At 48.6% G+C, this 565,265-nt stretch overlaps 15 protein-coding genes, 1 long non-coding RNA gene and 1 pseudogene across 49 annotated transcripts; 11 read left to right on the top strand and 6 right to left on the bottom strand.

Moving 5' to 3' along the window:
• The first annotated feature begins 3,327 nt into the window (after positions 1–3,327).
• SLIT1 (slit guidance ligand 1) lies at positions 3,328–34,479 on the top strand. 2 transcript variants are annotated; one of them, XR_011904198.1, is made up of 38 exons: positions 3,328–3,675; positions 9,251–9,322; positions 9,580–9,651; positions 10,204–10,275; positions 22,349–22,420; positions 22,544–22,615; positions 22,788–22,859; positions 22,975–23,138; positions 23,235–23,382; positions 23,848–23,919; positions 24,045–24,116; positions 24,210–24,281; positions 24,385–24,528; positions 24,630–24,793; positions 24,878–24,901; positions 25,116–25,260; positions 25,378–25,452; positions 25,595–25,738; positions 25,971–26,114; positions 26,196–26,362; positions 26,938–27,070; positions 27,754–27,822; positions 28,026–28,097; positions 28,287–28,358; positions 28,503–28,574; positions 28,957–29,120; positions 29,269–29,393; positions 29,539–29,636; positions 30,078–30,217; positions 30,301–30,394; positions 30,495–30,632; positions 30,852–31,089; positions 31,167–31,297; positions 31,398–31,552; positions 31,623–31,911; positions 32,389–32,600; positions 32,677–34,161; positions 34,291–34,479. XR_011904198.1 is itself a non-coding variant. In XM_072340892.1 (37 exons), exons 1-37 carry the CDS (start codon positions 3,458–3,460, stop codon positions 32,922–32,924), a joined length of 4,635 nt encoding a protein of 1,544 aa, XP_072196993.1. In that variant the 5' UTR covers positions 3,328–3,457; the 3' UTR covers positions 32,925–34,479. The 2 variants fall into 2 exon arrangements, 1 of the variants encoding a protein (XP_072196993.1); XM_072340892.1 differs by having other exon boundaries at positions 32,677–34,479.
• Positions 34,480–34,622: 143 nt separating this feature from the next.
• On the bottom strand, positions 34,623–107,691 carry LCOR (ligand dependent nuclear receptor corepressor). 7 transcript variants are annotated; one of them, XM_072340884.1, is made up of 7 exons: positions 107,503–107,691; positions 80,046–80,111; positions 79,535–79,614; positions 71,959–72,091; positions 67,304–67,591; positions 64,538–64,631; positions 34,623–42,912 (listed from the first exon to the last, which is right to left on the bottom strand). In XM_072340884.1, exons 1-7 carry the CDS (start codon positions 107,597–107,599, stop codon positions 38,478–38,480), a joined length of 5,193 nt encoding a protein of 1,730 aa, XP_072196985.1. In that variant the 5' UTR covers positions 107,600–107,691; the 3' UTR covers positions 34,623–38,477. The 7 variants fall into 7 exon arrangements, with proteins under 7 accessions (XP_072196985.1, XP_072196989.1, XP_072196986.1 ...); XM_072340888.1 differs by having other exon boundaries at positions 107,507–107,639; XM_072340890.1 differs by lacking the exon at positions 34,623–42,912 and adding an exon at positions 59,778–61,807.
• A 10,046-nt stretch (positions 107,692–117,737) lies between these two features.
• On the bottom strand, positions 117,738–127,705 carry PPRC1 (PPARG related coactivator 1). 2 transcript variants are annotated; one of them, XM_072340835.1, is made up of 14 exons: positions 127,639–127,705; positions 125,331–125,471; positions 125,070–125,222; positions 124,760–124,876; positions 122,077–124,645; positions 121,734–121,787; positions 121,379–121,439; positions 121,104–121,171; positions 120,118–120,898; positions 118,984–119,163; positions 118,790–118,853; positions 118,480–118,601; positions 118,250–118,401; positions 117,738–118,066 (listed from the first exon to the last, which is right to left on the bottom strand). In XM_072340835.1, exons 2-14 carry the CDS (start codon positions 125,388–125,390, stop codon positions 117,963–117,965), a joined length of 4,485 nt encoding a protein of 1,494 aa, XP_072196936.1. In that variant the 5' UTR covers positions 125,391–125,471; positions 127,639–127,705; the 3' UTR covers positions 117,738–117,962. The 2 variants fall into 2 exon arrangements, with proteins under 2 accessions (XP_072196936.1, XP_072196935.1); XM_072340834.1 differs by lacking the exon at positions 127,639–127,705 and adding an exon at positions 127,374–127,621.
• A 1,641-nt stretch (positions 127,706–129,346) lies between these two features.
• On the top strand, positions 129,347–147,925 carry LDB1 (LIM domain binding 1). 4 transcript variants are annotated; one of them, XM_072340674.1, is made up of 11 exons: positions 129,347–129,579; positions 142,415–142,517; positions 143,024–143,068; positions 143,266–143,341; positions 143,539–143,641; positions 143,864–144,036; positions 144,377–144,499; positions 144,640–144,723; positions 144,909–145,032; positions 145,147–145,295; positions 145,628–147,925. In XM_072340674.1, exons 1-11 carry the CDS (start codon positions 129,555–129,557, stop codon positions 145,856–145,858), a joined length of 1,236 nt encoding a protein of 411 aa, XP_072196775.1. In that variant the 5' UTR covers positions 129,347–129,554; the 3' UTR covers positions 145,859–147,925. The 4 variants fall into 4 exon arrangements, with proteins under 4 accessions (XP_072196775.1, XP_072196776.1, XP_072196774.1 ...); XM_072340675.1 differs by lacking the exon at positions 129,347–129,579 and adding an exon at positions 135,683–136,043 and having other exon boundaries at positions 145,147–145,289; XM_072340673.1 differs by lacking the exon at positions 129,347–129,579 and adding an exon at positions 135,858–136,043.
• Positions 147,926–148,559: 634 nt separating this feature from the next.
• On the top strand, positions 148,560–155,698 carry LOC140254045 (prominin-1-A-like). Of its 2 annotated transcripts, XM_072340235.1 has the most exons (25): positions 148,560–148,769; positions 148,963–149,100; positions 149,586–149,647; positions 149,745–149,950; positions 150,282–150,402; positions 150,515–150,578; positions 150,805–150,894; positions 151,085–151,275; positions 151,353–151,424; positions 151,568–151,631; positions 151,768–151,927; positions 152,018–152,170; positions 152,253–152,376; positions 152,489–152,580; positions 152,738–152,822; positions 152,912–153,055; positions 153,190–153,261; positions 153,404–153,493; positions 153,586–153,639; positions 153,856–153,936; positions 154,209–154,277; positions 154,364–154,453; positions 154,528–154,640; positions 154,959–154,976; positions 155,251–155,421. In XM_072340235.1, exons 1-25 carry the CDS (start codon positions 148,667–148,669, stop codon positions 155,300–155,302), a joined length of 2,508 nt encoding a protein of 835 aa, XP_072196336.1. In that variant the 5' UTR covers positions 148,560–148,666; the 3' UTR covers positions 155,303–155,421. The 2 variants fall into 2 exon arrangements, with proteins under 2 accessions (XP_072196336.1, XP_072196337.1); XM_072340236.1 differs by lacking the exon at positions 154,959–154,976 and having other exon boundaries at positions 154,528–154,650; positions 155,251–155,698.
• A 1,552-nt stretch (positions 155,699–157,250) lies between these two features.
• Positions 157,251–161,040, bottom strand: HPS6 (HPS6 biogenesis of lysosomal organelles complex 2 subunit 3). Its single transcript, XM_072339865.1, has 2 exons — positions 160,901–161,040; positions 157,251–160,774 (listed from the first exon to the last, which is right to left on the bottom strand). Exon 2 carries the CDS (start codon positions 160,757–160,759, stop codon positions 158,303–158,305), a length of 2,457 nt encoding a protein of 818 aa, XP_072195966.1. The 5' UTR covers positions 160,760–160,774; positions 160,901–161,040; the 3' UTR covers positions 157,251–158,302.
• On the top strand, positions 160,906–272,137 carry ARMH3 (armadillo like helical domain containing 3). 2 transcript variants are annotated; one of them, XM_072339868.1, is made up of 26 exons: positions 160,906–161,297; positions 166,484–166,595; positions 167,040–167,096; positions 167,232–167,378; positions 168,200–168,307; positions 168,684–168,776; positions 169,118–169,192; positions 169,895–169,981; positions 174,685–174,741; positions 175,687–175,730; positions 177,394–177,454; positions 178,051–178,097; positions 178,527–178,602; positions 181,415–181,508; positions 183,930–184,031; positions 187,046–187,104; positions 188,396–188,461; positions 189,521–189,590; positions 191,017–191,077; positions 193,888–193,976; positions 207,458–207,540; positions 208,069–208,195; positions 210,866–210,941; positions 244,495–244,573; positions 265,343–265,459; positions 270,183–272,137. In XM_072339868.1, exons 2-26 carry the CDS (start codon positions 166,494–166,496, stop codon positions 270,273–270,275), a joined length of 2,070 nt encoding a protein of 689 aa, XP_072195969.1. In that variant the 5' UTR covers positions 160,906–161,297; positions 166,484–166,493; the 3' UTR covers positions 270,276–272,137. The 2 variants fall into 2 exon arrangements, with proteins under 2 accessions (XP_072195969.1, XP_072195968.1); XM_072339867.1 differs by lacking the exon at positions 160,906–161,297 and adding an exon at positions 161,551–161,663.
• A 3,028-nt stretch (positions 272,138–275,165) lies between these two features.
• On the top strand, positions 275,166–296,406 carry KCNIP2 (potassium voltage-gated channel interacting protein 2). Of its 6 annotated transcripts, none has more exons than XM_072339871.1 (9): positions 275,166–275,371; positions 292,534–292,629; positions 293,506–293,630; positions 293,846–293,915; positions 293,986–294,056; positions 294,268–294,375; positions 294,547–294,651; positions 294,893–294,955; positions 295,184–296,406. In XM_072339871.1, the coding sequence occupies exons 1-9, from the start codon at positions 275,299–275,301 to the stop codon at positions 295,229–295,231; spliced, it is 759 nt and encodes a 252-aa protein (XP_072195972.1). In that variant the 5' UTR covers positions 275,166–275,298; the 3' UTR covers positions 295,232–296,406. The 6 variants fall into 6 exon arrangements, with proteins under 6 accessions (XP_072195972.1, XP_072195975.1, XP_072195971.1 ...); XM_072339870.1 differs by having other exon boundaries at positions 275,168–275,371; positions 292,534–292,633; positions 293,510–293,630; positions 295,184–296,403; XM_072339874.1 differs by lacking the exon at positions 292,534–292,629 and having other exon boundaries at positions 275,167–275,371; positions 295,184–296,403.
• Positions 296,407–296,930: 524 nt separating this feature from the next.
• Positions 296,931–318,356, top strand: OGA (O-GlcNAcase). The gene is made up of 16 exons (XM_072339864.1): positions 296,931–297,475; positions 300,872–300,923; positions 301,239–301,336; positions 302,607–302,737; positions 303,457–303,628; positions 304,576–304,674; positions 304,847–305,131; positions 305,676–305,834; positions 307,074–307,684; positions 308,068–308,242; positions 311,635–311,720; positions 312,598–312,702; positions 313,919–314,004; positions 314,447–314,639; positions 315,178–315,337; positions 316,044–318,356. The coding sequence occupies exons 1-16, from the start codon at positions 297,289–297,291 to the stop codon at positions 316,178–316,180; spliced, it is 2,736 nt and encodes a 911-aa protein (XP_072195965.1). The 5' UTR covers positions 296,931–297,288; the 3' UTR covers positions 316,181–318,356.
• Positions 318,357–319,771: 1,415 nt separating this feature from the next.
• Positions 319,772–322,974, top strand: NPM3 (nucleophosmin/nucleoplasmin 3). Its single transcript, XM_072340577.1, has 6 exons — positions 319,772–319,917; positions 321,009–321,094; positions 321,629–321,748; positions 322,008–322,101; positions 322,273–322,392; positions 322,509–322,974. The coding sequence occupies exons 1-5, from the start codon at positions 319,884–319,886 to the stop codon at positions 322,374–322,376; spliced, it is 438 nt and encodes a 145-aa protein (XP_072196678.1). The 5' UTR covers positions 319,772–319,883; the 3' UTR covers positions 322,377–322,392; positions 322,509–322,974.
• A 4,620-nt stretch (positions 322,975–327,594) lies between these two features.
• FGF8 (fibroblast growth factor 8) lies at positions 327,595–334,818 on the top strand. Of its 2 annotated transcripts, none has more exons than XM_072340489.1 (6): positions 327,595–327,842; positions 328,334–328,457; positions 328,568–328,604; positions 330,244–330,424; positions 333,538–333,644; positions 334,481–334,818. In XM_072340489.1, the coding sequence occupies exons 2-6, from the start codon at positions 328,426–328,428 to the stop codon at positions 334,766–334,768; spliced, it is 645 nt and encodes a 214-aa protein (XP_072196590.1). In that variant the 5' UTR covers positions 327,595–327,842; positions 328,334–328,425; the 3' UTR covers positions 334,769–334,818. The 2 variants fall into 2 exon arrangements, with proteins under 2 accessions (XP_072196590.1, XP_072196591.1); XM_072340490.1 differs by having other exon boundaries at positions 330,277–330,424.
• Positions 334,819–338,518: 3,700 nt separating this feature from the next.
• On the top strand, positions 338,519–339,263 carry LOC140254279 (uncharacterized). The gene is made up of 3 exons (XR_011904128.1): positions 338,519–338,655; positions 338,807–338,930; positions 339,154–339,263. It is a non-coding gene; the product is annotated as an uncharacterized lncRNA (long non-coding RNA).
• A 15,269-nt stretch (positions 339,264–354,532) lies between these two features.
• On the top strand, positions 354,533–413,587 carry FBXW4 (F-box and WD repeat domain containing 4). 2 transcript variants are annotated; one of them, XR_011904127.1, is made up of 10 exons: positions 354,533–354,908; positions 365,307–365,402; positions 368,173–368,358; positions 369,454–369,586; positions 372,046–372,140; positions 398,940–399,005; positions 412,104–412,244; positions 412,423–412,564; positions 412,810–413,003; positions 413,270–413,587. XR_011904127.1 is itself a non-coding variant. In XM_072340659.1 (9 exons), the coding sequence occupies exons 1-9, from the start codon at positions 354,640–354,642 to the stop codon at positions 412,924–412,926; spliced, it is 1,245 nt and encodes a 414-aa protein (XP_072196760.1). In that variant the 5' UTR covers positions 354,533–354,639; the 3' UTR covers positions 412,927–413,587. The 2 variants fall into 2 exon arrangements, 1 of the variants encoding a protein (XP_072196760.1); XM_072340659.1 differs by having other exon boundaries at positions 412,810–413,587.
• Positions 413,588–416,195: 2,608 nt separating this feature from the next.
• DPCD (deleted in primary ciliary dyskinesia homolog (mouse)) lies at positions 416,196–423,559 on the bottom strand. Its single transcript, XM_072340061.1, has 6 exons — positions 423,455–423,559; positions 423,131–423,211; positions 422,413–422,537; positions 421,533–421,666; positions 417,556–417,658; positions 416,196–416,398 (listed from the first exon to the last, which is right to left on the bottom strand). Exons 1-6 carry the CDS (start codon positions 423,516–423,518, stop codon positions 416,294–416,296), a joined length of 612 nt encoding a protein of 203 aa, XP_072196162.1. The 5' UTR covers positions 423,519–423,559; the 3' UTR covers positions 416,196–416,293.
• On the top strand, positions 423,517–433,672 carry POLL (DNA polymerase lambda). Of its 7 annotated transcripts, none has more exons than XM_072340054.1 (10): positions 423,517–423,785; positions 423,884–423,951; positions 424,253–424,550; positions 425,203–425,359; positions 428,215–428,538; positions 429,083–429,256; positions 429,815–429,943; positions 431,424–431,592; positions 431,854–431,979; positions 432,517–433,672. In XM_072340054.1, the coding sequence occupies exons 1-10, from the start codon at positions 423,517–423,519 to the stop codon at positions 432,783–432,785; spliced, it is 1,983 nt and encodes a 660-aa protein (XP_072196155.1). In that variant the 3' UTR covers positions 432,786–433,672. The 7 variants fall into 7 exon arrangements, 6 of the variants coding, with proteins under 6 accessions (XP_072196155.1, XP_072196157.1, XP_072196161.1 ...); XM_072340057.1 differs by having other exon boundaries at positions 423,579–423,603; positions 423,862–424,018; positions 432,517–433,670; XM_072340059.1 differs by having other exon boundaries at positions 423,651–423,785; positions 423,884–424,018; positions 432,517–433,670.
• A 7,071-nt stretch (positions 433,673–440,743) lies between these two features.
• On the bottom strand, positions 440,744–446,173 carry LOC140254194 (solute carrier family 2, facilitated glucose transporter member 5-like; annotated as a pseudogene).
• Positions 446,174–447,517: 1,344 nt separating this feature from the next.
• BTRC (beta-transducin repeat containing E3 ubiquitin protein ligase) lies at positions 447,518–556,949 on the bottom strand. Of its 8 annotated transcripts, XM_072339774.1 has the most exons (16): positions 556,802–556,947; positions 541,640–541,708; positions 530,910–531,017; positions 513,408–513,485; positions 503,144–503,233; positions 474,765–474,996; positions 470,446–470,632; positions 466,623–466,719; positions 465,640–465,777; positions 465,066–465,184; positions 462,464–462,713; positions 461,670–461,788; positions 457,500–457,610; positions 456,803–456,881; positions 453,619–453,812; positions 447,518–452,634 (listed from the first exon to the last, which is right to left on the bottom strand). In XM_072339774.1, exons 1-15 carry the CDS (start codon positions 556,847–556,849, stop codon positions 453,651–453,653), a joined length of 1,887 nt encoding a protein of 628 aa, XP_072195875.1. In that variant the 5' UTR covers positions 556,850–556,947; the 3' UTR covers positions 447,518–452,634; positions 453,619–453,650. The 8 variants fall into 8 exon arrangements, with proteins under 8 accessions (XP_072195875.1, XP_072195876.1, XP_072195878.1 ...); XM_072339775.1 differs by lacking the exon at positions 541,640–541,708 and having other exon boundaries at positions 556,802–556,949; XM_072339777.1 differs by lacking the exon at positions 530,910–531,017.
• Positions 556,950–565,265: the final 8,316 nt, after the last annotated feature.

The following is a 565,265-nucleotide window of genomic DNA, read 5'->3' on the forward strand; positions in this document are numbered from 1 at the left end:
CATTTCATTAAACAGTTTTTATCTTAAAGTGCACTGCCCAGACTTGCAAATAAGTTCTGCAGTGTCACTGCAGTCTAAATCAATGTTTGCAAGTTGTCTTGATTTCTTTACCCCCCCCTAAACGGTTCTGCCCTGGTTCAGAGATGAAATAGGATATTTTTTCCCTTAAATTACTGTGTATGCCTAGGAGCTGTCATGCTGCCACTGTATCTCACTGCCTAGGGCAATGCTGTAGACAAAAACACACACACTGCTAGCGATAGATGTTGGCACCAGCCAGACCAGTTATTGGGCTTCACATTCTCACTAGCTTAGATGAGCTAATATTTTTTCGTGGTGAAAATAACTTACCGTGTTTAGTTCTGTTTGCCCATCTCTCCTGTGAGGGCTTCACGCTGGAGCTCATAAATTGTGCGAGTGTGTGGACACTGGGATCTGGATGCTGGGCCCCACGCTGACCCCGTGCTCACGTTGGGAGCTGCTGGTGGGATCTCTGCTGGACCAGCTTCTGGGCGCAGTCCTGCACAGCTCAGGATCACTTGGTCTATTAAACAGTAAATTGTGCCTCCAATGCATCTTCCTTGAGGAGGTAATGAATAGCTCCAGGCAGAGAGACTGGGGAAGGTCCTCTGTGTGCAGATGTGGAACAATGGCTGCATTTGGGACTCACAGTCCCTGGTCCCACACTGCACTACCAACGGTGCTTCAATGTGTGAGGTGCCTGTTAAGCACCTCAGCACATGTGGTTCGTTCAAACCAGCCTGTGCTGTACTGCAGCACTCCCAGGCAGCCAGCAAGTCCAGCCCTGCTGGGAACAGCAGTTCTCATGTGTGCTGGGCTGCTTGATGTGAATGCTATCCACGCAAAGCAGAGCTCCAGCATCTCTCACATCACCTCAAGGGATCCAAGGGCAAGGTGTGAGTGCTGGTCCTTTTGCTCTGTTACAGTGGCAAAGTCCCCAGGCAGTCAATGGGGACATGCTTGCAGAATGCTGCTGGCGCAGCATGTGGGGTGATGCTGGCTGTGTTCACAGAGCTCAGCTGGCAGTGTCTCAAGGGCTGTGCTGGCAGTGCTTGTAGGGTGATGCTGGCCACGCACACAGGGCAATGCTGGCAGTGTTCACAGACTAATGCTGCCGGTGTTTGCCAATAAGGTCAGGCTTGTCCCCGGAGAGTCACCAGCAAGAGCAACCCCAGCCCTGCCTGACACTGCTTTACTGACTTACGGTGATCCCAGCAGCCCATGCCACTCCATAACAGACCCATCAAGGGCACTGCCACTCTATGTGAGCCCAACAGGTACCACAGCAGGGAGGACACACCAGCCCCCTCTCAGCAGTGCTTTCTACTCCAAGGCCAAGCTTGGCCTCTCCACATGAGCTGAGCCCCTACAGGTGTCCCTGGGAGGTCTTAGCACATCTTCAGCCCCCAGCCCTGCTGCTTTCTAGAAGTACTGCCAAGGGAAGGGTGGGATCCTGCTATCCTGCAGTCCTTGCCTGGGAAGCGAAGGGACTGGGCAGCTCAGTAGCACGCTGCAACCTGTCCTGCAGAGATGGAAATGATGCCCAGATGCTGCCCTGGGGGAATTTGGCTTAAAGCTGGCAGCAAACTTCACTTGAAGCTTTGTAGCTGCTTCGCATCTCTTTGCACGACAGGTCTGGCGCGTCCCCTGGAATCCTTCCCCAGATCTTCCCATGGAAGCTCCTTTCCTGCAAAAAAAAAAGGCTTCTGCTTCACTTTAACCAAACCCAGAGCCCATCAGACGATCCAGATGGTCTCTCTCTCTACCAAGCAGTTTGGCCCAGATCCCAGCGGCAGACGGCAGGACCAGGCCTCCCCTGATAAAGGAAAGTTAGAGGTTTCTTTTCCTCCCAGCTCCTCATCCATATTCAGTGGCACACTGGGCCTCACCCATGCAGATGTTGCTCTCCAAAGCAAACACCACCCCGTGTGGCACTTTTGGAGGATCTCATCCCATATCCTCAGCCATCCCATTTCGGTTGTGGCTTTGGGGAACACATTGCTGCTGGGAAACAACCTTCACCCCAGAAATTCAGCTGAACTCTTCAGCACTGTGACTTGGTTCCCTCTGGGTGCTCTGTGGTGTCATTGCCACCAGAGTCCCCAAAGGAGCCCTGCTGATGCCGTGCCAACACAGGGTCAGCTCCCAGCCCCTGGGAAGCTGCTCATCTTCTTCGCTGTCAGGACTGCTGTGTAGCAACAGGGAACAAACCCCTTTCATGCATCTCAGCCACAGCTTCCTCCTGGGACTGGGGCCAGAGGAAGGAGATGTCACAAAAATGCAGACAGATGATGGGAGCCAGCATTTTGGATGGGAAAGGGTTGCCAGTCCACGCCAACCCGGTGCAGTTCCGTGTATGCAAGGTAGCTCTTGCTCAGAGAGAGACCCTGAGCGTACCCTTCACTCTTTCTGCTTAAGGATCATTGGTTTGTTCTGCACTGTATGGGGTGGCACTGATTTAAGAGGCATTCCTGGCCTCAGGACCTGCTGCCATCCCTGCATTCCTCCTCCAAGGAAAGCTGCAGCAGTTGCTCCAGCAGCCAGGGCTCTCCCTGCTGTTACAAAATGCCTGCAAGTTTCTTTACAGCTGGGAGGTTCTGCAGGTGTCATTGTTAACATTAGCCCTCCCAGTTACACCCTCCTGCTTCTCACCTGTGGACCCTGGGGAGGGTGATGCTGAATGCAACATTCATAGTTCTAAAACATCAACAGCTTGGGACCGAGCTCAGAAGATTTCTTGGCTTCGTGGTTTCTTTTTGTTTTGTGTTTCTTGGCATTGAAACAGGTATGTTTTGCTTTTTAGGTAGATTGGTCACAAAGGCTTTTTTGTTGCTTTACTTATCGAGATTTTCCCTTGGAATGGAAAAGGATGCAGACAGCACCTCAGCCGGGACTGTAAGATTTGCTGCTTTGTGCGTGGGGCAAAGAACAGAGCTGAGTTGCACTCGAGCACGGCTGCAGGTTCCCTGCGAGAGGGACTCGGCACCTCTCCCGTCTCACCAGGCCGATGGAGACAGAGCTCATGGGGGGAGGGATTGGGAAATGGTCCAACTGTGCCTGGAGCACGCGGGGATGCAGGAGCTTTTCGTACCCTCCAAAGAGAGGATGCGGATGCCCTGTCCTATCTCTCGTTCCCCGTCCTCTGCCCACCCCAAGCCTTCCGAGCGGAGCCGAGTGGTTAGCGCGGCACAGAGCCCCGACGGTTCCCACTACCGTGCCGGGGGCGCGGGGAGGGGCGGCGGCACAGGGTGGAGGGGGGGGCTCGGTGGGGCGGGTAGGGCGGAGGGAGGGAGGAGCCAACGCGGAGGTTGTGCCTGGGCTGCGGGATGGGGCGGCAGTGAGGAGTGCGGGCGCTCTTCGACGGGGCTGCGCCGTGCCAAACCGAGCCGCGCGCCCGGTGATGCGCAGCGCTCTCTCCGTTTAGCTGCCCGCTGCCATGGCGGTGCCGCCCGGCGCGGCCCCGACCTCCGGAGGGGCAGCGGGGGTCCCGGTGGGGTTGCGGGCCGCCGCCTGGCTCCTGGCGTTCGCCGCGCTGTGCCGGGGCCGCGCCGCAGCCTGCCCGCCGCTCTGCGCCTGCAGCGGCACCACGGTGGATTGCCACGGTACGGCCCTTCGAGCCGTGCCCAAGAGCATCCCCCGCGGCACCGAGCGCCTGTGAGTACCGCGGGGCTCCTTTGTGCGGGGAGCGGCGGGGGGAACCCGTCGGGGGGCTGCGAGCGGGAGTCCGAGGGGACGTGCGCGGAGCGGTTGCGCCCGCAGCGTCCCAACCGTGGCGGCGAGAAGGGATCTGTGCGTGCGCTAGAGCCCAGCGGGGCAGGGTGAGTGTATAGCTGGCTGCGGGAGGGATGTGCGAGGGGTCCCGCGTGTGACTGCGTGTGTTATGTGTGGAGCTGCCGGGGGTCAGATCAGTGCCCAGGGGCTTGCTTGCTCCAGGGCATGTTTACAACGGTGCCCGTAAGTAAGTATGCAGCTGTCCCCACTGTGACCTGTCCTTGGGCACCCGTGCATCTGGAGGGGGCTGCCTGTGGGTCCTCACCATCCTGGATTCCTTTGCACCCCTTTGTCCCTGGTAATCCCTCCTGGAAATGATGTGTGGTGCCAGGGATTGGGTCCTATTCCCGTGCTTTCTGTGCTCTGCAGTGTGAGCAGCCTTCAGCCCCATGAGTCCCCTGCACCAGCATCCCCCTGCTGAGCCCCCCTCATAAATGTTGGGAGGGTCCCCAGATGTCTGTAGTGGACCCCCATAGGGAGAACTTTTATCCTATGGAGTGCAGTCATAGTGCAGACATACAGGTTCCTGGTGTATGGGTGCACCTACTCCCAGTGGGGCTGCTCCCAGCCTCTCTCCTCTGCTTGGGGACAGCGGGTGCCCCCTGTCAGTACGCACCCTGAGCAGTGGCCCTGTGACAGCCACACACTGCTCCTCCTACCCCAGTGCTGTGCTCTGTTGCTCGCTGGTCTGTGAACATGCCCTGTGCTTGCAGCTGGGGCTGGCAGGCAGGGACTGCATACAAGCAGCCTGGCAGCTGCCCTGACTGCACCCAGCGCCAGCTCTGCAGGGCACTGCTTTCATGGGGTTTTCTCTTCTGCCATAATTATCCTCCTCCAAGTGATTATTACCCCATGACTACGAGCTGCTGTCCTATAGAGCTGTTTTGCAAGCTCTGGGGTGCCCATGTCTGGAGCATGGCTTGGGCAGAGCCACTCCTGCACCAGCCCTATTCACTCCCTGGGGAGCACAGTGGGCTTTGCAGCAGCTGCTCCACACTGGGCTGTGCTCAGCATCACCCTAATGAAGGGGATGGGTGGGCTGTGACCCTGAAGTATCTCACTGCTGCCCCACGGGCACATCTTCCCTTGGTCCCGCCTGTATCTGATGACCTGCTGGGCACCCTGCCCATCTCTATGAGGTGGTGTGGGGTTTCTGTATTGTCGTGCAGCTTCTGCTATCAGACCTGGCGGCTGGGCTGAGGTAGATGTGTTGCTCTCTCGTGCGTGTTGTTTGCCAGGAAACTACTCACAGCATTATTGCACACCCTCGCAGGTGCTCAAGGTGTCTGTGCAGAACAGGTCCCACCTCTGAGCAATGCGTTTGTGGTGGAGCAGCTCAGCAGCCAGTTCAGATTCCTCAGAAAGAAGCTGCAACCTCGCGCCCCCGGGCTATGCAGCAGGAGCAGGCTGTCCCCGCTGCCAGGCTGGCCGCCTGTTGCACCATGCATCTGGCACGGCGTCTGCAGGCAGCAGGCTTTCTCCCAGGCGTCCTGCAGTGCCCCCTGGGCGGTGTTGGGTGCTGCTGTATGGGGTCGGGGCAGCAGCACCCGGGATGAGGTCTGAGCTCACATCGTTTCTGGATCACACCCTTTGGTGGCTTTCTCTGGCAGCGACTCCGAAGAGCAGATAGCTCTTGTTGGGTAATTCTCCGTGTGGCAGCAGGATCGGTGCAAATTCACTGCCATCAAATGGCTGCTTCCAGCACGGCTATTTGCTAATGAGGGCTCAATTGAGTCTGATTGCCTTGCACTTGCTTCTGCTTTGGAAGTTTTCAGCTGATGGCAGAGCACTGCCCTCTCACCCCTTTTCCCCCCTCTCCAATGGGCTGAGCCTCACTGTGCACCCCACAGCACCCCATCATTGCCAGCCCAGCGTTGTGCTTCCTTAGGAGCCTTCCTGGACAGAGGAAATTTGCAATTCTATTCCAATTTCTCCCTTCAGCTACGTCCAAGGCAGATGCTGTCTATATATTGCCATGGTAACGCTGTGTTCTCGCTCTCCGTGGAATTGCATGCTGGAAAAATATTAGTTTAAAAAACTATGTGGTGTTTGTATTGATGGAGCTGAGGCTGATAGTGGAGGATCTATTGTCCCCTGGTTGGGAGAAGTCACGGGTAACAGGCAATAAAGCCTGGCGGATTGGCCTCTGGTGACCACTTCTCACCCTGCACAGCAATTGCTTCCCTATAAACCCTTCCCCGCTTCTGTTTTATAGCATCCTTTAAAATAGATATTTTTGCCTTAAACGTGCTGCCACTTCGCTCCTCTGGGGTGATGCATTGTGCTGAGGAAGGGAAGCTGCTCCCGGCTTAATTGCTGGCCCCTTGTGTGCTCTTGCAAATGCCACTGCTGCAGCCCTGAAACATTGGTAGCAGCGGTGCAGGAAGCACCCTATGCTCACAGCTGTACACACTGCACAGCCGGGCTCATTACGCTGCATACATTTGCCTTGAGTTTCATGCTCCCCTGTTTCATTGTTTCCTCTGTCAGTGTTTTCTAATGAATTTTCCTCTGGTAGAACCACGGGGTGGTTTGTGTGAGCTATAAAATGAGGAAGCTCGGGGGGAGTGCAGCCTGCGGAGGGGAGCTGGGGCATCCAGGCTCCAAGGCTCTGCTGAGCGCCTGCCTTCCTGGCGTGCGTGTCGGATGCACTCACCTCTCAAAATAGCAGAGGAGAGCATCCTATGGGGGAGAGAGGCTGCTAGGAGGAGGAAGATCAGAAAAAAGGGAAGATGAATTTTTCAAGCGATGCAGCCAAGGAGCAACCCTTGGCTCAGCGAGTGGGAGAGAAGTGAGCTCCCAGCACACGGAGCTGGGGAGGCAGGGGCACAATGCATTCCCCCACACGGCTTGCAGTGGGGGGGAAGCTCCAGTCCCAGTGCAGGATACCATGGGAGACCTGGAGCTGGGGGCCGGGCATCAGCATCCCCATCCCACATCCCAGCTTGTGGGATGCTTGTGTCCTGCTGTCCCCATGCTGGGAGGGCTGAGCAAAGCGAGGTGTGGGCAGGGTTGCACCTTGTAGAACAGAGAGTGGTTAGAGAAGATGCACCACGATGCTGTGCATCCAACTGCCGGCAGCTAATGGCTCTGGTGTGTAAACCCCAGAGAGAGCTTAGGGAGAGCAGAAAGCCTTTCCGTTCCTCGGCACTGGTGGCACAATCAATGCTGTTTGTAGCGCTTAAAAATTTATCGCAATGCTAACCTGGGTTAGTACCTCATAAAAGCTTACGCAGTACCTCGTGCTCTGGGGGCCGGTGCTGCAGGCTTGGTTTCTTCTTCACTAAAAAGCAATTGTTCTGAAATGAGCCCAGATAGTGCAGAACCCTGCTCTGTGGGGCATCTGTGCAGTGAGGATCCCTCTGTGTTGGCAGTGGGGGGGATTTGTTTCACCAGGGCTGTGGAGGGCTCTGCAGCTCACAGCCTGCGCTGTGGCCCTGTGGCATTCAAGCAGCCAGCTCAAATCTCAGAAAGTCTTGAAAAATGCAATAAAAGTGTAGGATGAAAGGTTGCAGCTGTTCTGTCCCCCAGTGCTGAGCACAGAGGGTCAGTCTGGGGTCTCGCTCTCCTTGGCGTCCCCATTAGAGGGAAGAGAGCTGCTTATGGCGTTTGCAGATGACGCCAGGCTGGGAGAGATGTGAGTGTGCTGGAGCATGGACTCTGTGTGCCAAAAGGGGATGCTTTGCAGTGAGGCACAAATAGGCTGTGCTGCCTCCAGCACTGTGCCTCCCCAGTAAATCAGCGCCGGGGGAAATATTGCTCGCGTTGGCTGTGTTTAAAGAATTACTGCTCAGCATTTGCACTCTCTGAGTTTGTAGCAGAGTTGGTGTAGCTCAGGCGCTGCAAGGAGAAAAGATGCAGCAGAACCCCCGGGAGTGGAAAAAGCCATCCAAAGATAGAAACCAAATATAAACCCAGACTATGCAAATCCAGCAAATGAGCCCTGCGCAGCGCCGACATCCCATCTGGGAGCGGGATGATCCGCCAGCGCCGTCGCGAGGGGATCGCTTGCTGTAATGACTTTCCTCTTCCTGGGGAGAAATGGAAGGGGGTTCTGAAACTTCAAGGTTGCAATGAAAATGACTTGCCCAGAAGCGCTGCCAGGCGATCCCCAAGCACCGTGTGGAGGGAAGCACGGGGGCACAGCATGCAGCCGGACCACGGGAAGCCGGTGCGCTGGGCAGGGCAGGCTGTGATTTATCTACAAGGGGAATGGAGGAGGGAAAATTGGCATGAAGTTAAATAGCAGGGTTGCCTCGGCATCCTTACGAGTAAGCTTTACCTGCTGTTCGTTCCCACTTTGCTGTGAGGGTCATCATTTGCCGCAGCCTGATGCCATGCAGAGCGAGCCGGGGGGCTGCAGAGCCCAAGCATGGGTTTCGGTTTAATCGCCGGGGCTGGGGAGCCTCTATTCATTCCCTGCTTGCATTCATCTGTGTCCTAGTAACGTGCCCCCCCCGCCTCCTTCCCAACACAGGCACACACGGCTGGATAATGGCAGGAGCCTGGCAATCTCAGCCGCTGAATAGCTGTGTAATTATGAGGCTATAACGCCGAGCTGGAACTCATTAGCCATTATCAGCCGTTTCAGCAGGACAATGGTAGCACCCCGGGGTGCGCGGCTGCGCAGGCTGTACCGGGCGGCCCTACATGCTGCTCGCTGCCTCTGGGGCCATCCCAGCAATGACCCCAGCTCGTCGCATGGCCGTGGAACTGGTGGAGGCAGGTGTCAGGTTGGAATGGAGAGAGAGGTTGAAATGGAATGGGTTGGGATGGGATGAGTTGGAATGGATTGGGCTGAGATGGGTTGGGGACCATTCTTCCAAAAGCTTTTCTTCCTTATTTCCACCAAGAGAAGAGGTGGGACACAGGAGCTGACTGGGCTGGCAGAAGTCCTTGGAGTGTGACTTATTCTCCAGGCGGTTGTTTCAGTGGTGTGAGATGGCCGAGCACTGAACCCATCCTAATGCCTGTGGGTGACTTGCAGCTGTGTGCCTGGAGCCATCCTACTTTTCTGGGGGGCAGCTGTTGGTTTTCTCATTGCTCCTGCCCTCTCTGAGTGGCTCCATGAATTCAGGATGAGCCTGCCAGACGTTTGCTGCATTGCCCCATGGGGCAATTTACATCCAAGCAGGAGCTTCTGTCCTCACTGGGCTGCACTCTGCATTTATGATGGCTGCAGAACTCCTGTCCTGGGGGGGCATTAGCATGGGGGCAGGCATGCTGGGAGGGCAGGGCACCTCTTACTGCTCTGTGGTCCCTGAGCAATGCAAGTTTGTGCACTGTTGGCTGCAGTCTGTGGTCTCTGTCCTCTCCAGGGCCAGCAGCCATTCCCAATGAAGGATGCAATGGTCACAGCTGTACTTTGGCCCTTGCCTGTTCTTTTTGTGGGAAGTTTCCAGGTAGCTGCATGGCTCCTGAGTGCTTCCACACTGACCTCTACCTCTTCTCTTCCCAGGGAGCTCAATGGCAACAACATCACGCGTATCCACAAGAATGACTTCTCTGGTCTGAAGCAGCTCCGTGTCCTGTGAGTTCCCAGCAGGAAGCATGATCAGCCTGCGGCACCCAGGGGAGATAGGGATGGGGCTGAGTCCTCTGGGGGTACCTGCTGGTTGGCATCAGCCTTGGGATGGAGCACGGTGGGCTTCCAGCAGGGAGAAAGAGGTTGGATTGAGATAGGGTGATCTGGAATGGGTTGGGTTGAGTTAGGTTGGGAGTGGTTGGGTTTGGTTGGGGACCATACTTTCAAAAGCCAACCCCTTCTTTCCATGTACCTCTCTGCAGGCAGCTGATGGAAAACCAGATCAGTGTGGTGGAGCGTGGTGCCTTTGATGACATGAAGGAGCTGGAGCGGCTGTGAGTGGTGGTGTGCGGGCGGGTGGCACCAAGCAGCCAGTTCTGCTCATTGCAAGCATCCTTTACTTTCTGCATTAACCCGTAGCACATCTGTGCTGCTTGACTTCAAACAGCATCACTGATGCACAGCAGTGTGGGTAGCAAACCTATTGCTGTTTCTACAGATCTTAAAGCCCTTTCTGATGCCTTTGAGGTGAGGGGCAGGTTAAACACAAATCACTACCATTGTTATCAGCTGCGTCCTGCATGTGAACCAGGGAGCTCTAAGGTACAGTTCAGCATTCAATAAAATAGCTCAGCAGCTTAAACCACATCAAGGCTGCTCAAGCAAATATTAGGAGCTGAGTGAGCAGCAGGTTAACAGTGCAGTTAAACAGCAATCAGCATTTAACAGCTTGGAGTCCTGTCTGCATATAATTGCAATATTGTGAGTAAATCTATTAATGCCCAGTTGGCTCCCATTCACCTGGGAGCAGGAGCAACCCAAAGCTGCATCCTGGGTGAGACTGGCTGCTTTCCCCCCTTATCATGACCCTTTCTTCCTTCCTACAGACGGCTGAACCGCAACCAGCTGCATACCCTGCCTGAGCTCCTCTTCCAGCACAACCAGGCCCTGTCCAGGCTGTGAGTACCTCCCTTGCCAAGGATGTGTGGGGCAGGAGGGGCAGCCCCTGGGGGAATTTGTTGTTGATTATTTTTGCCCTGTCCTAAACTTGTGGTGGCTTGGGCTGGGTGCTGAGCGTGGATGGATGCTCCACATCTCTGGTCCCCATGCTGCCAGGATGTGGCTGTGCCCGGGGAGCAATGCTGGCTGTGGCTGGTGCCAGGAGTTGGTTGCCGGTGTTTAATGAAGGGTTAAACTGCCGTGTGGGTTTGCCAGCGTGGGATGTGTGAAATGGTGGCCGAGAGCCAGCGATGGGCCTAGGTAATGGCAGCTGATAGCACAGGCGTTCAATTAATTATCAAATGGCATTTGTTGAGCTCAGCTGTGCAGTAGCACGGCACCAGCAACGGCCCATCCTCCAGCCGCCCGTTGTGCAACAAAAACACTGCAAAACATTAATGTTTCCATTGAGTTCTGCAGCCTCCTGCACTAGGCATTACCGGGTCCCTGGAGCATCCCTTGGGGAGCAGGGGACCTGCTGCTGGCTCTTCTGGCGGCTTTGTTAATCAGGACTGTGCTGGGGACGGCAGGGAAGGGGTGCCCAGTGCAGAGTTCGTCTAGACGCCCAGTCACGCTGCCTTAGCGGGAGGTGAGATCTGAAACCGTGCTGCTGTGGTGATGCCGGAGGTCATAAGGACACTCTGAAACTGCAGCAAGCACGGCTTGGGCTGTGGGGGTATGAGTCAGTGGGGAATGGGTTCAAGGTAAATTGAAATTGGCTCTGCTTGAGCTGAAATCGGAGCCTCTCCGCCAGGCTCTGTGCTTATTGACCTTATGAAATGGATCTGGGGTGGCCCCACCACCCCCTCCCTGCCCCTGGCCATGGGGATCTCTTGCAGGCACGGAGAGAACCTTGCTCAGGTCGGGATGGAGGAAGACTTCTTCCACCTCCTGAATCACAGCATCAAAACTGAACCCAGTTTGGCGGTGCTTTGTGGACTCCCAGCTCTGTGTAAGCTGCAATGAGTTGCTCAGATCTGGGCTGTAGAGATCATTTGTTCTTCAAGATAATGGATGGGTTGGGGGTTTGGATGCAGAGGGCTGTGTGTGAGGCTGGATCCTACCCAGGTGCCCCCAGGGTGGTTCCAGGGGAAGTGGCAGCAAAAGGGCCGTGCAGGACCCATGGTGGCAAGGGACACTGCGTGGCCTCCCTTATCCCTACCCGCCCTAATGAGCGGACAGCTCATTAAGCAGCGCCTCTGGCTGGAAATGGCGCTGATCTGAGGTTTTGCTGGAGTGCGCCTGACCCAGGTGACCCCATCTCAAACCGGGTTTAATTAAACTGTCAGCGCCGGACGGAAGAACAAAGCGTGGCGGGCTGGGGGTGCGTCTCCTGCAAAGTGGCGAGCTGATAAAACATGCATCTTTGCTCCCAATGGGGAAAATCACCCAGGCAAGAAGGTGACCTCTGCAGCTGGGTGCTCTGATAGAGGAAGGGGCACTGCAGTGAGCTATGGGGCAGTTCCTCACTGCCATCCCTGCGTCTGGCCCCAAAACAGCCCTACTTGCCCCTCTGAAGGCAGGCAGAGAAAAAATCGGGCGATGATAAATAACTTGAGAAAATGCAAATTGCCTCCTTCAGAAGGAGACCGCGACTGTGCAGGAGGAAGCTGTGAGCTGCATAGTAGCAAAACAGGGTGACAAGTGAAAAAGGAGCTGTCGGAGGAAGGGATAACAAAGCGGGCCCCGCTCGGATGGGGCTGGCTGTGCGTGGGAGGCGTTGCTTGCGAGACTGCACCAGTGACCGCTCCTCAGAAACCCTGGGTGGGAGAGATGGAGAAACATTGGGGTGAGGTGGTGTGCCCCGATGTTGTTGTCCGGGTGCAGGGGATGCTGTACAGTATGGCCGTTCCGGGTGCTGGATCCCCCTGTGCTCTCCGACAAAGACCCTTCTGTTGGGGACAGAGCAGGGCTGGGGGGGGGGTTGGGCTGGGACACGTCCCCCCGAATACCAATCAGGAGGGGAATGGCTGAGGGGGCTGTGGGGTCTATGTGAGGCAGGACTCCCCCCCCCTGCCAGCTGGGGAGGGGAAAAGAGGCCCCCTCGCAGCCCCCAGGAACAAAGAGTCAGTGTGGCTCGTGACAGCTCTAAGGAAACGCGGGGAAACAAATGTGCCACTAATAGGTGGGGAGGTGACCTCGCAGGGATGCTGCCAGGCAGGCGGCGAGGGGCTGCCGTGGTGCCCCGGCGCTTCCCACCCTCATGCCGGCACCGTGCTCACCCCTCAGATCTACCACACTGCCTCTCAGCACTGGTACACAGCTCAGATTTAACTTTCCCAATGCAATTAAGGCAAAGGAGCTGAAGCGAGAGGGCCCCTCTGTCCCATGCAGGGCAGCCCTGCTCACCTCCCTGCCCCAGTAAATGGGAATCTACCTCCAAGGAAAATGAGCGAACAGCAAAGACCCGTCTTCCCAGTGCTGGGTGCATGGGAGCACTGCACGTTGCAGCCCGCGCTGCCTGCACTGTGCCCCGTGTCACCTTTGTTCCTCTGAAAGAGTTACAAAGTGCTCTCAGGAGCGGATCCCTTTGTCTGTGAGTTTTGGTGGCAGAAGAAAGGCATTTCCTCCCTCCTGCTTTAACGGCTCTGTTCATAGGAAGGCTCAAAGCAATTTTAAAGCATTGTGAGCAGAATTTTCCTTCGGTAGTTTGATTTCCAGGACGTAGGAGAAAGGAGCATTGTGTGGTGCTTTTAAAGGAGATGGTAACTCAGTGCCCCGGCACGCATATCCCGCAGATGTGGTTGGTGATGTGTCGTGCATGGGGGTGGGTTTGGGGAGGTGTGGGCTGGTTCTTTGGCTGTGCTAAATGAATGATCATCCCAGGCTTATCCTCACTTAACCAGCCAGATATTGACGGCCGTAGTCCCCCATAAGAGCTGTGGATTACAGGGTCATACCCACCCCCTCCCCCAGGTTTTTGCACCTCCCCGAGGCACCGGTCCCCGTTTGTGTGTGTATTTTGCTTCAGGACAGGAAAAGCTGGATAAATTTTTACTGCTCCCGTGGGAGCCGTTTGTAACCAAAGATGTCTTGCTCTCATCTTGTCCATAAACCAGGAAATGGCAGTAGGGGCATACAATGTGTTCCTCACCTCCCCCCACCCTCCCTCCAGTGGGAGAAGGAGTTTGGGGCAGATTTGCTCAGAGAGTCGTTCAGATCCCAGGGCTGGAGGCAAGAGGTTTTCTTCAGGTGAGAGGAGCTCGGCCATCCTTTAAGTGTTTGGGTAGTGATGGTCCCAATAGCCCCAAAAAAAACCACTCTCACCCCCCAGACCCATCCAGTGCCAATTTGGAACCTGCATCTCATCCCTGTGCACAGCAATGGGGGCTGTGGCACTCAAAGGAGCTTTTGTCCAGCCCTCATCCCCACAGGTGGGTGGGCATCTCTCCCCCAACCCCCCAATCCAAGTTCTGGGCTTGGGATGCTTGTTCCCAGGGGCCGGCGCTATTGTGGGTCGCCTGGGCAACGGGGTCCTGGGGATGCGGGTTGGGGCCTGATCCCATTGTGGCACCCACTTGGGGTGTTTTTTGGGGGGCTTAAGGTCCAGATTTGCCACAAGCTGCCATGTACATCCATGTGTTTTGCTGGGTACGTGCTGGTCTGTGGCAGTGGCTTTTGCATACAGGATGAAAAGGGAAAAGCCAATATTCCCAATGCTCGGTGGCATTTCCATCACTTGCTCTCAGACCGGAGGCATTTCCTCATCCTGCTCCGCCTCACTTGCTCTCTTCCCCATGGGCACAGCAGCGTGTTGCTCATTCCTGCATCCCGCAATTTCACAGCATCCCCGCAGCCGGGTGTTAATGAGATTAGACCCGAGCTTTAAGATGTCTCTCTCTATCCTTTGCCATCCAATTACACAGCCTGCATGCTATCTGATTGCCTGCAAGAGGGGAGGACTGGCTGGGATGGGAGGATGCAGCTGGTCTTTCTGGGTATCCGAGTGGGTTTCTTTCTCTCTCTTTTTTTTCCTTTCATTATATTTTTTTTTCCTCATTCTCCCCCCTTGGCTTTGAGCTGCTCCGTTCAGCTTTTTCATCACCGCTCGAGGTGGCGGCTGGGCAGAATTTGTTTAAATTAACTGCTTCAATGGTAGCATTTGTGTGTGTTGGGTTGGGGGGAGCTCAGACAGCACCAGAATGGATGAGGGGGATTAAAGGTGCCTAATGGCTTCCAGATGGGCATCCCGGACTGGGAAACAGCCTCACAATCCAACCCCAGTCGGGGGGTTAACCAGAGAGAAAGCAAAGCTTGGCTTCTCCAGGAGGCTCCCAGTCCAGGGGAGAATAGGTCTGGCAGGGCAGGCAATTCCCTATCCCAACAGGACCCCATAGGGATGCACAGAGCCCACTCCTTGCCTGGAGAGCAGCAGGTCCTCCATTGGGGTGAGTGCAGCACTGCCAGTCCCAGCGGCGGCAGCGACATGGACGGCAATCAGGGAGGAATTAAAGGATAATTAATGCCAATCCACATGGAAAATTGCTCTCGTCAAACAAACCAGATCTCTCTTCTTTTTTTTTTTTTTTGACGAGCTGACAAATTGGGTTGATAAGTAGCACCGGCGCTGACATGATATACCGAGACTTCTGCAAGTCATTTTCCTCTTGCCTGAAGGATATGGCAGTGAAAACATTAATATTCTGCAAAATCAGCATAGCAGCTCTGACAGAGTGATTCACTGGTGGCCTCTCAGGGAAATCACGGCTGGGCTCTGCTCCTGCCCCATTGGGTTCCCCATCCCTTGGTGACAACATTGAGTTTGGCCAACCCTCTGGCTGCTTCCAGTGTATGGTGAGTGCTGTGCGAGCAGTGTGGCTGGGGAAGAAACCACGGGTTTGGACGTATAGGGGAAAGGACTGGGGCTGGTGGTGCAGCACAGCGCCCATCCTACAGCATGAACGGGAGTGCGCAGCTCCTCTGTAACACCCACACTGGCATCAGCCGCACGCGAGGTCCTTCAGCTGGGAAAAATGTAGGTCAGGGCTCCAAGGCGGGGAGCAGCATCTGGGGATGCTGAAAATGACTTAGCAGCGACACAGCCTGCTGTGGGATGTGGGGTTAGAGGAGAGGGGTGGGCAGAGCGGGATGGGGGTCACTGCGTGGGATGTGAGCGTTGCTTCTGCTTTGGGGCCCAGGCTTCAGAGATGCTGGGAAATGAGACAGCGATTACTGGGGGGATCTGGAAAAGCTGCCTCCAAGTGAGGGGAATTGCAGCGTTTGGCCTATTTAGTGCTTGTGGGAGTAGGCTAGGAGGGGTTTCATCGCTGCCCATGCATACCTGTGATGGGAGAAGCCAGAATGTAAACGTGTCACTAATTCTCTTAAAAGTAAATAAAGGGAAAATAAAGACAAAAAGCATAAAATTGCTTGGTAGCCGGAGGCTGAAAGCAGACAAATTTGGAGTAGGCATAAATCTGGCTTTTGAACCAAAGAGAGCTTCTCAATACTGAGCACTCAGGGGAGGAGGTGGACGCAGTGTCCTTTGCAGCCCGCTGCTCCCCAGTCCTCTGCCTGCAGGAATTCCTCCGCACGCTCCGGGGATCTTTGTGTTCCTGTCCATGTGGCCGGGCTTGGGTTTTGTTCTTGTTTTGTTGTGGGTTTTTTTTGTGGGTGGTTTTTTCTTTTTTCCCCCTCCAGCCTCTTCAACAAAGGCACCTATTCTCCCCTCCCGCCCTGGGGAATTACACACCAAGCTGCCCCTCGACATGGCAAAAAGAAAGGCCGGGAGAGGAAGCGGTGTGTGGCTCTTTGTGTCCCTTTTGTGATGCTGCCGCACAGCGTGGCCACCCAGCAGCACCAAGGTAGGGCCTGAGGTACAGCCCCTGCGGGGAGCTGGGGGTGCTCCTGCCCAAGGTAACAATCTCTGTGGTCTGCACAGGGGAATGGGCAGGAAAGGACTGTATTCCAGCCGCCCTCTCAAGGCTGAGCACTGAAGTGGGGGTGGTCCTCCTGCTCTGATAGCTTTAAGCATGCTAATGGGGAACAGCTCTGCGTACAGCCCGTGTTCAGCCCTCATGGATGTTTGCTCAGAGATGCAGTGTTAAATATTTATCCTCCCCTCCTCCTCCCTCTCCCCCACAGCACGCATTAACAATAGCAATCGCCCCGGCCTCATCCCCCTTGCCAGGAGCATGTGGCTCCCAGACCAGGGCAGTGAGCATTATCGTTTGTACCTGTGAATTATTGATAAGGGATAGGATAGTTCTTGCAGTGAAAAAATAATGAGGGGCACAGGCTGTTGTCAGTGCTGCTGCACATCCCTTTCCTACTGCAAAGCAGGCGGTGGGACCACTTCCCCAGCTGTGCACAGCATCTTCATGCCCCAGTCTGTCCCTGGATTGCAGATATGAGGCTGGGATGAGGGGGTTCTGCACCAGCTCAGGGCTGAGCAGAAGGCTCGGTGCCCAACTGCAGAGGGAGGTTTCTCTCCAGTTGCTGCCTTATGCAAGGCTCTGGGATGCTGCACAGAGGCTGCAGATGGCTGGGGGGGATCTTGTCACGGCAGATTTTCTATCAGGGTGTCTTTTTAAGCCAGCCCAAAGCCCATCTTTGATGCACTTAGATGCTGAATCCCAGGGGTTTAGCAAGAGGGCATTATCACGCTGAGCCTGGCCTGGTTTGGGATTGCATCCCCCATCCCAGCCTGGCTCTGAGCTATGCTTCTGTGGGGAAAACTCAGCTTTTGCAGTAGGAGCTGCTCTGCTCCCTGCCTCCACATGCAGAAAAGGCAGCCCAGGCTGCTGGATATTAACTTTGAAGTGTGAATTTCAAACACCCTGTGAGTTTGCAGACCTGGTGCTGTTCCCCTCCTTCGCTCCCAGCTGTTTCTGTTACAAATCTCCTGATCTCTGTATTGCTTTCAGGGGAAGAGCCCTGCACTGGCACAGCTATGAGCTGGGCTGGGCTACATTGCCCAGCAGCATTCCATGGCCCTTGGCTCCATCCCAACAGTCCCACCTGCATGGGCTGCATGTGAGGATGAGCCCAAAGCCATCTGCTTTTTAGCCAGAGGGTGTGCAGGGGGATGGCTCACCCTATGCTGAACCTGCAGGTTGCCACTGGGATGTTCACGCTGCACACCACCGAAAGGGCTGCAGCCTTTGTGCTTCACCAATCCCAAACCCCACTGAGAAGCAGTGCCAGAAGAATGGGCCCTTCTCCCAATTTACATGAAGCGATGTCCCAGATTTCTTCCCAGCCGCGAAGACGCATTGTTCCCTGGCAGCGTTTCAGTGGCGGAGCCAGCTAATTTGCAGCATTTTACATATCTAATATGTTGTCAAAAATGCTTTTAAATCCCTATAATATTTAATTAGGAGGCAGCTTTTGGCGTATTAAGTGGGAATGGGGCTGTCTAATTACTTACTGGTGATTTCATACCCATGAATGTAATTAAGTTGGGTAGAATCATCCAAGAGACACAGGAGCAGGCAGAGCCCCTGGCAGACCGGGGTGTATTTTTAGCCCATGTGTTGGAATTTGAGTGTTTTTTGGAGAAGAGAAAAAGGGGTGCAGAGCAGCACCGTGCCACCACGGTGGGGGGAGTTTGCCTCACCCCTTCCCAGAGGTGGGAGCAGGGCTGGGAGCCGCCACCACAGGAGTGCCACTTCGGCCGGGTGGCTCAGCCTGGCTGGTTCGGGCTGCTTGGTTCAGCTTCATTCACACCTCGGAGGAATCCAGGAGGGCTGGCAGGGCTGCCTTCACACTTATTAGCAATTAAAAGCCTCAGAGGCTGGGAGTCAATTAGCTCTGAGCTCAGCAAACCCCGGGACAAGGCTGCTAACGAGAGGCCCAGCCAGCTCCCCACAGGGCTCGGCAGAAGAGCTGTTTGCTTTTTCATTTACGCCTTGGAGGAGCGTTGCAAGGCTGCATGCTGCAGGGTGCAATGCTCCCCTGTGCCCAGCATGGCTCCCGGCATGGCACACTGCCTGCACCCAGCAAAGCCCAGCCCAGCACGGTGTATGGGGCTGCGATGGGCACCCTGGAGCCACATTGGCTGCGCGTCGGGCCGCATGCCCACTCCCCTTCCACGGGTAAGGAACTGCTGGAACAAAGGGACGGCATGGGGAGGGGGCGGTGACAGCCAAACAGGGCGTGCAGCTTGTTATTTTGCTTGTGTTGCTATTAGAGCTGCTGCTTTTAACTTGTTTCCCCCTCTGAAGAGGCTCCAGGGTGGGTGGCAGATGTTTTGTTCCCCCTCCGTCTCCCGCCCACCCTCTCCTCTATTCGTCAGCCAGCTCCTCTGTTAGCACAACACCCTCCCTCCTGCGGAGCTGAGGCCCTGTGCTTCTGCATGTGCAGCTCAGCCCACGCAGGAGCCACTCAGCAAAACCTAGACTGCACAGTGTGGTCATCGCACATCCCCGTGTCCTCCTGTGCCCACATTGAGTCCTGGTGCCCCTGATGCACCACCACTTGCCACAGTTGCTGTTGGCACTGAGAGGCTATGTGTTGGTGGTGGCCATCCACCTGTCTCCCTGGCAGGACAATTGCACAGCTTGGAGCTGCCCAGGTTGCATGTTGGGGTGCAGCGATGGGCACATAGTTCTGTGCATCCCACCCCCACTGCGTAGACAGGCTCATGGGGCAGCACACAGCCTCATTGGCTGCATGCAGGTCACGGTCTCCCCAGTACGCTGTGGGCTGCGGCACCAGGAGCCAGGAGGATAATGAGATCTTAATAGTCCAATTATAGCCCATCGATTTACTCAGCACATAATTGTCAGTGGCTGGGGCCACCTGACGAAGCTCCCGCTCCGGCTGCCAATGGGAGGATGGATGGATGCTCCCTGTACCAGCCAGCTGCTCGCCCTTCAACCTCCATAGGAGCAGCCCCAGGAGGGGCAGAAAGAGGTTAGAGTTGCAGCTGGGCAAGGGGTGCCAGCATCAGGGTCACCCTGGGTTCACATCCCCCATGAGTATCTGGTGGGGATGGGGTGTGCTGCAGGTCCTTCTGCAGCAGGATGACGGGAGGAGGGATTCTGGTTGGTGACAGTCCCTTCCAGCTGATTGGTGGCCGTGCCCAGGTGATGCTTCCAGAGGCCATATAATCTCTTTCCTCTGTTATTAGCACCAATGCTTTGAGCTCCACTGTCCCACACACAGCGGGTGGTAGATGGCAGCTGGCAGTGCACAGACCCCTGCTGACCTCAGGGGTGGCACTTTGAGGCAGAGATGGTGTTGCCCCATCCCCTTGGTCCTGCTGGCAGCTGGACTGGCGGGGCCCATTAAAAATCCAGCAGCCTGACATCATGCTGGCACTGCGGGGTGCTGGCGCAGGGTGCAGCCACTTCTCACCTGCGCCTGCAGGGCTGTGGCAGGGAACCCCGGGGGGACGTGTCTGTCAGCAGCTGATGCGAGTGCTGATGGGTCTATTGATCTCCTGTGTTGCAGCAGGCTTGTTCTGTCCCTTCGCACTTGCTCCTGTCATCTGTCAGGCGGTGGAGGTGATGTGAGCTGTGCTAGTGGGGCAGTCCCTGATGTCTGACCCTGTGCTCTGGGACAAATGGCACACGTGGGAGCAGCAGGCTGCATCACAGCACCATGGTCAGGTGGCTGATGGTCCGTCCCAGGTGTCTTGGAGAGCTCACAGACTTCTCTGACAGGACCTCATCCAGTGCAGCACCCATAGTCTGGGGTGTGGGAGCATCTCTCCCAGTCTAGAAAGCCTGTGTAGGGTATGGGGACCCCTCCAGTACTCACCTCACTCACCTCAGCTAAGTTGAGGAGCCATGGCCCCAAGGATCTATGGCATGGAGATCTAAGGTACAGGCATCTATGGCATGAGAATCTATGGCACGGGGAGCCCCGAACTGGAGGCTGCCAAGCCCCACAGCACTCTTGGCAGGCAGTGGGGGGCTCAGGGGCCACGGGGCCGACACCACTAGGAAGCGATTTACCTCCCCGCTGCGTCCGGCCCTAATCCCCTGGCGGCGCGCAGGGAGCCAGCTCTCCAAACAAGGCTCAATCAGGTTAAAGTGTGAAGTCAGGATTAGGAGGGAGAATGGGAGCGTGGTAATAGCCTCGGCCTCCCCGCCACCGGCCCGCTGGGCTCTGGCGGTGGAGATTAATGCAGCCAGGGTTTGTTTGCCTGAGTGGGCTCCCCACTGGGAAGTGATGTCGAACAGTTTTGCTCGGGTGCCCCGCTAAGCGTCGGGCAGGGCGGCGTGCCGGGGGGTTGGCTCCTGCTGCCGAGCCCCTGCCAGCTCCGTGGGGGCTGTGCACCGTGCCTGGCACCGCATCTGGCACTGCGCCGCAGCACTGCAGGGAGCCATGTGGTGCCCGTGGCCAAGGGCTGGAGGGGCTGCGGGTGAGCCAGCTGCTTGGGGTCAGGAGCTCCTGAACTCAAGGCTTTTGGAGCGCTGGGCAGGAGTATTGCGTGGTGGCATTGGCACAGCTGAGGGTGCTGCAAGCCGTGTGACAGAGAGAGGCGAAGCCGTGCCATCTGCTGTTTCCTCAGTGCCAAAGTGTAAAGCAAACATAGCTGGGAGCGATGCAACACCAGGAGGGAAGGGGCTGTGCCTTATTCTAGTGCTGGGCACCGAGGATCCTGCAGGCAAAGCATGTGTTTGTCATGTTGTCAGCTGTGTGACTGTATGGGCAGTGAGACCCGGCACTGGGCACTGCTGAAAGCCTCGCATCCAGCATCTGTCCCACTTGGCTTTGGCACCCGAGCGGCAGCATTTCGTTAGTATCTGTCACAAAAAGCTGCAAAGGGGGGAGGCCTCACAAAGTGCTCTGCAACCCCCACGCTGCATTGGGCTCCCGAGCCATAAGTGAACAGCTTGCAGGTTGTGGGCATGCTGGAACCGCTGTGCAAAGTGAGTGTGCAACCATGAGCCAGATTTGTCTGGGGGAGCTGGATGCATTGCTGGGAGCAGAGTGTGCTGGGAGCTTCCCCTGCTTGGCAGCACTGTGACTGAATAAATGGTGAGGGACAGGAGGCTGCACCCATGGAAGTACAGTGCAGTGACTGCATGGTGAGGGGCAGAGGTGAGTGTATGCTGGGGGTACCTGTGGCTTTCTTTCTGGGTGAGCTTCCTCAAGCAGCCACAAGCAGCCACAGTGAAACATGAGTCCTTATATGAAGGGAGAAAGGGCTTAGGGCAATGCTGCCTTCCTGTTGCCCAGCTGTGTGGTGTGCTTTGGCCCCATGCAGCTCAGAGTGGGAATAAGGCTGGGGCAATAGCTGGGTGGTACCACCACACCAGTATCAGTACCTGTACTGATACCAGTACCACATGCACTCACTGGAGCCTGCATCCCACAGAGTTACTCTCCTAGCAGTTGGCTTCCAATGATGCAGTGCAGTAGGAAGGAAGCTGTGCATCTGGTCCCAGATCACAGCCATGAGGTGGCTGGACATCCCACTAGTGCACTGAATTAGCTTGTTTTCTTTGGATTCTCCTTTCCTTTTTGCATTGGTGCAAGCAAGGCTGATGGTTCCTTCTGGAAAGGTTCCCTTCCTATAGTAAAGGTGCTTTTGGCTGGAAAACCCCAGCTTGGTTTTACTTCCAGGTGTTTTGCACACACTGGGAAATGCTTGGTGTGTTATCTCAAGGAATTGGGGATGTGGATAACAGCATGGATGCTGTCCCACTGTCCTGACCCAGTCCCACTGCAGTGAGATGTCAGGAATGAGCAGAGCAGGCAATTACATGGACAGCGATAAATTAATGACCCCATTATTTGTGCCCTCTACAGCACGGGGCAGGCTCCATGGGAATGCCTGCTGGAGCCACTGAGTGTAATTACCAGTTAATCAGCGGGGACCTGTAATTATAGAAGACACAGGGTATTTAAGCACTGTGAGTTTTCCCAGAGCTGTGCCCTGCTATTCCATGTGTTGGAGCTGGAGATCCCAGTGCTGGACAGCCCCAGGCATGTGCAGCCACCCCAGATGAAGCCATGTCACCCCAGCATGGCTGTGGGGCTGCAGATCCCCGGGATCTGTTGTGGTCACAGCAGTCCCACGGAGTGCTCTGCCTTGCAGGCAATGCTCATTTTCTTTCCTGCCTCTTTCTCCCACAGGGACCTGAGCGAGAACTTCATCCAGGCCATCCCCAGGAAAGCATTTCGCGGGGCCACAGACCTCAAGAATTTGTGAGTGACGGCAGGGATGGGCACGGGCTGACATGGAGAGTTTGGGTTGGCTCAGTGGCAGGTAATGTGGGAAACTCTGCCCCTGTGCCATCCCAGCCATGCTCCTGCTGCTTTCTCCTGCAGGCAACTGGACAAGAACCAGATCAGCTGCATCGAGGATGGGGCTTTTCGGGCTCTGCGGGGCCTGGAAGTTCTGTAAGTGGCCAGGGGTGGCTGGAGTCCCCAGTCCACACCTCTCCATCCAGCCACCTTACACCGGGTGGTGGGTGGGTGCCGCTGCTTCTGGGGGTTTTGTGCCCCCTGAACCACCTCCAGCTCCCATTTCCAACCTTCCCACCCTGACCTCCCTCCCTCCGCCTTCCTGCAGGACCCTGAACAACAACAACATCACATCCATCCCCGTCTCCAGCTTCAACCACATGCCCAAGCTGCGAACGTTGTGAGTGTGGGGTCTGTCAGGGCAGGAGGGGCCGGAGGGGATTGGGGAAATGGGGGCAGCTGGGAGCAGTGGGTAGGAGCCATCCCACAGCACTGACTGCCCTGGCCACCCGCAGCCGCCTGCACTCCAACCACCTGTTCTGTGACTGCCACCTGGCCTGGCTGGCACAGTGGCTCCGCCAGCGGCCCACCATCGGGCTCTTCACACAGTGTGCGGCCCCAGCACAGCTCCGCGGCCTCAATGTGGCTGAGATCCAGAAGAACGAGTTCAGCTGCTCTGGTGAGGGGTCCCCGGTGCTGGAAACCAAGTGTCCCATTGATTCTGCCCACCCCTGACCATGGGCTGGGACTCATCCCATGGGATCTGTCCCTACAGGACAAGCAGATGGAGCGCATGCACAGCTCTGCAGCTTGTCCTCTGGCTCCTGCCCGGCCATGTGCACCTGCAGCAATGGCATTGTGGACTGTCGGGGCAAGGGGCTGACAGCTATCCCCGCCAACCTGCCTGAGACCATGACGGAGATGTGAGTACGGGACCCCACAGTCCTCATCTGAAGCTGGGGGACATAGGGACACGTCTCAGGGCTCAGCCACCCGGCTCTCACACTGCCCAGCTTTAGCCCTGGATTTAGCTGTATTAAAAATGTAAATAGAGAAATAATCTCCTTACGGGAATCCAATTACAACGCAAAGCCCCCATCGGGATGCGAGGCAGGTGGAGCACCCCCAGACTCATGCTGCTGGGTCAGTAGATGCTGCCCCAGCCCCCAGCGCTGCCCCTGTGCCCCCTGTCACCATGGTCCCCCCCACATCACCCTCCCTAATAGAAAAAGCCCCAGTTACAAGATGCAAGTTGTCCCTGGGCTAAAAGATCCTGTTTTTTGGGGTGATTTAATGCAAGTTTGGGGTCTTGCAGCCCCCCAAGCTTGTCATTGGGGTGCTGGGGCTCAGCCAGCCCCCAGCCTCACTTCTCCCCTGTCTCTTTGCAGACGCCTGGAGCTCAACGGCATCAAGTCCATCCCCCCGGGAGCCTTCTCCCCCTACAAGAAGCTTCGTCGGATGTAAGCTTGCAGCACTTCTGACCCCAGAACCCCAAATCCTGCTTCCACGAGCACCTCAGCAGGAGGATAAGGCTGTGGGGTGTGGGGACAAGAGGCTCAGCCTACTTTCTCCCCTTGGGTTTCAGAGACCTGAGCAACAACCAGATCTCGGAGATCGCCCCTGATGCCTTCCAGGGTCTGCGCTCGCTCAACTCGCTGTGAGTGCTCACACCGGGGGCACAGAGGGCACCCACTGGGTGCTGCCTCACACCACTGCCACCTGTCCTCCTGTTGCCATCCCTCCTCTCTAGGGTGCTGTATGGCAACAAGATCACTGACCTCCCTAAGGGCGTCTTCGGGGGACTTTTTGCCCTGCAGCTGCTGTAAGGCTCTGGTGGGACACTCTGCGAGGATACCTTTAGTGCTGTGGGTCATGGCATAGTAAAAGGACACAGGGTTGGCATCACTTCCCTCCCTCTCTGCCAGGCTCCTCAATGCCAACAAGATCAACTGCGTGCGCGCAGATGCCTTCCAGGACCTGCAGAACCTCTCACTGCTCTCGCTCTATGACAACAAGATCCAGAGCCTGGCTAAGGGCACCTTCACCTCACTGCGTGCCATCCAGACCCTGTGAGTGCCTGTGTGGCTGCAGGAGGGCATCCCAGAGGGTCCCAGCACGGTGGTTGTGGGTCTTGGTGCTGGCCACCAGTGACCTGCTGTCCTTGATGCAGGCACCTGGCCCAGAACCCCTTTGTCTGTGACTGCAATCTGAAGTGGCTGGCGGATTTCCTCCGTGCCAACCCCATTGAGACCAGCGGTGCCCGCTGTGCCAGCCCCCGGCGCCTGGCCAACAAGCGCATCGGGCAGATCAAGAGCAAGAAGTTCCGCTGCTCAGGTGAGCACCACCCTTGTCACCTCTGGGGGCTGCAGCCAAATCTCTGCTGTGCACACAGTGCTGATGTGCTTTTTCTTTCCACAGCCAAAGAGCAGTATTTCATCCCAGGTAAGGGGGGAACCATGTGTGTGTGTGTGTGTGTGTGTGTGTGTGTGTATAATGCCGGCTGCTGTACCCAGGACAGATGTCCAAGTGGATAATGTCCCCTTGTGGCCCTTCCTTTACTCACACTGCGGGCTATGGGTGCACACTTGGGACCAGCTGAGGTGTGGGAGAACTCAGCCAGTTGCAGCCCCAAGACTCTGCCCTCTCTGGCACACAGGGACAGAGGATTACCAGCTGAACAGTGAGTGCAACAGCGATGTGGTGTGCCCCCCGAAGTGCCGCTGTGAGGCTGGCGTGGTGGAGTGCTCCAACCTGAAGCTCACTAAGATCCCAGAGCGTATCCCACAGTCCACGGCTGAGCTGTAAGCACCGTGCCCTCCCCTCCTGCAGTCACTGTGTCACCGGCGCTGGGTTTTGCTGAGGGTTTGGTTTGTGCCAGGCCCTTCGCAGCCATCTCTTTTCCCTGCTGCCCACCCCAGGCGCCTGAACAACAATGAAATCTCCATCCTGGAGGCCACAGGGATCTTCAAGAAGCTGCCTCACCTGAAGAAAATGTGAGTATCCGGAGGCACAGGGGGCTGGGAGGCTATACGGAGACATGGAACGGGGCATGAAAGGGGGGCACCACCCAAGCTGCAGGACCCAGGGAGAGGGAGGGATCAGGATGCAGCCTGATGGTCCCTCCCCTCCCCACAGCAACCTCAGCAACAACAAGGTGTCGGAAATCGAGGATGGGGCATTCGAGGGGGCTGCATCGGTCAGTGAGCTGCACCTCACCGTCAACCAGCTGGAGTCAGTGCGGAGCGGCATGTTCCGGGGGCTGGACGGGCTGAGGACATTGTGAGTGTCCCTGAGCTGTGGGGGTGAGGCTCTCCCTTGCTCCCACTGCCCCTAGCCTTGCCCATGCCACCAGGCTGTTGGCACCAACATGGGTCCGCTTTGGGGCCATCCCCTGCTTGCATCCAGAGCTGGAGCTGTTGTCTGCTGGGTGCAGCTGCAGCCTTTGGGTGTGGGCTCCTGCCCCCCAGGATCTGCTGGGTCCCACGGTTATGAGGTGTCCTCTCCTCTGCAGGATGCTGAGGAACAACCGCATCAGCTGTATCCACAACGACAGCTTCACAGGGCTGCGCAACGTGCGCCTGCTCTCACTGTATGACAACCAGATCAGCACCATCGCACCGGGTGCCTTCGACACGCTGCAGTCCCTCTCCACACTGTACGTCTACTCCAGGGATGCTCACAGCCCCTTGCTGGGGGTTTCAGGCCCAGCTCTCAGGTGATGCCCTCCCATTTGCAGGAACCTGCTGGCCAACCCCTTCAACTGCAACTGCCAGCTGGCCTGGCTGGGGGACTGGCTGCGTAAGAGGAAGATCGTGACGGGGAACCCACGGTGCCAACATCCTGACTTCCTCCGGCAGATCCCGCTGCAGGACGTGGCCTTCCCTGACTTCAGGTGTGAGGAAGGTAACTCGCATCCTCCCATCCCAGCACCGTCCCTGTTCCCATCCTGTCCATCTCTCCCCGTGGTGAGCTGGGGTCACCCAGCCCATGGTGCCCACCTGTAAGGATGCCCCAGGTCCCTCTGTGGTACCCTAACCCTACCCCTAAATCTAATGCAATGCAATGTGATACAATGCAATGAAATTATATCAAATGCAATGCAATACAAAGCCATGCAATGGAATGCAATGCACCCCTAACTCTAACCCTAACCCTACCTGCAACCCTAATGCAATGCAAAACAATGCAAAGCAATGCAATGCAATAGACTACAATGCAAACCTAACCCTAACCTTGATCATAACCCCTAAAGCAATAGAATGGAATGCAATGCACCCACACTTCAGCAAGCTGCAAGACTGCATGCACGGCCAGGTGTCAGCTGAGACAGTGCTGCACCCCTGCTTTGGTGCCAAGGGGAGATATGAGTGTGGGTGATGCCCTATCACAGGTGCAAGGCACTGAACCCAGCATCAAGTAGTGCCTGCGGGACAATGAGCTGCAACCCAATGACATTGTGTCTCCTGTGCCCTGTGCAGGTCAGGAAGAAACGAGTTGCATTCCACGGCCCCAGTGCCCTCAGGAGTGCACCTGCCTTGACACTGTGGTGCGCTGCAGCAACAAGCACCTCAAGGCCCTGCCCAGGGGTATCCCCAAGAACGTCACCGAGCTGTGAGTATTTTGCCAAGGGTCTGCTCTCCTCCCCCTGTTGCTGCTTTGTGGGCAGGGGTCTGTGCCACAGGGTGCTTGGAGATGGGGTGCACCCCTGTCCTGGCTGGAGACATAGGGACCATCCCTGGGGGCAGCACCCCACCCCTGGGGTGCCCAAGGCAGGGTAGGATGGGGCCCTGATCTGGTAGGGGGGCAGAAAGGGCTTTAGGGTCCCTTCCAATACAACCATTCTGTGATTCCATGACTGTTCCCAAGGGGTGATATGCAGGGGCTGTTGTCACACCGCAGGGCTCCACAGTCCCCAGCAGTCTTCCACCAGTGCTGGCCCACGCTGTATACATCCATGCAAATGTATGCCACCCCATCACACCCCAGCGCCGTCTCACACACCCTCCTCTCACCACATCCTCAGCTCCATCTCACACACGCCTTGCAAATACTCACGGCCACCCACGCTCACAGCACGGCGCGTCTGGCTGTGCACACACGCAGGCGACTGGGGAGCGGTTCTGTGTGTGGGCCAATGTGTAGCTCCCTGTCAGCCAGGGGGTCCCTGAGAGCCCAGTGGGTGCAGGGAGGTGATGCTGGAAGTGCTCTTACAGCACAAAGTCTATTGGGCCTCGGTGTACAAAGGGGATATCCTGCTGCTCGGTAACCCTGAGGTGCTTTCCTTCTCCTTCCAGGTACCTGGATGGAAACCAGTTCACCCAGGTGCCAGGACAGCTCTCCACCTTTAAGTACCTGCAGCTGGTGTAAGTGGCTGAGAGCGGAGCTCACCACTGGGACCCGGGGGTGGCAGTGTGGGCTGTCCCCATGGTGTGCCCTCCCCAGGAGGGACCCCTGCAGACCCCTTTGTGTGGGATCATGGCTGTCTGGCAGTGTGTTCCTGTGCCCCACTGGGTGTGCAGTGAGAAGGGACAGGAGTGGCTGCAGCACCTTGGTCTTTGTTTTGCAGTGATCTGAGCAACAACAAGATCAGCTCACTGAGCAACTCCTCCTTCACCAACATGAGCCAGCTTACCACCCTGTAAGTGTGGGCACCAGGCTGCAGGTTGCTCTGTCTGAGGGAGGGTGTTCCTAGGGCTCCCCAAAGACCAGGGAACCTTCCACCTCAGTGAAGCTGTACCCTGAGCTGATGTGGGGGGTAGGACCTGGGGGGAGGGGGCAGTGTGCAGCTTGTGGTGGCCTCTCTGTGTTGCCTCCTTCCCTTGCACAGGATCCTCAGCTACAACTCCCTGCAGTGCATCCCTCCACTGGCCTTCGAGGGCCTCCGCTCCTTGCGGCTGCTGTGAGTATTGCTGTGTCCCCTGTACACTATGGGCAGCAGTGACACTCTGGTGGGCTCCAGCCCCACTGGCTGGCTGGGCACAGCCCAGGGCTGTCCTTGTTGTCCTGGAGCCACTGGGATCATGGGGCTGTCTATCCTCTACAGGTCTCTCCATGGCAATGACATCTCCACCCTCCCCGAGGGCATCTTTGCGGATGTCACCTCACTATCCCACCTGTGAGTCCGGGGCTGGGGACCTCAAGACCCCATGGGTTTCTTTAGGCTGCCTCCCCTGCTCCTGGCACCTGCTTCCCACATCCCCACCACCCCTGCCTTTTGCTGTGAGCTGTAGGATTAGCACTCCTCCATCTGTCAGCAGTGAGAGCCCTGCAGAGCCCAGCGCTGCCAGCTGGTGCCTCTGCTGCCTCCTCAAGCTTCTCCTAAAGGAGATGGAGTGTGGTGTGCACCCATCCTGACCTCAGTGCCCACCCACAGCCCTGCACTCCCTGCTCCCCTCTGCCACCATCGCAGTGGGATGGGGCTTGGGATGCTTTAGGATCAGGACAAAGGCAGAAAGGAGGGTACCACAGTGCTCAGTGCCCCTACTTTTGCTCTGCAGAGCCATCGGGGCCAACCCACTGTACTGCAGCTGCAACCTGCGCTGGCTGTCCAGCTGGGTGAAGACAGGCTACAAGGAGCCGGGCATTGCCCGCTGTGCCGGGCCCCCTGACATGGAGGGCAAGCTGCTGCTCACCACCCCCGCCAAGAAGTTTGAGTGCCAAGGTGAGTGCTGTGCATCTGTCCATCTGTCCGTCTGTGCCTCCTGCTCCACGCACAGCAGAGTGATGCTCCACACAGACCCGTTGCTCCCTGCTGCCCCCCATTGCTTATGGCCACACCCCCCCTTCCTTCCTTCTACCCTTCCCCACAGGACCCCCAGCCCTGAGTGTCCAGGCCAAGTGCAACCCCTGCCTCTCCAGCCCCTGCCGCAACCAGGGCACCTGCCACAATGACCCGCTCAGCTCCTACCGCTGCACCTGCCCCATCGGCTACAAGGTAGTGGCACTGGGTCTCCCAGCACAGAGTGCACAGTGCAGAGGCATGGTGCAGGGCTCTGCCTGCCCACAGCACCTGCGGGGGGGATGGAGAATAGGGCATGGTACCCCTTGCTGCCATGTCTCCTGTCTCCTTCTGTCCCCAGGGCAGGGACTGCGAGGTGGCGTTGGATGGCTGCTCCCCGAATCCCTGTGCCAATGGGGGCACCTGCCAGCCCCAGGATGGGGACAGGGATGGTTTCAGGTCAGCAGTTTGTGGGGGCCCATGGAATTTGGGCATTGGGATGGCAGCATCCTATGGGGATTTGGGGTCTTCTTTCCCTGGGACATCCTCCCATGCCCTCACTGGTGGCACTGGGAGACAGTACAGGATGCAGCCTTGCCCCCATGCAACCCCAGCTACCCTGAATGCTTCAGGCATTTCTGAGAAGCGGGGTGCAATTAGTAGCTGGAAATAACAGTGGGGCTGTGGGTGGAGGAGGGCTGTGCATCCTTCTGCACTAAATGGCCTCTCTCAGCCCGTTGTCTTGGCAACTCAGCGTCCTCAGCATCCTCCACTAGTGCTGGGCTCTCGGGTTGGGGCACACAGGGCCATGATCCTTCTGTTGGGAACAGGCTCTACCATGGCCCTCTGCCTGTGTTTTGGGAAGATCACTCCAATATGGTGTTTCCTACCCTGGAGCAGGTGCCTGTGCGCAGCAGGCTTTGAGGGCCCGAGCTGTCGCACCGCCGGTGACCCCTGCAAGGAGCACAGCTGTGAGAATGGGGGCTCCTGTGTGCCTGGTGCCACCAACTACACCTGCCTGTGCCCTGCTCACTACACAGGTACATGGAGTAAGGGTGCTGCCATCCCGTTGCAGGATGTGCCCTTATAGGTACCACCTGGCACCCCCTCTTCTGCCCCACAGGGGATTTCTGTGAGCAGCCACCAGATTTCTGCTCAGCTGAACTCAGCCCGTGCCAGCACGGATCCACATGTGTCCCCACCAGCCAGGGGCCCAGGTGAGACCCGGGACCTGGGATTTACTTTCAGGGGTCTGCAGGCACTGGGAGACACTGGGGGAGGCACAGTGGGGTCTGTAACCCCTCCATGCTGCTCCAGGTGTGAGTGCGCACCGGGCTACGTGGGGACCAACTGCAGCAAGGACTTTGACGACTGCCAGGACCACCGATGCCAGAACAACGCTCGCTGCGTGGATGAGGTGAATGGCTACTCCTGCCTCTGCGCCGAGGGCTACAGGTACTGCTGGGGGGGCTAACGGGTCGGTCAGGTGTCATCCTGCACTACATCCTGGCCACCACATCCCACAGTGTGTACCCCAGGAGGGTCCCACCGGGTTCAGCATCCATGCTTCCCTCTGGTCCTGCTGCTGGTGGGGACCCCAAAGTGGGTGGGTGCTGTGGGCGGTGGGGAGGGGGCTGCCCCAGCCCCATGCCCAGCACGCCCTCGGCCCCGCAGTGGACAGCTGTGCGAGATGCCGCCCCGTGCCGCCGGGCAGCCCGGGCTCTGCGAGCGCGCCGAGTGCCAGAATGGGGCGGCTTGTGTGGAGCGGGGCTCCCGTGCCCTCTGCCAGTGCCTGCCTGGCTTTGGTGGCCCCAAGTGTGAGAAGCTGCTGAGCGTCAACTTCGTGGACCGCGACACGTACCTGCAGTTCACTGACCTACAGGACTGGCCCCGGGCCAACATCACCCTGCAGGTGAGGGCGCAGGGCAACGTGGGGTGACGGGGGGTGGGTGGCCACCAGGTGTGGAGTCCTACCTCTCCCACCCCCAGGTCTCCACGGCTGAGGACAACGGCATCCTGCTGTACAACGGTGACAGCGATCACATGGCTGTGGAGCTGTACCAGGGCCACGTCAGGGTCAGTTATGACCCTGGCACTCACCCCAGCTCAGCCATATACAGGTACCATGAGCCCCCACGCCCTGTGCCCTGACCCCATTGCATTGGCATCGTGATGCAATGGGGAGTGGAGCTCACCTGGTGACACAGCCCTCCCCACTAGTGCTGAGACCATCAATGATGGGCAGTTCCACACCGTGGAGCTGGTGACTTTTGACCAGATGGTGAACCTCTCCATCGATGGCGGCAGCCCTATGACCATGGACAACTCGGGCAAGCACTACACGCTGAACAGCGAGGCCCCGCTCTATGTCGGGGGTATGGGGCAGGTGGGCCACTGGGGCCAAGTGGTTGGCTGGGCATGTACTGACAGCCCTGCTCTCCCCAGGGATGCCCGTGGACGTCAACTCAGCTGCCTTCCGCCTCTGGCAGCTTCTCAATGGCACCAGCTTCCACGGGTGCATCCGCAACCTCTACATCAACAACGAGCTGCAAGACTTCACCAAGACACGGATGACGCCCGGCGTGGTGCCAGGCTGCGAGCCCTGCCGCAAGCTGTACTGCCTGCATGGCATCTGCCAGCCCACCGGTGCCCAGGGACCCGTCTGCCATTGCGAGCCTGGCTGGGACGGGCCCCACTGTGACCAACCCCGTGGCGGCCCCTGTCAGGGGCACAAGTGAGTGCCCCTTTCCTGCCTGCTGCCCCACTGCAAGGGCTGAGCCCTGTTGCAGTGGCTCTGTCCTGTCTGGTGCCCCATAGCAGCTCACCTGCCCCATTCACAGCTGTCCACGACTTTGTGGCACAGAGGGTTGTGATTATTGGATATGCTAATGGTTGGACTTTGAGTTCTTTTGCAGCCTTAATGGTTCAATGAATCTGTGGCTCATTTCTATGCTGTGCCGTACTGCTGCCACACTGTGCCAGAGCCACAACACTGCTGTGGCTGCAGTGACTGTGCCTGACCCATGCTGTGCTTTGCCTACCCATGTCGTGGTGTGCTGTGCCATACCTGTGTCATGCCCTACCTATGACACGTCTTAGCCACGCTGTGCCTGATCCACACTGCATCATGCTATACCGCCTAGTGCTGGTACACCACGATGCAGGCACTGCTGCATCATGTCAGACACCTGATGGCTGTGTCTGCCCACAGGTGCGTGCACGGGCTCTGCCTGCCCCTCGACGCCCTCTCCTACAGCTGCCAGTGCCACCAGGGCTACCAGGGTGCCCTTTGCAACCAGCCCAGCGCACCGCCCGACCCCTGCCGCCTCCTGCCCTGCCACCACGGCCGCTGCCGCCTCACCCCTAGTGGCCAGCCCGTATGTGAGTGCCACAGCGGCTACAGCGGGACCCTCTGCGACCAAGGTAGGCGGCAGGGCGGTGGGTTCAGGGCAGCAGCGTCGGAAGGACCGCACTGTAATCCTAGCTCCTATCCCCACAGAGCCCGAGTGCCACGGGGAGCCGGTGCGGGAATACCACCAGGTGCAGCGGGGCTACGCCATCTGCCAGACCACGCGGCCGGTGCCCTACGTGCAGTGCCGGGGCACGTGCGGCGGTGACACCGACACCGGCTGCTGCATCGGGCTGCGGCCACGGCGCAGGAAATACGCCTTCGAGTGCAGCAACGGCGCGACCTTCGTGGAGGAGGTGGAGAAGCCCAGCAAGTGCGGCTGCAGCCCGTGCCTCTGAGCGCCGGGGTGCGGGGGCTGCTGCGGACAGCGGGGGGGAGGGGAGGGGACAGTGAGGAGCCCCCGGCACCAGGAGCTCGCTCTGCCCTGCAGCAGGGGACGAGATGTTGCCAAAGCCCGGCGCAGTTCCCACCACTCGGAGGAGCCCACCGGGGCTGGAGGAGGATGGATGTGTTGCATCTAAAGGGTTGGAAAACAAAAAGGAAAAAACAAAAACAAACAAAAAAAAAAAAAAGGAAAAACAAAAACAAACAAAACAAGTGTGTAGATAGAGGATTTTTTAAAGAACTTGCAGCTACACAAGTGTGTCTTGTGTGGGAGCTGCTCTGCCCCTCCGCCGGCTCTCCCTTTCTGTCTCTGCCTTCTTCACCGCCAAGGGGAACATGTGTGCCCTCTCTGTGTGTCCCCTTGGTAACCCTGCATCCAGCTGGGACCTTCCTAACACCCTGTGCTGGACCTGGTACTGCAGTGCCTCGTGTGCCACAGCTGCCAGGAGGGCTGAGCTCCGTGCCAGCACCCCTGGTTCCCAGCACCCCTAAGCCCCCCATCCCAAATGTCCCTGGCCCTGCTGCAGCAGCCCTGCAGCCAGCGTACGGTGCCAGTTCATCAGCACTGGGGGACATGCTGGGTCAAACAGGATGGAACCAGGAGTGGCCTCACCATGCAGTGCCAGCTCTGCCCTGTGCGCAGGGACAGGGCCCCTCTCCCTGCTGGGCTGTGTGCATGGGGTGGCTGTGCTGGAGCCCCCCAGAGGATGTCCCTTAGATGCCTGCTGGAGCACAGGTTTGTGATGCTGTCAGCCCTGTGGATGCTGGAGCAGCTGAAGATGGAGATCCCGGAGGCGACACAATGTCCAGCAAGGTCCCAGCAGGTCCGAGCTGTCAGGTTGCAGCCCCACCACACAGCAGTGCCAATGGACATGCTGGCATGGCAGCGGGGGCTCCACGCCATGTGCCGACCATTGATGCCCCAGGACCGAGGGTGACGGGCTGACCTGGGGCAAATCACCCTGTCACCTGCAGGGCTGTGGCCACAGCTCTCCCCATCACATCACACCAGCGCTTCACCGTGTCCCGCTGGGTGCAGACGGCTGATGGGTCCCATCGCTGTCCCCACACGCCCAGGACATGCCACCACCGTGGGGACATCTCTGCCACCAGGACCCTGTGCTGCACGGCACGACAGCTCTCATTCAGCCCCCAGCCGGGGCTCGGTTGTGTTGTGTTTCTGTTCTTGCTGTAAGCTAACCGCTAAAGTATCTCTTTATACAGAATACTTACAGATTCTAATATATATTTGTATTTCATTTTGTTATAGTATTTTTCTATGTTCGGGGTCAACAAACGCTGTTTTCTTTTTGTTTACAGATGCTACTGGGCAGGAACGTGACGGTGGCTTTGTCTGGCCCGCACGGTGTGTGTGTGTGTCACTGTTGCAGCTGCCGGTTTGCGCTGGGCTGGGGAGGGCACCCTCCGCCGGCAGAGGCTGTGTTGTTTTAGGAGATGTTCGGTATTGTCTGTGTTGTCCTCCACGTGAACATGACATTGATTCATTCAGAGGCCCGGCGTCGTCTTTATGGGGACACGCAGAGGGGCACAGGGTGGGGACGGCGTGGGCAATGGGAGGACCCGATGCTGCCAGGGGGTGACATGGGCAGGTTGTGCCCTATGGCCACGGCCCACGTGTGCCATCCACGCCCCCGCCTTCCCCTCATTTATCACAGCAAAGCGGCTCTGATATCAAAGAAACATTTTAATAAGCTGCAATAAAATACGGACCTTTAGAAAGCTCATCATCGGGTGAATATCAACAACAGAGGGAGAAAAGAAAACAAGGCGGTGGGAGTCTATGAAGAGCTCAGATCTGAGTCAGGGAGCTTTACCTGGAACAAGGACACAGCTTCCTCGAGAGTCTAAACGACAGGAGCACAGAGTTCACAAAATGTCAACATTGAGAGAGTCGATACACAGCCAAAGTTCAAATGACCCAGCTCTTATAGCTATACATATCGATTTAAAGCAACTTAATATAACTTTATTTCATTTTTTTTCTTTTTTTTTTATATATACACGTTCAAAGGTTCGTCAGGTGAGGTATGTAAACATCATCTAATGGAAACCCCTCTCCACCTTTCTGACTGAGGATTCACAGCAGACGTTTCGCTTTCCCCCAGCACGGCGCCAGGTGAGCGGCCGTGCTCCCCGCACCCCATTCCGACAGTTCACATTGGTCAGGCTCCAACATACAGTACCGGACAGGAGGGCTGTTCGGATCAGTGTCTAAAGCTCATCCTAGAGAAAGGAACAGAGCAACAAAACTCCTTCCAGGGAAGCGGACACAAAGGAAGGGAAAACATTTGTTATCGGGGCGGAACTAAGATTCAAATGTTGAGCATCTTGGGAAGAGCAAAAAGAAACATATTGAGTTGGTTGGGTTGGTGTTTTTCTTTATTTTTTATTTATTTATTTTTTTCCTTTCTTTTTCCACACTACAGTTCCAAAGGTGAAGGTCTCTCATGAGCCCCTCTGTCTCACTGCCATCCCATGCTCTGAAATGAGGGACCCGTCACTGAGCAGCAGGGCTGATCCCGTTATGGGATGGGTGTGGCAAAACGGGGTTAAAAACAGCCAGAAAAAAGCCACACACACGTAGGAAAAAACACACACAAACAGGCAACCGACCTCAAACCCTCCAATAAACATGGCAAAAGGGCAAGCAAAGAGGCAATGACCTTACAGGGCCAACTTGGCTGCGGGCAGCTGCCCCTCTGCCCTGCTCTGCGGGCGCCTTGGGGTCAGAGCAGCCGCTTGGAACAGCCCTGGGGCGGCTCCTCCAGACCTGCACCCCACACCAGGCTGAGCCTCCATCACCCAAGCAGACATTATTACTAAAATCTTATTGCTGGCAGTGCCCCCACCCCGGAGACCCCCACCCCACCCTCCCAGCTCACCGCCTCTGACCGGGTCCAACATCATCAGAAATGAGATGAAGACTTAATGCTTGGACACCGATGGGACGGGACCCCGCAGCTGCCCCATCCCCCTGCGCCATAGGCAGCCACAGTGACCACCAGTCGGAGCAAGAACCTACAGAAAGCCCACGAAATAAATATAAAAAACCCGACTATTTACAATATTAAATCTGTGAGAATTGAGAAAGAGGAAAAAAAAAGTCTTTTCCTGCCCCAAAAGCTTAAAAAGTAGGTTAGCATCCTGCCTCCTAGCACAACACTATCTTACATGGCACCTACACATAATATATATTCACATTTCATTTTAAAATTAGGTACTCTTACAAACAGACTTAGAAAACATTGGCTAGCAAGGCGGCCTGGTGGGCCAGGTGACACTGCAATGGCCACCATGGTGCCCTCTGCAGCCGCCCCACAGCTGCCAATGTGCCCTGAATCAAACGCCAGCTGCCCGCGGCCCGGTGGAAGTGCTCTCAAACCAAGGGGGGTCTGGGAAGGAAGGGGGGTGGGGGGGAGAGGAACACACCGTGATTCCGCTAAGCCTAGGGGTGATCTTAATACAAACTCCTGAGAACATCTTAGAACAGATGGATTCATTTCACAACCACCAAGCAAAGGGATGGGCGGAACAGACGCTATGATACGTGGAGCAGGGAGCGGGGATGGAGGCAGACTCTGAGAGTGGGATGAGAAGCCAGCCATCAAGGAAAGCTGAAGGGGCAGCGGTGGCAGCAGCAGCTGGGAGACTGGGGGGCACTGGGGGCACAGCGCTGGGTCTGGAGAGAGGACAGTGGGGAGTAAGTGGGGAATGGAGAAACGCAACGCTGCCTGGGAGAGAGGGAGAAGAAAATAAAATGTGGGCTCTGATGAAGAAATGGTGGCGATGCCACCCTGCCATGTGGCCACCTCACATGCAGACCCCTTCATCTGTTAGGAAACTGAAACATCCCACTGTCCTGTCCCAAAACACAGCACTTGCAAGCACAAAGCTCATGGTAAAAGCACGTCTCATCGGCTGCAAGACCCAAGAGCTACAACTGGTGTCAGCGTGAGAACACGCACAGGAGATGAGGAGGGGATGGCACCTCCTGAGTGGCAGCACAGAGCTGGAGATGCCTTCCAGCAGGAAGCTGCCCTGTTTTTCAGGAGATGAGAGCACCCCCAGCCGACCTGCAATGCAGAGAACTCACATAGAGCACCACTGTGCCCACCCTGACCCGGGCAGGACCATGCCCAAGTGCTGGCTGCAGTCACTTGGCCACAGGTGGCAGCCGCACGCTACTCATCAAAGACAAAGCCCCTCCCAAAGACCAAAGCTGTCACTGTTAAATAAAACAGAAGAGCACTCTGCTGCCTTGCCAGGCATCCCATCACCTGGTCTGCTCTCAGCCTTCAGCCTAACTGACAACTCACATTCCTCCCGTGCCAAGGGATGCCCAGCATCCCATCCAACATGTGCTGAGGCTGCAGCACAGCTCTGAGGAGCAACATCTGGAGCTGCCATCCCAACACAGGGGAGCAAGGGACAGCCCCAAGAAGACAAAGAGAAATACAGAATACAGGGAGAAGGTCCTGCATTTCTACCCCAAACCAGGGGAAAGGGAAAGGCAGGTGCTGACAGAGAAACAAGGGAGAGAGGACCCGTGGAGAAGGTACAGAGCAGTGCTATGGCTGCCACCGGTGCCTTTCCTGAAATGCTTTTAAATCTTTCCTGATGGAATGTTTGACATCTTTAATACATGCAGTAAAAATTAAAGTCATAGATAACTCCATATTAATCTATACAAGGACTGACAGGCTAGATTTAATCACTTTGTCACTGCTCATAAGAGCTCACTTTTGCATTCAAAGGGGAGGGAAAGTTTTCAAACCAAAGCCTTGCTGCTTCCTGCACGGGACACTCACACTGGGATTCCTGCAAGCAGCAAGGTGCGTGTTTGTACAGAAGTGAATGCAAACTATAGGGAAAATCAGCTGCAGCTGTGCAAAGGGACAGGGGCAGAGCCGCATGTGTGGGTACCTGGAGAGCCACCGGCAGCTGCAGGAGAACCGACACGTGTCCCATCCACCTTCCTCTCCCTCACTGATGGCAAAGGGGTTTGGGTTTGCTTGAAATGCCACTCACAGACAGACAGAAGGACGCTGAAGGGAAGGGAAATGTTGGCGTGCACCGAAAGGCTGCCGAAAGCTACTTCATGTGCACGAAGGTGGTTTTCTTTCTGCTACAGTACAAGTGCTTGTGCCTCAAGTATAAAACGCAAGCCTCCAAATCACACAGACGAGCTTCTTAATTTTATTTTTAAAGTGATAAATAAGGCACTGTACTTTTAACTAAAACTGCCTGGTTCCGAGTTCAAAAGCCCCAGGACCATCCGAACTGCAGACACCTCCTTCGGAACAGCAGAGCCAGACAGGCTGACCTCTTCTCCGCCCCAGACACAGCTTCCGATGCCTAACATCACGGGCGTGATCCTGTAACTGCGGATTTTAAAGGCTTGCTACAGCTTATAAAAGCAGCTTTAGTTAATGCATGGTAAGGGTTACTACTATACAAGAGTTCTGTACATGGCTACCGCTGCGTTGCTACTTGGCATCCAGCCGCGAGCGCTTGCTGTGCGAGCAGTCACCCTTCGCCCGCAGCTTCCTCTTGCCCTGTGAACTGCTGCCTTCCTGCCCCTTCCTCATGGCCCTGGGGAGGGCCTTTCCCCCGCCCGCCTTCTTGTTGGCCATCTTTTGTGCCCGTGTCGAGGACTCACCCAGCGGTCTGTGCCGCGGGGATGGGCCCAGCTCCTCGTGTCCAGGCGGCGGTGCAGCACGGCGGCTGGTGTTTTCTTTGCCCTTCCGTATTGGCAGCCGCACCTTCTCCAGTTGCCTTTTTGGGGCTCTCTTTTCTTTCGAAGACATCTTCTTGGCCAGCTTGCTGCTTCTCTCCACCTGCTTGCGGGTGGCAGGAGCCTTGGTGACTGCCTCTGAATGCTTTATTTTTCCAGCCTTCTTGGCCAGCACTTTGTCCTTCCCCGAGGAGCCAGCCCGCTCCTGCGTGGCCTCACTCTCCTTCAGAGTCCTCTTCTTCCTGCTGAGCTGCTCAGCCCTGGGCGAGGGCTCCTCCTGGACTTTACTCTTCCCTTTCCGCCCTTTCCCCGCTCCGTCCGCTGCAGGTGATTTAGCAGGGAAGGCATCTGCCTTAATCTGCAGGGCCAGCTTGGGGGACATGAGGGGGTTGATGCACAGGCTCTTGCGGCTCGGTTTGCCCTCAGGGCCCGGCTGCTCGCCAGGCACGTCGCCGCGCCGGTCGGTGCGGGTGGCACGGTGCTGGGCCCTCAGCTTGCCCCTCAGCTGGGAGTACTTACGCAGGATGCGGGTGCTGGCCTGGGTGGGCAGGCTGGGGGTGGGCTGTGCACCCCGGTCCTGGCTCAGTTCCTCGGGGCCGACTTCAGGTGGAGGAGGCTGGCCGGCTGCATTGCCCTCTTCGGCCTCAGCTTTGTCGGCGTTCTCGCGGATCTTGGCCCACAGCTTTTGGTTCTTCAAGTTGTTGCGGGCTGGTGTGGTGGCGGCGAATTTCTTCAGGTGTTTTTTCAAGCGCTCGGCCTGCAGCGAGCTGGGGTAGAGGCCAGAGGAGGAGTACTTCTGCATGGGGACCTTGATAGGGGGGATCTCCCCCGGGAGACGTGTGTTGAGTTTCTTCACGATCACCAGCGAGCGGGTCTCGGTGGTCTCCAAGAACCACTGGCAAATGTCGGACAGCTTGTAGGCCTTCATGAACAGCATCTGGACAGGAGACAGCTTCTGAACCTCCAGCACCCCTCTGCTTTTCCGCGTCCTTTTCTTGCTTTTCCAGATCTCCTTCAGCTTGTCAGCTTTGTTCTTCACCTTGGGGGCTGGCTGCACCTCCTTCTCCAGCTGGATCCAGCCCTTCTGCACCTTCATGTACTGGGCGTTGAACTCGGCAATCAGCTCCTGGTTCTCCTCCTCAGAGCACCACTCCATGAACCTCGGCTTGCTGTCTTCTACATCCATATCCTCCAACGCCAGGGTGTCATCATTCCCTGAACTGCACTCATCCTTGGCTTTAGGGACAGCCTGCATAGACTCCTTCCCTGGCAAGCTCTTCTTTGCAGTGTCGGCAGGTGCGGGTGCATGTCTTAAGTTATAAAACTGCGGGGTGCCCTTCTTGTGCTTGGCAGCCTTCGCTGGGTGATGCTTGCTTCCTCCACCTCTGCTGGTAGGACACGGAGATTGGCTTCCCACTGGCTCATAGTGCTCCAGCTTCCCCATGTCTATGGCACTGTCAGAGCTCTCCTCTTTTGCACGAGCATCGCCCATCTTCACCTCTGCTTGCACACTGCCTGCAGGCACGCTGCTTTCTGCTGGGAGGAGGATGATCTTCTCAGCATCAGCCTGCACATAGATGTTCAGCATTTCACCTGGTTGACTTTGGCCACCTGTAGCAGTGGGGTCGTCTTTATGGGAATTTTCTCCCTCGGATGCAGTTTCTTTTGCTAAAATGCTTTTATAGGTCTGCCTGGTGGTGACACCACTCTCTGCAGCAGTGCTTTCTGGAGGCTGCCCGGTGCTCAGCCCCTCGTTGTGCTGGAGCAGCTCACTATGGAAGCAGTCATTTGGGAAGTGTGCAGGTGTTGTCCCATCCAGGTTCCCTTCTCTCTTGAACCGTTTAGCACCAGGACTCTTGGAGGCTTTGATCTGAAGGCCAGGAAGGTGCACGGGGCTGGAAGAACCAGCGTCCTCAGTGCTGCCCTCAGCGGGCGGTTGAGAATGCTGGCTTCGGAGACGCCGGTCAGATGCCACGAGTGTTCTCCTTCCTTTCTTTCGCTTCTTGTCTAGGCTGTCTTTGGAAGAGATGGAGTCTTTCTCTGCTGTTTCTAAGCCATCAGGTTCAGGCAGTGTTTCCTCTTCAGCAGGCTCCTTTTCACCTGCCAGGCTGTTGTTCTTCTCTGCCTCCCTTTCCAAGTCCACAGGGAGAGCTACGCTGACTGGTGCAGCCTCCTCTTGCTCAAGGGAGGTGTCACCTGGCACAACTGACAGTTCAGCATCTGGTATAGTATCAGTGCTTTTGTTCACCTCCACACTCTGCAACGTGGCAGGGGGCTGTGGTGGACAATCGCTGCCCTCATTGGCAGGAAGCTGCTCAGGAGCCTGCAATTCTGGAGAGTGTGGAGAGGGCTCTGCAGGATGCACACCACATGGCTCTGTGCTGCTGACACCTGGGAGCTCTGCACAGTCCCTGGTGTCAGCCTCAGGTGCCGAATCCAAAGCAGGGCAGAGCTGCATGGGGGACTCCAGCTCTGGGCTGGCGGGGAGGGCTGGAGCAGTTTGCACACCCACATCTAGGGAACCTTCCTCCCCGATGGCTGCTTCGGTGGCAGGAAGGGCAGCACAGCCAGCAGCTGGTGCAGCATCAGTGTCCTTGGAGCTGCCGTCCCCAGAGGGAGCTGCACCAAGCTCCGGGGAAGCTGAGCCCCCAGCCCCTTGGCTACAGGGGGAGCCTGGGGGGGGTGGCGAGCCAGCCACGCTGTCCTCCATCTGAGGGCTGGGCGGTGCTGAGAGTGAGAACAGGGGCACAGCCACAGAGGCCTCCCGTGACCGCAGCACCCGCATGTCCCGCAGCTCCCGCTGCACGGAGCCCAGCTCACCCCTGCCCCTCATCTCTCTGCCGGCTGGCATGCCTTTGGCCAGCAGCCGGAGCGAAACCCTTTTCTCCCCATCCCGCCCTGCCCCTGTGGAGCTGCCCCCTGAGAGCACCAGAGTTGGCTTCGTGCTTACAAGTGCCTGCATCCGCTGTGCCACACCGCTGCCCCGCTCCTCTGCCCGCGAGCTTTTCACCAGCGTGCGGACGGTGGGCAGCTCACAGCACTCCCCATTGAAGAAATACCCCCGTGTACTCTTCCGTGCCGTCCTGCGGGATGACACAGCACGCTGGCTCTCAAAGTGGCACTCGGTGATGGGCTGGCTGATGTAGACCACGTCGCACTGGTTGTCGTAGTCATTAATCCGCAGCCCTGAGGCCTTTTTGCTCTTGCGGGAGGACCGAAGGGAGGCTGCCTTGGCACGAGGGTGCCCAGCGGGGGCACGGTGGGAGGTTGGTGCGGTGCCAGTAGGCAGCCAGACCTCTTTGGATTTGTCAAGCGGGACCTTGTCAGATGGGTGCAGATGGCAGCCCACCTTGCCCTTGGCTGCGGCGTGCAGGTGGTTGTCTGGCTTTGGTCTCGTGTCTTGTTCTTTCACATCGAGGTCCTGGTGCAAAGAGCCACACTGTAACGCGTTCTCTTTGTCTGCGCGGTGAGGAGAGCTGACAGCAAAGCCAGGGTCCCAGGGCTCCTCTGGCAGAGCCCTGAAAGAGCTCTTCTGGGAGCCCAAACAGCTGTCCAGGCTGTCCTCACTGCCATTCACATTGGCTACTTTGACAGAGATGTAGCCTTCCACTAGCGCCTTACCTGCTCCCTGCTCTTTGCTGTCCTCACACTTTCTGACGCCAGCATCTTGCTCGTGGCCAGCAGCTTGCCCCTCCAGGCTTTTTGTGGCATGGTGGAAATTCAACGAGGAAGAGTTCAACGTGCTGAGGTATCCTTGGGTGGGGCTGTCCTTTGGGCTGGCAGAGCGCAGCCATGTGCTGGGGGGGTCGGGGAAGTCTCTCCTCAAAGCAGGGCTGGAGCTCTCTGCCCTGTCCATGGGCTTCAGCTCTGCAGGCTGCTCCGTGCTGTCGCTGCCCGGCTGTCCTGGCTCCAAGGAAGAAAGGGGCGTTGGGTCAGTACATGCAGCACCCTTATCCTGGTTTCCAGTGCTTTGCTGGCTACAACCAGAGCCACAAGTGGAGGCCTCCATGCTTTCGGATTCAGACGACTGCTGGCCTTCACAGTCCGGTTGTACTTCAGTGTATATGTCGTTTAGCACACGGATGAACTGCTTCTGGTGGTGCGTACACAGTCTGACCATAAACTTTTCCAGTGGAGACTTGGGCTGATTGTTAGAGTCTATTGCTACTGCCTCTGCTGCATCCTCACTAGAGAGACAAAGAGAGAAACAGTCACTAACACGTCTCGGGAACAGAAGTTTATGCTGCAAAACTTGAACAACCCTTTTTCTCCCACTCAGACCCATCATTTACTGGATGCCCAGGTGAGATTGAGCACCCTGGTGCCATGAGGCCGGCAGCCCCCAGCACAGGATATGAACTGCATTTTGTCTTGTCACACACTGCTGGAGCACCATAACTGCACTTTTCCCCTAGGCAGCACTGCTGTGTAAGCAGCACGTTCACAGCACACCCAAACTTACTGCTGAGAACCAGGTATGTGATACATACAGGCTCAACACTTCTGGGACACACCAGCACGAGTGCACGCATCTACACGCACACATTTTGGAGGGCTCCCAGCACACAGGACCTGCCTGTGGCCACGCACCCTTCCGTGCTGCTCTGCCCTGCTGTTTGTTCTGTGCTTTGGTTTACTGCCATTTGGTAAATTTGCTCTGCCCACCTGCAGTGCTCACCCAGGAAGTTGGGCACCATTGTCTGCAGGATCACTGCCATGAGCCACCTCTTCAACTAGGCGATTATCATTTCTCTGCTCAGCAGAAGCAATTAATTAGAATGAATCGATGGGGAGGCTAAGGGATAATTACGCAGTGTTTGCATGAACTTGTCAGGAGCACGGTGCCAAAACCATGCCTGCTCCCAGCAGCAACACACACAGATCCCACCCCGTCCCCATCACTCCCACAGTGGGGGCTCAGCTCTGGCCCCATATGAGACCACACCAGCACAGCTGCAGGGCTGCAGAACAACTACTGTGCCTGGCACCTTGCAGTCCCCCAGGAGGGTAGGCTGCTCCCTGCTCCCCTCCTGGCATGACTCACTGCTCCTGCACAGAGAAGTGCCACAAGTCACTGCTGCCAGCTGCCGGGTGGCACTTAGAGGAAGCTTTTGGGAAGGTGCTGGCTCTTAGACTCTGCTCCCAAACTCAGCGTGTAGAATCATCCCATGGTCTCTGAGTTCAGCCACGTGGCCTCCTCTTTGCCCAGAAATGCTGCTCCAAGCATCCGCTCACCAGCTCAGCGCATCCCAGTGTGCCTGAATTCCAAGCTGGGTTTCTTAGGCAATGTTTTTCCAACACCTCCCAGGATGGCAGAGCAGGTAACACTTGGCAGATTTGCCCCAGTACTCCAGAACACGCTGTGTGGCCACCACCAAGCCCGCTGCCTTCAGCCGAATGCCCTCCAGCAGCCCCAGCCGGTTCCACCCAGGGTGAACAGAAATGAAAGCGCTCAGGTACAGCCTGGCCCTCCTCCAGAGCCCTGCATGGAAGGGTTGTCCCAGAGAGGATTCCTGCACCACTCAGCTCCTCCCCTTGCCCTGCGGGTAACAACGGGGTGACATCTTTCATCTACCACCAGGAAGAAGAGGAGGGCCCCACACAGCCCCCTTCCATTGGGGTCGAGTTCTCCCCTTACCTGCCCGGAAGCCCAGCTCAGTGCAGTGGCAGCCATCTTCCTGCACTTATCACCGCAGCCTGTCCGCTCCCCTCCCCACCCCCACCCCCCCGCCACCTCACTGGGATGCCACGGGACAGGGAAGTGAAGGCCAAGCAGCACGCTTTGTCCTTAACCTCGTGGTGCCAAGGGAGAGCCTGCAGCAGTGGGTGGTGAGAGGGGAAGGCAGGCAGAGGGGCCAAAATCCTTCCCTAGGGAGGGAGCTACGGGTTGTCAGCAACGTCCTTGCTCTGGGAGCACCCTCACTGGCCCTGCAGCAAGCTGGGGCATGGCTCATGGCTTTGCCCAGGCACAGGGGCCCCAAGGAGCTGGGAATGTGCCACGTCCTGCCCAGCACCGTTGGCACCCAGGGTCTCAGGTGCATCTCCCTGTGCTCTCACCTCTTTTCCTCTGACATCTGGCTGACACCACGGCTCTCACTGCTGCTCTACGCCCTACTGTGCTCCAAAGAGTTCATCCTAGATATACACAGCTTGCTAAGCTGTAAATCTAACAAACAGATATAGATAATTTTCCTGGTTGATAAAGGAGGTAACTTTACTGAGACTCAATGTCCTTTGTCCTCAGAAGACCCGTCTTGCCCTCTATGCCACTATTCACCTGTGTCTACAGTCACATAACTGCAGGGTTCTCTGCTTCCACATCACCAAGACCCAAAGCTGGATCGCAATTCCTCATCCTGAACCCACCCGCCCCCTCCTCAGCCTACCGCAAGGAGGACACCTCCTCATTCTGAGAATCAGAGGGCTGAGCACAGCCCTGCAGTGCCTGCCAGGGGGACACATCGAACACCAAAGGTCCCCTCTGTCCGAGTGACGGAGGTGCAGCAGGATGGAAGAACCGCAGAGGATGAGAACTGGGGATGTGTCTTTGGGAAGCAGCACAGGTAGGACTCGGGAGACACACAAGGAGCCCTCTGCAGCCTTCCCCCAGCACAGCTCTCCCTGAGCTGGGCTGCCTATAAGGAACATGCCATCCTGCCCAACACCTGCAGAAGCCTCCAGCCCAGCCACACAACCAGCTTGCTGGCAGCTCCTGCGGCAGCCACCCTTTGTGCCTCCAGCCCAGTCATTCACCCACGCAGAGACCCCAGCCTGGCTGCCACCTCCCCCAGCCAGCAGAAGGCACCCCGCTGTCCCACCAGCACCCTGCCTCCCGAGCCCCCGCTGCCCTCCCAGCTCTCCTCTCTCTCTCCTCCTCTCTGCCTGTCACAGAAGGTGTCAGAGGAATCAAGGGGCAGTAGCTGTCAGCGAGGCACACAGAGCTGTTGCCACGCAACCGCCGCGGTGTAGCAATTAACGCTGGGGAAAACGTGCTGTGCTCTGAAGCTATTTGCATAGCTGCGTGCTGCAATACATTTGTTTGCTTTGTGGCACCGGCGGTTCGCGGGGCTGGGAGCCAGCCCTCCCCGACTGCTGCTGGGGGGGACCCAGGGCTGCCAGCAAAAAGCATATGGCCATCGTGGTGGGGCTGGAGGCTTGCGTGCTGGGGACACCCCCAGCACCGGTATGGGATTTACATGGCAGAAATGCCACGTGCTCTCTGGATTTCATCCTGCACTGCCTATGGTGAGCTGCCCACCCTTTGGAGTCAGCTCGTGGTGTGCTCTCTGTCCCCTTTAAAGCTCTGCGGGCACCCTGCCTGTGCCTCAGGAGCGTGTTTTTGAGGGTAGAAGTGGAAGAAGGAGAGGGAGAAAGGAACGAGCTGTTTCACACCAACCTACCTGCAACGCCGGTCCCCAAAAACCTGCCCACTGCCAAGAGCAACCTGCTGGTTTGCCCACCCCAAGTGCCTCACTACTGAACACGAACCCTTTTGGGCTTTCTATTTTTAGTGAACAGCAGCTGGATGGATTATAAGTTTACAGGTATGTTTTGTACCTCAGAGGCACAAGAAGCAGCGGCAGAACAAAAGTTCAAGGCTAAGTGCTTCTGTTCCTTTCAGACCACTCTAAGCACCAGGATTATAGTTCTGTAAAAGAAACAAAACACAGCTATAAACTTATAAAATCCAGATCTGTGTTTTTACGGGGACGAACTCTCCCCTCCCTCTTCTGCAGCGCCAGCCTCGCACCACCCCAAACCAGCAGGGACTGGAAACGTGGGACCTGATAATGACCGACGAGAAGCCGAAACCTCAGCAGCACTCCATGCCAGCACACTGAGCCACCGCTCTGCCCCACATCCGTCCCCTGCAGAGCCCCACAGGCAGGGATGCAGCCGTGGGGAGGGACGCAGCCATGGGCAGGGATGCTGCAGGCATTCTTCAGCTCGTCTCCCCAAGCCCCAATTAAAGGCTGACACCGGGTGTACTGGTTTACATGACGCTATTTCAATCCTCAGAAATCTGCCTGGCACCTCACACTCCCCACACAGATGAATGAGTCCCTTCACACCTCCGTGGGTGCTACAGGCATTCTCTCTCTTGCTGCACTGACAAAACGGGAAAGCAGCAAGGGAAAGGCTGAGGCTCCACGCAACAGCCAAGAGAAAAGCAGTTTTCTTCTCCAGACTAAAAGCTTGAGTTGCACAAAGCGCAGCCAAGGCCCCTGAATTTATGCCATCCTTGGTGATGCAGTGATGCACTGGGGGGTTTTACAGCTCGTACCCAGCTGAAAAGCAGGAAGCAGAAGTTATGGATGGGGCTGGCCTGGTTGGGCTTTGTCAGCTGCACACAGGTCCTACCGAACACCAACTGGTGGATAAACAACATCCATCCATGACAGCCTCAGCCATTTAACCCTTCAGAGTAGTGCCTCCATATTTTAAGGCATTTACACACAACAGCCTTCTCCCCACCTGTTGCCAAATAAAAACCAAACACGCCAAAACTGGTCTTACATTAAACAAAACACACAGCCTTGCACAGGTAGGTTGATCACGGTGCACTCCTGCCATTGCTTCCTCTCCCCATGTAACTGATCTGACTGTATAACAGCAGCTCAGCATCTCTGGTGGTACTCCCAATGCAATATTTAATGACTAATTAAAAACCTTGCCATTGAGCTATTGCTTTAAAACCAAGGGAAATTCATCACGTTGGAAACCCTATTCTACACACCGGGTTTCAAAGACTTCCCAGAATTGTCCTTGTTAATTTTTCTAATTATCGGGGACATCTGGGGGAGAAAAAAATGACAGTGAGTGTTTCTCCCTATGGTGGTACTTGCAGAATATACGTGTGTGTGTATATATATATATATATATATATATATATATATATATATATATGTATAATGTTCTTTGCCCCAGTGTGGCAAAAAAAAAGGATACAGCAGCTGGCTAGAGCCACCACCGTAGCTCAAAGCACTCAGCACAGCCAGAGCTTGAGATGAATCCATAGAGCAGAGGGTATCCTGGGTGCAATTAACAGATGTTGGGGGATATGGCCCCGTTTCAGGTAGCTTGGAGATTCAGGTAATTGGGCCTGGGATAATCAAGGCCGTGCTGTTAATAAAAACAGTGCTGCAGCTCCTAAGAGTGGGTCTCCCCATGGTGATAGTACACCGCATCATGCAAAAATGCCTGGTGACTCAGGAACCAGCGCTTTGCTACAGGTCTGTATGATCTGCAAAGTGTGCCCTGAGTAGCCAGCCCCACACCTGGCACACCGCTGAGGCTCCCTGCTTGGGAAATGGGTTAAGGCAGAAAACACAGATCTCAGCCCCAGGAACCCGGGGGATGGGCTGGTGCAAAGCTGATGGGCTTGGCATGTTCTCTTTGGAAAGTGGGTTAATTCAGCTGCCGCTCAGCTACCATTAAACGATGGAGGTTAATTTCATAGTCAGATAACAATTAAGAAACCAAAACACCTGGCAGGGAATGTCTCCATGCGTTCCAGCATGGAGAGGTTTCCTCCGTGCTGATGTGCCATCCCGGCTCCATCCTTCCCTTCTTCCCTTAAGCTCTGTGCATCCCTTACCTTATTCTCTTTTATTTTACTCCTTGCCATTACACAGTACTGTGCTTCCTTCCCCTATCCGCCATTCAAAAAGTCACCTTGGTACCCCATCCCACAGTCATTTTTTGCCATTATTTATGCCTCTGTGCACACCCTGATGGTAGAGGAAGATCAAACAAATGCAAACCTGGTCCAGCCACGGCCAGCATCCACCATAACAGGTCCCAGCTCCCTCCTGTATCCCATATTGTCCAGCTAGGTGGCAAACAGAGACATGGCAGTGCACCTTGCTAAGCACAGAACACTGTCACTGTTACAGATGTAACTGGCTGTCTTTAGGGTTATTTATCATACTTAGAACATCCTTGATTTTGGCAGCTTACCCTTTGTAATTGGATGCTGCAGTTAAAACATACTTTATCTCCGCAATTTTCCTCCCTGCAGCATAATGGCAGGTATTGTTTGTTTCTCTGTGCCCGGGATGAAAACCATCAAATGCTTGTTTGCCAGAAAGAGAAAAAATAAAAGGAAAAATCTACCTATCAACAATGGATCCTTACAAAGGAGCAGATATCTTGGAGAAACCCAAAGTGGTGCATCAACTCCACACACTGCAAGAGGCAGGGGAAGGCAGAACCCCACAGTGCCCTCACTGCTTGCCCCTCCATGACTTCTGCACCTAGCAATAAGCTCGTTAAAGGCACTGCAAGGCATGTTTCCTTTACATCTAGGGAGACGTCATTGTTGCTGTTCTTTGCCATGCATAGCAATCCAGTCTATGCTCAACCAGAAGTAAAGGCACTGGCAGAGGATGTCAATGGGTACAGGCTAAAATGAATGAGTGGCCAACAGGTATGGCTGCCTCACACGACTGTTAGTATGGGCCTAGCAGGGAAAGGCCAGCACAGATCCCAAAACAGGAGCAACAATCTACTGAGTTTGATGCACCAGCACAAGGTCACAGCTCCGTAAAGCCAACAGGGAGGTCACAGGGCTCTCAATGTGTCCAACAAGAGCAAACACCCAGATACAGAGCAAGCTGGCATAGCCTTCAGCACTCAAGCTCATGCCTGATGCTGAGAAATCAGACACAAGCTTGTATTTACATACAGAGTACACTTACTATGGAGGATTCTTACACAAAACCAGAGTCCTAAGGCATCTCTTTTTTAGAGCTACAGTTGAACAACTTGTTTTAAGCCAGTACTAACAACTCAGACACGGCCAGCTGCTTCTATGGGAATCTCTCAGAAACACCACCTTGAGCACAGCACAACATCAGAAAACCCAGAAAAGACTGCACCACCTTCACACAAAGGGAAAGGAAACACCAAACTGTGCCTGACTTGCCATGTGCTCTTAGCTATGAGACGTCTACATATATAGAAAGACTGAACGTTACACTAAGCAAGTCAGAAACCAGACTGAACTCCATGAGAGCCACAGCTGTCCCAGCCCTGCAGGGGCACAGCACAGAGCAGTGCTGCCCGTGGGAGCTCCTCCTTTGGTTTTTCCCCCCACACACTCTGAGCAACTTCTAACAATCAGCGTCAAAGCCTTCAGCTAAAGCTCATGGAGGAGAAAAGTGCAGCCAAAGGTTTGGCGTTAAGAAAAGGAATGACAAAAGACCCCTTTGAAAGTCAAGAACGTCATTCCAAAGCGAGCTCAGTGAGCCCGTGCACCATGAGCTGGGCAGGAGGGATCTGGGACAAGTGATGTTGGGACCTTGGTGCACCTCAGAGCAGCAGATCTAACAGGACAGCGTGCAGAACACCTGCAGATGTTACCTGTGGATTCTGATACTTCAAAGGCAACCTATGAAAGCAAGATGTGATGGCTGCGTGCTCCTCCTGGTACCAGCAGCGAGCTCTCAGACGTGGCTCTTGGGGAGGTGGGTGAGAAGGAATACAGGAACTAACCTGGTTGTCAAGTCAGTCCTATTTCTACTGAGTTCCCCATCGGACAAGTGAGGACATGATGGATTATGAAGCACAGAGGCTACATCGAGGGAACCAGAGCAGAGGAAAAATCAGCACTCCCACATGCAGCGTTATTTGGGATCCTTCCAGCACCGTAACATCTATTTCAGTCTCTGGAGAATAACTACATTAGGAAGATGATCTTCTATTTTAATCTCTTTGTTATCTTCATTGTCTCAACTTCATTCCCAGATTTGCTTCCACCACCACAAGCTCTGCCTTTGACATCACTTCTGGGTTACCACTGCACCTTCAGTTCGCACTTATCCCAGCACTGAGAGCACCAGGAGGATTCATCGTGCTGCCCCATCCCTAAGCAGGCCCAAGAAGCTCACGTCTAGCTACAAGGGAACTTGGCAGACTCTTTAAGCCGCCTCACAGTTCTAATTGTAGTTCTTCTTCCACTTTTGCACCACAGTGTGAATGCTTCTTTCTGGCTCGGAGCACAGCAGCCTTGGTTACGTGGAGCTGTATTACAGAATGCTTCAAGAGAAGAATTTGAGACTTTGTTCCTTTCAGCTGAAGAACTTCAACTTCAAAGTGCCAGACCGTCAGCAAGTCTTCCAGGAAAACACAAATAACAAAGCTTTGGTTTTTCCAGCCATCGCAGGATAAAAAGCATCGATGAAAAATGCTGTAGGAAAAGCTTGCAAGATGCAATGGATCCGGAGGAATGGCAGATGGGAACACGGTTTGTCACTTTCGGAGGCTATTTTCATAGATTTGACAGATGCATTCAGACATACAGAAAAAGATATGATAAACGCTAGTTTACGGCACGGGGCTTGCTAGCTATCTACACAAGGACTTACTATTCCTGAAGCAGCGTAAGGCTCTGAGCAAACCAAGTGTTCATTTAGGTGTTATTTGCCAAGCAAAGCTAAGCCATGGACGGTACAAAGCTACCTTAGCATTTTGCTTTCATTTACTTTTTTTTTTTTTAATAGCAGGGTTAGCATACAAGAAATACAGTTGTTTGCAATGTACCAGCTCTGTATGTTAAAATACAAAAACAAGGCACAGGAAACCGTGTTAGTAAATGCAAACCCTCTGCTGAAACCTACTTTCCAACAGCACAAGATGAGGCAGCAAGCTCTCAGGAGAAGCCTGGGCTGCACAGGCTGCAGCACTACACAGGCTCTCCTGAAGCCAGGAGGCTCCTGCATGTTACCCTGCAGACCACCGTCGGACCGAACACGAAGGTTAGCAGCAGAGCCTGAACCCATGTGGCTTCCATTACACAACACTTACTGTAACCTACTTTCTGGCATTCAGCATTGAAGTATCAATAATGCATGGCGTTAGAAGTAGTTCAACCCGATGCAAAGCGTGGCTGAGGTAAGGAAGCCGTGACTGCAGGCAGCAGTGCGGAGCGGCATCACTGCTCCACAGCCCTGCAACCCAGGCAGCACCGAGCTGTCCCTTTAGGAAGGCAATGCTCCAAGGGCATGCTGTGCTGCCATCCCTGCAGAACACCCTGTGCCTGGGAGAGCATGAGTGAGCCCAACGGAGCCACAGCACACAAGGATTCCCAGGCAGGCTCTGACTGCTGTGGTTTCCACCTTGACTCATCGCTAAGTGCTCAACGAACAAGGCTACTTCCTTTTTTTCCTCTCTCTCGTGAGAGACCGTTCATTCTTCACCAAATAAATTATTTACCCTGAAAGAAATTAAGGTGACCAGTCGGGAAAAGCAGATTAGAGTACAGGAGCTGCACATCAGCCTATATCAGCGCTCCCTGCCTGGCTGCCGGAGCAGGGCAACCACCAGCCCTAACTGGGAACACAAAACAATAGGAGCGTGGACTCCCAGCCTGGGCTTTACCTGCCATTTTCCCTTCCTCCCCCAGCTCTCTTTAGGCACATCACTTGCATTCCAACGCTCGGGTTGGTGGTGTGGGCGCTCAGAAAGCACGCTAGGAACAACAGAATTGGAACCCCTGCAAGTTTTTCACAACAAAATTTATTAGAAGAATAGTGGTTTTGAAAAGTCTAGCATCCAGTGAAAACTACCATACACAACGTTACAGCTGGGAATGTGTTTCCAAAATGACATGGTCAAATAATACAATGGAGCCATTAAATCTTACACATGCACAACAAGAGGATTAGCGCTTTGACATACAATGCAAAAAAAAAACAAAACAAAAAAAAAAGAAAAAAAAAAGAAAACAATAAATGGACCACGTGAAATAAAAATTTAAAGTACTCATCACATACATTAAGACACAGCTTATTTAGTCCAGTCAAAAAATCAGAACTGCATTAAAAAAATTAACGTAGTGCAATCAAACCAAAAAACCTTAATTTGTGATCATAAGTGCTCTACTACATAAAACATTGATCATAGCAAGGAACAAAAAAAATTCAAATCACACGGTACAAAAAAAATCTGTAAATAAATATAAACTACAGTACAAGAGAAATATTAAATTATACAATTCCGTCAAACTGTAAACAGTATATTGAAATGAGGTCCATAAGAGTAAAGGGGGGGGTTCCTGTTTCATTTTTTTTTTTCTTCCCATGACACTTGAACTTCTAGAGGTCAGAGAGAAATGCCATTTTCCATACTCTTCAAAGACTATGGGTTACATAAATAGAAAGAAGAAGACTTTGTGGGTGTAAAGCGTCAAATAATAAAGCAGAGGTGCCGCCGACTCGCGACCGCCAACAGATGACAGCGAGAGCGGAGCAGCACTTTGCTGCTGAGGTCACAGCCGCACAGCGCGGCCCTCTGCTCATCGTCCGACGGGTTTACACGCTCGTCATACGAACACCAAACTTTGGCAGAACAATTACTCATAAACTCAAAGCACTCCCGGCCCATTGGTTTCCATCACAGTGGCCAGTGCACAGAATTCTCTAAGGACATTGCATAACTAGAGTGTAGAGGTCAGACAGCCAAGGACCCGTGCTTGAGGTTAGAAGTAGTTATGGTGAGAGAGAAGCAAGAGCCACGTTAAGGAGCCGCCCCCGCAGGGCACGGAGGCAGCCGGGAATGTATTTCTTTTCTTTATTTATTCTTTTTTTTTTAGCTGCGCTGGCTAGTAGTGGCATTTTAAAATATATAAGTTTAAGATAACATATATACTATATATGTATATAATATAATACATATTATATAATATACATAGGAATTTCTTACAATACATACCAGGAACCCCCACGCGATCTGCTCAGTAGTAATAACTGAATATACAGAATGCCACTATAAGTGTCTGAGGCACTGTGTGCTGGAGAGTAAATATGCAGCTTTAAAATCCGTTTGGCTGAGTTATACCTGGATACCTGAACTGAGTTTTAAGTTGACATTCATCAAGGATGTGCTATCAGCACGTCAAAAGAAAAGCAAAACAAAATACAAGTCACTGCTAGGTTTAAGAAGAGAGTACAAGTACCTGAATTGAGTGAGGATAGTGTGTAAACTGTCCCTGAGGGTTTTTAAACAGTGTGTGTACAAGTTGGATTCCTAAGAACATTAGTTTCACTTACATTGCGGACTGATAAAATACCAATGTCTGACAATTTAACAAGTGGAGGTTAGAAAGAGTTATGAGCAAACACTCAAAACATATTTTATACATTTTAAAGCAGCAGTAAGCTGCTGTAAGCATAGATCCCATCAGTACAAGCAACACGTGGGACTCAGATAAAGGTTTCTATTTGCAAAAAGCCCATCATATATCGATAAGTAAAGAATATTCACCTGCTAAATTAGAATGCACCTAGTTACAGACTAGCAATTCAAGATTATTTTTTTTAATCAAATACTTTGCTCTACTTTGCTATTACATACTAAAATTCCTTAAGCTCACTAATGCTGGTATTCTAATCTATTTTTTTTTTCTTTAATGTTCCCCCTTCATTTAAGAAATATACCATTCCACAACTTAAACATTAAGATTCATTTTCAGTCCTCAGATGTAAAAAGCGTGTCAATGAGTTTATATTAAAAATTTACATGGTAAAAAGGCTTGAATTTCAGCCAGAGATTCTAAACACTACTCATTCCCTGAAGGCAGAAGGGAGAAAGAATCCCTACCCATTTTTCTTGTGATACATTTTTCAAACTGAACGTTAAACAACGGTCCAAAATGATTTCTTGGTTTGGGAAACTCCCCTTTCCCTACCCATCATCCCAGATTCCAAATGTCAAGCCCTGAAACGGCCTATTGAAATGATCGGTTACAAACATCAGGCATGCGTGCATCCCCTGCCTGAACTTTTAAACATCTCCTTCCGTTCCTTAAAAGACAGATTAGTATCCCAAGAGAACTTGTGATCTGACCTGAAAAGCTGTTCGCGATCCTAGATTGTACGCCTAAGATTCCTCATAACCTGAAGACCAGATTTAATTAAGACTCTGGCATTGTAACAGAAAAAGTGCTGCAGTTACTTATCCCTTTTCTGGTACTTTAGAATAGGTCAGACAAGCGCTTTTTTACAGTGACAGTAAAGTTTACATGCTTTCACGCAGGAGTAAAAAATATCTGCAAAAGTCTTTGAGAAATGTAGCACCAAGTAGTTGATAACCTGTATTGGTCACTGTAGTAGCATCTTCATTATTTCTGGGAAGGAACATACATTGAGACCATATTAGGTAACGACTACAGAGATTACTTTGACATTAACTTTTCCTGCTCCAGTCAGAATGAAGCCTGTCCCCTAATCCCTGATCCATCAGGTAGAATTAGTTTTTCGAGCACTTCTAGGTTATACTTACCAGTGAAGTAGAGACCAACATGGGGGTGAAGGGGGGAGAGGAAATGCTTGTTTTTGAAGAAGGTGAATGAAATACCCTGGGACGGGCTGAAGTAAACCCAGCCTTCCAGCACCTAGCCCAGGAAAACTTCGCAGCTGGGTCAGAGACCCATATGAGGATTAGGTACAGCTCCCTAATACTAAAAGTTTCCGTGACAATACCTGAATGTAGGGCAAAATTTGACAGGATGTGAAACTGCTGCTGTAATATCGCTATAGAGACTTGGCCCGGCCAAACCAAGACCAGGAGAGAGATGGATGTTGGAACACTGTAGCTACTTGCAGTTTTTATCTTGCATATGTGGAATGCATCTATGTCTCAGATCGTTCTGAGTCTACAGTCTCTCTCTGCTTAGTGATCATCCCGGCACATCGCATTTATATACTGGATAGTTAGAAATGAGCAACTGCAGTGATTATTATATTTGCTACATCTAACACAACTAGCAGTGCAGATTTTCAAGTTTCTGAAGGTTCTAATCTCCGCGTTTTCCACATTACTCAAGATTGGTACTATCAATGTTTCTGCTCAAAGTTACTCTCCAAACATATTCTTTTGGGTATAGCTTTTAAAAGCAGTATTAGCCAACTTTACCTACTGGTGCCGAGCAATACTGGCATAGACTGAAGCTACGTTTTGTTTCTGAACCATTTGTGGGGAAAACCTAGAAGTTTACGATCCTCCTGAGAATGAGAGAAACAGCCTTTCCATCCTACCTCCAACATTTGGCAGAGAATTGAAGAGATCTAAAATATTGCGATGGAGTTTCCAGTACAGATCAATAAATTTGCCTTCATAAGAGCTTGGACTGCAATAGGTGTATGCATTCTTACACTGAAGAGTTACGATTTTGTCTTTGCTGAAGAAAAGCTCTTTACATTACAAGATGTTGCCGTGCTGTTTTTGAGAAACAAGGGAACAGCGCAGTGTTCCCTTCACTCCTTGGACACCGTGTTCTGCTAAGACTCAAGGACATCTTAAGAGCATTAATCCAAAGTAAACTGAAAAGAAACATGATAATTCCAGTTTTGCCTGTATAACACTCATTGCAGATGATATAAAAAGCAATTCAATCGGAACAAAAAAGCTGTTCCAACCTATACAAAGCTTACTCAGCCCTAAAGCCTCTGAATCACGTTGCTGGTTCCTGCAAATTTCTGGGGGAAGGCAGCGTACCCTTGGGTCCTCAGAAAGAAATATTCAGACTCCAATGCCGGCCTGCCACAAGACAAAGCACAGAGTGTTTCTTGACTGTTCCCAACTGGTCTAAATACAGCTGCAGTTGCCCCTCGTGTTCAGGAATATCCTTGAACACCAGAAAGCTCCACAAAAAAAAGGATGGTACTAGAATTGCTTGAATGTGTTGTGTTAACTAGGGGCACCACCTCGTCTGTACACCTGCATTTGTTAACAGCATTCGTTTTCTGATGTCAGTGGGAATTCAGAGCTCAATCTCAGGTCTAGCAATGGGGTTGGTCATACAAGCATCAAATCAGGAGATCTGCTAAGAGGAGAAAGCAAAGGCATATGTGTGCTGCTCGTGTAGCTACTTCTCCATATTTATCCCCACTTAGCAGGAAGAAATGAGAAATTCTCAAGGAAACCATCTTGAGCCTTTAAAAAAAAAACAACATTAGGAAATGACGGGAAAAAAAAAAACAAAAAGCCTTCCGATGGAAATGAAAAAGCAAGTCCAGATACGTGTCCCTACAATACCCAACTGGAAACGTTCAACTCTATAGCTGTACTCAAGCATTACAGCCACAATAATGCCTACAACACTGTGGAATGAGGATCCAGCTGGCTGAAAGTGAGGTAATAGTTTGTAATAGGTCAGAGTTCTAAAAAAGCACTTTTACATCTTACAAGTCCAAATAAAATTAAAAAAAAAGAAAAAAAAAAAGAAAAGAAAAAAAAGACACATTTCATACATGTTGGGCTTTCTCACCAGAACTGTACGATAATTAACTCCACACCAGGACCCCTACCACACTAAGCCTTACTCATCGTCAATTATATGCTGCAGCAAAGATTTACCAAGCGACACCTAAACTTCAGTACAATATGAAACTTGAGTCTTAAAACTTTATACACACAAAATATAAAATTACTTTTCTAGGATGGGGGCGGGGGAGAGGGATTCTCCTTCATGATACTTGGACTGAAAAACTAGTTTTCAGAGACTGCCACAAATATTATTCACAGTTTCTCGCTGTCAGGCTTCTTCAGCTACATCAACGTAGTACACAACAATACTGTTAAGTCCAATCACTACACCGGCTGGACGATCTCAGGAGTAAGAGAAAACCAGTGACAAAAAGCACCCGAAAGGCCTCCTCCTAACGACGCCTCCACTCCTACAGGGCTGCGGTTTGTCTCCATTACACGCCAATGCGACCTCAAAGAGCAGCAGGAGGAAGATTCTAAACCTTAGCTCCTGTCCAAGTGATCCAAGTAACATAAGCATCCACTTAGCAGAAATAACATGAGAAACAAGGCTTTTGCTACAAAGACAGCAGTGAACCACACCTTCCCACACCAAAATATGGTCAACCGGGGATTTTGGCCATGCAAACTGCTGGGCAGCAGAAAATCAAGCATGCTAATGGACAAACATTAATCCCAATCCTATATTTAAAATGATCCCATTTACTACTAGTCAGCTACACTGAAAGCGCCTGTAAAAAATCCGGAGTGAAAAAGGAAAGGAAATATTCGTGATCACTGCAGCACTCGGAGTGATCCCAGTCTCACGTGATGAATCACCTCAGAGAAAATACACCGGGTGGGACTTCAAAACAGAATGTTAACATTAAAAGGTGCACCTGAATCTTACAGACTAAATTTACAAAACCTACAATAAGGTAAAATATATATCTTTTGAATATTCAGCAGCTTTTTTTTTTTTTAATTTTGTTTTTCTTTTTTTTTTTTTTTGAGAGGCTCATGAAAGTTTAAAAAGGGACCACTAACTAATCTCAACCATGCTTCACAAAACAATAATGGCTATTTTATATTGCAGTTACCGACGTAATGCAATTAGTGCTTAAAAAATAATCTACACTTCTTTCTTTTTTTTTTTCCTTGTTTTTTTGTTTTTGTTTTTTTTTTTTCCTTTTTCAACAGAGACCTTTGGAGGAAATACGGTTGTTCAAAAGCTTCTCGAAAAAGAAAGGTTACCTGAATATCAAGTTATCACAGATCAAGTGTTATGTTTAAAAGCTTTGCAGACGTGAGTACTACAATCTTCAGGTCTCAGGACGTTTCAACTGAGAAAGTTACGCGTTTGGTTTGTTTTTCTGTGTTTTAATATCCACTTTCTAACCAAAGCAAATAAAGAGTACTCGACTTCTCACTATCTATTTACAACTCTTAGCCTACAGTCTGAAATGACGAGACAAATTCTCTTTTAAAACTGCAGCATTAAAGGGTAGGCACACCATTCTTCTGCTGCACGATTGTCACCCACTTCAACATACACATACAAAATATTTAGGTCGGTAAAATGAGCACTCCACATACACTACAGTGACAAGGTTTTATAAAACTCAACTCATGTTGCTTAAATAAAGACAACGGCAAAAGGTTAAACCTCTCCCAACAGTAAAACTGCGTTACTTCTTTTTTTCTTCTAAGCTTGCAGCAAACTTCCTACAGCAGATGAAACCACTCGTGTAACCGCACCTTATTGCGATCCTCAGCTAAACTGGAGCGCATTGCAGAGTTCACATACTGCTAACGGAGCTCAAACTGCCTGAAATGCCGCACTACAACTAGAGAGCTACAGGGAACCAAGGTTTCCAGTCCTAAAACGTAGTAAGTAAACAAAAACAAAGGGTAGCTGGGGCCAAACGCCCAGCCCGCTTCGAGAACGAGCAGTGCATATTCAGAATGACAGCAATGGTGTGCCTAACCTTTGAAAATCCGAAGTTGCTGGGGAGGGGGAGAGGCTAACAGGACCAACCGTTCCCGAGGTCATTCAGCATCCCTAGCACCACCTAAGGCTGTCCTCCCATGAACTCTTAGAAACCATTTCCAATCACTGACGCTGCTTAATGCTCTCACACAAAAACTCCGATGCTTCTTTTGGTTGTGCAAGTGGGGAAAACAAGCGGTAATTCTATCTACCTTTTGCACAGATTAAGACCAAATTGTTTCTACCTGAAGAACCAGCAATTCTGATTTGGTCACGTTGTGGAAATACCAGTAAGCTCCACCTCGTTACTGACCACTCCCGCAGAAAGTATCAAAGAGAAAAGTTCCCTACAAAACTTATCCTGGATCTCCACGTAACGGATAAAGATACCGTTAATATCCGAAAACAAAGAAACAAACAAAAAGGATCTGCCGTTTACGGAGTGCTTTGATGGTGTTTAAATGCTTATTCCAGCATGTGCTAAACCACTATCAAAATAGGTTAAATAAAAACAACGCAAAAAAAAAAAAAAAAAAAGCAGGACTTAAGATTATCTCCTGCTACTGGCAACTGTAATATTTAAAAAGGAAACACCCGTTCACTGAGTGTTCGACCCTGACAGTATTACAGCTAGATATGATACAGAGCCTGAGCCAGGTCAGGCTACCAGTGTTTTACTTCTTCCCTGAACATTAACAAGCTCCTTCACTAATGTGGATATTTGGGCAGACTACTGAGGTTGTAACGTTTGAGATCACTGTTTAGTGGGCTTTTTTTTTTTTTGCTTTTTTTTTTTTTTTCTTTTTCTTTCTTTTTGCACAAGATCACAGTAGTTTGTTACACATATACCCTCCCTCCCCCCCCCCATCCCCAGATTAGAGTCATTTAAACTAGTTGCTGGAACCACTTAGTTTAGTAAACTCAGAATCAAGTCTGTAAAAAGCATGAAGGTCACAAAGAACCTTAATTCTGTTATAATGAGGCATACCCTAATACATCATTTAGTGTACCCTGACTGCTCCTGACCATGAGAAGCTTGTCTTCCGTGAGATAAGGCTACATCCTCAAGCAGGTGAGTCAAATATCACCCTTCAAAAATATCTAACAAAATTACAGCGAAGGTAGTGTTACAAATAATTCACTGACATATTCTGAAGGTAGTGTTTGTAAGTTTTCCCTCCCCTCCCCTCCGGGTGAGCACTAAGCAGACAGCGAATGGTAAGCATGTCGAATTTAGAAAGAAAATAGCAGAGAGCCTAATTAGACCCAACTGATTAGCCACCAAAAAAGCAAATCTCCGAGTCCAAGAGAGGCACCTTCCTACGTAACTTGATTCAGCTTAAATTCTTTCAATCAACTGGATCAAAGAAAAGGAAGGGGAAAAAGATTTCTGAAACGTTTTGAAGAATGACAGTCTGATTCTCATTCAAAAAGCCTGGTTTTAGGAGACTACCAGTTTAACAAAGTGGACTTATTTCTCTTAAGACCAACATGAAAAACATCCAACAGCGGGAGTTGAGATGGGCTGTACAGGCAAGGTGTCCACTTCCACAGATCTGCATTCTTTATGAGGTAACTCAACTCTCTATTACAGAGAAACATGCAAAAGGCAAAAGGAAAAAAACAGAAGAAAAGAAAGGGGGAAAAAAGGGATATTGGGCAGGTGAAGGAGGGAATCTGCACCATATCGGGCTGGAAAAAAATTTACAAATGTGACATTCAGAGCACGCCTTTCACTTGTGTCCACACAAGTCTATGCTGAACTGCAAAGAAAAGAGCATTGCAGTGAATGGGAGAATGAGGTGTGCTCAATGGTGGTTGAACTATGCAGTAGTGCTCACCCAGTTTGCAAAGTAATTGGCACTCTACAACATCCCTACTCATCTTTCAATTCATTTGCACTTTGTGCTGCTTCTCCCTGGGGATCTAATTCAATCTTTACTGAAACATCCTGCCCCTCCGACCTCATTAATTTCATTTTTTTCTTTGGAGGGTTTTTCAAAGTGCCCAGCCTCTCTTTAACTTTGTACTCCAGTGTACTGTGGGGGATCCCATAAATACTCTGAGCTTTGGAAACACTCATTTTCCCGCTCATCACCACGGAGATTGCTTCCTCCAGTATCTCGCTGTTGTACTGTCTGTATCTCCCTCTTTTCTTCCTAGGTTGCTTGGAGCCAGGATCTCCCTCTTGATCTGAGGTGGGATATGGCTGTCCAGAGGTAGACTGCTCAGCATCTGAGCCCCAGGAATCTGGTCCAGCATCCAGCAAACTTCTCCTGTTTTGTTTTGGAAGGATAGCCCTTAACTTTTTGCTAAGCGCGCTCTCCGTTTGTGAACCCATTACCAAAGAGCTATAGCTGAACTGGTCACCAGAGCGGGACTCCCAAGAAAGGTCCATGCCTCGAACTTGTGGTATCTTTAAATCCACAGGAGACGAATGGCTCACGTCCTTTTTCCCATCCTGCTTAGTTTGAAGTGCCATTTTTTGAAAGGCAGAGTTTTCTGTAAGAAAAGGAAGGTCACTGATGTTGCTGAGTGCACCATTTCCCCTGAATTTCATGCGGCTGAAATTGAATTCGTAGTGTGGTTTTGCCCAAGAAGCCTCCCTGGATAATATTAAGTGCTGTCCATGATTCTGTAGTCCAGATGGCCCATGGCTGGCAGCTGTAGAGAACTGGTTTCTGCTCAGCAGTTCTTCACTAATCTGGAGTGATCGAGCCAGCGGTACTTTAAGAGATGTAGAGTGGCCATAACCTTCCCTGGTTCCATCCTGCAAGCTTCTTGGAGGTACCCCATCACCACTCTGTAGTCCCTCTGGATGGTGCTGGCTGGGTCTCCCAGGTCGCCTAATTGGATGGAAGGAAACTGATGTGAGCAGGACTTGCACAGGTAGGGAGGGATGGGTGAGGGGGCCACTCCTTTATTAGAAGGCCTTGCTTGGGTAACATCACTTTTTGCGTTATTTATTTTTCTCTAAATTTTGTTTTTTATTTTAATTTGTTAATTTATTTTTTATTTTTTATTTTTTATTAAGTCTCAGCATCAGTCAGTTTTAAAACTTGTTGACAAAAAAAGAGAAGCTTTTTGGGCAAAGAAAAATGAAACCTGTTGGCTGGTCTCTGGTTGGGTTCACAAATTCTCGGAGTAGAAAAGACTTCGCGCAAGCGTCTGAAAATAGCACCTTAATTACAAAGTAGGAGTCAATCGCCATGGATCTATACAGAACTGTGTTACTGGTGTGACGTTACCACTAAACAAGTACAGTAATAAAAGAGTAAGCCAGAAATGCAACATATTCAACATGCAAATATGTCTGCCACCCGCAGCATCTACGAGTAGGAGGAAACCTTGGATGACGTTTGCTTACATCGCATTGAAGTAATGCTGCACAGGATATAAAAAAAAAATGCTCAGCACCAAATATGAAAGCCGGGACACTGCAGATCACAAAGAAGAACACTAGACTTACCAAGTTGCCCTTTTAGCAACTAATTGCACGTATACACAGGCCTGAATCTCATTTGACACAGAGCTTAACGTGGCTAAGAAAAAAAATCCCAAATTCAAACTCTACGCTTTAATCCAGACCAAAGGTTAATAAGCAGGAAAAATAAAGCAAGTAATTTACCATTTTCCTTTTGTCGTAAGTGCTTTCTATGACACAAAGTACTGCTACTGATTGCTCAACCTCTTCGTAGTAACTAAGTCCCACCAACCAGAAATCAATTTCACAATCCACCTCCAAACCTTCCCAAGCTTGATATACCCATTAAGAAAGACTACAAGTGTTATAACGCTCAGGGAGACTTTGCGGGCGCAAAGCCCTCTAGATAAATCAGTTTTATTTAGCTATAGGATAAATGCTATTGAAAAGTTACACCATTGTTTTTAACATCACATTAAGATCAGAAAAAGTAAGTAAGTCTTCAGAGCAGAAGCATCCACTGAAAGGACCTGGCAGGTAACGCACACAGTGCTTATCATATATGCTGCTAGTTTTTCTCCAGGATGAGAGAGGTCACAGCCGAAGAGAGTAAAAGGAGTCAGCATGAATTCAGAACAAAATCCAGACAAATAAGTTCGCTATTCCAGAGAGCTCAGTGCATACCCTCCATCCCTTCGACATCACGTATTAAGCATCAGAATGCGCACTTGTATTTTTTACTCCTAAAGAGAGGTCACACTGACAGCTAACTATAACAGAAGGTCAGCATCTGATTTCCTTGGTTCTAAACAGACTAAGTCATCATCCACCACACACCTGTACAAGTGACTACAAGTGCCAGTACAGAGCACTCTCTCTCGACCCACAGAACCAACCAGGACAGCCAGATGCTGTCCCTGCCACCCCTTCCCGTGTTGGACTTCAGCTCTCACTTCAGGCACACACACAGGGGAAAAAAAGAAACTTGCTGTTCTTACAGATTCCAGACAGTGTCTTTGTAAGGAAACAAAGCTGGAGATGATTCAATTCTGAGAAGGTTTTATTACTAGAAATATTAAATGGGAAATGTAATCTTGAAGGGAGAAACTCTCAGACAGCAGTATTTTCCCCCAAAGAATGCAACAGTCAGACCAGCTGTTAGCAGTACATGAGGTTGGTACTGGCAGTGGGATGTTAGTTTAAAAACTCAAGTTTTCTAAATGCTGTTGTAAGCCTAAATCCAGCAATTAAATAGTAGTTTGAATCACGTTCTGTTCCTGCACTTCGTTAATGAAACTAGTAGTTCACAGCAGCTTCCAAACAAAATTTTCCTACCAACACCCAAAACCCCTTACTCCCAAACCGCCTCTCCAGTACAATTAACTCAAACCTAACTACAGTAAAGGATTTCGAAACGTATGCAGAAATGACCATTAGAAACACAGCATCTAGAAGTAACTACTGACAGCATTCTTTTACACCTTGAACTAAGGCAGGAGTACTACATCATGCGTGTTGTGTTTCCTTAGAAAAAAATAATTCAGTGCAATTACAAATCCAAAAAACCCATACTTGGAGTGAGTTTTCTGAACAACGAGACTTCCCTGCTACCCAGCTTCTCTATTTATTATTATATACATATTATATATATATTTCTTTTTTTTTTTTAAGGTTGCGGTTTGTGCAAGCAAATAGAAACACAGAACATGCAGTGATTTGAATCAAATCACTCCAGTTCATCACCCAAATTATTGCTACTGGTAAAATAAGCTTCTTTGTCAGTTAACTTCCATATAAATGAAATGAAAACTAAGTCACACTGCAAAGCATTAAAAAAAAAAAGTCTTCAGACATCTAACTGATCTTACCTCTCCACTGAACCCAAGAAGCAGGCAGTAAAGACTTTTGGCTAAGTACTAAGTACTGGCCTAAAGAACAGGTAGCAGAGCTCTTCACCGCAGGTAAAACTGTCTCAGTTTGCAACAGCTCTTATTTGGCAGGTGGGATGAAGGTATTTACCAAAAGGCATGTTGAAAAAGACATTACTCCAGAGGGTTAACACCAAAAATAAGTTAGTTTTGACAAGTGGTAAACATACATTTTTAGTTAAAAACACAGTCATAAAACGTCATTGTAAGTTGCTCTCTCTTACCCATTTCCTGGAGTACTGGAGCATCCTGGAGAATGACTCAGAGAGGTGCTGCCGGCACAAGGACTCTTCTTAGTGGACAAATCAAGCACACCGTCTGTAAAGATGACAGAATCACTTCAGTGTTTGAAGAAACTGAATCAGCCATGCTGACCCTTGACAAAGCCACTTCTTCGGGCTAACGTCACGTTCAGCACATAACATCTTTTATTTTCTCAGTGACTCAAGGCTTAGATTTGGTCACAATTTGGCTTGCAAGTGACCAGCATAGTCCTCAGAAGTCACAACAAATTTAGGCATGTGTTACAGGAGCCACAAAACAAGCGACTGCCTACAAATGGTGTTTCAGGACACAAGGTCTAAGGCATGAGACATTAACAAACTACTTATGTGCTGGTGGCTTTAAATCAGTGTTGTGTATATATAGAGATATACTATACACATAACTTTTAATTTTCCTACATAGATTTGGATTAATGTAAGAATTTAATATGGGAAGCTCGCTTTCAAAGGAGCACAAACACAGCACCAGACTCCCCCCAACAACTACTTTAATCCTCTTTTCCATGTCCCTGGTGGGTCCCTGATAGCACACGGTTGCTTCTCCCCTTTACTGTGTCACTTTACTCCCTCTCCAATCCTATGTAGCTGTTTTTCCTGCTAGGCTGCTTCTCCCATTCTCCTTTGAACACACACTAATGGCACTTCCTTGTGCTCACCTGCACTCCTCTGTGAGCCCTTACATAAACTCTTCATTTCTAGGCAACAGCAAAGGGACTGCTTCATGCTAGAAAAGCCTTGTTCCCATTGCACTGAAATAACTTGAAATTCTGGTCATTTTAAAAAGGGCAACATTGCCTTAGAAGCGGTACAGCCATCTGAAATTCCTGGAAACTCTGAAACATGGAATTTACGAGGCAAAGAGAAATGAAAGCTGCTGGTAAAGCAGACAAGAGATGTTTCAGAGCTCCTTGCTCACTAACTCAAGTACCTTCAAACACAAGAACAATTTAAGATGGCTTTCTGATTACTTCGAGTTCTCATTTGACATATGGAGGAAAAAAACCCACAAGAAAAGCAGTGAAACAGAACTAACGTACAGAAAGCTGTTCCACCCACTGCATTTGGGAACACCTCGCTACCCAAACCTAAGCAAGCAGAGAGCTCAGCCTTCCCTCTGAGCGCTGCGACACCCAGCCACAGGACACAGGGAAGGATGGAGCAGCACCTTCTCTTCAAGGGGACACACCAACAGCAGAGCGCAGGAGCAGCCCCATGCCCTGAGCTCATAAACTGGCTTCCTCCCCTCGGCCCTCTAGGATGGAAGTACACCCAAAATGCTCCTCCAGCAGTCTCTGTGACAGCCTCTTAAATCTCTCCTTAGAAAGTCTGGCAACACCCCTTCCCAATTACGTAAATTGGGAAAAACAGCTACGTCAGCAAACGGATCACTTCAGAAGCTATTAAATTAGAGCATGTGTATATCAACAGGTAACAAAACATAAATCATCCCCAAGCTTTTTCACCACTAAGGAGCAGTTCACGCAGATACTTTCTTCTTAACCTCTGATTAAAAACAAACAAACAAACAGAAGCAGAACCAATTCTCTCTTCCCTTTCAGGGGAAAGCTTTAAGATCAGAACAGTTTAACAATTACAAACATACATGCAAAACAGACATGAGTGAATTACATTTGCTTTGCAATAACATGAGCTAGAAATAAATGCTCACCAGCTAATGGCACAGGTCCTCACTTAGAAACAATACTATATAACCTTATGTTGCAGTTTTGTAACTGAAACCCAGGGACAAGTGTAAGAAGTGTCCAGATGTCCAATCTGAACAATGCTGAACATGGAAACTAACTTGCTTACAGATACAAGATATCTGCACATATACAGACAAGATGAAGGAATGTTTACAATTAGGTAACAGCGAGCTAAGGGGTTTTGTTGGCTTATTTTGTTGTGGGCATTCATTTGTCTTAAAGGCATTGGGCAGCTTGAGGATGGACAGTCTACTCTGCATTTAGTAGAATGATTTTAGACACTTTTAAGCATTTCTAAGGAAGGGAGAAGAAGGTAATTCTAATCCTCTCAGTAAAATACAGTTATGATAACCTCTGATCCAGGTTTTCAGGAAAAAAAAGTATCTTTCACTTAACTAAAATCACTTGCAGAATTTGCTTGTTAAAAACCTTTTTTTTGATGCAAAGCAAGGTTTTCACCTTAAAACAAGCTCTGCAACACTGTTACAAGTCACTCAATCTGTGCTTTGCTGAACAAGTCTATTTTTAAGGTGGAAAAAAAACCCCACGACTTTTTCCAAATGTATGAGCCAGCCGTCACAAAGCAATTTCTCACCCAATTTGACTACTTTCACATTGTGATCATAAAGAAAGTAAATCCAAGCATTCCTCCAGTTGGATTCTGCACTGATCTTCAGGAAGGTTTTCAGGACCGCAGTACATTATCAGCAAGCGTTCTGCCCACTGAGCAGGCTACTTCTTGCAGCTCCCAGCAGCACAGTTGTCCCCAGAGGTCAGAGCACCTCCATCCCCTTTGCCCTTTTTCACACCTGTGAGCCTACCCTCCTTCAAGAATTACCTTCTCTCCCAGCCATATCTAACCAGTCTTTTACCATGACAACGCCTACCGCTTTTCCACTTCACATTTTATATTAAAAGTGCAAACTTATAATGGTTTCATCGTAACAAGAATGCCAGGAGTGGATTGTCACAGGACAAAAGACACTGGTAAGAGTCCTACCTTGTTCACTAGGTTCTGACTGAGACTTTCTGACAGTAAGGTCCAGAGGTGAGTCTTGGTCAGCCATGAGAAGTTTGCTGAGCACAGGGTTCTGAGCAGTTGCAGCCGTGGGAGAGGAGGCGACCAGAGATGCTTTCAGCAGGCTTTGGTTCTTTGTGCTATTGGGCTGGCTGGAGTCCTGAGTAGAGCTATTTTTTGAGGTATATTCAGCAGCAAACTGTCGGATCATTCGCTGCATGATCTCACGGGCCACTAGGGGAATATTGGGGTCAGAGACCCTAGGACTGTCTGGAAACATTAGAGATTTTTTTTTAAGGAAGCACTTTAAGTAAAACAACTTTTATATCAAGTCACTGTTTATTTTAAAAGGAAAACAAAAAGCAAGCCAAAGATAAAAGCATTTCTATAGAGTAAGTACTTTACTCTTTGAATATCTGAACAAGAATCACAGCTAATTCTGGTACAAACTTCCCAAAGTAACAGTTTCCCAAGGAAAAATATGCAGTCTCATCTTTTGCTTTCAAATATACCCAACCAGATCTTTAAATGGTGTGGAAGTGGAAAGGAGAGCTGGAACCACAAAGAAAAGCATCAAGTAATGAAGTTCATTATGAAAAACTGAACAGATTATTCAGTGGAATAATTAACTTACCTGCAGCTACAGAAAGGGCCAGGGGGAGAGCAGAGTTGCATCAGTCCCCTTTAAAACTACTGGGAAATAAAGCCCTATACTTCCAATTCTTTAGAATAATCTGAATGAAGATCAAGTGTGTCTTCCCTCTCATTTTATCTACTACTGTGTTACAGTGCAGCACAAGGTGCTACCCAAAGAACTATCCCAAAAACCAAGAGGTATCAAATGAAAAGTAATTCTATTTCTAAATCTATTGGTAAGAACATGAAAAGGAACAGTTAGAAATTCCTTATTTTCTTTCTCTCCCTCATAAAACAGCATAGAAATACAGAAGGTATTTAGGTATGTGGGCAACACAAAGATAATAATGCAAATCACTGTTTAGACCAGTAGCAATTCATTATGTCAAAGCAAAACCGCAGCTCCTGCGTCACAGGTGCCAAGTCCTGCCACTTCCTCTTAAGCACTACTTGTTTTCTTTGGACAAACCAGGGTGTCAGTTCTTTTGCTGCTGTCATTGTTTGTTTGTTAAAATACAGTTCCTGAAATGGCTCAAAAGTGCTGGAAGACCAAATAAACCTAAAACTTGCACTCCAAATGGAACAATAGAAGAGTGCTCACTTTTATTTTCTAATTGCCTACGTTGAAATGCAGTCTATCAAGATGGGGCTATTAGAAACATTTAAAAAATAATCTGTGGGACATTTCAGTGTTAATTGGCTTTTTACCACCATTTTTTTTGACAAACATACATCAGTCCAACAACCAGCTGTAGAGTATCTGTTAAGGATGAGTGACATGAAGGACTGAGGGTGGAGCTCTCCATAAACCTAAGAGCTGTGGTAAGCAGCTACCATGTTTCTTGATAGAAAACCACACTGAGATTCAAGTGCTTATTGAGCCAAAATTCCTTCCTGTTAAGTACAGGTTTTCAAATTTAAGATCTTACATAGTCATTGTGTTAATCCTAAGGTGGTACAGTAGTGCTACACTTCTGGGATGTCTATGTAAGTAGTTAACCATTTTATCGTGAGGCCTATGAGATATTTTATTGTTGCTAAGCACACGACACACCAAAGTTTTACAAAGACATCAAGAGATGAACCAAACTTATTTATGTATATTTACTTATATTTACTTTCTCCTTTTCCTTCTAAAGGATCCACAAGGACATGAGCTGTAACAGGGAAGAAGTGTGGAAACTTTTTCCAGCAAGTATGACATGTCTCCCATTTTCTGGGCTCTCTATTGCGACCTGCTGAAGGACATGTGAGAATCTCTAAGGAAGCCCAGAAGAGCACAACTTAACAGTCTGATCACACTGATGCCAGCTATTTGATGTGTGCTTGCAGTGTACACGTGTCGGGCTGAAACGAATGCTGAGATCTATACAGATTACATTTACTGAAGAATTATTCCTTTCCTGTGCACATACATTCATATATGTACAAGCCAATAAGGCCTGCAGCTAAACGTGCTTCCAAGTTCATGGAGAAAATACTGTACATGCTCATAGGTATGCATCTTTCTAACCTGCAAGTTCAGAGAAGCATAAAGCAACTACTGAGAGCTGCTCAAGATAAACTTCCTAATTCAAGACTCTAACCTCCAAGCAGAAGGGTAGTTACCTAGCACATTAAAGGCTTTTTGCTTAATACAAAAGCCTGATTTTTAAATGCCAAGGATAAAAACTGTTCAAAAGTGAGCACAAAGTATTTGTAGCATCACTGGAAATCAACCTCATGTTCATGTTGATTTCAAGTGCCTCATTTGTTTGAAAGAAACTTTAACTTAAGCCATAGAGATTCTCAGAGATGATAAACACAGACAACATTTATCTACTGTAAGTTACCTAAATTAGCACAACCCAGTTTTAAATCCTCAATAGCCTTTGTGTATTCTACCTACACAGAGATTCCCTAAAGGGAAACACCAACCAAAAAAAAAAAAAAAGATATAATTTCATTAAAGCATCAAAAGAAAGTCCTACCACGTCACAACATAAAGGTACAACATAAAGGTAATGGAGAACTAAATACTGCCACTCTGCTCTCACTGGAATGATGAACATTTGGTAGAAGCATTACTGGGTCAGAGTGCCATGGGCATGAAGCAGAGAGGAAGTAGCTAACATTAATGGGCAGCCTGTTCTGAAAGTTTGCTGACACTGCTCGTTATCTTTGTATGTTAAGCACACGAATTCATGTCCTTGACATGCAACAGGCATCTGTTCACGGAACACCTGCATTTTCCCTGATCCACGCTGACTACAAAACAGCAGTCTGAAATGTTACTAGCAGTCAGGATGGAAATAAAAACAGAACTAATTACCGGCATGAAGCCAGGAGAGCAAAGTACCTCTGAGCAGCAAGGAGCATCAGAATTCTACCATTACTTGTGTCCTCTGTGCTAAGAGGGTGCTTGGGGATCTCATGTCAATGGCATGAGTTAGAATAACCTTTTAAGCAATCTAAATACAGCCAAGCTTGACAACAATGCATTAAGGACTCAGAACTGAGCTCCTGCCAGGCTCCTTCCCCTCCCTTATTACTCTTGCACCAAGCTCAGTTCTGCTGGAGAAGGGAAACCAAGAAGACATTAACTAAGAATCTTTGAGATTATTTACTTTTTTAATCTGAAATGATTTAGTTGTTCTCATTCTGCCTGACCACAGAAAGCATTAAACAGATTTCCTACAATTAGGGAAGTATGCGCTTCTCATGAAGTACGTGCACAGGTCACACAGAAAGTTCAGCTTTTTGTCAAGGTAAAGGGATGAGATGTCTAACAAAACATTTGGGAGAGCTGTAATGGCACTTCTTCACAGCCTCCATCTCCACCAGAAAACTGGAATGGAAAAAAAACATACATTCTCTATACTTCTTTATTTTCTTAAATCAGGTCTGGATTTAAAGAGAGATGGGATAAATTTGAAATAATCTTTAAAAGAAAAAAAGCCACTAGAAAGGCAGACTTGGAATAAAAGCATTACCTGAACTATTGGTCGTGACATACAAGTAACTATCCATCCTACCATCCTACACACTCTACTTTATGCAATTCATCGTACTATACAGTTTGTATTTATTCATCTGAGTCAAAAAAGGCTAAAATACTGTTAAAACACCTGTAAATATTTTGGTGACTGTGAGGATGGGCTGAAGACTGGCTACAGCAATTTCTATTTTGTTACACTGTTGCATTGTCCCCCAGCAGACAGGTTGGAATGACTGATTTGGCAGATTTTCTCACACATGGGTTAGACTGATAAGTACGATGTACTTCTACCCAGGATGCACTCGGAAGCAACCTCTGGATTCCCATTTCTCAGGTTGACAGAAAACGGCAAAGTGAGTTCTGAGCCTTCTCAACAGTGCACTTTAATTGATGTAACTCTCCAGAACAGACATACAGGACTTTCTAACACTGAGCTACACTTACTGCTCTCAGCGTATTATACAGTACTGATTTTCCAGTTCTTTTCTGCTCACTTTTTGAATTTTCCATATAAACCCCTTCACACTATTTCAACTGTATTTTGGATTGTGGATTGCTGGGGCAGGTGGGGATGGAAATTAGCACAGACCATAGTGAGAAGACTGCTGACTTCTTAAAAAATTAACTTGGATCCCACCAATAAGTTAATTTTAGAAAGAAAAATATATACATATCCCACCTACCATCACCACCGTCCCTCTTTATAGCTCACCCACTTAAACACTGGCTTCAGAGCAGCAGTTCTGCTGGTTAAGAGCTCAATAATAACTGTAAGGACACCTGTGCATGCAGAGTTTTACTCTGGGGTTAAAGCTCTTACGTTCTCTTCCTCTCTTCTCAAGACCATGCTGTTGTACTGCTACACTGCTGGAGAATTAATTTTCCCTCTTGAGAAATACACATAAAAACTGCAACTGGAAAACACTGACCATACAATGACAACACGAACACCCAATCTTTGACACCTGCATCACATGCAAAAAATGACCAGCAAGATTCATTTCCCCCCCGCATTAAAACCAACCTTTTCTGTAAAAGACTGCATTGAGGAACTCTTCCGCTTGCCTTTCAAAACGAATGATTTTTGCTTGCTCTTGTCTAAGCAGAGCTTCTTGTCCAGCTTCCGAGGCTGGCTCATCCAGACTGACTAAGTGCTCCTGCAAAGATATTTAATAGTTATAAGATCTTCCTGACTCCAAAACAAATAAAGTTCCTAAGGCATTACATATTTGACTCAATTCAAAGCTTTGTTAGATACTCAGCGCAGAGTTGAATCTACTGAAATCAAAACTTGAATTTCTGACTGCTCCAGAACGTTGTACTTTGTCCTGTTTTCTTGCAGTAAAAGCAGCAGAAGACTGGAAGATTTGATAACGTTATGGCAAATAACAGCCCACCTGAAGGAAGATTTCTGTATTTTACTACATTTGGCTGCAAATTGCATATCTAGCACTTGTTCTTTGGCCTTTAAGTTTGGTTCTATAAGAAAAAGAAACACCGAGGGCAAAACACAGAGAAAATTCACCTTCGTTAACACAGCGTTCATGTGAACTGAGCAATAAACGGCCAAGCACCAGCAACAAACAAGGCCCTCTGTCAAGAGGCTCAGCAGCTGCGACTTTGCAGTGAAATAAATGCAAGTTCACTGTTTACAACGCTCACAATGAATTAAAGTTCATTTTCTCGTACAACTGGAAGTTACCTCCAGAATATTTCAGAACCAGTCTTTTAACTAGGATAATTAAAGAGAAACTGGAAGGCAATGGTTACAGACATACCAAATACAACTGCCTGGATTTCCCCACCCACCCTTCTCTCTCCTCTTTCACTTTAATGCCTTGCTTTCGCACAGGAGAATAATCCGTTTCGGGGCCCTTTCCTCCCACTTTCATTTTAAGCAATATTGAAGTTACCTGTATTTACCTACTGCAGGAATGCACACACAACCTCTCTTTGGGTTGAGGGAGTGTTTTATTTTGTTAACCTTTACATGGTATCAGTTACCATAATACCTTGGCTATAGCCAGCTTCTGGCCTCTAACGTACAAATTGATTTCAGGTTCATGTTCTCATGGGACTAAAAGGGAAGGAGGAGAGAGCTGGCAATTCACTTATAATTCACAATAAATGAAAACAAGAAGTCATCTTTAATTCTGTAAGTCTCTGCTCCAAGAAGCTTATTGAAAGGAGGTTACATAACCAGCCTATAGTAAATTAACGAACGCAGCAGTCACATGAACTACGTGCAAAGGGTAATCATATGAACACTGTGGACTCTGGCCTGTACAGCACGGGCTTTTCACCATAAGATTCGTCATTTACCAGCTTCCAAAAGTTCATTGCCAAAAGAGAAAGGGGGATACCCACCTCAGGCTGCAAAGAAAGCAGAAGTTTGTGCCACACTAAGAGATGAGTACACAATGACTGAGGTGAGAGATGAGCTTGACAGCATGCATAGTTGTGCAGAGTTAAAGCTCTCACAAAGAGACTGAGCCTTCCCCCCACCACCGTACCAGGGAGAACCCAGGTTTGCTCCCATAGGAAAGGCCGGCACTTCTGGGCTAGTCCTTAGAAGGCTGGGAACTCAAAGTGGAGCACAAGCGTTCACTTCTGTGCCAGGAATGCCCGAAGCAGCAGTGCTGTGGCTCCAGGCTTTGTATAAACAGGCTGAGCACACACACGAGGTGTCAAGACAGGATCTCGCAGTGAAAACATATGTGGAAAGGAAACCCAATATTTTTGTTAGAGTTATCTTCCAGGTGAGACTCAAAACATACTTCTATTCTCTTCTTCAAAATGGCATTTCCATGTCTGATGAAGTTTCAGGCAGGATCTGTCCCCATTACTGACTGCCACCCTCAACCAAGTTCTGCTACCCTTCCGGGTTATGAGGATAGGTACAAACCCATCAACCCTTTGGTTTGTGTCAAAGGAGACATTAAAGGAGAAATTAACTCACAACAGAGCTAACCCAGGAAATAGGCAAGTGTTAGCACTTTTAAAGACAGACTTTTAAGCTTTACTTGAAAGGAATCTCTGCAATCTGATGCACAGAGATCTGGCTAGATGAGATCAACCTCCATTGAATAGCATCCTCCAGCTGAAGTCCCACAAGCCATTGCAAAAAACTTTCTTCCAATGCAAAGGACAGAATTCAGAATTAAAGGAAACATCAGCTCCTCAGCCTGATCCAATGAACTGTAACTCCAGAGGAAGCTTAAAATCAACACCATCTTCATCCAGCATAAGGCATAGCTCATGTTCCCATTATCTTTCACAGCTGAGACATCACAAGGCAAGTACCACACTGGCCAAGCACTCCCTGTACTGACCATATGAGACAGTCTACCAGAAAGATCTCTGCTTACTGCATTCTTTTTGTTTCCTTATCACTTCCTGTCAAAATGATTCCAACAATCTTTGCAGCCGGTTGATTCCTCAGGGGAAACTTCAAGTTTTCAAAGTAAATATTTGATTGTGATTATCATTCAGTGTCAACTTCCAGAAGCTTTTCTTCACTGCGTGCCCTTGTTTGGGAATTTATCTTTTTTAAGAACGATGAATGCTAATTAACCTATCAGCCTTTGTTAGAAACATCCTAGGGGTTACAATGTTATTTATCCACATTTATAACCCCCATTGTGTTCTCTTTGTGCTTTTCTCCACATGGGAATCATGGCCCAGAGCATCATCAGCGTCCCCTCCCTGGACCTGCAGCATCACTCTATCTGGCAAGAGAAGAATTCCCTGTCCCAGCATCAAGACATGCCTTTCTTCATATATCCCCCCCAAAAGTTTATAGTTTTTACACTGCTATCACCTTTCTGTAACCTCTCATTGATAAAAACAAGCTTCGGTCTGTCCCATTTCTGCTGTTTCAATTCCAAACATGCCATCTGAAGCACATGTAACTGCTTCCAGTTTGGCATCAGCTGCAAATTCAGATGGTTGAATTACTTTTAAGACATCCTTCACTTATTGGGAGTGTGAGATTTTGCAGAGAGAAACAGCACCGTTTCCTCACTCAGTGAGATAACTGATTGGACAGCTCTATTAAATTCAAAACACGTTCCTCTGCTTTGAATGGACACCCCACTTCAGAAGCTGTTGTTCTGACTAATCATAATCAAGTACCGCCATAACATTCCCCTTAGGTGTTTGTTTCAAGCAATGCCCAAGTTGTTTGAAAATTGGAAGTCACTCTGGCGTGGATCTCACATGCTGCTCCCCATCACACTTCTCAGAGCTGCCTGAGGTCCTTATAGTGAAGCCGGGCTATTTTGTGGCACTCCGAGCAGCAGGTCAGCCCTCTGCCACAAGCAGCATCAGACTCCAGAATACGCTCCCCGTTGTTTTCTCGCTTGCTATTTTTATAGCTTAAATATATCAATGAAATAGTAAATGTGCTTAGGAGTATTATCCTCCTTGTTTCCTCTCACCATCAAATGAGATTAGTGTCATTCCTCCCCCCCCCCCCCCCCACCTCTCCCCAAAGCTTTTTATTTCTTTGTTTTACAAACTAAAACCAAAACCCATGTGTATGAATTCCTTTAGGTAGCTTTAGACAATCCATTTTACTTTTTCCAAAGGAATATACACAACTGAATTCTTCTTAAAGGATTCTTACCCCAATTTCCCTCTTCTGGTGCTTTTTGACGTTATCTATCTGCAGATTTCCACCAAAAAAGAAACATAATAAAAATCTCAAATTAGGCTTGAGCTCTGCATACTAGCAAATAACAGCCAAGACCAGCAAACCACTTCACTGGATAAAAACATTCCAGATAGAGCCACAGACTTCTTCTGTAGCAATAGCCCTGTTGGTTTTCTTATGAGACACAATAAAAAACAAACTGCAATTAAGAAGAACACCGCTTCAGCTTCAATTCATCTGAATGGACAGGTCTTATCTGTACTACAACCTTTTAGAAGGAAGACATCCCCAAAGAAATAAAAGCTTGGAAATCACACATTGTAAGTCTTCTCCGTGAAGGATAAAGCCCACAGGGAACTGGGAATTACCACGTTTGCAGATCAGCCAAATGGAGCTCACTGAGTTGGGCCCCACAGAACATGATCTGTTTCCTTTTGCTGCGAGTATGCTGCTGGAGCTGCTAACTCTGTCTTTCATGCTGTCAATGTACATGTGTTAATGATCTGGAAGCAGTTCCTTCCTTAACTAATTATTCTCTCTGATCATACAAGTGAAACAATTGTGATATTGTTATTTTGCTTTCTTTGATGGAAGAAAAAAAAATAAATCTAATTTCTAAAAGCTTTATGTTATTGCATACAACCCTTTGGATACAGGAAAAATAGGACCAGGAGATTTTAGCTCCTAACTTTGCATGTATTTTACTGACGTTCTCATGTGAACACACTCAAGTCTACTCCTCTATCAAATACCATCTTGTATTTTGGCTGGCAAAAAAAATCCATGCATTTGCAAGTAGAACTACTGCTACAAATAAATTAATCTCTTCAGAATACTTCAGCAGATGGTTTCCCCTCCTTTGAAGAATGCATGTAATTGAATCTGATTGCTTGTAAAAGCAAGAATTAGCATCACTGAAAGGGGTGGGAGAATAAGGGCAGTTTTCTTCCCCAAACGACTCAGCCAATAAACTAATCAGGGCCTCCAGCTCTCATCCTCCAGTCCAACACAGAGGTCTCCTTAAACACAGTCACCTGCCTCCTGAGTTACAGAGCTTTCTTACAAACAAATCCAGAAAAAAACCCACAAGATTTGTATTATTTTTCAACTTGTTAGAACACGTACCTACACATCGCCCAAAAGTGAGAGCTGGTTACACTGACTGATGATTTCACCAATAAAGGTGTCAGCCAGAGCCCCAAAGCACAGAATACTGTGTGGCTGTGGCTGTCTTGCTCCCAGCTGCACCATCAGTGACAGAGCTTTTAAGTCCATCCCCATTCTTATGCAGGCACAAACCCAGATGATCCCATCCCACTCAGTTCTTTTGATAAAAAAGTGAAAAGAAGAACATAGACAACAAAAAAGCAGGTAAGAAGTTGAAAACACAACTGCAACCATATTACATATGGGAACAAACAGGTCTTAGTTTTACAAGCTTAAGCCTTTAACCCCTTCAAAAGGATGAGTTAAAGTTATCATTGCAAATGACAAATGCTGGACAGAAGTGATTTCAAATAAGACTGGTACCATTCCCAATTTAATTCAGGCCACCAGTCCATCATCTGGCTGAATACCAACTGGAGCTACAAACTTTTGAGTGACAATGAGATATCAGGCTTTACTTCAAATGATGACTACATCAAACTCACACTACCTGAAGACCACCCTAAGAGAGCTACATTTAACTGCATATCGCAAGCTATCGACATAAGCTATGGCCAGCAGGGCAGCAATTCAGTATGCCCACAAAGGAAAGGAGACACCCCCACCCTGCCACAGCCCACAGCTAACACATGAAGCACTCACAAGGTCTCAGAGGAGCCATATTCTTCACTCTCTCTTTCCCACAAAAACAAAACAAAACACTACCACAACAGCAATGTTAATGCTGGGGGAGGGCGGGAAGGGAGGAAAAAACTTCCATGTACTGCAAAACAGACTCAGGTATCTCTAGGCCCAGTGCAAGAGGAATCACCAGGATTAAGAGGTCACAAGTCTGGGTTGAATAGATTGCTTTGCCTCGGTTCTCCACTCCGCCATCCCCCGAACAGACAGTGATATCTGGACACACAGCAAACAAACGTGTACAAAGCACTCTTTGCTGTCTCTATTTACCAATCAGCTGTTAGAAAAGGGGTTTAAAGAAGCATTTTTGGCTACTGAAATGTAAAGTGACAGATATGGGTTTTATTTATAAAACTTGTTCTACCCAGGCCCATTGTGACTGACACTAATGCAGCCTTTGTTAACTCACATTTGTCTCTGGGCAGATCAAAACGTATCATCTCCTTCTCCTCACCTCACGCTTTTGGCAAATGATGCTGCATGCCCCTGCTGCATTCTGTGCCATTCTATGTGCACAGTCCTAAAACCTCCTTAGACCCAGATTCCAAAACTGCCCCAATAGAGCAATACCAGATCGAACCAAACCTGTGTCCTTTGTCCATTTAAAATTCATCACACAGTATAATGGGGAACCAGAGGAGCAAAATAAAAACCAGAGCAGCATAAAAACACGTCACCGGCTCTCAATGACAGAATGCCTAGGACAGTGCACTGGAAATATAAATAGTGACATCTCAGCTTTTGACCAAAAGGCTATGTAGAATTTGGAGGAGAATAAGACAAGCATGTCTAATCTACACTCTATACAGTGCTTCCAGTCTTCACCTAAATAATGGGTTTTCAGGAGCTTTATCTTAGTCGTTGTGGGCCTATGAGGATGACTGAGATGTAGGCAGTCTTTCTGAAGATCTACCCACACATCAACAGATTCTCCCAGCCTACAAGCAGACTGACCGCACCACAGAGTTCATTCCTGAGCTTACCTACAACTATGTTCAATGCTGAATTTTGTCTTTATATAGGTGACGTAAGTCAAATAAGTCAAATAAGACAGAATTCCTAGCAGCGTAAGTACACATAGAGCTTACCTGTCAGCCTCAACAAAGTATTACGCGCTACGCCTATTCTAAATGCAAGCATTTCTAATCCTCCTCCCAATGCTTCAACAAACCGTGTAATATAAAAATAAGCATTAACTGGCAACATGGCAAGTCCCCCTGTTAATAGGAAGGTACTTCCTTTATGAACAAACCATGAGGTCATACGTTAGCTGCTGCAGAGGGAAGGGCGATTGTGTTTCATTCACAAGTCTACAAAGAACCTCTCTGCACTTACAGTTACATTGTGCAGGAAGAAGTAGCAGTTAAGAGATCCAGGAAATGATGTTTTCCCAAGACAGATGAGCCTTCCCTTCTTACACTACAGAGCAATCAGTATTTCAACACACGGGCTGAGCAGCAATCACGTACAGCGTAGTAACCTTTGTTTCATACACAGCTATAATCTGGTTAAGAAAACAAACTACAGGTGTAAAATGTTGGCAAAGCTGACCTGCCCACATTTAGGCTGTGACATGGTTATAAACAAGCACAATAGCAAACCTGCCATACACACAAGCCCTTTAATAAAAGGATATGGCCCACAGGGAAAGAGATTCCGAGATAGGGAATGAGCCTCTAGGTGGTTAAAATGGACCACATTTCCATACTGAAGATAAGACCAGTGTCTTACTGTGGTAAGCACACACAAGCCACAGTTTGGCTCCCTCGGGAAGAGTTACATGATCCCAACAAGATTGTTTACAAAGAACTCAAAAAAACAACAAGAAAAACACAAAACAACCCATAAATCAAATTAAAAGAAAAAAAAAAAGTCACTACACACACACTGAAAAAAAAAAAGTCTTCATCACGTACCACAAAGAAAAAGTTGCAGAGAAAAAAGGCTCTTCGTTAACGTGTATTATTTTAATTAAGAAAATTCCAAAGGAGGGGAGTAGGTGGCTGCAGGTTTTCTGTGCTCAGTTAAGTAGGAGCAGCAAACTCCCTCCCTTTGTCCCTCCCCTACAACTATGAGCTTCACACATCTGCATTGTTACCTTCACTTTTTCTCTTCTCAGGCAGCAGAAAAGACAATTTTCATCAAAAGACCAATCAGAAACACCTTCAGGCTCACAGTCTGTAAATCAGAGGAATAGCAGATTACTTCATATTCATAAACCGCGACATAACTGGAGCCAAAAGAGAAATGCCAAATTAAATACCTGTTTCACAACATTCCTGCCTGCATTCTGAGGATGCAAGCTTCATTTCAGCCATATTTCTAAATCCCCAGATTACCAAACCGTATACATTTTATCTATGCACAGCAAATGTTTTTTGTTTTGGTTTGGTTTTTTTCCTGAGCACTGCCAAATACACTCCCAGCTACATAAAGATGAACGCACACTCATTAGTAATTTTAGCCAATATGAAACTAACTGTGAGCACTGCCTGGGGGAGGGGGAAAAGCACAAATCACCACGGTAACACACATTTTCTAGAGGCAGAGCTGGGGCTGCTTCTGTCATTAGAAATGCAGAACAAGATACAAACATAGAGATTGAATACCTTTAAACAAACTGAGATCTTTTAATAATCCAGGTCCAAACAGGCCTTCTAGAATACTTTCAAACCCTAAAAGCAAATAAAAGAATTGTTAGCTTTCTAGATTAAGTACGTCACTACAAGAATATTCACAATAGCAGTTCTATATTTATCTGTTCCAAGAACAGAGCTCAACGTGTTTTCTCTTAGCATTACAAGACACATGGGTCAATTGCGATGACTGAACTACTGACAAAGCACAGCGGAATCTAGAGCCCACTGACTCCTGCACTTAGCTGGGTTAAAAACAAAAAGCAGCACGACACTGAAATAAGCCATTTTGAAAAGAAAATGGGAAGTTGTAGGTTCTACAGCGTGCTTCACGACACCCAGGTAATTGCTATTGGGAAAAATTATCTTGCTTAAGCCTCAAAGCAGAAAAAAGGTACGCTTTTGCAATTAGGAATAACTCATTATAATTCATCCTTCCATCTCAGAGTGGCATTCAGCTACTTTCCTGCATTTCAACAAATACTGTAAGCAATGTTTTCTGCAGTTACAGGTTTGAAGAGAGAAAATTAAAAGGAAAGGGATTCAGCAATGCCGTGCCCCTAAGGAACCGAATTCTAATCACTATACCACTTGTGTCAAAGATCTGCATCTAAAATACAGCCCGATTTACTTCAGTGCCATGATTGATGCCACACTTAAAATAAATCTAACCAATTTTAGTTTATTCTAAAAGAGGGAAAGCCTTTACTGAAATTACCGCCATTATTTGGAAACGTTAAATCAATATTGCACTAAACTCCTGCTGGCAGTAAAACCTACAGAGCTATCAACTACCCAATGCTGCAGAGAAGTCAAGTTAACAAGAGCGAAATGAAAAGTACAGAGATTATTTGGAGTGGTACAGACAAAGTCCACCTGCTTATAAAAACGTGTTTCCACCATGGCCACAAAACCCGGGATTAGCACTCACTGTGGTTCTTTCCCTACTCCTGCAATGCATTTGCACTGTGGGTTTAACAACAGTTTGTACAGAACTGGGTAACCTCTCCTACCTGCCTCAATATGAGAGAGGCAGAAGAAATAGAAGAATTTTCTTAAGAGATGAAAACACAGCTTTAAATTTAGGGAAACTTGCATGGGTGAATCGGGAACAGACAAACCACCTGAGAACACCCTTCTGACAAACCGCTTTGAATGACTGCGTGCTATGAAGGAAATCAGTTATTACATTGCAAAAATAAAAACAAAGCAATAATAAAGTAACTCAGACTATATGTAGATCTAATGGTTGTTTTACAGACAACGGTCTTGTCTTCAAAAGAAAGAGATAAGCAGCATTATACTCCTCTGGGTGTCAGCAAGAGTTTCCGTGCGCTTACATCACTACACACAAGATGCAAGACCCTGTAGATTTTGTAGCTTGCAATGTGACTTCAAGAGCCAAAGCACTGCCAGAGCATAACATCCTTGATCTAACACCTCTAAGAGGCTGACACTGAAAAACTCATCTCAGAAAGCACCGAGCAGAGAACAAACAAAGCAAAAAAAGTGAAAGAGCAATTGTGAAATTACAGTCAGGAGTAAGCAGAAACAGGGGAGATACCACTAAACAAGGGGGAAAAGGAGAAGCCAAGAAACTATCCATCCCATTGAACAGCACCTTGTCAGGCAGAGAAGAAGCACTGCCTCCAAAAAAAGCCAACTCAGGCTTCGGGAAGTGGCAGCAACAGTGGGAAAGGGCGACCAACCTGACCTAGAAGAAAAACAGGAGAATCAGGGAATTGACCCGGAGGTTTATAACGCTGACCCTTCCATGCGCAGCAACCCCTCCGATCTGGTACCTGAAATGCAACAACTAACCAACCTCATTCCTTATCTTTCTGTTCAAAATATAATGCATTTATAAATAAATAAAAATCAAGGGAGCTCAGGATTTTACTCAAACTCACCACTCTTAAAATAGTAACCGCCAGTGACTCATGCCCCACAGTTTGCCATGCACGCAATCGCACACTGAAGTCCCTGCCAAGTTTTACAGCTTGGATATTGTACAATCATAGTTTGCTAGCCCACTGTTCTCAGCGATGCTAATGCCACTCGGTTTTTATTAATATTAAATATTGGATTTAGCAGTTGCATAGCAACAGCAGAACATCTTATGTGCAATGCTTGACATTAAAAAAGGCAAATAAGGGAAGCATGAATGTATTCAAAAATTATACTAAAGACTGGTAAAATTGCCACGAAGCCAAGCCCTATTCCCCCCAAATGCAAGGTGCAACGCAGTAAAGACAATCTAAGCCCTGCCTTGTAATACTCAGACATTTAGGGCTCCAAAAGAACGACTGTGTACCCTGCACAGTTCATCATACATAATACAATGGAAACCAAATCTCGAAAAGGAGCTGCCTACTTTTTATAGTATTTTCCTCTCCGTTGTCACTACTCTTAGAAGCTTGAAAAGAACATTTCTTTTCCCACCGATGGTCCGTTTGGCAGACAATATTTTCCTGCACTTCAATTGGAAGAGAAATGAACATGGCTGCCTCTGCTAAATTCTTGTTTTGATGTTTCCATCATCAGTACTTCGGTGCCTGAACGTTCACAGCAGCTGAAGAGCGGGGCCAATGGGACAGCTGCAGGACAACAGAATGACACCAGAGCAAAAGGGGTGAAGACACCAATATTTTAGGGGCTTCTGCTTCCCACATCCATCATAATAAAAGCAGCCACGCTTTTAAGCTTTAAATCACTGGTGACCCATTAAAAATAAATAAATAAATAAATAAAAATCTTTTGGGTGTTTCTGTAAAAAATTATTTTTAAAATATCTTTTTTTTTTTTTTTAATAAAAATGAAACATCTACGAAGCTTTAAGAAAAAAAATATTAATAATAAAAAAAAAAAAACAACAAAAAAACACAAGCTCTCCATGTCAGTAGGCTCTGCAATAAACAGCTTTGGTAAAATAAAAAAAGATTTAAAAAAAACACCAGAAAGATCAAAGGAAAGCTTTTGTATTGAAGCGAAGGTTGAACACGCTGTCAAATCCACAGATAGCTACACACCTTATTTACAATCCGGCAATTATTGGCTCTAAAAGTAAAGCAGTATTTGACTCTCCAAAATAGCTTCTGATGAGCCATTTTCCAGCTGAGAGCAACACGGGCAGAAAATTAAAGTTGAGCATTCCTGTGTGATCAAATTTCACTGCTTTCTTGTTTTCACCCTCCCTCCTGTAACCAAATACTTTAAGGCACAAAGGTAAACTTCAAATGAAGTTTGCTGGCTAACAGTTTAAGACCACACCAGCTTCGAAGAGTTCCAGTTGGAGCCTCACAGCTGAGAGCTCTTCCATTGACTGAGAAGCTACCAGGCTCCAGGAAAAGCTATCAGAGAAGCTGATGGTCAAGAAGAGGACTTCACTGGCTGCGTGCATTAACCAAAGACACGTTCTCTCTCTCTCTCTTAAAAGCCAGAGAGAGCCAGGAGGTGTGGGTGCATTTCTGGATTGCCACTGACACGTCCGCCATGAGCTTTGCTCTTCAAACAGTGCTTTTCTTTTTCCCTTGAAACAGCACAGCTTAAACATGTTATTTAATACTCTCTACATAATATGCACGTATCTCGTCAAAGCAGTAAGGCATGAACCACTTAACAGGAGCCAGATCTGAGAGCAGAAAAGAAAATAAAGGGCTACAGTTTGTCTTTACTGTTTGCTACTACATGCATTGTTAAAGACATCCAAGAAAAAAAATAATATATTACTTAAAGAAATTATAGCAAAATGACTGTGACTACAAGCACAAAGAGGAGACAACAGGCTGGAGGAACAGCAGAGGGACTTAAAGAATACAGCAAATCCAAGAAGTGATACAAAGGTCTGAGCAAAGAGTTATACACGGATTGAAGGTGAGCAAATACCAAACCAGAAAGAAGGCATTTATGCATATTAACTTTAGGAAGTCCATAAGAAGATGGAAGTACATTAAACTTCCAATAGAACAGCATAGTACACTATTTAGCAACAAAACCTATCAGGGTTATTTCACATTCCTTAGCTAACCATCTTCAAAATGCTACTGAAGTGGGTGGTTTATTTGGTTTGTTTGCTTGGTTGTTGTTTTTTTAAATGGAAAAATGCTTATCCCTCTGAAATGTCAAAACACTGAGCAGACAGGCATGGAGGTTTCGACTTGATAAAGGTTTTCAAGATCCACAGAACAGCTCATTCAGGAGTTAACGGTAGAAACTCTGTCAGTCAACGTGGGCTTATGAAAAATATTTAATTTTAATGTTATGAAACTGAAAACATGATTAGCAGGAACAGGTTTGATATAATACTATCGAATACGTGAAACATTTTTGGCATGCTACCAAATATTTTGACTGTAGCCAACCAAAAAATAAAAATCAGCCCAATACTCGTAGATAAAAATTGATTAAGTGACAGCTCCTGAAATGTTTATGTCAATGGGAAATTACTGCAGCGAGGTCTGTCAGGTATCGGTTCTTGGTCCTGTGCCATTCAATATTTCCATCACTGGCTTGGACGAAAGCAGCCACAAAATCTGCAGGAGATACAGAGATGGGAAGAGCAGTGAACAGCAGAGGGGCCAGGTCACTTGGGCTTCTCACCAAAGCAAATGCAATCAAACACTGCTTTGGAAGGGGAAAACTAGAGGAAGCCAGAAAACACATCAAGGGACAAGAACAAATAGCTTCTCAAAGACACCACGAGATCCAGTGGGTAAAACTGGAAGCTGGCCAAGCTCGTCCAGATGTAAGGCACCCTCAGTTTTACAGGGGCACATCAAAACAGAATAACACAGCACACGACCAGTGCAATGCTTGCCCTGGGCAAGGGCTCCGGAGGTGGCACTTGGGAAGCACAGGCTGACCACCAACATCCACTTTCTTTGTACTCTGCCCTTACTTACATTCATAACACCTGGAATCTCATCAATGAGTAGGAAGCAGCCACTACCAGAACACATCAGGCTTTTATTGGATTTCTTGTACCAAGATTTTCTGGTCAAGACTGGATATATATTTATCCACAGCTATGGGATTTGGAGCAGAAATTAATTCAAAAAAAACCCTACAATTTATGTGTAACATGGGAATTCTGTCCGTTTTAGGACTAAAATCTATTAAACCTGAACGTTTCACTCACAGGCATCTTAATAGAAAGGCAAGACCAAGCAACAGGGGAGGGGGAAAAAAGTCACAGGATAGTTATTAATATACACCAAGTCTCAGGACATACGTACAATTATACAAGTTGCTTTACTGCAGGAATAAAGGAACATTCACTTTTCTCACCTATGATGAGAAATCTTTTTATTTGAGTGCAGTCAAATTAAACTATGAGTGAGAACACCTTTATATCTGCTTCCTGGGGAGCAAATGTTGAAAGGTTTCAGTTTTTCTAAGTCAACATTTCTACATTTTCCTTAATGAAATTCCAGCACTCAGGAACTTACTGTAGACATCCCTGCTCCAAACAGATGCTTTTGTAAACAGAATGGCTTTCCAGGGACCTTAAACAACAGTAACCTGGTTCTGTATGAACACAGACACATGCACACAAAAGAGAAGAACAACCTGCTGAAGGATGTTTAGGTAGGAACTGTTCAGAAGAAGGAGTGCAACCAAGCCCTATATGACAAGACTTAGCTCTCCTATTCCACAAGAAGCCCTGGGGAACACAAAACACAGTATGCGGTATCAGCTGCTGAGGCCCTTGAAGCTCAACAGGAAAAGAATCCTCCAGCCCTAAACTAACGTATTTTCCACTGAAAAACAGCTGCTCCAGGAGGTAAGCTTCATGAAGAAGCCAACAAGGTCCGTGTTCTGCCCAAGAGCCGTTCACTGTTACTGTACTTTACCATAGGAGGAACCCGAAGAAAAAAGAAGGGACAAAAAACTACTCTGGCAGTAGAGAAGTACTGCTGATAGCAAGTGCTTCTGACCAGACTTCTTTCATGTTCCGCCTCTGGACCAAAGGCTTATTGAAGAAGCTGTAGCAGACCAGCCGTGTTCTGCTCTTCAAGTACCCCTTTCAAGCAATTCCTTTTCCTCCGAGAATCAAGTCGAAGTGCATTTCTTCTGATGGAATATCAAACTTGCAGTAAGGCATTTAAAAGTTAATGAGCTAAACATGGCAGAAAGACAGCTACATATCCAACAACAGTGCCACAAAGCTTGTGTCTTCACAACAGGAAAAAGCCATATGACAGATCTCCTAAAAGATGCACCTGAAAGAAGGTGACTCCCTCTTGCTATACAGAGGAACTGAGAGGCAGAGTAAGCAAATTATTGGGCAGTTTTGCAGTGAAAGAAACTGAAAAAAGTCTTCTAGAATGCTACGTCAGCACTCCTACTGGTAGAGAGCTCACCATTCCCAGCAAGAAAAAGATCGTTCACAAAAGAAAAAACAGAAAAGGAAAAACCCAACAAAATAAACAGAAGGGATAAGTTATAAAGCTTGTTCAAAAGCACAAATGGTAGAACATGGGTCATCTTCCAACCCCTGCCCAAGGGTTTTTTTGGGAGTTGGTATCAAGCCAAGAATCACGTTAAGGTATGCAGAATTCAAGACAAGATGAGGATTCCTCACCATGGCTGTCTCAACACCACCCTCAAGCTACAAGTTGCCCTGAGCTTGAATCGCCACATGGATTTGCAGGGGTGGAAAGACCCTCCAATGTGTACATACTGCATCATTAATCTGGCTGGTTGATCAGGTCAGGGTGTTGGGCTCTTGGTTTCCAAGTCAGCTGCAGACCACGAGGTTTACTGTCTGGTTTCCCCCACAGCTACAAAGCACCAAGGCAGGGCATAACTCTGAAGTGTTTTCATGTACATACTCGCATTTTATTACTCTAGGAAATAAAGCAGAGCACACAGACATCACAGAAAGATAACTACCCAGTTACCATTTCCCCGTGAAGTAAAGGCAGCTTTCTTAATGGCAACACACAACTTAGTAAGAAAATACATACACCGTTCACTTTTTATTTTCTTACATCTATCTCAATTCAAAGATTGTGCTCTTATTTCCTTAACTTCTAAGTGTGAAGTTTCAGTGGGCAACCAGACACAATATCCACTGGGGAGAAACTCTACCAACAAGGCAGAAAGTTTGACAGATCCAAAGAGCCAAACAGCCTAAGAAAGCACTCAGTAGCACAAAACATCAGAGAACAGAATTTTTTTAGAATCCCAAACATTTCTCAAACTTAAAGGGATTTTTTCATATCCAGCACAAACAAGTTGTTATTGTTTCACTGTCAGGCAAAATTAGGACATCGTTACCTACCAGCATTTACCTCCATACACCATGCTACCCCAGCACAGGGTAATAACAGCCTGGCAGTCAATGCAATTGCTCTGACTAGAAAGAACCTCCCACAGAAGAGACAGTGTCCAGCAGCAGGGTCAATTCACTGCTCTGCTTCATTTCATGGCCATAGTAATGTCCCTGCCACAAAGTCAGGTGCGCAGGCAAGAAACAGACTGCCACAAGCAGAGTATGGGTATGGTACAAAAGTGTGCCAGAGGTGCAAGTCAGACTGACTGTGGCAATAGCTCTCTTTCTTATTCCCCAGCATTCCTATTTAAACAGGTTTCCTTCTCCTAGCAATTCAGTGCTGACCCACATCATTCTGTCTGCAAGGCAGCCACTCAGTGAAACCAGAGCAGCTGAAACAATTCAGCTAGAAAACAGCTCAGGAAGGGTAGGCACAAGCTGCTGAACCCACCTAAACACAGGCCACCAGCACCAAAGCATCTACTAAGCCATCATTCTGCTCCAGAAAACACTTGGAGTGTGCCTTAGTTTCACCTATTTATTTATTTATTTTTTAAACAGGAGATCAGTTACACCAACATTTATTACTAGCTTGGCACAGTGCATTATATCTTCTCCTACATCCTGATCTCAGGTTATATGCAGTCCTTCACCATCTCTACCTCTATGACAAAGGCAGAGAGTTTCAAATACAATCAAAGTCTGAAAAATGGACTGAAAGTGTGATTCTACTTAGAAAACTAGATATAGTTGCATCACCCATCATTTAAAATTTGATGATGATCAGGAAATGGCAAGGACCTGTGAAAGTTTACTGAATGCTTCTGAGCTGAGAGGCAGCTTTTATCTTACAGGTAAGCCAGGAGCCATTTGAGTCTGTTATCTGTGACTGTAAGAGTCTATCTTATGCTAAAGAAACCTCTGGCGTAAGCCATTACATAATTGCCCCAATGAAGAATAGGCCTTCTGACTCCAGCTAACTGACAGCTTCCTGACAATTCTTAAGACATGCAAGGATACACCACTTTATCAAGTCGAGTGATTGTTTTACTGCAGCGGTAGTGAGAAGAAGGATCTTGATCACAGAAACAAAGCCGAATCTTGACTGCAGTGAAGTGCACCTGACATCTTAAGAAGGCTTCCAGAAACTCTGGAAAGCACCCATAGCTTTTTCAGACCGATGGTTCAGCCTCAACTCAGGTAGAAATGATGATTTAGGTGAAATCACGGGGTATGCCAGGCAGCTAACAGAAAGAAGGCAGGATCATTAGAAGTGGGGACAGAAGGGAAGCTATTCACCTTAAATTAAATAATTAAAAATAAATCCATACAGAGGAAAGGTTCGTAACACCAAAAGACATAAGCTACAGAACACAATATAACAACTAGCTGTCAGAGCTCAAGTTGTATTTCAAAACGAACCTTAAGTGATGCATCTGTGCACCCACAATGCAAGGAGCAAACAAACACAAAGGGAGCACCGCTGAGCTTAAGAACCCAGCCAGCTTCGTTGCCCTTAGCATAACAGTAGCAAAGGCACAATGGTACAAAGTAAGCACACTGTAACTCTCACACAGATCACTGAGGATACAGTTGTATTACTATTGTTACTCTTGTGCCAGGAAAAAATAAACAGCGGCAAAAATATCCCTACTTGTCCTTCATTGAACACTTGAGAATGCACCACTAACAAAGAAGCCAGAGCCCTGACCCTCCTTTAGATGCCGAGAAGTAAGTAGGGCTGCTGACAGCTTCATAACAAAAAGTTACAGCAGCCAAACTTTTGGTGCTGAGATGAGTTGTGGGAACTGAAATTGCCAGATGTGAGGGAGCATTGCTGGGAGCAAGGGAGCTTTCTTCTAAAAAGGAAAAAGTAGACACAGATGCAAGAAACGTGCAGTTAGGAGTGATGAAATAGTCTGACCTCTGGTGCTCAGTGGAAACTTTCCTCAAAGACAAAGTCACCAAGAAGTCTCTCACTGTTACTGAGATGCAGCGTTCGCCATCACATCAGGTAGCAATTTGTACTAGTCTTTCAGCTACAGGCACACATCCTCAGTTCCATCAGCTATTCCTGCAGATGTGCTTCATGGGAGAGGCACCCTGCTTCTGTAGGTACTTTGCATGTTGCTACAAGTGGGATTACAGTGAGTTTTCCTTTCTCCTTGACAGCAACAATGAATAGAAGAAAAGCTGCTTAATGTTGTTGTTTCTATCCACACTTTTCCCTTTTCACTGGCAATATAAACAACTGAGTAAGCACATACAGAAGAAAAAAAAAGAAGAAGAAAAAAAGCATCTTCCCCCCCTCCACATTTGTAGACAATTTCCTGCCGTAGTCCAGCTATGCCAGCAGGAACAAGTGGCAGGACCAAGGACAGCTGAGATAATAACACTGCCGAAATCAAGACCTCCACTTCACTTTCTTGTTCTGGGACTGTCTTCTTCAGGTGGGAGACAGATGCATGAAGCAGGTACTGGATCAGAACTGAAGATCACATTCAGAACAAAAATCTCAGTATTTGGGTTGATGCAAAAATAATGATAAACATCCCTTATGATGGCCATGCAAGATATCAAAGTTATATTCAAGTATATTTTCTGGATAACCGCAGTAAATTTGGTGCCTACAAGCATATATGACAGTTTCAATTGCACTTAGATGAGTCATATATGCATCACTTTTAGCTCCTACTATCATCTTTAAGTCTTCCCCAATCCAAGTAGTTCTATGCAAGTTGACAAAGCTCAGTCCCCACCACGTCATTTATTCTAACACATTATCAGATTGCCATAATTCAGAAAGTCATGTTACCCACACTACTTGGTTTGAGGCAACCCCATCCCCCTCACAGCTCTTGTTTTCCTTTTAGTTGAAGTTTGATACCTGAAAGCAACGTGTGCAACCTGAACCTGAACCTGAGAGAAGACAGCAGTCCCACTAAGCTTCCGTACACTAAGTTTCTCAAACTCAAACTACAGCAGAATCTCCAGTATACTCACAGTTAACCAAATTAGGGGGTTTCTATGCAGGAACATCAAACTGCCACAGAGGCATCTGCAGGTCAGCCTTCCCAAACAGCAAGCCTTGTTTGGATTTTGCAGCTGGAATCCCAATAAAAAGAAGCCCTAGTAGACCAGTTACTGCCTCAGGTCTGTTCAAAGAATGAAGGCCCTGTTCAGGATGCTCTGCAGATCTTCAACTGATTTGTTGGTGGCAGCCTCCTAATAAGCTGCCAACCACAAACTGCCTGTTTGAAATCTGAATTCAGTTCTCCAGGTAATATACAAACAAAGCTTCTCAAGCTTGGTATTCCACACCATGCTGTGCTTCTGAATTCAACTGAGACCAAAATATCTGTAACAACCTCTGTATGAAGAAACAACGGAGCACTTTGCTGTTTCTGCTTCACTAGAAAAGCTTCCAAGCTCTGCAGATCAGGGTCACCATCCACTGCTATTGTATCCAAAGCAGCTTTTTTTTTTTGTAACTTCTAGACAATCCTTTCAGAAAAGAATCCCATAAATGGATTTCCTAATCCCTGGCTAGGAGCTGCCAGCAGGACAACTGTATAAACAGTGAAGGAATTTGATACAAACTGCTTCTGCAGCTTACACGCAAATCATCTGCTTCTAAATGATTTCAAGGCCAGGGTGGCACTCAGATATTCAAAGCTACAAAACAACCTCACATCTGTGACACTTTGCTACCATCTTCCCTGAAGTACATTCTTTCCTACAGAATTATTGACATATGATTTTATTACATATTATTAAACTAGGGTATCACACATATTTAATGAACAAACACAACATGAAGAAAGAACACGGAACTGCCAGAGATAGCATGTGCAAGAAGCAAAGATAACTGTTTCATGCATGCAGCCTACTTGCCACCACCATCAGTTTCATACCTTCCACCCTCTGCAGATTATTTCTCTACAGCCAGTGTTTTATTAGTGCTCTTCAGTACCAGAAACATTCCCATGATCAAGGAATATCAGACATCTAGCACACACTGAGCTTCAGATTTTATGAAATTAAATTAATTAACGGCACTTAACGAATCCTGAGTTCCCCTGAAAACTTGAAAGTGATCACAACATACTTGCTTTCTTATAAAACCACTGGAGTAGCACCAGAGGGGCAAGCGAAGGAACTAAGCATGGAAACTGAATGCAGCAAGATACCAAAGTGTTGCAAAACACTGCACTTTTCAAGCACGTGGTCTTCAGAAAACATCTGCCAGAAGTAGCTAAGCCAAGGAAGAACTGCAGTCTTACCCAAATTTATTATCCACACACAGAGCTGGACAGTAGGCGTGAAAACACAGAAACTGTAACCAATTAATTCAAAGTGTTAGCCAAAAATACTGGTAAGAGCTTTAACAAAAGAAATTCAAACCGCGTGCAGAGAGAGGTCCCTTCTGTTAAAAGGGGACGAGAACAGAAGAAACTCATTGGAAAACAAGGTCTGCAGAGGAACCTGCAGAGTCCACAGCTACATAATGAACACCGCCATCAGCATCCCATTCACTTCAGTCATTGAAATAGTTGCTTACAGTAGTGCTTCAATCAATAATTCCATTAAATGGTCATACTTGAACAGGAGACATTCCAAGAAGTGATCAACTCAAAAATACATATTTTAAAAATAGCACACCAGTTTAATGCTGACTTCTTAATCATTGAGCTGATAATTACCACCAGATAATTGCTTACATAACAGAAAACATGCAACCTCTCATTTTACAATAACTACACAACCACAAAATACATTTTAAAGGAAGCTGTACTATCATTGCTGCAACAAACAGCATAGGGCTTTGCTCTTCCAGATAACTGATTCCTTACAAGTTCCAGAGTAACAGAACCTGCAACATGAGGATTAAATCTATACAGATAGACAGGTACAGATATTCAGCGTGCAAAGTCTTACAGTTACTCGATGCAAGTATTCCTACCGATATTTGACTATTTCAAGTATTTCAAAATCCCTCCTAGGCTCGTATTCATTCATTCAGAAGTCTGAAGCGGTCTTTCATAAATATCTCGAGCACAGTCTGAAGATTGTATATGTTCCTGGATTAACCTACAGTTAATCTTATTAGACAAAGAGCCAAGATTTTCAAGAATGAACACTAGAGCTGTAACACTAAATAAAGCTGGCTCATTTAGAAAGCAACCAGGAAATTCTTCCTTCTCCTGCACCCATTTTGAAGTCATCAATAAGCAGCAGTCAGACTGCAGGAAAACTGTTTCTACCAGCATGCTTCTGAATATGCATAACGCCAATAAAGCTAATTACATTTCAAAAAATAATCTATGTGCAATTAAGATACTGGCAACATTTTAATGCAAAAAATGGTTTAAGTATACTAACATCCTAGTCTTGGGATATCCAGTCAAGCTACGCAAAGAGATGTGTTTGTCCCTTGCATACTCCCAAATGTGGAAGTAGGATCAGAAACTGGATCTGGAAGAAAGGGTAAACAGCATGTTAGTTCATTCACAGAGGACACTACGTTTGGAGATGTTGCAAACATTAGCAAATACATCAATGCCCTGAAGAGAAAATCATGTCAGTTTTGAAACAAAAATCTCACAAAAAATAACTTCAAACACTCAATGGAGAGGAAACATGGGGGATAGAGGAAGAAAGAGAGAGTAAAATGAAAGAAACCTAGAAGCAGCAACAGCGGACAGTCAGCTGAACATTTGCAATGAAAAACAGTTTGGAGTTGCAGAAGCATCAAACAGAGCAGGGAAATTAAAGTTCTTTCTACAGTCTTTTGAGTCGGTAACAATAGCCATTTCCTAACACAATTGCCAGGGACTGAAAAATTCCCCTTCACTCGCAGCAAGTGGAAAGCTCTTCTCAATGGCAAATCAAGTTCTGCAGGAGGTAGGGTTTAATTTTTTTAAAGCAAAGTTAACATACGGTTAGCATAAGCCTACGCAGCAGGTTTTTCCAGTACTTCTGCTGCGTGAGGCTTTGTGCAGGAACAGGAGGAAGCTAACAAAATGAATCCATTTTTACAGGTGCAACTCAACCTTGTATTGTTCAGATTTATTCATGTGGTCCCCGAGCAAAGAAACCTAAACAGCTCGTTCAACCGTTTGCAAGAAGAGAATTAAAACCTTTCACCCTCCACTTTAGCCCTTGAGTTACTTCTCTGAGAACAAGGATTTCCACTCGTCTGTGGCAGCGGATGCCCGCTCCACCCAGCTGGAGGGTCAAGCTAAAGGCAGTCGGCTCTTTTCACCTCTGCTGATGGCCTTCGAGCACCTTCCTTCTCCCCTGCTCCTCCTAAGCTCAAATGCAGCAGGTTAAGTAACCAGTGTGTATCTCTGAGGACTGTCGAGCCTTTGCTCTTCAGGAAGGCTTCCAGGCATGAACTGTGAAACATTTATTCTACTTCATTCCCAAATAAACAGAACAGAGTAATTCTGCAGGACTTGTTACCCTCAGTAACAAGGTTTCAGTGAAGAACCAAGCACTTTATACCCAGGGCAATCCACAGATCGAAACCAGAAAGGAAGGAAAAAATAAAGGGAAAAAAAAACCAAACAAACATACCAGCACAAAAGAACAAAAAGAAAACCCCTTTCAATAGAAGCCATATTTCTGCCTATCATGTTGCTGCCTCTTAGAACAAGCTCCAGCACAGTGACTTATGCTTCAGTTTGCACACCATCATCACGTCCAAACAGGAGACTGAAGGCTTTCCCTCCTGCCTCCTCCTGACAACTGCTAAGCTAAGTGATTTCTGAGGTAAGTCATCCTATGGCATCCTACAGCTTCTGCTTGCGGTGTGATGGTAAGAACAAAGAAACACAAGCCCATCTTTCCAACTTGCATCATAAGGAAAAAGGTGTACGATTGCTCTTATTTCTGTAAAGACTAAAAGTGCAGGTCACCCAAACAGGTAAACAAACCCCTTAGCTTAAGGGATTAAGCCAACATGAACATTCAGAAGTATGTTAATTATTCTACTTTGGGGTTAGAGTGAAGATTACCATTATTCTGCAAGAATCAGGATCAAGAAATCCTTATGAGATCCCTACAGGAGGGCATAAAGACAGTGAGACTCAGCTGGTTCGATCTCTGGAAGCTACTTTTTGTTGACAACGGGTAATGATGATCCCAATGTCTTCATTATGGTATCAGTTTCTCTATAATTTTCTATCAACATTATTAAAATCAACACACTGGATTAAAGATTTATCTACTTGCTGGAGATACACTGCAATTGGAGGCATATGAACTAGGCAAGACAGCACTGGGTGCAAAATGAGGCTTGTCCAACTCAAGAGCTTTAAAGGAAGGGAAAAAAAGCCACAAGAGCAGCAAAACACGTGTGTACAAAATACACTGTGTAAGTGAACTATGAAAAGCACAGTAAGACCACTCAAAATTCCACAGCTCACTAAACTAAAGTTCCCAGAAGACGGATCACTGCTAACTGAAGGCTACCGCTACAAGGAACTCTGAAACGTCTTCAATGTCACAAAGCTACTATTACTGATTACCTGGCACTTTAATCCACAATAAATCCACCTCTCCGCTGACAGGGCTGATCCCACTCATCCTCTCCACCCCCTAGATGCTCACTCATCTTGCATTTGCAAGGCAACTCGACAAGGTGGCTCAGGGATCAGTACCACAAATTGTTGTCACGTGAAAATCTGCTTCTGTCACACATTGCCTGGACGCTTTCTATCTGCCTGTCACAGGACAAAGGCTTCTCCTGAAGGATTTTCTATACTGATCATCATTAAACACCTGTAACCTCTCGCATTGCTCATGAAGGTTAAGTAACATAAACATTGTTCTTTATCAGAAATGAGTGTCCAAGTTACTGCCCAAAACTGCACCTAATATGAACGCAACACAAATTCACACTCCAGCAAGGGCTGCAGTTGGACTCGCGGTCTCCTCAAAGTCATGCTGTTACATGCACTGTTACAGTTGCTCTGGTGTAAGGTGACTCAGACATGTCCCAGTCCCTCTCTTAAAAATGTACACTGAATTCTTGTAGCATCTTCTACAGATACTGATTCAAGTTGATGCATCCTAACCTCGATGTCCAATAAATGTTGATATTTTCCACTAAAACAGCCATTTCTCAGAGAACGATTTCATTCCTTTTCAGAAATGTAACTTTCTCCAGAGCTGTTTTTATTACTGTAACATAGTCCAGTTTATATATAAAAAAAAAGATAGCCCTCTGTTTGGTTTGGAAAAAGAACAGCTTCTGGCTCAACAGCCAACAGCGCGTTCTATCAAGTATTCTCAAGGACCCTTTTCTGATGTAGTTTTTCCAAAAATAAAGGCTTTCTGATGCAGCTCTGTGCTGTCCTAAACCGTAACTCACCAACCAAGGACAACCACATTTTACAATGGCTTTTTCTGAATAATCTCTATTAGGCTTTCTAAGCTAAAACCAGAGAACAACAACGTAGCACAAACCACAGCACCTGCTTACCCTCCCTCAGCAGCCTCTCCTCTCAGCTTTATGCTACAGCTCCAATAAGCACAGGCTTCAGAAGAATATGCTTCCAGGAGGACAGCAGGTACTCACCTAAAAGCACTACCACCAAAACACGAGCTATTCTGTCCACCTCTCAAAGATGCTTCATTTGAAGGGCTGTCAGCATTTAGTCAGTGGTTCTGCTACCTCCAAATGAAACAGCGCTGATTTTCCCTCAGGCAGGCCTCCGCATTTGTTTATGCTCAGCCCCATCCCACCCCATCTCCTGCCCCCCCCAAAAACAAACAAATAAACCACTGCTGGAAACACCTATTTTAAGCTCGATTTTGCTGAAAAAGATGTTTTGCTGCTCTGGCAGACCTCTCTTTTTTTTTTACTGGGTTTCACAGACAAACCTCCCAGCTACACTAACCATACCATTTCACATGGTACTCACAGCCCACTTATTCCCAAAGCAGAACAACAACAATTTCTGATTTTTGTCCCAGATGCGCTTTTGTCCTTCTTCAGTGGATGCAACCAAACCAAGTCATTATACAGCTAGTAACATTTATCATCTCCTGTTCTAACAGCATTCTTTGTGAAGCCTGACCCTCACTTATGCTAGACCCAGATTTCCAAAGGAGACCTAGTTTTAGAGAACGATTCACTTTCCTTCACTGGTTCCTAGAGGAAGGACTCCTGGGATACCCCAAAGCTCTGACGCTTGTGACCTCAGAGCTCTCATCCTCCTCTCCTCACACCAAGCTCAAGGGGAGGAGCCACCTGAGTAAAAGAATGCATCACCAAGGAGATCCAAAGGCTGCAGACAAGCATTCTGCATGGTATTTCCAAAAATTAGAGCAAGCTTATGACTTCAGCGAGGCCACTCCGAGTGAAAGATCACGTGCCCAAGATCAACCAAATCTGCTTTTGCTCCTAACACCACGCTGAGCATGGACTGCCAACGGCGAGATTGTTCCTGCCTCGAGGAAGGGATCCCTGCCCATGACAGCTCACCCGCCAGCCAAGCTCCAGCAGCTACCTGTGCCCTCCCACAGCCCCTGCAAAGGAAGGGCTGGCAGTTCAGTGGCACTTCAGACCTGGTTTACAAACAGAGCCAGGTACAACCACATGGGCAAAAGTAAGGGGCAGCAAATCACAGCGTTCAGAGCAAGAATCATTTTTAAAAGAAAGCTCTGCCTCAACAAACAGAATCTCACAACTACGCTATAAATTCAACACTCTTAACCCTGTAAGCCTGCCAGTAGAAACCAGCTCTGCAATTAGCTCTGTGTGCTGCGTAGATGGAACCATAAAAACCCTCCTAAGCAGCACCACGACATGCTGAGAGCTAAGACCTGTCTGCTCTAAAGAGGAGATCAGGAAAATCACTCACCTCTTCCCTGAGTCTGAGTATGAAAGAACTATTTCTCCTCTTCCCTTACAACAAAGCAAAGCCCTCTGAGTTTCAGTACCGGATGAAAGAGAGAAAGGAGAGAACCTCAAGCAGGTTGTAGGGTTAGGATGCTGAAATACCCACAAGCATGAAAGAAGGACAGGCTGGTTTCTCGGGAGCTAACATTTTCACAAAGACTTTTCTTTTTTTAAGTAGGTTTACTAGTCTCAGTGCCGAAAAACCCAAATGAAAAGTTTCCAAATATAACTGCTTACTTTCTGAAGTTTGTGAGGTGTCATCACAAGTGCACTTAGCTGCTAAAGTTCATCAACATGTCAGTAAGTATAGACCAACAAAGCTGTGACTGACTTCTCCGTGCATGCCTTCCCCTCCATCACCCACTACATACAAGCTGCATAAGGCATTCCCTAACACAGCAGTCCCTGGGCTACCTGGCATAGAGAAAATTTCAAGTCCTATGTGCTCTTCTCATTTGGAAGCACAGAATTCAGTTCAAAGTACAAGCAGCAGGAAGACATATATTCAAGATTAGTCACAGGCAAACAGATGATTTAGGAACAAGAACCGATCTGTTTGCTACAGGCAAGGAGCCTCCATGGCAGGACGGACTACCATTCTGCAACATCTTTAACTTACAAAGTCAATTTTTAATCTAATTTGAAACTGAGTAACTTGTTGAAGGGAGTAACCTCTGAACTCTATATTCCATTTTGTCCTGTTATTGCACTCGGTCTGCGAGCTCAGCCATGGTTCCAGTAAAATAAAGTGAGCTGCAGGAGGACAGGATGGGCTACTTGGGCTTTGGTGCTCAGAAGAGCAACGCAAGTGGGGATTACCAAACAGCTTACTGCCCTCACCGTGCTTCTGGCACCCTGTACTCATTAAAATAAATAAATCGCCCTTCTTGAGACCAGAAAGGCAGTTTATCTTTTGCTTCTGACTATCTGCCAACACACGGCACTGACATCAGCATACACTGGAGCCCATGTACTCTACATTTCATTCACAGCCTTGCCAGGGAGGAGTACTAATGAACTCTTCCGATTCTGTAGCAGGAGTTTGGCCTTCACAGCACAGCTCTTGGAAGGGGAAAAATACACAAGCCTTGATTCTAGGCAGTGTTGCACTTAGATAGACCTACATAATCCCATTCTACCCTTTCTCCAGAAGCTAGCTTTCGATCTGAGCTTTTCCAGGATAAGCCAGTTTAGCGATATCCACTTTTGGTTAAAACTGGCTTCAAAATAGTAAGGTACGAGAAGAGAAAGGAAAGAAAGCTCAACCCTAATCTAACAGATGACTAACTATCATCTCATACTCCAACACCTACAGCCACTTCGGAAAAGAAAGCAGCCCTTATTTACAAATCATTTAGAAGTAATTTTCTAACCGTGGGCTCCTGAAAAACACGAAGACCCCACACAACTTACACTACAGGCAATAGGATTGTTTTTCCACACTTGCTTCTTGCCAGCTCCAGGTTTCAAATCACCGACTCCAGAGAGCTCTGGCAAAACAAAGTTCTCTCGACAGTTTAGGCTTGTTCAAGAGATAAACAAAGCATTCCTGCTGAATCCAAGCGTGCATACCCAAAAGACCTCAGCAAGGCCTGTCTCAACACAGCACTGAAGCTGCCTGCTCCCAGATCACCATGCATCACTCCAGGAAAACTGCAGAGGGCACAGATTTTGTGAAGGGTGTACAAAAATACTCCTGTAAGATACCAGAACTGGGTCCTCTTAACATCTTAGCATACAGTGCCAGAAGACGCATTTTAGCACTGTATGAATGCACAGGATGACAATGAGGGCAGGGAAGTATAAGACAAAAAGACTGTAGGCAGTATGTAAGCATTTAGTGAGCAATACCAATGCCTGTACTCTAGTTGTTATAATTTTATCTAAGCTACAGATGAATGATAACCACGGAGGTAAGTGAAACATTCTGCCTCATGCTGAAGATGAGAATAACTTTTCCAATGGACATTTACAGCCAGCCAAGGGCACTTCCCTTCCTTAGCAGCAAGATCGATTAGACTGAGAAACTACAAGCAAAAAAAAAACCACTGTAGATGCTTCTTTTAAAGGAAGTTTCTGTCGCCGTCTGTTTTGGAAGCCAATTCTAGCAGAGGGCCCCTTTTTTATTCAAAAAGACAAACAAAAGACCAAGAAATCCCAAGAGATATTACAGTATCATGTACACACACATTTAAATTCCACTAATCACCTTAAAATATTCAGTGGAAAGGGATGAGGCAGATACGCTCCTCCTTTTCTAAAGGAAGTAAATGGAAGCACTGCTTTAAGAAGACTGAATTTAGGTTTCCTTAAGGTCAAAAAGTAAAATCATTTCCATGCACTTCTGTTCTCTTGGTTTTGCAGAGTAAAATGGAAGTTATTACGTACTGACCTCTGCAAAAATCGTTCTTCACTCAAATGATCCAACAGCACATTTTCAGAGATGCTTCAAGAGGCCACAATAAAGGCCCACCAAAAAAGCAGCTTCCATCACTTCTGCCACTATTCTAAAACTTAACCTAGAAGGCAACCAAACCTGAAACAAAGTCTGCAATAATCCTTGCCTACCTGCCACTTGTTTGTGAATAGGACAAAACAGCAAACAAATAAATGGTTGTACCCAGAAGGCCAAAGCCAAGCAAGCCCACTTGCTGGCAGCAAAGCTAATAAGACCCAATCACAATCCATTTTGCACATTGCAACACATACTTCTCAAGTGCAAGCCTGAAAAACGCAAACCCAAAAGGGGCTTCTTCTGGCCACAAGACTCCCTGGCTGAAGCGCACAAGCAGCTTGCTCTCACTCATCTGAGGCTACCCCAAGACAAAACTGACCCAAACAGTTTCTGGTTCATTAAGCACAGGCAGAGTACACAGGAGGGCTTTTGCACATGAATTGCTATGGAAAGTTGAACAGCTGCAGGACTAGCCTGTCCTTGCAAGGCAGGAGGCTGATCTCGGGTTGTGTTACACAGGTAATGCAGTTAGGTGCTGTCTGTCTTCCAGTGGGAGCCAAACAGCAAGCTGCTGGGCACAACCCACTCCGACACCACGACATGAAAAGCATCAGCACTGTGGAAGGAGCAGTGTGGGGAACTGCAGGCTGCGGGGTGAAACTTTCACATCCTTTTGTTAACGTAACCAAAGAAAAGAAGAAATCAAGAAGCGAGCAACTCTGTAGCTCCATTACCTGTTCCTCTTCTTACTCTGCCAGTTACTCCACTTCCGAAACACGACCACTACCACTCAACTCCAACAGCAGCTGAGGTGGGAGGAAGGTCACTGTGCACAGACTGACCTATGCAGTTCTCTAGTCAGATATTGAAATGCACACGTTATGTATTAATTAAAATAATAATAATAATAAAGTTCAAAGAGAAGCAGGAAATTTTTCATTAGTAAACTCAACTCAAGAGTTAAGAGATCGCCTGGTAGCCTCTGCTATCTTTCCACACTGCTGGATTCAGCTTCTGAAAGCTTCCTTTGTTAATGAATACTAGGCTCTTGTCCAGTCCTCTTTTCTCCCCCTTCTCCCTTCCATAAAATATCATGGTCCTCAGGGCATAAGGAGCATCCTTTGTCTCCCTGCAAGTCTTCCCAATGCAGCCACTTTGCAGCCGCTTCTAGAAAATGCAACAGGATTACCAGCTTCTCTCCTTAAAGGAAGTGGAAAAATTAAATGGACGCATCTAACAGCAGTTTTACAACACAGGAAGTGACGTCCTGCAGAAATGCTGAAACACCATAACCTCCACTTCTTCTCAATGGGCAGGCGGCGTTGAAGAGTAACTTAAATCTCCTACTCAGCTTTGAGAGCTGAGTTTCTGTCAACTCACCCTAAAAGAGCACGTGCTACTGCTGCACAGCATGGAAAACAAAGTAAATCTGAGGTGAGAGATAAAATGCTCTGAGGACAAGTGAAATCACAAATCATACAACAACAACACAAAACTATTACAACTTTCTTCAAGAGAAAAAGAAAAGCTGAAGCTCTCACATTTCCAAGAAGATGCTGAGGCCAAATGGGTTTTACAGGAGGAGCTCTAAGGAACCCCAAAGGCCTGCAGAGACCCTGGGGAGAGATGGTGGAAAGCTGTAACTCATTAATGGACATACTGGACAAGAACAGCCAGCATGGTTGGAAAAGCTAAGTCCACATGATTAGTGAGCGAGCATGGTATGAGACACAGAGCTTTGAAGAAAGATAGAACCAGGGAAACCGCTTCACACAAGTGAACATAATGCACGTATAAATTAGCACCTACTCAATGAAAGACAACTTGTACATGGGGTAGGGCTGTTGAACTGGTGTCACACATCACCCTCTGTTTCTCCATCCCTTGCAATGTTGTGGCACAGAATTAAATATATATATATATATCAATTGCTTCCCAGCCAGGTGCAGTCAGGGCACTGATTCACTAGGGGCCACACAGAGATGTGCATTACAAGGGTACTATTTGAGCCAGCTCAGACAGTTCTGCCAGTAAATACAACCACAGTCTGTAGTGTCATTAAAAGACAGAAGAACACAACTCAAGAATTCACTGTCATTGGAAGAGGCTGTCCTGTGTCCTGCTCTCTCCCCTTCACCCTGTGGCTGTGACTCCATGCAGTGCTTCAGATGAGCTCGGTGCTCACCTCACACCTAAGCAAGATGATTCAGGTCACCCCGTAGCACCAGAAGATGGCTGGTTCTGCAGAGCCTTCTGTTCAGTGACAACGAGCACTGCCATGGCAAGAGGTAGAGCCTGGATTAGTCCAGACAAACTCCTCTGACCTGTCCTCAGACAACCCTGGAAGCCTTGAATTTCTCGGAGAACTAAAGCATCCATCCACAAACCTCCTAGAACTACAGCTTCGTTCTCTTAACGGTGAGAATATGCACGCACAGGAGGGCAAGGTAGAAGACTGGAAAGTCCCCCATGAAATACTGTAGCCGTGTCGTTTCGACCCCCATCAGCATGAGACGGCTACCTCTCTCTAACCCTACGACAAGCCTGTCTTCCTAAAAGTTTGCCTAAACAGACTTTAAGGGAGTATTCTCTTTGCTATGTTTCACTAGCAACAAAAGAGCACAGGTTCTCAGACAAAAACCGCACACAAGACTTGTCTGGATGTAAGACAGCCTAAGATGGCAGAGCATTAAGACATTTAAGAGCTACGTGATAAGGATTTAGACACGTCAGCAAACGAGCGTGGATTTCATATCACCCATCCTTAATGAAAGTGCAGTTGTAAACTCAAATACTGCTGCGTAAGGAAGTATAACCTCGGTATATGTCAGAAGGGGCATAAAGAATTTGAACAGTCCTATGGCTGCTCTTCTTAAACGGTGCTACTAACCCCAAACCATTCATCTGTAGGATGTATTGGGGGGGGTTCAAATACAAATCCTACAAAGGTGTCATCGAGATGGATTTGGACTGTTTTGTGCTGTTAAGTACCGTAATTCATTTTGAGGAGATCTATTCAGCGTGGATGGACTCTGAGCGTCGTAAGTTCTTAGTTAAAAATTAAGCAGAAGAACCCATACTTCCTGCAGGATGTCCGTGTCTAAAGAAGGAAACCTCCCACCTTGCAGCAATGATTATTACTTTGCACAAATTTAAACAGACGTCCATTAAAAGCCCAAACAAAGGCAGTCATTTGGCCTCGTCCAGAATTTCATCTGACAGCGAGCAGAAGAACGCGAGATGGCACCACACAAGGGGACCATCAAGATCTCTTGAGTATGCTTTAGTTTGGTCAGTCCTGTCCCTACCAGAGCAGAAGCTCTTCTGCATTCACAAACAGAAAAATGAGGGTAAACGTGATTTGTGGAGAAGCAGAAGCGATATCTGAAACAGATCTACATTCATCCCCCGCAGTTCACCTTCTCAGACGCACACCATCCTTCCCTGAACATTTAAAGTAAAGCTAAATATCAAGCTGTAAGTTTCATTCCTTAGAACTAAAGATTCTTATTTTTAAGTGACAGCTGCCTCAATATTTTTTTTTCCTGGCGTAACTGCCATAAAAGTAATTCTCCATCCCTGCATTCCTACTGCAAACGGGCAAAAACGTGCACAGAGCAGATCTTCTTACACAAGCCTTTAGCTACTACACTGCAAACTTTCTGTACAACAGATTGATATTGATACAAATTGCCACAAGCTGCAGCGACGCTCCATGCAGGTTGAGATGAGGCAAACAGCACCACTTGCACATTTGCTGTGGGCATGGAGACAGATAACAGTGTAGATCAGCTCTACATTTAAACTTTCACTTCAGCCCAATTTCTGCTAACTTGTTTTTATTGCTATTTTCCATCACCATCAGGGTTATAATAACCTTTCTTATTTTGGATCAAAGAAATACAGCCTGCCCTTTGAACTAGAACTTTGCTAAAGACCTGGAGCTCCAAGCCTGCTCCTAAACCAGTGAGATAATGGGGCTAACTGCTCCGTAATTTGGAAGCTGCAGCCAGTTTCTATCAGCTATAATACTGGCTGGAAGTAACCCAACTGGTCATCAAGATAAGGAAATGCAATAAAGATTTCTGAATTATTCCCTGTTATACACCTTCACTTGATTAATATTAACTTCTAATACTTCCTGATACATCATATTTCCTCCACAGAGTCCACGCTTTCGCCCTTAGCCCTGGAAGGCTACAAACGGGTGTTGAGGAGCAGGCAGCGTTCAGGTACTTGGGTTGCAGGATGTCACCGGCAGTGACTGTTTGAAATAACTAAATGGAAATCGTTCAGCTGATTTTACTCATAAGCTGTCAAAATAAGATGAAGTAATCTCTCAATGAAGCACTGACAGAGTTCAAGATGGTTGGAAAACGAATACGGATGTTGCAGGTTTTCCTTTTGGATCATTTTGTTACACAAACTAGCATCACAGCTAAGGAGAATTAGCACATTCCCTTTCTCCCTCCCCCCAGCACAAGCTGTAATTCAGTCAGGGCGTCTCTAGGAGTACAGCTAATATTTAACAAAGGGCCAAGCATCACCGGCTAGTAGAAATGCATGTGAATACCTGAAACTATCACTCTAGTAACCACACAGCACTGCAGTGCCATTACTGCCTGCCTGAAAGCTGTCAGGAGGGTTTCAGGAATCTGTGGGTTCTCTCTGCCATCAAACTCTCTGCTGCTTAGCGATGTGACCTCACTAACCATTTCCAATTCAGCAAGTGCCTGAACAGCGAGTGACTGGAGGCTGGGAGAGAAACAGACACACAAACACAAAAAAGAAGAAAAAGCACAACGTACATTCACATCCAGGCATCTGCTTTTGGGCACTGAGAGAGACACCAGCACTCGGGGTTGGACCAGAGAGCAGGTACGCCAGCATCAAGCACTTAACACCTGGTATATCGTGTCTCTAGAATCAAAATACTAAGAGGGCATCAAGATGCTGCTCACCACCCTACGGTGCACTTCAACAGCCCAGCACACTGCACAACCAGCTGAGAAACCCCTTCTCCATTGCCATGTAACCCAGCAGCCACCTTTTCCCCTGCCACAAAGAAAGGAAAATGGGGGCTGAAAGTGCACGTTGAGGAATGGAGACTGAAGCCAGAGCAGCTTCCTGAGCTGCCTCCCACCAAAACTGTGCTGGCACAACCACGTGACAGTTCTAGATGATCTGCATCTCTCCCTGTGTGCTCTCACTCTTCTCCCTTCCATCAGCTAGACATTCTCATCCTCGTCCTTGCACTAGCACAGGTACGTGCTTGGCCCCACAGCAAGCCAGGTCAGAGCACTATGCTGGCAGATTATTTTGCCAAGAAGATGGTGAGCACTGCTAGCACACACCCCCTGAAATGGCTCACTGTGGGCAAAGCTGTTCTTCAGTCCTCCTGTGCTTCTGCTCCTGTTGGGAGCACAACTTTAGCCTGACAAACTGTCACGAAGCCCCAGAACAGCAGGGGCAGCCTATTGCAGAAACCAGAGGGAAAAGTGAATTACTTCAGCCATGTTTTATAGCCAAACGCACCAGTTCAAACCACGGGCTTCATGATTTCTGATCACCCTGCTGTGTGCCAAAAAAATCACTTCTCAGGGAATGGTGCTAACTCAAAGAACCCTATGTAGTGTCAGAACTAGACAGCAGCTGGTATATGGGAAGGAACAAGAGCTCTACCATTCTTTACCTCCCCACATTTACCTTCCTCGCTTGTCCCCCGCAGGGAGAAATTCTTAAGACTTCTAAAAACAATCAAGGTAGAAAAACAAAACACTTCACACATTTAACAGGCCAGTTCACAGGCCTCAAGGAACATCATCCAAACCCACTTAAAACGACAGAGATGTATTTGGAGCAAGCAGTTAAGATAACAGTGTAATTCCATCCGGGTATCCTGGATCCGTGCAATAAACGTCCAGTAACCCCAGGAGGAAAAAGAAAAACCAAAAACAAAAATAGGTAACAATTAACACACTTATACGGCCACACCATTTATGCAAGATCCATACTAGGAATAGGGCAGGTCCCAAGACCTCATAAAGCTGATCAATTTGAAGCCGAAACTATTTACGACACGGGGCCATCAAGATAAAAAGCCCCACAGCGCTGTTAAACTTTGGACTTGATTTTATTAAAAATGTTTTTTCTACTTTATCTCCAAAAAAAAAAAGAAAGAAATAAAACAAAATATCCCAAAAGCAAGTGCGTGCTGAGCAGTGCCTGCGGCACCTTTTGTTGCAGCGCACTGAGGGACTCGCAGAGTGAAATCTTGCAGGGAGACAAACGTATATCAAATTTAAGTGCAGGGAAGGGATAAAGGAGAAGGCAGCTCCCCTGGGAGGCGGCGATTTAAATGGCTTCAGGGAAGTGGGACAGGGTGTGTTTGAATGATGGGGGGTGCACTGATGTTAAGTTTTAACACTTAGGGCTGCTAAGAACTTTAATAACGTGCTTTCTCGGCTCTGCAGATGACCAACTCCTTCAGCTCCCCACAATTTTCCCAAACAGCACCATAACGAACAGACAATTCCTGTGCTTCAGAGCTGCCGTTGCGGATCTTGCATTGGGGTGGAAGTGTTCTGCGCCCCCTTTCCTTCTCACTGCTCTCTGATTAGGTTCCAACCCGCAGGACAGCGGCACTGGAGGCTCCCAACCCCAAGCACAAAGCAGCAGGACAGAGGGGAAGATGAGACGACATGCTGCGAGCAGGGAGCTGAGAAAGGATGAGAACAGGTGATCCCAGCAGCAAGGTAAGAGGAGATGAGAAAGGAGACACAAATAAAACCAATCCAGCTTGAGCAGAGAGGGAAGCCAACAAAATACACCTAACAGGACAAAGTTACCAGCTCGAATCAAAACGAACCCCTGCAAACTGGATCTAGAAACATCAATAACCGGTTGGAAGGAGAACCCAACACCTTCAGGCAAAGAAGCTGTTTCTTAGCGATGGATTGCCCTTGGATTGCTTTATGCTCCAAGCAAGCTAATTGCTTCTATTCATCTGGAGTTAACGAGCACCTAACTCACAGGTCCATACGCACAAACTAAGGCACATACGGAGCCCGGCGCCTGCACGGCAGCACTCACAGCTCCGGGTGGAACCAAAAATGGTGTTTTAAATCCCCGATAATGAAGCAGGATGCGGGGCTGACCCACAATAAGAGGTTTAACTGCGCACAAGGAACCAAAGTGAATCTGCAAATGTTGTTACAGATTACCTACGTCGAGCGGCCACCGCCAGCTTAGGGCCGTGTTCGCATATCTAAAAATGAGACGAGGGTTTGTGCCTGGTGAGAAGGAAAAACAATATAAGGGAGAAGGGGGGGGGGGTAAATACTACTAATAAAGGCAGAAAACAAAAAGCAGGAGGGCAGCAATCACACAGCCCCGAGCCGCGGCTCCCCGCGCCCACCCGCAACTTTCCGCCCCCCGCCTCGCCCCACGCCCGGGCACTGACAGCGGCCGCTCCCCGGCGGCGGGCGCGGCCCGGCCCGCCCGTAAACAAGTTTGAAGGGGCCGCGGCCGGGCCGGGCGGGGAGGAGCGGGCGCGGCGCTGACAGGGGCCGCACAAAAGGGCAGGACCCCCGGGCGGCGCCCTCCCGCCGAAGGGCGGGGCCCGGCCCGGCGCCGCTCGCCTTCACGGCGGCCCGCCGAGCGGGGGAGGGCCCGCAGGCCGCGGCCCCGCCGCTCCCTCCTCTTCTTCCCTCGCCGACTCCGCCGCCGCAGCCGCCGCCGCCGCCGCGGGGCCCGGCCCGGCCTCCCCGCCGCGCCGCCCGTCCCTCACCTACACAGTGAATGAGCTTGTGTCGCCACGAATCGAGCTGGTGGCGGACGCCGCGCCTCTCGATGGAGCACTGCTGCCGCCCGCACGGGCTCGCCATCTTCTGGGCGGCGGGCGGGGGTGGTGGGGGTGGGGGCGGCGGCGGGCACGGCCAGGGGGGCAGGGACGGGAAGGAAGGGCCGCGCGCCGCGCCGCGACACGCCCACCCGCCCTCGGCGCCCGCCCCGCCGCCCCGCGCCGCGCAGGCGCCGCCCCGCCCCGCCACGCCCCGCCGCCGGCCCCTTCCCGCCGCGCGCCTGCGCGCTCGGCCGCGCGGCCTCCTACGCCCGCCGCCCGCACGCACGTGAGCGGCGCCGCCGGCCGCCGCGGGGGGGCGCCGTTCTGAGCGGCGTGTCGGGACGGGGCGGCTTCCGACGGAGCGCGGCGAGCGGCAGGAGGCGCCGGGGAAGGGACGGTGCCGCGGGCGCCCTGCAGTGCCGGTGGATGGGCTCCACAGCCCGGCAGCCCCACGCTGACAGGAGGAACGCGGCAGCACCGGCTGTCCGAGAGATCGGAGCGTGAGCTTGGGAAGGCGAAATGGTGCTGCCCGAGCCTGCTGCGGGACCGGCTGCTGCCGTCCGCCCTTCTTGCATGCGGGAGGAAACAGCTCGCCTTGTGTTACATCACTCAAGCGGGCAGGAGGGATCTGTAGCCACAGCTTTTCAGCAGACGTTCTTCCTCTGCTGTCAAGTAGAAATACAGCTGGGTAAGCAGCAAGGCCAGAGATGAAACCCAGGAGTCACGACCTCCTTTCCCCCAGCCCAGCCACCGGCATCATTACCTTCCCTCCCGTGACCTTGTCAAGCTGCATCCAATTAGGGAGCCGGGAAGGCCGGGGGGTCGGTGCTGGCGGCATGCAAATTTGGCAGTAGGATGTCCCGGAGGTGATGCTTCCTGTGCAGACAGAGAAGTGCTCGTGCCCCATTCAGGAGCGCTCACGTCTGGGATGTGCTGTCCGTCCTACTTCAGAGCTCTGGGCTCATGGTGCGTGTAGGTAGGAGCCTGTCTTACAGAAGACCAGGACAGCTCAGCTTGGCTTGTCCAGCAGAGAGAAAGCAATTACAGAACGTCATTGCTCCACCAGATCGAGTGGGGAAGGGAGATAAATTTCAAGGAAGGGATGGAGCTGTTTGGAGCTAAATGATAGCAAGAGAACAGGTTACTAACTGGCCTTTAATACACAGAACTAGGGGATGGTTTCTAATTCACTGCAGGAAAAACTTTCAGCTTGTGTCCTCGCTGTAGAACAAAGAGAGTTTGGCCGGGCCTGCCCTGGTAGGGTGCAGGGCCATTTGGAGCCCCTCATCCTCGCAGCATACATTTGGTGTAGTCTGAGATTCAGTGGCCAAGGCTCATGGTAGTGGCAGCATGGCAATAGCCATTGAGCTGTCATTATCTCCTTGTTTCTTCTGCCCTGAGATCACATCCCTGCTGTGACAGAGATGACCCAGGTGTGGACCATACGATGCTGGTCTTAAATTGACGAATCTCCAGTTCAAGGCAATTTTGTCATCTTGCTCCTGCCTGGTCCTTCCTGCAGGCTGCCCCGTGTTTCCCTGTCCCAATTGGCCACTCACGCTGGAGCAATACTGGAGTTGTCATCTCAGCAGCTTTTCACCCTTACCCTACCCTGACACCATTCTGTGCACAGCCTCCACAAGCCTTTCTTTTCCTAGGACGGACAAGAGGAATTTCCATAGCTCTGTAATGGTCTGGCTCTTGCCTAGATGATATTAGCAATCTGCCAGTGCATCTGTTGACAGAATCTCATGAGCTTTCCACAGAGCGTGCCTGCCTTCTGGAGAAAATACCTTGCCCGAGAGCGCCTGAAAGTCACCTGCTCTAACTTTGACTCATGAACCTTTGACTGTGTCGGTTGTGCCCTGCAGCACCCTGCCCTGCCTGTGGCTGGCACTGAGCACTCCCACGGCAGAGCTGGCAGGCAGGAAGCACGTGCTGGCTGATCACACCTCGCTGTAGCTGCATCATCTGTAATCTTGACCCCGGCTTTTATTTTAAGATGAGGAAGGCATGAACTAGAGAGCTAGAGAAAGGGAACGGTCTGGCAACCAAAAAGTGGATTAAATCCACAGGCTTCCTGTGGGGAAAGGTAAACAGAGGGTCAAAGTCAGCTTTAGAAAGAGGCAGCAGCATTGGGATCACTAGCCAAGAGCTCAGAAGACTAGAGAAAGGCATGAAGAACAGTGGGACTGTCCTCAGGAAAGCCTGCACAAGTGATGGCAATGTGGTGAAACAGCCTTGAGTATGCTGAGGTGACAGCAGATCCAACTTGATCCTGAAATTAGGCTGGCTGGGGTCTGATACACCAGATCCTGTATCATGCTGCTCCAACCAAACTGGATGCACCACATTTGTGGGCAGTACCGCCAGCAGCTTCTCCTCTGCTTGCTCCTGCAGACACCTCAGCACAAAGCCGTAAGCTGGGGCTCTGGCCTCCCCCTGCTCCCCACTGGACATGAGGCTCGCTGCAGTGGAAGCGTTGTTTTCCCCCTGTTTCACGGTGGCTCCCCTTTGATGTTAATTGTTTGCAGGCAAAGTTTAGCAGAGAGCATAGCTGTTCTCTGGTTCATCTGCTGGTTACTACTGAGCTGCCCAGACCAGTGGAGAAAATGCTTTGATGTTAATGAGCTGCAGACAATTTCACTTAGCACGGAGCAGGGCCTGGCATCTCAGAGGTAAGGCTTTCAAGGCAGATGCTACGGCAAGTCTCTCCAACATCCGTTCTGCCATAGGAACAGAAAATACACAAAAAGACATTAGAACAGAAACTTGTCTTCTCACCAAGCTGTGCACCACACCTGGTATTGTTACGGTCCCACAGGTACTAGTGGCCAGGAAGCAGGAAAAAAAAATGGCCCCATGAAACAGCATTGTGATTATGGGATTCAGTGGAAAAAGGATTTAATCCCCCCTATAAAAAGCCTGCCTCTCTGGTCTGAGTATGCAGAAATGTGAGAAGGGGATGGACTACAAATTGCTGGTTTGCAAGAGTCTGCCTCCTGTGCGGCTTGCAGCAATCCTACACTGAGAGCAGCACCTTCTCCATCAGCACATCTGAGTGAAACAGGCCAGCTGCAGTGAAACAGGGCTAGTACCTTAATGGACACCCCAGTGGGTACCACAGTCTCAGGAGGAGTCTCTCAGGAGACAGTGAATCCTAAGCTGGAACAAAAGCAAGTGAGGGAAAAAAACCACAATCCTCAAATTCAAGTTTGTAACCCACTGCAAGTCATCAGCAAAGTGCATCTGACACATCAGGAGAGCTCTGCTTCCAACCACACACTATGAGGCTTCGACTGAAAGAGCGAGCATCCTAGTCCTCTGGGGAACCCCCGGCCAAGCAGAGCCAAATGCAGGCTATGCCTTGTCAAGTAGAGCAACAAATGAGACCTTGCTGAAGGTTAAGCAGAAACATGCCTTATTCTGAGGAACTTGGCTTAGCTCCAATATATTGCCTTTGTTAAATGATTTATAGGAACAAGAGAGAGATACTGACTTCTCAGTTTTCTCTCCAGGACACGACAGTTCCCTGCAGCAAACTTGAGATTACAGAGGTAAAATAATGCAAGCCAGGGCTGAGTGCTTCTTCTCATACTATTCCAGGGAGGATCTCATGCAAATATGTGTATCTTATCCTGCCATTAAATAAAGGGTATTTTTTTTTTCTTTCCCCCAGAACAAATAAATGAAGAAGTGAAAAGGAAGGTGGGATCATACAGCAGGCTGTGATTGAACATGGGCCAAAGGGAGAGCACCGCAACTTGGAAAGACTTTGGGAAGATAAACTAACCTTTGGCAAGGCATTCATCCCAGCAGAGCTGTGGGCCATGCTTTGCACTGCGCATACAACCTAACATCCAGCATGGCAAACAAGAGGAAACTGGCAGATGAGAGGAAAGCATGGTGCTGCAATGCACAGACAGGGAGAAGGGAAGTGCTGCGATATGCACTGTTGTGAGCCACCGTGGAGTGCACACATCCATGGGGTGGGTAAAGTGGGCAGCAACGAGATCCCTGTTTCAGAGTTTTGCTGTCCCACGTTGCAGCAGCTTCAAGGAGAAGGACAGACTGCTATCTGGAAAGCAAAGGGGATCTCTGTTGAGTTCAGGGTGGATTTCAGTGCACAAGACAGTGTGCCACCAGCAAATGTAATGCTTGTGTCAATAAACAAGAATAGATTTGGAACGTGGGCTGGGGTTTCAGAGGGGCGTTTATCCCCATTAAAGAAACAGGCAATCTGGCGGGCTGAACAGTCAGGCTAGAAAAGGTCACCTTTGTACCAAAAGGAGGGGCACATGTAGCAAGGTGCACTTCTAACTGGTTCCTTCTGAACTTGTAAGGTGTAGCAAAGTCAGCTTGTCACTGTTTCTAGGAGATATGGAAACATTCACCTGAAACCAGAACAGAGCTGGAAGTGCCCAGCTGTCTGCAGCAAATACTGCCCCAGGTGGTTCCTTCGTAAGCAGAAGCCCAATGCTTTACCACCAAAAGTCTCAGAATGGGCTCAAAAGCAAGCAAAACAAACCAAACCAACCCAAAAAACAACAAAGGAGAATAGCATATAAAGCCCTTGAGTTACACACTGATGCTCTCAAAATGCAAACATGACATATTTTTCCGTGCTGTGTGCACCTGAAGGATTTTGCAAGTACTGTTAGCAAAGCAAAGCATGTGGTCAGAAGGCCCCTTCTCCTTAGGCTGTTGCTGGGGCTGTGTCCAGTACCCAAGAACTGCAAAGCAATCCAGATATGAAATCACTGCATTATTCAGTGCTGTGTGCAATCTGCTACTTAAGCCAGCCTTGGTCATCAGGAAGTGAAAACCAGCAAATTAAGTGCCAGCTTCTGAATAGGGATGGAGGAAAATAGAGAATGATTACCATACCCTTCAACCCATCAAGGATTCCAGAATGCATATAGAAAGCTGTATGTTTTTGTACACGGGGAGCTGATCTGAACCAGTAGCGGTCATAAAATGCTTGTTTCCATTGCCAGAGATGAGGGAGGTCTCTCAGCTGGAAGTCTCTTTGCTTTGTTTAAACTACCAGAGGAGTCTGAGCACTGAAATGCATCAAATATACTGAGCACATGCTGCTGACCGGACCACCTGATTAGGACAGAGGGGTGAAAAACAGCTTAGAGCAGCTGTCAGTGGAGAAAACATGATCATAATAGGAGATATTAATTACCCCCAGATAGACTGGGTGGGTGCCTCGTCGAAGAATGATGCAAAGACTGTATTTTTAACCTTGAATGGTTCTTAGAATGACCTCTCAGAGGAACTGAGTGCAGAATGAACTCTCACAAGTAGCGCATGGGAGGCAGATAGAAATGTAAGAGTGAACAGTAACTCTGTCATAGCAAACACAATGTGCTCAAATTCATTACTGCCGAGAGGAAGAAGCGGGGACAGAAGTACCACGCAGTGCAATGCGACTGACATAAAGGAGATGGGTACGTTCTCCCTCAGAAGGCAGCAAGTATAAAATTTGGGCAATAATTAGAAAGGATTTTAAAGTGGCTGATGAAAGGACAAAATGTTTTGTGAGTGACACCGAGACCCCGTGTTTAAAGCTTCAAATATGCCGTCAGTCAAAATATGCTAACGAAGAACTGTATCCAAACGTGGCACAGTTGCACAGCTGAGTGAAGAAGGCACTGCGAAGTAAAAAAGACACCCTTCAACAAGTGTAAGTTGTGGCCAAAGATTAAGCAGGGAAAATCCCCAATTCTGGCAAGTTAAATAAAAAAATCCTCCACACATTCGGGCCAGCCAAAATCATTTTTGAACAGCAGCTTGCTAGAAACAAGATGATTGCTAATAGAAACATGTTTTATGCAGTGGGAGGAAGGCTACAGGGAACAGAGGGCCCAACAGCAAACTTTGAGGGAAGGACAGCCAAAAGAGGCAACTGCACCAGAGCCTACAATTAGGAATTAGCCGCTAGCCAAAGCAGTGCGAGGGAGAGTGAGCAAAGACAAAACTGAGCCCCCTGCTTCGGTGACCTTGCTCCTGCATGGAGATGTTTAGAGATGTTGATAGAGATGGGGATTAAGGGAGCAGCTGTCCATAGTAGCAAGTGATGCTGGCTGCTGCCACCCCTTCCCCCGGTTGCTACTGGCACTCCGGAGATCCTGTCCCGCTCTGACCTACTCCTTTGATCCAGGCCATTAATAGCACTGCCTTCTTTGGAGTCTGACTCCAGCAGCATCTGAAGGACACTGACTTATTCATTGTTCCCTGGTGGCAGCTATGGTTCACTGCCAGACGCATCCTGCAGGTCCCTTTAGTCACATGAGACACTTGGCAGCACCGTGGTCCTGTCCACAGATGAAAATGGACCACAGTGATCTGGCTGTCCCATAGGCAGGCTTCAAAGCCCATGGAAGCTCAAGCACAGTCTGAACTAGTTCCTCGTGCATTCACTGTGCATTTCCCCAGAGATTATGATCTTCTGTCATACACTCAACTTGTATTTTTAACCAACCAAGTGCTTTGAACCTACACCAAAATCAACCAGAGGCAACAGAAGTGCACACTCCATGTCCCACTGCTGGGCTGTGTCCTGAGATGCCACAGGCAGACCTCACCTGATCCATACATCTTCAATGCACAGCACTGTGTGTGCACTGTGTGCACCTCAGGAGACCCGAGATGGGCTGTAGGCGTCCTGCTTGTCAGTGTATCTGACTCACACTGCCAAGCACACCCTCTCAACCTGCATGGCTTGAGCTGCTAACTTTGCTTTTTCAAGCCTGTGCAACCTTGTTGTGGCAAACGAGTGTCATGCGGGAATCCCTTTGCCCCCAGGTGCTTGGCAGGGAGCCCCTTTCTTCAGGACAAGTCCCAGCTGTCTCTAGGTAACAGAGCAAATGCATTTTCTGCTGCTTCTCCACACGCTTCCTGTCTCTAAAAATAAGCTGTTTAAAGATGCAGTTCCCAGAGCTCACCTGGGTGTGCAGCCTGAACACAGTGCCCGTAAGATTGTGATTTCACAACCTTGCAGCTCACCTCCAGCCACGCTCAGGTCACCCCACGTGGCATTTTCCCATGGGCTCGTGGGCCTCCCCAGCGTTATGCTGGGGGATGCTAAGCCCATCTGTGCCAGCAGCCTGTGGTTCAGTTGTCACCTAAGCAGCATCTTCTCAGGTTAAACCAGAGACACCATGGCGTGGTTGTGTCCTCAGAAAGGGCAGCAGAAGGGTCCTGGCTGGTCGTTCTGGGGCTGGCTGCACACCAGCCACGGCCATGAGCATACACTGTGCTGTCTCTAAGGCTACAAGAAGAATACAGAGCAGAAATTGTGCAATTACGGGAGCCTTTAATTTCCCAGTGAATGCCAGGCAATAAACAGCAGCAGAATGGCAGGGCTCAGGTATCCAACAAAAGAGAAGGCAAATTTCCTTATCGATTTATCACGAAGCAAAACACAACGTTATTTCAGCTGTGGTTTTAGTGAGCAGCGAGGTTGCCCTGGGAGCACTGCAGGGAGGATTGGGCACCCACCACTGCACACAGAGCACTGGGGAGGGGGACCAGCCACAGGATGGGCTCAGCAATAGGGTTTTACCATCACTCAGTAGAGACACAAGGAGCAAAACTCAGGGAAACAGCAACGAGGAAGGACATTTGCTAGAAAGCGAGGAAATGGAAGCACTGAAAGAATAAAAAGACCCGGCTGCGCTGAAGGATGAATGTGAAACAGCAGCGTGGATCTTTTGTGAAAAAGGAATGGTGTGATGCTCGGATGCATCAGACAAGTTATTTTTAGCAGAGACAGAAACATTATCAGCATTGCGTGAGGCACTGGGAGACTTCTTCCAGAATATCCTTGCAGCTCTGCATCCGGGAAGGATGAGCTCCACTGTGCACAAAGACTGTGTGGATACTGAGACAGACCAGCAGCAGCTGACAGGCACACAGCCCGTGCTGCGGCTCCTGGCTGGCCAGGTGCCCTGAAGGAGGTGCTGCTTCAGCCCCAGGCCTCCAGGTTTCTGTTGGTCGATGTGAAGCTAAAGAAATAATCATTCCCTTCTTAACTAGCTTCTAAGAGTGCTGAGGTACTCCTTCTTCTGAAGCACCAGAGACCAGTGCTGGACCCCATGCCCCAGTGCCCCCAGCATTACCCTCTCAGAAGTCTGCTCACACGAGGCTTAGCACTACTGCCAGATTAGGGTCAGGAGGGAATTTTCCTGGACTGATGCAGCAGTGACATTTTTTGTCTGTTTTCCTTTCTTTTTCTTTTTAAATACCTCTCCAATTTCAGGACTATTTCCTACATCCTACACCATTTCTCTCACAAATTCCTTGCTACCACCAGACTGCAGACCTGATGGCTGCTTGCTCCTTGCTTCCTGGGACATCACAGCTGCAGACTTTTCTGTAGGAGGACTCAAAAAGCATCAGCAATACCTGGGGAGTGGCTGGAGCAGGCAGTCAGTTTAGAAGCACCTACAACACATCCATTGCATCCTTACACACAATTGCTTACGGGATGGCCCTGGAGGACTATCCCAATGTGAGCAAAAGGACACAGAGTGTCTACAAAGCAGCTGTAGGACTGAGCATGGAAATGAACCTTTCAGCTGCCCAGATTTAAAGCACACACACAACTCCTGGCTGCCCCCCCAGGGCCAAGTGGGGACCTGGGGTGAGTGGTGTAGAAGAGCAGAGATGCTGGAGCCTCAGAATAGGAAGAACATCCCTCATAGTTCTTTGGGGACCTCTGAGCTTGGTGGGGGGCAGCCTGAACCCCAATGACAGAGATTCCAGAGGAGGGAACCAGAGCAGACCATGAGGGGTTCTGCACAGTGTGGTTGGCATCTGTATGTTTTCAGGCTGAGCATCACAAGTTGGGTCCTATCAAGCTTGCCCACCCCCCTATGGTGATGTGGGTACTTGGTCCTGGGCAACACACACCACCAAAGGCCCCGAATAACCTTGTCTGAGGAGCCTTTGTCACCAGCTGGGCAGCAGGAAAGCACCTTTCTGCAGCTCTCACAACCTCCACAACAGACTTTAAATCAATAACCCCAGAACACAGGGCCAGGTTATTGCGAACGGAAGCCATTAAACTGCAACACAGGAGGATAAAGCCAGCCTCCAGCACTTGAAAGATTTATAGGGCACAACAGCAGGGTGTTAATTCTTTTGGCAACACAAATGCTTTCACACCCACTGCTTTCCCTCAGCCACAGGAGCAGGAATGGGGGACCATGTGCAGCAAAGGGACGTGCATGCAAGGTGATGCTGTGCTCATGGGGCTGCCTGAATGCCCAGCAACCATAGGGGCCAATTCTCTCTCAGCCACTAGCACATAAGGCTCTGCTACACACATCTGGTTGTGCCTGAAGAGCCCCTCACTCAGCAGGGTGCACAGGCCCAGCCAAGGGCTCTGTAGAGCTGCATTCCTCATTGACACTCCTATGCATGCAGCCACCTCCTCAATTTCCTCCCTGGGCAAAGTCCAGGGCCAGGCAGGGTGGGAGACTACCCCAGAGCCTCACACCCCACATACCTGGGATACTAGGAGGACCCCCGCCCAGAGCTGAGCCATGCCTCATGCCACCCAGAATGCAGACAAGTTCAAGGCTTTGCCTCCCCAAAATCCACGTGCTTCCCAGAGGCCCAAGCACACAGTGGTGAATCTTGTGCTCTCTGCTCATCCTGTGGGGTGCAGGTGGCTGCAGCCTTTCTGCAGTCACAGCCTCTACTTCGAGGGACAAGGTGTCAAACCCCTCTCCCAGTGAGCAGGAGCACAACCAAGCAGCAGGCTGGAAGGGGTCACAGTACCATCCCTGCACACGTGCTCCCCAGTGCTGCTGCCATAGTGGAGGGCTGCAGTGCTCATATCCCATTGGAGCAGCTGTGCATGGGGATCTTGTACTGCCCCTGCGTGGCCACCACGGGAGGTGCACGTGGCCCCAGAACCTACAGATAGCCAGAGATGGAGAGGCAGAACCCATTCACCCCAAGTTAGGCCATTTAGGGGCTAACATGAGAACCTGAGTACCTTGGTGACCCCCCTCCTGCCCCAATGTCCAGACATCTCAAACCCAAGGAGCGCACCGCGTTAAAAGGTATCTCCTATACCCTCCCCTATCCAAGGGCCAGACCCAAGGAACCTCCTGCCCACCTTGAGCACTCGCAGGGTCATACCAAGGAGACAAGGCAGAGCTGGGTTTGGGCATCCACATTTATTACATGGCTCGGCAAGCCCGAGGCTGCCACTCACCTAGGCCCTTCCAATTAACGGGAAACCGCCCGTCCTCCTTAAATATTGGTTATAAAACAAATTTTTTTCCTTTTTCTTTTTCTTAAAAACCTCATCTTTCTCTCCATTCTTTTTTTGTCTTTTGTTTTTGAGTATAAAAGCAGGGGCGGGTGCTCCGCCGTGCTTGCTGCTACCTCCGCAGGCTGCGCTGTGCCTGCCGCAGCAGCGTGTCGAAATCCAGCGAGTCGAACTTGCTCTTCACAGGGGCTGGATCAAAATCTTCTCGGTTGGAGTCTGGAAGACACGGGGAGAGCCTGCCCTGAGCCATAGGGGTGCTGGCACAGGTAGAGCCAGACAAAACCAGCGCTGGTCTGGGAGGGGATTCAGGGAGGGGTGCAGGGAAGGATGGGGCTGGGGGGGATCCAATCACCCACCCAACACACACATGGGTAGGAAGGGATCCAGGGTGCAACTCACCCAGGTCAGCATAGTTCCTTCTGCAGAACTGCCGGCGGCCACCAAAGCACAGGTCAAAGGGCTGCTCATCTGGACGCCGCAGCTTGTGCCCGCTCTCAATGGCGGCGAAGGCCTCCTCAGCATAGCGATAGGTGACAAAGCCATAGTTGTCCCTGCAAGCAAGGAGATAAGCATGAGCACAGTCACGCCATCCTCTTGTGGAGCTGGGAAAGACCAAGGAGAGCTCTTACCCCTCGGAGCGGAAGTGCAGGGTGCACTCCTCAATGTCCCCAAACACTGAGAAGCGGTGCCGCAGCTCTGACCGTGTCATCCTGCTGGGGATCTTGCCAATGAACACAACTCGCCGCTCCTCCTGCGGGCAGGGGCACCATCCTGTGAGCTGATGACCTAGGGAGCCCCAAATCCAGCTTCCCAGCCCCACAACACATCCAGCATTCATAGAACCATCAATGATGGAAAAGACCTCTAAGACCATCCAGGACAATCACTGACCCACCACCAACGTACCACCCACTAAAACACATCCCTAAATCCACTCACTATTGCACGTTCCTTCTGGAGGATCCTCTGCCTTTGGTAGTGGTCCTGTGCATCATAACTGTATCTGTAGAGCAGAAAACAGACTTGCTAGCTATAGGGTCAGGGAAGGTGTTGAAAGAGAGTGATCTCAGGAGCAGGTCACAAGGAAGATGCCTGAGGAGTAGGATCACCTCTGTGTGAATGGCCACACTCACCTTCTCCGCCTGTTACTCCTCCTGCAGGGAGAGGGCGAACGGGAGCGGGACTGCCTGCGGGAAGGGGACTGGGAGGAATAGGAGGATGAGGAAGAGGAAGAAGAGGACCTGTCCCGGGACCTGCCACACGACCCGCAGCTGGAACGGGAAGATGAGCTGTGGGAACATCTCGAGCGGTACCTGGAGGGGAAAAAGAGAGCAAGCTCAGCACCTCTGTCCAGCACCATGAGGCTCCATTCTGCCAAAGCACCCAACATGGCACATAGAATCCAGCAGTATCCTCAGGGTGAGCCTGGCTATGGAAACATCTGCCCATGTTTGCCAGAGGGTACCAAAGGCACTGCGAAGGTGCTGCTCCAAATCCCACAGCCAAAAAAGAGTAGGATCTCATCACAGAGCCTCTGAAGAGCAACATATGGGTATGGGGGAACCATTCAGCATGGCTGCAGCCAGGCAAGGATTCAGAGAATGTGGGGCTGCTGCACTGAACTCTACATGGCACGCAGTGCTAACACCGCATGGCACCCAGCAGCCGCCCTGATCAAGAGCCTGAGTGCCTCCAAACTTGCATTGACAAACCCAGGGCAAGCCCAGGGACTGCCACGTAACTCTTGGGGGACAGCAGGTCAGGTAGTATCACCCATGGGAATACTGACCAGTACAACGTCCAGGAAATGGGGCAGGGGGAGTCCCAGCCCAGCTGGGCTGAGTGGCAGGGACACATCCTTGCAACACACAGACGCACAAAGGCGCCAAAGAAAGTTACCCTGCAGTTGCCTCGATAAAGAGTGCAGAGAAGCAGCACAACAACAGAGCCAGATGGGCTGCTCCCCTGCTCACCCCCAACAGCTCTGCTGTGCCTGCAGCTTATCTCATTCCTACATTCAGGGCTGCACCACTATAAACACCTGCATTAATCCCAGAGAAAACACCCAGAAGCCAAGGCATAACCAAGGGCTCACACGCGTGCTAGTACATGGTGGGGCTCCGGGAGGGGCAAGGAGGCCTCGTCCACAGGTGGGACTCAGCCAGACCTCTAACTATTCAGCTGCTCACCCCTTCAGCGGGACCACAGGGAAACACCTTTGCAAAAGATCAGCCAATAGAGCAAGCTGACACCACTCTGCCACTTACCCTCGCCACCGCTTGGGCGGTGGGGACACTGACCGCGACCGGGATCGGGAGGATGAGGATGATGACGAAGACTCGCTAGCTCCATCCGAGCTGGAGCTGAAGGAGCGGCTGGCCCGGCTGCGGCCGGCCCTCCAGCTGCCTGCAGAGGGGCTGGGCGAGTCCTGTGGTCTCCGGTAGCAGCGCAGGGACTTCTTGGCAGTGACACGGCCAGGCTGGGTGCTAGGGGTCCACACCTCCTGGTCCCGGCAGGGAGATGCAGCCGGGGACAGGAGCACTGAGGTGGCGGGGCTGTCACACCCGGTGACGGCCTTGCTGGGGACATTAGTCCGATAATCCAGGGGGGTCGGGCAGGCAGCCCCCGGGGACTCCTGGCTGGGCCCCGCTGCAGCAGCAGGGGTCGGTTTGGGCTGGTCCAGCGTCCGTTTGGTTAAGGAGGAGATGGGCTTGATAGTGATGTCCCGGTGGTGTTTGACGTTCCAGCGGGAGCCGCTCTCGGTGGCGGGGGGCTGCGTGCCAGCGATGCTGCTGTTGTCCAGGCGTGTCACGCGTGGGATGCAGTAGTCATGGTCACCTGAGCAGACGTGGCTGGGGGCTGCACTGCCAGGCACTGGGGTCCTCCCCTGCAGCTTGCTCTGGGGCAGGGGCTTAGCTTTTGTGAGCTTGGCGGTTCTCTGACTCCCTTCCAGAGGTGCCGAGACAGGTGACTTGGTCTTGGCCAGCAGCGAGACAGTGGGCAGCGGCTTCCAGAGCTGGTGGGGAGGGGTTGCCGGGGGAGTGAGCCCTGCAAGAGTGGCACAAAGCTGTTAGGAAGGGGATCCCGATGAAGAAAAGAGGAAAGCATCCCTTCATTGCAGTCCACATGACTGGAGACCTCACCCAAGCTCCCAGCCCCCCTCAAGCCTTGGTTTCCCCTCCAGGCAGCTCCCAGCCCCACAAAAGCTCTTGCCAGGGCTCCAGGGGTTCCCCTCCCCGCTCCCAGGCATCACCTGCCACATTGGCCAGCTCGGAGGCCTGTAGGCTGTCTGGGGGCTTCCTCTCTGGCTGGGGCTCCGACCTGAGAAGGAGAAAAGAGTTCTGTCAGAAGCAGCTGCCTCCAGATTCAGAGACACTCGTACCCACCCAAGATGCCTGAACAGGCGATATCCGAGAGCTGCAAGGATGGACCTTGCACATCCCAGTCCCGCATCCCTCTGCCAGGACTGAACAGCCCAAGGCTGCCTCAGGGCTCCGTGTCGGGGCACACGGAGATCCCTGTACTCACCCAGCACTCCTCACTGGCTGCCTTTCCTCAGGGGGCTGCACAGGAGTCTCCTCCTTTTTAGCTGAAAAGAGAGTGGGTGGGTGAGAGCAGAGCTGGAGGGCAGCAGACAGACTGTGAATGTGGGAGAGAGGTTTCAAGGCATCCCGGCTCTCTGTAGAGCTTTTGCCTTTTTTTCCTGTCATCATCTCTTCAGCTGCCCCAGAGACCTCTGGCCAACTGACTCAAAACAGAAAGGAAACAAAGGCAGAGAAGCCTCTGGACAAGGCATCCATACAAGGTTATTACCACCTTAGGAATACACACAGCACAGGGACACAGAAGAGACCCTACAGGGGACAACATGGTGCATCCTCACCTTCAGACTTCTCGAACTGCTCCAGCAGGCTGGACAAGTCAGCAGCTTCAATTCCTGGACCAGGAGAGAGCACAGGTCAGTTTTGCCCGCCTTCACCACTTTCCCCTGGGCACACTTTGAGCTCCAGCAGCTCCAGAGCCTCCCACAGCAGGGATGGGAGCACCCAGTTCTGCAGTCCCAAAAGGAGCAGTTTAGGCACTGTAAGCCCAGCCTGTAGGCAATGAGGATATACAAGACAGCCAAACACACCGTCCAAGCCCACAGACCGCCACCCTTTTGCCACCCTCACCCAGCTACAGAGCAGTAGCTGGAAACAGTCCCAGCAGCCCTGCACCCCACCCACCGATCTCGCTGATGAAGGCCTGCACGATGTCCTGGCTGCTGTTGCTGTGCTGCACGGGGCTGATGAGAGGTTGGTGCCTCCATGGCCGCGCAGCAGGAGGCTTGCTGCTCTCCTGGCATGGTTTTGGTGGTGGTGCTGGAGCCTGGGTGATGGGCTTGTGGCTGGGTGGCTCCACTGGGGTCTTGTCCACTGGGGTCTTGGCTGGTCCCTCAGGCTCCTCTGTGGGGTAGGTGCCAGGGGACTCCCCGGCAGGGACAGCAGCAGATGATACTTCTGCAGGAACGACAGCCTGGGGGGCCTTTGAGTGCTGGATGGGGGCTGGAGGTGGGGGCTCCTCCAAGGGTTGAGTGGGAGCAGCCACATTTGGAGCTGGTGCTGCAGGAGGGACCTTGCTGGGCTGGGCAGCAGCACCCGACGGAGTTACTGGTGGCTGGGTGGGAGCCGGAGCCGAGGGTCCCTTGGGGAAGGAGCTCTCCCCTACCAAACGTGCCTGTCTCCTAGGATTTGATACCCTGCTGACCCCTGGTCTGGTCTGGCTGCCTGCAGTCCCTGTCTCAGTGCCTGGGGGTGGCTGCACAGGGATGGCTGGCAGCTCCGGGGCTGGGGGAGCCTGCCCATGCAGGAGGGCTGTGCTGGGGTGGCCACCAGCTGGGATGGAAGAGGCCGCTGCACCCTGCAGTGCAGGATCACCGTATGCCATAGGAGGCACGGGAGGTGGTGGAATGGGGATGCCTGGCCAGTAGGATGGGGGGGCCCAGCCCACAGGGCCATAGGGGCCACTGGGGACGAAAGGTGGTGGGGGTGGCAGGGCCGGTGGGGGCCAGGCCATGGGTGGGGGCGGGAGGCCAGGCATCATGTGGAAAGTGCCAGGGGGCCCAGCGCCAGGCGGTGGGGGCAGAGCATGACAGCCCAGGGGCTGCGGACCAAAACAGGGCCACGAAGGCACAGATGGATACATGGCATAACCACCGGTAGTGGCCAGTGGTGGCATCCCAGGGGGAGCTGCCCCAGCAGCTGGAGGCACTGCAGGTGCAACAAAAGGTGTCACTGGAGGTGGTGGGGCTGAGGCAGGTGCCAGAGCTGGGGCTGGAGCCGGAGCTGCAGCCGGAGCTGCAGGTGCTTTGCTGGCAGGAGGTGGCCCAGCAGGGGAACTGGCTGATTTCTCCAGGCTCTTCTGAGCACTGGGTGTCTCGGTGGGTGGGCGCGTAGGTGCCACCAGGCAGGGGATGTCTGCCAGCTCGGTGGGAGGCTCAGGGACACTGGGCCACTTGCTGGCTGCCTGCTTCTTGCTCTCCTTCCTGCTGCCCATGCTGGACTGGCGGTGCTGCATGCGCATGCGATACTCCCGTAGGCTCAAGGCCTTGGGCTTGGCCTCCTTGGGCAGGGTCTCACTTGGCTCTACTGCGGGCACACTCTGGGGAGGCTCCATGCCTACATCCTGCTTTGGCATCTCCACATCTGGCTGTGCAGCCCCTTTGTCATCTTGCTCCACTGCGCTGGGTGGCTTTGCTGCTAGCGACTCCTCCGTGGTTTTCTCCACAGGCGCAGCAGTCTCACCCTTCTCCAGCACCGTGTCTGTCATTTCTGGCTCCAACTCTTTTGGAAGCTCCAGGGGCTCCTTCGTGGGCAGGGAGGCCCCTGCCGTGCCCCGGGGTCGGCCACGTGGCCGTGGCACCCGCTCAGCATGCAGCTCCATCTGCCCCTCCTTCCGTGCTTGCTCCAGTTGCCGTGCCAGGAAGTCAGAGACCTGCAGCGAGGGCCGTGCTGCCCGCCGTGACCTGCCTGAGCGCAGCTGGTGTGCCATGCCGTCTCTGCCCGGCCGGCTATCTTCACTCACACCTTCCCCCACTTTCTTTTTCCGACTCTTCCTTGCCCTCTCACGGCCACGTCCCTTCTCACAAATCTCACGCTTGCTGCTCACTGCAGTCTCCATAGGGGTTTTGCTGTCCAGGGCTGCACATGAGGGGTCCTTCCCAGCTGGTTTCTCCTCCTCCCCCATCCCAGTTTCAGGTGCTGGATCTCCGGGCAGCTCCTCTCCATGCACTGGGATTGACTCTGTGTTGCTCTCTGTGCCCAGGAGTTGGGGTTCCAGGTCAGGGAAGCTGGGGGCCAAGGGCTGCAGCACCACAGGGATCTCCATGTTCTCACCCTCCCTGGGCACGATCTCCAGCACAACGGGACCATTCAGCAGCTCCTTGGCCACAGGCTCACTCTCGGGGTCCAGGCACACAGTGAAGGTGGGCAGGCAGTAGGGGTGCATGGATTTCACCAGCTCACTCAGAGACACATCACCTGTGTTGATGACACAGGGATCTTCATGCTCCTCCATCACCACTTCGGGTGCATTCACGCAGAACTCTGCAGCCTCCAAGCTGCTGTCCAGCTCTGGACTGGAGGCAGCCTCTTCATCCTCCTCCTCCCCGTCACTACGCTGCAGGGGGAGCTGCTCATGGGCACGGGGCCGCCCCTGCTTCCTCTCTATCCGTGGGGTGCTGCAGGTTTGCTTCTTTGGTGGTGATGGGTCCTCCAGGCTGTGAGCAATGCAGTCCCAAGCCAGGTCCACATCGGTCTGGAAAGGGGAAACCAGAACTCATGTCAGCTCCCAACACTTAGTGACACCCTCTCCCAGTTACAATGGGGGCATCACAACCCCAGCACCGCTCCTCCGGCTTTTCCTGCTCACCTTCCCAGCTTCAGGCATGCTGCCACTACTGCTGAGGGACCAAAGACCCTTGGGCTGCTCCAAGGCAGGGCTCTTGCACTCAAGAACTGGCCGGGATAAGCTGAGAAACTTCTGGAACTGGTGGAGACATGAATGGAGGATGAGGCACGGAAGGTACAGAGGTCCCAGTAACACTGTCATCTCACCACAGGTCGGCTGTGCAGCTGGGCATGGAGTTCCTGAACATCCTATGAACCCCCCACCCTACCAAACCCCACACCTGAAGGCCCAGAAGGACATTCTGGGTAGAAGAAGAGGTCCCACCACTCACCGAGGAGTTCTCCCGCTCCCGCAGTGAGGTCAGCAGTTCCGCATCCATGATGGTGTCGAAGGGGGACAGGGTCTCATCATCTGTGCTGTCCAGGATCTCCGTGATGGCAGTGAGCAGGGACAGCTCATTCTGTGCATCCAGGCAGGCCTTGCCCTGCAGGAAGAGCAGGAAGAGCTAGCTCAGAGGGCACCAGGGCACAGCTGTGGGGTAGCAGGGCCCCAGAGCGACCCAAGCCACCAATTGCCATGCACAGGGACCCACCTCGCTTATGGAGAGGTCCTCGATGATGGAGATGACGGATGAGTCAAGGTAGTTCTGCATTGTCCCCAGGATCTCCTCAGCCTCTGGGATGGTTTCTGCATCCAGCGACAAGTTCAGGTCATCCTCCTCAAAGGAGAAACACTGCGGGAAGTGGAGTAAAATGGGTCAGCGCTCCACAAACCATCACCACACATCTCCAAATGAACAAGAAGGTCAGAGGGCTCCACAGAAACCTTAATCCCTTTTAGGATTAAGCTTTGTGGGGAGGTTCACACCCCACTGCACAAAGCCCCACAACGCACTGTGCCACCAATCCTGGACCGCTCTCCACCATCACTGGCACCGCACTGCAAGCTCTCACCCAGCAGTTTTGGGACTGGTGAAGAACACTGAACGAAGCCCAACAGATCCCATGTGTGTCTGATAGCACGCTGCTCACGCTCAGTGGGCTGGGGAGATGCATGCTTCCCTCCTGCGCCCACAGACCGTCACATGCTCCTTTGGCTTCGGCTGTCAGCACTTCAGATAAGCCCAAAACATTATGAAATGTGCAGGGCTCAGCAATGGGAAGCATCCAGCTGTCACTACCAGGGCTGGAACCATCACTGCTCTGAGCAGTCTGTGCTCATGACCCAGCACCAAAAAATGCTCCTCACTACTCATCCCCAGCACCCTGGGTCCTCCGTCCTTCCCAGACCCCTGGCACATTGGGGTAAGGCTGCACCACAGCCCCGGCCAGCAGCAAAGGTACAACGTGGGCGTGCTGCCGGCACGAGACAGTGTTTGGGTTCCTGCTTGCAGATGGGCATTGACAGAGATAACACAGACAGGGACAATAAGCGCCCCAAGGACAGAGCCCTGGGAGAGCTGGCCAGGAGCTGCCGTGCAGCCTTCCTCCCCCAAAACACAGCTGAAACCTGGATGGGGAAGCCCAGCCCCACACTCAGGGATCAGCCCTATGCAGCCCACTGGTGACACTTCCAGGGTGTGTGGAGGGAAATCAAACGCTCTCACTCCCAAGTCCCTTTCCAGCCAGCAGGAAGGCCATCTCCCAGTGCTCCCCAACTCCTTTGACTCAGCGCCTCGCCAGGAGTCCCACAGCCCTGAGTCACCCGCGTTCCCCGGGGACTCCCTTTGATCCACCTGGTGCCGGGCACCTCCTCCTGCCCTCGCGTCGGGGCGGGGGCACAAACCCGCCCGGCCTGCTCCCTGCAGAGCCCCGCTGCGTCCCATGGCTGCCTTTAAAGTCATGGGGATGCTGAAGAATGAGTACGGGTCCTCAGCACGCCGCACCAGGCATCACCAGTGGGAAAGCATAGGATGCCCGCAGCCCCAAAGCGAGAGCCAGAGTACACTATGTACAACGTGGGGTTCTCGCAGGTACCAAAAATCACGGGCACCGCGGGAACGTGCCCACGAGCCGCTCACCCCGCAGAGACACGCGTGTCCCGGCTGCGCCCAGGGCAGGGCGCGGAGCTCCGGCGGAGGGCTGAATAGTCAGGGCACGGCCACGTCCAGCGACTGTCGGGGAGCGTCGCCCGCCGATACGGCGCAGTCTCCGATGGGCGTTGCGGTACGAAGGACGGGGGGCTCCCCACGGCCGCGCCCAAGCAGCGGGGAGGGGGCACGGCGAGGGGTCTCGGCGGGAGCCTGAGGACCGCATCGCGGACTCGGCGGCGAGCGGCGGGCTGCGGCACCGAGCCGGGCAGGGCAGGGACACGCAGCCCCCCCGACGCCCGACCCCGCCGAGCGATCCCCAGGAGCACGCCGGCCCCGTCCGCCCGTCCCCCCGGTACCGCTGACACCGCGCGGAGCCCGCGCCGACGGCAATGCCCGCACGCCGCCCCGCCGCGGCCACGGCAGGAGTCGTGGGGTCCCTCCGGAGACCCATCCCTACGGCCCCGGCCCGGCCCGGCCGATGCGGGCCGGCACTGACCCCGAGCCGCGGGGCCGCAACCGGCACACGTGGTGCCGCAGCCGCGGGAGCCGCCCCGGCCTCCACGTGTCACGGCGCGGCCGCCGCCGCCGCCGCCCGCAGCCTACCTGCAGGGGGCTGCCGGCGCGCAGGGGTGGCTGCCGAGAGGCGCCGCCGCCCGCCGGTCCCCGCGAGGCGGCTCCGGTCGAGGCGCCGCAGATCCCGGCCGCGGGGAGCACCGCTCCGCCCCGCAGCGCCGCCATCTTGGCGCCTCCACTCCCAACGCGGCCACTGCCGGGCGCGACACGTGACCGCCGGCGGCCCCACACTACACCTCCCGGCAGACACCGCGCCGCCCCGCCCCGCCCCGCGCGAGGCACGCCGGGAGCGCACCCCTTCGCCGCCGGCGCCGCGCCGCAACCAGCCGAGCGCCTGCAGGGTGGGGGCGGCGGCGGCGCGAGGCGGCCATCTCGAGAACTGGCGAGCGCCGCGGCTTCACCGCCATCTTTGTACGGGGCGAAGACCGAGGGAGCGGCCACACCCCGCGCGGCGCGGGCGTCACTGGCGGGAAGCGCCCGATAGGGGCGGGGCGCGCGCGCGTTTTCCCGCGGTGCCGGCAGCGCCGTCCACGTGGGCGCGGAGAAACGGGCCGGGGCTGGGCGGGGGTCGCTCCTTCACGGCGAGGGACTCGACCTCGCCGCGTCCCGGCGTTCCCCATTGCGTCCCTGCGAGCGCCAGGTGCTGCTGCGGAACGTGCCTTCGGTGGCCCCGTTCGTTCCCTGGGCCCTCAATCCGAGCGGTGTTGGGCCGCGCGTGTCCTGCGCCCAGCTGTAAGCCTGCCTGCTGCAGAACAATGCACGATGCTATCCGGCTACAGACAGCGTGCAGCTGGTACAGGGGATGCACACGAGTGTCACCGTGGGCTGTCTGGCTGTTTGTCCCTGTGCCCCGAGTTAAATAAAGCTCAACTCCTTTTGGGTGCTGTCAGCTCCCAGGGGTGTATAATTATACAGCTCCTCGGGCTGTATAATGGGAACCGACACGCAGTATGGATGTTTTCTGGGGAGCTGTGCTGCAGGACCCCCAGCGGCTGTCGTTGGGAGGTAACATCCTGGGCTCTCCATTTCTCCTGTAGGGTGAGACCAGTCTGGGCTGCGTTTCACTGTGGGATCACAGGCAGAAATGCTTTATTCATCCCCGTGCACAGGTCCCTTTGTGAGGCCTGGTCTGACACAGAGCCTCCTTCCTTCCCCCTGCCGCACGGGCCTTTGTCTGTGCCCACTCACCCTGTTTCACCCTTGCCTGCTGCTGGCAGCTTCCCCAGCAACGAGCAGGCTGGCGGTGAGGAGCTGCTCCCCTCCTCCCGCAGCACCTCCATCCAGCCAGGTCGCTCAGCTCTGCTGTGAGCTTGTGGCCCCGCGTGGCAGTAACTTGCCCTCCTCTCCCGGTGCCCTCAGCACCCCATCCCCGCACACGTCAGGGGCCGCTCAGGGCCGATCCCCGCATCACACGTGCCAGACGGTAACTCTGCACACGCGCTCCCCCCGCACCACAGCCTCCCCGCCCCGCCACGGCCCGCAGCGTGGGTGCTTTCCCGGGGCTCAACGGGAGCGGCCCGCAGAGGGGAGCTCGGAGCCACGTGACGCCGAAACTGGGCGAAGAAGGAGCGTGGATCGCACCCGGTGCAGGTGTGCGGGCACCGGCTCTTCCGGCGGTGACAGGGGCTGAGATCCCGCGGGCAGCGCGGTGCGGGGCGGCAGGGCGGGGAGCGGCCTTCCCCCTCGGCCGCGCCCTCCGGACGGCGCTGCGGCCCGGCACGGGGCCGGTCTCGTTGCCGCGGGCGGGAGCAGCCCCTGCGCTTACGCACGCCGCCGCGGCCCGACATGGCGGCACCCGCCCCGCGCCCGACGTCGGGGTGGACGGAGGCGCGCGCGCCCGTGCGTGCCGCGAGCGCGGCGGCGGGAGGGGGCGCGCACGCACGCACGCGCGCCTCCGCGGGGGAGGAGGAGGAGGAGGAGGTGGCGGCGGTGGGGGAGATCCCCGCGCATGCGCCGCCGCGCTCCCTCCCGCCCGCTCGCCGCCGCCGGCGCAGCCGCCCCCGCTCCCGCTCCGCCGCCGCGGCCCCCGCCCCGTCCGCACCCCCCACCCCCCCCGATCCCTGCCGTGCGCGCCCCTGACCGTGGCCCTGCGTGGGGCCGCGCGGGGCTGCACACCTCCCGCCGCGCCGGAGCCCGCGGCGCGCCGTCCATGAGAGACCCCCGCGGCCCGGGCAGCGCGCAGCGACCCCCGGCCGGGCCAGGCATGTGAAGATGTCAGTGGGCTGTGCATGCCCTGGTGAGTGCGGGCGGGGCGGGGCGGGGGGCTGCGAGGGGCTCGGGGTGCGCGGCGGGTTCGGCCGTGGGGGGCTGCGATGTGTGGGGCCTGGGGTCGCCTCTCCGCGGAACGGTGCTGGGTGCGGAGTCTGTGCGCTACGGGGTCTGCGTGGAACGGCGTCGGGTGCGGGGTCTCCGTGGTGCGGGGCCGGGTGTGGGGCTGAGATCTGCTTTGCGGTGAGACCCCGCGGCACACGGACCGACCGTGGGGCCGGGTCCCTTGGCACGGATGCTGCGGTCTGTTTATGGGGTCGGGATCCCGCGGCGGCGGTGCCGGGACCCCCCGGTTAGGGACCGGCCGTGGGGCTGGAGGCCCTATGTTGTGGATGCTGAGGGCTGCTGGAAGGTTTGGGACCCTGCCTCTGGCCTCGAGGCTGAGACCCCTACGGCACGGATGCTGAGCTCTGTGTACGGGGCTGGGACCGCAGCGTGGGGGGCTGGCCGTGGGGCCGGGACCCCCGAGGCGCGGTGCTGGCGCCCCGCGGGCTGGGTGCTGCGGAGCGCGGGTTGGGCGCGCGGGTGGCACGGTGCGGGCTGACCCGGCGGTGGGGCAGCTCCGTGGGGTGTCCTCCGTGGGTGAGGGGAATTCCCGCTCCTCGCGCCCTGGCCGTGCCCTGAATGAGGGGTGGGCCCTGGGGGGCTGAGTAAGGGGGTGTGCCGAGGTGGCGAGGTCTGAGCGCGCTGCGGGGATGCTCGGCAGGCAGCGGGCCGGGGGAGGGGGGGGCGTTGCGGGCTGGTGGACGCTGTGTGCGGGAACCGAGCGTGGCGATGGCACCGGAGCGGCCCCGGAGGCTGGCGCTGGAACCCCGGGAGGATGTTTGACGGGGAATGGAACGCGTGGGGGGCAACACACGCAGCGGGGACGCTCGTTCTATGGCTGACGGCCCCGCTGTGAGGACGGTGCCACCTGGGCTGGCTGGGCCCCCCGTCCCCTCGGCCAGGCCCCTCGTCCCGCGGAGCGCCCCTCGGCACGGGGGGCTGCCGGGCGGGAGGTGTGAGCTCGGCCCCGGGGGCGCGGCCCTCGCGCGTCCCCGCATCCCCCCCGGGCCGGGCGAGGACGGCGGGGGCGCCCCGCGCCCTCTCCCCGGCGCTGCCCTCCCTCCCCGCCGTGCTTCCATGCAGGCAGGCGGCCCCTTCCCCCACCGCCTCCTCCATCTCCCACTGGAAGCTGCCAGAGCGCTGCTTCCTCAAGCAGAAAGTCACGTGAACCTCCTCCCAGCCAGGCCAAACAGTTAAAGCACCAACCGGCCCCGCGGGCGCCGCGCACCCGGGGGGCTCTGCCCGCCTCCCCCGGGCCCCCTCGCTCCCACCGGGGCCGCGCCGCGGGGGCCGGGCCGCGGGGTAAATGCCGGGCCCCTCGTGCTGGCGCGTCCCCTGGGAGCTGGCCCCGTGCCACCGGGAATGTCACCGCCATGTTGGTGGGCGACGGGGGGGGGCCCGGAGCATCCTCGGGGGTGGCCCGGTCGTCACCGCGCCCCCCACCCCTGCGTGCGTGAGAGCCGTGCGTGCGTGCACACGGGTGTTCGCCCTGTCCCCTCGCTGCCCGCCCCGGGGCTGGTGGCACATCCAGAGAGCTCCCTGCCGCCCCCTCCCCCATCCCCTCCCTGGACTGTTTATCGGAATATAGAAAAAAAACAAGCTCTGCCTCTGGCCTGCTGCCAGCCAGAAACATTTAATGAGCCGCTCTGCCCAGGCTGCTCTTTGGGGCTGCGTTAACTTGGAGGAGTTTCCTGCCTGGGAGATGCTGGCTGCGGGGGTTTCGCTCCCAAAGCATCCCTCGGTTGTGCCCCTTTCAACTGCAGGGCTGGGGGCTGACCGTGTTTGGGGGGTGGCGGCGTGTCCCCGTGCTTCGACCCAGGCCTGAGGATGGAGGCTGGGGGCTCTGAGGGTGCCCCGAAGATGGTGCCTGGCCGAGGTGTGCCCCAGGGGCCGGCAGCCTCACAGGCAGTGCCAGGAAGTAAACAGGCTGCGTTTGGGGCTGGCGGAGGAGCTCAGCGCCTGTACCCAGCACCGTGCTGCCGCCCTGGACCCACGCTCAGCCCTCCGTGCCCTCTGGGCACCTGGAGCTCGGTGTGCTGGGCCTTTGAAAAACAAACAACAAAAAAAAACAACGAAGGAGAAATGATGGTGATGTTTTCTGCCATAGTAACGGTGCTGGTGCCGTGGGGCCCCTGGGGAGGGGAGCGAGGAGTGAGGCCTGCTCCCTCCTCCCACGCGGCCCTGCTGTGTGCCCTGCTCGGGGCTCCCAGCTCCCCCCCCAGCAGGTCTGCCTGTGGCCTCTCGCAGTGGGGGAGCGGCTTGCCCAAGGTCAGCGGGCAGCACGTCTGCAGAGCTGGGAATGGAGCCCCGGGCTGGCAGCAGAGCCCTGAGCCGCACTGCCTGTGCTGTGCTGGCTTGCACGGAGACCTGTGGGGGTTTCCCTCCCAGCCCGCGTTGCTTTCAGCCCTGGGGTGTGAGGTTTGGCAGCCCTGGAGGGATGTGTCTGGTGCAGGCAGCATGCCCTGGGGTGGGTTGTGGGGACAGGGGGAGGACAGCGCTGTCCCTGTCTGGGGTTCCTTCTCTCCTACCAAGCTGAGCCGTGAGCCTCCTGTGACAGATGCTTGGGGAAGGGATGGTGGAGTGCAGGCTGAGCACTGGCGACTGGAGTGCATATGCTACAACTCCAGCATGGGGACCACAGCAGCCCCAGGTGTGCCCAGGTGGTGGGAGTCCTGCTACCCTCAGCCCCTCGCCGTAATTCTTGCATAATTCCTGAGGTCTCATCCTGCACGAGGCTGAGCCCTCCTGCCCTACAGCAAAGGCTCCAGATGCTTTGAAATCTGGACTGCAAATGTGGCCTGTCCCTCCTGCTGCCCTTTGAAAGCCCCCGGGGCTCTGCTCTCAGCCCCACAAAGCCATGTCACTGCCTGTAAGCACTGCTGAGCAAGGGGAGAAACTACCCTTGTTGGGACCCCATAACTAAGGCCATCAGTGCAGCCCCTGTGTTCTGGCCCCATGTGCCAAGTGGTAGTAACTGCAAGGGAGAGCCCTGCCATCCCTGCGCTCCCCACCCTGCTGCAAGCTGATAGAGCTGCAGGGCAGAGTCTGTGCATGTTTTGTTTTCACCTTGCTCTGGTGGTACTGGGATGGGAGATGCCATCTGTCCCATCCACCTGATGGGTGCCGTGTGTGCAGTGCCACCCCCTCGGGGCTGGAGAGAGCAGGGGGAGGTAGCAGCTACACCACGCTCACCTCGGGATCTGCTTGTTAGGATGGTAAATTGGGGCCTATGGCTTGCTGCAGACACGTGGTGCGGCTCCTCTGCAACCGTGTGAGCTGCTGCCAGCTCGGGTTTGTTGGGGGAAGCTGTGATGGGTTAACCAGCCGGCCCGGTGCTGGGTGCCTGTCGGCTGCGCTCCGAGTTTATTCCAGAAATGGTATTGTCTGCTCCTCCCGTGCCAGCACGGAGCTGCTCTGAAAACCGATACCTTGGGGGCAGCCTCAGGGGGGCGAGTGGGTGCTGGCAGCAGGACGGCCCCCGGGGCAGTGCTTGGCTCCCAAGCACGTGTGGTGCTGGGCCTGAATGCCCCAGGCAGGGCAGGAGCATTGAGCTGCGGCAGAGTGGTGGTAGCACAAACATCCCCTGCCTGTCCCCTGCACCTCCAGCTCGCTTTCCTGTCTCAACTTCATGCCACCTTCTTGCCTTTGCTGTGGGATTCCCTTGGCCACATCCGTGTTGCTTGCACACGAGGATGCGCACGTGTGCACGGTGCTGGGGGCCTCCTTTGCACGTGATTTGGGCACATCCCTTTGCTCTCTCCCTCTGGAACTGCAACATCTTGATGCCGGAGCGAGGAGCAGGGAGTGGCAGTGGGTGCTGGGAGCAGGACTGGGTGCCCCCTGGCCGGCCCCTGGGGAGGCAGGCTGGGGCCAGGCGGCCGTTATCAGGCAGCCTGCAGGCTGAGCTGTGGTTTCCTGCTGTTGCTGGAGGGGGAGGGCTCTGGGGAGACTGTGGGGTGGTGAGTCTGCTGCTGACCCCACCTGGAGCTGGGACGGGGTTCTGGAATGGACAAGGGTACTGCTGATGGGTTTTGTTTGAGGGGACCAGCACACTTAACTCTGGTGTGGGAATATGGATGTGCATATGGGCTATGCACACCTGCCCACGGAAGCATGGACACTGTGTGCCAGGACACCTCCTGTAGGCACAGGTACCTGCAGGAGCACTTGTGCCCCATCCCACCGTGCACCAGGAGGGACAGCATCCCACTGGAGCCTTCACACCTGGCTTCCTGCTGCCATTTGTCCCCATCCCTCCTAGACAGGTTGCTTCCAGGACAAACACAAACGTTAGACCAGGGCATAATCTCCCGTGCCACAGATGCCAACCCCTGCTCTGCTCTAACCCCACCCTTCTTGTGGTGTGCAGATAACACCCTGTCCCCGTGCAGGTCTTGGGGGTCTCTGGTGCGGGAGCCCCGTGTGCAGTGGGTGAGCAGGGCCCCCTGCTTTCTGCAGCAGCCACCGGCCCTGGGCCCCTCCTCGGCGCCGCGGGGCTTGCACTGGGAGCAGAGCCAGGTTTCTGCAGTGAAGCCCAGGTGGAGCCGTGCCGGGATGCCGGCTGCTTGGGGGATAGTGGGGTGTGAGCCCCATTCCTGGAGCCCTGTGCACAGTCGCCCAGTTCAGGACCTCTTGGCACATGTCCTTCTCTGGGGAGATGCCCGCCAGCATTGCGCACAGCCCAGGGTGTCCTGCGAGAGCTGCCGGTGCCTGCCCCAGCTCCTGCCTCCCTGCCAGCGGGAGCAGCTCGCAGCATGCCACTCCGCCAGGCATGGGGCAAGCCTGGGCGCACGGGCTGGCATGCACTGACTGGTCCATGGCTCAGCCCTGGGGCAGCTGTGTGCAGGAGCATGGCAGTGGGAGCACTCTGGGAACGGCAGTGTGGACACCGTGGGGCTGAGCCACTGCTGGAGCCCTCTGTTGGGTATTTGGGGTGAAACGATGCCAAGGAGAGCCGTGCCTGCACAAAGGCAGGGCAGGAGGAGGGGGATGTGTCCTCCCACTTCTGTGCCAAGTGCCATGGAGAGCACAGCGTGCAGCAGCAGCGTGTGTGCAGCAGTGCTGTGCATGCTGTCGGTTTGCACACTGCAGGAGGCTTGGAGTGGCAGCAAGCTGCCCTCTGCCGTGCCTGGAGTGGGGCTGGCTGGTGCCCGACCCAGAGCTGTAGGGAGTGGGAGCTGCCATCCCCATCCAGCGGTGGCTGTGTCCCTGTTTGGCCTAGCTGGCAGAGCGGAGGCAGCTGTTAACAGGAAGGACACACATGTTAGCAACAAAAACACAGCAGCGAGAGGAAGCAGAAGCGATGCATTATTGATAGAGCTATTTGATGCTGCTATATTCGGAGAGCTGCTTCGGAGAGCTCGGCAGCGCTGCACGGGGGGTGAGGGGAAGGGGTGGGCTCTGCTGGTTGAGTTACCTGCTGGTAACGCACCACGTGCAGCCATGGTGCTGCAAGATATCCCACATGTACATCCTGGGGGGTTTCAAGCATCCTCCACACTGGTGACCCGCATGGGTTGGTATGGGGGGTCCAGCCCCCTTGCTTATCTTTGAAGAATGTGGGTTTAGAGGGTGGCTGATTCCACCCTTTCAGCAGTGCGTATGGATGGGGAGCAGCTCCTTGGGCAAGGATTTCCATTGCCCCTTGGCACTGTCGTGTGCCCCCTTCTTAGCCTATCCACCCCATCACCATTCTGTGCAGGATCCAACCCAGCCAGGCTGTGGGGACCAGCCCCAGGCCAGGAAACTGCCTGTAAAACGAACCATTCTTGTAACATGAGAGAATCCACCTGGAGCATCTGGAGTCATAAACCCCGTGGAGCTGGCAGGCTCTCCCCGGGCTGCTGCCAGAGGGGCCAGGGCTGGCTGCTGTGGGTGGCCACAAAGCCCATGAGGGTGCGAGCCCTGCACTGGGTCAAGGCTGAGCTCCTGGCTGTGTCCTTCAGTGTGGGCAAGGTGTGCTGCAGGGATGGAGATGGCTTTCCATCACCTGGGTTGTTTGGCAGGATGTGATCATGTATCCAGGTCTTTCCCTCTGCTCCCTACAGGACACTCAGGGTCTGAGTCTGTAGCTCTCTGCCTTGCCCTACTCACCAGATCCTCCCATGCATCTCGCTATCTGGGCTTTCCTCGTGCATCTTGGTGTCTGGAAATGGTTTTGTTTTGGAAGGGTTAATCCTGGGAGCCCCGAGGATCTGCCGCCTGCCCAGCATGACTCATTGCTGAGCTCCCAACCTCCCCCAGGCTCTCCGGGGGAGCGATGATGGAGCCGAGGCTGCTCCAGAGAAAAAAAGGGGCCCACCTGCCCCAGGAACCCCCCGTGATCCAGCCGAGAGAATTCCCCCCTGGAGAGGCCGGGGATGAAGAGCAGATTTCCACATGAAGGGGGTAAGATTTATGGTGGGGAGCATCCCTGCCTGTCCCCACCGTGCTCTTCCCATCAGCCGCTCACTCCGCGGGTGGGAGCACATTGCAGGGAAGGGGCTCCCCCGCCATCACCGCCACACGCGCTGTGCTCCCCAGCTGCATCCCAGCCCTTCTGCTCTCCATCCAGCATCTCTTTAATTATTAACTCGGCTATAACCATAAACAGCTGGGGCTGCTGCAGCCACGTGGACCAGGCCAGCGCTGTCGTCAGAGCCAAGCAGGGACACGTGAGCGGTCCCGGTGGGCTGCTCGGTCCCAGTACTGCTCGGGGGCTGTTGGCTGTGGGGCCGTGCACCCATGGGTGCTGCTCTCTGCTCCTTATGGACAGAGCTGCTGTGGGGGCGGAGAGCCCTTCTTGTAGGGTTTTGCTCTGGTGGCTGTGTGTGCATCGCGCATCCCTGAGGCCTGGGCCTGCATCACCCTGCAGCTTCAGGGCTGGGAAGGGCTGTAGGAGGGTGTGTGCCCGGGGTGTGTGTGCAGACGTGTCCGAGCTGTGCCAGCAGGCGTGCATGTGCGTGCTGGCCCGTGAGCACGCCTGCAAGTGTGCACGGGGTGAGCTGCATGGATGTGTGTATGTGTGTGTGCCTGCTGTGGGCCCGGTGCTGAGCTCCCCCCAGAGCTGTGTGAGGGTCGAAAACCAAGGGAAAAGGGAAAGTAGTTCAAGAAAGAGAAATGCTGGAAAACTTCAAAGAAAAAGAAAAATCAAAGCAAACGAGAGAAAAGTATACTTTTATTGCAGCTTTCCCAGGGAAAGAAATACTTTCCAGCTGGTGCCAAGCTCAGCTCCAGGCTGCACTCAGAGCCCCAGGAGCTGTGCTGGGAGTGGGACCTGCAGCTCCTTGTGCTGTGGGGTGCCTGCCCTGCTCTGCTCTGCTTTGCTGGGGGGAACTGGAGCAGCAAACAGCATGGGGGGGAGGCTCGGAGATGCCCTTGTTCTGGTGATGCTCTTGGTGCTGAGGAGGTGTTGGGGTGTGAGACGGCGTGCCTGCAGGCAGACACAATGCTAGCTAGTGCCTGTTTGATGCTGGCAATTGCTCCTCCTGGTGTGGAGGTGGTTGGGATGGCAGTTGGAGGCGTTGTTGCATGATGGCCTTCGAGCAAAAAGTGAGCCCACACATCGCTCTGAGTGCAGTGCTCCCAGATGTAGGGTTTGGGCATTGGGCGGTGCTGTGCAAAGCCAGGGGTTGGACTGGGAGGTCCTGGTGTGCCTTCCAACATGGGATTCTGTGCTATGTGGGTTATAAGGCATTTTGGCTTGTGTTGAATGGATGCTCCTCCTGGTGTGGGAGTACATGGAAGTATATAGATGTAGAGGTATAGGGATGTAAGGTGTGTGTAGGTGTGTATGTACATAGATATGGGCGTGCAGATGGTTGTATTGATAAGCATTTGTACGCAGGTGTATATTGGTGTGTACAGCTGTGTGTTTATAGCTATAGGTGTATGCAGCGTTGTGTGGAAGTGTAGGTGTATGTTTAGGTGTTCAGGTGGGGTACAGGTGTGGGTGTGCAGAGAGGTGTATGCAGGTGTATATATACACGTATAGGTGTGGGTGTACAGAAAGAGAGGGAGGTGTAGCTACACAGAGCAGTGTAGAGAGCTGTATATGTAGGTACGGCTGTAGGTGCCCAGAGGGCTGCGTGGAGGTGAGTATGGGTAGGTGCGGATGCACAAAGATGTCCGTGTGCTCCGTACACAGGTGTAGCTGTATGGAGAGGTGTGTGTGCCGCTCCGCAGATAGGTGCAGCTGCACCGAGGGCCGTCCGGAGGCACTCGGGAGGTGCCGGCATCCCGGCGCGGGGCTGCGCAGCACCGAACTTTTCCCCTCGGTGCCGGTGGGTTCGTCCCGTCCCGCCCCGCGGCCCTTTTGTGCGTGCGGCGCGGTGCCCCGTGAGGGCTGACGGACGGCCGGACGGACAGACGGCCGGCAGCGGGCGCGCCGCCGCCGCAGCCATTGTGGGTCGGCGCGGCGCAGACAAAGGAAGCGCCCCGCGCCCCGCCCCGCCCCGCCCCGCCGCCGCCCCCATGGCGGCCCGCCGCCCCGCCGCCCGCCCCAGCGCCGCCGCCAACGCCGCGCTCCGACCCCCGCCCCAGCGCCGCCGCCGCCCGCCGTGAGTCGCTCGGTTCGGCCCGGCTCGGTTCGGCCCGGCCTGCCGCCCCCGGGAAGTTTCCCGTCCCCCTCTCCCCCCCCCCCCCCTTCCCTTCTCCCCTCCGCTCCCTCCCCCTCCTCTCTCTCTCGGTTCGGCCCCGGCGGCGGAAGGGAGGGCCGGGTCCCGCCCGTAAAGTTGTGAGCGGAGGCGCCGGCCCCGCTCGGCCCGGCTCGGCCCGGCTCGGCCCGGCCCCCCGCCCGCCGGCCCACCCGGTGCCGCCTTTCCCCTCCAGCTCCCTTTCCTATCGCCCCTATCTCTTTCTCTTTGCTCCCCTCTCAGCTCCAGCCCCCCCGCCGTGCCCTGCAGCTCCCTTTGTTCTCACCCCCCGGCTCCAACCCTCGGCCGAGCCCCCCGACAGCTGCCCCGCGCCCTCCCGGTGCCCCCGTGCCCGCTGTCACCGCCCGCTGCAACTTCGTCCCCTCCTGCAGCTCCGGGGGTCTGATAGAAGGGAGCGAATCACGGAGGGGTGCAAAGCATTGGGGCCGTGCGTCTCCTGCTCGGGGCTGTGGGGAGTACAGGCGTGTGAGTGGCTGGTAGACAAAGCCCTTGGGGCTGGGGGATGCTTTTGGGAAGTGGGCGGCAGCGCTCCCCGCCTGGTTGCTCAACGTGGGGCTGTGTTTGGGGGCTCCTCTGCGGCCTCCCTGACCATCCCGTGGCAGGCTGCCCTGACCTCAGCCACGCTCTGACCTCCAGCGGTCCCGGGGATGATGAGATAAGCACTCCCAGTACAGCACTGGGCTGCACACCCTGAGCTCCCAGCCCCACGTTGACTTATCAGAGCCTGGGTACAAGCTGCCGGGCGGTGTGTCCGGCAGAGAAGAGCCCCAGGGCTGGGCTGCACAGCCAGGATACGGCACTGACGGTTGTTCCTGATCCTGGGGTTTCAGAACGGGCTCCTGACAGTTCCAGCAGGGCACCTGCTGGCCTCCTGCTGCTGCAGGTGCAGAATCGTCCGGCCCTGATTGCTGGGGTGACTTGCTGTGTTCCCCAGCGCTTTGTCCCAGTGGTTTTGCAGCAGCTCCTCCGGAGCTTGTTATCAGCTCCCACGGTTTGCTGTGAGTTGTGGTGAATTCGGGGAGGTCTTCGTTCCTTAAAGGCTTGGGTTTTGGAGTGTTCTCCTTGTGGTGGTTGCTAATGGAGGAAGGAGTTTGGTCTTTGCCCTCATGATGCTGTAGAAATCCCCAAGTCCAAGCACCATCGGCTGCAGCTCTCTGCTCGTGTTCTGTCCCACCTTCTCCTCCGGACCCTTCTGCCCAGCACCGTCTGCTCCGTGCCATGCACACACCCTGGCAGGGCTCTGAGCACCCAGTCACGAGCCCAGGGGCTGCACAGGGCTCTGGAGCAGCAGATGCACTCCTTGGCAAAACTGCTGTCCTCCAGTGACCCAGAGCGCAGGGGCTGCGGGTGCTGATAGCATTGCAAGCGCACACACGTGGGTTGTGACATCGGTGGCAGTGAGGTGTGCTGTTGTTTGAGGCAGACCAGTATTTCAGCTGGGGATGTCAGGGTGAGAGGGCTTGCCTTGGGCTGTGCAGCACAGGTAGAGGTGGTCCTACAGTGCTTCGTTTCTGATGCGGGAGCTCTGCAGTGCTGGGCAGGTGTGTGTGGCCAAACCCACTGCTCTTTGGCTTTGGCCCTTCGTGCTGGAGTCTGTGCTGGTCAGGATATGTTGTCTCTTTAGGTGACTTGGGCTCCTCTGTTCTCATTCTGCTGTTGGCAGATCCAAGAGCAGGCAGCAGCCCCGGGAAGCATCACTTGGCCCTGGGTGCTGGGCACACCTGGGGGCTGCTCCCCGTAACAAACTGCTCCACGCTGCCTCTGGCCTCAAGGCTGTGTGCTGAGGATGGTGAGCAGCCCAGCATCAGGCCAGAGAGATCCTGAGTGCAGCGGTTATCCCAAGCCCTGACCCTGGTGACAACACATGTGGAGCTGTGCAAGTGCAGCAACCAAAAGCGTTTGCTCTGAGGTCACGGCGTGGGCCGTTTCTGTTTGCTTTAACCTGGGAGCTGGGCTGGTGGCACTGTGCAAACTGCTGTGATGTGGGCAAGCCCCCACAGGCTGGGGGGGGGTTGAGGGCACATGGTCCAGCCCCACTTTGCAGCCCATTCCCTGGAGACTGCACGTCCCAGCGTGCAGCGCTCCTTGCTCCTCACTGTGGCCAGCAGTGAGCAGAGCGGTGCATCCCGGGATGCTGGATCTCCATGCGCCACGTGGGGCTGACAGCCATCCTCAGCTGCTGGGCTGTACCAGCTTTTTCCCTGCCCTCCCTTCCCGGGGCTGGCAGGCAGTGGGGATGCTGGTGGGCCGTCACCTCTGCTCCCTTCCCTACCCATCTCCTGCAGAGCCGTTCTGTCAGGCTGCAGCTCACATGGCTTCTGTGACCAGGTGCCATCCTCCTGAGTGGCGGCCCTGCAGATGCGAAGCGGTGCTGTGTGTGACAGCGGGCACCGGGCTGGTGCGGGGTGTGTGTCCCTCTGCTGGGGCCGGGGGATGTGGTGACACCCGTGGGGGGCTGCTGTCACTGCGCATCACTTGGGGAGGCTGCCCAAGGTGTTGTACCCAGTTCCAACATGGCTGCCTGCAGCTGGCTGTGCTCCATCCCCTCTGAATAAGAGAGAGGAGGATGAAGGCAGCCTGACTGGGGCACATTGATGCCTGGCTCCCAGGGTGCGTCGATATAACATCTGACTGGGGAACCCCAGGTGGGAACCGCAGCTGTCCTTGTGTCCTACCTCAAGCAGAGGGTGGGGAAGGGAGGGTCCCACCGCCCCGTGAGACCATCCTGTGCGCACAGAGGGTATTCATTGTCAGCCCAGATCCATGCAGGGCTGAGGGACTCGGAGTCCTCGGGGGTGTCAAACAAAGCACTGGAGGATGGGAGCTGCTGGTTCAGGTTTGGTTTTCCTTTCTCCTGAGGATGCGGTGAGCAGTGCACTCTCTGTGGGATGAATTGATGCATCAGACACCTTTGGAAAGTTTCTTGTGCGTTGAACATGTTTTGACTCCGTGTTACTTAACAGCAGCAGGGAGAGGAAAGTGGCTGTATTTCCAGCTCAGCTTCAGCTGAATTCTGATTTCCATAGAGCAGAACTTGACTGGTATGAAAGCAGGAATTCCCCGGCACTGGTGCTGACCTTGGTGGCAAAACTTGTATCTCACCGTGACAGTGCCATAGAGGTGGGCAGCCCTGCCCTGCTCCCCTTTGCTGCAGTGGGACGGGGTGGGGAGCTGTGGGTTCCTACGTGATGAGGTTGCATTGACTGCTCCAGACGTGCCGTGTGTGTGGGGTGATGGGTGACCTGCTCGGGGGGCCTTCAGTGCTTCCAGTGCTGGGAGCCGTGCTTTCTTTAGTCCTTCAGCGCTTCTCCTTTCTTGTGCCCATCCCACGGTGGTGGATCTCTCCCCGCACACCCACAGGCGGCAGCGCACCCTGCGCCCACTTTGCCGCAGCACCACCGGGGATCCCCCTTAGTGGTGGGGCCGGCCGAGCCGGTGGAGCCAGTGCTGCCTGGCAGCCCGCCCGGCTGCGGGGAGCGGCTGCTCCCACCGCGTGTCTCAGCATCACCCGGCCCAGCGTGCCGCATCCTGCCGGCTGTGGGTGTGCCGGGGAGCCCGGGGGGGTGGCAGCGTGGGATCCCCCTGCTGCCCCTGGGTTACATTAAGGGGTAAGGGGGGGGTAGCGGGGTGTGAGGGGACCGGTTTGTGGCATCGCCTTCCATCTCGAGCCCGGTGACCGCTGGCCTGCCTGAGTGGCAGATGGTGGCTGCCTGGGGACCCGCGGGCCGGGCGATTATTCACCCGTCTCCATGGTGATAGAAAGGTCAGTGAAAAGATCCCGTGTGATTCCCGGGTCAGGTCGGTGGGATTAGGAGCTGCACGGAAGGGCTGGGGGGTGGGGGGATAGGGCACAGCCGCTCCCTAGCACGCCAGCTGCACCGCCCCTGGGGCACCGAGCTCTGGCTGAGAACTGACAAACTCTGTGCACCAATGGGTCTGACTGGCATCGGGGATGGGACTGTGCTGCTGGGGGCTCGGCTGCTCCAGTACAGGTCTGGGCACCCCAGCAGTGCTGGTCCCTCATCCCTCCATCTCCTCTTCTTCTTCCTGGTAGCAGGGATGAGGTGCCTCTGTGCTGCTGCTGTTGGTGCCTCTGACTGACCTGTGTCCTCCCCCTCTCTGCAGGCTGTTCCTCTAAGTCATTCAAGCTGTACTCGCCAAAGGAGCCCCCGAACGGCAACGCCTTCCCCCCATTCCACCCGGGCACCATGCTGGATCGAGATGTGGGGTGAGCTGGGGGCTGGGGAGGGATCGGTGAGGCTTGGGGTTCTCTGGTCCCTTGGATCCCCAGAGCTGTTGTGAGACTGCAGCACGTGGAGTTCAGTTAGCACAAGGCAAGAGGTGGGATCGGAGCTGGTATTGATGGGTGGAGAGACAGTTACTTCTGGGATCAAAGGAGCCTCAGTTCTCCAGCACTGTGGGACCAAGCCCATTGGCAGGCCAATCTCTTGGGATGATCCAAGACAGCGGACAGTCCCAGCCTGTGCCACATTCTCTCTTCCTGGCACCAGCCCTGTTGGGAACAGGACGTGGCTCCTGGGAGCTGCAGAATGGGCCCCTGGGGCTGGGAAACAGAGCCCAGTTCTGGGATGCGTGTCACCCTGTGCAGCTGCCAGACACTGGCATCCTGACCACTTGCTGCTGGCAGCAGGAAGGGTTGGGGTGGGTCCTGTGGAGCCCAGGGGTGAAGATCTTGCCCGTTGCTGACCCAGCTGTGTTGCTTCTCCCCCACAGACCTACTCCCATGTACCCACCTACGTACCTGGAGCCTGGCATTGGGTAAGTGGGAGGGGCTGGCAGGGAAGGAGCAGGGAGCCTGCCCCAGGCTGGTTTGGGATCAGTGCCTGGGGAGGGTGAGGATGGCACTTTGCTGGCCTACGGGGATTGTATGTTCTCATACCTGCATCCCCATCCCTGTGCCCCACACTGTGGCACACACTGCCTGCTCTGACCATGCGTTCTCTGCTCCCTGGCAGGAGGCACACGCCGTATGGCAATCAGACTGACTACAGGATATTTGAGCTCAACAAGCGGCTGCAGAACTGGACAGAGGTGGGGAGCCGGGGGCCAGGCTGGGAAGCGTGGCTGGGTGATGGGGTGGCTGGTGATAGGGTGGCTGGTGATGGGGTGGCTGGTGATGGGGGAGCAACCTCTTCTCTGGGTGCTTAGCTGCATGCAGTCCTCCAAGGGCTGAACATAGGGCTTCCTGTCTCCTGTCCCCTAACCCAGCATCTCTTTGCTGTCCCCAGGAATGTGACAATCTGTGGTGGGACGCCTTCACCACGGAGTTCTTCGAGGATGATGCCATGCTAACAATCACTTTCTGCTTGGAGGATGGACCAAAGAGATACAGTAAGTGGCAGCAGAGTGGTGGAGCTAGGGCTAGCCCTTGGGGTACCTGGGGCTTGAGCTCGAGTACCCGTTCCCAGAGGCACTGCTTTGCGATGGGGCTGTGTGGGTAGGCGTGGGCAGGGGGTTGGAGCCCGGTTGCCTGCAGCTATGGGGACCCTATTCACGTGCTCACCTGGACGAGCCAGTTTTACTGATGTTATTTTCCTCCTTTTCCCACTCCAGCAATTGGCCGGACTCTGATACCCCGTTACTTCCGCAGCATCTTTGAAGGAGGGGCCACAGAGCTCTACTATGTGCTCAAGCACCCCAAGGAATCCTTCCACAACAACTTTGTCTCTCTGGACTGCGACCAGTGCACCATGGTCACCCAGCATGGCAAGCCCATGTTCACCCAGGTACCCCCCAGCGCCCATGTGTCTCAGTCTGACACTTGCGATGGCAGCAGTGACATGAAGTGAGGGATGGGCACTGATTTCCATGGCTTTGTGCTAAGCTGATGGAGCTGTGCCTACAAGTACCACACTTGTAGATAGCCTGCCTTGCAGCATCCCTTGGGCACGGGTCCCCTGTCTGTGCAGGCTCCTGGGTTTGCTTTGTGCTGAGACCCCTGCCAGGCAGTCCCAGGCTGAGGGCAGAGTGTCCTGGTGTGCAGGAGCAGTGGGTTCTCTGGGCTCTCAGGGTTCTGGGCTGGGGGAGCGGAGTGGCAGTGTGTGCCTGACACTGTGCCCTGCCCAGGTGTGCGTGGAGGGGCGGCTCTACCTGGAGTTCATGTTTGATGACATGATGAGGATAAAGACGTGGCATTTCAGCATCCGCCAGCATCGAGAGCTTATTCCCCGCAGCATCCTTGCCATGCATGTGAGTACCGCTCCTTCCAGTGCAAGGGAGGGTTGCTGGGCTCCTTTCCTGGCTGCGCAAGTGAGCCCCCCCCCATCACCCATGGCAGGATGGGGCACAGGGGACAATCCCCAGCTGAGCGCTGTCTCTCTCGCCCCTAGGCACAGGACCCCCAGATGCTGGACCAGCTATCCAAGAACATCACCCGCTGTGGGCTCTCAAACTCCACACTCAACTACCTCCGAGTACGTGTGCCGGGAGCAGAGTGGGCTCTGCATGGGGGTTCTGGAAGAGGGGCAGATGATGCACCACAGTGGGGCAGCAAGTGTGCCAGAGCCTGAGCTCTGCATGAGGCTTGGGTCATTGCAACACGGCAGAGGGGCTCTTTGCTTTGGTAGTGTCTAACCTCGTGTCTGTCTGCACCCCTCAGCTCTGTGTAATCCTAGAACCAATGCAGGAGCTCATGTCACGGCACAAGACCTACAGCCTCAGTCCCCGGGACTGCCTCAAGACCTGCCTGTTCCAGAAGTGGCAGCGGATGGTTGCGCCGCCTGGTGAGTGTGGCTGCCTGCTGGGCTGCGTGGTGCAGGTGGGAGGAGGTGGTGCTGGCGGAGGGGTTGAGGGGCACTCAGCTGGGGTTGACCGACTGCCTCTCCCTCCCGGCCCAGCGGAGCCGGCGCGGCAGCAGCCCAGCAAGCGCCGGAAAAGGAAGATGTCGGGGGGCAGCACTATGAGCTCCGGCGGTGGGAACACCAACAACAGCAACAGCAAGAAGAAGAGCCCCGCCAGCACCTTCGCCCTGTCCAGTCAGGTACCTGTAAGCATCCCGTTTCCATTCTCTCTTCCTTCCCCGGGATGGAGGGGTGGGCTCCCAGCCCCAGGAAGTAGCTGAGGGACATCCCCAGGGCTGCCTGTCTGAGCCTTCCTGGCCCTCTCCTGGTGATGGGGAAAAGCAGGGAGCAGCCCCAGGGCTCCACTCCATCTCCCACCTCTGCCTCGGCCCCTGCAGAGTGTGAGTCGCAGCCCAGGGACAGAGGTGAGGGGGGGCGGCCCTGAAGCTGAGGAAGGGGCCGTGTTGCTGGGAGGGGGTGTCTGGGGGCCGGGGTTCCCCCCACCTCGATTATGTTTCGGGACCGTCTCCCCTTTCAGGATGTGATGGTGGTAGGCGAGCCCACGCTGATGGGGGGGGAGTTCGGGGACGAGGACGAGCGGCTCATCACCCGGCTGGAGAACACGCAGTTCGACGCCGCCAACGGCATCGACGACGAGGACAGCTTCAACAACTCGCCCGCGCTGGGGGCCAACAGCCCCTGGAACAGCAAACCGCCCTCCAGCCAGGAGAGCAAGTCAGAGAACCCCACGTCGCAGGCGTCGCAGTAACGGCCCCGCGCCCCCCCCGCGGACTCAGTCCCAACCGATCTACCTGTACATTTGCAACGGAGAGTGACTGGGAAGCGGCGAGGTACTGGGGCGGATCGGCGCCGCGCCACGGCGGGACCCACGGCCGGGGGCTCACGCCTGCCGCCGCCTCCCCGCTGCCCCCACGCCTGCTGCCCCCAGACCCAGGGCAGGGGCGGGTATCGGGGCCGTAGCTTCGTTATTCCCCCTTCTTCCTCTTCCTCCTCCCTGCTTCTTCATCCCTGGAGAGCCTCTCATGTCCCCTCCCGCTGTGCCCAGCCCCTGCCTGCTGAATGGGGCACGGCGGGGCTGCAGACCCCCATGCGGTGGGGTCCGGCCTTCCTCCTCCTCTCCCCTCCTGGGTCTGACAGCGGTGTTTGCTGTGTGCGCATCTCCACGTGTGCACACACCTCCTGCCCAGCCTGGGGCTGAAGGGGCTGCCCGAGGACGAGGCCCCAAGTGCTGTGGTGTCGGGGGTCGCTCACCGGGCATTCCCTACTCTCCTGCCCCCCCACTCGGTCCCCATCCCGTCGCTTCCCCTGGCAGGGCCCTGCTGGGGACTGTGTACATAGGAAGCACCCAGCAGGGAGGGAGCTGAGGGGTGTGGGGGGTCCATGGCCAGCAGCCCCCACGTCTCCACTTGGAGTCCCTTGGTGACCTCCAGCTCCCACAACCTCCTACTTCTGTCTGTTTCGTTTTTGTTGGTTTTTTTTTAATAATATTATTAAAATTGTAACTTTAAAAAAAGAAAACAAACAAAAAAAAATGGGACAAGCCCTCCCCTTGCCCCCCCCCTCCCTGGCCAGTGCCCCCCAGATCCCTGCCCTCAGCGCTCTCACCCTGTCCTGACTTTTGTACAGGCTTCTTCTCTTGGGAGTCTCGTTTTATATCCAGTTCGGAGAGCTTCAAACCAAGGAGAGACTTTGCAGACTTCCTTTCTAATCCCTCCAGGGGGTGTTGGGGGGCAGCCCCCCGCCTCCCTCCTCCATGTAAATCTTGTGTGCTGTTGTCCCCGCTCCTCCCCCCCCCCATCCCCCGGTTCGTGTACCTCGTGCTTGTACATTTCCGCGCTGTAGACAGTGTGTACGATACCGTTCTTTCAATGTGTTCTCACTAGAGCAGGTGCCTCCATTGATGTTAGGGGAAACAAGGAGAAGAAGAAGAATTTTTTTTTTTTTCAGATTTTTTTTTGGTTTAAAAAAAAAAGGAAAAAAAGGAAAAAAAAAATTTCCTTCCAAGGCTTCTTCCAAGGTGAAGAGTGAAGGCGATGGGGAGGGTGGGGAGGGGTGTTTACCAGTCCCCCCTGCATCCTCAGTAGGGCACTGTGGGGCGAGCTGGGGGTCTGGCTGCATGTGCGCCCCCCTGGCACGTCCCCAGGTTGGGAGTGCGGCGGGTGCTGCCCTGGGGGGTGGATGGGGATGTGCTGGGTGCACGTGTGCAAGAGTGTGTGCGTGTGGGAGCGCTGAGAGTGAGTGTGAAAGGGAATGGCTTGGGGGGGGGGGGTCTGCACTCTCTTCTCTCTGTCATCCCCCTCCCAGTGCCATGCTGGGGGGCATCAGCCTGTGAGCCCCACGGATCTGGGTGGGAGCCATCAAGGGATGCCCTGTGAGCACAGGGGCTCTGGGTGCAACCTGCGCCTCACCCAGATTGGGGGTGGCTGTGCTGGGGGGACCCTGTGTTCCCTCCCCCCCCTCCCCCTCCTGTGAGGCTGGAAGATGGTGCCTGAGCCCCTCGGCTCAGCCCTGGCCTGATCCCAAGTCTCTCTTGGGGGCTGAGGTCTCAGCCCTGCGGACCCCCAGCCCTAAGCACAGGGACCCCAGGGGAGGCTCCAATGGCACCGGGGGGGGGGGGGGTTCTGCTTTGCAGTTAGGTACGATGGGTGCTGGGGTTCCCACAGAGTGGTGACATGCCCCCTTGCTGCCCACCCCCTCCCCAGGCACACTGTAATGCCTTTTTCTTTCTTTTTTTTTTTCTTCCTCCCCCCTCCCTCCATAGTTTGTGCCATTTATGAGTCATGTATGGTACCAATAAAACAACTTTTCGGTTTGAGGCTGTCCCGAGCACTTATTTCTGAGCCCAGGGCCTTGGGGTGCCACATGCCAGTGCAGGTGCCAAGGTGGGACCCCAAACCTTTGAGGTTTCAGCTCCTGGGTGGCTGCACTGGGGGGCGCTTCAGCCTTCACCATCCCTCCCTTCCCCCCCTAAGCCAGGAGCACCAGGTAACAGCTTAGGGATGGTCCTGCACAGGGTGTCAGCACCAGGAAGAGGCTGAGCTCCGTGTGCCTCCACACCCTGGGGTAAAGCATCCGGAAAAAAATCCACCTCAAAACCTCTGGGCAGTCCCAGGTCAGCCCCTATGCTGTGTGAGCCAAGCTTATGCAGTTTTCCCTGTTTATTTTTTCCTTAGGGCACTGCATCCTGTCCCAGGGCCCACGCTGAGCTAGAGGGAACTGCAGGCACCCAGCGCTGGGTGGGGAGCAGGAGGGGAGCTCCTAAGCTGCCTCCCACCCAAGGCAGTGAGAGCTGCAGTGGGGTGATGGCTCAGGTATGGCTCCCCAGCACCTGTCCCAGAGCGAGGCACCTACAGCAGCAGCTCATGCAGGATGTGGGGACGGGAAGGTGATGGGGGCTCCGGGAGGGGTAGATGCGGGGCTTTGGGATGGGTGGCAGCGGGTGAGCTCTGGGGGTCCCATGGGATTACGCTTAGGACGTGCTGCTGCTGCTGCTGATGGCCCTGACCCGGACACGGGATGGCCAGGAGCCAGGCGGTAGCTGGGACAGGGTGGGGCGATGCATTCGCCGGTGCAGGGCTTTTCAGTCACTGGGCTGAAACTGAAACGAGCTGCAGGGCCGGGCCAGGCGTTAGCTGTGCGGCGGAGCGCTGCAGGACGCAGTAAGTGCTTTGTCCCCACCTGTTCCCCCCCGAGCCCCTCCGCTTCCCCCTGGGCACACCCCTCTGCCCCCACCCCTCCCGTATCCCAACCCCAGGCTGTGGGATGTGGGATATTTCCCCCACGTTTCCTGCTCGGGGATGGGTGGCAGGGTGTGAAGCGGCTGTGCCACCTCCTCGTCCCCTCTCTGCTCAGGTGCCACCATGGAGCTGGGGAACATCTCGCAGCCCGTGTACGGCCCCAGCCTCGAGGAGCCGAGCAGCAACACTCCGGGGCTGGTCCGCATGGTGCACGGCTTCCTGCGCCTGGTGCAGCCTCACGGCCTCCCCTTGGGTGCGTGCAGGGGGTCCCAGGGCCACCCGAATTGTCTGTGGTGGGGTCAGGAGGGTTTCACGGTGTGTCACGTGGCACAGGAGCAACCCATAATGGGTCCATAGGAGAAGGTAGGGCAGGACCTGGAAGTGGAGCAAACAGCGCAGGGGGGGACTTTGCCCCCGTCCATACAGAATACTTTATCCCCATCCCAGGTGCCACGTGCACACTGCCAGCGTGATGTCAGGGCATCCCCCCGGAGCCCCTAAAACAGACACTTTGGGACTGGTGATGCTGTCCCTGGGTGCCAAAGGGCTGTGTGGTGCCACAGCTGGGGACGGACAGTCGGAAGGGGAAAGATGCCAGCATGTGCTGCCCAGAGCCGCCGTGCTGGGTGGTGCTGAGTCCCAAAGCTGTGTTAGGGTTGGAGTTAGGGCTGGGGTTGGAGTTAGGGCTGGGGTTAGGAGGGTGCCCTCTCACGACCCTTTTTGCTCCCTGTCCCCCAGAGCTGATAGCAGATCTGGCACAGACGCAGGGCGAGGTGGTGACCGATGAGCGTATGAAGGAGGTGAGCGTGCAGCCAGGGTGCCGAGTCCCATCCCGCCCCACGGGGTCCTCGAAGGTCCGGGGGTGCCAGCCTCGCGCTGCCTTTCTCCCTCTCACAGCTGCTGAGTTACGAGCTGGGCTTCGTGGTGTGCGTTGCCATCGGGCTGTTCTTCGTCGTCGTGGTGCCCGTGGTGGGATGCTGCTTCTGCTGCTGCCGATGCTGCGGGCGCTGCGGGGGTCGCATGTCCCAGAAGCAGGACCGGTGGACGCGCAGCCGACGCCGGGTGCTGTACAGCGCCGTGCTGCTGGTGTCGGCGCTCGTGCTGTGAGTGCAGGGACGACCGGGAAGGCCTCGCCAGGAAGCTGCCGTTCTTTGCAGGAGCGGCTCCAGCGCGGAGGGACAAAGGAGAGGAAGCGGTGGCGGTGGGGAGCGGGCCCGAGGGGCAGAGCCCTTCCCGGCAGCTTCGCGGCGGGATTCCACGCGTCACCCCGTAGCGGGAGGGGCAGGGTCGGGCGCGGAGCGCGTCCCCGTGCACGTCCCGCCGGGTCCCTCGTTGGGGTGCTCAGCTGCGCGTTCGGCACCTGCGTTTGGAGGGTCCGGGCGAGGACGTCGGTTCGGTGCTCCTCCCGCTGAGCCCACCGCCTGTTTCCTACAGGGCCGGAGATGTGTGCGCCTCCATCAGCAGCATCCGCTTCTCGCAGTCCGTGAGGAGCACCTTCCTCAACATCGACAGCACCGTGCACGACCTCCGCTCCTACCTGCTTTCCATCCCCCAGGCACGCTGCATCCCAAGCGGGGCGCGAGGAGGGGCAGCGCCGGGTCTGAGGGTGGAGGGGGGTCCCCGAGGAGTCCCCACCCCACACTGATGCCCCATCTCTTCCCCTGCAGCAAGTCAGCTTCGTCATCGACAGCAGCAACGTCCCGTTGGGCAACACCAGTAACAGCCTGCAGAGTGAGTGTGCGCGGTGATGGGGGCAGCCTCCTGCTGTGGGGGGGGGATTTGGGGATGGCTGGTGATGCTGGGCTGGCATGGCCCTGTTTCCTGGACTCCAGCACATTGCTGTTGGATGAGGTTTGGGGTGAGCACAATGCTTCCAGCAGCTCCCCTGCAAGGCACGGGCTGCTCAGTGCAGTCCAAGGGGGGTCCTGCACTGACAGTCTCCCCCCAATCTCCACAGACATTGGGCCCCTCCTGGGCGGCAGCATCACCTCCAGGATCAGGAGCAGCACAGATGAGGCGCTGGGATCCCTGCACAGCCTTTTGGGAGGTGATGTCCCACTGCCTCTGAGGGAGCATTGGGGAACACCGGGGGGATATGGGGGCTAACGGCTGGGCTGGGGGCACGCATGGAGCTTTGGAAAAGGCCCCTGGGGAGGAGTATGCCTGCCCATCCCCAGTCTGGGTGGAACAGTGGCACTTTGGGGTGTGTTTCTGGATGTCCCTTGCTGCCTCCTCAGCAATGGAGATGCTGGCGTCCACCTTTGGCACCATCAACAACACCCGCCAACACCTGGAGGAGCTGCAGGGCACCTATGATGGGCAGCTGGGCATGCTGCGGGAACGCATCAATAGCACCCTGCAGCGCTGCGGGCAGCCCTGCAGCACCACCTCACCCAACAGTGTGGCCTTCAGTGCCAACTACAGCACAGTGAGTTCTGGGGGCCACGGGTGTCCCCCACCTCCCTGCCCAGCCTGCGGCCCCCTCACTCTGAGCTGTGCCTGCAGGTGCCCGGTGTGGAGCAGCAGCTGGAGGCGCTGCGGGATGTGCTGGACAGTGGCATAGAGGGGGACTTGGAGGTGAGGGGGTGCACTGGGGGAGTATGAAGAGCTGCGTGGAGGGAAGGGCAGGTTGGGTGCCTGAGGCTGGGGGACTGCACGAGTCCTGTGCTGTGCATGGATGGCTGGGAGGGGGTCAGGAGCTGAATGCCGTCCCTGTGCAGGTGATCAGCGTGCTGGAACAGACCCCTAAAAAGGTGCAAGAGCAGTCCCAGGACATGGTGACACGTAAGCAGGGCCACCGTGCTGATGCTTGGCCATGGGCACCATGGAGCATCCTCTCCTTGGGTTCCTGCTGACCCTGAAGAGCAGGGTGTAGGTGGCCACTCCATCAGTGACCCATCCCTGCCCCCATGCCCTGCAGGGATCCAGGAGCAGCTGGGCCACATCAGGCAGAAGATTCGTAACGTGCAGGACCAGCTGCCTCTGCAAAACGTGGAGGAGAGTGTTGGGAACCTGGTGAACCAAACCAGTGCCTTGCTGGAGGACAACCAGAAGACCATCACCGACCTGGATGGTATCAGGTAGGGGGGTTGCTCCATCCACCCCCGATCCCTGGGCATTCCTCTCTTCTTGGGCTCTGAGCCCAAACCGTCCCCATCCTCCTGCTCCAGGTGGGCCGTGTGTATGCTGCTGTGCTGCATGGTGCTGCTGGTGGTCCTGTGCAACACCTGCGGGCTGCTGCTGGGACCGCTGGGGCACAAGGAGAGCACGCCGCCCACCCAGCGCAGCTGCCTCTCCAACACTGGAGGGAACTTCTTCATGGCGTGAGTGAGGCTCCCAGGTTGGGATGTGCATGGGGGTGTGCAGGCTGCGCGCTCCCCGTGCTGATGAAGCTCTGTCCCGCAGAGGGGTGGGCTTCAGCTTCATCTTCTCCTGGCTGCTGATGCTGCTGGTGCTGCTCACCTTCTTCCTGGGGGGGAACATCTATATGTTGGTCTGTGAGTCCTGGCGCAGCCAGCAGCTCTTCCAGGTGGGCTCCCCTCTCCTCTGCCTTCACCCAGGGCTGGGCCAGCTTTGAGGGCTCTCCCTGGTCTCTCACTCTGCACCATGACTGGTTGCTCCATTCTTTCCCTGGAACCCAGCTTGTGGATACCCCCGGCCTCATCCCCGGCTTCAACCTTTCGGAGGTGCTGGGTGACGAGGGTGGCACCGTCAACTTCTCTCAGATCTACAGGTGGGCACAGCTATGGGCAGCTCCCCCAGTGTGGGTCCCCCTGAGCCTGGAGCTTGTCCTGGAAGTGTGTGCAGGGAAGGAGTGAGGTGTGCCCTGGGTGAGGACATGCCCTGAGGGGGCACCTGGCTCAATCCCAGCCCTGTGCTCAATCCCCCAGGCAGTGCCAGCAAGATGCTGCCCTATGGCAGGCGCTGCACCTGGACCAGAGGGTGTCCTTGGATGAGCTCCTGAACATCAGCCAGGTGAGTGCCAAGGGGTGACACAACACAGGCAGGGGCACGGGGCTGGCACTGTGTCAAGCCACTCCTCATGGCTCCCCTTACCCCCGCAGTACACGGAGAAGATCTCAGTGGATTTCCAGAAGCTGAACATCACCCTGACCCCCTTCTCTGTGCTGAACGAGAGCCAGAGGGAGCTGCTGCTGAATGCCTGCCGCGATGCACAGCCCCCCAACTTCACCCACACCCTGCAGCAGGTGTGGGGCTGCGTCGGGATTGGGGGTCTGAGTGCTCTCCCCTATGCTATGGGGTCCTGGCTCCATCCTGCCCCACGGGGACGGGGTGCAGCCCTGCTCATCCCCACCCTGCCTCAGCACTGTGCCTTTCCCAGCTGGATCAGGGCATCATGGTGGGGAGCCTGCAGGAGCTGGCCATGGAGCTGGAGCAGCTGGTGCACAGCGCGGTGAGACCCTGTCCTCAGGGCTGAGGGGTGTCCCCTGGCTGGGGGCCGTGGGGAGAGGAGCCCCCTATGCTCCAGAGCAGCTGAGGGCTGGCTGTGGGATTTCTGCTATCTGGTGGGCACGGCTGAGAGCCTCTGCCTGCAGGGCACAAATGTGCAGGAGGACCTGAAGGCACGTGCTGCTGAGCTGCGGGAGATGGACAGGAAGCTGGACAACAGCTTCTCAGGGCTGCTTGTGAGTGATAGCAGGAAGGGGAAGGGGCCCTGCTGGGTTGTTGGAGTGAGCCATGGGGAACACATCTCTGTTTCTCTCTCCATCACCCCCAGAAAACCCTGAAGGAGAACATCCAGCTGGCACAGAGCCAGGCTGCCCAGCTTGAGGTAAAGCCACACACGGGGTGACCCCGCTCCTACACTCCCAATTATGGGGCTAACCCACAGCTTGGGGCACATCGGGGCTGTTTATGGGACATGGGGTGGCCCTGCTGGTATGGCAGCTCAGAGATGCCGCATCTCAGGGATCACTGCTGCATGGGGTTGGGAAGATGCAGAAACCCTGCTCCCCCATCGTGCTGCTGACAGCTCCTTTTGTCTCAGGTACAGACAAACTCCACGTTGGACAAAGCCAGCGCCACAGAGGAGTTCCTGGGGAGGGAGATGGGGAACATCATCAAGAATGTGAGCTCACTTTGCCCCGCTGCAGGGCACCTGGGGGGATGTGACTGGATTGGCCCCACTGACACCCCACCTTGCAGGGATGCCATGCAGTGCCCAGGGGTCCCCTGTGCCCACATGTGCCCCTGCTTCTGGCAAGGGTCTGGCAGTGTCTTGCAGCCCCATTGCTGCCGGATTGAGGTGGCATGCTGGTTCTGATCCTGGCACAGAGGGGATGTGGGGCACAGCATGGGCTGGAGGTACAGCATCCCCACTCTCTGCCTGCCTTCCCACAGGAGACCTGGGCCTTTCTGGAACAGTTGCTGGGCTTCTTTGAGACCTACATTGCCTGGGCCAAGATCAGTGTGAGTGAGCCTGACCTGGCCGGGCACAGGGATGGGTGGTGGGGTTTGGAGGACCACAGTGTGACCTGTCCCAGTTGTATCCCCAGCTGAGGACGGACATGGCGCGCTGCAAGCCCATAGCACAGAGCCTGGATAACGTGGAGGCCATCGCCTGTGACCACATCCTGGACTCTATGGTGAGAGGGGTGACACAAATGTGGGGAGGAAGATGGTGCTGATGGGGTGGCTGATGGCTGTTCCTTGCTCCTAGAATGCCTTCTGGTTCAGCCTGGGCTGGTGCACTGTGTTCCTGCTGCCCAGCATCATCCTGGCCGTGCGACTTGCCAAGTTCTACCGCCGCATGGACATCGATGACAGTTACAGGTGAGGATCTGCCCCACCACGGTGCTGGTCTGAGGGCCTGCTCTGCAAACCACCCCTCAGCAGAGGTGCAGTGGGGCTAAGGGAGCTGTGTGCTGCTAGAACAGTGATGCTCGGGGACAGCAAAACTCTGTGGGCTGCAGGAGCCCTGTGCTGTTCCCAGATGAGGTGGCTGGAATAGAGGGACTGTCACACCCTACAGCCCCCATACCTTCCTTGTGTTCTCTGGGAGAGCACCATCCAGCAGCATGATGCTGGGCTGGGCTCTCAAGAGGCACTTCTGTCCCATTGACACTGTCCCCTCTTTTTCCTTCTCCCTAGGAATGAAGCAGTGGAGATGTAAGTAGTAGTGCTGGGTCCCTACTTGGGGTAAATCCTGGGGCATGGGGGACAAGGAGAGGAACCTGGAAAGCACAAGCTGAGGGGGGTGCAGGCAGCAGGGTGGGACCCATGCAGTACTGCTGTTTTGGGGGTCCCTTGCTGTCTTCCCCCCTCCTCCTTTTGGGGTGTTGAGCTACCAAGAGAAATGGCATTCTGCCTTCCCAGCGCATTCTCAGCTGCTCCCTTCTGCCCTCTGTGGCTGCGGGTGACACAGGTGCCCTTGTTTTTGCAGAGGACCTGCATTCAACCTGTACAAAATCCCCCGGCCAGCTACAAGGCATTAGCCTCCATCACCACGGCACAGGCACTGAGGATACTGAACACGACAGCTCTGTCTGCTGCACCTTCTCCCTTAGTGCTGGGAGCCCCCTCCCCACTTCCCAATAAGTGATAACGTGCTGCAGCTGGGAGGCAGCCTGCAGGAGAAGGGAGGTGTGCCCTTTGCACTGGAGTAGCAAAGCACTTCCTCCATGGCTCATTGCAGCTATGCTGTAGTGTGGGGTTGGGCTAGGGTTGTCTCCCCCCCCCCATGTGCACAAAGGCAGATGCTGCTGGCTGAGGGGAACCTGCTTACCCAAGCCTTTCACTCCATAATAAATGTGAGTATTTATCTGTGCAGGGATCCTGACTCTCCAATGCTGTGATTTTGTGTGTAAAGCAATAAATGAGGTGACTGCATGTTACAGGTGTGAGGTAGCTCTGTGCACTTTTCTCCCTGACATCATGGTCAGGTGTGCAAAGAGAGACTCTGGGGCACTTGGTTCCTTGTTGCTGGCACAAGCTGGGGCTGTGCTTAGAGGGCTCTTGAATTGCAACTGAGCCCCTACTCTGACAACTGCAGGAGCTCAGCCTGGAGCCTGAGCCAGCCCATGGGACCAAACAGGGGCTGCTTCCTGAGGACGGCTGTCAGCCGGGCCAGGTGTTGTCCCAGCACGGTGCAGGGCCTCCCCTGAGTGCTGCAGATCAGGAGCTGCTCAGTGCAAGAGGCTGCAGGTCAGTGCCCTGTTCCTTGGTGATTCTGGTGCACCCCAGGGTGAAGGTTTCCTCCTGGATGGGACTCGGTGAAGGTCCCCATATGCTGGTGCCCACCCCTGCCCGTCCCCTGGGGCTGCATGTTGTTATGGCTGAGCGTGTGCTGGCTGCTGTGCTGCTCCTTGCCTGGAGCTCTGAGACCATTCCAGAGGCTGGGCTGGGAGGCATGCGTGCGCAGCCTGACTCATTTCCTTCAATGCAAAGTACAGCCCTTATCACTGGGAGTGATGAGCTGGAGCTGGCCAGCTCGGCCTCCACTAAGTACACCTGCTTTACCCTTTTGCTTCTGACCTTCCAGAAGCTCCTTTTTCCTTCAGGAGCTACTAAGCCTGTGCCGGCCTTACCTCCTGCTGTCTGCCTTGGCACAGCTCCTGACCATAAGTGGAGCCCCATGCCTACCTGTTGCCCTGCACAACCTTTGCCAACACACGGCAGCATCCCATTCCCTGGGGCTGCAGCTCCATGAGCAGCCTCGGCCCTTTCCCTCCCTCCTCCTCCCTTCTGCCCAGCCCAGGAGCCCACGGCAGCGTCAGATGGTGCAGCAGCTGCTTGGGGAAGAGGCAGGGCTGCTCACAGCGGTGCCACCAGGGCCTCGCATGCTCTGCTTTCACTGGGCTCACGTGAACGGCAGCTGGGAGAAGGCAGCACCCCATGGCTGCAGCACAAGGTCCAGCCTGAGGCAGGGCTGCCCAGTAACCAGCCCGCCTCCAGGGAACCGTTGCAGCAGTTCCTCTTCCCCATTGCCAGGGTTGTGTTCTTTCTTTATTTCCACCACAGGGACTTTCCACGGCTCAGCCTCCATCTGGGGGAGGAACTGGCACATCGCTGCGTTTGGACACAGCAGGGTCCCTCCAAGGCGGCTCTGCCACTGCAGGAGCAAGCTACCCTGCTGCTGATTTTCCGGCTGGGAACAAAGGGACAAGCCACAGCTTTAGAGCAAATCCCTCCCTTTCCTAGCCCCAGTGTAGGGGCCAGCCACAGCTCCCCTGACACCCACCCAGGGGCCTTTGGGGGTGCTCACGGCACCAAAAGCCACAGGCTGTGCAGCACAGATGGCCTTCCAAGCTCCCAGCAACGTGTGGCCTTCAGGCTGCGGTCCCAGTGGGAGCCAAGCTTGGCTCCCACTCAGCAGGAGCGAACGCAAACCACCCTCCTCCCCTGCTTGCACCCTCACAGCATTCACCACTGCCCAGCACTGCTTTAGGAACCTTTATTTTTAAAATGAGTCTGCCTTCTCCACTTGACCCCACTCTGAGGAGGAATAATGCGGGCAAACGTTCCCCATCCGCTCCCAGCCTGGCACAGCACCAGATGGTTCCATGGCTGGGGGGTCCCTTTGCACCACGGCCGGGGGCTATTTGAGCACCAAGGACAGGCTGGAACCTGCATCTTCCTGCACGGCTGCTCTCACGTTACGCTGACTTTGCAAACAGAGGCACGATGTGAGCCAGACAACCCTGACAAAGCCCCTTTGTGTGCAAAGGGCAAAGGTAGGAGAGATGGGGACGGAGGCCCTGGCATCCTGCGGCACAATCTAAGCTTCCACAAAGGAAAGGGTGAGGCAGCGCCAGCCTCAAGCTTGCCCGGGCTGCTGCCAGCTTCTCAGCTCGGAAGAGAATTCGGGTACCGGCTGGGATGGAGAGATAAGGGAATTAGGCTGCTCTCCTCAGCTAAGTAGCTGCAATTGGTCACAGCTGCAGGGCTGCTCCCAGAGGAATTGCACAGAGATGTAGCGCTGCAGCTGCCACTGCAGGCTGGGACTCCCAGTGTCACCGAGCTGTGCTGCTCTGGCATCTTGCCGAGCCCAGGGCAGTGACTCAATGACCCCACTGCAAGGAACAGGCAGAGCCTGAAGACATCACCCCACTTGTTATGCACAGAATGGGGGAAAGGCTGTGTTTGCCCCAGACCACCACTCCCAGAGGACTGGAAGACTATAGAAGTGAAGTTATAAAGAGTCAAGCAAACCAAAACCAAAGTGTTTTGGGCAGGGAGCAGCTCTGCAGTCCTGTAACGCAGCCAGTGCTTTCATCTACAAATGCACCTGGCATTTGCTCCTCCACACGGGCACAAACAATTGCACTTGCAAGAAACAACCAGAAAGCCTGTCCTGGCATCAGGTGAGACACCCAACTCCAGCCCCCACAGACTCAAGGCTTCAAAACGGAGCAGGCAGGGCATGGCTTCCTGGAGTGGATGTGGCTTTCCCCCTCCCTCACACCCAAGGACTGGATCCCATTGTGCTTTCCCCCTCACACAGTGTCACCCGGCACCAGTGTTGAGGCAGAAGTCCTTGCTCTGGCTGGCTGAGGAGCATCGCTGCCCGCTGCTTTTGAAGGGTTCTTGTGTTCTCGGGGTGGGGTGGGAGGGGGGAAGGTGGGGCTCTGCAAGGCATCCGAGTACATCTCATCCTGGACACAGGGACGCTGCATGACCCGCTGCAGCAGTGGCTTGAGCAGGCCCACAGTCAGCTGGTTACCCTCGCTTGAGAAGGGCACCAGGTCCTGCTGGGAGCAAGGAAGGTGCTGCAGAACCACATTGAGGATATCTGAGGTGCTGAGCTCAGCAGGGCACAGCGGCCACAGCTTGTCCAGGTAAGGGTCCAGCTCCCGGTGCTGGGCAAACTCTGCTAGCAGCGTGGTGAATATCTCCTTATTAAGCAAAGGGCTGAGCTTGGAGAACTTCTCTGCCACCTCCACCACCCGTTGCCACTGCTTCAGGTGGATGAGAAGGTGCAGAGCTTGCAGCACAGCTTTAGGCCTCTTGCTGCACAGCAGCAGTTCAAGCTCCAACTCATCATCCACCTCACTGTGCTTGCTCTTCCTGGCCAGCACTCCCAGGGCTCTCTTGTACAATGGCACGCGGCCTTCTGGGCCCTCCTTGCTGCTGTACGGCCAAGAGATGCTCACGTACTGCTGAGTCAGCTCCACAAAGCTGGGCAGCCACTTGGGTTTGAACCTCAGGAAGGAGGCACAGATGAGCTCGAAGAGAGGGACCACCCCGTTCTGCCCCACCTCCTCCTGCTGTGGCCCTCCCAGGACCTTCTTCCAAACCTCTGGGGTGGCCCGGGCCACCAAGAGGCCATCCCCATTCTGCTGTAGCTGTAGGCAGCTCCTGGTGGCCTTCCAAGCAGCCCTGGGGAAGGAGGTAAAGACTGAGTTCAGGTAGGCCAAGTTGTCCTTGTCCATGTCAGAGTGCAGAACACGGCTGACCTCCTGCTCCACCAGTTCCTCACAGTAGCTTTCTACCTCGCTCTCCGAGGCGCTCACCATGCAGGTTTTGAGGAGCTCCAGGCTGAGGTAGCTCTGCAGCTCCAGGCTGATGGTGCTCAGCAGCATGGTGTAAGTGTCTTGGAGGCCTCGGGCTGGCTTCTGCTTTTGGTGGAGGCTGTGCTGCAGGATGGCAGTGAGGGCCACAGGTGCCTGGAAGACTCCATCTTTCTTCAACTTCTCCACTGTCAGCTTGGAGCTGCTGAGACTCCTCCTCTGGTAGTACCTGCAGGCCTCCTCGAACACCATCTCCACCAGGCACGGCTCAGTCCTGCCACTGTCCTCGGGATTGGAGAAGCCAAAACTGTAGATACCAGTCGGGCTGAGGAACTGAATGCTATTCTCCTCTCCCGGGGACTCCAAGAAATGTACCTCTTTCATGCTCAAGGTTTTCTTTTCTATGACCCTCCCATTGTTCTGGTTGACAAGGTACAGAACCCCAGCCACCACGCAGGCCAAGGTGCTACCATAGGTCTTCAGCTCAACAGCATCACCCTGGGCCAGAGGCCCCGCTTCCAGGTCAAAGACGTGTCTCTGCGTCCCATCCGTCTCCAGCACGTTCACAGCACCCCTCCTGCTCACCAGCAGCAAAGCTCCACAGCTGGACACGGCACAGGTGTGAATGTCCAGAGGTGCCAAAGCCGAGAGGAGACCCACGGAGCCAAGCAGGAGCTTCCTGAAGTCCGACTCGCTGCTGGAGTGCAGCACCTTGCTGTGGACAAAGCCCGCGGAGGGGGCTGTGATGGTGAGCTTTGTCTGCTGGGGGTGCCAGATGAGGAGGAGCTTGGAGGTGGTGGCAAAGCTGCCAGAAGCGGGCACCAGGAAGACGTGCTGAGGAGATGCCAGGACCCGGTACTCGGGGCAGTTATGCAGGACTATCCTCACGGGGCCCAGCCGCACGCCTTGCTCCCCCAGCTCCAGGGTGCGGGCGCAGACGCAGAACCTAAAGGCACATTTGCTCACGTCCAAATGGGCATCCAGGGGCGGCCTCTCCTCGCACCACACCAGACTGGCCGCCTGGCTGCACACCGACACGACACGCGCCCGGGCACCCTGGCACAGCTCCAGCGTCTGCAGCAGCTGCCAGCCCGCGGCCGGGACGAAGCGCCAGAGCTCGGTATGGCCGTGCTCCCACACGATGCCCAGCGCCCAGCGGCCCGGCGCCGCGGGGCTCTGCGGGAACACCAGTCCGGCCAGGGCGGGCTGCGGGGGCTGCCAGCTCCTCTCCAGCTCGGCCCCGCCGCCGCCCTGCCGCTGGAAGGTCACCACGCGGGGCAGGGGGGGCGGCCGGTTCTTCTGCAGCACCACCAGGTGCCTCCCGTCGGGGCTGCTCCGGACGCGCCGGGGCTCCTCGCCGTGGCACAGCAACTCCTGAAGCCGCCGGCCTCGGCTCAGGTCGCTGAAGTCGGAGAGCCGCCGCAGCGTCCCGGCCGGCTTCATCTTCGGGGGCGCGCCCTGCGCGGCGACAGCAGGCTGAGGTTGCGCTGACACCGACCCCGTCCCTCCCGGCCCCGCCGTCCCTCGCTCCCCCACCCCCGGGCCTTCGCCTCCCCGCCTCAGGGCCCCGTACCCGGGCTCTACCTGCCGGGCCGGCCGCTCGGCTGGGCGCTGCGCAATCACGAGGCGGCGGCTTCCGGGCGGAGCCGCTCCCCGTCGGGGCTCCGGGCCGTGCCGGGCCGCCCCTCTCCGACTTCCGTCGCCGCTTCAGCGGAGGCTGCGCGACCGCGACCTCCAGGCCCCGCGGGAGGAGCGCAGCGGGACTGCCGAGCCCCCGGCCCGCCGACAGCCCCGCACGGCCGCCCCCATCGCCGCCGCCGCCGCGGAAAGCGGAGCCGGGCCCGGCGGGAGCGCGGCGGAACGGCGCTGTCAGCGGCCGTGCGGGCGGCACTAGGACCGCGCGGCGCCGAGCCCCTCGGGGCGCATGCGCGGCGTCGCGATCGGCGCACGCGTGGTGCGGAGCGGAGCGGCGGGACCGCAGGTAAGCGGCGGGGCGGGGGGGTCGCGCCGCCCGCAGCCCCGTGGGGCGGGACGCGTCCCACCGTCACGGCCGTACCAACGGCTGCGCCGTGCGACCGGGGCGCCTCGGGCCGCCGGGACTGAGGGCGAAGGGGCACGGCCTGCTCGGGCCTCTCCGGGGCAGCCCCGGGTGCAGCCCGGCGAGAGGCGGGCAGGCAGGCAGGCAGCCCCGAGGGCTCGGCCTCGCGGCTCCGGCACTGCGCCAACCGGGGCTGCTTCCCGTCCGCCTCCGAGCAGCGCTTGTGCGGGCACGGCGGGCAGCGTGCTGGGTACGGCTGTAACTGCTCCTGGAGGGAGAGGGCGGCGCTACCGAGGGGAGTGTCAGGAGGTGAGGGAGAAGGAGTTCGGTTGTCCTCCGGTTATAACAGCGCTCCCCGTCACCTAAGGGTTTTTTTTCTCTGTGCTGTATGCAAAGAGTCTCTGTAGGCAGGATGTGTGTAAGTTAAAAGGCATTTAATGGCTTGAGACCGCTCTTTAGATGGTCAGGAATGGGGAAGGATCAGGCTCAGCGCTCGGAATGGCTGTGTTGCTATGTTCTGTCTTTCCGTTTGATTTCTCGCTTTAAGATTTGCTACGTTTACACGCCATTCTTGAGTGCTGGTGCCGCTAATGGTCTGCGCCTCAAAGTCTTACCTGTTTGCTGCAGCTGTATGGGTTGTGCTGTGTAGGAGCACAGACTGCTGCTGCTCTGAGCAGGGTGGGAGGGCTGGCTAGTAAGAAACACGTGCACTGGGGCTGTGCTAGGGGAGACGTTGCTTGGTACTGCCAAATAAAGGAGCAGAAAACGTGTGGGTTTTAGTTGTCGTAACCTCAGAATGTATTTCTTGTTCTGTATTACACGAAGGCACTTGGGAATCGTGCCAGATTGATCCAAGGCTTCTGTGCTGTGAGTGATAGCAGTTCCCTGACGGCTGTGCTGGGCGCTGCGCTGTTGTAACTGGAGATATGGCCTGAGCTGTTTTCATTCCAGTGGATGATAGGCAGATAAAGCTGTAAGGAATGGGTGAAGCACCAAAGTAGCACGGACCTGTCAGCATGGGCTGTAGTGGTCGACGTAAGAGTTGGCAGAGAGTAAGCTGCTAAAGGGCTTATAACAGAAATTTGATTGTGATGGTTGCTTAAGCCTTGATAAAATGCAGCCCACCTCATCCCTCCCCTCTCTGTTTTCATTGGTGTACTGCCCAGACTGCTGCTCTGTGCTTCCTGGTGGGGGGTTAATGCTGGGGCTTGAACTGGGTCAGGGCGCTGTCTTGCATTTGGATTTGTAAGCTGACGTGCACAGTGCAGCCTGCTGCTTCCTCTGATGGCTGAGTGCCGGACCCTGTCATTTGAACCACCCTGTTGTCTGGGCCCAGCACTGGCTCTGCAGATTCATCACGTGCGTTCAGTGCAAGTTTCTGCTGGAATTTCACCAAACAGTACAACAACTGGACTGCAGTCTGGCGCTCTACCTGCCATGGGTCAGCTTTAGGCAGAGGTTTATCCCTTGCCCACGGTCTATACTGATGTTGAAAAAGTCTCCTATAGATTTAAGCAGCGTGCCTGCCAAGTGCCTCGGAAGGCCAAGCACGATCCTGCTGGTCCCAGGTGCGTGCGGTTGGGGTCGGGCTGATTACCCAGCTGGATCTTCTAAATGAGGGAGTCTAATCTTAGTAGCAGCAGCAGCAATGAGCCAAGGGATTGGATTCAGAAAGGGACAACATCTCAGGTCTTACTCAGAGCTTTCATTAGTATTGATTAACATCGATTCGAGATTAGCAAACTAATATATGATCACATCATTTTGTACAACCTTTTCCAGGTACACAATAAATAGGTTGACAATTAAATGCCTACATGAAAATTCCACCTGGTGTTACCCGCTTGTTTTCTATTAGCCAGATAGTTCAGTGGTGTATTTTTGGTGGTCCTAGACTGAAGAAAGCATTCGTATTTAGTTGTGTGTTATTATGTAACCTTGAAAACAGTCAAGTGTGAGTAAACCTCAGGTTCAGAATGTCAGGTTTCTCTTCTTTTTTTTCCTTTTTAAATCGTTCCTGTGGATGATCTAACTGAATGCTAACAAGGAGGCGTTCATCTGAATGCCACGTGTTTGATGTGGAGCTCTGGTATGAGTTGTGGAATGGGGTGGATGGGAGGCAGAGGGCTGGATGTGCTCATTCCTTTGTTCCTGGCTGGATCAGCTGATCCTGGGGCTGATGAGAGATAAGGCAGAGTCTGCCTCAACTTCTGCCTGCTTGCCTTTCATCTTTGAGCTGCCGGGACTCCTGCTCTGCTGAGGTTTCTGTTAGCTCCTGCTGAACACCTTGGATGCTCTGCAGCACAGCAACATAGCATGGCTCTGGGAGTCTGCGTGCGGGTGCTTCTCTCTGCCCTGGGGATGGCTCAGTGCCGTCAGCAACACAGCGGGATTCACTTAGCAGTGCACGTTAATGGCACTGACCTATTGACAGAGTAAATGAGCCACGTGAACCTGAAACGGGGAAATGGCACCCATGCTTTGGAAATGTCATGTGTTTTAAAGGATAATTGTTAACTAGATTCAGTGCTTTCCAAAAGCTATCGCCATGTCCTGTTTATTTGGCACCTCTGCAACTCAGGAGTGTTTTGTGCCTTTGACTGTTGTTTTCTGCGGCTGCCTAGAAGGTCCCCATTAGCAAAACGCAGTTTCCCATTTCTGTCTTTATGACATCTAGAGAACGTAATTGCATAAAGCAAAAAGAAAAAGCCATTTGTACATCCTGATCATCATAGGTCGTGAAACAAGCAAGACCTAATAGAGCACTGGCATGAAAGGCCACTTTTACTTTTCCCCCTTTGCTCTTCCATATGCTCATTTGTAGAGCAGCGAATCATAAACAAGAGCATTATTTAATCCCTGCCTCTAGCAGTCGTCTTTGTCCATGCTGTGTGCAGCCCTGCTTGAGAGAATACGAATCCTGAGTCTCATTTTGACACAGATGAGAACGTTCACTGGATCACGCGGTCCCTCTGGTGCTGGCTGAGCATCGAGCGTTTGTGCCTTGTGGGATTTGGGCTTCTCCATCTTTCTGGGGAATGCAGGAAACGTGCTAAAATGTCACGCTGGACGTTCAGGGGCCAGGCAGTGTATCGATCCCCTCCGAGCACAGATGTGTTAGATGTGTTTGGTGTGAGAACGCTGACCTAGAAGCACCGTGAGTTAGTTTATTAGCTTTGACGTTGGGATTCGTTAGCTGCGATTCAATTAGAAGCACGCTGATGGATGTGTTGCTGTGCTGGGCATGGCAGCTGCTTGACATTCAGAAACTTAGAATTCCAGTCGGGAAACTGTTTTGTGCAATCTCGGGTAGGATTTATATTGCTAGGCTAAAAGTGACTTTGCTCTTGATTTGGTTTTTAATAGGTTTCTCTCTGTTTCCAGTTATGTTTCTAATTAGGGTAATGTCTCATTTCCCATGGCGGTTCAAAAATAATGCAATCTGTAAAAGAGAAGCTATCGAGATGATTGAGTAATGTTTTCTTTTCCGTTTGCTAGTTTGCAACCTTTTCTCCACCTTAATTGGCTGTGTGGACCTGGTGGGCGGCAGGACTGATGTCTGTGTCTGCATAGGTTACAGAGCAGCAGGTCCTATGTGTTCTTCTATCAGTGTTTCCCAGGGCTGTTTCTGTTCTCACCTGCCATGTATAAACTGGCTCTCAACCACCCAGCTGTTCCTATTCCCATCCTAGCTGGAAGAGACAGCACCTCAACCCACCTCTATGTAAATCTCACCGTTTCAGATGTGAGATCTACCCCTCTTGTGCTGTCCCGCTGCTTTCCCGTTGTGACAGGCTTCCTGCCCTCACAGCTGGGGTAAAGCAGCAGTGGGTTTTTTCCAGCCCTCAAGATTTCCTGCCATTCGGAACTGAGGTTTATGGCACAAGGGATGAATATCTGAGCAACCTGTAGCAGACCCTGGGAGTCTGGGAGTCCTAGTTGGAAATGTGGTTGTAGTCTTAAGATGGCCCAAAGCTGTCTGCATTGGCAAGTATGCAGAATAGGTCTGGAACAGGTAGTTGCTAGAAGTTGCTCTTTGAGAGAAGGATGGATCTGAGTGTGCCATGGTTGTAGAAGGTGTTCGGGCAGTCTTGGGGGGGAGACTGAATGCAAACCTGTCTCCATGGCTGCCGACTCAGAAAGCTGTGGGGTCCCAGAGGCAGGCTGCAGTGTGCTGACCTCACTGTGTGTGATTCAGTGTGGCTGAGTGCAGCTGCCACCATGGCCTGCCTGTGGGCTTTTTTGGAGCGTGACTTCAGTTGTGCTTTTACCTGAGGTGTGCTGCTTCCATCTGTGTAGTTACCTCTGGAGGCGTTGGTTAGGAGGGTTTGGAGCTTGGAGATATGACAGGGCACAGCGTTCCCTTTCTGCTGAGTATCTCTGATGTGCTGCAGTGATAGAGAAGGTTAGGACGCTGCTTGATCTGCAGTGCTTGCCAGAAAATTCTGAGCTTGCGGAGAAATACGTGTTTGTGAGGCCAGGGTGGTGAAGTGCTTTGGTTGCATCAGATGTGGGGCTGAGGGGATGTGGCAAGCCATGCATTCTGCCTGTCAGCCCCTGAAATAGTCTGTCAGTTGCAAACAACTCAGGGCTACAGCTGTGGCTATTGCTTTATTGAACAGCTTGTTTTATAGGAATGATACTTTTCTTTTTTTTCTTTTTTTCCCCTGGTGTAACCAGGAAGCATTAGACACTGATTACTTAACCGTAGGAAAACTTTTTTGCATTTCTAGAAAGCCTCCTGCTGTGAAAGGGCCCAAGGAGTGTTTTCTGGATGTGAATCTGGGCAGTGTGCTTTAGGTGACCCTGCTTGAAGCAGAATGGTTGGACTTGGTGATCCCAAGTGGTCCTTCCAGAATCAGCCATTCTAATAAGTATAAACAGTGGTGAGCTACTTATTCCTTATCTGCCTGTGGATGAACTTCAGCACCTTTCTTTGAAATAGATAATAGGACTTAATGGGACTTTTGGTCTGATTTCTTATCAGGAATATTTATTAAAGCTTCTGCTTCCAGCTTTGTTTACTGGTGTAATGAGGACATCTCCGATGGCTGAAGCGGGCTGGATACCCCTTGAAGAAAGTTCAAGTTTCCTTAGCCTTTTTTTATTCAATCTCTTGATCTCTTCAGGGTGTCCAGCATGGCCCAAACAGAGAAGAAAGGTGGGCTGCTCCGGAAATCTTCAGCCTCCAAGAAGCCACTGAAGGAGAAGGTTGTGCTGATGTATGATGAGATTTTCACGGTAAGGACCTGGGCACGTCTGGTCAATTTAATGTAGGTTTGTGCTGAGGGCTCTGCCTGCTGGATTCTTTTCCTGTGGTAAGTATTGCACAGCATAGGCACGCACTTCAAGTTCTCCTGCTGTCATACAGAACTCTGTGATCTGCTCTCTTCCTTAATGTCAATTTATCCTGATGTCTGCCAGGAACGTTTGTTATCTGTGTGACATCCTGGCTTTTCAAGTGTTTCTCAAAAAATAATCCAGAAAATATACAGGAACATCTCAAATGGGAGCTGCTTCTGTTTGCTGTTCTATTTCTGAGAAATCTCTGTAGACAGGATGCTGTACTGTTAGACTGTCTGGTCATCCGATGGCTCTGATCTACTTGTGGTAGTGATTTTGTTCAGATTCTGCCTGAATAATTTGTTATTTTTTGCCCTCATTGACTGTCCCTTTCTCTTTCAGACAGAGGACCCCAGTAAAAGCAACCCTAGGTTTTGGGAGGAGCTGTTTCTCATGAAGGTAACAGGAACTGAACATCCTCTAATTTGCTGCTGCTGTTCTGCCTATGAGATAGCAGACTGTCAGTGCAAAGACTTGCTTTCCTAAGGTGTCAGCAGTTATGTAACATGCATGATCTGCTCCTTAACCTGACAGGTCAACCTGGAATATCTAGAAGGCAAGCTGGAGGCTCTGGATGGGGAAGAGTTGATGAAGATAAAAGATAACATCAACTGTTTGTTTCAGCACTGCATCCAGGCGCTGGGTGAGGAGCACCCAATCAGGGTGGTCAATGCACTACAGGTACCATAGCTGAGAGATGGGAAATGGGCTCTTTTGCTTCTGATGAGGCAATATGTTTGCCTCTGGTATCAAGAATCGTGTTCATACTACTTTAGTTATGACGAGAAATGATGTCTACAGAGCAGTTACTACTTCTGGTTGATGGAGGTTACACGTGCTTGTAGTCTCTCAAGTGTTTGAGGAACAATAGCTTGTTTCAAAATTCAAGAGGATCTGGTGTTGCAGAATGAAATAGGTGGCAATGAAGGGGGCAGGAGGGGCTTGCTCACTCTACAGGCTGTCATTTGGGGGCTCAAAAATACTTTGTGTAGCTTTGTCTGTCTTCTCCTTTTTCCTTTTTAATTTCCTTGTGGGTCAAAATTAAGACAATGGAGAATTTGATATCAAATTTATACAGGAAACAGCCCCTGCTGGATATTTCCCTGTTGGAAGCTGTGAAGAATCATCACCTGGAACAAGAAGCTGCTGTTCCTTACCAGCACTTGCCCTGCATGGGACACTGTCCTCCTCAGTCTTGACATTTACTGTTATTAGTTCCCAAGCTGATTCTTGACTATTTGGTCAACGCATTCATCCCAGCTGCTGAATTAATATATTTTTTTCTCTACTTGTTTTCTTTCCTGAGTTCTCAGAATCCAGTGTATATTCCATAGAAAACAGCAGAGGTGGAGGATATATAGCAAGTACAGCCCCTTCTTGGCTGATGCTGTTTGTATAAGTATCAATGTTTTGCTTGTGCCCTGAGAGGGCTCAAGGGCAAGTTATGTTGTGGAGTTGTAGGTGTTGCCTTACACCTTATCCTTGGAATATTTTGTTTGCAGACTTTGTGTGCATTGATTCGGGGTGTCCATCAGAAGAACAAATCTACTTCTGGGTTTGACATCATCAACATGCTTGTGGGCTTTGACAAGGCGGAGCTTTGTATGAAGGTGAGGCCTTGCTTATGTAGAGACATGGTTTACACAGCAGCTGTGTTGCAGGGGCAGTGTTTTGTACACAGGTGTGTATATAAAAACTTCTCTTGCATCCAGGCAGGAATTGGAAAATTATCATGATGTTATGCTTACAATCATAAAAATGCATTTAACATAAAGCAGAAATGAGAAGCAGTGGTGTTACTGTGGTCTGTGGTGTATAGCTATGTATATACAGTAGCTACATCCCAGCTTAAACCAGGACATGGTTCAGTTGCTGCTTTTGGAATAACAGCTTTGTGTTGCTATCCTTGAATCTCAAATGTATAAGAAATATTTTAAATAGTTTTAATTTGAAATTGCATGACTTTTTTTTTTTTTCATTTTTTAGAATCTGATGGAGAGCTTGGACTCACTGCTCTGTGCAGAAGGTTCTGAAAGCCTGAAAAGCTTGTGTCTGAAGCTACTCCTCTGCTTGGTGACGGTAAATGAAGGCTCTGCTTTTTCACCCTCTGCCTCCAGCGCAGCAGACTTTTTTTCGGTTGCTGATAGTACTGTCATGCAGCTGTTTTGTGTCAGTCTGCAGAGGAAATGGGGTGCTCAGTCCATGGGTTGTGCTTTTTGCCAGAGATAGCAGTGATAGAAGACCAGGCAGATTTTCCCTTGTGTCTGGCTGTAGTGCTCGACACACCCTTGACTTGCTGACTAAGTGAAAGATTCTGAATGAACGTGTCAGTTTGGCAGTATAATGCTGCTGTCCCTGCTGTCTGTTAGAGGCAGAGCATCATGGGAGGCTTTGAGATTTTGACTCGTGTTTGTACTTAGGTGACAGATAACATAAGCCAGAACACCATCCTGGAGTATGTGATGATTAACAGCATATTTGAAGCTATATTACAGGTAAGTTGTTTCTGTTTTTACTTTTTTTTCCCATCTACTGCAGGAGTTCTTCTTCCATGTATTTCCTTTTGGTCTTATGTTTGCTTTACAGCGCAACATAAGTAACTGGTAGTGTGTGCTGCTTCTATTTGTAGTGCAATGAATAGGTAAAAAGTAAATAATTATTTAGAGTGAATGAAATAATTAATTAAATAGAGTCAATGGCTGCTTACTTCAGTCTACTGTTCTTAGTCGCTGCTGAGTATTTAAGGCATTTTCACTTGAGTCATTTGTCCTTGGAAGCTGAATGGATTTATGGGCTAATTTCACAGAAGCTTCTTTTACTAGGTGGACTTGATTCAAAGGGCAGTCTGGACGTATGGAGTTTTTTTCTGCTCTTTGATAAATTGTGCTTTTTATAAGTGAAGCTGGATTTGGGAAAACACGATGTGTCATAGTTGCACTGAGATGTCCAGTGGTGTTGAGACATACGCTTGCTTTTTACCCAGAAAGCCTGTATACATTCTGCCTGTGATGAGAAAATTTCTCTCTGTGCAGTGTTTCTTGGAAGCATTGACATTCCCTAAGTCATAAATATCCCCTTTCATTTAGGTTATAATTTGCTCTTGTACATACATTTTACTTCCATGTGTGTTCTCAGAGTCGCTGCAAGCTTCCTGGAGCAGGCTGGAGAAGAATAATGCAAGTCTTCCTTTATTTCAGATTCTCTCCAGCCCACTTAGTCGCAGGGAACATGGCTATGATGCTGTTGTCTTACTTGCCTTGCTGGTCAACTACAGAAAGTATGAGGTAAGAGTTCTACTGGGTAGCAGAAATCTCTCTTCTCTCAGTTATTTTGTACTGTCCTCTGGGATATTGAGGAGGCCTGGAGTACAGTTTTTAGCAGTACAGGTAGTAGCTTTTATCGAAGAAACTTTGCAAAGCGGTCCCATTATGCTAATTGTGTCTGTCTCTGATGTGTGTGTATGATCAAGTGTATTTAGCTTGTTCTGTGCATGCATGAGAAACTACGTAGGAGATGCTTATTTCCTTTTTGAAAGCATTCTAGGGAAGGTTCCCTTGTAAGAGTTTGTGTTGTGAAGAACTTGCGTGCTTCCCTTTTGATGTGTGACACTGCTTGTATATAACCTCCAAAGTAAAATTAGTTGTCAGTCATCTTGGGCTTCGGACTGAATTTGTGATTCAGAACCTAACTAGCGGACTGAGGGAATGTGGATCCCCAGAAGCCATGCTGAAGATGTGACCAAAGAACGAACTGAAACGTCAGAGCAGTAGCATTTCCAGGAGAAATCTGACTCTCTGAGTACTCTCAGTGACAAGGCAATTCCGATTAATTTCCCATGCCTGTGGGTGTTGTCTGAATCCAGAACTACAGACAATCTGTGCCATGGTAACGTGGAGCAGGAGCACGCAGTTTGGTTTCAGTACAGGGCCATGAAAACAGTCTGATGGGTATTTTTACTGATGAGGACAGAGTGGGGAGACCAGGGCTCTCACTGCAGTTATTGCACCTGCAGCTGGAAAACTGAATTGAAGTTGGCATTGTTACATCTGTCTGAGATCTTGCCTAGTTAACTCATGTCCTCTGAACAAAGTATAGAATTACAGAATTGCTCAGGTTGGAAAAGACCTTCAAGATCATCAAGTCCAGCTGCAACCTAACCATAATAAGTAACTTCTTTCCTCCTTAATGTTAGTGTGTTCATTTAAACATTCAGATCAGAAGAGATTGACCTGTCTAGTCCCATCCCTGAGAAGTTCCCTGTGTGCTGTAGTTTATCTCCTGAGTAAGGCAGAGTTCTGTGAGTACGTAAGAGCCATTCTCTGCTCTTTGCAGTAGTTTTTTGAGGCACATAGTGTTGGGGTCCATTGCTGCTAAAATGTTGTTCTAGATGACTTCAAACTGGACAACGAAAGCAACTGATGGTTTGTGCTGATGTTTACAAATGAAACTAAAAAGACAACAAACCAATCCAACCTAAGGCAGATGAGGGGTGAGAGAAAAATCAGCTTCAGTGTTTTATCTGGTAAGGTTGAAACCAACTCAGCTAAGGGTTTTATATGACAGTTGCCTGACACTGCCTATTATAAGTGTCACACGCTACAGGCAATGCCTGTAGTAATACAGTCATAATTTTCTAGTTTCCCTTCCAATTACCTGGGGAATATCTGTCCACGCCTTCATTACCAGTGTAGCTGTGATCTTGGTTTGCTCAGTAACTTCTGTTCTAGAAGTAAAAATTGTATGTCTTTACACAGGACTTTTAGAGAGATGTCACTGATCTGAAACCTAATCCCTCTCAAAACTTGTGACAACTCTGCACTTCTCAGCTGTATTTTTTGATTGATAATCCTATTACTGATTGTATAGAATTTAATTTTTTTTTTTTTACCTTGATGCTATGTGAGAGAAACATAAAGGGAGCATTAAATAGTTGACTGCATTGGGAAATAGTGAAACTAACTGCTCAAAAGGATGCCAAGCAGAGGAAAAACTGCAACAAAGAGTAATCACTATGTCTTTTTCTCAACGTTGCAAGGGGTGGCTGCTAGAATAGCAACTTAAAACATGGATCAAGCAGTGACTTTTAAATAGATTGATTCCTGGCTAATGTCTAGCTGCTGATTTCTTCCATTAGAGTTGTGTATTGTGTCCCTCAGTAGACAGGACTGAAAAGAAGGGAGTGAAAACATTTTTTTTTCTTTCTGTACTTGTCTGCATGTGGTGTATCAGACAGGCCTTCATCTTTGGTTGCCTTGTTATAGTTGAGGGAGACTGCTTTGCTGGACTCAATAATCTGTAGAGGTCCCTTCCAGCCCCCACAATTGTGTGAGTCTGTGATTCCAGCAGTTACTGAAGAGACTTAAAAATACTGGAGTCACGAAATTCTTAAAATAAAACAAGTCCTTTCAGAACTTGTAAGATTTTGAACGTATCTCTTTAACAAAAAGAGTCGTTTTTCAAGCTCCAATTCCCTGCAAGATGCCTTGCCTGCAGAGGAGATGGCCTCATCAGCACTGACGGCAAAGCTGCTGAATCATCCCTAATGAATGTTCAGGGGGAATATCCTGTGGGGGATAATCAAGTGGACTCTGGCCTTCATTTGTGTTACAGACATGCGTAACAGTGAAGCATCTAACTAGAGATTGTATATGGGTAGCTTGATTTTATTTTATTATTATTATTATTATTTTCCTGCTGTATTTTCTTACCAAAGATTTGCTCGCTGTAGGTTTGTGCCAGAGCTTGAGATGCATCAGAGTTACAGGGAAGATCTGGTTCCCTCTGCCACATCTGTGTGCTTCTTCACGTAGCTCTCACTTTGTCTGACATTCCTTGCTTGGGGGATTATGTTTCTGATCTGGTTTTAACTGTCTTATCTTTTAGAAATTACTTGGTAATCGTCTCTTCCAGCTTCCACATCCATTTCTTTGAGCTTATTGGTGTCTGGTGGTGGTTAGCTCATAGAGGACATCTTGACTATTCCTGTGTTCTAGGAGTTTGTGTCTGTACCTTATCACTGAAGAGAAGACTCTAATACTGTAATATTTCCCCTCTGGTGGCAGTGTGTTCTCTGAAGAGATGAGGATCTTATTTTCCTTTTCTTTCTGGAGGCACTTGGAGGTGGAAGCTTTTTTTTAAGTTTGTGTCACCACTTCATTGACACACTCTTTAGTTTTCAAGGTGCTTATCAGCCCCTCTTCAAGGCTGTTGTGTGTTTGCATGCATTGGTGAGTGGCAGGTATAATTTAGACTTCCAGACATTTTGCAGTGATTCCCAGTGAGAAAAAAGCTAAGAGATGAGATAGCAGGATTGGAAGAGATAGCAGGATTGGAAGCAGGTGAGGAATATGGGGAGGACTTTGAGGCGCTTGTACGACTTGCAGGTTGTTGAAGTTCATCACAGATGAGCAGGAAGAAGTTTGGAATTGCTGGCTCTGAGTCAGATGACATATAGCACACACCTTGAGGAGCTGAGGGCAGTGGGAGTGTGAGGAGCTGCTACTGTGAGGAACCCACTCATCATCCATTCTGTGATGGTGTAGAATGCATGTTGAGGTCTCAGGGCAGCCTGTTTGCGTTGGTCAGTGCAGTATCTCCCAGTTTGCTTATCTGGGAATTTGGAAAGCCCCGTTGCCCCTAATCCACCATAGCCCTGCTGTCTGTTGTCTGGAAAAACTTTGTTGCTTTTATTGGTCATGACTCAGAAGTTGACCAGTCTTCTGTGTGAGCTGTGGGATAAGGAGGCTTGGCCTGAGTTTCTCTTCATGGTATAACGAGAACAACATAATGACCAAAATTAGCAGAACTAAAACACATTTGAAGGAATGAATTTGAAGCTATATTTTAACTACAAATTTTGAACTTTGCTTCTGCTTTATTGTCATAGATTAAATGACAGGAGAGCGTGGTTGCACAGAAAGAAGCATATACTGTTACTTGATAGGAGCCTCTCCTCCAGCCTCTAGGAAATCTCTCTGTGTGCTTCATGCACAGATGGGTTCTGTGTGAGTTTTGTGGTCCTTTCTGAGGCAGCAGGTAGCGCATGCTGTGACAGACTGAGCTTTCAGTTGTTCTGAGCAGTTCTTTTTCCCCTGGACCAAAGAGAAAATCTGGTTCTCCCAAAGCACAGAATAATTGTGAGTGTGTGGTTTTCTGATCAGCCTGATTTTTAACCTGCTGTTAAGCCTTGAGCTTAAGAGTCGGATAACTGCTTAACTTGTAAGGCTCTATCTGGTGCGTGCTTTGTGCTTTGCTCATCCCATCCACTTTGTACTTGCTGCACAGGCAGTCTTTTCTTTGTCCTAGTTCCAAGTCAACCTTGTTAACTTTGCACTGACACAAAGACAAACAGATGTGCGTTGCTAATCTAAAATGCTCCCTAAGTTATTAAGCCTTATCTTTATAGATGGAGCCTGTGTGCTTTGTTCAGCTTAGTTCAAGGAATTTATATTCTCCAGAGACTTCTGGCTCTCAGTGGCTTAAGCTGTTAAGTGTTGCGCTCTAACCCTGCAGCAGATGAGTCTGAAATGTTGTCATGCCTTCCTGAATCCTCCTTCCTTGAAGCGATCTTTGTGAGGTGTTGTAGAAGAGAGATATCAGAACAGTGATGTTGAGTCCCAGCTTCACTGCTTGTGCCTGCTGCGTGTGTGTCACTGATAACAGGCTGTCAGGACAGCTGTTCCACTTTCAGGGATGACAGTCCAGCTAGCAAAGGAGCAGAGACTGCATCTCTTCTCAATGAAATCAGCAGCCTGTCTGGCTGAGCAGGTAAAGAGAAGGTGTCCTGAGCATAGCAGCCATACCGTGCAATGTGGCTTCTGGTGCTTTGTGTGCATTCTGCTTTGTGAGATGGGAGGGAAGTTCTTCCCGGGTGGGTGGGTAACCTTTGGAAGATAGTAGCAGTGGTTTCTTTATCTGTGAAAGCTGGACTTTTGTGAAATGTTTTTGAAGCATTTTGCTTTCTTTCTTCTCTCCTGCTGCTGAGTAGTCAGTGAATCCTTACATTGTGAAGCTCTCTATCGTGGATGATGAGGCCACGCTCAACGTGAGTATTTGACTTAATTATTTGGTGCTGCTGGGTTTGCTCTTCCATGTTAGACATTGACAAGTGCAGTCTTGGTGCCTGGGAGCAGTGCTGCTGTAAAGAGCACCAGCATGATGGGTTTCTGCCCTCAGTTTGTTCATCAGTTAAGTGATGGGGGTGGTTAAAAGACCAGGTAGCAAAGAATGTGCTAAGGTTGGTCTGTGAGACGTTTGTCAAATGCCTGCATGTTCCTTGCTGTCGCTTACCAAAGATGGCTTTTGCCAAAGGACATCTGCTCTGGAGTGCTCTGGTACTCCATTTTTTACAAGTCCTCAACTCATTCACTGTAGTTCCCAAATCAAGAGTCCCCAGTCATACTTTACATTGTAGATGCTGCCTAAGTTTTGTATTTTAAAGCCTTGATACAAAGTGTCAGTGTGTTACCAGCTAGGAGAGATGCGGACTTGAAAATTCCTGTAGGCATGAAGTGAGCTCTGTGCTAACTAAAGGATGAGAGCATCTCTTCTGAGTTAATTTAATTAGCTTGTCGGAGAAGGAGGACCAGTAATGGTGGAGTGGTGGAGGCTGCTTAGAGGAAATGACAAGGTCATTAGTGTTTATGGCCTTTGTTCTGAACCTTTGGATAGCTTTCCTCTAACACACACTGGACTTGTCGCTTTATTGAGCTTTCTTGAGTGGCCCAAGGAGAACCAAGGAGAATAAACTTTCTCCTCTGAACTTAAGTAAATAGATCTTCAACTTGAAATTTTGGTGCTTTTATGTATTTATTTATTTATTTTTAGATTGTGTTTTTGTTGTATAAGTGTATCTTATTATTTCAAACAGCTGCAGGGGAAATTCTTCGCATCGTTTTATGGTATCTTTGGGAGCGGGGGGTGCTAATGTGTGTTCAGTGTTTGTTTTCCTGCCTTACAATTTGTAAACGTTTTGAAACTCTTCTTGCAGGGAATGGGACTTGTAATTGCCCAGGCTTTATCAGAGTACAACAGGTAAAACATAAATGTCTCTCGTTTTCAAATGCATGCTAATTGCATTCCATTTCAACATGCTTTTTTGAGTTAACTTTTTAGTCCCTTACCAATCCTCACGGAGCTGGGGAGGCAGGGAATAGTTTATACTGTGTGGTACTTCTGCTCAGTTGTTGTCATTGTAAGTATGAATACATCTGTACCAGCTGTGCTGATGTGCTTCAGGACAGATCTTGCTGTAGGGGAAGATTTCTATTGTATGTTTTTACTGTCGTGGATTTTACCTCTATGAACTTTGTGTAAAATCTTATGGTCCGGGAGAAAAGTTAAATCATTCGCTGGGTAATTCTCTTAGTTAGCTGAAACCTGATCTACAAACAGATCTATCCAGGGCTGTCAGATCAGACGTAATCAGGAGATAATACGCTCTTGCAGTAAGTCCTCCTGAGAAAAGAGCCAGAAAGCCAGCAGGAGGGATGGCACGTTCCCAATGTTGGTTTCATAAGTAACAATACAAAGTATCTAAGTTTTCTTAAGGAAAAAGCTGTATCAAAAAATTTGGCAACAATAGCAGTTTTACTTGAGTAACCCCCAGGTTTTTGAGGGCAGGAGAATTCTAAAAGTATCCAGGAAGTTGTTCTCATTCCATTTGAATTACACTGTTACAGGCAAACCTGCAAGATGATGCAAGTCAACAAATAGTGTAGATACATTTAACACGGAGGTTTTCTGTTTTACCCTTACTCACCTTCCATTATTCTGACAGAAGTTGTCTTGGGCCGTGGTTTGTTTGCTTCTCTTTTTCTCCCCTTCCTGGAATTTTACAGTTGTTTTCTTTGTGTGATGCAAAATGTGTAATTGGATTCCTTCATGAAAGACAGAATAAATGGCCATGTGAGCTCTGCTAGCCCATTTCCATGTCAGATGAAGCTATGAGCTTAAATTTGAGGTGCCCAACCTATTTGTTGACTTCTTGTTCCAAATCCAGTCTTAGTTAAGGGCCTCCATAACTAAGAAGGCAGTTGGTGACTGCTGTCATGTTTCTGGGCCATGTCTATGTGCATGGTAGGTCTGATGCTTGCCTATGTTGTCATGTTTACTAGACTGTTCAGGAACATCCTTGTGCCCTGGAAGTAAGGCAGGTAGGAACAGATGGCTGTCAGCACAGCAGTTCACTGAGCCACCTTCCAACCCCACATCTTCTGGGGAGAGAAATATGGGATCTGGTAAGATCGGGCCATGAACCGTTCTGATGGTCCTCGTGGATTCTCCTGGCCATGGTGATTAAGTATGATTTGCTCTGTAGCTGATGATGTTTGAAATGAAAGGACCCTGTAGTTACAGGCTGTGTTCATGTGGTTTGTCGTATACTGTGTAGTTCAAGACAAAATTTCTGGAGTCACTTGATACACCCCTAGTGTTAGTCCAGGCTGGGTATATCCTGTGTAACAGCACAGACGTTGCTCAGAGTCGCATCTTTCAGCACCCTCACTTTATCTTTAAACAGTTTACAGATATTTTTTTTAATATCCTTTTCTTTTTCTGGGTTCTTAAAGAGGAATTTTGAATGTCAGAACTTTCCCACCTGCATCCTAATCAGATAAAGCTGTAATATGGGGATTTAGAGAAGAAAACTGTAGTTACCTTTCTAAGCTTGAAGCTTCATCCTGATTTCTTTGTTCAGGCAATACAAGGATAAAGAAGAAGAGCATCAGAGTGGTTTCTTCTCAGCCCTAACTAATATGGTAAGCAAGGATATGGTGTTGTTTTGTTCTTAAAACAGGGATTTCCTGGAAGTTCAGCAGGTGGGTGAGAGTTTCCAAAAACTCAGCTTAGGATGTATTTGTGTAGGAAGGATGCACTGATATGATCTAAACCAAATACAGCTAAAGTAACGGTGTTCTGAGGAGCATATTGCTGTCTCAATGAGAAAGTGCTTTCAAAAATAAGGGTAGTTCAGTGTTGACAGCTATCTGTCAGGAGTGATGTGGGTAAAACCGCTGTGCTTTGGAGCACACCAATAGGAAGCAATCCCTGTTGTCCTCTCACAGAACCACAGACTAATCAAGGTTGGGATTTAAAATACACATTTTTTTTCTGTGACTTGACAGATTAAGCATTGGGCAGTTACAGAAGAACAAACTGTGCTTGTATGTGATCATCCTGTTCTGTCCTCCGTGGAACTTTCCCACTTGTATTTCACAGCTTTTGGAAAGTCGGGTGCATTTGTGCTGTGGCTGAGAATGCATCTTGCAGGGCACCTCTTACTTAAATCCATGTCTTCCCTCTTGTTTGAAAGCTCTGAAAAATTCCTCCTCTGCAGTACTTTTTCTCTCCATAGGTGGGCAGCATGTTCATAGCGGATGCAGATGAGAAGATCTCAGTCCAGTAAGTGTACAGATGTTATTTGCACAATGAGTGACAATTCACTGCTCTGATCAACACGGTCTTCCCCATCATGGAACTGTTTTAATGTAACAAAACAAATAGAAGGGGCAAGTGGTAAATACAGGGGTGTGTTGTGTCTGTGAAGGCCTCTACCCTGAAAAGAGAGCTTTAAACAAGAAAATGTTGCTTGAGGGTGGGTAACAAGGAAGACATTCTGCAGGAGGAGAGCAGCAACTGTAGTTGAAATCTAAAAATAGATGTTTTTGTGCACTGCTCGGTACTACTAATAATGGGGAAAAGAAAGTGGATTGCAGGGGCAGAGTTTAAATTGGTTGGGGAAAAAATATTCTTTCAGAAGCTTTGCTCTCAGGATTCTCATCTGGAATTAGCCTTTAATTAACTGTGCTCTTGTCTGTGTCCTTTCCACAGAACTAATGAAGCAATCCTTCTGGCCCTCTATGAAGCTGTCCACTTAAACCGGAACTTCATTACAGTTCTGGCACAAGTGAGTTTCAGTGCTATGTTCAGTACCACGTTTGCCTTTTTCTTTATATTAGATGTCTTTTGAAGTTAAAAAGTCGCTAAATGAATTGGTGACAAGGTAAGTTTGGGGTTTGGTTTTTTTCTTCTTTCCCCCTCCCGAGTGCTTTTCACAGACATAGATGGGCACAAAAAAAGCAAATCAGGGACTGGATTTACTCTGCTTCTAGGAAATGCTTTCTGCCTTGCCAGAAAACACTTAAAGTTCTGAGGGCACAGCTATGCTAGGAGCCATTTTTCACACTGAATAGAAGGGCTGCATAGAGTTCTTTCTGTGTGTTTGTGATACTGCCATCAGGAGGATGTAGTCAGTTTGCTATAGCAGTAAGAGTGCTGCAGCTATCGGATCATACCCATGATAAATTAGCGATGAGGGAAAGAAGCTGATCCAGCTCCAGGCTGGATGAATTGTTCTGTCTGGATGTGCACATCTCACATGTTGTTGTTTGTGTAGGTATCCCTCACTTAGGAACTAATCAATGACTGCTGTCAGAACAGAGCACTTCTCCTTGTGCTTTTCATGGTGAAGAAGTAGAGCTATAGCAGTGTTCTGAGAAGCAATGGGCTGCCCTGTACCTCTGAATGCAGACCTCTGGGTGCTTTTTTTAATCAGCATATGAGTTTACAAAGACAGTCACCACGAGGGAGAGGTACTGAGTCCGTCTGATCTATTGATGGTGTTGTGGCTGGCTGGAGGAATGTCTTGATGAGTTTGAGAAGGCATTACAGTTCAGTGTGGTAATTTTGGTTTTTGCAAGTACTGCTAGTAATCTGTGGGGAAAAAATGACATTAAAACAGCTAAGGCCTTTCCCCAGCTATTTCAGCTCATCAGAGTGTAACAGTACATGCGGAAGACCTTTAAGGTGAGGCTGATGGAGCACTGGGACAGACTGCCCAGAGAGGCTGTGGAGTCTCCTTCTGTGGAGATATTCAAGACCCATCTGGGTGCCTACCTGTGTGGCCTATTGTAGGGAACCTGCTTTAGCAGGGGGGTTGGACTCAATCTCTTGAAGTCTCTTCCACCCCCTGCAATTCAATGACTCTGTGTAATCTACCACTAGCTAGACACATGGCACAAAGGAGTGGGTCTCTGGGGTGCTCCTGGCAGTGGTGATGATGGCAGAAGACTGATAGGCAGATCTACAACCTCTGAAGAAAGCTTCTGTTCTGGGGCTGGTTAATTTGCTCAAGTTCTCTGCTTTTTGTATGTTGTTCATTCCAGCTGCCTCTGGGAGGCTACTGCTTCTAGTTGTGTAATACCAATTTGGGCCTTTGTGTGGCCAAGGTATCCCTGAGGGAGAAGGGGGATGAGAGGAGAATGGGAAAAGAGCAGCTGGCATAAAAGCTCTTGCATTAATAATGAAAAAATAAACTAGCTAGTTGTGAAAGTGGTAGCTGAAGCAGCCTCTGTTTAGTGGACCTGATTGAAGTTTGGTTCTTATGTTGTTCTTGGGTGAATGGCCTGTAATCTCTCTTTTAAGAGAGGTCACGGTAGGGCATGCTGTCTTTTGAGAAACTTCATGAAAGCTGATGAAAGCTCTTGTTTGTGTCCATTACTGAAACAGGGGCTGTGTGAATGACTACCTGCTCCTAGGAGAGCTCAGAGGAAGAGCTGAGATACAGCTCTGATGGTGCCTGAGGTGTTAATTGTTTTTGTGTTTACCAGCTTCTTGGTCCTCAGTTTTTGCTGCTAGGTGGCACTATTATCTCTTAACTGACAGTTAATGTTTGGGAAAGGGAAGATAAACACCGTAGCAGAATATGTGAAAGCAAACCTGTTTTATGTAAGATTTTAAATGAAAAATTGCATTTTAAATTTTCAATTGGTATAAGTGATAGTTTAAAACTGTCTTTAACTCGTGTAGTAGATTTCTGTGCTTCCTATAAAATACATGTATAGTTGCTCATAAAATGAGATACTCGAGGGCAGTGTGGAGTGGAGGCTGTCCACTTGTGAAGAAAGAGCTAACATCAAACCGGTAGTTCTTCATCCCTTTCCTTTTTGAAATTGTGATGATGTATTAAGGCAGATGATACATTTATGTAAGACTTGCCCTATGAAATGGACGCTCTGCTTGGCAGGCAGACTTTAAATAGCATGGCAGATTGCCTACCATGGATGGATCTGGGAGCTTACAAAGAGTAAAGTTAAAGCAGTAATTAGGCAACTATTAGCAAAGATGAAACAGGCTGAGTAACTGACTGATGGAAGCAGAGAGGACCAATAGTGGTAGAGATTTTTACGCTATGCACTCTTTTCCTCCAGTATCTGAGCTTTACAGGGAGAGACGAAGAAATAAATTGTCATCATCTTTGAATATGGGCAGGTGGAGAGCAAGGGGGTAGAAGAATTTGCCTTTAGGAAGAGAAATGATTGTAGAGGAAGACTTCACATGCACACCCTTGGGTTGGCTTTGAGGTGATGAGAAGCTGTGAACAGTGTAGGCTTCCGCATGCCTTTTCCCCTTCTGTGCTGGAGAAGGGCACATTGTCTGTCTGTTGGGGACAGTCACTACTTTTTTATATATTTGTATGTTTTGCTGAGTAAATTAATTGATTTACAGTTTAATTGTGAATGTCCAAGGTTGTAAAGTTTAGCTTTCCTCTTCTGAGGAGAGATTGAAGTTTCCTGAGGTTTCACTGAAGATGTATCTGGTGTGTGTGTGTGTGTGTGTGTGTGTGTGTGTGTGTGGAACAGTACAAGCAGTGATCTATGTGACTTATCCACAGGGAAGCTACTAACTGGTGTGTGTTTGGGATTTCTGTTCTCTGTCAGAGCCATCCTGAAATGGGGCTGATGACAACACCAGCAAGTCCAATTCCAACAACGCCCGTCACTCCGCTTGGAACTACCCCACCTTCTTCGGATGGTAAGAAATGTAATGATCTCCTGGGGATGAACAATTAACAAATAGCTGGCAAAGCACTTCCTTGAGATAGCAACTAATGAGGTCTGTCTGGTGCAGATGTAACCTGGCGTTCTTTTCCTGGGGAGATCTTCCTACTGAATGCAAACAAGGAATATTATTGGCATGATTTTGATTGTTTGAAAGATGTTCATTGTAGTTTCTCTGTTGCCCTGTGTATTTCTTAATGAGGTTGTGCTGATGTTCCTTCTGAAAACAGTGTTGTCCCTGTATCTGCATGAAGGTGAACCCAACCTGGTAGTTAGTTATTCTTCATAAGCTTTTGCTTTTGAGTATTTCTAGTGTCAGGTTCTCTGCCTGGGATTATTTGTCACTGGAGAAGATTTACAGGGAGTTGCAGTGGATTCCTGTTTGCCATTAATGTGCTTGTCCCCAGCTTTGAATTAACTGGGATTTGAATTCGACTTGGGAGTTGAGATCTTCTTCCCTCTCGTTGTCTTTTGTCTCTTAGGGTTTGTAAATGACTGCTTGTGCTGAGATCTCTCTTCTAAATGAGATGTTATGTGCCCAAATAAATGGATTTTTAAATAATGGAAAATAAAACCCTTCTTGTTTGTCATGGATAGTTGCAGTCCAGTTTAAGAGAAGAAATCAAATGGCCACCTACTTTAATGGCATAGATTTGAAGAAAGAATTCAGTGAAAGAATCGAGTCACTTTGAATAGAGCACAATTTGGAGATGTTTCAGGGACCAAGCAGCCGTGGTTACTTAGTTATATCAGCTATTCAGGTCATCTGATATCCTAGTTAAGGATGATCCTCCTTGTGGATGAGTTCTGTCTGGTTACCATGGATATCAAAAGCTTCAGTTAACAAGCTCCCTATGTCTCAAGTCTCCCCGTGCTTGTGTGCTACGCGTTTTGTGTAACATAAAATGTAGAGGGACGGGTATTTTATGGGCTTGTGTTCAGCATGTTTGTTGCAAGTGTATCCATGCCCACGTTATATTATACAAGTGAAAGAAGTGATGCTTAACCACATCTACAGCTTGTTGTATTCTCTCTCCGTTTTGTTTTGTTCTTTATTTACAAAAATCAAAAGCAAAGCAAAAACTCCATCCTACTTTCAGCAGAGACAGTGATGTTAAGGAGCTCAAGGCTTCCTTCTGCGTGCAAGGTTACTCACTTTAAGGACTGGAGTTGATCTTAGTGTGCAGGCATTACAACGGGAAGCATTCTTTATTTATATTAGCTGTCACCTCAGTGATCCCTGCGCTGTGATTATTACTATTTTTGCTTTTGGTTGACCTCGGCTTAGTTGTATTTGAGCGGTACTTCTTTAGTACTGCTGTTATTTTAAAGGTATGTCAGAATTTTCCTCATTTTCTCATGTCTTGTAACTCAGCTTTAAAACTTGCCTGTGGCTGAGAGTTAGTAAGAGCCATTTTGACTTTGGAATGAAAAGATTGCTTTCTTCTTGTTCATGCATTTGAAAAAATAAAAGCTTGGTTGAATTATTTCCAAGTCTCTGCAATGTGTAGAAATTCGTCTGTGATTTTCAGGCGCTTTTAATGCTGACTGGAATGAAAAATGGGTTCGTATTCTGGTTTGCAATTTCTATGGTTGTTAGCCTTTAATCTGAATTAAAGCTTTTTAAAGTTTCAGAGTATTTGGGTAAAAAATGCAGTGTCTGTGCCGTGAACCAGAGCAGGCAGTGATGTATCTTCAGAGTGATTTCCTCTTTTCTTTAAATGGGACTTCTTCTTGAAAGTGTTAATCCATAATATGTAAATCAAGCATGCCCGTCACCATAGTTATCTAAATGTCACTTTGCTTACTGTTGTTAAATATTCATTCATTGTGTTCATTGTAACAGCTCCGGAAGGACATGATAGAGATATAAATACATTTTTTTCCTGATCTTTTAGTTAATTCCTTGAGCTATTCATAACTTTGGGAGTCGAAGAGTTTCCAGTGTCATTGCTTGGACTTTGCCAACAAACTGGCCACGCTGGCGACATGTTAGCTGTGCTGCAGTTTCAGGACTGAGTGGACTAAAACAGCTCCTGCTTGGGGATGTGCAGCCCTCAGAAGCTAAAAACCCCATTATCATTTCTTTGATGTGATTTGAACATCAAAGTTACATTGATCTATTTGGCCTGTTGTTTCCAAGGGCTACAATTATGTATTCAAGGGGCTTGTGTAATACTGAGCTCCATGAGAACCTTTATTTACTGTACAGTGGATCTCTCAGTGCTGAGTTCTAAGAATCCTGTGTTTTACTGTTGGTTCATCACCTGCATATCCTTCGGTTCCTATAGATAAGTTGATTCTGTCCCAGACTTATGAGTTTGTGACTTTGTTCTCTGCATACTTCTGTTTTGTTTTTGTGGAGATTAAGTGTGGCTTATCTGTTTTGTTCCAGTTATAAGCTCTGCAGAGCTACCTTTGGATGCTGATGTACAAACTAGCAACTTGCTGATAACCTTCTTGAAGTACAGTTCCATTGTGATGCAGGACACAAAAGGTAAATAAATTCTGTTGATGTAGCAAGCAGTGTTTCTTGGAATGGGGAGGGCATAGGAACACATCTCCAGAAATAGAAGCCAACTGCAGTCCTTTTGGATGACTGAAGGTTCCACCTCCTGAGAAAACAAAATGATTTCTTCTTGCGAGATAACAGTTATGTAAGACTAGGAGAGACTGTATACAAGCAGAAGAGAAGTCAACTATGGGAAGAATGTAGTAATAATAATAACAGTAGTTAACAGCCAAGCCTCTCCCTGTGCAGGAGTTGTCAGCATATCTGATTTCAAACCCTCCTTCGGAGAGAGGAAATCATGCACTGGATAACCGTATTTTAAAGAATGTTTAGTCTGACACACGAGGTAAAGCTCAGCATTGGAAGGGAACATTGCCTTTGTCCTTTGGTACTTGCTGGTCAAACAGACAGCTCTTTAATGATAAATGTGGCTGCAGTGATCTTCACTGTACTGACAGTCATTTGCTTGATTAGATGCATTCACATACTGTGCCTCTTGTTTCTTCTAATCACCTTGGAGTGGGGCTCATTTCATGTTGCTGGAGCTGAAGCTTGGTGATATTCAGGTACCCGAGGGTCCTCTTGTGCTCTGTGATTGTAGGTCAGGATCACAGCATGAACATAACAAGTGATCTTTATGCTGTATTTCAGCCTGTTGCCAACTTTCATTGCTTTAAGGTAGATGTAATAGCTGAACAAAAGCAGGGAGTCTTCTGTAGAACTATGATACATCGATTATTGAATGTGATAAACATTTGTGAAAGAAGAACACGCTGTGTAGGAGAGTTTTCTTGTGCACAAACTTGCGGGAAAGTTGTTTCTGGCAGTCTTGTTTGATATGCAGGTTACCTGAGGAAAAGGTGAATAATTGAAGTTAGGACTAGAAAGTACTTCATGGCAGTATCTGGCATGTCCTTCAAAACCAAGACTGAATCAGCTCTACCTGCATTTTTTCTGAGAGCTCTTGCCAGCAGGTTGAATAAGATACTGAAAGAAGAGCATCATTTTTAGACTATCTATTCAAGTGTTTAACTACCCTTATTGTGAAAAAGCTTCATGTGCATCCTAAGTTCTTTAGCATGATTTAAATTAATTACTGCTTATCTTCCCCAAGACGGATGTTGAGAACAGATATATTCTTTCTTCTTTGTGACAACAATTATGTATTTGAAGTCTGCTTTCATGTTTCCTCTCGCTTTTGTCTTTAAACTAAACAACCTCAATCCTTGTTCAGTCATTTTTTAAGGGTTGTATACACAAGGAGGGTGCACCAGCTCTCTAATTCTCATTTCCTTATTTCAGGGCTTCCCCTGCTGACCCAAGTCTATGGAACAATTTTATGTTTTTAAGTTTAACTGCTGCACTTATTAGTCAGTGGGAAATATGCGTTGCTCCTCAGGAATTGCCAGACTAGATTCATTTCAGATGGAAAGAAATCTGATAGAAGTTCAGTGCTAAACAAGCCAACTAAAGATGAGTTTGTTCTGGTATGAGACAGGACATGATGCTTCTTTCTTTACCCTGGTGCTAATATGTAGAACATCTGAAGGTTGTGTGGTTGATAGACAGTTTCCTTGCCTCTGTGACAGGTGGCAGCTTGGATCAGTAGTTCTAATGATCAGTCATTCAAAGTGTGCCTCCCGAACCACCGCCTATTAATTCTAGTTAGGATATATTGGGTTCTGCCTAACTTTTTTTTCTTGTGTAGAAGAAAGCATTTGACAACACTATGGTAGTAAGGGGGGAAAAAGGAGAACTTTATTTTCTCTCTGTCTTGAGACAGGTGGGAATAGAGAGGAGACTGGTTTGTTCCACTTCCAGGACTAGGCAGTTGTTCCAGTCCTGTCCCAGAGAGCATAATTTAATAGACAGCATTTTGCTAGATCCTCTTCTCTATTTCTCTCTTGTGCCAATCAGAGGCAGCTGCCTTGGGAGAAACAAAAGCTCTGTGCTGTTGTTTTTTTTTCCCCATCTGTAAAATGGGGTTCATACTGATACATCTCCCAGTGGGAAGTAGTCTGCTTTGTTCCTTTAATGAAGAGAGCTGTGAAGGTACAGAGCGTCTGTGTGAGTAACTGCCTGCATGGCTGCCCCATAACTGCTGAAAATGGCATGATCTTCACAACATGCTGGCTGAAGGTGGAGTACTTAGTGTGGAACAGGAGCCTTTACAGCACGATCCCCAGAGAGAAGTGTTAGCAGCACCTACATAAATATACAGTGAGGTCTTACAAAGGAAAATAAGGCTCCAGTGTATCACAGTTCTTTGAAGCCCTTTTTTCTGCTTTGCTAGGGTAGAATACTTTTCACTTATGCATTTCAGCTAAGGTAAAGGGACCTAGGAGAGATTTTTAGCTCTCCCATTCCAAAATTCCTCTCTTCTTATTCAGTGTAGGAAGATGAAATCAGTGTAGTTCAGTTGCTGGTTGCAGGACATGACCATGGTGGGACTCCTTTGGCTTAAAATGCTTGGTCTTTGCAGACATCATTCACTCATGGCTTTACATAGGGCAAACCAGGTCATGTCTCTCAACAGTGGGGTTAAAGCTCAGGGCATGAACTCTCGACATGCTTGTTCTGCTGTGCTATACCTCTGCCAAAACTTGGCTTGTTTCATAACCTACAGCTAAATTGATGTCTTTCCATCTTATCTCAGAGAAGGAAAAAGTACATCTCCACTGTGGCAGGTACGCAGTGATTAACACCACTATATAGAATATCTTTGGAAGTAAAACTGAATTAGAAAGAAGCCTCATTGATATTTACAGTGGTGATGGAGATTCAAATCAGAAACATGGCTGTTGGCAGACACTTTGTGGGGGAAACTTCATGGGGTTTAGCATCCAGAATGGAGAGTGAGTGCCCAGTGGGGAGTAGCTACACTATTAGCTGTCATGGAGGAAGTAGTATTAAAACTCTTCTATTGCAAAATCTTTCTCACTCTTCAGCATTGCCAGGCTTGTGTGGCTCATGCAGGAATTGTTTTTGCTTCTTTGCAGATGAGCACCGGCTTCACAGTGGCAAGCTGTGTCTGATTATCCTGACATGCATAGCAGAGGTAGGTTTCTTGTGAGACACTTCAGCAGATGGTGTGTTTCAGGGCCCTGTGTGCATGCACATCCCCTGCCTCCTGTTCACCGGGAGCTGAAGATCTACAGTGGCTGTTAGTAATGAGACCCTCAGGTACACGATGTTTTGCTGATAAGCCTGATGCATTACTGTTAAAATATGCTTAAAAATTGGATCATCTTATTTAGTTTAGCCAACTCACAGGGACAAAGAGAGAAAATAGTGAAACTAAGCCTGTCTCACTTAAGCTATTGAGCACTTTTAGATGAGTCATGTGTGAGTGCCTTTCATCTATGTGTTGCTTGTGGTGAGCATGGGCAGTGCTGTATCCTATTTGCCTGAGAAGGGTTTTATGAATCTGAGAGTGTTGCAGTTATAGAATGGTAGAAAAGCTGGCAGTAGGACAGGAGGACCAGCAGTCTGCGTCAGCAGTCCTGGTGAAGGTTCTCCAGTCTCATGGGAAACAGACAGTAATGGCCTGGCTAATGGCTTGTCCTGAATGGTGATTGAGTTTGTGGGGTATTTGCATTTTGCTTGCTTGCAAGTAAAGACCTTTCGTTCTTAGCAAAGAATAGAAAGCAGCAGTGTTGATAGGCAGCATGAGAATTCTGAAGTAGTGTTTCTTCAGGGTGCAGTCATATGCATTTCTGATATTTATAAGCGATGTTGGCACTCAAGTGCCTTCTTCAGGTGGGTGCGTAGATAATAAGAAATGCTGTTTCTACATGTCAGGGGCATGCTTTGGCTTTGATATTAGAGAGTGTACTTAATACCTAACCTTGCTGTGCATTGCCTGGAGTAATAATTTGATTTGTAGCTGAGCTTGAAACAAGTTTTGCCTGAGGGGTGGGACAGCTGATCAACCTATTTGCTAGTACATGCATGCAGGGACTTCTGGCATGATGGCTCCATCAAAAAACCAATAGAAACCTTTATCCACAAAGTTACAGGGGCTTGTGTGTGTTATACAGCACTTGTTAAAATCTTGATGCTGTTGCATGTACGGTCTACAGCTTTGATGAGCAAAGAAATAGAATAGAAAATAGATCTTGAACAAAACAGTAAATAGTGCAGAGTGCGGCATGGAATTGAGATTGGGAAGGTTTTACCTTTGTAGGACTGGCTGGGAATAAGAGGAGGTTTCACAGGTGTTTTCAGTATTATAGCTACTTATTGGGAGCTCTGTGCTGGAACACGTGTGGTTTGAGAGGAAAGCAGAAGTTAGTGGACAGGTAGTTTTTTATTCATCACTCTTTCCTTTTTTTCCTTCTTTCCCATAGGATCAATATGCTAATGCTTTTCTCCATGATGACAACATGAATTTTCGAGTAAACCTGCACAGGATGGTGAGTTTTCTTTGCGGATGCTTTGCTTTTTCTCTTTGGGATGAGAACGTGGGATTCAAGTCCCTGTATGCTGAAAACTATGTCACATATATCTAACCTAGATTGCTAAGGAAGTGCTGTCAGAAATGCAGCAGTTGGAGGATGTCTTTAAAATCTCTCCCAGAATGTCTCACTCCTTCAAAGGATAAAGAGCTGGTTGTGCTGTTGTGAATTCAGAGACCGATGTAGCTGGAGAAGAGCTGAGTACTGTGAGATCTCTGAGGAAACCAGTGACAGAGAGGATGTTCTGCCTTAACCTTCAGCAAGCATTAGTCCTCATGTGATATATAGATATGATATATACAGTCAGAGTTGCACTGGGTTCTCTGATTTGGCTTATGCTTTCTCCTGAGGGTGGAGGATTCACTTTCAAAGAGGAAAATATATTTTCCATATGTTTTTCCTGTAGGTATCTGTGGCGGAAGTGTCCTTATCTGGCTTATAAAGCTTTGTAGTTGGGGTAGCTGAGTGCTTCTCCTGACTTAATGCATTCTGTTTTTGTGGTGCAGGTGATTGGCACCTCATCTGACACTGGAACAGTGTTTGAAAGTGCTACTAATCCAAGGCAGAAATAAGCACAGTGTGAGGGTGCTAGTCTTTCCCACTTAAAAGCAAATTTGCTGCCCAGTTAGCTTTTCTGGTTTACTACAATCAAAGCCAAAGCCATTTGATAACTGCGTGTGCTATTAAGAATGCAGATCAGGCTTCTGAGTCAGGAGCAAATCGATAGGTTTCCAAGGGAAAGCAATTGCTATGTGATGTTTTTTGTTCTGTGATATAACAGTGACCTGTAGTTACACACCTAGAGTAACAAAAACCTTGTGGTCAGCGTGATGAAAAGCAAGCAAAATTATTTTGGTTTCAGCTCTGGCCTTCAGAACTAATATATGCGAGATAGCAGTTGGAGAAAAAGACAAAGGGAATCTGTGCTGATAGTGGTATTTGCATGAAAAATACAACGATACACAGAATGTCACTTCAGGCTTATTTTGACTTCTTTTCATCTTTGTGTGTTTGAAGCCGATGAGGCATAGGAAGAAAGCAGCAGACAAGAACTTGCCCTGTCGCCCGCTGGTGTGTGCAGTGCTTGGTGAGTACTGTTAGAGTGCCCACATGCTTCCTGAAGGATCTTTTTGTTCTGCTGCAGAAATACATGTGCAGATTAAGAGAAGGGGTGGATGGACTTAAAAATAAGGCAGTTAAGTGAGGAGATTTCTGGCAGTGGATGGTCCATCTCTCTACCTGGCTGCATCACAGAGAAATTAAATCCAAGATTGTTGCTCTGTAGCAAGAAATCCTGTAAACATTTGCAGTAAATTCTGCAGAAGCCCATTGGCCCCTTTTACCTGGATATGTGACAGCAGGGAGGGCAGACAATTAATAAATTCAGTGTTTTAAGTGATTGTAGTGACAGCTGGTCACAAGTACCATCTAGATGATGAAATGAGAACAAACCTATGGAGAAGACAAATGCTTGTTGAGGAAGGCTTGCTTGCTGGGCATTCAGCCTTTTCTGACAGGGGGAAAAAATGCAATAGGGTTGTCAGTATCAAGGTTTGGTTTTACTCATGGACAACAGCTGAAAGCTTTTCACACAGTGCATGATTAAATTGTGAGACTCATTGCCACAGAGGCCAAAAGTATAAATGGACACAGAGATGGATGAAGACTGGCTTTTAAGCCTGATGAAATGGAAGCAGTCTTGGAGTCCAGCATTTTCGAAAGCATTTTCATGTTTGTTGAAGGCACAGTGGAACAAATAGGGAATTAATCTTTCTAGACTTCCCAGATATCATGTAGTTTTGCCCTGGGCTTATTTTTTGTCACTATTCAGTCATATTTCTGGGCTATTAGGACCCTTTGAGGTTACATCTCTCAGTTGTTACCAGTGGCACAGCTTAAGCATTTTATGCTGAACTGAAAACACACACATCTTTGATAAGCATTTATTGGCTGAACTGTAGTAACTTCTCTCTTTCAATTGTATCTTTGAGTTCTTTACTCACAGTGGGATAAACTAAAGAGGCATTTTTGTTTATTTCCTGAATGAGTCTTAAGCAGGACCGTAGTCTGTGTTGAGACCAAGCTAGATGTACTCGCTTCAGAATTCGTTTTGATGATAAATAGGTATTCCCTGTAACATCTTTCCTGAACGTAAACCTCTTTGTTGTGTGTTCTTTCTGATGAGAATAATTTTCTAAAACGTGCTTCTCAAAGGACTTTTCCACTGGTGACAGGCCTTGAAATATGAGAGCAATTCCAAGCATCAGGATTCATGCTGTGTTCTTCATTTGACTCATACTGGTGGAAAACACACCCAAAGTTTTCAGTATACTTTTTAATTCCGGAGGATGTCTAGTTCTCCTTAATCAAAAGAAAAATTAAACTGTGTTTCCCCTAAGCAGGACCGTTGGCTGGTAGGAAGGTTGGTAGGGATTAGTTTGGTGTCCTCACTGTCTACTAGAATTTAACCGTGGCTGGCTCACTACTTACTTTATCATTTTCTTTTCCATCAGATTTGATGGTGGAGTTCATTGTGACACACATGATGAAAGAATTTCCTATGGATCTCTACATGTAAGTGTCTGTAGGATGTCTCCTGGTTTCATCTGAAGTTTGAATTTGGGTGGAATTCTAGTCATGTAACAGTCTTCTGGCTGAAATAACATTTTGTGGGTGGTGGGGAGCAAGGTGGCTTTTCATGAACTCTTCCAGCAACTTTTTCTACTTCTAAAGTGCTCCGTGCGCCAGGAAAATTGAAAGCAAAATGAATTTCCACCTTTCAGGCTGATTTCCTAATCTACTTGATCAAATACAAAGAGCTTTTCAGTCTGAAAGAAGCTTCATAATGCTCACTCATTGCAAGAATCCCCGCTTCCCAGAAGCTGAGTTTTGGTCTAGAAACTGAAAAGACAGGTTTTTTTTGGGGGGGAAAAAAAAGGATGATTGATGTGAAGCCTGGCAGGCAGCGTGGAGAGTGGAAAAGAGGTTTAAGCATGAAATAGTTTGCTAGACTGTCAGGGTAAAACATAACAGTGGGGGAAAAGGAGAAGGCAGGGTATTTGCTGTGTCCCACTTGGCTCTTGGAATGCTTTGTTCTGCTTTGGCCTGAAGGGCAGAAATGGGGTTTAGGCGGATCATTGGCTTTGTTCTGACTGTTCATACAGTACTGAGTTTCCCTCAGACTCGAACAGCTCTGTATGCTATGGAAGAGATACAGATAGTTGGGCTGTTCTCCATGAAGGTGACCTCTCAGCATGTTCCAATTTTGTTCAGATAACCCCAGATCTACAGAGCCTTTGCAACGGTTATACAGTTCAGTTACGCATTTGTGAGGAATGTATTTGTGATGACAATAACAGAATTGATTGTAGATAGGTACTGCATTGAGATTTCACAGAGATGTGAAATGTTTGGGCTGAAAGTTAAGGTCACATCTAGAAACCCTTTGAGAGTGAATATAATGAGCTGTAGCAACCATCAGTAGACAGCTGTGCCCATTCCTTTTGGCATGTTTGTGCAGTCCTTACACTACGTTTCTGTCTGAAACCATCCCATACCAGACACTGTTACTGCAGAGAAAGTGGGTGTTCTGAATGCACAAATAGTGTCATACTTGTCTGCATTGCACTTTAAAGGTGAATATGAAGCTGCTCAATGGGGAACATCTATTAATATTTAAAAGATAAATCTAGGTTCCTTTGACTAGAGGTGTTATTTTATCTGTCACATATGTTATCAATTCTTAGTGTAAAGCTGAATAAACAAGGACACCCTACCAGAATGGATGCAACTTCCACACTAAAGTAGTGTGGTTTGTGAGTCTGTAGAGCTTTAGCTGGTGCTCTGACCCCTTAGACAGGGGTAATAGATCTCTTCATCCCTTTTTTTCCATGCCTTGTTTTCACCCAGGAATCTATAAGCCACTGTGTACAGCCAGTAGGTATCAGTGCTGAAATATGTCTACAGAGTATTTTGCAGTAACACTGTTGTAATTGCAGGTAAATGTTTCAGCGTTTGCCCAGTTCCTGCTGGTCGTTGCCTTAAGTAGTTCTTCTGAAGAGGCCAGTCCTGGTCTTAAAGCCAGGCAGATGCATAAGTGGAAAGACAGTAATGTTACAAGTAGCTGTCTCTGTAGAGCTGTTTCTGTTCGATATAATTGTGCTATCATAGTGTTCTTGCTTTCTTTTCTTGGTTGAATTTGTGGGAATCCAATTTCTAATACAGCATTTAATGTGATGCTCAGCTATCGTGAATGATTTTACCTTTATTCCTCTGAAGTTAGGAGTTTCAGTCCTCATCATCATGTTTTTGGAATCATCTAAGAGTCTGAGAATGTGAACATACACCATTTGTATATTATGAAGGCTTTTTAAAGCTTTGTTTTGAACTCTTCACCCCCATCTTGAACAACTACCATGCAAAAACTTCTAATTTGATTTCTCTGTTTGTCTGACGTTTAGTGTTTCTGCAGTGTCTTTTCAGAGAGACGTTCATATTAATGAGATGTTTCTAGAGAGATAAGAATTGAAGGGAAAAAAGAGGAAATTTTCTCATTTGATCTCCTCCTTCTCTTTTTCTAAATGTCAGTAGCTAAAGTAGGTTGGTCTGACAAACTCAAATTTGAATGCAGTTTATATCTTGTCCTTAATGGTGGCAAATGCTAGCGATTTTACTCACTGTATTGTGTATTTCATTCTCATTTGGTCTTTGAGTATGACTGTGTACCTAAGAGCTTATGTAAACACTCTATTCTATAGAGGCCTGTAGGATTTGGGGACTTCACGAGTATTTAGCTCTATGGTGAGAGATTTTAGACCTTGTAAGTGTGTTGCTTGCTCATTCCTATGTTCATACTTAAGCTTGAAGTAATTTTTTTTAAATGCAATTGAACCACATGCATCATTCAGTCAAACTGAGAGACCTGCAGTTTTAGATTCACTGTGTAAGTTCCATTAGCCTTGTCAGCTGGGCCAAAGAAACCAAAAAGCTCCGTCATGACTGGATTTTCCAAAATCTGGTAGCAGTACCTCATACATAGGAAGCCTTGGAAGTTAGGTGACTCCTTTTGCAGAGCTTATGAGGTAATCAGGTAAGATCAACAAGGAGTGGAAAGTATTATTTAAATACAAAAAGCAATCTTGCATCTTTAGTTGGCCTAATAACGCTGAGCTTGAACTGGTGTACGGGCTTCTTTCTCTGGTCTAATCTGCTTCATTCTTATGTTGCTTTCCTTCTGGAGCCCAAAACCATGAGCCCATCCTCCTTTGTTGGGGGTTTTGTTTGTCTACTTTCCTGCTGTTGCTGATTTCTGCATTGTTTCCAGGTTTGATGTAAAATTGCTGGGAAATACAATGCAGTTAATCCTTTGCCCTCTTTTTTTGCAGACGGTGTATTCAGATTGTGCACAAACTGCTGTGTTACCAGAAGAAATGCAGAGTGAGGCTTCATTACACCTGGAGGGAGCTCTGGTCAGGTACTTTGCACCTACATCTGCAGAGACAGTCAAATATAAAAAGCCTGTCTTTTTGGTGGCCATGGCTGCTTATTCTGTGACTGTAAGGTTAGGCAGCAAGCATCAATTCTGTTAAATCATCTTTATTTTACTGCTTAGTTGCTACATGCAAATTACCTCTTCTAGAAAGCCAGGTCATTATCATAATGGTAGCTAATTTACTTTCTTGTCTGGCCATGATCACCATGGTATCAGAATGTCTTTATTCTTCATTACTTGAGTCCCTCTTCACCTGATTGGAGAAATGAAGTAATGTTTTATGCAGTAGAGTGTTTCCATCGGTTCTTTGAGAGTAGAAAGGAGGCAGGTTCTTAGCTAAAATGGTGGTGGACACTACTTTTCTTTTCCTCTGTAGAAAGTGGGTGTACATAGAATTGTGTGTATGACTCCTGCTCATGAGAGCAACCTAGAAATATCAGTAGGAAGGAAGATAGGTGTTCAACTCTAACCTTTGCATCGATGACAGTGTGGTTTGTGCCACTGGTGTCCCTTAATAGAGTCCTAAGAGATTTGTCTTTTTTCTTATAATTTGGTGAATGTTGTGTTGTAAGACTGTTTTATGATGCAGCCGTTGTGTGGGAGGTCTGTGGAAGACAGCAGCAGAATGGATCATTAGATGTAACAAACTCTTTAGAGATTATGCTGCGTGTTCCTCTTCTAACTGTGTGAGCGCTGAAGTAGCTCAGCTAGGAAAGTACAGTTAATCCCCAAGCTGTTGTGGCTTAAACAAGAGGTTTGTGAAAATAGAAGGGAACGTGGTTCTAACTGTGTTTTCCTGGAGCTGTGCTTGAGATTTAGGATTAGCGACTTGCTGGTGTAATGCAGCTCCTATCAGAAATGTGAGAGGGGATGACTTGTGAAAGGGTGGTGATGAGTGGCTTCTGAAGCTGTTCTTAATTAACACTAAGTACTTCCTTTTGGTAGCTTTGCACAGCTGAGTGTAGGTACAGAGAAATAAACCAACAATCTGAGTCGCGTTCAGTTATTAATTTTTTGCCTTACGTGACATGTGGCCCATTCAGGCTTCCTGAATTATTCGTGTAGAGTGTGAAATGGGTGCCCGTAGTTGAGGGATTAGTGATGTCTTTTCTGTAGCTTTCTTCAGAACAGAGCCCCTGGAGGCATGGCTGAAGCATAGTACTAGTTTAGGGGAAGAGCATGTGCAATGCAGATGTATGCTGTGAATAGAAATTACATCTAACAGCGTGTGCAGCATCTTCTGAGCGGTTACCAGCAAACTGGATCCATTCCTATTTGGCTGGGGTGAGCTAGCTCTGTCATACTCACTAGCATTGTAGGTCCCTCAAAATAAGGTTTTCTCCTTGAAGGTACAGTTCCAGAGTTCAGAGAGTACACCCTTTGGTGTCTTTCAATCCTTGAATTTCCCTATTCTAGGGAAAAAAAGAAATCCTTGCAAAACACTAAAATTCGGTATACAGGGATGTTCTTGTTAACAGTCTCTAATTAGCGGTTGGTGTTTGCATAGTGCTTGGGAAATGTGAAGTGCCTCGGAAATGTTTGGCACTGCACATGCTTAGAAAGCAAAGTAGTCATATAAAAAGCTCTGTTTGATCAGGTTCTGTGAAAGACCGAGAATATCTGCACAGCTGATGTAGCTGAAGAGCTCCACACTTAGTATAGATTTCTGTGTATGTATGGGAAATTGGTAATCACAGCCTGAACCTCTGATTAATCAGCTGAGGCAAGTGTTGGGTCAGCTGTGGGAGCACAGGTGAGAGTAATTTAGCTGTGCTCCTGGAAGGGGTGAAGCTCAACTCCACCTCCTCTAGACCTCATTTAAGGGCTGACCACCACCAAGGCAGCATCTCTTGGAGGTTGCTCCTTGGTGGAGGTTGTCTCAGTGCTTCCCAGCAGACTGAAGGCATCCATATTGCTGAGTTTTTCCCTATAAATAACCTTATGAATATCTATTACCATCTTTGTATTATTCCACCTTACATGTGTGTTTTGGGAGATCCTCTCATGCAGAAGTAAGTCACAGTAAGTGTTTCAGATTCTTTTCCTATAAGATTTTGAAGCGAACTGAGATTCTTCAGCTGCTTCTGGGTGGTTTATACAGGTTCAAAAGGTCTTGTGTTGACTGGTGTGTGCCCCTGTAAAAGTGCACATCCTGGCTGCTCCAGGTGTGTGTTTCTGGAGTGCTGTATGAGGCTGACTAGATGCTAATGGCCTGCTCTGTCTTGAGATATATTTCATTATTAACTCTTATCCCTACTGAGATCCGTCAAGGCTGCTCATTGATTCCCTGGGATGTTGCTGCCTTTGATGTGGAAGAATGGATATTTTTCTAGTCTTGATCAATATGTCAGACAATGCCAAAACAGAGTAGGGAAACTTATGCATTCATTTCTATGCTGTATGTAAGAATATTCACCTTGAGGCTTTTGCTTTGGACTGATGGATTCGTTGTCACTGCTGGATGAACAGCTGAAAGGGAACATCTATGCACTCCCTGTTAGGTCTGAGATCTTAGGTGCTTTATCAGGCATGTTTTACAGGCCTTCAAGCCCACGCTTGTCTTCTTGAATGGCAAGTTACGTGACAGGTGGAGCATAGCCCTTGTGTGAGTGATTGCAATGGAAGTCCCCTGCATAGCTGAGTGGAACAGAGGAGGAGAAGGGAATGGGTGTAAGAAAGCCTTGAAAAGAAGGCAAAGAATTGTACCTGGCATGTGAGGAGAGTTGTTTCACGCAGAAAACTGAGTGGGAGAAAAAGACAAAGGGAATAATGTGGGATGAGGTGGTAGTCTGGAGTGTGGAGGAAGTGAGAGTTTGTAGGTGGAAGCAGTAGCAACGTATAGAGCCTTCTGCTCAACTGGTTCTAATGTTTGCTATTCTTTGATTAAGGAAAGCCACTCATGTGTCATGTGCTAGATAGGTGCTCTGCCTTTGTAGATGCTCTGTCTTCAGCATGGAAGGCCAGCAGAACTTTGGGAAAGTTTCTGCCTTTCCTTTATTGATTTAAGTTGCAAAGATTGCAGAGAAAAGCAGTGCAGCCACATGCTTGGTGTCACTTGAGGCGCATACCCAACTGCTTGTGCAGTCTGCAGTGCTCCTGATCTTAGCTTCTACTTAATGCTTCAGCAGTTGATGATTTTCAGTTCAGTTATCTGTGGTTGGTACATGGCTCTTCCTTCTGAGCTTCTTCAGATTTTCCTTCTGTGACTGTATGCTCTTTCTGGTGACTATCATGACTTTTTGGCTAAGGTCAAAAACTATACGTGGATACGATTGTGTTTCCCTATTCCCGTGTGGATATGAGGCAATTTGTAGGCCTGTTATGCCAAGTAGCTGATACTTAAAGAACAACTAATTTATTGTATGTCAAGTGTAAGGTATTTAATAGTGCTTACAAGGAAACTTTGCTTGGTACCAACCACTTCCCTGTTTCAGAAATACCACACTATGTCCGGTGTTTCTCTTGAGCTCTGTTTAAGTTATGTGAGAAAGAGTTTGATTTTGCTGGTTATAGAGTTGAAGTTGAGTTTTAGTTGTTGAACTCTTTTCTAGCCAGCATGTAGAGCACTTGGGTGATGGAAGGTGCTATATATGTTTTTGTTGTCAAGCATGTATAAGCTATGCCAAAAGAATTTTCGTGAGTCATTTAAGCTTTTTATATAAAAATACCTCATTTCTTCAATTTCTCCCACCTCAAAATTAGTAATGCTTGAGCAATTTGCTCTGAGCTTAGAGGGTACAGGTAACTTCTTTGCAGTTGCTATGGTTTGCTTTAAGTAAAAATCATGTTTAAAGAAACTGAAAACCAGTTCTAATATAGGCTTAAAATGGCAAGAGTATATCATGTGAAAATGTATATGATAGTGAATAATGCTGAAATAGCTAGTTATTAGGGCAATTGAATATGAAGTTGGATTAAAAATGAGCTTTGACATAATAGAAAGCACTGAAATTCAGTTCCCAAATTACTGCAATGTACAGGCTATAGTTTCTCATCTTATAGATTGGTTATTTTTGGCAGATGCTGTTAAAATGAAGATGCTTCAAATGCCATCATCAAGAAGTTGGTATTTATCTACTTTTGCCTTGGCATTATCAAAGTAAACCTTTGCAATGCTACTGAACAAGATACACTTTAATTCTTTGTGTGGACTGCTTGGAACTTTTTGTCTGTTTTTCTATTTAAAAGGTAAAGGTGATATTTTCAAATTTCTAGGAGGTGAATACTAAACAAGTGAAATGTTCCTCTGTGGAATGGATTTCAGTAACAGAAATACCAAATACTTACTACTAACAGTGTTTGTTAACTATGGTATTTCTGGTTCTCCAGCTATTGATAAAGTCTGCTTCAGCACTCTGATATATATTGCTGAGCAGACTGGAAATCAGATGATGTTGCACCTCCCCTTCATCTCTAGTCCTGCTGTCATTGTGCAGCAGCTGCCTAGCAAGGAAAGCTTGTCTTCTTGTGACTTTCGTGGAGATGGGATTCATCTCCTGGTGTGCCAGACAGTTTAGTTCACTGGCGAAATGTCTGATCGCTAACTGCTGTGAGAGAATGAGCTGTTCGGACAGTTAGAAAATGACTTGGAGACTTTGGAAAACATAAAGAAATAATTAAAGCACCTTCAGAGGTAACTGATAAAGATCATGTGTAGGGATAGGGCAGAAGGAACAGGAGTTTGTGTTGAGTGTAAAATGCATTCATAACAGGGAATTACAGTGAGTGCAAAGAAGGCCTATTTGTTAAATGGTTCTATGCGAACTGTACTGTTTTGGAAAGAAAAATCATGATGTGAGACTTGACCTTTCAAATACCTTCCAGCAAAAACGCTTTCTGACTTAACTCCACTGCTTGTAAACTCTGAAGGGAACTATAGAACAAATGTTAGAGTTTTATCATCCTTAGTGTGTTAACATATGCTGCCTGGTGCATGCTGTACCAAGTCATTTCTCCATGCATTTTGGCTGTGGAAAGGCAGTGCAACCTTTTGAAGCTGCATCTCCTCCATGTGATGGAGCTCCAGGCACATAGGCTCTGCTGGAGATTTGGGATCCCTCAACTCATTCAGGAGGATAAAATGATTCTGAGTTTTTAAGGAGATTACCACCCCATGGAGTGAGGCTCAAAGTGGGAAGAATGGGCTCCTTCCCCTGTAGTTCCCAGAGATGGAGCTGCTGAAAATAGCAGTAGTTAACTGGGAGCACCAGGAATGAAGAGGATCCAGGTGGGTTAAAGGAGAACTGCTGAGCAGCTGCAACAGGAATGAGTGTTCTGAGTTGATCGGGTGGATGAGAGGAGCAGTAGGTCGGGGAGACAGGTGAATTTGAGGTGATTGCTTGTGAGGAGGACTGGGAGGCCCTGAGCATGGGAAGCTAGAGAGAGTGGGTAGAACTGGGTCAGAGTGGGAAGCCGATGTAGTAGGAGGAATGAAAGGCCTCTATTGTTTCTTCAGGAGGACTGGGGAGGCTAGGAGGTGTTACTGGATAGAAACTTCGGATGAAAAATCACCTAATCTGATGATCTAAAGAGAGAACTATTCATCATTTTTAACTTTAAATTTTCCTATTCTCTTATTTGGATGTCTTCCTGGGACCTTGCTTTGATGTGGGAAACTTGAGGAATGAAAGCTACTGTCTAGAGAAGGTGTGTATCCTGGGCAGCTTTTTTTCCTGTGCTTCTTAACTTGCATGCTTATTGCATGCTTAAAAGAAGAAGAAAGGATATTTTCTTACCAACGTGGGTGAAACAGGCAAAATATCATTTTGTGTCTTCTGTCTTTGCCAAGCAGGACGTGGACAGGATTTTTAGCTCTTATGGTAACATCCCAAGGGCTGAGATTCTTTGCTATAGGACTGCAAAACCAGCATCTGCTGGGTGCTGCTGCGTGGTGCATATGGCAGCAGCTTTATGCACCTGTGCTGATTAATGTGTGGTTTGTACAAATGAGCTTGTGCAGTTACAGAAGTTGAATTATATTTCCCTCTCTGCTATTAATTGATCTTATTAGTATTTATGTGACTGGGAGTGTTACTGAGTGATGTTCTTTAGTATTCTGATGGAGTGATTAAGTGGAGGCTTTTGGGTTTAGCATGTGTTTCTAAACGACTTGGTATATCAGTAATAGAACTGTGACTAACAAACATAATTGCTTGTATACAATGCCCTTTTCTTGCCTGTGGCAGCTCACTTCACTCTTACCTTAGAAAGGTAACTGGCACGATTCTTTTTACTTTCTTATCTCTGGAATTCAAAGAACATACCTACTACCAACGATGCAGTATGACAAGTTCACAAGCACTTGTGCTTGTTGATTCTAGGAAGGTTTCTGAAGAGATGGCACAGTAACACAGGAGCAATGGAAGAATGGAGTTGCTCAGACAAACTAAGGGCAGTAAATGTTATGTGCTGTGCATTAGGTAGCAGAGTTACCCTTTCTCACACTTGGTTGGACATGTTTTACTGTGTTGGCTCCAGCCTGGTACACGGGTGCAACTGTTAGTCCTGTTTGCTGTTTCAGTGGAATTAGGAAGGGATGGAAATTGAAAGGCCATTTTATAAAAGAAATCTTGTTTTTGGCTGCAGTGAATATTATGGATTGGTATTAATTGATTTTTAAAACATTGCTATTTTAATTTTTACTTCTGATAGCTCTCCACGTTGCCCCCAAAGGAAACCCAGTCACACCTTATGAAGCTTACAAATTATGCATGAAGTTCATAAGAAAGACTACAAGTGCTGGCATTCATTGCTGGTTGGCCACTTTCTTATTAACCTTTCCACATGACCTTTTTCATCCCAACCTAAAACACTATGTTAAGAGCATGGGTGTGTTTGATGAAACACAATAGTATACGTCTCCTAAGGCAGATACTGTGAGAAATGCAAAAATCTTTCATGTGAAAGTGAGTATTCAAAACTCCATGGGTTGGGTATTTTAAGGAAACATCTCCTTTTGCTTGCATGTTTCTTAGTGTGCTATTACTTAACTGTAATGGCCGCTGCTTTGTTTTAGTACATTTAAACTCATCCCTGGGTTATGTTTTGGTTCCAGCAGCTGATGGCCACAGATCCACAGATACATGGCTGTTATTGCTTGCCTAGGGTGCTCAGGATGGGAATTCTTCACCAAGCACCTTTTAGTCATACCTGGCAGATCTCATCAGGATGTGTTGTCCTGTGTTGTAAAATACTTTTTAATCATTTTTTATTCTTTACGCATTGCTAACACTGAGGAATTTGTTTGTGAATCCCTGAGAGCTTGCAGATCACGGTGACCTAGTGAGAGAGAGGACAGTTTCCCATGGGATTTTCATGCTATTGATGATAGAACAGCCAGAACTGTTTGCAGCCGTTTTTTGTTCTGCACTGATGGGTTGCAGTGCCCAGAACGTGCTATTCTGAGCCTATTCACCCTTCTAACTTTTGCTTTTCAAGAAGCAGTACTCCTGGGCCCCTTGTTTTTCCATGCCCTTACCTGTGCTCTTTTTCCTCACGCTTCTCCTTTTGAAACTGGCTCTGGTTTTAGGTCCTGAGGGAATGTGTACAATCTTAACTCTCAAGATGACTTTTAATTAAGGGTGAACCTACACTGTTGGACAGGATAGAGTTAAGCTCAGGATGTCCCTTTCCTCTAAAGATGAATAAGAGTTGTGAGTGTATGCTTGCTTTTTGATTATTTCTTATTTAAACAAACAGAGAAAGTCTACCTTTTTAAGAAGAAGGCATATTGCTCACCTGAGTAACACTAGGTGAATGTGAAGCTAGAAAACTCATTTTCACTGCTACTGCTTTACTGGGATGCTATCAAGCAGCATTTCTCTGGCATCAGCAATCAGCATTTCCATTAAGCTTGTAATTTTTACACCATTGGCTGCAGTTAGGTGGGAATGGTGAGTACCGGGGATAAGAACTGTATAAAGAAAGCAAAGGATTGGAAATGAATTGGCCTGTTCACCTGATTCCGGGAGCCGTGGGTTATGCCAGCATGTGCCCAGCCCTCTGGCATGCTGCTGTTACTCATCAAGGCTGCTTTCTTGCTATACCTGGACAGTTAGAGGAAGAAGAGGTACAGGTGATACGGGGATGGGGACGTGCCAGTAGCACACTGCTGGCTGCCATAGAGCTTTGCTGGTTGGGTGCATGAATTTGGCAGCACCTGTAGTGGCTGCAGGGAGAGGAGCCATCCAGCCAGGCAAATTGTTTCCACCCAGAAATGAGGTTGCTTCCTCATTATCAGAGCAAAGGAGAGGAGCTGAAGCACGTTAAGTAGCAGTGCTGACAGAGCTCTTATCTCTTCCCATGCTCTCCTGGGAGGGGACTGCAGCATCAGGGCAACGATCTTGTTCCCAATGCTTCGCCTGATTGACAAGGAGCTGCAAGTGCTGTCCCTGAGTAATTGGCTAACTTGTCCAGGGATGCTGGGGTAGTTTGTGCCTGGGGGGAATTCTGCTGCATTAGTTTGTAATAACGATGTAGCTATTTCTTGGACACATTTCTTCTTCCTACTGCTCTATTTGGAAACTACCTCTAGTTCTTTTCTGTCAAACCCTATCTGTAGATATTCATCTCCTGCTGAGTTTGTTTTGATCACCGTTCGCTGAGTGTTTGCTCATGCTGAACGTGGCCAGATCTGCTCCCTCTTAGTGCTCAGGTCATCTCTGCATTTCAAATGTGAGCCTTTTGCTTCTGAATTTCTCATCAGATATAGCATTTATTACAGGTGATTGCTCTGTTCCAGGGTCTCTTTTGTTCCTTGTAACAACACAGTGGAAAAAATCAGAACATGTGATTATCCAGGCTTAGCTCTTAATGATTTCTACTCTAGAATAGGAGACTGGACCCATCCATGGTTATGGTACTGGCATGTTGTGTGAGTCTGTTTCCACACTGTGTGCTGTAGTTTCCCTTAGATGTGAAAGGAGTCATGCTGACTTTTGGAATCTGGAAGAATATTGAGGAAGTGTGGATGTGGATCACCCTAAGGGGAATGTGAGTGGAAATGCTAAAAGCAGGACGTGAGGTATACTGATAGTATGATGGTAAGTTCCGGAGGGAATGGGAAAATCACTGCTCTTCCTACTGTGCACTAAGATTTTGAAGGTGGGAAATCAGAGGATATTAGTGGAGTTACAGGATACCTATTAATTGATGTTACACTGCAGCTTCTGGGGAGCTCTCACATCCTCTTTTTCTTCCTTTGTTCCTTTGTTGAGGGCCATTATATGCACCATTAGAAGATTTCTGACCTGGGAGCACAGCAGATGCAGCGACAGAGGCTTCCATACTGTGCTCAACCCATCTAAGATCTCATTGATGTGTTTCTCAGGGCTATTCTCTTCTGCTCTGTTGTGCAATAGCACATCAGAGCCTTTTGCTGCTTGTGGCAGAATCTGTGCTACATAGTGACTTTCTCGGGGGATGGTGCTACTTCTTCCCCTTTTCTGTGCTTATCCTGTCCCTGTGCTCCTGTTGCATTACACATGATCCAAATGCTGAACACTGAGACACTGAAGAGAACAAAAAGTTTGTGTGAATCCCAGTTATGCCAAAGCTGAATTTGCTTCTGTTTGAAACTAGGCTTACAGGGGAAAAAGGTAAGTCAGCTGTGGGAGGAGGAATAGGGGAAGAAGAGAGTGAAGTGCATCTGTCCAGAACTAGAATTGCCCTCTTCCTAGGAGGGAGGAAGAGAAGCCATTTGCATGCAGCCTCCTTACAGAGGGTTGTCTTGCAGAAGGGCAGCAAATGTCTGAGCAGGAGCACTCACTCCCCAGCAGTCAGACTGGCCACAAGAGCTGATAAGGAAAAATGTCAGTATTCAAACACAGCTGCATGATGGAGAAGCTGAGAACCTTTTGCACTGCAGTCATTTCAGTTTAAAAAGCTTGGAGGGTATCTGTAAAAGCTGGTGATCTCATTTTTCATCCTTTGACTATAATAATCCTTGGGAGGAAAAGTTGCTTAAAACATGATGTGGATGAGTTACACCACTATGATGTTCAGCCAATCATATGGCTTCATGCCCAATTTAAGTGTCCACTCTGTGTGCTTAGCTACTTCCTTTTGAGGCTGTGTATGTAGGCGTTGAAGGTTCTGTTCTGGGCTTGCTGGTCTGGGAAGCATAGCCAGTGTCCTCAGGAAAGGTCACAAGCCTGCATGCAAATACTGGCTGCTGCTAAGTTAGTTCAGTTACTGCCTGCTGCAGCTTTTGTTGCTGTAGAAGATCTGGTGACGCTGTTACAATGTTAAGTTGTGGATTTTGAGAATTAGTGTATTGTATTCTGGTATGGAATGCCAAAGGCAGGTTTGTTTAGATAAACCTACTTGAGAGCGTTGCCAAAAAAATAAATATAAAGGAAGTCTGTTTTCCAGTTCATTTTGAAATAGATCTCTTGCTCAAATCCATCACTGCTAAATCCTAGAACACAAATATGGGTAATGTGGCTGAGCTGAAGCAAGGGCTGCAGTTCTGTCTGTCTACACGGCTGAGAAACTGAACTGCTGCTCCACTGGGAACAAGCATGGATAATTTCCAGGCTAGCGTGAGAGGGCAGCCTGCAGATTGGACACACAGCTTATTGTGGTGGGGGAGAAGTGACACATCTGGTTTGGCTTCAGCTCGCTCAGGAGTGGCAGTGCCAGTGCCCTGCTGGAGCTGAGGGATGGAGGGACGTTTGGCCAGTTGGACCTTTGCTCTAGGGGTTTGTTTGGTGTGTTTAATTGTCTCTAAAGGGCACTGGGCATCTGAAGCAGGAGCTGAGGGTTGTTAATCCTGAAAACTCCAGGGTGCAGCTGTCCTCATTTTTCAGTGCAGGGTCTGCCTTAACAAGCACATTACAGAGACTACAGAGGTAGCTGTGGATTTAAGGACTCCTGTTCACAGCGTTCTTGTTCCTTTCTTTGAGCAGCTTGAACAGAGAGAGACTGGTGCAGAATGTGCAGACACAGAAGACTGGTTGTTCTTTGAGCACTGGTGTTGTTAAGAGCTCTACAACTTTTCTAGGTATGTAAGGGTCCCAAACTGTCGGGCATTTACCTGTGCAGTGCCCACAGTGACTGTGGACCTAGAGGATCTGACCAATGCTCAGCCAAGCATTGATTCTTCTCCACATGCAGTGTCCCTCTCCTTAGGGAAGGAACAGTGTGGTTGAGCTGTGAGTGTGCTACGATGCAGTGCAGTTTGGGTGCAAGGATTGATTTCAAGCAGCAGCGATGTCTTGTCATCTTTTAAACTGGAACAGGAAAAGTAAACATGAAGTAAGTTATTACAGCAGATGCTTGCGCTGCCACTCAGTGCATAGTGCTCCAGACGATGATGGTTATGCTTTCTTTTAGAGGTAGTGTCTCCGTACCACGGGCAGCTTTCATGTTCACTGCATTCAATGTTCAGTGGTTTCCCTTCCTGCTGTGTGGCCACCTGCTGCCAGAGGCCATTCAGCACTGTTCTGGAGAAAGCATATGAGGCACAGCTCAAAAATCTGAGGCTTTTTGCTGCTTGTTGTGGAAAATCCAGGGCTGGGCTGCTCTGCTTCCAGGCACCCCAGCTGCAAGTAGTTGAATAGCCACACAGGGCCAGGAGAGGTGGTTGCATAGAGTTGTGTGTCTGGGAAAGCGGTAAAATTGTGCCTGTAGGTACTAAAGAGAGAAATGGCCTGTAAGGTACTGTGCTGGAGAGGCAGGGCAGCTGTCTGCAGCCCAAAGCACCAACTGCAGGAGGCCGCACTTTTTGCTATGGAGGCTTTGGTTACCTTGGAAACCTGTTTTTAGCTGGATCTCCGCTCCAGTGGTGAGCCTGTCTGTACCTGCTTCGTCTTTGTTTTCAAATGGTTGCTTTGCAGCACAGTACCTGACAGGAGCAGCTCTGGGTTGCTGCGAGGTCCAGGCTCTGCCTTTGGTTTCAGGCGTTTGAGCCCAATGATGGGGTGATGATTGCATTGCGTGGTCTGTGCTGGGGCTCAGAAGTTAGCAGCGTTCTTGTTCCCTGGGCTTCACCTATTCCTGTTCCATAGCCTTTACCTTTGGGCCGAGTTGAGGTCACCACACTCTTATCTGCAGCAAGATTCTCTCAAACTGTGGTTGATTTTCTTGCAGGCTAGTCAGTAGTTTGTAGTAGTTGGGTAAACAATGATAGTATAATCACTACCACCTTCAAATATATATTGCCTAGAAATTTGATGTCACGTTTAAACTTTCTAAATCTGTGGTCAGTTTCTTTTGCTGGCTCAAATGGTGTGTCTCAAACCTGCTCCTTGTTGCATCTCACTGACACAGGTCAGTTTTCTCTTTCAGCATCCTAGATTTGCAGAATGTGCTTTCTATCACTCATATCTTTCTTGAGTCTCACAAACCGTAATGAATTTTGTGAGTCCAAGCTCCTCCTGGGGCTGCTGAACTTTTTTTGTCTCCTGTTTGGTTGTTCTTTCCTGGCTGTGAGCAGCAGAATGTTTTGTAAAAGTGCTGCCACAAACCGGAAAAGGTAAAGGTTAACAAAATGATCTTTTAACTGTAAGGAATCAGTGGATGCTGCCCCAGTTAGTAGGTAATCAAGAACATTTGGAGAACTCTTTGTAGCATTCCAGCTTGACTTTGCAGGTCATCTAATTCAGGTGCTTTAGATCTTGAAACCTGTTGACTGCAGTGAGTACATTACGAGTCATCTTTCAGTCCTGAGCAGGTATGATACAGAAGAGAGTAGCTTTCCTCTTTAAAATTGTAAGGAGCAGGAAGCAGCAGGATGAAGGAATTTCCATTTCACTCCAGTGTACAGAAAGCAGTTGCTTATTGTAAAGTCTGCATGATTAAAGCTCTTTTAGCCAACCTTTTTGTTAATCCCCGCTATCGCTAACTGATACTGGGTGGTTACAGCAGGAGCCTTTGTTTTCCTTCTCAAGACAAGTGTGAACCAGATCTGTAGCCTTCACGGCACAGCCCTAGATAGCTGACACAATAAAGTACTGTATCCATCCTTGTACTGCTGCGGCAGCTACAGAAAAGCGATGCTGTGGGCTCTTTTTGTTATTTCTTTGTCGTTTTAAAATCACGTGTATCAACGGGAGTGACAGTTTGGGGCTGACTGCGAACATCACGTTGGTGATGTGTGAAGCAGAAGGGAGACAGTTGGATTCTCCAGCTCTAAGGCTCACTTGAAGTTCTGGCGGGTAGGAAAAAAAAGTGGACTGAGCAAACAAGTGACTTACCTTGAGCCTGAGCAAATGTGCTTAGGAAGTCAGTGAAGGAAAATAAATGTGGGACACTGAAATAGCTGTCACTTACCTGCCCAGCCCAGAATTTTAGCAAGAAAATACCTAACCAACTCCATGTGTAGAGTGATACATTTATGAAAAGTGAGCAGCTTGCTTTTAGGTGAGTTGGTACTGGATAAAGAAAATGCATCTGTATTTAAGTGACTCGCTGAGAATGAATTTGCTTTTAATTTGATTCAAAAAATACATATTTCCTCCTAGCCTTGATCAACTTGCTGAAGTTCCTCATGTCTAATGAGACTGTGTTGCTGGCCAAACACAACATCTTCACCCTTGCTCTTATGGTGAGTACAGACAAAACAAATCCCCTTCTTTTAAACAACTTAATTTTAATGAATGTTATTCATTCAGTGAATGAATTTGAATTAGAAATTTCTGTCCTGGTAAAGAGATATCAGAACAAAGCAATCAAGCTTAGGGGTATCACTGTTTGTTTTTGCCAGATGTTTAGAAAGGGGTCTTAAGAAAGGCACATAAGAAAGTGGAGTCTCATCATTGGAACAAACTCGTGTGAGGAAAGAGTCTAATTTCCCAGATTTGCTAATGTTTTTTTCTTACTGCATGTCCCTTTGTATGCAAGATACTAGAGACCCGTTTTCCTGGCCCCAGATCTGATAGTGTTAAGGCTCCTTCCCTGTTTCTTCTGTACTGTAAGGAAGATAGTAGAGCAGTGAACTGATGTAATGCTGGCTAATGAAAGCAACAGCTGTTTCTTTAAAAGTTTTGAAGATAGTCTCTATTGTATATTCCTGCAGCAGTGTAGCTTTTGTGGAAGCACTCCTGTTGTAACCTCTTTTCACTTCTTTGTGTAGGTTGTGAACCTGTTCAATATGTTCATCACCTACGGAGACACCTTCCTCCCCACTCCCAGCAGCTATGATGAGCTGTATTATGAAATCATTCGGATGCATCAGAATTTTGACAACCTTTATTCTATGGGTGAGCACCTCCTGGATGGTCAGGAATATTACTGAGTCAGAATGAGTGTGATTGAGGGAGTTGTTTGTCTGCTGTTTTCTGTCCACCTGCTGCTGATGCCTCTCTCCTTGAATGGATATAATTTATGTATTGGTGTGTTGGGTAAAATAAGAATTAAGAGGATAAACTTGTGTTGTTTTTTTTGTGACTAAGAATATTTATCCCTCTAATAATAGAAGTAGCCCTATTACCTTTCTAGCATCTACTTGCTGTGACTCAAAAGAACCAATTGAACCAACAAAATTATAATGGTATTAGGTGTTTCGTGCATTTTTGTGTAGTTTGGTCAACTTATAAGTATGCATCTGTCACATCTGGCAGCTTCAAGTCAGAAGGTCAGTACATGCTGCAGAACCAGCCAGCATAGTCAAGTACTCCATACAAGCAAGAATTTGGAAAAGAATTTGAGGAACTTATAACAGGATGCTTGCTGTGCTGGGCAAATCACATCTGCTGCAGTCATTGCTAACAGAAACAAAAGAATACAGCCCTCACAGACCTGCTTGTAATGACAAGTAAATCACTGGACTGAGGAATGTGCCTGCTGGCTAAACAGGGTGAGGCTGCCATCCTTCAGAAGGAGAGAGACATGCTGGAATGCCACCAAGTGAAACCCAGCAGGGAAAAGAAGAACAAAGGAGAGCAAGGAATGCGTGGAGACAAAACCAGGCAGTGTATATAAACAGGAGCCTGTAGCCAGGGGTGGCTGCAGCAAAGCTGATGTAGCGCCTGCATGCTTGAAGCTGTGAAGAAAAAGATAAAGCTGTGTTCTTTGCTTACTTTGTTCTAGAAGGACCTTTCTTCCATGCTCTGCTCCCTTCTCACTGTGATCATCCATCTGGCAACGGGAGTTATTATAAAGCATGTAAGGGATGTTAAAGGGTAGTAGGACAGAGGTAGTTAGCCACAGCACTCTTCTGGCTTGGACAGTTGTCCATACCAAAATAAAAGGGCCACGTACTCCCTGCAATTTCAATCAAAACGAACTGCCTTTTTGTATTAACTTCCTACAGTTTTCATCCCTTATAGGAGGGTTCAGTTGGCCATTTTTGTTCTCTGAGCACAAAAGACCTTTTGTTAACTTCATTCCTGCTCACAAAATTGCAGCTAGTAAGATGAGGTGATTTTACCAGCCAGTTTCAAACCAGTCCCCTGTGGAAGCTGAAGGAAAGTGGAATGGAAGAATAATGCTCTCAAATACAATTGGGCTGCATAGGAGCATCCAATCTGTTTGGGCATTTTACGCATCGTGTGACTATTTTCTATCCTAATACATAGAACAAACTCCTTTGGGTTAACATCCTGGATGTATGCAGAGTTACTGTTCGATACTTCAGGTATTCAAGTGCAGCACCTTCTGTTTGACAAAATCATATTATTCAGAACTGACATCCTGATAGATATATGTGTATATATATATTATAAGTCTTTTCTGCTCATGGCACAAAATTGTAGCAGAGAAAAGTGAGAAGAAAGCACTGTCTAAGCTGGTGAAAGCCATAGTTTAGCCAGGTGCCCTAACAGCGTGCCTTAGCTTTGTTAACGCTCTTACTGGGGCTACAGTCACCCTTCTATCCCTTGGTCCTGGGATGTTTGTTATCACAGACAAGCTTTATCCTTCAGTTTTTTTGGGAAAGTGCTTGAAATTTTGTACAGTGGGAGTGAAGGTAGAACCTAGGGGTGTGTGTGTATATATATATATATATATAAAAATTATTTTTCTTTTTTCTTTTTATGAATCTGAACTTTATCCAGATAAGCAAAAACTGAAAGCTTATGCAATAATAAGCACGAGTGTGCAACTACTGTGCTTTCAGATTCACTTGTGCACCTGTGTTTCTAGATGATCCTATATTTAAACAAGGAGCTATTCCTTCACTTCTAACCCATATAGAAATTCATAATAAATTCATTTCTATTCAGGCCAACAGGAAAATGATCCGCACTTGGTACCATTTTATTGTTTCGGTGCTTAACAAAAGATGTGCAGGTAACTGCCACCATAGAAACACTACAGACTCTGACCTAAGTAAATATTTTGGGTGCTCTGGCAGCAAAAAATAAAGAATTCTTCATGCTGCAGAATGTTTTCAGATCTGCTCCCAAGTCTGTCAGAGACCATCTGTGCAACAGAGCAACACATTCATTCCTACAGGGAGAGTTTTTCCCTAGACTAGTGTGTAATTTCTCTCTGATTCAAGATAAACAGGGGAGTAAAGAACTCATTGCTCTTAGGTTAGGTTTAAATTAAAGGGTGTAGCTCAGGTGGAACCTTGCATAGGTAGGAGCTGGAGGACAGTAGCAATGTGTGAAATAAAAGGTATCCCAGGTTTGGGATGCTGTAGTGTTTCTAAGTGAGAGCAACTTTAATGTGTGGTGATGAAATAAGAAGATGGACTCTGTCCCCTCTGCTTCCTGCCTCCTAGGTGCCACGTTGTTCTGTACGCCTCTTCTGTGTCCCTTAATTTTCTTAGATAGGCTTTAAAGGAAGCTTTTGCAGATGGTCACAAGGATGACCTTAGTTCTGATGTGATTTGTAGGTTACCATCTCACCTAAAGCGGATTTTAGGTGTCTTGGATTACAAAATGGGCAGTTCTGTGCCATCATTGTTAACTGTCCTTTCTTTTCAGTTCTCAGGATTTCTACCAATGCTGGCCAATGGAAAGAGCCTGCAAGCAAGGTGACCCATGCGTTAGTCAACATTAGGTAAGGAGTAGAAGTTAATAACCATTTTAGAGGTTTTTGTCCTGTGTGACTACGTTCTTATAATGACGTTTGTTGTATCGAGCCTGGTTTTGAATTTGTTTGCTTTGTTGGGCAAAATTGCTGCTCTGAGCAGGGCCCACTGGGATAAAAGAGGGTCACCAGACTTTGATTGTCTTTTTCCTAATGATTCTCTTCTGTAGACTGAATGCTTTCAGAGCGTACCACAAGCTGTAATGAATTAATCCTTACAGCATCCTTGGGAGAAGTTATGCAGTGGGGAACAATGCTGTGCTGTGAGGACAGCTGTGGTCCTAATGGATTTCTGTTGCCTGATTCTATTGCAATTCTATGAAGGCATGAAGAGGGAACTACAAGGCATCTGGAATGAGCAGATTCCAAGCCTCTCTTAAAATTACAGGATTTTTATGTGTGTGTGGAACTGACCATTCAGAGGCATTTTACTATTTGTTTAAAACTTGTTCAAAGGCAGAAGTTGTGCTCTACTTGTAAGGCTAGGGAATATCCAGGGTGTTCTTGTGCTCTGTTCCTCTGTAGCAGCATTAATTTTGTGTCTTTTGAAGCCACTTGTGCTGGCAAATCTGGAGCATGGGGTGCTGGGACAAGTGGCTCATAGATCTGATTGACTGGAAAATGGTCTATCCAATGAGAGAAATGAGTTAATTTTTGTGTCTGGCTTGTAAACAAACCAGAAAAGAAATGAGTATTTATACCAGAAAGCATCTGCCCATCACGGCCTTCTCTTTTCCTAGATGCTCTTTCCACGAGGCATGGTGCCTTTCTATGTAACACCGGGCAGCTTAGTACTGCTATGTTGCTAATGCTTGTCATTTTCCTCACTCCAAGAGAGGTTGTGTAGTGCAGGCTCTCTGTGGGCATCTTTCAAGTCAGTCAGTGTCTATAAACCACCTTAAAAGTTCCCCTCGTAAGTCTGTAAGCTTAATAACGTCACGTAGATTTCCAGATAATTTATTTTTTTTCCTGTCTTTATTTTTATTTTTTTGTAAGCAGACGTAAATGAGCGCTTGTGGGCAGATAATGCACCCAGAATGAAGCTGCAGAACAGATAGCTGTTGGCAAAGTAATGTCATTTAATGTGACACAGTATCTGCCATGGGAATTCTCTGTGTACATGGGGAGAGAAGTCTAAACTGGGAAGAGATTTAAAAAATGATAAAAGCAACAAAAACAGCCCAGCGAGCATGGAAGGTTTGCACTCACCTCTGCTTTGTGCAGCTAAGATGTTACAATTGCTCATTTACTGTCAGCTTCACAGCTGGTTTTGTGAGGATCGTCGTGTAACTGAGAAGGGTTGCAGCCTGAAAACCGGCATTGTGACAGCCCTCCCTGGCCACCCTGCCTCAGACATGCTCAGTGCACGGTGCTGCCTGGAGCCAGCGGAGCCTCCAACATCTTTCTCTTGTAGACTCCCTCGCTCTGCCTCGCTACTTGTGGATGTTAAAATTTCATCTGGTCGTTCACTTGCCTTTGACGTTTTCATAAGTGACTAATTTTTGTCAGAGAGATTAGGCAAGGACTTCATTAGAGATAACTTGAGGCCTGGAGAGGGATTAGGTGTTAGAGAAGCTAGCCTGTTTGATTTATCCCCTTTCCTACCTTCCTACCCCCTAAGAATTAAAAAAATCTGCTTGTTTTTTTCACTTCTCATGTTAAATAATTAAAAATATGAAGGGCTCTTTAACTGAGTGTATTTCAGAGCAGCCAGTTCTTGGAAGATGAAGAAATTCAAAGGTGCTCTATTTGTTTGTACGGAGGGGGAAGAAGGAAAATATGTATGAAGTCAGGGACTTGTGATGATGCAGTATTTCTTATTTGCCTGAAGACTGAATTCAGGTGTTTGAAAGCTGCAGTTCACGTGGCAGAAAAAGAGAAGATAATTCCTCCAGGAATGCCGGAAGCCTTCCAAGGTCTGAAGCTTTCTGCACCCTGTTGGGAAAAGCATTTTGTCCTGCTCTGTTGGCTGCAGCAGTGTCCGCAGGCAGACTTTCTGCAGCTGGGCCAGGAGCAAGCACTGGAGCCCTGCTCACACGCACCTAGGGCTCTCTGATGCACACCATGATGCTGCAAGCCAAATCAGTCAAGAGAAACAGGGAGTGAGAACGCTTGAGAAGAATAAACTGTATGAGGTTGTCAGGCTGTTGGATTTATTGGAGAAACAGAGTATGTTAACGCATGGCAATATTAGCACAGGTTTACTTGTGCATTGTTAAGGATGTGCAGGTTTGAACCCAATGTAGCTTCTCACTAAATGGCCAGTTGGTTATGCCCCTTTGGTTTCCTCTTAGGGTGGGATTAGCATACTGTTTCTTACCTGATGCCTTTACCACAAAGGCGCTGACTTTAGAGAAGTCCTCCTCATGTTGGATTTCTTCTCTTCACCACATTCTGTTGCTCTGGAAGGTTTTTATAAGCAATGATTACCTGTTGTTTGCTGCACCAGTGCAGTGCAAAGTCATGCTTTGGTTCACTTACCTGATTTTTCTAGTCCTTACACCAGTGAAAAGAACAACCATGAATGTTCAGTTTACTGACTATTGAGAGATGGCAGGCAGTATTCCTATGTGATCTCCACACATCTTTCTAGATGTGCTTCATGATTTCTGTGCAACTTAAAGTAAATGGAAATGTGCAGAAGACAGAACAATAACCTCCTTTGGCTGGAATCTTGCGTACCACACTGAAATTAGTGATCTGTATTGCTGTCCTATACGTAATAGTGCTTAAACTTCTATCTGTTTCTGCTTTACATAAATAATTGAGATATGATGGACTGCAAGATATGGCTGCAGCACAGAGGGGGCTGAAATGAGAAGCTCTGGCAATTAGGGCTCTGAAAACTCACCTTCTCACCTCTGAGGAAGTAAGCAACTTTTGATATGAGTAATTTTTTTGAAGCTAATGAGCCTCTTTAAGATAACATTGTGCAGGTTTGCATTTAATGAGAATGTTATTAATGTGGAGTTCAAAGGGGCACCTTCTGACTGCTTACTCAGTGAGGAAGGTGGCAGCTGAAGCCCCGTGTACTTTTAATAGACTTTCTCCTGATCCATAATTTTTTCAAAGTGAATAAATAGATGAACTCAGTGGTTAATAGACTGAATTCCCCATTGTCTGGAATTTGGTCCTGTCATCATTTTTAAAGCAGTTTTATTTTTCTCACTCAAAACACTTCTAACAACCAGAAAGTACTTTTGTAGTATGGAGTAGGTAATAGATTTCTTTTTTTCCCAAGCATGTTTTATGTGTTGCTGTAGCATCCCCTGCAATCCTTGCTTGGCTGCTTTCATTCACTTTCCCATCTTGCAGCCGCTTCTGTTCAACACGAGCCGCCTGGTGTGATGTTTCCTTCACACAGGAGGGGCTCTTTTCCTGTGGCTGCTTTCAGGGTCATAAAGGAAAGGCTGGGGATTTGGAGGAGCACTTAAAGCATCGCTTGGATGTATATGAAATGGTTATGCTTGCTGCAGAAGAACTCTGAAAGAGCATTTACAATTATACTTAGGTGAAAGAAGGCCAAATTGGGCTGAGCTCATTTGTTGTAGGTTACCTGGAATCCCTGCTGTAATGCTGTTTCTCATGTTAAATTACCTGCACTCCATAGATCTGCTTGCTGAAAACCAGATAGAGGAGGTGGCTTCGCACAGAGATCTGTTAGAGGCTGAGCAGCTGCAGGCAGTCTGTATCATACCTTCAGCATTGTCCTGCTTAACAGCAAGGAATTTATAGGGAGAGAGAAAGCTAAGCACTGCTAACCTGGCCATGTTGCAGTGGGTGGCTGTAGCATTTATGAGGATGTATGAATGATGACCTGCTGACAGAAGTGTGCTTCTGCATAGAGTGGAGGCCTATGGATTACAGTCTGCTTAGAGTTTGTTTTAAAATACACTTCCTTCTTCCCTTCCCGCTGTCATTCTTTCTCTCCCACAACCACACATTTATCTGAGATACAGCACCAGCCTTGGTTAAGGTGCTCAGTTCTTCCCTTCAGCAGCGTTTGCTGGTGGCACCGTGCTGCTGCCTGGACACCTAGAAGGCAGATGGCAGAACTGCTGGGCTCGGACCCTTTGGTGCTGACAGCAGAGGGTGCTCTGGCCTCCAGGTTAGCTCGGCCTCAGCTGGAGGTTTTCTTATACGCGACTGTGAGAGCTGCCACTGGTGGAATAACAGCTCCATTAAATTGTTCACTGAGGTGTGCTTAATGGTAATGACCTCTGACATGCCGTCGCTGCTAATCAGTCGGGCTGAACTCAGATCAAGGGCTGGTACAAGACAGTTAACAAATGAGAAAAGTGAGAAAAACAGGCAATGAAAGCCAAAGAGGAACTCATAAACATGTTTTATTGGTACTTTAAATCCTAATATAATTTTGCTGAGGTTAAGGATCAAATTGTTACTAAAAATTGCATAAGAGAAATTTCAAGATACTTGCACTTAATTGAAGAATTAATTCATCACTTTTTTTTTCAAGTGGTGGCCTGAAGAAATGATCCTAAAAAGGATTCTGGATTGATTTTTAGGATGATGATGATTTTTTTTCAAGTGATCTGTAATCTGTCCTAATAGAAGGAGCTATGTTAGCTGACCCTTCTTATTGTCTCTCATGTTTGCTGTTGCATGCTTCTTTTGCTGCACAGGCATGCTGGCACAGCAGAGTGGTTCCTGGGATAGCACGGTGCCTGTGGAGGAGTGTTGGTTGCTCACAGTTCAGCTGCTGCTTGTTTTTCACCTGACCTTGCAGTCTCTGGAAAGGGAATTTTAATCTGGGAGCAATAGATTTTGATGTGGACAGGTTGTGGCATTAGCTGTCGTCTTGACAAAGAACAGGAATTGTCTCAAAGGCAAAGACCTCATTGGAAGACCAGTGTGACCAGCAGTGCAGTAATGGGAGAACAAAAAGAAGCGTTGCTATCCCAGGGTGCCTTGTTTCATCTTTGCTTAGCATTCTACCCATGCTGCCAGTGTTTTCATTCACTTGAAGGGTTTTTCTCCAGTTGCGTAACTGGAGCGTTTCACTGGTTTCACAATATCTGATTTCTTGTCAAGGCAGTGGTGCTAGCTTTCAGCCACTGCTCTTTGTTTACTCGCTGATTCATCTCGGTGTGCTTTGCTTACAGAGCTCTAGCCAATTTCATTCTGCTATAATTTTCCTTCATTCTTTCTCATTCATGCGGTGGCTTAATTAAATGTTGTCTTTGCTGCTGGCCCAAATCCAGAGAGCAAATCTGTTCATGGAGTGACATTGTATGGACCAATTCCACAGCACGGCAGCGTGGTTCTGTGAGTCAGGTGCATCCCAGGTCACCTTCCCCCTTTTTGCCATTATCTTCCATAGCAGTCTGAGAGATGACTCTTAGTGTCAAGCCTGTCTTTTCTTTTGGCTTAACGCACCTTTTTCTGCGGTGGATTTTTGGGAGGATTAACTTTTCTCTTTGTGGTACCTGAACGTTTCTAGAGCTGATGCACATTTGAGCAGAGCTGTTTGTTTTGCCTTTACCTGAGATGCCACAGCTTGCTTCCCCAGCTTTCTCAGTCTTATGTGTGGTGGCTGCTTTCATCACCATCCAGGTATAGTCAGTAGGTTACCCTTCTAAGAGGGAATGTGCAAAGGATCTGCTTCTGTACTGCAGCTGCTGTGCAAGGACTGCCTGTAGCTGTGTCTGTGCAATGAAGGGCTGTCTCTTGGGCAGGAAGGAAGCCCTCCTGCACACAGCTGCTGCATGGCAGTCTCTTCTGAAGTCCCGTAGATGTGTTAGTTGGTGTTATTCTTGTAAGGTGAACGTCTCTCTGCAAAGTTTACCCACCTGGCAGCCTTCGTCCTTCTGTCATTTCCTCAAAACCTGAACGTTTTGGAAACTTAAGCAGGGTCTGTAGGCTCTTTAGCTGAGTTTACTGAGAAATATTATCTCTGTTACTGAGGTATTGCTTCCAAGATTTCATCTGCTCTGTACCAAATGCAACTGCACTGTGAATAGGGGAAATTTGCCTGCAGATTCTCTTTGCTGGATTCATGTGTGCAGAGTGCAAACCTGTGAGATGGAGTTAGTGAAGCTACTAGCAGATTTTTCTTGATGGCTTAGTATTAAGAATATTCAGCTTTGGAAATATGCTTAGCACACAGGTTTCAGCTTTTGTGCTAGTGAATTCGGGGTCTGGAGTTTCACTGAGAGCAGTCATGAGAGGGAGGAAGTGAAAGGCTCTTATCAGTGCAATTGCAATGTCCTGTTTGATTAAGGTGAGTTAATTTGCACTGTGTGGTGCGAAGCAGTGTGGCACCACACAAGAAGTTCTGTCTTCTTTTGTTTACCAAATGTGTTTCTCTGAAGAAACATAATAACACTGGGAAGCATATGTTGGCTCTGGCAGTGCTGCTGATTTATCTCGGAGGTGGACATAATATTGGTCAGAAGTTATTTCTCGCCTCATTTGTTTGCAGATACCTTGGTCTCAAATTCCCTTGCTGAGCACAGGCACGTTTTGTGTGAGCTCAATAATACATTAAAGCGTATGCTGTGAAGCCAGGATGCATTTCTGTAAGCATCTAATGCTTTTTTTTCCCCCTGCAGTACAAAATCTGAAAAGATCTGCAGGTTTCTCTCTTTAAATGGTTGTATTGTTTCATTCTGCTTATAAAAACAGCCTTTATTATTTCTCTGGTATTGCAGCTGGCCTCAGTTCAAGTTCTAACTGACAGATTTCAGCCTGACATCTTTGTTGGTAGCCCTTTTGCAGCCAAGAAGCAAGAAAAGAAAAGGTTTAGTGACAGCCTTCTCTTGGCCCCCCAAATTGGCCCTACTGGAACATGACTGAAGCAGGGTTTGAAATAGCTGCTTGTACTCTGTCGGAACTTCATCCATGCTGTTCTTATTCTTTAGGTAAATATAAGGTACGCTGATCTCCACTGGTCTCAAGTCTAGCTTTCTAGATTTGCTTTAGTGGAAAGAGAACATTAAGCAGCTTTCTTCATAACCCAAACAATGTAAAATCATTGTGAGCTTAAATAACACCTCTACCTCTCAAGAAGCTGATGTAGAATAACGCTGCTTTGCTCTCTCTGTTTAAAAGAAATCTGTTGCTCACAGCGGCAGCCAGAATTATTATTCCCTCTGCAAGTCTGGACTGTGGGATGTGTATTTAGAAGAAAAGCTTTTAAAAATCCAGTAACGTGTATTTCTTGTTATCTCATACTTGTGGGGGGCCTCAAATTTGTTGTTTCTTTCTCTAGAAGTGTAAATATCCTATTCTCTTAATTCTTCCTTTAGGACTAAATTGACAAAGTACCTGCTCATGGAGTACACCTGTTCGTTAGGGAAAGGCTGTACCTACCTCGAGCTAAAAGCAAGGATAATACGTTGTTAGCATGACTGCAGAGCTGCAGTCTGTTTGAGGACTGCTCCAGAATCTGGAGCTCCATTCCCAGGGAGCTGTGAGAGGAGGGCACCTTATTTAGAAGTCTTTGTTCATTAAAAGGAACATGCATCCTAGCATTCGAAGTTAAAATGCTTGTTAAGGAGCTCTTCCTACTGAAGGCAGAGAACACTGTCTCACCTTGCCAGCACCAGAGCTTTGCAGCCATCAGTATATACCAGCTGGTGTTGCAAGGGCTATGCCTATAGCAAGATAGAAGTGCAGTGCTACCTGGAGTGGGAAAAGGGGAGCTTGACTGAGTTGTGATTTTTTCCTCCAGAATATAAAAATTTTGGACTCATATGTGTATGTCCAGCCAGAGACTGTAAGAAACACCCCGGGTTCAGGTGGTCTGAATTCCGCTGGCTGAGGAGCCAGGATACTGGGGAGAGAGCCCCTGTTTGGGAGTGCAAGATATTGCTATTTTTTATTACGTTTTTCTATTCGTAACTCTTGTAGCGGTAAATATAATTCAGGAAGTGATGGGGAAGCTATCTGGGAAGGTTTGGCTGTCACAGTGCCCATGTGCCTGACAGCTCCTCAGCTGTCAAAGCCAAGTGGATTAAGATAATGATGATCCAATGAAAATTGCCTGTGATGGGCATCGGTTGTTTGATATCTTGTACTAATGAGGCTTTAGTTGGAGGATGGTGCCATGGTGTGCTTTGTCAGACTGTGTTCTGTGATCTGTGGAAAGCCGGTGTGTACTGACCACATGGCTGAACAGGAGGGTTCACCTGCCTTTCATTGCTGCTAGCAATTATTGCAAACTGTGTTTAGCTAATAGGAGTAGCCACTGCCTGGAGTTTCAGTTGAAGTACTGAGCTTGAGACGTGGCAGTATATCTTAAGCAGAAGGCTGCTGATGTGTTGTAGGGGACCTTGCTACATTGGATTTCAGTTTGATAAGGTATAAAACCAATTCATTTTGTATGTGCATGAGGATGGTCAAATATGGAGTGACCTGGAAAGCTCCCTGGCAGCCCTTTTGTCTGACTTTGCTTGAAGACTTTGAAAGACCAAAAGCTTCGTCATCTTGCTGCTTTAGTGATTAATTAGGTCATCATTTTGTGTTAATTACAGTGACATTTTTCTTCTCATCTTACGGATTATAGAGCGGAAAGCAATGCAACTTTCTGTGCCCAAGTGAGAGATGGTTTCAAACTTAAGAACACTGGATTTTCAGCAGTGTCTTTGGGCACTGTGAAAATAGCGCTTCTATAGAAGGTATAGCTGGGATGTGCTCTGAGGGCAGGAGAAATACCTTTTATTCTAAAGAAACTCGTGATGTTGCCAAGACTTTGGATGAGGAACTTTAAGCTGGATCCTTTTTCCAAAAGGTTGTGTTGTGATAATTAACGTAAAACTCTTGCTGCTGACAGAGGAGGTGTGAATATGATATAGCTTCCACAGTGCCCTTCATGGGGTTGTCTTGAGCAGGGTAGTGTAAGTACTCAAAGCCTAATTGCTTTTACTTTTTAAAAGGAAATATTTAATGCTTTCCTTAGAATTCTACAGTGCTGCTTGCTTTGGAATTTTGAGACGCAGAACCAGACAGCTCCAAGATCTTAAGTTGGAAATAAATCGGAGCCTGGAGATGCTTCCCAAACTCTTCACAAAATAGGTGATCTGTAAGTGGATCAGGTTGAGCAGTCACCATCTTGGGAGTTATTCATATCTTGTGTAGATGAAGCTATGAGCAGCCTGGTGTCAGACCAGATAACCTCCAAAAGTCCCTTCCAACCAACCCCTTCTGTGGCTCTGCAGAGAGCAGCCTCTTTCCTGCCTGGACAGATGTGAGAGAAGGAAGACAGCTAGTTTTGTTTGGCTTCTCAGTGCTATGTATTTACTGTGGATCCAGCAGTTAAAGGAGCTGAATAGAGCAGCTCTTTAAATCAAGAGGAGCTTGTGGTACTTAGCATCTGCTATCTACCTCTGTAAGGGGTAAAAGCCAGAGGACTTACACTTTCATTGTGTGTAGCTGCAGATGCCCAGTGTTGTCTGCTGGCTGTGAACTTGTCAGCCAACTGGGTCCTGCTGGTGAGGTCTGACTGTACAACTCAGTCATTTGTGAGAAGAAACTATTCCAGTATGATTAATGCTTTGGTTGATGAGGACAGAAAGCACTTCTTTGAATAATGCCTATAATGGCATATTCCCCTGTGTGTGTGCTTAAAGGAAGAGTCTATGGTTATATGCAATTGAGGGCATTTAAGAGGCAGTTAATGACAAGTGAAAATGGTAGCTAGGGTAGATTAATTGTTAAATGAATTGTGCCTGTGCTTGCTGTCATCTTAATGTGGTATCAGTCTAATTATAAGTATTATAAGTATGATGTTATGTAGCAGGAAGGCATCAGGAAACAATTCTATGTTTGTCTTCAGGCCAGAAGAGTTGAAAGGTTTAGCCATAAAGAGATTTTTGTTTTTTCAAGTGCAGCCATCTTTTGCTGTGTCTTTTTTTTAATCACCTAGAGTAATCAAACCTGTATTTTGAATAATTTTCCGTTAATAAATCCTTCCCCAGACCTTCCTGACAATGCAGTAAAGCGATCTTTACTCAATAATCAGTTTAATACGGGTTTTGTTTGAGTTGCTTTCTGATTGAGTCTATATCACTTAAATTTGGTCTGAAACAGCTCATGGTTTCTTTTTTATATTCTTCTCCCCTGTGCTTTATCTCCACTGCTTTTTATTTAGCTTCAATTTGGCATGGAGCTGCTTTACATTCATGCCTGCAACCTGAGCTGGGCATGAAGGAAATTAGCAGGATGGAAGAGGACTGGAGGCAGCCAGGCATAGGTCTCATCTCATCATGAGTCTGCTGCTGGCAGCACAACTCCACAGACAGAGATCTGTCTTCTGGATGGACTCGGGGTGGCAGTGGGGCAGAAGCTGTGTATCTCTACCAGTCTTTTTAATGCAGTCTTTAGTCATGGCTGAGCTGAGTGAATGCTGTGAGGTTTCCAGATCATGCGAAATGTTGCCATGTGTCTTCTGGTAGAGTCTAGCAGTCTGTGTAAGCTTGCTTACTTTCAGTATCCAAACTGCTCACTTGAGAACTGTAAGACTGTTACACAGGGAGATGGGGGAATGAGCACAAGAGATCTTTCCCAGGAAGAGGTCTTCAAAATCATGTTCCAAGTGGAACTTGGATGAGTAAAGGCACAGTCACAAGCAAGAGGAGCCATCATCATTCCTTCAGAAGGGCACTTAGGCTGTGCTTTGCACAGACCAGCAAAATGAAAACAAATGCTTACTAATGTAGTGGGGAAACAAGCAAGCAGAGCAGCTTCTGAAGCTAAAAAGTAGCTTGTCACATGGACAAACAGGCATGGAGTGTCATGAATAAATAAAAGTTGGAAATCAAGGGATTTCTAAAACTGAGAGCACTGAGGATCTGCGGTAGTCTTGTTCAGTTAGAGCAATGCCATCTGAGCACATCCTTTTGGAATTAGGGAAGGATAATCTTGTAGCTGAGGATAGGAGAGGTCAGAGAGGGAGGTGGAGCATCCCAGCTGTGTGCCAAGGGACCCAGGTAGGAGAAGCATGCTGAGGTTCTCAGTGAACAGGGCTGGAAGTTTCTTGTTCCCCACCACGTTACTAACCAGCCGTGTCAGCTCCAGGGCATTGCTGAGATGGCTCAAACCCAAGGGGCTGGACGGTGAATTAGAACACAGTTCAAATAGCCTAGTAAATAGCATTGTGGATTTTTCTAAAGTATAAGGGTTGTAAAAACTTGTCGCGTCTTTCTGTAAGTTATTTTCTTCCTGCGTCAGTGATTCAGAGCCTATTAGTGCTAATAGACTAGCTGCTTCAGAAAGACTGATGCCACTCCTTCCCGTCAGTCAGGGATCACTTCTCCACTAAAGGAAGATGGTGAACGTCTTCTGTAAAATTCAGGGGCCAGTTAACAAATTGCAGTTTAGAATCCATTACAGATGATGAATGTGATCTCCTTAAAGGGAAATCTATTCGTTTGACTTAGTGCTCTTACGATTAATTGCTTGCCAGATTAAATTGCTCCATAAAACGCGCACTACTTTATTCGATCTCTTCGTGATGAGATTAGCTAGGCCATGCTGGCTCTTTGTATGTTAATTACAATGGTATTTTCTACTTCTATTTAATAATTAAATTGTTCAGCGCAGCGTGCTTTCTCCCAGCCTCAGGAAAGATGTGTTTTTCTTTTGACCACTGTCTTATAGCCCTTCACCTTACCCAGAAACAGCCTCAGATTCCTTGGCAGAGGTATCACTCTGTAAGAAGATTCATGCTGAGATTTTTCTTTCCTGTGATCCTCGGAGGCAAATTTGTGTATTAATTAATCTAGTTTTTTATTTGCCATGTATTCAGAGCTGAGAAAATTCAAACATGCTGTAGCAGAACTAGGTAAGCTTCAGGAAGGGACAGCGAGGAGTGACTGAAGGATTGGAACCGAATGTGTTATGGAGAGCATTTGTATACGTGACAGTGCTTCCATCTGGAAGAGAGATGGCAGAGAATGAAAGACTTTATAAGGCAGTAAATATCATAGAGTAGCTGCAAGAGGAAGGTGCATCAGAAGATTGAATAAGTTAAAACCAAAGAGATACTGTTTTATGTAAAACTTAGTAAGCTGAGGAATTGCTAAAAGGTTGTGCGAATTTAAGGCAGTGATTATGTAAGCTAATGGAAGAAAATTCCATCACTCATTACTGATCATGCAGATACTGTCCTGCCTCAGGTATCACCTTGAGCTGCTTGGGATTGGAAGCCAGAATTCGTTTTGAGGCAGCAGCACTTTATTCTTGTCTTGTTCTTATACTGTTCTTTCAGCTCCTGTTTCTTTCAGACTCAGGGAAGTGAGCTGGCCTTTGCCACCTGGCTCAGTGTGGCCAATTTTAATGTTTATGTAAGTTTTATCTGTCAGCAACTTCTCAGGCATCAGCTATTTACTTCAAAGCCTTTACCAAGGGTAAGGCAACGTGCCAGCATCTCTGTCCCACTACTTTCAGGATGAAGGAGAACACTTCACTTGCAGTCACCTGTCTGAGTGCTTTGTTAAATCTGCCACTGCCTTTGTGTTGAGGAGGCTGAAATCCCTTATTGGATGTCTGCTGGGGTTCATTGTTATGGCAAGGAATCACTTGCTGTCATTTTGACCCACATCAGCTTTGCACAGGGAAAAGAGGGCCGCCAAACCTTTCTGTGGCTTTCTGCTGCTGCTTGCATGTGGTTGTCCTTGGTAATTTATTTAGAGGATGGCTATGCTTGCTTTTGAGCTGGTCTCCAGTCCAGCAGCTGTTGGCAATGTTTTGGGAACAGCAGGGAAGTAATTCAGTGCTGGAGCACTGGTGGAGAACCGAGTAGAATGGTGAACCTTGGTAGATTATTCTTCCCTTGCGGTTTTACTTCAGCATTTCAATCATTATCCTCATTTTTCCTTCTTTTTTTTCCCTTCCTCCTTCCAGAAAGAGCTCAGGAGGAGCTGTCAGGATCATGAACTCATAAGTCTCATGAAAGTGAAAATCATGCCAGCTGAGCAAGGCATGATTTTAATTAAGACTAACAGGATTTTTTTGCCTTTTTTTTCTTTCTTGCTAGCCCTGATTCAAATACAACTGTTGAGAAGGAAGGAAGGTCTTCACCAGTTCAGCATCCTATAGTTTGTCAGCTAAAGAAGGATGAGTTGTTGAGACTGTTAGATTTTAAAAATAAGGAAATAAAGGCCCTTAGTATTTTGTGTTGGTAAGGGGACAAATGTTTTCACTTGAGCCTTTGCAGAGTGATGAATTGAACAGGGACATAATCTAGTTTTTCTGTTGCAGGTTGCTGTTTAAAGGAAGTACATGATGGATAATTTATCACTCATTCATTTTTCTTTTTGAGTACTGCAGTTCCTCCTGCACTGCTCTATAAATAGAAATCTCTGAAGACAAACCTCAATTTCACTAAATCCAAAATCATCAGTTCTCATTCAGTGCACAAGTTAGATGGGTTAGGAAAACAAATGGATCAGGGTGAGACCTCTGCTGTGAGTGCCTCAAATAATGATCTGTACTTTGTGAAGAGCATTTATCTATGAAGACCAGCCACGATGGATTAAAAGTGCATTATCTGGAAAGAGGCAGATGTGAAGCAGCACATCGTACTGTCATCTGCCAGCCCTTGTTGGCCCAGCTGTGGGCACTGGCTGTGTCTGCATGGAGGTGAGGACGTAAGGCTCTGTGGCTCCAGCTGATTTTCTTGCTCAGGGTTGGTCTTTCCAGGCTGGTTCTGCCTTTCTCTGTGTTTCCTGCTGCAGGTATTACACAGAGACTGCAAGTGCCTGCTCTGTGGTACTCTGCTGCCAGGCTGAATTTACCTCCCATCCGTTTCCTCACTAATCCATGGTGCCTCTGACAGAGAAAGCCATCTGTGTTGCTGCCGCTTTATCGTGGCTTGGGGAGTGAAATAAAGCAGAGCTATAGTCTTGCTTGCAGTCTAATGCTTTTGAAGCAGTTTAGGTGACCTGTCTCATGGAAACAGCCCTGACTGTTTAGCCTATAAAGGAGGCAAGTGCAACGTTCCTTGCCATGCTGGGTGCCAAGGGTGCCTCTGGTTTGCATCGTTCGAAGCAAGCCTTTGCTTCTGCATTGTCAGCTATTCAGTTGAAAGAGTTTGCTCAGAAGGGAATGGTGCTGCTGTGGAACCCTACTAAGACCCCATCTGCTAAGAGCTTGTATTGATTTGTGTCTTAGTTTATAAGAGCCTTCAATTCTCCTTGTGTAAATGCCATAAATAATGCATACGTACTAGATAGAATGTGCTGTAGGAACATCCCAGATATCATTTTGGTCTGCGTTGAACCAAGCTAATTTAATCATGGTTAGGAGTTTCTCAAGAGCCGCAAAGCAGAAAGTATATTGTCTTATTCTATTTTAATGTATTAGTCAACACACAGAGGTGGGAGGATAGGTATTTGAAAGTGGTAATCAACTTTATAAAACAACATCTTTTAATGTTATATAACTTCGTCTGCAACTCATTGTAAATCACATATAAACACACAGAGTAAGTATAGTGAAATCAAATCCTGTGCCTGTGGTTTGTCTGCATAATCCCCACATTTGTATGCCCCTTTGTCAGAAGGACTGCAGTTTGTCTGAGCCTGTACACATATATATATATACACTAAATAAATCACTTTGCCCACTCATAGCAAACTGCCATTTTTTGCATGCAACATTGCAGAGTACATTTTAGTAGGGGGTGTTGATGAATAATTTGTTCCTTTGAGACTCCACGGGCTTAAGGGCACCAAAATGTATTTTGGGTTGGACTGGGTCCAAATCAAACTTCTTGGCAGTCTTCTGGAAAGTATATGGCAGTTTTAGAGGTGACCTGTGTATGGAAATTTAATTGCATTTTTGCTCTATTGTGTCTGTTATGTGTAAAGAAAGCAAATAGGTAGAGGGATGTGGTGTTTGTTAGAGTGAGGGTTTTTTTTCCTTGCTCTATTAGAAATACCCAGCGTATCGTGGCTGTGGAAGGAGGATGATTTCACTTCAAAATGCTCTGTGGTCATGGGAGCTTGGTTTCTTCTATGTACTGGGGAGATCAACTGATGGACAGTAATTCCTGCAGAGGAGAGAGAATGTATTTGCATGCCCATAAATTCATTCTGATCGATGCTTCCCTAGCAGTTACTTGATATTAGTTACCACAGCTGCAAAGTGAAGGATGTGTTTGTGTGGTGTGAGCATTGTTAATTGAGGAAACATGGATGCATCCTATTTTCAGAGCCAAGGCTTGTCTTCCTGTCACTGTTCTGGACTTGATAACACCAAACCTGCTGATATGATCAAGTGGCACACTGCAGGCTACAGCTACGAGCCCATTTTGGAACTCAATAGCTCTTTGAATTCATTAGCATCAAATGCTTTGTCTTGGCTTCAGCAGACAAACCATACGAACCAGGCTGCCTTTTGGCAGGCAGTTTTTAGGGGTTTGGAATCATAGGTTAACATTCACTTGAGAATAAGTGATGTGACAAAGCACTTATAGTGGAGCATCACCAAAAGGCAAAGAAGGCAAAGACGTCTTGGATGGGCTTTCTTAGGTGATGGGTGTGAGCGTGGTGCTATGTGGTGTATTTTCTGCTCGTTAGAATGGGCATGAAAATTTCTGATAACTTTTACAGTTACTGGAAGACTGGCAGAAGGTTAAATCAAGGTAAGGGATGAGGCAAAGTGATCTGAATTGCTATTTAATGTATCAGACAGCACTGGCCTGTCAAAGATGGGCTGTATCTTGCTAAGTTGTGATGTAAGAAGCATTGACTGACAGTCTTACTCTCGGTCTCTCACGAATTGTTCAGCTAAAGAGATTCATTTGACCCCTGAGATATTAGCAGGATCAGGAAAGTGACTTTTACAAACATGTGGTTTTTGCAGTTTTATCTGGTGACTTTCAGAAAGTGCATTTAAAAACAACAAACAAACAAACAGAGGACAGACAAGACTCAGCTGTCGGAGGTTAGTAAAAATGCTTCTGAGATTTCAGCATCTTATACTCCTTAAAACTAAAGCTGGGATGTTGCCTTTAGAGCGCTCAAGCATCTTTAAGAAGACAAAATGCCTCAACAGAACTTGAGGCTGGACCTTGAAACCAAATAGGAGCTGTAGATTAGGTACTCATTTTTGACAGATAATTAACTGTTGTGGTAAGCTATGGAATTGATTGATTCTTTCTTCATATCCAAGTAGGATTCCTTCATGAACAATGCTCTAGCTAGCTGCTGCTTTGGTAGTAAAACACAACAGCCTATGATATGTGGGAGTTCAAATAAGCTGATCTAGTGACTTGTAGTTACGCAGATCGGCTAAAGGCTTGATCAAAGGTCTCATTTTGCATTTGAAGCTGAACAAATTAATTCTTGATCTCTGTGCTTCAGGCTTGTGTTTTTGCATTGAAAGAATTACCTCTGTACATCTGCCTTAATTCTACTGAAATTTATCAGTGCAGCAATTAAACAGCCCTGGGACCTGTTCTGAGTTGTTGCTGCTCTTGAGAGCAGGGGGCAGAGGAGAGAATCGAGGTGATGATGGTGGGCTGCAACCTTTTCATCTTTCTGCAGCCACAGACATGACTGTGCTCCATGAGTGTGGGCCAGAGCTGAGGAGTTCTGCTGCAAGGGAAGTGTGGGGAAGTCACGGCTGAGCTTGGACTGCTGCTCAAAATGTCGCATTTGTCATTCGTATCTTCACCCATATGTGCTTCAGTTTCCATATAGGAGCAAGGATTTTCCCTGTTGTGTTTCAGAACTGTAGTGGCTTTATAGTAAATTCTAATGGCAAAGAAAAGCTTGAGTGCCTCGCTGTTTAGTCATGGAGCTGATGGATGGGAGCACAAAATCCATGCTGGGAGGTGGCCTCAAACTTAGAGAAGGATTAAACATGCTGTTATTCCAGCAGAGCCTCTCTATTATGATAACTAACATGAAGTACATGCAGTTCAAGGAAGTATTATTGCGGTGCTGGTGTTTTTATATGCTGGTCGTGGGGGTGCTGGAGTCTTTAGGTCAGAACATCAAGGTGCACTGGGATGTTAGAGGTTGTTCTTACCTGCTTCCAGGGTCTGGCACCCTGCAATTTGAACACAGCAGCACTTTGCCTGTGGGACATGAAATGACTCTTAGGGTGCCCTTTATGGGGAGCTCATCTGAGGAGCAGGGCTGTGTGCCAGCAGAGTTGCTGTGCTGAGCTGCGGCTCCTCCTCAAGCTGGAAGAAAACATCATGACCTTGAACAGCTAACTTCCATTTCCGTGAAATGGCTGAAATTACTTAGATGCAATGGTATGATTGATGATGCATTGAAAGCCTTTTAATGAAACTAGGAAAGCTGTCAATACTTGATATGGCTCTATTACTGGGTCAGGAAGAGCTGGTTTGGGGAAGGGTCTGATAAATTACAGCCCATTCTGGAGCTCATAGCAGGTGCCCCAACACGGAGGTGCAGAGCATCTACAGGAGCTTCAGGTCAGTCTTTATTCTTTTCATGTTGACTCTTAATTCTGCTTGTTGAATAGTGGCAGAGGCGTTTTGTGTGCGGGAAGTCGTTAAGGTTTGTTGACACTCAGGTTTGCTGTGTCAGGTCAGGTTAAGCACCGTGTTTACTCCTGCTCTCCTGGGCTGCTTCTGTTCAGGTGAGAACGTCAATGGGTTTATAGTGAAGATAGTTTGGAAAGAGCTTGGATAGAATCATTTTCCAGTGGCAGATTGCAATCAAAATACTTGGCAATATTTGCCAGTTTTTATTTTGCAATTTTTTTATTTTTATTTTTTTTAACCAGTTGGGAGGTTTCAGTATGAACACATGATTTATTACAGTTTTTCTTCCTGAATTCTTGTATGCCAGAGCTGGACTTGAAATCTTGAGTTTGGTCCAAAGGAAGTGTTTGATCAAATTGAAGAACTTTGGTGGAGGTTTAAGATCACAGAGTGTCACATGGAAATTGCAACTAAGCCAGAACGTGGAATTTTGAAATCCTTCTGTATGGGAGATTGGTAATCACAGCCTGAACCTCTGATTAATCAGCTGAGGCAAGTATGGGGTCAGCTGTGGGAGCACAGGTGAGAGTGATGTAGCTGTGCTCCCGGAAGGGGTGGAGCTTGACTCCATCCCCTCTGAGACCTCATTTAAGGGCTGACTCCCACTGGAGCAGTATCTCTTGGAGATCGCTCACCAGGGAGGACTGCCTCAGCTGCTTCAGTCAAGGCACCACCGTTGGTGAGTTTTCCCTTTACTTATTCACTTATATACCTTCTGTACATTTTGTTTCCATCTGTACATTTAAAACCAATACATTTGGCGAGCCAGGCAGGAGCCTGTAAATATCGGAAAAAAAATGTCTTTCCTGTGGAATGTGTTTAGCTGGTTCAAGGGGGAGAAGATCACCCCCTTAGGGAAAATCCTCCCTGGACAAATACCAGGGTTTGAGGCGTCCCCATATTTTCAATTAGCGACGATTATCGAACAATGGGGGCCCTTACGGGTAACGGGCAATATGTCCCCTTACCATCTAACTGAATACTTTCAGGGGTTGCAAAAAGATATTTTGACAACCAAAGAAAGGCAAATGGCTGCATCCATGGCTGCTTGGCCTTTATTGAATGCTTTAAATCAGGCAGAGGTTAAATCAGATAAGATTGAACATGAAAATCAATTATTAAAAGCCCGCATTGAAAAATTGGAGGGCGAAATTAATCTATTAACGGGGAAAAATTCATCATTTTTTTCAAACACCCCCCAAATTAGATATATTACAATGGATGATAGTAAGGATCCTGAAACATCGGATCAAACTAAGGTCACTAAATCTGACCTAGAAGAGCCACTTAAGACGGACTTATTAGAAGTCCGCCCTATGGTAACCCAAAAAACAAAAAAAGTCCAGGAGCGACCAGCAGGGGTGCCTCCTGATCAATGGACCCCTGCTGACTCCTATTTACACGTAACAGCACGTCCATATACACCCACCGAACTTATGGATCTAGTACAGCGCTTCAGGCAAAGACCAAGGGAAAGTGTCCCAGCCTGGCTGTTACGATTATGGGACTCGGGAGCAGAAAGTGTAATAGTTAGCGGCTCCGAGGTATCTAAACTAGCAACTATAACAGTCCATCCTGCCCTGAGGCAGAGATTGTACTCAGGGTCCCAGTTCCCTGAAGAGAATCATTCGATCGTAGATTGGATAATGGCTGCCTGCCGTATGGTATGGTCAAATAAAACAGACATGCCAATACATACAGGAATGTGGTCTTCTATGGAAGACCTACAAAATTATATCCGGGAACTAGGCATGCGAGAGGCTGTCTATGAAGATGTATCTGTTAGTCCGGACATGGTGAAGTTTTCCGCGGGAATGAGGGACCTAATCTTACAACAGGCTCCCTCACATATGTATGGAACATTGGTTTCTATATTGAATCCTCTAGTGGCCGCAGAGGCAGCAGTCCAGCATGCTGCCCAATTGGTAGCGGACCTGGGGGAAACGGAGCGCCTAAGAACCAAGCGCAATATTAGAGTAATTGAAGATCCTGAAGTTTTTCCAATAGCCCGAGCCAGGAGATCGGCTCCACGAACCCCTCGGACGGGACCCATTAGGGTGTCCCGAAAACAAATGTTTAATGATCTACTCCGAGCAGGTGTTCAATTTGCCAAAATTGATGGGCAGCCCAATCACGTTCTGCTTCAGTTGTGGAAACAGCTGAAGGATGAACAAAAATTTCAAAACCGCCCCAAAAGACCGGGGATAAGGCTTATAGAACGACGACCAACAACAGTTTGGAATCTAGAAGACTTTATCGTGCCAAATAGGAAAAAGAGGCCACCTCAGGTGCCTCGGGTCACAGTACCAGAGGCATCAGAGGTAAAAGACCTGAATCTGGCCCAGTTTATGGCGTGATGAGGGACGTCAGTCACCCTAGGGCCTCTAGACGGGACCGGAGGCCCTATGTGGAATTGACAATATATTGGTCCCGAGAAAATGTGCAGAAGGTTATGGCCCTCGTTGATACGGGGGCGGAAACATCTATAATTTATGGAGACCCAACAAAATTCAGAGGGAACAAAGTAATGATTGGAGGCTTTGGGGGACAGACCGTTCCAGTCACCCAAACTTGGGTAAAATTGGGGGTCGGGCGCCTCCCACCACGGGAGTACAAGGTATCTATTGCTCCAATTCCGGAGTACATATTGGGAATTGATATCTTGTGGGGTCTGGCTCTCCACACAACAGTGGGAGAGTTCCGGTTGCGGCAGAGATGCATTAGTATCCGGGCAATTCAGACAATATTGAGAGGCCATGCAAAACATGAGCCTATTTGTCTGCCCAAGCCACGTCGGATTACTAATGTAAAACAGTACAGACTCCCAGGTGGGCAGGATGAAATAACAAAAACAGTGCAGGAATTAGAAAGAGTGGGTATTATAAGGCCTGCACATAGCCCGTACAACTCCCCAATATGGCCAGTGCGAAAATCGGATGGAACATGGAGGATGACAGTGGATTACAGGGAATTAAACAAGGTCACGCCGCCCGTTCATGCAGCCGTACCCAATATTGCCTCCCTAATGGACACACTAAGTAGAGAAATTAAAACGTATCACTGTGTCCTAGACTTAGCGAATGCATTCTTCAGTATTCCGATTAGTGAAGAATCACAAGACCAGTTTGCATTCACATGGGAAGGCAGGCAGTGGACTTTTCAGGTTCTGCCGCAAGGGTACGTGCATTCACCTACTTTTTGTCATAATTTGGTGGCGCGTGATCTGGCTAAGTGGCAGAAGCCACATAATGTAAATTTATATCATTATATTGATGACCTCCTGTTAACATCCGATTCATTAGAGGCGGTGAGACAAGCAGCAGATTTATTGATAGCTTATCTGCAAAAGAGAGGGTGGGCTATAAACCCACAGAAGGTGCAAGGTCCGGGGCTATCTGTAAAATTCCTGGGAGTAATTTGGTCCGGAAAAACCAAAGTACTACCCAGTGCAGTAGTGGATAAAGTCCAAGCGTTCCCAGTCCCTACAACATCAAAACAGCTACAAGAGTTCTTAGGTATATTAGGGTATTGGCGCTCCTTTATACCTCACTTAGCTCAGTTGTTGAGGCCATTGTATAAGCTTACCAAGAAGGGTCAATCGTGGAACTGGGGGAAGGTAGAACAAGATGCTTTCCAACAGGCAAAGCTGGCAGTTAAACAAGCCCAGGCATTGGGTATATTTGATCCGACCCTCCCAGCTGAACTAGACGTTCATGTTACCCAGGATGGTTTTGGCTGGGGCCTGTGGCAACGCCAGAGTTCTGTTCGAACCCCCATTGGATTCTGGTCTCAGGTTTGGCACGGAGCAGAAGAAAGATACAGCATGATTGAAAAACAGTTATTGGCTGCCTATTCAGCGTTACAAGCGGTAGAGCCAATAACGCAAACAGCAGAGGTTATAGTTAAAACTACATTACCGATCCAGGGGTGGGTAAGAGATCTAACTCACCTTCCTAAGACAGGGGTGGCCCAAGCACAGACGGTAGCACGATGGGTCGCCTATCTAAGTCAAAGAAGCAGCTTGTCTTCGTCTCCACTCAAGGAGGAATTACAGAAGATCTTAGGCCCAGTGACATATCGCAGTGATACGCCGAAAGAACCAATGGTCGCTCCACCAGAGAAGAGCCCTGTTCAGGAAGGAAGATATCCTATTCCTGAAGATGCCTGGTATACGGATGGGTCCAGCAGAGGCAACCCGAGCAAGTGGCGAGCTATAGCATACCATCCCTCTACTGAGACAATCTGGTTTGATGAGGGGGATGGTCAGAGCAGCCAATGGGCAGAATTACGAGCCGTGTGGATGGTTATAACTAAAGAACCTGGTGATGGCATCCTGAACATCTGTACGGATAGCTGGGCCGTGTACCGGGGGCTTACTCTGTGGATTACGCAGTGGGCTACCCAGGAATGGACTATCCACGCCCGACCGATCTGGGGGAAAGACATGTGGGTAGACATTTGGAATACAGTCAAACACAGGACGGTATGTGTCTACCATGTCTCTGGTCATCAACCCCTGCAGTCACCAGGAAACGATGAAGCGGACACACTGGCCCGAGTTCGATGGATTGGGAATTCACAATCCGAAAATATTGCCCGATGGTTACATCAGAAGCTACGGCATGCTGGACAAAAGATAATGTGGGCAGCTGCTAAAGCATGGGGGCTGCCTGTACAGTTATCTGATATCGTCCAAGCATGTCAGGACTGTGACGCTTGCTCGAAGATGAGACCAAGACCGTTGCCTGAAACAACATCCCACATTGCTAGAGGATATAGTCCTCTTCAGAGATGGCAGGTTGATTACATTGGGCCCCTCCCTCGGTCTGAGGGGGCGAGATATGCCCTGACCTGCGTTGATACTGTAAGTGGACTGCTGCAAGCCTATCCCGTACCAAAGGCAAATCAAGCATATACAATTAAGGCACTCACTAAACTGATGTCTGCATATGGGACACCTCAAGTCATCGAGAGCGACCAAGGGACTCACTTTACTGGAGCGATGATACAGCGCTGGGCAGAAGAGAACAACATTGAATGGCGATTCCATCTGCCATATAATCCAACAGGGGCAGGCCTTATTGAACGCTACAATGGTATTCTTAAGGCTGCCCTGAAGACAGACTCCCAGTCCCTGCAGGGGTGGACAAAAAGATTATACGAAACCCTGCGGGACTTGAACGAAAGACCTCGGGATGGCAGACCCAGTGCTCTGAAAATGTTACACACTATATGGGCCTCCCCTCTTAGGATTCAAATTACAGGTGCTGATAATGAGGTAAAACCGCAGGTTGGTAATGACAATAATCTTCTGCTCCCTGCCCCTGAGAATCTAAAACCAGGAATCCATAAGATAAATTGGCCCTGGAAGGTGCAAGTAGGACCCAAGTGGTGTGGCCTACTTGCACCTTGGGGGAGACTATTGGAGGTGGGAGGTTCAGTTACCCCCTCGGTGATAGGTACATGGCCTACTGACATCGTGGTCAATACTCCGGTCTTTATTGCTAAAGGGACACCCATCATGTCCCTATGGCAGATCAGGACTCCTCCTCTGGTGCCAGATATAGTTATACAGCCACAGATATCTGGCCAGAGGGTATGGTATCGGAGGCCGGGACATAATCCGGTGCGAGCAGAAGTATTGACCCAAGACAAGAATACGGCCTGTATCTTGCCCTGGAGGGCAGACCTTCCTCTCCTGGTACCCTTGAAACATCTGTATTACTCTCCCTAAGATTCTAAGCCTCTAGGACCATCAGAGAACAATTTGTGTGGACTGATGAAACGCAAATGGACCTGCACCTCGAGATGGCTTGTCTCCAGTAACATCTATCAAGCACTGGCCCACGGAAGATCGTGAATACCCATCCAATCATCATTTGAATAACATCAGCATTCGGTGCGACGGGAAATTGTATCAGCGTCGCGTTGGGTCTCTGTGATAAGGGAAAACTCACCTAATCATTGGTTCACGCTGTGAAGGGGTGGAGTGTATGGGAGATTGGTAATCACAGCCTGAACCTCTGATTAATCAGCTGAGGCAAGTATGGGGTCAGCTGTGGGAGCACAGGTGAGAGTGATGTAGCTGTGCTCCCGGAAGGGGTGGAGCTTGACTCCATCCCCTCTGAGACCTCATTTAAGGGCTGACTCCCACTGGAGCAGTATCTCTTGGAGATCGCTCACCAGGGAGGACTGCCTCAGCTGCTTCAGTCAAGGCACCACCGTTGGTGAGTTTTCCCTTTACTTATTCACTTATATACCTTCTGTACATTTTGTTTCCATCTGTACATTTAAAACCAATACACCTTCATATGAAATCTTCAATTCTGCTCTAATTTTAATCATCTTGCTTTGTTGAGTATCACAGTGTGGCTTGTCTGCAAAGCCAAATATAGATCTGCCCTTTAGAAAGCATTCCGGTTTCTTTAGTTGTTGGGTTTTTTGTGGTTGTTTTTTTGTTGTTGTTTTTTATTGAGAAAGAGATGTTTATGTAGTTTTCACTTTTTCACGCAGTAAGTGTGGTGCCAGGCAGTGGCTCTCTCAAGCTGGGAAGTGTCACCGCTCATTAGCGTCAAATGCCACAGCCCCTATCACTTTTGCCGTGTCCCTCAGCTAGCACATGTTAGCTGTTAAAGCAGCAATTAATCCCTTTGATACTGAATGGGTTCTGTAACCATCTGACCTGGTATTTCAGCTAATAATCAGAGTTCTCTAATGGCTTCCATGGCTTAATTCCAGTGAGAGTCTTGCTACAGACCAGGAAATTTTGCCATGCAAGCTAACTTACACAGAAAGCTGATGGTGAGGAATGCTTTCTAACTAGGCTTACAAAGTGGTGACTTAAGCAAGTGCAGTGTGGGTGAGGGGGAAGCACAGTTTGGTGGATGAATAATGGGCAGCATGATTTTTGTCATGTTGTGCTAACAGGCCTTCTGCAGCAGCTTCAGCTGGTATTCCTGTTTGACCTGGCAGCATTGCATCTGTTAGGTTAGAGAAGTGTCTGACCTGGGTTAGGGTGTCACAAGTTTCACAGCATGAATCCCTCAATGCTAATTTTACATATACTCAGAATGAATGCAAGCCAAGGTAACTGAAGCCATGTTGATCTATTTTTTCCTTTTTAAATGTGGGAAATCTGCCATATCACTCACAGTGCATACGGTAGTTATTGGCAGCTGTTAACTTTGCAATAGTGACCTATATGCATGCAGAATGCCTTCTTTTTTTTCTCTTTCCCACTGTATGCCTCCCCTTCTCTGTTTCCCAGAATGCTTAAATTGAAGAACTTCACCTTATTAATGTACAGCAGCGCTGTTACCTCAAGCCTTTCTAGTGCTAAGATGATATTATGACAGCTGGTTCACAGCAACACAAGGAGAGAGATGTAGCTCCTTGACTAAACTACGTGGTAGTGGTGAAGGGGGGCAGGAAGAACAGGAATCTGCTGGCTGCAGTGAGTGGACCAGGTCACCTTCAGTCTTTGAAATTAAAACCTTAAGGGAATTGAGGAAACATCTAATATAAGTAGCTAGTATTGGTGTTTTGTGGGTTTTTTTGCCAATACAAGTGTAATAGTAAAATGTCAATTGAAGATTTCAACAGCCTTGTAATGCTTTGAAGGTTTAGGTATTGGAGCAATTCTGAATCAGCGAGAACTTAAAGAAACAAATGTAATCAAGTATGGTGATTCCCTTTGACTGGGGAGGCTGTTTGGTCTGATGCGCCTCCCCAATGTGTGGTTGTAGGCCGTTACAAAAGGAAAAAGCCAACATTCAGCTTACAAAGGAAAGCCCAGGCCTCATGACTGCCTGCAGATCCTCTGCCACCACCTGACTGATACCACATGTAACTGATAAAAAATAGGGCTTTTTTTTGGTTTGTTTTTTGGCAGCCTTGAAGAAGCGTTGAAACTTTCAAAGCATGAAAAGACACTGGCAATAGAATGCTGTAGGAGCTTGGGCTTTTTCTTTGTCCTTTTTGATGGGAAAACGTCAGCAGTTAACTCTGAAATGCTTGATGCTCCATTGCTTCTTAGCTTGGAGAACCCATTTGTAAACAGAAAATGCACTCCACTGGCCTTGCCTGCAGTAACACCTGCAAAAAGAGCAGAGCTGAAAAAATGAATGTAGGTGTGTGTTACAAACCCTAAGGTCTGAGGGAACAACAAGCATAGGTATGTGTGTCAGGTATGGTTGTGGGTGAGAGTGGGAACTTGACAAGAAAATAATTATCTCATCCTTTATGTAGCACAGGAAAATGTGCTCCCAAAGCATAGTTTTGTCCTTCAGCTGCCAGTTCAGCTGAATGGTTGTTGTCAGCATCTGACTGAAGCTTGGGGGCAGCATAAAGATATATAGCAAAAAAAAACAACCCAAAGCCACAAACAAAAAAGAAACCTCCAAAATCAGAACAATCCTACAGCATGTTCGGTGTCTCTGGAAACCCTTGCTGTAGGCTAGTGACTTAACAAGCTATCACTTATTGGCTGGGCTGTGATTAGTTGAGCCCCAGTTCCCTTCTTGTCCTCGCTGTTGCAAAATGAACTATGAATGTAGGTGTGCTGGTTAGCTTACAGTTTGGCATTACTCTCTGCAGTCACAACAAATTTGATACCCACACCTGCCTGTTGTCAATAGGTCAACTGATAACTTGTTCAGCAGTAATAAATCACGTGCTTCTCACCATCACCCCTTAAATACTCAGAGTAGATTTGTGAGATCTGCTGAGGTCTGGCTGGAGGGAGCTGGGGCTTTCAGGGCAGCAGGTCTAGTTGAGGGAACTAAATAGCTGGGTAGGCATGAGGTCCAGCATAGTAGTTACATACCTGTGATGAGACGAAGCTCTTCACTGGTCCATAAACCAGATACCCTGTCTTGGGAAAACAGAGTCTTAACCAACCACAGGTGTCCCAAGCTTTATAGAGGAAATAAATACCATCATGAGAACATTGTGCATTCAGCTGCAGTGGTGTTTGGCTGTAAAGCTTTGCCTTGGCACTGAAAGCCACCTTACACAGCTGACATATGTGGCATCTTACTGAGGACATGGCATTCGCTTCAGAGCTGGCAGGGGTTGTCATTGCTCATCTTTTGGTCTTGGTCCTGGGTTTGGCACAGATGAGGACAAAGAGGTTGCTGTGGTGGCTTCCATTGAGCGTTTCCCAGCAGAGGTGATTCTCGTTTGCACCTGTCTGATGAGGAAATACTGTGAGCTTTACAGCATCTTGTATTTTCAGAGGATTGGACTGTAAATAACAGGTTTTGTTCTACGTGATAGCAGGTAGTGTTACTGAGCAGTTAAGGTTGTGAATTCTGTTTAGATGATTACATGGCTGTGCAGGTGCAGCTATAGCTGACACTTACTGTAATTAAGTTAATTAAATATCATTGTGGGACTCAACTTCATTTCCTTCCTGAAGTAGGTTTGAGTGCAGTTGATTCTTGCTTAGGCAGTGTTCCCTCCTCTCCTTCTCTCAGTGTGATTTGATATCCCCACTGCTTCACAGCTCGGTTGTGTTCTTCACTCAGTCACTCCAGACAAACGTAGATGCCTCAGTGCCTTCCTTTCCCTCTGGGACTTCTGTCACAGGCATGGGGATTTATGGGGAGTCAGGAGAGTAAGGTTATAGTTAGTTATCTAAAGAGAGATTTGCTGTCATAGTGTGCAATTAGGATGCTCAGGGCCACATGTGATACCTGCAGGCTCCCACCAGATGAGATAAGGGGAGTAAGATTCATTTCCACAGTCTGTAGATAACGTGGGGCTGATGGCACTTGTTGACTGTGTTGATAAGGCTGGTAGCCATCCTTGTTGCTTTTCTCAGAGAACTTTAAAAGGTCCTGGTGGGCTGATTTAGGAACTTAAAGTTCACATTTAGGTATGTTTGGAAGCTGGTGCCTGCACTGCATGTGGTACTCTGCGCTTAATGTGACATCCAATAAGCCAGATCTTCTGCTTTCCTTAAAGTTAAGCATCCCGTGGTAAAATACTAAATTAAGTTACTAATGGGCATAAAACTAATTTAAATATTGCAGTTTTTGATTGTGTTTGAGGTTTTGCAGTGCCTTGTGCCTCAGGAGGCTTGGATGGAAGTCTGTAACGCGAATGATAAAACAGTCGGAAGATGCTGACCCACTTAGAGGGGCTGCTGAGAATAAATGTTTGCCGAAAGTTCTTTATTTCTGGTCCTCACAGAGAAGGTGGCTCCACAAACCTGTCTGATAAACCACTTTAAACACTTCTTTTCTTGATTTCTCTTGTAAATCATATCATTGAGACAAGAAATTTGTTCCTTACTAAGTCACAGCCTTGCTGTAGAAGAACAGTCCATGACAGACCAGTAGGTGAATGGGAAGAGAGATCCAGTTAGCACCCTGGGCTTCAACAGATACTTCTGTTCACAGTGCACAGGAAAAAATTTCTCCTTTGTCATCTCTATTAGTTAAACTAGCAGTGCTGTTGGTTGTGGATAGTAAGAATTCTGATACCTACTAATTGTGAAAAGGGAACAGAAATGTGCTGTGACTGAGCTAATGAATACACCTGGGAGGGTCTCACAAGAGTGATTCCAGTGGTGCTTTGGCTGCGTGAAAATGTGAATTGATGTGATGCCACTGTCCCAAAAGTGTTAACTGCTCACCCGTGAAGACTTCCTTAGAAAAGAAGCCGAAGTGGAAGTGGTTTAGGTGTGAGGATGGAGGTATTTGATTTGCTTGGCTTAAATGTATGGATGTGAACTCTGAGAAGATGAGTGTGTCCTACTAGGAAGATATTAGGTTAGCACCTGGCAAGCAGTGGAAAGGTACTCTGCAGAGCTGCGTGTGGGGTCACGAATTGTGTCCTCTGCTACTTTCCTTGCCGAATGGGGCTTGGTAAAACAGTGCAGGCAACTGCTGGAAGCTTTTGTCCCTCCTTATTAAATAAATAGACCACGTATCTCCCTCTGCTGTGCAGCCTGTCATCGCGATCAATAGGTTTCGGTGTGGCAGAACTGAGCAGGTGTAGCATTTCTTCAGTGAAATTACAGAAGTGCTGACTCGGATGTTTTCTGTAAGCTGTAAAGCAAGTGCTTTTTGACTCAAATACCTTTTTGTCTTGGATTCTTCCCTGCAGTTTTTTTTATTGTGTCTGGACGATGCCTCCTCCTGTGAGTCGTGGTCTTTCAGCCTAATGTCGGTACTCATTAAAGTATAGGAGCAGGAGAAATTTAACAGACTAAAGTTAAACTGCAGCAGAAGGAAGAATTTAGTGAAACATTCCAGGGAGTTTGCTTGGGTTTAATTGGCTCTCAAAGCTTAGGTATGGCAGGTAGGTATGCTTTACAGCAATGCCTCATGGACGTGTGATAAAATAATCTAAACCCTCTCACCTCCTGCCAGGTGGAACTGTACATACAGAGTAACTCAATTGTTGCAGGCACTGAACAGATGGGGTTTTACTGCCTCAAGTGCTGGGTGTGCATGAAAGAGTGATGCCAGCAGGATCTTTGCCCCAAACAAAAGCTTGCTGAGATGCAGCTTGCTGCAGGAAGGCAGGCTGCTGGCTGGGAGCTTTTACACAGGTCTCAGCAACCAGGAGTGTGATGGGGAAGAGGATGGGTGGTTTGTTCGTTTTGGTCCCTGGGTGTAATTTACTTGCTGCCTTGTGCTCGAGTGGTTTGCAACATACTGCATAGTAAAACACTGAGCCTGCTTCATTTTGTTGCTTGAAAACACTGTAGAGGCAATTGTTCTGACACCCATTTTGTAAAGAGAGAAACTAAGGTGTGAAGGTCAGCTAGGTATTACCCTCTGTGTTCCACCCTAGCAGGATGTAGGAAGAAATGAGCTTTTGTTCTGTCCTGATTGTACAGGGAGTGTTTGGGTGCATGTATGCTTTACGTCAGGTTCTGCGTGCTGGGCCAGCAGGGCGGGTGCAAAGACCAGCTTCATGCAGTGAGTGATAGCTCAGCATTCCTCTCTCCTTAATGAGCTTTGCAACTCTTCTGTTCTTCCCTTAGCCTACTTTCAGCACCTCCCGAGTGCTTAATTTCACTTCTCAGGACAAGCGGACAGCGTGGTCTTCTGGGACTCTGGAAATGTAGCTGCCGTCAAGCAGGAGTGGGTATTAGACAGCTCATCTGCAACAGCATTGATGGGGAGACGTTGGAGGTCAGAGAAAACGTGCAGGAGTGCTGCCTGTCTGAGCAGGGTGATTTTGCTTTCCCTGCACAATGGACCCAGACCACGAGGTTAGGGTGGGCAGGGAGCACAGCTTGCTGCTGTGGGTGCACACGGGCTAGAGGATGTTCTTACAAACTGAGGAATCGATTAAATCTCTTCTTTCCGTGCATGCCCCATCAGTTTTCACAGGAGCCTTATGCTGTCAGCACACTGCATCATCAGAAGTTCTCTCTTAATGTTTCACCCTCAGCTTTTCCAAAAGGCAGCACTGTTCTGTTTTTCGAGTGCCTCTGGGCAGCCTGACCTACATGGCGTTTCCCCCACATCTCACCTTCCAGCCCATCTGTTTCTGAGGCAAAAGGCTGGCAGCAGTCAGCTGAAGGCTGCCCAGTTGTAGTCACCTCAAGCAGCCAACGTGGAAACCTTTGGCTGTCAGAGGGTTGCAATTTGCAGAAGACAGGCTGCCCTGATCAGCTGATATTGCTCTGATCATCTGTGTGCTGCACTCTTCACCTCTGTTTGTTTTTTGATCCTGTCTCTGTCTCCTTTTCCCTGACTCTGCTTCTTCATTCAGTGCTTTGGTTTGGTCTTTCTTTTTTAATCCTTGGTTTATTTCTAGCTAAGATTTTTAATGACCCAGAGTAAATACAGCACAATTACTTTTTCTTTGCCACTACATTCTTTTTACAGTTTCTGAGCTTTCCAACTTCTCTTGTATTTGAGGCCGTCAGCTCTCTTGGGACTGAGGCTTCCTACCACTGTTTGCACAGCACCAGTTTCAGTGGGACCCACTTTCACTGTCTAATAACATGATTAATACAGCTAATACAAATAATTGCTTCTTTGGCACCGGTTCCTAAATCAGGGTGGAATACTTCAGGTTTTTTCTTGCAGTCGTTCTCTTCTTCCCGATGAAATATATGCATAAATAAATGCAAGTTCTACCCCCTTCTGCCTGCTAAACTTCCTTCCTCATCCGGTGATGGTCTCTTCTCTTGCTGGTAACTGAAGTGTGACTCTGTTGGAGGAGGCAGTGCTGTTGGAGTGACATCCCTCTGGAGCTGCTGAGTTCTGTGGTCCCTGTGGATCTGTGTCCCAAAAGCATTCTGCAGTTTGTCTCACAAATGGCAGGCAGACCTGCCAGGAGCCGGGCTGTGCAAATAGCTGTGTGTGTTCACCAGCAGAGCCTGTGGGGCGCTGCAGCGTTCTGTCTTCCAGATGACATTTGGCCATTTCCTTGCTGTGTTGAAGATGCTGGTGTTTTCTGAATAGCAAAGGTTTCCTTTTTATTTTTTCTTCTTTTTTTTCCCCCATCATTGATACAAAAGACTGAGATCACAACATATCAGAAATCCTTTATAGGAGCTTTAACCACTCCTTTTCCCTCCCTGAAGCTACTGTGTACTGGCTGATAGCCCAACAATCAAGGCAGTCACAGAGTAAAAATAAAACACTGCCCAGGCTCAGCTGTTTGGCGCTGGTGTGCAAACTAATGATGGCAAAGCTGCTGTTCTATTGTCCATAAGGGGGAGACTGTGCCCGAAAGCTGTGCTCCCCTGTTGTCTCCATGAGCACATGCCTGGAGTGGCAGCTCTGCAAAGTGAAATTCCAGCTGTTTGCAGCAGCCCAGGAGGCCAGTTGCCTAGAAGCACACTGCAGGGACAGCACAGCTTTCAGGAGACGGGGGAGTAGCAGTGGTGTATCAGAGCAGTTTATGCAGGAGGGCTCCATTGTGTGCAGATGGAACTGAGCCTGGCCTCCATGGTGTGTGCTGGGCAGTGGGAACCTGGCTGCGCAGAGCCAGCACTCTAAACAAACCCTTTGTGCTCCTCCTCCCCAGGCTGCCTGCAGGCCCAGGGAAATGGCTCTGCAAGAAGTCAGGTTGGGAAGGAATTCTTCGTACTGAGAGAGTTCTTTGAACCAAATTAAATGGCTCAACTTCTAGTTGCTGAAGAGTTGTCCATTTGCCTTCAGGGAAAGGAGGAGGGAGGCTTGAATTCTTTCACCTTTTTAATGTCTGTTGCTTCTCACTGCAGCAGCAGCTGGTTGCTGGGTTGGCTCTCCCTTGGTGAATCCCAGCTGTGCTTGCAGGTGCCGCTCTGCTAGTTCAGATCCGAGCTGGGACGTGTGAGCAGGCAGCCCATGCTGAAGTGCTTCACAGCACTTGGATACAAATGAATACTAAATCTGTTCCCTGGTAAATGTTGGAACCGTATGAGTGCACTGAACCCCACTGAGCTGCCAAACCTTCTGTCAAGCCAGAAGTTAAGTTGTTGTAAGTCTGCGTTCCCATTTTTTTTCAATAGCTCGTAGTGCGTCCTGTAGGAGTGTAAATATGACTCCAGCCAGGCATGAAACATGCATCTTGAAAGGCCTGGCATTCAGGAGGCTGGGTAACTGAGAAGTGTGATCGTGACTCACAGGAGTTGTTCTCTTGTTGGGTTGCAATGGGAAGAGTCTGGGCACATCTCTGCCTGCATATTCCCTCTGATGTGGAGGGGAGAGGGCATGCAGCAGTCTGGCAGTGGCCCTGCTGGGTTTGCTTTGCTGATGTAGCTGTTGAGTAGGATGAGACTGCAGAGCCCCCTGTGCTGATTACGTACTGATGGGTAGGAGTAGCCAAGAGAGGTGTCTGCCCCATGCACAGGCTAGAAATGGTGCAATGGGTCTGCAGGTTCTGGTCTTTTTTTCCTCTCTCCTCATCCCCTGAAAGAGGCAAAGATGTTCCCAAGCTGGTTTTCTTTCCACCAGTTCTGATTATCCGTGGAACATCACTTATTCCTGAACTCAGTCACCAGCTCTTAACTGTGATGAGGTCTTGAGAGAGCTGCTGAAAGCCTTTCTGGCAGGGGGAGGAGTGGGGAGGAGGAACACATTAGAGCGCAACAAAGGGAGCTGCAGTGAGTTTTTGTGCTGATGAACATGAGAGCAAAAGCCCTGATGGCTGTTGCGGTGGTAATTTGGGCTGGCAAGTGTTCTCCAGGCACTGTCAGCACGCATCTGTGCCAGCACTGCTGTGGGCTGCTCCCACCGTGAGCCCAAACCCTCAGCAGTGGGTCTCACCAGTGAGAGCCAGGCCAGTTGCATACAGCAGCCTGGGGAGCCCTTACTGTTTGGCCATTCATCTGCTTGTTTGCACCTGGAAAGCACAGTAGAGGCTGAGGAAATATTCCAGCTCTAGCTTTTTGGTTTGTTTTCCCCAGTTTTTCACCTGTAGCTCCACCTGGAAGGCAGGGGGATATGAGTTGTTGCAGTCAGAGACACAAAGCAGAGAAGTGCTGTTCCTGCTTCTGTGTTTGGGACATTGGCATATGCTATTGCTTGTGATGTAAGTTGAGACCGAGAACTGAAGTCATTGTGGTTGTCAAAGGAATGGCTGCAGTGATGGATGACCACAGGAAAGAGCTGACTGCTGTACTTCAGACCAGGGTGGACATCTACTGCAGAAAGCCACTAGCTTCAACTTATCGGGCAGTGAAGTTGCATAGAGTAAAATGCCAGGCAGTGCTGATTTTGGACAGGATCGGGTGGTTCAGTTCCTGAATGGCATGGGGCAGCACTCTCCAGTGTTGCAGTCCATGCTGCAATGGAGCGTTTTGCAGCCTGTTCTTAGCAGGGCAGTGACTCTTCTGCCATTGCCACAGGCACAGTCCTAGAACCTTGTGGAACAAATGGACCCATGTGTGCCTGTGACTGCATTTTCTAATGAGTGTGACTTGATCAGCATAGGGCTCTCAGCCTGCAGCAAAGCAAGTGGTATAGAAGCTTGTCTTGGAGAGCTGTAGCTCCATGTACACTGACTGAGGCTGGCAGGGAGTTTGTGCTGCATCCCTGAGCTTTTCTGGAGACCTGTGAAAATTTCCCCTCTTTGTTTCAGAGCCATCATCAATCACTTCAACCCGAAGATAGAGTCTTACGCTGCAGTGAATCACATATCTCAGCTCTCTGAGGATCAGGTAAGCAAGGCGTGTGACCGTCTTTTCATTCCGCTCTCTGAAATACAGGTATTGTGGAGTGCCCTGTGCTCACTGCAACTGGTGGTGTGCCGCAGTACAAGGGCAAAGGTGCCGCTTTCTTGTTCAGATGTGGGTGAGAAAAAGACAAACAAGGCCTTAGCCTAATTTACTGTTGCATGCAGACATCTTAGTCCTGTAAATACAGAAGAAAGGGTAAGAATGATAAAAATAAGCTGCACTGTCAGCAAGTGTGGTTAGAGACTGAGAATCCCTGTGTGCAGAAAAGGGACGGGAAGCTTCTGGCAGTGAATTTGCATGTTGGAGAGTTGTTGGATATCTATGGTGATATCAGGCATTTATAACTTAGGCAGCTGTGGGGATTTTCTAGGGTAATTCAATTCCGTGTCCTGACCTGTTGTTTGAGATGGATTTTTGGGGAATTAAAATGATAAGGTGAGGTTTCCCTTCCTTAATTTGGCCTGCTCTCCTCTCTTCCACGTCCTGCTCATATTGCATAAATGTGTAAATGTGGCTTCTTGAAAATAGGCTGCTGTGCAGGGTCTCGCAAAGGGAAGAGATGGCCTATTTCCCAAAATAAAGTATTTGGATTATATGTTAATCACTCTTCAAGAAGTGAATGGCTGCAGGAGCTTGCAGTAGACAAAATAAAAAGAGCTGCCATCAGACTGGGGGGAACCATCCAGAGACAGCTGTGTTGGGAGCTCGGGACCTCCTGGAGCAGGAGCTGTGTATGCCATCCAGTACAGACCTCATTTGAGTTGCCTTGGATTGCTGCTTCCACTGATGTAGGGTCCTGTGCTTGTGTTTGTTAAAGGTCCTGACCACATCTTGTTCTACAGCTCGTTTTTTCCCTCTCTCTTTCCTCACCCCCCGTCCAGAATACTTTTCATTGTTACTTGATATCCTCCCATGCTTCCCACTAACCTTTCCATTTATTATCCCACTTGATCTGTAATATATAATACTCCAAAGTCTCGCATTGAATGCTGCGCTAATGCAGTGGGGGGAAAAAAGAATGGACCCTACTGCTTTTTATTCTCTTCTTAATATAGCTGGCTAGAAGAACATTGGTTTTAATTTACTCAATTTTTCTGTATTGTTCTGCCCTTTTTAGTCACCGTACCCCCAGCTATGCTCTGTGAGGGCTTGTGTTATAAATCCTCATTCATTGATGATCTACTGATTGCATCAACCCAGGCCTCTAAAAAAAGAAAAGCCTTTGATAGCCCAATTTAAAAGGAGGCTTGGATAGAAGGGAATTTTGCATAGTGTTTAGGTTAGACCAAGAAAGGAAACGAGCTTTTCACTGTCAGCTCTGCATAGTTTTCATCCTCCAGCAGTTCACGGAGGTCGAGTTTAATCCTTTCTTCCCTGTGTTACTCTTTAAATAAAATCTGTAGCGCCAGGCAGATAATGAAATCAGTGCTGATGCGTGGTGCATTTTGAGGAAGATGATTAGGAAGTTGAAAGGCATATTTCTCCTCTTCTTTTCTCTCCCTTCATAGTTTCTCTCAGCGTAGGGAGAACATCAAACAAATCAGAACTGTAATAGGCCCCAGTGAACTGCAGGGGAATAACAGAGATGTCACCGTAGAGGGGCTGTGTGGTCTCAGTGAGGGTTTTTACTCAGCTTTACACAATTTGCTGCATGAGAAGCAGAAGGAGAGGGCTCACCTCTGCTTCTCATAAGTCAGTGAGCTCAGGTCTGTGCTGTGGAGTGTGGGTTCCCCTCCTTCAGTAGCCATCCCACATGCTGAGAACGTGGGAGGTGGTGGTAGATAGCGGAGGTCAAGTCTGGAGTCTGGGCTGTTGTGGGCCAACTGAATTTGTTGTTTTCAAGAAGTGTTAGTGGTTCACCTTGGGGTGGGGACATCAAGTTTGCCTCTTGGCCACCGCAGTCTTTTATCTTCCTTCCAGCTGCACCTCTGTATTCACTCAATTCTCCTTCCCTCTTCTCTGTGTAAATATTTTCTACACAAAATTGATCCTTCTTTCCAGTCCTGTTTTCTGAAATGTCCAGCACAGAAACATTTAGTGGTGACATTTAAAATGTAATTGTTAACTTGTGTATCCACACGCAGGCACCACGTTTGGCACTGCTGGCTTTCTCTGTTATTTGTGCAGTTTCAGGAGGCTGACACTGAGAACGCTTGTCTTTACAATTACGAGGACCCAAGTGTTATTTTAATCAAGTTTTCCTTCCCAGAAGCTAACCTTTGGCAGATTTTCATGTGGCTGCTCCTACTCCTCTGTGGTGTCTGAGAATCTCCTATTAATCAGGCAGGCATGTCTCTGACATACCTCTGTCTGAGAGGGATTTTCTGAGCTGCTTCCAGTTCACTGGAACTTCCACAACTTGCAGACTTGTGCTTGAACCTGTATGAAACTCACTGTGCTGTTCCCTCTCTGTTCTGGCACCCTGTTCATGTGTTAGATTAACTTCTTAATTTTATTTTGTTTTTAATGTCCTTAAGAGTAGCTAAGTAATCAGCTGAAAGAGGTTTTGTTCTATCTTGTTCTTTTCCTAATCCTATTGAAGGTTTCATTACCTTGTTAATCACTAACATCCATTTATTACTGTTCTCAATCTGTCATCTAAGTGCTTTCTCCTTTTTTATTTGTAAGCATTAATGTTAACGTTATTACATGCTGTGTGGATTCATAGACCCTTGAAAAAGATGGGCATGAGGCTATTCTAAGGATAGACTGCTAATGAACCCCTACTGCCATACATTTTCAGTCCTGTAGATCTCTAGGAATCATAGTTTGAACACGCTGGTCCGTGCGCTAGACAAGTGGATTGATGGCACTGCTTTGCTGACTGGTTTGTGCTTTATTCAGCAGTTGCACTGAAAGTACCAGTAAGAGATTCCAAGGAGTGAGCCCATGCTGGGGTTTTGGAGATGAGCCACCTCCAGCTATAAACAGTTTATTGGCCTTGCTAGTGGTGCCACTGTGCAGAGTCTGATCACCAAAGCAAAGTCATCCTCCTCTTCCCTTTGCTTGCTAATTTGTTAAACCTGACTCCAGCGTTAATTTCTTGTTCTTGTGGCATTCTCCCTCAACGTTTCTGGCTCCTACCTGCTTTTCCTTTAAGGAGATGAAGGGTGCTAGGATGGTGCACAGTCAAAAGGGCTGGCAGTTATGGTCAATCAATCCTATGTAGTTTTAGCTCTTCCATGCAAGTGATTATTCCCAGGTCTTCAAAGACATTTAGGCCCCTTCTCAAGTCAAAGGGCAGAGTAACCCTCTGTGCAGTGAACTCATGGGCTTATCTGTGCACTCCAGACCACCAGGCTGCCTTGTACTTAGCATGTGAAAGGTGGTAGAGTTTTTTCCTTGCTGCATCTGATTTGAAAAGCTAATGTTTTCCAGTAGGAACAGTTGACAAGGAGCAGGTCAGGTGAGAAAATAGTGACACAGAAAAGAACTGCTCTGGAAGAACAAGTGCAGGTAAACAGGCTGAGGATACAGGACATGAAGGGCCTGAATTGGGGTCTCACATCTGCCTTTTCTGGGTGTCTAACAGTTATTCTAGAGAGGCTGAGTGAAAGAGACCCGGTGCTATTTTATTTTATTTTATTTTTTGGTCAGGTCTTCTCAGAGCAGGAATATTTTGTGGTGTCTTGCATGTCAAGCAAGTCTTGTGCCAGTTTACTGGAGAATGAGGTAGTAAAATTGCTCACCGAGGTCTCATTTTCTCCTTGGCACTTGTTCTCACTGTGATTTTCCCCTATGAGGGTCCTATGTTTGAGAGGGCAGGTATATAGGGCTGCTGATACTTGCTAGTCAGAAACATGTCTGTGCTTTTTCTAACTGAAGATACTCTCTCTTCACGACCACAGCATGGGCACAAGGTACCTCAGGGTTGGAGGTGGCATCAAGTTCAGTGTGAAAGGCTGTTGTGAACACCTGTACTGTGTATATTCATGTAGTAACTGCAGATGGAAAGTGGTGGGAGCCAGAACAGATTGCGATGGAAAAACAGAACCGACTGTATTGGTTTTGAAACTGTGACAAATGAGTGTGGCAGTCAGGTCATTCTGTATCGTAATTCGTTTATAGCTCAGGTAGCTGCAATCTGGTTTGTTTAGACAGTCTCAAAGAAAGGGGCATTTTGTTTTTGAGGTCGTATTCCAGTGTTGGATGGTTTCTCTGCCTTCTCCCCCTCCCAGCCCCCGAGTCCACATGGTTTTTGGTTCCCAGGTGGGGCTGCAAGGCACTGATCCAAAGCTCAGCTCAGGCAGCCTCAGCTGCGTCAGTGCCTTGCACAGAAAGCCACAGAACGGCACAATTGGGTTTAGATGCCCCAAGGTATTCTCACTCAGAGCCATTGACGTCACGGTTTGTTCAACTTGCTCTGTTTTCCATAACTAGCAGTAACAGCACTACCTGATACAAAATGCTTTGTCCTTTCTTAGGGCTGCCGGCTGCGGGGTTAAGAGTTAAAACCTTCTGGTGTGTGTGTGCTTGTTATTTTTAAGACGCTGAGTACCGTCAGTGCAAAGTACTACTACAGTAATTCCTCCTAATCTCTTACGTTAATACAACATGTTGTGAGGGCTCCAGAAATACTTCAGAACGATTTGGACGTAATACTACTTTAGTTCTGAAATGCAGTGAGCTTTGGGGTCTAAAGTCCGCAGCTTGCTAGTGCTGTGTCGTGCTCAGCAGTAGGTGTGTAGAACTCCAGTTGAAGGGTCACCAAGGCAAAGCCTTAATTTAAGGTCTACGTATCTTTGTCAGTCAGGCAGTGGTGCTGGCCTTTGTGGTCTCATTACAGACACCTACTTAAGATGAATGGCTTGAAGCAGATTTTATTGTTTAAATAGAAATATCTGAGCTGTACCAGGTGAAATTGGAATCATAGCTATTTTTGAAGGGTTCTGTATAGGATTTTTTCTGGAGTTGACAAATCACCAGCTTGCCTGGCTGATGAGGGCTCTTTGCTTTCAGGTAGCTTTCTCTTTGGATTACCAGGGAAATATCCGCACAATTTGCTAATGCCTCAGATTGTTTTATGCAGTGTGCCAGACTGAATGGCTCTGAAGAGGCTTCAAGGACTGATCAGCTTTGCTACAAGATTTGAAGCTGGAGGTGAGCCTTGGAGCAGTGACTTGGCGCTGTGCAGTTCCTTTTATTAACATGCAGAATGCAGTAAAGCGTGTGTCATTGGAGTGGGGGGGACAAGCGTGGCAGGTTGTAACAGGGACAGAAGAAGGGCTTTATTTTTTAAGAAAGCACCTGCAGTTGGAGACGTGTAACCATGTTCCTAACTCAGGCTCAGGAATCTAAGAAATGGGAGAAGGCCTCCAATTTTCTTCTGCAGGCTCACATAGACTGCTCCAGCATCCTGGCTGCACCTGTAGCAGAGGCAGCACGACCCTGCCTCACCTCAGCTGCTCCCAGAGCTGTCTTTCTGCCCTCCGTGCATTGCAAACACTACAGCTTGTCTTGCTTCCTGTGATTTTTGAGCTGGCCTCTTGGGCAGATTAAGGACTGCATCAGAGTACAGACTGGTAACGAAATAAGCCCATTAAACTTTGAAGCAAGACTCTCCTTCAGTTCTCATGGCTTTTTTTCACATCCTTGCCTGCCTTTCATTAGAACCACTGGGACTGATAAGGGCCTGGAAGCTTCTGTGACTACTACATGCTGGGGCCTTGCTCTTCTTCCTGAGCATCTCTTCAAGCAGTCCTACGTGCCTGCTTGGTTGGTCTTATAGGTACTTACCCACAGCCCCTTTTCCTGGATGAGGCTGCGGGATATGGTCTGAATTGCTTCCTGTCTGCTCATGCTGTCTAGAGCAAACCTTGAGCCCATCCCTTCCTGCATGGAAGGGCAGCCCAGGGGGAGCTAGGCAGCATTCATTGCATGCTGTGCTAAGTGCAAGGCGATGTTCGGGGTTGCTGCCACCGCTGAGTGCCTGTGTGGGGCAGGGAGAGCTCCGCAGGAGATTGCAACAGAATGATCAAAACAGGCTGCATTTATAAAGATTAAATTACAACTTTCCACATCTGCGATTAAAGGAGGAGCTGTCAGCGGCTGGCTTGCAAGAATGTGCAGTTCAATTTGCATTTTGTAAAACTTCAGATTGAGGAGAGTTTTTAATCCCTTGTGAAATCAGGAACAATAGGCACTGGCTGTTGCCAGGTGCATAATGCATAAGTTACCATGCAGACTTCTCTTTCATCGTTCTCCACAAAGCTGGATTTGTAGCACAGTACTTTGTTACTCCAGTCCAAGGCTCCACCCTAAGCTTTCTTCCACTCAATCACCCCTCTGCTTGCGAGCCCTCATAGAGGCAGGCTGTAGCCTGCTGTGCCAGTTACAGCCTCAGCACTCTCTGGCCTTTGCTGGAGTCAAATCACCCTCTTCCAAAAGCGGACAGGCTTTGAGTGACTGCCACTCACTCTAGGGCTTCTTTAGGATAAAGCCCTGCCTTCAGAGATTGCCAGAGTCCCTTCTCTCTGATAGTATCCTGCTATAACAGGTGATGTTTTTCTGCCTTCTTCCTCTGGATCGTCTAACTGGAGCTGCAGCTGTTTCCCTAAAGTGACAAATTGGGTCATTGCTATGATTTCTAAGTGGGAAGCAAATAGAGCTTTACAGTCTCCGTGCCTCCCAGAGCAGGAGAATAAATGCTGCTGAGCCAAATGGTGCTGCACCTGAACAGAGCTCGATCAGCTGGAAGATTTGTTCCCTTGGCTCTCGAACACTTGGCATTTGAATGCTAAGATGGTAAGTTCAGACTCCTTGTCCGCAGTAGGATGCTGAGAGGCAGATCTTTTAACAGAGGAGAAAGAGGCATCTCTGATGTGTGTCGCTGTTCCAGCCTTCATGGGAGATGCAAGGCAAGCTGTGGGATTGCTCAAGGAGCTGAGATACGTCATTCAAAGTCAACAAGAGAGTCGGGGTGGATGTCCAGAGATGGAGCTGGGAAAGATGGTTCTGCATCTGCCAGGGGCTATAAATCAATTCCGCTGCCTTAGTCACAGGGCGCTTGGATTCCCCTATGGCTCAGTTCAGGCACAAATAAGCTCCTGGGGAGCTAAGTATTGCTAGCAGCACATGCTGTTTCAGCAGCAGCAGCTGCCTCTTTGCTGGCATGAGAGCAGGCCTGTGGGAGGATATTAATTCTTAGCCTTGTGCTTGTGTTCACCGGGGCAGTTATTCGTAGGAATTCTTCTTTCACTTTTCCCAACCCATGGGTCTAAGGTCTTCATCTATTGCTTGACAGCAAGAACTGCTAAAAGGGGGGCCATTTTCCAGCCTCTCGGACAAGAAGCTGATGAAGCGGGCTGGACAATTGTCTGAAAATAACAAAGATTTCCAGAATAAGCTGATGCAGCAATCAGCACTTACATTGATGTAACTGTGACAACAGTTAACAGTGTTAGTTGTAATGTAGGAAGCTTTTATCTTGTGTGAAAGCAGGGCTTGGTTAGGGTGACTTCTAGCAGTAGGAGAGGCATGGAAACTCTGCTGTTACACGCTTAACATTTGGTGTACAGGATAGTTTCTTGCAGAATGACATCTAAGAACATTGTTTCCAGTAGCCTCTGCCAGGCTCTAATCTGCTGCTTGGAAACTTTGCTGCTAAACCCAGCTGTGTGCAGAACTCACTAAGGAAAATCTGAGCTTAAGGCACAGAGATGATGACTGCTCCATGCAGTCACATCTGATGTCAGCAAAGGACGTGACATGTTCCTGGCAGTGTGATTTAGCACTGGGAGCAGGTCAAGCTGCTGGTGTGATATGATCAGCCAGCTGGTTTTTGGGGGGGAGATTTGGCTTTGGGAACATCTGCACAATCTTTTGCAGACCAAAATGAGCCATTCTGCCCATGTTCTGAGCTGCCTCAGAGCCCTGTGAGTGTGTTTAACACAAAGAAGAGCCAGAGGTAACATCATTGTGGTGCTACTGCAAGAATCTGTCCCTATGGGCAGTGCTATCAGCTCCCCACTGGTTGTATTTCTTTAGCAGCATCTGGGAAGTGAAAGTACTCAAGGTACCCGAGCCATTCTTTTAGCTACAACTGAGGCACCAAGCTTTCTCTTTTAACATTGTTTTATTGCCAGACTTTCTTTTCTGTACATTTTTTGCACCAATAGCTGATGCTCCTGAAAGCCAACGATTTGATGGAAGCATCTCACTACAGACTCTTAATTCTTTCCTCATTTGTAAGGATGTGCTTTTCTATTTTAAGTGATGGACCTATTTAATTACAGTACCACCTACAAGCCTCTTTGTAGGCACAGAAAGAAAACAGGGCTGTCTCTGGGCTAAAACTCCCCTTTTTGGAATGAAAAGAGAGCTGCCGTGATGCCTCATCTCAGCCTTCTTTGCAGACATCTGAGCACATGACACACTTTTTGCAGGAGAGAATATTAACATGATGTGAACTTAATTCCTTCAGCTGATGACAGCTTCACATCATCCAGTTCTTGCTGAGCTTTCCACTCTCCGTAGTGCCCGGAGGGATGATATTCCGGGACCGCTTGAGGTCTGTCTGTCATTTTTTAATATGTTGATGTTTCAGAAGTAGGACTCAGCAAAGCTGGGGTTGGGCAGTTCATGTTATAGCAAACATAAAGAGGTCAGTCGCTATAACAGGGGTTGCTGAGCAGCCTGCCCCAGTTGCTCATCAGTGGCTCTGTTAAGTCAAACCAACAGCCTGTGGTCTCGTTTCAGCTGCTTCGCTGGCCGGAGGCATTGCTTGGTCGTTCATCCTCACCGAGAAGCCTTTCACCTGAGTGAAGTGTAGTTTGAAGATGGGGGTAATGGTTCTCTTGGGAGACTTGGGTTGAAGTATCATGCTCTTTGTACATAAACTCATAACTCAGTGTGACCTCAGCTTACAAATGTCAGGGAGAGCCTTTTTGGAAAAGGTCAGGTTGAGATGCTTGGAAGAAAAAGACTGGTTGTTTCAGTCCTGCTCTTTGTTTAATAAGTGAATGATGCAAGAATTTCACAAGTCAAATCAGTTTGGGGAGTTAGGAAGATTTTGTTTTGATGGCGTTTCTCTTTAAAAATAGGAGTTAAACCACGTGCCTGTGCTCTCACATAAAGCCTTACATTCCAGCTCTCAAGAGGGCTGTGGCTTACAAAGCAAATCCAGACTGAGGTGTGCTTGCCTCATTGCCAGTGTTCTTACACGGCTGTGCCCAGCTGCTTGCTGCTTGCTGCAGCTTTTTCTGCCCACTCTCTGGTTATAGATGGGGACAGGTGCTGCAGAAATGGTGTTTGAGATCACACCTATCCTCTACTGCTGGCTCATGGAAGAGGTGATCGGAGTGTTCCAATGCTGAGTGCCACTCTGACAGAGGTTTTCGTGCCTCCTGGGGCAGTGGTGAGTGGCGTTTCACCTTGCAGCTTTCTCATACACTGCACAGCTCCTGCTGTTCGTTTTCTCTGGGTATAGAATTACTGTTCTGCTGTGCTTTTGGCCTGGGTTTTCCTCTGCCCTCATTTCTTCTGTGAGGGGCTGTGTGCCATCATGGTGCTTACTGTGCACACGTTTGAGAGGATTCCTTTACATGTGCCTTGTCCAGCGTTTTACAGTCCTCACTTCTTCAGCATGAGATGGTAGAATATAAAGTAGGTCACTTTCTTTCCTTTCTGTTTTTCTCAGTTCTGCAGCTCTTGTGATCTTTGAATTCTTTCTGAGTGTCAGACAGTTCTGGAGACTTATGTGACAGGGAGAGCTCAGTTGTCCCCTGGAGTCTCAGTAGTCATCTTCAGACTGGGCCTTAGCAGACCAGTAGACCCTCTTTCTTCTTATCCTTAGCATACCTTTGGAATACCCTGCTAATTAGTGCCCTTGACGTGCTTTTGAGAGATGAGAAGGAAGAGCGCTGACAGCTTTCCCAACACACAGCCATCGCTGGCTGCTGTGATGCATGCTGTGGCTGCTGCCAGGCCTGCCCTCCTGTTCAGACTGAGTTGATTGTAGCTGGCAGTTGTCGTCTAGAAGCAGTAAACCAAGTGAACAGCTCCACTTATTACCATTTATAAACATGCACCAAACAGAAGCTCTAGGCACAGCCACCAGTCAGTCCTTAAAAGGCATATGGAAGGAACCGGGTGTTGCCAGGGTCAGGCTGCTGCACGTTGGCGACAAAATCCAACTCTTTCTGGTACCTGAATTTTTCAGCTGGCCAGCTTGCTTGCATTTTTTTTCCCCACACAGCTCAAGAGGACAGAAGCATTGGGGTTGAATTATAGCACCATTTCAGGGAAACTTGCTGTTGCGAGTGGTGCTCAGAACTGTGAGGTCAGAAGCACACTAAATGCAGAGGTGTGCGCCCCTTCAGCTTCTGTCCCTTGGCTCTCAGCGGGATAAACGTGGCACCACTGTCATCTTTGTTAACCCAAGGTGACGGTAGACCTGTGTGCTTTGTCTCACCTTAGAGGTGCAAACTCAGATCTTGTAGAACTTTTCTGACATGCAAGATGGAGATGCAGAGGGAGCTGCCCCTGGTAATGCTGAGCTCCTCAGTGGGCCGCTCAGCAGACGTGCCTTGTTGTTAGGCAGGAAAAATCACACTTGTAAGAGCATAAGGTGCAGTTTCTTGTGAAATTTGCAAAGCAAGCATGAAATCCTCTTTAAATGGAGTCAAAACTTCATATGCAAGAATAATATCAAGAGGGCAATGCGGCAGCAATTTGGGAGGAGCAGGATTTAAAATCCCCATTAAAACAAAAATAGTTGTGCAAATAAAACCACAAGCTGATGCAGTACAAATTAGCAGTCTTAAAACCTAGAGAAAAAGCAGCTGAGTTATTAATCCCTGAACTGAAGCCCCTAAGTCCTTTCAGCGAGTGACTTCTGCTTGTCGTCTAATCCCTTTGGAACGTGGAAAACAGCCCCAGAGTTGTTCTCTGCTGCGTAGTAAGAGGAAATTAACCAGCGAGCAAAAGAAATTGATTAATTGGCAACAGAAAGGAGCTGTGTGTGCACTGTATCTAATTGCTTTTTATTTTTGTGTCATCTTCCAACTTGTTGGAAGGCACAGGTTTGTGGGTTGCGTATGCAAAAATATGCTTAAAAGTAATTCACTGAAGCTTTGAACCTTCAAAGTTCATTGTGAGAGTTGCCATATATTGCTTTGGACAGCCTCTAATGGGGACGTTGCTCAGCCAAGCTGAATTTTATGCAGTAGAAATTCAAGCTGAAATTGAACACACCTCAGAATCACGGAGTAAATCAAATCTCATTTCCTTGCTTGCAGAGAACGTGGGCTGTGTGGGCTTTCTTCCTCCTCCTCCTTCTCAGCAATTTTTATCCTGCCAGGTCAGAGCTACCTTTTCCTTATGAGAAATACTGAGCGAGTGGCTTCCCTGAGCCTTATTCAAAAACCCATCAGAGCTAATAGCTTTGAAAATGTTTGATGTCCAAGAGGCACTTGGGAGTGCTAAATCCTCACAAAGGGATTTTTAGGCCGTAGAACAATGATATCCTCCGAGCGCTGCAGAAATTACCATGGAGCTGATATTTCCATTACTGATCCTGGAGATACGTATCCAGATATATGGCAAAGGAGAAATTGAGAGAGAAGCCTTGGTGATCAACTCCTTGTCCCCGGGTGAGAGCAGCATCACTCCTGGCTAAGCCTTTGGTAGTCTGTACATGTACAAATACATCCTGTCTTTGTGCTTTTTGATTGAGAGGACAGGTAGTTCTGCAGGTTGCCACTCTGTGTGTGCTGAACAGCTCAGCTTGAGTATTCTACAGCCAAAGGTGCTTTGCAAGAAATATATGCTTTGTCCTCCTCATCCTTGGGAGAGAACAACTTCAGTGCCAGCACAAGTCACCTTTGCCTTGAGCATCAAAGGTGGGCATAGAGCCAACACAATCATCTTATCTGGTTTATTAGCAATTAACCTTCTCTTTGTTGTATGTTCTCTCTGTCTGCCCAGCAGCCAAACTCCTGCAGAGTTAGCACGGTCGCTCTCATTGAGGTGAGGTGCCTCATTTCAGGCTCTGCTCACACCTTCTGAAGGCATTTGTCCTCTGTGGCGCCTTGGGGTGGCTTCTGAGAGCACCTGAACTGTGAGAGAGCTGGTGCTGGAGCACCAATGGGTTTGATGATTGTAAGAACAAACGTTGCAGGGATAAGTGTGAAGTTCCCAGGCACGTAAGCCCTTCTGGTCCTCCAGATATCTTTGGGTTGTAAGATGCCGCTTTACCGTGGCAGGAATCCTTCTAGAGATGTGGCTATTGCCTCTGGTTGCTTCTGTTAGGTATAAGGAGAAATGACTAGAAATAACAGGGAGTCAGCAACTTCCAGTGCCTTTCTGTTTGTTTCAAAGAACGCGTGCAGGTTTCTTTCCCTGAGAAGGGCAGTGACAGGCAGCAGATGCTTTCTGTGTATGGTCCCTGCCCAAATCTCGGCTCCCCCTCAGATTCAACCTGCTGACAGTTGTCCTCCACCACATCTCCACCTCAGTCAAGTGTCTCGGCCCACCAACTTCAGCATCTCACAACGCCTGCCCTTGCAAGTGATGCTCTTGGACAGCAGCCTCTGTGCTTCCAGCTGTCTCGCTAGCCTTTCAAATGCTCTTTCCAAATTAACTCAGTAATCAACTTTAAGCAGCTCTGTGATTTTTTTAATTACATTTTTTTCTATGGGCGAAAGGCCTTTTTTCTGGTGGTCATGAGTGCTTCCAAGCATAAACAGTCTCATTCTCTTTCAGCTCTGGTCATTGCCCAGATGGAGTTTGAGATGGATTACACATTCCTACAACACAAAAAGGGATCATTTTAACAAATTAAAATGTCAATGATTTGGTTCTCTTATTTCTGTTGTCATCAGAGATGTTCTCCCTTCCTTTTTTCCCAGCTGCACGATGGAAATTACAGTTGGATCCAGGAGTGAGGAGTCAGTTGGGACCGATTTGATCCTGTCTCCTTTGTGGGAATCTCATTGCCCTCATAATTCTTAAAAACCTGTACAGTTGCAATTCCTAGGGAGCAGCCACATGGTCTGTTCTTCCTTGGCCCTTCTCAGCTATTCCTGATACCATTAATGCACCCCATTGTTCAGCACCTTTGGTGCCTGTGTCCCAAATGCACTTCTAAGTTGTGTATTAGGATGGCTTAATTTGGAAATGAGTTTGTTTGAAGGAAGGATTGTAGGCTCTGTATTGCAGCTGAGGTAGCCTGCACTTAGATCAGCTTAAACCAGTTTTGGAACTGCAGCCTTAGAGCACACATTTGGCAATGACGGGTTTCTCTGTGTGGATCATCCAGTAGTTTTACAGCTGTCTGTTCCAATTCCGAACCTGCAAAGACATCCATAGCTAAAACTTTTGTATGGATTGAGTCACACACCAGCTTCTGAGCACTGCCCGCCTTTCCCTGTTAGCTGGCTTCCATGGCATCTTGCTACAACAGTTTTTGTCCCTAGAGGCGAAGCTGCTATTTGTAGCTAACAACTGACTACAGTTCTGTTTCTTTTGGGCCATATCTTTAGTGGGAATTTTTTCAGATTGAGTTTATAAGGCTCCTAGAGCTTTGGAGCTGTAGGAAAGCCTGCTGGATGCTGCCATGCAGGGAAGGACTCTGGGAATCATTCTGCTAAGTCTGACAGCATTGGCTGAAGGCTCCACAGTCATCAGAAGGGCAAGCAGGGGATTAGAAAGTATTAGAGAAAAAAACAATCCAAATAAAACAGTACTATGTTGCCATTTTATAGGGCTTTGATAATGCACGTTTTAAGTGTTGGACATTGATTCAGGCTCCCTTATTTCAGAAAAGGTGGCGTAGAACTGCAGAATAGTCCAAGTCCCGTAATGCTTTGACCCAGCATGGTACCACACAGCTGTTTGCTCAATGCCCCCTGCATGGGATGAGGGAGAGAACTGGAATCTAAATAGAACTTGTGGGCTGAGGTAAACGTGTGCTCATCTGATATCTTGGCTGTCCACACTTCTTACTTGCTTTTAAAAGTTGTGGTTTTCCCCATCTTATAATGGACTCGTTCATTTACCATTTGTGGTGAAGCTTCCAACCGAAGTCATTCCAAGTCCGCTTGCTCCTGTCTTTCAGGTTAAATTGAATGGCAAGGGTGGTGTTTCTTTTTTTGCACACCTTGTCTCCTGAGCCCGCCATCTTCTGGGAAATCTTAATTTCTTTATTAAGAAGCAGCTTCCTTATCTTCCTCTTTTCTCCTGGCGCTCACCAGGCATTCTGTTATCACCTCATCAAGGCAATCTGAACCCAGAGTTGTGTATTTCCATTTCAGACTTTGCCAGGATGCTTTCTACCCGCCGTGCCTAGAAAGGTTTCATTTCTGACCTTCTCTTAGAGTCTTCAGCTGCTGTTTTTTAGGTTCCTGTAGCTGTCTTTGATTTCTGTACCAGCTGTGTGTGTCCTGGCTTCTCAGGTCGACCGGAGCAGCAGCCCACGGCTTATATCCTTAGGAGCTGTTTTAAACTTTTCTCTTGTTTTGGGCAGCAGGGTTGCTGACCTTCATTGGTTGGTTAACTGGTACGTTGGAAAGCTGCTGCTGACTGTTTCCTCTCTATGCTCAGGGAGACAAAATCTTCCTCTAAGAGAAGAAGATAGCACCAGCCAATGTACACAAATCACACCGTTCATTTGCAGAATGCTGGCTGGCCAGGTAGGCTGAAAAGGTAGCGTGCACAGTGAGCATAAGGATGCTTTTCCTTTTGTTTTGGTGACAGCAGTTGATTTACTGCTGTGCTAGAATGCAGCTGGTGGATAAAAGCCGCTCCTGGAACAGCCCATCACTTTTCAGCACTTAAGTTAATTGTGAGCTCAATGGGGGAATAAAAAAATTAACGGTCCAGTCCATAGCTATCTGCAGTGCATTTGGAGCCTTGGCAGAATTGCAAGTGCTCTCACATACGTAGCAGTGAAGAGTGTTTTCATAAATGCCACCAGCTGGAGAGAAGGGTTCACAACTTCAAAACGGGCTGTAACTCCAAAATAGCAGATCGATCTATCGCAGGGTTTTACGCTCCTGCCATCATCCTGTCTGCTGCCTGCATTCCTCACAAAGCTTCTAACAGCAGGGAAGTTCGTGGGCTCCGCTTCCTGGCAGATCTCTCCATCTTGTTATGAAGGTCTACCTTGGAGGGTGTTTATTTTATTAACTGATAATTGGAGTTGTGATATTTTGGTCTTTTCCTCTGCCAGCATTATGCAGTACATGGATGGTCGTCCGCATGGCAGAAATGCACCACGCTCATTTTCTTCCCTTGAATGACACAGTTGCCTCCTGCATTTCCTCTTGGTCTGTCCCACAGGAGCTTGGCATGGAGACCTCCCGGTGGAGCTGGATGACAGTTTGGCTTCGGGTATTTGTGAGGTCAGATCCTCCATAGATTTCATCCGATGCATTAAATAGTGGGAAAAGACTCACTGACCCAACCAGTCTGAAAGCGACACAGCTTTCAGAAATAACCCAGTAAAGCTGAATACCTTCTGGCTTCTGGTAGATGGTGATTTGGAAACCTGGGTGGAGCAGATCGCTCTTGTCTGAAAGCAGGATGCAATTTCTGCTTGCAGCATTGGGAGAACGGTGGTTGTTTCTGAGTCAGTGCATCTATTATTTATCCTTCAAAGAGGCACCTGGTGGGCAGAGCAAGAAAGAATGCCACCAAACACTCCCACCTCATGGATGGAAACTGTCGACTTTTTAGGCTTGTGCCTTTAAAGATCACAGATCTTTGTATGATCATTGAACAAAAGTCTGAGCTGCAGAAAATCCGAGCCCAGCAGAATGGCTGAGTGCTGAGGTATGAGCAGAAGGGGATGTGAAGTGTCCTCCCTTCATGTTGCAGGGTAAAATAAAAATTATCTCTTACCTACTATCAGAACCTTTTGCCTTATGTAGGCAAGTGGCAAGGCCTGGATTTCAGTGAGAGTTCAGATGGATGAAAGCGGCTCTCAGGAAGGATCTGGGACAAGGGGAGTTGTGTTTGGCTGGGCCCAGCGTGGTGCAGCATGCAGCAGAACCACCAGCAATGGCCAGGAGTGATAGCAACAATGAAGGATCAAATCTGACACACAAAGATGTAACTTCCAGGCTCCTCGACACAGACTGTCCTTTTGGGCAGCTCAATACAGATCTTTCCTCCTCCAGTAACCTGAGCAGACTTCTTGTATCCTAGTCCTGCACTGGTGCAGCCCTTTTTCATACTTCGGAGGAGAAATTTGGCTGTGATTGCTGTCACTTAATCATTTGGGTCAGTGAATCTTTTTTTTTACTCTTTCCAGGATTTTTTCCTGCCCTAAGGTTAGACAAGGCTGTTGCTTTCTCCTCTGAGAGCAAGGGCTGCGTGTGCTGCTGGGGCTGTGCTCCACCTCTGTGCAGCCCCAGGCTCTCAGCCAGCAGCAGGAGAGGGCTGGAGGTCCTTCCCTTGCATGTAGTGCAGGCAGCAGGTGCTTGGTGCAGGGGATGCGAGGCATAGGAATAGGAATGGCAACGTGTTGTGTATCTCGTACATGCATGGTGTGACAGCTTGCATCTCATGCCCAGATCTTCCTTTCTCACTGTGTTCATCAGACCTACTCCGCATCCGCAGATGTGTGCTGTACACAGGAATCTGAATTGTGACTGTCATAGCAACATCCTCCTCCTCTTCCTCTTAGCATTCATGAGCATGGGATTAAGACTCATGGCTTGATTAGCTTGGGGGTGAAGGGTGATGTTGGAGCACCAGCACTGCATTTAGCTCCAGAAGAGCTGCAAAGGTAAGGTAGTGCTGGGGCAGCGAGAGCTCTGTGCTGCTGCTGGTCCCAGGATGAGTGAATGGGAGCTGCTTCCTGCACACCTGGGTAGTGCTGACAGCCTGAGTGGATCCTCTCTGAGCTTGGCTCAGGCAGAAGGGGAGAGGGAGCTGAGTGCAGCGGGGTCTGGGCAGAGTCTGTTGGGAAATGTGGCAGCTGTGTGTTTGTTTTTATTTAACTTCTAATTATTTCATTATCTGCTTTATCTTTGGCACTTCTGGGGATTAATTCTAGCAGAGACTCCAGCCTGCATCAGCAACTTTTAAGTTGCTCTGTGAGAAGTGTGATGCCATTTGGAAAAATATATATATATATCATTTTCCATATTAATTAGAAGATGCTATTGCAAAATTTATGTCAATTATCTAGCACTTTGTTATGGAGAGGCAATAGCCTCTTTGCAGCCCAGGTGGCAGCAGCCTTTTCATTACAATGAGGAATGTTGCTCTTCAGTTGGATTCACTGTAGAGAAATACTTGGGGACAGTGAGTTGTACATTAGTGCAGGGGGAAGGTTTGTACAAAATCCGGAGGAAATAAACCAGTTGGAGGACTCCGGTTTAAAATGCACATCAGGCTTTTAATGGAATAGGAAACCCTAATGTCTCTTTTAGCCTCATTCCTGTGAGCCTGCAGGGTGTGCTCGCGGTGCTTTGGAGGTCGGATTGTGCTAATTCTGTCTGTGATGCTCACTCCGTCACAGAGAGGACAGGAGGTTTGGTTGTTTGTACCCCTTGATCCCTATGCTGTATCCACCCACGCAGCAGTATTGCTGAGGAATGCTCCATGCTCCAGTGTGGGACAGCAACTTTTTCTGGTCTTGCTTAATGCAAGGTCATTCATTTGGTTCCTTTCCAACCAGGTTTGTGCCATGGTAGCTAATGACCATCTTGCAGGTACACAGAGGCTCTAGAAAGGTGCCGGCACCGCTGGCTGATTGTGTTCTTGTCTTCTGTGCTGATAGCAAACACTGTGCAGAGACCTTGCTTTCTTCTTCCTTCTATTTTTACTCTGTTTTTCTGACACAGTTTGCTTCTCAGAGCCTGCACGCTGCCAGGTTTGCTGCTGGGTGGCACAAATTGGTGTTCCCTAATTTTACATTGTGCCAAGTCAGTACAGTTGCAGATGACATAAGTTTCTGCAGGTTAAAACGTTACTGATCAGTGAGATGTGCTGTGCATCTGGCTTTGATGTTGACTGTGTTCTCCTGGGCAGGATGGGGGGTGAGATGCTCTTTGGTTGTTTGTACTTCACTGTCTTCTCCCCTGTAACTAGGAATGGGATGATAGGAAATGGCCTTCAGTTGTGCCAGGGGAGGTTCAGCTTGGATGTGGGGATATATTTCTTCTCAGTCAGAGCAGTGAGGGATTGGCACAGGCTGCCCAGGGAGGTGGTGGGATGGTTAGGAAAAGGGCAGGCTCAGGGACATGGTTAGTGGGCGTGATGAGGGTGGGTTGACGGTTGGACTGGAGGATCTTAGGGTTCTTTTCCAACCTTAATGATTCTATGACTCCGTCATCTCAGTTCTGACGTTTTCTGCCCTTCTCTGGAGACTTCCAGGGAAAACGGGTTGGGCAGGATCTTGAAAGAGAAATGCTTCGCTCTCAAAGTTAAGTTCTCCTGGGTCTTTTGTGCTGGAGAGAGGCATAGATAAAGGTCTTGTGCATTTAGCTCACAGGGACACCCTTGCAGTAGTTTTCCTGAGCTGAAGTCAAAGCAGGTGTAAAAAGGGCAAAGGATGCCAGCTCAGAATGTTGTCACGCGGAGGATGTATTTGTCATCATGCAGAATGCTGATGCTTTTCAAGCCGTCATGTTAGATGTTCTTAATACCTTGTGCTGCCATCTTTAACCTCTCCTCCTTTAAGGTGCAGTTGCATCTTAAAGAGCAGATGGAATTGTCTCGAGGATGGCAGGTCCTAATCTCACTAACAGCTCCTATCCATTACAGAGCATAAGTTAAATGATCCGTGAGTGGGTTTATCTCAGATCCCACGTAGCATTTTTTTCTCTGCAGCAGCAAGAAAGGGAAATTATCAGGCAGTGAAGAGAAGCTGTTTATTTTTAACTTACCCTTTCTTTTTAAGTTCTATTTCATAATTAAAAGAAGATAAGACATGGAAACCAATGACTGTTCACAGCTAAAGGGATAAGCTGATCTCAAGTTTACTTTGGTGATCGTGATAAGGAATGAGTAACACAGCAGGGCTTGGAGTCTCTTATTCCTTAGCTGTCCTACTGGAGCAGCACACGGTGTTGTGAGCTGCCTTTCAGAGGTGGCATGGGAGGGCTGATTGACAGGGTGCTGCTTACAATGCTAACTGCTGCCTCCAGTGTACTGTGCCTCACCTTTCAGACAGGGCCGCTCCCCTGTGTCTTACTAATCTTGGTCCATTTGGCTTCCTCCGAGTGACAAGAGGACAGTCCTCTGATTCATGCCAGCTGCTGGATGCTTTGTTGCTCCGAAGGTGCATTATACTTCTGATCTCTATCCCTAGTGGATAGTTGTACCCTAAAGTAAATCATTCCTGTACCTAGGCTTTCTGTCTTCCGTCATTGCTCTTGGCTCTGTACTTTTTCTCCCAACTTGTGCACACAGCAGTAAGAGGGCCAGACTGAATTTGGAGATGGCTGTTACTGCAAAGAGTTCTTCCTCTGCCAGTGGAGCTGACAAACAGAATTAGGAAATGAGTCCTCCCGGAGAGGTGGCTGCATGCTCTTGCAGCAGCAGGACACTGACAGGCTGTTCTGAAATAACCTCACTAAACACTGATTCCTTCCTCTGACTTGTCTCTGCAGCGCTGGAGGGCAGTTGAGCTGTGAAAATTGTGCCATGGGACCATCTCACCCAGCAACCGCTTCTGAGTCCCTTTTTCATGGCCAGTCCTCATTTGGGTGATGTCCTTTGAGTTCTGCCTTAGTGGGAACCTTGCGCTTAGCCTGTGTGGGACTGGGTACTCTTACACCCTTTGTCGTGCTCATGGCTGCATGTAAGCTGCTGTAATGCAAACTTCAGATGTTGATATTCTATGGTTCTGTTTAGCTCTGAGATCAAATGGAAACAACCTAGGAAGGGAAATCCTGTGTTTAAGAGAACTGTTTCAAGCATAGGTTTTACCCAGGAGTACTAAGCTATATGGTTCCAGATAGGAAGATTACTGCCACTTATTATCTCACAAATGCTTTGAAGAATGCATTTGTCCAAGCATGCTTTGAAGCTAAGAAGTATTGTGGGAGTCCCTCTTACTGTCCCCGAGTTAGGAGAGCAAATAGTTCATTAGGGCAGAGATGTGTAACTACAAATTTGCAGTGCTGGGAGCAGAGTAAGGCAGCAGCCTAAGCAGAGTGATTTGGCTGCAGTGACTGCAGGTAAAAAGGTATCTCCTGGGCAGGAAAACCTGGATGTGCAGCTCCACTCATTCCTAATACCAGAATTCATTGCAGACTTGGTCTTACCTTAGTGCCTATCAAGTTTATTCCCATCAGCAGGGAATGCAGCTCTCAGTATGGAGGCTGACCCGAGCCACTGCAGAAGTCAACATTTAAGCAGGTTGTGGATTGTAATTAGCAAGCTGGAAAAACTATTGCTGTGAGGAGCTAGGAGTCAGGCAAGCCTCTGCTTGCATGGTGCCTACTGTGTTACGTTTGGGTGTGCACGTGGTAATTAGCTGCTCAACCTAATGAGATCATATTTACGTCTCCAGTGATGTAATTGTATTTGGGAAACTGCTGCTGCTGTAGTCAGAGGCTTGTCCACTATTTTGGTGGAAGCAGAAATTCTGTATGTTTGAGGGCTGTTCCTTACTGGCATTAGAAATATTTTTGTGCCCACCTCCATTTTATTAGTCATGTACCAAATATTGACTGTTCAAGCCATTTATGTTGCAAAATCAGATGCCAGAGATGTGATCTACCACAGCCTTGTTCCTCCTATGCTAAGGCATCTGCAGCTGCTGATGCTTCTGCTGCATTTGTCTGTCTTTGGCAGGTTTTGGAAGTGGTGCGCTCCAACTACGACACGCTGACCCTGAAGCTGCAGGATGGACTGGATCAGTACGAGCGCTACTCTGAGCAGCATAAGGAGGCTGCCTTCTTCAAAGAGCTGGTAAGCTGCAGAATCAGTGGCTGTGTTCTGTGGTCTGAGAAGGGCATTTGGGGTATAGCTGAGCAGCCCAATTACTCCGTTGGAGACTGTACCCAAAGGTGGGGCAAGGAGTAGAATCCAACAAATGCTGTGCGTTGGCTGATCTGAAACTGTGTAGCTCCTTGCCCTGCACAATATGGCTGGGGAGGAACCACCGGGCTGTTGGGGCCAGCAGAGTCTCTGTTCCTTCTTTGTGTGGGGATCTAATGTGCTTTGTGGTGATGAGTGTGTGTTGAAAGAGCTGGCTGCTCCCACCTTGATTTTATGGCATAGAGCACATGTGTCTATTTGCCTGCACACTATGGGGCTGAGCACCATGTGATGCTGGTCACACACCTGCCTGCACAGGCTTTCCTCCATCACTCCCAAAATCAAGTTCCCAGGGAAAGAAAGCAATGGCGATCTCTAGAAACATCTACTGCCAGAGAAGAGAACTAATGGTAGGAAGCACCACAGTAAGCAATTAACTGGAGGCAAAACAGCATCCATATAATCTGGGCTGGTGTTCTTCAGCAGGCCAATTTGCTCACCCTGCTGCAGGGAGCTGCATTATGGTTGTTGGGCCAGGGCATTTTCCCATCCAGAGGAGCCAGTGGTTTTTAGTGGCTGGTAGCCGCGAGGAAAGCCTGTTTTTCCCTCTCTTTTAAATCGTTATGACTTGAGCGAGAGGAGCGGTCTCTGACTGGCAGCTCTTTCCACCAGTTTGAGGAGTGCTTGTCTCCTCCAGCCCTGTCCGCTGATTGATGAGTAACTGACGCCAGCCCACTCCATCACGAGCCTGCAGGAGTCTGGGAGTGTTACGCCTCCTTCTGTCCGCTCTGATCCAGAGCAGTCGTGCCTGAGTCGCTTTTGATCCCTTGTGCTGCATGCTGCTTAACCTTTTAATGTCGTTTTGGTACTAACCACCGAGTTAGGATACGGACAAGAGCCATTTCTGACCACTTTCATGTCTTTGCTGCTTTGTGCCAGTTCTTTTCTCTTGCCCTGCTGTTTGATACCATATCCAGAATGCACACAAGGAAACGTGACCGTAGCCTCCCTGTAACAAGCTACTGTACCCTGGCAATAGAATACATCCATGTTTCTGCTGTCATCTTCTCTGTCCTGGGGCTTCCTGCCCTCCTCAGCCCATTTCTCCTTCCCCAGCCTCTCAACCACGTGCTTCCTGCGTGCCCCACTTTCCCTTTGGCCTGGCAGGAGCTCTGGCTGATTATGCCTATTGATTAAAATGACATCCTCAGCTCTAAGATCATCACAGCTACCAAACAGTGTGGCTGATTGTTTTTAACTTGCAGCCCCTTTTTTATGTATGCGTGATTCCTCCAAATTATGTATCATTTAAGAAGCTGTTTAACGTAATCCAGACCCCCCTTCTGAAAATTACCAGTCCAGCCACCCCTGGGACCTTCTCCTCAAGAGCAAGTGATGCCTGAATAATTACTGTCTAAACGTGCTGATTGACCCAGTTGTGAAACAGTTTAATCCACACTTCTCTCGATGCCCTGAGAATTGGGACCCTATTAAAGGTTTTTTACTCACAGCTACAGAAAATCCCCTGCTTTCCATTAAGCTGTTCCCTCAGCACAGCAGGAAATCAACGTGATGGGTTATGATTTGTCTTCAGCAAACCCGGCTCTCCTCCGGTCCTCCACGCTGTTTTTCCTCTAGGTGCACAGAAACGGATGGCTTTATTAACTGTTCTCACAGCTCGTCAAAAGGGCCCTGCCCTGTCCTCCCCAAATCCTCTTCAAACTGGAGAGCTGGCTTCCTTTTCCCTTTGGCTCTGGTTGTTGCTGGTGTGGTGCTGGATGACATCCCCATACCCGGTGTGCTTAGCTGCTATGATTGAAGGACTTCACAAAGCGGGGGAAGAGTGAATTTGTTTTGTGGGCCCTCCTACCAGGGAGCGGGGCTGCTGGTGAGCTACTGGTTTCCAGTACGGTTTCCAAGCTCGTGCTGATATCATCCTGTCTTCCTAAACTGGATTTGTTTGCAAATAACTCCTTCCAGGTTCTGCCTGGTTTTCTTGTCCCTGTCTCTAACTGCCAGATTGTGTTAAGGCAAACCCTGCTCGGTGGGAAATGACATGCAGGAGCCATTTTCCTCTTCAGCCTTCTTTTCATCTCCCCTTGCTCCCATTAAGTGGGTGAGCAGAAACTTCCCCAGGCCATTCTCTTGGCTCCTTTATGCTTAGAAATCTTGTTCTCACTCCTTTGACATGCTTTGCTAATGCACTGCTTCACTGCTCTGGCTTTGCCTTCTGTGCTGCTCTTTCTCGCTAATCCCAAAGAAAAACCTGCTTTCTTCTCCCATTCCCCTTTCAAAGAAGTTTTCAAAGGCTTGCAGCGTTGTGATGGAAGGTGATGCGTTTGTATCAGCTGCATTTTCTGGCCTGTTGTGCCGCCTTTGAGGACCCAGAGGAGGAAGTTGGGAGGTTTTCTAACTCTTTTTTTTTTTCTTCTTTTTCTTTGAAACGCTGGGGATGCCATTGGAGATCCTCGCTGCTTTGATAGAGTGAACGGGATGGATGTGGGCTTCTGGACCCTCACATTGCAGCTGCGGAAATACACAGAAAGACATTCAGCATCTTTCCGAGCGGCCCACAGGCTGCAGCTGGATGGGTTTCAACAGAGTCTCAAAATAGTCTGATTAGGGATTGATTTCTGCGGGGGAAATTACACTAATTTGACTTTTAATTAGATATAACAGTCAGTTTAAACCTTCCTCCCATTGTACAAATCTCTTAAGAGCTGCTTGTTGATTGGGAACAGGTTTAATTGATGGAACTTGCTACAAGATAGGAGTATCTGTACAGTGTTGCACAAGCGCAGCTAAAATGACCCAAACTAGAGCTGAGTAATGTTTGCCTCTCATGGTTAATGCCTCCCATTCATTCATCCTTTCCTCTGCTCCTTGTTCGCCAAGTGATGCATTTCATGCGTGTCCCACTTCTCCAAAGTCTATGGGTTAAACGAGATCCGAGCTACTAATAGAGAGAAAACAATCTTGAAGGCTTTTCATCGTGCTCTATCCAGAAGCAGGAGAGGACACACGCGCTGCTTTGAGTTCCTCGCAGAACGAATGCTGCAGCTCTGTGCTTACTTTCAGAGGCTTCTATCCGCCCTCCTAAAGAGATCTGGCAGCTCCCACGCCAGCAGCCTGCTGCTGTTCCAGAAGTGCTCCTGGGAGTATCCTCGTGGCTGGAGCAGCTCGAGCAGCCTGCAGGAAGCTCCTGAAGTTCCTCCTTGCTGCAGGCAGACACCTGGCTGCTGGCTGCTCTTCCAGCCCCGAAAGAGGAATAAGCTCCAGCTCCCTGTGCTGAGCCTTGGTGCTGGAGATGATTCGATTTAGCTTTAATTTGAGCTATTCTTACCTTAGAGCCGGTCGGCTCAGAACTGCCTGCTGTCTTGGAGCAGAAGAAATGCTGGGCAGAGATCTGCAGAGATGTCAGGGTCATTTTGTGTGTCGTTATCCCACTCGCTCCTCTCCCAGCTCTGTGCTATAGCAGATCCAGGTCTGTCTCGACCACTTTTGGCTGAGGTTGGAGTAAGCTGCTCTTGAAACCCGGGGCTATCCTTAAGTGAAAACTTCAGCTATCCATCCCCTTGCTTCATAACCCGCAGGGTTAAAAGTATTTCCTCTTTTCCAGTGTAAATCTTTTGTCTTAATTTAAGCTGAATATTTCTTGCCCCATCCCTGGGGAGCCAGGAAGGTATTACTCATTGTTCTCTTCCTGACCTCATTTTACGTATTGGAGAGCGTTTGCTCTGTTCCTCCTAAACCTTCTCTTTGCAGACTAAATAGGCTTAATTTCTTCTGCTCTGCCCCATAGCTACAATTTCTGCTAAGCCTTGTGCTCTCGTCGTTTGTCACTCCAGCTTCTCTGCCGCCTCACCCTCCTTACAGACCTGTATGTGTTTATGATTTCGGTGCCTCCTACAGCAGTCTGGCCCCAGCAGCAGTTCTTGAAGCTAGGGGCTCGTTTCTGCTTGTTCCTTCTGTTGCTGGGATGCACAGAAATGCTTCTGGCCACAATAGGGATGCTGACTTACACTACTTGCAGCATCTTTCTGCCCTACCTCTTACCCCATCCCATCCCCCCGGGGCTGCAGGAGGGGCCCTCACCAGAATAAACTCCTCCTCCAGCCCTCACTGTCGGATCCCTTATTCTGCTTCTGTTTATTTCATCCTCCATTGCTTTTAAAAAGCACAAAGCACTAACCAGGTCAGCAACAACCTTATTATCACAGGCTCCAAGTCTCTGGGAACTGTAATCCCGTTGTTTGGATGAGCTCGTGTCAGTTTTGCTTTCTATCACTGCTGCACAGGCGCTGACACAGATGATGTTTGACTCTGTTTTCTTGCTGCCGAGTGCAGCCGAGATGGAGCCCAGTCTGGGGCAAGCACTCAGAGATGGGAGCTGCTGTGCCACGGGGCTGCCCATCTCTTCCTGCAGGCTGCGGGGGTGGCCACAAGCCGGGCATCATTAAGAGGGGAAGATGCGTCCTCAGAGACAGCTGGCCATTCAGCATCAAGTTCAGGGCATTCAGCATATGCAGAGCACTGGCTGCAGCAAGTCCTCTAGAGCCATCACAGCTTCATGCTGAGCTGCGTCAAATTTGCTGTGCTTCCCAGGAGCCAAAAAGCATCCCTTGGCTAAAACGTCTTGCTTTGTCTCCATCAGGTTCGGTCCATCAGCATCAACGTGAGGAAGAACCTTGCTTTCAACACGCTGAGCCAGGAGCTGCTGCTGAAGGAATTCTCCACCATCTCTTGAAGCAGAGGCACAGCTGCTGCACAGGGCTGACTAGAGATGGGCCCGGCTGGGCAGGGACACCCATCTGCAGCCTTCCGCCTGCAGAATAGACTGCACTTCTTCCAGGGGAGAGCCTTGCTGCTGTGTGTTTGATCCCAAAGGCATGTGTTTCAATGGGACTGTGGCTGAGGAGTCGGCCTATGGAGGAGGAGGAAGCAATTCTGTACGGTGCCAGGGGGGTGGGCAGCTGTTTCTGTGAAGCAGCGACAGGAGAGTCCTTCCGCAGCCTCAGGGAGGATGTGCTGGAAGCCTTCATAGCAGAGGTGGGGAGAGCTCACAACCAAAACAATAAAGTCACTGTGGCTGTGTGAGGCAGTGCTGGGTGGAGATCGCTCATCTGTACTGCAGGAAAGTTCTCCGAGCCCTGACAGCTCTCTGGATCGACCATCCCTCCTGCACCATAGGTCAAATCCACCGCCGTCCTGCTGGGAAATCTGGGGGGATGTAAAGTGAATTCCCAGGAGAGCAGGGCCCGGTCGCTGCTAGTTTCAGACATCAGAAAGCGTTGCTTGAACCAAGCCATCAAATTACTGAAGAAGGACAAATTTTGCCTCCAAGATCTGGTTGAGCCGGCGTGCAGGAAATCAGCCACCAAAGTGAGTGCTGTGTAACTGGAGGCTGGCTCTGGTCGGGGTCAGCACTGCTTCCAGCAGCCCAGCACATCCCTGCTGTTGGTAGGTTTGAGGGAAATGTTTAGATATTCCACTCCCATGGGGCAGAGGAGCCTGACACCCTCCCTGCTCCCCTTGCTGCCCATCAGAGACTGCATTGAGACAGTCCTCTTCCTCACAGGAACGTCTGCCTTGCCCATGTTTGCAGGTGCATGGTGAGCTTCCTGAGCTGACAAGTCCCCTGTTTTTCCTTGCGTGCAGCTTGCGGCTCCTGCAGTTCAAACAGCTGCAGAAGTAGTTGGTTCACTTTCTAGCTTGTCCTTCTGTCTTCCCTAAGCAGCCTGCAGCAGAGTTCCAGGAGCAGAGCTCCAGGGCCCTGCTCAGGGTTGCAGGGGAACCTTTCTGCTCAGCCTGTCGGAGGTGCCGGAGTAGGGCAGAACCTGTGCTGAGTGCTGCCAACTCAGGGATATGCAGCATAAACACCTTCTCCCTGTTGGTGCATTTTCAGCTCCCAGCAGCGCTGTTCAGACCTGACTCTGTAGGTCGAGCTAAAGAAGTTATTTGCATCCCAGATCCTAGAAAATGAGAAGGAAGACACAAGTGCCTGGCCCTGCTCTGAGCCTCACAGCTTGGAGTGCTGTGAGTGACGTCGCGCTCATTCTCTGCCAGTTTTAGGCCGTGTTTATTCATGTCAACATCTACCAATTACTTTTATGTTTCCCCTCTACCTGCCGTGAGCGTGGGGACCTGAAGCTGCGCCCTTGGCTGCAGAGCCTTCTGGGTGCTGTGTTATCCTTGGGAGCATCAGCTTCTCCCCGCAGAGGCCGCTTGCTGCAGCGTGGAGCTGTCTGGCTTCTGTCAGCTGAGCCAGATCCCAACCTGCTGCTGTGCCCTGCAAGTGCGTGCGTGTCAGCGGGATGCTGCTGGGCCAGCAAGCGGGCTGTGGGAGAACACTCAGCTTGAGAGCAGGTTGGGCCACCTGGAAGGTGCTCATTTCTCTGCTGGCAAAGGGGTGGGAATGGTCTCTGTCTCCTCTGCGCTGCCCCTCGCTGCAATGAACCCAGGCTGTGGGTGAGAGCAGCTCCTGAGGTTGTCCCCACCAGAGGCTGGGGAAGACTGCCATGCACATCCTCTTGTCGCACTGTCACCACCCCAAGCACTGTAAGTGGATGTACATACGTACCTAAAGCTCAATAAATAGAGGAGCCCTGCCTGTGTGGTGTGTGCAGTGTTTGGGGGGCAGAGCTGAGGGCGGCCCTGTGCCCGGCGGCTGGTGTGTCAGCAGCCAGAGGGGATGTGGTGGAGCCCCTCAGAGCTGAGCAGAAAGCCACGGAGCTCCAACATCCTGCCAAGGGCTGCCTTGTGACCCCAGGCTTTCCCGTGTCCCATCTGCACTGCTGAGTGTATTTTATTATACCTAATTCATAACCCTGTCTGTTATTGGAAGAGCTGTTTCTGAGGCTGGGCGAGTGTGGGGAGAAATCAGATTCCTGCCTTTAAATTAGGCTGCCACTGCAGGGAAACAAATCATTTACAAAATAATGGCTAAATTCTGTAGGAGAAAAATGGAGTTTGGGCTAAACTTTGGAGGGAGTTATTAAAAACTGATTAGCGAGCGCTGCTGTGACTTTTTGGTATCAACCCTTCCTTCGTGGCTCACACAGGTCCTGTTTTTCAAGCCAAGCTGAGGGAGATGCAGCTCTCAGGGGGGACCCTCCCCATCCTGCTGGGTGTGCTGCTGTTCAGTAAGCTGAAGGGAAGCAGTAAGGTTAGGGAGCCTCAGGCACCGGGGTGGGGGGGCAGGGTGCAATGGGCCTTTCCCCTGGACCGCGCAGTGAGAATCATAGGTCAGGCTTACATTGCCCGCTGCCCACCTGTGCTGCAGGACTTTGCCCGGCTCTGAGGCTGATGGAGCGCATGCTGGGCTCTGCTCGGCGGCCTCTGCTCTCCTGTGCTGTCCCTCCAGGGCTAATTGAATCACGGGGCTGGAAATTGAATCCAATTGAATAGATTAAATGAGCTGGGTTTGCCGCTCGCTTGCTGAGCCGCGACTCCGAGCCCCACCAGCCTGATGCTGGATCCTGGAGCTCCTGGAGTCCCATGGAAGGCACAGGGAGGCTGTGGGCAGCCCTGGGCTGTGCTCTGCCTGGTGCTGCTGAGGCAGGAGAGCCTTCAGCCCTCACTGTGACATGCAGCCCCACTGCAGCCCAGAGCCAGCAGCACTGGGCACCACCACCAAACTGGGATTAACGGCACATGCTGAGAGGGGATGGCTATTGGTGGCTGTGACTTTAAAATACTGTTAGCAGCAGCTAAAGCCTCGTGCTTTAGAGCACTCAGCAATTACAACTCGGTCTGAAATTTCCTAAAGATAGGATCAGACTCTGGCCCTGCTCTCTGCTTTTCCAATAGGATTAATGGGGATGGAGATATGCAATTAGACAAGGAGAAGGCTGGGAGGGCGGATAGATGCCGCATGGTTACCTAATGAACAGCTTTCCCCAACTCCAGGGAAAGCTGTGCTGGCCACACACTGCACTGTCACAGCCATCCCCATGGAGCAGCGTGAACACAGCACTGCTATCCCTCATCTAAGCACTGCTGACAGGTGACTGATGGGCCACCCAGGGAATGCACCTTGTGCCTGGCCCTGTGCCACCCGCTGATGCTCACCACTGTGAGTGCACACAGGTGATGCTGGGGCTACAACACCCCTAATGCCCTGCAGCACTTAGCAGGGATGGATGGAGCAGGCAGGGTACAGCTGGCTCCTGGGGCCAGACATGCCCAGCGAACTGGCTGTCCCCATTTCTATGCTGTGGGGCAGTGGGCTGTCTATGGGGCTGCTCCATGTCAGCCCGTGTCCCCCAGCAAGCCTCGCACCTTTCTCAGCCTGGCACGGCATCCCTCGCTGTGCTGCAGGAGCACTGAGCGGGGATAAAAATAGCCACGCTCACCTCCCAAAGGGCCAGGGATGGCAGAAGGTGAACCGCTTCCCCACTCAGTGCCACTGGGCCGGCCGTGCCCACCGTGCAGACCCCGGGCTGCTGGAGCCCATGGGGAGCAGCTGGCAGTGCTGCCTTCGTGGCACCCCCCGGGGTGCAGCCGGTCCCCAGGGCCTGCCGGGCGCGCAGGGTGGGGATGCGTCGCAGCGGCCGAGCACAGCGCTGCGGGACCCGCAGCTGGGGCGGGTGGAAGCGTCCCGGGGGTTCCTCTCCGGCTCCGTGGCCGCAGGGAGGGAGCGTGTTTCCCCAGCAGCTCTCCGAGCATTTCTCCGCCGCGTTTTCTTCGCTAAATGGCTCTTATTTTTAGATGCAGGCAGTTGCTAAGCATCGCTGCCTCGCTAAGGCGGCCGCTTTCGTGGCTTGACACCAAAGCACGCTGACAACACGCTGCCGCGTGAGCGCGGCCCTCCCTCCGAGCTGCTCCGTGTTCCCTTTCTGCCCCGCGGTCCCCACGGGCTGCGATGGGTGCGGGATCGGGGCGGGATGCTCTGCCCTCCATCTCCTTGCAGGGAAATGGGGACGAGGGGTGGCACACGCTGGCGGATGCACCCAGGCCGCGCTCGTGGCACAGGACGCCGCCGTGCCGTGGGGTCTTTGCAGCTCTCTCAGCGTCCCCCGAACGGGCTCGGACACGGAGGGCGGCCGATAACCGGGGGCAGCAGCAGAACCGAGTGTGGCCGTGGGGCCGTGGGACGCTCTCCCTGTGTCCCTGGGGGCCGCCCGTCCCCGTGCTGCTGCTTTGCTCCGTCTGTGGGGCTGCGGTGGGGGGGCGGATCTTGGGACAGATAGTGTCGGGGATGGGGACGGCGGAGGTCCTGGTGGGCTCGGGCCGCCCTCACTGTGCCTTCGCATTGCGTTGGCCGCGCACACCCCACTGCCCAGCTGCAGTCCAGATTCTCCACCACACAGTGCGTCCCCCAGGGCTCCACCTTCCCTACTGGGGGTCCCAAGGAAGGGGCTGGGGGTGCCCGCGGCGGCGTGCAGGGCAGCGCGCTCCCCCGACTGCCCCGTCCCCGTGCAGTCCCCGACCCCGGGGTCTCCCGAATACCCTCAGCGCAACGGCTCCTCCCGCAGCCCTCCCTCCCCGTGCCTCAGTTTCCCCGCGGCGGCGGGGCCGGGCCGGCGGCTCCGGGGAGAGGAGGCGGGGAAGGACGGGAGGGAGGGGGCGGCCGTGCCCAGCCCCGGCGGCGGCGGTAGCAGCGGCGGCGCGCTCCTGAGAGCAGAGCCGAGCCGAGCTCCGGCACCGCTGCCCCCTTCCCGCAGCCGCGCGGGGCGGGGGGAGGCGGCGGCCGCGGGCACCCCCTGCCCGGCGGCGGAGCCCGTGCGCCCCGTCGCGGTTCCCCCCCCCCCGCCGCCGCCGCGGAGAAGATGCGGAGCAAAGGCAGGAAGGAGAGCCTGTCCGACTCCCGGGACCTGGACGGCTCCTACGACCAGCTGACGGGTGAGTGCCGCCCCCGCGGAAGGTGCAGCAGCCGCTCGGGATCGCCGTCCCCCCCCCCGGCCCCGGTCCCGGCCCCGGCCCGCTTCCAGCCCCAGCCGAGCCCCGGCCCCGGCCGCCCTGCTTCGCCAGCGGAGCGCCGGAGAAGAGCGGCAACCCCGGCCCCGAGGGGTTCACCACCTTCACCACCTCCCCCCCCCCCCCACGGGCGTTTGGGTGTTTCAGTCTCTGCCGGACACCTTTAAGCCTCCCTCCTGCATCTCCACTTGGGACAGCGGGGTTTCACGACAGCGCCCCTGCAGCGGGGTCCACCGGGAGCCGGGCCCCCCAGCGGCACCCGGAGCTCCGGATCTCCTCCCCTGGATGCTCCCTGGGGCACAGCAGTCCTATCCCAGCCTTGGGATGGCTGTAGTGCAGAGAAGCCACACGTACCCCATCTGCAACCCTGTGCCATCCCACTCCATCCTCACCCCCAGCCGGGAATTTCCCGTCTTCTCAATCCCACCCCATTTTCTCCCCATTGCACCTCATGCCCCCCTCTTTCCTCACGCACTCCCCGTGGATCTGGCCAGATCCTATCCCTTCTTAGAATGTCAGCAGCTGGGCAGTGGGGCTCCCACTTACCGGGGCTGTGATGGAGCTGAGCCTCTCTGGATTCCATGCCATGGGACACGGGCATCCCCAGGCCCCGTGATGCTCCTACAGACCTGTTCCAGAGGGAATTTCAGGAGTTCTGGGGGGGTGGGCAGGACAGGACCCCCCACCCCATAAGCAGCCCCACACAGGGACGCCCTGCCGGCTGCCTGCACCACCACGCTGCGGGGAGATATTTTTGAGCTGTGTAGGAACTTGGAACCCACACACAACTTTCGGTTTCTCCGGTAACTTTAACACGTCCATATGGATTTAAATCAAAGCGAGGTTAAAAATAGACCCCAGGCTCTCCCAGGCTGAGACCTTTCAGGGCCAGGCTTTGCCTCCGAGCACAGACCAAGGAATGGGGTCACTGGGAGCCCCTGCAGCATCCAGCTCACATCCCAGCAAGGCCACTGCCTGCCCGTTCCCCCAGGAACTCAGGGTTGTAGCAAAGCCTGCTGGCAGAGCGGCCTTCCTGTCCCCTGACCCATCGAGGGGACCCTCAGCCCCCATTTAGTAGCTCAACTGGGGATAAGCATCCTGCTGCAGCACAGCCTGGGGACATCCACAATGTGAGATGTGACCTGAGGTCTGATGTCAGGCGGTGGCACATCCCCAGTGACTGTCCCCTTGGTTGGTCTCCATCACCCCTCCTCTGCCAAAAAGAGGAAGGAGGCGAGGACCTGATCTGTGAGCACAGGAGGGCTGTGAGCCCCTGAGTGAGGAGGGGGCTGCACGTGGCTGCTGGTGTGACACGGGCAGCACTGGGCAGAGAGGAGAAATGCCACCAGGAAATTAAAAGGGACCATTTTGGGGACAGGGAGATGACGCCAGCAAGAAATAAAAGCTGTCCATAAATTACATGATTCCTCCGGCCCACTAATGACACGGGTGATTAGTGTGAGTGCAGCCCATGTCCAGAGCCATGGCCCTCAGCATGGGAGAAGCAGGACCCGAGTGCCGCTCTGCCCTTAGGAACGGAGGTACGGCACCCCACAGCACAGAGGTTTCCAGGGGGAGCAGGAACATTGACCCCACATCACCAATGGGACCAGCAGGTACTTGCATAGGGCCAACATAGGGCTGCCTGCAGTGGGTCAGACCCTTCAGCTGCTGCTTGTAGGGGTGAGGGATTTGCCCTTAGGGGTGAGGATTCGCATTTAGGGTGTCTGCTTTCCCCCTCCCATTGCATTGCTCCGCCCCAAAGGCAGCCGCAGTGTTAGCAGGGGGTGAACAACTGCTATAGAGACCATCAGCAGAGCTTTGGGGACCTTCTGCCTCCCCCGGTGGGGAGATGGAGACCCCACAACTCTTCTTGCAGCCCCCCACAAGATGAGATCCCCAATAGCAGTGAGTGCAAAGGGCCACACAGCTGTAGGACAGAGCAGGATGCTGCGTGCTGCGCTCTGGGGTGCGTCACAGGGATGGGGACAGCGACAGCACAGCTGTGTTCAGCTCCCTGCCTGCCACATGCCAGCACACAGACACCCTGGGGCTCACAGCCCCCTCCCCAGTGGCCTTGCCCAGAGGTCCCAGCCTGCTGCCCACCCTCAGCTTCTCCCACCACTGCTGCTACTCCTTATGCTCCACTTGTCCTGTCCGGTGGCGAGGCAGGGCTGGAAGCCGGGCTGTCCCAAATCCCCCATGGGAAATCCCTCCTTAGGGTGGGGAATGGTGTGGAAATGCTCCCACTGGGGCAGGGGGTCCCCGGGGGCCCCACTGCGTCAACGCACCCACCCTCGGCGGATGCTGCACCTTCACGGGGCAATGGATGGGAGTGTTGCCTGACCGCCTCGTCTGTCTGCTGCCTCCCTCCTTCTGTCTGCTCCTCGCCCCGGCCCTTTGCTGTCCTGGCTTGTTTGTGGCTCTGTAGGGCCAAGCGATGGGGTTGCGACGGCGGGGTGGGGGAGGGGGTGTGCTGCAGGCTGGGATTTGCAGGTCGGGGCCGGCACGGGATGGCTGGGCACGGAGCTGGTTTGCTCCGTCGGATTTCTGCAGGCACCAATGCATTACTGATGGCTCGGCACGACTTCGGCCAAGGTGTGCAGATCCTGCTGCACGCGGCTAGGGATGCACGTGTGGGGAGTTTGCTCCTGGGGCATCGCATCTCTGGTTTGGGATGATGGGGCTGTGCCTGGTCTATGCGGGGCACAGCTTTTGCCCTGTAAGTCGGGCACCAGGGGCCCAGAAGCCCCAAGGCCCCACTAACGGAGCTGCCCCTCCCTTGCTGGCTCGGCTCATTAGTGGTGTTTTCATTAGGAGAAGTGGTTTGGTTTCATTTAAGCCAAATTGCTGCGCTCGGGAGATGACAAATCCATCTGCCGGCAAATCGCTCTCCTGCCGCCGGCGTGGATCCCCGCCCCGGGCAATAATCGCGCTGCAGATGAATGAGCCCCCAGCGGGACGGATCTCCGCTGTGCCCGGGCGGTGTGGGTGAGCTGCTGCCCCAGCGCCCCGGTGTGGGACTCAGCCGTGGGGCGGGGGTCAGAATCCCTCCCCTCTGTAGAGGGATCGGGTGGATGAGCCAGGGGAGGGACTCCAATCCCGGCCCGTCTGGATGATTGCTTCTTTCTAGATTGGGTTTTAAAGAACGGCATTGCTTACAAACAGCTCCCAAATAGGTTTAGAGGCGGTAATCCCCCAGCCCTGCCTCCCTCCTGCTGGTGCTGACGTATCCCTCAGGGTCTTCTTTCCCCCCACCTCGGGGTCCCTCCAGGCTCAGCAGCAGAGGTGCTGACCTGAGCACCTCCCCGGCCCTGACTCACTCCCGGCTCCAGGAATCCTTCATGTCACTTCCCCCTTTGCCGCAAAGTCATTAATGCGCGTGGAATCATTTGTTGTGTAACTCGGAGGACGAAGGCGAGAGCTGCTGTTGGGGCGATACCCTCATGCTGGGGTCGGGAGGGGATCGGGCGGAGATGCTCTCCATCCCCAACAGATTCTCCCCATCTCTTGGAGCCCAGCAGGGCGTGATGGTGGGGACTTTCACAGACTCGGGGTCTGCTGATCCAGAAGGAGCTGAGCGGGGCCGCAGGCCTGCAGCATCCCTGTGATGGCTGAGGCATGGCTATGGGTCCGGCCCTCACTGCCCCCATGGCCGCTGCCCAGCACCGTTGTCCTCCTGCCCCAACACTCAGCTGGGCACTGGTGTAAAGATGTTGCAATCAGACAAGGGGAGACCTAAGAGTGTTGGGCTACGTTTAGTGACAGAAAGGGGCACGGCCAGGGCTGGGGGCTGCACAGAGGATGGCAACATCCCATAGTGGCCCACTAAGTGCCATCAGTGGAAGCGGTGGTACCTGATGCTGAGCTCTACAGGTGTCAGACATGGGGGTGATGGTGCTTCATACTGAGAGCAGCCCATGGAGACCCCAGGGGGGGCTGCCCAGGGGGCACGAGGACCCCAAGCTGCAGTGCCTTTCCCTCAGTGCTGCTTGCTTTCCCAGCCCGCCCTGCCGTAATTACAGCCCGCTGCAGCGCTCTGATAGTACTGCTTCCCTTTTATCACTGCTTAATTAAATAACTGTGGGGAAGTGAGGGGCTGTTAACCCCTTGTTGGCTGGATAGTGCTGGGTGGTGCATCGGAGCCTGGGGACACTTCATTTGGGCTCACTGGTGTTTCTCTGCCCGCACAGCACAGGGTTTGTGGGTGGACCTGCCTAGTTATCACCCACCTCTCACTCCATGGGAACCCTGATGAGCCGTCCCCAGAACCCAGGCAGTGGTGGTACAAGTCTGCTGCTAATTAGACCCGAACGTCCTCCCATGAGCTCAGGTGTGGGGGGTGATATTTCCTCATTCCTGATTATTTCTGATTAATTTGTGTTTATTCCTGAGGTCTTGCTGCGGGAGGCTGCACTCACCCTGAGTAACTGCAGGTGCGTTCTTTTCCTATTGGGGTCTCCTGGGGACTCAGTTCTGCAGGTCTGAGTTCTCCTGACCCCCCTCCCAGGTCAGAAATAGGTCTCCAAGGGACCCCTGGGGAGCCCCTTCCCACTGCAGCGGAACAAAGACATGGTAGCACAGCTCCTGAAACAGCCCAAAATAGCTTTCCTGTCCCCAAAATGTCACTTTACAAAGGCAGGTGCTGGCGGCCCCCCTGAGGCTTGAGGTAATGGCTGTGACCTGGTGGCCTTGCTGGTGGCCCTCCTGATGGCCTTGTTGGTGGTGCTGGTGGCCCTCCCAGTGGCCCTCCCTGGTAGTATGCAGCTGGTGGGCATCTGAGGAGCAAATGGCTGCTGACCCGACTGCTGCCACTCTGGGGAGAAGAGATGCCCCTCTGTGAGCCATGTCCTACAGACCCAAGGGTCTCGGGGTGCAGCCCCCCAGAATGTGCCCACCCCATCCCTTGCTCTCCAGTGCCATGCATTATTCATGCCCGCGTGGTGCAAACGGGGCTGACGTGCTGCTGAGCACAGAGAGCTTTTCAGTGTAAATCCCTGAAATATTTAGCAGAACTGACTTAAAAACACAGCCTGGGAGGAGCTGGTGCCTTGGTGTAACCTGGAGGCTGGAAGGCTGGGGTGGAGGCAGCTCAGCTGCCAGGGACTTGGGGATATGGCACGTCGCAGCCGTGTCCTGTGGGCAATGGGATGCCTGCCCCACTCTGAGCCTTCCTCCCACCCCATGGCATCCCCAGCCCCAAGGCAGGCAGGCGGGCACTGAGCACTATTGGTGGCCCCACGCAGTGGCTGGGCTGTGCACTTTTCTCTCCAAGAACCCGCAGAGCCCTCAGGGCTGGGGCTTCACTGTGACGGCGCTTCCCAAGTCAGATCCGCTGCGAATCCTGCCTGCTAATAGCTATGCAAATTACCTCATTAGCTGCCTTATTTATTTTCTCCCGCATCATCTTTTTGGCACTTCTCCTGGCCCTGGAGGCTGTGGGTGCCCAGGCTGGCAGCAAGGCTGGCCACACTGATGGCAGCACAATGCTGCTGGGGACCAGGGGCTCGCAGGGCCCAGGTCATCACTTCCTTGTCCCTTGTCCCCATCTTGGGGTGAACCTTGCTGTCCCCTTCCTGGCAGCTCTGCCCCTGCCCCTTCAGGCAGAGGAGCATGATGGCCATAAGAGGTTTTCACCATCCCCACGCATCTTCGCACCCATAGCCTTGCCCACATTCATGCTCCGACACACCTGTACGTGTCCCCTGCTGTCCCCTGTGCTAACAGCCGTCTGATCGAGCCATGTCCCCAGCTCACCTCCCCGTGGCTGTGCTGCTGCTGAGCTGCGCAGGGGCTCCTCTTAGCGTCAGGCAGCAGCAGTGGCACGGTGGCACGGCTCGGCACTTGGCGCTGTGCAGGGCTCGGCACAGTGCAGGTGTCACTGGAGTCAGGACCTCGGTGATAAACGTCCAGCAGGAAACCCCGTGTCAGGAGGGGATGAGCGTCCCCGTTTTGCAGCTGCGTTTCTATTTCTGCGGAACTCTGCTTGCCTGGCCAGGGCTGCAGCGGTGTGCTGCTGGCATCTCCGGCCGGCCCCGCAGTGGAGCGTCTTTGGGGCCGGGTGGGGATTCACTCCGAGCGGTGGGGGGCTGCTGTGGGGTTGGGTATCTGCCAATCTCGCTGCTGTCGTGTGGGCTCTGGCACCCTCCTGTGGCTGTTCGTCACCTTTCTGCTGCCCCGCAGGCTCCGTGGCTGTATTTCGGGTGTGAGCCGGGAGAGGGGCTCCCGGGTACCTCCCGACCCGTCCCCGTGCAGTGATGGTGGGAGGGGACCTGGCAGCTCTCAGGTCCATAGGGGTAGGTTCGGTCGGGGTGTTGCATTCAGTCCCTGCAGCAGTCTCCTTGCTGCATGGTGTGACTTTCCCTGGTGCCCCACAGGGGAGTCACACCGATGGCATTGTGGTGCAGAGTGGTTTCTGAGTGCTGCTTTCTAGCCCCTGCTGATGTGTGTGCCAGCCACTGTGTCACCGGGATGGGATGCCCAGGAGAACTGAGCAGTGTGGATGGATGAGGTGGAAGGGGCTCTGCTGGGGGCTGCCCCTCTCACAGGGACATCGCTGGCATTAACAGGCAGGAAAGCTTGGTTCGGAGGGCATAGCCCTAATTTTGGGGAGCAGGGTTGAGATACCCCGTAGCAGTCCCTGGGGGCTCAGCTCCTTCTGGGTTTCCCAGTGGGGACATTTGAGGGCACTGGGCGGTCTGACTGTGCCTGGCTGGAGCACGCCCACACATCCTTTCCCATCCCCAGGGGAGCCAGAGCCATCATTTCCATCGAGTCCCTTTTTCTTCACTTCCTCCCCCATTAATAAGAGATGAAGCTTATGAGATAATAGAACCTGGATGGATGCAGAGCTGAGATCCTGCTGGCGTGTTGGGTAGATGTGATGTGAAGAAGGAACCGCAGCTGGGAAAATGGGACTCAGGAAGGGAGGTGATTGCCAGTCTGCATCTCTGTCTGGCTCTGGGAGCTGGGAAATCCCACTGCCGCCACACGCCTGACTCTTCCTGGCTCTGACACATCATCAGCTCACTGCCAGGCTGAGCTGAGAGAGCGGCTCTGAGTCGGAGCGGTCCAGGAGCCCGGCTCCTCTTCCTCCCATCCTTACACCCATCAGCTTCATCCCTTCCCCTGTATGGAGGTGATACCCAGGGACGCAGGATGCTCACAGCACTGGATGGCTGGTACCCAGGGATGCAGGATGCTCGTGGTGTCGGACCACTGGTACCTGGGATGCAGGATGCTCACGGTGCTGGGTGACGGATGCTGGGAGATGCAGGATGCTCGTGGTGTCGGACAGCTGGTACCTGGGGATGCAGGATGCTCGCAGCACCGGGTGGTTGATGCTGGGAGACGTGGGGTGCTTCCCAGCACTGGAGAGCAGGACTGGAGGATGCACAGTGCTCTCCGTGTCAGCTCCCTTCAGGAAGGAGCATGCATCCCTGCTCTTGGAGAGAGGCAGCCCTGGGATGCAGCAGTGCCTCATTGGTCAGCGGGACCTGTAGAGTCTGAGGGTTGCCATACCAACCTGCCTCTGGTTCCCGGAGAAGCGGGGCGTGAAGTGCCGGGTCAAGCTGGTGCCAAGGGGCGGACCGGCAGCCAGGGGCAACCCAGGGCTGTGCATCCACCCGGCGGTCCTGGTGAGCTGCCTGGTACCGCTGGGCTCCCTGACCCCCAGCACTCCTCGGCAGCACTCTGTGCTTCACTGCACGGAGCAGGCAGCGGGCTGGCACAGCACGGGGGGCTCACCCGGGCATCTCACTGAGTGACCTGCAGCGAGTGGTGAGCTTCGGTCCCCCTAAGCCTGGAGGGAGGTGGTAGCTCGGCTCACAGCCGCTCCTCCCGGGATCATCCCAGCGCCAAACTTCCCGCCTGCCTGCCTGCCTGCCGAGCAGGGCCTGGAGGCTGCCGCGCTGCACTGCCCTCCCCGTAGGGCTTTTCCTGCCGCCGATGCCCGCAGGTTTGCTGCGGGAGAGGAAGGCTACGTCCTGCCCTGGGCACCACTCAGGGGAGCTGGGGGCTTTGTGCCGGCTTTGTGGCAGGGTCCCTCCCCGGTGCTACGAGCCGGAGCCATGAGCCACTGCCAGCAGCGCTGCAAGAGGCAGCTGGGTCGGGTGATCCGCTTCTTCTACCAGTTTGTCACTGGGACCCTCTCGCAAGGTAGGTGCTGCCCTGGGGGTGTGAGGCTGTGCTGGGTGGGGGGGGTCTCTGTGTGGTGGTGTCTGTGGAGTTATTTGGGGCAGGGATGCTGAGCACTGCTTAGAGATCCAGCCCCGGGAAGAAGGGCTGTGTATGAGGTGGGGCTGAAGATGCTCACAGGACAGAGACTCCCTCCCCACCCCAGGTCTGGATAGGGTCAGCAGCCACCTCCTGACTGCTGCGGGCGCATCGCAGGGATGTCACCATGTGCTGGGGCCATGGGGTGGTGGCCGTCCCCAGCATGGCACAGAGATATATGCCGGGGAGCCAGGCAGTGTGGGGAGGAATTTGCCACACTGGAAATGTGGAAAAGCCTTGCTGGGACAGGACCGCCACGTCACTGCTTGCAGTGGGGCTGGCACTCACCGCGGGCTGTCAAAGCGCCGCCTTCACCGGGACCCAGCCTGCCTGGAAAACCATACTGGGCTCTGTTGCCTCCTCATGTGTGGCACAGGGAATGTGGGGGTACCCTCCGTGCAGCCTTGGGGCCAATGGCATGGCTGTGGGGACACAGAAGCAGTGTGTCCCTTGCAAGATGTGCCACCCCTTGTCCATGTGGCCCCATGCCCCACAATGCAGGAAGTGCTCCCCACCATTTCCCAGCACGAGGGGCCACCATGGCAATGGAGCTCTGCATGAGCCCTTTGTCACCCTTGGGCACAACTAGGCACGTCCATATCTCCATCAGCTTCACAGGGCGGAGGATGAGTCAGCTGAGTGGGGTGTGAGGGCAGAACTGCAGGTGGCGGGGCAGGATAGGGAGCAGACCTTATGGTCCCACTAACTGCGAGGATGTCCTCATTCTGCTGCCCTGCTGGGCTGGTCTATAGTAGGTGTCCCATCCAAGTGATACCAAGCAGCCCCAGGGTTTCTTTGACCATGTGGGGTAGCTGTGGTGTTCGGGATCCTTCTGTGCTGGGAAACAACCAAAGTGATGGTAAACAAAGCTGGGCATGTCTCTGCATCCTGAAGGCTTGGGTCTGGGATATGGGATTGGCACAGCTTCTGCCCTTCTTATCGTCCCTTCCTCCCCAGCCGCTGCTTTGGTCTGCGTGGCACATGGTTGCAGTGTCCTGCAGCTTCTGTGCCCCCACTGGCCTCTTTTTGGGGAACGAGCCCCTCTGCACAGTGTAAGGAGCTCACTGCGGGGAGCATCCCAGGCACAGGGACCCCTGGGTGGGCACTCTTTGGGGTGGGTGCCCTGGGAGCTCGCCAAGGACAGGTCACCAGTGGAGGGAAAAGAGAAATGACTCAATCAATTAACCAGATTAAAACTGTGACTTCACCTCCCCAAAAATAGCATTTCGCCAATATTTTAATGTGCTTATTAATAATCTGCTCGCGCTCTGATTAGCAGCGAGGTAATAAGGGATCAGCTGTAACCTAAATTTAACACTCCCTAATGGATGATGGCCCCAAGAACCAAAAAAAAAAGAACCAAAGAGGAGAGGCTCCTATCCATCAGGCTGGGCCCCAGGGGACTCAGCAGCACCCTGGGCAGATGTCATCATCTGTGCACCCAGCTGGCCCCATGGCGTATCCTAGGGCACAGCCAGAGCCTGCTGCACCCCTGCACCCTGTGCTCCTTGCCCTACACTGGATGGCCACGTCCCCTCGCCCAGGACCTGAGCCCTGCCTTGGCCTATGCTGCTGGGGTCACTGGGAGCTGGCAGACTCAGAGCAGTCTGAAGGTGATGCTACATATGGAGACGGCCACACGTGTAGCAAGCCATACCCATGCTCAGCCCCCTGCTTAGTGTTCTGCCTGATGGTGCCAGGCTCCCCCGGGGCCAGCAGGGTTATTTTTAACTGTTTGCCATGTGCTGCCTGAGCACAATTAAGGTAATTGGTTTGGGAGCCTGGCTCTCACACGCCGCTCCCAATTACCTGCCCGCCCGCCTGGCTCCCACCTCCCTGCCCGCCGTGGCCGGCTCCGTGGTGGGGCTGCCGGGGCAGGGCTGCCCCAGATAGCGGTGGGGTTGGTTTGGGGATGGAGCCATGGAGAGGACATCCCTGCACAACGACAGCCTGCTCTATGCCTCCCTGATTGCCATCCTCCTTCTCATCTCCTATTGGTTCACCACCCGCTGCTTCAAAATCATCAGCGGCATCGAAGGTATGGGGCTGGGGACGTGGGGGGATGAAGCGATGCCATCCTGTCTGCAGGCTGTGTGGCAGGGTGACCTAGGCACTGGGTGCCTGGGGACATCTCTCTGGGCACCTCGTTCTCCCTGGGTCTCCCCATCTGTTCCTCCTGGTGCTGCTGTGCTGGGGCAGTGGTGTCAGCCGCAGCGGTGCCTGCTCCAGGAACCAGCACAATCCAATCATTTCCAATTCTTCCTACAGAGCAACTGTTGTGGTGCCTAGTGGAGATGCCTCAGACAGTGTTTTGGGGCTCTTGGTCCCTCCCAAGCTGTTTTGCTCCCTCCAGCACCTTGGAGCAGCTCCGACGGTCATTGTGACCAGGGTCATGCAGAGCCCAGGGCATGTATTTCTCCATCCACCCATGGCAACGTCTGTCTGCACAGGGCCTGCTGGCTCTTCCTGAGGCTTGCCTATATGATGGCAGTGATGCTTCCCAGTGGGCTCTGCCCCATTTCTGATGGGGTGTACGGGGTCTGGATATCCCTCACACCCCTTGCAGGCTGCGGGTCTGGCTCTGTGGGTCATCCCATGCATCCCTTCCATCCTCAGGGCTGCTGCAGCTGGAGGAGCATTGCAGAGAGCCAGCCCTTCTTGCTGGGACATGTTTTAGCTGGAGGGGCCCCTCTGGGGGTGCCTGGGTTGTTTTTGGGCAGAATTAGGTTGCTGAAATAGTCTGGTAGCTCACGGGACAGCCGTCAGCTGTGGGAGCAGCCAGATGGGGGAGAGGATGGGCTCAGCAAGAGCAGTTGGTTTGGGGGGAAACTTCTTTTGAGCGTGCAACAGGCTGGTGTCACCTCGTCCCCAAAGGAGTCACTTGGGGCGGGGGTAAAGTTGAGATCCAGCCCCACTGTTTCCAGCCTCAGTGTCTGGAAACTTGCTGCTTTCCAAGAAAAGGAAACACTCCTGCAAACTTCCAGCCCAATGGATGCTTCCCCAGGGAGAGTTTCCATAACTCTGCCAGAGCTTCTCCTGATGCCTTTCTGGCATCTTCTGATGGCAGCCCTGGGGCTGGAGGAGATGCTGAGCGTAGGGCCACCAGGTGTCCCTGCCGTGTTGCCAACAGGCACTAGGCCACCTGCCAGGGGACAAACCTGCAGCTGGGGGTTTGGTGTGGGGTTGCCCCACTGGGAGCCATCAGCACCTTCACCAGCCTGTCCCTCCAGCAGGTGCCACCCAGCATGGTGTGCCTTCCCCCAGTGACGTGTTTCCCCCATGGGCTTTATGTCCTGGCCCATCAGCAGGGACCCAACATCTGGGCAGGGGCTGCTCTGCAGCCTGAGCATTGCCACCCCCACCTGGTCCTGCAGCATGGGAGGCAGCCCTGTTCCCTGCACTGATGCTGGTAGTGCTCTCACTCTACTCCCCCACGTGGGACCAGGACACCCTTGGCGCAAGGGCTGGGATGGTGTAAAAAATGCATGGAGCCAAATATAGCCCTGGCGGCTGCGCAGGCTGCGTGCTGGAGGTGCCTGCATGCCTACTGCTGCCTGACCTTGGCTGGGTCCCCTGGGCTCCCTGTTTGGGGTACACCCCCACCACCCTGTGCTTTAAGGATGCTGGTCCCACAGTTCAGCAGCTGGACCAGCTCTGTAGCCCTGGTGACACACAGCCATGGTCCCAGACTGTATCCGTTGGGTTATGGGGAACTTTAGGCACGCCTTGGGGTTCAGAGCCAGGTGGGTCCCTGTGGGGTGGGTATGTATATGGGGTGCAGAGGACAAGTCTGAGTCATCCATGTCCTGGATATGATGAGAGTGCCCAGTGTCCTGTCCCTATCGTGTCCCCCTCTGGGAGCCAAGTGCCTTTTAATAATCTGTGGCCTGTTTCCTTAGCAACTGCATTAAGCAAATCGATGGTAGTGGTGTCATTGGAATGGGAGGGCATGCATCCTGCCCCCCCCATGCCCCGCCACCCCCCCGTGTGGCCTTGCTCTGCTCTTACTCAGAGGCACAGCCCTTCTTTGCTGGGGGCTGTTGGCTGCCGGCTCCTGTGACAGCCCTACGCTGACCCCTCGCTCTCACGTGGCCCCAAATAGCAGGGGGACAGCCGACATCCTTGGGGACATCAGGGGTCCTTGGGGTTGCATAGCCCAGCGGCTGTGGCATCAGGGTGAGAGGGCTCAAGGTGAGTGGGGGGCCATGAGATGCCCCCACCATGAATCTGGAGGGCCTGGAGATGGTTGCGGTGCTGGTGGTCTTGGTCCTCTTCGTCAAGGTGCTGGAGCAGTTCGGCCTCTTCAAGCCTGTGTCCTTGGAAGGTAACTGGAGTGGGAGGAGGCCATCTGGTGGGTTCCCACCTCAGCAGGGTCACAGACATGCAGGGAGCCCTAGAGCTGCCCCTAAGGATGTTTTTGGGGTGCTGGGAATGTGATGTCTGTCTGCAGCTGGTAGGGGTAAGCATGGGGATAGGGTGTCCTGCCTGCTCCATGTAGAGTCCTGCTGGCCAGGGATGTGGGGAGAGGATGGGACCCCAGTATGGCACCGGGATGGTGGGGTGTCTGTGTGAGACTGGGGTGTGCTGGGGACTCTGGGGGGCTCTGGGATCAGGGGATGGCAGCATGCAGCCTACCCATCCAAAGGATGCTGTGGGTTCACCATCAGAGGGTGATGGGCACTTTGCCTGGACCACAGCTCCAGTGTGTCCTAGCGCTGAATCAGACCCTGACTTCCCCCCCATCCTTCTGCTTTTGTTGCCCTAAGCCTTGTACCGAAGTCACTGGCACTGCAGTGTGCTGGCTCCAGGCTGCAGTGGGGAGGGGGAAGCAGAAGGGAGCCTGCCAGTGCCAACCCCACTGGGAGACACAGGGCACAGCAGGAACCAGTCCTTGTCTGAGCCCTGCCCCCAGGGGCACAGCTCTTGTCCACAGCAAGAGGCTCTGCAGCAGGTGGGAATGGAGGTCCTGTGCCCACCCATTCAGAGGGACAACAGCATCCCCATGTAGTCCTTGATTCCTCTCTGTCCATGTCACCACACTGGGACCTGCATGTCCCCTTGGCTGGGGACGCTGGGAGCACAGGGATTTGCCCCAGCTGTAGATACAGGAGTGGGACCAGGTGCCCTGGATCAGCTCCCATCCCCATAGGGGTGAGTGGAGGAGAGGGAAACACCTGGCTGGAGAGGCTGAGTCCTGGTACTATGCCCTGAGTGCTGCATGTGCCTCCCAGTGGCTTTGTCACCCCATGGGCTCTGGAGGTGGCAGGTAGGATTTACTGGAGACAGCCCCAGGTGGTGCAGAGTATGGGGAAGTGTCTAAAGCCCTGCCTGCCTGTTGTTTACCAGCTGCACCCAGTGACAGTCCATGGACTGCAAAGAGCCTGAAACCATACACTAATGGTTTGGGTCTGCTAATGGACAGCACTCCAGAGCCACTGCAGTGGCTGCACTTCCCCCACATGTGGTGCTGGAACCATAGACAGTCCCCCTACTCCATCTATGTGGCCATGCTGGTGTCATCCCAGGGGTGACTCTGGACCTTCTGTCATTTCCCAGCCAGTTAATCACTGCCAGTCACTGTCACCCCACTGCACCTTGTGCCACCACCTGACAGGAGGGGACAGGAGAAGAAAAACACTGTTGGTTTTGGCAGCTGAAATGCAGTATCAATAATTAATTGAGGAGCAATTGGCTCTGGCTGGGAGCAGGGCTGGGCAGGCAGACAGAGAGCCAGGAGAGCCGCCCACGTAACCGAGCCATGGATGAGTATGAGATAGAGCTGCAGACTGTGAGTGATGGGATAATGAGCGCCAGGTCCCATCTGTGGGGTGGGTGGAAGGGATCATCTTGGTGAGCTCCTGGGGTGTGCTGGGTGAGTGCTGCCTGAGATGTGGGGCTGGGAGGCACCTCCGAGTGGGGTGAGCATCCCTGCAGGGTGAGGAGGCAGAGGGTAGGATGTGGCCTTGCATCCTCACCCCATTGCCTCTAACTCCAGGCACTGACCGGCCCCAAGGACTGTGGTGTGCACCCCTCTGACTTGGCAGGATGTCACATCCCGCTCAGCCCAGCCAGACATAATTAGCTTGTTGAATCTCTTCTCCCTCCGGCCTCACATTAATCACTTCTCACATTGCTTCCCTCCCAACTCCCTCCAGCTAAGCTCTTGCCTCTTGTCACTGATGTGCCCAATGTGGGGACCTTGAACTACTGCATCCCACTCTCTCCTTCCTTGCTGAGCTAGGCACTGCAGCTCAGGGGTGTCAGTCCCTGCTGCACTCTGAGACCTGCAGGAGCTGCCAACAGTGGGCATTATCCTGCTGCTCTGCTCCAGCTTCAAGCTGCTCCATGTCCTGGATATCATTGACCTGGCCGTAGGAGGTGGGACCAAAATGGTGATGGGGCTGCAACGGGGTGGAGTTGCAGTGGGGTGAGGAAGTGGTGGGGTTGCAGTGGGGTGAGGATGCAGGGTAAAAGTTGGTCTCTGCCTCCTGTCCCAGGGCAGTGTGTGCAGTATGTGTGAGCTGCAATATGTGTGAGCTGCAGGGCACGCTTGAGATGTTGAGGAGAATGTTTTTTTGGGGGGGCATGAGGGTGTCTGAGGACACCAGGGTGTAAGGAGCTGGGAAAGTGAGGGGTCTGGGTTCTGGGGTGTGAGTTATTGGGGATAGCTACAATAGTAGGGTGGGGAGAGGCACTGGGATGTAGGGATATCAGGGATGCTGGGCTGGGGGATATCTGAGTTGCTGGGATGTGGGGTGTTGTGTCGTTGGATTATTGAAAGCTGGGATGGCTGGAAGCATTAGGGTGGAGAGAATATCTGAGTCTGGACTCAAAGTAACCTGGGGCAGGGGATGCAGGACCTGTTGCTTATGCCTGGACAGGTGTGAGTGTAGAGAGGCACAACGTTGCTGCTTGTCCCCTTTGGCTGCCATCTCGGTCTGTGCTGCCAGCATCCTGTCTGGGATGAAGGCTGCTGGCAGACTGTGCAGTGTGCTTTGGGTCTGTGAATTTCCCTCTGTATCCATCACAGCCAGCACTGAGGATGCTGTGAGATGAAGGGGTTGCAAGTTGCATCCCACTGGGCGGGACAGGGAGTGTGACAGAGGGCATGTGGATAAAAGCGAGACAAATGGTGGCAGAGCACTGGGAGGGGAGCAGGGAACTGTGCCCAGGGGCTGCTTGTGTGTGAGGATGCCCATGTGCTGCTTTTTGACCCTATTACAACCAGGATGGATGTTGGAGACAAGGGGATAAATGCCATCCCCAGCAGAGCCCTTGGGTGTGCCAAAGCCAGGACAGCAAAGTGCCAGCCCTGGTCTTCCTCTCCTGTTGTTAAGCTGCATGTGCTGAACCCCCTCCCTCTCACCCTGGGTCCCCCTGAATCGCGCCCTGTTCGATTTCCTCCTTAAGAAAACGCCTGTGTTATTATTATTTTTTTTTTTCTTTTTCCTTCTTTATAACAAACTAAAGTGTAACTTGCACCCGACCTGACCTACTGCACGTGCCTATACCTGCTGCCCCTGTGAGTCCAACCACAGTTTATTCTCTGTTGCATCTCTCTGGCTTGGTGGTTCCCCCTGCCCCATTCCTCCCGTGGTCCCACTGCCAGTGCTGTGTCACTGCCTGCCCTGTCCCTGTCCCCAGGACTGCTCGTGCTCCTAGGGCTGGTCCCACAGCATGGTGCTGTTGGGGCCAGGGCTGGGTGCAGAGCATCCTGGGCAGGCTGGAAGGTGCCACGTCCCGATGCAAACAGCAGCCCAGTAAGATAACTGAGTAAAATCATGCTTGCAGCATCCCTGCTGAGGATGCATTTCCCTAGACACAAGCTTGCCTTCTCTGAGTGTCTTTGTGTGACATCCCACCCTAGTGGCAACAACTTCTTAGAGCTATTCTTCACCACTTGAAAGCAATGGGGCCACCCACTGGTGTGCATTCAAAGGGACTTTGCACCTTTTGTCCTATTGCCTGCCTGCCTTTGGGGGCTGGAGCCCAGCATGGCACTCCTCTCCTCTTCTTCCTCCTTCTCACCTGTGCTGCTCACCCTGTGCTGTTTGCCAGTTGGGGCAGTCTGTGGAGCCCTGGGAAAGGGGGGAGCAGGTACGTGGCCAAGGGGCAGTGCCAGGTTGGGGGAGGTGGGTCATGGCCAACAGTGGGACCAAGTCTAAGGATTTGGGGGGTGGGGGAGTGCAGAGCAGGGGGATCTGGAAGCGATGGCAGTGGCCAGGGGACCCCTGGAAGAGACAAAGGCCCCGTGCCCCATCCCTTCCTGGCTGTCCCCACCCAGGGCCCTGGGCTTGGCTGCACTGGGGTGGGGATGCATGCAGCAGAGGGGCTGCATGGCTGAGTTGGGGGCATGCTTTGCATTCAGCCCTGTGGGCCAGCAGGATCAACCCCGGCCCCATGCCCCTGGGTAGAATGTGGTGCCCTGGGGGATGCAGTCCCATCCTGAGCTCCATCCTGTACAGCCCCACGTGGAGGGGCTTCCCCATGAAGCAGGCATTTGGCTTTGGGGCTAAAGGGCAGAGGCCAGCCCTGCCATCTCCTTGGATGCTGGGCTCCACTGCACACTACTGTCCAGAGATGCTGGCCATGGGTCACCCTTCCACCATTCCCTTCCAATGAGGGAAGCAACTGGGCCGGGTTTGTCCTGGGATGGAGCAGAAAGGCCAAGTAGAGCTGGGCTGGGCTTTGCCTCCCTGCTCCATCCCCACATGCATGTGCTGGTCCGGCTCACTCCGTGCCAAACACCCTGCATCCGGGGCCTGCTGCTCTGTTAACTCTTCTTCTGCTCGGTGATTCCTTCTTTCTTCCAGGCAACCCGCCGGGCCAAACTAAAAAAGCGCTGAAGCAGCGATTCCTCAAACTGCTGCCCTGCTGCCGGCCCAAATCCATCCCCTCGCTCAGCGAAAGCAAGTGCTTCTTCTTGCCTTTGTGTGTGTGTGTCCCCAGCGGTGCTGCTGGCTGCCGTCCCCCCTGCCCTGCAGCGTGGGGGGTGTCAGGATCAGTCCTGCCCCTGAGGGTCCGATCCGATGGGCTCTGCACCCACCTCCCTCCTCGCCTGCTCCCGGTCTGTTTTACCCCCTCCAGCACATTGGAGAGGCTCCGATGGGATGCACGATGGCGGCTGGACCTGGCTGGGGGCAGTGGGACCACCCCCTCGGTGCCATTTGAAGGGCTGGAGGATGCTGCTGGAAGCTTTGTGTTGGAGATGTAAAGGGGAGGGAGAGAGATGAGTAGTGATAGAGCCCCCCCAGCCTGCCCTGGGTCATGCTTGGCCCTTAGGGAGACCACGAATGGAAATATTCCCTGTTCCACAGCATAAGCTGATTTCCCCCCCCCTCCCACCAAGGGAAGAGGTGAGTATGAGGGGGCAGAGTCTGGGGATCCAGAGCCTCCCAGGGTTGTAGTGGCAGCCCTGGTTGCTGTAGGAATGGGGAGAAACCATAGCTGAAGATGGGGCACAGCAGGCAGAATGGGGGATAGACAAGGCTGGAGGGGGTGTCTGGAATTGGGGTGGAGAAGATCTTCTTCTAGAGACAAACCCCGGCACAGCACAGACCTTCAGGCATCCAGGGTCTGGGCTCTCTGGGGCAGATGATCATGTCAAGGAAGAGCAGGCAGGGTTGTGTTCCATCCTGGAGTACCCCTGGCTCCAGCTGAGCAGGAAACCTGCTGTCCTGAGGTGGAGGTGTGCAGTGTGAGGCACACCTCCTGCCCCTAGCGCTGCGGGGCTGGGCAGGACAGCATGGCTTCAGCTGCCCTCTCTTCCCCCAACTTCCTTGCAGACAGTGTCGAGGATGAGTTTGAGCTCTCCACCGTCTGCCACCGCCCCGAGGGGCTGGAGCAGCTCCAGGAGCAGACCAAGTTCACCCGCAAAGAGCTGCAGGTCCTGTACCGGGGTTTCAAGAACGTGAGTAGCTCTCACTCCTCCACAGCTATGCACCCCTTGGGATGCTTTTGCATCCTGTTGTCACACTCTGAATGGCTACAGATGGCAGCAGTAGCGATGCAGTTTCCCTTGAAGCTTTGGGGAGGTTCCCTTATCCTGGGATTTAAGGGCAGAGAGCCCCGAGCATCACACCATTCCCCATGCTCATGGTGTGTCCCTTCCATTTGCCCTGGCAGGAGTGCCCGAGTGGCATCGTTAATGAAGAAAACTTCAAGCAGATCTACTCGCAGTTCTTCCCACAAGGAGGTGAGTGCGAGTCCCCCTCCCTGGTGCCCCATGTGGGGCTGTCTTCTCTCTCACTGTTTGCCTCCTCCAGACTCCAGCACGTATGCCACCTTCCTTTTCAATGCCTTCGACACGGACCACGACGGCTCCGTCAGCTTTGAGGTAAGCCAAGGAGGGGGCCAGGCTTTGCCAAGGCCTCTCTGTGTGCCATGGGCTGGGACTGCCATGGGCAGCTGCTGAAGGACTTTGTTAGTAGGAAAAACAGTGCAAAAGCAACAACAACAGAAAGAGTTCTGTAGTTTCTGGTTGAGGGAAAAGACTCGTGGCATTTCTGTGGGGCTGTCACTCCAAAAGGTGACCACCTGCTTTGCAGGACTTTGTGTCTGGGCTGTCCATCATCCTGCGAGGCACCATTGATGACCGCCTGAACTGGGCCTTCAATCTCTACGACCTGAACAAAGACGGCTGCATCACCAAAGAGGTGGGAGAGGGGTCCAAGCTGACGCAGGTCTGCACCCAGCGGGGATGAGGGCAGGGCTCAGGGCGTTTCCTTGAATCTCATGGGTCCTTTGGGGGCATAATGAACAACATGTGCGATGGGAACCAGATGGAGGCAGAGCTTCTCCACACTGCAACCCTGCCCTCCCTCTAGGAAATGCTGGACATCATGAAATCTATCTACGACATGATGGGCAAGTACACCTACCCGGCCATGCGGGAGGAAGCACCTCGGGAGCACGTGGAGAACTTCTTCCAGGTGAGCTGGGCACATCTGTGAGGACCCTGCATGCAGAAAACACCCTGTACTGGGGACAAAGCAGGGTTCCAGTGAGCAGCCTGCCTGGGGCACGGTGGGGTTCAAGCCCAGAAGTGCTCTCTGTAAGGGTTTTGGCAATGGCTGCTCTCTCTGCTTTGCATCCAACCACCATGGAACCTGGGATGGGGGTGCTGGGCTGTCCCTATCCCTGCAATGCACTCCATGCTGTGCTTGCCTGCAGAAAATGGACCGAAACAAAGATGGTGTGGTGACAATTGAGGAGTTCCTGGAGTCCTGCCAGAAGGTAAAGCCATGGGGCTCAGCACAGCATAGCTGGGGCTCTGCTCTGGGAGACGTTTATGCCATCATCCCTGTGTGGGTGGGGAACAGTGCATCCCAGCATGGCCCTTGTAAGCCTTGGAGCTCCTGTCCCGTGTGTCAGAGCAGCTGGACAAGATCCATGGGGTAATACCAGGTTTGGGAGAGCAGCCCAGAGCGCTGCTCTGTGCCCAAACACTCCTCCTCCCTGCAGGATGAGAACATCATGCGGTCCATGCAGCTCTTCGACAATGTGATTTAGCTGTCTCCAGCTGAGCTCTCCTGGCACCAGGCTCAGAGCCTGCTCCTCTCTTCACTTCTCCTTCCAGCCCTTCCTGCTGCCGGCTGCCACGCAGAGACACAGTCGGCACCTGGATGTATCCTTCCCCCAAGGCCAGACCCACTTTCCTTGGGAGGCCCCACAAAAGTGCCACCAGAGCGTGGGCACAGCTGGCACGGGGCATCTGGCCTGGGTGGGCTTCTCACACCCGATCCTAAAGGGAAAGCCGCAGCCTCAGGCTGCCATAGGGGCTTCCCTGTGCCTCCACATCGTGTCCCCATCAGCAGCCCCAGCACCGGCTCCAGCCCAAACCCTCAAGCAACACTTCTAGGAACTAAGAGTCTCGCAGCAGGCACCAGCTCCTCAGCTTCCTCCTGGGTCCTGATGTAGGGACATATCCCCCACATGGGACATGAACCACGTGTCCCCCTCCTCGCTCACTCAGGGTGCTGGGCTCACTCTGTCACCAACAGCTGCCTGGAGCTGGGTGTGCACTCCTGTCCCACCCATGTATCCTTTCAAGTCTTGTCTGGGGCCTGATGTCTCTACACCAAACTCCTGCTTAGCCCCACTGGCTTCAGGTCCTAGTCTGCAGCCTGGCCCAGCTGCTCCCACCACTGTGTCCAGAGGGGCAGCAGTGGCTGGGATTGATGGGGAACGGGCGAGCAAAGCTGTGCCCCACACCAGACTCCCCCATAGGGCCCTGAACCTCAGCTTTGGGGCAGCCCCCACTGGGTCCGCTCCAGGCCTGGCTTGCGTAGAGGCGATGTGTTTTTTAGCTCCATCCACCACACTGTTCATCTCACAGCCCTGCTCCTGGGCGGGAGAGCAAGTACCCCAACCAGGTACCCCAACCAGGTACCCCAACCAGGTACCCCAACCAAGTACCCCATCCCCTCCTGTCCCGCCCCGAGGCACCCACTGTCCCCCGCAGGCATAGCGGAGGTCTCCCCTCTCCCCCTCTCCCCCCTCACGCTGCAGTGGCATGGCGTGACCCCCGCCCCAGGGCATGGTGACCCACAACCCGCTTGGCATCTCCAGTCTGTATATTTTGTATTATAATGATAGGATGGGTTATAAAAATAAAGAGGGGCGGGGGGAGGGGAGCGCCGAGGGGGGATAAACAATAAAATCTAACCACGATCGCTATGCACATTGCTGGTATTGCCCTCTGCCTTTGATGGGTGTTGGGGGGGTAGATGGGGCAGCAGGGAGCACGGGCACATAGGCCGGCACACGGCTTTATCTGCAGCCCCCGGACCCCAAAGCTCCGGCCGTTCCGCAGGCGGCGCTGTGCCGAACCCGCTCAGCCCGCTGCAGCAAAGCGGGTCACGGCCCGCGGGAACGCGCGGCACCGCATGGCCCAGCCCACTGCTACACCGCAACGCATGCGCGCACCCGCGGGCCGTCCCCTGTGCGCACGCGCAGGGCCGAAGTAAACACTGAGCTCCCACCCCTTCCCCGTCCGCGCCGCTTCCCTACACAAAGCGGACTGCGCACGCGCGCTCTCCCGCCGCGCACCTGCGCGCTGCCCCGCTGCCGCCTCTCCCCTCCCCCGGGGTCTCTCGCGCACGCGCATTAAGCACGATCCGGCCGCCCGCGCAGGCGCCGTGGGCTGCCGCGGCCTCGCCCCTCCCCCCGCCCTCCTTTTGAGCGTGCGCGATGCGCCCCTTTCCGCCTTTCGCGCATGCGCGGTAGGCGGGCTTTCCCCTCTGCCCGCCAGTTCCCGGCGGTCGCTCGGTCTCCTCGGCCCGTTGTTCCCGCTCGGGCCGCGCGTTCTCGTTGTCGCGGCGGGGAGAAGCTTTCGGCCGCGGTCCGTCGCCTCGTTCCCGGCTTCCCTCGGTCCCGCAGGCGGTGCTTCCGCGCCCCTCCGAGCCGCGGGCGGAGCGGTGAGGACCGGTTGGGGCCGGTTCGCCGCGCAGGCGCAAGGCCCCGTAAACAGGAAGCGGCGTCGGCGGCCCGGGGCGGCGGAGACAAAGGGGCTGCGGGGAGCAGGGGCTCGGCCCGGAGAGCGGGGGGTCCTGGCGGCGGGCGGCAGGATGGTGCAGAAGGAGGGGCAGGCGGCCTTGGAGGAGCCCCAGGGCAGCCCCAACCCGGCCGGAGTGCCCGGAGCTCCCCTGGAGCCCTCGGGAGCCGCCACGGGGCCCGTCCCGGGGGGCGAGGAAACCGACACGGAGACGGAGACGGCGCTGGGATCCCGCCGCTTCCTCTGCGGCGTGGTGGAAGGTGAGAGCTGCCGGGGGGGGAGGCCGAGATCCCCGGGCCGTACGCTGGGGGGGGTGCGGGGCTACGCGGGGAGCAGGGCCCCGTTTCCTCCTCGGGCCCTGCGGTTGGGGCGGTGCGCGGCTGGGGGTGGGGAGAGCAGCGGGTGCCGGGCGGGGCGGCTCGTACCGGGAGCTGCTGGCCCGCGGGGAGCGCCCCGGTATGGCAGCTGCTCGGCGGGCCTGGCAACCACGGCGGGCCGAGGATTCCTGAGGGAGGCCGGGGCGGCGCGGCTGCTCGCCTGCTGGTACGTGTTAAAAGGGGGGAGGAGGGAGGGAAGCGCTCCCGTGAGGTTATCCCAGCTGTACGCGCGCCGGGGGATCAGGTTTGGTTTCTAGGGTAGGGAATAGGTGATTGCAGAGACATCTGTTCCGAGATTAATATCAGATGCTCCTTCCGTCCTGCAGTGTTATGGCCTAACGTTTTAACAGCGCTATAGAATGCTTCTTTTACGTAATTTGTTGTAGAGGTTCTATTCAAAGGTTTAAGTCGTTCCAGAAGCTTCAGAAGAGGGGGGCTCTTCTTCTGTTTCTCAGTAACTACAGAATTTACGTGCGTTTGTGCTGAATTGGTTGAAGTAGATGGTAGAAAGCCAGCGAGAAAAACGTTTTGTTCCCTACTTAATTAGCTGGCTTGGAGTACCTCGAAATTCCTGCGGAGTGCTGCTATTTTGGTACCTATAATGACTCTCCAGGAGGGGAACAAAAGCGTTAACAGATGAGAAGCGAAATGGGCAGTTTATCAAAGTCAATATCTGCCCTGCTTGCAGAACGTCTTTTGTTCATATCTTAAATAGAGCATTTGGTTCCAGCATCCATCGCTGTGTGATGTGTGTAAGGCCTAGTTCGTGCCTTTCCTTTGTGGCGTTGCTGGGGCTTAAATGCAGTCAGTGTGGAGAGGGATGGGCTGGTTATCAAACATTCCTCTATGGAGAAATATCCTTTGGAGACAGGTAGTAGTGGACAGAAATAAAGACTGGAGCTGCATGATTTCTCACACTCCTGAACGATACACTTGGAGCACAGCTTGCAAGAGTGTGTCTAGCCACTGTGTGCACAACATCACCGTTTTTGGGAGCTGTTTTAATTACATTATAGGTCTCATTTGCATATATTTTGAAGCAGCTGCTAAACATATAGGTGTTCTTGGCTGCATTGTAAAATGAAGCAAGAAAATGGCTCCTGCCCAGTGAAGCAGTCTGATATTAGCTGGGAGTTATCTGTTTCGCATTAATTGTGTACAGAAGAAAAGGAATAAGGGAGTGTAAAAACAAAGCAGCAGTTGTGTTGGCTGAGGCAAGTGGGAGCAGGAGGAAATACCAGCCTCTGTAGTAACGTGAGAATTATCGGCTTAAGAGAAAAACTGGTTAAGTTCAGAAGCAAAGATAAATATTTACATAGTGCAGCAGCTAACGCAACCTGGAGATACTGTATAATTAAAGCAGCGAACAGCAGAGTCCAGATGTTTTGTGGGAAGAGGAGGTAAAAATGAGAAGTCAGGCAAGTATACAGGGAATGCACTCAAAGAATGTGAAGAACTTACAGTCTGTCCAATGCACCATTTTGAGCGTAACAAAATGTAAGCTCCGGAATGCGCGGTGATGGTGCTCATCCTCCAGGACAGCCAGCCTGGCTGTTGGTGGTGGAGAGTGTGGCAGCTGGGATATGAATCCTTGGCACGATCTCGTGTCTTTGTAAGAACCTGACACAGTCTTGAGGGAGTAATACAAAACCAGGTCAATTTTAGTTCGATGGAGATCCAAGGATAGTCATCAGCTGATGACATCAGTAATGTAAGAATTGCGGTGACAGATGGAAGGCTGCTGTATCAGTTCTGATTAGCATGTTCTCTTCAGTTTTCTGTTTAATCCGCTTGTCTTGTTCTTCGTGTCTTTCTTTTTTTTTGCAGTAGTGCCCTGCTCTGCTGCAGGCTGCTAGGTCTGAAGCAGGAGCATTGTTGGTAAAGTAGAAGCGTTCTGAACAACTTATGTAGGTGGTATTGAGGGGTTACTGCAGTTAACATGTTCTGTTTGTGAGTTGCTGATCTTCCTCGGATTAGCATTGGTCAGCATTAAGGAACTAGTGAAAAAGAGGAATTTTTTCTGGGTGAAGCAGTCTCAGGGGCGTTTACGCATTGCAGCTGTTCTCTCATTTGTTCCACCATCCTCAATCGGTCACCTCGCAGTTCCAATGAGAAGCAGTAGTTACTCTACTTTTCCAGTTGTGGTGCCAGTTAGTCTTAGGCCAGTCATTCTGAAAGCTGGAGGCTGCTTTAAACTTCTGAAGTTGTTCTTTGATCACTTAATGGGTGAATGAAATACTTGTGAATATGTAGAGAATGATTCAATTGTGTTCGCTGGGACAGGCTGTAGGAGGGCGTTTTCTGGCTTCTTTAAGAACAGGTGTTTGCAGTGGCGAATAGCTCTGAAAATGAAGATGTTGTTCACATTTTGAGGTGTTGTCCTGTGGGAATTTGGAAGCTTTGGGTCTTAGGAGTGTCATTCATCACTGAGTGGATCAAAATCTGTGCTTATTTGGTTGGTGTCCTTCTAGTCCTCAGTCCGTGCACAGAGTGCCAGGCTGAAGCTTTGTTTTGAAGTGCCTGCTTCTGGTTGGGCAGTTTGCACAGAGGTCTGAGTGACTTTACTTCAAAAAGCACTCTATTTTTATGCAAGCGGGATGTTTTTGGAATGGGAGGAGTAGAATTAAACCCAGAATCTGTTAGAATTTATGTAGCAGTAAGTGACCTCGAGGATCAACTGAGTTAATTTTGACAAGAAACCTGTTAATTGGGGTAATTAAGTCAACAATATACTCAAGATTTCTTACTTCTTACATGTCCTCAGAATGCATTTGTATACTCTATGTATGGATTTATAGGATTCTAATCTGTATCAGAAATTAAGCCTTTTAATGCTGCTAAATAGTATCAGGCATTTTCAGTGTTCTTGTTACAATTGAAGGTATTTTCCAGGTGTTTGCAACAATAGACCAGTTTGTGACTCTTCAGATTGCCTTATAATGCTGACATGACTTGTGAAGGGCATGATGTGCTCAGGAGTTCACTTTGGGTTCTGAAAATTAATTGCTATAATGGCCAGATTCTTCAGGCTTTGGATCATAAGAAATTGAAGAAGCTAGAATTGCATTTTAAATTTAGGTCTGTTTGGTTTCTCACATTTTTCTAATGCTGTCTAGCTAGCTTTATTTCTTTCTGCTTTGGGAAACTTCATGATGAAGGTGGTAGAATTAGTCTATTGTTAGAGGAAGGACATGAGAGAATGGTTGGTTGTAATACTGTGTTTCATGGTACAGACATTATTAACATCTAACTGGATAACTTTAATCTTGTTTCCTGTAGGCTTTTATGGAAGACCTTGGGTTATGGAGCAGAGGAAAGAACTTTTTAGAAGGCAAGTCATGCTTCCTCTCTCTGCAGCACATTCCACTGTAATGTAATCACGATCTTCCACTTAGAACAGGAATTCTTTTCAGGCTTAACCCAGAGCAACCTTTTACATACTATTGTATTTTGGAGATGCATGTTCACAGTCCTGTCCCTCTTAAACCAAATCTGTCCCATATCAAGTGTGTACTTAATGGTATAACACAATCTTCAGTGAAAGGCTGTAAAGAAAAAACACAAGCCCTATTAGACTAAATAAAGCATAGAATTTCTGAACCTGTAGCTTGCTCTTGCAATTAAGGCTTTCGTTCTGTGCTCATAGGCTTCAGAAGTGGGGACTGAATACATACCTGTATGCTCCAAAGGACGACTACAAGCACAGGATGTTCTGGCGGGAGATGTACTCTGTGGAAGAAGCAGGTAATCATTTCTGTTTCCACTCTGCACTTTTGGTGAGTAGATTTAGGAGACATTAGGAGGAAGTTTTTCACACCACAGGGTGGTGACACACTGGAACAGGTTGCCCAAGAAGGTTGTGGATGCCCCATCCCTGGAGGCATTCAAGACCAGGCTGTGGCTCTGGGCAGTCTGGTCTGGTGACCCTGCACACAGCAAGGGGTTGAAACATGATGATCATTGTGGTTTTCAACCCAGGTTGTACCTATGATTTGTTCAACTGAATTGGTCATTGCTCTGCACGCTTGTGTAAATAATCACAGCAGCCAGTTCCAAATATGTGTCGAGGCCTGTTCTTAATGCCCTGCAGGTGTATTTAAGGGAGTTTTAGTACAAGCATGGATTTGCTTCTTTTTACTATAACTGTGGATAACCTCTAAAATTCCTTTTAAGGCTTTGTCTCATTAAAATTACTTATCCCCACTCCTGTCTCTGGGAAAGGTTGTTTAGAAGTGTTCCTTCCTCTGGCTCTTGATCCCCTGAGCCATATGGTGGAGCAGAAGGATTTGCTTCATTAAAAAAAAATAAAGGGAGGAGAAAAAAAAATAGTTGGCCTTTTACGTGAGCACAGGTTAGAAAAGCAGCTTATGGCGAGTCAGAACATGAAAGGTCTGTGTAAAAGGTGATGCAAGGCTTTTTATCCTCCGCTGACTTCTACAGGTTCTGCACTTTCTTACTGGCTTTTGGGGATTATTGTTTTCCTTGAGTGAGGGGAAAAGTGATACCCACTTGAAATTAAATAATCATTGTTGGATGCCACTGTGAATCACCACAGAAGTATAATTTAAAGGGTACTGTGGGGGAACTTCAAATAATAACAGATAGTATTAGATGTTCTCAAACTACTTTTCTTCATTGTATGGAAGATTAAATAGTTTGTTTCTTAAAGCAACTACTTCTGTCCTGCGATATTTAAAAAGAACCCTTTAATGTGCAGCAAGCTGCAGTGACATGTAGTATGAATAGTGAGGTAGCTGTTTCCTACATGGGATTGTTTCAGTGTGTGTGACATGTTGGAAAAATGGGTAGCAGTTCTAGAACTGCTGATGCAGATGCTGTAACAACAGACTTCATCCTTATTTGTCACTGAGATCTTTTTTTTTTTCAGAATTTGAGCAAATTCCTTGACTTATTACTGTTACGATAGCACAGCCATCTACAGTTCATTATTTACGTATAGTTATGAAGCTGTTTCTTGTTGAATCCTTCTGAAATACTTGAATTTAATTTCCAGAGCAGCTGATGACTCTAATATCAGCTGCACGTGAGCATGAAATCGAGTTCATCTATGCAATCTCACCTGGACTTGACATCACTTTCTCAAATCCCAAAGAAGTATCCACACTGAAGCGCAAGCTGGACCAGGTAAATATGATGCGAACTTCCTGCAGCTGTGGTCCTACTTAACTTAAAAAACTTCAGTACCATGCTTGCTCTTGCATACTTTACTAGTTGCTTACTTTACTAGGGTGCCTCGTTGAACATTTTGAGTGGATATGTTCATGTTGTATTGCAGAAGTGACCACTGATAATCTAGATTAAAAAATATATATACCTGCTATTAGATTTGGAATGCTGTTCTTGGAACGTTGTTCTGAGGGTGTTTTAGGACCTTGAAGTTAAGATGCATTTCCAATGCGAGAGCCCTTGTCCACAACAAATCTTTTGGTGGTAGATCTGACCCATGTACATCTTTTTTGTTCCCATAATTAACTGCTTTCCTTTGTCCAATGCTGTTACAGCATTAGTTGACTCTTTCCCAGCTGTCTGTGCAGTGAAGTTAACTTTGTTGTAGGAACTGGAACAGATAAAAGGTCTTCAGAAGTAGCTTTGAGGAAAGCAAAGCGGTGGATCAGAGACAAATGTTCACTGAGAATAGATAACAGGCCTGTCTTGTCTTACCTACCTTCTCTCTCCTGTTCTCATGGCTTTTCCTTCTTACAAGTTCATAAGCTGAAGAATACTCCAGTGCTTTTCCCTAATTTTTAAAATGTTTTATCCTGTTGCAAAGATGGTTCGGATCTTGAAAATGATACGATTTGATTTTTATAAAAAATAACTTTCACTCTTGTTTCTTGTATTAGGTCTCCCAGTTTGGCTGCAGGTCTTTTGCCCTGCTGTTTGATGATATTGACCACAACATGTGTGCAGCAGACAAAGAAGTGTTTAGTTCCTTTGCTCATGCTCAAGTATCCATAACAAATGAAATTTACCAATATCTAGGAGAACCGGACACATTCCTTTTCTGTCCTACAGGTAAAGCAAGATGAATCCTTTAGTTCAGCTTTGCACAATAGGACCCACTATCTTATTGTTTGAAAAGTTGGTTTATTATCTCATTGTTGCTTTAGGCTGTATTTTGGGAGTCATTTGAAGAATAAAGAAAGATTCAGTAATTTCTATGTAGAAGTTTTGCCAAAACTGTGCATCTCTGAAAAGTTATTGCCCAGCAAAGAAGCAACTTGATGGAATGGTTCAAGAATGAAAAAATAGATTAAATGAGGACTTGAGTTTGATTTGTAGCAAAGTCTAGGCTAGCTAATAGGTTCTTAGAGTTTTCTTAATATAGAGATAATGCACTTTCTGTGCTCGCTTCTTTCAATGGCACCTGGTTTTAGTAAGGTTACTCATTCATCGTGGAGTTGCTTTTGTTAAAAATCTGAAATACCAGATGACTCTTAAGGTCAATCATTGCTTTGTGGTGTTTTTTGTTTGTTTGTTTTTTAATTCTAAGCTTCATCTAACACTTGTAAGAGTATTTCATTGTAATGGAGACGGTATCACTGTGTTTGTTGGTGTGGGTTGTTAGAATGAAAACTTCATTTGGTAGCAGCGTTACCATTGTTAATTACTTTGTTTATCCCCTTGGCTGTAGTAGTTCTGGTTCTGTTGCAGACTTCTTTTAACAAATCATACGCTCTGTTTTTAAGAATTTTGGTTATTTGTGTGCTACAATTGGTCTAATGCTGTCTAATGCTCTGTGTGCAGTAACCTGGGCTTCTATTTTCTTCCAAATTTTTGACATTCAAAAATGTCAAATGCTATACTCTGCTTTCTGATGTTTTGCTAAGCGTCATTATGTAATACCCTTCTAATTCAGACTACTGGGGTCTGAAGGTTAGAGGGTTAGAGGTTAACTTTCAGGATTCTCTTCTCAGGTGATGGTATGTTGTCATATCTGTACATCTTTCTATCCTTTGCAGAATACTGCGGAACTTTCTGTTACCCAAATGTTGCTCAGTCTCCATATTTACGAACTGTAGGAGAAAAACTGCTTCCTGGCATTGATGTGCTATGGACAGGTAAAGTTTTTATTTTATTTTTAATTTAGCATTGGTGTTTAAAGTGATTTATCGTAAGTATTTAGTAAGAAATAAAAAGCAAAAAAAACCTCACACATCCAAGTATTTGACCTGAGGAGTGTGAATCATCGTGCACATGCAGAGCTCTCTGATGGTCTCATTTCACTCTTAGGTCCGAAAGTTGTATCCAAAGACATTCCCGTAGAGTCCATTGAAGAAGTTTCTAAGATCATCAGGAGAGCACCAGTTATATGGGACAACATTCATGCTAATGATTATGATCAGAAGAGGCTTTTTCTTGGCCCTTACAAAGGTCGGTCAACAGAGCTCATCCCTCGACTAAAGGGAGTTTTGACCAATCCAAACTGTGAATTTGAAGCCAATTATGTTGCTATTCACACACTTGCGACCTGGTACAAGTCTAACATGAATGGAGTGAGGAAAGATGTGGTGATGAGTAAGTATGATTACCTCTTTACTTGTGTTTAACTATGTAACTTACACTGATTTTTCATTGTTTATTTGTTTTTTAATTACTCTAGATGTTTGTTACAGTTTATTTTTAAGTTAGCTGAGCATTTTCTGTCCTGGAAGTAAAGGACAGTTACCGAAAAAATAACAAGCATCCAGATTATTTACTGAAAGTATTCTTTTATGCTACCACAGATGCATCTCAAGTCTAATAGCATACAGATACATGTCAGGAAATCAGTAGAAACAGTTTTGTGGTTTGTATTTGACGCATATATCTGTGGATTTGGTTACATTGGGATTGGAGCAGGTCAGGTCAGAATAGTAACTCTGAATGTCATAACATGTAATGTCTGTGTACTGCTTGTGTGCTGATGTTGATAATGACTATAGCTTTCAGTTTCGTCCAATTAGGTTTTAATTCTTTGTCCTTCTTTGTGAAGTAAGACAGAGTTCTTGAGTGCCTTGTCTAAAATATCTCTTTATATTAGATGAAACTTACGTGACTTCTTATAAATTTCTCTCTGTAGCTGATACTGAAGACAGTACGGTTTCTATCCAGATTAAACTGGAAAATGAGGGGAGCGATGAAGATATTGAAACAGATGTTCTCTACAGCCCACAAATGGCCTTGAAGTTGGCCTTAACCGAATGGCTTCAGGAGTTTGGAGTACCTCAGCAATACAGCAGTGAGCTTGGTTTGGTATCATTCTGGGGTTGGTAGGAAAATGTGATTACATGTTCAGTACTTACACTTAGATAAAAGCTATTTTACAGATCCTTGGCAGTCTGTAGAAGTACTTACTACCTTACTTACTGGGGAAACCCTAATAAAGAAAAAAGAGCGCTTGATATTCTGCAGCGTGCCTTTAGTGACCCAGCTGATCAGCAGAAGCACCCTTGAAGCAGGATGATCCTCTGGCATTTCTGATCTAAGACAGGAAGGAGTCTGGATCTTGTCAGCCCCAGCAGTTGTTATTAGATTTCTGTGAAACCTGAGAGAATAGGAAGATTTTTTTTTAAGGGGTTGTTAAATTACTGCAAAAAATAATACTGCCCCAGAAGAGTCCATGTTCTTCCAGTTGTTTTCAGCTGGTTTTGTTTTTCTGAGTTTCTGTCTACAGAAACCAGTTGGGTTCCTTCCAGCATTGTACACCTTTCCTCTTGTAGCACTGGGAGCTTGAGATCGGAGGTAAAATCTGTTTCTCTCAAACATGGGTTTTGGGTGGTCGGAGTGGCCTTCTCTTATAGCTGTTGGTGGAGTGGAAGAATCTCTTCTCCTGACTCCTAGCTCTGCTCTGTCTAGTTACCCTTTTGAACTACTGTAGCATTTCAGATCTCTCTAAAACTCAGATGTGCCAGAAACATTGGATGAGGAGTATCAGTGTCACTTTCACAGAATCATTTGGGTTGGAAGGGGACCTCTTAAGGTCACCTTAGCCAAGAACTCTGCTCAAGTAGGGCTGGCTAGGACAAATTGCTTAAGACTTTTTCCCATTAGGGTCTTGAATATCTCTTTTCCCCAGGTTAAAGACATTTTTGTGATTGAAGTATTTAAGCTTCTGTCCTTTTATTTTAAAGTCTACTATGGATAGGAATAAGAAGTCAGCTGATGCAGAGGGCAAAAGTTAACTTGAAAAGCTTTTTAAGCTGTTATTATAATCAGAAATTTTGCTGGCAGTGCATGTTAACTCATTTTTTGAACTCCCTATCTTTGCTTACTGGTTATCTGAAGGAGAAGCTTGCCAAAATGTGAAGTTTATAGTTAGAATTATAGTGACAGATGTGAACAGGCAAAGTGCCAGAAGGAAGCTATACATAATTGGCTGCCATGACAACAGAATCATCCGTGATTTGCAGAAGTTGCTGATTTTAATGTTTATTGGCTGATATTGAAAAATCTTAAATTTGTTTCTTCTTATCCTCAGGTAGGCAAGTGGCCCACAGCGGAGCTAAAACTGCTGTAGGGGACGTGGGACCTCTGGTGGCACCATCGTCTTTAAATGCAGCAACTGTGGTCACCACGGTTTACCAGGAGCCCATCATGAGTCAAGGTGCAGCGCTGAGCAGCGAGTCACCAGCCTTGGTAAAGGAGGAAGAGAAGAAGCAATCTGATGAGGAGCCGATGGACATGGTTGTAGAAAAACAAGATGATGCGGACAAGAATTCTAACCAGATATTGACTGATATTGCTGAAGCGAAGATGACGGAGGAGTTGAAGCCAATGGATACTGACAAGGAGAGCATAGCTGAATCAAAGTCCCCGGAGATGTCTATGCAGGAGGACTCTGGTAGTGACATTGCCCCTATGCAGACTGACGAACAGATTAACAAAGAACAGTTTCTGCCTGGGCCAAATGAAAAGCCACTCTACGCAGTAGAACCAGTTACTTTAGAGGACTTGCAGCTTCTTGCTGACTTGTTTTATCTCCCATATGAACATGGGCCCAAAGGTGCACAGATGCTGAGAGAATTCCAGTGGCTTAGAGCAAATAGCAGTGTTGTCAGCGTTAACTGCAAAGGAAAGGATGCTGAAAAAGTGAGTGTGACTTAAGCTTGTTTCTCTCCTTTTAAATCAGAATCCTGAGCAATGTTGCCTGTTTTCTCAAATAGAGATGGGTGTTAGGTTTCCTAGAAGCTGAAGGGTAGCGTGTGACTTAACCACAGGTGACAATAGCTTTTGTTCATCCAGTGGAATTTACTATACTTTAATAAGTACTGTGATTTACTTTTACTGGTGTGTCTGCATTTGAACAGTGATCCCTGTACTGGCTTCACTTCTAAGAGCAGTAGAGACTTGTGATTCCCATGTGGTGCACTGGTTCCACGTACAGAATTGTGTGATAATCCTTCCTATTTAGAGTACTCGTTCTCCTTAGAAGGCAGTGTTTGATCTTGTGGATCTTTTCCCTCCATCCATAGATAGAAGAATGGCGGAACCGAGCAGCTAAGTTTGAAGAGATGTGCAGCTTGGTGATGGGAATGTTCACTCGCCTCTCCAATTGTGCCAACAGAACAATCCTTTATGATATGTACTCCTACGTCTGGGATATCAAGAGTATTATGTCAATGGTGAAATCTTTTGTGCAATGGTTAGGTAGGTGCATTGGGAGCCATTATAATCCCAGATAGAGTATCTTTTTTGTGTTTTTAATTAGCCCACGGGGAAAACAAAGCATTATGTAAATATGTGTTCTTGGACACAGGGTCAGGTTTGACCCTGTTTTAAAGGTTTTCTTATCTCACTATGTGAATCCAATGCTTGCTGTGAATTTGCTTTGGGATTTAAGTGATGTCTGCTGGATGTTTAAGATTGGAGACCTTGATTTTTCTTCTTGGGCTAATGAAACTTGAATCTCATCTGACACGTAAGTGTTGACTTTAGCTTATTCTTGACTGAATGCACACTGGACTAAGCCCCACAACTCCTTAGGTACCATGGTATATGATTGGAAATGACGCTACGAAATGTGACCACATCAGCCACCTGTTGCTTGCTCTGTCTTGATAACACTGTTGCTGTCTTCAACAGAACAATTACAGAAGTGACCTTTAAATGGGCTTGGCCAATAGGAAGCTGATCCTCCCAGCCCTGTGCGCATGCGAGCTTTAGCATAAGGCTATTCTGGTGCAAAATTATTTTCTTGAAACACTTTCCAAATTGCTTTTTTGTTGTTGTTTTTTAATTAGTTTCTGGCAGAGGGTGGAAATCGTGGAGCTCTCTAGACTGGTTTGGTCTGAGATGTAAGCTCGTCTGGAAACACTTTTTGTTCTAGTTTTATTTTTTTCCTGAAAGATTTCTGAGGGTTCCAAAGTTGGCAGATAGCACCAGCATGGCCTGGGTTATTCTAGTGACCTCATTTCACTTTCAGGTTTCAATCCAGCTGTAAGGAATTTGCTGTGGACTTGCTTGATGTACACAGCAGGCAGCAAAGCTGATGGTCTCTTGTCACACGTTTTGTAGCTGTCACAAGCCTCACAGTGGTTAACCATTGCACAACCTTGGTCAAATGCAAGTGTTTGGACTGTTAAATCATAGTCTTAAATACTGACAGTTTTTAGTAGGGACACAGAAGACTGGTTAAGACATCAAGTCAGGCCCTACTTAAAAACTTCCTGTGGGTGTGATCCTTACACATGTGGTGAATAACGAAGATGAGCTCTTAGGACTGCCTTATGCAGAGTACAGAGGAGAGCTTGGCAGAATTGTACTGCATTAATATCTCTGCCTAATGCTGCAAAAAAGCTTTAGTGTGTGGTTTTAAGACTAGTGTAACACCGCTCCCTCAGCTTTACTATCCTTGCTGTATGTTGATATTTAACTAGAAAGAATGCTCTCTTCTTGGTAACTTAGTCTGTTTAAAAGTCTAGACCTGCTCTGTATAAAGAGAACACAGTTTCTTGTGACCTCAAAGCATCGAGGGCCCAGCTTACATTATGACTTCATTAGCTACCTGTTGCATTCCCTTATTTCAAATGAAATTGTTTCCAGTTTCCCTATGTCCCTGTATGTTTGGTTTCAAGTCCTTAAATGCATCAAATACTTCAGAATTGCCTTCAAAAATGAAATATTTATAGATACCGACTCTCTTAGACCTTGTTCTTTCCAGTATCATGTCTGGAATTAGAGAGTGGAAAAATTCACTGTAGGAGTTGAGTGTTTACAGTTGATTAGTCTTAAACTGACAATGCTTCTGTGGGAGGAAATGGTTTTGTCCTTCGCTTGTGTTTTATCACAAGTATAAATGTATGTAAGGCCAGGTATGCCCAAATCCAAAGCAATCAGTTCTCATGACGGTGTGCTCAATGGTCCACTGAATGTTCATTTTCACCTCTCCTCCTAAGTCCAGCTAGCATTCAGTCCCTTAAATTAGTGTGGCTGTACAGTACTATGGATTACTAATGACTTTTATTGTCTTCTTCCCCATTGTGTACAGATGGGAGAATCTTCAGCACAAGTTTCTACTGCTATTGGATGGACAGCGCCAGATGTTCACAGCGCGTCGTCATTAATTAATTAAAATGGACAGGTTTTGTCTGTGAGGCAGCTCAGATAGATTAGATGTGTGATAGGCATGAACTGAAGTCACATTTGCGCAGCGATTAAGGCATTAACTATGTTTTTTGTTTATACAGCTCTTCATTCACACAGCTCTTTACTGTAATAATTGGGAGTGCTAGTTAAGTTGTAGTCTCAAAGGAGAGACAGATGTTGTCTTCCAAGTTAATGACTAAATTGCCACAAGAAGAGTCTATTTTTGTGAGAATGCTAAAGTGTGGGAGCTGGCCAAATTCAAATTCTGATACTTGGATCACTTCTGATATTTACCGTGCTTAGGGTAGTTTGCATTGAACATGTGTTCCTAAATTCTACTAAATGTCAGACTTGGCACTCTTTGGGACTCTCTGACTAGCACAACACACGTGTCTGTACTGATCTGGGACTGTTACCTGAACAGGAGTTAGACTGCTGTCTACAAAAGGAAAAGAGTATTTGCGCTGCTCACCTTGTCAGAAAACTAGGCAGGTAATCTCCATTCCAGATCCTGCACGTTTATTTTCCTCCTAACAGAACTGTCGTTATGTTAGTTATTGAAGGCCGTGGCATCTTGCTAATGCAGCAGTGTAAAAAGTCAAATGGCTAATGGAAGCTGTTTTTTTACTCCAAAGCTAGGAACATTGATGGGTCTCCTGTGACCAAATCCTGATGCCTCTCATGTGCCTGAAGAGGAAAAAGTGAGATGCTAAAGAAGCAAAGCTAGTATTACCTGTGACAAACAGGGTATACTAGTTAGTGTGAAGTAGAATTAACCCACGGCTTAGCTTATTAATATACCAGTGGCACTGTGAAGGTATGGCCTGGATTATGTAAATCTATTTAGTCTCTTGTAAGAATGCTGTTTCATACAGCTATCCTGGCTATCTTAACTGTCCCAAAGTGTTTGCACATATTGCCAGTCCTGGTTTTCTGACAAGAGTAGAAACATTAATTAATAAAATGTGACTTCAGAAAGGTCCAGTTTTTATCAAGAGGCTGTGATAATGGGATTTGGTTGTTCTTCAGCTGCTTGTATTTGTAATGGTAGCTATTGAGTCAAGCAGCATCCAAGATGATCTCTTTTTGTAGAGGAACCAGATGCTTCTGCCACAACTGGACAGACAGAAGAGTGTGCAGAAAGCCTGGCAGGCTTCTGTAGCTGTATGTGGCAGCATTCTTTGGTCTGTTCTTGAATGAGGTGTGCTATCTCAGTCACCTCGCATGTTCTTAAACTCATCTGCTACTTGAAATTGTGATCTTGAAATACCGCGGTTGGCACACAAGCCTGAAATCTTTGTACATCATATATTATTGCAGCCTCTACTGAAGCCCTGGATTATAGCTCAGTTAGAGAGCTTTTACCACAAGTGTGTGTTAGCTTTTTGGACATGTAAGACACCCAGGAAATCCCCCTTCTCGTAACGTTCTCCGCTTGGATCTGATCTCAACAGGGTGTCGTAGTCAATCTTCAGCACAGTTCTTAAGTGGAGACCAAGAACCCTGGGCCTTTAGAGGTGGTCTAGCAGGAGAGTTCCAGGTATCAATATGACTTCACAACTGAATGACATTTTCTTTGTTTTATGAGAAACCTTTTGTTGCACATCAGAGGTCTGGAAGGATTGGTCTGCCGAAGGCTTTCTGGTCCAAAGCCCATTAGCCTTACAGCTTGGTTTAAAATAATTTTCCTCCCATTTCTACAGTAATTTCTCAAGGAGATGCTGCCTGTCCCACGCGCACGCGAAGCGCAGCGGCTTTAGTTGTACATTTCACATTGTTTCTTTGCAGGTCGCACAGCATTTTTATCTGCGCCCGCAATTGCACAATGCGCGCATGCTTGTCTACCAATGGGAATTCCATGAGCAAAAGAGAGAGAGAGAGCAACCAACATTGGTATCGCAAAATAAAGCAGTAATGTGTTTTATTGGAAAGATTTCAATTGGCAACTGCTCTAAAATCTGCTCTAAAGTCTGTTTGTACCACATCCCAATTTGTTCATGGATTTTTCAGGTGCTGTACTTTTCCCCCCTCACAGGTGCTCTGCGCGCAGCAAATAGAGTCAGCGCATTGCTTTTGGGATAAAGCGTCTCCTCTGGCCAGTTAACCCTCTTCAGACCAAACCTTTCCTCCTGACATTCTGTGTTCTTATACAGAAAGAGTGTAGATACGATTGGTAAAAAGTATTATAAAGTAGATAAGATAAGCAGGCTTTTATTGTGCTTTTTCAATTGCATATTCCAAAACACCAATTGGATATTTTCTATTCAAGTAAGGTCTTTGCATTTGTAAAGCCTACCAACCCCACCTTCTTCTGGGGTGCCTGCAAGTAGCAAATGTTAATTTGGAAGTCTGCACTGCACGCCCAAGAGTCTTGGGATCTTGTTCATGCACTCATTTCAGGTATTTTGTTTTCACAGCGTTTGCTGCCTATCGATGGGGCAAATGACCTCTTTTTTCAACCGCCTCCATTAACGCCCACTTCCAAGGTGTACACCATAAGACCCTACTTCCCCAAAGATGAGGTAACTGCTTTTTGTTGTTCTCAATGATGTATTTCCTTTTGTGGCAGCACTGCTTCCTCCTGAGTCCCTTTGCCCTCTGATGAAACAGATCTTCCAGTATCTTGCAGAAAACAAATGCAAGCTACAGGAGAACGGAGAATAAGTGATTTACCTATGATTTAACAGCGTACTGTGCTGCAGTACAGTTACACCCGCAGCATGATTGCAGTCTCCCACCCTCCCACCCCCCCCTTTCTTTTTGTGTGTGTGATGCCTTCCATGTTTCTCAACAGAGGGTTAGAATGATTCCCTGCTGATAGCAGAATTCTTGCAGTGGGAGCACATGCAGTGCTATAGCTGTAGGGGTGGATGTGTGTACCTGTTCACCCAGTAATTACTCTGGTAACTCCTGGTATGTTCTCAGAGCTACACAGGCAGAATTTTGAGCTGATTTTGCATCTCAAGATGTAGTTGTACAAGGGTGAAGTTTCAGCTGTTTTTATGGCTTTATCTACAAACGTGAACTTTTCTGACTAATTTTTTTAAGGGATTGTTGTCAAATCTGTTTTGGAGCATTTGATACTCCAGAACTGGAGATTTTATATTAATCTTCAATCATAGAGGAGTTTTTTTCCCTATGTCTCTTGGGTCCATACTATCTTGGCAAGAAGAATGCTTGCTGTGTCAACAGTTAATAGCCCTTATGAGCTGGTTTCTTAGAAGTAGTCAATGTGGCTTTCTTTTTTTATTTCCTAACTTAGAATGTGCCTGACACAGGTTCTCTCTTTAAAGAGGTGCAGCTAAAAGCATTTCAGGGTGAGGATGTACCAGTCCTTCACAGGTTAAATTTGTTGCAATTGACCTTGTTACTGAAGTTACTGTGATATCCAGTGAAAGTTTAGGAACCAGCCTTCAGGATTAGTCTCTAGTCAGAGAAACATGCAGAAAGTTGACCTCCAGTTTTTCTTGTATTGAACGTAACCAGTATTTCTGACAGTTACATCATGGGTTAACCTAAAATCTACCTGCACCCATGACAGCAACTGAGATAGCTGTAGTTGTTTGGGGAGGGGGGTGGTGGTGGAGAATTGATACTTTCTTAGAGATGTGTACTTCTGTTTGGTGTAACTTAAGTCCTGTCAGTACTAGATTGCAGTGGAGCTGTTAATGAAGTTTCCCTAAAACAAAGTTGTTCACTTTTGAGTTTTGTGACTTGAGATCTCTCCTCTCTTCCTAGGCATCTGTATATAAGATCTGCAGAGAAATGTACGCTGATGGAGCTGATCAACCTTTCCATAGTTTACCAGACTTGATTGGAGACAAGTATGTTTTAGAAATGAATGAACTGACTGAAGTGGTTGTAAAGGGTGATGTTGTGACACTGTATTTAATTTGAGTTTTTTTTAAAGTTCACGTGTGCAGAATGCAAAACGTCTGACTTAAGTAAGCAAAAAGCTGTCTGTAATCATTAAGAAATTGGAATTTTGGCTTCTGGAAGCTACGGTTAACACTTGTGTCTCAATTAATGCTCCAGTCAGAACTGCAGGCTATATAGAATTAAACTATGGGGATCCTGAGCTATTGATGCTCATCTCTGAGTTTTGACAGCTGATTGGTCTGTTAATTGGTGCGTTGTAAGAATTTATTTACACTGCTGGAGAACTCTGTCACTTCTTTGGGTGGCCGCAGCTTCATCCAGAATACACAGCGTGTGCCTGTGCAATGGGACCTTCTTTTGACTGCATTTGCTTGCTTCTTTCTGCAGGTTAGTAGGAGGCCTACTCACCCTCAGCCTGGATTACTGCTTTGTCTTGGAAGATGAGGATGGCATATGTGGCTATGCTTTGGGAACAGTTGATGTGACTCCTTTCATTAAGAAATGCAAAATGTCTTGGATCCCTTTCATGCAAGAAAAATATACTAAACCAAATAGTGACAAGGAGTTGTCTGAGGCAGAGGTTGGTATAACTCATGAGACTGGAACTTTACACTGAGCTGAATTCTTCTTCCTTACAAATGCAGTCTTTTGTATTTCTTTTGATGTTAAGCTTTTGTAACTTGATTTTCATAACTTTCTGTTGTCTGTGATGAACATTGTATCTGACAGCTGCTGATACTAACAGTGCACACTGTAGCTGTGAAAGTCCAGAGGGCCAGGCCTGGTTCTGAATCTGGAGTGATTCAACCAGTCTGAAGTAACATTGAGCAAAGACTTGACCTGTCAAGGAAGGAGTGTGGGAGAGAACAGATTTTAGATCTGAAAGTAAAGTGTCTGAGCTTGACCTGAGAGAACCCTGACTGTGGCCTTCTGATGTTAAGGTTCCTTGTGTGATGAAGCCCTAGTTCCAGTTGTTATGATGGTAGCTTTCAGTTATACAAAGTTAGGTAGCTTATTCACTACAGAGCACTGGCTCAAGTAGCTTTAAAATTCTGCAACCAGCAGGTGGTCTGATTAGTGTATTTCAGATTTATATCTGATTCTCATGTTCTTTGCAGAAAATAATGCTAAGCTTCCATGAAGAACAAGAAGTATTGCCAGAATCATTCCTCGCCAACTTCCCATCATTGATAAAGATTGATATCCACAAAAAAGTGACGGATCCAAGCGTGGCCAAAAGCATGATGGCCTGCCTGCTCTCTTCTCTAAAGGCTAATGGTAAGCTTATTGCACTCAGAATGCCAGGTGTCATAATTACATATTAGGTCTGCCATAGCTGGCACTGTAGATTGAGGTAAACAGCCATCCAGAAGTCATTTATGATTAACTTTTGCTGCTGTCTTCATTAAAGGTAGCTTTTAGATGTAGCCGTAACCCTGCAAATTAGAAAGCAGGAAGAACTGAGGGAGCAATTTGCAGAAAAACGCGTGCTTTCATTGCCATCTTGAACAACATGTAAATGCTCATATTTTCTCCGCTGGCAGTGCTGGTGGTGCTTTTTCTTACATGTGGAAATGCACACTGGTGAATAATTACCCAGACCTTCAGTATAGCAAGGTACTTGGCCATCTGCCTTACTGCACATCTGAGGTTTGCAGGTCTTTGCGCAATTTGGTGCCTTCCTGTAGTGCCTTTTTTTCTCAGCCAACATTCAGGGTTTCACGGTGCTTTTATGTTAAATAAGATCTTCAGAGGGACATGGTTTGTTCACGCTGACAAGGTCTCTGCAGTGTGTAGCCCCTTTAGGGAATGGTTGACTATGTTGCCATAAATCTGGTCTCTTTGGGGTACTGTGCTGCTTGTAGAATTGAATCGGTGTTGTAATTGGGTTTGGATGCCGAAATAGATGGGGACCGCAGTACTTGACTGCCCTCTTACAGTATTTCTCTCTCACTGGTTTTGTCCCTCATCTTTTCCTCTCCAGGCTCCCGTGGGGCTTTTTGTGAAGTGAGGCCAGATGATAAAAGAATTCTGGAGTTCTACAGCAAGCTGGGCTGTTTTGAAATTGCTAAAATGGAAGGATTTCCAAAGGATGTTGTTATCCTTGGAAGAAGCCTTTGAGGTGCTCAACAGCAAACTGTTCCAGTGCTGTAGTCCCTTAACATCTGGGCGGGTAGTGGTGGGGATCTTCATATGGTCTAGCTGAACAAAGCCAGCAATAAGTCAGCTTGGGAGACGGGACTATGCGAAAATCGCCCATCACACACTCAGACTGATTTGTTGGAAGAGGATAATGCTGCTGAAAACGCCGTTTTAACAAGAGAATCTTGGTCGTCTCCTGGTCTTGTGTGAAGTGCCAAGGAATCTTGCATGGACTGTATAACTTCCTGGAGGAATCCTTCTGAATCAGCTTTTGTGGTTGACAACAGTTGTGTGTTGAGTACCAGCGGAAAAGTGGCTGCTAGAAGGAAGTATCTGTAAAGATGCAGTTTTGTTTCTATGTCATAGAGCAGGATGTGCAACTGGAAGTTGCAGGAACGGGAGGAATTACTTATGTCAATCAGCAAATGTAAAGATAAGTAGTTACAGTTCTATTTTTGACTATCTTTATGCTTGTTGATAAAGCGATGACCCATTGTCACTTCTAATGACCATTGGTTCAAGCTTTGTGCTTTGTTAAGGACAAATGTGCAGTGGTCTGTGGCAGAAGTCACTTAATGACAAACCTGTAAATTTCAGTGTATATAAACTTAGCCGTATGCTGACTAACTTTTTGTTTACCGGTTTTTGTAACTTTTTTCTTTTTAAAAGTGAAAGGATGTAGGTCCGGGATGGCACTTTGGAATAACGTAAAACCACAATGGAGAGCAAATCTGTCCTCAGCACTGACTTCTTATTTTTTTTTAACTGTGCCTCATGTCCAGGGCTGGAAACTGAGCATCTTGGGTAAGGAGTGCTGATCCCAAGGGTCCTTCCTTCACATGGCGCTTGGTTTCCTGCCCAGCTCCCGCAGCTCAAGGCTGTAGCCTTCGTTCTCCTGGGACAGAAGCAGCAGTTCACAGGGCGGGCTGCCGAACCTGTTCCTTGTGGTGGTATTAGCACAGAACTGTGGATGGAGGCTGGAGGGAGAGAGCTGGCCCACAGCTGGGCTTTATCCTTGGAACAGTCACCATGTTTCAAAGCCCTCTCATTCTAGTTCCATTCAGTCAGGGTCTTCAAGTCCTGCGCATTTGTATCAAACAACTTTTCTATAAGAAACACCACAATAAGCACATTAGTACTCATCATTTCAATGGTCACCAATTTGAGATGTTCCAAGAAACTCGGTGTTCTTACCCAGCTCTGACGCTTTGGTACGTGATGGAACCAGTGTGCTGTGGGATCTGATAGTGAGGCGTTGCGTCATTGCTGACATGGGTATGTCGCAGCAGTCCTGGTGTCACAGAGGAGCGGTTGGCCAACATTGCAGTTCCACATTTCTTTCACCTGCAGTCGTCTTAATCTTCCTCCTCTGATTCCTGGGTTATTTCAGCGGTGCACAAAGGAAGTTCAGTTCCTTGCACGAGTTTCCGGCTGCATTGAAGTTACACAACCTTAATGAACGGCATTAAGACTGCAGTGGGATCTGCAGCCTGTAAGGAGATGCTGTGCTGGGCCTTGCTGCAGTCACAGGCAGGGTTGGTTGGTTGGTTGTTTCCCATTGCAGAATGTGAACCATTATTTTAACGCGGTAGCAAAAATATTTAAGTTGAAACAAGTTCATTTCACGTTTAGAGAGAGGTACGGGGTTGTGCCGTGGGGTTTCATGCAAGTCAGAGCTGAATGCCACTAGTTCTTGTACAGCTTTGAATGCGTGTTGAGTAGCCGATACCTTTGGCTTCTCAGGCGGGAGAGGTTTTCTTGTTCTGTTACTTCATGGATACCAGAGTCAATTTCTTTTATCTGGATTCACAGCATTACAGCATAGGATGCTTGTGGCCTTATTTCTGGCTTTACGGAGCTGCCACATCTTCTCTTCCTATGACTTTGTTATTATTATTATTATAAAAGTTACTTGTATAAGCCTATGGGAATGTCAGGCCGATGCCATCATTCTAGGATTGTAAAGTGATACGTTGACATATCTTTCATGGTTAAGACTTTTCATTAAGGTTGGAATGCCACTTTCGTTAATCTGTTTTTAGATCAACAGTATCTGTAGCAGGAAAGGGGGAGGGGGGGGGGGAAAGACCTGTAAAATTGTATTTGGAGACCATGCAAGAAATAGAATAAAAATTGAGAAGTGAATGTAAATAGGAGATGTGTATTTTGTGTATGAGGTTTGTGAACCTGAGGTGGGTCGGCAGTGAGTATTGCACCGCGATGGGTGTGTTGGGAGCCCTCAGGGTCAGCTGTCCAAGACAACAGGATGCACTGGATTGCTGTCTTATGCCTTTGCCTGCAGACCTGCAGCCCAGAGCAGGTCAGGCTTTTGCTGCCAGGAACTGGTGCAGGGATTTGTTTGGCTCTGCTCCTACTGGCCGAGGCTGTTGTGTGGTTGTGTAACGTGCAGCTTAAGGGATGGTGAGTCCTTAAAGCTTCAGAGGCTTCAGTCTTATGACTTAGTATTCTGGGGAGGGGGGAGGAATGTTCTTTTGTTATATTTCAGCGTGTAGGATTCTGACTGGAAGGATGATGCATCTTCTCTCTCACAAGGAATCACGTTTGCTTTACTCCTCAGTGAGCTCTGGGCTTAGCGGGTCAGCCTGGCACGGCTCATATCGGCCTGGGGGATGGTTCAGATCCTGCTGTTGCGCTGGGACTTTTTCCTGTAGGGAAACACGGAGCAGAAACGTCTTTGCCTTTTCTGCCTTAGGAGCGAGCTGCGGGCAGCGCCCGTCCCTCGGCTCTGCATGCAGCCAGATGGCTGCGGGGAGCAACTGCCGCAGGAGCGCATGAGCAGCCGAGGTGTGCTTGTGTAACCGGCAGCGGGTGAGCTCTTCCCTTGTTCTGCGACCCGGGGCAGCTCCTCAGCCCCTCTTCAGTCGTGTTTGCATTGGATCAGCTCCGGCTGCAGCAGCACCGTGGCAGGCAGGACAGGCTGCTGCTCTCTGCAGGAGGAGCGGAGTCAGCTTCAGGCCAGGGCTGCGGTGTGTTCACCCTATTGGAGCGAGCTGTTTCAATGCGGCTTCTTCCCAGATAGGGTGCCCCAGACTGCTTCCTTTCCTGCCCGGAGCTCTACGCGAGCCCTGTGCTCCCGGTGCCGCATGCCGGAGCAGGATATCGCCTTCCCATCCGCACTGTTGAAAGATGTATGGCCAGGGATCAAGCCACTCTTGTGCCCGCACTGAAAGGAGCGGAGATGGGTTGGTCCCTCCCGCTGCACCCCAGTCTCTGTCACCCCTCCATCAGCGTTTCCCTTCCCAAGGTGCCTTTTGGGGCTGCTCGCCATCCTCGCAACTCCAGCTCTTCTCCCCTCCCCCTGCCCACCCCCCAGAAAAGCCTTCAGCCGGAAGCTGCCAGTTGCCAGGAAAAGCCATTAGGATCCCACCGGGGTTAATATCCCTTCGCCTTTTATTGCGTGGGAATCAAACGCCATAAATATGCCATTTCACCAAGCCTGCCGTCCTCTGCGCAGCTGCTCCGCCGGCCGGGCCCTTCCTCCAGATCCCCGGAGCCCTGAGGCACCATTTCGCTCCCCGGGCAGCACAGCTGGGCCTTAACGCCCGCTGGCCGCTGGGTGGTGCAGCCCCGCTGGAGCGGGCGGGGCCGGGGGCGGGGAGGGGCGGCCCGGCACAGCTCGGCTCAGCTCGGCACGGAACTGCCCGCCCCGCGCTACGGCCTCATGGAGCAGCACGGCACCGGCAGCGTCCTGTTCGGTGAGCGGCAGAGCGGGCCGGGGGGGGTCAATGGGGCCGGAGGAGGGAGAACATATGGGAAATAAGTCGGGGGCGGGAGGCGCGGGTAAAAGGTGCGGAGCACGTGGGGAAAGGTACCGGATGGGCTGGGGGCTCGGGAGACAAGGGGGGGAATGTGGGGGGAGCACACGGTGTGATAGGGACGCGTAAGAGGGGCTGGGGGCAGCAGATGGACCGGAGGGGACGCAGACACGTTGAGTGTCACGATGGGACCGGCGGGGTGGCCGAGAGGAGCGCTGGGGTGAACCACGTGCGTGGCCGGGGCACGGGCACACGTGTAGGGCCTTAGGGGGTGTAGGGGAAGATGTGCCGGCGTTCCCACGTGCGCTGCCCGCTCGTTCCGGCTGCTCTTCCCGTGCCGGGGCCGGGTGGGCGGCCCTAGCCTGCTTCCCCTCCCCCCGCGAGAGCCGGTCAAGCCCCACACGTGGCCGGGCCGCTCTCCCGGCGCGCACGTGGTTGGGGCCGTCCCCAGCCTGGAGCCGCCCATCGCGGTGTGGCCCCGCAGAGCCGAGCAGCCCCGCGGCTTCCCAGGCACGTGCCTTTCATTCCTTGTCCTGCTGAGCCGAACGCGGGCCGGGCTTTGGGCCGGGGCCCTTCCCAGAGCCGTGTTCAATGAAGCTGATTGTCTCCTTTGAGAATCCGGCGTCTGGCACGCAGGGCTCAGCTCCGCGCTTTTCCCGTCTGCTTCACACGGGTGAATCATGCCGCAATAAGCGAACACACCCCGGGCACCCAGCCGGGTGTTCCTTGCCACGGTCCGGTGAATTATTTTGCTCTCATAACAGCCCAGAGTCACGCATAGCAAAACGTCTCAGGACTCGGCCCTGCTGCCAGTCCCCATCGCCCAGCCCTGCATCCCGCCCGCTCCTGTTCTCAGCCCTGTCACACACTGTTTTGTGGCTGCATGGTTTGGGGACACCGAGCTCTGTCCCCACAAGGCACTGAGCTGGGGATGCAGTCTCGGAGTCAGTAGGGCAGCAGTTTATCTCAGGGTTGCTGCAGGCTTTTGCGCCCTGGGGACTCTATGGTATTTCTTTTCCTTCTGCTTGCAGGCTGCGAGCTGACTGCCAGCACCAAGTCCTACACGTTTCACGTGGATGAAGATGATGACTCTGACCACGTTTTGGCCCTGTCTGTGGTAAGACAGAGGAAAACAAACTCTGCTTGCCCTCTCTCATGGAGACCCACAGCCTCAACCCCCCCCCCCCCCCCCTCTTCCAGGCTCGCTCCCCCTCCCTGGCCCAGCTACGCTAGGAGGTGCCCTGGCTGCTCAGATGGGGCTGCTGTTGTCAGTCATTGTACAGAGCTGCTGAAGCAAAGTGGTATCAGGAGGCAGCCTGTAGAATAGCCCAGCTGTGGGGCAGAGGAATATTTTTCCTTGTATTTGACCTTTCTGGAGCCCCCCACCAGCTGGGTTCCCAGCCCATTGCTCTCCAAGCTCAGGTATTTGGCTCTCGCTGGGGATTGCCTTCTGTCCTGGGAGTGCAGGAACTGCCAGCAAGGGGCTGGTCAGCAGAAAATGCAGCCCAGGTGCCATCTCTTGAGGCAGCTGTAGGAACAGCTGTCCCAGCTGGAAGGGTGCTGTGCTAAGGGCAGTTGCTGGGGGGTGGCGGAGGGTCTCTGTGCTCTCCCCCATGAGCTTGTGCCCATCAGGAGTTGGTATCCTCCCCAGGTGTGCCTCACGGATGGTGCCAAGGATGAGTGCAACGTGGTGGAGGTTGTTGGGCGAAACCACAAGAACCAGGAGATCTCTGTGCCGGTGGCAAACCTGAAGCTGTCATGCCAGCCCTTGGTGAGAGTTCCAGCTGGTGTTTGGTGGTGGGGACACAGCTCTGTAGCTCATGCAAAGGAATGTGCGTGGTACAGTGCTGTATGATTTCTGTAAATAACCATCAGATGGTGGGGGCTGATCCAGGAGGCTGGAGAAACAAAGTGCAGTGGGTGGAGGTGAGGTGGGAGGGATGCGGCCAGCTGGGTCAAGTGCTGGGCCAGCGAGTGTGGGAAGCTCCGTATCCTGCTTCCACCACTAATTCAGCTCCATCTCTTTGCAGCTGAGCCTGGACAACTTCAAGCTGCAGCCCCCAGTGACGTTCCGCCTGGCAGCAGGCTCTGGCCCCGTGCACCTCGCCGGCTGGCACCAGATCTGTAAGGGTTCACAGCTGGGGAATGGCTTGGGAGGAGCAAGGGGGCATGCTGCAGTGTGTGTGCCAGACAGGGAGCCCATGGGAACCACACTTGGTTCTTCCCAGCACGTGTGCTCAGTGCTGGTTCCACAGAGCTCTCCCCTGGTCAGTGACCCGCCTGTCTGTGTCCCAGTGCACAGGGATGATGCTTCCTTTGAGGAGGACGATGATGATGACATGTCTGAGGAGGAGATGGAGCCCATCGTGCCTGCCAAGAAGGAGAGAAGGAAGCAGTGACTTGTATCCCGGCGAGGTGAGGCGCTGGGCAGCTTTGCGGTGGGTGGTGCTGGGTGCTGCCCTGCCGTGGGGCACTGGTGCTGAGTGGGACCCTTTTCCAAGGTGCTGGTCTCAGTCTGCTTCTTCCTGCAGGTGCTCGCTGGGACTTCTCCACAGACAGCTGTTACCTCAGACACCTCCCGTCAGGACCTCGACTTTTGCTGTGTTTTTTGAATTTCCTGTTGTACCTCCTGGGGGTGGTGGGCAGGGGCTGCTCCTAGCACTGGGAGGTCTCTTTTCCTACATCCATGGGAGGTGAGCCCATCTCCCCATACCCTCGCTGGGGATCAGGGATATGGCGGTCCTCACCCTGTGCCTTTTTGCTGCCCCGGACCTCTGCTGTGTGCACAGCCCCTCTGGCTCTGCAGTGCCCCGGGGTATCTCTTCCCCGGGATGGATGTAGCAGCAGCAGCGGGAGGCGGCATCCTCGCCTGCAGGGTGGTGTTCTGGGAGCTGAATTCTGCTGTGATTTGGGGGAGGTTCCGGGTCACTCCGCTTTGTAGGACGGTTTTTACACACTGAATAAAGGTGGGGGTTTGGTGTGGTGGCTGGCAGCTTCCTCCCGTGCTCGGCGGTGTCGCTGATCTCTGCAAGGAAACCGAGGCGTGTTGGGGACGTGCGTCATCGAAGGGGGCCCAGGAGGCGGGGGTGGGAGGGGAGGGCTCCGGGTCGCTCCTCGGGGGCCGCTAGGTGGCAGGCAGGCAGCGCGGAGGCCGTGCCTTGCAGCGGGGATGGGGTCCGGGCAGCCCTGGGCCGGAGGTGCGGGAGGGCAGGACGGGGTGAATGGAGCCCCGCTTTGCCCGGCCGGTGTGTGCGGGACCTCGTAGGTGTCCTCGGGTGTGTGGGGCCTTGGTCCTACTTGCTCCCTGGAACAGATAAGAGCCTGTAGATCATTTTTAACAAGCTCTCCTGCCAGGCTGGGCTGGGGGAGCAGCTGGTGTGGGGTGAGGAGAGAGTGGTACCGGGAGGGAGAGGCTGTGCAGGCTGACGTCAGATGGCATTTGGGATCTTATAGGATGGAAGGAGAGGATGCCGAGGTGTCTTAGGGATGCTGGGACAAGGGGCTGTGGCAGGAGGGATAGTTCTGTGAGAAGGAATGGCCCGGAGGGGCACACAGAGGGGCTGGGGCAGCTGGCACTGCCAGGTGCTCTCAGTGCCTTGGAAAGGTTTGCTCCCCCTGCTCAGCAATGTCTCGGTCTGGATGCGCTCGGGAGAGAGGGAGATAAATGCTGAGATGGCAGGGGGCTGGGAGGGGGGCTGTTAATGGGGAAGGATGGAATTACAGGGGTCACGCTAGGTGAGCAGCTTCCTTTGCCGAGCTGATTGTATCGAAGCAGGTGCCACCGGCCACAGATAACTTGGGCAAACAAACAGGGCTGGAGGAGAGTGGGTGAGCTCAGGTACAACTGTGCTGGGGTGCGTGGGAAGGGGAGTGTGGGATCTGGGGGATGGGTGGCTCTGAGCATCCCTCCTCCCTGGGGCTGTGTTCCGGGGTGCTGCGTGCCGACATATCCCAGGGGGTGGATCCCTTCCTGCTGTAGCATCCCCAGGACACTGACCCAGGGCAGCCCATGCGAGGCACAGCTGTGGCCGTGCTGTAGGTGGGGCTGGTTCCCTGCTCCATCAGTGCTCAGCTTCTCACGTTGCTTTTCTCCTCCGGTACCGGTGGCTGAATGGATGCCCAGCACAACCAGGGCTGTGGGGCACAGCTGGGGTAGCGCCTGGTGATGATGGAGCACAGATCGTGCTGTGAGACAGACCCAAAGCCATAAGCACCCAGGGCAGGTGTTAGAAGTGAACACAGTTGGGTGGTGTTGGACAGCTGCAGTCCGTGCCCACAGCTGCACAGCAGGAAGGCAGCTTTGCACCCAGCAGCCACAGCTGAGATACCCTGGGGTCACAGGTGCTCTGCCCTCCGACCCTTCTAATTGCTGCAGGCTGGGATGGCTCTGGTGCTGGCAGAGCTGTCACCGCTGGCCACAACTCCCTGCCAGGGCTGGTGGCAGCAGGGCTGTGCCCAGTGGGATTTGGGGTCTGGTGGCCAGACCTGCTATTCTTCTGTCCTTAGGGGAGATGGGCAGGATTTGGTGCCTGTGGTGGGAACTGGAGGGATGAGCTTGGGTAAGTCCACAGGGCTGGTCCGAAGAGCAGCAGGTGCGATGGGGAGCGTGCCCACCTTGCCCCTCCTCTGGGGTTGGCTCTCGCTGCCCCCACCACCTCTCCCCTTGTCCCCATGCTTGGGGCTGGTTCCCCACGATGAGGTCGGGATGAGCAACATCTCCACCGGGCTGGGATGTCCGAGGGGCCATAACCCTGCTGTTTTGCAAACTCCTGGGGTCAGCAGTTCAGCTCCCACTGACACAGGGGCCTGGAGACACACACACGGGCATTTTGGGTGGATGCTGTAAGCAAACAAATGGAGGTAATGTTACAGCCAGCCGACAGCCCCCCGGCCACCACTGTTGGTTTTAGGCTTATCCCCCCCCGCAGGGCTGGGTGCAGGAATCCTCTTCCCAGGAGGACCCAAACCGAAGTCAGATGTGCTGCAGGCCAAGAGGAAGGTACTGGGTGGGCTGTGCCAGCCAGCAGAACTATTGGAGCAGGTCTTGGGGGTGCTGTCTGGTCTGTGCTGGGAGCAGGGATGGGGTAGAGCTGCTCAAGCACCCCATGTGCTTATACTCATCTGTGTGTGTCTCTATTTTCCCATGCCTGAGGCCCACGGTCCCCCTGCTCAGGCTGCTGTGTGCAGAGAAGCTGGACACCAAAATACCCGAACTCATGTTTAAATTACTCAGGGCTGGGGCTATTGCCTTCTTCATTCAGACCCAACACTAAGTATCCTTATTGGCAGCTTCCATCTAACTCAAGCCCAGCGGTGGGACTTGGTGGGACCTTTACCAGTTCTCCCTCCTTGGAGGTGTGTGTGGCCTGGGGGTCCCCCTTCTCATTGCTGTTCCCTCTCCCCTGCAATTCCTGGACAGAGACCAGAGGTCTTTACCCACATCCCTGGCTCACCTCCAAGCCTTTCCTCTGTGTCTACCTAATGGGGCCACACCGCTGTGGTTGGTCCTGTGCAAGGTGTGTGCAGCCCCATGCTGCTGTTCTCCTGTTCCAACATTCCCACCACTCACTGAACAGAGAGGAGAATCAACGGGGAGCAGCTGCACCCCCCTCCCTGTTCCTGGAGCTGTGGGTAGTGCAGACGAGTTCATTCCCACGCATCGTGGTGGGGTCTGGCCCTTGGGGGGGACGCTGAGTTAATGGTGAGTGGTGGGATCGCCCCCGGGCTGCTCAGCACCACTCAGCCATGGAGGAGAGCTGCTGCCTCCACAACGCCCCATTAATGCTGCGGGCAGGGCTGGGGAGGGTGAGAGCAGGGGGAGTGGTGTCCCTTTGGCTCCACTGGGGGGGGTCTCCGTGCGCCTGCTTGGAGATGTGTGGCCGAGCATCCAGGCCTGCAGACAGGAGCTCCTCTCACCCTCAGGTGGGTGTTGAAGTGCCCCTTGCAGGTGCTGCTCTCCTCCATCAGCTGGGGTTGGTGCTGTGATCCCTGTGCAGCGCTGGGGGTTTGTGGGGAACTGCAGCCACGCTTTCTCTGGCAGAAGGGGCCCCTCTGGGCTGTGGGTAGAGATGGTGCTGGAGCAGGGACACTGCTGAGCTGTGGAGGCTGTCAGGGATATTGTGTGACGGAGCAAACAGAGGAGCAGGACAGCCCGTCTGCTGTCTGCTCTGTGGTTCAGCCCAGCTGGGGCAGCCCTGGAATGTCCTCCAACAACCAGCAGCCTGACCATGGGCTGCCTTCCTGGGCATTCTCCATTAGCCATGGCAAGGCAAGAGGGTGATCTGGGGGATAAAATCCTGACCTGGGTATCCCCAGCTCTATGGAAAAGGATGAAGGGAGCAGAGCTCACATCTCTGTGGGTGTTTGATGCTTCACCCACAGCATTCAGTACTGAGACCTGATGGGGCCGTGCTGGCTGCCTCCCCCAGGAGTGATCGCCGTGGCAGCAGGAACACCACAGGTCTGTGGCTCCTTGCTGGGATGGGATTTCTTCCCCCGCCCTATGGCAGCTCAGCCCCGTGCCTCAGGCTGAGCTTTCTCTGCCCAGCAGGAGAGCCAGACGTGAGCCCAGTGCTCAGCTCAGCCCTGTGGCATCCCTCACCTGCACAAAGGTGGGGAAGGACGGGGCAGCAGCAGAAGTTGTTTGTCATTGTGTCGGTGACGCGTGGCCGCCCGTGGGTGATCCCCGTGTCACAGCCGTGCTGGCACTCGAGCCTGTTTGCCGAGGGCAGGGGGCATGTGGAGCTGTCAGCCCCCAGCTGCCTCCCACCCCCAGCACACCATCAGTTGGACACGGCGCAGTTGTGCACTCTCTGTGCACTGCATGGTGCTGCATGGCCTGACCCTGCGCCCATGGAGGGGTGACCACGAGTGGCATCCAGGAGAGAGGTGCTGCATCCAGACCCCTTTCCTTATGATGTATAAGAAAGGCAGGATTGCTACGCTGCAGGGTGGTGGGAGCACCTTGTGCTGCCTGCTCTGGTGCTCAGCTTGTGGGCACGGAGCTGCCTTGCACACCGGGTTGGTGCAGAGGGCTTTTCTCTGAGCTGGATCCGAGGGCTGAGCACCCCCAGAGCCCGCCCTGCAGCCCCTTGGGTGGAAGTGGGCCCAGTCTGGGGCTTCTCCAGACGTTTAGGAAAGCCCTTCAGAAACATCCTCTGGTCTTTTGCAGAGAGAAGAAGGGGACGGCAAGGTGTGGTGCCTGCTCCCAGAGTCTGGCGGTGGGTGAGCCTCAGGGGGTGATGGTGGGCAGCGTTTTGGGGTAAAGCATTGAAGGGTGCCCGAGCAAGGGGGGGATGAGTGAGCCAGGCCGCGGTGTGTGTGCAGGGCAGGGAGGGCTGTGCGGGGCTGCAGGGTGCGTGCGTGTGAGTGTGCGTGTGCGTGTGTGTGTGTGTGTGTGTGTGTGTGTGTGTGTGTGCCGGTGCGGGAGGGCCGCGCAGGAGCGCTGTGTGTGCGCTGTCACTCAGAGGCCGGCTGACAGGAGCTGCCTTTCCAGCGGCGGCAGATAGCGCTGATTGCTGATTCGAGGAAACAAAATAGCAATTGTAATTATGGGCTCTGATAAGATAAAGGAGGGCGCGGGGAGCGCGGGGACCGGCAGCGGGGCACGGCCGGCAAATTAGCGGCTGTCACTCAGCGCGGAGCAGGCGGCCCCGGCCAGGTACCGGCCCCGGGGTCCCGCCCGTCAGCCGCAGCCCCGCCGCAGCCCCCGCCCCGGTGCGCAACAGGTGGCGGGGCCGGGAGCAACGGGGCCCGCCGAACAATGCAGCCCTCGGCGGCCCTACCCGGGCTGCGGGGCTGAGCCCCGACCCGCCGCGGCCCCATGGCCCCGCACAGCCGGTGCTGACGGACGGCCGTCCCTCCAGGTAAGAGCCCGGCGGGGACGTCCGGGGAAGGGGGGGGGAGTCCCGCCGCCCAGTACCCCCGGCTGCGCTGTTTGCTCAGCCTCTCGAAACTCCTGCCCACCCCTCCGCCCCGGTAATCCTTTTAATGTCTGGCACGTCCAGCTAGAGGGCTCGGCCCCAATCCACAACGCGGACCCGTAAGCTGCGTTTTACAGATGGGGAAACTGAGGCACGGCGCGGGGACGGCATCCCTCCGCCGGCCGATCCCGTAGTGCGGCCATCCCCGAGCGGCCGCTGCCGGAGGTTCCCCTGCTCCGCCGCCCCGCCGGGGCCGCCCCCCGGGCTCTCCGCCCCCGCCGCCTCCCGGGCCGGCAGCGGAGCGGAGCGGGGCGGGGGGCTCCCCGCGGCGGGGGGCTGCCGGCCGCGCTCCCCCGGGGGCTGGGCGGGCGGGCCGGCGGGGGCCTTTCCCCTTCTGTAGCCGCTTGTGCCCTCCTTTCCTCGGGGCGAGGCAGGGCGAGAGGAGTCGAGGAGCCGAGCAGAGCCGCGCCCCCCCCCCCCCACCCCACCGCCGGGCTCCGGGCTGTCGGCCCCGCAGCGCTCCGCGATGGACCCCTGCTCCTCGCTCTTCAGCTACGTGTGAGTACCGCAGCCCTCCCTCCGCCTGCCCCACAGCCCTCCCTCCTTTCCTCCCCGCAGACCCCCGGCTCACATCTCTCTCCCGCTTTCTGTCCATCCCCCCCCTCCAGGTTCATGCACTTGTTCGTCCTCTGCCTGCAAGCCCAGGTAAGCTCCCGCTCCGCCGCCGGCTTTGTTCGCCCCTCGGGGCTGGGGGTCGGGAGGGGGGGGTTGGCTTAAAGTCCCGCAGACGACGCGAGCCCCGGTGGAAAGAGCCGGGAGCGGGAGGCTGCGCATCGGTTGCGGGATGGGGTGCGGGGGTGGGATGGGCCCCCCGCCCACCCGGGTTGCGGGGGCTTCGGGTGTTCGGTCCTCCCGTTCTTCTTTAAACCGCACCACGGATCGGTCCTTCCTCTTGTCTGGGGGTGTTTTTTCATCTGAAAAGTAAAGTAGAATCGAGATAAAGGCGTCGGGGTGGAGGAAGAAAAAAGGGGAGAATAAAGGAAAAGGGTGTGGGGGGGAGAGGGTGAAGAGGAGGAAAAGGGAAGGAAAAGGGGTAGGAGGGAAAGAAAGTCCGTTTCCTTACTAAAAAGCGCAGATTTCAGTCCAGCTGAACGTTGCTGCTGCTGGTTGGCATCGCCGGGGCCAGGAGTGTCAGCAGGAGATGGGGCTGCGGCTGTGTGTGCAAAGCGGGGTGAAACCCCTTCCCCCGAGGCCACAGGTGCAGAAGCGTTTTGAAAACGCTCCTTAAGCCGCTTTTTATTATGATTATGATTATTTCATTGGAAGCTCAGGAGAAAAAAAAAAAGAAAAAAAAATGGAGTTTCCAGCCCCAAAGCGAAGGAGTGTGTGGTTGTATAAAACATAGCTGTAATATTTTGGAGGACGAGACGGAGCGGCACGGCTAATGACCTCTCCTCCACATGGTACCCTCATCAGGGCCGGGAGAGTCCGTGCGTTATCCGCAGCCGGCTGTAGGAAAGGCGCGGAGGCAGAGGGGTGGCACTGCCGAGGGGAAATGTCGGTGTAGGGGCGGCTGCGAGAGAGCGGCGGCTCCGGCTTTTATTGGGGTCTGCTGGTGGTGGGGAATCTTCCCGTTTGACGTGGGGGTGGCGGGGGGGTCCCGGCCTGCTGGTGTTGAAAGGATCGACCCGCTAACATTTGCTCAGAATACGTCTTTATAAATGTCAGTGAGCGGCGAAACTTTCCGGACTTAAAAGAGGGGTTGGAGACGAGGGGGGAAAGGAGCCCTGTGCTGGGGATGGGGGAAGCGGGTCGGGCTGAATTGCTTACGGCTGGGGAGCAGAAGGTCTGGAGGGGTTGGGTCGGCTGCTGCTATGGGGCCGGGGGTCAGCACCGGGATGGGGACGGCACCGGGATGGGGGTGAAGGTGAGGGATGGCTCATATGTGGGTAAAGGTGCTCTTTGGGGTTTGTGCCATAGGTACCCTGTGAGGGGAGCGGAGTCTTGATGGCTCGTAGCTCTACCTCATCTACGGGTTTTGGGCATGAAAAATGGGGTGTTTGGGGGAAAGGGGGTTCTGGAAGCTGCATACCTCATCTCGGGTACCTCCGTACCAGCTGGGACCCACTGAGTCCTAGTGGACCTTGGGAGCCACTGAGCCCCATCATGTCCCCAAGAAACCCATGCTCGTCTGGGGGGTCCTAGTCCCCAAAAGGCTCAGCTCCCCCCATCCCACTGACTCTGCTCCTCCTCTGCAGGCACTGGTGATCCTTGCTCAGCCCGTTCTCCCCTCTGAGGAGTAGAGATTATAATGGTGTGTCGTATATTTTTTAATTTCCTAAAGGTAACTGTTCAGTCCCCACCTAATTTTACACAGCATGTGAGGGAGCAGAGCCTGGTGACAGATCAGCTCAGCCGGCGGCTCGTGCGCACCTACCAGCTGTACAGCCGGACCAGCGGGAAGCACGTGCAGATCTTGGACAACAAGAAAATCAATGCGATGGCAGAGGACGGGGATGTGCACGGTAAGGAAGGATGCGGCTTGGGGGGGGGGGGAGGGCTGGGGGGTGTCCTCAGTGCTGTGTGCCGATTGATGGTTTCCGTCCTGTTGGTTGAGCAGAAATCGTTAGGATCGTTCGGTGTGTGTGGGGGGTTGTGAAGGGAGAACAGCGGGGTCAGCGCTCAGTGAGTTTGGGTGCTTGTGGGGTAGGTGCTGCTCGCTGCTCAATGCTGCTGTGCACCTGACTTGCAAGGCTCGGTTTGGCACAGGCAGCGCTGAGCGTCTCTGATTCTTACTTTGGAGGAGAAACGGAGGGCAAAGTTGGAAAAGAAAAGGAGCGAGGGGGATTGAAATTGTAGGTGAAGTGCCGCTCTGGAGTCCTGCCCTGAGTTAGAGCCATCCAAAGCAGTGTTTCCCCCACATACCCCCTGTGCTTCCCCTTCCTGAGCAAGGAGTGTGGGCTCAGTGAGGTGTTGGCTGTGGGTGAGGAGGAGACAAAGCTGGGGGGCTCTGTAACTGTGTGCAGCCCTCCTGCTGCTGTGCTGCTCTTGGCACCCTGTGTACCCCAGGCCATGGTTCTCTGGGGAGGAAAGCAGTGCCACGCTGCAGCCACCCAAAGCCAGGGCACCTTCACTGTGTGTGCTGGTGTCACAGGGACAGTGGTGTCGACCCCATCCGCGCTCAGTGGGGCACTGTGGCCCATTCCCTTGTGGGCAGGAGGTGCCCATGTCAGCGCGTGCCATACGGAGCCATCCCAACTGTTGTTCTTTGGCATTAGCTGCAATTTCCCTTTCTTGCTGAGGGAGATCAGCAGAAGCACCTTGCTTCCTTCCCTGGCTGGTTTGGCGTTGGGTTTTTATTCCCCTTTTTCCCTTGGCTGCCGATGTCGCACCAAACTTCAGCTGTGTGTGGAATCCCATGCGCTGCATTAGCAAGGAGCTGCTCCGGGATGGAAGGGGTGTCAGCCAGCTTCCCAAGCAAAAGGGCCGAGCAAACCCCAAAGCCTCCTCTGGCTAGAGCCCTGTAACGCCTGCTTTTCAAGGCAGCTCCACACCTCCAGGAGCGGCCAGGTTTAAATAAGGCCAAAAGGAGGGGACACGCGGCGGCGGCTCGAAAAACTCTATTAAAACGTAATAAAAGAGGTGAAGCATCTGAGGAGCGGGGCAGGAAAACGAGGGCTGATCTAAAGCAGAAAGAGAACAAGCAGTTTTTCAGATGTAAAGTTTTAGGAGTTGCAAGTCTGTAAATGTTAAAATAGAGGTTCGGGATTGTTCTATATGAATCTCCAGGGAGGCCCCCATGTCTGGAAGAGCTATTAAATCGCTTCTTACTTTCACCTTTTTTAACATTTCCTGAATACTTTCTCCTCTTCGCAGTCCAGTTGGGGGATCAAGTGTGTCTCGCTGCATTTTTTCAGCGTTTACGTAGCCGCTTTCCCTTCAAAGTTTGAGCACGAAACATAACTTTTCTGGGATAAATCTGTCACTTCGGCGAAAGAGCAGAGTTGAAAATGTTAAGCTCCCCCTGTCCCTTAAACAGGGAGAAAAAAGGTCTCCCCGAAACCTTTGTCGGGAGAAAGCACCCTTCGTTAGCAAAGGCCCTTTTCCTTCTGCTGCGCTGGTTTCTTTTCCCATCTGATTTTTGGGGCGGGCGGAAGGCACTGATTTATTTTTGCGGGTGACCCCTCTCCCCACACTGACGTTTTTACAGCCGACTTCACATGGAGCCCGGCGCTCTCCGTTATCTGTCTTAATTGTCAATATCTGACGGACTCCTTCTCGGCCCCGGCAGCGCTGCCGGCTCCTCCTGTGGTGCTGTTGATCCGTTCACTCTCTGCAGTCCCTTTGCTCGGGGCTGTCCCCATCTTGCAGGGTGATGGCTGTGACTCTGGGGCCGGAGGGGAGAACCGTGCGTCCATGCCTGCCTTCCTTCTCCCTCCCTCACTGCTCTTCCTATCTCTGGGAGAGAGCAGGGAAAAATCAATTCTCCTCAAAGCTTGGACTGCCTCCCGGATCAATCCTTCCCCCATACTGGTGAATGGGGATCTCTGGCTCAGTGCTCTGGGAACGCTGAGCCCATACAAGAGGCTCGTGTGGGGTGAGAGTGGCCAAATTTCCCTGGGCTGGGGCTGCAGGATGGTGCAGGGGGTGCTGGAGGTGAGAAGCTGTGGGGGGCAGTGGGAGAAGTCCCCCCGCTTGGTGCAGGATCAAGACATCATGGAAACAGGCAGTGATTTATTTGTGGTCCTGAAGCACTGCTCAGGCTGGGTTTAGTTAGCATGTGGCCTGGGGCTGCCATCCAGCAACACTGCTGCAAAGCCACTGCCGGGCTGGGGGCTGTTGGTGAAAGTGAGCTGCATAGTGGTCTTGAGGAACTGAGCACCCCATCTGCAGAGCTGGGAGAACAAGGGCACCCCATGGGGCAGAGGCTGTGTGCTCTGATTGCCCTCTGAAGTGGGGCGGGCAGCAGCGAGGGCTGATGTGTGGCAGGACATGGTGGTGAGGTGGGACAGCCCTGGATGGCTTTCTGTGGGGAAGCCTTTGGCACCTGGCTCAGCATGGCCCTGCTGCTGCTGTTGGATTTGGGGTTTGCCCTGGAGGAGAGCTGCTGGAGGGCTGCAGGGCAGGGAGGAGGATGCTCTGTTCCCAGGGTGGCTGCAGTAGGGAAGGTGACAGACCTATTTATAGGCAGCTGATCGACCCGGCGATTTGCATAGCTCCTTCGGAAGTCAATCGATGCCTCCATTAAAAAACTGAGACCAAATCAATACGCCCTCTCGACTCGCACAAAGGTGAAAGGCATTAAAAGGATGGCCGTACCCTTCACGCCTCTCCTGCCAGCTGCAAAGTCACTGCTCCTCCCGCAGCCCCAGCTCGGCACGGTGTCCCCATGGGCTGGGGACAGCTGGCAGAGCACTGTGCAGGGCAGCTGGTTTGTCCCCTGAGTTCCCTTTTTCCTCCTGGGATGTTCCCGTGGCATCTGAGCCACGTGAATCTGGGCAAGGCAGAGCTGCTCCAGGTGACAAAGTGAGGTGACCAAGGCCTGCCATTCAGGGATGCAGTGACAGAGAGGAGGTTGGCATTGCCAGGCTCTCCATCCCTGTGACCTCCCTGTTTCTCCTCCCGCTGTTCTCCCCAGCCAAGCTCATCGTTGAGACCGACACCTTTGGGAGCCGTGTGCGCATCAAAGGGGCGGCCACAGGGTTCTACATCTGCATGAACAAGAAGGGGAAGCTGATCGGCAAGGTAGGGTGGGGGCTGGCACCCATTTCTGAGTTGGGAGGTGGGGTAGGGAGCATAGGGCTCTATCTGGGGTCTGGGTACAGGGAACCCGCAGCCTGGCAGCAAGGGAAGGGGAGGGTGGGTGCTGTGTGGGGCAGCGCCCTTGTATCTCCCCGAACAAATAGGCAGATTGCTGGGCTATTCTCCCCGATTACATGGTACAAGGGCTGGGAATGTTAAGATGCTCTGTGGAGCAGGCCCTGAGCACACCGGTTAGTCACGCTCCCTCTGAGCCTCCATGCTCCTACCCTGGGGTGGATGAACAAAATCCTGACAGGGAAATGAATTTTCAGGAGGGCTTTTCCACTACTTGGGGCTGGCTGATATTAACCTAGTTGGGAACCACAACAGTTTGGGTCCACTCCCTGCTCCCTGTGCTTTGTTTCATGTGCAGGAGCTCATCCTTCAGCTGTCCCATGCTCCCTGCATTCAGCATCTGTGAGCGTTACAGAATGGCTGGGTTAGAAGGGGCACTGAGGACTGTAGAATCACAGAATGGTTGGGAACCCTCCCAGTTCCACTCCCTGCTGTGTGCTGGGTGCCCCCAACCAGATCAGGGCCCCATCCAACCTGACCTTGGGCATCTCCAGGGATAGGGCACAGGTCAAAATCCAGGCAGCAACCTAACCCCAATCCCTCACATCATTCCATTGTCCTCATGGACCATGTGTTGTCCCTTCCTGCACCTGCTGCATAAAGGGTGGGTGGGTGGATCACTGTGGATCACTCCCAGCCAGCCGTCAGGTGGTGAGAAGCGCTCTCATTGTTGAACCCCATTCCCTCTATCCCCATCTGCACAGAGTAACGGCAAAGGCAAGGACTGCGTCTTCACCGAGATCGTGCTGGAGAACAACTACACGGCGCTGCAGAACGCCAAGTACGAGGGCTGGTACATGGCCTTCACCCGCAAGGGCCGCCCACGTAAGGGCTCCAAGACCCGGCAGCACCAGCGTGAGGTGCACTTCATGAAGAGGCTCCCTAAGGGCCACCAGACCACCGAGCCCCACCGACGCTTCGAGTTCCTCAACTACCCCTTCAACCGCAGGAGCAAAAGGACTCGAAACTCCAGCGCCAGGGTGCGTCCGTGACGTATGGCCCTGGGTGGACTGAGAGAGAGACGTTGTGATAGGGTTATTAAAGGAGGAAAAACCACCAGGGGTCAGGGTGGGAGGGGGGAGTAAGGGGAGGGATAAAAGAACGACATGCTCTAGTTGTTGATAATTTGGGGGTTGTTTTGTTTTTACAAAAAAAGGAGAAAAAAAAAAAAGATAAAAAAAAAAGAAGAAAGAGGCTCTATTTTTGTACTCCAGCTTTACAAGAGATGAAATGTTCACAGACTGGTGAAGGGGGGAAGAGCCCTTCGCTTAGCAATTGTTTTAGTGTTTGGGGTCGTGTTTTGCTTTGTATTTTTTTTTTTCCCTGTAGCTTTAGGGGGGGGGAAATCCTCAATTAAAACAAACAAGAAAAAAAGGAAAAGATGGGAATCCAACCCAATGGAACTGAATGGATGCTCAGCTGAATGGATGCGCAGCGGAGAGGCCGGATAACGATGGAGGGCATGGATGCGCCTCGAGGTGACAGAGGACTCACAGCTCCATCCCCATGTTGTGACTGGGGCCAGCTGCCCTTGAGTGCCCCATAGGGAGTCCTGGACGGGTTTGGCACCGCTTGCCCATCAGAGCATCTTGGGATATTTTAACCGCTCCGGTGCAGCAGCGGGTGATGGCTGAGAACTGCTTTTGTATTTCTTTCTTTCTTTGTTTTTCACCTGCAAAATATGAACTTTTTGCCAAAAAAAAAAAAAAAAAAAAACCGAAAAAAAACCTATTTTTATTTTTTAATCAGGTGGAATTTTTCATCTGTCCAATTAAAGAAGTTTACAAATCACTGCAGAGCCCCTTCGGGCTGTTTTGTGGTAGCGTTCAGTCAGTGCTTGACTCTTCCATCCTCAGCTGTCTCTTCCAGGTTTGCTCTCTCCTCTTTGCCCGAGGAAAGGAGTGGGTTTCTGTAACGATTTCTGCTGATGGAGGCCCAGATTTTTATTTAGGACAAAAAAGGATCCAGGGAAAGATGAAATCCTTGGAGTGAGCGACCCCAGCCCCACTCTGCATGTGCTGCCCTGGGACCGCCTCTCTCCAAAGGGTTAAAGCAATTACTCTTAACGGGGAGGGCAAACAAAGACACTGGATAGGAGTCAGGACCAGGGGTGAATTTTCATCCAATTTTTATGTTTTTTAATTTTATTTTTTTTCCTGTTTCCTTGAGGATTTTTTTTTTTTTTCAGTTGTGTACAAATTTTAATGTGAAATGATTTGAAATATTTATTTAATATGTGCATTAAAAATTTGTATTAGTCTACCTGAAGCCTGCCTGCTTTCCTGGGAGGGCCTGGAGAAGCAGGATGGAAGGGGGGGGGGTGGGGAGGATGGAGAGGTGCAGGGTGGACCGAGGCTGCTGTGTGCTGTCAGCCCTTCTCCAGAGGGCGGAGATGGGAGGGTGCTTGAGCTTCTGGATCCAGGTGTGTCTTATGAAAATCATGTCCTTCCTTTAGTAAGTTTAATGGGGAGGTGGCACCTCTCTGCCCTGTGGAGGCACTTGCATTGGTACCTGTGTGACACAGTAAAATGGAATCTTGGCATGGGATGAGGCTTTCATGGAGTCATATCAGGATTGCACAATGGTTGGGGTGGGAGGGTCCTTAAAGCCCACCCGGTTCCATGCTCCTGCTGTGGGCTGGGTGCCACTCACCAGGTCAGGGTCCAGGGCCCCAACCAACCTGACCTTGGGCACACACTGCTTTCTGGGAATGCCCAGAGCTTCTTCTCAGGTAGCCCCAGTTGACCACACAGTGGTGTAAGGGAGGGGTCTCAATCAGGGCTGGAGCTGACAGCTCTGAGACAAGCCTGTGTTGTTGTCCCCAGATGGCAGGGAATACAGGTGAATGGCTCCTGGCCCTTCCCCAGGTGGAGATGGTGTTTGATAGGTCTTAATGGGTGCTTTTCTTTCATTAATTTGTCTAATTGCTTCTCTTAATGGTTTTGCGAGCCTGGATGAATCGGTACTTGGTGGCTGCTCCAGGTAAGGGCAGCAGAAGGGCAGGACTGGCTTCAGGCAGGCCACCAGGTGTCCCCTTGCTGCTTCCCCTGGGACAATGGCATGGGGGAGGGCACGGCCTGGGCACTCCATGCCTGGGGCCACCCAGGACCCAGGGATAAGGGGACAAGGTTTGGGGAAGGACACCCCATGTGTCCCACCACAGCCCTGTGCCGCCTACCAGCTCATGTTGTGCTGCTGACAAAGGCACCCAGGCTGGCTGTCTCGGGGTGGCTGGTCTGAGGTTAATTAGTTCCTTTTCATTTAAGAGCTTTTTGGGTTACCATACAACCCAGTAGCACTACAATCTGGGGCTTTGTTTATTGCACGAAGGTGTCTAGATTCAGCTTCCAGCCAGCAAATGTCATTTTGCCTTTGCTTGGAAGATTAAAGTGCCTGCTGCTACTTAGTTAATGAGTAAGTGAATTAATTAATGGCTCCTCATACCCTGTTCCTGCACTGATATCACTTGATCCTGGCTGGAGCAGTGTGCCCAATTCCCAGCAATGTGGCACCGAGGGATGTGGTGGTGATGGGTTGATGGTTGGTTTAGACGATCTTAGGCTGGATCTCTTCCAGCCTTCATGATTCCACAGCAGAGAATCAGTAGGTGGAGGCGGCAAGAGCAGGGAGCTGTGCTGCTGGAGAGGGGCTGTAGACCCCCACTGCACCAGGGCTTGGTCCACCATTCCTACTGTAACTTGTCTGTGCTCTGTCCCATATGAGCACCCTGGTAGTCATCACAGCGTGTACCCACAGCAGCTTGTCCATGAGGTGTCCATGGAGCAGGGTGAGCCGTGTAGCGCATGGCAAAGACGGGGCACGCTCCAGTTGGGAAGGAGGGCTGGGCTGTTTGTTTATTGCATCAGGCTCAGCTTTCAAACATCTCCCTGCCATCCCCATCCCCCTCCTTTAATTAATTCTGGGTAAGGAGTCCTGGCTTTATTGTGCCACCGAGCCAGGGCTCCCTGTGGGAAAAGTCACACCTTCTGAACAGCTTCTGATACCATGCAAATGAAGGACAAGTCCAGGAAATGCTTTCATCTCGGACCTGTCCAGCCCCCTGCCCATTAATTACACACATTTCATTTGTGTGAGAGCAATTCCTCTCGAGGAGGGGGTGGGAAATGGCCACGGTGTGTGGATCATCTCAGCCCTGCTCTCTAAAGACCCCTCCTTGGAAGGGGGTTTATAGCCAGAAACTGGGACGCTTAGGGACTGAGTAGGGGATCCTGTATTTCTGCTCTTGCACAGCTGCTCCAGGTGGAATCATAGAATGGCTGGGTTGGAAGGGACCTTAAAGATCACCTAGTTCCAACCCCACTAGTTGTGGTCACAAGTGTTGCAGGAGCATCCTTGAAGGGAGGTACAGGACTGAGCAGGAATAAGCTCAGTGTTCTCCCAGGAGAGCAAGTGTCCAGGGCAGGAAGCCTTGCTGGCCATGTATGCACCAGCCCCAGTGCTCATGCTGAGCATTTCTCTCTGTGCCCCTCTCCTTTTTTCATAGCCCCTCTGACTCTGGTGGTCCTGGCACAGCTGATGGCACCTCCACCCTGGCTCCCATTTGCCTGGGGCTGATGGGGAGAGTCAGCCCCAGATCACGGAGAAGACACAGAGACAGGGATTTGGTGGGTTCTTGCAGCCATGATAATAACACTTAGCACTTCCCATAGCACCTGGGATGCTCCAAGCACCTACACATCTGCTCCTCGTTACCACCCCACTTCCCATTTACAGCACCTCTGCCCCCTGCCCAGACACTTCAAGCAGTAACGGTTCTACCTCTGCTCTCTCCCAGGAATCTCCTTTGGGACAGGGTCCTGGGGAGCTGTGACCATGTTCTCCTTTGGGGATGGGGCAAGATGCTGCACTCCTGGATGAGGTAAGCAAAGCTGTGCTGTGTTTACCAAAGGGTGAGATGGAGCCTGTGAGTAGCAGCCTGTGCTGCTCCACCATGAAGCCTGCTTCAGATGTGCTGCTCTGGGGAAGAGGGATGTTCCTGGGATTCATTCAGTGTCTCCTGCATTCATAAGGGCTGGAGCACAAGGAGGTCCCTTTGTGGCTGTCAGATGCAGTGGCCAAGATGCAATCTGTGGTTGTGAAGTCCTGAACTAGAGGTTGGGCTGTGCTGGGAAGAAGGACTGTGGCTGTGCTCAGGTATTTTTTTGTCAAGCTTGTGCTGTTGTGGGTTGGAAATGGGATGCTGAGGGCTGCTGGAGCCTGGGTGCCTGGTGTGTGTCCCTGCTCCCATCTGGGTTCCCCTGTTCAGTTTGGAGGACTCTTATCAGGTACAGCCGTGGCACTGTGAAGAGTCTGTGCTTCCTAGGATGGCCTCTCCATATGGCCAAGAGTCTTTTTTCTTCTCTTTTCCATCTTTTAGAGCTTTTATAGCAGAAGGAGATGGAAAAACTTGGCCTTGGTGATCATTTTGCCAACTCTATGTTGTAGTAACGCACCCTGGTGTCTGGAGTCTCTCATTTTATGAGTTCCTCTCGGAGCGGGTGACAGCACTTGCCCAAAGACTTGCTATCACATAAGGTCAGTTACACCAGGTGGCACCAGCCAGTGCAGCAGATCTTGGCATGCTCAGTGGTTTCACTGCTGCCATAGCAAAGGAGACTACGTAACGGATTTGGAAGGTGGATGCTCATAGCAAACATGAGGAAAAACTCCAGTTGCAGCATCCAAAAGAAAGACCAACCGACCAAAAGAAAAGCAAACCCAACTGCAACAGTAAATGCTACTGAGATGCAGGGTGACAAGATGCGGGCCGTACATTGGTAGGAAAAATTTGGCTTGGAGATGTGAAATGGGATGCTGAGTGCTGGCTTGATTTGCACACTCAGCCCAGCGCCCGTGAGAAGCAGCTGCCCAGCTGGGAGCCAGCCCTTTGGTAACGGCCTGCGAATTTCCCTGGGCTCCGTTAATTGCGGGCCGGCTGCTAGTTACAGCTCCAGGTCAATTGCTGGGAGTGTTGGGCCCTGCTGAACAACCCCTTGATATCAGTTGTTAGCCCAATTAACAACCAGTTTGGCTTCAGTTCGGGCTGTTAACCATCAAACAGATAACTGCTGGTCATGATTGATTTCTCAGCAGTTGGGGCTGCTGTGGAGGAGCTGACCTGTTCCATGAAATGCCACAAAAGCCAAGACCTGGTGCAGGCATCTGGCTCAGACAAACATCAGGGCCATCCCACAGCAAGGCAGGCAAGGCAGCAGCTAAGATTTCTGCTTGCTTGGGTTGAAATGAGGTCATCAAGGTGTGTTAGGCTGAGCCAGATCCACCACCATGTGGTGCTCCAGCCCTGTTTGTAGGGTGACCACTGGTACTCATGGTCATTGCAGCCTCCATGGACGGAGAATGGTTGGTGCCCAGCTCTCTGCCACACTGTTTCTGTGCCATCCATGCAAATGAGTTTGTCCAGTTGGAATGCTCAAGTGTTTCCACATTTCCATCTGTGTGGCCAGCCAGGAGCTTGGATAGGGAATGGGAACACTTTGAGAGCAGCCCAGGATTTTGGCCTGACTCAGCAGGTAGGCAATGCAGACCCATCTGTAGACGTGAGTACATCTATTAAAGCCATGAAATGCTCTTGGGGTAATAGGTAAGGCTGGCAGTGTGGGGTTTGCTTAAGGTTGTTGGTCAGCTCTTTCTCCGGTTCCCTCTGCTGCTTCAGATGAACCTCAAGGTTCCTCCAAGAGCAGACCTGGTTTTCCCTGATGTGATGCTTTTCCCTGCCTTTAGTGGGAGGTATGGTTGTCCCAGGTGCCCATCAGTGTGTAACCCTGCATTCTGCCTGTAATTAGAAATGTGGGTAAGCAGGAGAATTAAGAACTCATCTTTCCCACTCCTCGGATCTGTCAGCAGAAGTTATATTTACAGCTTGTGTACTTCAATGTTTGGGCTGAACATGGCAGTCCGGGCTGGTGCATCTCCTGTCTGCCTTTTTCTCCCAGCAGCTGTTGGTAAATGCATCCCTCTGAGATGGAGCTGCTGTTGGGTTCTGACTTTCTCTGTTTTACAGAAAGCTATAAACAGAAGCAGTTGGTTTTGCTGGGGGCTTTTTTTAGACGCTGAGAAGGCTCCGTCTCCCCCAGGCTGGCTTTGCTTTCAGCAGCCAGCGTGCCTGAGCCAAGCTCTCAGCAGAGGATCCAGTAGGAGAGGTGGTGCAGGATTTACAAGGCTCCTTTGCTCAAGTCCAGCATCCGAACTCCTCCTCCACAAGAGGCTGAGGAAAGCTATGGAGGTGGTCCAGCCTGGGAACTGATGCCTATATGCTATAATCTGAGCTATAAATGAAGTACAAAGCCACGACAGTGATCCTTTGCTAAACTTCTCATCCGATTCTATAACTTGGACTGCATGCTGGACCCTGTCCCACATCCTGGCTGGAAGGAACCTGCTCTGAACGAGTTTTAAATTCACAGGGATTGCTCTGACTGTTCAGTTCAACCTCCTGCAACACCTGGACAAGGGGATCCTTCTCAGTGCATTCCGAGTGAAAGTCCTAGGCAACAAAAGAAGGATTTCCTGTAGAGTTGCCATATTTCAGTATCGTTTGGTATTTCTCACTTGAAACTGTGTCACCTCACCTCCCGGCTCTTGGTCTTGCACACACCCTTCCAGATCACAGTGCCATCCCACTTCACCAAGGCAGGCTTTCCAGGTCTCTCTGCACACTGCAGCCGTTTGTCTCAGCTGATTCCCACTGTCTGTATCTCCTGTGAAGTGGAGCCTGAGCACACTGGATACAGCACCCAGTGATGGGGCCCGTCCCTGACTGTGCTGGGGATGCTGGGAGGGCAGTGATGCAATGCCATCCATGGGACAATCTCTCTCATTGAATCCTTGGCATGGAAGTGCAGCAGAGGCACGGTTGCAGGCTCTTGTCCCTCCATACAAAGGCTGCAGCGCATCTCCAAAGCAGAGGTTGCTTTGCTAAGGTAATCAGTCCTGAAGAGCTGAGCCCCACTGTTGCCCAGGAGGGCTTCATTTCTGCCATTGGAATGATCGGCTGGTGAAGTCAGAGCTATTTTTGCACTCTCTTGTGATAGGGTAAACTTGCAGTCATTCTTCTGACTTCGGTAGACTTGCTCTGTGTTAGCTTCAACGAGAAATTTGCTGTACCTCATTATCCCCAGTGGCCATATCTGCAGTTCTCTTACGCCAAGCAGATACAGCAGTGAGCACAGAGGTGTTCATACAGTGTGTTTGGGGAGCTCCCACAGCACTACCCTGGGAGTGACTGAAGGACGGGGAGAGCATGACCAGACAGTTGCAATACATGCAGCACCCAACGCTGACCCACGTCCCACTGCTATCAACACCCAGCTAGCTGTAAGAAAACCTCTTTCTCAGTCATTGCTGCTGGATGGCAAAAGAGCATTGCCAGCCCCTAAGGGTGGTGGTGACTGATAGGTGCTGAGCCCTTGCAGCCCTCGTGGCAGGGCCCAGGCACTTTGCTCCCACTTGATCCACTGCAAGGAGCCAAGTGTTTCACCACCTCCCTGCACAGAGCTGTGCCTTTGCCGTGCACTTGACACCAGGACAGGGGATTACTTGTGCCTGATGGCTGTCCCCACCACCATGTGTCACCAAACAGAGACGTGATGTGCCTGGTACAAGGCTGAGCCCTGGAGACCTGCTGTCAGCATGGAAGGATGTGGCATCCTGTGGAGCGGTAGGATGCTGAAGCCTACAGGAGGAAATCGCAGTGGGGTTTTCCCCCAGTCATGATGGTCCACCAGCTGGGATTTTGGATGAGATCTCAGTGCTGTGACACGGGATCACCTTATGTATGCTGAGGATGTGGTGTTTCTTTTGCTCATCAGCTGTGATGTGGGAGGCTTCTGGAGATGGGAGCTCAGGAGCATGTGGCAGCAGGTGGGACACCTACAGACAAGGTCAGAATCTGCTCTGCAGTCTGGCAGAGCCCTGAGTGCTGCTTGTACTGGGTGTGCTCCCTTGCAGGGCTTTTTGCATGAGATGCTACTGCTGTCACTGGACGCTGGTAGGGGACTCTGGTGCAAACAGCCCCAGGAAGTCCAAAGTCACTCACACACTCAGACAAGAGCAAGAGGAAAGTCTGCAACCTGCTATGGAGAGCTCATCTACAGAAACCTCCCCATAATCCTGCTTGATCTGGCGTAATACTATAACATCCCAGTGGAAGTAGAATCTCTGAAGCCATTATCTGCTGCTATTTCAATGGGTGTGCAGCGGCAACTCACTAAAATTCTTCAAAATCCCATTCAAGACTGGAGGCAGCAGGGAGAACACCAGGATGCTGCAGAACAGCACAGTGCACTGAGCTGCAACACGAATGCCCCAATTACTGCAGCGAGCCGTCACAGACAGCAACAGGTCTCCTTCAGTTATTCGGACTGTATTGAGCTGCTGAGGAAATGTGTGACCTTCCTTGAAACCAGAGCATCAGCTCAGCCTGCATAACCTCGGCAGCGAGCTCAGGGCAGGAAGCAGAGCAGTGAGCGATGGAGGCAGTAGCTTTGCTGAGGAAATGCATTTAATTTGAGCTACGCTGCAGTTTTTTGTTTGGGAAAAAAATGTTGATGCAGTAACATTCTCCGCAGTAACCAGGGGTGGATTAAAGGTCGCAGAGATAATGTAGCATGTTGAATTCATAGGCGGCAGATGGAGTGAGTCCGAGACCCACTGGGAACGTCTCCCTGAAGGTCTTCTCTGCAGCCTTGCCTGCTCTGCTCAAGAACTGGGTTTGCACCTCTTTCCCATCAGGTTTCACTCTTTCCTGGAGCTTCTTTTCCTCAAGATTTACCTCCAGGTCTTGATTTATGCCTGCAGTTAAGGCAGTTCTTTGCAATGCTGACCGTGCTCACAGCCGGGTGTCAACGCACAGCGTGCTCCTGGGCAGTGGAAGGAGATGGTTTCCCCACTCTGCTGGATCTGCTGTGGGTGTCTGAGCTTCATGCAAAAAGTTAAAAGAGAGGTGACGCCAAGTTTGCAAGTCCCTGGGAGCTTAATGCAGCTTTCCCAGAGGCTTTGGAGCATGCAGTGAAGGATGCTGCAGTACAAAATTTACACCATCCTTATCACCTGGAGGAGACAAATGCAGCCTTCCTCTCAACAGCTATTGAACCAGCAGGGTAAAAATCTAGCAAGGAAGCAACCTGCGCCTGCAGACCCCCCCAGTATTGCGTGCTCTGTCCCAGCAGAGGGAGCCCGAGTTTATTAACAAATCCAGGCCCGAGATAGGCGCTATCAAGGTGGTACTGAGGCTGGGTAGGACGTGTGCTGCGGAAGGAGGGATGCTGAGACCAAGCCAAGGGAAGGATTGCCTGCAAGAGCTGTTGGGCTTGCTTGTTGCACGTGAAAATGTTTTGCACGGAAAGATAAATCAGAGCCATGCTAAAGTGGATGTACTGTGCCTGATCCATGGCTTCTTGAGCCAAATGGGAGAGTTTGAACTGATTTCCCTGGGACTTTGAGGCTCTGTGTTAGTGCATGGAGGGCTCCGTTTGAGGAACAGAAGCACCTTCAGCACCGATGCCGTGGGTGCTCCCATGGACACGAAGTTATCTAGGAGAGAAAAGAGGATGCACCTGGAATATGAGAGTCACGGATCATTTTATCTCATGTCCAAACATCATTTGAATCACCACAAAGCCTCCTGTTAGCATGAGTCAGCCTGGCCAAGCTGAGACACTTCTTTTAGAATCATAGAACCATTAAGACTGAAAAAGACTTCCAAGGTCATGTAGTCCACCTACCAGCAATACTGCCCACTACCTGTGCCTCTGTGCCACATCTCCCCCTTTCTTGGGCATGTCCAGGGACAGTGAATTGATCACCTCCCTGGGCATCCTGTAAAGTGCCCCATCACTCCTTCTGAGAAGAAATTCTTCTTAACGTCCAAGCTGAGAAGCTGAATAACAAACTAGGATATCTCTAGGCATGGGGATGGGAAGGCAGATGGCTCAGGCTGTGCTCCAAGCAGCAGCCGGACATTTTCTAAGGCAACTTTTGAAAGGAAGGTTAAATTTCTCCAAGATAAGGAGAGCTTCTGTGAGCTGGAATGCATTGCAGCTCCCCCTCTCCCCCCCTCAGCTCACCCTACGATAACAGCTGCTGTGTTGGAAACTTAATGCTGATGAAAGAGTTAAAGGCTGGTTGATGGGCAATATCGGTGACACACCTCTGAATTGAGCATACTCCTGGAGTGAGACTGCGGACTGGTGTTACTCAATGAATAGAGGCCACTCCAAGGGAGTTTTTCCTTGAATAGAATGGGGTCAGGGAGCCGCTTTGGGGAACAATGGTTGCCACCGGCTAGCTGAATTTCTTACAATCACACACCATACCCCCTGATCAAATAGCTCCTTTGTCAGCCTGATATAAAAACATGTCATACAATGATGATCTGGAAGAATGACATGAGCTGGGCTTTCAAAGAGATCAGAAGGGCTTGTTTGGCACAAAAAGAGCCCCCATCAGAGTCAAGACAGAAAAAAAACGGGGAATAAAGGGGGGTGAATGGAAACAAACAGCAATAACAACAACAGCAGAAAAGAGTGCAAGTTGGAATCTCGGCTCTGGCTTGTTTCATTGCATCCCATGGCTGCGGCAGCACCGTATGGCCGCGTTGGAGCTGTTCGGGTACAGACGTGGACGTCGGATTGTGCTGCCATTGGGATCCCATTGTCATTCTGCACTGGGACAGAAGAAATTGCTGGATGGGAAAAGGTCACTTGGCCCAACGAATCATCTCACCCCCCCCGAAAGTGTCTCAGCACCATCTCTCTGCTTTCTCACTGTAGCTCTCTGCCTTTCTAATGCAATGCTCGCCTGCTGCCCTTATGCCTCTGTACAAAGTTCAGATTGCTGCTCTTGTCCATCTGCTCACAGGAGCTGGAAAATGTCTTTATTCAGCCCAATTCTCCCGTTAACTTCATATTTTTTTCTTCTTGGAGTGCATACACCGCTTACAATCCTCCTCCCAGGGTTCACAGGGACATTACAGAGAGTTTTGATGGAGAGAAAGAGGTTTCCTCAAAGAATGCTTTAAGATGTGCAGGGAGGAGGATCCTTCTTGGCTGCTTCCAGGGGAACTGCATTCCTGTAGTATCTATCACAGGAGTTCTGAGAGATGGCATTTGCATACAATCATGGCAGTTATTTGCAAGCTAGGAAAGTTCAGCAATTCTGGAATGAGGCAACTGCAGATACTGGGCAGCTCTAGCAACTACAAGTATAGGAAGCAGCCTATATTTGGGTTCTAACCTTGCATTACATAAAATAATGAGTTGGAATAGTCAGAATAGATGATAACATTTTGTCATTTCTATACCTTACGATGCTTGGCATGTATTCTTTTATAGGAAAAATAATAGGTAAATTGTGTTTACACAATACACCGCTCATTAAATACACAGTCTATTTACGGGCACATCCACACACCATAGTGATGTGTATAAGCCAAACAAAATTGTTGCTGACCTGCACACTTGAGCTCTTTCATTCCTTTACCTAAAAGTCTGCATTGCACAAAAGGAGCGTCGTAATTAATCACTAATTCTCCTGAAACACAGCTCTGAACAGCTGTGCAGCTGGCTGGCTGAAAATAATTAGTAATGTGTTTAGAATTGTTCCAACTGGAACCTGCAGGTACCCCACTTCTTACATGGGGAACCAATCCCAACCTGGGTTTGAATGACAGGTGACGCTGCCCAAATGGAGTGCATTGCAGAGCACAGGTGTCTCCAGTGCTGGCTTTGATTGTTAAAGCACTTTGAGACCCCTCTTTCCACCATTTTGTGGTCAAATGGAGCCAGCTGGGGCTGAGAAGAAGCACTGGGCATTCCCAGAGAACAGTGGGTGCCCCATACCTGGAGGTGCCCAAGACCAGGTTGGATGAGACCCTGGGCCCTGATCTGGTGAGTGACACCCAGCCCATCACAGAGGTTGGAAATGAGTGGGCTTTAAGGTCTCTTCCAGTCTGAGCCGTCCTGTGATTCAATGATATGAGTCCACGCCGTGACCATCTGGATGGTTTTTGTGAGTCGAGTCTGACTGCAGAAGTGGAGCATCTCTGTTCTGGGATCAGCCTTGGTTGCAGCGCTTTCTGTATTATGGCAGTTCTGCATAGGCCAGTTGGATGATGTCTGTGTTATCCTTGGGCAATCTGTTTTGATGCAGAACTGTGTAGTTTTGTTAAGCGGTGCTGTTTATAGCAACCTCTCCTCTGGCTCTGAGACTTTGGATAAGCCAGGGAAATAATAAGAATTATGTTAGGGGAATATTAACTGCATAACTATTCCAAAGGTTGGGGGGGGGGCATAAAGAAGTCGGGTGGTACACACACCTTAATTCTGTCCCTTTGTCAGCAGGTGGCTGATGGAAATGTAAGTGACACGGTCACCCTGGTTGTTTCCACGTCACTTTGCCCTGCCGGTCCCGCTGGCTCTGCTCAGCTGGATCTCGCCTCGTCAAGTTTCCAGAGAACCTCCTCGCATTCTGCTCTGGTTCCCATCCTGCCGTTATAACCTCGGCGTTGGGAGCAAGCCTGGAAAATTTCAGGATGAAAACCGAAACCTTCCAAAAGGTAGGAGCACATAAAAATCAGAGGATATTAATGCAGCAACAGCTGGACTTCTGCTTTAATAATGTGTATTTCATAGAGCACGTAGCCAGTTGGGTCCGATATGGGTATTTCTGTGCACTTCTGTTAAAACAAACCCCACGCCAGCAATACAATGAGAGGCTGATACACTGTATTAAAATACTAATTACCGAGCTCCTTTCTTCTGACGGGTCTACTCAAGGTACTTCGAATGGATATGTGAGAATTGATCAAAGATTCGGCAGACTGTTGCCACTGCTCACTGGGCATTGCAACCCAAAGGAGAACCCGACTCCCATGAAAAAGATACGGTGTTTTTACAAGCAATAAAACCCGCCGGTCACTTGATTGCTATGGGGATGGGTACAACCAAACCGGGCTTTCTTAAGGCAGGAACAAAAAGGGATATGGGAGAGGGAGGGAGAGTGCGAGTGAGTGGGAGCTGAATTGATTTCAGTCTGTTCAGGTCTAGCTGGAAAACACAATGCGGCGAAACGCTCCCTGAGTCGGCAGGCTTCTTTTCCTGGGTTTTTCCCATGGTTTGAAGTGGAGAGGGAGGGATGGCGTTAGAAAAAGTGCGTGTGAGAGAGAGACGGGGCTGTAGGAAAGGGAGAGAGATGAGAGACATCATTTGGAAGGGTGAAAATAGTCCGTTCCTTCTGGGGAGTGGAAAACTTTGATGTCAGCGTCTCTGGTTTTAAAGTGGCAGTGTCAGGTTCAGGCTGAAAGGCTCTGGTATTTGAATCTTTGTCTGAGCTTGCGCTCACACCTGCACTCCAGGCACCTGCTGGGTGCAGATGAGTGGTAGAAAACAGGCACACGGCAGCACAGGTCTGTATGGCTCCTGCTGGAGGTTCATGCTGAGAGCCTCTCCTGCTCATTTGAAAGAATAGGTCCAAATTTGTCACTTGTGGCACTCAGGTGATCCCGGTAGAGTTGATCCACAGTGCATATGGCTTCTCCTTTCCTCCATTCCAAGAGCAGAAAGGTTTGCATCCTAGTGGGCCTGCTGAGCAGCAAGATCATCCTGCTAGAACCTTCATCTCTGGTTATGCCAGGCACTAACATGCAATGAAAGTAAAATGTTTGAGAACTCTGCAGAATTTCAGATCAAGCCAATGACGAATGCAAATGTTACTGAGCACAGGGTGGCTTGTGTGTCCCGATGGGATAGAGACAGTGAATCGATGTATATCCCACTGACGGTCCTCCTGTATCAGAGGCAGAGATTTGGACTAGAATCCCAGGAATGTCGGCATTTTCCTTCCCCGTCCTCGTTTCCAGTGAAAGGCCCACTTTCATGGCAGGTGGGCTGGAGAAGGAAGGTTTTCATGACTCTTTATTCTTGGATTTATAATCTGACACGCTGTACGCACATGTGCTTGTCACAGGACTGTGTGAGGTGCCCACCACCATCCATGCATGGTCCAGCAGATGTTACAACCATCAAGTGTGTTTTCCTCCTGTTCCAAAGGAAAACATTCTCTATTTTGGGATGTGGGATCTTTTTTTTTTAAACCGATCTAAACAAACAAACAGAAATAGTGGTGGAGAGGTAGGGCTTACATGATCATAAGAAACCTGTGTAAATGAGGATCTAAGCCTGTTCCCTGACCCATAAACTGGGTTAGTAATTAGTTGCTCCTGCAGTTTGTTGTCACAAAACCCGAGGTTAGGCTGAGGAGTGTTTGGAAATCGTGAGCATTAGCAATATGGGATACCCAAACTTACGCTTACAGTGGTGCCTTGGTTGCTGCTTACAATGGGATCTGAGGGTCTGTGGCCACAACAGATGTCGTGTCTTGTAATTCTGCAATCTCGTAATTGCTCCAAGTAATTAGGCTCTGTCTTGGGTGCCTGGTCCAGGCAGATCCAAAGCTGCTTGTAGGATTAGGTTTGCCCACTTTCCTTATCCTATTCTGTAAGCAAAGTTTCAGATACGGTAGCAGAACATCCTCCATGGGCACAAAGAGCTGGGATACCACCAGACTTACCCGTGGACAGGGTCTGGGTGAAGCCATGTAGGTGGAAGGAACATGCAGAATAAAACAGTACCATCGTCACTGTTAAGCGAGGTTACTCTTGGACTGCTCACTGAACACTCCAAAATGTTTCAGAATGAGATGTGGAATTAATGGAAATTGAGTTGAAAATTGCTAGAAACAACTTTGTAAGTCTTGTTCTTAGTCTTGTTCTTACTCTCACAGAAGCCAATGGAAGTTTGGATGTTTAGTTCTTTAGACTCTAGGTATGAAAGGAAAAAGCCCCTAAAATATCTTCATAGGTAGCCCCCTATAAAAGCACAAGATTCAAAAGCATTCCTTCAGGAGATCAAGGACGGTCCAGCCTTTGAAGCTGGGAGGATTGGGAAATTTAAAGATCTTTGTGGCAATCATATTGTGCCATTAGAAATCTACCATTTGGAATTGTAAAGCATTTAAAAGGAATGATTCCAAATTCCACAGCTGTCTGGTGAGTGACAACTTGATGTGGCCTCGGGGGTAGGAAGAAGGTCATTGTTGGGAAAACAGAGCGAACATTTTCCGAACAGATGCTTCAGATAATACTTTGATAAACGAGGTTAAAAACAAATAAAATAATCCGTCTGACTTTCAGAAAATAACAGACCGGCAAAACAAACAAACCAAACTCGGAATGCAATGACAAGAGATAGGTGTGGGGTTGGTGCTTAGGGAACGCTAATGGAAGACTGTTCAGAATAAAATGGACAATGAACCGAGTCTCAGCCTGAGAGCTGAGGCAATTCTGCTGGCTTGGGGAGGTGAGACATTTATTTATCTCTTTTTACCACAATACAATTGAAGGGAACTTCCATAGCCGTCAACTGCTGATTGTGATATATGAAAATATTTGACAGTCCGTTTTTATTGCCTTAATTTTCAAGCCATTCAAGCAGCTTAGCTGCTGATGAAAATGCAAAAGCGTTGCGTGTGCCTGGTAAGTGGATAATGAGAGTGACCCCCTCGGTTTAGTATCTTTGTCAGCAGAGTGTAGTGAGAAGAGTAAACAAACAGCATCGCTGCTGACAAATTGATTCATGGAATTGTTTGTTTTCATCATTTTCAGCATGGGTATGAATAAAGGTCCCGATCCTGCGGCTGCTAAGTACCTCGTAGGGATGGCTGCTGGCTGCGTGCCCTCCGCTCTCACTAAGAGCTCCCTGTAGCTGTGGTTTAGAACTAGGCAGAATAGGCTCTGTTGGGATTATTTTTAAAGGAAGATTTTTCCTCGTATTTTTACAGAACTCATACCAAATAGTTGCTAGTTCTGATTTCTTCTGGCAGCCCTTTTATAGGTAAAACCAAATAACTACCCATAAACTGGGGGAAAAAAGGAGAAAATTCACTCTTAAATTTGGCATAACGTTTTAATTTTATCCTCTTTAATCCTTTGATATTTTTTGTGCTTCTACCGCAGAAAAGCAATTCTGCTAATCACCTTTGTGCCAATCCCTGCATTCCTGACAATAGCGTGAACAGCTTCCATCAAAGTCTTTGATGTGGGAAAGACACACACACACATATAATCTGAAAACAATTCAGCTCCTTGGTTCTCAATGGCGAGCACTCTGCTTTAATAGAGTGCAAGTTCCGTGGAGGTTTCTAATCCTTTCTGCCAAACAGAAGAGACACAGTCAGGTAGCACACCTTATTCAGAAGTTAAAATAACATGTTACTTGCTCTCAGAGAAAATCAAAACAACTCAAGATCAAAAACAGATTCCGCCAACCTGAACGGGATAGACTTTCTACTCAGATAACTCTTGATCTAAGTGTGTAACAAGTAACCTGCTTTAATCCCTCAAAGCGATGGTGTTACAGATAAGTACTGTAGTAGCAGAGGAGGTGTCTTAAGTTTCAGAAATACACAAAAGCATTGGTTGGAAGGAAAAACAAAACAAAGAGCTGTCCACATGATTGTGTCTTTAGCTGGAAAGGTGTATTTGAGGGCACTGCAAAGAAGAATAAAACCCCTTGAAGACAGGAAAAGAAAAAAGAAAAAAGGAAGAAAAGACAGGCAGGTATTGAAATGGCATTTCTTCCAAGCTGGATTTCATTGACTTGTGCCGTTGAAGCAAAAGCTTTACAGGTGTCAGCCCTCATTTTCAGTTTACAAATCCTGCAAGCTATGATGCTGGAATGGTCTGCTGCTTCAGCACAGAACCACACTCTATTTTCCAGAGGTCCAGGGAGGTCATGAGCCATGAAAGGACTGGAATCTTTGTAAGATTTGTGAAGTCGGTGTTATTTATTGACTGATCCTGCACTGGGCACCTGCACTGACTTCATTATTAGAGTATGGCCATTGTATGGAAATAATCATGTTACACGTACAGTTTTAGAAATGCTTCCAAACCTTCTCTGCTTCTTGCCCCTGCAGACATCTACCTATGCACTTCGTTCAGCATAGCTGAGAAGACGAGGGCCATCTCAGCCTGTGATGCACAGCACTGACAGCACCACAGCAGTCAAAGCAGCTGAAACCATCCCTGGGAGGTGTATGCACTTGTAGGTCTGTTCCTCTTGCGGAGAAAGAAAGTAACAGATTATAGTGTTTGGGGTAAACTATCATTGTAAGGCAATTATCCACACTACAAAACAATATTACTTTTAAGAGCAATGTATCATTGGTTTCTTTATAATATTGTTTGTGACACCTGTTTGGATGGTATTAGACCTGTATGACCACTGCTCGTAAACATGTTTCATCTCAGCCAAATCTTTCACAGTTACCTATATCTTGGGTCACAAACTGGAGAGCGCTACCTCAGACCCTATTCCTGTGGATATACTTCTCAATATTTTGGTTCTGCTACTGCCACGTGCTACATTGCACGTGGCACTTTGAACAGTCTCCTTCCAACAAACACCTTGGTGAAGGACTCAGGCACAAACAGGGCTCCTGTATACTGGAATATAGTTGTCATACTGTGGAAGGAGATGTCAGACACAGCAGACGAAGCACTTGTATATTATCACTTTGTCTGCTGAACTGAAGATCCTGGTATTACCAGATTTTAGTTCCTGTTTCAGTGCTCACCAGGTAAGATCCCCTCACACCTTAATCTCTTCAGAAAGCTAAACAGACTGAGCGCTTTGGTTCTCACTATAAAACATGTTTGACAGTGGTGCAATCATTTGTACTGCTCTTCTTTGAAAACCCGCTAGTTTTTCAACATCCTTCTTGAAATGTTGGCTGGACAAATTATTTCCAAAGCCATCACAACAGAGTCAAAACCAGAGGTAAAACAACCTCCCAGCTCTTGTTTGTTTCCCAGCCCTTTGGTCACAGCACTGCAGAAGGAGCTCACGTTTAGCTGATTATTCATCTTAATGAAGTCTTTACGGAATTGCAGCTTTGCAGGATAGAGTTACATCCTTTCAGTGTGACCTACATTCTTTGTTCCTAGATGCGAGACTTTACATTTGACTTGATTGAAATATGTACGATTTGATTATGCCTAAACTTAACATAAGGTTACGCAGCCATAAGCACCCTTGGCCTCTTCCCTGAGGCTTTATGCCTTCTAAAAACTTTGCTAATCATGATTTCAGATTTTTTTCTTTTTTTCAGGTCACTAATAAAAACAGCAAATAATGTAGGATCCATATGCTCTCTCTGTGGAATCCCACTGGAGAAAGACCAACTTGATAATAAACCTCTCCTTACAATAACAATTTACGACAGAGGAGTCACTCAGCTTTTAATAAATTTAATGGTTCAGGCATTGCCAAAGTCTATTACAAAAGAGTTAATTATAGTTACACGTTTAAGATTAATGTCATCAAAAAGACACAGAATTCACATCAATTCTCCATAATCTTTTGTTAAGTAATGTTTGTTATATTACCTCCCTTTCAATTGGCCGCTTAAGTCCTGTACCAGCTGTGCTGCTATTTTACCTGAACTTAATCTGAGGTGGTGAAATTTTTAATTACTCTGGCCATCTGATTCACTCATTATAACTGTTGATAAAATATTTGCTGTCTTCTGATCCTTTAGAATCTCCTTGACTTCCAGGGTGCATTGAAACTCAGTGTAAATGGACCAGACAGTTCCTCAGCTGGCAGTTTTGAACCTCTCAAAATGCAAGACCTCCAGAGCTGGTGATTTAGATAAATGAATATTTGAGTGCTTGAGATTAAACAGACGAGATGACCTTCTGGAACAGGATGCGAGTAAGTGTCTAAAAGGCCTGCCTGCTATGGTAACCTCATTAAATGCTGAAATTTATTTTCCAACTCTACTGTGCAAAAGAACCTGTAGTTTGTGGCCGGTAAATGATGCCTGTACAAAGAATTCTAGGTAGATGATTTACTTTTCATAATTTATATATTTTTAAATTCTGAGGCAGAAGTTTCCCTAAGCATTTCAGGCTTCCGTAGAGTGGAAAATACTGTAAAAAAGAATAACACAACACTGTACTCATATTTTCCTGCTCCACTGTCTGCGGAGGGCTACTTTGCCATTTTGGACCAGGATCCTCCTGTGTTGTCAGTACTCCAGGCTCCTGTGGATGGCAACAATGACTCAGTTATTATGAACTGTTCTTTGCAGCACTGCACATATATGTATGCACATACACGTATGAAGCACGAGCACTTTTTCAGCCCCTGCTCCATGGAATAGATGGCACCAAAGGGTCTGAGTGACAAACCAGCCTTAAATCCCCTGCAGCAGGGGGCCCTTCTTACATAAGGAAGACCCTTCAATTTAAGTGGCTCAGGGAATCAGGGAGTTCAGAACTGCAGTGGAACACCAGACGACCCCTGCTGTCATCTGGTGGGTGACAAGAACTCCTGACTCCGCTCAAGGGTAATTAATGAGCAGTTATCACCTTGCTGTTCACCTTCCTTTGCAGGAGTGCTGTGCCCAGCCAGGTGGTGGAGCAGATGCTCTGGTTACTCACGATCACCATTCTGGACATTAATTATTCATGTTATTAATGAATACGTCGATAAGGTGATGTTATTAATCCCAGCTGTAAAGAATAATAACCCATGCACGGGCCGGAGCAGGTTGTTTCGTGGTGGATCGAGGTGGGGGTATCCCCCGTTAATGAATTAATTCCCTAACGACGGTGTCCCCCCCGGCCGCCGCCGCCGCCGCCTCCTCCCCCGGAGGGGGGCAGTGACAGGCAGCGGCTCCTGCCCCATGTGACTGGGGAGCGGCTGCCCCCGTCCATGGCTTGGCCTCCCCCGGGCAGCAGCAGCTCCGGCTCCCGGGGAGGAGGGGCAGGAGCTGCTGCTCCATGGGGAGGAAGAGCAGCCCCCGATCCCCCCAGGCGGAGGGGGGATCCCGGGCCGCTTCCCCCCCCTCTTCCTCCCCCCCCTCCTCCCCGTTCTGGGCCTTACCCGAGGAGCTGCTGCTCCTCATCTGCTCCTACCTGGACGTGCAGGCCTTGGGCCGCCTGGGCCAGGTCTGCCGCCGCCTGCGCTTCCTCAGTAGCCGCGATCTCCTCTGGAAGCGCATAGCCCGCGGGTGCCTCAATTCCGGCTTCACCCAGCTCGGCACCGACCTGTAAGCTCGGCCTCCGCGGCGGAAGGGCGGGGGGGAGGCGGGGGGGAGGCGGCCGCGGCGGCTAGGAAAGGCCGGGGATGCTGCGGCCTAGCTGGTTGCTAAGGGGCGTGCTGCGCTCCTGGCGTAGTCGCTAAGGGGGGCTCCCCGCTGCCGTAAGAGGGCGGAGGGATGAGGGGCGCTATTCTCGAAGAGCGGCTGCGCCGTCTTGGCTCCAAGAGGGGCGGCGAGCGCGTGGGAATCGGCGGGGCCGCCCTGCCAGGGGAGGGACTGCGTGCGGCGGCGGGGTCTGGTCCTGGATGTGCCCAGCAGGGCTGCGGTGTGTGGGGAAGCGCTTCCTGCTCCCTTGAGACCGTGGTGAGGGCTCGCTAAACTCCAGGCCCGTCAGGAGCACCCCGCAGATATTGGAGCTCAAAGGCCTCTCCGGATGAGCTCGGTTCCCCGAAGACCCCCCCAGGCACAAAGCAGTGTCTGAGTTCGAGAGCTCTGAGCCAGGGGAGGTGGGCTCTCCCTCTCAGCACTGCTTTGCCAGTGCCTGCCAAGGCCTCAAAGGCACTTTGGAAACGTGGCTGTGAGGGAGCAGAATCTGTACAGGCTGCTGAGAAAAGGCCTGGATGTGCTATTAGAAGTACAAGGCATAGCAGCTTTGCTGTGTGTAACACCAGCATCTTTCTGGAAGTGCTTTTGGGCTTCCAGCCTTGATGGCACTTGGTAAGAACCCACAGGCTGTGTTTTACTCTGTCCATTTGCTGGCCTGCAGAATGCCACTCGAAGGCAACCACAGCTCATGGGCTTCCCTTACTATCTCAGTGATCCCAAATGGGAATTCATGTGCTCAAGGATCTGGGAATTGCTTCCTGTGTTTCCCTATAGCTGCCATTCTGAGATCCAGAACTTTGTTTCTCATCCAGGAATGCAGTATTGTTGCCCTAAATGCTGTTGGCATTAATTGTAAGGGGTGTCTGAGGCCTGTTTCTCATAGTGCTATCCTGTCGGTAGCACAGGCATAGGGAAGCAGCTGTGGCCCCTGCTCTTTGGAGCCGGACTTCAGTGGTGCTGAAAATCTCCGTTGGGTTTTCAGGCCAGGATTTTGACCCATTCAGTTTTTGTAGATTTAGGCCTGTGGCCAATGGACACTGCAGCCAAAGATTGGGTTTGAAAGTTAACCACAGTTCCCTAGGAGGTAAGCGGGAGTAAGTGCTGCAGAATGCTGTGCGTAGGACTCTGTCTACCATGATATATGATTTTGTCTCCCGAGGAAATGAAGTTCTGTATTTTTCATTAAGAATAAGGTGATACTATGCTGCTTCGATTGCAGGACGGATCAGGTGTACAGCAGAGCAGGTGCAGCACATGTAAGGACCACCACTTCCCCCTGCAGAGGAATGTGGGTCTATAAACAGCTACAGAAGAAGTTAGTTAGGTCAGAGGGTTTAAATGAAGGGAAGGCTACTTGCGTGTCATGAGCTCCCAGGGATTTCAGTGCTGTTAGATTCGCTGTGGGAGCACAGAGTTGCTTTGGTTAGTTGTTTTGTTTTGTTAGTTATTCTAAGATGTGCTTTTGTGCTGAGCCCTATTTTCAACTGTTCTTTAAAGTCTACTACAGAGTGCTGCTTTTAGCATTGGTCAGCACTGCCCCCAGTCCTAGGGAGCTCGATCACCAGCAGCACACTATGGCACTACAGTCTGGTAATGAAGGATCCTTGAGATATTCCAGAGAATGAATCCTGTCATTACTTTTAACTTTATGAAAGGCTCGTGTACTCTTCAGTTCTTTGAAATAGATAGTGTGCCAGTTCTTCTGGGCAATACCTGAAAGCCAAACGCTTGTAATTCCCTGTGTGGACATCCAGCATCTGGGGGCAGTTTCAGGAGTCTTGCTCCAGTGAGTTTGATAGTTCTGGCAGCAGATAAAAGACAAGGGCGTACTTTGGTGTGTGCGTGTGGGGGGGTCCGGGTATCTGCACATCTCCAAAAGAATCACAGTGAATGCATACGTTGGGTTGTGGTACAGTTATAAAGTTTGTACTTAGCTGATGAAGAGTTTAATAGCCTGTGTGGCAGCTTGAGGGTTTTAAATAGCTGTGTCTTTTTTATATTGCCTGTGCCTCATGCGTGTCTGCAAGATCAAGAGCAATCTCCAGTACTGCTCTTATTGCAATTGAAGGGTGAAGATTTGAGGAGAAAGGTTATATTTTATTTGACCAGGCAATACAAGTTGGGGAGGAGAGTTAGGTAAGCTTTTAGGCACATTGCCTTTCTTCCTGACAGTAATTCTGGGTAAGAAACTGGTAGGCTGCTTGTTGGAGATTAAATTTGAGCTGAGCAGGAGTTTAAGCTAGAATATCTTTAGGTAAATAGAATGCTGGTGAAGATGATGGGTAGTTGGACCTTCTTGACAACTGTGCTTTCTTAATCACACGGAGTCAATCTTGAGTATGTCATGCTTGGCTACCGCTTGCTCGAGAGTTGAGGCTTCTGTTGCACGTTCTGGATAACACTGCACGAGGCGAACACTGTTTTTTACTTTCAAGAGGTATTTATGCAATTCTGTCTGCAATTGAGAAAGCAAAGGCTGGAACCGTTTGTGGTAAACGTACTTAATGAAGTAACGTGCATGGTTCTAACATTAGATCTTAGACTGATGGTCCCTGAGAGGCTGGCGTAAGTTAAAAACTAGTCTAGGGAGTTCTTGCTGCTTAAAACAAAAAAAAAAATCTCAGAACGAGTTTGATCATTTCTGCTGTTAAATGGCTTTTGATAAGCCATCTGTTAATGCTCTGTAAATAGAGATAAATTTGAGCTTAGGGTGTAAGATAGCTGTGAAATGTATCCTCCTCCACTTGCCCGTTTTTTAAAGGCTGATTAACTTGAAAATGACACTGTTTCTTTAAAATGTTGTTTCTGTGAGGTATATCTTCAAGTAACTGTAACAAGAAGATCAGAGGGAACGGGCTTTAGCTTGTATGTGGAATCACTGTTTGCAGGGTGAGCTTCCTTGTAAGAATTTTTCATGCCCAATTAGGGAAGAGAGAATATCCATTAGAAAGTGGTTGCAAAAGCTGTAGAGCAGCATGGGAAAGAAAAAATGTAGTACCTAAAACAATTTGATTTAAAATTACCCACTTTCCATCTTGACTACCCGCTTTTACCAGCTATTTTTATCTCGGCACATATTCTTAGGCTTAAACAGAGTTCAATTCATTGGCTAATGTTGTCAAAAGAAGATATGAACTTAATCCTAGGCATGAGTTGTTATGTTGAAAAGCATTTTCACATCATGGACGAGCCTCTCCCATTTGCCCATCTGATAAATTGAGCTGATGAGGAGCTGTGGATGTAAGTGAAGCTAAGTATTTAAGGTATTGTTTCAATCATGCACATACAAAGAAGAAAAGTTTGCTTCATGCCATGTTTCCATCATCTTCGTTCCTCGGCAGGGGAATCACTAGATCTGCATCAGTTGAGTTAGTGTTTATTCGGGATAGCAGGGCCTGACTTGGAAAGGTTCTTAAGTACATTCTTGGTGTTAAAAACATACTTTTTTCTTCTTTGAATCAGTAGTAAGTAAATGCTTAATAGAATATTGTGTTACTGTTTTGGAAGTCTGCAGTGGGTTTAGATGTATGCGGTTCTTGGCGCCTGTCTCTGTCAGGCTGCCTTTTGCTCTGTGTAGTCATGTTAATTTTATGTGTAAGCCTGTACTGCAATAAGAACTTGTTATGGGCTTGGTAAAAAGATAGTCCCTGCACAGAGGAGTTTTGCTTCGCTCAGTCACAGGAGCTGCTCAGGCAGGAGTCAAGACCTGTCTTTATGACGTAAGGTGAATGGAGCATTTCTCTTCCAAAAATGCATGGCAGTGTTTCACAGAAGAATACAGCTTAATAATTCTTTTTGCAGCTAAACCATAGCTGAGCAGTAGCACAAAGCCTCTGGGGCTTCTGGTGAGTATAGTGATTTTACAGTTGTGTCTGGTAGCCTGTGTCTGTTTTGCCAGCTGTTGTACAGGCCCAGCAAGAGCAGTCTCTGCCCTGAAGAGCTTGCTGCCTAAATAGACAGAGTAAACAAGGGCTGGGAGGGCAGCGAGGCACAGAGATGTGAACCAAGCTGCCCTCTGTGCAGCGGGTCAGTGTCAGAGCCAGAAATAGAAGAGGGTGCTGTGAGCCTTCAGCCAGTGCCTGCCTTCTGGACCACCTTGGACTGGAGAAATTGGAGAGCCAGAGAGCTCCTTGCAAGGTGGTTCTTTATTTAAAGCCTGGAAGAAAGGAATAATGTTGCAGCTGGGCTAAACTTATTTCCTCTTTGTTACAAAGGAATTTTAAAGGGCAAGTTAAAAGTTGCAACCTAAATAGCTTGACAATGTGCTCTTTGTAATACATTAATAGCTGTTGTCAAAATATAGAAACACTCTGCTGTGTGTTTTTCTCTCCCATCTTCCATCCTGCCTTGCCCACTAGCATTGTGGGATCTTCTCCTGTCCAGAAAAATAGGTTAATTAGTGGGTGACTTTATTGTCTTTGAGTATCTACGAACTAATGTAAGCATTTCTGTGAGTTAATAAAAGCAGCGTTTTCTCCAGGTCTTGGAAAAAATCTATACACCTGCAGGAGCAGGAAATGGCCAATCTGTGTAAGTCAAATCCAAATGCAAACTGCAGCAATCATTGGAGACCTCTGCCTTCAGTGCCGGGGGGGAGGGAGAGTGAAGCAGCGTGGAAAGCTCCTTCAGATTCCTTCATCTTTTAAAAGCTGTTTTGCCAGCTTTAAGTCAGAACTGAAGTAGGCGATGAGCTGGTGCAGACAATGCAGAGGGGAACACTGGGGAGGATATTGCAATAACAGCTGAAGCCTGGAAGAGGGCACACAGCTATTGCTTTGTGCTGGAAAAGTCGGTGCATTTCAGGAACTCCTGTTAGATTCTTACTGTCTTAAACTACTGCTTCTGGGCAGCCAGAATGGCACAGTTACTGAAACAATTTCTTGTTGTGGGAATGGGAAATTGTAAGGAGCCTGTGTCCCTCCCTTTACAGTCTTCACAAGTTCAAAGCAGCAGCAGAATTTTAGCTACTTCAGGGCTTCAGAAATGTATGCCATGCCTATTGCTATTATTCCTGTAACCTGCATGAGTGAAATAGTTACGTGCTACTTCATTCTGTGCAAACATTACCCTGACAGTCCGCTCTTTCAATTCAATATACACGACAACTATTGAGCAGCTGGGGGTTTGCTCAGATCTTCATGGGCTATTCATTTTATTTCATTTTTTTTTTAAAGCAGCTCTAAAGAGACTCCATAACTCCTTGAGAGCAGCAAAATCCTGCCTGGAGTTTCTGTCTGAGTTCCCATTACAGGTTGGGGGATCGTAGGTGAAGGAGGATGGATCTGATGGCAGTGATCTGCTTCAGATCAGGTGATGATAGGTGGTGTTGTTTGGAAATCTCTTTGAGGATGCTTGTCTTTGCTGTGTGTACAGAGACTCCATTCTGATTAGAAGTCTCTGGCTTCCTCATGCAGGTGGATGGTTTAGAGGATCTGTGGGGCCACACAGCCTGCCCGCACTGCCTGCTAATGTCTGACCGAGGTAGCTCAGTGGCACCACTGGAGGCAAGGAGCAGTGAGAGAAGTTGGTAGTTCCATCTTGGTGTTATTTGAACCCACGTCACATAGGAAGGGGTTGAGTGCAGAAGACAGACTGAACCTGGCAGTAAGCTAAAAATGGCCCCTGTGCTAGAGGAATTCAGGTGGAATTTTTATACTGGAAGAGACGTGCTGAAAGCACGCCAACTTCTCGAGGGTAGCAACAGGAGCTCCTGACATAAATAGCTTTTCCCTCTTGGCTGTCTGTTGGTGGCCCATGACTTGCAAATGCACTGAGATCCTGCCACTCAACAGGTGTGTCCTGATTATACAAATAAGTGCAGTTGGTCCCCGTGTTAGCCATCTCTGCCACAGGGCCAAGGCTGAAAGAAGGGCTTAGCCACTATGACCTATTTGTTCCTCTGTATGACCCTTCCAGTCAGGCTAGAGGCAGCCTGCTGATGGCTTTTATACAGACGACTGATTTTCTCTGTAGAAGAGATTCGGTCTCTGCTGCAGATCTCTGCAGACTTGCATTTCCAGATGAGCTCTCCAGCACTGAAAACGTAGCAAAATGGGAAGGGCTTCTATGGGTTAGGATGCCCCATGCAGCTGGGAAAATATACGGTATGACATGCTGGTGTTACTTTCTGTAACATGGTATTTGTTGTTGCAGGCACCATTGTTTTGGCACATGCTGAAATTGTAGACGGCCAGTGGGAATCTCGCCGAGATGCAGTAAAACACAAACTTTGGCTATTGCAGAAATGCCATTTCTAGTGGCAGAAGAGTTTGGCTGGGGAGGGGATCGCTGAAGGCAAAAACTGCTGGAGGTGAAGCTTTAGGAGGGGATGTGCTTAGTCTGTGGCTGAGTGATTCCTTCTTTTGCTGGTATTTGGGGGGACCAGGCCAGTAACTGTCATGGTGGCTGAGGTCAGTGATGCTGGGGGAGGATAGCCCCAGTCTCTCACTTCAGCAGCTGGGAAGTGGGCTCCAGAAGGAGTATTGTATTTCTTCTGGTAACTCTGCCAAGAAAGAGAGGAAATCCATAATTTGAGCAAAATACTTTATTTTATTTTACTTTATTTTAAGATTGGTTGAAGTAGGAAGGGAGAAATGAAAATCCTTCTATAGTGGGTTGGTTGGGATGACTTCTATCCTGGAGCTCTCTCTCATGCTGTGGCAAATGTTCAGCTTCCCTTTCGTACTGAAAAAAAGACTTTCTAAAGTTTACTTTCTAAAGGAGTGCTTACAGTTGGAAGCATGCATTAGCTTAGGCCATATATCGTGCCACATGGTTTGGAATCCTGAGAGAGTGCTTTTTGGATTAATTTGCTAGTGAAAATGATAGCCGTATATATGGCAGATCATACGACACTGTAGACTGTTGATAATAGTCGCTCTTAGCACAGGTGATAAGATGATGGACTCTGAACATTGCTGGGGTTTTAGGAGCGTTTTGCTTAAATTTCACTAAATTTCAACATCACAATGTTCACTTCATTGTGTGTTTCTTGTCATCCTTCTAGGATGGGCTGCACTTCAGTTGCACTGTGATGCAGCACTGTGTTGCTCCTAGTAAAAGTCCTTCCTCAGTGGGTCAGCCTCCTGCAGTCTAGAACTTCACTGCTGGAAGATTTCCATGAGAACTTGAATGCTACCATCTTGATTTCACAGAACTTTTATGCATGCATTGAATACCAGCTGGTATTTTGTGATATGGCATACTATGGTCAAGTTATTCCCTGTCTGTGGATTGTGGTCCCTCCTCAACACAATCATTGTGAGCTGGGATAGTCTCGTTAATCTCTGAATGCTCAATCCAGTTGCTGAAGTGGAAGGTACTTGGCTAAGTCAACCACTCAGTGTAGATGTGCTGTGACTTGATTGTTTCAGGTCACCATGGACAAATTAGTAGATTTACACATAGGTCTTGTAGAGGAGAAGGGGATTATTATTATAAATTTAATCATAGGATAATAAAAAAATATAACGACACCCTTTTTAGCTTTCTCAGATTTGAGAATTGCTCTAGTATGCTGATGGTGCTGCTTGTCACCTTTGCTGATGTATTCTTGGAGCTGCTGTTGAAGAAGCAGATTAAATTATATGTCAGCACTGGATTCCATCACTGGCCTCAGTTTAACTTCCTTCTTGATACAAGGGAGCAAACATCTCTGACCAACGCTGAAAGCCATTGCAGTTTGATCTCTGCTGCCACAGTATGGGCAAAGGAACGTATCAATCCAACTTTTGTATCTCCCTTCTTATGGCCTAATTATATTCTGTCCCACCTCCTGCTTCTATTTTGAATAAATGAAAATGTATGGAATATGTGGTTGCTTCTAATACATGTTTAAATTAAATTGATTGAGAATTGTTATGTGGAGAAGGCAGGCTGGGTGAATAGTACATCTATTAGCAGTAGCCCTCTTGCCCCCCCCGCCACCACAAAACAAACAACCCACTCCCAAAGGAATAACAAACTCAGACCCCCATCATTGACAAATATTCCTCTCCTTAACATGTTTCGTCCTTGCCCTTTTCCAGCAAGAACTGTTGATGTGCATGGAAGAGCAGAGTGTTTGTTCATGAGTAACTACAGCAGTTTACTGATAGTGTGGGCTGAGCCAGCATGCAATGGTATCTTCTGAAATTTCTCTTTTAGTGATAGAAGGATCAATGTCTACGCACCCCCAGCTAGGAAAGTGACTGGCTGTTTAAGATGAAGGCTTCTTTTTTGACCTTGGATTCACCTTATCTTTTTTTCTTCTTTTTTATGTTTTAGCTGTGGAAATAGCATCTAGTCTTTGTAGGGTTTGTGCTTTGAGATCAGGATATCTGGCTGGGCCAGTACGTGTTGGGGGGTTGTGACATGAGTGCATTTTCCATCACTGTGCAAACTGGTGCTTTTAAATCTGTACGTGGGGAGAACTTAACTGAGGGCTGAGCGTGGGGAGGAGAAGAGTTTTAGAGAAATGAATGGAATTGGATGTAGGCGGAGAGCCTGAACTCTGTCTGGGAGAGTAATAAGCAATGAGGCGACTGCTGGACCTGACCTGACTTCTCAGTGCTGTGCATTCCTCATCTCAGACGCTATATGGTCCCACAAACCCCTGCAAGTGCTCTCTTTAAGTGGAATTCCTCTTCTTGCAACTTAGGCTAACTCTAGAGATTTTTTATTTTATTTATTTATTAAGGGTTAGAAGAAACAAAAAGAGCTCATAGCTTCCTAAATGCACTTTAATTTGGTGTGGCGCTACTGATCATAAACTTATAGTTGCACAGGTGCCTGTGGGATGAAGATCTTTTCTGTGTGTGGCTTCTGTTTTTGTTTATAATGTGTCAAATGCCCAGGAATGCAGTCAAATTATAATGGTGACTAAGTGCCGGAAAGCATAGAAAAGGGGAGGGAAGGGTGAGCAGAAATAAAAAAAGAGCCTGAAGAGCCTGAGGCTATGGAAGGAAGGCTGGGAAAATGAGAATCTGGCCAAGCCCCAGGGCCAGGTTAGAGATTCCTACACCCATTAACAACCAGGAGATGTTTATTTACATAGAGCTAATCTTTGTTTTAAAGATGACGGAGTACCCAAAAATGGAATTGGATTGGGGGCATGGTAGAAATGTGAAGAGGAGCTGGTCCTGGCTGGGCACCAGTCCCTATCTATCAATGATCTGAGGATCTTCCTTTCATCCCTTGTAGTTGGCAACATTCACAGCTGAGAAATGCACGAAAACGGAAATAAACTCACTCTGTAGTCTAGTAAATGGCTCACAACACCCACTTACAAAGAATGAGTTCAAGAATTTCTTCTTTAAAGAAAAAACAAAACAAAAACTGATCCTTTCCACCTTAGCAGCTCCACCAATAGTGAATAATTAATACTATGATATGAGAAAGGTTGGTATTAGACCTGAATGTTGCATTTTTATTTATTTATTTTTTTCAATCTTTAATCAACTCTAAATCATGAAGGCAAAACAGATGTTGAACAGCTGCTCTGACTGGGTAACTTCATGTAGTCACTGAAGAGACCTGGGTCCCAGGCGTCTGTGCTACTTACCTTTTATCACTTTTTGAGCTCTACTGATCTTGGCTTCTTCCATAATTTTGGCTTGTATCCCAGCGACTGAGTATGAGTCTCTCTTTTAACAACCTTTAGTAACTTTGACTAAAAGTTGGGGATTTCCCAGCAACCGGGTGGAATTCTAAGTCTTTTGGTGAGCTGCTGCAAAATGATGGTCCATCTTTACTGTGGTGTGTGTGCACTGGGTGGTTATACAGAAGAATGAATTTTATTTTCAGTCTGAATCTATTTTGATTTTTAGTTACTGTATCTGGTAATGTAATTGTTAGGCAGATAAGGGTCTGGAGCAGTTTCTCTACTACTCTTCTGACTGGACACTTTTAGCTTCTACTGTTAGTATTCTCTTGACTGGTTCCTCTATCTGTTCCTATATGTTGCTATCCTTGTCCAAACTGTTTTTCTTTAGTCTCTATTGGAAGAGTGGTGTCTTTGTGTATAGTCTTGATCACATTTCATTCTAAGCTCTATCTGCGTACCAGATCAGGTCTTGATCAGATCTAAAGTCTGTACAGTAGTGATCATTGTGGTTGGCTTCTTTTGTTGTGAACATTCGCTCTGCTCAGAATTCCTTTCTTGTCAACTTTCATAAATGCATTTACTTTAGTGTGGCTCTGGCACCATCAGTGTTTAGCAGCTCATCATTTGTGGAACCAGAGTGAGAACCAGTTCAAGTGTATTTGTTCTCTGTATAGCATCAGTCATGGTTGCTAATCTCATCTTTCTTCCTTTGTCTACAGAGCACCTGGCATTCCAGTGAAGGAAAGGGTGAAAGTCTCTCAGAACTGGAGGCATGGACGCTGCCGGAGGGAGACAGTCCTGAAATGGAAATGCAAGCAAGTGGCTCCATTCTTTTCTACTTGGTTATTTCTGTTGCTTTAGGGGCTTTGGGTTTGCCTCTGTGCTCCAAAATGAGATGTTTCATGCTCCTTCTGATCCATGGGGTTTTACAAATGATGTCACTGGCCTATTCTGGATGTTGCTAGCTAGCTGGATGTGGGGTAACTGTAGTTATTGTCTTGCTCTAGGGCTTTGCTCCGACTTCATAGAATTATAGGATGGCTTGGGTTGGAAGGAACCTCACAGATCATCTAGTTCCAACTCTCCTGCTGTGGGCAGGGATGCCAACCATTAAATCAAGCACTAGATCAGATTGCCCAGGGCCCCATCCAACCTGGCCTTGAACATCTCCAGGGATGAAGCATCCAGTTGAGGGTTCCTCTCTCAGTTAGAGCTTGAATTTGGCATTGCTCTGATTTGTACATTTCTAGTTGGATTTAGTAACATTGCCTTCAGACTATTGTGTGCCTGTCTATTGCTGTATACTGTGAGCAATTTTCTGCCCTGCTCTCACAATGAGCATACCTTGATCTCAGATGTGGAATTACATGTTTCCTCAAAATGCTTGTTTTGTCTCTAGTGCTTTATCTTTGCTCTCAATTTGGATGTACAAATCTAAAATGCTAATTGCCATTCTTCTGCTTTGTGCTTCTTCTTTCTTCTGTTTTATGCGTCCCTCTTTCACTAACAAAATGGATATTTGACATTAATGAGAGGAGGTTGTTGTTAAAGCTTTTCTTGCAAAGGCATACTCAGCTTTCAAAGCAAAGCCTGAGATGTGTCTCTTATCTGAACAGCACATCTAAATTTTCAGCTTTCACATCATCAGACAGAAGGAAAAATGAGAAGAACTATGGTTTGTTAGCTGCTGAAGAACAGGGACCTGCTACTGAGCTTTCATGCCTTTTTGTGCTGTGTAGATTGAAGTGGTGGATAATGTGCCACTGCTTGTCTGAAGTCCTGGGAACAGCTGTAATGAGCAGAGTGGTTTCTTGGTGCAGGTTGTATACCTGCCTTTGAAGTGCTTGTGACCATCTGTGAAGACAGGCTCTGTGGTTGTTAGAGATCATTACTAAACCAGCTTCCCAAATGAAAATGCAAGGACTGATTTAATAAGGCCACCATCCAAACTGCATCCTCTAATTTTCATTTGTCCTACTTTCAAATTTGCTACTCCTTATGAAAAACCCATAGAAAAGGGTAAAAAGCTAAACTGCAGTAGGAGGAGAGCCACAGAAACTGGCTGTAGGCTGGGGAAGCTGGATATTCACTTGCTTTTAGAGGACTGTGTGGGAGGGCAGGAAAGAAAAGGAAATCAAAGCCTGCCTCAAACCAAAGCTGCTATTCCAAAGATGCCTCTTATTTTTTTCCATGCATATGACCAAATCCGAAATTACCTATGCTCAACTTCTTTGTCCCTGTGACAAGCTTCTTATTGGTCACGAATACAGGCAAGCAGGAACCTTCTGTCCAGTAATCTGTATTGTTCTCTTGCTTGCTTCTAGTCATTGTGATGATTTGAGGTGCTGCTGTGTGTAATGCCTTTGCTAATGCAGAAAATCATGACCTCTGAGAATGAATGATCTGCCAGAAAGAGAGGGACATGTTTGTATGCCTACAAAATAGCTTTTCTGAATAGTTTGAAAGCTGAAAGGATGTTCTATGGGAAGGCTCTGGTTTTGCTCAATATTTTCATGGGTATTAGTGTGCTTGTCAATAACTGTGCAGCCTGGAGACAATTTTACACATCCGTGCCACACATGATGTGAGCCCCATATCTCTTTGTATCTGACCCCATGTCCAGGAGGCCTACTTGTTGATTCTTTGGAGGTGACACATGTTGTAGTCTGCTCTATTTTCTTTATTTTTATATTGTTTCAAGAATAAATGAATCTGTTGTGATGAAAGACTTGATTCAGAAACTACTTGAGTGTCTTTTTCTGTCTTGGTTTCCCAGGAACTGAAGAGTATTTTCCACTTTCAGTGTCATTCTTCAAACAGCTCCTTTAGCAGTCTACTGCTCCTATGTCTAGAAGCCCATGTAGGAAATTGTCACTGGTCCCATAAATTGCATGAGGCAGAAGAGGTGTATGGGCTCATATGAGAGGCGGGAAACATAAATCAAGAGAGGCTGCTCTGCAGTTGCTTTCAACTCAGCAGTGGAAGAGGTGTGAATGTAGAAAAATATCTCCTCTACCTGAGGAGAACAAAGTTTCTGGATGTCTTCAGGCTTTGCATAATAATGTGCAATATGTGTAGTAGGTGCAGGACTTCATGGGAAGACATGTTATTTGACGTGACCTATTCCTGTACTGAGATGCATATGAAACAGTGGCAACTTCGTGTTCTTTGCAGAGCATCAACAAATAAGATGGACGATCAGGACTGTCTGTGCCAAGAGCTTCCTACTGAAAGGCCTCTTAGAAATGTTTGACATAGCTCACAAATGCCTGATAGTCTAGTTTCTTTAAAAGTACAGGGCTCATGAAGAGGGGTCAGGGAGCCTTAAGTATTTCCTATCTAAACTCACTAGGGTCTTGGCAATCTTCACTTCAGAGATTCCACACTTCATTTTCCTCAGCTCTAGGTTAGAAAAATGCCAGCAATGTCATCTGCTTTGTATGCTGTGAAAGAAATATCACTTCTTAGCTGTGCTGCATTAAGCCCTGCTTTTCTGTGTGACCGGCAGCTCCAACTTCACAATTTTCTTTAGTTTGTTTGTGCGTGTATTATTACTATTAATTTTTGTATGATGTCTGTTTGCAGTTTGATGCCCTGGATGGAGCTGGATGGCCAGTATCTCTACCTGTCACAAGCCGAGAACATCCAGGCCTACCAACTCTGTCCAGATGGTGCAGGTTTGCAGCGTCACCCTCAGGCTATCTTCTCTGGCCACCAGGAGGACGTATGTCGCTTTGTTCTTGTCAACTCCCACATCGTCAGTGGAGGGGGGTAAGTTGGGTCAATGATGGGAGCCCACAGAGCCATGGTAGTGAAGCTGGAAAGGTTTTGTGTAACTCCAGCCCAGGGCAGACAAGTCAGTCTTTATAACGATATCTTTGTGCTTGGCTGTATTCAGCTCCTGCTGCTTCATCTCTTATGATTTGGTTCTGTCCTGAAAACGGTCTACTGTGTATAGAGCCACACAATCCTGACTGATCTGCAGGATTCATTTCTTTTCCCCGTTACAATCAGGGTAGAATGTGTTCTAATGCCCAGAACTGCTGATTAACTGAGGATGCAGTTGTGCATAAATCTTTCTAGACACAAGCATGTCTTTATTAGACCTACTGATATAATTGTGGAGAGGGGGAAATTTGCCAAGCATTCCAGCACACACACACTTCTCCAATTAATTTTGCATTTGGCTGGCCTTTATCGATTATAGCAAATGACAGAACTGTTATATATAAAGTTTTAGCTGTTAATATACTTCAGCATAGAATTGAGAGATGCAAGCATGGCTGGCTGCGCTGGATGCCTTCACACTCTCCCCTTTGAACTGTAGCCTAAAATTCAGATCAAAATGAAGGCACGCATTTAAAATCCGTTACTGTTTTGGTTGAAAAAAGTCTAAGTATCCTTACAGTTAATTCAAACCACAACACCTTGCACTGCTGCTCTGAAGTGAATGAAAAGCTGAGGCTCCAATGTGGTAGAGAATGACCTCTCATTTGTTCCCTTACTCTGTCCATTCAGCATCCAACCAGGATTTTGGCCAGCTAAAAGCAGGAGAGGGAAAGCGGGAGAAGGGTGCTCTGCTGGCTTCTGCAGTTTAGCACAGAGTGGTGGATGGAGGGCTTGCCAGAAAAAATGTCGTGTGCAGCAGATCAGGCATTGAATGGCCATTGTGGAATCCAGATAGGATTTTAAGAGAATATATGATCTGTGAGAAGTAGAGGGTTAATGATGCTGTTTGAATTTCTGCTCCAATGAGAGATCAGTACTGGTCTTTTAGTGGCATTGCCAAGCATTAGTGGAAGGTACGTGGCTAGTCAAAGGAGATGCAGCTCATACAGGCTTTCTGCTTGGGGACATATTTTTCAGAGATGGAAATATTATCCTTCACAAGATCCACGGCTCCTACAGTGTCAAGTTCTCTGCGCATGAACAAGAGGTGAACTGTGTGGACTTCCAAGGTGGCCTTATTGTCAGTGGCTCCCGAGACAGAACAGCAAAGGTGAGCTGAGATGTTCTGGCTGCTGCAGGTGCTGCTGCAGTGGTGACCTCAGAGGTCTTGTGCCATGAACATCTAAGAGTCAACAAAACTGTTGTGAGCCCCTCCATCTGCAGGAGAAGCACTGGGTATCTTGGCATAGGCTCATGTCTCTGCAGAGATGCTTGCTGTGCCAAGCTTTATGGAAGGATTTAGCAGCAGCTTAATATATCAGCTGCTGGTTTAAACTGGAAGTATGGAAGAAAGCACTTAATGTTTTTCTTTTTTCATTGTACATTTATCTTACACTGTAGAGGAAATCCTTGCCAATTAGTCTGGAATTTTCCATATGTATATCTAGCACATCCTTGCTTTGTGTTATAGTGCTACTTCACACACTGTTGTGTTTTTAATCTCTTCCAGAGATAACGTTGTCATTTCTAGCTCTGTGGGGTTGTAGTTTATTTTATCATTCTTTTATTTTTCATGGTTCTTTGTTTGCAAATTGGGAGTGAAATTAAGCTGTAAATGCCACCAGCTCCCCTTTTTCTGTTACAATTGTGATCAATGAATCCTGCATGCAATTGTTGGCTGTTTCATTTTGAGACAAGATCTTGTTGATTCTTGTCCTGGGTCTGATTGGCACTGTTGTGTCCCTGTGTGGACCAGGCAAGTTGTGCAGGGCTGCAACCAGCTCTGTTTTAGTAATTCAGGAAACTTCACAGAGTGCTTTCGCCTGTGTCCTGCTAGCACAATGCAGTATCTGTAGCATCTTCACAATCTCTCATTTCATTATTAGTAGCGAATGCTGTGTGTTGAATGTTTTGGCTGTTGCTCAGTGCAGGTTGCACTCTTGATCCCTGGTACACATTTCAGACCATTAATGGAGGATTAATGCATCTCTCAATTAAGAGGAGGAACTGCTATTCCTGTTATATGAGAGGGGAAGGTGAGGGCAAAGGGAGATCTAAATGTCTATTTTTAAGGTATTATTTATTTTATGATGTGATAATTGATAACTATCTGGCAAGGCTGCTCAACAATGCTACCCTATGTATTCTAGCTGGTTCTTCTGTATGAGTGTACTCCTGGATGAAGTCACCCTCAAGCAGACCAGCATTCAGATGCAGAAGGTCTGAGGTGCTACTTGGCTCTGACTTTTAAGCAGGGCGGCTTCTTTCTGTTCTGTGGAGCCTCTTTGCTGGGAGAGTGCCTTCTTGGTGCTTCCCTGGCAGCTGGAGGACAGACCTCCCCTGACCTTGAGAACAAATTCCTGAAGGCCAGGGCGAAATTTAAGTCTCTTTTTCTTGGAGCTAGTGTGAGATCTTGCCCACCCAGTGCTCCCTGGAGGATAGGCTCTCGGGATGTTCACCTTTTATTTTTTATTATCTCTTGTGTAGGCTCCTTGTTTGCATGAATGAGACTCTTGGAGGGTGGAAGGGAATCCCTGGTAGCCTTTTAAAGGGGCTCTAAGTGTCTAAGCTATTGAGGGCTCTGCTGAGTGTTGATTAGGACTAAGCCCTGAAGAGCTGCTAATGTACATTCCTGTGTGATAGGCACCAGATAGTGTGCTCTGAGCAATATTTTTAACCTGTTGGAGATAGGGATGCCTTAAAAGAGTTAAGCTTTTCTGCTGCTTTTGCTGACACTAGGTGCTAAATTCCCCACTGACAAGAATAGCCTGCAATCCTGGGCATTATCAACAAACAAACAAATAGGGCACTCCCAGCTTTGAAGTCCTGAAGTGAAACATTGGGGGTTGGTTACAGAGAACTGAGGAGCTCAAGTTCCATGAGCCAAGAATGAGGGCAAGGTGGGGAAAGTGAAGAACACAAGCAGAGGCCCCAGTAAGACTTTATAAGGACCCAGAAACAAAGGTAGCTGGGAGGGTGAATTTGTGGATGGAGATGTGCATGTATTTGCTGATGGGGGAGGAAAGAGATCTCTCTAACATTGTCAGTGAGCAAAGAGAGGCCTCTGAAAATGGCCTGGGGTACGCTTAAGAAATTTGGTCCAGTTGGGATGGCTTTATACAGAACTACTTTACAGGCTAGTGAACAATTAATTTTGTAGACAATATGAACGGAAATATTTTTAGGGATGGCACAGAGTCTTCCCACATTATTAAAGGGAACAGCAGAGATCCGATCAAATCTCACTTCTTGCTTATTTAACTGCTGAAGCTGAGAAATCTCTATGCTGAATGCTGCCCGAGACTGCGTGTGGTGATGGAGGTGCTTTCTCTGTTCCCTGTGGTGAAGCAGGATGGAAAGTCATACTCATAAGCTGAGTCATTGTAACATTAAGTGCTTCTTTCTGCCAGTGACTGAAAGCTCTGCTCCTCCGAAATAAGTAATGGGAATTCAGGGAGAGGATATGAGGGAAGATGAGCAAGGCAGTTTTGGCAGCTCTTCCAGCACTGCATTAGTGGTGTGCACCCTACCTTCTGGGTTACATGGCATAACATACGTCTCTCTCTTTAGGTTTGGTCCCTGTCCGCGGGCAGAGTCGGACAGTGTCTACATACAGTGCAGACAGAGGATCGAGTGTGGTCCATTGCTATCAGCCCATTATTAAGGTAACCGAGCTCTCTTTATTCCCAGTTTCCGACAGAAAGAAGTTAAGGAGTTGGATAAGATGTATACCTGCAAATGTTTTTGAGGCACCAGTGTGACACTTTAGGGCCTTGCTCTGGGTGGTGGCTGATCAGGTGCTTGTGCCTGCAGCAGCAGTTCAGGGAAGAGCGTGTAATCTTTGTTCTCCGGCACAGCAGAGTGGTCCCTTCAGGAGGAGCTGCAAAAATAGCCCTGCATTCCTATTACTGTTCTGGGACCTGTTCATTCCTACTTGTGGAGCAAATTTTCTGTCTTGCTCTGCCTTGCTAGTTGGAAGCAATGAGCTGAATCTCTTTGAGGTTTTCTGTACTGTAAAGATGCCAACTTGTGCTCTCACTCTGTGGCAGAAGAGATGCCAGGCAAAACTCTGTTTTTTTGGCTTGGGAAAGTTGGAACTGTGTGCAATGGTTAGCACTCAGTTTTCAGGGTAAATTGAGCATACTGAACTGTGGAAAGTAGTAGAGGTCAGGGGTGAGGTTTTCCAATCTCCACTGCATATATCTCTATGCTTCTAATGGAGGTATTATATTACATGTAACTTCAGCATGGAAAGTAAGGGCAGTACCTGTACCAGTGTCTTCCAAGGTGCTTTTCAAGGTGATCCCATTCTTGAAGAAGTGAAAATCTGAGAAATTCAAACTCTTCTTGTTAAAATCTTATACTGACCTGCTTATATTGGTGATCTAGCTTTCTCTTTCCACTGTTAAGCTGATCTTCTGCATGCAGAAGAGATTCTTACTTAGCCTTCCTCAAAGGAAGGGAAGGAAGAGCTGTTGTTGCTGTCCATGTGATGTCTGCAATGAGCGAATTTTAGACTTTGCAATAGCAAACTATTTCCCATAACTGCTGACTTCATCAAGTGTCTGAGCTTGTTTTGCAGGCAGCAGAGACTTAGTGGTACAGAGCAAGTGGCATTGTCAGGGAAGTGACCTCAGGGTCCACTGTGATTTTGCCCTTCCACCGTCCCATTGCTCCAAGTGTTTGGAACAGATCATGTTTTTGAAAAGTGCCATGTGCATTAATGCTACTGCAAGATGTTAGGTAGAAGCCTCTTGCCGTCTTCTGTGCTATAAGGGCCCCTTTTCTGGCAGACAGGCTCTGGCTCTTACACCATGTCTGGTTAGAGCCCAGTGGCATGCTGCTTCCTGCTTCTAAGTGATGACCTACTGATGTGGCCTCTTGTCAGGACAGTGTTCCTCTCCATGGTGTGCATGCTGCACACACTCCTTGTCACAGTATTTACCCACTGTCTCCTCACTCCCCCCTTTCCTCCCTGCAGGGTGATAAATGGGAGATAGTGGAACAGCTACCCTATGAACAAGTAAGCCTAAATTGTGTACTCTTTATTTTATGAGACTGTGGACTGAACCAGCCTCCCCCAGTAGCTAGCCCTACTTCTCCCTGCTCTATCTAGCTCCTCCATATTTTGGGGAGGGGGTGGAGAATTAGAGCCAATTAGCCACGTCATTAATTCTTCAATTTGACGGCTGATATAGCAGGGGCCTGAAACACGCTGCTGACCTCGTATAATGGGAACCCTGCTCCTTAACATATTGACGATGGGAGAAGTTAATTAAAATTCCACAGAGAGAAGGTGTCGGCTAACCTATAAACCTGTCGCTTCTCAGAACAAATCACAGCCATCCTAGAAGAGAGAGAGGATCAGAGCAGGAGGGCATGTGGTGGGGGAGGGCCAGGGCAAGGGGCAGAGGAGATGAATTTTTCACTAATAGGTTTTATTGCTTGCTGTCTAATGAGGGTAAGTATCAAAAAGACAATATTTGGTTTCTAGCGAGGTCTGTTTTGGGGAGCTCTGTGGTTTTATTTGCAAGGGCCCATATTTCACCCATCTGCATTCTCTATATGCTTGTCTGTGAAGCTTTTCCTCCCCTGTAGTCGCCGTCCTTCTGCCTTGGACATCGAATGCATTTGTTCCTCAGTAAGGCCGAATGTGGCTTGTAACCTCCACTTCCTCCTAAGTGTTTGACATGGCCCCGACTCACCTTCTCACGTGCTGGTGTAAACTTGGAGCTCCTCCATAAGAATGGATAGTGATGCTGGTGTAGAACTGCTGTGGAATCAGGCTCCAACCACAGAAATATTTTGGCCCATCATTGTTCAGAGTCCACTAGTTCTCTCTACTGTGTATGGACAGAGCTTGGGAACAGCTCAAAGCAGTTGTGTGCAATGGGGTAGAGCAGGGAGCTTCTCTACCTCCAGCCATTAGAAATTGCTTTGGAGAGGCTGCTGTTTCCTGGCCTGGAGGTCTGCCAGAGGAAAGACTCTCTAGGGTAGTCAGGGCTGTGTTCTTACTGAACCTCAGCTGTTAATAGGCAGGAGTGAAACTTTTCTTCTTGCTTTTCAGTGATCTCTTTTTCTGTCACTGAAGCTTCATTAATATCCCATGTGGTCCTGAGCCACAGCTGGGATTTCTGCTCTCAGTTGTAATCCTGCTCTGCAGGGCTGCTGCTCTGATAGACAGTGCCCATACTTCCATACTAAACTTAAGTAGGCAGGAGCTAGACCAGTGCATCCCCAACAGGAGTGTGTATAGTGACATCACAGTGGTGCTGCTAGGGACTGGTCAGGGTGGCTTCTACAGCCACGCAGTTGCTTTGCCCAGCATAGGTATCTGTGCTCATAAGTGCCGCTTTCCTGACTTTAGGCATCCCTTTCAGCTCTTTGTATGGTGATGCTGGGCTGAATGCTGGGAGGACCTGCAAGTGGAATGATGCCATTAAGGGAGAAGTAAATAAGGAGTAGTTTTGGAAAAGAAAAAAAAAAAAAAAAAAGAGTGATAGGAATAGTAGATCTTACAGTGGGGAAAAAAAATGTGATTGGTCTTTTGGTGGAGGTGCCTTCACATCAATGTATGCTATTGGAGCCTTATTCTTTTAGGGCTCCCTAATAATATCCTGCAAGGTAGTGGGGATGAGGAGAGCACTGCTGCCTTTTTTGGGTTTTTAGCAGGTGTTTTGAATGGCTGTGCTGGTCAGTGCAATTGGGAAAGCAGGTCTTACATTGCCTGTTGCATCAAAATTACAGAAGTATCTTATAATTATATCCATCAAAACAGGATGCCTCAGCTTGCTCTGACAAGTGCTTAGTTGGTCTCCAAGGCTATTCTTCTGCACAGGTGAGTAAAATACTCTCCTTACACAAAACTGTGTTTCTTAGCTGCTTGTAATCCCCTTCCCCCAGCTCAATTGCCTTTTGAACTCTGCATCATGCAGATGTTAAACTTTCATTTACTAGTGCTTACTGCAGTGACTTATGTGTGCTCAGGGACCAGGGCAAGCCTGAATGCAATGGACCAATTCAAATCTGCAAAGCAAGGCAAACCCAGGGATTTCTAGCGAAATAGTGGCACCTTCATGCTTTGTGATTCCTGAGGTGGCAGTAGCCAGGGAAGAGAAGCGACCACTGTGCACTGCCTAATTTGAGGGATAGGTTTATAGAGAAATGTGGTCCAATTGCTTGGCACTTATGGCTGCAGCAATATAAGTCCTTATGTATATAAACCCAGATATTTGTTGCACTACTGAAATGCAACTGTTTTTTTCCATAAATAAAGGAGCAATGCATTTTTTCCCCCCAATGATAGAGAAGCTCAAACATTGCAGGGGAAATGGGGGAAAAAAAACAAACCTTGATGTTAAATTTGTTGAGTCTTGGATTCAGAAATTCTTTGATGTTAGGTTTAAGAAAGTGTTCCAGTCCAAGCTGGCTTCTCTTGCAAGATCTAGCCACTAGAATTTGCTATCTAGATTTTAGCACATTTATGGTTTGACCTGATCTTCCTGAGTTGGACTCCAAATGTAGCAGATTAAAAACCAAGAAAAAAGATGATGGAGGCACAAAAATGGTGCAACTGGAGATAGAGAGGTAGGAGACATTCAGCGCAATCTAGCGGATCAACACAAACTGTAATGTGCCCTGTCATGGCAGAAATGTGTTTCTGGTGTGTAAGCCTGAAAGATGGTCTTCCTTTCCAGCTGTGTCATCTGGTCTACTGCAGTACATAACCTGTCCTTGCAAATGTACTGAAGGGCGGGTTAGCTTCAGAAGTTTGGTACCAAAGACAAGCTATCTGTGTTCAAAATGAGTAATCCCTCATGAGCAGCTGAATTAAAAAAGCTAGCTTGGTCTCTTATTTATGCAGTGTTGTAGCTGAAACCCAGCTCCTGTTGTTCTACAGGGTAGTTTGAATCTCTGTTAACCGAACTGCCACTCCTTTGGAATATTATGGGGAGATAATATCTTGGGAGACATCTGTCCCTGTGGACAACTTCAAACAAACTGTAAAATGTACCCAGAACGTGCTGGGGAAAGGAAGGAAGAGAAGGGTTACTGACTGGCTCTGTCTTCCATTGGGAAGAATCAAAATGATTCATTTTGAAGGCTGCTTTTTTTTTTTTTTTTTTATAATGGTTATCTGGAAACTTTTTGTGAAAATGGAACAGTCTGATTTTGCAGTTTGCATTAAAGCAAAACAACCCACGTGAGTCAGAACCACACCGCAATGGTTTTAACTGTACGAATGATGTCCTAATGTGCAGCAGTTAAAATGCTTAATAATGTTTCCCCCGCCCTCATCTCTTGCTCGGCTTTTATCAGTGGATATCCCTTACTGCATATCAAGATGAGCTGTTGTGGTGCTCTGTTTTGACCTAGCTTTGTGTAGTTAACCTCCCTGAATCTGCTAGGACATGGGGCAAATAACTGGGTTTCATTCTGGTTTGTGCATTGCCAGCAAAATAGCAGGCAGCAATAGTTCTGCTGTCCTTAGGGATCTCTTGCAGAGTCTGGTCGGTTTGAATAATTGAGAGGGGACTCTGACCTGCAGCTGTTTCTTAAGCAGGAGCAGGAAGGGCTTTACTCGACTGTGAGATCCCTGGGTGTACTTGCAGACTTAGTGGTGGTGTTAAGTACCATCTCTTACTGACCTCAGAAAGTGATCTGTGCAGACTTCTAGATACATGCAATAATCATAACTAACTTGGTGCTCTTTCACCCCCAAGCTGAAGAGCAGGAAATGAGTATCGGTTTCTCTTTCCAGTTTCTACCATCTGGAGCTAAAATGACACCTGTGTCTTATCCGTGTGCCCTGACTGTTCCCTTGATGAAGGGGAGAAGAATTTGTTTTACTTTCTTAATTGTGCGATAATGATTTTCTTTTCCCTTCTTCACATGGGAGAACATTTGAATGTACACATACTCTTTCCATCTCCTCCAGTAACACGCGTGCAAACAATTCCGTATCACACGTGCTGGCAAACTGTGCAAGTCGCCATTCTCCAGTTTCTTTGCTTTGCACATTGAAGTTCACATGACTTATGACGTGCTCCCTTTTTGTCACTTTTGGCTGATAGTCTAATGTATATATTGTCTCTAACAGTGTGAATTGGCTCACTAGTGGCTGTAGGCAGGTGAGCAGGCTCTGGGAGGCAGTAGCTGAGTTAGATCTCAGACATCTGTTTCTAATCCTTTGGAGCTGTGTTGCATATTGAGTCTTTTTCTTTTTCTTTTTTTTTCCCCTGACATTTTTTTTCATCTTTTGCCTTGCTTGAGGGGAAAGTCTGTCTCAGAAAGCTTGGGGGAAGCATCTTTATTGTGCTGCATGGTTTGCACAGGAAAATCTGTGTCTGTTTAATCAATGTGACAGAAGAAACTTAGTTAGAGGGGCTGACAGCCTTATGTCCTGAGGTTTCTATTTCCAGTTTGAATCGTTTTCTCTTTGCTTTTTAAACTTATAGGAGGAGAAGGTAACTTCACCAGACCTCAGCTGCTGTTTACCTTTGCTTGGCTGTGCAGTGTGCCTTTGTTTTTCCACCTTTGATCAGTGTCCTGCCGACAGATAATTTAGCAATTGCATCCCAGGGTGGAAGTGTGGAGTTAATGTTAAAATTAGTTTTTTTTTTTTCTCCTTTCCTAACTTCTCTGGCTGATGGAGCAGAGAAGGAGAGAGGGGAGTTGAAGGGGGCCATAAATTCTAGACCTGGTGATTCTGCTCCTTGTAGAGAAAGGAAAGCCTCTGATGTCTCTTCAGCACTTTCATTAACATTTAAATTAAGGGTTTGTTTTTCAGGCGGCTTCAGAGTCACCGTCCTTTCATAGCTTGACACATGGAGGCTGTTCTCTCCCTCTCTTTCTCTCTCTCTCTCTCTTTCTCCAGCTTGCAAATCAGTGTACAGCAGTAATCACTGCCCTATTTTCTTTTTTTTCTCTTTTTTTTTCTGATCTCTTGTGAGGGCAGCGACCTGACAAGCTGTACCAGAGGTTCAAAGAGAATCAGAGACAGAGCGCAAAGGTAGGTGGGCAGGAGGATGCCAGGTTTCACTCCTACAATTAGAGTGGTGTCTGTTCCCTCCCCTGCCTTTCAAAGAGTCACTTTTGGGGGTGGGTAGGGACAGAAAGGGATGGACCTTTCTTGCTTGGTGAGAGCCCCAGGTGCAGGTGCCTCTAACTAGGCTCAGCTTCCACTGTTACTCCTCCCAGATGAGGCTGGGGGGTGTCACTCAGAAGATGCAAGCTCATGCCCTGAGGTGGGAAGTGGAGTTGCAGTGTCCTAAGATAGAAGCCTAGCCCTTCCAGAGGAGTGTTGTTTCACTCTGAGGAGAGCAGCAGGCTGGTTCTCAGCTTGCCATTGCAATTTGAAACGAGGGAGATAGTGGTGATTATTGCCTTGAGTTAAGAAGCTCACCCCTGTCTTCTGTGCTGCAGCACTGAGGCCATGCCTGCTCTGCCTACTGCAGCTTACTGTAATGGTAGAGGAGATAGATGGTTTGGGTCTTGTCTTACAACAGCCTAAACAAGGCCATGTGTCACCATAGCTAAGGTGTAGGAGCTAGTGGGCTTAATGTCAAGGTGAAAAAAAAAACTCTCTTCCACCTGAATCTGTAAGTGTGTGAGAGCAAAGGAACAAGGAGACAGTATTAGGAACCTGATAGCTAACTTCCAAATTAGAATTTAATGGAAGTGATTTGCAGTACAGAAGCAATGCAGCAGGATTTGTGTAAACGTTGTGAACTACAGTCTCCATTCCAAGCTCTTTTGGAATCTCCTCCCTCTCATCTCCCCCCCAGGTGATCACCACTGCCTCCTAATTTCTGTGGGCTCTCAGGCAGAAGTTAGGGGACTCAGAGAATAAATGAACCAGTGCCTTTCATGAGCTAGATCTCGACAAGTGGTGGAGGAACTTGAGCCAACACAGGAGTGAAGTGTTGAGTATAATGAAAGATGCAGCTTTGCTGTCACACTGCTCTTGTCTACAACGTCAGATTTGCTTGCCCTTCACTAAGAGATACACTTTGAAGGACACCAACAGGATGTGACAGCAAGCTAGCAGTGGGATTGAGAAAGGGGATTGCCTACTTGCTGGTAGATATGGTGCATCAAGATGGGTACCAGAAGTTTCTGCTTCACCAGCATTGGCCTTATGTGTGTATTGGTGGTGGTGGCAGGTATGATTTGTATCACATAGCTCTTCTGGATGTTATTCAAAATCATATACTGACAAACATGCTGAAAAATGTTTGTTATGGAGATTGGTTTGTTTTGTTGTTTTTTGGCTTTTGTTTTTTGTTTTTTTCTTTTTTGTGTGAGTTACTACAGACTACGGTCTGTCACTTCTTGTGTCAGTGCTGTCAGGTTGAAGCAGTACTGTGCCACTGACCAGGCCATGGTGTCCCTCTGACAGTGAGTGACACAGAACAGCTTTCCAGGGACAGGTGATCTTGTCCAAGTGCTCTGGAGCTGTTGGTGGGATGTGCTTCTCTGATCCTATCTGACCCATACTCTGTTTTGTACCACCCATCTGGTTCTCTGTTGCTCCAAGTGGGTCCTATCGCTTCTCTGTTAATTATTTCTGCATAGTCATAATATCTACCACCATCAAAGTCTTCTAGGTAGCTTCATCCTGTGTCATGCAAGGGAGATTAAGGACACTCTGTACTGCTAGCATCTGTCCACTCTTCCAGGTGCTTTTGGAAGCTCATAGACTCGTGCCCAGTGAGTGTTTCCTTTTCAGAGGCTGTGCTGGATGATGGACATGTTTATGAAGCTCACAGCCTGCAAAAACCAAAGCTATTAGGAATGGGAAGAGGATGCTTAGTACTTGTCACGCATGGTCCTTAATTATTGCTTCTGAACCACCTCTGGTGTGGCTCGATCTGTAACTATTCAGTGAGGAGAGCTTTTAATTTAAGCTCTCCTGAAGCTGAATACATGGAGGCCAGCTGAACTCCCTAGTGGCACTCAGAACAAGTGTGCCGTTGCACTAACTGGGTAACTCCTACTGAATTCTCTTAGGAAGCTCCACTGTATTTATGGGTGGGGAGAGTGGGGGGATGCCTGCCCTCCCACCTTCCTCCATGTTGTCTCAAAGGGCCCTGGTGCATCTTTGATTAGGTGTAGGTCAAAAGAATTTCCACATCGTGACCTTAATAACTGGGGTTGATTGGCAGGTGGTCTGCGGAGAGGGAGCAGCCTGTCCCTTTCATCTCCCTTGGTGCCGTGCTGGGACAATGGGCCAGCATATTTTCCTTGTTGTTCCTCATTTGAAAAGGGTCTGGTATCTCTACTAGGTACCTGTGACATGGGGGTCTTGATTGGGGTCTCATAAAGGGCCCTGTCAGTGTGTCCAAAGGCCAGGAACACAAAAGCGATCAGTGGGTGGGGGTCTCAGCTGACCACTGAAGAAGGGAGGGGAGGGTCCTGGAAGCAGTGGAGGGAGAAGCAACCCCTGATGGGAGACCTTAAAGGGGGGAGGGAGGGAGGAGGCGGCCCATTTTTGTCCCGAACTCATCAAGCACATCTGCAGAATTGTCCCAGCCGCTGCCTCCCAGTTTCAAAAGAAAATGATCGTTTGATAAACCGTCCTGATTCACCACTTTCTCACAAGGGAGGGAGACCCACCTTTGACCTCTATGATTTCACATTGGGCCCAGCTCCCCCCCATCCAATTGCTGGAGAAACTTTGAAATGCATCCCTTGCGTCCCCTCTCCTTCTCTCTCTTTCCCTTTACACTCTTTTTTTTCCTCTTTCTTTTCTCTCCCTCCTCCTCTTCTCCCCACCCCCACGTTCCCCGCTCTCCCCCTTTGTAAAAAAGCAGGCGTACTGCTTTGGAGTTTAGGCAAGTAATTAGTAAAATCTTTTCTGCAGCACAATAAAACCACAGCGCTTGGCCCACATCTTCCCACAATTTACATACTCACAGGCATTTGCGAAAACAGGTGGCATTCCCAGTGCATCGCTGCCTATGAACATCATTTGGAAGGCAGGGAGGGGAGGGTGCTGGGACCCGCTCGCTCCTGCAAGCTATAGGAATGTGCATGAATATATTAAAATGTTTTCACACAATGCTTGTATTTTCCAATGGGAAGAGGCATCTTCTGGATGAAAGGCAGCCGGCCCAGACACAGGCCTCTTACAAGCGCTCTTTCCCACTCAGGGTTTGTTCGCATGGACCAGATAGAGAGGAGACTGGTGGGGGAGGAAAGGCCAAGGGTGCTAGCTCCGAAGAGTAAATCTTTGTGTGCCTCCTGCCCACTCCCTGTTTGTAGACCCAGAAAGTCGAGTTATGAGAGAGCAGTGTCTGCAGAGGGGGCATAAGGGGGATATCTTTCTGCAAAGGCCTTTGGAGGCACTGCAAATGTACAGAGGAAATAGCTTGTAATGGAGCATGTAGCTCTCTGACCAACAGGATTCAGTGGCTGCAGCAGGAAATGACTGAGAGGGAGCTGGCTGTCTTGGGCAGTATTAGCAAAGTGCCTATTAATAACAGAAAACATTTTTGCAGTACTTTCCCAGCTTCATTTTATTGTCCAAGAAGTGGCGGATCAGTGCTCAGACCATGCAGCTCATTTGACTGTCCGTCTTTCCAAGAGGACTCTTGAAAGTCCAGACTCTGCCACAGGTAGAACCCAGGAGTTCTTCCTCCGCTTCATGTGGAGTCTGTTCTGCTGTGTTGCCTCCTAGGAGGGTCTTTGGACTCTTTGAGTGTTGGCAAGCAATGTGTGGCGAAACCTGTGTCTAGAGTGTGCAACAGGGATTTCCCTTCAAATCAAAGAGGATCAAAGGAGAGAACTGAAGGGAGGTAGAAGCTGAACAGAAATAATGAATAGATAAGCTTAGGAGCAAGGTGTGTGTGTTGTGGAGACCTGGGTTCAGCCCCAGGGTTACTGTTTTATTTGGGAATATTCTGGCAGGATGCAAAGAGACCTTGTGGGAAAAACTGAGGTAGGATAGTGGCTGGATTTTATTTACTTACTTTATTTATTTAAGTGGGAAGGACCCTATAATCTTTGAGGGAATTAGTGTGCTACTACTGGGGTGATCTGGATGTCCATCCCGTGTGTGCTACAGGTATGGTCCTTGCATAAAGCTCTTCTGGGCAGGCTCCTGTCCAGATTGGTTTCTCCATCCAGAAACGTGCCAGCACACATCACAGTTGCCTGCAGGAGCTATTCCAAGGCCGGTGCTTCCCATCTCAAGTCCCTGCTCCCAGAACAAGCTGTAACCCTTTAGGGATGAGTGGGCAGCACTGTACTGAGGCTTTCTTCTCAGCTCAGACAGCTTTTGTCATCCTTTCTGGCCAGGCTATCTCTGTGGCAGGTGGGGAGAGATTGCATTACCCAGCCCTGCAAGGAGCGAGACAATTCAGCATTTCAAAACCTTTTGCACCAGGGTATTCTTGTATGTCAGCTGTTCCTAAAATAGATCTGCAGAAGTAGGAAAGCTGTGTGATTCTGTTTCTCCCAGTTGGCCTGGCGCTGATCATAGTGGTGTTTGTCATGGTGCAAAGGTCTCTAACCTTTTGTTGGAAACAACCAACAACACAATCAGCAAGAGGGCCTACTTTTTATTTTTAATTATTGCCTTCCCAATTCCCTGCTCCTCCCCTTCATCATTCTGCATTTCTTAAAGAGGCAGTGGAGAGAAAAAAGGCTTTGGTTTTTGTTTGAGAAGGGGGTTAGGAAGGGCGACATGGCCCCTGCAACCTCTCATAGGGGTGTCTTGTCAGGGCGCGGCATGAAGGGCACAAACAGATCATAACCTTTAAAGGAAAATGTGATGGAGGGAAGAGATGAAAGCAGTGAAACAAATTAGATACATCTAGAGGGGGTGCTCAACTGGAGAAAATTAGCATTTCTTCCTAATTGGAGTGCAGGGCATTCCATTACAGGGTTTCATTACAAGGAGGGAAGCACTGGGCCTCTTTAGGGGATTCTACCTTGCCCTCCGTTCTTCTAAATTTATATATATACACATATATATGAATATTATATATATATATCATATGTATATATTTGGGGGAGAAATGAGAGAAGTCTGAAGTATTCGGAGTGAAAGTTTCATTCCAGTACAGGAAGAGCACCAGTCCTCTGTATATGAAGTGAAGGAGGAGATGACTGCGTGTGAAATGAGACACTAGTATTAGTTTTTGTGAAGAAAACTGAACAGTCTGCAGGAGGCTGCAGGTGACAGTAACTTTCTGATGCTATTCTTTATTCAGTTAAATTTATTACAGTATTCAAAGTGCATTAGTTTGGCCAAAGCATGGGGTTACATACTTTATGGTTAAGATCGGTAGAGTCAAATCAAATCTGTTGTAAACTGCATGTCAAGATCATGCTGTGCAAAACACTTATTCAAAGCATGTATGTCTGTTCCTGCTTCTGATTAGAGCTGTTGTATCCAAGAGGAGTTTGGAGTAGAAAACATCCTGTGGCTGCACTGGGGCTTGTGCATAGTTCTGCAGTCCAGAACTTGGCTTGAACCAACCCAAGAAATGGGCATGCATGAGTGTTCTTTGTATGTACTTCTTTACATATAAATTGGCTACAAAAGTAGTTCAGAGTGAATTCAAGGGGCAAAATGTCAGTGTTACATCTTTGGATTAGGAGTAGACGGAGATGGTTTCTTTGTTTCAAACAAAGATTATGTGCTTAATAGGAAGTGTGTGGGGAGAGAGGGGGGCGGGGGAAAATAGGAGCAGACTTGCTTCAGGTGCATAGCATGTAATGTATGTTGCTTTGCCGATCTACAGTTACAGCATTTACTGTTCCAGGTTGGGAGAGAGAACAGACCAGCATTGGAAGGTGTAAAAACAAGTGCTGAAGGATGGCTCCTGTCTGCACAGAAGGTGTTTCCTCAAATGGAGAGTGGGAGGATGTTAGCTGCAGCGCCTTCATCTTGGGCAGCCTCTGTTATCTGAATGCCCTGAAAGAGATTGTGGACAATATGAATTTATGGAATTCACAAATGTATGTCCCTAACTTAACCTTTCTTCTGAATTCTAGCATCTCCTTCAGTTCCCTTTGAGCAACAAGTCAGTTTCTGTATATAAGAGATAGCAAAGCTTATGAATCTGTAGCCTTTGCAAGACCAGGTTTTGCTTATGTCCATGCTGAACCTTAGCAGAGGATGTACTCAGTAATTGTGGGGGCAGATTGTGATCCTGTAAATATGAGTTTGCAAGGTCTGACCATTAGGAGCTGAAGGTTAGAATCTCATTGATGTGTACTGTCTGCCCATAGCTCTGGGCACAGGAAAGCTTTTGCTAGATTCAGCTGTATCATACGTCATGTCTAGTGTACCTCCTGGCTTCAGCATCTGGAGAAGACAAGCCTGAGGCAGACAAGCTGGAAGCTGCATTTTTAAAACAGTTTTCTTCCTCATGTTCCTATGCACACCCCAACTAATGGTTTAGTACTGTCTGAAAAGATGAAGCAAATGGTACTTTGTATTCATCGTGCCTAGACATGCTTGTCACGCTTATCAGCCTGGAATCGCAGAGCATTTAGCATCCTCTTTGTTGAAAGCATTTAAACCTACACATAGAAATGTTCTCAAGAATGAAATCTTCCCATAAACCTGGTGTGTCTCAGGCCTTTAGTTAAACTAAGCCTTTGCTCTGCTTGATGGCTTTGGGAGCTTTCTGGTAGTAGAATATTGGAGTGAAAATCAGCTTCGACTGGACATACCTTGGATTTTTAGAGTACGTGTATGAAGATGCTCTGTTTCTTTGGCATGATGCACAGAGCGTAACACTGCCCAAAGGAGTATCTTCAAGACTAGAGGAAGAAGTGTTAAAAATGAGAACACTGCTCAGTGATGAGCTTCTTCCATTTGAGGTCTGGCACACATCAGTATATTGTCTCCTATTCCAGGCCTCTCCAGACCCCTCAGTTCTCACAAAAGTTGTGTGAAAAACTCTTTAATATGAGCAAATGCATCAGAGACGGTCTGGCTCTACATTAGTAAACCAACCTGCTTTTGAAACACTAGGGGAGGTAGAGAGGGATTTGAGAGGGACCAGTGAGGCTGGAGTTTGAAAAGGAACAAGTGATTGGAGAAGGCTGACAGGCTTAAAAAGGGAGACTAGTTCCTATGGAGAATGGGAATGTCTCCTCAATTTATGCAATTGTGCACCTAGCTTGTGTGCTGATATTCTATAAAAGACAGAATACTAGGGTGTCTCTTGCCTGTTACTAAGCTTCAGCTTCTCCAGATAACTGGGTCCTTTCAGAACTCATTTTCTTTCACAACACTGCAAGGGCATTCCAGGTTGGAAAGTCTATTCTCTATAGTGTTGTCCCCATGTGCTGTAGTTCATTAGGATTACTCAGGTCTTCTCTGACTTCCTTCTCACCTGCAGGGAGCAGAACCATAGCAGATACTGTCTTGCTATAAAGATGTGTTGTGGATTCATGACATTCTGTTCACCATTTCTGCACATACCTGCTTGAGGAATATACTTACAGAGCTTTGTAGATAACCTGATGTTTCAAGATGTATTGCTATTTTGGGGTCAGGTGTTAAAGCCAGTTTTATGTGTGTTGTCCTGCCTAATTAGTAAATCTTTACCTCTGTCCTCTCAGATTGTTCCTCTAACTCTAGCCGTCCATCAAAGAGGACTTGAAATGAGGTTCTGCTATGGTTGGTAGACAGGGGCATCTAATGAAGAGAGAGAGAGAGCCCATTTCCTTTGAGAAGAGAGATCTGCACCAAGGTGATTGATAGTCCTAGAGATTTATTACTGTGGGGGCTGGGTAGAGGTTTTCGAACTAGAACCCAACAGGTTGTTTTTTCTTTCAAGGGGAAAAAGAAGTCTGGTGCTTGTGTGTGTACCTCCCTTCTCTCCCACCCCCCAAAAAGCAGAAAAGTAGGCCAAGGTAAAAAGGTGGACTGATCAGAGGAATCAATTACAGATTGAGCTGGACCAAGCAGCAGCTGCTACTTTTGCTGTGCTTGGTTTCTGATTCCAGGTGCAGCTGTCTTGAGTTTTGCACCTGTGCTTTTTGTGGTGATCTGCTTTAACCGTCCAGGCAGATTTAATGAGGGATAGGGATGGAGCTGGACTGTCTGATGGAATTTGTCTCTTCCTTCTTGTTTTTGGTCTTACTTGGAGTATTGATTAGTACACGTGGTCAAGATCATGTTTGCTAGTAATTAAGAGTGAGCTTCACAAGTGGGGCATCCCTGAGATGTGGTAAGCTCAGCATTTCCTCCCTGTGCAGCCTATGGCTGGAGTCCACAGAGATGCAGCCTAATCTGACCTAATAGTTCTTGCTTACCCACATGCTAAAGATCAGTGATGCCTTCAGCTGGGACCCTCCATACTTGCTGCAGAATCAAATACTGATAATGCTCATTTCAGTGGAGGACACGTGAGCAAGTTTGCTTCTGGCATTTTTTCGTGTGTGTGTTGGGACTTGCCAGAAAAAATGGTGCTTTTAATACTGTATTTTTGGATGAGGCTTCCAAAACTCTCAAAATGAGTGAGAATTGGGCAGGCCGTGGAAGGGAAAAGAGGAAACTGTGGTTTCACACTCCTGCCCGCAGAGCTGCCTTTGCATCTAGAGCTTCCCAGCTTTTATTCCTTGAAGTGTCAGAGGACTGACTGCCAGCACTTGTCCTACTTCACCTAGACATAGTGAGGGGCAGAGGACGATGGGGTATTTCATATCCATGTCAGGTATTTCTTGACATCAGAGGATGACTTGTTTTAGGGAATTCTCCATTCCATTTCGGACTTGAGATGTGTGCCTGACGAGGTTTCTTCCCAGTGCCCTCCAGTGTGATCCTTTCCATCCTACTGCATTTTCTGTGGCTTTTTTTTGGGGGGGCGGGGTCAATATTTTGACTTCTTGTCTTGTCCTTTCCCTGTTTCTGCTTTGCCTGATCCCTTTCCTGTCTTTACCTTGCTAATCTCATTTCTCATTTAAATTCAATGGTTCGTGGCCTGCCCTGCTACCCAGCCTGTGATTACAGATGCTTAATATCCTTATGCTTTAGATGTGTGTTGCCTGGTTGTTTAATGAAACCTTACCATGTTTCTGCACAGAGGGCTAGGAATATCCATTCTGGTGGATTTTTTTTCTCCCTCTGGTGCTTGTCCAAAACCAAGCATGTCCTGAACATGCAGATGGAGTATAGGGGCTTTGTCCAGAATCTTGGCCACTTAGGGGCCAATGTGCTCCAAATGTTTAGCGTGAAAGACCCTGAAGCAAATCACATTGCACAGGGTGAAGAGCTGGCAAGAGGAAAGTTGCCCAGAGCTTTAAGGGCAAATGAACTGAAGTTGTTGCAAGTGTGTTTGTATTGGGGCTGGAATGATCAGAGCAGGAAAGCTCGAGGAGTCATTTCATGGCTGAGTTGAACACAGATGAGGCTTTGCTTGCCTCCTCCACAAAGCACCTGTGTCTCCATGCCTCAGTGTCCTGGACCTCTTTGCATGCAGCATGTGGTACACACACACTTCTCCCCTTTCACCTTTCCTGCTTTTTAGCTTCTTAAAACCCTCTGAGCAGCATTTCCCCTCCCCCCTCAGTCCTCTCCTACTGGATAAGAATAACTCATTTTGACTTAATTTGGAAATTATTTGAATTTAAGTGATTGAGCTTTTTGCCTCTGTAAATGTGAACAGGTACAGCTGCATCCTCTGTGTGACGGGGAATCAGAACTTCTGTTTGTGGGAAGGTGATGAAAGTATATGCTGATTGAGAAGCCTTTCTTCATCACCCTGACCACTTTTTTTCCCCTCAGAATTCTGCTAGATTGGAAGGTTTGGATTTGGGCTGTGTGTGTCTGTGTGGGAAAAGGAATAAGAGAAATATAATGCCTGGCTTGTGGCACCAGGAAAACCGATTCCTCCCCACCCCTACCTTTAAACTGAAACATTCTTGGGTTTTAGTTGTTCTGGCAAACCTGAAAAGATTCACCCCTCCCCCTGACCTCCCTGGCATGCGAGAATTGCTGGCTTATTGAAAAGTCATTTTCTGTCATATATTCTAATGGAAAAGCTTAGATAAGCTCTGATTATATATGCATTTTTAAAAAAAAATAATAGTTGTTTCTGAAAACTCTGCCAGTCACGTCTGAAAATGTGTTGGGATTGGCTTTGGCAGTCGTGAGGCTTAAAAAATAGAAAGGAGGTATTTCTAAAATAGCAGATCCTTTCTTGCTTTGCATCATGATTCTTCAAACGTTTGCTACTCAGGGGTGTGTATCTAGGCTTTTCACCAAAGTGATGACAACCGGAGCCTTTACTTAAATCACTTTTACATCTCCCCTTGTGATAGAGTGTGAAGTTTTAAGAAGAGAAAGCCCTGGATTCTGTAAGGTTTGGGCAGTTTTGCATACCTTTTTCCAACGGTGTTGCGACTCTTTGGTAAATTTCTTTGTGTAGCCTTGAAACTGGCCTGGTCAGCTTTGATCTGCTTGCATTTATCTGTGGTTCCCGTTTCTCATATGCTGGTATTGATTTCATGGCAAGTATGTTTTGTTCTGAAGTGCTGAAGGTTGTTTTTAAGGAAAAAGTGTTGAGTGTTGATGAAGTGAGGACACGTGCTATCTAGCTGAACTCATCTCCATGGCAAATACTTTGAAGCTGGAAAAATTGGATTGAAATTCAGAATTAGACCTTTCTGTTGGAATCTTTAGTAAAAGGTGAAAGATGAAAAAGAAACCAGAATGTTTTGGGGTGGAATCATGCAACCTGCTTCTCCAGTTCACAACCTGCTATGGTTTTTGCTCACAGTTATGTATAGTTTTAGGCAGCTTGGGCGCTATGGGTCTATGCCCTAGGAGCTGTGCTGCCTGTCTCCTTGCTACTTATCAAGTCTCTTCCTTTTAGTCATGATTGTTGTGACTGTGTCATCTCTGAGGGTTTGCTCAGTGCTCCTATGTAACTGGTGCTATGATGAAAGCAATGGGCTTGTTTTCACTTGGCTTCTTACCGCATATTCCTCATTGTAGATTAAGGACTGAGCTTTAAGACTGGGACAATTCTTGTTTTTCAGTAGAATACTGCAGTCATAAGGGGCACAAGAAGAGATTGTTCAAAATACAATTCATCATAAAAAAAAAACCAAACAAACCCCAAAATCCAAACTGTATTTATTGCAATGGAGGTACAATCACTAAGTCAGCTGAACAGGTTTAACTTGTCTACAGCCCTAGGGCTGACCAATTAAGACAAATATTTCAGTCCTGAAGAGAGCTGTGATAATTCATAGAACACATAGATGACCCTGTTACAGGATGCCAGACGGGTGAACACTCTGGCGTGGCACAGGAGCAGATGTGCTGCAAGCCAGGTTGTTTGGCCACTCCACAAGCTGAAAGCAATGTTTTCTGGTAGGTTTTGCAGAAGCAAAGGCTTGTAACAGAAAGATAGCTTGCGTAACTGAGGTCATACTATGAAAAGCGATTTTGCTTTGCTAATGGGAAATGGCTTAGCAAAGAGGGAACCTGGAGCCTGTCCTCCTGATTCTCCTTGTTGCCTGACTCTGGGCACGTGTGCTAGAGGATCTGTCCTTGGCACGGTTCTTTCTATCCTGTCTGGGACCTGTGATATCCAGTTTATTTTCCTTAGGCCTCTTGCCTTTCCTAATCTCAGTGCAAAGGTACTGGACTGGAAATCCTTCTCTGGCAGCAGACACTATGCCAAGCCTTCAAGAATCTGTCATGCATTGCAGCTCTTCAGATGTGCATCGTTGGATTTCTTTCCTCCTTTACCCCTTTTTAGCATCTCCCACTGCCCCATTTTGCAGACTGAGGGTAAGATGCACTCTGTGCATGTTCCACTGCACCACCAGGCTGCAACCCCCTCCTCCTCACCGCAGCCCCCAAGAGGCCTTTGTCCTCCTGTTGAGAGCAGCCCCTGTCCCACCGTTCCCACATGGCACACCCTCCCTGGCAGCCCCCTCCCCATTCAGTGGTTTGGGCTGAAAGAACCTTGGCTAATTACGCTGGGCTGAAAATTACCACTTTGCTGTGTTCTCCTGCTGCTGGGCCCATTTGTGTGGAGCCTGTAGTTAAGAGGGAACAAAGCCCCCCCCCCGTGGAGCCAGGCAGGCCCCAAGTGTGAAGCTACAGGTACTAGCAAGAGGGGAATGAAGGGAATAATTACCAGCTTCTCCAGGTGAAAGCCCCGTTAAAACTTCAATAAGCCAATTAGGGGCCAGGGTGTGTGTTGAGGGGAGAGTCTCCTGCACCTATAAGTGATTCCCACCAGGCAATTAACTGAAATCATTTCACGGAGGGGAGGGGAGGATAAGAAATAGCCCTTAGAAATTGTCTTGGGATGAGGGGGGAGCAGAAACAGCATGACTGCTGCAGTGGTCCTCATGTGCTCCAACCGCCTGGCTCACTGTGTGGCCCAGAAGTGTTGGTGGGGAAAGGGAGGAGGAAGGGAAAACGGCTAAGAAAAAGGAATCGCTGGAGCTTTACACCTGGGCAGGCTTTGAGAAAGCGAGGGCTAGAGCTCAGGGCTTCTGGTAAGGCTGTGTGTGGGCCCAGAGGGACTGGGCTTCAGGGAGATGGGATGTGGGTATGGGTCAGGTGTCTGTCCCATGTGTGCCAGGGAGAAAGGATAAAGGTGTTGAGCCATTGGGAGCTGATTGGTACAGGACATGAAGGCTAGTGGTGGAAGTGTAGGTAGGTGAGAGCTGAGATCTTCCAGAGATGATCTGTAGGTGCCCTACCTTATCCCAGAAGCAGATGGTGTCCAGTGGCTAAGACTTTTGCATGAATCTCATACAGGGACTGTGTTCAATTGAGTCAAAAAAGCCAGTATATTGAGCAAAGAAGGAGACCTTATGAAGTTGCCTTGCACATCCCTTGTGTTGTTTTGCTAATGGCATGTGCTGTAGTCTGAGGATAGGGCTGGCTATGTGGTGGATACCTAGCAACAATATTGTGTATTCTGCAAGGTCTGCTCCAAGGAGGAGGGCAAGAGTAAAGTGTGGGAGGAGGTTGCTTTTTTCTTTCCCCCCCCTTTCTGTGGTAACTGTAAAAATTTGAGCATTGGTTGGGGATTGAGTTTGAGGATGCAGGAAGTTCTCATACAGAAAACTGTGCAGACCAACCACTCCATGCCTGGTAAACCCTGAGTCTGGGGAAGGAGGAAGGCTAATGGAAGAGTATTGGACATACCATGCTAGGAAGTATTTTACACCTGCAAAAGTATAAGGACTGAAGAGCAACGACTGCAGAGTGGAGGTGTCCAGGTTGGGTAGCAGCTACTAATCAACTTGCTGGAGTAGAGGGGAATTATTCTGCTATGCTGGGAATAGGATCTTTGGAGATACAAAAGGGCTACTATATCCTCCAGCCTGCGTGTCTCTGAAGTCTAGAGGAAGACATGAAGGTAGAAGCCAAGAGAGGTGGCTGGAGCTGATCTTCTCTCTGCTCTGAGACATACAGTAAATGATGTGGGAGACAATGACGTGAGCGTTTCTTCTCTCAAATGTGCTGGAGTTCTGTCTCAAATGTGAGCCTTCTCTGTTTCAACCCAGCGTCTTTACAGTGCCCTTCAGTACAAAATGCAAATGTCTTCTTTCTGGGGACCGCTTTCCAGTTGTCCACTTGAGGCTCAAGGCAACATGTAAATGAGTTATTGGCCTGTCTGCTGGTGCCTGTGTCACTGGTCTTCTTGCCAGAACACAGCAGTTCCTATTTTAAACATTGAGGTGTTCATGTGGTCATATTTACACATTTTCTTTTCTTTCTGTGCTGAGACCCTGGTTGGGGTATCCATGAGGACGAGGCAGAGCTCTTCTGTAGCTTCTCTGTGTGCTGTTTACGATGCATATCTGGAACACAGTTCAACCCTGAGCTGGCTGATGCCTTGGGACACACTATGGCATGCACACGAGGCTGAAGGAAGCAACAGCAAACATGCCAACACTTTCTAGTCTGTTTGTGGAACAAGTCTGGTCATTTGCCTCCAGCTGCAGGTTCTCTTTGGCAATATTATTCAGTGCTGAACAAAGGTGAGGCTTATGCAGCCATGGGTCTCTGTTGCTCAGATGAACTCAGTCCTGTTATTGAGTTGAAATGCAGGAATATTTTACATGTATGCAAGCACTTGAGCCCAAATGTAAGCTCAGCTCTAGAGCACCCCAGAAGTTCTTTTATTCTTTTAAGTTTGGATTTGCAGTACAGGGACCTGAGCAGATTACCACAAGCAGACTCCTGAAAGTAGACTTTGACAAGGTAAAGGGTGGATACCCTTGAGCCTAGAAAAGTAGCTAGCAGTGCAGATAGGAAGTGTTTAAGTTGGTGTGATGCATCTTGTTTTCCTTGCACTGAAGGTCTGGAGCTGGAGCACTGCATGGCAGGATGCAGGAAGAGTATGGTACTTGGAACAGGAAGGACAGCAAGGCTCTTGGGGACTGAAGAGTGTGGAAAGAATTAATCTAGAGCTGAAAGCCTGAGTGATATTGCAAGGAAACTGAATGCAGCTTGCACGTGCTATTTCGGGTTTTACACGGTTAAGTGTCATGAGACTCTTTAGCCTTTTCAGCCCCATCTTCTTCCAAATAGACTTCAATTCCCCACAGTTGTTGCTCTGCAAAGTTATTATTTTGGGCTGTTGATAATGACCAGACTTTTGGTGCAACTGCCTTCCTGCCAATGTTTTTTTTAGTTTACTGTTACTGAGTTGTCAGCATATAATCCAGCTGTCCTGACTTACTTCTGCTTGGTTCAATTTTCTGGTTATCCTGCAAGAGAGACAAGGTAGTTAGTGGAATTTGTGTGGGGCAGTATATACCACTGGGTGTGAAGAGGCAACACCAGGATTGTTTGCATACCCAATCTTGGCTTCATCTAGCATTGCCTGAGTGAAAGGTGCATGGGACTTTTTGTACATTTGCCCATAAAACCTGATGCTGCACTTTTTCTTTCTTCTTCTGCAAGTGAAATGCTTCTGGGGAAGGAACACCTGCTTCCACACACTGTTTCTGTCTCTCTCTCTTGTGGTGTTCATCTGCTCTGTCAGAGAAGCCTAGTGCTGGAGGTGCTGAAATTCACTGTGCACTTTTCTATCCCATTCTCTTCCCTTGAGAATGTTGTTGCTGTTGCATCTGCTCTGCAGCCTCCAGGGCTCTTCAGCAGGGGCTCCATCAAGTTTGTGTGACCTTAGCACTGTATTCATGCTGGAGGAGTTACCTTCCGTAATGATGACAACTGATGAGGTTAGCGGGATGCTGGCGACCGCGATAAGACATGACATGTTCTAATGATTCGCCTTAGCGAGCTGCGTGCGTGTGCTGGGGGGGCACAGAGGGGCTTAGAGAGGGGAGGTGGGGGCCCCACAGGTGCCGACAAAGACTTTGACCTTTGCTGCTATAATATCAGTGTTTCACAGGCAGGGCGGTTCGGTAACCCACTTTCAGCCCATCAAAAATTGATTTAATTGCAATTTTTTCCCCCAATTAGGAGCAGTGGAGCTTAACTAATTGGAGTAATAGAGAGTAATAAGGCTCTGATAAAAAGCCTTCCTCTGCCTCCTTTGTATCTTGTGTCATCGCCTGTCAGAGGTCAGAGAGCTTGCATATTCTATTAGGCAGAGTTGCCTTCATTTGTACAAATTAGTTTACCCAACAGTAATTAAAATGCCAGTGCGGGTCGGGGAGAGCTGAATACAATTGATGGGCACGTTGGTGAAGGATTTGACAGCTCTGGTGGCCTCCCTTGCCAAAGCGTGTCAGTGCTGAATCAAAGGCTACACAAACCCACAGACCCGTGTGTTTAACCTGCGGCACCAGCAGCACCAACTGTTTTCTCTCCTCTGTTCCACTCTCCATTTTGATCTTCCCTTCTCCTTCTTTTCTCATCCAACTTGAGACTTTTTCAAAAGGATGTTTCCCATCTCTGAGCGGTCCTTTCTGTTGGTCACTTTTCCGAGCACTGCCAGTCCCTCAATCCCATCTCTCTCAGTGCTCCCCCACCTCACCCCCCCCGCCTTCTACATTCCCAGCTGCAGGGCTCTGTCAAGTAATAACTTCTTTGTTTCCCGGTCCGATGAGTCTCTTGTATATAATAGTCTCCAAAATGGAACAACGATGTTCAATTCCAGAGGGTGGGGGAGCATGCAAGGAGAAAGGAACAGGCTCTTGCACGTGTCAGGCAGATTCTGGGTTCAAAATCTCCAAACAGCAGAACAGGACTTGGGAAGCAATCTGTTTACAGTACAGGGAAAGGGTGCAAACCTTGGGCATACTGGGAGTCGAGGATGGAAAATACTTCTTTTACCCAAGTTCCTTCAATGATTTTGCTTTACAGGGTTCTCAGCTTAGGCTTACTCTGAAGGTTGAGTTCAGTGAGAAAGCTTTACATATTGTACAGTGGGATGTGAGACTATTTCCAAGCCTTATGACAAACAGCATCTTTTAAGAAAGACTGAAGTACAGCTACCTCTTTCCAACTGGTTCAGCTGCATCTGGCAACTCATCTTTCCAGCACAGGATAAAGAGAATCATAGAATGGCCTGGGTTGAAAGGGACCATAATGATCATCCAGTTTCAACCCCCCTGCCATATTGCAAGGCTGCCAACCACTAGACCAGGCTGCCCAGAGCCACATCCAGCATGGCCTTGAATGCTTCCAGAGATGGGGCATCTGTGACCTATCTGGGCAACTTGTTCCAGTGCATCACCACCCTCTGTGTGAAAAACTATCTCCTAATCTCTAACCTAAATCTCCCCTGTCTTAGTTTAAAACCATTCCCCCTTGTCCAATCGCTATCCACCCTCATGAACAGGTGTTCCCCCTCCTGTTTAAATGTTCCATTCAGGTACTGGAAGGTTGCAATGAGGTCTCCCTGGAGCCTTTTCTTCTCTAAGCTAAACAAGCCCAGTTTCCTCTACCTTTTCTCATGGAAGAGGTGCTCCAGCCCTCTGATCATCTTAGTGGTCCTCTGGACCCGCTTCAGGAGCTCCATGTCCTTCTTGTATTAGGGGCTCCAGGTCTGGATGCAGTACTGCAGATGGAGCCTCACAAGTGCTGAGTAGAGGGGGACAATCACCTCCCTCTCCCTGCTGGCTCCCCCCTTTTTAATGCAGCCCAAAACCCAGTTGGCTTTCCAGGCTGCAAGCATGCACTGCCGACTCATATCCAGCTTCTCATCCACCAGGACCCCCAGGTCCCTCTCTGCAGAGCTGCTCTCAAAGAAGGATGCTGCAAGTGGGGCGGAGCTGTACCTCCCCTGGTACAGCTTGAGGTCATCACCTCACAATCTATTGCTGGTTATCTGAGAGAAGAGACTGAAGTCCTGCTATGTCGTGTATTTTCTCATTAGAGGAGCCTGTTGGAGGAAGGCTGTAGTCATGGTACACCACAACTTTCACAAGAGAGGAAAGCATAGTGGGGAAGGAGTCTGCATCTCCCAGCCCATCTGAAACTTGAATACAGCAGTTTTAATGTAGTGGGTGGATGCATCTGGTCAATGTCTGCATATACCAGTAATATACTTGAGACACAGATCATCCATGCATATGTAGGTTATCTTCTGTTTTCTTATTCCCACTCTAGTCTCTCTTCATTCTCTGACTCTCAAAAAGCTCTGGAAGGCAAAATAAATGACACAGACTGAGCTAGTAAGTCTTCAGTTGTTTTTCTTGTATACCAGTTTTCCAGCAACTCGGTTTGAGTTGTTTGGCCAGACCAGTTGTCAAGAGGTTGTACTTCCCTAGTTCACAGGTTTTTGCTGTGTGTTGTGTACTGCCTAAGACAAAAAGTTTTGCTAAAGGTAAACTGAAGGAAGCAAACCTGGTGGTAGGTTTCAGCTCTGTTTTCAGAGGCTTTGAAGCTGAACTTTACATCTGTAGCTCCAATTTGCATATTGTTTCATACCTGCCAAATCATACGTGTGTTGCCCTTCTGCTTGGTGTGAAGCTTGTCACCTCTATTAGGCTCCTGTTTTGAGAGGTCTGAAACTGTCTGCAGAACAGACTCAAAGTAAGGGGCCCCGTGTCATACCTGGGGATCCAGCTTTCCAGTTCCGTTTGCTCCAAGGCTTTGTCCATTTCCCATTTGCACTACTTCTTTGTGCAAGTCTTGTGAATGCTGCTCTCTAATCCTGGCAGTGAAGATGCCCAGCACTTCTGGGAGAAGTCTTATCTTTGCTTGCTAATGGGCTCCAGCCTGTTAAAGATAAGACCTGCAAACCTGATCCTGCTGAAGTATGAGACAAAATTCTTGTTGACTAAATGGAGGCAGCTTTACCCAGAAGAGACTTGTTTGTGGCCCTAAGGCCTGTATATGGTGCTGAAGAGAAATCTCTTCATCTAATACTATTTTTTTGGGGTGGGGTATGGGTTGGGGGTAAGAACCTAGGAGGGAAAGATGAAGTCCAGGACTGACAGCATGAGCAGGGATTAGACCTTGCCGTTCCTCCCACCTTTTTCTCCCTGTTGGTGTGCCTCCATGCTAATTTAGACCTGTGACAACCATCAAAGCCTTGCTGCATACCTTCTGCACAAAGGGGTCTGTCTCCCACGTGAGGGCGTTCTCTGCTGGGACAAAGTCAGTTTGTCCCCCAAAAGAAAAATCTTAAGCACCCAATTGCCTGCTTGACTGACTCCCTGACTGCTATTATGTTTCTAACCACGGTAATTGGCTTTAGTAGTTATTAATGGATTATGCTTGGGAAGGGAGGGACAGAACCCAACACCTAGCTTTGTAGATGAGGGACTCCCTGACCTAAGTGCTGCTTTCCAGACATGGGGTATGGCTTGTGAGCTGTCAGAGTGAGACTTTTTGGCTTGTTTCCACTTAGACAGGAGACGTTTGCAAGAGGAGAATATCTCATTCTTGGTGGAGGGAAGGCAGGTAATGAGCAGAAACCATTTCCAAATGCAGAATGCTATAGGTGATAGCTGTCTGCCTCTTCTGCTCAGCGTACTTGGCAGTGCTGCTTCAGACTTACGATTTCAGGTTGGGTATTAGGAACTATTTATTCTAAGAAAGAATTGTAACATATTAGAACAGTCTGCCCAAGGAGGTGGTGAAGTCACCATCCCTGAGGTGTTCAAGGAGTTAGAAGATAGGGCTCTGAGGGACATGGTTTAATGGGCATGATGGTGGTGGGTTGACTAGATGATTTAAGAGTCTTTTCCAATGTTAATGATACTATGACTTGGAGAAAGCAATTGCTTAGCCAAAATACAGAGATGGAAGTACTGAGTACTTGCCCTTCTTTCACATAGCTCTACTCTGGCTTTGATCAAGTTGAGTGCACATTTGCTGCTGGATGCCACATGAAGCTGGTAGGAGTGCTTCTCAAAGAAGTCATGGTCAGTGGAAGAATCCATTCCAGCTACATTAGAGGCTTGGAGACACCTTTTAATTTCCAAAGGAAGAATCAATGAAATGTATTAAAACTGCTGTTTTTGCAGACATTACATGTTTATTTATTATTTTGCTTTCTTCTTTGAGCTGTCAGCCCCTATGTCATGTTAAAGATGTTTAGGCAAAGCAACAAACTGGCATTTTTTGAAAGCAGGCCCCACTTCCTCTATTTGTGCTATCTTTGTTTCAGCGATTTAAACATAGTTTTGACATTTTATTCTCAGTAGCTGTAATAAATATGGCTTTGTGAGGTCATTTATAGCTTACTTAGGAATCCTTGTATGAGCCTGCTTCTCTTCTTTACACTGAGTATTGGCAGCTGGCACAAAACAAGCAGTGTGATGTGGGTAGCTGTAGCACCCATGTTTCTGCTGCTTGAGTTTGGAGATTTAATCCTCTCTTATCAATTAATTTGAAGCTAGTGGCTGTTAGCCAGTCTCTGGACTCAGCATATGCAGCAGGGATATGGCATCACCCAAGAGGACTTTGTAACGGACCTTGCTGGAAAGTGTAAACTAAGCCAAATATTGCTGCCTGTAGCAGAGAATGTTGAGTGCTAGAGAGGGCATCCTGATCCAGCTTTGAAATTGGCCTTGCTTTGAGCAAGCATTGGACTGGAGAACTCTATTCTGTGGTTTGTTAGGTCTGTGATGCTGCAGCCAGTTCATGATTGTGCTGGGAAGCTGCCAGCACACAGGCACAAGACATGAATTAAAAAGCAATGGGGAATTTTCCATGGGGTTTTTCTGCAGCTTATAGCCTTGACTATATATGCAATGTCCTGAGTATGTGCTGTTTTGAAAATGTCATTGCAATTTACAACTGCTCCTGGTTTAGGCTTTCCAACCACACATGCAAATACATCTTTATGTCCTGCCAGTTCTCTGCATCTGTGACCTGCTGCATCTGGGAAGCTCAGCCCAGCTACACTGACAGAGCTTCAGAGCACCTCTCCCTCTTCTGCAGCCTGCCCTTGTGAATTGCAGTGGAGCACGCTGAAATAGTCTCAAACCAAAATTCAAAGTGTGCCTTGTAGCCAATTTTCTCTGTCTTGCTCACGCTACTTCTTCATAACTTAAGGATTGGTAATTGTTTTTGTTTGCTTGTTTTTAAACAGCTCATTTGTGACAGGAACGGCCTGCTGTGGACACACGTCACCTCTGAGAATCTGGGACTTTGAGAGGTGAGTGAGCATACAGGTAATTGGGAAGGACTTGGCAAGGGAGAGTGAATATCAATAGGAAATGGAAAGCTGAAGATGGCATAGGATCATTCCTTTGGTTTGTGTGGGCAGGTGTTTAAATATGACATTCAAGGCCAGGCTAGACAAAGCACTGAACAACCTGATCGAGCTGTGAATGTCCCTGTTCATTGCAAGGGAGTTGGACTCGATGACCCTTAAAGGTCCCTTCCAAATCTAAGGGTTCTGTGATTCTATGAAGTATGAGATGCGAGGGTAGGGGAACCAAGCTGGTGTAGAAAGATGTGTGGTGGAGTGACCTTGGTTCAGTACGGAGCAGCTCCACTTTTCTCTTCAATTTATGGCACAGTAATCCTTGATATCTAGAGAAGCTGTTCTAGTTGTATCTGGATCCATATACAGTCAGAACATTCCCATTATGCACTGGAACGGGTTGCCCAAGGAAGTTGTGGATGCTCCATCTCTGGAGACATTCAAGGCCAGTCTGGATGTAGCTCTGAGCAGTCTGGTCTGGTGGTTGGCAACCCTGCACATAGCAGGGGGTTGAAACTAGATGAGCACTGTGGTCCTTTTCAACCCAGGCCATTCTATGCTTTCATGATTACACCTTCCTTTGCATCCATCTCAGTTGATGCATCAGTCTAGGCCAGAGGGGAGAGAAGTGACCCTGTGTCCTTCCATTTGCAAACTTGTCTATGGTGCCAAGAAGTCAAATGTGAATGTAGGCTCTACAGCCATCTTTTCTTGGCTGGTGTTTCTGGCAGCTCAGGGAGGTGAGGGTGGCGACAGGTTATCTACTGAAGTGACTTAGGCATGTTGTCTTCTCTCTGTCTTAATAAGCATTGGAGGTTAATTGCTGTGGCCTCTGGTTTGGGGCCACTGAGTAGTTCCTGTCTGGTAAAGGTGCTGACCTTAATGACTGGGGAAATGTTGGGCTCAAATCCTGATGTGAGACTCAACTGCTGACAAATTTGAAACTCTTAGCCTGAGGGTCTTTGTGTAATGATGGACAGATAGCAAATATTTGGCAGGATTATTGAACGGCAGCTCAGCTTTCCAGATCTGTTATGCTCTGCGTTAGGAGTGGCACAGCACAGATTATCAAGGCAATGCTGTCAGGATTGAGGAGAGCTGGTGAGGTCTGGGAGGGGAGCAATGACAGAAGGGGCCCAAGGGGTGTCACCAGGGCTGTATTTGGGAAAAGGAGGGTAGAAGGAGATTTGTGTGGATTCAGAGCTGGTCTGAGGACAATTGTCTGCTTAACCTATAGCTTAGGTAATTTAGACTGTCTGAGTCAACTACATTGAATATACATTTAAAACAGTTTGTTTCCTTTTCTCTGAAGTAGTAAAAGTAAAGAGTTGGCAGAAGATGCATCCTGCAAACGTTGGACTAGAGTGGGAAAGACAGCCCTAGTGTTTTAGCTGTGGCAAATGTTTCTTGGTTAGCTAATCCAGTGGTGCCCTCGGTGTGCTCCAGAAGGATACAGGCTGTGCTGTGATACCCCTGCCCATCAAATCTGCTGATGATTCTTCAATAAAGGCATCTGACAGGAGTGAGGAGGTTGGCAACCCTTTCCCCCTGCCCCAGCCTCTTTGACAGGCTTTCCCAAGGAAGCCTGAAGAGATAATAAAGCTGTGTAGAAAATAGGATTAAGGTAATGAACAGGCACAACGGAGTTTGATCTTTCAATAATGTCAAAGCCTGAGTGACAGGCAAATAAAAAAGCCAAGGCAATCTAGGCCACTGGGCCTCTGTTGCAATGGCTGCAGTGTCAAACTTATTCTTCCCTCTTCGCCTGTCACAGCTGGAATGCACCATGCCACTGGGGCTATTCCTCCCTGGGGATCTGTGCATGAGCTGGAAGTCTCATCAGCACGTGCAGGACAGGAGGCTGGGTGAGGAGTGCTGCTAGGAAACTGAGGAATATGGAGTTGTCCTTGAAGATCTTGACTTCTCCATACACTGTTCTTCCCAGCAAAGCTCTAGACTGTTTCTCAAAGCTTCCAGTGGTAGCTAGCAACAATGTTGGAGAAAAGTGCTGATTTCTTCCCTTGGGCCTTCTGCATGTTGTCTTCCTGCTCAGCATTCCTGAACTAGGAGTAAGGTCTGGAAACTCAAAATCTTTGAGCTACCCAGGTCTGAAAAACTCCTCCTGTGTCCAGTTAGTGACATGCAGATGAAGCCAAACGCTGCCTCCTAGTTAGGTGTTCACCCTTTCCTTATGGTCATGAAGGGACAGGGTCTGACCTGCAGAGTCTGATCTGAGACTGAACATGGCAAGGACATAATACTAAGAGCAGAATTCAGGCAACTTCTCTATCAAAAAACGGTGCAATGATGCAGGGGAAAGTGATGCTTAAGGTACATTCTTTAAAACTACAGAATCCTTATCACCATGTTGGCATTTGGTGCTGTTCAAGGCCTCACTCAGTTTTTTTAGCTGATGCATGGCAGAGTGTGCGATGTCTGTGGTATTCTCTTCCCTTGGGTAGGTGGTCTTTTTCTCCAACAGCTGAGAGATGGAACATGCTACAAAAGGATTTAAAGCTTAAATTACCTTTTTGTGTACTGATCTTCTTAGTTCCAGGCCAGATAAGTCCTTGGCTGTTACTTGTAGCTGTTGGTCATGGTGTATTTTTGTATTTATGACCTTCTCTATTCCCTGACCCTGGGGCCCCTCTGAGAGAAAAGGGTTAATGTCTTCACCTGGAAACACGTTCTGGGCATTGAGAAAGGTTGGTTGGGTTTAGAGGCAAAGAAATTTTTCGCGGGGAAAGGAAATGCCTCTTGCTGCATCCCACCCCCACAACTGTCTTTCATTTTAACTCTTCTTATGATGGCGTTGGATCAAAGCCAGAACAGGCAGCAACAAGCAATTGTCAAAGGGAGTCTAAAGCAGGGGAATGACCGCGTAATGCCAAGACACTGTCTCTGATGGCTGAAATTCCAGCTGCTGCTACACCTGGCCCTTTCTCCTGTAATGAAGGAGGAATTTTTGTTCTTTTTTTCTTTTTCTTTTTTTCTTTTGCTTTTGAAGCTGACTGGCTACACCTCTGGAGGACATATCCCACAGATGCTGCATTGTGCCACCTGATCGCTTTTAGATGAGGGGAAACTGCTGTACACTTATTGCTACTCAGGATCAAGGTGTGTTTGTTGAGGGGGCTGTGAATAACTTAGATGATTAGAGGTCTGTACAGGAAAGGAGAACTATTAGCAATATAGGCTACTGGATACCAGCCTGTGTCCTTGCAAGTATCAGGTCTTCCTGACTTCTGGGCCTCTTGCAAGTTCCCTTGCCTTTCTGCACCAGTGAAGGATACGGGACAGCTGTCTCTCTTTCTGATCATTCACCTCTGATCCTCTGGAAGTGCACCTGCCTTTCTCTTCTCAGACCTTTCTGTCTCATCTGCCATTGCTAGTGTGTGGCTTAGCATAAGAGAGACCATTAATGGCAAGCAAGAGAGAAAGAAATTTTCTTCAGATTCTGTTCCTCTTTCTCTTCCCACGCCTAATCTCCTTCAGGAATCTAACCTAGCTCCCTGGGAGATAAGGGTGACACTGCTGGAAACAGCCCAAAGTCAGCATTTGTCCTTTGCCCACAGTGTGCTGTTGCTCCCCAGTCTGTTATGGTTGTCTGCATGTTTATACGTGCAGAGAGACAAGTGCCCCTTCCTCAGAGATGCTCCTTCTCAAGGCAGGGTACTCGAGATGTCACTTTGCAGCAGCTCTTGGAGCTGTTACGCTAATGATGTTTGAAATGGACCAGTGTTGTACTATGGCAGCGCTCATGCCCTAAACACTTGGAATGCACAAATCCTGCCTCTTCCTTTCCTGTGACACAGTGTGACAGGCACAGGGCAGGAGAGCCTTTGTGTAAACTCAGACGATGTTAACTGTGCCCTGCAAACCACCCCAGATCCCGTACCTTTTAAATACCCACTCTTTGTCCATCTCCTCCCCTCTTTTGAAAGCATTTTTGCTAGAGTGGTTTCTTGTTTTTTGGGTGTGTTTTTTCTTTTTTCCTTTTTTTTTTTTTTTTTTTTTTTTTTTTTTTTTTCTTTTTTTAAGAGCCCTCTAATTTCTCGTTCAGTTTTTCTCCCTCTCCCGAGCCCTTTGAAAGTGGCTTTACGCCGTCACTGACACCAAACTGACACTTTGCGTTTCCCCACTTCTTGTCCCTTTATGGCAACAGATGTTGAAATTTTGTATCCCTTTTATCTGTCCCTCTTTGCCCTCTTCCTGTAATTAGGTTTCCCTTGTTAGCAGTACAAAGTGGCCCGGTTTGCTGCCTGGCCTTTTGAGCCATTGTGTCTGAGCACATTTTTTTCCTCCTCTTTCGGAAGAGTTCCTTCCCCCTTAAGTAATAGGCAGGGTGTGGGCCAGAGCTGTGGCTTTTTCTTGTTTCTTTGTTCTCCATTTATCTCTGCCACCTTTTTCAAAGGGATGGGGGGAAAAAGGCAGAGAGTGCGTGGAAAGGGAAGATACAGAGTTTCATTTCTTGACCGTCAGGCTCCCCTGATCTTCAGGTGTTCAAGGCAGGTGCCTTTGATGTCTGCATGTTTTGGGGTGGTGGGAGGTAGAGGATTCCTGGAAGTGGCTTGGGTGTGGAGGAGAAGGGAGATTCAGGCGTGTGGCTGGTGCCCTCAGCAGAGGGGTGGGCTGCTGAGCAGGTTGGTAATCCGTATTTGCCTCTCATGCAATTGCATTGTGGTCTTTCCCTGTAAGAGGCAGCATTACCAGCATAAGCAGCTGGCTGAAGTTTGAGTGAGCTTGCTGCTGCTTGATCTCTGGTATGTGTGTTTCCATGGGACCCTTGCTAGGTTGCATCTGTCTGTGAAGTAGGGTGGGCAAGAATTAGTTGCTGTCTCTCAAATCTCAGTGTATGTTGATCTGCATCCACTTTGGTGGCTCTTAAACCAATTGAGTGAAGGAACCTAAGCACAGTTGTCAACAAGGAGGGAGAGCTTTAAAGCTTTTGCTCCCTATGCTGTTCTTAAGCAGCAAGTGTTATGTGACAGCTGCCTGCTATGTAGTGCTGGTTGTGCACTGTGCACCAGAAGTGCTAGGCCCTGCAAGCATGGACCCAAAGCAGACTTTGGTCCTGGCTCCATTGTGTACTTGGTGGGTTTAAGGGCTGAATTCTTTTCCTGACTGCTATATGAGGTTTGTAAGCTGTCTGGGGGCTAATGGTAGAATCTGACTGCTGCTGGTGCTTTCCTGTTTAAATCCAGTCCTTTTTGTCTTTGACTCTTGTCATAGAAGAGTGCAGGAGTAGATCTTGGTTATAAATGTGATAAATATTTTATCAGAAGCTTTTTTTTTTTTTTTTTTTTATTTATTTATTTTTTTTTTAATAGAAGCTCAGTCTAAAATGTGTGTCATGTTCTAAAGTCAGCTCTGTAGAAGAGTGCTCTTTTCAGAGCTTTAACTTCAAGGTTTAAACATGACCCTCAAGAGCTCTTCACAGAGTAGCAGAGGGGCAGCACTGATCTCTGCTCTCTAGTGACACCCACTCTCTGGAAATGGCATGGAGCTGTGTCAGGGGAGGGTCAGGTTGAGAATTAGGATAAGGTTCTGCACCAGAGGGTAGTGGGCATGGAAGAAGCACCCCCGGACAGTGGTCACAGCACTGGTGTTCAAGAAGTGCTTGGTCAGTGTTCTCAGTCATAAGACTTGGATTTTGGGTGGTCCTGTGTGGAGCCATGAATTGGACTCAGTGATCCTTGTGGGTCATTTCCACCTTGGGATGTTGTTATGATTCCAATTTAATGACAGAGGTTTGGGTGAAGGGAAGCAAACCAACACAGAACTGATGCTCCTAAATCAAAAGGAAAGGTGACTGTCTCCAAAGAGGGTGGGGAGTTTGCTTCATCCAGGCATTAAAACTGGATTTATTTAGTCACAGTAGTGGATGGATATCTCAGTGGGACCAGGAAAGATGAGTGGTAGGAAATATTCTGGCACTTGTAATAGATTCACAGTATTTGGGGGACAGAAGAATGACAATACCACACTGTAGATGAAGAATCCCTTCTCCTGCCCTGCTTTTCTATGGTTTTATCACATTAATAGCCTTTCTTGATGAAAACATTTTTTCTAGGCTTTGTGCGAAAAAGGCACCACGCTTTTTAGGCTTGAATTTCTTTCTCAGCATCTCTGTCTTGGCTGAACAAAGTCTTTAAATCACAATAAGTGATTCAAAACTTGTCCAACAGTGAGCTAAACTGCTTTCTGAGCTGTTTGCCTCAGATAAGTGAAAGCAAATGTGAACCTTTGACTGCCTCCTCTCAGCTGTGGGATGATCCACAGGTAACTGCCCTTCTTCAGATAGCTGCTCATTCTCTTTTCCTGGGGCAATCCTGCTTATCTATTGCTGTGCTGCTTTCTCTTCCCCTCCACGCATGGCTTTGTTTACTCTTTTTGAAGCATCAGTTTTGAGTATTCCCATTAATATGTACTTTGGTTAAGTGGGAACAGAAGTGTTGTCCCTTCCTGAAATTCAAGGGAAAAGGGTTTGTGAGGTGACAGTCTGAGGTCTATCACAGGGACATTCTAGTCTTCAGGCACACCCATTCTTGATCTGTTCATATTAAATTAGTTTGGCAAATTAACTATTGTTGTGTTGCTAATTTGGTGCTCAGAACCATTCTCTCTGCAGTAAGGTCAGCAGAATGGGGAGCTCAGTTGTAGGTCTAGGCAAAGCAAGAACAGGTCTCTCTTCTTGGGAACTGCTCCCACTTGTGACTTGAGAAGCAAGACTAGAGGCAAACTGTTCCCTTGCCTTCGGGCATGAATTAATCCTTTGATAAAGCCTCAGTTCTGCAGCTCTGAACTGTGAGATTAGTTTCCCCTGCTCTGAGATCTCAGACCTTGTTGGAGGCCAACAGCCAGCTACTTGAGCCAGTGCTGGAAGAGGCTCTCTGCTATATGGTGCCTCTTAAGTAGCTCTCTCCTGGATGAGTGCTCCTCTCAGCAGTTTTGTTGTGGTCAGTGCACTGTCTACTGGTTTATAATGAATAGCTTCTGTCTGATCTGCTTGTGCAGTGTATTTCCTGCAGTATGCATGCATTCTCAAATCAGTTTTGGGCCTTGTGGTTCTTCACTGATTTTCTTTTTTTCTTTCTAACAACATTTTTCTCAACCTTTTGTCACATATGCTGGACATTCTCTGCCTTCCTTTTGTTAAGAGAACTCTAGTGCATCTGAACCTAAAACTCTTGTAAGAGAAGAACATACAGGTGTTTATCCGAAATCCTTTTCTCCCCGCTGCAGTTGTGATTCTCTCACACTGTGGTTGAGCTTGAGGCCAGCTCCTGCCCTTTGGATGTTGCATGTCCAGGGCATGCTGTGGCCTTTGAACTCCTGTTCAGGCGTATTTATGACAACTTTACAAGGCCCTGAACAATTGGAGAGCGAGGGTGGGGGCTGGACACTCCAAACGCATCAATCAGTTTCATCCCTCTGAGCCAAAGCAAAAGCAATCTTTATTTTTCCCTGGGTTGAGAGAGAATCAACAGAGGCAAGAGAGAAGAATGGGAAGGAGTGAATGAGGAACCCCCTCTGCCACTGGCTAGTGGTAGCTCATTTAAACAGATGGCTTTGTTTTGATTTGGACTCTCCATTTTTTTGTCTCCCCACTAAAGGAGACCTGCAGAGCTGAGTCCAGAAAGGGAGCAATACAGCCGCCTGTTCCCACACAAGTGGGGCGAAAGGCGAGAGGCTTTGAGAATTCCCTGCTTCTTTTCCTTGCCTTCCTCTTTTTCTCTTCCCTCAAGAAATCACAGTTTGAGAGAATTCCCCCCTGCTCCTCCCGTTGGAAAGAAAGACAGAGAAGACATTCTTGACATTCTTTGCAGAGAAAAGGGGTTAAATGTCTGAATTTGGGGGTCACCATGTTATACAAATTGCAATCTAATCGTTTTTACAAGAACACACGTGTGCTGAGAAAAGGAGCCATGGACAAGAAAGAAAAAGGGGCAGACAACCTTTTTTTGTCCTATCCTTTTTTTTTTTCCTCCCCCCAAGGTTTTGGACTATTGTCATGTCCTGTCTCTCTACCCTCCTCACCCCCGAGAGGGAGAACATTGGTTTTATAGTTAAATTGGTCCGTAAAGCAGAAGGGCTTGGTGCCATTTCTGTTTGTTTTCCCAAATAAAAGCCCCAGCAGGGTCTCTTTTGCACCGTTGTGGCTTTATTTGAAGAAACTGGCTTTTTCCCATAGCCCAGCGTGTCAGTTTATCCTCTGAACTTAACCTTACGGGAACCCGAACAACAAAAACTCACAGGGTCCCCGAGCTGGAAAGGTAAAGAAATTGTATCTTTTTATTGGACCATTTAAAGCGTGTGTGGGCCAATTCAGAGAAAGCAGAAGAAAAGAAGGCAAAACTCCCTCTTCTGTCTCTTTCCCCCCGACACAATCTCAAACCATCGTTGGTGTCATTCCCCCCTACTGCCTCAAGGCCCTTCAGCTGTGCTGGGGAAGCTGAGAGAGGCATTTCTCCTGAAAATTACTTGAAGTCACTTATAATGGCATCTCAGAGCCATTTCACATGGAGGTCACCCCCAGAATTCCCCAGTCCTATCCAAACCTCCCTGCAGGAATTAGTAACCTTGGCCTAGTGCCGAAGTAATCTTGGGTAGGATAACTCCGTGAAAAGCAGCTTTGCAAAATAGCTGTGTTTCTCCCTGTGTACGTTTATAGATGTTGCTTAACCAAGCCTTTCTGTTCTTAGCATAACCTGCCGCATCCCTTGAGTGTCTTAGCCCCAGTTGCAAAGCACCTGGAAAGGATGACAGGTCAGCCCTTCCCTTTGGTGTTGGTGTTCTCTCCAAATTGGATGACAAGGGTTGTACAAATGCTGCACTCCAGATAATTGTCCTTAAATGGGTTTTGTTTCTTTTCTCTGTTTGATACCCTATTCAAATATCCCACTGTTTTGAATAGAACAGTGCACTTTTCAGTATTTATTTATTTATTTCAGTAAATGCTTCCCAACTGGCTTGCTGGGAGTAGATTTTGATGCTAAAATATGCGTATGGAGCAGTGCTTGGTTTTGGCCTACTTATGTGCAATGGCTTCTCCTCTCTGATGGATAGTCGCAGCTCACAGATGAGGTTTCCAGAGTGAATGAGTTATGTCCTCAAATTCAGGCATATCTGTTTTCAACAGATGTTCTGAATTCAGCAGTTTCCTAGAATGCATTTAATAGTAACCTTGTTTGCTGTGTATTTGTGTAATATCCATGCTAGTGAATCAAGTTTGACAGAAATTTAGGGTAGGGATAAAACTGTGTATTGTTTCAACCCAGCTTTTGGCTTGTAGTTCATGAACATTGGAGATAGCTGGCCAAGACCTGGAGCAATTGGACAGAGTGCAGGTAGGGAGCTGCAGGCTTCTTCAGAGCTCCAGCTTTCAGAAAGATCTCAGGGAAATCCTGAATTCTTACAGTCATGCAAGTGATCATTTTTGCTTGGGAGGCTGTAGATCACTGCAACTTTGTGGTCTTTTTTGTGCCTCTTTGAATTAGGTGTCTGCTGCCCAAGAAAGTTGTTAAAAAAGCTATTGGCAATGTGCTGGTGTATCTACTGCTTTTTTTTATTGCACCTTGATAGGTCATCCTGATCATCTGTGGGTTTTCAGGGAACAGCTGTGGGTTTTGCCCCTTAGGAAGTGGAAGCTGCTGGGGACTGGGTTTTGAAGGCAGGGAGTAGTTGGGATAATGAAGACTGAAGAATCTGTGGGCACTAACTTGTGATTCTGAGTCTGGTATACCTGCGGTTGCAGAACATTTCCTTCCCAGCAAAGGCTCAGCACGGTTTCACATGCTTGGAAGATATGGGGCTAGCTCAGCATGGTGGTCTGCTTCCTGGAACTGCTGGCCCAGAGTCACATAATTTGCTGAAAAATGGGAGAAATATTAATCACATTCAGCGTCTTTATTGATGTTAGTGTACCCATGCCAAAACTTAGCTCGTTCTGGTTTATGTGTACAGCGTGCAAGACAGTATGGTTTTCCCCTGGTGTCAGGTTATAAGTTTTTCACTGTAGCAGCTAATGTGTTGCTTCTGTAAACTGCTAAAGGGCTGGTGCTGTAAGTAGGGGCTGGACCTTCCAGCTGAAAGCAGTCTTGGCTGACCTGTTCTTGGGGCAGGAGGATTGAACTGATTAACAAACAAGCAAAATAAGGTTTCCTTTCCTCAAAGTGACTTGTATGCATCTCTGCTGCTTTTCTGTCCACTAAGGAAAACTAATCCTGGTGGGGATTTTGTTTGTTTTCTTTTTTGTTGTCTAGGCTGGAAGGGAATTGGAGGAACTCCAGTTGCTGAGGGACTTGGGTACCACTTGTGGTGAGGTGCGAAGGCATGGTGAAACACTGGAGTGAGGCACCTGGGTGGTGCTCAACAGAGCACAGGAAAGCAGGAATCCAGACTCTCTGGTTTCTCCCTGGGGCTCCTTGATGTTTGATACTGTTTGGGTTTTTTTGTTTGCTTGTTTGTTTGTTTCCTTTGGAAACATTGCCAGCCTGACATTAAGATTTGCTGCCGTCTTGCAGCACTGAAGCCTGGTCTGGGGACATAGGAGACAAGCTTTTGTGTGCAGCCAGGCTCACTCTGGATGTAATGGGAGCTTGCTAGAGTTTGGAGAATATGAGGAGATCCATTTAGGGCACCTGAGAGGAAGAAGAGGTGCCCCAGCGGGTAAAAGATCCCTGGATGTTATTCAGCATCCTTAGCACAGTGCCTCTCTCTTTGTATTTGAAAAGTGTATTAGCAGGGAAAAATGATGGAGGGTAAACAGCACAAACAAGTGTTGGCCAGGTAGCACGTGTTCACCAAAAGTGCTGCTGGGCAGAGTTGTCTGCGTAAAGCCACTGAAAGAGATCGTTTCCTATGAGCTGCTCCCTGCTTTTCCTCTGGTAGCAGAGGACTCAGGTCGGGCAATCTGTCTTCTGCTTCTTACAGGCAGACCAAGGACTCATGATTGAGAGAGCAGTTGCTTCCTCTTATGCGTGTCTTCTGACACAGGTCCACACATACACTTCATAGGATCGAGCAGGTTGTGTGGAGGCCTTGAGAACAGCAGTGTGCCTGTGTCTGTCCTTCTGACTGTGCAGAATGGCAGATGGAGTGGATCGGTGCGCTTGGAGGGGCAGGGCAGTGCCAGAGCTCAGATGTCCAAACCTGCCACACTTTGTGGTGAAGCTGGAGGACACATCTACTGCAGCTCAGACTGTGGATGTTTGACCGCCAGATCTACAGGTGCAGAGTTGCAGCTAGGTTGGTCTGCAAGTAACCCTCCAAGGGTTAACGTATTGTGAGAAGGTTGCAAAGGCCTGATGCCTGGAATCCCCTCGATCCCTTGCCTAGCGAAATACAAAGTCCAATAAGCCAGCACCCCTGGATTCGTGTTGGGGGGGATTAATTCATGCACTTGATGTTAAAGCTTGTCCGAGAGGTTTGCATGGGGGGGCCATTGCTAGGGCTGGTTGGCCTCTCTAAATGGTTGCTAGGGCCCTGGCATCAAGGGCCAATGTAGCTGCCCACAGCCACGGTCACGGAGGGAATTACACAGCCACAAAGAAATTGTTATTCTACATAATCTGCTCTTTGGAGAGTGACTGTGGGGAAACAGGCTGGCCCCAGCATGCCGCCAGCTCTGTGATCATAGAAGCGTGCTGGCTGCAAAGATCGGCCAGGGCTCGCCTTCTGATCTGGGGACACCAGGGCTCGAGGCGCTAATCTGCTTTATCAGCGATTTCTGTCTCCTGACACAAAGGTGTTTACTTGTTTTAACATCTCCTGGGACTCTATTTCTCCTTTTGTGTGGTCTTTATCCCCCGACGAGGGCTTTAGCCCAGATTACAGGCAGAATTAAGGCATTTGGCGATGTGCCTCAGAACTGTGTGATGCTGGATCAAGGAGCAGAAAGTAACAAAATAATGGTGGGAAATGCTGGGAGTGACCCCACGGTGGAGTTCGTGCTGTCGGCTTTCAGCACTGCTTCATTGTCCTGAGAACCAAGGGCCTGTTGGAGAGGGCGGCCGTGTGGCAGGGTTGGAAAAGCAGGTGCTTCGAGGTTTATTGTGTCCAGCATGTTTGATGTAAAGGGTGTGAGGGGGAGGCGGAGGAAGAAAAGGAGGGTTTGCAATAGGTGGCCATCTCCAGCAGCTGGGCAGATTGTCCCCTCCGTTCCTGAGAGTCTACTATGGACAGGTGTTGCTGGCTGCTGGGGCGGATGGAGAGTTACTGGGTTCAGGCTGTGGCCTGTGCCCTAGGCAGCGTGTAGTTTCATGTGATGGAGGGAAGGGCCTCAAACTTCTCCCAGCCTTGCTGGGAGGCCCCTTTTAGAGTGGTCCCTCACCAGGCAGCGGCTGCTCCTTAACATGAAGAGGCAGCTGAGTGATTTGGCCACAAAGCGTCTGGCTTTGAACTTCATGGAGATTTTGTTTTAGCTTTTTCACAGCAAGCAAGGAATTTTAAAAGGGCATGGGAGAGGCTAGCCTTTGGGAAATGGTCTCCAGAGCATACCTTGGATGGCTGCTCTTGGCCTGTCATGTTCAGCCCCAGATAAGGTGTTTGCAGCATGCAGCATAATGGAGCAAGGTGAGGAAGAGCAACCACGGTGACCTGGAGGAAGAGTCTGATTTGGCTGTGGATCTGAGCTGTGTGCCAAAGATTTTGGGAAGCAGACAGTATACTGAGGGACAGAGTCTGGGATGGAGTCAAGCAGGGGAGTGGCTGCTGCAAATTATCTGGAGTTGAGTATCATTTCCCATGGAAATGGAGCCTCATCATTCAGCGTATTGGTCACTTTTCCCAAGGAAGATGATCTCCTGCTGCTAGGGATCAGCTCTACCTTGGCTCATGTCTTATCATGACCAGCTGTGACTCCTGCTGGTCTGTATTCTTGGCAGTTTGTAGCCCAACCAGTAGCAGAAGCTGGAGGAGGAAGGGCAAAGCTGAGCAGGCTGTTGCATTCTGTTAAATCACAGAAATGAGATCTAGGAGACTTCTGTGACATCTCTGCCTGCTGGACTCTGCTCTGAATGACTCTTCAATTATGTTTCATTGCAGCGGTCAGCTGTTAACCTGCTTAGGGACTGACTTTCACCATGGAGCTGGAGTGCTCGATGTCTTCTATGAAACTCCCTCCCTTCTCCTCTCATGTGGGTATGACACTTACATCCGCTACTGGGACATACGGACCAGCACCAGGTGAGCCTACCCTGCTGGAGTCTGGGGCTGTGCAGGGATCCTCTGGGCTCTCCTTGTGCAGTGCCTGGGGTCTTGCCTGCAGCTTGGTTAGCTCCTTCAGGCACAAAGGACCTTGGTTCTAGTCCAGGTGCTGGGTGGTGGAGCCTCAGCCGCTCTCTGTTTTGTGTTGTCATTGCAGAAAATGTGTCCGGGAGTGGGAAGAGCCCCATGACAGCGCCTTGTACTGCATAAGGACTGATGGGAACCATATGATTGCGAGCGGCTCTTCCCACTACGGAGTGGTGCGCCTCTGGGATAAGCGGCAGACTCAGTGCCTGCAGGTGAGGGCTGCTGGGAGGCCAGGCAGCAGCAGGGCTTCTGGCTCGTTCTCTGGCAGCCAGCTTCCCATGTCTCTTTGAAAGAAGAGACAGAGGCTGTTGAGCTGTCTTCAGAGTGAGTCCACCATGGGGAGCCTAACCTTTATTCGTACTTTGCTAGGCCATCTGACCATTTGGGCCTGAGAAACCTGCTGGGGTCTGTGGGCTGACCTCTTCTTTGAAAAGCTGACTCTCCTGTTTTCTTGCAGAGCTTTCACCTGTCTTCACCCACCAGCAGCCCAGTGTACTGCCTCCGTTTCAGTACCACCCATCTGTATGCTGCCCTGGCATCAGCCTTGCACGTCCTTGACTTCACGGCCTCATGAAGGGCACCGTAACTGCTTCTGGTCTCCCCAGCTCAGCAAAGTTGACACTTGGATCAGGGAAAAGCAGGGCAGGAGAGGTGAGAGTGGCCCCAAGGCTTCTATAGAGATTCTTTACCTGCCAGAAAGCTATGTTAAAGAGTCCAGCAGGGGCAAGGCTTTCTCAACTTCATCTGTCCCTTAGTGGAAATAAAGGCCAATTGACCTTTACATTTTTTTATTTAGTGCAAGTCAGGGTTTGTAATATTATCTGATAATATTATCTGTTCTTGTTTTGTCTTGTTCTTTTTTTCTTTTTTTTTCTTTTTCTTTTTCAAACTCTCCTGTGGATACATTTGAGGGGCAGGTTGAGCCAGAACGCCCTATCAGCTTGTATGCTGGTCAGGTTGAGATCAGCCAAACTCTGAGCCATGTGAAGCAAGTCTGTGTGTGGGGTACACTGATTTGGCAGAACATTTGTGCCTGGAACAGGGACTCCTTTTCACCTGTGCTTGCTCTCTTGACAGCTGCTTATGCTGTCCTTTTCAGCCAAGAGAAAGAATTGAGCTAAAAGGCAGAGCCAGCCCTGCTTTCAGTGTATGCCTCCCCTAACTGGCCATCAGGTCAGGCAGTGCACTTGGCAGGGCTGAAACAGTTGTATTTTGCTAAATAAAACTCTGAAGGGAAACAGAAGAGAGTGTTTGTTTTGTTTCAAGTCCCAGAGGAGCTGTGATGTTATCCGCTGGTTGTAGAGGAAACTGGCCCTGTTTTCAGACAGTCTGTATGACTGGAGGGTCTCTCTCTGGGTAGATGCTGTGACACTTCTGCGTTGAAGGCAGTTGCTGGGATCTTGGCTCTCAGACCACTTATTCAAACAAGGAACAAAAGCACAAACTCGCTGCCTGCACACAAGCAGCAAACCAGGCTAGTGCAAACACCAAGGCCTTGCTGTGACTCACTGGGATTCTGTGGGAACACCTAAGAGGGCTCAACTTTTTGCAGCGGCCTTCTGAACCTGACCAGAACTGAATCTCCCAGCTGTAGCTTTCATGTGCTGTTTGAATGACTGGGGATGTCTGTGGATGAGTGCACTATTGTCTGGGATCTGGTCCTCCTTGGAGAAGGAGATGCATGAACTCTATTAGGCTGTGAGTTCGTGCATCCTGGATAAGTAAATGAGACTTCTTGTGTCACAAGTTGGCAGCACCTTTAGGACAAAGCAGCCAGCAAGATGCTTTGTTAGGACCTGAAAGGCAATTTCTGCCTTCAAGAGGCTGCTTTTCTCTTTTGATCCACAGTGACTGGAAGATGTGTGCTGGAGCTCCTGTTGGAGCAAGGAGGGAGTGGAATCAACCAAGTCCTCACCTGCTTGAGTACAGCCCTTGACTCCCAGTGGATGTGAGGCAGCAGCTCAGGGTGCAAAGTAATTGGCTTTGCTGCAGGATCATATTCTCACAAAGCTCTTTCCAGCACAGCTTCCTGTCAATTTGTGATCCAGCTCTGCTGACAATTATGCCAGCTTACTGCCAGCTTCCGTGTAGCTACTGTGGTGCCACATGTTCTCCTGGAGTCTAAGTGGCAGAATTGATATCTAAGTGCCCCAGGCACTGATCTACTGCTGTAAAAAGATGTCGTTACTGGAACAATCTTCCATCTATGCAGATCTGTAAATCCCAAAGACAGCTGGTCCAGGATAATGATTCTGGAGAAGACCTCTGGGCTACAGGTAACGTGGAGCTGTTGTCCAAAAGATGGAGCTTTGTGTCAGGGGCTGCTAAATACTGTTGCTGTATTGCTCGGAGCACTTCAAGCTCTGCATGGGAGAAGAGCTTTAGGTACATGATTAGGCACGAGACTCAAGACTAGAGATGGCAGAGCTTGGAAGTGGGGAGGAAGGTCTGTGTTTTCTCAGATCCTGCAATGTTCCAGGTCCTTTAATGAAATAGCAAGTTGGGGGAAGGGACGGAGATATTAAATGTCTCTGACAGAGTCCCCAGAGAGAGACTCTGAAGGATTTGGGTTAATGTTGGGTGGGAGGAGAGGTTCGTTATTGCACTGGGACTTGGGCAAGGCTCAGAGTAGGAATGAGCATGTCAGCAGATTATGTGAACAGTGTCCCTTGTGTGTCCTGTGACAGCCCCACCTGCAACACTGCTGCCTGCCAGTCCTGCCATTCCCTTTCTTCAGCCCCTGTTGGTGGATCCTGCACTTTTCTATCTATCTGCTCTTAGGTTCTTTCTGGTTGAAACCTGGAACAGAGCTGCAACTCCAAGGTTGCCAGCACTGGTTCATTGAAGGATGCACTCTCCCACCTCAACTGACATTAAGAAATGGGAAGACCAGAAGTAGGGCTTGGCACAAAGCTTCTGCTGAGTTCTGCCTGTTGACAGTGCCTTGGGAAGACTGTGCAGATGGGAGCTGAAGTTAGGCAGCATGGAGGGTATGACTGAGGATGGCAGCAAGGCTCTAAGGAGTTTTTGTGGTTTGAAAGTATGCTTGTCATGGGAGCTATGCTGGGAGCCCACGCAGAAGAGTTGCATTTGTTCTGGGCAGAAGCTGTTCAAATATGAACTGGGGATGAAAGGACATGCAGAAGTCTAAGCACAGGGATGGTTGATACAATGAGGACAGTAGCCAGCTGGAGCGTGAGCTGTTAAACAAGCATTGATGGAGTTGTCCCTGTGCACAGCGTGCTGTCTCTACAGTGAGACTTACACTGGGACAAGTCCTGCAAAGGTTTTAGGTGGTTCAGCTACCCTCGAGTTGACCAGTGGCTCCTGTCACCATGTTCACCACCATGTCATGCAAATGAAGGCAGCTGCATCTGAGTTTCTTCACACTGCACAACAACCCTGCATCCTGCACGCCACGTTGCACATGGCTCATCATAAGGAAGCAGCTCTTCACCCTATTTCATATGTTGTGCCTTCTTGAGACTAAGCACTGAAGCTGTTTGCAGTGAAACCAGTCACCAGAACGTCAACAGTATGGAGGACACTGTGCAACAGCACAAGAGGGAGCTGCTTCCAAGCACAACTCAGGCAGGTAACAGGTGTGAGGAAGGGGTTCTTTTTCTCCATGTGGGGAACTACCCAGCATTCATGTTGCTTCTCCTACTACAAGATGGGGAAAGGGCAGCTGACTGCAGCTGTGACATACTTTCTTTGCTTGCTGCAGCTTCCCACAACTAATAGAAGGATCATAAAAGTCCATGTAAATCAGGCCAGGTGGCAAAAGACAGACTGCCTTGCAGTTTCCCTGGGCCTGCAAAAATTCCTCCAAACAGCTTTATTAACAACACGACAAATTTTTATTAGAAAAGGCAAAATAAATACCACGAAGCTGTGGCAGAGAGCTGTCCCCAGTACCTCAGCCTCTTAGCAGCCACTGCCTATTGGGTCTTGCAGTCACCATCCCCACTGTTTGCTGCCTTTATCTTCTTCAGCTCTTTCTGCAACTCCTTTTCTGCAGCCAGGATCTCCTTTGGCTTCTGGTACTGTAGGATAGAGAAATGCCCATAGCACTCCTGTTCAGCCTCTGCTCCAAGCAAACTAACTGGAGCGAGGCTGCAAGCAACAGGGTGTCTGTTAGCACAGCTCTTGTTGGGTGGAAACTACACAGCTGGGTCCTCTTGACAAGGGAGGTCTTTCCATTATCAGCTACCTCTAATGCCTGCTTGGAGAGGTGGCGCCCTCGTGGTAGGGACATCTGCCAAGATCTGAAGTGTCAGTTACAGTGCAAGTAAAACTTCCTAATTGCATGTGGAGTCTTGGCCTCCACCAACACCTCTGGAATATCCTGGCAAGCTGTGTTGTGCGTATCCCTGGTGTGCTCATTGGTCATATGCTCACACGTGTTTTATATATATAATCTCCATTTTTTTTTAAAAGGCAAGAGAAATAGGAGTTGCAGTTCCTCTGTCCTCCCCTCAGAGCCCTCTTGCCCAGCTGCAGCTCAGTGGTGGATGCAGGTGCTTTTTGGCAAGGGTTGGGTGTGTAGCAAACAGAAGCTCAAAAGCACTCAGGATGCGCCTCCTGGCCTGTTTCCTCTGCACACCCACCCCCAGCTCTGCTGTGAGGTTTCCCTCAGAGAGGATGCACTCTTGGTAGCTGGCTTCCGTGTTTAAGATGAGCACATGCTACTCAAAAGCATGTCTGCCTCTGGATGCTCCTTGCAGCAGGTAAGTGCTCATTTTGCTAGACTCTTAACTTCCACTATGTGTCTCCTTGCTGGCACAAAGCAGCAGGTGACTTTTTTAAGGCTGAGAGACCTCCAAGTGCAGCGGGACCTTGGAGTCTTTAACACTCCTGCACAGAGCATGAAAGCATACTCTGAGCCAAGACAAACTTTGTTGCTGAGAGAGCAGGCTTGCTCAGGCCAGTGGGAAGGGAGTACATGGAAAACAGGGCACTGTAGACCCTGTTCCACTTGCAAGTCAACTTGATGAGCAAGTAGGGCCCCTCTGGTGGCCTGGGCTGTCCTGGCCAGTGTCAGCATGTCCGGTGTAATCTAAAACTGCCAGTGACTGTGACAGAGGACTCAGCAGTGACCCACAGCATATCTCCCTGCTCTGCCTTGCTTCCCCACGTGTAAGAATTTTAACAACGTTGTGGACATAAAAGGGAAGGCTGTTCTGTGTGGCTAAAACCTCACCGTGATGATCAGAGTGTTGTTGGTATGGGTGAAGCTCAGGGCAGCTGCATCTAGGGGGAGCTGGTATCGGTCCAGGTCAGGAATAGGGAACTTCTTGTAGTACCTACAAATAAGAGAAGACAGAAATGAGAAGGTTGGAGTTCCTATTCTCCTCAGCTACTTGTTATTCTGCAAGGTGTACTCTTGCATCTCCACTATGCCTACCTTTGTTTCATGAACAAGGGTCCACAGGGAGCAGGCAAACTCCCAGCGGGGTAAATGCAGGGGGGAGAGCTGGCAAAGCCCTGAAAAGCTTTGGTATATGGGAGCAGGTTTGGTCCCTGCAGGTTGCCCTCAAGAAGTGCCAGGCATAACTGGGGATAGAACACTCAGCCTTGCTGAAGGATGTTCCTTATCTTTATTCCTGCTCATTTCCTTTTATTCCCTTTAAGTTACCCGTCAAAGTCTTTGTGCCTGTGACTTACTTTCCTGAGAGCTGCGAGGTGTTGCAGCCTTTCCCAAACCTTTATTTGTCTCCCACTTGCTCCTACTGTGTTTCCTAGATCATATCCTGCTTTGGTGACATGGTGGCACTCAGGCACTGCCCTCGAAGCATAGCTGCCAACAGCCACCTAAGCCTCTACTCTGCAGCATCTCCATGCTGGCTGTGGTGATGTTCTGCACTCCCAGCAACCTTGCCCTGGTCTCTACCTAGGTTCCCAGTCTCGCATCTAAGAAGGGGATAGAAAGGTTTTCACCAGCTCCCTGACCATCCTGTCTCTCCATAGACCAAACTTTGGGCTTTGCTCAGTATGAAGGGGATATGTTGCTGGTAGAAATGGAGGGGGTTAGAAGCTCTCTATGCTGCTAAGAGACTTCCTGATACAGGGACTGGAACCTTGTAGACCTTCATTCTGCACTTTGTCAAGATCCTTCTCCATTGGCATGGCTTGCCCTGCCTCTGCTGCTGCCATCTAGGATTGCACCAAATGCACTAGCTGTTGGTCCTATGTCCCTCTGGAGGTACGGTTGGGTTTTTAGTCTCTGCCAGCAGTTTCATGGGTGATTCTCTCCAAGAACTGGTAGTTCTCTCCGAGGAACTGACTCGTAGCTAGTACTGAGGTGCCCAAAGATGAACATGAATGGGCAGCAGTTACTGCCGTGCAATACGGGTTCTTCTCCATTCATAGATTGCATGTGAGGTTTGGCCTCCCTGGCTACCCTGCCCAAATTGCAGTTTATTTTCCAAGTCACGGTGAAAACAGCTACAAAGGGCAAATGGCTCTCCTGGTGCAGTGGGAGGAATGTACGCAGCTTGTTACCGCAGGGCTCAAACCGTTCTGTGTTGTCACTGCTGTCGGTATTTGGAAAAGGTGGCAGACATGGATAATAAGGGAGATGTCAAAGGTTAAACAGCAGAGATTAGATGAACACAAAGACATGTTAAGGAAGTGTTAACTTCTTACCGATTAGACCAAAAAAAAAAAAAAAAAAAAAGGAAAAAAAAAAAGGAAAAGCAGTACACAGAAAAAAAAAAAAGTGTTTCAAAAGGTCTTGGGAGTTATCAATGAAACAGCAGCATTCTGCTGCCCCAGGACTAAGGAGATGGGGAGAAGAATGGCTTTGGCTGGCCTCAAACTAAAATCTGTGACAAGATCAAAGGAAACCAGATCTGCCTGGCCACCCCCTCCTCCTGCTAGCATTACCACTGCCTCTTGCTACAATAATTGAATCAGGTTTGGCGTTTGGGGAGAAGGCTTTCTGGGTTTGTTTTTAGAGTTTAGTTTAATGGATTTATTTTACAGCGAGAGGTTTTAAGCAAATCCCACTTGAGCAGCCCTTGCCGTGGCCAGAGGGAATGGGAGTGACTGGTGGATGTGAAGAGCTCCCGTCTGGGCTGGGAAGGTAGCTGATGGGAGGTTATCCCTGCCGAAGCAGGGAGATTCGCTGCCCTCGCCTCTCACCCCATGGCCAAGGGCAGTATTGCACCCTGAGCCTCGGTCCTGGCTTAAGTGCCACAGCGCGTATGTGAAGTCACCTCTATTTTTTTTTTTCCTACTGGAAATCCACTTTTTGTCAGCCTGTAGGGAAAACTGCTACTGGTATGCTGAGAATTTATTGCTGAGCTACTCAGTAGTGACTTGGCAACCCATCCTGTTGCTTGTGCCTCTGGCTGGCGGTCAGCACAGCTCTGTTGCTCAGAGGCAGTGTGGCTGACTTCCAAGGGTTGGAGAGGCTCTGAGGTTTCCTTTCTCTCACATAGTGATGCACACTCTCGCTGTGGACGCCCCATGCCTTTGTTGCTATCTTGGAATTAGTTGCTGAGTGGTGTCTTGCCCTGGCCAAGACCCAGGAGAAATGATATAAGATATCCTGGAGCCTGTACTAAGTACTCCAGTGCTGGAGTCTGTCCCTGCTCCCCGCTGAGATGACTTTCAGCTTTCATTCCCAAAGCCCTTAACTTTCATCTGCAGGCCACGAGCAGCTTTCATGTCCTTCAGCTATCTCTGATACTGTGAGTGTGTAGCTGCTATATGACTGTGGGACAACTCTATATGTTATCCTGAGAATGGTACAAAAAGCCTTGAAGTCAGGTAGGACATAGGTGAAACCTTAGTGTATGTTATAACCTTACAGCAGGCAAAGAGGTTCCCACATGCACATTGCTATTAGTAGATTGGGCAGTAAATAAGCTTGGCAATAATAGCTGAGGGTTGGACTTAGACTCAAAACAGTACCACTTTCCTGTCCATGGGTACCCACTTGTACCTTGTGAGAACCTCACTCATCTCTGCTACACAGGTCTCTCCGTTCTGCTCTTGCAAATCCTTCTCCGTGGATTCAGGCCAGAAACTTACTGTTTTAACGCTGAATCTGCTTTCATAGGGCAGACCTCCCCTTCCTACTGTCAGCTTCCTCGTGCTTTTGAGCATCCAGGTGTGCCCATGTGCAGAGCTCAAACTTTCCCTTGCCATGGTCCCTGATGTGGTAAACCATTGCTGGAAAACTGGGTTCTGCTGTCCTGAAAGTTGTTCAGTTCCCAAGGCAGAGCAAGTTCTTTGCCAACAGCACCACCTACAGCCAGCAGCAAGGTGTAGTTGAAAGAGGACAGGGTGCAGGTCAGAAAGCAGCGCTGTGGTTTTTACCCACGAGCCTGATCCTCCCGGGTTGTGCAGCAATGCTGGGGAGGAAAGGCAACCAAAGGACAGGCTGCCCAGCTTTTCGTACTGGTGTATTTATCCCAGTCTTTCACTGATCTTCAGTATTCTCTCTTGTTTTCCTAACACTCCCTCCTTGCCATCTCTCCCCAACACTACTGCTCATCCTGGCCTATTCCACTGAGGCAGTTAAGGCTTTGGGGCACAGTGCATCTCACTCTGTGAGTGGACATGTAACGAACATTATGCTAATCATAGTGCTTAAGCTTCTTTTTTTGTTGTTTCTTCCCTTCTTAGTTTTCTTTTGGCAGAATATTGTGGTGCTTTCCTTTCTAGATTGTCTGTTTCTCCTTGCTACCTCCAGAACAAAACGTATCATTGGCATTTGGCTATTAAGCAAGTTTTCAATAGTGAAATCTGTCTGGCTGCGTGCTCAGAGCTTGCACTGTGCTTACTGAATTCTGCAGCTCTGTGCATTCTGAGATACTAAACCAAAGTACTGTTTCTCAGGATGAGGATGGGAAGCTCTAGCTTCAACAGGTCTGCAAAGGTATTATTTCATTTCTCTTTGGGAATAGTATTTGACAAGACAAGAACAGACTAAACACCTTGCTACTGAACTGTGAGATAAGTCTGCAAAGTCCACTGCCAAGCTTGAGGGGCTTTTTGCTCAGTCTGAGGCAGTTGGAAGTGGAAATTGCAGTTGGCATGGCTCTTTCTGTCTAACGTATGGTACCTCAAAGGCAAGAAAGGACATCGCCCCTCTGCCAGCACCACCCTGCCCTCTGTGCCAGCCCACCCCGAGGGACTTTCAGCACTGGCAGTGCTGTTCTTACTGACTTCTTGTTTGTGGTCCGGATAACACAGCAGCGCTGCTCCTTCTCCACAGAGACACTGTAGACCTCCTTGGGGTAGGGCAGGTTACGGATCCGCCACTGGAAGCTGGTCAGGGTGTCTTTCCGCATGAAGACAGGCTACAGCAAACAAGTACCTTTAGCAAAACTCTCCCAGCTGTCTCCTCTCTCCTCCTTGTACCCTTTTTTAATACTCTGAGAGGCTCCACATGGGTGTATCTCTTCTTTCCCACTGGATTATTAGGGAACAACTCAAGAAATTGCCTGAGCATCAGTTCTGAAGGACTAGCATTTACTAAGGGTGTTGCCTGCTCTTCTTGTAGGAGGCTGAAGGCATTCACCAAGGGAGTCCCACAGCAGTGTTACAGTGAAACTGGGCCTCTGCCCCGGTCTGCTGTGCAGAGCTGCTCTTGTGTTTCAGATCTATAGAAAAGAAAGTGAGACACTAAAACCTCCACCCCTACGCTAATGGGACAGGAGGTAAAACAGCCAGTGCTGTGTTAAAGAGCAGCCTGTTACACACTGCCTGTGTTGGCTTTTCACTGTTATCACCTCACTTTCCATCCACTGATTTGTCCTGGCTCTGGCCTTCCTTTCAGCCTACTTTTGTGGAAGCTAGCACAATAGCTGGCTACCACAGCAGAGCAGTTTCTCTATTTACGGGAACCACAAATCTCCTGAAGACCTTGAAAGAGCCTAAACCATGCCCTCTTTCTCCCCAGACCTTTGGGATTCTTTGTAGCAGAGCACTGAGCAGGTTAAGGCTGTCTCTTGGGGCAGTGAGTGATCTACAGCCTACTGCTGTAAGTACAAGGCTAGGTAGATAGTTTTAGGTGCAGACCTAATGCCTGCAGGCCATTACGTACATTAGAGCTGCTTTCCTTTATGAGCTCTGTTTCCAGTGGCCCCAGGAGAGGCAAAGTTGGGTCTCCCACTTCAACCTGCCATTTGCCGGTGCCCCCAAGGGTGTTCTTCTCTCGCCACCTTCTACCTGTAGAAGGGAGAAGAGATTCTGTTATTCTGTTTTATACGAAGAACTCCAGCAAATTACCACCAAAGCTGCCCAGCACCTTAAACTGAAATTACGATAAACCTTTTCCCTTAATTTCAATTATTTCCACTTTGGTATAAGTGGATCGGTTAGCTGGACTACTCCCGAATCCAAGAACTGTGCACTAACTGCCTCTGTTTTGCTATTTGATACTGAAGCCCCAGTAGGTTCACAGCAGACACCGTGCCGCATGTTGCAATGTCTGTCTGTGGCTGCAGAAGCCACCAAAAGGCATGTTGCACCCCAGCACATGCCTCAGCCCAGGTCTGGCTGTGTGAGCTGGCGGTCCTGTTCAGTGTGATTAAGTCTGTTGTGAGTGACGAGCAGTTTGGGAGCGATCCTGGGCTGAAGCAAAGATTGCTCAAGGAAGTGAGAACACCTTGGGCCTAAACAACCGTAGTTCTGTCCCTTCAGAAGGGAGTGGGAGCACCAGGAGCAGCTCTTTCTGGAATACTTAGGGGTGCTTCCTTCCTGCCCAGACAGTGCCTCCCACCGCTCCAGCCCTGCAAATACTGACCTATCACCCCACTTACTCAATAACTGGCTGGTCTTCATGTCGTACTCTTCAGCCATCTCCTTCCCATCCTCAAACTGGTAGTGGATCTTCCGTTTCCCTAGAAGCAAGGCATGGGCTGAGAGTCAGTAGGTTTACCTCTGTGTGCAGGGCCCCGTCCCTCGCTCGGGACCTCGTTTCCTTGTACGAGGGCAGCGGCACAGGGCCGCGTCCCTACGCTTACAGATCCGTCTCCGCCCTTAGGGCCCAGGCCGCATTCTCTTCCCGCAGGGCCTCCCCAAAACGCCCCGGGTGGGAGAGAAGGGGAAGGCGGGGTCCCATCGCGGCTCGCCGCTTCCTTTACCGTCCTGCACCAACGCGGTCTTGCTGGCGGCCTGCAGACTCTCCAACCAGCTCGGCACCGCCATGACGGCCGGGGCCCGTCGCCACGGCAACGCGCACACTTCCGCCGCCGACCGGAAGTGCTTTTCGGCCTCCGCCGGCGACCCGTGGGTGAGTGCGGCCTACCGCGGCGCCTGGGCCCGGTGCTGTGCGCCAGCCCCCCTCCCCTCCGTGGGCGCTGGCCCTTCTGTCAGCCCTATGGGACTCTCACGGGGATCGCTTCCAGCCCCGGAGCTCAATTCCCCAACAACAACAAAACAGCGGCACAAACCAACAAAGCCTATAAGCAAAAGGTGCAGAAATTAAGTTGCTTTTGATCGTACGCAACTGTTTTAAGCAGCTTTCTCCTTTCTTACTGCTATTCGGCAGCTGCAGCTTCACTTCTCCCCAGGGGAGCGAGGCACAGCCCGGCCTATGGAACCACGAGGGATTGTCAAAGCCTTTCCCAAGAGGAAGAAGGTGAGGGATGACTCGGGGAAAAGTGTCCCTCCAAAGATCCCCAGAGAAGGAATGGAGGAGCCCGAGGGTAAGTCAGTCCCATGTGCCCGGGGTGTAGGGTGTAACAGCGCTATCCCAGCTGGCCAGCTGGAGGTACTGTGCCCATAAAGGCTCCTTCTGTGCCCCTAAAGGCTTCTTCTGGCCCAAGTGTGTTTTCTGAAGAGGTATGGCTGGCTTGAGTGTGTCCAGCCGGTGTTCCACACCTTTGGTTCAGGACTCTGTTTCTCTGTCACTCATTTCCTGCCCCTGTGCTTTTCCTCAGCGGAGTGGCTGAAACCAGTCACTGCCTACGTGCTGCAGGCTGGCATTGGCCAAGCTAGGGCAGAGATCTTCCACAAGCAGATTGTCCAGAATGGGGGATGTGTACACAACCGTCTCTGCTCGGAGGTGACGCACGTCATTGTAGCTGAAGATATGGACTGTGATCGGGCCTTCCGGCTCCTGAAATTAGCCAAGCTGCCTTCGAGGTTGCAGCTGGTGAAGGCATCCTGGCTCAGTGATTGCATTAGAGATCAGAAGCTGCTGAATACCGCTGGTTACAGTGTCTTTATCCCTCGGAGGTAGGCAAATGTCATGCCGTTTTTCCTCTCTATCGTGCCTTAATCCTAAATTGAATTGCACTAAAATTTGACCCCTGCTCACAATCTCAGGCTACATCTCTTCACGACTCCCTTGGGCATGGCTCGAAATCCCTTTTTTGCCATACAGATAGTGAAGTTTAGTGATTTTGTGACTGGTTGCCATTCTGTGTGGTAGCAGAACTTGGAGCAGAGCCCAGAGTGTTAGCAGGAGTTCTTTTGCTCATTGCTGGTGCTAAAGGCACTTCTTAATTCATCAACGATAGCAAGATTTTCTTATTTTTATTTTTTTTAGAGATACTGGGGATTAAATGCTGTTCCTTACTGCAGAGTAGAGAGAGAAATGACAACTAGGCACAAGAAGAAATAAGGAACAGCAGCAACTGCAGGTTAGGGTCAAAATGTTTTGATGGAAGTACAGAAGTGTTTAAGATCGAGGTAGATTGGAGTAGAAGTTGTGGGTCAGTGAGATGGACTGAAACTGGGGGATTGAGCCAAAGCCGGAATAATCTGGGCTAATATAATAATAATTCACATTGTTTATTTCATTCCAAAATATGTGTAAAGGTTTTTTTTGGACAAACTTCTTGGGGCTGATAAATACTCCTCTGCTAAGGTGTCTGATCTATGGCAGGTATCGGGAAGAGGGAGAACAGCAGCAGCAGCTCCTGGGCAGTGAAGAAATTCAGTCCACGACAGAGGAGAGTGCAGTAGAACCAAATGCTAAAGCACAGATGGGGGATTCCTCACAGCAAAACCTGGGCAGCCTCGCACAGCAGCAACCATCTGAGGTGAGACTTCCCACACAGGCTCTGCTCCTTGTGGACAGGTCCTGTGTACTTCCTTTGGTAAGAGCATTCCTGCAGGGCTATGATGCTGGATTTTCTGAGCAAAGGGATGTTGCTGGGATGTTTCAGTGTGTTGGTGCTGGCAGGCTTGGGCCAGCAGATGTGGCCACTGCTTCTCTTTATCCCTTTAGGTGTTTTAAGTAGAAAAAACATGCCTTAAATTCCCATTCCTATCGGAATATTCCTAGCTGAAGCAGTCCAGGTGCTCCTATCAGGCCAAGGCTCACTCCAGTGATCATGTTTCCCCTGCCTCTTTTTGAGGAGTGCTCCCTGGCCAAGAATATCTCCCTTTCAGGAAACACTGATATTTCATCCCGTGTTCCTGCCTGAGCCGCACTGACACATTCTCTGCTCTGTTCAGACACATGTGCAGTGGATCAGGTTGCTACTAGAATGATTGTGACGGTCTGCTTAAAATATCTGTGTTGAGGTATTGGTGGCCTCTGCTGTGAGTCAGCTTCCACAGGTCTGCCATCAGCTTTGTCTTCCTGCATTTCTGCCCAAGTTTCCTGAACTCTTTTCTGTGTTGGCATTATCCAAATTGATCTGTAGCAAAGTTGCCACAGACCTCTCAGAACAGCAGCTGCCTTGTAATGCTGGTATCTGATGCTGTGTTTGCTAGCTCGGTCTTAAGTCATAGGTGCTGAATTTGTTTTATGAAACACTGCAATTATTCCCTAGTTGGCATCCCACCAAGGACTCCTTTGTTTTAGGCTTTCCTTTCTCATGAACATGTGCTTGGGGGATCTTTTCTCCCCACATTTATTGTCTAGTATGATAGAGTTGGCTACTTCTTAACTGTGTCACCTTTGCAATAACCCTGTCTTTTCTGTTTATTCTAACTCTAGTGGCAATCATTAATAACGCACCTCATGCTTAAGAGCAAGAAAGGGACTTCTGTGCAGTTGTGGATCCTGTGGCAACTGTCCTGCTTTCTTCTCACATTTACTTTGGGTGGTCAGACAGCTGCTAGAGTCCATGGGACGCCTTGCTGCCTTTTTTTCTTTTAAATCCCCTCAAGCAGTGACACTTCCTGTTAGTCTGCATGCAGAAACAGTATCTGTAGGCACCTGAGTAAATTCCCTTGGTCCAAGCTTAGGGCTGTGTGGGGTTGAGGGAGAGACCCACTGGTTACGCTCTAAAGGCAGTACCTCACTCTTAAATAAAAATGACACCAACAGAAAAGCTGAAACTGAAATCTTACTGTGGAAGTAACATCCATTTAAGCACCGGATATTTTTTAGCGTGGATGGATTCTATTCTCTAGACAATGAGAAGTGTGCTGGTGTGTTGTACTGAATGGGGGCTGCTCTGAGAATTCGGGGTTTGGATGAGAACTCTGCAGAAATCCTGCTGTCAGTCAGGTTGTAGCAACTGCTTTGTGATTGGCATCAAGTTGCTGTAGTTTTCTGCAAGGCAGCAAGTGGTGCCAGTTATTCGCTTATGGAGTCCTGTACTGCCTCACCCAGCTCTGTAAGCCACCTGCTGTAGGATCCTGGAGTAGCTTAGAAGCTCACAAGACTATTGGTTTTGCATGCCTGGTTGTAAAAAGTCCATCAGCTTTTTTGGCAAAGCACAGAGATTCTGGGGTTTTATGTGCTGTTTCACCTATGTGACATTGCTGGCTGAGAGAATGGGAATTGCATGCTCCAGCTGTAGAGTTGTTTACACTGTGCTGGATAACATGCTCCTTAAATGCTTTTAAGGGGCTTACTAAGCGATCTGAACACTCTGAGGCTTTGCTGCCCTTAGAGGGAACATTGTCTTCAGGGAGTCGCGTACAGAGTTTCAAAGCAAATAAAACTACTTCAGTCTATCAAATCCTCAGTCTGACCCAATTTTCAGAGTTATAAAACACGATTACAAAAGGGAAAGCAGAGGAACATCCTGCCTCTTCTGCCTAATGGCTTCAGCTCTGTATCTTGCAGGGACGTTGTTTGCAGGCCTCCCTAGTCAGCTGAAACAGGTTGTAAGGATGTGGCTTTGCCTGAAGCTGATACACTGCAGAAACTTGTAACGGGTCTTGTGTGCAGTGTGTAACTTCAGAACGAATCCCAAACAGCTCTGTTCCTTTCAGGTTTACATCCATGGTACGGGAGCCATGGACTCCTGTGTTTATACATAAGGAGATGTATAAGCAAAGCAGTCTTCAAAGCCTCTGTTCAGCTTCCTCCTTCTATCCCCTTTTGTTCATTACCTGAAGCCAGGGGTCATTGTTTCTTAAGTCCACACAGAGGCATCCTAATGCCAAGAGTATCAGCAAATGTATACATTGGTTCTTTCTTCTGTCACTGAGGAATGTGGAGTCCTTTGTGGCATTCCTTCCTTCCCCTTTTCTCTTGCAGATAGCCATGGGGAAAATGGGGGGGCTGTAATTTAGTACCCTGTTAAGATTTTGTCTGTAATGTGAAAGCAGAGTTCAGGGCGTATCTCCTGTGATCTGCATCGTGGGGTGGAAGGCACAGAGACTGAATGTGAGAGGTGTGCCTATACAGACACCAGTTCAACAGTAAGTTTCCCAGTGGGAGTGCGTGTGTTGGGTTGTATCTGAACAGCAGCCTCTGTTCTCCTGTGCTTTGTAAGATGTGCATGTATTTTCAAGGGGTGCCTGGGTAGCTCAGAACATTTAGAGCTGTGTATGCACATAACAACTTCCTGAGGTGGCGATTTGAGCACTGCATACCCTGGAGGTTGGTTAGTGCTCTGACTTCCTACTCCCAAGAGCAGGCTGTGCTAACGGGACATATGTGAGGCACGCACTTATTCTCACATGACTGCTTTTCTACCTCTCCCTAAAGAAAGTCTATGCTGATGAAGACAGCGAAGGAGAAGATGCTAGTGTCACTCAGGGAGATCTGGAAGCGCTGATTTCTGGCCACTATCCTGTGAAACTGTCAGAGGAAACCAGCGGTAGCTCTTCCTCAGTGTCCCAGCCTGCCAGCAAGTGGGTTTGTGCACAGTCCTCTAACAGCAAGAAGGAGAATCACAACCAGTGCATCACTGAGAAGCTGGAAGTGCTGGCAAAAGCCTATTCTGTCCAGGGGGACAAGTGGAGAGCTCTGGGCTATGCTAAAGCCATCAATGCACTCAAAAGCTACCACAAACCGGTCACCTCCTACCAGGTAAAACACTTTCCCGGAGTAATGGTTCAGAGATATGGATGGACTCTGCACCCCATCCCTTTTATAAGGCAGATCTGTTTCTGTTTCTGTGTGAAATAGCTTAGCTTCATGCCTTGGGAACTGTGCTGTAAGTTGTTGTGTAGTGAGTTGGATTCATTGACCACCAGAAACATGGAGTCAGAGCCTCTTAGGGTAGGATCTGAGCACTCATGAGATAAATGCCTTCCTTAACTTCAGTGTGGGGTCATTTCCACTTTCCTTTTAAACCTCAGCAACTGACTAGCATTGGAGATAACATATAAAATTAGTTGAATCTGGAGCTGGTAGACTGTGACAGCCCAGCTGTTCAGTGTGGCAGTGTTTCAGTCCTGTTCTGCATGCTTGTTCTTTTTCACATGTCATCAAACTTATGTAAGCTGGGTCTGAAGATGAGCAGCTCACAGAACTAGTCCTGCCATTTACCAGTCACTGGTCTGACTGGGTTCTGGGTAGTAACAGCTCCCCAGGTTGTGTGTGGCTTCTGTCATCTCTGGTTTCTTGCTAGGAAGCCTGTAATATTCCTGGGATTGGGAAGCGAATGGCAGAGAAGATCCTGGAGATCTTGGAGAGTGGACATCTGCGCAAACTGGATCACATCAGTGAGAGTGTGCCTGTGCTGGAACTCTTTTCCAACATCTGGGGAGCAGGGGTCAAGACAGCTCAGATGTGGTACCAGCAGGTAAGTTTGGTGCTTTACACAAGTGGTTCTCAGGCTGTGATTTGAGGACTGCTTCTGAGTGCAGGGGAATTACTTTTACAAATAGCTTCCAATTGCCAGTATCCACAGATGGGATTCAAATCGGCATTTATGGGAGGAATTTTGAGGCTGGGTCCTGTCGTGGGTGTATTTGGCAAGAACGGAGTGCAGGCAGCCAAGACAGTTTAGTTGTGGAGTAGAGGACAAAGATGTGCGATAGGAGGAATGGAGGACACATCCTGTCTCTTCTGTTACCATCACTGCTTGGAGACTCATCTCACACTGCTCACTGCAGTGACACTCTTAGGGGCCAGCCTCGAGCCAGCATGTCTTGGTTGTCAGTTCCCAATCCAGTTGCTGCCCTGTTGTCCTGGCTGGCTCCTGTAGCCATTAGAGCAGCACTTCACCTTGTTGTAAAATAAGTGCCAACATGAGCCTGTCCAGGTTAACCTTGAGACAAGTTAAATACAATCTCCCCTGGTCCCAGTGGCAAGCATTTGAAGAGCGAGGTCTCAGCAGAGATGATGTGTTCTGCACTAGGGCTTCCGGACGCTGGATGATATCCGCACAAAGGCATCTCTCACCAGCCAGCAAGCTGTGGGCCTGAAGCACTATGAGGATTTCCTGGAGCGCATGCCTAGGGAAGAAGCTGCAGAAATAGAGCAGACTGTGAGTAGCTTGCCTCCGAGCCCTTGCAGTGGGGGACCTGCTGGGATCTGTGCTTTGAAAAAGACTACATGTGGCATGATGGTTTGAGCAGGTTCTAGCTCCCCTTCCTTCCTTCTCATCTTCTTTGAGATATTTGCTGTTGGCCAAGGTCCTGAGCTGATTCCCTGATGCTGCTTCTCCAAAGGAATCCATGAGCATTCTATGAGCTGGTTGGTGCTGGGACAGACCCTGGATATCCTTGATAGAAGCAAAGAGGATCCAGGTGCAGAAGGATGTTGCTTGCTCTAGTAAGCCATGGCACTCCAGGACCATGGGGTGCTAAGCCAGTGTACCCTAATGTGAGCAGAGAGCTTGGGGCTCCGTCATTGCTACCCCTGTGCTCTCTGATCACCATGGAGGCAGCAGGCAGCGTGACCCTGTCACTCGGCCACAGGGCCTGGCCACAAAGAATACGCTCCTGCCAGGCTCCTGCTGGGGTGTCAGTCCCATATGCCGGATTAGCCATTTTGGTTGTGAGTGGTCCTTTTCCCAGGCAGGCTGGTTTGAGGAGCTGGCTCTTGGGGCTGGGCCTATTGTTATCTTGATGAGATTACTGTGCTCTCCTCCATACACAGGCACACACCTCTGATCCAGGCAAGGGAGAGAGAATAAGGGATTAGTCACTGTCTGTGCTGCCTGTCACAGTGAGATCTGATGAGCTTTTAGGCTTTTGGGTGGGGTTGGGAGTTTTCTAGAAATCTTCATTTAAAGCCAGAAGGGGGGCAAGGACACCAGAGGAGGGCTTGCTCCGCATGAGAAAGGCTTGTGGCTTCTTGAAGCACCTCTGGGGCAAAGGTTAATGGGTTTATCTCTTGCTAATGAAGGATGATCCCCAAGAGTGACAAGGGGCTGTGGGCATGGACACTACCTTCCTGAACCTCAGCCCCTGTGATGGCCTGGTCACTGGGAATTACTGGGCCCCTAATTATTTGCTGCCAACAGGGTGATTGGCACAATCAGACTTCTGTCCAAGGACCTGGGAGCCTTTCTTAAGCATTTAATGAATGAAGCCATCAGAACTGGCACTGTCGGCATAGAGTAGGAGCTGGGATCCAGCCTGGAGGTGGCTGCATTAGGGGTATCTCTGATGCTGCCACTGCTGCGTCTTCCAGCTTGTCCCAACCCAGCTGTAGCCTGGCCTCCCCCAGGAGCTGATACCGATGGCCAACTTGTGACCGCAGCCTGGTAGATCATTGTGTTGTGTGGCAGTGGGCTGGGCATTTGCAGGACTGAGTGAAAGCCACACCAGCACACGCGGCTTCTGACAGCAGGCCAGTCTTCTCCTTGGGGCAGTTTGCCATTCCTGCCAGGTGTCAGCTCTGTACAGAGATCCTGGAGCTGCAGGACTGGCTGAGGCAGGTGCAAGATCATTTGCTGCCTGGACAAAGAGAGCATTAAGAGAGAAGTCTGTGACTCTTCTCCTCTCTTTCTGCTCTTGAAGGTCAGACAAGCAGCCCTGGCCCTGAAGCCTGGGCTCGTGTGTGTGGCATGTGGCTCCTACCGTCGGGGAAAGGCCACCTGTGGAGATGTGGATGTGCTGGTCACTCACCCGGATGGTCAGTCTCACCGTGGGCTGTTCAGCAAGCTGCTTGACAGCCTCCACGAGAGCGGTAAGAGGGCTGGGGGCTGACACACGGTGCTCGAAGCTGTTCTTAGCACAGCCAAGCCAAGGAGGGACTGAGGTCAGAGCTACACGTGAATAGCATTCATTGAAGGGCAGGTGATTGCTTCTTCTGTCTTGTGAGGCTGAGGCTGTGTTGTTGTAGGGACCCTGCAGCACACTGAGACCCCTGTCTGGACTGGGGGGAAGTTCAGAACGGGGATTCCAGGCTCTGCTGCTCAGCCCCCCTCTGCCTGCTCCCTCTCCTCAGGCTTCCTTACAGATGACCTGGTGAGTCAGGAGGACAATGGTGATCAGAAGAAGTATCTGGGGGTGTGCCGCCTTCCTGGGCCAGCCCGTCGTCACCGACGTCTGGACATCATCGTGGTCCCTTACAGTGAGTTTGCCTGCGCCCTGCTCTACTTCACCGGCTCAGCTCACTTCAACCGTTCCATGCGTGCCCTGGCCAAGACCAAGGGCATGAGCCTCTCAGAACATGCCCTCAGCATGGCGGTGGTGCGAGGCCCCGGTGGTGTCAAGGTGGCATCTGGCCATGCTCTGCCCACCCCGACCGAGAGAGATGTCTTCATTCAGCTGGGGCTGCCTTACCGAGAGCCCTCGGAACGGGACTGGTGACACTGGTTGTCACCCAGCACTCCGAGCTGTGCTGATGTTTGGAGGGGTGCTGGCTTCTCCAGTGCTTTTCTGTGCTGACTGTGAACTGGGTGATGTATCGTATCAAAGTGGCTCCCTGCAAACTGGGGCCCTGCTGCTAGCAGAGCTTTGTGGCTTCACCCAGCAGAGGGCGTGGGCTGGAAGCTGGCTGGAAGGGCTGCCTGGTGTCACACGTCTGCCAGTGCCCAGCTCTCAGGCAGCCCCTGGCTACTGAAGGAGCTCGCTGCCTGTCAGCTAACCCTGGCCTGGCTCTCCCCAGGAAAGCTCCAGAAGGCTGGCTTGGAGAGCGCTATGGCAAAAGCCCTCCTGGTGCTTGGGGACTGGAGAAGAGGGATGCATCTTCCTCTCTGTGTGAGCACAGATGCCCATAATCTCTGTCCTGAGCTGTGTATGAAGGCAACAGGGGTTCGAGAGGGGTTCCTGCCCTGGAAACGAGCCCCTTTCCTCTGCTTGCTGCTGCTGCCACCTTCTACTGTGAGACATGCGAAGGGTCTCCCTGTGCTGCTGCCGTGTCCTTCCTCTGTCTGACTTGTGTTCTCCGGTGGGTCTCATTGTGCAGTGCCAGGCAGCTTCTTCTGGTGGCATGTGAGCCCCAAGGAATGTAAAAACCCAATGTGCTCCACCTGCATGTTCTCAGCCCATCGAGTGCTGAGCATCCTGCAGGGCAGAGTGCTGTCATCCTCCTGGCCTGGGCACAAGGGCTTCTTTCCTTTCCCCTCTGTGCAGGAAAAGAGTGGCCCTTGAGCTTCAGGCTGACTGTGCTCAGGTTTGTAATGATGCTGAATGTAACCTGGTAAGGCTGTGTGTTTGGTGCATGGGGCACAGGGAAACATGGATAATTCAGTGTTAATCTGGGCAACGCAGGGCTTTCCCATTGTGTGTGTGTGATGACCAGGAAGTTACCAGGTCTGTATTGATCAGAGCACGTGTGTGTGTGTGTGTGTGTGTGTGTGTGTACACGTACAGGTGTGCTCACCCCTTCTATTCCAAGGGAGTGAATTTTGCTTCTCAGGAAACCTCAACTATTTTTATATTCTGGAGATGAATTTTGCAGAGGCTTTCAGTGCTCTGCAGCATCAGCTGCTGGTGAGGCTGGGGTGGGTGCTCCAGCCTTGGGCTGAGCTGGCCTTACACTCCCTTATCTTGTAGGGGACCTGGCCATCCCCACTCTGCACGTTGCTGCATCTCTGCCACACGCAGGGGTGAGCTGTGTTTGCTGCCAGGCACCCACCAGGGCATCAAGGGCTGCTGTGGCTGCCGGGCAGTGGCAGTGGTGCTGGGAAGGACTCAGTCCAGGTGGTGGTGTTGGTCAGCCCAGCCCTCCTATGGAACATCTGGTGGAAATGAATGTCTTCTGGCATGTCTTGGTGCTTTGAAACATGAAGTGTAATAAATCCCTTATCTCTTTTTCCTCTTACCTCTGTCTTTTTGCTCCCTTGCAGCTGAGCATTGGGCTTCTCACCGCAGTCCGGGGCTGAGCACGGGTTTTCATCCAGCTCTGGGTACCAGGGTGAGCTGCTGCTTGTGGGGCTGGGGCTGCCCCTCTCACCAGAGTCACATGCTGGGGACATCACTACGGGTGGGGGAGATGTGGCATTCCTGTCCCCATCTCTTTCCCTTTTGTCCTTCCCTCAGGCCCCAGTTCACTCTGTGGTGCCAACTGGGTGCTGCAGCAGCCCAGCAAAGCTCCCATCTGCCTCTTCGTGCTTTTACAAAGGGGAAGGGCTGGGGCTGCTCAGAGTGGGCCTGTTCTCCGGGCAGTGCCACTTTCTTGGGGACACAAAGAACTCCTGCCAGCCCCCTGCGCTGTGATGGAAGGGGCTTCTGTCTGTCCCTCCCATCCCTCAGCTCCCTGCCCAGGAGCTCTGGAGAGGGCACAGAGCCCTCCCGTGGCCGGCAGCAGCCACAGCTGCGTGGTCCAAGGATGGGGCCATTTCCTCTGCAGATGTAGCACGATGGCTGTGCCAGCGGCCGCGAGAGATGCTTCTGGGTGCCAAGGACTCCCATCTCCCCCTTGTCCTGGGCCAAGCAGAGCAGCACCACTGACTGGATCCTGCTGCCCGCTGTGAGTGCTGGGCTGGGCAGTGCCTCCTGCCCTGCATGGAGGGGACAGAGCAGCTGTGTGCCCCTAATTGCACTTTGCATCTCCTGAGTCACTTGCAGGTACGGGTTACCTCCAGTCTGGCATCCTCCAAAGCCACATGTAGCTCCGGGACCAGCAGGAGCTGACCACTACGTGTCCCCAGCACAGCTGCTGTTTCTTCTAATGCCACACAGGAGGTACAAAGCCCAAGGCCCAGACGGAGCTCCTGGGATGCCTGGGAGGGGGTGAATGGCTGTGGGTGCTGAGGCCCCAGGATGCAGACAGGGTGAGCCGAGATGGCTTTAGACACCTTTCATGGGGTGTCGATTGGTTCCTGCGCCCCAGGAAGGGGCTTCAGTGCTTTCCCCCTTCCTGCCCTCCCTGGCTGTGAGTCCGATCAGCCTGAAAATTACAAAGAAACCCAAACACAGCAGCACTTTATGAGACTGAGTGGGAAGCTGGGGAGCTGGGACGGGCACTGAGCTCCTGCCGCAGAGCCACTCGCTCCCACTTCTGCCCCGTGTGCCCCCAGTGTGGGCACAGGTGGGGGACTCAGGCAATTCCTGTCCCCCCCAGCATCTCTCTCCGCCCCCAAGAGTAAAAGGAAGAAGCCGTACTGAATACCAACATCAGGGCAGCTCTTCCCACCCTGCTCCCTACCCCATAGGGGGGGACACCTCACCTCCTGTGCCTGTCCCATGGTGGGGATGGGGGCAGAAGGGTGTGGGGGGGCCCTTTGTGCTCCTAACAGTGGCACTTCATATCCACGAGCAAATATTTGCTAATGGCAGCGCGGCCGGGAGAACGCAGCGGAGCCGCTCCCCCCGCCGGGGCAGGCAGGGAAATGAATATGAATTTATCATGATTAGGTGAACCCAGCAGGGAGAGCGGGAGAGAGAGAGGGCCAGGCAGGGAGGGGGCGGGCGAAGATGGATCTGTGCAATAAAATTAAATAAGGACACCAAATAGAGTCGCTGCTCGCGCGCCTGCCCGCCCGCGTGCTGGGCCTCTCCTGCCCTCCCCTCGCTCCTCCAGCTTTGCTGATTTCTCTCTTTCCTCAAATTTATGAGGCCAATTATGAAGATGAGGTTGGAAGTTCTCAGAAGTTCACTAAATGCAAAGTGCGGTCCCTGCTGTTCCCATCAAATTAATTAACCGAGCGCTATTGATGGCCGGGCGACGTCGGCGCGGCGTGGAGCGAGAGGGAAAGGCTGCTGGGGTGCAGCTGGGGGGGAAGAGAGGGCCCTGTGGGGCGTCCCAGGGCAGCAGCCGTGTGCCCAGTGCACCCCGGCTCTGCTGGGGCAGCTCCTGTGCATGGGGTGGTGGTGCCCCCAGCACACAGGGGTGGCTTTTGGTGGTCCAGCACAGCCCCTACGTCTGCTGTGTCCCCACAGCGGTGAGATGCCCCCTCTAGGTGCGACCTGCTGGGATGCTCCTGGGTGGGAGATGAGCTCAGCCCCCACCCAGCCTGCCCTGCCCTCACCCCTGTCTGGGGGAAATCACACCCACAGCACTGATACTGCTCAGAGCCGTCTCACTCCTGTGCTGTGCTGCAGCCAGTGCTTGAGGCTGGGAGGGGATGGTCCCAAGCCCTTCCAGAAGGTCAGGTCCCACGGCCCTGGATCAAACCCAGGAGGTCTCCATTTGCTGCACTGCCACTGTGTACCTCAGTTTCCCTCTTCCTTGCGGCTGTTTCCTTCATGGATTTCACTGGTTGCCAAACCAGCATCCCTGTTTCCAGCGGAGACACAGAGAGATGCCCTCCCAGAGCAGCCTTACTTAGCACCAAATATCAGTGCCATGGATTGCTTGCACCATCCGGGTGCGGGGACCTTCACCCCGCAGTACCACGAGGTCTGAGTCCACGCAGTCCCCCATCCCGGGGCTGCAGGGCCGGCTCCGCTCCCGCCCGGCCATCAGCGCGCTCCCGTCGGGCCGCAGGACGGCACAACCAGCCGCGTTTACGGAGGCGCTGCGTCTCCAGCAGAGCCGTAACTCAGCTCCGTCAGCACGGGAAAGGGGAGGCAGGTCCTCCAGCCCCCTCGGATGGGAGACGTGTTACTTGTCGATAATTTACCTGCTTGTGTCAAGTCGGAAAAAGAAACACCCCGGCAGCTCCGGGGCTGCTGACAGCGGGCTCGGAGAGGGGAAAAAATCAATCCCGAATGCAGGAAGGAGCGGTTTGCGAACAGCCAGCTTTGGGGCCGGGCTCCCTGCCGGCTGGTGCTGTAGGGCTGAGCTAGCAGCCTCGTCCCGCTCCGCAGCCAGCCCCAGCCACGGCCCAGCGCTGCGCAGGTGGGGTGAGAGGGGGAGATGATGAGGATCCCGCGCCCCTCGTCGGGAAAGGAGGCGGAAATCAAGGGAGAGGTGAGGGAACGGGCAGCAGAGGGAGCTGGAGGACCGGGTAAGGGCAGCGCTGCGGATGCCCGAGGAGGTGGCAGCCCGGCTCCGTGCAGCCCGCTCCTTGTCGCGGGGCGGGGGGGGATGGCGGGGTAGGAGGTGGGTTGAGATGGCGCACAGACCCCAAGCCGGGGGCGGGCTCAGCCCGTGCCCACAGCCCGGCTCCTGCACCTATCCCTGTCACCTCCTCCAGGTTTACTCACAGTGGGGTCCTGAGTCGGCAGCATTGGGCCTGGAAGGATGCTCGGCACAGCAGAGGGATCCGGATGGCTCTGTGACCACCAGCAGCAGAGCAGTGCGTCCTCCGGGAGCAGGAGGACACGGCGCAGGTACGGCACGACCTGAATTTGTCCCCCTGCTCTGCTCCTTCTACTTCCTGCTGAGCCCTGGGGTGCAGAACTCCCCAGTTGTTCCTGCAGTCAGCCCTGTTTGTCTTCCCACTGGGCAGGCCAGGCCATGGGTCTGAGACACCAATACCAGCTGCATCCCCGAGTCCCACCTGCCACCTCCCCAACTCTGTCCATCTCCCCCTGCCATTCCCAGCAGCAGGAGCCAATTTGCAGCCATGGGTGCCACCCTGGGACAGCACAGCCCCTTGGAGCATGGGTGGCTGAAGATACTTGCTGATCCCAGGCAGCAGTGCCCACAGCAGGAAGGTCTCATTCTTGCTGCTGTACCTGGTGCTGCAACGGGGTCTTCATGGTGCCTCCAAGCTTCTTCTGCTGTGATCTCTGCCAGTGTCTGGGTGGGCACTTGTCATTCTTTCCAATGGATAGCGTTTTTCTGCTCCCCATTTCCCACGCTCTGCAAAGCTGCAACAACTCACAGGAGATGCAGCAGGACCCCTGCCCTGCTCCTAAGGTTGTACCACCCCAAGGAGGCACCACTGGGACACCTCATGGGTTCACCGTGGGAACACACATCATCGGGACACCCCAAGGGAACAACACAGGGACACCTCAAGGCTTCAGAATGGGGATACCCCAAGGGGGCACCATTGGGACGTTCCAAGGAGACACCACTGGGACATCCCAAGGGGACATCACTGGGACGCTCCAAGGAGACGCCACCGGGACTCTCCAAAGGCCAGCGCCCACAGCCACGGGGGGGGATTGGGGTCTGGGGGGGCCCTCCTGCTCATTCTCCGTTTTCTGCCTTAATTAGGACCCGGAGAGACCAGGCGAAATCGCATTAGCGCGGGGCCCCGGTGCGCGGAGCCATCCATCTTTTTTTATTACAGCGTAATGGGGCTGCTCGCGAGGCGCCGTGCGATTTGTCACAGGCCTCGTTCCCTGATAACGGGCATTTGTCATCACTTTCTTCCCGTGTTAATGTCATCATCGGCGGGCTGACAGGCGGACCCGCGGAGGGAGCGCTGGCGACAGACCACATCCGTCAACCTAATATTTCCGTGGCTGTGGGGATCGGCCGGGCTGCGCGCACGCATTAAAGGGCTTATGGGGGAGAGAGGGGGGAAAAAAACAACTAGGGGGAAAAAAAAAGGGAAAAAAAAAGGGAAAAAAAGAGGCACTGCTGTGAATTAAAATGTTGGCACGAGCGTGTCGCTGCATGGGGACACGGCCACGGCTTCCTGCTGGAGGACACAGCATCGCCTGGATCGCATTGAGAGGATATTTGGGGCTGGGGATCGGCACAAAGATCACTGGTAAAAGGGGAGGGGATTAGTGGGAGGGTTTCCCCCCATGTCCCACCCCGAGGGTTTGACCCGGGGCTCATTGGAGGCATCGGTGTGATGAAGTGGGCAGCCTCAGCCCCATGGGGTGGTGACAGGGAGGGAAACCCCCCGAGCCCCTCACCAGGGACCTGACCCCAGCCTGCAGCTGCCCAATACTTTGAGGTTTGGGTGCTCGGGGCTTTTCTCCTCAATATTTGGCTGTTCCCATGGAAATTGGAGGGTGGGGATGGGGAGAAAGGAAAGGTGTTTGGGATCATGGGTCTTCACGGTGTGGAGGGCTGTCGTATTTAGCTCTGTTCTATTCTTTGGGTGATAACAGACACTAAGAAGGTTTGGGTGGATTTTTTATTTAATATCTCTATTTCTGATACCTTTGCTGGGTATTTGGGGGCTCTTGGTGGGTGCTCCCAGCCAGCTCTGCCCACTGCATTCCCAGCTCTGCCCAGCACAGCCCAGGACGTCCCACTCTCCCCCAGGTTGGGAGTTCGGAGTTTCCCCAACAGCTGATAGGGAAACTGAGGCACACAACGCTGCGCTCCCACCTCTCCACCACAAATCACTGCCCTCGGTGGGCCGACCTCCTTTTAGGAAGGATGTACTGAGGGGGGTGGTGGTGTTGGGACACAACTTGGTTGCGGTGGCAGCCATGTGCTTCCATAAATCGAGAGGCAATAGCAGCAGAAGGGCTGGGGGCGCAGAGCATCCCTGCCAGCCCAGCCCCAGAATCTCCTGCTCCGCGGAGAGAGCGAGCGTGGAAAATCCCCTGGCGGGGCGTGAGGACGCGTGTTCTTTGTAAATGAAGAACATAATTAACATTAAATTAAGGTAATACAAATGAAGACAACACAGCGCCTGACAGGATGAGTGTTTGGGGAGGCAGTAGAGAGAAGTGATTCATATTTTTAATTTACTGTACAAATAGACTAGCAGGGCTGGGGGGGGGGGGAAGGGCCGGCCGTAAGGAAGGGGGATTTCTGGATTTCTTTTCTTTTTTTTCCTTCTTTTTTTTTTTCTTTTTTCCCTTTTCTTCTTTTTCCCACTGTTGTTTTGCTGTGCTTTAAGCACACAATGACTATTAAAGTCAACTGCCCATATAATAGGACATCTCCTACATGAGTGCTCTCCGAGAGGCAGCTTGCTGCAGCCATAAATCCCGGCAGTGCCATCTGCTGGCGCGCACCCCGCGCCCCGACCGCCCCGGCACCGACCCGCTCCGCAGATACGGGATCCTTCCTTCTCTTCTTGTAGGGATGCACACTTCTATAGATATATATTCCGAATAGCTCATCCTTTAAAGACTATTCTTTGTGGAGGTTGGGTTGGGGTGAGCTGGATCCAAGGAAATGCGTTATGGTTTGGAATGACCCAAATCCCTGCTCCCCTCTCCACCCAACGCCCCCTCCCTCAGCACTGGGCACACCCTGGGAAGGCACCTGGAGAAGATCATCTCCATCTGTGCTTCCACAGATCCTACCAAGGCCGTGAGTGCCCTCCTGGTACCAAAGTCACTCCTTTATAACACCTCTGATTTTTTCCAAGCCTTCCCCTCACCGTCACCCTGTCGTCCCCTCATCCTCGGTGCCCTCTGAGTACAGCTGAGCCCTTTTGTTGGTCTGGGCAATGCTGAAGCCTGTGGGGATTGTACAATCATTTGAGTTGAAAGAACACTTAAAGGCCATCTGGTCCCATTTCCCTGCACTGAACAGGGATACCTACAGCTCCATCAGGTGCTCAGAGCCCACCCAGCCTGATCTTGGGTGTCTCGAGGGAGGTGGCTGTTCCCACCCACCACCTCTCTGGGCAACCTGTGCCTCGGCTCCACTTAAGCAGGTAGCATTGGTGGTAGGAGGATGGTTGGACTCGATGTTAGAGGTCTTTTCCAACCTTAATGATTCTATAAGGCAACAGCAGGGCTCATGGGTCACACCAGCACGCAGGGGTCGAGGGGTCACTGCTTCCCACGGGGAGGGCAAGGGGCATCTCTCAGGCTGCCCAGCACGCTGGGTGGGAGAGATAAATAAATACCAGAATAAATAAATACCAGTGGCAAAGAGGCCTGAAATGATGCTGTCGTTTGCTGGGAATGAGAGACACAAGTGTAATTTAGGTTTTGATATTATGAAAGTCTCGCTGCTCTAAAACAGCAGGGCACTCAGTGCCTCATTAATAAAGGATAAACTTGGAGTCTATTTACAATGCACTTTTTGGGGTTATTTACACTCCATTATACATATGTAATGCTGCACATATTTACCGCTCTGTTCTGCTGCCGAGAGCAGCCGAGTCAGGAGGGGGACGTGGAGGATGCTATGGGGCCGTGATCTCTGCTTCCGTGGTGGTAGGACCAGGCAGTAGGGATCCATACGGACCGGTCGCTGTTCCCATGCACACCATCAGGATGTGGGTTGACAGGATGTCCAACGAGACCCACCACTGTCCCCTGCTCCCCTCCCAGCACTACCTGGAGCTCAGGGCAGGATGTGCTCTGAGCCCTCCAGGCTGTTCTCCATGGCCCCATAGCTACGGAGCCTCAGCATCCCTGCATGGCACAGCGGGGCAAGGGGTTGGCGGGCAGCAAAGACTCGGCTGATCTCCATGAAGGTTTTGTTCTTGGTCTCGGGGACGATGAGGTAGACATAGAGGGCCACCAGCAGGCAGACCCCGCAGAAAACCAGGTAGGAAAAGGCACCGGTTGATATCTAGGGACAAGGAGGGGGAAGGGTTGGGGCGGCTGGTCTTGGCTCCTGGGAGAGCAGAGGAGTCATGACCATCCAGTACCTGACTCAAGGCCATTACCTGCAGGAAAGGGAAGATGAAGCCGATGGTGAAATTGCAGAGCCAATTCAGTGATCCCCCCAGCACGTAGGCAGCTGAGCGGTGGGACTGCGTGAAGAGCTCGGCCGTCATCAGGAAGGGGACACCAGCTGCATAGGGATGGATGGGTCAGTGGCAGGGGAGCAGGATGTCACGGCCCTTTGGGACAAGGGGATGAGTACTGGACAAGGAAGCTTCACCCCCAGTGCTGTTCCTAGGGTCCCAGTGCTGGGGATGGGGGTGCTCAAGTCATCCTGATGTGAGGTGCTCCAAGGAAGGAAATGAACAAGCAAACCAAAGTGATAATGACTCCAGGAGGAGTGCAGCCCCCGATGGACTCTTACTCACAGCTCGCCCAGAATAGAGATATGTATATTTTTGTTATAAAAGTCCTATTCATCATTGTTTGTGAACAATGAGCCATTAAAATCCTAATTAAAGATGTAATTACAGTGAATAAAGTCTAGGCTGAGGATGAATTATAGATCTGCTAACGGCTCTGCTAATACATCAACTGGGTAAAGCAGTGCAGGTTCTGTGCCACAGGAGCACTCAGCCCTGTGCTGTCCCCCGGCCCCAACCCCAGCCCCGCAGCCCCCAGACCCACCTGGCCCCATGCAGAACCCAGCGATGATGCCCACCACACAGGCAACGGCGACGTAGCGCATCCAGGGCAGGGCAGCCTGTGGTGGGACATGGGGTGGTGGAACACCAGTACAGAAGAGATAGTGGGTGGTTTGAGGCAAAGCAGAGCCAGCTCAGGGAGAACCCGTCCCATCCACCGGAGGGTTGGACAGTTGGACTTGGGGATCTCAGAGGTCTTTTCCAACCTTAATGGTTCTATGTGTCTATGATTCAGCCCTTCACCACCCAGCCCTCATTAAGGGCTGCCTGGGGTTGGAACCAAATTGAGGCACCCAAGGCCCTTGGCATGGTAATGTCCCAGTCCTACCTGAAGCAGCAGGCAGCCGGTGATACCTGCCAGGCAAGTGCCCATGGCACAGAACCCTGTGATGATGAGGGGCCGCCGGCCCAGCTTCTCAATGGTGAAGCACTGCCAGGGGAGAGCAGAAAGCAAGGGGATAATGGGAGTCCCAGTGTGGGGATGAGGATACCCCATGAGTCCAGGTCCAGCTGCAGACACAGAATGCTCCTGGTGGCACCTCTATGACCTCACTGAGATGTATGTCCTAAAATCGAGCCTTCTCACCCCATTCTTCCACTCCATTTTCCTGCCAATCCCGCTGCTCCCCAGCAGAGGGTGGCACAGCTGGTATATGGGGTCTATCTGACCCAAGGCTCAATGGCACTGAGTGCTGAGGTCTGTCTGCCTGCCCATCCCTCACTCACCCCAATCAGCCCAGCAACAACTTCAATGGCACCGGTGCCCACAGTGGTATATGGGATCTGGGATTCGGGGATCCCTGCATTCTGGAAGATGGTGTTGGTGTAAAACCAGATCTGCCGAGGAGGGGACTCAGTGTGAGCGGGGGCACGGAGCTCTGCGTCCCTGCAGAACTGGGTTCCAGGACCAGGACTCACAGCATCGATCCCTGAGAGCTGCATGCCCACATTCACCACTGCCACCGAGAGGGTCTGCCAGCGCACCGAGCGGTCCTGCAGCAACTGCCAGACAGAGACTGTCTGCACCAAGGAGAGGGACCGCTGCTCCTCCTTCATCTCCTCCAGCACCTCCTGCACATCAGAAGTCCCCAGGAACCGGCGCAGCGCTGTGGGTGTGGGTGGATGGGGTGCTCATAGACATGACATGGGGGGCCCGTGGGGCTGTGCATCCCTCAGAGCCAGGGGGATGCCCTGACACCACAGCGATGGGCACCAGGGAAACGCTATGGGACAGTTGAGTGGGGGAGAAGGTCTGGGTTATACGGGTATGTGGGCTGCCAGGGTAGTGTGGGAGGATGCACACCCACAGGCAGTTCCCCCCCAGGACAACCCTCACCCTCAGTGGCCGCACAGACATCATTCCTCTCTATCAGCAGGAACCGTGGGCTCTCGGGGAAGCAGTGCAGCAGCAGGAGCTGGAGGGAGGCAGGGATGGCCACCACAGCGAGGAACAGGGGCCAGTACCTGTCCTGGGGGGAGTGGAGATGGAGACATGTCATGGGGATGGCAGCACAGGGCCTGGCAGGGGCAGGAGGGGGACATTCCATTGAGGGGTAACTCATTGAGGGGTAACCCATCGGGAGGCATCCCACGGGGGGACACCCCATTGGGCAATATCCCATCGGGTGATATCCCAGCCTGCTCACCTGGCCCAGCAGCTCGGGCAGCCCCAGCACCTGCGCACAGAACACCCCCAGGCAGATGAAGATGCTGGGCAGGAGGCCCAGGAAGCCCCGCAGGTTCTTGGGGGCGATTTCTCCCAGGTAGAGGGGCACCACGCTGAGACAGATACCTGGGCAGCACAGACAGCAGGGCCTGGCTGTGGGCAGGGAGGGGACCACACAGACAGGCCCTGGACGCTCTCATGGTTAGGATTAGGGTCTTCTCCACCCACCTGAGTGCAGCCCGGTGATGGCACGGCCAATGATCACCATCTCGGGGGCCGCCAGGTGTCGGCTGAAGGCCATGAGTCCACCAGCCAGGAGGACGAGCAGAGAGCTGCGCCCCAGCGTGCCATGCCTATGGGGTACACACAGCAGTGGGGCAGTCCCTATGGCCCCATCTGCCCTGTGCCACCCCCTTACCTGCCATAGCGTGTCACCAATGTCCCCACCAGCAAAGAGCCCCCCAGCCCACCCAGGGCGAAGATGGAGACGGTCAGAGAGTAGAGGAGGGTGAGGGGCCCAGGGGGCAGCCCATGCCCATAGCGCTGGGACCACGTGGCATTATAGAAGGCCTTTATGTGCTGTGGGGCAGAGAAAAGGGCACTGACTGGAGAAGAGAAAGGTGGGGGGCCAACAGCATCACAGCCAGCCCTGGGGCACAGCCTGAGGAATGAGCCAGCACTTTGCTATGGGGCAGGGGTCCCACCACCTCCATGGAGGGATACAGATCCCAGTGGGGCTGTGCCATCCCTTACCACTGCCGGTGAGTTCACCACAGCCAGGTTGTAGCCATAGAGCATGGAGGAGCCAAAGGACACCAGGAGGGTGATGGAGAGCAGGGGGCAGGTGAGGCGCTGGGGGAGAGGTGGGCATCAACACAGCCCTGTTCCCAGCACAGACCCCAAACGCACACAGCTCCCCGGTATCCAAGTCCCAGACCTGGGAGCCTCTTCTCCCCACAGACCCCCTCCCTGAGCCCAGTAGCCAGATCCATAGCACTCAGCAGCTCCCGGCTCACGCACACCAAATCCTCACTAATCCCAGCAGGAATCCCAAGCTGGGAACTAGGGAGGGTTACACACTATGAGGCACAGGGTGGGGGGAACAGGCATGGGGCAGCCCCCCAGACCAGCCCCCTGCCCACCCAACACTCACCCCACTGGTGTCCCTGCTGGGCTGCGGGGTCCCCTTCTGGTCAGTCTGAGGACGAGGAGGAGGGGAGGAAGGCAGCCCCCGTGCCTGGCTCTTCTCTCCCATTTTCAGATGGAAAGAGGGAAGGGGAAGAAAAAGAAGGGAAGGCAGCCTGGGTGTTGTCCCCAGGGCTCATTGGAGGCTCCAGAGCAGGCGGAGGAGGAGGAGTCCGGGGCCCTCCCCGCCTCAATAGGGCTCCTCGGGACTGAAGGCAGAGGGATGAAGGGGGTGCCCACATCTCCCAGCGCCCCTGTCAGCCCCCCACCATCGCATCAGGCTGTGGGGCAGCTATTCCCCATCTGATGTGATGGGGGCAGGAGGGCTGGTGACCCACATGTCCTGATGAATGGGAGCATCTGCCCTTGTAGGGACCGGAGTGGCAGAGCCCCCAGCCCCAGGGTGCAGCCCCCAGCCCTAGAGAGTAGAGATGTGGCTCATGGCAGCTCAGAGGAATCCAATTTTGCTGCGGCCAGGAGCTGCCTCCCCTGCTGCTAATGAAGTGCCTTTAATTAGCAGCCTAATAGCAAGCTCTTAATTTGCCGAACAGCCAGTCGAAAGGATGGGGACCCCACTAAGCCAGGCTGGCAACAGCTACGAAGGCTTAAAAGGGACAGGCTAGGCTGGCTGGCCCCACTGTGGGTCAGGTCCCTCCATATGGGACTCCCTGTGTCCTGCAATGATGTTCTGAGAGCACCTACATCCCTCTTTGCCTCAGTTTCCCCATGTCTTCACTCGGGCATCGGCCCTCACAGAGCTCTGGGGCTTTGAGGGCTCTGTCCCCAGTGCAGAAGGACAAGGCTGCTGTCAGGGGGTACCTGGATTTAGGAGTGACTCTGGGTTTCTGTCACTGGTCCCCAGCAGCTGCTGGGAGAGCTTTGGGGGATGTGCTGGTGGGGATCACATGGCGGGAAGGAAGGGGGGTGAGGAGGAAGCCTGGGGGGTCAATTAAGGGCCAATGGGGAGCTGGGATAATTGGAGACACTCCTGTGACCTGACTCAGCGATGGTGGCACACGGTGTGATGGGGACAAGTGCTGGCAGGAAGCCCCCACTGCTCCGTGCTGGGATGGAGGCCCCAGTCCTCCTTTCCTCCACACAAGGGCTCCCCGACTCCACGTGCTTTGGGAGCAGCCAGACCACAATCCATCCCATTCCCTCCCACTGTCACCCCTGCAGACCGCTCACAGCCACCTCCTAATCTGGGTGCTCTCCCACTGCAGGAAGGCCACATACCTGCACGGGGCTCTTCTAAGCCCAGGTTTTCCTCCTCCAAGCCACAGCAGCCCCTCAGCTCAGCAAACATCCCCAGCAGCCACGAGGCTCCCACCATTAATGTGCCCAGCAGGCCCACACTGACCAATTTCCCTCTTCCCCAAACACACCTCGCTGAAGTGAGCATATAAAACTGAAAAAGAAAGAAACCAGCCCCCACCAGAAGATTTCATTTGAAAGCCGTGGGTTGATCAGATGCTGCTCATTTGGAGATATGGCAAACATTACTTCCCTTCTTCATTTGAAGTGGAAATAAGGCACCCATTTTTAAAAGGAAAGGATAATTAAGCACTGCATCTATTTAAGATGAGCTGGCTGGCACTCGCTCTGTTCCTGCAGAAATTTACAATGGAGATTGCTTTTCTGTCTCAGAGCTTCAGCCCTGAGCTCCTGGCTGTGAAGGCAGAACTGCTGGGCAGGGTCCTCCAGCCCACTCTGATGGGTTGGAACTGGATGCTCTTCAGGGTCCCCTCCAGCCCAACTATTCTGTGATCCTCCCGTCTTTGGGGTCCTTTCCAGCCCAACCATTCTGTGATTCTCTCACCTCTGGGGTCCCTTCCAACTCGATCATTCTGTGATTTGATGACCTTCGTCTTTGGGCATCAATGGGAAGGAGAGGAAGGGTTGGATTGGAATGGAGCAGGATAGGAATGGCAGAGGATAAAGCAGCATAAATAGACAATGTATGTATTAAAAATCCAACCCTCTCCAAACAAAGCACCCGGCTGCTGGGAATGCTGTCACAAGGAGAGACGGGGATTGGAGGTGACAGGACTCCCAGCCCTGCAGAAAGCAGGAGGTTTGCAATCTCCATCCCCTGCTGGTTCCCAAGAATGGAGCCAGCAGGGAGAGTGGCAGCGGGCGCACGGCGCGTGTTTGTTTTCTGCCCACCCCGGGAGCTGGGATCTTAAAACCACAGTCGCCTTTGTTTTAAAAGGGGCTGTTAAGTAAAATGGGAAGATGTGAGGTTGCCATCCACGGAGCGTTTTTAACAGAAAGGTATTCTGAGGCCAAGGGTGCTGGTGTTCGAATCGTCAGCATTTCAGCATCCCCAGCCATTGTGTCGCATGGCGGTGCCGCGATATGTCAATTACTCACTCATTATTGAACAGCAGGATTCTGATTAGCTTATAAAACAAATTTGTGCTTCTCCTACCAGGATCTTGCAAGTGTACCCAGAAAAGCACAGTCTTTATACTTTTATAGGCAAGATGGCTGTGGCTCGGTGCGTCGCATCCACTCTGACTTACAGGGCAGACCCATTCGCCCCAGCCAGAAGCCATCAGCCATTCAATGGAGTTTGTTAATTAAAAAGTATGCTGTGGCTTTAGGAAAAAGTGGTGGGGGGGGGGTTATATTTTACCCCTCTCTCTTTCTGCCTTCCAGAGCATGGATATGGGCCCTGGGAGCAGCCCCCAGGCAGGTGCTGGGGCAGGGAGGTTCGTGCTGTCCAAGTGCAAGGCACAGCCGTGATGATCCAACGCTGTCCTTCATCCCCAAAGGAAAACAGGAGAGGGTCACGGCTTAACCTTCGTATTTGTATTTAAGTTATTTTCTGAACAGTTAAAAAAAAAAAAGAAACAAACCACACTGTTACCATGACCCTAGCTCAAGTGAACATTAGTACATTAACTACACATCACCGTAACATAATCACAAAATTCAAAGCACTCATTACTTAAGAATCCAGATAACAAATATAGCAGAGTAACAAACCAAAAACACTGGAGAAGCCACGTCCTTCCCCCCCCCTCCAGCCCTCAGTCTGAGCAGGGATGTAGCACAGGGCTAGTTTTTGGGGTGACCAGCTACTACAAACGGGACCCATCCAGCGGTCGGTTACCACACATGAAGGGCTCGTACATCCACGCACATCAGCATCCCTCTGATTTGCAGCGTATCAGTTTAACGTCACCGAAGATTAACCAGTGGTGACAACTCCTGTGGGATATCCATGGGCCAAGCAGGGAAGCCCAGCGGTCTTTGGGAACAAGCACAAAGTCACGGGGAGAATTTTCTGACAAGACAAAGGATGATTTATTCTGGCTGTGTCTCAAGGCTCACCATGGGAGAGAAGCTCTGGGAACGTGCCAGGAGTTGGGCTACAGCTCATTAAAAAAAAAGGAGCGAGGGGGAACCAAAAAAGGAAGGAAGGGAACCAAATCCCAGCCTCAGCAGGTGACCACCCCTCCCAGCCCACAGCTGGGGATGGGCAGAAGGAATGTGCCCGTGGGACCTCCCGCTTCTGTTCTGGTATTAAACATGGGGACAAAGACCGCGTCCCTCATGACAATCGACCCAGTGGGGTTTGCTGGCAGGATGAAGGAGGGATTTCATATGGAGACCTCTCCAGGGACAGCTGGGTCTCCTGCTGTTCCCCGTCCTTCAGGGAAGCTGTTATTGCTCCTTGGGGAACAGCAGCAGGGCAAGGCTCAGCACATGAGTGCATCATGCATGCCGCTGGGAGACCTGGCAAAGTCCTTTTGGTCACTGCAGTTCAGACCTCTCACCCCATGCCCCCAGTGCAACATAAAGGCGGGCATCAACAGACCCACCCATTGCTGCAGGCACTGCTTGATGACCTCCTGGCATTTCTGATGTCCTCATAGTAACCCTTTGTCCACGTGAGCCAAGTACACCAGCTAAGAACCCTGTTTTTGCAGCACTGTCCCCACTCGTGCAGAGCTCCATCTCCATCCCCACTCTTCCCTCCTAGCCTTCAGCCACACGGGTCACCTCTTCCCCAGCTCTGCCCCTCTCCTCACACCTCTCACCAAGGAGAGCTGCTGGTTCTGTGCCCCAGCACACACACTGACTGCATCAGCCACAAGTCAGACCTATGGGTGCGAAAGGAAGGCGCTCTCAGAGACATGCTGCCCCATCAGAGCTGGGATGCTGAGGAACTGAGAGCCAAGCGTGGAGCCCTGCTCAGACTGAGGAAGGAGTGCACGGCGGGGGCAGGGAGCATACCTGGGGCGGAGGAACGCACATGGCAGCCTCCAGTTTTCTCAGTGTTGTTAGAAATAAAAAATAAACTTAAAAAGAAAGAAGGATCCTTTGGAGCAGGAGCAGGTGGCAGGCAGGCGGAGCACGGTGATCCAAGTCAGCTTCCAGTTTAGGAACAAGTGTAAAGCATTTCAACGTTTCTGATGTCCAGGCTTCTCAACTTGGCACCTGCATCCTTCCCTTCCAGTAGCAGATGTGTCTGTCCCTGAAGGCTCGTGGGGAAGAGACGGCCGCACAAGTTCTCTCGCTGCCAATTCCTTGGTGCCATTTTCTATTTGCATATTTTAAAGCAAGCTGAATTCCTCTGAGGGCGAGAATTGATATTTGCAGCAAAATGGTGTCCTATTGCCAAAGGAGTCAGGAGCAGGAGATGGTGTGGCTACAGGGATTGTCCTGCTCTGGATGTCCCACACCTGCGGTACTTGGATCCCGCAGTCCGAGGGGAAGGCCATGAGAGCTCCCTGCTGGTGGGAGAAGTGACGATCTCTATGCAGCAGAGGTATTTCATTTCGAGGTGATGTGCAACACTTAAAGCCCACAGACACCTCCGGCCCTTTTTATCTCCTTTCTGTAGGCAGGTGCTAGCTCTTTGCACCATAAGCTCTGCAATTGCTCCAGCCTGGCTGAGGGATTACCCATTCAGTTCACGCTGAAACCTCTCTCCCAGGTGCTCCTGCGCTCTCACACACACATGCACATGTATCCTAAGGGGGGAATTTGGAAAAAGCCACTCTCCTCTGACTCTGGGAGATGTACTTACCAGATTGCTCCTCCCTGGGTGCACAATGAACACCACCAAGTGCCAGCCTGTGGCAGCTTCAAGTTCAAGTTATGTCAGTTCACTTCAGCTTCCTTCCTAGCTATCAGAAAACGTGTACAACTCGGGGCTGGGTGAAGAACCCTCACCCTCCTGCAGTTCTATATGAAGTACCCAGACACAGCCCCTACTTGAAGGGGAGACACCGTCCCTATGTTTGCCAAAAAATGGGGGTTCAGCTGTTGCTCACAAACTGTACCTTAAACAGCTCTAGACAGCAGAGTTTGAACTACAGTACCACTTGAAATACCCAGCAGTGCTTAGAAGTTACAACATAGCAGCACGGAGCAGCAGGGCTACGACAACCACAGCAATCTGCAACATCACGCTCCCTGCGCCTGGCCAGCCGGTCTTCTGGTTCTCCCAGACTTCTGCAGACAGCAAAATAAAACACACCCCTGCAGGCACTACCCACGGAGATGCAACTAAAATATTAGGAAGTTCTGCAGCCGTCAGAAGCTGGAATAACAGATCACTGTTTTCTATAGTAACCTAAATGTAGAAGACAGAGGATGACCAGAGGACCAGAGAAAAGGTGAGATCTGAAGCCAAGGTTTATCCCCTACTGATATGTAACCATGCTGCAGACCTTGTAATAACTGAACTTAGAGGAACCGTGTGCAAGTAGGATTAAGAATTAGACTCAGAACTTGAACTGAGAGAAGCCTGGGATGTAAACTTGGACGCTCTCTGCTCCCCTGATAGTTTTGCTTTGGGACTGCAGTGTGCCTGAAATCCACAGCAACCTTCTTAGACTCAAAAGCAGCATCAAAACTAGTTGCAGGTGAACTTATTATTACGATCCAGAACATTTAGGACTCTGCAAAGGTAAGTCATACTGTCAGTGCTACCTTAGCAGAGTAGAGCTAACCTGTGAGACCCTTTTTACAGCAATAGTCTGAACAGAAAATAGGAGTGTCATCACATGCTCTGAGCTGCTCTTTCAAACTGATGCAGTCTCCAGGCTCAACAAAAATACAGGAGCTGGGTGCTCAGCACTGCTGCTCAAGCACTTCAGGAACCACACCAGGTGCTCCCCAAGCACCTGCTTTCCATTTCTCCATACATCCACTGCCATCTTGTCCATCCTCGCTGTCACCAAAACAATTTAAGCCCTTGGACTGCTCTTTGGGGACCCTCGGTCCAGCTCCTTGCAAAACTTCATTGATGGAAAAAGCACATCCCAAGCAATTAGAAACAACACAACTGCTTCCCTAGCAAAGTGAGACTGATGAAAATAGCTGAATAAAATGTCCCGTCTGCCAAGTTCCAAGTTTAAAGGGTGTTAGAAAGCCTGCTTAAAACCCTTCCAGCCCAGAGGCAAAGGACCCTGATTTCCCACTGCAGGACTGGAGCACCTCCCCACTGAAGCAGTGGGGTTTATTCAAGATGTGGGCATGGCCTGGAATGGCCAGGGACTGATACACACCCTTTTCTGATCCAGTTGCAGGCCTGCTGCAATTCCCTTCAGCTCTGTAAAAAGAGCCATGTCACACTGGATCTCTGTCTAGTTCAGAGACATGCAGAACTGTTTCACACGTCCCTCCCCTCCAGGGCTATTTTTATCTTCTAAACAACAGCAATTTGCAAAAGGCTCAGCTAGAGAGCAAAGACCCAGCTCAGCTACCAGCAAAGGGACTAATCATCCCATGTCCCTAAACCGCAATGCAGCATGCACACAGGTTAGAGAAGCACACACAAAGGCGATCCTATCCCTCCCACCTAAGGCATTTTAGCAAGGCCAGCCCCAGAAATGCCTCAGAACTGCTAACCTTACTGCCTGTGCTCACAGCCACCGCTACCCACCTGCCATCACCAGGGGACTGTGCCTTTGGATGGAAGGACAGGGTCATACCCAGTTCTGCTCCTCGCCCTGGCCTCAAACCTCATCCAACACAGGGCACGATTCCTAAGCCATCAGCAACACACTGCCTTCAGGGAGGACAACAGGGGTTAGATTGTCCTTTGCGCAAATGATCCCTCTGTTAGTGAAATACTGCCCTCAGACAATGCTGCACCGCGATGGGGGGAACTGAACATCAGCCCCAGTCCCTCATGCTTGGGACTTCGGCAGAGGAGAGCTTAACTTTTCACTGAGAAGCATTCCCCAGCCAAGCAGATGTTAAAGGAGACTACAATGCACATCCAGCTTTCAGAGGGTTAGCAGAGCAGGCAGGAGAGAACGGAGATGGATTTGGCTCATCGTAGTCAAATTTCAAGGGTCCTCTCTTAAAAGAATGGTCAGAACAGCCAAAAGCTGCAGGGGGTGGGGGGGTGAGGTCTGGCTATATAAGTGTTTCTGTCGCTCATCAGAGCTGAAAGCTTTTACAAAGGCCTAGCAATGGAGATGGATTTCAGTGGGAGAGTAGCAGCCTCTTCCCCACCCACCCTCCCACCCTGAGGTGACTCTCCCAGCAGGGTGCACTGTGGCTGTAAGTCTTCTGCTTAACAGCAAAGCAACACATTCTGGCAACATCTTAAATATATTCACAGGACATCTGTGACTGGGTTTGGAGGGAAACCAAAAAGGGTAAAGGGAAGGGGAGTGAACAGGAAAACGGGGACGAGGGAGGAAAGGGAAGGGGAGGTTTAAAAATGTTATTAGTTCACGAAAGATAAAAGTCATCTTCTGATATAGCAGCACTTTAGCAGTCAGCCACGCTGAGTAGACCCTGTCTGAGATCAACCGCATGCCAACTTTGTTCCAGAAACAAGTCTGAGAGCCTCTCTCTTCAGCAAGTATTGGTTACGTGGATAGTTCTTTTGTCCTGGCATTGGCAGATAATTTAAATACTGCAGCTTAAATGAGTCCTGAGAACAAAAAAGAGAAGAAACCAAACAAACCCCATTTGTACTGAGCCTTTTAATGACTGAAAATAACATCTTACTGATCAGAGTGCTTGAGAAAATCAAGATAGCTGATGTGACAGCCCTGGCACATCACTATGTATTTACTCATCAAACAAGATTCAAGACGTGCTCCAGAACAGAGCATTTTCATGGAAAAATGTCACAGTGAACACCCCCTGCAGAAGCCTGCCAGCTCATCGGCCTTTTTTCTCAAGCCTCTAACAGCATCAAAGTGGGCAACTGTGCCATGCCACTCTGATCACAAACATCAGATCCACTGTGCAACTGACCCAAACTTAAGAAACACAAATTCCTCCCCACATGATGTTGGCCAAGACAAAGGGGGTAAGGCCATGAGTAAATCAGCCAGGCTCAGACACGAGCAATTTACACCCATGCTGTAGCAGAAAGGAGGGCTAGGCCCAGTCAGTAAACGATTTTAAACACTGATGCAGCTTGATTTAATTTGCCTGGTCTTGTGCCTCAGTGCCTCCTCCCTTAGCCAAATGGTTCTCTTGAATCAGCTTGCTGCAGAGCGAGAAGAATGGTCACCACTTCAGCGGGAAGGAATAAAGCTGATGCCTCTTGGCAAAACACTCCTGCCTGGTGACAAGTGCCCAGGGTCAGGCCATCTGCATCCCCTTGTTAGGCAGCAGCTGCTCTACTCGCTCTGCAGAAACCCTTCTTCCTTCTAGGCAGCAGTAATAGCTGATTTAATTATTGATGATGATGGACAGTGGAGGAGTTCTTTAGGGGAACTCATGGGCACCACATGTCAAGAATACTTGGATAAAACCCTTCTTTTATGGCAATAGAACCACTCCTGTCCTTTTACAGGACATTGCAGTTACTGTCCAATCGAGACAAGAATACCGATAGACCCAGCTAAGTATTCAAACTGCACGCTCACATTACATCCAGTGTCATCTTTGAGGTAATTTTTACCTGTGCGAGTGTGAGGTACAGTGTACTGTTATTTATCTTGAGATGTAGGTGTATGTTCTGGACGGGGAACGAGTGGATTCTGCTTGGGCAGCTGGGTCATTCAGAAAATCCCAGATGAGGATGGTGTCATCGTGGGAGCTGCTGACAATCTGGAACTCGTCAAACTGAAGTCGAAAAACTCTTCCAGAATGCTCCTAAACAGAAGACACGGCATGTTAATTCACAAATTCCAGCATTATATTAATTTCTCAGTCAGTAAACTCCATACAACACACTGTCCAGCCCCATCGCTAAACCACCCTTGGTGAAACAAGTTTGCCATATCTGTGTTCTTGGCTCGCGAGGAATTTTACATGACGTTTATCGTATTATTCCTTCAGTCCCTATGAATGCACTGTGCAGAACAAACCAAGACCCCTCCACCATACAAGGCAGCCTTGCGAGGCTGATGAGAGCAATGCCTTCCTTGTTCTTTGGCTCCCTCCTGCAATCACGGTGTTCCCAGATGCTGTAGGTTACAGGGGGATTAGGCTTTTGCAGTCAAGGCTTGGCAACACTGCTCCTGCTCAAGAGGGAAAAGCTTAATACTGGAGGACACTAAGGAGCCTGTTGTAAAGAAGTCCAGTGACACAGTAATAATTCCTCCTAAGCAGTTCTAAAAATATGAACTAGAAAGGGCATTCTTTATAGGCAGCTTGCATTCTGCTCTGAGGCTGAGTGGAAATGGCATGACGATTTGGCAAGAGTTCAGACTGTAATTAACAGGAGGTAACAGAAAGATCCTGAATATCACAAAGCAAATCCAGAAGGCTTTTCCTTTTGCATTGGCTGCTTTTTCTTGGTGCTTACTGCCACAGGAGTGAGCAGTAGCCTCCTCAGGAAGAAGGGAACAGAGACCATGCAGCTGGGACAAGCCCTCTCTCTCTAATACACATCTCTCTGTGGCCTAGGGTCAGAAAAAAAAAATGCTTAGAAGCATCTTAGAGCTTTTACAAATATTTGGACAAAAGAGAAGCTACTAAAAGGGAAGGCTGTGTCTTACAGCACAGGACTCTGAATCTACAGCTTGGTTTAAAAGCACAGGGAGAACAGAACAGCTGCCTTACAGGGAGCCTCTGAAGCTCTAAATCAAATACACACAATCCAAAATCAGATTCTATTTTGATGACAATTTTATTATAGAAGCCCAATTATTGGGACCTTCCTGGTCTTATTGACCCAATAACCCTCGTGCACCTTCATGGGTTTCTACTCAGTTCCAAAAAGAAAAGCATTTCCAGACCCCGTATCCCTGTATTGTATCAGTGAAGTAAAGCAGTCCTTGCTAAAAAAAGTATCACTACAACAGCCAGATCCAGTGAGAGACCCTTAGCAGAGGCACCAAGAGAGAGGTGTTTCTACAAACTATTTTGAAAAGCCTTTTTCCACTGTAGGCTAAGACTGCCTTAGAAGTTCCATGCAGCCATCCCCATTGCATTTGCAGTGACAATAAACAGGCTGCACACCCTAAGCTGAGGCTGCAGGAAGCCGGGCCCTTCAGCTCAGAAGGAGAGCTGTGCTTTTTGCTTTTTCTGTGCCTGGAAAGCTTCTGTGACACTCGTGTGGCTGCTGTTCCAGCTAACGGGAGGGACCTGGCATGCAGAGAGCATTTGTTATCTGTGCACTTTCCTCCTACTGTTTGAAAATTGAACACGAGCAGCGGGAGACTCACGATGTTCATTGTGCAGCCAGGTTTAATTTTGGAGGCCGAGAGAAGAGAGGGAAAAAAAAACCCACACAACTATGGGTAAGCGGGTATAAGGACGCCCTGTTGTCATAAACATGAAAAGCCCTAAAAGCACTACGACAGCCTCCTCTGCCCCTCCTCTTCTGGCCTCCTCCATTGCTATCAAACAGGGATTTATGAGTATCCATGTGTTGAGATTCCTACAGTGTTTCCATCCCACCGCTTCTGATTTATAATACAATTAGTTGGGGCACTTTGGCTGTCCACTGCTGGAAAATGCAGAGGAAATCGCACCAGTTAAATTAAGTCTACAGGTTACGAGGCACACATTTGTCTCGGGCTGGAGCAGAAACACCACTAATATCACGCTGAAGTCTTGGACTCTCGGGATACGTGTTCATGGGCACAGAGCTGTTCCACAGTTTGCAGCTGGGTGGCTGATGACAAAAGGGTTTTCTGGATTTCAGCCATGAAACTATTTGTAGTTCTCTCTGGATACCAAGGAGGTTTTTCAACACAGCACCTGCAGGCATCCAAGGCTCTCGCTGACTCTTACTCTGCAGCTTACGGTCCAAATACAGGATTGGAAAAGAGCAATTGTGGCTTAATGACCTACTGCCTGTCAACCCTCAGAGCCTGTGCAAAATGTGAAGCAAAATACTTTAGTGAAATTTGGGTGGTAGATGAGGGTGCAGGACAGCTGGAGCAGCAGGTCTGATGTGCACCAAACTCCAACTGCATCCAAAAATTTGTTTTCTAAAAGAAAACAGTAACTCATTACTTCTTTTTTGACGTGGATTCAGCACTGGACCAAAATCTTTCTGTAACCCCAGGGTAAGTCTAGCAGAGCAGAACCAGCAAATGTGACAGAGCAATGCTTACAGGAACCATCCCATTGCCTTGGCTGTGCTGGCATTTTTGTCACAACCTTCCTGCATCATCCTGAGACCAGTGCAGAGCCACTGCTAAGTATGATGGTGAATGCTGTGAACGCTCATGCAGTGATGTTTTTATCACTCTATCATCAGCCCTGCACTAAATACCACAGGAGTGCATTAGAAGCTGCTGTTTAAAGACGAGGCAACCTCACTGGCTGTTCCAGTCTGTACCCTTACTCTCCTTAAACACACACAAGCCACTGAAATGCAATGAAAAGGTTGCTTTTGTGTGGTTTTTTTTCCCCTCAGATTTTGGAATTTACTGCTTTTCTTTAAGAAACTCCCTGCCAACAGCTCATTGGAAAAGGCACACTTAAGTAAAGCCACCAACACACAAATTCCAAGGACAAGTCTCAAAAATGACTTAGTTCTTAACTTCAAATCAAGAAGCCAGATCTCTAGAAATGACTTTTAGATCCTGCAGGCTGGTACTAAACTGACTTGAATTTCCATGGCTCAAGACAGCCCTGAGCAAGAACATTTTCCTGCTCCCTTCACCACCCCTACCCAATGCTCTTACCACAAGGGTTCGTAAGCAGAGAGTCCCTGCTGGAGCACGGGGGTCCAAAGCAGCCACCAGATCCCATACTTTAATTTTCCTAGTAGTGAAAAAATAGAGAAACACACGGCTCTGTTAAAAAGGAAAGAGATGAAGTGTTCACAGGAAAAGAAAACTAACAAACAAAAAGCTGTTAGTGCAGCTGAGCTGATACAGCAGCTCAAGGAAAACTACAGGAATCCTTCTGCTCCTGAAAAGTGGTTCTTGCACTTCTCCTTTGTAATGCTCATAGAACTTAAAGGGAGAAAGGAATATGCTGTTGGCAAAGTAAAACATAAAAAAGCAGGCAATAGTAACTAACAGAAACATATGGGAGGGTTAACGCACACTAGTCCTAGTGGCAAATGGATCAGAAGACAACCACAGAAGGGAAACACTACTCTTACCAATGGCTGAGCTAGAAGATGTTTCAGATCAAATCTGCCTGATATTTTTATGAGGTAAAGAAATGGACCACATGCATCAAATCACACTGACATTTTGAAAAGGAAGAAAACAACAACAGTCGTATGTTGTAGAATCTGCCTGACTTACTGGCCATGATAGGGAACTCCTGGTATGACAGACAAGAAATCTAACTCTTATAAGGAAGATCCAGCAAAGTGGGATGTGAGACACTGAGAAAGACAGGAGGATGCAAGGCATTAGCCAGCCTCACCCATCATATGCTCCGCTGACTATCCTCTTGTTATCAAAGCGTATGCATCTCACCAGCTCTTCGTGGCCTTCCAGTACTCGCAAACACGCTCCACACTCGATATCCCACAGCCTGGAAGAGATCAGGAAGAAGCACTGAGAACTTCTGAATTTCTGATTATTTCAAGGAAACGTTTGGCCTTTGCTTGTAGTTAATGAAAACTAGGGGATAAAGTTTATGTTGAAGCACCAAAGAACAAGCAAACTATTCATCACTCCTTTTCCCGCAGTTCAGATAATGCATGTTTTTCAACAAGACTATTATGTGACAGTATCACGTGGGGGATTATTTGGATACCCAAGCATTTTAAGATCAGCAATGCCCACCATCTACTTCTCTATTAACACAAGACACAGGATGTCTCCCAGTTATCTTCATGAGCAGCCTGACTTTATTTTACTTAAGCCAGTTTTTCATAGAAGTATCTTACTTTGACTTGAAGATGTTAAGTGAGAGAGACTCACCAGACCGCCTGGAACCTTGCTCCAAAGGTAAAAGCACCTTCACAAGGCACACACCCCTTCTATACCCCTACATGTCCTATTTCTGATTTGGAGACTAACGTCAGATGAATTGTGGACACAGTGGTGAAAGGTACAAGAACTTACAAGCCCTTTATATTTGTCATTTTCTCCCACTGAAGGTGTTTTTGCTCTGTAACGAAGGTAACTTATGCATAAGATAAAATGGGCATTCTGTGTTTATTTGCAATGCATTTTCTTCTTGTGCTCAAACAATTTTCTAAGAAATAAGCCTATTTTGAGACTTTTGTCAGTTCTTTGAGGGGATTCCCAATTAGAACAGATAAAGAAAAACTATTTGCAGACAAGAACTGAAATTCTTGACATGTACTGTTTGCAGGTGTTCCACCTCCAGATGACATGAGCTTGGTTCACAACACATGGGATCTTTCAATAACAGTATCTGCTGAGGCTCTGACACACAGCTGAGAAAAAGCAGTCACAGATGTTCTTGAATGCTCGTTCAATTAGAGTTCAGACTGACAGGGACTTCATGGTAGTGAGGTTCATGGTTCACGGAATTTGTCTGGGTGACACCAAGCAAAGAAGTACAGCTGCTGTGGGGTCAGGTCACTTTTCCTTGAGAAACTGAGAGAGAGATAAATCGTCCCCACATACTTCAATCCCAAGGTCCCCCAGGGAATAATCCAGACCCAGTGGATGTGTGCCCAAGGATGGTGGGTAATCATTTCATCTGTCCTGCCACAACAAGCTGCTCTCACTACAGAAGACTGGGGAATGAACAGAACTCTTTCTGTAACTGTACTGGGAAAGGATTAGTTTATCATAGAATCATAAAGGTTGGAAAAGACCACCAAGATCACTGAGTCCAACCATCAACCCATCACCACCATGGTCACTAAACCATATCAATAGGTGTCACACATCTGAGGCCAAAGAGGGACAGAAGATGATTCCTCACTCTGTGAAGCTGAGTATTCATCAACCTGTGAAGACTCCAAAGGTTTTTGCATTAGCACCAGCATACCAGTTAAGGTCAGAGAAAGTAAATCCACGCTAAAGTTCAGCCAAAGGCACTCTGGCTGGTCAGAGAGCATTACGTCTCCTGCCAAGGACTGCAAACAGGATGCACAATGCCAGAAATGAATTGGTGCAGAAAGGTCTGAAGAGCAATCTTGTGCCAGGAACTTTCGTGCCATGTGTTTCCACTCCTTGCCATCAATCCTGAGGTTGCCAGCAGCTTGGCAAGGCTGCATCGCATTGAATTAGGCTTGTATTATCAGGTCCTAGTCTGAGTTTTTACCTGAATTTGACTGTGATTTAGAAAAGACGATCACAGCCCTTAGCTCTGAGAGCTTCCACACACAAAAGGAGTAACTGCTGTGTAAGAACAGCATATCTACAATTGGTTCCAAGGAAACCAATCTCAAATTTCTACTTCTTTAAATAGTCAAAGGACCAAGCAGAAACAAAACCGCTCTTAGGCTTGAGAACTAACAAAAATCGCACTATGAAGCAAACACAGGCAAAGGAACAGCCGCTCTTCCTACAGCTTTGGGAGAACTCCTACAGTAGAACGCCTCCAATTACCACAGCCTTTACTTCTCTTGAACTCCTGGCAGAGCTGGAAGATGTACATAAGGTGAATGAGCCAGAATCCCCTTCTTCAAGAGTCCAGCAGTAGATCCTCGTGTGCACACACCGGTGGTTGAATACATGCACCCACACCAGCCGTTCATTTATAAGTGAACACAGAATGATACAGCTTTTTTTTTTTTTGCCCTCTAAATTCTCTTTTCTTTTTTAATGCCATGTTTCTCTGCAGCAATTCAGAACTTTGGCACTAAGATACTGAAGTGATTGGATTTAAAAAAAAAAAAATCAATTAAAATGATGGGCCACTTTCTTATTGATGGAAATCAGCACAACAGTGATGCCTGTGTAGCTGTATTCCTTCCCACTTGTGAGAACTCTCTCCTAAAACAGAACCTAAATCATTTTTATACACGGAGTCTCTCTACAGAAGAAAGTTACTGATTTCTCGGCTACTTCCTCAGCTTCACGGTTGAAGAATGAGGAATCACACAGTAATCACACACAGTCAGCTCCTTTTGCAAAAAAAAGTTTGCCTGTAACCGAGGAATGGCCAACTTCAAATTCAATACCAAGAGGCAATCCCTATTAAAGGCCAACACAACATCTGGTATTTTACAATGGATTAAAATCAAACATGCAAAACACCGAGCCACCCACAGAGAGGACTTAGTAACCTGCCCTTGCTTAATCACTCTTCCTCTGACATGTGCCTTCTGCTAATGGCTGGGAGGAAGCTACGTGAACAGGTAAACCTTGTGCCTTGCCCACACAGCTGCCAAATCTGACTTCCATTAAGATTCACTGCCAACATTCCTGAAATTCTAGCACAATTTATCTGTCAGTTAGGGATTTTGTCCAATGTAAGCATAAAAGTAATCACACTCCTCTTTAGCATTATCACTACATTGACATTTATTTTTATTAGTATTACTCCTATTTTAGATCCTTCCCTAAATGGTGCAGTATTTAACTATTTCTTACTCTGAGACCAAGTTTTGTAGTACAGAAGCGGAGGGTTATTTTTTCCATCTGGAGTTTTTACTACATATATGGTGCTACTCTTACACGATGTCTATTAATAGTTTTTGCCTTGATAAAGAAACAGACACCCCAGCTCTTTAGCTCATGCTCTCAGGCAACCACACACTAAAACCCAGTGCAACAATCCAGTGATGACTGTCAAAGGACCTCCATTTTCCAGAGTGCAAAGCATGGAGAAGCACTGTTTTGCAAACAAAGTCCACAGAGAAACATCTGCATGAATCACTCTCACTGAGGAGAAATAAATTCTAACATCAAAAGTGAAGACTTTCTGCTTAGGCTGCCCAGGTTTCCAGTTTTATCAGAAGGAACACAATTCTTCAAAGCAGTGATCAATACAAAATGGAGGCTCCTCTTCCTCCTGCTTGAATGACAGAGCCGCTTCCCCACACAGCTTACACTCCTATTCCAGCTTGCTGAGTACAACCAGAGATAAGTGGGACACCCCTCTGCCAGCAGCTGCTGCATGTAGGGAGAAATCCTGGCTCACGATACCAGAAGGAGTTAAATCTCAGATTGCAGCAAGGGCAGCTGGGGAAGTGCAAAAGGCAGCAAACTGAACTTCATGCTCTAAACCAGCTGTTCCAAACTTAACCCGGTGCCAAGTACCACAAGAAGAGCTTGGCCAGAGCCCAGGAGGATTTCTGCAGAGGATTAAATGCCTCTTACTGCAAATCTGACCCCTTTAACTAGACACATAGCCCAATTAAAATATCACAAGAGGACATCACAGAAAGTGTTACTTGCCAGCTCTTTCATACACCAGAATTGTCAGAGCAATGGAACTTGTTGATTAGTATGGGACTCCTGAGATACAGGGGATGAAAGACAACACAGTAAAACAGACTTCTAATATCTCTTCCCAGTAGTTCCCAATGTTCTCTACCAAAGGAAGCATATTTCAAGGAAGACAAGGGTACAGAGCACTTTGCTTGCCTAACCTCCATGCATCCCAGGGAATCAGAGACAACATGCTTGCAAAGAACTCTGCAATGGGGAATGTGTCTCTCACCTGATAGTATTATCTGAAGAGCCGCTCACTACTAGCCTGTCTCTGTACTGCAGACATGCAATGCCTCGTTTGTGGCCATTTAAGGTGCGCACAAATTCGCAGGTACTAGTGTTCCATACCTGTGACAGGAAAGGTGAAACCACACAGAGACAAAATTATTAAGAAGAGACTAACAAAAGATGGTATCTGTATGATACAGAGGTGCACCTAGAATGTTCTTAATTGAACACACTTCCGTAAGACCAGGAAAATCACCCCTCTGATGACTTGTGACTATAGCCTGAAAGTGTTTACAGCTTGGGCCACAGCACACAGAAGGTTTTTGCCATGTTGTACTAGAATTAGCTTCCAAAATCAGTCCTCAGCACTCTCAGGCTGTGTTTTAGTCTACACAGGAACTGGATTTTCCTCAGCTTTAATGCAGCAGATCAGGATCACAGCAGTAAAACTCAAGTGACTCCTACCCACTCACCTTTGCTTTTGCCCCCATGCTGCCCTCTGACAACTCTTTGTGTGACCGATGCTGAAACAGATTGTGGAGCAAGTCAAATTGAAAAAGAACACAGGGAAAAAAAAGAGTCCTTTTTCAACTGCATCCGCACCTGGATCTGACTTGCCAAACAGCACTGTCAGCAAGTCACATAAGCTCAGCAGATGAGTGAAAATGAGCAGGAGGAATACTGCTTCTATAGGAAGACCAGCGTAATGACAGCCAAAGAGCATCTTCCCTGTCTGGTCATTTTTGTTAGTAAATACTCAGTGCTGCAAATAAAAAAGCCTCTGGAATACCTCACCTTTATAGTTCTGTCACCTGATGCTGATACGATATACTTGTCATCAAAGTCCACTACGTTGACAGCAGCGCGGTGCCCTACGAGCACCCTCCTCAGGGTGATGTCTGTTGGTGAAGCCATGTCCCACACAGCAATGGAACGGTCTTTGGAACACGTCACCATCATGCCGTTATTGAAGCGGAGGTGCAGTACTGCTTCACAGTGGTGAATCAGTGTGTTCAGCATCTCGCCCGCGTTCACGTCCCACACCCTGCAGTTTCAGATATCAAACCAGACAGGTGAGAGTTAAAAAAACATACAGTAGTTTTTCTGCAGAGGGAGGAAGGGATGGGGAGAGGTAATTAACTCTCTAGCGATATTAGAGAAGAAAACGCCACAAGTTAAAGCCAAATCTAATACATATTTCATTAAAAGATGCGTTATATAAACCTGTTGATTATGCATATATTGAGACAGTCCAGCAGCCAAAGTCCCTGCAATGCAGTTAACACCATAAAAACAGCCAGCCAGAAAAACAAAAAAGATTAAAAAAAGCATTCCTTAATTAAGATAATTTAGTGCTTAAGGAAAGGCATGAGATTGACAGCCCTAGAAACTGATGTTTCCTGGTCAAGTCAGCCTATCATGCTCCATTCCCAGTCACTGACTGGGAAAATGTGACCTGTGGAGAAGGAAATTCAGAGATAGGTTTCATTTTTGATTTCCCTCACAGGACTGTCATCTCATAGGATAACTTACACAGAGGCAGAAGACAAGGTTATGCCTTTCAAGCAAATGTAATTGCCGCAAGTTGCACAATGGGTTGCTTTTACTCTTAAATGCATCTGGTACACAGCTACATTCTAGGAATGTGCTGAATACCCAAATTAAGACAGAACATTCATGTTGATTTAATGTTATTGGAACCAACTGTTTCTACTGAAAGATCATTTAGGCTGAAAACTACAAACGGCTTCATACGAAACTTCTAGGACTTGAATTTCAAGTTTTCAATCCTTAAAAATGTTTTGGGCTGTCCTGTTTGCAGGCTTCTTTTACTCTCCACAAAGAGACTTCTTTTGTCACTATCACACCTGTATCCCACTTGCACTGCGTGAGAGCAGAAAATGGCTGTATCATTAGGCAGATCACACTGTAAAAGCTGAAACTTTCCTCTGCCAATATGCTGAGCAGTTAGGAAAGGCAAGATGTGAGAAAGGATTCTAATGCCTCATTTTCTAATGCATGGAAGATGAAGCAAGTCAACTTCTGGGTTATAAATGAGAAAGGAAAGTACACTTCCAATTACAAAATGCAAAGTTAAAAAGACTGCAGACCTGAGCCATTAGCATACAAGCAGTTTGCAGACAAGGTTGCCAAACTGAACAGGAGCTGGAGACCTACTGACTTCTCTGGACAAGTGCATCCCTGAGCTCTTGGAAGCATTAAGAGCCCATCTGTACTGTCTATTGGACGAAGCCCCTCTTTTTGAGGAGACCCAAGGATAAAAGTGATGCATCCTACGCACTTTGGGGGTCTGCACAAACGTTTATAGCTACAGTGGGAAACAAAGTATTTCTGGGCAAGTAGCCAGTCTGCAATTTGGCCTGCCTGGGCTGATATGGAAAATGATAGCGTTTATTACAGAAATGAGCATCTCCTTTTGCAACCTGTATTTAGCACCGAGCAGTTCCCGCACAAAAATTCTGTATTTCTACAAATGGTAGGATCCCAAAACCTAGCAACACCATAAGACTACAGGCATCACGTGTAGATACTAAATGAAGTGGTCACTAGTTTAACGGTGGTAGTTCACATGTAGCACAGTGATAACCACGAGCTGCCTGAAGCCATAGGAACACATAGTAATAGCTTCAGAAAAGGCCGTTGGCACAGCTTTTTGTCATCTGTAACTTCACTGCATGGGCATTGCTGATTCTCTCACAAAAAGGGGATGTGTAGCAGCATGGAGAAGGCAGACTTGCTCCTTTGTGTCCAAGTTCACATTGCAACTCACTAATTCAAATGTGCCTGTATTTACACTGCAGGATTTAGGCTCTCTGGGATCCTGTAATATGTTTGGTGGGCTTTACATCTGCATAGTGAAAATGTGCACTGCGTGTGCTGACTTGGTGTCCAGTCTTTTACTGGAGACTGGAAAGAAAACAAGGTTAGAAAGACTAAAGGGGAAGAAACATCATGCTGAAACTTAATTAAAACTCGCAGGAGATCTAGTCACACATCTTTGTTAAAATTAAGGGACAGCAGATGACTAAACCTTCAAACTTGCTTTGAGTACTTAAACAACTTGTAAAAAGTTATTCCTATGGAGGATGTAAAAGCATTCCCAGGGAGCATCCAAACACACAGCACCTTGGTGAAATGCCAAATTGTCTTCCTAAGTCATCTTGACCTTGACTGACCTTTGCTTAGGTTCTCATTTCTCCTTGACAGCCACTTGCACGGACATCTGATAAACAAGGACAGTGCACTCCTGAACAAGCGTGCAGAACTAGATCACAGAGCTAATCAAACAGCACAGATTTAAGAAAAGATCATTTCGGCAGCACACGAAGTTGAACTTTCTAAGGCAAATGGAAAGCTCTGAATCACAAGCACACACCTGACAGTCGAGTCTGAAGATCCAGTGATGATCACCCGCTCATCATACTGCAGGCACAGGACAGAACCCGTGTGTCCAGTGAGAATTCGCTTGCATTCTAATGTATTTTTATCCCAGATCTAGGAGAGCAAACATTAGAGAACAGACAGCTAAGTAAGGCTTACATCACACTGTCAGCACCTAGTGATCTGACTGGTCTGTTTTTCACTATAAGGCATCATCTACACTGCAGGCAGAACTACCTCAGTGGCATGGTGATGTGCAGGCTGTTGTAATACGTTAACACCTTTGGTATTACCAGGTTTGCTCTGAACACTGGTCTTACCTCCTCATCAGGGCAGAGCAGTTACATAACCTGTAATTACTGAGTGAAAACAGTCTGCTAACTAATTCTGGTCAGAAAGAAAACAGTCTCTGATGACAAATAATAAAAGGTATATATGTTTAGGTAAGGGGAGAAGGAGAAGGCTTGTTTAGTAGCAAGAGGTTGGAGAGGCGTCACTGAAATTAGGACACTACTGTTTATGGCACTGGCACCACATGCCATCAGCATGCCATTCGGGAGAGTTCTCACCTTGATAGTATTGTCTCGTAGGCCACTGACTATCTTCTGATCATCGTACTGTAAACAATAAACGCCTTTGCTTGTCTCACTCCGGCAGTGGATTCTCTGTAAACTGTGCCTTCCACACCGCCAGTTTGACTCTATTGTCTTTAGGAGAGACAGGAGACAAAAGAGAAGTAAAAATAAAAGACAAAACTCTCCTTTTGTTTTCTTGAGAAGACAGCAGATACTTTCCTTTACACTTTTTCTAGCAGCAAGGCCCATAGAATGACACAGGGGTTTTCTAGAAGCAGCAGCATGTGATGAAACCGATGAGACAGGCAAAGGCCTGGAACACATACTGTGGCCAGACTCCCCTGCGTGGTCTGGCATGGTGAGGGAGCAATGACAGAGAAGTTGTTTTTTCAAACTCCAACCTTTAACTCTGTGACTCTACTAAACAACTGCAGAGAAAGTCTCAGCTGAGCTCTAAGGGCTCGTGCAAACCCGCCCCAATGGTGCCTGAGCACCTCTTTTGCCACTATGCCACTGTCAGAACACAGCACTTGGCACTGGCTCTCCACCAAATACAAGGCAACGCTGCCCAGTTGCTTGCTGTTTCCCTGGGACTTAGGACTGCACTTTCTCCCTGACTCAATTCCTGAGATCCCTCTGTTGTCACCTTATTAGATTTCACGTGCATGGATGGGGCAAAGTATCACAGAATAGAGAGTCAAGATGGTAGTGTTGCTATGAGATCTGATGTGCAAAGTGTAGAGACTCCCCAAACAGTGCAGCTCTACCTCTTTCTAAGGCAGTGATGAAGGCCTGGGAATTTATATGTAGCCCAGATCTTCCAACTCCTGATGAACACAGACACACCACATTTAATGAAATACTCCATCAGCATTAAACATTCACAGAATCTGAGCATCACGAGTAAATGAGGGAGACTGTTAAAAAAAGCAAAACGAAACCAAAAACGCCCATCACACCTGGAAGGTACTTCTTACCTCTATATCCTGTATAATTTTGGGGTAAAGTGCTCTGTAGAAGGAGTTGGGTGGAGCAGACCCATCAGGGGGTTTATTTTTAAATAGGTATTGTCCCCTGGAAGACAAAGAACACAGACCATGTTTCAGCATTTGGGAGGGAGGTCCTCCTGGCATTTCAGAAATGGATAACCACTGCTGAAAAGCACACACACATTCACAGTCAAACTTCATTTACTCAGGAACACAGGGTGGCTCCTTGTTTGTGTGTCTTGTGACACGTTGGTGCTGCATTTAGACACTGAAAAATTCATGACAAAGCAGTTCTTCCTCACTCAGGGAAGGATAACGTACTATTTTGGACATGAGCCCCTTCAGCTCCAAAGGAGGTTAGAAAGGCTCACACCCACTGCATACATATTCATATCAGAGGTCACCTTTAAAATAAAGCATACAAAGAAAATACGAGAAGCCAAAGAACCCTCAAGCTCTCTGTGCATTCAGGACTAGCTTTGATCTACATTAACAGGAACAGTACTAGTTTTGGAACACGGACATTTTACTGCTGCTATTTCATTTTGGTAAGCAACGCTTCATCTGTGGTGCCTTCCTCATTTCCACACTGATTTGGAATACTCATATCCCAAGCTAGATTTTTGCTACAACAAAAAATCCATAAACGGCAATCACTACCTGCTGTGTAAAAAACCTAAATTCCTCATCCTGAAGTTAAGAAGCCACCAAACACGGTGTGGAAGCTAGTAAACCCCACCATGGGCGTACTAACTGCTGCTCTGCCTGGCAACATGCCTCGCAAAATGGAGAGAGGCACAAATGCCTCCGAGTGTAATCCTGGCATCAGAGGCACGGAGTTTAGACTGGGCCAGCTCTCCACTTCCCCCTCCCTCGCTCCATTACGGCATAATTAATTGCTCAATACTTCATTGTGCATTCTTTTCTTGTCCTTTCCATGTAACTTATCTTGAAAGTCATTTGAGAGACTGCATTAACTGGCTGACATACTTTGGGCAAAATCCAGACTGAATCATAACAGTTTTTAGGTATAAACAAGGAGGTCAACTATAGGACCGAACAAACAAAACAACAAATACTCAAGAAAAGATCTTTTGACAATTAGGGAAGCTACTTTACATTTAAATTAAGAGAAAGCTGCTTTCTACTTAGGACAAAGGAATCATCTGAGCCTTCAAACAGTAACCAGCAGCTCCCTGTTTGGGGACAAATCTTTGTGAAGAAGGGACATATGGCTGCACACAAATCAACAATTAAGTGGGTCCTTACATGATCCAGTTTGGAAGTGCAAGAAAATTACTATTACTGGCCTGGGGAAACTGGAAATGCTTCGGAGATGTGCAGAACAGCTACGGCACAATACAGAAGACCTAGGCTAGGTCTAGAACAACCTGTATACAAGCTAATGTGCCTTAAAACCTACACGAACTATTAGAAGGTCCTGCTAGCTATAAGCTATGTCTTGCTGCTTGTACAGCCAGTTGCACACAGGTCAGCCAAAGGACTGTTTGGAATTTCCCTGGCATCCCAGTGATGGGGATAAAAGCATCTATTGTTTGCAGTTTCTGATGACTGGCCAACTCAATCAAGTATTCAGTTAGAAACAACAGTACCCAACCTTGGGCTTCTGTTTTATTTTTCTCTAACTCTGGGTAACCCTTACTGCTCCCTGACAGAATAACACAGAGTGACTGTCCTTTGAGATAGAAAGAAGGATTTTTGATAGGAAGAAGGTAAACCCAAGGAAATGGTGGACTGTCCAGATGAACGTCACAGACTGCTCACTGTAGAGCACACAGTTAGTTGAGTTCCTAGAAGATGAAAAGCTGACCAAGAGCAGCCACATTGATCAGTCCAGAATAAATCATGTCAAATGGACCTAATTTCTTCTCAGAGGTCATTTTCATGAGTTAGCTAGAGAAGTACAGAGGTGGAAGTGCTCACGGGTGAACATACAAATGGCCAGAAATCACATCTTACCGGTGGTGCACCATCAAAAAGAAAGGCAACTGGGATCTTGCATGAGGTCTCTCCTATATGTGTCATTAGTAGGCATTTTCATTAATGACAAAGAATGGAATAGAGAGTGTGCTTACTTTGTGGGCAATTATGCTAAAGCTGAGAGAAGATACAAGCACTTTGGAAGACAAGATTAAAATCATAACACTTCTGACAAAATGGAGAATTACTAACCAGTATATAGAACCTAATTCAACTTAACATAAACATGCAAGACAAGGAACAACAGGTAAAGAGAACTTCCACATAAGGGGTAATTAAAAGTTATATATCATATAAAACCACTGTTAAAAAAAAAAGCATGTGTTCTTCTGGAAAGCCTAAAATGGAGCCTCCTCCATAAAGCAGAGAAAGTAATCCTTCTCACTAAACTCTGGTGATGCCTCAGCAGAAGGAAGATGATCAGCTGAAGTCATCATCCTCCAAGAATGGAGAAGAATAAGAAGAGTGACTGGAGTGAGGCTACACAAAGCAAATCAAGAATGACAAGAGGACAGTGAGCACTCATTAGTGCATCCCATGTATAGGAAAAATGGTCATCTCCCAGCTATGCAAACGATCACTACAAAAAGGAGAAAGAGAAACTGTCCTCTGTGTCTGTGTAGGCTAAATATAACATCCTGAACTGCAGCTAGGAGGATGATGCTCACCGGAAATGGCTGCCCACAGAAGCTGTGCATGCCCCATCCATGGAGGCGTTCAAGGCCAGGTTGGATGGGGCTCTGGGCAGCATGGTTACCAAAACAGTGATACTGCTTGCCCAGGAAAGGCATGGGGAATGTCCATCATTAAAGGCCTTTAAGAACCACTAGACAAACGTTTGGGATGACTCAGATAAAGAGGGATGAAAAAGTTACCACTGCCATGGCTGTGTTTATACTCTTTATAAACTCTATACAACTGGAAGCAGATCAACATAGTATTTATTTTTAAAGGACGTTTCATAATTCTGAATTACTTGCCATTACTTTCCGAGACAAGCAGTATAACAAAATTAACCGTGAAACAGAAGTCTTTGTTTGCAATTCTGTATCTTTTTCTTTTTAATAGCGAACAAAATGCCTGAGCTGTCACTTTTATCTTGTTTATGAAATATTCATACCCAGCTTCCTTTCTGCCAACATCCTAGGGACACCCTTGGAAAAGAAAATTATGTATTAAAGGACGCACCCCCTGAGAGGGAAAGTTCTAATGAAATGTTAACAGAGCAGCTTCAAACTTGAGTGAGGCCCACATTGTAGTAAGGCTATTCCAGATGATTATTAACTAATCTATCTGCATTTCTAAAGTCCCCTATTCTCTGTGGTACCTACCCTCAGCTTCCAGTTTGAAAATTAAACAGATATCTAATAGTGAAAATCTGCTGAGGAAAACAAACAGACCCATCAGGAAACAACTAATACACAGCACATGCTGCCCCATTGCCACCCCCAAAAAAGCTCTTCTGCTCTGAACTGCTGACTAGTTTAGTGTTCCCCTGGGGTGTATGCAGCTTCTTAATTTGAACCGAATGACAGCTGGGCGTAAAAATCTCACTCTGTATATCCCACTTGTCACAGTGGGATAAGTGCATGATCAGATGAGGAAAGTGAGGAAGAAGCCCCCACACTGCCTGCACAGACAAATGATGCCCTAAGCCCCCAGCCCCGGAATCTGGGCTCAAGCATTTGTCAGGTTTGGAACCAGTGTGCTATTTCAAGGTGCTACGTATTCTTCTTCAAACACCATTTGAAACACAGAGCCCCTTCTGTCCTAAATGGGGGCAAAAGAGGTGAAGATGCAGTTCCCTCACCATCCTCTCCTCTCTGACAACCCCCTCCACAGCGAGTCTGTCCTGACCATCCTCTCGATCAGCTTCTTCCACAGCATGCCGTCCGATGTCACGCGGTACCACTCCTTGCACACCAGCTCAGCAGCACACAGCGATTTGGCATCCAGGTAGGACAGAATGTTCTCAGCAATGTGATCCAATCCCCGAGCTGCGGGGGGAGGAAGGAAAAAAACAACAAGCATTACTTGCTGGGCAGAAGGGCAGTTTAAAACAACTCCCCTTACTAGTACAAATATAGCCTCTCTTTCCTATTCCTTTCCATCTACTCTTCTGCACGCAGAGTTGGACCAAATGTGCAGAAGAGCATCTGCAGCTAAGTTCAGGAGCGAGCAGTGTTCTCCAACTTCCTTTGGATATAACACAACAAGTCATTAAAAATAATAAAGAATCCAAGAAGTCATTCCAATCTATTTCGATGGGTTTTAGCACTAGGGGGATATTCTATGGATGGCATTTCCAACTCAGCGACGCAGCCCCCAAAATCTCTCTATATTAGGACCATTTCTCATCTCACTGCTACAGCTGTTCTCATGTTCCAGCGGCTCAAAAGCTGTTTTTGCTAAAGCAGTAGCTTTTAAACGTAATGAAGAAAAAAATATATATTCCCAATGTGTGCCCTGAAGGGTAGTGGTACCTTTAGACATGGGGGAGGGAAAGATATGCAGATGCACGGGGAAGTGGAGAGGAAAGAAGAGGCTGTCTGAAGAGAAAGTGAAGCAGGTTCACTAGCTTCATTTATTAAAGCGAGTGGAGGAAAAATATGCACCATAATTGTATAATTTGCAAATATCTTCCAGTGTGAATACCATGACCAGCTTTGTTTTAATATGGCTGGAGTAAAAGGCAAAGCAGTTGAGCCAAAAAGGCAGCAATGCTTGCAGGGTGTTGGCTCTACATCCAGGGTAGCACCTAGCAGCTCAGTGTAACATCTCCACACAACACCACGCTCTGTCTCTTAAACAGATAGATGGGTCTGGCAAAAACGTGCCCCTTCCCACTCAGACCTGATCACCTACCAGACATCAGAAAAATAAGGTGCCTTTTAAATGAGGTGTTGCATAAACACAGCTTCTCTTGGAGGCTGCTTAAATCATAAGTGAGACACATTGTCAAGGGATCCTCCCTCTTCACAGGTCCAACTGCTGAGGCTTTGTGAAAGTTGTGGTTGAGACCTCAGCAACCCTCTGGTTCACATGTGGACACGGTTACATGTGTCCTTTCTTGCTTCTTAAACAACAGCCTCAAAGAGCAGGCCCTGCTTGTCAGTGACAAAGAAAAAGCAGCGAATGCATTTGTACAGTCACATGCCCATACGTCAGCAAAACCAAACTGGGAGTAATCAGCTGATTCCTCTGGAGCTTGTAAGAAACAAAAGGCCCAACCTCTACTTGGTTTTGTTAACTGAAACATCTCAAAATTATCTACTGACACATGAAAATGAGAAAACTCAGCATGCCTCTTCTCAATCCTTTCAAACATCTGAGATTTATAATACACACCGGGTGAGACATTCTGCCCAGAGTTTTATGCTCCCGTTCATTCAGCAGAAAAAGCACAAGAATGACACCAGACACAACCAGAATGCAGAAAGAGGGCTGACATTTCTTATCTTTATAGATGCAAAATTAGATGTCAACCTGCAAAAGTGAAGCATCAGCAGCCTTTATTATGTATTTAGTCTGAAAAGATATACACAGCCATTATATGAAACTCTCTCAAAAAAGAGCGTTTGTAAATCGAGGCTCACACTACAGTAATTCATAGACACAGAGATATATTTTGGTGAACAAGAACCAGTTCAGAAGGACAGAAGTGGACAGTGGTGTTCCCTTCTCCATCCTCATTCCTGCAGTCCTGAGCTCTCTCCAGCGGGTAGAAATGCCACATTTTGGCATTCTTTCTGACAACCTTTTCCCTTCCTCTTAACATGTGTGAAGGGGAGGCCAAAACCTCACTATTCCTTGTCTCCCCAGAATCAGAGCTATTTTGGCCTGGCAGCGCACTCAGTTGTATTACTGTATGAGATATATAATCTACCGGAGCATTGCTTCCTTTAAAAAAATTCTTCATACACAGAAGCTTTTGCTGAACTAATGTGAAACACGATTAGCCCTTCGGTCCTCCACATCAAGTATTAACAGAATGTTTCAGATATTTCACACACCAAACCCTTATAAAAATGAGACTGCTCATAAAAAAATGTTAAACAGCTTGGAAATGCTAAGCAGAGACCTTTTTTTTTTTGTGTTTGTTTTTTTTTTCTTAAGAAACAGAACAAAGTTTGTTAAGTACACAGTTAAGCTGTATTTTTCCAACCTTTATTCTGTCCAAAGCACTGGGAAAATAACCTCAGCCAATTGCACTCTGTATTAGCCAAGTCTGCTCGTGACCTAAAACCATCCTTGGTCATTCTGTGGGACAGTGCAAGGAGGACAGAGATAAGATGCCTCATGATTTTGGAGAATCTTTATTGTTTTATTTCCTTGAGGGGGAGAGTAGGAAAGAGGATGAAGGCATAAAAATGAAACTGAAATATCGAGCACCTGAGAATTTCAGAAAGCTACAAAATACTTAAATAGATCGGGGACTTTTTATATCGACTGAACTCAACATTTTAGGTTCAGCACTCCTTCCTCAGCGGTTCCCTCTTCCTATCACCCTTACCAGAAACCTGCCTACACTGAGGACATTCTGCACCTCCCAGGCTGCAGAGCCCGAGCCAGCCTAATTCCCTGCCATTCATTTTCTCCCGTAGAGCTATATTCACCAGGACATTAGCACTCTGCCAATATGCAAATTGATGCACATATATTATTTAAGCACACAGTTCCCACAACTGTTCATGTTCTCAGACATTAGCTGCCTAATATCCTGTCTGTTCCGTACTTGGAGACAGTAAAATTCAAAGCTAGAGCTGCTTCCTAGATAACTCTGAAAAGACCACCAACAGATATGGCATGGCAGGCAGATTTTGGATGCCTGTGAAAATATTTCTAATATTTGCCCAAAATGGTCCGAAAAAGACTTGTAGGATGAAATTAAACAAGAGAAAATGCCTGGTGTTTGCTTGATCTGATGGAACTTTGCGGAGGAAGACCTGGAAAAATTGTGTAGCTAACTGTATGTGTGCAGGGAAACCAATGTGCTTTCCAAGTATTCTGTTTTTCTGAAACTGAACAGCCTCACAAGTTATAATACTGCTCTAAGTACACAAGATTATTGCCATTGGACTACTAAAAACTAACATAAAGAAGGTACTTAGCATAACTAAGATTTTTTTTTAATGCTGCAACAACCATTCGATTACTGGGCACAATGAGCTTAAAAATCCAGAGTCTACATACTTAACTTCATAGCAAAACTCTCACACTGCCTCTATGCTTTGCACAATTTGCAGTTAAACACACTTTTCTCCACATTTTTTCCAACCCTACATTTTCAATTTCAGGTTGGGAAATCCCCTCCAAAGAACGATCAAATGACTGGATTGAACAAACTGTCCAAGTTCATCACTTCTCCAAAGGGATCCACAGAACAAGTATGTTTGCAGGAAATTCCTCTCTTCAGCTGACTATTTAGATGGAACAACTGTAGGTCTTGCTCAGGCTCACCAGAAACTAAGGGACTGCTAACCTGGTAACTATTGAGGTATGATCTAATGGTCTGGAAAAATTCGACAGACAGGAATTTCTGTCTGGTTCTGAAACTCTCTTACTTATTGTTCACACGTTTTATCTGGGACACAATCCTGAAAGCAAAGCCCAACAGAGGAGCAAATAATACACGGAACATTTCCATTCTAAGGTCCTCCATTCACTATGGGCAATCAACAGATAATCAAAGTGAAGGCCTCAGGAAGGTATTTTACTAGCACCAAAGTAATCCACATAGAAAAGAGAGAAACCCTTGGCTGAGCAATGGAAAACAAGTGTAGATTTAATTTTTTAAAAAACGTTATTATATATTTTATATATATATATATATAAGGCATTATAAGCACAACTAACTGTCCTCTGGCTTCTGATGACCCTCCTTGAGATACAGATAAGAGCTACCATTCACTCCTGGCCAAACTACGCTGATGGTAGGAATATAAAACAAAATGTTCCTGTATTTTGTATTGCTACAGAGCTTTTAATTCAAAAGCTACAATTTGTTTTGCAAGATGGCCCTAGAAGAGACTTCTTCAAGCCGGGCAGGCCAGAGACACAGGAAGCAAAGGAGAACAGTTTTCTGGAAGACAAGAGGAAGGAGCACACCTCCCCTGCCCGCAGGAGTACCTGGCAGTGCAGTGATGAAATCCCTCTGTAACATGGGCTTGAGGTACGAGTTTATATGTCCGTGCTGGTAGTGACACATCTGGGAGATGAGGTGCTCCACAAACTCCACCTGGTCAGACTCAGACCACTGCTCAAAGTACTTGACGCAGAGCTCCTTCTCCTTCTCATAGCTTGCTGACAGTTTTCTCTGCTTGGGCACAATCATACTGGAAGTGCCATTGGCAAGTTTTGTCTGTGAAAGGAAAGAAGAACACAAATCACACATAAAAAAAAGAAGATCAAGTGCTCTGATACATGAAGTTGGCCAGGACTGTGTATCGCATTTGCAGCTGAGTGCAGAGCTGTAACTCCAGCAGAACAAGGTCCTGGTCCACGCCTGAGCTGCACACAAAGGACTGGCTGGAAGAGAAACCAGGAGTGCTAATTTAACACAAACACAGTTTCATTTACATCCTGCAGACAGCAAAATGCATTTGGATTCCTAATCTACAGTTACCAGATATTTCAATACACCAACAGAAAACTGCATTTATGTTTCACCTTTCTTCTAAAGAATGGACTGCTGCTACAATTCATAGGAAATGCCCAGAACAAATGAGAAAAAAACGAGTACTTCTTCCGAGTATGAAGTTATACTGTGAGGGTAAAGCCACCAAAGCACACCCTGATATTTGCTGCATACTTCCTTCACAGAATAAAAGAGCTTACATTTTCTGAGCACTGTTAATATCTTGTCAGAAAGGCTCAGCTCAAAGAAGAATTTCAGGGACAATACAAAACACTGACATTTCAATTTACTTCTTGATGGCAAGATGTAATTTCTGCTTTCTAAACAATTTAACTGGAAGAAAAGTGCACATTTTGCATCATAAGGATATCCTTTGTCCAGAAAACATTAACTGCTTATGGAGAAACTATTTTTTTCCATACTACTTTTTTTTTTTATTAAATGCTAAATTGAGACTTTTGTTTCTTTTTAGGATTCATTATCCCCACGTGCTCACTTCTGTACCTCCCCACTCTAGGAATGCACACTACAGGCACACATTCAACCAAAGCAAAGATCATTCTCATTTCACTTTTGTAGATTATCACCACTGAAAACACATGACTTTCCCTTTTTCACCTTAGTGGTATAACACCAGACAGCTCTGTAAGAAAAGTCAATAATAGCACTTCACTGATAGTTACAAAACATATTTTGAGGTCCACTATTAATTATCAAATCATTAGGAACAAATTACAGCCACTGAAACATATAAACCATAGATTCAGGGGCACCCTATTTCTGCTGTATGATGACAATTCCAGGAACCAACCTCACCGGGAGACTTCATTCAGTTTAAAGGAAAAGTACCTAAATCTGCCTGTAATTATAACTAAAATATATGGATCTACTCGTTTTACTAGGAGAAAAAAAAACACAATTCTTTTTCTCAAGAGCATAAACACCATGCTTAGACAGCATAGAAAAACGTTATCCAAACTGGGTTTAGAATGTGTGAATTCCTCACTGCTCTGGAGAAAAGAATTCTTGTTCTTTGATACCTACCTGCCCTGCCAGCAATTCTCTGAAATACCCAAAATACCATCATTTCAAAATATACCTAACTCTTCACCACTTACATCTCATTTTATAGCACAAAGCCACCCAAATTTCAGCCTCTCCAGCAGAGCTGGACAGATTTTCTTCAGATAGAAGAAGGTGGTAATTAGCTGCCATTTTTAGCAAGCAGTTTCTTCTACTTCTGTGTTAGGTCTCGGAACGTGGAGTACACACCACCCGTACTTTGCAGCTCAAGGTTTTCAACCTCCCTTTTCTCCCTGCAGACCTGTGTGCATTCAGTAGGATCATGTAAGACAAGGGCTATGACTGATCGACCCTATTTCATTTGGTCATCCCACGGACTGCACTGCAAGTGAATAACAAAGCCAGTATTGGGCAGCAGGAAGAAATTCTCTTGAGACATCCTTTTATATAGAGAAATCTCTATAAAAGGGGCTGTGGGAATGACATCCTTGGTGTGAAAGACAGAAGTTTTCCTAGCAAAGTCCGCAGCTGGCAACAGCCAGGCAAAAAATCATTACCAATGGACTGCACTGAACATCGGTCTTAAGGGACTCCGGTCATTTCTGCTGCAGTTAAGCTGCCTGCAAAACAGACACCCCCGTAAAAGTGCTGGATTAAGACAGTGGAGAGCTGTTGTATTCTACAAGCCTGATGTGGTTTAATTTCTCTTGTTTGTTTGCTGGGAAGTCCATCCCACAACAGGCTGCTTCAACAATACCGCCGGCTTTAATTTGAGAAATTATAAGACCCAGCAGCAAAGTAGGCAGGTGAAGTACAAAGACAAGAGGGGCTGCACCAGGCCCTGGTTCCCCCTTGTCAATCTTCCAGCAGCCTCCAGCCCCCAGTTATCTCTCAAACGTCTGCCAGGGACATCAAATAGAAGCTGCAAAACCTGCAAAGATAAGTAGCAGATCCTGTGTGCTTAAAATCAGACTGCTTTGCTGGGCCAAAGCAACTCACCTTGCTTGGGTCCCACGTGAATACAGCCTCTCAGGTAGGAAGGAATAAATTAAAGAACCAATTGACCAACACTTCTAACTTGAAGACAAACCCTGGGCTTATGTTGCAGATCTGCTAAGAAAAGCATTTGATGTGTTTGTATGTCTGAATTAGTGGACAGGAGTACAGTGTGTTTTTTGGTCTGTGTGTCCTGCTTCAGCCACATTCTGACATTGGCAGTGCCCCCGCTTGCTCAAGTTTCCCATCGAAAGAAGCACACCCACAGGTCACTATGGCACACCCAGGGGTTCTGTACGCTGTACACCAAGGACCAGAAAGGCTGTGCAGACCAGGAACAGCCCAGCTCTGCAGGATTCAAAATCCTGCGGTCGCCCAGACCATCTGCAGCTAAGGGTAAGAAGGAAACTCCCAAATTTCAATTTGAAGATTCCTGAAAATCCACCGGGGAGCTCAATGAAAAAGGTCTGTTATTAAAAAAAAGCAACGACACAACAATGACATCAAGCATCTGTATCATTAAAACACTGGGGAGGTACCGGTTACACGCAGCATGAGAATTCATTTGGCTTTCTAATAAACCCTGATGACTCAACCATTCTGTTCAGCTGCAGCTCATGACAAATCAGATTCTATTTCCTGCAGCACACAATAGTATCTTCTTCAATGGTTCCTTTTCCTGGCACAACAGCAGACCTAACCTGAAGAAGTGAGAGCCGCTCCGCAAGTGGTTATCCTGTGTTGAACAGGTATCCAAACTGCAATGCCTGTGCTTATGCTTTTCATAAGCTTCACTTCCCAAAGTGACAAAAAAGCAGTGGTAGCCCATCACCATGGGCAAAAGCTTGAGTACAATGAAGGTGCAGGCTCTGCGGTGCCTTGGCTGGCTCCAGGCTCCCCAGTGGCAACTCATCTGCTAGAGCAACCAAGATGTTCTGCACTGGTGTGCCCGAGCCGGTGAGCTGTGCTGGGAAACCCAGGGGACTGGCTGCCTCAGGTTGGTACTAGCTCAAGGATCAATGTACCATGCTCCACTGCAGCCCATAATTACAAAAGCCTTTCTCCAAATGGCTACATTTAACACAAAGCACATTTGTATGCCCTGTGAAGTAGAAGAAGACTAATAAAAGAAAGGACTTCAATCTGACCAATGGTTTGCATCTATAGGAAGGTGCTATATTTCAACATAGATAAATAAAGCCTGGATAAATCTACTACTCTGCACAGTAGACACAACACCCACAGTATATCACAGTTGTAACCCCATATGACAACCAAGGTTATTTTTGGTTTCGATCAGTAGAGGGGACTAAGAATCCTTCTAAAGTGTAACAATAAGGATCAGCACAGTTCTTTGATGGTGGTACAGGCACAGTGCTTCATAGACCACAGTAATGGTCAGAACCAGTAGCAGTGGTCAAAACCTAGTAATAATCAATTTTTCTAATTAAAAAAATCCCCATAATATCTTCTAATCATTGCAGAGGATTTTGTTAAGGCACTTTCCACAGCGTGAGTGAATTCAATTTATACATTTCTTGATGTAAGAAGTCAACTCTTTTAAGAATAAGAGAAGGACAGAATATCACATGCAGCTTAAATGATCCCAGCAAGGTTTGGGGCCTTCTGAGCCTTCCAGGCACCCTCAAGCTGGAACTCCAACACGATCAAGAGATGAGGTCATCCCTGAGCATCTCTCCCTGAGCTCCCCTCCAGGCCAAACGAAGAGACTTCCCTTGGACAGCTCAATAACAAGGGTCCATGCTGGGCTTCCTCCCCTCCCTCCATACTCACAGGGACTGCAGCTCCAACCTGGGCAGGTGGCTCCTACTGCCTATTGGCAGCTGCAGCATCCCACCCCCAGCTGCTTGTGCTGCCGGCCACGGTTAAGTTGCTGATCTAGACAGAGCCACCTTAACAGGAATTTTGGATGGGTCTTAGAGAAGGGGAGGAAAAAAGAGGACATAATGTTTAATTATAAGAAATGATTGAAATAGGCACAGACATACCCCGGGTGCCTCTGCACTGCAGCAAGCACTAAACTTGTTATCGTTAATGGTTTAAATTTCACTGTGCTAATCATTTCAGGACACAAGCCTTTCTTGATAATCTAATGAATTATTCCAACATCCTTCAGCAAAAAAAATCCTCCATGACAGCACTAATTACAAGACGTTTTCCCAGTGCTTATGTAAAATATGACAGAGCAGCAGCTTTGGGAATTGCAGAAAACTGCTTCTAATTTCCACTGAGAAACTGACAAACACCTCTCTTTCATCTCTCCCAGCTCTCAAGTAAGATTTAACTTTCTCATTTAGTTAATTACCGAGTGAGGATCATCATTTTCCCGGATCGGAGCGGCACAGAGCCTTTATCGTGTTAACTTGTGAACTTGATCGATGGCTGCTGCTAAAACTTAATAACTTCACCCCCTGGCAAATTGTAAGATAAATATAATAGGAGAAACTCTGACAGTAAAAACCTGCCAGAAATGAGCGCTGTGTTTATGTTTCTTTGCAGGCAGCAAAAAAACAACCGACAGCTTATTACTGGGTGCGTGTTACTTATATTTAAAAGACTCCAGGCAGTTAACTTTCTGCGTACTGTTCAAACTTCGCTCACAAGATAAAAGACACTGGGGGGGAAAACGAGCAATGGGATGACAAAGAAAGGTACCATGCAGGTGTACCGCTATAACGGGGGGAGACGGTAACTTTGCAATGAAAGCAAAGCCACGCTGGTGTACATAGCCCAAATGTTCCTCACAATTAACCCCATTAAAAAACCACAGCGGTGAAACCAGACATGAAACCTGTAGTTGCAGCAGCAGCACAAACAAAGCTCAGGAATTCTGCAGCACGTTGGAAGCTGTGTGGGAAAAAGCAGAGGATTAAAATGTCCAAGTGGCAGAGAGATGTTTCAAAGTGATGCCTGTAAAGCTGCTTGCAGCCCCAGAACACTGCACAGCTCCTCCAAAGCTACTCATGTAGCCATGAAGCTGCTCCTGCCCATAGCACTCAGTGCCACCCCAACGGAGCAATGTAACATAAGCACTGAAATGGAGCTGAGAACCTGTCGGTCCTCCATCCTACAAGGCAGAGCCAGTATTTCAGAGTCCTGTTCAAGGGGGCTGCTTGCACGCCCGAAGGCAGTAACAGCATAATTAACAGGACACAGGTTCAGTTTCTACGACTGGCTTCTTCCTTTTTAGGTTCCTAATTACCAAATGCTGCAGAACTGATTCCCAGATCACCAAGGCTAAGCAAAGAGGAAGGAAGTCATTGTAGCTCCGTAATGCAGCTTCCTATGGCAGAGCTGCCTTGTTTTAGGAAGTGGGGTGGGGGTCTCCCCATACGGAGCAGAACCTCCCCTGCCACAGCACCTGGATGGCACAAGAAGGGCAGCCAGCTCATCACTTTTCTCCTTTGCAGAGCAAATCTGCTTTTCTGATGCTTGACTTGACAGAAAAGCTACAATCCTAGGTCATTTAACAACTCACTCCATTTACTTTTATTTTAGAAGCTCAGTTTAGAATCTACTTGTTTCTGTCTGCCTCCATCTCGCATAACAGACTCTGTGAGGTTAACCATGGGTTTAGTGCACACACGGACTGAGTCGCTCAGTACTGAATTAGTTTCCACGCTGCACAGCTCACCACAACATTCAGAAAAAAGAACAGAACTCAGAGGCAGATGATCATCAATCACATCTGAGAATCAAAAGAAAGCACCATGAAAGAAACTGCAGCATCAGGACCGTTTCTTTTCAGGACAAAATTCACAATACGTGCTCACACTGAACTTAGCAGCCCCCTGGATGCTTAAGGACCTCACAGTTTGGCCAGCTTGTGACTTAGCAGCTTGCCCACATTTGGTTTCTAATCACCTTCAGAAAAGAACTTTGATAAGAAAGGATCCATCTAGAAGGCTGCATTATTTTAGGGCCAGAGAAAGCTGCAGACACCCAAGCAGGAACGTCTTGGATCTGTCTGAGGACCAAGGAGGCAGGACTCGGCCATGGGCACTTGCACAGCAGCTGTACAAACTGCAATAACACCTTGCTGGAGAAGCTGCTCCCCTCCCACACTGCTACACAGTAAACAGCAACAGGGAGAGGAGATTAAAAAACTATTCTTTTAAGATAATAGTTAATGTTTCAGACAGACTAATAAAGTTTAATTGTCTGGAATCTCGTAGCTCCTATTGTAAACTTTTGTTTGATATAGGTCTCCCATCTAGATTTTAAGTGCTGGTAAAAACCTCCAAGATAAAATTTCTCTGATGCCAGCAACGGATGCGAATTGGGAGTCCCTCTCCTCCTCCTCCCTTATCTTCAAGTTGCCTTTGAAAATAACAAGCACTGATGAGAAATCTGCTTGCATCAGCACAGCACTGGCATATGTTACTTTCCCAAACGAAGATCCCTGACCGAATGTGAATCTAGACATATGGGGCAGGGAGGAGCAGCCACTGTCACTCTTAAAGTGATCATTTCAGAGCACGTTTCATTATATATAAGCTGATCTCACACCGATTTCAAAGCAGATCCTAGAGTAGTAAGAAATCACTTTCACTGGAGGTCACCAAAGGAAATACTTTCTTCCTCAGAATGGCTTCCAGAACCTATGTTGAACTGCTGGGACCATTACATGTTATTACTGTTAATGGAGGGAAGGAACATGCACATTATCACTTGGAGAACCAGTCTACTAAAGTCATTGGGTAATGGCCAGCAGCAGCAAAGGGCTCGTTTATGGCAGGGAAAGGCATAAGCTATGCTCTAAGCAGCAGTTTCATAGTTTTCTAGAACAGTTGCTTCTGTTTTAAAAACATCCAAGCATGATTTACTGCCTGAGTGAAGTTTTTCTTTACGGTTGATTTTCTTTTTGCTCCAAGTACTCCCTGAACTCAGAGAGAAAAGCAGCCAGGAACAGGCAGGTGGACTAAAGAGGTTCAAACCATGGCTAAACCCAAAGACTACGGCACTGGGAAGAACCCACAAGTAGGGGGATAGAACAACCCAAAAGATAATACTATCTGTATTCAGTAATACTACTGAGATTTTAAAAACGCTATGATCCTCTAGGTAAAGCTTAATCCATCAGGAACAAAAGTCCTCTGAAACAGTTCATCCAATAGAACACAGCTCAAAGCAGCATTATTTTTCAAGAGCCTCCCTAGAGATGCACATTGCCACCGCCAACAAAGAGTGCACAAGGGCACCCAACAACAAACACACACAACTGACAAAAACGCAGCAGTGATCTGAAGAATGGCAACTGTCACAAAAATGCTTGGTCCCACTACAAACACACTCCTTAGATCCGCTGGCAGAGTTGGCTGCATGAACACTGCCTAACCTATTTCAGTCAAAATAAGCTTGTTAGCAAAGACCTGCTATTTAAAGTGTCTAAGCTAAAACACCTCATCTTAACTGAAAGCAGGGTTGCAGTTTTGCTGACAGATCCTGGAGGGCAGCAACCTGCAGCAGCCAGACAAAGGCTGTGTGGTGTTCTTTTCTACCAGCACAGCCAGGTCTAGAAGAGGACATCTAATGAGTTCACACACATTGACACCAACACTCCTGCTGTTGGCAGCCATCAAAGAGGCAGCTGTAAGAAGGGAAGTCCATGAAACAGAATTATATAACTGTTTTAGTTTAAAGGGACCTTTAAAGGTCATCTAGTCTAACTCCCCTGCAACAAACAGGGACAAATACTTTTGCACAGTGTCAAGGCTGGCCAGCAAACACCTAGACAGGCTTTTTATATAGCCTCCTGTAGTCTCTTCTAGATAATCATGCAATTTTCACCCACTAATAAGACTAGCTGCTATGTTAACCTTGCAGTCAAATAGTACCTTGCTGGCAAACTGGGGTGATTCCCAAGGAGGAGCACTAAGATGGGTAGGGAAGCTGGATGTTTGGTCTGGAAAAGGCTGAGGGTATCTCACGAGAAGTTACAGAGGAACTTGGGATGGAATCTATTCAGAAGTGCATAACAAGAGAAAAAGAGGCAATAGGCACAAGTGGTAACAACCAAAACTTTGGTTGTTATGACAGAGAGAAACGTAAGTGGTCAAAGTTCTGAGCAAACTGAGCTGGCTGTGAAGGCAATCTTCCTCTGAACAGGCAGTTGGACTGGAAACCTCCAGCTGGTTGTCTCAGCTTAAAGCTTCCTGTGACTTTGCATCTCAAGCTGCTTTGTTGATACCTGGTAAGAGATTTATTATCTGAGCAACAGTCTCCAAAAACACAAGCTACAGACCACCTCTAGTGAATTCTATGTTTTCACACCTTGCACTGCACTGGGTTAGGCCAGACAGGTGACTGTATGTACACGGGAGAAGAAAGGCATGAAACAGTACCCTCAGCAACACCAAGCAAACGGCTCTGACCAGAACAGCAAGGTGTATTTGATTTCAGGGATGGGCAGGCTGTCCCTATCAGCTGCACTCTAATCACACAGATCCTGAGTCACAGGCAGTGGCACTGGGGATTCCTTCACGGCTCACTGCTTAGCTGCCAAAAAGCTTCCAGAAAAGCCCTCAAGTTAAAGGAAAGAGGAAGCCTTCCAATAGTCCACTGCCTAGAACAGACTCAATTACAGAGGGACTGCGGAAATATACAAGCAATAGAAACATCCCAGTAATATGGGGCAGAACAGGACAGTGAGCCTCATCTGGTCCCTCACCATACTGCATTTCTCACATAACATTCATACAAAGGTAGGATTCCATGCTTTCTTTTAAGGAGATTAGCAATCAGTGGGAATACTTTCAATCTACCTCCATTTCCCTTTCTACAACCACGGGATCATTTTTCTTTCCATCTCACTTCTGAGAGTTCCCTTCCTGCCAATTTGTAAGAATTGTCCTCCTTTCTGAAGACAAGTATATATGGATGTTAGACTCTGCCACGGTACATTATTTGTTAATCATCTCAGTGCTATCTCTCACTTGTTTCCTGTATATTTAGGGAGCTCACAGCAGCCTGCACTAAGCCTAGTGTTTGCATACCTGTCAACACACTATTTGCATCTTCTCAGCTCAACAATGCAAGGAGGAGTCAATTTGGGATCATACCCAGAAAAAGCACAATACAACTTTCTGATACAAAAGGAAAATAAAGAGAATTCAAGATTTACCCGAGACCAAGCTGGACAGACACACTGCTCCTGTTCACTACATCAAGGGGTTAGAGCTCCCTCTAGCACTCTCAAAACAGAAGAGCCATAGATTCTATGCTGTGACTGCATGATCTCATCCAAACCAACCCTGGGTGGTGCTGTCCATTACTTTTATTTGCTTTACTTTTTGCTGTCACATGAATAATTAAGAATACATCCACCAGTTTGTCTGAGCTCAGGAGAAACAAGTGTCAGAAGAATTTCTCTCTATAACCGATTAGAAATAGTCAGATTGCTATAATTAACTGTTCTGTTTTAAAATGTAATTTAGGACCGGTTGAAGGATCTTCATGTCAGCTGTACGTAGAATGTGAAACGTAGCAAGAAATTAAATGAAAAAGTTGCTGAAATTTTCAATTTTCACAACGTAAGAAAGTCTTGCTACCTCGCCCTACCTTGCAGCTGACAAACATCCCAAAGTAGCTGACAGGCCGCCTACAGATGTGAATTAGGTGTTTCTATTTCAGCATTAAATATTGAGCAACTCAGCTTAAGTGAAACTCAAAAGGTGTAACCCTGCTGAGTTCTGCACAATGCTAAAGACAGAGAAACATCTAATGACAGAAAGAGTGTCAGGCCTTTTTAATCACAGGTTATTACTTATTAATTCTTGATAAACTGAAAGCTGGCAGTACAAAGTAAAACTGAGAAAGGAAAATGGGAGCCAAGCCTGTTTTATTCCTAACTCTCCCGCTGCCTTGTTGAGCTGCCGTAGGCAAGTCACTCCTCTTCATTTCATGAGTCTCTTTGTTAAAGATAAGTGTCCTAATGCAAGTCACATAGAGACAAAGCAAGACTGGATGCTGGTGAAGTCTGAGAAAGCCACAGTGCGGAGGGTGCCTGGTGAAGCTAAACAACAGCACACCTCAATGTCCCCATGCAAACATCCATCATTATGGAGCCATTTGAGTTGGAAGGGACACTTCAAGGCCATCTGGTCCAACTCCCCTATACTGAACAGGGACATCTACAGCTCCATCAAGTGCTCAGAGCCCCTCCAGCCTGACCCTGGCTGTCTCCAGGGAGCTGGGTGTAAAATACTTCTTCCTTATATCCAGACAAAATCTCCTCTCTTTTAGTTTGAAACCATTTCCCTCAGTCCTGTCACAACAGATCCTGCTAAAGAGTCTGTCCTGTTCTTTCTTACAGCCCCCTTTAGATACTGAGAGGCAGCTACTGGGTCTCCCCAGAGCCTCCTCTTCTTCAGTGCTGGCCAACACATTTGACCCTCAAAAACAAAAAACTTGTTAGCAGGGTCTAGACATCATCTATTAGGAAAAACCGCAGCCAGACTAATAATTTTCATGGTCTTTCAAAGCAAGATCAAGATTTGTGTACATCAAGAAAACACTTTACCTTTTCTCAAATTGAGCCACAACACCCAGCTACCCACCCTAAAATGCAAATCACAGAATCATAGAATGACCTGTGTTGGAAGGGACCTCAAGGATCATGAAGTTCCAACCCCCCTGCCTGGCAGGGCCACCAAACTTCCAGACTTACTAGATCAGGTTGCCCAGGGCCCCATCCAACCTGGCTTTGAACACCTCCAAGGACGGGGCATCCACAACCTCCCTGGGCAGCCTGTTCCAGGACCTCACCACTCTCCTAGTAAAGAAAATGTGGAAACAAATCCTCTCCCTGCACACAAGTGCCCTAGAGTGGGCACACTTCAGTTTTACTTACCACAGCAATTTCAGTATTTAACCACCAGGGGACTTCTGAACACTGTTTGGTTTCAGAAGTTTGCAATTTTAATATTAGTATGTGACCAAGACGAAGAAACACAATAGAATGTTAGGCTATCCCAATTACATTTCCACTTCTCTGACAAGTCCAGTAAGAAGGACTAGAAGTAATCAGAGCTGAGGAGATGACAGAAGCACCTGACAAAAACTACGCAAACCTCCTGGCATAACCTGCCTGTGTCCCTCAGCCCCAGCTGACAGCTGTCCTTGCCATTCCAGGCCGAACTCCCTGTACTGCTCTGCTGCTGCACCCAGATCCTGACACCCAGATCTCTCGTGGTACAGATGGCATCTGACACTGTTTCTTTTATCCCCTTAAGAGGACTTGGAGAAAAGCACAGGCAACTTCTGCTTACTCCCCACACCTCTCCCATGTGGCAGGAGAGAATGACAGCAGTCATCTGACCTGTCCAACACCAGTGGAAGGGCATGTGGAGGGACAGCAGGACTGCCCCAGTGCAGCCCAGTCAATGATGTAGCTGAGCAGTACTCAGATGCACACCCACAGTAGAAGTTCTGTGTGTGCAAAGAGAAGAAGAGAAGCACATTGCTAAGAGTGGAGGTTACCTTGAATTAATGAATCCACTCTGAGCTGAAGCCAGACCTTCCACAGTCTCTTCCAGATTAAGTAATGATGTGATTCTCATCTGACATTCAAGTCAGTGCTCACCTACACATCCCAGGCACTTGGAAAAACCTGCTTAGGTTTTGGCTGAAATCAAAATAAAATTGTCTGATGCTGATGTATTTCATTTATTACACAGGAAACCTAAAACTGTTTAAAAGACACTTTACAGAGAATTACTTTTTAAAGCTTTCCAGCTCTGGGCTTCACAAGCCTTTGCTTTTCAATTATTCATTCTTTGCAACAATCAAATACCAGGCTCTTCCAAAGGGCACTGCAGATTTGCCCGCTCTTCTGGTTTTGCAAGTTGAGAGCATGCAGCATTCAATCAAAATACAGCCTGGCCTGAGATGCCCTGCTTGGACAGCTGATCTCAGCCTTCCATTCTGTCCATCCAGCTACTCACATTTTGTCAAAACCTGTTGATTCTGTTACAACATGTGTTGTCTCTGAATTGCAGCTGATTATATTCCAGATATTTCTGCACTTACGACCCAAACAAATGGCAAAATTCATCTCTTAAGCAAAAAAAAGTAATGGGTTGTAATGCCCAATCACCTTCAGAGTCTTCTAACACTTGCACTGCAATCTTCCTATGAACTGAGATTACAAATTACTATCAAGCACACAACTGGCAAATCTACACCAACATGGCAGGAGAGCAACCTGATTCAACAGGATCACACACATTGGTAAAATCCACAGACTCAAAGAAAATGACACGTGCACATAACTGGCCTTAATTAAGCATCACTTTTATTACTTACAATCTAAGACTTGGAAGGAAGGTTTATTTGACAGAAAGAGGGCTTTTTTTCTTTCTTTTTCTTTTTTGGCTGAGAAGTTACCATTCTCACTTAATTAACAATCTAGTTTTTTTTTCATAGCACAGCTGTTAAGTTTTTTCACTTTTATTTTCACCTCAATGGATATTATATAGGGGAACTTTGAACACAAAAGCAATTACACAAGTGGGTCAGAAAAGACAATGCTGAACTATTCTAATAATCACGCACTTTAATTTAGTTTGCAGCCACTGCTATGAGGGTGTCGTTCTGTGTTGTGAAGCAAGAGGAAGTACAGGTAGGAGAACAAAGCTAAACCTGAACCTGTGCACACAACTAGGAAAGACCTATCGTGTTTCTTTCACAAATTCAGGGCATACTTCTACCATGAAGGCAGGTTTGCTTCTTGCACACAGAGCCTAAATAGCCTGGCTGCACAGAGCACCCTTTCCATTCTCTAACTTCAAACTACTTGTGAGCTGAGCGTGTATGGACTACTTCCTTGTCAAGATTCATTATTACTGTAAAACAAGTAATCGCAGCTTTTTGGAACGCCACTTTCAGGTCTGTGAGAGCAATTATCTGGTTGCTCATTTTTAATTCTCCTCAACAGTAAGGTTCAGCAATCTGTACGGTGAGTACTGCTGTCTGCTCCCAAGCTGCAGCCTCAGCTAAGCCCGTCAGTCACATGCAACAAGGGACTGCCTGCCCTGCTGAAGTTATCTAGGATACGAGCTTCCACAGGCAGACTAATTTGAATCTATTTTTGTAAATTATAGATTGTGTTAAATATACATGAAGGGAAATATGGAGCAGTTTGTTTTACTGCACAACATGAGTTATTTCACAATCTAGGTTCCCTCTGAGAAAACTCTCAATTTTAAAATTTGCCAATTAGTGGCAGTGACTATTGGTGAGATCTAACCCAGGCAAAGATTATTTGCTGAATGCTGTAAAGGGCAGAACAGTGCTGCAGGAGAATGAAGGGACCAGAACAGCAGACAGTAACAAGGAGAAGCACAGAGTCACTTGCCAGATCTTCCTTTCCTTTAAGAAGAACTGAAGGTTGTGTCACTGCTTTAATACAACAGTGAAACTATAAATTCACATCAACCAGCATTAGATCTTTGCATGGAAAGTAAAGTGAACGTTGATTGCTATAGTAAAGTTTAGATCCATTATTACACAGAGCGTTAGGAAGAGAGCACAATGCTCAAACTTCATCACTACTTTTCCCTCTTTCATCCTAATAAATAAACACTAAGAAAGTGTGATTTCTTTCAATAAACATATGGGAATAAACATCAAAAAGGGAAGAGATTACTAAAACTGAAGGAATAAAGAAGCACAAGGATCAAAGCTACAATCCCACTATGAACAAGCGAGCTCAGAAACCTGGAGAGGATTTCCAGTCTTCAGAACTATTGAGCTGTGGAATGATCTTCCCACAGAAACAGGAATGGGAAAAAAAGTCCTACCTTCAACTGGTTGTAAGATAAAGCTCAGTGAGTTCACCAAAGGGATGGCACAGTACCTGCAAGAGGGGGGAGCTGGAACCAGTGAGCTGAGAGGTGCCAGTAGGTAGGATGGTAGAAACTGGGAAACGTCCCATTGTGCAGCAGATTGTTCACCACCTTAAAGCTCACACATCAACTGAGACAGCACAGATGCAGACTGGTTGACTAGTAGCTGAGCAAACTGACCTTCAATGAGTAGAGAACATAGGTAAGACCACGGACTCCACTCTACTAAATATACAAAGGTATATTGATTTCTTTATCATGGATGATAGGTCACTGCATCAGCCAGAAAAACTGCTGTCGATTTTCAATCTGAGCTTGAGCATACCCAAGATTTACTAAATGTCCAATCTACACCCTTCCCACTAGGTGCTGAACTGCTGAGTTCCACATGATACACAGGAAAACTATTCCAGTATGTTTTTATCCATCTGTCTCAGCTGTCTCAGATTCACAGATAAGCTCAGACTGCCCCAAGGCTGTATCCACTGTGTCTGTAGTTGGTTTGACAGGGTACCCCTCCTAGTCTCTGATGTGTTTATAACAAATGTATTACACAGGAACAAAGGAAGTCTCTCTTCATACTTTCACAACTCCCATGGGATGTGGGGCAAACCCTTAAGCTGCTTGTTCATGTCCATGTTTGGATGTTAGATGACGATGAGATCTGGCAGGTTGTAAAGCAAGTGACCTTAGTGTCCCTGATATGTATGCACTTTTGCTGGAGGATTAGGGAGGAGATACCTTCAACTCACTCAGCACTGCCTGGGAAGATTAGGCTGTGACCTGCTGGGCAGCAAGCTGCAGTGACTGTGAACTCTACAGTCTCAAGGGATAATTGTCTACTGTTTCCATAATTACTAGAAAAGATTCGTTTCAACTGAGCTACTTCAGGTCCAACATGAGAAGAGTTCTTTAACTTACCAGGAAACTCAGAGGGTAAGTGTGACCCAGTGGAGGACAGCATCTGAAGCCTGCTGATCTAGTCTTTAGCAGGGATTCTAATTGTCGTTACTTGATCCAAAGAAGTTACTGAGGTGACAAACAGCCAGAAAGTAAGGTAAAGACAATTATGTATTTGCAAGTAAACTCAAGGTAAGAAATCAAGTTCTCCATTCTCCAAGGTTTTATTCTATTAAACATTACTGTCGGAGATGAGATTGCAGAATGACAGTGCTGCTCTTGTTTCCTGACTGACAACTTATCTATGCAGCCTTAAAGTTCACACATCCCCATCCCCATCTTCATGGGAACTGCAAGATAAGTTTTAAGGATTAGAGCTTCAATACATGCATTTATTTCTTCAGTGTGGGTAAGGTTTTATAACCTTGCAAAAGAGAAATGATATTCTGTAGTGCTTTATAAATAACTGTTTGCCTGATAAAAACTTGAAAGTTAAGCTCACAAAATGATTAGTCTTTAAATCAATGTTCTCCTTGTCTCATTACATTATTCATAACAAGTTTGATGTACTCACACTTCATAGATCAGATACCACCTTGCTCTACTTGAGAAACACTGAGTGCTACCATGTATCACATGCTGAATCACACTGTATATGTGGAGATCACTTTCCCCTTTGAACTTCAAAGCACTTTGCCTGTGAAAAGATACTACTGCAATTTTAAGTGAGGAATGGTAATATTGCCTATATTGCCAGAAAAAAACAAACAAAACCTTTAGACATATGAGACTCCCCATTACTTTTTTCAGACATCAACAAGATCTGCTAAGAAACAGAGTCTGAAAATTCTGACCCAGTGCAACCTGTTGTGTTAAAAATAAAGAGAAATTCTAAAAACAATGTTGCTAATGTTCTGCCAAAGTTCTGCTAGCCCATCGAGAGCACAGAAAGAAATGGGTAACTGAAACAAGCACAGTACAGAGAGATTTTATCCAGAAAGACTTTCATGTTGGACAAAGCACATGAGAGAGATTGTACACATAAAGTAGATATGTGTTTTCTCTTCACATATATACACAGAGTATAAGACTCTATAGGAAGTGCATGGGTGGGCACAGGATCCATGGAGCCTAGGACCTGCTTGGGGCCATTTCAGTACCAGTTCCCAGGGGAAGTGGGTAAGGATGGCTTCAGATGGCACAGGCTGGTACAGCTCTGTTCTCAGAGCACAGATAGCACTGTCTGGGGACCTGGCTGCACATCAAGGTCAAGGTACAGAGATGAGATAAAACACCCAGAGAGTGAGTAACCCAGCCTGGAGCAGCTCGCTGAGTGCAGGGCACAGAGCAGGGAGAGCAATGGGAAGGAGTGGGAAAACTACGCTGAGAGAAAGCAAAACCCAAAGAACTGGATGGGAAAAATACAGAAGCCATTTTAAATAAAACTGACTGAAAATAGGGTTCTAAAAACTACTGATAACTTCTAAAATTGACAAAATCAGGCAGTTACGAAACGTGACCAGCAGCTGGAAAAAAAAAACACGTATTAGGTTAATAAAGAATTAAGATTTGCTGCATGTTCATTTTAACATGTATGTCAACAGTACCAGTCCATAGGCTGCCTATTAATTCACATGTGGCATATTTACACTCATTCTGATATTATACCCCATGCTAGGACATCCCATTACAGAGTCACGGTAGCGGCTCCATACTTAAGGTGTCAGGAGCCGGTGAATTCTGCAGCACGTTGCCTTTCCTCTCTTATTCTCTTGCAGCAGGAATTACTCTGGGGCAGGAATTTGCCATTTGGTTTTCAGGCCACAAGGGAATCTCTCAGGGAACTGACAAACTGATTTAAGCAGCTGTGGAATAATTTACTGGGTTTTCTGTTTTATTAAAGGGGGGGCGGGGGGGGAGGGGAGGGAAAGCTTTGACATCTTTTGGTTGTTTGTGCAACAAGAAGAATAAACGTGTCTTAGAAAATGACCATTTTTTCTTAGACATTTCCATTGCCTCCTATAAATATTGTATTTGATTGCAAATTTGGCTGCAACTATTGGTGGCTGGGAGGCACCAGTTCCCCAAGACCCATGTCTAACACAGACAGACCCGGGAAGAGGGAAGGTATCAGAGGAGCAGAACCCAAATCAGCATTTGATGTATATAAACACAAGCAGTGAGCAAGCAGAAAACACCCTTTAACTGGTACCACACATCCAGATCCCCAGATGTCGAGCAAGGAAATATTAAGCAGCATTATCCCATTTCACAGACAGAAGAACTGAGATGGAAAAGCATGATATGACAAAGACAAAAGGTATCTCAAGATCTGGAGCCATAATTCCTTATCTAATAAACTTCCTGTTAGGCCTTGTTGCTTATTATGAATATTTCATCCCTGGATTTCAGCTGTAAGAGTAACTTTGAACTCCTCCGCAAAAAAAGGATGCTGTGAGTCCAGCCCTGGTCCCAAGAAACATGGGGAGGATTAATTAAGGCTTGTGAAGCACTCAGACTGCAGGGAAATCCCCAGGAGGAAGTTCGTATTTCCATATTCTGACCAGGGCTTGAAAGGCATGCAATAAATACAGCCTGGGGCACAGAACAAACAACACGAATAAAACAAAATACTGAGCAGCTGTTCCTTTAGCAAATACCCTCTGTCCCACACCAAACTTTATTTCTGCCTCAGGCCGCAGGGAGGGAGTGGGGAGTCAGATTGAGGGAGAAATACAATTTTACTTCAAAAGGTTAAATGGTAGCAAAGTTATAAACAAGGGAGCCTGTTTCTTATAAAGGAAAATAAGATGCCCTTAGCAGGCAGAACTGCCAGCCACAACGGTTACACCACCTTCCCATGCCAGAAAGTGGGATGCCTAGCAGTGAAGGCAGCCTGCATGAGTGTCCTGACGAGAAATAGGAACAAAAAGCGGCATAGACATGTGCAGGAGCACAGCCTCGCTCTGCAGCCAACGCAGCTTCTTTGGGAATTACAAGGAAGGAGAGGCAATGCCTGAAAAACACAATGCAGAGAGCAAGGAAAGACGAACATGAACTGCGTTAATCAGCTGGATTCCTCTGCACTGCCAACACAAATGCTGCCTGAGAGTACTTCTAATTTTCCTTCCCAGAAGTCACCCCCTAACACCACTCTTTCCTCCACAGCATCTTTTCCCCTTTACAAATATACCTATTTTTGAAAGGCCGCTGTTCAGAGCTGACAATCATTAATTACTGTTTCTGCTTTTAGATTGTCTTTGAGAAAACTGCTGTTTTATCAAACCTCTCGGTTAAAAAACAACCAATCAAGTCCATCTTCTCAGCAAACGCAGCTGCCAAACCTTTCAAATTGCAACTTGAAAAATATCGGTGCAAAAAAACTACCCAAAAACCACCCCTAAAATGCAACCAACAAAAGGAGCGGCAGGAAAGCAGCGCAGTATCTGCTCCCTGCTCCTTTTTGCTGCTGAAAGAGGCACGGCATGCACAGTATTTTTAACTAAGGAGTCTCATTTCAAATATATGCCAAGGAATCTTATTTCAAACATATACTAAATAAGGAGGGCAGTAATAAAACAGGCAGTCCCTTACTCTAATTTTATCCGTCTCCCTCCTCCTCTTTCCTTGATGCAGTGAAACTTTAAATCCAACACCAAACCCCATCTCTCTCCTTCCTTTTCTTTTTTTTTTTCCTTTTTCTTTTTTTTTTTTTTCCAAACAGTGATCAACATTTTCCTAAATGACCCCCGAAAGGACCTACTTCTAAGCTACTCATTAGTAACAGCCACGTTTGCAATATTAACCTGGATGCGGCTGTTTATTAAGATCTTTTAAGGGGTTTCGAATGAAGACACACTGCCGGTGTACAGGGAGCACAGAAGGGGTAATTTAAAACCCGTGTTTTTCCTCCCCCTCGCCAAAAACATGCCCAGCATTGTGCAGCTGTGCTGCCAGCTTCATCACTCCCTCCGTCTCCACTCTTGCTAATTAAAAGGTTGATCACAGAACAATGCTCTTCTCATTAATTTCGGCTTTCTGATTGGGCAGGATTCCCGTTCGCCCCGCCTGATCTTTTCCACACTGCTGAAGTTAATGTGACAGGAGCCCGAAGATGGATTACCCGCTGCCATATTGCCCATCACCTCCAATCAGCAGCTATCTGGGTAAACTGATTGTTCTAATTTGCTCTCATTATTTTTACAATATCAGGAGAAAATAACGCACACAGCTCACTGTCAAAGCCGTGAAAATCAGCCATTAGTTAAACCCGGGCACTGAGTGCCTTTATTAGAAGCGCTGCAGTTTATCGACACGGCTTCTGTAAGCGAAGAGAATACCTGCCCTGCTTAAACACACTTTCTGGTGTGTGGTTACGTGGAAAGGAAATATTTATCAGGATACTTTTGGCAACGCACGCTGTCTCAGCCTGTTATCCCAACCCGCTGGCGTACAGCGACGAGGAAGAACAATAGACTTGACTTCTGCAGAAAGAAGGGCAAAATATGCAGCATTGCCCATGCAGCAGCCTGCCTGAACATCTCCACTGTTATTTACTGCTCAAATAAATTAAATCATTTCAGCACTAATATGACAGGCCAATACAAAAATACACCTCCAAAACACAGGAAATACTGTAGTAGAGAGAAGACAAACATGGCATGATGTGAGCTGTACGCACAAGGTCAACAGTTTGGGCTGGGGTGCTTGTTTGGGTTTTGTCCCACTAAGCATAGGAGCCCCACATCAAAACCCAGCAATCAGAAGCAGGAGCTCCATGCTCTAAGGGGAACCAGCCTGTACAGCTGGGAACTGCTCTTCCCCTATAAAAAAACACCGTGCTGCAACAACTTGGGAGTGAGTCAGAGCAGAAATGTCATTCCACACTGGAACCTCACAGGATCCCATAGCTAAGAAATGAATGAAGTATTGTTAGCAGCATGAAGTCAGGCGTTTTTACACTGCAGTGCTGCTACAAGCTACACTCAAAATCCTGGACCGCTGACAGTCTCCATGCTGTATAAAAAGGGACCTATGTTATTTTGGCTGCTGCCTATCAGCATCTTAGCAAAGAGAAATGCTAAACAGAAGGATTAACAGAAATATGATACCTTAAATCTTGCTAAAGATAAACCTTAAACTGGTGTCTACAATGCTGTGACACGCAGTGTGCTCCAAGAGTGACAGGCAGAGCACAGCAGACTGATTTTACTTTTAAATAATATCTAAATTAGATTAGCTCTTTGTGTAGATCTGCATGAACCAGAGGGGACATTCATCATTGTGCCAAAAAAGTTAAATTCACTGGGGCACACAAAGTGAATGGTTCTAGACCTACGTTTTATCTCTCAGACACATCATCAGGATGCTGTGCCAATATGCATGAAACCAGCTAGGAGCTGCAAGAAAGACAACGGGAGGGGAACTGGATACCAGAAACGGTTTCATTTTCCCGTTGTAGTTTATGAATTGCCTGGGACAGGATCTGTGGTTTCCACATCTTGTAAGCACGGAGCATCCCTTCCAACATGTGAGCTTCTTTTTTAATATTTAAATGGATTAAATATAAGGGAGGGTATTCTCTTCCCTCCCCCTCCAAAACAGACGTAATTGCAGTTCCCCTCCCTCCCCCTGCTGTAATTTAAAACACCGCAATTTTCACTACTGCTTTTTAATATTTTTAAACCCTCATCAGCTACAGCCCTGAGTTCGGGGGCTGATCTTCCCTCCCTCCCGGCTTTGTTTGGCATTTCTTTTGACCCTCGCTAATGGCTTTCTCTCGGAGGGGTGTGCCACGCTTTTCTCCTTAAAATTCCTGCACTGAAAGGCTGCACCGCACCGCACTCCACCAAACGTGCTGATGGCACAAATTACAAGCCCCCAGCCGAACGCTCCAGCCCCCACCATTCGGGCAGATTTATGTGGGCTCTTGCCGACGTTATTACAAGTCAGAGTTTATTGGGAAATTGTTACATTATGCGGAGTGTCTAACAAATTGCTTATGCTGCTATAATTGGATTACAACAGCCGCTTGCTCCCACCGGTAAGATTAGGCAAGTAGCACTCCTGCCGATCTCTGAGCGTTAGCAGTAATTTTATTTGCCTTGCCTCTCTCTTTCCTAACAACATGCCTCTTTCCCTGCCAGCTGTCTGCTGAAAAGGCACAGGCTTGTTCCTTGGCCCTAACAATGCAATTACAGCCCTGCAGATCGCACTGTTTGTGCATTAAGTACAGAGCCAAAACGAGGCGAATTGATCGTTTGACTTTTGGAGGAGCCATGTGATCTCTGCGTGCGGGTGATCCGGCATGCATCAGTGGGCAATGCTGCAGTACATGCCTGATGAGGAGCTTGCTTCGTGCCATTTCCCCTCCCCGTCTGCTCCGAACAGCAAGGACGTTGGAGCCTCCTATTAATCCCGATCAGTCAATAAAGATGGGCTCCTTTTTGTCACCTCTTGCTAGGTTCAACTCAGAACTGATTTTTCCTTCTGAAATGTGACACATGGCCCTACCAATGGCATCCTCGCCGTGGGCTACAAAATGAAATGATTTTTGCAGCATTTCACACCTCCAGTTTTATCACAAGAGTTGGACATATTTTTCAAACTACTTTTTTAACCTCTTGCTTTTGAAAAATACTGAAGACATAGCTAGGAAACGTAATGAATATAGCACTTGTATCCTCTGCCATCTGAGGGCACTGCCACTGCAGATGACTACTTGAGAAGTGATGCTTCTCTTTGTCTTTACCACTGCTTGCCACTTAATCCATCAATGATTTGGTTTCTGAACTGTTCTGTATTTCCATCACAAAACATCCCTGCCTTACTGCTCTCTTTGGCAATCTGAAAGGAGGTTGTAGTGAAGTGGGGGTCAGTCCCTTCTCTTGGGTAAGACAAGAAGGAATGGGCTTCACATTGCACCAGGGGAGTTATCAGCTGGGTATTAGGAGAAACTTCTTCAGTTTAAGAGGGGCCAAGTGCTGGCACAGACTGCGAAGGGAGGTGGTTGAGCCACCATCCTTGGAGGTGTTCAAGAAACATGTAGATGTAGCACTAAGTGACAAGGTCCAGCAGGCAGTACTGCTGGTAGTTAGACAGTCAGACTAGATGATCTTAGAACTCTTTTTCAATCTTAATGATTCTGTGATCCTATCCTCTTACCCTGGCAAACAGTCCCTACAAGCTTTATGTGGCAGGACCTGAATCAAGACCTCAAAACTGCAATTCTTTATGCAGAGTATCAATCACACAGCAAACACCTGGGGTAGAAGGACAGCATATGAGAATACACACAATCAAATTGCAGGGCAATTCTGATTAAGGATGTCAGGTGTTCTGTCATTTTTATAGATTTATATCACATACCCACTACCTGCATACTGGGAGCACTGTAGGACAGCCCTGTTTAGATGGGACCTCAGGAGCTCTCCAGTCCACCCTCCTGCTCAAAGCAGAGCCTGTTGAGAGGGCAGGAGGTGGCTCAGGACTCCATCCAGCCTGCCTTTAAAAACCTTCAGGGAATGGAAGCTGCAAAGCATGCACGGTTCCAGCTGATGTTCATCATCATGAAAATTTTTTTCTTTACAGCAAGTCAAACCTGAGAGGGAGTTTCTAAGATCTGTTTGGGAGCCCTTCAAAGATATGCCAAACTCAGCTGCACTGACCATACAATTCGCTTTCTCAAAATTCCAAACCCGAGGATCTGAAAAATAAAAACATCTCCACTGACTTGGCTGAAATTTGGAAATCATTCTTTATAGCAAGATTTCTCCTATCACACGACCATCCTTACCGTACAGCTCTGAGAGCTGCTCTCTGCATACACTTTGAGACCCTAAGCTATGAAGCGCTTTACCAGAAGCAAGCGTTATAATAGCATTTCTTCAAAGTCTCCTTTCCATTAAAAAAAAAACAACACAAGTGTAATTCTTTTTTAATTTGTGGCTTCATTGACACGCAAAGTCATTTTGGGCGCTAAGAGAAGCAGAAACGACAACCATAGTGTTTGCATAGCTGAAGACTAAAGAAGCCTGTTTACATGTAGTTTAACACTCAAAAGAAACTCTGAACAGCTGAAATGTCTTATAAATAGCTCAGACCCAGAGGAAGTGCAAACGTCTGCATTGTGAATTGTAGATCTTAATTACAGACAATGGCTGGTACAGCAAGTAGCACAGAAAAAAAAAAGTGAAACAGTTGCACTGTTCATGGTTGGCAATAATTCTTCAGGAAAATATTTACTATCAATCAGTTATGAGAAAAGGGACTCTGTGCTCATAAAACAGCACGTTGCTTCTCATACCAGGACCATTTTGCTTCAGCATAATCTGAATTTAAACAGCTTGTTTCCTGCGGATATAATTTTGGAAATAAATAAAACAAGTCTATCAAAATCTGGAGAATGTGTACGGTGGGGTAGGGTGGGGGAGCAGGATATCACATTTCTGTCTCAGCCATTTGCAATGAGGTTATTAGGCTGAGGGAAAGCTAAAGCACAAAGATCGTCTTGAACTAAAATAAATAAATAATCGGAAAGAAAGCCACAATTAAGATAAAAGTAGCCACACTGCTCTGAAAAGAAGATCATCATGATGTCAACATTCTAAGACAAACCTCTAATTCTGCATACTGCTCGAGTTGTCTAAACACTCAGAATCCAGCACTGAACTTCACGTTTCATAGCACCTTTTGAACACAAACCAGCCCTCAGCCATGTCCTTACAACACCGGCCATTCACAACACCCTGTTTTACAGGGAGAACACAAAGAACAGAAGAGCGAAATGGCATAAATGGCATGCCTGGACCTCTCCTGGCCCACAGAGGCCGAGTGGGCATTTGTATGCAATGGCCTCAGAAGCTGTTGGTCCAGTTGTGTCCCCAGAATACAAAAGGGAACACTGCTAGCAAAGGTTTTGGAGCTGGAAGCATAACAGCTGACAGCCCCTCTGCATCACTGCTCAGAAGTGTAATGCAAAAATAAAATCAGGGTATGAAGGAACATACTTTCTCATTAAACCAGTTGAAGGAGTATCAGGAAAGAGTCTGTCAAGTAATATTCATTCAGGATTACATTGCTCTCCTATCAAGTCAAGGACTGGGAAGGTTTCGGAAGCGCTGGAAAACTGTAGGTTATCTGAAGATATACCGACTCAGCAGTGTCTCACAGCACAACTCCAAGCTGGATGTGCTGCTCATGTAAAGTAAATGCAGCGACACTCTCAGGAAAGAGGAGCCATCAATCTGTGACATAAAGGGAGTTGAGAGTCCAAGAGGGACACTCTTCAGATCAATTTGTCCTACTGCCAACTGGAACATCCAGCCTGGAACCCTAAATGTTTGTTTGTTAAAGTGTACTCGTGGTTTCTCCGCTGAATTTCATACAAAAATTCTGAGCTCAGTGTTATGATTGTGCAGACTATTCTTACCCAAAAAATTCTGAAGTAGTGATGCAGAAAGAACTCACAAAGAAAATCTGATTCCAATTAGCAGCTCCTTCCACCACTCCTTCTCTGCTTTACTGGAATCATCCTTGAATGTAAGAGCGCAGCTACAGCTAAATAATACTATGCATCTTTGCAAGCATACGTCCCTGGAAGACACAACATGCCTGGCTTACTGGCACCTTAAGAGGCAGGACCAGGGATCATACATGAGTAGCAAGGAGTTCTCAGCTGCACTTTGCATTTTCCCATTTTGCTCACCTCTGGTAATAACAGAGACCGGAAACCTGTCCCAGCTGCTGCCCAGATCAGAGCTAAGCATACGCAGGGATGCTGTATGACATTTAAAAGGTTCCTCTGTGCCATCTGTGGCTGCTTGGCCATAGGTTGCCTGGCCCTGGCACACACAGAGAAGAATTTAACGTGCAGAATGCAACTGAAAAAACTTCCCTATGTAGCAGATGCGGACAAACTTGATCTGACTGCACGAGTTAATAAAAAACCCCAATCTAATGAATACAGGAAATGGGTATTGACTGCACAACTCCATCAGATCAGTTCCTTCTCCTGCTGGGAAGTAAAATAGCACTTTGAATCAGGAAAATATTTCCATGATCCAGGGAAGTGTACAAACCAACAGACTCCAAGTGAACAGCAAAAGTCAAACCTAGCACAGCCCACATTATCAAAGGGTGAAACAGCAAGACCTCTATTCGAAAATTGGAATGTATAAAACCCATCTAAGCAAAGATTCAGCCAAGGAGACTGAAGACGAGCAGAGCCTCCCTCACTGCAGGGCAAAATATGAAGGTCATCACACAAAGCAAGTGGTCCAGGATACAGGACAGGAGAAAAACTTGTCTGCACACCCAGGTGCACCACAAGAGTCCCAGGGACAGACCAGATGCCAGGGGATTTTTAACTGAGGATGCGGCACACACCAAAACCATTATCTGACCTGGAGATACTGGCTAACAAAACATGGTACAAACAATGGGAACAGATGCTCAGTTGGCCAATTTTCAATAACCCTCATTACAACCAAACGCCCTGCCCTTGCAGCTCAGCTTCAGGTTATATTTCTACCTTATTTAAGCACCTCGCACCAATTTCTGAGAAAGTCATCCAATTGTGGTTGCACACCAGTACCACCGTAACAAGAAATCCTCTTGCAAATATTTTGTGGTTTCCAAAGGGATAATCAATCAGGAGGATTTCTGTGTGCGAGCAGCATCTATAAAAACACAATTAGAAATTACATTTGCCTTTTAAAGACATTAGGTTAAATATATATATCACACTTGTTGATCACTCAAAGGCAATGGCAACAACATGCCCAAAGATTAACAGAAGAACTCCTGGTGACATCTGTGCACCTAAATATATAATTATTAATTTACGATCCCTCCTATTCAGTCTAGACATGCACATTTTGAACAGTTTTTTCCTGTCAAGGCAGATACTGCACTGCAGAATCAGAAAAGATAATCATCATTTCCAAAGGAACACTTTTTGTCCTTCACTGCCACTTTTAAAGTGGCAAGCAAGCAAAAAAACTTCCAGTACTTTCAGAAAAGTGCTGCAGACAAAGCAACCTGCATTTATGCTTTCCAGTATTCACCCACTTGACAAAAGATTTTAATGTTCAAAGTCTCAAGACATCAATCACAGAGGATAAAACTCGCCATGTGCATGAGGCTAGGAGAAGGCCTCTGAACTCCTTAAATCCCATTTAAGCCCTTCACCGAGGGAACATTTAACAGTTGTGCCATTTGCCTATGCCATCACAGAGCCATCTGTATCTAGCTAACTGGAGTTTAAATGCTTCAACACTTCTGGAATTTGAAAGATAAGCTTTCTTAGAACCTATTTCACTTTGTTTTGCAGCTGGGAAGGTGGGGAAAGGGGTACAACAGCCAGACAATCTAGTTCAAGGGGAAATATATCCCCATAAAAGTCCTTATTTTATATATAGTATATAGTCATACAGTGTATGGAGACACAATACTTAAAAACATACAACTTTCCATCTCCAGAGTGACAGTTCAGATTTATCTTCAATAATGTGAAACAAGACTTGCCGTTCTACTTCCAAACCTGCCTATTTCTCTTACCCCACTGAATAGGCTGCTTCAGGATAGTCTATTATTTGGGGTACTGAGAAGTTAAAGGTATGTCATCTCAGCTAAAAGAGGCATCACTTAAGTTAGCAGTAATTCCTGCATATCCTTGCTCCTTAGTAAGAAGATCAGGTTAAACAAGATGATGCACAGTACATGGCACTGAGTGGGTTTACTCCTAGCTAGCTCGCCATGAGCTGCTTCGTTGGCATCGGAATAGTGTAGTGCTGTATGCTGATATAACTCAGTAAGAGCTGCTTCAAGAGTTTCACTTTGTATCATGAAGGGCCAGAAGAAGCAACATGCAACACCAACTGTCTTAAGCTAGGAAAGTAGGTTTCAGAATTCAATATTCTCACCTTGCACCAGGATTGGTAGCTTCTTTCTGAAGTTGCTTCCCCACTGTAAGGCAACCTTGCATGGCAAGAGCAGTTTACAAGCTGTAAGCTACCTGAATGCACCATGGCAAACTTTTATGGTGGCCAATTAAAAAAAAAAAAACAGATAATAAAAGTAATGGGACATTCAAATTTCACTAGAAAAATTCCAAAGCAAAGATTTAGCTGGGAGATAAACTTAAAGGTCAGTACAAAAGCAGGCCTCAAAGAGACAAGGCACTGTTAAAGTATGGGGAAAAAGGGAACTTCAAGAAAAATAAGGAATTTAAAACAATGAAAGAGAAAACAGGCTTTTGAGTGGCCAGGTCGTGGTGACAGAGAGCAACAAAATGCCAGCTGGTTTCAGTAACAGATGGCTGCATGCACTGATCTGTCCTGCATGCCCATTCTAACCTTCCTCACAGTGGAAACACGAAGCTCATACAAGGCTAAGCACATCCTTCGCACAGCCTTTTTATACTTATTGCGTCATGGTTCAAATGTTTTCCATTCACAAACAACTCTGCACGTATCTTATTTTACTCCAGTTATGCTGAATTTTAAGATAAGGGGGTGGCTAATGGCACCTCCTCTGTCCCAATCACTCCTAGTACAATTTTCAAGGAATGTATTTTCTCTGATGCACTAATATATCTACTTGCTTACCACTCTGACTGTATTTCCCTTCCTCCTCTAAATAGAGCATTCCTTCAATTTTAGTTAAAGGGCCTTTATTAACAACTCTTTCTGCACATTCCTTCTGGCAGCTAAGACACAAAGAGTTCTCATGCTTCATATATTTTATCCATATAGATCAGCATCTATCCGGACATGTTTATCATTTCAAAGTTGCCACAGCCAGTCCTGTGGCAAGAACAGGTCATCCCACTGTAAAAGCCAACTACTTGAGTAGCAGAACAAACTCTTCTATCCTAATTGATTCAGGACTCGAGTAATCACTTCCAACAGAGGAAAACAGCACATCTCAAACTCTACACCAAAGGACAGAAAAACCTACCCCAAATAGTTACTTTCTATTTAAATACTTTGCCTAACTGTCATGTTTAACAAGAATTTTGCTTTGATTAACAGTGAGTAGCATGCTAAAAAACCTCTTCAAACCAAAGCCATTCTGTTACTTACTTTGGCCACACAATTTTCAGTCTTCATAGCCGTGCTTCCTAGACATACTGTTTCCTGGTTTAAGCACAGTCTGGCACAGCTGTTGTAGGTCTGCAGAAAGATTAAAATGGTTATGAATAGCAGAAGACAATTTTCTTTCAGGCACCATATTTTTGGCACCAGAACCCACAACACTACTACATTTCCTTTTTCCTATGCTGTAATAATTTCAAGCCAAAATAAACTAGTTTGCAGCAAAAACCTATGTTGAGGGCATGCATGTTCTCTGAGAAGCTGTGCAGTTTTGTAGTTCTGAGATACACAGATTGAAGGGATTTTTTTAGTGTCTCTGAAATTAAACTCTGGATGACGTGACTCTTCAAACTGTCTAAAGAACTCGGGAGTTTCTAATGGAGATTTTCAACACCTTGTTAATGACTACTTGGATGAAGCTCACATTTGCTAGAAGGAAGACAGTAGCACCTAAAAGTCCCAGTACTTGATTAAAACCACAGTGTGCTATGCCTGGTGCTAACAGAAGACTATTCCCTGCCCCCAAAGAACCCACAATTTATGCGCTGACCAAGAGGCACCAGAAAAAAATAGCGTGGCAGTCAGCAGACTATCATCTGCTTAACTAGTACAGTATCTGGGGAACACTACAGAGCAGGACTGGTCTGTCATTGCTTACAGAAGACTGCAACTCCTGCCTGCATCCAGAAGGAGAAACAGAAATTTCCAGTCCCAAATCCTTTCCAGCACCATGCAGCCAAGCAGAGTGCATCCTTCAGCATCTTCCATCTTTCAGCAGGGAGGTTTGCATTCAAACCAGGATTAGGCTGCGAGCAAACAGAAGGCTGAGGGACTCAACTCTGCCTCCTGCAAATATTTGCCAACGTCATAAAACTATCACTCTGGTATGCACAGCACTTTTTCCTCAGAAGAAGGATCAGAATGGCATAAACTATAATAAATTGTGGCTTAGATGCAGCGGCTCAAGTGGTGGACAGAAAAGTTGACACCATCTGCTCTGTGCCGACATTCAGACAACACCACACAGACTTCATTTTATAAGCATCACATCAGTTACATTCCACCAGGCTCTGAAGGTGGAAAACCGTGAAAAGTTGGTAATATTCTTTGTTCATTATAGACATTTGAGTAATTTAACCCACTTATTGTAAATCTGTGATCTCCCTCGTTTGCATTTGCATTCCCAGCATTCCAGTAGCAGCATTTCTACCCAATGTACCTTGTACATAACAGCAATTTTGATGAGAGGCTCAAAGAAAGCTAACACCAACTGCACTTTGCAGATGAATAGCTCAGTCACACAAGCATTTACTGAAAGAAACATGGGAGCCTGTGGCTTCCTGAACTCAACCATGAACCAACTTGCATCTTTTTAGTCTTTTTCCTCCCAGAACAGGTATCAAAAGGCTTGGTAACAAGCCAGCTTTTTAAAAGGCAAGCTTACAGAAGGCTTTCTCTCACATACACAAATAGAGTGGATAATCCAATACAGTATGTAAAATAATAAGGGCCAAAAAACAAGAGCTTTTCGAGAAGGAAGCTTATTACATCACTGTTCAAAAGTAGGATGCACATCAGAATATAGATACAAATACTTATTCCATTATATCACTTAATTTTTATTACATTTACCCTCATAATAATACACCTTAATGTGAAGAGCACCAGGACAATTTCCAACATAACTTGCTCATCAAACCCCACAGGATCTGGTGACACTTGATGGAACTAATAGAGCATTTAAAAATAACAACAAAAAGGAATAAAAGGACTCACTTCATTAGACCTGATAGCAACCTTTTGGTATCTAAAGGGGGTGAAGGGGGTAGGAAAGCAGGATTTGCTATGACAGGACTAGGGGAAATGGTATCAAACTAAAAGAGGGTAGATTTTGACTGGATCTAAGGAAGAAGCAATTTACAATAAGAGCTGTAAGGCATTGGCACATGCTGTCCAGGGAGGTGGTGGCTGCCCCAGCCCTGGAAACACCCAAGGTCAGGCTAGAGTGGCTCTGAGCACCTGACGGAGCTGTAGGTGTCCCTGTTCAGTGCAGGGGAGTTGGATCAGATGGCTCGGAAGGGTCCCTTCCAACTCAAATGACCCTATGATTCTGTGATTACATAAATAGAGATCTCCTGCAGCTTGCTACCACTGGATGCCATGGAGAGAAACATCAGCAAGTGAAAATAGGAATTAAAATGAACTCAGGGAGAACATGTCTACAGCGTACGGGTCAGGATATCCCCGGGACATCCCTAGTGCTGTTTGCTGTCATTCCACACCATCTTCCCCTGGGCATTCCTGTGTTCATACCTCTGCCTCTGCACCACAAGCCAACAAGACTTAAATCCCTCTCAAGCTTTTCAGCCACAGAAATGAGACAAGAACATACTTTTATTGTGAAGAGTTAGACTTTGTATGGTAACTTTGTTATGTAAAGATCTATGTAAGCATCAAATTGCCAGATAACCATTTAGTCCTTCAGCAGTTCTTTGTTTCTCAATTAAAGGAAAACTAAGAGGAGTCAAACCCATCAGGATGCAGAACTGAGATTCAAACACACAAACAGTGACTGGCAGTTCAATGCCTGTTACTATGTTTTCACATTTATAAAGTTCTCCTGGTCTTTTTCTCATATTCTCATAGAAGAATTCATTACTAGCTGTGTGATGAATAAAGATGCTAAAGATGCATATGCAAGACCTACAACGTGGTCAAATAACCTCAAGAAAAAATATAGAAGAACATCCCTGGAGGCATCCAAGGCCAGGCTGGATGTGGATCTTGGCAGCCTTGTCTCGTGGCTGGCAACACTGCACACAGGAGTGGGTCTGAAACCAGATGATCATTGTTTTTTTTCAACCCAGGCCATTCTATAATCTGATCTAGTTCTGCCCTAGCATCCAGGAAAAAAAAACCACAAAACCTCATGTCACTCCAATGCGTCTCGAAGGAAACGTTTTGATAATGTCGAGAAGATACAGCATTTGGCTCATGAAGAGCAGTCATGAGGAGTTAGAAGAGTACAGTGCGGAGGTATGGCTCTACTGATGTCTCCTACTGTTTCTCTGCAGGCAACAGATACCAGCTGCTGTGAGACACAAGATCACTAAAGATGTGGTTTCATCTGGCATTGTCATGCTGTGTTTGCACACCAACAGTTTCTAGTGAGCAGGCTGAATGGAAAACAGAACAATTGTCACATCAGCGGAAAATAACGCAGAGCCCTACATCCAGGTGAAACAGTTTGTGGTGCCTCATAATACACTGCAACATATCAGAGCACTCCTTTCATTCCCTCATATGGCTGTAGGAACACCGACTACTCTGGAAGAAAAATGAGAACATCAAACCCAGAACCAACCCTCAGAAAGCAAATTTCTCAGCTCATCTTTAAAGCTCAACCCTTTTATGCATCTCATCTAATCTGCACCAAAACTGTTCAGGTTTCTCCTCACCTTTCATCAAGATAAGAGGTTTCCTTGCCAAGGAAAGCTGTCTGAAATGGCAGCCTGGTTCAACGCCACAGGCGGATAGCTTTGCGTTGGAGTGCTTTAATATGTTTTTATATTGCATATAAAGCATGCAAACATAAACCAGTTTGTTGAAAACTACCTTCTTAGTGGAAGCCGGCTGTAATTCTGAACAAGTTTTCAATTTTCACACTGCTGCTAGGGTAAAACATTTTAAAGAGTTTAATTTTTACAGAGGCTTCAATGACACAAGATTATCTAACAAAGTAATGGTTAATCAATAGAGGGTTTAGTTGTCAGGTGAAACATATAACACACTAAAAGGGATTGATTGCAAGACTCCTCCTTATTTACTAGGAGGTATATATTTAAAATGACACAAACTTGTTACCAAGCCGCATTCCTTTAACCTTGCAAAAGCCGTTTGAGAATGGTGTTAAGCAGCCCTACAGCAAAACAAGCTCTAATGAGAAAAAAACCCTAGGAATATATGGTGGCACCAAATCATGTCAGAAGCAGGGGACCACAAAGCTGTATCCACTCTCAGCCAAGGGCTCAAAACGCCACAGAGACACGAGGCTATAGTTCACTAAAGATAGAGCCGGATCTGATCTCATTCCATAAGTGTCTTTGGTTACATTTTTCTTTTTAAAGAAAGTATGGTGCTGCTCTTTGACACAAACATGCAGCCATCCCTCCGTGTGTCGGTGTGGCTCGGGATGAAGGCGGAATGCCAACCTGACGGCTGGAACCCCAGGCTGAGCTGCGAGCGTGCGGCTCGTCTCAACCCCATCTCCCCAGCCATTTATTCAGAGAATCCCCAATCCCTGAACAAAACTCCACTTTTTAATAGAAGCTGCAGCCCAGGAGCTCAATAAGATTTCCCCCCCGCAATAGTTAATAATTACATGATTTATCAGAGAAAGATAACACTAATAAAAACGCGGCAAAACGACAAAACCCATACCCTCCCTTCAAGTCATTTTCAGGGAAAAGATTATTAAACTGTTCTTTTTGAACAAGGGCTTTTGTGGCTGAGCACAAATTGCCAAACGGTTAGAAAAAAAGTTATTAGACTCCGAAGAATTCAGCAGAAGTGGGAAGTTATATAAACAAATCACTCCAGCAGATTTGGAAAGATCGCTTTCATCTCACTTAGAGCCTTAGGAGACTTGCATTAATTACCCTTTAAAGGTCTTTCACATGGACTATTTAAAATAAATGCAATTTATTTATTTATTTCAAATGAGGTGCTTCTTGCGAAGGAATTAAGTAATCTCAACAAATTTAAAAACGTTTTTATAAACAGGTAATTAAAAAGAAGACTGGAATTAAGGCAAGCTGTAACGCATTACCCGCCATTTACCTCCATTATTATCCGAAGCCTAAATGTTTGTTGCCCGTGGCCCAGCCCGTGGGAAGGACAGCCTCCACGGAAAGCCACGAGCCGAAATAAAGACCAGCCAAACAAAAAAAGCCAGATCATTCACAGCGTTTTCCCCAAAGCACGGTTTGTCATATTGCAATTACACCTTGCCTACCGCGAAAGGCTGAGTCCTTAATATTGCCACTAGAGGGAAGAAGTGTCTCAACACATGGCGATGGTAGTTGGGGAGTGGGGCTGTTTTGAGCAATTACCATAACAAAGCTCCCTTGGCTGTGTTGTACCTTCTAATTACTCAGTACAATTAAAATGACTTACCTAAAACAAACAGCAAAAAGAGAGGCCCCTAAAACAAAAAAACCTCACCACAATACAAACAAAAAGCCTCACTGCGATCTGCCTGTTATCTGAAATTACATTAAAGCTGAAGATCTTTCTTTCCTCATCCATCAATGCACAGGGGCAAAGGAGAAAGAAAAAAAAAAAAGTAATGTCACAATGCCCAAACACCACAGGGTCTGTTCAGCCAAGTAAAAGCATTAAAACCAACAAAAACAAAGAGCAAAGAGAACTAGATCTCCTGTTAAAAGAAAGAACAAAAAAAAAAGAGAAAAAAAAAAAGGAAATGTCGTGGTATTTAGCCATCTGGTAGCTGCCTGAAAACAAATTGTCCTCAAAAGAGCAGAAATACAGTATGTCTTCTCTCAGTTCACTGGCTTATGAATCAAGATGAGTTGTTTTTTTCTTTTCCTTTAATTCAGGCACAGCAGTGTTAGACTTTGTGCTGCCGCTCAGCCCTCTCTTGTCCCGCCGTGCAAAAATGGCCATCCCCATCAGAACCGCTTTCTGCAACGTGGACGCAGCATTTGCAGTCTTTCAGGATCCATCTCGTTGGGCCCATTGTTCCAAATCCCCCCAGATTTTTCTTTTCCTGACAGCTACTCGATGATTTTTTCTACCCTTAAATCTTTCATTTTATAAGGCGCGTCATTAAGGGAAGATGGCAGCCAAGCCATTTTTCTTCCCATTGACAATTTGTGACATTTCTCCAGCAGCGTGCAAGGTGTTGAAAACCTGGCAGCTGTTACCTCCCGGGATGAAGCTCCTTTTTTATCCTCCCTTGACAGTTTAACTCAATGGGTCAGCACCTTTAAAGACTGCAAAGTACCACTGAAGTGGATGGAGGCTTGAATTACTGCTCCCTCCCTAATCAATGTAAACCCTCGCTGCAGGTGAAACTCTTCATCTATAGAGGTGCACGGGGGAGGAAAATGTAATGCCCTGAGCCAGATGGTTCTCATCTTGTTTTTTAAAGAAGAAAGGAACAAGCTAACAAGGGGACAGCTACTTTGTTAGCTTCTTGGCCTCTCTCATGGCTTTGGATCCCCAGGGTTCCAGCCACACAAGAGAAAGAATACAGAAAAACATAAACACTTAAACATAACTAAGGGGCTGGCAACACGCTGCTTTCAAAGACTTGAGAGTCCTGTTCAGCGCTTTATTTATCACTGCCCACGTTCTTTGGATGGTAAGTGGACATGGACACAAAGGACAGGGGGAGTAGACAACACTCGCAATTTACTCAATTACACAGGAATGCAGAAATGCAGCGGGGTGACAGAATCCTATTAGCACTACTGCTGAAAGAGCCCAGTGGCCTTTCTGCCACGAGGCAGCATTCCCACTGTAACTCCAGCTCCAGTACGGCCCAGGTTGGCTCAGTTGTTACCGTGCCTGGAGTGCTGCAGAGAGAAGGAAGATCTTTAAAATAAATAATAAATAGAGTAAGTACAGGATGCGCTTCTAGTGAATTCAGAAGGTTTTTTCAACCAGCACCTCCCCGTTTGCAAGCACTAACAGGGTAAAAGCTGAGGTGTGCAGGACAATGTTACTGACCTGGTTCGACCTGCCCATTGCCAGAAGGTGAATTAGAAGGGCAGTGCCTTCCCCAAGGGCTGGAGGTAGCTGGAGGAGCCTTGCTCCTTCCCACCATGTGGCTGCTCCCATTGCAGGGTCAGAAGAAACACTCCTGGAGAGCACTGCTGAGCAGAGCCCTATGGGCAGGACGAGGCCAACAGGAAGGGCTGGCTGCTGCTGCTGCTTTTTGTCTTTCCTTTGCTCTGCCTTCTTTAGCTGCTTTCTGCTTCTTACAGTTTGCTCATGTACTGACTTTAAGCCCTTTAAGAGCGGAATGTGTCTACTTGAACACCAAAACAGCGCCTAGAGCATGTTTTAGGTGCTACATGTAATTTTACAAAACGATCTCAAATCCATAGGAGTGAATTGAGGCAACGTTCTGTGCCAAAATGCTAACAGGAAAAAAAATCCTGAAAATGCAGAGGGGCTTGCCTGAATGGGGAGCAGGCTGGGATTTTTCCTCGGTCTTCCATCTGGAGGCTTGATGAGAGACAGCAGAGAGCCAGGTGAGCTTTGCAGGAGGGTTACAGGAGGGAGGCCGCAGCAAGCTGCTGGCATTTCCCCCCACAGCACCCCGACACGGCCCCCCAGGAGCACAGCGCAAGGCACTTTGCCATCACCTCGCTGAAGGGGAGGGAGAGCAGGGCTCTAAGCAAGCCGCATTGTGCCCGTCTTCTTTAAAAACCAGAGGGGTAATCAAGTTCAGGGCAGCCCTGGACAGCTGCCCTGTGACCTATTCATGTTGACCCCCGCTATTCATCACTTTCCTTAGGACTGTGAGGGCAAGCTCCCGGGGAGTGACCACCACAATAGACAGATAGGAGCCAACAATAATACGGTTCCCGCAAAAAAAAACAGATGGCACCGCAATAAATTTACAAATCTGCATTCATGGCTCTGTTAAAAACACCCAGAAGCTAAAAGGCTGGAGGGGCCCCCAGAGAGCTTCCCCTGCCCGGTTTCTAAAGGCCGGCTCTCTCCCCAAGACTATTGAGCTCGTGTTCTTCATAAATGAAGAATGGAGACGTAGCCCTTAAAATAACAAATGCCTGACCTAATCAATCTAGCGTTTGGGGCTAACACTAAATGATAGGCACTGAAAACTAATTATGTTTTTTGGCAAGGAAGTTGAATTAAAATGGAAACACACAGGTTAAAAAGGCACTGAAGCATTTGCGAGTCCCTTTGAAAGGGCAGCACGCACACACACACGCTCACACGCAGGGCTTCAAACAGGAACCTGATTCAATAACTCATGCATTTATTTTTAAAATGAATCAGATTAGTCCCATGTGTGACCTGCCGGTCCATCTGTATGAGCTGGACTTAATGGGCACTCTTCTCACGCTTACTTCAGTTTGAAGTATGAGAGAGATAAATTTAGTTTAATTTTCAACAGATCAAGCTATCCATTTTCCAAATGGACCATCTGGATCAGCCTATTAAAATTAATTTATAACTTTGCAGTGTGAAAATTCGTTTGTTAGCTTAAATAAAGTTGCCAGAAACTTTTGCCACTCATCGTTGTTTGTTTCTGAAGTTTTCATCCTACGATTGTCAGTTTACCTCTTCCAAATGTAATTCTGTCAGATCACAGACTCAACAAGAACTGAGCATTCGCATCCATCATTCAAAACCTGCTTCAGCTTAGATCTTTTTCCTGTTCCAGCTAACAGAGTCAAGTTCATTGCCTGCTCCTGCTTCTGTTCCTGGTGCTGATCTCCATGTCCCCTGTGCCCTGCAGACCCTCCTGACAAGCCATGGCCCCCACCTACACAGCTCCACATGTTGGCACTTCTGAAGGCAACCATATACAGCAACCAGCTGAGTCAACAGAAGGGTTCCATATCTTGTAGTAAGAAGTCCACAGCACTGAGATACGGGGGGTCTTCAGCCCCTGTGCACAACTTCAAGTGCATAAACAACCACCTTTTTTTTTTACCTCCACCCCCTGGTATGTCTGTTCCACAAACACTCCTGAGGATGCGTTTATGGCCAAGGCTGCATACCAGCACAGCAACCAAGAAACAGCACTGCACCTCTACTTACATACATCAGCAGCTGAACATACCAACACGCCGTACTACCCCTGAAGTGGTCTGATGCATCTTATTCACTTTCTCCAACAAATCAGTAAGGACAAAACACACAGACGCTTTCAATACAAAGACCATGAAAGTAAACAGATCTCCCTCCCTCTCATCACACACACACATTTGTTGCTTCTGTGCAGGAGGTCCATGTTTCTCAATAATGAAATTTCAACAGTGGTGTCCAAAGGGAAGGACAGAAAATATGAAGCTGTATGCTCAATATTCACATGTTAGCATCTTTCCACTAAGGTACTAGGTACTGAATTCAGCACTTTTTGTGTGTTACTGCTTTGACAGCATTTGCAGGAGAGATCTTTTCGGTATTACAAAATATGCACAGATGTAAGGCAGGTTAATCTCTTCCTCGAGGATATGCAGATCTTTACTCATTGATTAAGACAGAAAAAAGCACAAGGTTGCATTTGTTTCTGATTTCCCCATTTAGAGATGGAAAATTCCCAACTGCTTCTTGTCCATCATTAATAGAGAAAAGGTGCAATTTGAGCTTCCAAAGTGCTTTGACAGTTCTATTTATGCTTACATAAAGAACCAAAATTCCTTCTATCACAGGCGCAAGACTGAGGCAACCAACTCTGATGATCGAGACGAGGGGGCATTTGCTTTCAGACTACGGTTTTAACTTGTCCGCAGGCAAGCAGAAGTGCTCAATGCATAAGGGGCCACATAGCAAGCAGAAGACACAAGGATTTTGTCCTGCATCTGCCCTGCTAAAGACTGGGTACAAAGACAAAGGCTACGAAGGCTCAACAGTACATGAAATGCAGCTGATCTCCGTGTTTTGGACTATGTCTTTTGTTGACGAACTGCTAAGAAATTTGCTTTATTATAGACAAATGGCAAAGATATTAAGTTCTATCATCCCACTCTTCCTTCTAGCAATTAGAAATATATATGAATGTATAAGAAAATAAATTAGTCATTTTTCAGGTTATTAACCTGGACTTCACCTCCAAGAAAATTCACCTTCAAGGATTAATGGAAAACCTAATTGTTCTGGAAAGCTTTGACTTTCTTGAACGCATGACCTGAAACAAGACAAAATACACTACAAACAAGGCAGGAACAAGAACAGAAGAAAGGCTGAGGAAAACTGCATGAACACCAACTGGAGAAAGGTAAAACTAGAGAGTTCCAGCTGACTACATTATGCAGAAGTCAAGATTTCCTTAAAAAGACTCATCAGACTCTCCTGAAAGCTAAATCCACGTGGCTGATTTTCCTGGGTATGCTGTGACTCACTCAGACCCCAAAGGAGAAAAGAAAGGATTTCCACAAGCATAATTCAGACTTCAGCTTCCAAAACCATTTAAGGATTCAAATAGCTAGAAAGTTTTATTGCATTTTTAAAGAGACTGATCACATACCTGTCTAAGTGAATTCTTCTCAGGAATGATCTTCCTAGGGGGCTCATCATTATTACAGTCTTCTCTCTCAGAGGAGTTCTGCGAAAGAAAGTAAGCTTTAATTCAGTTCTTATCCCTAATATTACTCTGCGAGGAGAAAAGAAACAGAATATTTGTGCTACACAGGCTATAGTATTTTGCGTATACACATACAGGTGGCTAACGTACTTCTAAGCCAAACAGCTTGTTATGGCAGAAAAAGAATCTCTCCTCCTCAACACAGCAACGCACCATTGTGCAGGTACCTATGGAAGAAGCCTGTGCTTTGGGGATTTGTTCTGAAATTACCTATAACTGCCTCTCTGACAAGCTGGAATAACGGCTGGATGAGCATGGTAGCACCAGTGCTCCTAGACACCCCAGTATGCCCATTGAGAACAGTGGAACCTGATGAAAACATGACTGTTAAAGCGTAGGCAGCATAAGGTAGCATGGCTACGTTTCTCCCTCCTGCCCCTGACTCTACCTGCATACACGTACCATTTCTAGGAAGTCTGAGGCTGCAAAACGTAAGCTACCAGATCCAGAGAAGAGATCAATAAAGCAAGGGAAGGGGACAGGAAAGAAGAAACATGAGGGCTCTTGCAGCATGAATAAGAAAGCACAACAGGAGACTTATTTTGTATTAACCTCACAATTAAAGCCAATTACTACATGCTTTAGAGTAAAGATGGGCTAAAGTTTCTCTCAGGATAGGCACGAACTTTAGCGAGCAGTTGGTTAAAACTGCTGTGGGGTACGTGGGGGAAACCTGTCCTTGCACAGCAGCGTTCCTGTGCATGGGTTGAGTACGCACCAGCAGCATAATGACAGCCAGCTTTGGGGGAATCCCACACACACATCTCAAATCAGTTTGATCACCACAGTATTCGTAGCCTTAGGCCACATTCCCACACATTCAGTAGCGAGTAACTAAACAGGTTTTAAAGAGAGACAGAAAAACTGCTTAGGGAGAGCTCTGCCAGGAAAAGGGTGGGTTTCCAGCTCCCTGCAGAGGAACTCAGGGTGCAGAATTTCCAGCAGAAGCGTGCATGCTGTGCTTCTACCCCCTCATCCCCCAAAGAACCTGCCTGGCTTCTCTGAGGGCCGGCTCCCAGCCCAACCCCACAGGGCAGAGGTGGGCTGCAGGGCTGGTGGAGCAGAGAAAGGCAGCCAGGAGGTACAGGCAGAGAAACAGCAGATAAGAGAAAAAAGTTACAACAAAAACCCAAATGTTTGGGACGTCATCAGTTGGTGGGAAGGACTCAGTGTAAATTGTGGCTTGCAGACCAACTAGAGATCTTTTTTGTGGGTTTTTTTGTTTGTTTGTTTTTCTAAGCAAGATATAGAACTCGCAAGGCACCATGGCATCTGGGATGCTGTAACCAGGGTTTTATAATGGAAATCAATCCTAAATAGCCCTGATAAATCGCTGTGAGAGGTCGGTTTTTAAAAGTTTTCATATGAGGTCTCTGCCAGGACCAAGTTATTGCATTAAATCCAGCCTAGGAAGGACTGCGATCGTAAAAACACACTAGCTAGAATCACATATCTCCAAATAGGAAGGTCAGACATTAAAGCTGCTCTCTGCTACTCATGAAATACAGCCTGGTAAGTGGCTAAATTCAAGTGAGGATTTTAATTTTTGCGCTTTGGCAAAACAGACCAAGTGCAAGAACCATGGGAATGCAAGGGGAGTGCTGTGCATTTAGTTGCCCAGGTTAGGGAGTCTTGGGGGACTGCTTATTCTTTCTGGAGGGATTTTCAACAGTCATCCCCTTCCCTACTGCAAGCATCAAAATGTTTTCCCAATCTTTTCCACGGCACTGAAATTTTGCATCCTTTTTGCATTTCAAACCATCCAAGATTCTCCATCCAAAAATATGGAAAAGGTGAAAAATCAGTGCTGATACTGGAAGTACCTGCTTACTGCACAGCATCAAGTTCTCTACTTTTCCTTTAAGCCAAGCGTCTGATTTTAAGAGCAAGCAGAGGACCATTTTGCATTCATTATCTTTATAGGTGGCAAGGCTAAGAGGTTGGCTGAACAAAGACCAGACAAAGACTGCCAAGTGCATATGGTGGTTCACAGCTTGGCGCCTCACCATCCTACAGCACCAACACAGCAGCTCCAATCGCAGCCTATTAAAAAGGAGCGCTGCTCATGCACTTTTGTCGGCAAGTAAGTTCCGCTTGGTGAAGACAGAACGACTGGAAAGCATCACACTTAAGGAAAAGCACAGATGTTTGTAACTCCCGCTCATTTCTCAGGAATAGGAAACCCATCGGTCCAGGTGCAGGTACAGGATCCTGCATATTTCAGGACTAACTGTGGCTGTGTGGACGTGATTTGCACTTGATAGGGTGACGCTTAGCCACGGCCATGGGAAGAGCATAACGTAATTGACTGAAACGCCACATCTATATATTTCTCCTTGCTGAACAAGGTGGGAGGAGGGATAAACACGCGCGAGGTCACAACAAGGCTTGCCTCGGCAGGACTCCAGCGATGCTCCCGGCCACAGGAGAGGAACAAAGGGAGGACTGCTCCGAGCACCCTCTCGTGGCTGCTGAAACGCACATCCCAGGCACAGAGCTGGAAAGGAGCATTTGGTATCCAGACGGCACCTTGGGTGTACTCGCTGGGAATATTAAAGATCTGCAGCAATTGTACTTGATACAGAGGGGACGAGCGATGAAATTTATTAGGGTGAAAGAAGCAAAGAAAACCAGTGCACACAGAAAGCTGAAAAGGCCAACACAGACTCTCCCTGGGGAAAGGGATAAAATCCCAGAGGCAAACCTTCCTTCACAGGCTGGAGCCAGCCCGGCCCAAACCAGGTTGGTTACAGCTGTGGAACCCACTTGCAAGGGTCTCTCCTTTCACACAAGGACAAGCAAGGTACAACGAGAAGCACCAAAATCTCCAACCCACAGACTGCTCAGCCCCAGTGAGATAAACACACAGGCAAAATAATTTCCCAAGGTCACACAATGACAGCATAAGTGCCAGGATGAGAAGGCAGCAAACCTAAGCTGACGTCTGCGTAACCTTCAAAATCTGCCTCCAACAGGAGGCTCTTGCAACAAGAGGCTTTGCCCTCCTTAGCTCGTTTTTCCTAAAATGGCCACTACTGTCTGGAGCGAGAGCCTTTTAAATCTGATTTGCATTTAAAACTTCAGCCTGTAATTAACAGAATAGAATTCCGTGGCAGGTTGTCTTAAAGACCACTACGAAATTATTACTATTTAACTCTCCCTGTGACGCCTCCTCCACCACTAAACACACCATGCTACGATGCATACGAAATCCCCAGGCTGAGGCATTTGATGGGAGATGACACGCAGTATTTTGTGTACACAGCCCAGCAAAACACTGCTGGGAACGAGATATAATACATGGATAAATGCACTCCCAGGGACTACCAATTGGGCAGAGCTACCTTTAGTACCGCCTCGCTCGTCGCGGTGGAAATCAGAGCCCTGCCAACTGGGGGAGGCTTTCTTCGGTGCCGTGCTGCCCAGCACTAATTATAAAGCGGTACAGATGCAGCCTTTTTCCAAGCGTGGGGAGGTGGGGTGGGGGAGAAGCGTACGTCTATGCGAAGAGCACAACTATTTTTTATGCTTTCAAATTCTTAATCCTGTTTGGAGCTGTCAGTGGGGGTTAATGGAAGCCTTGGATAGGAGAATTCCAATCTGGTTGGCAGATGGATAGGTTGGTTATAGCTGCATAACTATGTCTTGCCTGCAGGCACAATTCAGAACACTGTTAAAGCAATATAAAGTCTCTGTCAAGCTGAACCATTTGGATCAGTAGCAAGGAGAAATAATAATAAAAAAAGGAGTTCATTTCTGGGCCTTGCGCGTTTACGCTACTATGCAGAAACTGATTAATTGTCATCGTGCGCTGGTCTGCTATACCTCGGATTTCTACTTCTGGAGTAGATTTTGCATGCTAATATAATCATTCTCCCTCTTGAGACATTAGCAAATAATCAAATGAAAAACAGGATCATAATTTACTGAGATTCGGGCAATTCTCTATGCAAATTTGACTTGTTATTGCTGCTGCCTCGTTAATCTGAATGCCTTTGACAAACTCCTTTGATTTATGAACTCGTGACAACTCCAATGTGTATATATTTTGCTAGATTGACATTATCATTAAGAGTGGGTGGACTGAGCTCACATGAATGGCTGATTTTATTCGCTGGTGTCTGCTGCTCAACAGCTGAGCATCTCCTTCTCACAAAGCCCCTAAGCACCAGGCTCTTCCCATCTACCCATCCATTCATCATCTCGATGTTAATTGGCCCAGGCTTTAAGCAAATTTTCAACACGATTTAAAGGCACGATGACACTGATTACTGACCCTCTGCCATACGGTGCCTATTGATTAACCTGACAGAGATGATGAGCTTGAGGGAAACTAGGTGTGCGCGGACCTCAGGGGGAAAAAAAATATATTGTTTATGCAGGCAAAACACTTGTCATTATCCCAAAGGCCAGAATTTGTGCTGCACTGGCCCTTAAAACACACTATTGCTTTAAACACCTGCATCCAATACAGAAAATGCTTGCTTGCTGTGGAAAAAATGATTACAAATCTGATGTCATGTGCAGTCTGTATTTTAATCGAGTTCCCTGATAAATAGACCCCCTCCAGCCAGTCGAGCCTCTCTCCAGCCACAGCCTGTGAATGCATCAGATCCAACAGGAGCCAGGGCAGGCCATGCTTTTAGTGGTATCAGCAGATCCAACCGCATGGAGGAAATCTACTTGGGTATTTCAGGTCCCTAAGCAAATAATGCAGAGGGAACACGGTGTCCAAACGGTTAGAGTAAACGTTTCAAGGGCAAACTGGATGCCAGATGCAGCCATTGTGGCGATTGTCGCCACATTAAAATAGATGCTCTAGTACACACAGGCAAAATACCACATTTCCTCTTTCCTAGTGCAAACTGTTGATGGCACTTGACCCTCAATCTCCTAAGAGGATTCAGGCATTTTAGCAGAGCTCAGAAATAACTGGCATACCCTTTCTTGCCTCTTGCAGGGTCCCTGCGATGCACTTGTTCCTCCTCACCGAGGGCAGAGGGGTGCTGTGTTCCGCAGCTCCCCCCTGGCCAAAAGCAAGAACATCAGCACAGCGCCTGCAGAGCAGCGCCGGATGGAAGGAAAATGAAGCAGAAGGGCTGCTTCACCCCACCCAGCCCCAGGTTACGGTTGTCACTCACTGCATGCTGCTCTTCCCCAATTCAGCAGCCCAGATGTGTCTCTTGTTTAGTCTGGGGAGGGGGTGGAGGGGTTGCTGCCCTAAGATGTTAGGAAGTTGTCTCCTCATTTGCATCATTGATTGCGGGCAACAGAACAAGGCATCACTGGGTAAAGGTAAGGGGAAATGAGCTGCAATTGTCTGATGCCTGTGTCAGCCAGAGTGCACTGAAAGGGGAGAGGGAGGGAGGACAGAAAAAAGAAAGAGAGAGATGTGTGGAAATAAGTGCCAGGCTAAGACTACAGGCCCATATAAGCCTTACGTTCCCTTTCCAATAACCTTTGTAAGTGATAGATGAGTCCAAGCCCATTGTTATCGTTAAGGGACTGTCAGCATCCTGATTTTATAAATGCTGTCTGTCAGTTTATAAATATCTCAGCCATTTCAAACAGTGCTTGGATGAATCCTGGCATAGCCAATGTCAGCCTGAAAGCAGTATTACCGTTAAAAAAATTATGGGTCTAACATCCACTAAAAGCACTTCACAATAGCTTCTCCTGTTTCTCCTACCACAAGGCCTAGAGCATTCAAATTCATGCTTATTTGGCTAGTCACCCTGCTAGATAAAAGCAGTCTTTAACATTGGCAATGTTCTTTGAAAGGAGGGGAAGAAAAAAAATACATATATATATATATATTTTTTAAAAAATCCAGTTTTAAGGCAATTCTCTGCCCGTTTGGTATATAAAACAAAAATGACAGCTGTAACACACAGGGAGATCCATGGCAATGAAAATGTAGAGATAAGTATTAGACCTCATTCCTCTCTGGCATTTGCTGCTCTGAACATTCACTGAGATTAGATCCTCTCAGAGAAAGCCATAAATTGCAGTATGTAGGCATGAGGGGCTGACTTCAGCCCAGAACAGAGGCACAGACAAGTTTCCCAGCCCTTACAAGTTTTAAGTTAAAAGGTACTTCCGCATGGGGTTTATGTCTCAGCATTAGAATGATGGCAAGTGAGCAGACCTGCTGCAGCCTTGGAGTAACTGAGAGCTGAGAAGGAAAGGCAACGAGCACAGCCGGCTTCCAGCTCCTACCTGTTTTTCCCTTATTTTTCATTCACACCCATAATTTGCAGTTTAAAGGAAGATACTCATTTTCAAAGCAGTGCAGCTTGATGCTGGAACTATATGACATCCAGACAAATTTCTTATCAAGTTGATTTAACTTATTAATCATTGGTTCATTAGAAAAGGTGACCTAAAGATGGGGGGAGTCTCAGCATTACGAGAACAGCACATTCAGCTTACTGTTAAAATATCAGAAGCCAGTATAAATACCTGAGATCTGATAAAGAAACGTATCAAAAAAGCACGAATCTGAGTCACAGCTAAAAAAACATCACGGAAATCCAGGTGTGGGGAAGAAGGCATTTAGGGAAATTCTGAACATCCAGCTTTACTTCGTAGACATTTCTCAAATGAGAGTGGAAGAGAGAGAGAGAAAATACGGCTAATGAGAACAGCCTTTCCCCATTCCCCGGGAAGCAGCCCTGCTTAACATTTCTGTTCTGTGAATTTAAGAGAGTCAGCAGTGGTAAATTTGTTTTTAATATTCAAGCTTTCAAGCTTTGCGAGCTAGTTGGCCAATGGCCCTTTTGATTCCAGTGTTTGTTGGTGCCTTATTTACACAAGCATTACATCCGGAGAGCCTTTGAATATAATTTCACGTGGATTAAGGGAAGAACATTTGCTTCTGCTAATCAGGACATCTGGTTATTTTTGTAACTCAGACATCTGCATTAGGCAGTTCGACTTCGCCATTCCTCATAACAAGGTTAGAGCTTAAGAAGCCTTAAGGACCTCTGGCTAAATGTTATTATTTGCATTTTTCCACAGCCAGGTCTGTTTCAGAATTTCCTTTCCTAAATAGCACAGATCGATCAGCACCTTTGCAGGTACACATGCCTTTATAGAGAGCACTTTCCATGCATGACTTTATAGCACACATCTTGTACTCAAGATTTTATAGCAGTTCAAAGCCATCTACATCTTTTTAAGGAACAGAGAGCGCATATTCCCAAAAAGCTTGGGTGAAAACATCCAATTAACCTTTATGATACAATAGTACGGGTACACTTCTGAATATGGAACCGGGCCACTCACGTAAGAGAAATCTCAGGACCTGCTCTGAACCTTATAATCATGGTGCTTTCAGTTGTCTCTTACCAGCAAGTCACTCTGCATACCCGCGCCCACACTGCCCAAAGCAGCCCTCTTCCATTTCTATTCTTTAGGACAACCCTAAACCTTTCTCCAATCTTTTAAATTCTTGCTCAAATTCTTCCTTAAGCGGTTTCAGGCGAGGCCCATTTGTCTGCAGGGCTGCCGAATTGTGCCACGCATACTTCAGGAAGACGGATTTTGCATGCAACAGAAGCTCCTTAAAGAGGAAACAGAATCAATCACAGCTTGGCTCTCGCTTCTTTGTTGCTGTCATTTTGCTACATTCCTTTCACAAAAATTCATTTTCTCCACTCATCTCAGGGTGCTGAAGTACTGAATGTTGAAACTCCACACGCTCCTGAGTTAGCAGGATCCTTCCCTCCCCTCCCATGAATCACAGCTTTTAGCAGCGTGTTTCTTTTCTGCACCTTTGAGTACGATATTAGCTGATTTTCTCCTGTGCACAAGGAGAAGGAAGCACAAAGCCAGGTTTCACAGGCTGCGGACAGAAGCCAACAGCCAAAAAATGTGTCAAAAACATATTTCTAGTACTAACAAGAACCAGGACGAGCCAGCAGATCATGGGAGAATCTTATAAAACTTTTTACTTATTAAAGTTCTCTAGATAGAGATTAACTTTCTTCCTACAATATTCATTACAGATTCATCTGCATAGGAACTGCAAGAGCTCTGAGAAATGGGCTGTAATATGGGTAAGCCTTGCTGCAGCTTTCACGTCCTTCTTGAAGAAAGACTGATTTTTTACAGGACCAGTGCTGAGTGATGACACTCTCACTATAAAGCCCTTCACTCTCTGGTCATCTCTGACCTTCATTATCTTCATCTTTCCCCAATCCCTCCCCTACAAAAGTCTCTCATTCTGAGCTCTCCTATCACGCAGACCAAAGCTCATCCAAGACTCCTTGCACCCCTTCCTTAGAACCCACAGCTTGCTCACTCCTACGCATCTAACCCAACCACCCTGCCCTCACCTTGCTGCACTGCTTCATGCTTCTCCTAAACGTGCCCCAGCCTTCCATCCTTCCACCTCATCAAGCAGTAATAATTTCAGCATTATTTTTTTTAATAGAAAAACACAAAAGGGGAAATGACAGATCAGACACTGCACATCTCATGGTTTCACTAGCCAGCAATACAGCCTTATAATAACAACTAGCACCCAATAAAAGAATCCTGGGTGCTCCCAGTTTGTCTATACCAAATTTAAATGTGGTCACACAACAGTCTCTCCTGTAATATTCCAGCTTAAAAGCTCAACGTTCACTTCTGTTATTACAAAATAATTCCAACTCTGAAACACCATTTGCTTGCAAGGAGGTACAAAATGTCATTGCAAATCTCACTGCCCTGGGTAAGGATGAAGAGCTGGACCTGCTACGGAGACCATCAAATCAAGCGGGTAGCCAAGCAATCAAAGAATGAAAGATAAAGGTGTATACAGCAGCGTGTCTTTGGATACCTTGGGGCTGGCAAACATTTTGTTCCTATAGGAAATTATACAGCTCTAGATCACCAGCGATTGAGATCCACTATTTGCAGCTTTTTGCTACAACATGAACGGCTTATTAAACCTACAACATATCGTTTTAGTTAACTTCTTGGTGGAGAGGGGCCAGGAAAACAAAATGTACTTAAATGCCGATTTTATTTTTTTTTTTCCAGGCTGAATGCCTTTCATCCAATAAGACATTCAAAGCAGTGACCCAGCAAATGGATTGAAAAAGCAATCTTCCGTCTCAGTGCCACATTATCATTCCTATTCAGTATTCTCGGTGAGATATCTCAATCAGCTGGATGTGTGTGTAAGTGACAGCGCAGCCCATTGCTGGGTTAATTAAACATTTGACTTTAACACCCTCCCCGTCATTAAGCAAATAAAAACAGATAATTCAAACTGCACTTCATCCACGGGGTACACAACATACATGTCAAAATTAAGAGAGTCCAAGGCCCTCGGGGAGTTCTGCTCGGGGAGGTAATCAGTTTAAATCTTATCTGGTTTATCAATTATTCTATTGATTAAAGCAGGGTGATTATACAAAACTCCTTCTTGCCACATGGGATACATGTCAGCAAAGCAGGACAACGCAGGGAGGCTCAAAAACCATTTGAAGGAAACGCAGACAGATGAATAACCGGCTATTAGTAGATGCCAGCAATCCATAGATGGAAAACCTGATCCTTCCTTTTAAGCAAGTCCTTCCAAATTAGACTGCCAATGCTGTTACTTCATCTGCCTTCAAATCAGATCTATACGTTGAAGGGGCAACATCTCTTCATTTTAAATGGACAAGTTATTTGCCCGTATTTGAAACGTCTTTTATTGATACTGGCCTCGGAACACAACAAAGCCACCAAACACAAGATATTATGGACTCTTAAGGGCATTATACTTATCCATTGGTGAGCTCAAAAAGCAGATAGAAAGGACATTCTCAGGACTTGAACTCTACCAAACACACCCACGATGCAGCCCTCAGTAACATGCTATATTTTAATCACCAAAGTATGACAGTTCGGAACTAAAAACGCTGTGCTCTGGGGCTTGGAGGATTTTTTGCCTTGCTTCAGAGGATTACAAAATATGAGCAACCCTAATAAGCCCATTTTGCTGATTTTCACAAGCCCTCACACACAGTCCCCATACAGCAGTCCTCACTGCATTCAGCCATGGGACACAGAGCAGTTGCAGTTACTGTTTTCTTCTTGTTTGCAGATGAAGAGGCTGACCAAAGGACCAGTCTCACTGTGTTTGTGGGCACAGTCCCATTCTCACTACTTTCCCAGTAATACTTTACTTCACATATTTTAGAATTGTCGAGTCATTTAGGTTGGAAAAGACCACCAAGATCATCAAGTCCAACTGCTGACTCATCCCCACTGACCACGTCCCTCAGTGCCACATCTCCGTGGTTCTCAAACACCCCCAGGAACGGTGACCCCCCCCACCTCCCTGGGCAGCTGTGCCACTGCAGCACTGCTCTGAGAATTAGTCTTCCTAATATCCAACCCGATGACTTTACTCTGCTGCATCCTGAACTGGACGCTAAAGTGGCCCACACATGGCCTTGCCTTATACCTACAAGTCATTGGAGCTTTTAAAAATGGAACACTGCAGTCTAGGAAAGAAGCAACTGAAATTTAAATCTAGAAGTTCCTCAAATCAAACAATCAGCAGTAGAAAAGGGATGAGTCTTAAATCAGAGACTTTTTCCATAGCATTCCTACAACATGCTTCATCCAATCAGCCTGGTATCACCAACCTTTGTTATTAACCTAATCATGTCTCCATACTAAACCAGGATGGAGGTAGGAGCCGCCTCAGTCACAGCACAACAGGCCGGAGCTGGAGGCGATGCTCTGCTCTCAGTGCTGCGGGGCTGCAGTCACAGAAGGGTTAGGAAAGGAGAGCTGAAAGCAGGCCTGCAGTGTGCTCCTGCCCTTCACCTTCAGAAGGGGATCACACACTGCTCCGCATCGGCACTGGGTGTGCATCCACCCATACTTCAGCCTCTTGTCTTTTCATCTTTGGAAGCAAACGGGAAGCCTGCATTAGCATGCTGTATTTTACTCTCTCCACTAGAAATACTGAGGGTGCTATTTGTAATTGTATTCTTTTAAGAGGTTTGTTCTCTGCAGCTGTTTTCTGCTTGCAGTGTATTTTGTGTAATCAGCACATCATCATAAATACATTGGCTGTTCCCCCGAGGGAAGCTGTCACTGTTTAATTTACAGAACAACCTGGCCAATGTGAATTCTAACACTACAGCACTATGGCACGAAGTTACCACACTCGGAAAAACAGGTTTCTATGAATTTTTATATCAAAAGCTGGTCCCAGGACAATTTCGGTTCTAGAAATAGATTGTTTTTAAAAGCTCTTTACACACTGGAAGGAATGGATTCCTTCCCACTTACAGCTTCTTAAGGCAGCACTGAACTCACCCCCACCTTATTTGAAAGGTGACAACCCCAATCCCCCCAACAGCACAGCCCCACTGCTGAGTGTGCCAAAAGAAGGCACTGCAGGAGGCGTCCTACGCTACCCACTTCTACCTTAAATGAAGAACCACCCCAAGCATCAAGGTGTTAGTTGCCTTCATTTCAACAAGGAAACGTACTCTGTTGCAAGGTCAAATGTTATTACCTACATCAAAAGGTTGCTGCACAGTTTATTACTCTGAAGACGCCATGGAAGTGCAAAGCATATTGCTGAAAGACAAAAAATGTATGCAGCTTTATTGGCTGAACGAAGAGTGGCTTCCTTTGTTTGCTGGATATAAGGTTATGTTTTGAGAGAGAATAAATCACGAGCCTCTTTCTTTCTTGTAGATGGCACAGAGAAGATGGCAGGTTGCTCATTACCCCATGCAGGCACATTTTAGGGAGCTCTGCAATGGTGCCAAATTACATTTGAAAACAAAACACGAACCCCAAGTAAGTATTTGGGAACAATCACTGAGTTACTTGGCTGTTTCACTGGCAATGCATGCTAACAGCAGTATGACTAAATAGTCATACTGGGGATAGAAGGGATCCAAGGAGGCTGATAACCCGATATTTTACATATATGTGTACACACACACACTTATATATGCATATATCAATATAGGTGTATACATACACACAAATGAACACTAAAGAGAAACAACTACAAATCTAAACAAATCAAAACCAATCTAACAGACAAAATTGGCTGGGAATTCTCCAAAAGCAACACACCTCTTTTAGAACACGTAAAACAGTTACCAGTTAGCCCCTTAAAGGGACTTAGCTAAATTTCAGTGCCCCAGTTCTGCACAGAGGCAGCACTTTGCTGGTTCTCAGCAGTATTTAGAAGCCCTGTTTAACATCTCCAGACACAGGACAAGTATACGGACATAAGAACCACGGACTAGGGAGCAACTATTAAAGCAAAACAAATACCAGTTTATCTCTCATATAGTTTTTGCGAGAAGGATGTACCAAGGGGACAAAAAGCTGCATGGAAATGGATTAAATTTTATGGAAAAGTAAGTAATCTGGTTGAAACTGGATGAGGAGAAATGACAATTAAAAGAAAAAAGCCATGAAGTGACAAGGAGACGCCGAGCCGCCGTGCCTCGGGGCGCAGCGCCGGGGCCTGGCCAGCAGGGGGCAGCACAGCCCGCACCATCGCCGCCCCGCGGCTCCCGGCCCGGCCTCACACGCATGCGCGGTGATACGCGTTTGCTCACACACGCACACACACACACACACACATCCAGGCTGGTTCTAATTCAATTAGTGCAGTCTGCAACTCCAGAAAAGAGTAATTCAATTAGTGCATTGTGCAGCTCTACAATACCTCCAAGCAGATGTTCGCAATCCTTAGGAGCTGGAGCTCGCTTTAGAAATACCTGTACGCCTTCAAGGCGGTGCTGCATATGCTGTTTGTCAAGGCAGCTCTCAGCACCCTGCTTCCAACAAGGGAGGGGGGTAAAGGTGGGGCTGGGCGGCACTTTGGGTCCGTTTTTCAAAGCGATGAGCCTAACAGACACGGTGCGCTGAGGACCTGCCTGCACTGTGCTCAGTGAGAGCTTGGCTGCAGGGCACAGCATTGGGCTGCTCAGCCACGGCGTGCCCTGAGCTCACCCCCCTGCTGAGGGCAGGATGGAGGCTGGAGCCCAGTGCAAAAAATATAAATAAATAAGGGAAAAAAATAAATCGATGCATTCGTTTGGTTTCACTCTTGAGCTCCTTCCCTTACCCTCTTCTCATGCCTTTATAATTGGCTCCTGCCAGGCGATAAGATGAGAAGAAACACGAGAAACCGATGCCCCACAACGAGTAACTTTGCTTAAAAACCCAGGTGTCACATCGTGGCAGTTCAATATTTCATAGCCAATACGAGGAATGTGCAACAACACTGCAACTTTAAATCTTTGCCTCCGTGTCAGTCTCTCTCCTCTCATTGTAATGCCAAAGGGAACAGCAATCAGAGTGGAGATGTTCAACGTGATAGAGGTCAGGACACCGGTGGATCAACGTACCAGAAACACGACCTTGTTTATTTTTTTCCCCGGTGTTATTGTTTACAGGGTGCTTTGCTCATGTACCTTGTGGTTCTTAGCTAAAAGATGAAATTACAGCCCAGGATGAAGCGCTCAGGCACACATCCAATTTGTGTTTCCATCTCAGAAAACAAAAAGCTTCGGAGGCCCTCGGGCTGCCATTCAAACTTGGAGAGGCTGACATTTTTAACAGCATGAACCAGAGACTGGCACAGGGAATGATCTAATGCATTTCTGACTTGTCAATCAAAGGCCTCACCTCTGCTGTCTTGTAAACAGTTGGGGGCCACCTAACGACGTCCATAAACAGGGGCGAGCTGCCGCCAGCCGGGGGTTCCACAGCCAGCTGCTCCGGCTATCAGCCACCACAATTAGGATTCGGTTTTAGGGGCTCCCTGCAAACAGCCCCCAGGCACGTTCCATGCAGCCACTGGGAGAGCACGAAGGGAGAGCACAACACAGGCTGGACACCTCTCTCCCTCCCCATTAGGCACCCACCTATTCCTACCGACAAGTCTTCTCCAAAGCCAAACCACTTTCTTCAAATGCATTTCACGTGAACACATTTCTGCCTATGCACAGCCTGCCCAGCTTAAACATCCAGTAAAACCATAAATAATGTAGCACTCTTCACTCCTACTCTGTATTTCAGGTTGGATATTAGAAAAAACTCCTTCTCAGAAAGAGTGGCCAGGCACTGGAATGGGCTGCCCAGGGAGTCACCATCCTGGGAGGCCTTAGAGAACCATGGAGATGTGGCACTGAGTGACAGGGTTTGGTTGGCATGGTGGGGTGGGTGGACAGTTGGACTGCATGATCTTACTGGCCTTTTCCAACCTTAATGATGGATTCTGTGATCCTCAGCAACAAAACATCAACTTTTATGGTAAAATGAGCGGTCTGAAGGAAATAAATGCAAAGAGATATTATGATCTTCCGCAAACATGGAAGGCTTAATGCGGTCATTCTCTTGGCACAGTTGATGGGTGTAATTGTAAATCAGAATTTTCAAACAACTGTGACTGTTAAAGGCAGCAGAAGCTGAGCCTGTAAGCATGCATGGCAAGCACTGCAAAAAGGGAAAGTAAGCATCTTCCAATGAAAAATGTTATGAAAACAGGTACCTGGAGCACATCTGGAAACTTCAAACACACAAATTCCTAGGAGGAAATACATCCTACACGAGTTTATTTTTATTTGAGGAATCTGCTTGCAACCCAGTTTTCAGATGCTCGGCAGTAAAATTTGGCACCCGCGACACTCAAAATGAAATGTCTGGCCCTTTTCTAAAACAGCCTTTAGGAGTTCATGTTCCAATTTGCTGCCTTCTTTCACCGTGATCTCTATGAGGTTCAGTCAGACAGGCTATCAGTTGCAAAGCCTTTCGAGATAGAAGATGTTAAAAAAAAACAAAAACTGTTTCTAGCTCCTTAATCCCTCATTCCTGGGTTTAGCCTTAAAACCTTTCCCACTGCCAGACGATTGCCCAACAGAGCTGAGGAACCAGAAGATCCTGTTTTCACACAAGTGTCTCCAATAATAAAAACACACAAAGAAGAAAAATGAAGTTATCTGACGTATTAACGGAATCATCTCTAAATCGACTATCTGCCAATGTTCCCCACGAGGAGTCAGCGGGGCTTCAACTGAGCTATTCAAAAAGAGCCTGTTTCCACATTTCTGTCTGAGCATCTGAAGGTAAGCATGTAAATAACCAGACAAATTCAGCAGTGACTAAGTGGCCTTCCAGATGGCACCTTCTCTTTTGCCACAAGCAAAGAACATTGATATGCTTCTCCAGTTACTTCCAAGCTTGCTAGGGAAAAAATAATATGAGAAAAATTGCTGGGCTACAAGAAAAGTCTTTAATGCTTTCCCACAGATTCGATACTAAAGCAGACATTAAGAAATGATTAAATATTCCAACCTTGCCGTTTCAAGCAGGCTTCAAACCACTCCCAAGTAAACCACCACACTTGGAAATGCTGAAGCCATGCCTCCCACAGGGGAGCTCTCATCAGACCATGCAAGTTAATGGGAATCAAAGTCCATTGAAAAATGGGCTGAAGAACGGATGACTCATTGCTGCAGAAGCTGTTGCTGGCATTTAGTTTCTTAACTAGCACTGAATGAGTTCCTCAACGTTGAGTCAGAGTGCTACAAAGACTACTAGTATACCTCTTCTGACAACAAGTGGGGCAGGCTTCCCCAATTCCCATAGTCACTAAATATCCATGGAAATGGCTCACCAAATCGGCAGGAATGTGAATGTCAAGAGCCCTCCTGCACTTCCAAGTAGGCACTACATGGTAAATGGTTCAGCTGCTGACTCATCTGATCCCAAATATCAAGAACGTGCTATATTAGCAGAAAAGTTACTGTTCATATCCATCGGTAACATCTTGAGCCTCCCTTTCCCTTTGTAATACATGCTTATTGTGAGTAATCAAAAGCAATTCAAGTAGAAAGAAAGTCACAATCTGAGCTTATAAATTGCTTTCAATATACTGCTAAGGTTCTCTAAAACCTGAGCTTAAAGAGATCAGAAATTTATTCAACAGCAGATAGCCCAAAAATGAGGCCCATCCGATTTAGTCAAATTATGCAAATCAGGATTAGAAGTAGGATTCTAAATTCTGCCTGTTGTCTCCAGAGCCCTCTTAGACTAATAAAAAGTCCTCCCCCCACCCCCACAGAAAGCTCTGCTAAAAGCTTGCTTCAGCAAAGGAGGGTTGGCAGGACACCTTCCAGAGTCCAGCAGTGCTGCTGCTGGCTCAGCAAAAAGAGTTGCAGCAAAATGATGCAAGACACTTAAGCCTCCCCTGAGACTGAGACGATTATTTCCACAGTACTCTCCTAGTCCTGGGAGCAGGAAGCCAAATGCGAAATAATCCCTGCATGCAATCCTTTAGAGGCAGATAAACATCCATCAGGATGATACTGAAGTTTTCAGAAAGATTTCAGTCTGCTCATTGTCTGGTTTTGCAAGATTCTGGTGAATAAAACTGTCTACCACAGGTTAGGTTAACAAATCCTGCAGCATAAGCCTTGAAACAAACCTTTATGTTGCCATGAGCTCCAACAAGCACATCCTGCAAAAATACTTTTTAAGTCCCTCACTCACCGCAGTTCATCTCAGAAAGAATATATGACACGGACAGGACACCTCTGCAGCCCAGTCCCTGCTCCTCTCTGGTTTGTACCCACATGCCATCATTAAGAGTTCAATACGATCCTGAGAGTTCTGGTTAGGTTTCTAGCCACTAGCCTAGCAGCTGCCTCACTCTCTCCCCATAGGAGAGTGGCTGAATTCTGTAAAGCTTCACCGGTCACCTAAAACAGCTGAACAAATCCTGTTCTGCAGAAAGCTGTCTGATGACAGAGAAAAGCTTGAACCTCACCAACTCAGAGCTCAAAGAAAAGCAGGCACCTTGACTTGCCATCTGACTGACAGCTTACTTGTACAGTAATTTTCCAAAGCCAAAGTGTCCACGCTACTGCTACCAAATGCAAGGTAACCAAGGCAGGCATCAGCTAGCACTGTGGCAATGAAGACATCCCCTCAGTCCTCCAAATGGCACACGGAAAATTTAGACATGAAGGGAACCACTGTTGGACTTAACGATCCTGGGGGCCTTTTCCAACCTTAATGATTCGAGGATCGGAGACTGTTCACAACGGACACTGTTTACAAAACAGAATTGAGCGGTATATTTTCGACACAACTAAAAGCTGATGGAAATGATGATGGTACCAAGCCAATTTAGGCAAAATAATTAAGTTAAACCAAAGCAATGGAAATGCCCCAGCACTGAGTCGCCCTGCATCTACACAAGATGGGTTTAAATACCGGAGGAATTCTGAATGGCACAGGAAAGTCATACAGCATGAAGCAGAGTAAATGGAAGTAAAGCAAACAAAGAAAAGAAGCGGATGCACACAGACATGGATGGAGAGAAAAGAAGAGCAGAGAGACGGAAAGTACCTGGAAAGCTGGGAGTGCGCCAGTCCCTGGGTTATACAGGCATCGCAGCGAGGGCATGCTGTCCGCCAGGCTGGAGCAGCCCAGCCACAGAGATCTGGGCATAGAGCACTGCAGAGAAAGGACAACTATGAGATGGGACCGTATGAGACAGGATGGCACAGATTACAGGAACTTTCAAGGCGTAGCCAAACGGCATCAACACAACTGAAACTAGCCTTAAAGACTGAGACACCTTTAAGGGAACGCAAACTGCTGATGAGACATTTCCTTCAGAGAAGCTTTATAATGGCAGAATAGCAAGGAGAAAAAAAAGGTACTATGGACCAGGAAAGTAATTTTTTATAGGTTTTCTAACACTAATGTGAGAGTTTTTCCATTAACAAAAAGTTTCTTTCCAATTAATCAGACCTCTTCCCCCTCCATAGCCACACTCCAGGCACAACAAAACACAAGCAGTTCTGCAAGGGATGCAGAAAAGGAATCGACAGCTTTAAATGGAATGCTGGCAGGGAAAGAAAGGATTCATATGTTTGGGTTTAGAAGGAGAAACCTGCAAACCGAGGTGAACAGGAACTTGGTGACACTGTATAGGAGTTTCGTGTTTCTGCTTGCCTTGTTAGTCATTAAATAGAATACTGTTATTACAACAAAGAGATTCTGTTTGTCAAAGCACAAATACAAAAAGAAAAGGATCCAAAGCAGCCAGTCAAGGGAAATGCTGGCCATTTTGTACAGTTAAAGCCACCGCTCCCTGAAATACGGGGAATTGCTTGTTCATTTAAAATCACTGCTATTAAATTTCACCATGCATTATGACAGCTAATGCCTTTACCAGCCCTGCAGTTTTTGATGCCACAAGCACTGCTGCATTTGTCTAATTACTCTTAAGAAAGGGAAAAAAAGAAGCAAGTCTATTTTAAATGGGCAGCTAGTTACGAAATCCATAGGATGTGACAGATTAGATGCAGGAGATTTCAGACCCTTGCACCCTTCTTTTTTTGCAACCCCCCTGCTGCCTTTTTTTTTTTTTTAAGGGGGAGGGGAGGAAATCTGAGTGGGAAGGGCAGCTGGAATGGGTATGAAATGACAGCTGCCTTTTGAGCAACCATTTCTTGCTCTGAAGAGGGCTTGAAAACCTTGCACAAGTTTACTATGTAGGAGCAACGCAACCCATCTTGGATTGAGCAGAAAAGTGATCACCAACATACATAATTGGGCACTGTATAGACAGCCTCAAAGAGATTAACCTTGTCCATCACCACATTCTTTGGTGCACTTTGTTGCAATTTATGCTGCTGTTCCAGAAATAGTATTGAAAGAGCACCGGGGAGCACAACCCATACAAATGTGCTTTCTACACATTTATGGGACCTTAAAATAAATTCTCGTTTAAAATAAATAAACACCACGTTTTCTTTTTTAAAAGCTCTTCACAAAGACACTGCAACTCAAGATGTGGAGTACTTTATAGTGTTACACCTCACAAGATAAAGCCCTTCCTGAAGACAAAAAATAGCAGACAGTATTGTAGCAAGCACCCAAGCCACGCTTCTTATCTGCCATCCCAGCCTCCCAGCAAACATGCACTCCCACATACAAAACCTTCCAGAGGCCAGCAATCTTCTCTGTGCAATGTAACATGCATCACTCCTGCCATTAAAGCTGTAGTGATGATCAGTTTTAAGAATGAATGAATACATAAATGAAATGAAGCAGACATCTACACTTCAGCATTGCACCAGTTTCTTAACACATTTATGTTGGTCATCTATGCTCCCCAAGAACAAAAAAGAGATCAACTACAACACTGTATGATGCAAATCAAATTCAATAGGTGATCATAGATTTACCATTACTCATCACAGGATTCAAAAGATAAGAATAAATACAGAGTAGTTTTTGTACGTCCTGTGCATAAAGATTTATCAGTGTTCCACCCCAACCACTTATTCCATCCTCCCAGGCTGCCCCACTCCTTGAGCTCACTCAGCTTTATGCCACATGACAACCAACTAGAGGAAGAGATGACTGAAATTGGTTGGCCACATGAAAGAGCTCACTTTAAATATCTGAAGTGAGCAAAGCACAAGAAGAGAGGCAGCAAATGAGAGGACATTTGTGTCAGCAGCAATGCTGGACTGCCTTGCCTCCAAGTTTCCATGAGACAAGTGAGATGGAGTCGCTATGAGCAGCAGATTGGGCACTTAGGAGGTAATGCCTTCCTCTCCAATTGCCACGGTAACAAAGGAAAATACCGAGGGCCCATTGTCCCTGCACCTGCAGAGGGTATTGTTGCTCACCCATGCACTCCCACTGCTCAACATTATTGCAGAGCTGGGAAGTACGCAGTAAATAATTACCAGCACCTCAGATGACTTCTCAATCTGCTCCAGTCTATAACAAAGTCTGTATGAGCGATACAACTCTGTTACCCAGGTTAAAAAGAAGAGTGAAGTTGCACACGCAGTGGGAGAAAATGTCACTGCTGTACTTGCTGTTACCTATTGAAGGAAGCAAAGACTCTAAATTACTGCTGGTGACTGAAAGAAGCTTATTCACAAGCATGAACAAAAGGCCCCAGGTGCTTCAGGAGAAACAGCTTGTGTGTAAATCAGATGAGTGACCCAACAGAACAACTTCATTTACAGCCTGATCTCAGGAAATCTCAGCGGCCTCTGTCCCCATCCACCCAGCACACCACGTGTCTGATGCTCACCATTGTGCTGTCAGCTCAGCAAACGAGGGACTGGCCCTGCCTGAAAGCTGCCTGAAAAAATCCTCTCCTAAACTCATCTCTGTGCCCATCGATTCTTCAAAATAAAGATGCGGAGCACAGAGGCCAGCCCACAGCCAGGCACTGGGATGCTGATGCTGCTCGCTCAGCACTGGGCAGGGTGCACCGTCCCAACCCAGAGGTGCAAAGCTGATCCTTGATAAAAGCTAAGCATCTGTAAAAGGCATTAAGTGGCATTAGATGGGAAACTAATTGACAAAAACCCACAGTTCCTTTTTCTCACTGATTTTTAAGTCCCATTCCTTGCCCTCTGAAATGTCTTCCCACTGAAGAAATGCAGAGAGCAGAGTTTCAGGCAAGTTCAGCATCCTGCTGCTGGCGGAGGTTGGAGCAGCTGCTCTGCTTGTGATTAACACAGGCTTGCTGCACTTTGAATTAAAATAGGCTGAGCTGAGTGGGCAGCAACCCTGCACTGAAGGGAAGCCGTATTTTAACCTATTCAACTACTCTTGTAACTGTACTGCGAGAACATTTTTTAGTACATCAGATGGTTTGCCACTAATAGTCGACACTCTATCCCAATTATTTCACATCCTAAAGACAAATCTCAGCACACATTCAATGGAGAAATTTTTGCCAGTGCCAAGAATTGGTTACCTCATTTATTTCCTATTGTATTACAAGATTACACACTACAATTTCAGACTGTTCTTTATCAAATTTGCTCTCTTCTGGTCTTTCGGCAAATACAATATACTACAGGTGACTAACACAGTTTTAGTAAATTATGTTACAGGTCAGAAACGCATCACCTTCCCCTGTACAATGAAGTGCTTCTGCACAGGGAAAAACCCAAATACTCGGACTACTGCAATTAACCACCACAGTGCACAGGAGGTGTGAAAACACAAACTCTCTGTACTAAACTCAGTGTAAACAGCAACAAAAATTCAACACTAGTTTGAGGATATTTTCTCTATAAACACTTTGGAGATCTTAATTAGAGAGTAGTACAGTATGAATGCCTTTTAAGCGTGCACCTTTTTCACATGCTGAAGAGCAATAACCTATTATGCACCGCTGAACTCTGCACTCAAAACAGATTCTGCATGCCCAGAATGCCTTTGCTCTACAGCCAACATGACACATATTTGTGCACTTCTTACCTCATCAGTGGCAAAGCCTAAAAGAAAACCATTTTCTTCCCTAATTGCTGATTTTTAGGCAGCTGTACCCAACACTCATTTCAGCTGCTAGCCACATCTATCTCAGTCCCTTTCTAGTTCAGAATTCTTCTTCTTCTGGTCCAGTGTTCAACTCTGAAGAAAAACCAATACCATTTCTGCTTCTCTTGGGAGATGGTAATTCAGATCATGTTCACACAATGCTTCCATTAAGGAACATAAGTAGAATGTAACATGCTGACAAGATGAATAGTTTAAAAACTGAGAGAAATGGGGCTTCTGCAGGTTGGCCCCACTGATCACAATGAGTGAGGGAACTGGATAATATGGCACAAAGAGAAACAAGTACTTATTACTAAAACTGACACAAAAGGCAAAGAGAAGCAGAAATTCTGCTGGTCCACAGCAATAAAAGGAACACTCCATACTACATCCAGCCCTGAGCTTGTCATGAGGAGACAAGTCTTTCCCCATTTCTTATTTCCATCACTGGAGAAGTCCAATAGGGGACAGCTGTGAGGTACAGCTCTCCTCCAAAAAGCCTCAGAACATTGTTTCCTCGTGCTCTCCAAGATCCAAATGTAGGAAGTACTCCTAAGGAATGCTGATCCTATACAATGCTTCATCAAATCAATGCTCAGATGTTAGGAGGATTCTTAACAGCCACAATTACTTAAGCAGAACAAAGCCCCAAACTCTTCCCTCCCACTCAGTTTCTCCTAGTATTTTTTTTGGCCACATATTTAACTAAGCCAATGCCAAAAATACAACACACCACTTTCACGTTGTGTCCAAGGCGCACTATTCCTGTCACCACAGAATGCAATACATTGTATGAAACATATCAGAGAAGGCAGCTGCTGTTTACATTACAAACACTGGTGTCATGAAATCTAGCTCCAGAAACGTGCTTCTTGCTAAAAAGTCATTTTGGCCCATTTCTTTGCTGCGCTTTTCAGCCTCTCACACACATGAATAAAAAGATCGTATATGTTCCCCTTCTGCCATACAGATAGGTATTAGTTCAATTAAATACATGATATAGATAGAAAAAAGCACCTCCCAGCACCATCCGCATACTTTCAGTTTTAAAAGCCTGCCAAACATATTCCATTTTTCAGCTCGATTAACACTTGATCCTATGGGCAAAGTTCTGTGATATAACTTCAGAAAGAAGAAAAAAAGAAAATCCTTCTATTTTATTTTGTGGGTCTTCGTTTCTTTCTTTCTTCCCCCCATCCAAACAGGGGATAGAAGGCGCAGTAAATACGTAATTACACGAGAGAGCCACCCGGCTTCCAGAGGAGCCATTTCAGTGAATTGTGTAAATAATATGCCTTTAAAGCCCCTCACCACATGAATACAGATCCACCAGTTGTGGAGCAGTTATATACCTGAGAGACAAAAATACCCATTTAACAAAAAATAATCCTGCCTAACTCTATGATTCCAGGATTCTAATTATGAACTTCGCAAAGAGACCAGCACGGCTCAGAGCAAATTAATACTTTTATAACTTTCTCTGCAAGTTCTTTTTGTCTTTTTTTTTTTTTTTCTCCAGTTGAAAATAGGCATGAAAAGGCATGAAAAGCTGTAAGCCTTGATTAAGCCAAAAACAGCAACAGCAATGAAGTTTGCATTTACACCTCACAGCCCAGGCCCCCACTCCCTGCACGTGAGATAGTTCTGACTGCTTTGTTACTGCCTTCGCGGCGGTTTTTCCATAGTAAGAAGATGAAGTTATAAAACAAGGGGAACTGCAGAACCCCTTTAGTGTGGCCCATGCCTCTGTGAGCCCCCCAGCACTTTCAGCTGGAAGATGCAGCACCACACCTGTGCTGGGCAGTGCATCTTTGCTGTCACAACCAGTGCTTCCAACAATAACTCAGCTTCTGCTGCGCCCAAATATTTTGGTCACACTTCCACAAATACGTACAGGGACCATGCAAAGTGGTTTGTTGCAATAAGCTGCTTTGTTGTAATAAGCCATTGAGCCACCTCATGGGACATTGGAGCACTTACTAACTGCAAGCAACCCAACTCCTCACTTTCCTAAGACTGAAGATGTGCTCGTGGAACACCGCAGGATCGCTCTTCAGAACAAGCAGATCTCACAAATCAGATGGTGAAACACAACGGCAAGGCTCAAGCACAGCACTCTTCCATACCCCAAACACCTCAAGTATCAGACTCACACCTGCACACATCACTGAATTCAGCGCAGAGGTTTCCCCCACTCGCCCTGTGGCTTTGAGCTCAGTGCATTCTGCAAGCTCTGCAGTGCACAAGCAGCTCACAGCGCTGCAAAGGTTCCCTTTGCCTTTTAGCCTCCCACTTCTCATATAACTGTGCAGTAAATTTCCTCAAACATACATATTATGCAAACTCTTCTCTAATCTTCTGCTAACTCCCTCACTTTCAGTAACTTTTTACAAGAGATTCCAGTTCACTAACTACTCTTAAATATCAAACATATGGGACGTAGAAAAGAGTTTACATATTCAGATTATTCAAATATTTTCTTACCTGAACAGGATCTGGGAGGATCAAATCATGGCTTTTAGGAAAATGTTTGTGAAGAAATGTTTTCCCCAAGGAGCGGTTACTGGTGTTTTGTTCAGGCTCTGGGATTCATGAGCAACCAGAACTTACTTGCCCCAGAAAGGAGTGTGCTTCCCAGCTAGGAGCTGTGTGAGATCCTTAGCTGCCATGTGCTGGAGGGAATTTGCGTAGATCATATCTGAACCAGACAATACTTATGTTTTCACAATTACATCCCTTTAATCCATGAAGCTGACATATATACAAACCAGTGCACCTGCAGAGCTTTGAATCAGATGCCATGCCCTTCTTGGAGGAGTGGAACAGGTAGAGACTTGCATGTGCTTCTTTGAGCTACAAGCATGTTCTTAAAAGCGAGACCTACCCAAATGCACTGAAACCAACCCCAGCAAGCTCTGAAGTGTAGAGCTATCCAAAAGCTGACAATGGAGATGCTCTTGGTCTAGTTGGAGTAGAAAAAGTTGCTGTTAGGCAACAACCAAAACCTTATTTTGTCACCATTTCTAACAATTTAAAATCATAACATGCCACAAGACTTGGGAGAAGATGAGACAGCCTGAGGTTCAGCAAACTCAAAAACCCAATTCTTGGAATAGGTTCTCTGCATGACTTTGGCTAAAGAGCAACAGAGCACCTCAGCCCCACGCCTGCACAGTGCGGATAGATTGTTCCTCCACCCATAACTTTGCCTAATTCTTTAAAATCTCTGACAATTACTGCTACGTTATGCACATATCACACATACCTGTTCTCAAAACGCTTCTGTCTGCACAGCACTTGGCACTCTCGACATGCTAACAGAATGCCAAGCATTAATAAGGAACCGTAGAAAGCAAGTTTGCTTCTACTTCTACCCAAGGGATTATCATCTGAATCGTAAACAGCACACAGAACCATCACAGACAGAACACACATCTTTGAAGTTACAGAGGGGACACCAAAGGACAGAGCTGCTAAAAGAAAATATTTCCAGCCATTGTATGTTTTTAAACTGGAGAAGTGCAGTTCTAGTGCAATGATCCTGTTTTCACACCGGACATGGTTTTATACTCCATTTTCCGTCTGACTTGACTGAAGAACAGACCTAATATCTCAGGTGCCGTTTGATTACAGCAGCCTTTGCAGGTCCCAATCTAGCCAACGTAGCACCAAGAATTTCCAGCATAAAACACATCTACGGGTTTATAACTCGGCTCTAAAAATTCTACTCCAAAAGACAGTGGGAGGCAGAAAGTCTCAGATGAATGCATTATATTATATATCTTAGGTGACGTGTACTTGCTCACAACAGCATATGAGGGAAAGGATTCTCAATAACTCTGAATTACCATGTTTCACAAGCCACTTAAAACAATGCTTTAAAATTCCCCGTTTCTGTAATCAAAATAATGTTTCGTAAGTGTTTCAGCTAATTAAGAGCCTAATTTGCCCAATTTCACACTTTGGCTTAAACCACAGAAGGCATCAATATAATATAGGAATTGGATTGTCACATCTTATTGATCGAGTCCCAGACAAAAATCCCCCCTCCCCTCAGAAGTCAATGGCAGCTTGTCTTCACAGGGTCAGCATCTCGGTGATGGGATGTTATGGGCTGCCAGCAGCACAGTGCTGCAGTCTGAAGACAGGATTAAACAAAGCTCAAGGCTGAACAAAATAACTGTAGGTGTTCACTTTTCTGTAAGGGTGAAACTCGCAGCAAACTGCTGGAGTAAAAAGAGCTTTCCAGGTTACTTAAAACCCTTTCCTTAAAGCAACACACATTGCTGGCTGCTGGTATTGTGCTTCCTCTAGCCCATGTATGAACAAAACACAGCTCTGTACTGCAGCACAAACATTAAATATAAAAAACTGCCATTAAAGGGCAGAGGGTAACAACACCAGTGTGGGCGACCTGTGCTCAGGTAGTGTTCAACTATTATCTCCTATTTAAGCAGGCTGAGAATACGCAAATCCAGCCAGCACCATTTTTAGATAAAATTGTCAGTTTTATGGCTATTTATAGTACGTGTCCAGTCTTGCAGAACTCCATCTTCCTCCACCTCGTCTGTTAAACAAGCTGGTTTTAGCCCACATTAATACATTGTGTTACCGGATACTTCTCATATTCTGTATAAGCCAGGCAGCAGATCAATACTCAGCTATGCTGAGGAAAAAAGAAAATCATTACGTTAGAATCCTGTTAAAAACACAAACAGACACCAGAAGGGATAAGTCTGATGCACAGACATCATTCCACCTGCATGCATATGTAGACTACTGCTTTTAAATAAACCAAAAGTGGTTTTCTTTCCAAGACATGCTTTTAGGAATCTTACATGTAGGGCCTTTGGATGTGTCTCCTAAACCAAATCATTCTGACCTCAAAAACTCTAAGCTTATGAGAGCTCTCCCTTTTCATCAAAAATCGCCACCCTTTGTACCAACTCCCTTACCCATATACTTCCTGCAATGAAATCACAGCACTGAAATTAGGATAGTAGAGCTATTTCCAAGCCAGCATCTGCTCGTGACACAAGCTCAGGTTTATAACTTTAGCTGGATCAAGGAGTAAGGATATTTAAGCTAAAGGCTTTAGAACCAATAACAGTAAACACAAAATCAAAAGGAAAGCAGCCACACAGAAAAGCAGAAGCAATGTGTAAGTTCTTTTATTATTTCAGACTGTCCAATGTGAAGATCTCTGAGCATTTTGTTTTGTTGTCTTTTTTTTCCCCGAGTATTTTTCAGAGGCAAAAAATGCATATTTCCCACCTGCATCAGAGCGCTGGTAACATAACAGAGTAAGAACAGATGCAGGCCTGTTTGCCTTTGAATTAAAAAACAGAAGAGCACGCAATCCTTACTCTATTGTTCTCCCAGCCTACCACATAAGAAGAACTGACACCATGCCCCATAGGTCAACAAACTTGAGTTCTGAGAGACATTAATTGCAGAGCTGAGATCCCTCTGAGACCCCTGTGCCTCCAGCTCAGCAAAGCTGAAATCAGGAAGGAATTGGCTGCAGTGTCCCAGTCGACCTTTAGCAGTGTGGGACACCCAGGCAGAGGGAAGCTCCAAACCACACTTCACCTTTGTGGTACATCGCTCAGCCAAAGCGATGGTTTGCAAATATAGCATGGGATTCAATGCCTAACTTTCTGTAAGCGTTCCAGCTCTTCTCAGCTTCCCAGAAGTCAACATCAGCTGACGGCAGCAAGCAACTTGCACAAACAAGTTACCATTAGTACTTGGAGGAGAGAAGGCCGGAGAGAGCCGAAGCCATCCTGTTAGCACCTGCAGTGAAACTCTTGTGCTTCAAAGCTTAATGCTGCTCTTGTTCCTAATCCTCTCCCACCCCACACAGGTGACTTGTCTCTTTGTTTCTGCTGGGCTCACAGCACCATAGATCCTTTCACCACCACTTTTCATCATTTCCACAACTCCAGTTGCCACGACAACAGGATGCAGCTTCTCTGTGCTGTTTTCATATTTCCCGTTGTTGTTGCCATAACAACACAACCATTCCAGCTTTCTACAACACCAGCAACTTTAAGCAGTGTGTTCCAAAGGATGCCAGCTTCTCTTGTGAAGATCCACAGAAGATGGAGAGATTGATACAAGCAATTTGTAAATTAAGCTCTTTTTTTTTTTTTTCTGAAGGGGGATTTTTCACTCACAGAAGTGAAAAAGCTGACAGCAATCGCTCGCGGCGGACTGCTGAGACATCTAAAGGCTGGCCTTTAATAACAGCAGAGCAATATAGCACTGGGCCGCTCCTGAGCGGGGAGTCCCCGCAGTGTCAGACTGTGTCAAACAGCACAATTGGTATGTGATGTGAGCCAGTGTCCGTGCCTGTTCCAGCCAGGCAGATCTGAATGGTGCTAGACGCAATCCTCTCGTGTTTTAACCCATTGGCCTCCCCATTATTACCAGCACCACCAACATGCAGCTTTGTGTTTGAAGGCCCATTTTAATTCTGTAATTTGAGCTGTTGCTGCAGATTTCTTTTCCATCTCTGACCCTTTTTGCTTTCAGGTGACTGCTTTTTGAACTTTTATTTACAGGAGGTGCACATTCACGAGACCGGTGAGAAAATGTTATACGAACACAGCATGCACAAACACAAAACAGTGATGGCTATGAAGAGTATCAGCTAACATGGCACCGTAACTTCGTTATACCCTCATTTATGTACTTCACTAATGAGACAAGCACAGGTGTCCAACACAGTCCCTCACATGAGATGAATAACAATAATACAGTCCAACCTGCTTTAGCCACGCTTGGTATCCAGAAGATATAAGTTGGAATCCATCTTTTGGCATGTGTATTCTGGGCTAGGAGAGAATAGACATAAAGAGAGACCTCCTTTTACACTGGGACCTAGCTAACCTACATCTAAATTCTGGAGCATTTTAAGCAATGCAGATTTTTTAAAGCCGCATATGACAGTTTGGTCCCCAGATTACCTCGTTTGCTGCCTCAGGTATCAGCTGCTTTAAGAATACTTTCCTAACAAATCCACCACTGTTTTATTTACATATTTACTTATTTTTAAAGCATTTCCGCCATTTTACATTTCAGCTTAGTATATACAGGTATTTCCTTAGAATTCCCCCACAAATGCTCCTGGATACACAAGACCTATTGTGAGTGTAGTACTAGCACCTAACAGGCATTAATACTTCTGCCACTATGCAACACCACATGGTATGGAAACAGCAGCCAAGCTATGAGAGTGTCCTTAGTGCCACTACCCTCAACATGGCCAGACACAACAGTAGACAACATGGAAAGATTATGGAATAGCTCCAAAAGGTGCAGCCTCAGCATGGACTAGCAGGAAACTACACCCACATGCTGTCAAAATTATGATTCAAACCAATAGACAAACATAACCTCCTCCCCCATTTATTGATTCAACACCTTATCAGGTTGAGGCCAAAGCAAGACACCCGATTGCTCTGGAAGCACAAACCAAACAGCACAATTTACAACTAGGAAAAAAAAATAATAAGTTAAGCTTTCCCTGTCATAAGATCCAATGTTCAAAGATTCTCAAAACTCACAAATCTAAGCAGATTCAGCTGTGCCTGCCCCCCTCCCCCGTCCCAAAAAAGGGGGATGCCTAGAAATTAGAATCACATCTGAGCAGCAGGATCAGGCAGGACATGCAGGACATACTCAGACACAAAGTCCCCCCCATCTTTCCTACTCTTGGCAATTATTCAAAATCCCTTTTCTTAATTCAAGGTAGTTCCCCTCCAAACCAACAGATCCCTGCCCCCATCGCTCCTTCTGGAAGGCTGCAAATGTCTCTCATTTTCAGAACAGGTCTATTCAAGATGAGTTTAACTCCACCTGCCTTTGTGTCAATACAATATTTAGTTTGTACAAACTGTGCCCACAAACACTGAAAATAAGAATTGTTAGAGAGGAAAAAAGTGTCACCACTGAATGATGAACATTCACAGCTATGGGTGGAAAGCCACTCAGCCTGGGAATTTGAAATAAAAACATGAATTGGCACATACTAAAATCTTGCCTCCCAAGAGAAGTACGGGTATAGATCTCAAAATACACTTTGATTTGCTTCTCCCCTGTTCAAATTTAAATTCTCCTAAACCTTTCAAAACAGTAGGAAGATTATGCCCTGGTGTCCCAGCCAGTAATCTGAGTTAAAGCTGAATTTCAATAACCACCATTGAGCTGATAAATTAGAGTCAAGTACATCCTGGTTACGGCACTCACCTGCTGAGTTTGGACTTGAGATGCCTCACACATTAACAAAGTATGTTTTAGGGGACCTCTAACACAGCTAGAAGCATCATGCTCTAAGACCTAATCCTTAGTTCAGCACTGACTTCATGGGTGGTTAGTCTCTCTACCACTGTAAAATGAGGACAACACTTATTTAACCCACCTCACAGGTTTGCTGAGAGGAGCTGCTGACATTTCTATATGCTTTGAAAATGGAAGAAACTATAGTAAGTGTGACATATCTAGCAAGATCCCTCCAGAAAGCCATGCTTTACATCTGGCTCAAGTGCTCCAGTTGCTCTGTAAACGTTGCACAGTGTGGTACCCACTATCTAGAAAGGAACAAATGGGGGGGAAAAAAAAGGTCTTCATAAACAAGTAGAAATAAAAAGTCACTGGTTCAATCCCAGTGCCAGGAGAAAAGAGACCTGAATAGCAATCTGGGACCTGCTCAGGTTAACCCAACATATCTGGGAAAAACTGCCTTACTTCTTCCTCCATTTCAGCCACCTAGCCTAGAAATTAGAGGATAACAGCAAAGCTTTCTCTTAGGACTGGCAGGCTGCTTAACGTCTGTAAAGCCCATCAGCCTGGAGTAGTTTGAGTAATTGATTTAAGAATGATTTAAACCATTTAATTTGAAGATCCCAGCCCTGTAAACATGCAAGTAAATTAACAAATCTTTTGCCATTAACAGGATTACTCCCATGCAGAAGTGCCTGCAACAACCAAGATAGCAAAGTATTTACACAACTCTTACTAGCACTGGTTCCTTCCAATGCCAGTGCCTGAGCATTAGCAATAGGAGTTATCAGATTAGCACTTACTGTAAACTCTGTTTTTCAATGCTGGCCAGTTAAATACACAAACAGGAGAAACTAAGGCCCAGAGCCATGCCTGCAAAACCCACACATCTCCTTTATGTCTGATAAGCTTATCCTCATTTAGAAAAGAAACTATACAGCAGAGAAGCAATTGGCAGTGCAAGGTGTGTCATTGCTTGTATGCTGCTGCCTACTCCATTCAAGTGAGATACACACCCAAGTGAACCTCCATTCATACCAAATGCAATTACTGATGGAGAAGCATAACTTTACTATTAAAATCTCTGGAGGAGATTTCTCAGCACTTAATTCAAACACACTCCTCTTTGGCCAAACTTCATTTTACAACCAGCCCCCAAATTCTGAACATCTGCAGCTCTCTCCTACAGTCACACTGTGAGTAACCCCAAGAACGTCTTCTTTGGCACACGCAAATAAGCAGACTTGGCTAAAGCTTTCCAAAATGCCGTACCCCAGTGACAGCAGACACACAACTGAATGACACAACAGAAACCCACACGTTATCTGTCAACACAAAAAAACCCAAATGCCAGCCCCTCCCCAGGCCCCTACAAGATCTGGAATGCTGACAACTACCTCACCGGAAAGTTGTGTTATTTTATCAATCAACTGTACAATCTTCCACAGTTACAATCCATTCAAGGCAGTTCTATCAACAACACAATTGCCCAGGAGGATCTACTCGTTTTTGGATTTCCATGAGCACACCCTGTTTATGCTCACAATTACAATATCATTCAGAAGAATGTTTTTTTCTTAGCATCTGCTCCAGCATTTTGCACAACAAGAGCTGGGTTGCTGGGGTCAGTTTACTCTTTTTCAGTACTCACATCCCGAGGAAGGCGATCACAGGGGTAACTTGGAAAGCACTCTAACTGCTACTGCTCTGATCTTTTCTCCTTCAACACTTAACCAGCATTGTTCCTTCAGCCATCTCCCCTTCTATTTTTAATCCATTTGATTTCTGCAGACCCCAATAAGGCCTAGAACAACAGAATGATTTCTGAGAAAAAGTCAGCAATTTAAAATTCAGTGGTGCCTCTTTCCTTCCCGACAAAGGCTGATTTCTAGAGGACATTTAATTACAGGCCTGAGTTCCTATTTTCTAGACCTAAACACAACCCCTGAAGGCTTACAATATTTGAGTCACAGCTGGAGCTTTGGTTACTATACAGTTTAAATATCAGCCTCTTTACTGTGCAATTTGTTTTGAAAATCAAATCAGATGCCGTGTCATAAACAAGTGCTAATTAAGTGCTGAGCGGAAATTGGGCTTTTTTGTGCAAGAAGGGTTCTTAAATATCTGCATCTTCACTTCCATGAGAAAGGATAAATATGTCAGTGTGATAATTATGAAGTGAAACCTATTCTGCTACTCGGAAGGCAGTACTGCTGCTTCTCCATTTTATCTGCTCCCTTGCAAGAAGATATAGAGGGAAAGATGAGACATGTATGAAATATACATATGTACTAAGGATTTTATTAATCTGATCGTATAACCCATAATGCTTCCCTTTCCCTCAGAGAGGACACTGACTCTGGGTTTCCATCACATCCCATTCAAACAGGCAAGCTAAACTCATCTCTCTCTGCCACCGCAAAGCAACCGTAAGGCTACTTAAATTTTCATTTCTTTTAAATTACGATCCACACACAGGAATTTATTTGAAGATAACATAGCATTCATTAGAGATAACACCTTCTTTGATAAATACCAACTGAATAAGAGGAATAATGCATTGTAATACTCTGACGGTTGCCTCTGAGTACCAATATTCACAACTCTATTAACTAACGGGCTCTGGGCTACAAAGGCAGAATTAGATCTGTCAGTCACTGACACGGAGGGCATGGCCACTTGCACCAAGGATTGTCCAGTTGAGATGATTTTCATAGGAAAGAAAAACATCCCCTGTGGCACAGAACTTGTTAATGAGTTTGTATGCATTACAGCAATAAATTCCTGCTGCATAACATACCATCTCACAGCCCAGCTAAACACCCCATTCCACTGTCAGTGCTCAAAATAAGGCACAGTTAGACTGTGGACTCTAATTCAGTGGAAAAATTTGAAATTCTGTATGTGATTCTGTTATTAGGAAAGAAATCCATGAACTTTCTGATGCTGTTAAGATTTAAGTGTGCTGAATGAGTGGAGGACAATGAGTTGGTTGGTTGTCTGAGCTCACAGTTTGCTATAGAAACTCCTTCCGAAGCAGGTAGCACTCTCAAGCAGTAAGCTCTGCCCGCAAGCTAAATGAATTCATTCCACATGGAGCACATGCCTAACTCTTCACTGAGCTTGGAATTGGTTTGGAATGCTTTGACCAGAGTCTGGTCAAATGTGTATCTACATTCCGTGACAGATGCAAAGACACGAGCTGCAGCTACTGGGAAAGCTACCTGAGTCACACAAAACGTCACACTACCTTCTTAAGGGCCCAGAGGAATACTAAGCTACAGTATTCTGAATCAGATGGAGATCTGTGATGACACTTCATTAATCTTCAGACAAATACCAGCAAGCTCTGTGCACATGCTTGCTATCACAGCTTCGAGTGACTAACTGACTTCCTGCTGAATTCCAGGTAACAGCCCAAAAAAAACACATACATATGGCTGTTCTATCCCAGCCCATTTCCCTCACAAAGCACTGTGCTACAATTATGGTGTGGGACCTATTCACTCACTGCAAGGAACCTGGAACCCAGAACTACCTGCTCCCAGCACTTACAAGGACACATTCCACCTCCTACCCTAATCGCCCTGTGGCAAGGGCAGCTCCCTGGCTGTTCTCAGCTACTCAAGATTGGCACAAGATGCAAGTGCTCCTTCACCTTGCTTGACCAGAGGAGATATTTAAGAGAAAGAGTACTGGGGAAACATACCATCTTGGATGAAGGATTATGTTGGAAGGATGAGGCAGGGACAACAGAAGTAAGGGAAGACACTCAACGGGCAGTCACTGGAAGCATCCTCATGCAGATAAGTACTTGCAATAAGACTAACCAGAATGAGCCTGAAACACTGCAGGACTGACTGAACAACCTTCAGAAAAATAAAAAGCAAACAGTACGTGCAGCCTCAAACTGAATTCTGATAAGTACCACCAAAATGCAGCGCTCACCATGGGAAGCCCCAGGAAATCTACTCCCAATTTAGAACAAATCAGAATTAGTGCTAGACTAACACAATCTTCTTCTTTAAGAAGATCACCAAAGTCCAGACAAATTAGACGTAGTTAAGCATTTGATAGATGACACGTAGGAAGTTACTAGTTAAAATGGAGAGGATTAGGATTAATACCAGAGTTGTAAGGAGGATAAAAACCTAAAAAGGGAGAGGATCACGGGTTATTTTCAAAAGGGAGCCATCAGGCTGTATGGTTGAAATCCACTATTATTCTTGAAATTAATAATAAAATATTCTCATTAGCAGCTACAAACCAAGAATTATTAATGCCCTGAAAACAAACTTCTTTGGCCACAGTATCTGGAAGTAACAGAGCTAAATACAAAATGTATATAGATCAAAAAGTAACATTGTTTCCATGGTAAGCAGGCGACTAAAGAATTGACATGAGGAGAAAAGACCCAAAGATACATTATTAACGATGGCTCACCAATAGGAAGAGACTGTGAAGAAGGCAAATCCCACTACAGAATATATAACATGAAAATCTCCCAGCAGAGACGAATTAGTACTAATGATTTTGTACAAAGGATCAGTAAAAGCCTTTCCTGGAATACTGTGCATAGTTTGATCCACCTGCGTCCCAGGTAGATCTATCACTTCCTGCAGCTGTTTGAAAAGGTCTCCTAAGATGGTAAAACCTTCTATGAAACATCCTACAAGGGAAAGGAAAAGGGGGGAAAAAATAAACTCACCAGATCCATCTCAGAGGGCAAATGACTGCTCTCTACAAACATACCCAGAAGAACATGAAGGAGAAGGAAGAGCTGTTTAAACTCAAGAACAACACTGGCACAGGATCAGATGAGAATGAATTAGCCACAGATGAAGTTTAGCTAGGAAAAAATGAATGAGGATTCTAGCTAAAAGTTCTATGGCTTGGAATAGCCTTACAATAGCACAGCAAAGAAAAGAGCACTCATGTAAGAGCTGCTTTCAGGAGGCTGCATGAGGAACTACAGGGTGCACTGCCTGCCAGTACAGCGGATTGGAACCCATGCTTCACAAGACTGCTCCAACCCCATATGGCACCTTTCCTGTTACTAATGAACTCTGTATTGTTTTGCCTCTGCCTAAAGTCTTATTTTTAAGGCCAACAAGATAGAGCTACATAGGACTACCCTCTTGCCAGTAGAAAACTTTCAGGGTATTTTACTATTTAAAATAAAGCTGTTTAGGAACAAAACCAATGCACTACACTGGAATCATCTCAGTCAAAACAGAAATGAAACAAAGGGAAAAAGTTACCAAAAAAGAATGGAGAATGAAGATTTTCATTCTTTCATACCTAACCTACAGAAACCCGCTTAGATCATATTTGAAGGTGTTAACACTGTCTAGATTCCTTCAGATAACTGCTGAGCTGGTTTCAAGATACATCTTCTAAAATGAGACTGATCCACCATTTCTCGAGACTACACCCACTTCTTATTGTTCTGCTTTGCTAGAGATGAATGACAGCTGGCTGCATTTCCCAATTCTTTTGAGACTCGGGCAGAATTTAAGGAAGAAAAGCATTGAGCACATTCAACAAAACACCCCTCTGGAGAATCACCAGAATCTTCCTATCAGATGGAATTCGAAGGCCAACTATCCGAATGCTAAAAGCAACTCCCACATAAACACCACTCCATTCTGCACTGCTCTCACAAAATAAATAAATAAATAAATAAAATTGCATGTGATGTGTGTGGGGAGGAAGCCAGACCCTTTTTCTCTAAAGCAACAAGTGACTGTTTTGGCTGCTAAATGAGCAAGTCTAGAAGCTTCAAGATTTCCTTTTCCAGCCAAGCCTGCTTTGTATCCAGCAAAGACCATCATTGCCTTCCTCCTGAGTGTTTAATCCATTCTCCTATATGTGAAATACCTTATGAACTGTGATAACTATTTCCTTAGATGCAAGCACCACGAGACAGCACTCCTACAAAGAAACCACAAGAATTCACATACAGGCTCAAAGCCGGATGATGGAAGAAAGCCACACCAGAGTTCTGCACTGGCTGATAGCTCCCAAACTCCCTTTCTACAGCTTTCATCACCTCTGTCTTGCTGTAGGTGTTTCCAAAGAGGATGGGCCATTTGGGCTACAGCTAGAACCCCATTTAAGTTCATTCTGCTAACATAAACAGGGCTTACAGAGTTCAATCCAGCAAAGCATGCCTCTGCAACCCTTCTCACCCCAGGATGAAGCAAACAAAACTAGCACTAAGGCTTTTGCTAGCCAGACCGGTTACTGTAGGAGGTGCCCCTGCTCACAGCCTGTGAACACTTCTGCCCACCCCTCAGGAATGCTGAAAGATCCCTCACTGAGCTTTTCCCTTCTTCCCCATTCTCTCCTTCCTGCTGCTCCCATCAGCATGATGCACAGACCCTGCTTCAGCACCGGGGCAATGGGGGAAATTAGATCAGATGTTTTCAATTCTAAGAACAGAGCAAGACTAAAAGCAGCCAATTGGTTTGTTTCTGAGCAAAATCACCACTGAAAAGTGGAATCGTTTTAAATGAAAAATCTTTGACATATCTGCCTCTGCCATCACGACAAACAAACTGGGCTACGCACATACAGCTGCAAGCAGGCCAAGCACCCATTGCTTAATGGAATTCACAGATGAAGAAAAAAAATGAATTTTAATGCAGTTTTTAGAAATACTTGTCATTGTTTCAGCATTGCCATTTAGTGAATGGGGCCGATTTCTCTCTCAGTAGGGGATGGTATTTTAATGATGTAACAGTGTACTTCCCAGAAGAAAGACAAGCCTCATGAGGCAGATTAAAACAAAGAATATTCAGATCCCATTAAAAACAGACAGTTTCAAGCCATTTTTAAAATTAATTTTGTTTAATGATAAAATGTGTTATCTTAACAGGTGGTTAGCCAATTGTAAAATTAACCAAACCACGGTCAGGAGCACAAGGCTAGCTATTAGAACAACTGGATTCCTCTGATGCTGCCTGCTCTATCAGGGTACCACATGACCCCACGTGAATTCCTCCAGTCCACAACCCCAGGCACATTTCTGAGCTTCAGTTTCCTACTCTGCAAAGCACGAGTAGTAGTTGGTCAACACCAAGAACATGAATAAGGAGCCATTGGAAAGCAGTGTTGTTTAATAACAGGTTACATCTAATGCAAATCTCAACATGTTTATTTCCAATAGTTTCTGTTGAACCAGGAAGTTTACTCAGCACTTATCAGTGCTCATCAAGAAAATAGCTTGATGTTCAATTGCCTATTAGTTGTATATTGAGCATTTACTCTTCTGCTGCAGCCACTGGACACCGCTATGCTACAACTCTCTGTTGCCACAGCTGAGCAACTCCTCAATTGTGTGAAGGAGGAAATGAAGAGAGCTGAAGAAAGCATGAAGTTTGCCACCAAGAATGGCTAAACATTAACCAAGTGTCAGAAATACTCGGAGGTTGAAGACAACATAACATAAGCAGAAAAGGAAGTGAGAAAACTCCTTGCATGTGCAAATGGCTTATGCCACTTGCATTGCTGAATATAGCATGAAAATCTGTACACAATAGAAGCAATTTGCTCAGCTCACTGGTTACACATGTGGTCATCTGTACCTTAAGCCTCACTGTAGTGATCACTCAAAACGTATACAACAAGCAATGCATTTATGCAGACTACAAAATAAGTCAGTGGAATCCCTTCACTCAACTCTTAATGAAATTTCATAATTTCAGGTATAAATGACTTTCCTTGTAATAGAAAACAAGCACTTTTCATTAACAAGTTTTATGGTGCAAACAAACCCCAGCAGAGAGAAAGCCAAAGAAAACAAAGCAGGGGAGGAACACATCCACTTGACAAAAACACGCAGACAGCATTTGTAGCTCAGCAAATACTGCCTGGTCCACGCATAAATGTTTTCATTGCATGAAGTGAATTTTAAATCAGATCAGAGCATGAAGTTGCAGATCACCCCTTCCCTTGGCTCAGACCCTCAAACTGAAAATAAACAACAGGAAAAGAGTGGTGGCTTTACCTTTTCATCTCACTTGCTGCCTAGAGATCAGAGCTTGACTGGACACTGAAAATACTCCGAAGATCAGCTGTTGTTGTGTGTGTTTCTTTGTTGTTTATTTTTATCCCCTCTCTCTCACACTAAGTATCACCCATTGAAAAGGCCCCTCCAAACACCACCCATTTCCCAACTGTAGCAATTGGACAGGTTAATATGATGGAAAAAGGCGCTTCACCTGAGGTGTAATGACAGAAGGATCAGCATGACAGAAAGGAGCTATCAAGGAAGGGAAGAAGGTTGTCCACCTGTACCAGTAGATTCCAGGTTCACAGTGGAAAGTTACACCAAGGAGGGAGCTCCAGGAAGAGATCCTTCCCCAGCAGCAGTCAGCCCTTAAATGGGGTCTAAGGGAGGTGCAGCCAGGCTCCAGCCATTCCAGTTGCACAGCTGAATTGCCTTCACCTGTGCTCCCAGGGCTGACCAGGTCCTTTCCCCAGGTGCTCAATCAGTGGTTCAGCTTATCCCTAGAGACAATCCAGAACTACAGAATCATCATCTTCTTCCTCTGAAACCTCCATTACCTCTTTCCATCATACAAAACACTGCAGAACACTGAGGCCGCTGCACATACCTTGTATCTCAGTTGGGAAAAAACTTTGCCCGCCCAAACTCTGTGCTTCGAATGTTCAGCTCCATCTTACTAACGAGAATGATAATTTAGTACCAAATACTCACAAGGAATTATAGCTCTGCTGACTGGCAAATAATTTGCCAAGGCAGATTAGTTTAGCTGCATAAAATAAATATCCACCTGCACATAGTAGCACTAATCAGGGCGTGAAATTAAACTTTTTATTCAGTGGGAAATAACTGCTGCAAGGCGGCGATTTAGGCTAGGAAGCAAATATTAAGGTCAGCCTATTCTCTCTGATGTTTATGGTACATATATTAGTACAAAGAGCACGGTGCAACAAATTCTGCTTTTTAAGTCCATGAAACTAAATACTTCAGCACTGTGATAGCAAATTTGCTATTTGCTTTTCTAATTGAATACATTTAATGAAGCAAAGTGGCTGAAATGAAACATGACCAGGGAAACAAGGGCTAAGTTCCCAAAGCACCAACCGGGTGCGCTTAGAGCAGAAGAACCTGCAGCTCCACAAACGTGGGGCAAAAGGAAAGAAATCAATGTCTTTATAAGCACCAGTTCCTATAAAACCCCCAGCTGAGAGAGCATTACTTCAGTTCTACAGGAGAAAATAACTAAAAGTATGTTTAAAATTCAAGGAGGCTTTGCAACCCCACACTTAGGAAGTAACTGCCGGCCCAGCTGTTCTACAAAATTACTCTTGTTGCTGTCATGCCACTCTTGCTTTGGATACCCAAGATTCTGCAACAAAGTTACTACAACATAAATATGTCAGTAGGAAGATGGTAAAGGTTTTAAAGCAGAGTTTTAAATAACAGCTAACAAGTCCCAGCTCTTCACATCTGAGCGCTGCTGATGCCATAAACCATACAAGTTCTGTGCAAATGGAACCTCTCTGACGTATTTGTTTTTGTCTGCTTGTTCTGCATGTGTGTGAATATACATATAGAGAGGGGAGGAAAAGGGATTCCAAGGTTTGGTACCTTTCTGCCTCCAACTGCACTGACCACGTGACCTGCCAGAAGCTCCTAGAAGGATGTAATACCAAAATAAAGGAACTTGAGACAAAAAAAGAAAACAAAGAACAAATTCACCTTAAAAGACACCAGTTTGAGCTCTTGTATGAAATAAGAAGGCAATCGGGACCTTCTAGAATCACATCGCCCAGAAAGAAAACACTAATGAGAGTTAAATGGAAAAAGAAATTCATGAAGAACACTGGTATCAACATCCTCCTATTCACAAGCCAGGAAATTAAATGAAGTACTGCAAATTGGTTCACCCAGAGAAACTGAGAAAGTGAAACTGCATTAAATACCAAGTTATTGCTTGCCAAACTATCCCAGATAGGATCCCACACTGGTCAGGTGCAGCTCCAAGCACTCCTAATTAAACACAACTGGAGTTGTCACGAGTCCATTCATGCAAACAGATGTTACTTCATAGAGCCTTGATATTTTTCTTAAATACCTTTCAAAATGAGGAACAAAAAATATGAACTCTTATAAAAGGGGCTTTATTGTATTTTTATAGCATATTACATACCTTGTAACAATCATTCCGTTAAGTGTGAATGTCAGTTTTATTTTCTGTCCCTTTTTTCCTGGCTATTTACAAGCTTTGTAAGAATCGTTCCTTAATTAAGTCTAAACATAGTTTTATATAAATGGATTCCTGGAATTAAAAACGTTCCGACTTAAGAAATGATTGTTACAGAGACTGTAACAGGCCGTAAAAAAGAATGCCACTTTAAACAAAGATTTCTCATTTTAATTAAAAAGATAATCATCAGAACATTCGTACACTTAACAGAACCATTTGAAGCTACTTTGAAAAAATATCTACTATTCTATGCAGGCATATGTAGTTTACTTTATATGACATTTAATCAAAGTCTCAGTTGAGCCTATTGCACTCATGCTTTAAATACTGTATCTACAGTTGTAAACACTTCATTCAACTGTGGAAGTTCCTTATCGAGCACCTCATTCCGGGTACTTCTGTAAATGGTTATGACAACAGAAATCTCATATTCTTGAGGGAATAAAACCAGAGCTCTATAAGGCATGTTTTTGTCAATGATGGTAGCTTTTTTAAGCTAACAGGCATTCCTGTCTCTCCTTCTTTTAGCATGCGCATCAGTCTCTTAGAACTGCAATGAAATAAACCAAGGTTCCACTCCAATGAAACCCTTGGTGCAGCTGTAGAACACTGCACTATGTAATTTACAACTGTCTTTTACATCTATCAGTCAGCTTTCACTCAAAAGAAGCTTTGAAAGACAACATGTAGAACGTGTGATAGAAAACAGTCCTTCGCCAGCAGATACAGCCCTCCCTGTGAGCAGCTGCCCAGTTCTGCATAGTGCTTCTCCACCACAGCTGAGTATCAGGAATAAATTAGGCCTTCTTGAAACACAGAGGTAAACTGAGTAGGTGAATGAAGTTAACTACATTACTGAAAGCTGAAAGTATCAGATGACATGTATGGTAGCTGAACACACACCTGGGAAACTGGTAGCAGATATTACCTGAATGCAGCACTGTTTCATCGGTGAGTAATGGAGACAACAGTGGCCAGGGAGAATAATGAGATTTTAGGCTCATTGAAAAGTTACACACACACACCAGCATCCAGAACCTTGTCTTTCAAAGTAATGAATACAGACACATTAAAAAATAAATAGCCCCTTTTAAGGCAAGATAATGTCATCTATAAGGTTAGCACTGGACGAAGATTCCATGTGACATTTTTCTCTGAGTGTCAGACATGAAATCAGCAGGTCTGCCTTGCCTGATACCTTGTGACTCAGGAGCACTGCTCAAAGTCACTGCCAAAAAGGAGGCACTCACATGAAGTGGAAAAAGTATTATTTTCTAGAGAAGCCCAAAAATAACACCACCTACAGGGCTGCTCTTCAACACAAAATGAAACCCAGCACAAATTCACAGCAGAAACAGAACCACCAAAAAAAGCTGGAGAGATAATAGGATCACACACCTACAGAAGATGTTTGAATATTCATCTATGCTGAGATACCTCAGCACTGGGGAGGTCTCAGGGAAAAGTCACTAATTAACAGCAAAGCCCACCTCAACCCAAAGCAGAGCTCTTCAGGGAAGGGAGCAGCACACAAAGTGCATCACACACTCGGGTGAACAGGGTAATATGCTGTGAATGATTCAGCATTAGCTGAGGATCCACTACCTCTGTGCAGATAACTGTAGCACTGCCACTGCTGCAGTACCTGAGCACTTTCTGAGTGCTGCCAGACTGAAATAACAGGAGATTTCCCAGCAGCATTGAGCTGATAATGACAACAGGACCTCATTTATTGGAACAACCTACCTGCATACACCTCCACCAACAGCAAACAGAGAACAGGGAAAGCCCTCACCAAGTCTGACAAAAACTCTTCATCAACATAAGTAAAATGAGAGATGTACTACACAGATGCACGTTGAAGCAAAAGCCTGAGATGTGGTATAAATATAAACATAAGCTTTTATCACTCTCAACCCATACAAATGCATGTACACCTCAAAAGTTCAAGGGGATCAGAGGGAAGCTTCCTCTTTCGCTGCAACTTTGCACGTACTTTACTTTCAAGAGGCACTTTAATAAAACATTAAGGAACTTGGTTTAGCTTTTAGCTCTCAGCAAAGCCTGATCCTCAATAATTCTTCCCTTTATCTGGAGCCCTTACCAGATGCAGCTCTCATAAGAGCAGCTCTTTCTCATGCCCAGGTCTCTCCTCAGCATCAGGGAGTTTTATTGTTCAGGTGGCACACTGCCAGCTGTGAGATGGGCAGGGATTCCCTCAGGTCCCAGGCCCAACCTTATGGAAGATCTCAAATGCCAGGAACTAAGCTATTGGTTGGGAACTGAAGCACAGAATGACAAATGCAGCACATGAGATGTCAGGGCAACACATAGAAACACTTGAGGATATGGAAGTCACAATGTAGGTTAAGGCTGCCATCACCAAGCTTGGCCCAACATGAGCACAGCAGGCTCTTTGGCCAACTGCACACCAAAGAAGGTGGTTTATTATTACTAATTGCTACCTTTCCTTTTTAGGTACCCATAGCATTTTCCCTCTTCACTGAGCAGAGACCCTATAAATCTGCCAGACGACAGGGCCAGCAGCAAAAAGGTCACTGAACCACAAGAGAAACAAGTTCTGCAGGATTAAAAAAGCAGAAGTCAAACAAATGTTGCAAAGCTCAATTAAAAAGAAAACATTTGCAAGCAGCACTTCCTTGATTTCACTTGGGCATACGTTCTGAAGCTTTAATAGAATCGCTTCCTTCTGATGAGCTCAGATTTAGGTCTGTAGGACTGGAAAGGCCAACCCAAAGTAAACTTTCACCAGGTGCTGCCAAGTACTTAGATGACTTCCATAGGGAAAGGACAGTTTCGGGCACACAAAATTGACATTCCATTCGGATGGTACCGGAGTGTTTCCATTTCTAAACTGTATGTTTCTAGCCTAAAAGGTTCAGAAATATCAACAACTGAAGTAAAAAAAAAGAATTAAGCTACAGTTCAAGGGTCTGAAGCCTCACATCCAGGTAAAGGTGCAGAGCATCTCGGATGCAAGCACCCCCCAGAGCTGCCTGCCATGCCAAAGAGCGGCCCACAAGCCCAGGCCGCGCGCATCCACCATCACTGCAACGCAGCAGAAGGTGAGAGCGGAGTGTCAGCGCGCACAGCTCTGAAGCCGGGGCGGAAAGGAACACGGAACAAAGCTGCCGGGGGACGGGGCGCAGCACAGCACAGCCTGAAGTACACGAACGAAGGGAAACACCCGAGAATCCCACGCGTCCCCTCCCAGCCCGCAGCCCCCCGCCCCGCACGGCTTCCCCTCCCGTCCCCTAACAACACGGGAACCCCCCGCGGCCCAGGGCACCCCGACCCTGCGCTGCCCCTCGCCCCCGCCCCGCGATACTCCCCCCGCCCCAGTCCCGCACGCAGGTGCCCTCTCCGCTCCCCGCGGCTCCTCACCATGAACTTCAGGGCTTTCTCCTGCAGCACGGCCTCGGCAGGGTCCATAGCCTTTCGCGGGGCCGCGGCCGCCCCTCCTCGCAGTGCCAGGCCGCAGCCAGCGCCGACAGGATCCTGCGCTGCCCCGCGCTCCCACCCCCCCCCCACGCCTCTCACCCCCGCTACCAGCAAAGCGCATGCGCCGCCCGCGGGCCCACGGGAAATGGAGTCCCTCGCCGCGCCGTCGGCAAGGGCCTGAGAGCGAGAGAGAACTACAAATCCCAGAGGGCCGTGCGGCGACGGGTATGTCGGGAGCCGGGTGGCGCACGCGCCGTCAGCGAGCGAGAGTGCTGACGGGAGTTGTAGTACGGAGGAGGCTGTGACGGTGTAACTCGAGGGCAGCGGCAGAAAGGAGGCCGCTGTGTGCGGGTGTAAACATTGTGTGCCCGGGGGCCCGTCGTACTCAGCACTGAAATGCTTGGCTGTAATAGGCCTGGGCATTATCCAGAATGCTGACAGTGCTGCAAACCCTTACCACAATGATGTAAATAACAGTGATTATAATGAGAGAGTCCTATCCTTGCAAAGGGACGGCTCCTGTGACAGTATTGCAGGTAACCAAGGGCACAGAGCACAGCTCTTCTGCTCCTTCCTGCAAGCATCATGCATGGGTGGGTAAGCGAGGAACCCCTCAGCAGCAGCTTCATGGCTTAGGGCTTGGATGACACGCTCTGTCAGTAACGTTTGATGCTGGCCTAATTGTAGGAAAACTAGAAGTGTAATACTGCAGCACCACACAGCTGTCCCAAAGTCCTCTGGGCTGATTGATGTATGTGGTCTTTAAGGTAAGTTCTCGGGATCATAAAAAGCACAGGCTCGTAGTGGAGCCAAAACTGTGATGGCTGATTAAGAACTGGAGTTATCCTTTGTGTGAACTGGACTGAACACCTTGGTAGAAGAAGAGACCATCTCAGTTCTCATCAGCAGAACATGGTGGACCCACAATGCAGGACAGAACAGAGGGACAGGAGAGGTCTGTACGCACCCCTAGGACAGCCCACAGAGACAGAGCACCAAGAAAGAAATTGGGTTTACTTTACTTTTCCTTTTGGGATAGCGGCCCTGCTGGCCGTCTATACCCCTGTCATGGGTGCAGGTAGATTTTAGGGTAACCCATGACAAAGAAGCTAAATAACAATTTGTTTGGATTGCAAGAACCCAGAGCTAGACACGTGGTCACTTCTGCCTCACCCACTGCAGAGCTGCACTGGCAACTCCTCTTAATCTCTCTTGAAACAGCAACCATACATACATCCCCTCCCTGCACTCCACATCCTTTCTGCAGAGCGTGTTGCACGAAGCCAGCCACACACCGCACAGGGAGCTCCCAGTCCTTCCAGATGAAGGATGCTACCTAACGGTAAAGATATTACTGTGATTATTTTTGCACTAGCATATTGCTCTGTGCATTTCGGGCTCTGTGGACCACATCCACGCCTGGTGTAACGCCATGTTAATTTGCTGTGGCAATCATTAATTGGGTAAGGAACAGCTGGTGCTTTGCTTTAAGTGAAGCTGATTGGGTCAGTAAGTAACTGTTGGAGTAAAGGATGTACAGCAGGTAGAGCTTTGCCTCTGTCTGTGCTCCAGAGGGGTTTCACTTCTTGTCCCAGTGACCCTTGGAGGAAGCGGTAAGATTTGGCCATGAAACATTAGGGAACTTTAATCAGTGCAGCTCCTCTGGGCATTTTTGCCTGAATTTTAATATTTTGAATAATAAAGGATGATTTTAAATTAAATTTGTGGGCTCACCATCTGTGTGTGCTTGGCCTTGTTTTCCTCTGCTTTGGCAGTCTCTTGACTTTGTTCTTTCCAAGTCATGGCAAAAAAGAAACGAGGGGAGAGCACCAGACCTCTTGTTCCCTTTGTCCTGCAGCAACCAGAGCTGCACAGCACTGAGCACACAGGCAGCACCCAGTAGGGCAAAAGCTGCTGAGAGAGCAGGCAGGAATGCCCATACCTAGAAAGCAGCAGAGCTGGGCGTCCCCCTAAGTCCTGCTCATCTTCTCTGTTGCATCCATCCCATCCATAACTGTTTGTGCAGGGACTAGTTGGACAGTGCCTAGGAGACTTAGGGGCAAGATACCTCCATGCAGCCTGGAACTAAAGGAGACAGGCAGTCATTTGTGCAAGAGGAAGAGAAGAGAGCCCAAGATCATGTGGTATGATTTATGCTCTCTACATGGCTGGAACAAGGCAATACCCATCATTCTCATCCCCTCTCCTGTCTCTGCCCAGTCACGTGCTTCCCATCCTCTGCCAGTTCTGATGCTCATTTGCTAGCACAGTGAACTATTTTATTTGCTATAGTGGCAGAAGAACGATAACCAGGACATACCAATGAAGCAGTTCTTGGTTGCTGAGTCAAAGTAACTTTCCTTGCCCCTAAACAAATAGCAGAGCTGCTGTGAGGGTAAGTAGGTACTGCCTTCCAGGGCAGGGGAGGATGAGAGCCCAGTCCTTCCCAGTAATAGACACCTGCTAATTACACAGGAGTCGGGTGAAAAACTGCACATCTTTACAGTACCAGGGTCTCCTGGCCCCCACCAGAGGGTGCCAACCTGGATCCCTGAGCATGGATCTGGAAGGCTCCCGCTCCCCCAAGGATGCATCCTCCAGTGCCTGCAGCATCTTCTGGCAGCCTGTCCTTGGGACAGCACTGTTGATGAGGTCATCCGGTCCTTGGCGAAGGTGAGAGCATCATCACGGGCTCATCAGCATCACTGCCTGGATGGTGGGGAAAGGGGGAAAAAGATTTATTCTTACAGGGGCAAACAACAACAACAACCACAAACCACCAAACCTGACCCAACAGAACAAAACCAACCCCAACAAGTACCTCACAGCCAGAAAAGCCTTTTAAAGCCTCATGAATATTTAGCTTGTCCTCATGTAAAATATATGACTTTGTGTAAGGATCAGGCAAAGGAGGTGCATGATTTTTTTCTGATTTATGGGCCCAGCAACGGATTATTCATAGCAGAGCAGCTGTGTGGAAAGATTCATCCACTGCAAAATGTGATTGTACATCAGGCAGTGTGAGGGAACAGAGCTATGACTAATGGCTACTTTACATATAAATGAGAAGGTTGGCGCTAGGAACAGTAAAAAGAAAAAAAATACAATTGCTCAGCTGACGGACCCAGCCTCTTACCAAGCACTGCACAGGGGCCTGGAGAAGACAGAAGAAGGCTGCCTGGAGGCACTGCCTCTCCTCATATTCTCCACCAGACCATAAATAAGGCAACAGCAGTCGAGGCATCTGAAGGCCAGATTTGTTGCTGGTGTCAGTGCATGGGCTGCAGGGGAAAGCAAGAGCAGGTATGCAACCCCTGGTTGGGCTGGGGCAGACCCAACCATGACTGAAGGCAGTGCTATGTGGTGCCCAGCACAGCCCCATGCCCCTCCCACCAGCAGCCCCTCCAGCCACATTGTCTAGACGTTGCAGATGTGGACAGATGTTGGGGCTGTAATTTATAACAATGGCCTCCAGAAGGCAATTCCAATTTGTTTCGCTAAAGCTTTAAGTTACAGGCAGCAAGATCTCCTGTAAATACTCTTGACTTACTCAGTAAGTACATAAGAGTTAGCCTGGCAAATGCCTGTGATCGTTGCTTTCCTCATGCCTCATAGTTTTCAGGGGCAGCATTACACTCCACAGGTCCAAAAGCCATTGTGTGCACTGATGCTCAGATGGTCCCAGACGAACAAAGTTACTGACTTAGAGGGTCCAGTGTTTGCTTCTCTACCATCATTCACCTGCTCAAGTGAGAGGGGATGCAACCAACACATACACCCAGCTTCCAGCTCTCACAATGTCTTCATCATGGGGAACATCCTTGCCATTCACCATCTGAAGGACCATTTGAAAAGCAAATTTGGAGCTCTTTAAGAGATTCCTAAAAGAGAAACCTCCCCCTAAGGGAACATGGCTCTCAGAAAATAAGGTTCCCCAACTGGAAATCCTTCCATAGCCAGTGGAAAGCATAGAGCTCAGCCTTTCCCCTTTCCGTGCTGCCACCAGCCCTCTTCAAAGCAGCCCACAGATGCTATGATGCATTGTCCTTTCATTGGACACCATCAAATATCCCAAATAATCTTCTGATGCTGTGCTAACCAACTTGGTGAACTGTAGCAAAGGACGTAGTGACAGTAGTGACACTGCACGCAAGGGAGGAGAAGGCAGCACAAAGGAAGGACGCAGCCTGAAAGGTTTGAGTTGGATTGGAGACACGCTTTCTCTGGATTTGCAGCTGCAATTCTGCAGTTTTGTGCCACTCTGGGAGAGCCCAAAAGGAAAAAAAAAAACATTGGTCCTCAAGGGATGGGAGCAGAAACACAACTGTGCTGTGCACAATTCCTGTCGCTTTTGGTCCAGAGTAATTAAAGCAATGGGAGAAGAGTTTCTATGGTTTTGGCCAAATTAAAAAGTCATCCTTTCCCCAGCCCCCAAAAGTTTAATTTCAGATTTAATGAAACATTTAATTTGAAGTAATACATCTTGATTGGAGGGGAAGCAATGTTTTGAATTAAAGTAAAGTAATAAATTATTTATTGCTCCTTAATTTGGATTTTGTTTTCTTGCTGAATTCAAGGTGAAACAAACATCACTGTGAGCTCCCAAATACTGCTTGCTCACAATGGTAAATAAGTTTTCCAGTCCACATGGGACAGCAGGGTACACAAGGAAGGGACTGATATCATAGAATCATTGCAGTTGCAAGGGTCCCTTAAAAGCTGTCTGGTCCAACCCCGCTGCAATGAACAGAGACACCTACAGCTCTGACTAATGCTCAGGGCCCCTTCCAGATGGCCTTGAGGTACCTCCTGGAACCACCTCTCTGGGGGATGTTTTGGCACTGTTTTGGTTGATTTTGTAGCCACAAAGACTCAGTTCCATGTTTCCTTGTATGCCTGTATCGGTGCTGGGGAGTCACAGATGTTCTGCTGTTCATCCCACAGCACCCATCCCAGTTCAAGGTGAAAGTATGGTTTCATCCATGAGAATAGGCATCCAAAGGTGGATTCACTCTTCATTTCCTTTTAAATGGGGAAAGGCATCTCAGGTTTAGATTATCCCTGGATGTATTCCAGGTACACACTATTCAACTGCACACCATCCCTGCCCAGTGACGCCACCTAGGTTTACATTAAGAGGGAATGGGTCAGCACTGGCAGGAACCCATTCCTGGGACCCACTGGGGTCCCATTAGGACCCCAGTGCCACTTGCACATGCCTGTCTGATCCAGCCTCCTGAGTAAAACGGCCCTAAGTGCCCCCTTACCCCATCACTTCAGAGGCATATTGCACCCAGAATTTCCAGAACCCAGATGGGATCCCACCTGCTGATGGAGGCTGAAGCGCACAGGGCACTGCCAAAAAAGCAAACCAGCAGCAAAAGGGATGATGGAGCTATGAGATGCTCCCCAGGCTGTATCCAGTCCCCACAGTTCCACTCAGCCTCCAGAGAGCATGGTAGTTTTGGGGGCTGGACTGGACTCTTTCCCCTGCTTGCTCAAGCACTTCCAATTAAACCCAGTGGAATTCAATCTATTCCTCTTAATAAACTTCCCTGTTTCCCTGCCAACTCCCCTCCGGACACCAAGACGCTATTACTCCAAACACAACAGGAAAGGGCTATTTTTTCTGCAAACTTTCTGACTGAAGAGACAGCACGATTCCCCCCTAGCAGGATCTGAGCTATTAGGATCCATGAAAATTAACTGCAAATAAACATTTGGGGAGGGGAGCAGGGGGGCTGCTGAGCTGCAGCAGAAGGGATGCTCATGCACCCGCTTCCTAAGATGGACAAATTATCGGGGACCCAAGGACCTCCAAAGCACATGCATCTCTGGGGATACTGTCCCTCATTTCCCATCCCAATGCATCTGAGGTATGTGGCTGTGGGGGGGGGAGGGGTAAAATCCCAGCAGCTCCTTCCCCATCCCTGCTCATACACGCACTTGGCCCCATCCATCCCCATGTGCCTGTCTCCACTGCTCAGCCCCAGAAGATTAATGAAGCCATCGCCCTGCTCCCAAAGCCCTGGTCGCAGCTTTGCAAGGCAGGAGCCTCCTTCTCTGTTCTCCTCTCCCTGACAGATGCCTCAGAGCCCGGGGCCGCAGTTAAGGTGACAAGATTCAGCAATTCTTTATGAACATTTCATTCCCGCTCGCTACACGACGTAAATTAGATGGTGTGTTACATTCGGGCAAGAAGCACGATATGTCACCGCGGCGCCGGCCCATTGGATGGAGAGGCTAATCCTGCCGTGAATTTCATTACTGCTTTTATGCCATCGGAATTAGCTCGGTGACAGTGAGCCTGATTGTCTTTCACTAGGGGTTTGCCAGGGCGCAGGAAGGCATCCTTCCTCCCTGATGGGAGCACCATGGAGTGACCCCTCTCTGTGTCCAGGGCTCAGGAGCTCCAGTATTCCTCCTGCTGGCACTGAGATAAACATGGACTGGCTGAACCCGTCCTCTGACACCCTGTACCCATCCCTACAACTCCCGTTCCTGAACTATTCCTACGGCTGTGCCCCACAACCAGAGACACCTGAGGTCAGTCTGGATGAGACTCTGAGCATGCTGATCAAGTTGTAGGTGTCCTTGCCCATTGAAAAGATTCCTTCCAACTCAAATGATTCTAATTCTACCTAGGGAACAAAGCCAAGAGCACGCAAACCCCCAGGCAGCCAGCATTTACCCAAGGTAGCATCACCAGGAGGTCACAGGAACCAAAATATACATATGCTGCTCCAGACAAGCAGCAGAGAACACTAGGAACACCTTGAGAGCATGAGCAGAACACAGGTATGGGGTTGAACGCGTGCACATGCTGTGTGTGGCAAGGACTGCTTTGCAGTGTCCCTGACAAAACCAGGAGTCTTGGAAACACACCATCAGTTGTCTCCTGGTGTCACCTCCAGACACAGCTATTGGGGTAGCCTGAGCCTGCCCGCCATGCTTCACAGGCACCACAGCATGGCTTCTCCAAACCCAGCTTCTAGAAAGCCCTCCTTCCCCCAGACTGAAAGCTGCAGCCAGAACAACCACAGTGATTCCTCTTCATTTATCTCCTCTTTACCCCACCCCCAAGGTTTTGCACCCCACCAAGCTTCCTTCTCTGCTTCTGCCCCAACTTCAGGTGCCACCATCCCCTTAACCAGTAGACACTCACCTGCAAACCAAAGCAGCTTATGACATACAAAACCACTCACCTTTTTCCTCCTGGTGCCTCCCAGCAGTGTTCCATTCACAGGGAGCATCAGTGCAATACCCTCCAAGGGTTGAGATGTTGAGGCACACAACACTTGGAGGTTGCAGGCAGTGCTAGAGGTGAGCTGCCTGGTTTGTCTAGTCCATTCTGCACCTGAGTACAGGTTCAAGAATAAAACCACAGGCCACAAAGACTTACTGGTCATCACTGTCTGTCAGCTCTGCATGTGTCCCTAACAATCCTCCACTGCTCCAACCTCTATGCACCCTGCAAAATACATGGGAGACCTTAAAGCTACAGCACCAGAAGAGAAAAATAAAACAGTTCCTGAAATGCTCTGTTCCACCAGCACAGACCCCATGGCACCTTTGGATGACAATGCTCAAAGTGCTGGTGCAGGCTATTCTCTTTAGGACATCACCAAGGAACCAAAGGAGCCCTGTTGTGCTGGGTGCTGCATAAAGCATGTGGAAAAAGTCTCCTAACCTAACCCCAGAAGCAGGAAAGATCTCATCTACAGCTGAGAAAGGACCACTTCTCACCTCCTGGGCACCCATCCCTAAGAGTATATCTGAGATCAGTAAAGGCCCAACTATGGGATTGCTCCAGCAGAAAACCTGGACAGAGCTGAAAACATTGAGATCTGACAGTAATAAGATCTGGAGCTCAGCTCTGTGTTTTCAGCCCCTCCTGTAGCTCATGACCACGAGGATGCAGAGACTTAATGCACATCTATTAGTCCATTCTCTCTCCCCTTAGGTAAGCACTTTGGGAAGCTTGCCTAGTCCTTTGCAGTAATACTCCATTAGCCCTTCACTCTGAATCTAATTAGGGGGAGGAGGAGTGGGAAAGGATGGGGAAGAGGGGGAGGAAGCGAACAAACTGATTTGGGATGATGAACTACAACAAGGATGTGCCAGAGAAAGGTAAAAGAAGAAAAGCATTCAGACTCAAATGGCTGCAGGTTGAGAGCCTGAAGGGGATGTGGGAGCAAGGTGTGGGAGAAAAGGGGTTCTGGGTTGGAGCCCACCCCAAGCCACCCCGCAGTATCGCTCCCCTCAAACCTCTCCTCACTTGCTGTCCCAGCACCAGGCTCCACCACGCAGGTCCCCCGATGCCATCTCGCCCCAGTTTGCCCCCAGACATGGAAAGCCTCAAACACACCATCCATCGTGCAGCCCAACGCAGCCGAGACGAGGCCAG

Source organism: Excalfactoria chinensis, chromosome 6 (genome assembly GCF_039878825.1).
Source record: "Excalfactoria chinensis isolate bCotChi1 chromosome 6, bCotChi1.hap2, whole genome shotgun sequence".
NCBI classification, from domain to species: domain Eukaryota; kingdom Metazoa; phylum Chordata; class Aves; order Galliformes; family Phasianidae; genus Excalfactoria; species Excalfactoria chinensis.

Excerpts from the sequence above, each read along its gene's own strand:
- ARMH3 (XM_072339868.1), top strand. The coding sequence starts at position 166,494 with ATGGCCCAAACAGAGAAGAAAGGTGGGCTGCTCCGGAAATCTTCAGCC. Across the intron at positions 167,097-167,231 it reads AGGAGCTGTTTCTCATGAAG|GTCAACCTGGAATATCTAGA; the intron begins GTAACAGGAACT and ends TTAACCTGACAG. Across the intron at positions 191,078-193,887 it reads TTTCCTATGGATCTCTACAT|ACGGTGTATTCAGATTGTGC; the intron begins GTAAGTGTCTGT and ends CTTTTTTTGCAG.
- LCOR (XM_072340884.1), bottom strand. The coding sequence starts at position 107,599 with ATGGCGAGCCCGTGCGGGCGGCAGCAGTGCTCCATCGAGAGGCGCGGC. Across the intron at positions 72,092-79,534 it reads TGAGAAGAGAAAAAGTGAAG|GAGCACTTAGTCAGTCTGGA; the intron begins GTAACAATGCAG and ends ATATCTTTGCAG. Across the intron at positions 42,913-64,537 it reads TCCAGTACTCCAGGAAATGG|TGAGGATGCAGCAGAGGCAG; the intron begins GTAAGAGAGAGC and ends TTGTCTCTCTAG.
- BTRC (XM_072339774.1), bottom strand. The coding sequence starts at position 556,849 with ATGGACCCTGCCGAGGCCGTGCTGCAGGAGAAAGCCCTGAAGTTCATG. Across the intron at positions 474,997-503,143 it reads CTGAAAATTGTGTGGCCAAA|ACAAAACTTGCCAATGGCAC; the intron begins GTAAGTAACAGA and ends TTCCTTTCACAG. Across the intron at positions 457,611-461,669 it reads TCTTCAGATAATACTATCAG|GCTGTGGGATATCGAGTGTG; the intron begins GTGAGAGACACA and ends GATCTCTTCCAG.
- DPCD (XM_072340061.1), bottom strand. The coding sequence starts at position 423,518 with ATGGCGGTGCCGAGCTGGTTGGAGAGTCTGCAGGCCGCCAGCAAGACC. Across the intron at positions 423,212-423,454 it reads GACCGCGTTGGTGCAGGACG|GGAAACGGAAGATCCACTAC; the intron begins GTAAAGGAAGCG and ends CCTTGCTTCTAG. Across the intron at positions 417,659-421,532 it reads ATCCGGACCACAAACAAGAA|GTACTACAAGAAGTTCCCTA; the intron begins GTCAGTAAGAAC and ends TCTTATTTGTAG.
- OGA (XM_072339864.1), top strand. The coding sequence starts at position 297,289 with ATGGTGCAGAAGGAGGGGCAGGCGGCCTTGGAGGAGCCCCAGGGCAGC. Across the intron at positions 301,337-302,606 it reads GTACTCTGTGGAAGAAGCAG|AGCAGCTGATGACTCTAATA; the intron begins GTAATCATTTCT and ends TTTAATTTCCAG. Across the intron at positions 305,835-307,073 it reads AGTACCTCAGCAATACAGCA|GTAGGCAAGTGGCCCACAGC; the intron begins GTGAGCTTGGTT and ends TCTTATCCTCAG.
- FBXW4 (XM_072340659.1), top strand. The coding sequence starts at position 354,640 with ATGGGGAGGAAGAGCAGCCCCCGATCCCCCCAGGCGGAGGGGGGATCC. Across the intron at positions 368,359-369,453 it reads CACATCGTCAGTGGAGGGGG|AGATGGAAATATTATCCTTC; the intron begins GTAAGTTGGGTC and ends CATATTTTTCAG. Across the intron at positions 399,006-412,103 it reads AGAATCTGGGACTTTGAGAG|CGGTCAGCTGTTAACCTGCT; the intron begins GTGAGTGAGCAT and ends GTTTCATTGCAG.
- KCNIP2 (XM_072339871.1), top strand. The coding sequence starts at position 275,299 with ATGCGGAGCAAAGGCAGGAAGGAGAGCCTGTCCGACTCCCGGGACCTG. Across the intron at positions 275,372-292,533 it reads CTCCTACGACCAGCTGACGG|GCAACCCGCCGGGCCAAACT; the intron begins GTGAGTGCCGCC and ends TCTTTCTTCCAG. Across the intron at positions 294,652-294,892 it reads ACGTGGAGAACTTCTTCCAG|AAAATGGACCGAAACAAAGA; the intron begins GTGAGCTGGGCA and ends GCTTGCCTGCAG.
- POLL (XM_072340054.1), top strand. The coding sequence starts at position 423,517 with ATGACGGCCGGGGCCCGTCGCCACGGCAACGCGCACACTTCCGCCGCC. Across the intron at positions 423,786-423,883 it reads ACAAAGCCTATAAGCAAAAG|GGGAGCGAGGCACAGCCCGG; the intron begins GTGCAGAAATTA and ends ACTTCTCCCCAG. Across the intron at positions 423,952-424,252 it reads CCTTTCCCAAGAGGAAGAAG|CGGAGTGGCTGAAACCAGTC; the intron begins GTGAGGGATGAC and ends GCTTTTCCTCAG.
- NPM3 (XM_072340577.1), top strand. The coding sequence starts at position 319,884 with ATGGAGCAGCACGGCACCGGCAGCGTCCTGTTCG. Across the intron at positions 319,918-321,008 it reads CACCGGCAGCGTCCTGTTCG|GCTGCGAGCTGACTGCCAGC; the intron begins GTGAGCGGCAGA and ends TTCTGCTTGCAG. Across the intron at positions 321,749-322,007 it reads AGCTGTCATGCCAGCCCTTG|CTGAGCCTGGACAACTTCAA; the intron begins GTGAGAGTTCCA and ends ATCTCTTTGCAG.
- HPS6 (XM_072339865.1), bottom strand. The coding sequence starts at position 160,759 with ATGAAGCCGGCCGGGACGCTGCGGCGGCTCTCCGACTTCAGCGACCTG.
- FGF8 (XM_072340489.1), top strand. The coding sequence starts at position 328,426 with ATGGACCCCTGCTCCTCGCTCTTCAGCTACGT. Across the intron at positions 328,458-328,567 it reads TCCTCGCTCTTCAGCTACGT|GTTCATGCACTTGTTCGTCC; the intron begins GTGAGTACCGCA and ends CCCCCCCTCCAG. Across the intron at positions 328,605-330,243 it reads TCCTCTGCCTGCAAGCCCAG|GTAACTGTTCAGTCCCCACC; the intron begins GTAAGCTCCCGC and ends AATTTCCTAAAG.
- LDB1 (XM_072340673.1), top strand. The coding sequence starts at position 136,016 with ATGAAGAGCAGATTTCCACATGAAGGGG. Across the intron at positions 136,044-142,414 it reads CAGATTTCCACATGAAGGGG|GCTGTTCCTCTAAGTCATTC; the intron begins GTAAGATTTATG and ends CCCTCTCTGCAG. Across the intron at positions 144,037-144,376 it reads GCAAGCCCATGTTCACCCAG|GTGTGCGTGGAGGGGCGGCT; the intron begins GTACCCCCCAGC and ends TGCCCTGCCCAG.
- LOC140254045 (XM_072340235.1), top strand. The coding sequence starts at position 148,667 with ATGCATTCGCCGGTGCAGGGCTTTTCAGTCACTGGGCTGAAACTGAAA. Across the intron at positions 151,276-151,352 it reads TCAGTGCCAACTACAGCACA|GTGCCCGGTGTGGAGCAGCA; the intron begins GTGAGTTCTGGG and ends CTGTGCCTGCAG. Across the intron at positions 153,262-153,403 it reads AGCAGCTGGTGCACAGCGCG|GGCACAAATGTGCAGGAGGA; the intron begins GTGAGACCCTGT and ends CTCTGCCTGCAG.
- PPRC1 (XM_072340834.1), bottom strand. The coding sequence starts at position 127,508 with ATGGCGGCGCTGCGGGGCGGAGCGGTGCTCCCCGCGGCCGGGATCTGC. Across the intron at positions 125,223-125,330 it reads AGGACCTCTCCATAAGCGAG|GGCAAGGCCTGCCTGGATGC; the intron begins GTGGGTCCCTGT and ends CTCTTCCTGCAG. Across the intron at positions 118,067-118,249 it reads AAGGAACTATGCTGACCTGG|ACTCCAACCGAGAAGATTTT; the intron begins GTGAGTTGCACC and ends CGTGTCTTCCAG.
- SLIT1 (XM_072340892.1), top strand. The coding sequence starts at position 3,458 with ATGGCGGTGCCGCCCGGCGCGGCCCCGACCTCCGGAGGGGCAGCGGGG. Across the intron at positions 22,421-22,543 it reads GCCACAGACCTCAAGAATTT|GCAACTGGACAAGAACCAGA; the intron begins GTGAGTGACGGC and ends TTTCTCCTGCAG. Across the intron at positions 23,920-24,044 it reads TACAAGAAGCTTCGTCGGAT|AGACCTGAGCAACAACCAGA; the intron begins GTAAGCTTGCAG and ends CTTGGGTTTCAG.